Source organism: Sorex araneus, chromosome 2, assembly GCF_027595985.1.
Source record: "Sorex araneus isolate mSorAra2 chromosome 2, mSorAra2.pri, whole genome shotgun sequence".
NCBI lineage: Eukaryota > Metazoa > Chordata > Mammalia > Eulipotyphla > Soricidae > Sorex > Sorex araneus.
The window spans coordinates 147722911-148221912 of NC_073303.1; the positions used below are offsets into that span (position 1 = coordinate 147722911).

Consider the following 499002-nt stretch of genomic DNA (forward strand, 5'->3'; position numbering starts at 1 on the left):
CTGAGCTCTTCTTAGGAGCTATCCTTGAGAAGAACAAAAGCAAAATCAAAACAGCAATTAAATTTCAAAGGGAAAAAAGTGTATTTTTAATTTAGATTTTTTTTCACATTTTGTTTTATCTACCAAACGGTATTTTTTTATTACTACTGGTGGAGGGGGGCTGGAGCAATAGCACAGCAGGTAGGGCATTTGCCTTGCACGTGGCTGACCCAGGTTCAATTCCTCTGCCCTCTCAGAGAGCCCAGCAAGCTACTGAGAATATCCCGCCCGCATGGCAGAGCCTGGCAAGCTACCCGTGTCATATTCGATATGCCAAAAACAGTGGCAACAAATCTCACAATGGAGACGTTACTGGTGCCCACTCGAGCAAATTGATGAACAACTGGATGACAGTGATAGTGACAGTGACTGTGTGTGTGTGTGTGTGTGTGTGCGCGCGCGTGCACAGCTTTATAAGAATGCAATGGTCCAGAGAGATAGTACCAGGGTTAAGGTGCTTGTCTTGCACATGGTCAGCCCTGGTTTATCCCAGCACCATATATAGTCCCCCAGGGACTTTCAGGAATGATCCTTAAGCACAGAGCTAAAAGTGTATCCCGAAAGCAGTGGGGTGTGGTCCCAAAACTGAAAAAAAAAAGTTGAGGGGAATGAAGTGCAAAGCTTTTAAGGAATAATGTTACCAAACCACACCCACCACCAAAGTGCCACTTTCTACTGGGAAAAGCAAATTTGGTAAGCAGATAAAGCAACTCCCACTCTCCAGGCAAATCATATCCATATTTCAATAATTTGTGCAAAGGAGCTATCACAGCACAAACAATAATGGCCATTGCCTCCATACCAGAAATTGTGTTTGCTAGCTCCTAGCAGGGAAATTGGGTTTCTTTACCTTTCGCCCTACATAGCATCACTGCTGGCCAGATCCAAATCAGTCTGCAGACAGATCTCAATACCTGGAGACAGAAAGTACAGAAATGGGCGTTTGGATATAGATAAGTCAAGGATGCTTCAATCTAATTGTCTTTGCAGGGAATGTTGTAGTTAACCACAGAGAACTGTGGTTTTGTGCAAGTAGAACCAGGAACTACAAATGGAAGTAATAATAGTTTCCTCAGGAAACAAGAAGGGGAAAGCAGAAATGTGCCTTCTTCATTACAGTAATCTAGAGCAATTTAAGGCCAAGCTCCAACAACCATCATTTCCAAGAGCCGTGTCTCACAGACACAGAACATCGGAGAAAACAAATTGTCATAAGACCACAGAGACTATAAAAGTTAGAAAACTTCCACTTCTAACATAAAGTCTATTGATTTAACAATGTAAGTTGGGAGGGAGGCAATTTTCAGAAATGCAAGACCAATTGGAAGTTCGGTGAGGCAGATTTCCCAGAAAATTCTACAGATCTGATATAAACTGTACTTTTTAAACACTAGTGATGGGCTTCTTTCACCTTCTGTTTATTTTCATATGCCTGAGAGACATGTTTGAACTTTTCAAACGTGTGGTTGTGCACATCATTTTTGCATTTAGTTATAAAATGAGGGTGGAGTGTAAACAAATGATTTCTATCTGCAATAGACCTTGCTCACAGTCACTTGGTCTACAGGATGCTATGTTCATTCCATGAGTTACAGGCAAGAAACAAGAAATGTAGCTTTCCTCTCATTTTATTTTTTTTATGCAGTGAAAAACATTTACAAGATATTCATTCTACTTTTTTCATGTTTTCCCAATTCTCTGTTCCCTGACTCTCTCAGAGGGGTGAAGTTATATTCTAAGTCTTTCCACCTATATTCCCACGCACTGACGTCTGTTGTATACTGTTTCCTTGCTTTGATGGGTGAGCTGCCACTTTCCATATCCTCCCCACATCAGAAAAGCAATGTGTATGCATTTTCACTCTTGAATTTTAACACCTCCATGTATAAGTTCCTTTTACTGAATTCTTTTACTTTTTACATGTAAGATTTTTCTCCGGAAATGCCCTGGGCATGTGGGGGCAGGCATAAGCCCTCTTCTTCAGACACTGATCTCTAAACCTAGGTATTACTCAGTCTCTCTTACCTACCCAGACCTAACAAATACACGTTTCTCCCTCAGTAGGAAAAGCTGTTTCTTCTACCGTCTTGTATTCTTCCCATCAACTCTTTTTGGAAGCAAGTCAAGTCTTAGAGCATTTTAGATTTTAAATTGAAGCAATTAGTCTCTTGCTATTACAAATAATGACTTCAGAAATAAAGGCTTTCTTGGCACTCTTATTCTACTCTAATTTTTAAAAACCATCATCCTCTCTCTCGCATATTATAATATACGTCCTCTCAAAGGCTGGATGTAGAATAGTTCCACTCTGACAGTGAAAAATCTCTTTAAAGGCAATAGAGAAAACAGACAAACTCCAGAGCTCAACATGTGTAAACCAGGAGCAGAAATACAGGAGAAACAAAACCATAATGATAAAGGCCAAGTGAATTAGAAGGAATGTCTTGATATTAAATATATACCTACTTATTTGGCCAGCTTGATTTTGGGATAGCACAAATATCAGATGTATGAATTCCTAAAAATCTCTTTAACACTTGGAGATGCAGAAAATAGAATTTTAAATTATTTGTTAAATTAGGTAGCTTATGTAATGTTCCTAGAATAGAAATTGATAAATGTTTTGTTATCTCATTAATTTACTATGAGAATCAAGTATTTAAAGCACTCAATACGGTGCCTAATAACACATTAAATGTCAATAACTATTTTGTAGTTTTAAAAATTCATTCATCAAACCTTCCATGAGAACAATAATGGAAATGGAGATGCCCACCTCTCACTGGACAGTTTCCCACCTGGCCTCTATATTGTTCCTATGCATATATTTCCCCTCCAAGTTTTCTTCATTCAGTCCTGATCCCAGGACATGCAGTCACATAGACTTGGAGAAAGAAATTAACTCCTCCACTTCTTTTTTTTTCATTCTTTTTGTCATCTTCTTCTTTTGAAAGATCATGAGAATTCAAAGCATGTAGCATGTAGGCTGATGGTAGCTCCCAGACCAATCCCCTTTGTTATGAGATAATGAAATAACAGCTGTGTGGTCTTGCCAATAACACCAGCATGAAAAACAACCCCACCTTGAGGTAGTAGTTAAATTTTTCTTTTCATTTTCAAATTTATTATCTTTTAAAACAACCTACCGACGGAAATAGAAGCCCTCTTTTTCATTTGAGCAGCGTCAAGCAGGAGCATGGAGAGAGGGAGAGAGGGAGCAGTCCCACCCGCAGGGAGCCCAGAACGCTGGGTCCCTCTGCCAGCTACCAGGAAAAGCACCGCTGTTCCCCCTCCCAACCCTACCCTGAAAACAGAAACCTCAAAACCCAAAACCCAAAACAAACAAACAAACAAACAAACAATAAATAAATAAATAAAAACAGCCTCCCAGAGCCGCACCTGGTATCCTTTTTGTTTTGGTTGTTGGATAAAACCTCCAACAACCGCCTCTTAATGGCAAAAAAAAAAAAAAAAAATGCCTCTTAGCTCAGCGTCCCAGACCAAAGCATCGCAGCGACCCGGACGGACTTCAGACCAGACCCCCGGCGACACAGACAGACAGACAGACCGGCAGACACGACAGGCGCGCCACTTGCGGACTCGCGTGCAAGGTCGCCCACCCTGCTCCCCTCCTCGGGTCGCCCCGCTCACCAGCCTCTCCATCGCGCCTGCAAATCCGGGACCGCGCAACTCTACCAAAGGCCCAACAAAGGGCAAAGCTCTGCCTTTGCGCCCCCTGGGGAAACCACGTCCGCCCTGCCCCCTCAGTCCCCTTTCCACGCCTCATCCCTGCCCTTCAAGTTTCCGGGCTCCTGTAGGAAATAAAACTCTTCTTTTTTCAGTGTTTTTCTTAGAAATAATTTACTTTTCCCCCAAAGCATTGGTTCCGGGGTGGGGTACCAAAGGCTGGTGTGAGAGTAAGAAAATCACTTTTTTTTTTTTTTTGTAAACAAAGAAAGAGGAAATCTGGAGAAGCCCAAGCAAGAGCTTTCTGAGCCGTGAGGTGGTGTAGGAGAAATAGTTTTTGTTTCTAGAAACGCGAATTGTTTTCCCTAAATGTTGCCGGTGAAAATGAAAACAGATGTTCTGAAGCTGAAAGCAACCAGCAGATAACGCTTTTTCTTTTTAAGGCACATGTCTTTTTTCTTTTTTTAAATTTTTTATTAGTGAATCACCTGGAGGTACAGTTACACTTACAAATTTTCATGCTTGCATTTCATACAGTGGTCAAGTGCCCATCCCTCCACCAGTGCCCATTTTCCACCACCAATGGTCCCAGCATCCCTCCCACTACCCCACCCCACCCTGCCTCTGTGGCAGGGCATTCCCTTTTGCTCTCTCTCTCCTTTTGGGTGTTGTTGTTTGCAATAGAGGTATTGAGTGGCCATCATGTTCGGTCTATGGTCTATTTTCAGCTCTCATCTCCCATCCCGAGAGGGTCCTCCTAGCACCCTTTACTTGGTGGTCCCTTATCTATCTGAGCTGCCTTTTGCCCAGTATTCGAGGCTGGCTTCTAAGCTGTGGAGTAATCCTCCTTTTCTCTTATGTCCTTGGGTGTTACTCTCCCATTCTGTTACTTTATATTCCACAAATGAATGCAATATTTCTATGTCTGTCTCTCTCTTTCTGACTCATTTCACTTAACATGATACTCTCTATGTTGATCCACTTATATGCAAATTTCATGACTTCATCTTTTCTAACAGCTTCATAGTATTCCATTGTGTAGATGTACCAAAGTTTCTTTAACCAGTCATCTGTTCTAGGGCACTAAGGCTTTTTCCATATTGTGGCTATTGCAAACAGTGCTGCAATGAACATTCGAGTGCAGATGTCATTTTGACTATACTTTGTTGCCTCTCCGGGATATATTCCCAGGAGTGGTATTGCTGGGTCAAATGGGAGCTCAGTTTCTAATTTTTTGAGAAGCATCCATACTGTTTTTCAAAAGGGCTGAACCAGTCGGTATTCCCACCAGCAGTGTAGGAGAGTCCCTTTCTCCCCACATCCTCGCCAACACCAGTTGCTTCTTTTATTCTTTTGGATGTGGGCCAGTCTCTGTTGTGTGAGATGCTAACTCATTGTTGTTTTGATCTGCATTTCCCTGATGATTAGTGATGAGAAACTTTTTTTTCATGTGTCTTTTGGCCATTCGAATTTCTTCTTTGAGAAAGTTTTTGTTTATTCCATCGCCCCATTTTCTGATGGGGTTGGATGTTTTCTTTTTGTGAAGTTCAACCAGTAAGGCACATGTATTATTTAATTGGACTCAAATGCATTATTCCAAATATTGTTGTCTTTGCTATCCTTCTACTTGTTTGATGATAAAGATCCCAGGAAATTCCAGCATCCTTGGTTCTGAGAGGGGGGTTGAGTTGAGGAAATCCATAAAATTCACCTCCTGAATTCCTATTTGCCACCTCCACCCTCTGACCAGGTCCTGGGTCTGCATAAGGAATTTTTTTTTTCATTTTATTTGTGCACCAGTGTTTAAGGAATCTTGGTGCTGGCATTTCCACCACACCAGCCGGTGACTTTGGGAACTGGGAAAGTCCATGCCACTGACATCAGCGTATTCTGGAGAGATTTTAAAACAAGAATAAAATACCACAGACAATTTTGTAGGTTTTACCTCCAAAATTTTACCTACAATTTTATAGGTTTTACCATACTTTTTCTCAAGGTTCTTGTATTAGTGTTTATGGATCAGATAACCAACTAAGTATGAGAGAGGTAACAACCTCAACTTTTATGCCGACATTAATTATAGACATGAACATGACAGTATAGGAAATATGTCACAAATGGGAATGGAAAGTCAGTTAAAGGAGTTTATGAATAATATTAATACAGAGCCACTACAGGACAATTTTTAAATTAATTCACCTTAACTATGTGTCATGCTCTCCAAAATCCCAGTGAATTCCTGAAATATCCTGTTATTTTTCAATACTTATATACCAATGAAGAAGCTTAATTTACAAAGCAAATTAGACCCAGTAAAGGACCAGTAGCATTAATTAATAATAAAAAGAACAGACATCAAATATAAAAGTTAAAGGAATAGTCTCTCTGACTCAAAATATTTTATCATTATACAAAGTTCTCATTCATGTTAAAAAAAACTTTAGTCATATTACTTAAACTATAATAAAACATTTTTAATATCTTGTTTATATCAAATTTCAGATTTTATTTGATTTTAGGGAGTAAAAACAACAAATAATAAAATACAGAGCAAAGGGTACTACAGTAAATTTGTTTGGGGGCTTTTCTGTAGGTTCACTGAATAGCTCTGTAACTTTGCGAGAGTTTTTGAGTAACAACAAGCTTCAGAAAGAACAAAAATAACTGTACTGATGTAATACCAATTTAGCTATTATATTGTTTAGAGAATAATGTCAAGAAAAATGTTTCTGCATGGTCAATACAATCAGAACTACCTTTGTTCTAATAGCACAATACCATTTTCTTTTTTAAAATTTTTTTTTATTGAATCACTCTGAGACAGACTCTTAGAAAGCTGTTCATGATTAGGTTTCAGTCATAGTGTTCCAACACCCATTTCTTTGGAGGTGTACATTTCCCAGCACCAGTGTCTTCCATCTCTCTGTCTCTCTCTCTCTCCCCCTCCCTCCCTCCCTCTCTCCCTCCCTCCCTTCCTCCTTCCCTCCCCTTCCCCTTTTCTCTCTCTCTTTCTCTTTCTCTCTTTCTCTCTCTCTCTCCCTCTCTCTCTCTTTTTCTCTCTCTCTCTCTTCCCTTTGGTCAGTGAGGTTTCCATGTTGGTACTGAGAGGTTATCAAGAATATCCCTTTACCTACTTAAAGACTCCAATTTGCTATCTAAACTTAGTTGAATCCTTAGATGTAGAGCCAGTAGATATAAAGGACCATCTGTAATTCCTGGTATACAGCTTTCTGTAATGCTCTCTGTTATCTTTAAGGGAGAGACAAAACTGATATACATTCAAGAAGTAATTCAGCAACACTCTAAAGTTTTTGGATAATAAATTCATCTTGAGAAACATTCTTGTTATCTTGAGTCATTTCCAAGATTCATTTTCACTCTGAACAAACTCACCTGCAAGTTTATTAGTGTTGACTTCAATCTCAAAGACTTCTTTTATAATGATTTTTATCAGCAACAGCAAAAAGAAATGAACAGAGCCCCCCCCAACCTTGAGGCCCCTGAGGCCCCCTTGAGGCCCCTGAGGCTCACTGAGGCCCCCAAGGTCCCTGAGACCACCGAGGCCCACGAAGGCCAGGCAACGCCAAGGCCTGCCCCAACACCAATTTGAGACCTGAAGCTGTCCGGGCCCCCAGGACCACCGCCCCATCCCGACCACTACGGACCAAGGCCCAAAGGGGCCCCTCAAGATGAGTGGAACCCAATCACGTCATGCAGATTGATTGGCTCCCGCGGCCCGATATTCCTTTGACAAATAGATGCTCACCGAAGAGAGAAAATGGTTTCTCAACCTAGAGTGCCCATCATCCTTTTGAGAAGATTTTTTTCCTGGCCACCAAGTGAAGGCCTGTGTACATATTATGATAAAGCTGATCTTAACTTAACCCTCAACCTTTTATTTTTTTAATTTTTTTATTAATGAATCACCGTGAGGTACAGTTACAGACTTAGAAACTTTCATGCTTGCATTTCAGTTATACAGTGGTTGAGTGTCCATTCCTCCACCAGTGCCCATTTTCCACCACCAATGGTCTCTGAATACCTCCCACCACCCCCACCCTGTCCTGCCCCCCACCCCACCCTGCCTCTGTGGCAGGGCATTCCCTTTTGCTCTCTGTCTCTTTTTGGGTGTTGTGGTTTGCAGTAGAGATATTAAGTGGCCATCACATTCGGTCTATAATCTACTTTCAGCCTGCATCTCCCTTCTGGAACGGGCCCTCTTAGCACCCTTTACTTTGTGATCCCTTCTCTATCAAAGCTGCCTTGGAGCTGGAGTGATAGCACAGCGGGTAGGGCGTTTGCCTTACACGCGGCCGACCCGGGTTCTAATCCCAGCATCCCATATGGTCCCCTGAGCACCGCCAGGGGTAAATCCTGAGTGAAGAGCCAGGAGTAACCCCTGTGCATCGCCGGCTGTGAACCAAAAACAAAAAAAAAAAAAAAAAAAAGCTGCCTTTTCCCCCAGCATGCAAAGCCGGCTTCTAAGCTGTGAAGTAATCCTCCTGGTACTTATCTCTACTGTTCTTGGGTGTTAGTCTCCCATTCTGTTACTTTATATTCCACAAATGAGTGCAATATTTCTATGTCTATCCCTCTCTTTTTAATTTCACTTAACATGATACTTTCCATGTTGATCCACCTATATGCAAATTTCATGAATTCATCTTTTCTAACAGCTGAATAGTATTCCATTGTGTAGATGTACCCTCAACCCTTTTTAAAAAAAAGCAAAACACAACAAGAAACAACTTGTGCTACATCTTTACATCTAGGCGCGAAGAGGTTGCTGACATATGATAGAGTAGAAGTTAGTAAGTGACATGTAAATGCCCATTTGCTTAAAGACAGAAACAAACCAAAACATAAAAATGTCTTGTGGAAATGACTTTTTGCACCTCTGGAAGCAAGAATCAGGAGTGAGTCCCAGACACCTTTGTTTGCCAGCGAGAGGACGGGGAACTGAAGACCTTGAAGAGAAGACGGACAATTCATGCCGAACTGGCCAAATTTAGAAGACATTTTTATATTATAACCACTGTTTTGTGTCTGCATTTTATTCCCCACTGTTTTATGCCCAATTGGCAATGTTAAGTACTTTTCTGAAATAGCTAATCTCCCTAGAAGTTCTAAAGTGCTTGATGTATATTTAAAGTAGAAGTTGTAAAAATGCTTTGTAAATTGTAGCACTGTCATCCAGTTGTTCATCGATTTGCTTGGGTGGGCACCGGTAAAATCTCTTTTGTGAGACTTGTTGTTACTGTTTTTGGCATATCAGATACACCACAGGTAACTTGCCAGGCTCTGCTTCTGGGCGGTATACTCTTGGTAGCTTGCCGGGCTATCTGAGAGGAATGCAGAATCGAACCTGGGTTGGGCATGTGTGCAAGGCATCGCCCTACCCGCTGTGCTATCTCTCCAGTCCACTTTATAAATTAAAAAAATTTCCTATGGGGTGGTGAGGGAGGTGGCAAAGAACCTCTTTGAGCTGTGCACTTGGTGCACTGGGTGAGGCAGGAGCAGGGAGAGGGTCGTGCAGAGAGCTCTTTGCCAGTGTGGTTATAGTGAGCCAGGGTAATTGCTTGCTGTGTTCATTTTTTTGTTTCACATTGCTGTATATAGATATATAATGGATAATGAAGCTATCACATCTAATCTTTATAGATGTTAACAGAGGTTGACAGTATATAAGCAAGAGTATCTGTGTGTTTTCTGCAAAATTTGGGGGGAAAGATTTTCTTTTGAAATGTGAACATTATATCTGGGGTTAGAAGAGGGAGAGGCAGGGGAAGGGTGGTGTTAAGCTAGAATGTTTATATTTCCAAGACACTCTCAGATTTGATTGCGTGTGTGCAGTTGGTTCAAAACTGCTGTGTACATAGCTGACAGATTTAAGTCCTATTTGAAACATCCAGTCCATCTAGATGTTTAGAAGTGCCCAACGTATGTTAAATGTGGAGGGAGTGAAATACCACCTTGTAAATACCATCTTTCCTCAAACTGGTGGGGAATACTGTTCTGGGAGTGGGCTGTTCAATCACTTCTGTTCGCAGTGTGCTTGCCTGCTAAGTGGTTTGAGGACGTGGAAGGGAAAGAATTGCAAAAGGTGATGTGCTAGTGTGGTTGTGAAAACAAAGACATTTTTTAAGATAATCATTTTTGTTACACACATTTTCTTTTGTTCTGTTTATAAGGGGTCGAATTTTTGCAACATTTAGTCTATAGCAAAATGATTCTCAAAGTGGGTGATACTGCCACCTAGGGGCCACTAGGGGAGGTGGGGAGACGGTAGATAGTAGCCTTCTGTGCAATTGGGGGTGCGGGGTGGGCCCTTTATTTCCCAGAGGGTACTGAGTGATTTCCCCTCCCTCATGAAAAGGTTGTGGTAGGCCAAATTAAGTTTGGGGACCTCTGCTTTGGATTTTGAATGTTGCCAGTGTAAGGCTACAAGCACCTTTAAATATGTTGACTATTACAGGAAGGCTTTCTATAAAATACTTTTGGGTATGAATTATTTCTCTAAACATATATTGCTGTACTTGTCCATGAAGTTTAATTTGTGGTGGAGAGAAGAATAAGGGGAAAGTTAAGGCTGGAATGGTCATATTTAGAAGATACCTCAAAATATAACCTTTGTTATGTGTGCAGTTTGCTTTAACAGTGCTGTGTACATTGTGGACAAGTTCTTAAATGAAATATCTAGTCTTTTTGGATACCTAGCTAAGTGCTGAATGTAGCCAAAAGTAGTGTAGTGCTTCTCGTAAATAAAAAGTTGGTGGGAAATTAAAAAAGAAAAGAAATGAATAGCAGAGAAGATGACTCAAAGTGCTGGGGTGCAAACTTTTCATGCAGGAGCCCTGGATTCTATCCTTGGCAACATATGGTCCCCATAACTCAGCTGATGCCAAGTACTACACTGAATGTGACTCCAGAATAAAAAATATACTATAAATTACCTATTATTAAAGAAATTAATATCTTCCACTCACTCAACTTTATTTTCTTGTGTCACTTTGACGAACAAAGAATATATTTGTGTGCATGCACACACAGACACAAGCACACATATACACACACAGAAACACAGAGAGCCCATGCTTATATAACTTATATATATATACACACACATATATATGAGATATATATATCTCATATATATCCTGGGTGTATATATATATATATATACACCCAGGATATATATGAGAGTTCTCTAATTTAAACAAAGGAGAAAATCCAGGCTGCAAATAATAACAAAAGGACCAATTCTTTTCAGAAAAATAGAATATATGCACATATCAAAAAGACTAAAGAACTCATGGAGTGTCGAAATAGAATGCATCACAGATAAACAATTTATATTCATATAGTGTGAAATTAGGAAGACCGAATTTAGGAGATTATAGGGAAAAATCCTAAATGCTTCAGCAATCAAAAGAGACACAGGACCAAGGATGTGCTTCAGTGATAGTAAGTCTTGCATAATACAAGGCTCTGAAATAAATAGATAAATGATGATGGATAATGATAACAATAATAATCAGTGAGAGTGGAACAACTTTAACTGTCATCACTGTCACTGTCATTCCGTTGCTCATCGATTTGCTCGAGCAGGCACCAGTAACATCTCCATTGTGAAACTTGTTGTTACTGTTTTTGGCATATCAAATACAACACGAGGAGCTTGCCTTACCGAGAGTATCTGCTGTGCGGATGAAATACTCTCCGTAGCTTGCTGGGCTCTGCGAGAGGGCTAGAGGAATTGAACCTGGGTCAGCTCTGTGCAAGGCAAACACCCTACCTGCTGTGCTATCACTCCAGCCCACAACCAAATGTAAGGATATGAGATAAAATAAGACAGAATATGGTCCTTTATAGTTTATATATATATATATGTGTGTGTATATATATATGTATATATATATATATATATATATTTGCTTTTTGGGTCACACCCAGTGATGCACAGGGGTTAATCCTGGCTCACTCAGGAATTACTCCCTGGCGTTGCTCAGGGGACCATATGGGGTGCTGGGAATCGAACCCGGGTTGGCCTCGTGGTTGGAGTGGACTGAGGAATGCAGGGCCTGGTGATGGTGACTGGATGTCCACCAGGGCAGCGGGCAGGAGGAATTAACTTTAACATTGAAGAAAAATAGTTTTGACTTCCACAATGATTCTTTTATGAAGTTTGCTTAACAGGTGAATTTTTCTAAAAAATGTTTAGAAAAACGTTTCAGTTTAGTTTCAAATCATGAAAGGGTGTTGAATTGTGTTAATTGATTTCTGTACATACATTGAGATAATGATCTGAGTTTTAACCTTTTTCCAAATTTTATTCAATTAAAGCGCGGTGAGTAACAAAGTTATTCAGAATTGGGTTCTTTACATATAATGCCCCATTACCAATCCCACCACCAGTATCAACTTACCTCCACCAATGTTCCCAGGTTCACTCTCTTACATGCCCCTTCCACCCAAGCTTCAGCCTGCCATCTTGACAGGAACATTTGACTTTTGGTTATTACCGTGAGGGTCTCATGATGGCAGTGTTGTTGACACTGTGGTTTGGATATTTAGCACTATCATTCCTTAACACCACTGATGTATCTTGCCCTTTGTCCCTATTGCTTCTCATCTGCCCCTTTCCCCCGCCCCCTCCACTCATTGTTTTTCCTTCCCCTCCCTGGACTTTGGGACCAAGGTGATTTTATCATTCCTTAGAGCTGTGTAGTATGCCATTGTGCAATACTTACTGTATCTTCGTGATCCATTGATTTGTTGTTGGGAATCTAGGTTGATCTCAAATCTCAGCTAATCTACTAAGTATTGAAATGAATAATGCTGTGCATATGTCCTTTGGAATAAATTTTTCCTATTCTGGGTATATATATATCCCAAATATGATATATATAGGATATCTGGGTCATGTGGTAGTTCAATTTTATGTTTACTAAGAACTCTCCATAATGTTTCCTTGGGTGTTGGACCTCACAACATTCCAACCAGCAGTGAATGAGAGTTCCTTTCCCACCATGTCACTGCCAACACAAAGTGTTCCCATTATTTTTCATATGTGCCATTCTCACAGTTGCAAGATGGTATCTCATATTGTCTTAATTTGGATTTCCCTAACCATAAGCTATGGTGAGCAAGCTTCATGTGCCCATTGACCATCTGTTGGTCTCCCTCATTTCCTCTCCACACTTTTCTTTTTTTTTTTGTAGAAAACTGTTTTTTTATTTTCAGAGTCTTCTTGGATTATTAAGGTAGAAAGAGTAAAAGTAATAATTGTTATAAAATGACAATAACAATAAAAAACTTTCCTTCATTACATTGAAAAATTTTGTAGTTATATACAAAAAATTATGTTCTGTTTTTAGAAAGAAAGCAAAATAACAATGACCAGCAAGCAATGAGTTAATAAGATACATAATAAGCACTTTCATAGAACATTTATTTGGCATTTTTATTTTATTTTTATTTTTTTTTATTATTATCATTTTTTATTTATTTTTTTAAATTAATTTATTTATTTTTAATTCGTGAATCACCCTGAGGGCACATTTACAGATTTATACACTTTTGTGCTTATGCTTCCCTCATACAAAGTTCGGGAACCCATCCCTTCACCAGTGCCCATTCTCCACCATCAGTAAACCCAGCATCCCTCCCACCCTCTCCGATCCCATCTCCCCCCACCCCACCCTGCCACTGTGGCAGGGCATTCCCTTCTGTTTTCTCTCTCTAATTGGCTGTTGTGGTTTGCAATAAAGGTGTTGAGTGGCCACTGTGCTCAGTTTCTAGCCTTCATTCAGCCCGCAACTCCCTTCCCCCATATGGCCTTCGACTACATTATAGTTGGTGATCCCTTCTCTGAGTTGCCCTTTCCCCAGAATGTGAGGCCAGCCTCCAAGCCATGGAGTCAACCTCCTAGTACTTATTTCTACAATTCTTGGGTGTTAGTCTCCCACTTTGTTATTCTATATACCCTAGATGAGTGCAATCTTTCTATGTCTGTCTCTCTCTTTCTGACTCATTTCACTCAGCATGAAACTTTTCATGCCCATCCACTTAAATACAAAATTCGTGACCTCCTTTTTTCTGACAGCTGCATAGTATTCCATTGTATAGATGTACCAAAGTTTCCTCAGCCAGTCATCCGTTCTAGGGCATTCGGGTTTTTTCCAGATTCTGGCTATTGTAAATAGTGCTGCGATGAACATACATGTGCAGATGTTGTTTCGATTATACTTTTTTGCCTCTCTGGGATATATTCCCAGCAGTGGTATTGCTGGGTCAAATGGGAGCTCAACATCTAATTTTTTGAGAGTCGTCCATATTGTTTTCCAGAAGGGCTGAACCAGTCGGCATTCCCACCAGCAGTGTAGAAGGGTCCCTTTCTCCCCACATCCTCTCCAACAGCGGTTGCTTTTGTTCTTTTGGATGTGTGCTAGTCTCTGTGGTGTGAGGTGGTATCTCCTAGTTGTTTTGATCTGCATCTCTCTGATGATTAGTGATGGAGAGCACTTTTTCATGTGCCTTTTGGCCATTCGTATTTCTTCCTTGGTAAAGTTTCTGTTCATTTCTTTGCCCCATTTTTTGATGGGGTTGGATGTTTTCTTCTTGTAGAGTTCAACCAATGCTTTATATACCATTGATATCAACCCCTTATCTGATGGGTATTGTGTAAATATCCTTTCCCATTCTGTGGATAGTCTTTGTATTCTGGTCACTGTATCTTTTGCGGTGCAGAAGCTTTTTAGTTTAATGTAGTCCCATTTGTTGATCTCTGTTTTTACTAGATTGCTTAGTTCTGTGTCACCTTTGAAGATACCTTTATCTTCAATATCGTGTAGGGTTTTGCCGACCTTGTCTTCAATGTACCTTATGGTTTGTGGTCGAATGTTGAGGTCTTTAATCCATTTTGATCTGACTTTTGTGCATGGTGTCAGGTCAAGGTCTAAGCCCATTTTTTTGCATGTAGTTGTCCAGTTGTTCCAGCACCATTTGTTGAAGAGACTTTCCTTGTTCCACTTCACATCTCTTGCTCCCTTATCAAAGATTAGATGATCATACATTTGGGGTTGTGTGTAGGGCTATTCCACCCTGTTCCATTGGTCTACGGCTCTGCCTTTGTTCCAGTACCATGCTGTTTTAATTGTTACTGCTTTGTAGTAGAGTTTGAGGTTGGGGAGGGTGATGCCTCCCATCATCTTTTTCCCAAGAATTGTTTTAGCTATCCGTGGGCGTTTGTTGTTCCATATGAATTAAGATTGCTTGATCCATTTCTTTGAAGAATGGCATAGGTATACTTATAGGGATCGCGTTGAATCTGTATAATGCTTTGGGGAGTATTGTCATTTTGACAATATTGATTCTCCCTATCCATGAGCAAGGTATATGTTTCCATTTTCTCATGTCTTCTTTTATTTCATGGAGTAGCGTTTTATAGTTTTCTTTGTAGAGGTCTTTTACATCCTTGGTTAAGCTGATTCCGAGGTACTTGATTTTCTGGGGCACGATTGTGAATGGGATTGCTTTTTTCGTGTCCCTTTCCTCTGCCTCATTGTTTGTATATAGGAAAGCCATGGATTTTTGCGTATTGATTTTGTAGCCTGCAACTTTACTGTATAAGTCTATTGTTTCTAAGAGTTTCTTAGTAGAGGCTTTGGGCTCCTCTAGATATAGTATCATATCATCTGCAAATAGTGAGAGTTTGATTTCTTCCTTTCCTATCTGGATGCCCTTGATCTCTTTTTCTTGTCTAACAGCTATCGCAAGTACTTCCAGTACTATATTGAAGAGAAGTGGTGAGAGTGGGCATCTTTGTCTTGTGCCTGATCTTAGAGGAAAGGCCCTTAGTTTTTCTCCATTGTGAATAATGCTTGCCGTAGGCTTGTGGTAGATGGCTTCGACTATCTTGAGGAAAGTTCCTCCAAAACCCATTTTGGTGAGAGTTTTCATGATGAACGGATGTTGAATCTTGTCGCATGCTTTCTCTGCATCTATTGAGATGATCATATGGTTTTTATCTTTACTTTTGTTGATATGATGGATTATGTTGATCGATTTCCTGATGTTAAACCATCCCTGCATCCCCGGGATGAATCCCACTTGGTCATGGTGTATGATCTTCTTGATGAGTTGTTGGATCCTATTTACTAGTATTTTGTTGAGGATCTTCGCATCAGTGTTCATCAGGGATATTGGTCTATAATTTTCTTTCTTAGTGGGGTCTTTGTTTGGTTTTGGTATTAGGGCGATGTGTGCTTCATAGAAACTGTTTGGGAGAGTTCCTGTTTTTTCAATTTCCTGGAAAAGCTTGAGGAAAATTGGCAACAGGTCTTCTTGGAATGTTTGAAAGAATTCACTAGTGAATCCATCTGGGCCTGGGCTTTTGCTTTTGGGAAGATTTTTTATTACAGTTTCAATTTCCTTAACATTAATGGGTCTATTCAAGTATTCCAAGTCTTCTTTGTTCAGTCTTGGGAGATTGTAGGAGTCAAGGAATTCATCCATTTCTTTTAGGTTCTCTTGTTTTGTGGCGTATAGACCTTCGAAGTAGTCTCTAATGATCTTTTGAATCTCACTGGTTTCTGTTATAATGTCCCCCTTTTCATTTCTGATTCGATTTATTAGGGTTCTCTCTCTCTCTTTCTTTGTGAGTCTTGCTAGCGGTTTATCAATCTTATTTATTTTCTCGAAGAACCAGCTCTTTGTTTCATTGATCTTTCGGATTGTCTTTTTGGTTTCGATGTCATTAATTTTGGCTCTAATTTTTATTATTTCTTTCCTTCGGTCTGGTTTGGGTTCCTTTTTCTGGTCCTTTTCTAAGGTCTTGAGCTGTGAAGTCAAATTCTCTATGTGGGCCCTTTCTTCCTTCCTGAGGAATGCTTGTCCTCTCCACACTTTTCAATGGGGTGTTTGGATTTTTTTTGTTGTTGATATTTGTGACTACTTTATATATTCTGGACAGCAACCCTTTATCTAAAATGAAAGATAAAAGTCCTATGATCATATCAATTGATGCAGAGAAAACTTGTGACAGGATTCAACGTCCAGTTATGATAACAATTCTCAACAAAACAGGAGTGGAAGAAACCTTCCTCAAGATAGTAAAGGCTATCTATACCAAGCCCAGAGCAAACGTTATTCCTATGGTGAAAACCTGAAAGAATTCCCACTGAAATCAGGTATAAGACAGGACTCCTCTCTTATTTGACATTGTATTAGAAGTCCTAATAACACTAACCAAAAAGAATAGGAAATCAAAGTGGTCAAAACTCAAAACGAAAAAGTCAAATTATGTCTATTTGCAGATGACATGGTATTATACATAGAAGTCTCAAACGAGTCCACAAATAACTTCTAGAAACAATAAACAACTTGAAACAATAAAAAACTTCAGTCTGTTAATATTATGTATCACCTGAATTTTCAGATGTTGAACATCAGAAACTTCTTGCATCCCAGGTATATACCATCTTTGCTATGGTGTATCTTGTGATGTGCAATTGGATTCCATTTGATAGTATTTTCTTAGGATTGTTTTTTCATTTATAAAGGATGTTGACATGTAACTTTATTTTTTAAATTGGTTAATTCTCAATTTTATTTAACACAGTACTTTAAATTCTATGGTTGTATGCAGACAACATTCCAAAACCACATTCTCCATGTTTGGTTTCCTCATCATTGTCTCAATAAACCTCCTCTTCAACCCACCATTTCTGAACTGAAGTAAACTCAGTTCTGTAGACTAGTTCTCATGTTCTGTTACCTTTGGCCATTTGCTTTTTCCTACTATGTTTTTATTCCACATATGAGCAAGAGCATTAGTTTTTATTTCTTGTGTTTTCTTTGGCTGTGGTAATTATCAAGGCAATTAATTATACGAACAATGTTGATCTCATTAAGTTTGGAATGCTCCCATTTTAAGTTTTGAAATCGTTGAAGAAGGCTTGACATTGTTGCTTGTTTAAATAGTAGAATTCACTAGCAAAGTCATTTAATACTAGTATTTTCTTTGTAGATTTTTTTTTTGTTTTGTAAAAAGCAAAAATATATTTTTACAACTCCAAACGGGATAACCTTGGAAAACATTCAACCTGTTAAAAACGTATTAGAGAAGAAAAATAGAAAAATACCTGTGGCAATATAAAGATCGAATTAGAGATTTAAAAAATTTTTCTGTACAGGGCCAGAGTTATAGTACAGCAGGTCCGGTGCCTGCCTGTGTATGGTCTACCTGAATTTGATCCCAAGCACCACATATGGTTGCCTAAGCCTCTCCCTGTGTAATCCCTGAACACATCACCAGGAAGAGCTCTTGAGCATTGTCAGGCATTTTTATTAAGGGAAGGGTGCTAATTCAAAGGAGACTGTGTGACTCTCCAGAAAGCAAGAAGAAAAAGATAGTGCAGAAAGTAAATAAAGTAAAAGCATAGAAATTATGCGTCCCAAGCAAGTATGTTGGTGGCTCCATAAAAGCATGCACTAGCTATAATTATAAGAGAACAGTCTCTGATGATTATTAATATATCTGTGGCATCAGTTGTGATATCACTTTCATTCTATTTTAATCTTTATCAACCATATATAGGATCAGAAACCAACAAACATTATAAGGGACTTCTATAATTCAATAGCAAACACTTAAATAAAAGAGACAAAATATGAAACAACCTCACAACCTAACCTACTTAAAAATATGTTAAGGAAAGTTAGAGTGATAGTATAGCAGATAGGGTGATTGCTTTGCACATAGCCCACCTGGGTTCAATCATATGGTACCCCAGAGCTCCACCAGGAGGCATTCCTTAGCACAGAACCAGGAATAAGCCATGAGCACTACTGGGTATGCAACACCCTCCCCGCCCCCCGCAACAGAAAAGTCAATAAGCTAAGGATCTCAATAATGTTTTATCCAAAGAAAATATACAAAAGTAGGTTCATTAAAAAAAATTCACTGTCACTAATTATGAAAATGCAACTGAAAGCCTAAATTAGATATTAACTTAAATCTGTCCAGTGATTATTATTAAACAAGAAAAGACAACAGTGGTGGTGAGGCTCAGGAGAAATCACAATCCTGTATGTTATTGGTGGGAATGCAAAATGTTGCAACCTCTATAGAAGACAGTATGGACTTTTAACAAAATGAAAACTGAAGAACCACATATATTTCATCACACTTGTAGAAATTCATCCAGAACTGAAATTATAATCTCAAAGAGGTAATGGTAACTCCATTGTATTTGCACTATATGCAGTAGGTATGAAAACGACCAAAATTATCCCCTAGAGATGGTGAGTGGATAAAAAGTAGAATATGATGTATACATGGAGTGGAATACTACTTGAAGAAGGAAATTCATTCTTTCAGAGATAACGTGGTTCAGAGTAGTGTTAATATTTGTGATTTGGGCATACAATGTTACTGTGCTACACCCACCACCAAATTGCCAATGTCTCTCACTCTGGTCCCCAGATCCTTTCTCATCTGCTCCTCCCTTCGCACTCTCCCCTTACAAAACAAAAACAAAAACATCTTTCATATGTTGGTGGGCAACTGGGGATGTTTCTAAGCCTTGCGTGTCATAAATAGAACTGCAATAGATATAGATGTGCATATATCTTTTTAGTTTCTGTGGGATTTTTTTTCTCTTCTAAAAAACTGAATCACCATGAATTGCAAATTTACACAGTTACTCGGGATTAAGTTTGACGCATAGAGTATACCAGCATCTATCCCTTCATCAGCTTCCACCTCCATCCTCTAGCCACCCCATGCTGCTTATATTACAGGCCCATTTTAGCCCCACCTTCCTCTTAGTGTTCCCTTCTTTGACCTAGAACTGCCCCACCCACACCCACATGCTCGGTCCTTCAAGCCCCGCCCCCTCAGTGCCAAGCTTCCTGTTGAAGTCTAGTTCTCAAGCTTTTTGTTACTATTGCCTTTAGGCATTTTTATTACCTTATGATTTTTATATATGAGAGAGATCATTTGATGTCAGTCCCTTTCCCTTGGACTTACTTCACTCAGCATGATGCTCTCCAGAACCATCCACGACTCAGCAAAGTTCATGACTTCATCCTTTTTTAAGGCTAAGTAGTATTCCATTGTGTACATGTACCATAATTTCTTTCTATAGTTATCAGTTCTTGGGCACTTGCATTGTTTCCAGAGTTTGACTATTGTGAATAATACTGTAATGAGCCTAAGAGCGCAGACATCTTTTCTGTATTGTACTTTTGTGTTCTTAGGGTATATTACAAGGAGTAGAATCGCTGGATTGTGTAGAAGCTCAAGTCCTAGATTTTTTGAGACATGTTCATATTTGCTTTCGAAAAAGACTGAAACATTCAACATTCCCACCAGCAACTGGATGAGGGTCCTTTGATCTGAGATCCATGCCACATGGTTATTTTTGCTCTTTTTGATGAGTGCCATTCTCTGTGGTCTGAGGTGATAACTCATTGTTTTGGTTTATAGTTCCTGGATGATTAGTGATGCAGAACATTTTTATATGCCTTTTGTCTATTTTTTTTTCTTTTTGGATCACACAAGGCTCTGCACAGGGGTCACTCCTGGCTCTGCACTCAGTAATCACCCCTGGCGGTGCTAGGGGGAACATACTGGATGCTGGGAATCAAACCCGAGTTGAAAATTACTTCATATTGTGTTTAAGTGTCCTAGGGTTGACACTTTAAGTTAGAAAATGAGAGATAAAGTTGAAATTTAGTTCTATATGTATGAACTTTAAATATGAAGATTTAAATATGAAGTAGAAAGATAAAAGGCTAACAATATAAAGCATGCTTTTGTGAACCTAAATGACAGAGAATTTCTAAAAGTAAAACCCCATGTTCAAACCACTAGGTAAATGGTTGATCATAGGTAATTTGAAGGACTTCCATTATTTTAATATGTGACAAATATATGTAATTTATCATGCAGCTAATGAAATATTAATAGAGTGATGCCTAGTATAAATAATCCATGTCTATTTAAAAACTTGTGTTCAGAATTTCCATGCTTACAAAATTTTTGTGAAGATATAAATATGAGACTTCATATGGAAAACCTGAAGAGCAACAAATATATGCAAGCATGATGACATACTTATTAATAACAGAAAATAAAACACAAATCAAAGCATGCACTTTATTGGTAATAAAGAAAGACATCTTGAAATGGGGGGTGAGGGCCGGAGCGATAGCACAGCGGGTAGGGTGTTTGCTTTGCACGCGGCCGACTTGGGTTCGATCCCCGGCATCCCATGTGGTGCCCCAGGCACTGCCAGGAGCAATTCCTGAGTGCAAAGCCAGGAGTAACCCCTGAGCATCGCTGGGTGTGACCCAAAAAGCAAAAAAAAAAAAAAAGAAATGGGGGTGAGTAGAGATTTTCTCATGTTCAAATTAACATAGGTTCACTTGGAACCACAAGTTAGTGACACTGGATGACATAAACCGAACTTTGTTTTCATTGATTTCTAAAATGATAATTGCTGTTATCAAATATATTGATAACACAGTGGTTGGGCGTTCGCCTTTCACGAGACCGTCCCGAGTTTGATTCCTCCACCCCTCTCGGAGAGCCCGGAAGGCTACCAAGAGTATCGAGTCCAAGTGGCAGAGCCTGGCAAGCTACCCGTGCATATTGGATATGCCAAAAACAGTAACAATAAGTCTCTCAATGAGAGACATTACTGGTGCCCGCTCGAACAAATCGATGAGCAATGAGATGATAGTGACAGTGACCAAATACATCATTTAGTCAGGATGGTTGATTCTTATATTTGAAATACACTCATGATGGCAAATGTCATGTATCTCTTACCTGTTTTCAGGAGAAAAATGGCTAATTAAAGCTCCGCCATGAATCAGGTGGTGCTTACTGTAGCTTCTTGGGAGGTCTCAGTCCTAGCCTCAAGCACCTCAGACTTAGCTACTCAAGCTTATGAATGTGTCATAAGATGAAAACAGTCCCAATACTCCCTCTAGTGGCAGATGTAAGAGACAACAACGATAAAAACTGGAAGACCCAAACTGAGAGATCAGCAAAATATCGTTTCAATATAAATATTCAACATAATATTTTTCAAATATTTCAATATTGCAACTACAGGACATGCATATTGTTTCTGTTCTATAACCAGGAGATTTTTTTATTCAATATTTAAGATTATTTCTAACTTTGGATGGTTCACCGTATGGCAAATCATATTATGCAAAATTTCTCAAATGAATACTTTTGTCTGAGTTTATTACTAATAACACATGTTTATTATTATACTTCATTATATTATATTTAGCAGCACAAAATTTAGTCGGATAGGGAGATTTGAAGTGTCACAATGATTTATTGATTGGAAATAAATTACATTATGTAATTTTTTCTGGTTTCTTTCAAAGGTTTCCTACATTGATCCTCTAAGAATTACTTGTTTAAGAGTAGTGCATCAGGGTTTACATATTGTACTATATGTTTTTGTATTTATTTTAGACTTTTAAAAATAGAAAACAATGATTATTTAAAAGTTGCTGCGTATATATGTTTAGATATAAACACACAACGACGTTGCTCTATTTATTTATTTTTATTTATTTTATTGAATCACCATGTGAAAAGTTACAAAGTTCTCAGGCTTGTGTGTCTCATTTATACAGTACTCAAACCCGTGCCCATATTCTACCACCAAAGACTCCAGTATACCTCCCAACCCCCACCCCCACCCCCCATACTCGTCTGCTTAATTGATAAATTTCATTTCATTTTCTCTTTACCTTGATTACATTCCATATTTCAACACAAAATTCACTATTGTTGGAGTTTTCCCCCAAGAAAGACAGCCCTACTGCCAATGAAGCATTTGATAATTAGTTTTCCATTGCTGAGACTGGAGAGATATGAAGTCCCACTATTTCAAGTACATAGAATATTTTTCCCCTCCTTCCTGCGCCACCAAGTTCATGCCTGCTTAATAAATAGTCCTCATATTATGGCTGACACCACACTGCCCAACGAGAAAAAAGAATATTTCCCGTTCTCGGCCAGCGTGGGGCTATGGCCTAGTTCACAGTCTAGAGACATGGCTGCAAGCAGTTTCTGAAACCAAAAGTAGTCTAGTTGGGCTCTGGATTCTGGTTGATCAGCAGCAAAGTGGCTGCACAAAAGTGGCCACCCGGGTCGAATCTCGGCGGAGCATGCGCTGGTATTGGCCCTAGACTGCCCAAGCGTCCCGCTGTTCAAAGTACATAATTTTTTTCCCCTCCCATTCCCGCGCCTCTAAGTTCATGCCTGCTTAATAGAACTCATAATATAGTGGATGCCACCCGCGTTTCTCCCAGAAAAGGGAAAAGAACCGAGAAAGAAGGATATTTTCTCTCCTCGGGCGGCTTAGTTCACAGTCTAGAGAAATGGCTGCTACTTTGATTACCTTCGATATTTCAACAGAAAACTCAGTATTGTTGTTTGGAGTTTCCTCCCACAGTCAGACCTGGAACCATTTCACATTGCTGACAATTAAGAGATATTAGGGCGCGCAGCCACTGTTGCGGCCGTGCAGTTTTGGATTTTTATATGAAGTCCAGGGAAAATTCTGCCAGTAATTGCATCACTGCAAGCTTTTACTTCCCTTTTGTGGTGCTCATATGATGGAGGAGCCTGAAGAGAAAAACCCTGCCCTGCTGGCGGCGCATGGGCCAGTGGCTCCAATCACAGTCTGGAGGTATTTTGGGGGAGCTGCTCGTGTCCAAAGTATTTCAGTTGCCTCCAGAGTCGAGCTCGTGGAGCAGCAGAAAGGTGCTCTATTTATTTTAAAGCAGAAAAAGCAACAACAGTTCATACAAATCTAGAATTAAAATTGACTAGATCAAAAATGTAATATTGAAACCAATAGGTATAGAAAATTCACCTATGTGAAAACTTTATATCTGATCACAGGGTTGTGAAGTCCTTGTCTAAGAATTTATTAAGCTGTTTGCTGCTTTAGGAGGCATCATGCTTTCTCCTCACTCAGCAGACCCAGGCCTAAAACCTATAATGCTCTCTGCTGCCAAAAGCGATCCGAAGGAAATCATATCAAGCTCACTAAGTTATAAGCAGAAAAGACTATTAAAATGTGTCTTTATAATAATTCCAAGTAAGTCATAACTGTGTGGAAAGCAAAATCTCTGCCTGCACAAGTTATCACATGTATGTATGGAACAGAGTTTTCTATGATGGTTCTTTCTGTGATGGATGTTGCCACAGCCCTGGAACTTCTCTTCTCCAGATTTGAAACCAGACACATTTTACCCCTCACATAGAAGCAGTGATGCAAACTACTCTTCTTTTTCTTTTCCCTTTTCCCTTAGTTGCCTTGAGTGTTCATTTCATGACCATCTTTTGTTTTCTAGAGGTTTCCTACTTCTCATCTTGAAACTCCTTGATTCTTTCATCAACTGCTGTTATTCTGCTTCTCAGCATTTCTACTGTGTTTTTTATATTACCTTCCATATTCTTCATTTCTGTCACTTCTGACTGTAGTTTTTTTCATTTCTGCTCTCATTATTTTTTCTGCTTTTCTGACTACCTCTGCCATCATTTCTTTGATCTCATTAAATATCCTCAACAAGCTACCCGTGTGTATTGTCTTTTTTTTTTAATTTAAATTTTATTGAATCACCATGTGGAGGGTTACAAAGTTCTCAGGATTATGTCAGTTATACAATACTCAAACACCCTTCCCTTCACCCGTGCCCATATTCCATCACCAACCACCCCATTATACCTCCCGCCCCCTCCCGCCCCCCCAGTCCCCGCCCTTGTAAGTGATAAGTTTCACTTCATTTACGCTTTATCTTGGTTACAGTCCATGTTTCAACACATAATTCACTATTGTTGCTAGGGTTTCCCCCCAAAAAAGAGAAGACAGTCCCACTGTCAAGGAAGCATTTGATGGCTCTCCATTGCTGAAAATGTAGAGATATTAAGTCCCACTGTTTGTTACATCACTTTTCTATTTTTTTCCCCCCTCGTCCCGCGCCACCGAGATCACGCCTGTTTAGTAATCACCACGCTGCCTGACAAAGGGAAAACAAACCAAAAGAGATGGTTATTTCTCGTCATCAGCCGTCGTGGGGCTCTGGCTTAGTTGATAGTCTGGTAGAGTGTCTGCAAGCAGTTTCTGGAACCAAAAGTAATACGCTGGTATCGGCCCCGGCTCAAGATTCCACCAGCGTCCCGCTGTTCCAAGTACATAATAATTTATTCCCTTGTATCCCATTCCCACGCCACCAGGTCCGTGTCAGCTTAATGGACATCATACTATGGTTAACGCCACGCCGCGTTTCTTCCCGAGAAAGAAGGATATTTCTTCTCAGCCGGCGTGGGGATATGGCTTAGTTCAGTCTATAGAGATGGCTACCACATTGGTGGCCTTCAATATTTCAGCAAAAGACTTACTATTCTTGTTAGGATTTCCCACCAAAGTCCAACCCGTTAAAAGGGAACCATTTCATATTGGTGATGATTAAATGACAATAGGTTGCGCGGCCATGGCAGCAGCCTCGCGGCTTTGAATTTCTGTATAAAGTCCAGGGAAAGTACAGCCAGAAATTACATGTCGCTACAAACTTAACCCTATTATGGTCCCCCCAAAGTCCAACCCATTACAAAGGAAACATTTCATATTGGTGATGATTAGATGACATTAGGCTGCCGCAGCCGCGCGGTTTTGGGTTTCTATATAAAGTCCAGGGAAAATTCTGCCTAAAATTCTGTCGCTACAATCTTTTACCCTTTAACAAAAAACTCAGTACTATTGTTTGGAGTTTCCCCCATGGTAAGCCCTGCCAAAAAGGAACATTTACACGTTGCTGACAATCAAGAGGTATTAGGTCGCGCAGCTGCGATAGCAGCCGCGCGGTTTTGGATTTCTATATGAAGTCCAGGGAAAATTCTTTTGGTAATTGCATCACTCGCTGGCAGTGCCTGGGCCAGAAGCTGCCAGCACACAGTTTGGAGGCATTTTGGGGGCGCCGCTCGTGTCCAAAGTGGTTCAGTTGCCTCCGGGGTCGATCTCGCGCAGGGCCGCAAAGGTACCCGTGTGTATTGGATATGCCAAAAACAGTAACAATAAGTCTCTCGATGGGAGGTGTTACTGGTGCCCGCTCAAACAAATCGATGAGGAACAGGATGACAGTGACAGTGTTACTAAGTCAGCCTCTGAGAGTTTATGTAACAGGTCCTGGTAGAGCCTTCTGTTAATATTTTCTTTTCTTTTCTTTCTTTTTTTTTTTTTCTTCTTGGGTCACACCCGGCAATGCACAGAGGTTACTTCCGGCTCTGCACTCAGAAATTACTCCTGGGGGCTTTAGGGGGGCCATATGGGATGTTGGGAATCGAAGCAGTGTTGATTGCATGCAAGGCAAACACCCTACCCACTATATATCACCGCAGCCTGTTAATATTTTCATTCATTGAGTTTGGTGGGCTTCTACCTGGCTTCCCCACTGTGTTTGCTGTGCTCCTGCTGTTCTGAGGGTAAATCTCTGCAGTTACCTTCCCTGGAGTCTCTGAGGAGTCAGGCTGGTTATTGATTTTTCTCTTCCCTGCCCTTCCTCACCCAGTCACAGGAGGTGTAAATGTGAGCAAAGGAAGATGTGATGAGTAGACCTGTCCACATTGTTCAGAAGATGTTAAAGTGGGCTTGCTGGATGGCAGAAGTCAGGCATGGAAGCTGCTGGAACCCAGACCCCAGGGATGATAGCCAGGAGGTTAATCTCACCTGGAACACTGGATGAGCAAACAAAGGGTCTGAGATATGGAGGTGGGCCTGCTGACATCAATATATATTATTTTATAAAAGAATAAGCTTATATACATTCATCATGAAGACAGATATTTAATACTATTTGCCTCAGACATTACTGAGAAAGTCTTTGCATTTTCATTAAACTTTTTCTTTTATTTTCATTTATATTTTATCATTTTTTCTTTTCTTTTTTTTTTTTTGCAAGCAGCCTTGTTCTTGCAGTTACCATATCCATGTGCCACAGATGGACACAGGAGGCCAAGTGACTTGCCTCAGGTTAAATTTGTTAGCGGCATAACCAAGGCTGGAACTCATGTCAGAGTCCATGATCTCTGTACTGAATCCTTTACTGTTTGTTTTTTTTTAATTTATTTATTTTTAATTAGTGAATCACCGTGAGGGTACAGTTACAGATTTATACACTTTTGTGCTCATGCTTCCCTCATACAAAGTTCGGGAACCCATCACTTCACCAGTGCCCATTCTTCACCACCAGTAAACCCAGCATCCCTCCCACCCTCCCCAATCCCATCTCCCCCCACCCCACCCTGCCACTGTGGCAGGGCATTCCCTTCTGTTCTGTCTCTCTAATTAGCTGTTGTGGTTTGCAATAAAGGTGTTGAGTGGCCACTGTGCTCAGTCTCTAGCCCTCATTCAGTCCGCAACTCCCTTCCCCCGCATGGCCTTCGACTACATTATAGTTGGTGATCCCTTCTCTGAGTTGCCCTTTCCCCAGAATGTGAGGCCAGCCTCCACACCATGGAGTCAACATCTTGGTACTTATTTCTACAATTTTTGGGTGTTAGTTTCCCACTCTGTTATTCTATATACCACAGATGAGTGCAATCTTTCTATGTCTGTCTCTCTCTTTCTGACTCATTTCACTCAGCATGAAACTTTTCATGCCGATCCACTTATACGCAAAATTCATGATTTCCTTTTTTCAAACAGTTGCATAGTATTCCACTGTATAGATGTACCAAAGTTTCTTCAACCAGTCATCCGTTCCAGGGCATTCGGGTTTTTTCCAGATTCTGGCTATTGTAAACAGTGCTGCGAGGAACATACATGTGCAGATGTCGTTTCGACTATAATTTTTTGCCTCTCTGGGATATATTCCCAGCAGTGGTATTGCTGGGTCAAATGGGAACTCAACCTCTAGTTTTTTGAGAATCATCCATATTGTTTTCCAGAAGGGCTGAACCAGTCGGCATTCCCACCAGCAGTGTAGAAGGGTCCCTTTCTCCCCACATCCTCTCCAACAGCGGTTGCTTTTGTTCTTTTGGATGTGTGCTAGTCTCTGTGGTGTGAGGTGGTATCTCCTGGTTGTTTTGATCTGCATCTCTCTGATGATTAGTGATGGAGAGCACTTTTTCATGTGCCTTTTGGCCATTCATATCTCTTCCTTGGGAAAGTTTCTGTTCATTTCTTCGCCCCATTTTTTGATGGGGTTGGATGTTTTCTTCTTGTAGAGTTCAACCAGTGCTTTATATACCATTGATATCAACCCCTTATCTGATGGGTATTGTGTAAATATCCTTTCCCATTCTGTGGATAGTCTTTGGATTCTGGTCACTGTATCTTTTGCGGTGCAAAAGCTTTTTAGTTTAATGTAGTCCCATTTGTTGATCTCTGTTTTTACTAGTTTGCTTAGTTCTGTGTCACCTTTGAAGATACCTTTATCTTCAATATCGTGGAGGGTTTTGCCGACCTTGTCTTCAATGTACCTTATGGTTTGTGGTCTAATGTTGAGGTCTTTAATCCATTTTGATCTAACTTTTGTGCATGGTGTCAGGTCAAGGTCTAAGCCCATTTTTTTGCATGTGGTTGTCCAGTTGTGCCAGCACCATTTGTTAAAGAGGCTTTCCTTGCTCCATTTCACATCTCTTGCTTCCTTATCAAAGATTAGATGATCATACATTTGGGGTTGTGTGTAGGGATATTCCACCCTGTTCCATTGGTCTACGGCTCTGCCTTTGTTCCAGTACCATGCTGTTTTAATTGTTACTGCTTTGTAGTAAAGTTTGAGGTTGGGGAGGGTGATGCCTCCCATCGTCTTTTCCCCAAGAATTGTTTTAGCTATCCTTGGATGTTTGTTGTTCCATATGAATTTTAGGATTGTTTGATCCATTTCTTTGAAGAACGTCATGGGTATCCTTATAGGGATCGCGTTGAATCTGTATAATGCTTTGGGGAATATTGCCATTTTGACAACATTGATTCTCCCTATCCACGAGCAGGGTATATGTTTCCATTTCCTCATGTCCTCTTTGATTTCATGTAGTAGCGTTTTGTAGTTTTCTTTGTAGAGGTCTTTTACTTCCTTGGTTAAGCTGATTCCGAGGTACTTGATTTTCTGGGACACAATTGTGAATGGGATTGCTTTTTTTCATGTCCCTTTCCTCTGCCTCATTGTTTGCATATATGAAGGCCATGGATTTTGGGGTATTGATTTTGTAGCCTGCAACTTTACTGTATAAGAGTTTCTTAGTAGAGGCTTTAGGCTTCTCTAGATATAGTATCATATCGTCTGCAAATAGTGAGAGTTTGATTTCTTCCTTTTCTATCTGGATGCCCTTAATCTCTTTTTCTTGTCTAATAGCTATCGCAAGTACTTCCGGTTATATTGAAGAGGAGTGGTGAGAGTGGGCATCCTTGTCTTGTGCCTGATCTTAGAGGAAAGGCCCTTAGTTTTTCCCCGTTGAGGATAATGCTTGCCGTAGGCTTGTGATAGATGGCTTTGACAATCTTGAGGAAAGTTCCTCCAAAACCCATTTTGGTGAGGGTTTTCATCATGAAATGATGTTGGATCTTGTCAAATGCTTTCTCTGCATCTATTGATATGATCATATGGTTTTTATCTTTACTTTTGTTGATATGATGGATTATGTTGATTGATCTCCGAATGTTAAACCATCCTTGCATTCCTGGGATGAATCCCACTTGGTCGTGATGTATGATCTTTTTGATGAGTCGTTGGATCCTATTTGCTAGTATTTTGTTGAGGATCTTCACATTGGTCTGTAATTTTCTTTCTTAGTGGTGTCTTTGTTTGCTTTTGGTATTAGGGAGATGTGTGCTTCATAGAAACTGTTTGGGAGAGTTCCTGTTTTATCAATTTCCTGGAAAAGTTTGAGGAAAACAGGCAAGAGGTCTTCTTTAAATGTTTGGAAGAATTCGCCCGTGAAACCATCTGGGCCTGGGCTTTTGTTTTTGGGAGGTTTTTGATTATAGTTTCAATTTCCTTAACATTGATGGGTCTATTCAGGTATTCCAAGTCTTCTTTGTTCAGTCTTGGGAGATTGTAGGAATCGAGGAATCCATCCATTTCTTTTAGGTTCTCCTGTTTTGTGGCATATAGACTTTCGAAGTAGTCTCTAATGATCTTTTGAATCTCACTGGTTTCTGTTATGATGTCCCCCTTTTCATTTCTGATTTGATTTATTAGGGTTCTCTCTCTTTCTTTCTCTCTGAGTCTTGCTAGCGGTTTATCAATCTTATTTATTTTCTCGAAGAACCAGCTCTTTGTTTCATTGATCTTTCGGATTGTCTTTTTGGTTTCCATGTCATTAATTTCTGATCTAATTTTTATTATTTCTTTCCTTCAATCTGGTTTTGGTTCCTTTTTCTGGTCCTTTTCTAAGGTCTTGAGTCGTGAAGTCAAGCTGTCTATATGGGCCCTTTCTTTCTTCCTGAGGAATGCTTGTAGAGCTATAAATTTTCCCCTTAACACAGCTTTAGCTGCGTCCCATAGGTTTTGGCAGCTCGTGTCTTCATTCTCATTTGTTTCTAAGTATTTTTTGATTTCTTCCTTGATTTCCCTTCCTGACCCACTCATTGTTCAACATTGAATTGTTTAATTTCCAGGTGTTTGATTTGATTCTCCGTGTCAGTGAGTGGTTAGCTTCTATCTTCAGCGCATCCTGGTCTGAAAAGATGGTTGATACAATTTCTATTTTTCCGATTCTATTGAGGTATGTTCTGGGGCCCAGTACATGGTCTATTTTAGAAAATGTTCCGTGTGCACTGGAAAAGAATGTGTATTCTTTCTTTTTGAGGTGTAAGGCCCTGTATAGGTCTATTAGGCCTCTCTCTTCAATTTCTTCTTTCAGAGTCAGTGTTTCCTTGTTGAGTTTTGTTCTTGTCGATCTATCTAGAGGCGATAAGGCCATATTGAAGTCTCCGACTACTATTTTGCTGTTAGTGATGTCCTCTTTGAAGTCTGTTAGGAGTTGTTTTAAATATTTAGCTGGTCGCTCATTAGGTGCATATATGTTTAAGAGTGTGATTTCTTCCTATTGTACATATCCCTTGATAAACAGAAAATGACCTTCGCTGCCCCTTTTAATCTTTTTCAACCTGAAATCTATGTTGTCGGATATTAGGATGGCCACTCCAGCTTTTTTAAGGGGGTTGTTTGCTTGCAGGATTGTTTTCCATCCTTTGACTTTGAGTCTATGTTTACTCTATTTGTTCAGGTGAGTTTCTTGCAGGCAACAGAATGTTTGGTTTAATTTCCAGATCCATTTTGCCACTCTGTGTCTCTTGATAGGTGCATTTAGGCCATTGACATTGAGAGAGATTATTGTGATGGGGTTTTGTGTCATCTTTCTGTGGGATTTGTTGTTCTTATAGGGATCCTACTTGTCTCACAGTAGCCCCTTTAGACCTTCTTTCAAGTTTGGTTTTGAGTCTATGAAGTTCCTGAGCTATTGTTTGTCCAAGAAATAGTGTATGGTTCCTTCGAGTTTGAGTGAGAGTTTAGCCGGATAAAATATTCTTGGTGAGGCATTCATTTCATTGAGTTTTTTCACTATGTCCCACCATTGTCTTCAGGCTTGGAGGGTTTCCTCTGACAGGTCTGCTGTAAATCTGAGGGGTGCTCCTTTGTATGTGATTTCCTTCTTTGACCTTGCTGCTTGCAGAATTGTGTCTCTATCCATAGCATCCGTCATTCTGACTATGATATGTCTTGGAGTCTTTTTATTTGGGTCTCTTTTTGCTGGTACTATTCGGACTCCTTGTATCTGGATGCCTGCCTTCTCCAGCTCTGGGAATTTCTTAGCAATGATGTCTTTGACTGTGTTTTTTTCATTGGGATTACTTCCCTGTGGTTCTGGTACTCCAATGATTCTAATGTTGTTCCTCTTGAAGTCATCCCCCATAGCTCTGATTCGTTCTATAGCCATTTTGAGGTCTTTGGCCATTATTTGTTGTTGTCTATAAGCTTTCTGTAGCTCATCTTCTAGGTCGCTGATTCTGTCTTCGGCTGTAGTCATTCTACTGTTGAGGGCATCTAATGAGATTTTTAGTTCAACTACCGATTCCTTTATTTGTGTGACTTCCGTTCGTAGGTTTGAAATTTCTGCTCTCATTTCTTCCTGCATTTTCTTGGTAGACCGTTGCAGTGCTTCATTCAGTTACTCCCTTAACTTATTGGATGTCTGTTCCATGGTTGCTTGTAGTAGGTCGACTCTCCTCCAGATTTCCTCTCTGAATTGTTTATCTGAGAGGTCATAGATGTGAGTAGCCCCTGATGATGTTTCTGGAATCTTTTCTTCTCCCTCTCGTGGTGGAGGTGATTTTCGATGCTTCTTCATCTTGATATGGAAGTGTAGAGTCTGAGCTTTGTGGTTCTTTATTCCTGTTCCCTCTTGTTGTGGGAAGGAGGGTCTCTGTTTGTGCTAAGCTTCCCTTATTCACTGATAGGTTGTATAAAGTTAGACTAAGCTAATGGGTATTTTGCATAGGTGGTTGAGATGATTAAAGTGATTTTCAAAGAAATAGACAATACCTATTGTGCTAAGGTCAAAGATAATATCTGTGGAGATAATATCTGCGGCCGAGTTAGCGGCCACCGATCCGACAGGAGGCCACACCTACTTTGAGACCACGCCCACTGAGATAGAGTCCACGCCCCCAGAATCTTCCTGGCAGGGTCGCAGTTTCTCGCAGGTCCGCGCAGCGCAGGGAAGCATTTCCCGGTCGGTCTTTACCTGTTCAAGACACGTGAGGTGGGGCGGCACTGGGCTTGATTGGTAGCGGCGGCAAAGTGGGGGAGGATGCAGAGGAGCCCAAGCCGGCAGAAAGCCGACTTGGGGGACAGTTTCTCGCAGGTCCGCGCAGCGCAGGGACCATTTTTTATTTTCTTATTTCCTATCTCTTTGATATAGGCCATTCTCATTAGTGTGAGGTGATAGTTTATCATCATTTTAATTTGTGTTCCCCTGACATTAAAGAAACACATATTTCATTTCCTCTCCCTGTTTTTTTGATAGAGAGGTTTTATTGAGTTGTGTTTTATAATATAGACATAGCCACTTGCTATATGTATCATCATCATCATCATCATCATCATTCCGTTGATCATCGAATTTCTCAAATGGTCTCAGTGACGTCTCCATTTGTCCTAGCCCTGAGAATTTAGAAGCCTCTCCTTACTCATCCTTTCCAATGATGCCACATTGGAGGCTCTTTCAGGGTCAGGGGAATGAGACCCAGCATTGTTACTGATTTTGGCATAGAAATAAGCCTTGGGGAGTTTGCAAGACTCTCCCATGTGGGCAGGAAACTCTCAATAGCTAGCCAGGTTCTCCCAGAGGGGAAGTAGGCTATACACTTCTGGGAGGTTGGTTTTAAGTCTCTGGATGTTGGTTGTTGGTGGGATTTCACGGCTCCAAGGGTAGAACCTGGGTGTAACCACCTAGCTACTGGAAAATGGGAAATCTGGGCAGAAGAGGCCTCGATTCAATCCAAGCAGGCTTGGAGGTCTCAGCCCCAGGTCCCACACACCTGGGTTCCTCTGCCAGTTCCTTCATGGGTGAGGCTCATCCCAACATGTAGAGAGGGGCCTTGAGCATGGCTGTGGCTAGGTTCCGGAGGTCTTTGGCCACAGGAGCTCTGCTCAGGGCAGGGAGGGAAGCTGGAGCCCACACACTCTGAGGGGCCCCGGGGAAGACAGCCAGGCATGCGGGAAAGAGACTCTCTGCTACTATATGTATCACTTGTATCACTTGTAGTCCCGTTGATCTTCGATTTGCTTGAGCGGGAGCCAGTAACATCTCCCTTTGTTCCTGTCACTAGCTAGTGTAGCCCAATGATATCTGCTCGCTCCAGGAACAGAAAGAGCCTCAAATCGTTCATTCAGAGATTTGACGAAGAAATCTGACCATCTAGTTGGAGAGCAGCCATGAGGTCTTTTGACGTCCCGTGGAATCCAGTCTGTAACAGCTCTAGTCCAACGGTCATCTCTGAATCACATTACATGACTGGCCCATCTGATTTTTGATGCCTTGGCAAATGAGACAGCATCCCTGACTTTTGACAGTCGACGGAGGTCAGAACTCCGGATTCTCTCACTTGAGTGAGACATGATATTCCCAGCATAGCTCTTTTGATTCCTCTTTGGGATACCCTAATAGCATTCTCATCCTGCTTGCGTAGGACCCAGGTCTCTGAGGCATATGTTAGTGCAGGAAGAATGGTGGAATAAAAAAGATGTGCCTGGAGTCGGAGGTTCTTCATTCTCTTAACCACCTCTTTGACACTTTTGAATGCATTCCACGCTGCTCTCTTCCTCCTCCACAGTTCTGGCACCAAGTCATTTCTCATATTGATTTCTCAACCCAGGTCACATAGCTGCTACATTCGGAGATGTTCATTCCATTGAGAGCAAATGGAGCTTCAGGGACCAGTTCGTTTTTCATGAACATTGTCTTGTTGAGATTCAGCTGTAATCCAACCTTTCCATACTTGCGGTCGAAGTTGGCCAGCATTTGTGCCACTTGGCTAATGTTTGGCCTTATGAGAACTATGTCATCAGGGAAGCAGAGGTGGTGTTATTGCCGACTGTCTATCTTCACTCCCATTCCTTCCCATTCCAGTCATTGCATGATGTTCTCAAGGGCGGCACTGAAGAGTTTCGGTGATATGTTATCACCTTGCCGCACCCTTCTCTTTACATCAATTATCACTTCCTTGTAGAATGGTAAGATCCTTGTAGAATGGTAAGTTAAGAAGACAACTCGCAGAATGACCACCAACTGGGAGCTCTTTAGCACTATTGCAGCAACGTGAGAAGATGTCATCCATGACAACATCGACGAGGAATACGATCAACTGGTTCAGCACCTCCATGTCTGTGCGAAGAATGTCGAGAGTGAGAAAGCCACAAACAGACACCTGTCTTCGAAAACTCTTGAGCTCATTGGTCAACGTGGTTTGGCGCAAGCCTCAGGCAACCACAAGCTAACGTCCGAGCTCACAAAGCTGTGCAGAGATGCGATAAGGAAGACCTCAAAGAGAGAAGAGTAGCAGTGTTGGCCAGTGCAGCAGAAGCCGGGTAAAGTATTCGGACTCTTGCCTGTTCTTCGCCAACTACAAGACCAAGATGACTGCCCTCTGATGTCCCGATGGATCTATCACATCCTCCAGAAAGGCAATGGAGAAAATTATTCACGACTTCTACTCAGATCTCTTTGACAGCCATGTCCACCTTCCCACATACCAAATTCCGCAGGATGGATATGTTGTTCCCAACGTTCTCCCTTCTGAAATCCGACAAGCCATTTCACTGATAAAGATGAGAACAGCACCTGGTCCGGACAAGGTCAGACCCGAACACTGAAGAATCTGCCGCCAATACTCATCAATACACTGGCCCGACTCTTCACACACTACCTGTCTGAATACAAGGTTCCGTCCCAGTGGAAAACCAGTAGGACTGTTCTATTGTACAAGGGAGACATCCATGACATCAGCAACTATCGCCCAATCTGCCTGTTGTCTGTCATCTATAAGTTGTTCACTTGTGTCATCCTGCATAGAGTAGGCAGAACACTAGATGAAGGACAACCATGCAAGCAAGCTGGGTGCCGAAGAGGATTCAGCACAATAGACCATATCCACACAGTGACCAAACTCACTGAAGTTTCACAAGAGTTCAAGATGCCACTCTGTCTAACGTTCATCAACTTAAAGAAGGCCTTTGATTCTGTTGAAACTGAGGCGGTCATCGAAGCCCTGGCCAAACAGGGTGTTCAAACTCAGTATATCAAAATCCTCCGAGACCTGTATTGTGGATTCACCACCAGGATATCACCATTCTACAAGGAAGTGATCATTGATGTAAAGAGAGGGGTGCTATATGTATAGGAGTTAATATTTTCTCCCATTCAGTCTGGTGTCTTTATTTGTTTATTTGCTCTGGTTCCTTTCTCTATTCAGAAAAAAAAAAAGATTAGTTTTATGTCCTACTGTGACGCTGTCATCCCATTGCCCATCGATTCGCTTGAGCGGGCAGCAGTAACATCTTCATTGTAAGACTTGTTGTTACTGTCTTTGGCATGTCGAATATGCCAGGGCTAGCTTGCCAGGCTCTGCCATGTGGGCAGGATGCACTCAGTAGCTTGACACGCTTTCCAAGAGAGACATGGGAATCTAACCTGGGTAGGCCGCATGCAAGGCAAATGCCCTTGTGCTATAGTCCCAGTCCTATTTGTTTATTTGTACTTTTGCTATATTTGCCAATGCAGTCAAATCATTAAAGATACCTCTAATGTCACTATTATGGAGAGTTTTACCTATATACTGTGGAACTGGAGCGAAAAAATAGTGGGTCGGGCATTTGCCTTGCACGCAGCCAACCCAGGGTGGGTTCCTTGGTCCCTCTCAGAAAGTCTGGCAAGCTACCAAGGGTATCCTGCCCACATGGCAGAGTCTGGCAAGCTACCTGTGCCATATTCGATATGCCAAAAACAGTAATAACAAGTCTCACGATGGAGACATTACTGGTGCCCACTTGAGCAAATCGATGAACAATGGGATGACAGTGATACAGTGCTACTGTAAGCAAAAAAAAAAGAGCATTTTATAGATTCTTTTTAATATGAATGCCTTTAATTAATTTCTATTAACTTTTGTGTGGAGTGTGAAACAGGGGTCCAATTTTGGCTTTTGGGGTTTGCTTTGTGGCTATCTCAGTGTCCCCAGCATCATTTGTTGAAGAGACATCCTTCCTAAATTTAGTGAACTTCCTAAATTTAGTAAATTTAATGAACTACTTTGTAATTACTACTCTTGTCTTTATTTCAGAGGGTTATTTTTTACAAGCTTTCAAGTCTATTCCATTGGTCTGAAAGTCTGCTTTTCTTCCACACTGCTTTCCAAATGTACCTTTATAGAATAGCATGCAATGCAAGACAGGAAAAACAATCTCATTATTCTCAGGATTTTGACTGTTTGGGAATTTTCAAGATTCCACATAAATGTTGGCAGCTTGTTTTCTGGGTCCTTGAAAAATGCCATTGCAATTTTGATATGGATTGTTTTGAAGTTTTATAATGCATTGGAGAAAACAGGCATTTGGGCAATGTTAATAGTACCAATCCATTGAACACAGGATATTTCTTCATTTCCTTTCTATTTCCTTCAATAGTAATTTATAGTTTTTTTCTCTTTTGACTTTTGGGTCACACCCAGTTATGCTCAAGGGTTTTTGGCTCTATGCTCAGGGAACACTCCTCGTGGTACTCAGGGTCCATATGTGGCTCTGGGGATTGAACTTGGGGGTAACTGCTGCCAGGCAAGTGCCTTAAACCCTGAACCATCCAGCACCAAACTTACATGATTTGGGGTGGGAGATGTTTGGCCCAGACTTGGCAATGCTCAAGATGACTCCTGCCTCTGCACTCAGGGATCACACCTGGTGGGGCTAGGGGATAATCTGAGGTGCTTGGAATTAAACCCAGCTCAGATGCATGCAAGACAAGAGCCTTCCTCACTGTACTGTCTCTGTGGCACCTCAACTGAATTTTTGATATAGAAATCTTTCATATGTTTTGCTAAGTGGATTCCTCACGTCTTTTCTATGGTGAAGAAAATTATACCTAGGATTAGCCAGCTGAACTGTTTAGAGGATCCCAATTTGTTGGCAGCATGCAAGGCTTCATGGTCAGGAGCCAGCCGAACATATGCCTTCTTCTGTCCAGTAGCGCCGACTGGGACCACACCAATGTCACAGAGCTTCTTCACGGACTGCTTAATCTGTTTCGTGGTGGCCTCGACGTCCCCAACAAACACAAATTTGATGTTATCTTCCCTCTTCTTCATAGCTGACTCAGCGATCAGAGGGGACTTGATGAGAGCACAATGGCTACCCTGGTTTCTTCTGGGGCTCATCTTCCAGGAAGATTTGGGCTGTCTTCTTAACCTCGGAATTTTGGGTCTTTGGAATGTGGGTAAATGTGTGGATTTTCTTCTCTATTTTTATGGATGTGGACACCTTTCAGCACTGCTTTCTTGACCTTCAGAGCTTTGGCTCTAACTTCAGCTTTGGGTGTAGGAGGTTTCCTTCTTGTTTTGGGGTGCGGTACTTGTAGAAAAGCGATTCCTAGGTTCTTGATGCTTCTGTACACAATTTTAAATGTTTCTATTTATTGATTCCTTTCTCTTCTGTTCAGTGGTTGCATATAGAAATGTAACTTATCTTATGTGTTGATTTTGTAACTCGCTACTTTACTTATTTTACTGGTTTATTGTTTCCAATAAAGTTTTAAAGTTTTAGAGTGGAGTGTTTAGGATATTCTACTTCTATTACTATGCTATCAGCAAATAGTGATAGCTTCGTGTCTTCTTTTATCATTTGCATAACTTTAACTAATTAGTTTATTTTTTGCTGGTAGCTGTTACTGGGACTTCTAACACTATATTGAATGATACTGGGAGAAGTCGGCATACTTGGCTGGAGATTAATCTTAAAGATAATTCTCATTTTTTGCCATTTATTTTAGTGTTAAGCATTTGCCATATATGGCCTTTACAGTCTCTAGGTATATTCCTTTTTTCCTAATTTTTTTAAATATGATGGATTGATGTCGGATCTTATAAAAATTGCCCTGCAAGATGCAAATCAAAACAACAATGAGATATCATCTCACACCACAGAGACTGGCACACATTCAAAAGAACAAAAGCAACCAGTGTTGGCATGGATGTGGGGAAAAAGGAACTTTCTTTCACTGTTGGTGGGAATGCCCACTGGTCCAGCTTTTCTGGAAAACAATATGGACAGTCCATAAGCTGGAAACTGAGCTTCCATATGACCTCGTATTACCACTCTTGGGAATATATCCTGAGGAAGCAAAAAAGCACAGTAGAAATGACACCTGTATCTATATGATCATCGCAGCACTGTTCACTAGCCAAAATCTGGAAACAACCCAAGTGCCCTAGAACACATGACTGGTTAAAGAAACTTTGGTCCATCTACACAATGGAATACTATGCAGATGTTAGGAGAGATGAAGTCATGAAATTTACTTATAAATGGATAGATATGGAGAGTATCACGCTAAGTGAAATCAGTCAGAAAGAGAGGGACAGACATAGAAGGACTGCACTCATTTGTGGAGTATAGAATAACATCACATGAGGCTGACACCCAAGGACAGTAGATACAAGGACAAGGAGGATTGCCCCACAGCTGGAAGTCTGCTTCATGAGAAGAGGGGAGAAGGTAGGTAGAATAGAGAAGGGATCACTAAGAAAATGATGGCTGGAGGAATCAGTCGAGATGGGAGATGTGTGCTGAAAGTAGATAACGGACCAAAAATGATGACCTCTCAGTGTGTGTGTTGCAAGCCATAATGCCCAAAAGTAGAGAGAGAATATGGGGAATATTGTGTGCCCTGGAGGCAGGGGGAAGGTGGAAAAGGGGGGTATACTGGGGATACGGGTGGTGGGGTATGTGTACTGGTGGAGGGATCATTGTGTGATTGTAACCCAAACATGAAAGCTTGTACCTATCTCACATTGACTCAATAAGATTAAAAAATATGTGTGTATATATATATATACATATAAATTGCCCTGCATCTATTGATACAGTAATATTTGTATCCCTGCTTTTATAGTTATGGTGTATTACAGTCATTGGCTTACATATAATGGATGATTATTGAATCCCTGAGATGAGTCTTATTCAATCATTGTATTTGATCCTTTTTGTTATATTGTTGAGATTTTATGAAGTATCTTTTCCTAAGGCTCAGCAGGGACATGGTTCTACAATTTTCTTTTTCAATAATATGTTTGTCTATTTGGGGTGTGAGGGAAAATGTGGCCTCACAGAAGATGTGTGGAGGGATTCCTGTTTCTTTAATTGCTGGAAGAACTTGAGGCTTAATTACATAACTTATCTGTGAGTAGAGATAAGACAGAGAGGGGCTCCATTGTGATAAGTTCACTCAAGGGTTCATTGCCTGCAATGCACTTCTGATGTGACCACAAATAAAGATTTTAAAGTTTCTGGCACGACCAGTTTGAAACACGCATAAGCACACCCTCTCTTTTTCTATAAAAGCCTCTTATTGTGACTGTAGAGACAAAAAATTTTTTTTTCTCTTTTTGATGACAAGAAGTTCAGTATTTTCTCAGATTGCTATCACCTGAGTAAAAATCTCTTTTCTTATCAACTTTTGTCTCTCAAGCAATTGGGCTTGGAAAGGTGATCACCTGATCTTGGTGGTAAAGAGTTTGATGAGATAGCCAGTAACCATTGAAACACTCAAACCAGCCAGGTCTTCCTTCTCCCTGGTTCCCAGAGCAAGTTCTTGGGACCTGAAACAACCAGTCATCCTCTGCGTGCTACATCCTTGTAGTCACCTGCGTGGACAGTTCGTACTTCTAGAACCTGCTGAGGTGCAATTTCTCTGCTCAAGTCTCTCCCTATTATTCCCTCCAGATCATTTGTTGCCCTAAGCACTCTCTTGATGGAGGAGATAATACAGTTTAAGTTGGGAATATCAGTGAACTCTAAGAATAGCTAATTCTGTGCTGTGTACACCTGGGAGTGCTCTGTTTTTGCCAGCTGGATTTTTGCCATTTGGGATCCCTTTGGCTCATTTGTTTTGTAGTGTTGCCAAGTGTCTTAACAAGACTTTCACTTCTCTATTCCTCAGGGGTATATACATTTGGAGAAACTCCATTTATGCTAGGATTTTGGTTTTGTTCTATTTGGGTTTTTTATTTGGAGGTTGGTTTTGCTCATTGCTTTGTTTTGCAATTTGAAATTCAGCTTCAATAACTTCAAAAAAAATTCTCTGGGCCATATTCTAGAAGGAGGAACCATTTTCAGTTATGGATCCATGAGTAAAAAGGAAGATAATTTATTTCAATTATAATACTGCTTGGCCTTCAGAGTTTGGGGGAGGGATGGCATTTAATGGGTCTCTGGAATTAGAAGTGTTTTTCGAACATTTGATGGTTGTGATAAATTATTGCCTGCATGGACTTAATGCTATGGCATAGAAAGGACTCCCCAGAGAGGAACTGCATAATGGCAAAGAGGGAAGGAAAGGGCACCAGTCCTCTCCAAAATAAGAAAACTTGAGAAGAAAAATATGACGACAGAAATCTTCTGGAGAGTTTGAATCCTTTTCTTCCTCCATTGCCCCAGACCTTTTACCAAGGAGACATGCACCCCCAGGGGTGCCTGAGCAGGTTTTTCTCACTCAATTGTGTGAGAACAGTCACCCCAGTAGGTAGGCAAGTGTTGAGAGATTCCTGCCCTCCTCAGTTCTAGGGGATACTGGAGGGTGCTGTCTTGGAACCCAGAGCAGCACTCGTCCCTTCCACCGTCCTGCATAGCCGCCCTCATCCTCCAAACCCTTCTGGCAATACTTCCAAGTCCCAGTATGGCATTCATTCTGACTCCAAAAGTGGCACCAAAGTCTGTGGCTTAACTTCCGGTTGTGTCATGGTAAGTGTAGAGGCGCTGCCTCCCCCAAACGCTGAAGGCCTAGGATGGTCTCCTCAACCTGGACCCCATAGGACACTTGATGTGAAGCAGGAAACACTTACCTCTTAGGCAGGACAAAACTCACTAAGGACTTAGGAGAATCACAAATAAAAGAATTTCCCGATTTCATTGAATAGGAGACACTAGAGAATTTCCATTACTTGTATTAACCAACAAGGGAAAACATGAATATTCAAAACATTTTATTTTATTTTATGTTTAGCCTTTTGGGTTATGTCCAATGATTCTCAAGGGTTATTCCTGGCTGTATGCTCAGGAATTATTCCTGGGGGTGCTTGGGAGACCATATGGGATGCTAGGGGTTGAACCTGGGTTGACCACATGCAAGGCAAACGCCCTACCTACTGTACTATTGCTCCAGCCCCTTAAAACATTTAAAAAGGGAAATACACCTTCCCACCAACATATTTTGAATGTTTCTTTTCCTAACCCCACCCCTAATCCAAAGCAGAACCAAAATAATTCATTTTGTATCATTTATTATGAACAACCGCTGAAAATGCTACAAAAAAGTTTTCTGAGAGGAAAGAATGTGAAGATTGTTGTATTTCACCCAGGGGCCAGTAAACCATTCTATAGAGATCACTAACATGTTTGTTAAAGGTTGAGTCTTGTGTGCATATACATATGCACACATATTTGTGTGTTTATAAAACATATTTCCCTCTAAGATTGGTTGCCTTCTGCTTTAAACCCCATCAAAGGTGGTGCGCTATTCTTTGAGTAGAGGTGATGTGAGGTATGAGTAGTCTTTTGACTGTGTGGTCCAGAAATATGTTCACTTCTGGGTGAGGTTCGACCCAAGAATGTGGAGAGCGGCTGTGAACATGGTGACTCTTGAGTTCTGGAGGTTTTCAGCTGCCAGGGCTGGGTCACTTGGGTGGGGAGGATTCTCACACCCACTCAGGGGTGCCCCGAATGAAACAGTCTGATGTGGGGTCTGGTGGCAGCATGGTTATGGTGACTATCGTGTTATGATCCCTTCAGAAAACCCAGAAATGCTGGACTTTGTGACCTAAAACTCTAAGATCAACAGAACCGTGAATGGGGATCCTTTGCCCGCACTCCGTTTCTCCTGCAGTTGCGCCCAGAAGCCACCTCTGACTGGTGCCAGATGTTTCTTCTTTTAAAAGGTTACAGACTTCTTATCCTCTGAGAAAGAAAAAAAAGACAAATTAATAAAGTTTTTCTTAGCCCTTCTCTTGCCATCTTGCCATCTTCTCTGACAAGATACATGGAATCTAGGAGACCTGACGCTGGCATTTTCTCAATACTAGAGCGTTGGCATCAAGTGTAGGGGAGTGCTATGACACTGGTGTTGGCATATCCTACAGAGACTTGAAGATCAAATAGACATACAGCATCAAAGTTTAGATTAATTTTGACCTCCAGCCATATTGATTTCTCACAAATTTTGTACTACATTTATGAATTAGATAATCAAGTAGCTGTGAGATAGATGAGAACCACTTTTATGTGCACATTTATTTATTATCTCATTTTGGAGCCACACCAGGCTATGTGCCGGGCTTACTCCTGACTGTACTCAAGGGTGACTTGGGAGGGCTCAAGTGTATCAAATCTATTTTTTCTTTTTTTTGCTTTTTGGGTCACACCTGGCAATGCACAGGGGTTACTCCTGGCTCATGCACTCAGAAATTACTCCTGGCAGTGCTCCGGGGACCATATTGGATGCTGGGAATTGAACCCGGGTCAGCCACATGCAAGGCAAACACCCTACCTGCTGTGTTATCATTCCAGCCCCCAAGTTATATGTACATGGTCTCTCTTTCAAAATGTCTTATTTTACATAAACTTTCAAACTTCAATTTACCCAGAATGGGTCATTTCTTTTTGAAGTTTTTAATATTATCTATAATGTTCTTTATAAAAGAACTGCATGGTCCCCCCTCCTCGCCCTCCCCTCACACACAAACACCAGTACTGCCGGGAGCTATGCCAACACCACATTAGCTGTGGCCCCAAAGGAGAAAAAGAAAAGACGAATTAGCTTTCATTGATTAAGTTCCTTCCTCCCTCGGATTCAGCCCCACTTCCTTGTGTTTCTTTGTCCAATGGAGTATACCCATTTAGCTTAATCAGTATATGTACTTGTATATCACACACACACAAACACTCATAGGAAAAACAACCGACCATAGGTTTACATAACAGAATTCCCATAATTAGAGGGAAAAATACAGGTTATAACTAGTAACAAAAGGACTCATTCTTTTCATAAATACAGACATATAAAATGCACTTTCTTGAGAGGCCCAGAGAGATATACTGCAGGTAAAGCACTTGCCTGGTATGCAGCTCATCTAAGTTTGATCCTTGGCACCCCCAAAGCATCACCAAGAGTGATCTCTTAGTATAAAGCCAGGAGTTTGGCCTGAGCACCACTGAGTGTTTTCCCCTGGCCATTTTTTAGCTTGTTTGTTTGTTTGTCTCTTTGGGGGCCATGTCCGAGGGTTCTCAGGGCAAACTCCTGACTGTGCTGAGAGATCACTCCTGGCAGGCTGGGAGACTCTATGTGATGCTGGGGATTGAAAGCTGGTCAGCTGTCTGCAAAGCGTGCACCCTGCCCACCAGTCACTGTACGCTGCCCTCCGAGGCCCCCATTAAAAGAAACACACACTCTTAAAAGAATTAAATTTAAACTCATGCAGTACCATAAAATACTATTAAACCTTAAAAAAATAAAACTTAAAGGGCTGGAGCAATATTACAGTTGACCGAGCACTTGCCTTGCACGCTACATATCCCAGTTTAGTCACCAGCATTCCCATATGGTCCCCTGAGCCCTGCCAGGACTGAGCCCTGAGTGCAAGTCAGGAGTAAGCTCTTAGCACAGCGGGTGTGGCTCCAAAGCTGAAGAAGAATAAAAAGAAGGAGGAGAAGGAGAAGGAGAAAAACAAGAAATTCTATTGTGACTGACTACATGATTTACAATAGTCTTAAGACTATTGTAGTTAATATTAATATTATTAATAGTTAATAGTATTAATAGTTAATGTATTAACAGCTAATGCTCTAGAAATACAATGATAGTATTTCATATTTGACATCAAAGTATTAATATTCTTCCACCACTGTCCCTAAATCCTTTCTCATCTGTCACACCTCTTTTTTGCACTTCCCCTTAACATCACTTGGAATGAAGGGCTTACTTTCACTAGGTATTATCTAATCCCTTGCTTTGTAGTCTACAAAGGAAATTCATAAATTTTGATCTTATTCATTAATGAAATCAGTCAGTAGTTATATTTTCCTTCTGACTTATTTTTGTCAAACCTTTAATACTATGTTTTAGCAAAATGCAATATTTCAAAACTTTAATACTATCATGTTTAGCAAAATGCAAGATTTCATCATTATTCTGGTGTGTGTCTGTTTCTCTGTCTCTGTCTCTCTTTGTCTGTCTCTCTGTCTCTCTCTCTGTATGTGTGTATCACATTATCTGTGGGGTCCCGTGTCCTGACCAGCAGGGAGGACCCTTTGTGGGACTGAGAACGGGACACAGCCAAAAGAACAGACGCAGACACAGAAAGCAGCAAGGAGGAAGAGAGAGTTTATTCTACTAGCAGCTACTACTTATACCTTTTCTGCTGGGGGGAAATGGTGTCTGGACACACATACAAATGCAGATTGACATGTCCTTTTGTTACAGGCATAGGCTGTTGAGAAACAAATAGCGACCATAATGGCAACCTTGCTACAAGCCTCTGTTAGAATCAGAGAGCCAGGCTGTCTGACTAGGAGATAAGAGCCAGTCTTATAAAGCGGCTCCCTACAATTATCTTTTTCTGGTCATTGGGGTTATTTCCAAATCTTGACTACTGTAAATAGAACTCCAATGAACAAAGTTGTGCATATATATTTTTTGAATTCCTGCTTTTGTTTTCTCAGGATAAGCACCAAGGAGTGGAATTTCATATGGTTGGTCTATTTTTAATTTTTTGGAGAACTTCCATATTGTGTTTTACAAAGGCTGAAACATTAAGATGAGAGTTCCAAAAGATGGAAATTCCTCAATATGCTATAACACAGATGAATGAAATAAGCAGATACATAAAGGGAAAGATTGCATGATTCCAGTTATGTAAAGTTCCTAAATATTTAAATTTTTAGAATTAAAGAGTGCAATTGATTTTACGGAGGTTAAAAAATGGAAATAAAAAGTCACCAATCAAAAAGGAAGTCACCAATCAATAGACAAAGATCTAGTAGAGTAATGTAAGTAAGTTCTAGAGATATGCTGTACTAAATATTGTATCTAAATGTATGATGTTATAGTGTACACTTAAAATTGCTTTGGAGGGTGGGGTCCAACTGGTGATGCTCAGGGCTCTAAGCTCAGAGATCATTATTGGTGGTGTTTGGGGGATCAGGGTCAGGGGGATCAGGGTCAACTAAAGGCAAGGCAATTAACTATGTCTTCATCTCATCTTAAAACAAACACTTTTAAGGGGTCAGAGAGATAGTACAGCATGTCGGGTGCTTTTTTATATGTGGCAAACTTGGGTTCAATCCCCATTACCCCCTGTGGTCCCCAAAGCACTGACAGGAGTGATTCCTGAGCACAGATCCAGGAGTAATCCCTGAGCATTCCTGATATGTGGCCCAAAAACAAACAAACAAAATTTTTTTAAAGTTTGGTATCATGTTAAATGTCCTCACCCTAATAATATAGTTTCAAAATAGAAATGAATGACAAAAGCCAGTATAGAATATATAATGTAATAGATAAATAACTTCGAAAAATTAAAACTATAACTGGAGGGGTAGTTTTATTATGAATATTTAAGTAGTAGTATAAAATGATGTGAATTAAAAAATCTAATTTAAAAATAATTCTTCTACTAATTAATACATTGAACTAAATGACTAGTAAGGAATTTAAATTTCTTTTTTAATGTTTTTTGGTTTTTGGATCACACCCAGTGGTGCTCCAAATTTTCTCTTGGTTCTGTGCTCAGGAACCATAGAGGGGGCTGGGACTTAACTTGGGTCGGCCTCATGCAAAGCAAGTGCCTTAGTGTACTATTACTCCAGTGCGGGAATTTAAATTACAGTCTTAAAAGTGTTTTCTTTCATAGAAGTATTAATTTCAAAACTTTAATTTGAAATTTTAATGTCAGTGAAAGATAATTTTTAATAAAATTATAGTCCTATTTCATTTATAAAGCAAAAAAATTCCCATGATAATACATAGTAAGCCAATGGGTCGAGGGAGTAGCTCAGTGTACTTGCCTCTCATGTGTGAAACCCAGGGTTTAATTCTTGATAAGGCTAAAAATGAAAGAGAGAGTAAAATCAGTCACTTTAATGATCACATTATTGTGATAGTATTAAAAATTCAGGTGATACCTTAACACATGCAAAATATTATTTAAATTCAACATTTATGTATGATAACTGAAATAAGGAAAAAATAGTAAAATATCTTATAAACAATAACATATTTAGTGACCCAAATTGCAACAATGTTCAGACTTGGAGATGTTTTGAAGAAGCCATTAAATTACAGTACTCCAAAAGATGACTGTTGTTTATTAATATTCTTTAATAATTAAAAAGAATGATGATTGAAAAGGAAGAATCAAACTGTCATTCTTTGCAGATGGTATCTACTTTAATGACCATGTGATAAAATGTGTATGGAAAACCATGACATCAAACGATTAAATTAGATTAAATAGTTTGCATTAATAAAGACTAGGTCTTCAAATGGAAGTAAATTTTAGTATTACTAGATCCTCAATCAATTTCATTTCAATGTCATTATTAGTATTACTTTAAAAGAAAAATTTATTTTATTACATAATGAAATAGAATGAATGAACCAATTAACGATTACATTATTACTGAAATATAATTAACAGGGGGATGCAAAATATAAAGAATCACCATTGAGTATTAATAATTAAACTATTAAGAATTTCTATAAATCACAAGAAGATATAGATACCACACTTAACAAGGGAAACCTGAAGAACTCACAGATATGCGAAGTTATGTTCCAACAAATAAGGAAAAATCAGACACATATTAAGCACCCACTCCTTTGGTATGGCGGAAGGGATCTGGACATGGCGGGTGAGTAGAGGTATTCAGATGTTAAAATAAAAATAACCTCACTTGGAACCTTAAGTAAATGAAACTGGATGCCATAAGCCATACTGCTGTCATCTATTTTAAAAATGGTACTTGCGGTTAGCAGATACATCATCATTTAATAAGGAAGGTTGACTCTTATATGTGAAATACATACAATGACAGCAAATCTCACACTTCCCCAGTGAGAGTGTTTGCCGGAAGAGAACAGTTCAGTAAAGCTTCCTCAGGCTGTTCAGGATCTTTGGCATTTAAGCCTTCAGGAAGTTTGGCCTCTGGAGGAGGCTTCTCTGACCTAGAGAAACAATTACATTGATGCATTCATAACTTGTATCTGCAATCCCAACACTCCCCAACGAAGGCAATGTATTGTTAGAGCAAAAGATGAATAAGATATTGGGAGATAAAATTCTTTGGAGGGATTTATCAAGGTAATTTTTTAAATAGTTCAACATAAAATATTCTAACTAAGGGCAAGAGAGGTGGAACAACTGCCTACCCAGGTTCCATGCCTAGAACCAATATGGTCCCCTGAGCATTGCCAAGAGTGATCCCTGAGCACAGAGACAGGACTAAGCCATGAGTTGGGGACAGACCAACAGAAACCAAAAATTCCAATTAAAAAAAAATCTACATGTTGTTTCTACTATTTGTTTTTGTTTGTTGGGGAAGGCCTGGATGTACTTAGGATTTGTTCCGGGCTATGTGATCAGGGATGGCTCCTGGCAATGCTCAGGGGATCACACTGATGTGCTGAGGATGCAAACTGCCATGAACTGCAAGCAAAGCAGCCTCCTTGGCCTCTGCTCTCTCCCTGGACTCTCAACTCCTTAATAATAAAATTTGTCCTTTTAAAGAATATATTCACCATATTCCCATATTAATATATTTGATGTTTATAATTTTGTTTGTTTGGGGGCCACATTGGGCAGTGCTCAGGGTTTACTCTGGCTCTGTGCTTGGGGCTCACTTCTGGTGGTGCTCAGGGAACCATATGGAGTGCCAGGAATAAAATCCTGGTTGACTCCATGCAAGGCAAGTGCCCTATGCCCTATACTTGCCCAATCCTTGGAGATTATCTTCTCTATTAGTTTTATATTCTCCTGCATTTTTAGTTAAAATAAATACATATATATCAAATAAGCATTTCAAAATCAACACGTTCAGCATAAAACCCGTCATCTTCACTTACAAGTTTGTTACCCTATTCTTTTCAGTGTTTGTAAATGAGCCTTCCATCCATGCCCAAAAGATTAGAATAAGTATAATAGTATCCCATTCTATATTTCCACCAAAAAAATACCCACTGTCAAATATTTTCATACCAATATGTCCCTGTCCTCTCATTTTGTACTGCTACTATCTTAGCTTCCTAGCCCATTAGTTTAAACCTTGACAGCTGTAATTATACCTTTAAAAGTCTTCTTTATACCCTTCTCACTTTCTAGCCAGAGATATTTTCAAAACTCAAATTAAGTTATTGCCTTTCTTGTTTGAAATACTTCAATGAATATTAAGCATTGCTTCCATCAGTCTTTATAACCCTGTAAATCTAACCTCCTCTCTCTTTTGTCCTCTGTTCTTGTTTCTAAATCATTGTTTTGATTTCTTTTTTGAATAACAATTAATTTCATTCCCACCTGAGAGACTGCACTCTCAAGTCTCTTTTGAAGAACAATTAATTTCATTCCCACTTGAGAGACTGCACTAATCCTTCCATTTTCTCTCAAACACAATTCACCAAGAACTTCACATTTAGCTTTTTTACTTACTCAGTTCTCAATGTAAGTGTCATCAGCATAGAGATGCTCAACTTAAACTAGTGCCATAGTATCTTCCAATTATATTTTTTGCTTCATTTTCTAAGATAAACATCACTGCCCCGTATTACATTGTGTCTTGGTTCTTTGTTGTCTTCATCTATTCATTTGGAGCAGGAGTGTCTGAAGGGTGACAATTTAGTTATGTCACTGTCTCCCACACTGAGAACAATGCATAGTAATACACAGACACTCGAGAAGTACTTTCTGAATAAATGATTTATTGTATTAGTTATATTATATTTATTATATGAGTTCAATTAGGTTAAATCATTTTTATTTTAGTGTGGCTTGAGATTTATCAAGTTTGCCAGGTATATTTCTACCAGTCTTCGATCAGTGTTTTTTCTCCCACCCAGTCAACACTCTACCTCTGATGACTATTTATAATCTGATGACTAAATGCTCACTAGTGTCAAAATCTTTCCAAAAGAATTAATGTTATATGCAATAATCCATAAGATGAATGATCACTAAAAGTCAATTTTCATAATATTTCAACAAGGGCATCACTTTAAAAATAAAAACATTTGACTACAAAATCTATTAAACACATGGAATGGTGATTCTTTCCATGAACAATGTTGCCAGAGTCCTTGGAAATTCTCTTTTTCAGATGTGAAACTAGACACATCGTATTCACCATTGTATTCATCTATCACATACAGGCAACAACACAACTTACTTTTTCTTTTTCCAACAGCAAAATGTTCCAATAGCAATTAAAATACCCAAGACAAAAAAAGTTACACCAAAAGCCATAATCAGAAGTTCCTTCTGAACTGAAGCACCTGAAAAACACAATTCAGAAACATTTTTTGTGACTTTACTTCAATTTTGATATGGTGTTACATTTTTCTACCTTTATTCTGCAATGCTCTTCTGATTTAGCATTAAATTGTTGTAATATTTCATTTTATTAAACATAATACAGTGTGTATAAAGTTTGATACTACTTAATACCCTTTTATCTTTCTCAGGAATATGAAAATACTATGTAATAATGGGAGATGATAAAGCACAATATAATATAGCCACTTGATAAAATATTGTCAAAAAACTCTGTAATAACCTCTGAAAATAAATTGGCAGTATAAGAAATAAGTACTGAAAATTAATTTTTATATAGAAGACCATATAAAGATTATAGAAGATTATATAGGAGCTTATATAAAATTAATTTTATGTAGAAGACTATATAAGGATCATAGAGGATTATATAGATTATATAAAAATTAATTTTCAGTACTAATTTTTTATACTGTCAATTTATTTTCAGAGGTTATTACAGCGTTTTAGACAGTATTTTATCAAGTGGCTATATCATATTATGCTTAACAATCTTCTATGGCTGGAGCGATTGTACAGCGCGTAGGTCATTTGCCTTTCACGAGGCCGACCCAGGTTTGATTCCGCCCCTCTCGGAGAGCCCAGCAAGCTACCTAGAGTATCTCCCCCGCACAGCAGAGCCTTGCAAGCTACCCGTGGCATATTCAATATGCCAAAAACAGTAACAACAAGTCTCACAAAGGAGACATTACTGGTGTCTGCTCGAGCAAATCAATGAGCAATGGGGTGACAGTGATACAGTGATAATCTTCTGTATAAATATTTTCTAAGGATTAGTTTTCACCGACAAATATTTATATGGTTCAGATGGGATAAAATGGAAGATTTCGAGTGACAAGAAAACTATCCAAAGAGTAGTGAAGTTGCAAATTGAGGAAGCAAGTTCAGTACTGTCTGATGCAACACCTGCAAGCGTATGAAAAGAGCAATTACAATGTTTTAATATCAATTGTACTTATAGCAGCTATTTTGATCACAGTGCAATTGCTCTCTGAAATTATGTACTTCGTTTTTTGTGTAGCCTCTTAATTATAACTTATATTTTTATTGCACAACAAAAGGTTATTATTATGATTATCAATGTCAATAGTTAGATGAGCCTTAAAAATTTTTGTTTATGTTAAATGACATGAACTATGGTACACTTGACATTCATTTGCCTGTTCCTGGTGGATACACTTGTCCTCTTCATGATTTTTAAACGAAGTCATTTCTTTGTTATTTGTAATACACATCACACAAAGGAGGGTTCCCTCATTCCTTGTTAGTTTGTGGCTTTGGATTATCTATTATCAGTGAGGAGGAAAAGAGTACATTCCTATTAGCATTTAACTCTTCTTGAAAATTTACTAAGAAAGTAAATGTGTTTTAATTGAACTTTATATTATTTATGTTAGATTGATCAAACCCACATTGTTTTAACCTTTAGTTTTAGCTTTTCATTTCAGTGAGCTTCCACATCAACCATTCAAAGTGAAATGAGGAAGAAATTAACTTACAGTTTCAACAGTCTAGATAGATATCATGGGTCATAAAACAGGGTGTGGGAAGCTCCACAGAACTGTCAACCGAATCCGTAGAATTGTATATCCCTACTACCTACTCCAAAGCTAAGCAGAGACTAACCTTCTGGATAGATATTTCTTCTTTACAAACATTAATAATTCTGTGGAATGTACAAACAATAATTATATAGTCATCATATTTAGAGGAGAGAAGTGTTATACACCTTAGCATATTCTGATCTCATAAATATCCATCAATTACCAGGAAATAAATGGATTCACATCAGTTCTAAGGGACACACAGTCAAAAAAAGACATACATTTACTCCTTCCTGAGGAATCATTAAAATCATAATAACAAAAATAAATGATTCAATAAAAAATATACCTATAAGCAAAATAGTGACCTTTATTACCAAGAGATTTAAAGAATATTATGAGGGACAGAAAGTGATAGAGGAATGGCCCATAAAATTGCAAAATTAAAGATGTCTTTAATTTTGCTGATATAGGCAAATAGGAGGCTCCACCTTCTGAGAGAACCATTAGAGAGAGCCTGCTGAGCCCGGAGGGAACCTGGCAGGCTTAAATGAGAAAAACAACCAGCAAAAAATTATAGCTTAGAAGGTAGAGCCCAAAGCACCCATAACAAATAAAAATGCATATTTTTTATAATGAGGTGTCCAGCACTCAGATGAAAATAAAAATAAGGAAGATCGTTTGACATATTGAATAGAAGGAACAAATAGGATGTAGAGAATCACAATAAAGGCCTTCATACTCTATTTATCTCCTGGATACTAACTACATGCTTTCCACAAAGAAAACTCTCTCGTCATAAAATATTATTATACAGTCTTTAAAGATTGTATCTCTGGAAAGTCTCACCAGACTTTGAAGAAAGCTTGTAATCAAAGTAAGAGATTGGATTTTTGGAAAGCAACCTAAAATTTGGTAGTAATAGTGTATTGGTGTAGGGAGAGATGGAGGAGAAAGATGAACAGAATGAACCAAATTGTAACACCTCTACATTATTTGTTTCTGTGTTTTGGGCCCCACCTGGCAATGCTCAGGGCTACGTCTGGCTCAAGGATCAAGTGTAATCAGGGATCATAGAATCAAATGGGGTGCTGGGAACTGAACCTCATGCAAGGTTGGTCTGATGCAAGTCAAGCCCCTCAGCCACTGTTCTATTGCTCTTGCCCTTACGATGATGTTCTTATATGGATTTGAGAAGATAATTACTTATTTGAAATGATACTATAGTATTTTTGACTGAAATACAGTAGATGCCTTCTCAGTGTAAATTTTGGGAAAATTGGAGGAGAGCTCTGTGACAACCCAAAAAAAGCTTTTTCTTAATCTCATGTATGGAGTCATTTCCCTGCCCATTTTGGTAACTATTTCAGAATTCAAGTGGCATGCTTTATGGTGACACAGTCATCAAAGCATCAACTCTAGATTAATGTAAAAAAAATAAGACATGCTCTAAAATGTAGTGATAACACTACTGTTTTGGTTCCACTACAAGATCTTTCACATATTACAAAGGGCTCAAGATGCAAAGGGAAGAGTAAATAATGCTGTGACAGTATAAAATTATATCAGCCCTCAAAAGATATAAACTAATGGAACAAAAACATATAAACCTTGAAACTAATAAAAAAAAATTAAGTGAAATGGACTTGGAGTCTTTTAAGAAAGAGTACTATTGATTTCCTCCAGTATAATACATGGTGAAATAATCACCTTTTATGTACAACTTTCATAAGCAACTTCATTGTTTACTTTCATGGACAACTTAGACAACTTATGCCATTATCTGTTATATAAGGTGCTCTATGATCATAGTTACAAAAAAAAATAGCATTTACCAACAATAATTAACATCCAAAGCTTATTACATTGCATTATTCAAACACACAGGAATATATAATATTAATGCTAAAAGTTAAATTTCAATAAAATTTGTGCTTTAGTAGAAAGATATCTTTAAAAAGAAGTTATGGGGGGCTGGAGTGATAGCACAGCGGGTAGGGCATTTGCCTTGCATGCGGCTGACCCGGGTTCGATTCCCAGCATCCTATATGGTCTCCCAAGCACCATCAGCAGTAATTCCTGAGTGCAGAGCCAGGAGTAAGCCCTAAGCATCACCAGGTGTGACCTAAAAAGAAAAATAAAAGTTATGGGAGATAATTGGCAGATAAACCAGGCTCTCACCACTATTTGTTTTTGTATTTAGTTTTGGTTTAATTTTGAGGCCAAACTCTTACTATGCTCCTATGCTCAAAAACTACTCTTAGCAGTGCTTGGGAATAGCTTGTGCCAGTGCTAGAGGCACATTATGTCATGTTGAGATCAAATCCAGACTGCCCACATTCAAAGTATGTGCTTAACGTGTTGAGCAAATTCTTGACCTATTATAGAAATTATTTAAGACCCTATGGTGAGGATGAGAAAGTGTAGTTTCTTGTACTTATGGAGAGGCCAAAGCAAATTAATTTTCAAACATAATAACAAGACAATTATTGACAATGAAGCCAAGGAAATGTAGTTACTGTGATAAATAAATGGTGACAGAATAAACTGTGAAGTAGGAGAACATTTTAATTTTATAACAGTTTAAGTAAGTTTGAAGCAATCCTCTTTAAAACATGAAGAAAATTTTAATTAAATTTTTTAAAGTTTTTCTGAATATATAAGAGAACACCAAGTTAGAAAAACAAGGTCCAGTGAAAGAGAAAAATAAAAAAAAGTAAGTCTGATATTTAGGTACAATTTTCCCCTAATACAATTGACAAAGTTTCTCAGTCTCAAATAATACAGTTGAAATTCTGAGAAATTAAGCAGGAAATTAAGGCTATCTCAAGGAAGATATTAAAAACTGAAGCTAAGAAAGAACTTGCCAAAAAAAAAGGGGTGGATCCTAGACCCAACCCAAAGGGAAACTACATTGTGTATGTTCTACAAGATAAGAATGAGAACTAGTTCCACATTTAAACGACTAAAATAAGACAATAAAGTAATAATATGTTGGAGTGTAGCTCTAAATATTTTAGGATAACATTGATTCGTCCTTCCTCCCTTGCCACAGGGAGCTTAGGTTTAGACACTCCTGGAGACACTCCCGGAGACACTCTCTTCCTCTGTTTATCTGTAAACTCTTCTTTGCACCTTCCTTCCCAACCAGTTAATCACCTTTTCCCTAATCAGATTCTATTATCTTGTAAGATCAGATCCTTCTAAGGACTCTGAACTTGTACTGTAAGTTAGTGTCTTTTGCATAGTTTACCTTAAAGCAATGTCTTTTCTGTACGGACACAGGAAGACAGTTAATATTATGCTCTTGTAACTTGGGAGTTGATTGACTCCAGTAATATTTACTCCTGGGCATCTGCTTTCTTGACTCAGTTGCCCTTAGTTCCTAATACCCCAAAAGCGGGGTCCCAAGGAGGGACGGAATTGACCCAGGGCAAGCTGTGAGCTACCCTGGCATCGAAATGGGCCAGGCCAAAGCACCACAATATTCAACTATAAGTTGAGGGCATGATCATGGACAAATGCTGTTATGATCCAAAGGTAACGATGAGACTAGGACCCTGTTGGGGTTAGGAAGATTAACCTGGCCTGAGGAGTGTGGTCTGGAATGTATAGTGCGATGTCCTTAGGAAGAATCAAACTTTAAGGTTATATCTCTTACTGTGCTCATACAGAATGACATTGCCGGAAATATTAGAAGTATATTTACTACAACTATGTAAGTGGATTACTAGCTGAGGAAAGGAGAAAGCAACACACCCTTGTTTGGATCCCACCCTTGAACGGATCTCCTAGCAATCTCCTTAGATGAGATTTTGTTAATCTTCTTGAGAAAAGGTCTTACCTCTCTTTGTTGATTTGTTAATGTTCAGTCCCACCTTTGTGTTACCACCCTATGTCATTGCTATATAAACTTAAGACTGTAAGATCTTGGCGGGGGGGAATGAGAGAGAGAGAAGCAGAATGGGAACAGAGATTGGAATAAACTGCAATTGACACCGACCAGCCTGGCACTCGTTCCTTCCTTTGCCTGCTTGCCTGCCCAACTCCATCAGCCTCCACGGGGTGGGGGATGCGGCATGAGACTACCCAACGTGGGCAGTGGGAGAGATAGAGCCCCACATTATATTAAATATAATAACTCAATGTTCAAATTAAGGAAAAATTATTTCATGTGGTGTTTCAATTATCCTATATGAAAATCATGCAATGTTTTATTATGGTTTTGAACAGAAAATACAATTTACAGAGCTTAGAACGATGATTTGTCCTGGGGTAACTGGGCAGCTAAGAGACTGTCTACTGTGCATGAAATATAAAACTGGGGTTAGCTTTGTTTTTGAAGATTGCTGAATCTTGAGAATGCTTATTTGGAGAAAAAGTGAACTATTTAAAGGTGGAAAAGTGGATGAAGATGTGATTGACTTTGGGAAAAATTCATTGGAAAGAAATTAAGGAAATAGTTAAAAGTATGCCATAAGAGAATAGAAAGACCAAGAGAGAAAACATCTTAATTGTTTGTCACTTAACTGTGTGTATATAGTATGATTTACATTTCTTCAAAATAGATTATTTTAGTGTTATGTCAATACTGAATCTTTCTGTGAACTATTGGCTCTACTTACATTCTGACCCCACTGGCAGAAGGACAACCTTCTCTTCTTTCCTAAGAGGATGATCCACGTGTACAATCAGCTGTTGGATGTTTAGTACCTTCACGTGCTCCAGGGAGATGTTAAATGTTTTAGTGATAGTCACTGTGCCATTTGGATTCTCAGCAAGGGATTCCTCTGGTGAGCTAGTCAAGACTTTTGAGGGGAAAACAGATATCTGTGGAACAGGTTTTCCAACAGCCGAGTAAATAAATCTAACAACATCTTCAGTGTCATGGTTGGTCTGGAGTTCCGTTCTTAGTACAGAGAGAGCTGAAGGAAAAAAGAAGAAATGAGACTGAACATAAAACAAAGTCATTCCAGATTTCTGTGTTGTTAAAGATAGACCTCCAACATTTCTATCTGACTCTAAAATTTGAAAAAATGTACCTCCCAGATATCTTTGCTCATCTTTACAATTAGTTTTATCTTTTATATCCACACTATTTCAAATTGAGAGTTAACAAAGTTTTCCTAAAAAATTGTACCTTAATATTATATTATGTAAGTCCCCCAAAATATGAATTTATAACAGCACAGTAATGGTAGCCATATGATACAGAAGTAATCAATATTTTATTACATTTTGGGGGGGGACTTTTTGGCTCACACCCATCGATGCACAGGGATTATTCCTGGCTCATGCACTCAGGAATTACTTCTCGCAGTGCTCAGGGGGCCATATGGGATGCTGGGAATCGAACCTGGGTCAGCTGTGTGCAAGGCAGATGCCCTCCCTACCCACTGTGTTATTGCTCCAGCCCTAATATTTTATTACTTTTAAGATTAAGAAAAAAGTTTGTTTGGTTTTTGTACCACACTCAGTGATGCTCAGAGCTTACTCCTGCTCTGTCTCCAGGAATTACTACTGGCAGTGCTCAAAGGACCATATGGGATGCTGGGGATCAAACCCAGGTCAGCCATGTGCAAAGCAAAGCCATGTACACTACTTTATCACTTTGTTCCTTGAAGATTGAGTAATTTCTATTAATATTAACTTTCTTTTATTACCTACTATCTTTTTCTCACTTCCTTTTTCATTCATTTACTTTATTTTACCAGTAAAATATTACAGATTCACAAACACTACAGAGTTAAAGTCAGTGCAACATATGTAGTAAAAATGTTATATGAGAGAACCTAAATCATATGCCTGGTCACCTGGTATTCTATTATATAAAAATGGGTGATTGATATAATTACTAACAACATATGATTTTAAATCTTCTCTCATGGTTATCCTTTATTACATCTTTTCTCTAGAATTCTTGATCTGAAACTACATGGAAAAAACACCATCCCATAATTTCAACTCTATATTAAACATTACTGTACTTATAATGTTCAGACAGGTTTTTCCTCCATGGCTGCCCCGTGGGAACACATTAAATAGACACTTATAGCAGGCTTCATCTTCAAATTTCACTTCCTTGATAGTTATAAATGAGCAATTGGGTTCTATGGTCTTGCATCGCAGTCGATTTTGGTATGGCGGAAGAACTTTTTCACCAAATTTTCTGCTATAGGTGCCAATATTTTGTGGCGAAGAGTCTTGGATCTTCTGCCAGGTAATTTGGACAACTTCTGCTGGAGTTGTCAAATTACAGAAAATGGTCACATTTGCTCCCAACATAGCTGTCTCATTATTTTTGTGTTTTATCGTCTGTGGAGGATCTAAAAATAAAACAGAAGATTGAGAAAGAAGACACTCTAGTACTGCCCTGTACTTTCCCCACTCAGATCTTTATTCTTTGTGAAATAATTAGATTAGTCCTATCCATTAGAAAATAAGCATTCCTATTTCTTTGTAATTGATACCTTATCTTTAAAAGTGTTTCTAGTACTTATAGCATAACTAATAATCATTTATTAAATTAAAAATTAAAATTAACATTTGAATCTGTGTTATCCAAATTGTAATTATTTAAATAAACATTTATTTATTTCTCATTTTGGCTCTTTGTTTTTAGGTTTAACAGTGCATACTCAGAGGATATAATCAGCAAATTTAAAAGCATAAAATTAAAAGAAATTTCTAATGAACAAAGTAAGCTCAAAAACAAGACAAATTCAAATTTAAAAATAACTTTAAGAAATATTGAAAATATTCATTAAGTGATTTGTAAAAAGTTTGTTTCCAGTTTGTTTGTAGAGTCTATTGCAGTTATTGGCTGTATTAATACCTTTCTTTCATTAAAAGGTAATTATTTTTGTTTCAAACGTAATCAAATGAATCTGTTAGATGTTTGCAGTGTTGTTACATGATTAATATCAATGCCCAAATATTTACCTTATGCATTTGCCATTATAAAAGTAAATAAATTATAAGCTGCTATTTACTTGCATTGATTGCATTTACTTACATATGCATTTGAAAGAAAACTTGAAGAATTACCTGATCCTTGTAACCAGATAGGAAATGTGAAGAGCAGGAAAGTGGGCTGGAGAAGAAAATCCATGAAAGGCAATGGTGAGATCTTTCAAACACATGGCACATTTTATATTCTTACTGAGCTCCTGTTGGGTCATGCACCAGGTAATTTTAGTTTGTTACTCATTAACTGATATTCAGTTAGTAACTATCCTACTATATTTGGGACTTCCTTGATTGCTTCAAATTCAGTTTGAGATATGAAGGATATGCTTTATCATCCAATCTTGAAGGTCTCTTTGTCTTGAAAGGGTGGGGAAAGGCTGTAACCATTACTCTGAAGCGGGGTCACTGAGCTCACTCTAGTGGGTTGGCCGCAGCAGCTGGGTAGTGGGAAAGAAAAGAAACACCCAGTGTGGATTTTTTGAAGAAGATTGATAAAGAAATCCAACAAAAATGGGATGTAGAGAAAGGATTTGAGGTCAGTGCATGCATATTAGAGAAGCAGGCTGGCAAGGGCAAGTGCTTTGTAACCTTCCCATATCTATACATGAAACAGCAGCTTCATTTGGGATACATATTTCCTCTATCCCAATGTCAGTTTGCAAAACAGTACTAGAGACTGAAAGGGAAAAGTTGTCTGTTTCCCTTTGGAATGCCAATGGACAATGCCCATTAATGTCATGTGCTGACAAATTGAAAAGAGAACTAGAACTCTGTGTTTGCTGCCCTGATTTTCCAGAAGATGAGGAGGAAAAGGAAGAAATCCACGTTAAAGCAGAAGATAAGCTAATTAAGGACAAAGTTAAAGGGAGAAAGAGTAAGGCTGTGACTAAAGTTGAGTTTTCCAAATATCAGTGGTGCATTCTGAAATCCCTGAGACTGCCTGATGAAAAGATAGTCAAGCTTTCTAAAGTATAGCATTGACTTGATTTTTTCCCCACCACTGGCTATTCAGGATTTGAAGAGAATGGGTTTGAAGGTAGACTAGCATCGCTTCTTCATCATCACTGATGTTAATCCTTACTATGAGTCATTTGTCATGTGGCAGTTTTTAACATTATGAGAAAGAAACAATTCCATTTGGGAAATGGTATACCATCTTCTCTCTAAAAAATATGAACAGTCTTGTATGGATCATAATAGAAAAACAGGAGAGGATGTTGGACTGCAGGAATATTCTTTAATCAAACTGAAAGTGCTTGAGTCACATCCATCCAAATTAAGTGATCTAAAAGAGAAAAATGTCTTCTTGGTTGCTGCTGCTCTCTGACCAGAGAACATTCAGCTGACCAACTGTTGGGTTCACCTTGACATAAAGTACACGGAACAAGGTGGTTAATCGAGTCTCTCTGATTCTACAACCTACATGGAAGCCTGCCTCAAGTGCTGGGGGAGAAGGCAGATGGGATAGAGAAGAGCCACTATGATAGTGATAGTTGGAAATGATCACTCTGGATCAGAACTGTGTCCTGAGAATAGGCAAGGGAACAAACATAACCTCTCAGGACCTGTTTTGAAAACCAAAATGCCCAAAAGGAGAGAGAGAAAGAAGAAAAGTTCTTGCCATAGAGGCAGGCTGGTAGTGGTTGGGGGTGGGGAGTGGGGTTGTGAGAGGGAAATTTGGAACATTAATAGTGGGAAATATATACCAGTTGGAACAGGTGTTGAAATGTTGTATGACTGAAACCCAACCATGAACAGCTCTCTAACTGTGTATCTCATGGTGATTCAATAAAAAAAAATTAAATAAATAATAATTTTAAAAAATTAAAAATCAAGCATCCTTTTTTCACATGAGCAAGAAAATTCATCTCACTTAAATGGCTTGTGGGCAGTTATTGGGGATACCATCTTCTACCATCTTCTACCTTGTTCACTTACCTCATGCACAGTGGAGGTTTATTCTGACTTCTGATTATACAACTACTCATTGTCCCAACAGTTTGGATAGAATAACTTAAATGGATAGGAGAACCTAAATGGAGATTTAAATGGATTTCCTTTCTAACAAGTATTTCTTGATGTAATCGGAGTAATCCTAAAAAGTATGGGAATAATTTTGATATATTTTTGAATTTGGTTAACTTAGATTTTGGGTACTTTGCAACAATGTTCATTGACGATATCAGTCTACAATTTTCTTTTTTTTATTAATGTTTCTGGGGGATAAGTGACTGTGACCAGAAGGGGTAGGGCTCCTTGGGTGGCTTATCTGAGGCACTGAGGAGAGAGGCTGTAGCCTCTAAAAGGGAGTTCATTGCCCCCCTTTAGCAAATTCCACCATCAAGTGGTACCTAGGAAAATTTAGCAGAGAACAGTCTGCCATGATAGATATAGGCAGGCAGGCAGAGAGGGAAGGTCCCTCTCAAGGCAATGGAAGGAAATTTCCCAGAAAGTAATAGCCCTGAAGTTGCAAAGGCCAACCTGGCAGAAAACAGGAACAAAGGCCTGATAAGACCCTCACCTGGAGCCAGCAAAAGAACCAGAGAAGCTCTTGCAGAAACAAAAGGCCAAGAAAGAAATTTCAAAATAGGCCATCACACTCCCAACCCTACCCCACCTTGTAGACTCGTTAGGCAATGAACTTTTTTAAATTTTATTTTATTAGTGAATCACCGTGAGACAAAGTTACCAATTTACAGGTTTTCATGCTTACGTTTCAGTCATACGATGATCGAGTGCCCATCCCTGCACCAGTGCCCATTTTCCACCACCAATGGTCTCAGCATCCCTCCCACCACCCCCACCCTGTCCCCTACACCCCACCCTGCCTCTGTGGCAGGGCATTCCCATTTGCTCGCTCTCTCTCTTTGGGTGTTGTGGTTTGCTACAGAGGTATTAAGTAGGCATCTTGTTCAGTCTATAGTCTATTTTCAGCCTGTATATCCCATCCCCAGTGGGCCCGCCTAGCACCCTTAGGCAATGAACTCTTACCTAGATAGAAGCCCCACATATGGGCAGGTTGGAAAATCTCTGTAAAAACCACCTTGAACAGAAGAAGGATGCGCATCTGCTGCTCAAGCCCCCGTGTGGCTTGTGCCTTTGGGGACTGGAGATCACCCCTCAGAATTCAGAAGGACAGAGTCCAGCCGGGAATGCAAATCACACAGCCAGATTTATTATTCCAGCTAGCTGGCGCTGAGATGTCCTGACTCAGCGGGTTAGAGCTCGACCCAGAGGGCTTACAGCCAAGGGTTTATATAGCCATCCTGGGCATGCAGGCCTCAGGAGCAAGCTCAAAGAGAAAAACAAACAAACAAAAAACTTCCAAAGGCAGAAATAACTTAAAACATTTCGAAAGCGAACTAAGGCACACAAAAGTACTTCAAGGAAACATTCCCATACATCAAGAAAGCATCATAGCAGTCAGACACAGGATACAAGATACGGGTGTGTTGACTCCAAACCCTCCAGCTCCACGTCTGTGTAAACACCAAATGGTACTTTTCAGCCAATTATCCTGTTCAGAATCCTTCATGACCAGAGCTGCCTCTCACCAAATGGTACTTTTAGCCAATTATCTGATTAACGACCAGGGTGAGAGATGGGGGGCTAGCTGCTTTTTATGACCAGGGTGGTAAATGGTGAGCTAGCTGCGCTTCAAGTGCTCACATGGCCGAGCACATGTGTCGCCTGCATCTCCCCTCTTGAGATGTGTACTTTCATGCTTTCATGTTGTTAGAGTATGGAGTTGACCACCCCTCAAGGACAGAGAACAGAGCCGATAATGCAAATCACATAGCGAGGTTTATTGCTTCCAAGTATCCGCCTGTTGTAGCGGGCTTCAACAAGGAAGGACCTCAAACACTAGGTTCCGCAAGTTCTTATACTTTTATTTTGACAAGTAAGCATTACTCAGCAATTTCTATCACCTACCAAGTGGTATCCATCTATCACCTACCTATCCATCCCACCTTCCTGACAGTTATATTCAGGAGATCTAATCTCATTCCGAGGATGTAATCTTTGACAGAAGCATCCGGTTTTTCTGCTTTTCTTGTTCCTAGAAGAGGCCTAAGTCTCTCAGAGCCTGTCATGACAGTTCTCTGGCTAAGTGGGTCCTAACAATGTCTAATGCTGGGATGTGTGTAAGGGCTCTCTCCGCCCTTGGAGAAGCCCAGTTTCTCTCTTGAGCATGTTACTCTCCACTCTCTCCCATTTTCTCTTTCTTCTTCCCTTCAAAACCTTCAAATAAAATCTGTCTTACCTCACTGCTTGTCTAATCCTGAAATCCTTTTCTGTGAGGCGAGACAAGAACCTAGTAACCTACTGGGGACAAAGTGACCATCTTTCTCCCCGCTTCACATAAACCACCTGTGGGGCCCACTGAAATCAATGAGCATCTGCATGGTACAAACTAAACATCTCACCAAATTGCATCTGGGTTCCACTTGTTCTGCCCAGTGTGAATAATGCTCCCTAACACCTGATTTCTCGAGAAACTGCAAAAATTGCTCTTTGCAGGAAAAGGAAGTCAGTCCTACATTTTACCAAGGCTTTCCAGGTTCATCATCTTCCCTTGCAGAAAAGAATTTCAGGTAATAATGAAGTAAAACATAAAGATCCTTGCTCAAGAGAGAAAATGGGCTCCTCCAAAGTGAAAAAGACCAAAAACCAAGTACTCACTCAGACTGGGATATGCCTGCCTTTTCTTCAGAATGGTGAGACGTGCCTTAAAGTAAAAGGTCCTCATGTCAGGCAGTTGAGGGCAAAAGAAGCACCTTTTCCTCTGCCAAGTTAGCTAGTTAGCTTATACACAGTTTTCTCAAAGTGCCTTCCCTCCTACTCTTCCCACCCCCAGTCCAGTGCCAGGGTGGTCCCAAGGGGGAGAGCTTGCAGCAGTTGATGGTCTTTTGACATTCTTTGCATGGCCTTTGTTCCAGTGGTGGAAAAAAGACCTTTGTTCCTCTCCTTCCAGAGGGTCCAACCACCTCTACTCTCTGGGAGCTATTACCACATCTGGCCAGGAATTCTATATTTCAAAGGTTTTCCAGAATTTGTGAGATGGATCTTCTGTCCCAAGTGCCCTCACACCTTCAGGCTGGTGTAGCTTTCCAATATTCTGTCACTGCCATCCAGTTGCTCATCTATTTGTTTGAGTGGGCACCAGTAATGTCTCCATTGTGAAACTTGCTGTTACTGTTTTTGGCATATTGAATATGCCATGGGTAGCTTGCCAGGCTCTGGTGTGCGGGCAGAATACTCTCAGTAGCTTGCTGGGCTCTCCGAGAGGGGCAGAGGAATCGAACTCAGGTCAGCCACATGCAAGGCAAAGGCCCTCCCCACTGTGCTATCACTCCAGGTTTCCAACATTGTTGGGGAGAAGATGCCTTTAGCATTTTCTTCTATTTATTTTGGAATTCATTTATTGTTCTTTTTTATAGTTTTCAAGATTTAGCTTAGCATATCTATTTGAGATTCTTCTTATTTTGGGAAGTAATCCTGCCTTGTTCTGCTCTTAGTACTACTTTTGATATGCCCCATAGATTTTGGTCAACTTTCTTGTTCATTTTGAAGAAATTTTAGTTCTTCTTTAAATTTTTCTTTGACCCAATGTTTCTTTTCATGGTTATTACCACTTCTATGGCAGTATGATCTGAAAAGAAACAATACAGTTTCCATTTTCATGACTTTCTGAGCACTCATTTTTTTATACCAGAACATGGTTTATCCTAGATTGGGTCTTCATGAGGAATGGGGATGAATCTGGATTTGACTCGGGGGCATGGAGGGTCCTATACATGTCGATTTATCTCATTTCAATTTCTCAGTTTGGACTCATGTTTTCTTATTGATATTTTATCTGGTTGACCCATCCAGTGACTAGCGTGGAGCTTAACAGTCTCCCTGTACTATTGTGTTATTCTCAGTGACTCTCATAAGTTCTATTAGGAGTTGCTTTATAAACTGCTATAGCTTTACGAGGTGTATATGTTAATAAGAGTTAACTTATATTAATCTATTTAAAATTAAGTAATTTTTAATAACCACTTCTACCCTTAATTACCCATTTAGATGGAAGTCTATTTAGTATGATCTTCCTTGATTGATTTCAGTTTGCTATTTTTCTATTTGATTACTTCCCAAACTTTCACTTTTAGTGGGTATTTATCATAAGAATTGAAGTATGTCTCTTGCAAGCAGCAGAAAAATGAATTTTGGTACCTGATTCCTCCAGTATTTCTGTTCCATTTTATAATGGAGATCAGACCATCGACTTTCAGAGACATTGTTGGGATTGGTAAAGGTGGGGAGAGGGGAGTTGCTATTTCTTTGGGGTTTTTTTTCCATTGACATTACAGCTTTGGTTTTCTTTATTATCTACACTTATGTTACAATATGTCCCTTTATGTTGTGATCTGCTTCCATTTGCCTCTCCTTACTGTTTTATTTTTTTCATAACTGAAGACATGCATTTATTATTTTTTCATTTTAAATTTATGTTTAATGTTATCTGTATCATTTCTTTTCTTTTTTTTAATTGAATCACCATGTGGAAAGTTACAAAGCTTTCAGGCTTAAGTCTCAGTTACACAATGCTCAAACACCCATCCCTTCACCAGTGCACATATTCCACCACCAAGAACCACGGTAAACCTCCCCCCCAGCCCCACCCCTCAACCCCCCACCCCGCCTGTGTAGCTGATAAATTTCACTTTACTTTCTCTTTACTTTGATTACATACAAACTGTTTTCTAAAGGTTTTTTTTTTCAAGTTCCCATGTCATTTACATATGAAGTTCTAAACCAATTTCCCCTTTCAGATTTAAAGCAGGTCTAAAACTTAAACTCTGAGTTTCTTTAAATTCTATCTTTTAAGTTTTGTGATTTGAATATACACCTTCCTGCTTTTGAATAAAGTTTCCTTGCTTTTTATTGAAGACCTTTTGAATTTCCTGAGAGATAGACTAGGGACAAATAATACCATCAGCCCATGTTTGTTTGTGAATGATTTTAACCCTCTTTCCTACCTGAGTGGTAAACTTGCAGATTATAATACTATTGGTTGGAAGAACCATCAGTCCCACTTATACTTTGCATTTCTGACTTTAATAGACACTTTCCATCTCATGTCCTAGACTTTGCTCCAACACACTTGAATTTTTGTGATAAATTAAACCTCCATAGCATTTTGTATAGAGCATTACATCTGATGCCAGGTGCTTGCAAGCACAAATCCTCCTGATGTCACATTGGTCTCCAAAATGTTATACTCTCTGGCAGGCAATTATAATAACACTTGACATTGATGCCACTACTACACAGTTAATTTTGGGGAAAAAAGTGCCAAAGGTATATAATTTAAAAAGAATCCCTTAGTATCCCTTAATAAATGCCACTGTAAACACTGTATGGCCACATGAAAAAGAATGAAATCGAATCACTATCTCATAGTATGTATAACTTTACTTCAAAATGAATTAGACTTTAATGTTTAACCCAAAACCATAAAAGCAATTATAGATTCAAAGTGGCTCATTATATTAATTTCTTTGAGTTCTGTGATTTCTGTGTGTTTCTGAAAAACAGAAACAAAAAATTATGAGATGACATCAAACAAAACAATTTCTGCATATGTAAAAGGTATTATTACAAAAATATCCAGCTGAATAGGAGAAACTGTTCACACCATGCATCTGAAAGGGGTGTTAATATCAAAGATATATAAATAACTCATATATAATTATTACTCATATTATAATTCATACATAAATAATTCATAAAACACAGTTATGAAAGATGGCAGCCCAAGGGAATAGGTGTTCAGAAACTATACTTCATGATAATGGACAAATGTCTATTGTCCAAGTGCACATGACATTATGAGGAAAATATAAATCAAAATGACAGTAAGCTCTAACCTTTCACCTGTCAGAATGACATGTATCAATAAAATCAGAATCAGCAAGTGCTGGTAGGTTTATGAAATAATAGGAATTCTCATGTACTGTTAGTGACACTGTAAATTCCTTTAGTCTCTATAGAAAATGCTATGGAGATTTAACTCTAAAAAATTAATGGCTCTATAATACAGACTAGGAATTCCACTACACAATTTCTACCCCCATCACAAATGATGAAACAATTTTAAAAACATATAGACAAATCTTTGTTCATGACTGCATTATTTACATTATCCAGGATTTGGAAACAACCCAAAGACAAGTTGGATAAAGAATATATGGTATGTATCAACATATATATACATATGTGTGTTGTGTGTGTATATGTGTGTATATGCACGCACAACACACACAAGTACACATATATATATACAGATAGAGGAACATAAATTTGAAGACATCTATAAGAAAAAATAAAATCTTATATTTGGCTATAATATAGAGATTGTTAAATTATATTAATATCAATAGATGTATAATCTCACCAATAAAACATATTAATATTACCTTTAGACATTACTCAGTTTTTCAAAATTTAATTAATGGGTATTATTTTATTATTAATTAATTTATGATTTGGGCCATGTTAATAGGCCCTGAGTAAGTACAGAATCTGTTTATCTTTGATACCTTCACTTTTATTAGCACTGATGTTCAGATCCTTTATGGCTCTCCAAGATAAGAACCCAGAGAGTGGAAGAAGGGGTCCTGGAGTGTGAAGGAGAGAGGGGATGCTCCCATGGACAGTGAGCCTTGACTGCTACATCTGCAACCCAGCATTTGGAAGTGTCACAAAGCACTTGCAGCTCCCCAGTGAGGGTGCATGCATTCCTTCCTAGTTCTTTTCCACCAGAAAAATAGTGACCTCCTGAAAATAGTCTCCAAGGTCTTGCCTGGCTGTTCTTCTCTAGGGCTTTTGGACAAAGATCAAAACGATTGAAAGACCATGTGATAGTCATCTCTTGAAAGGCAAAAATGACTCTTCTCAGCAAGGGCTAAGCAACAAGAAGAAAATACTGCAGAGATCCTGGGGACCAGACTTCTGACCAGACCCACGATACATTCAGATGCACAGGATCCCTCTCTACTTAAGAGTTTACCAGTACATGGAGTCCGACAGTATGTTATCACCCCCCTATGTCCTCCTCCTCTTGCAGCAATGCTCACCAGTTTCTCCATCCTGCTGCCATTCAGACTTCAGCTGAAAACCTGGGGTCTCCTGTTGCCAGGTGAGGCCAATAGTAGCCCTCTAGCAAGAAAACTGCAGACCTTCCCTTGACCAGCCTCAGCATACTCTGATCAACAAGAAATAACAGTGCCTCTTTGATGTCTCCTCCAGCTTTATGTTCCACCAATTATAAGAGCTTGTGGCTTTTCATTTCCCTGATAAATGATAAGATCATTTCCACCCCCATATAACTGTTGCCCATCTGTACATCTTCTTTAAGAAAGTATTTGCTCATTTCCTCTCATTCCTTCCCCACATTTTAATAAAGCTTGTTTTCACTGCTGTGGTTAAGTTGTGCAAGTAATTTACTGTCTTGAGTATTCACCCTTTGTCAAATAGTGGTGAGAAAATATTTCCTCCTACTATGTGGGGTGTCTTTTTTTATTCTAATTAGATTTTCTTTTACAATGCAAAAGTCTCTTAACTTGATGCAGTTGCATTTATTTAACTTTCCCTATTTGTTTAACCACTGACATTAGGTCATAGAAAACAAAAAATCATTTCATTTTCAGCAGTGTATGCCCCCACTTCAACACCAACAGGCATAGCCTTTGTGTCTGCTGTGCATTGTCAGCTCAAAATAGCGTAACAAGCCCAACCACTGAACCATCAGGCCACAACCTCAAGTTAAATATCACCAGGAGTCAAACTCAGGTTGCCCAGCATATCTAGAAGTGGACCTTTACTTGTGTGTGTGTATGTGTGTGTGTAATATCCAACAATTCCACTCAAATATTTGAAGAACACACATGTATACAAACCAAGACAAAAAATACATTAGTACCTACCTATACTACAACACTATTTACACTAGTCAATATGTGGAAAGAGTCCAAGTGCCCATTGATATATAGAAGAATAAAAGTGAGGCATATATCATAATAGAATACTATTCGGTTACAAATAAAGTTAATAGAATATTATTCTATTCTAATAAGAGGTATTAAATTGCCTTTTGCTGCAACATGAATGAAGTTGGCATGTGTGTGGGGGTGGAGGTGCAGGAGTCCTCAGGGTCATGACAAGCTAAATAAATCAAAGAATAAAGATGAATAATGATGATGTTTTTCATTAGGGAGGGAGAAGAGAGAAATAAAGCAAACAAACAAAGTCAAATTAAAACAAACACTTGGATAAAGTGACCAAAGAGGGTGATATGAAATGATCAATAATGTGAAAGTTCTTCAATGAATGGTGGTGGAAGAATATTGGTAAATGTGGTGTGGTACAACAGCTAATTAGAGAGAGAGAACAGAAGGGAATGCCCTGCCACAGTGGCAGGGTGCGGTGGGGGGGAGATGGGAGTGGGGAGGGTGGGAGGGACGCCGGGTTTACGGGTGGTGGAGAATGGGCACTGGTGAAGGGATGGGTTCCCGAACTTTGTATGAGGGAAGTATAAGCACAAAAGTGTATAAATCTGTAACTGTACCCTCACGGTGATTCTCTAATTAAAAATAAATAAATTATTAAAAAAAAATAAAAATAAAAATAAAAAGTTAAAATACCCTAAAAAAAAAAAATGTGGTGTGGTAACATGCTTTTGAAGAGGTATAAAATTGTAGCCCTAAAGCTTTCAGTCTTATAGACTTACCTCAAATTTCAAAATAAATTAGAAGTAAATATGTCTCCTATATTTACTCTTAATCACAAAATAGTGACTTCTTAAAAAAGAAAAAAATCCAAACAGCATCTGTAAGTTATATATAAAATTTTTAACTTAATAACTGAATAATGTAAAACTATGATTTAAATTTCAAAAGGCAAATAATGGGCTAAAGAAAATTTCTTATATATTCCATTCTGGAGTCTTCAGATTAGTTATTCTTTTTTCTTTATGTTATCTCTTTCATATTCCCTATGTTCTTTCTTTCATATTCCCTAAAATAACTATTTGAACTAATAAAATATTAACATTAAAATAAAATGTCTCAGAGCAGATGTTATAAGAACTAATTATGATTGCCTTCTTAAGAACCCATCCAAATTAAAGGAAAAAATACAACTATTCCCTATTACTTATAGCCATGTTGGAGTATTAAATGGGAACAGAGTAAGAAAGGAGAGAGAACAAAAATAAATTTTAAAGGTAACGTTAAAATAAAAGTCAATGTTTTTCTCAACAGCATATAACTACAGGAACCAGTGAAATAGGACAGAGGTTAGGATACATATCTTGCATGTGCTTGTCGCTGGTTTGTCCCCACAAGCATCACTGGGAATAGCCCTGGAGTCCCAGGACAAGGGTGGTCCAGCTGTCCCAGGCATCCTACGATCCAAGTGCACCACTTTCTCAGGCCCTAGAATTGAGTGGTTTTGCTCCATCGGCCGTGTACTCACAGGATTGGTACCCAGATTCTTTGAGCACTGCTTGGAAGAACTCCCCTCTCCCCATATAACACTCAAAGAAGAAAGTCAATCTTGCCTCTCTCAATTTCATTCCCCTTACGCCACAGAGTAGCCATTTGACACAATAAATAATTTTTTAATAAATTAATAATTGACACAAAAATTAATTGTTTGACAGACCACTTTTGTTTTCAAATTTCAAAGAACCTGCTATCCTATTTTATACAGAAAACTTACATATTAAATGATTTCCGGAAAAGCAATGTCCATGTATATTTCACTATAAATCCACTTTTTAAAGAGTGCCTTAAGGGCGCAGGAACAACACTACTATAAGCATCCTCTAGTACTGTACACCATTAGCCAATCAAGTCAGGGGGAGGTCAACCTGAGCCAATGGGTGCAGAGACAGGGCGGGGCTCGGCGAAATAACTGTCATCTGGGTTGCAGTTGGCTTCGGCCATTCTAGGGTAAAAGAAATAGCGAGCCTTCTCTTCTGATTTGCATACCACAGACGCTTCTCCAGAGATGCTGTTGGTGAGCCTTCCCCTATTTTCTCTTCAGATTGTCCATCCCTGCAGGTACTTTTATCCTCTCCTGAACAGGAACACATGCTCACTCAGTATTTCAGTGAGTGTGTCATTTAATCATTCCTCCTTGGCGCTTTCTTGTGGGTTTCCTATGGCACCCATTAGGGACTTGCTCAAAGATTAATCAGCCTCTGTTTGAATTTCTGCCCCTCCTCCAGTTACTTTTCCTAAATCAAATTTACAGAAACATTCACTGGATTCAAATTTGTTCCTCTTTACCTAAATGAGAATGAGAAAGGAAAGCACAGTGATACCTTGAATCACTTCTTCAAGTGTATGGAACTCCTTGGAGAAGGAGGAGGTGCTAATTCTGCGTGAAGTATTAGGAGAGCAATCACCTCAAAGTCCGATAAAAAAACAGATCATCACAATTTTGTGTGGTTAAGAAAGTTTCTGAATAACCTCCGTTGTTTTTGTCTTTCATAAACGACTTAGCTAGAGCTTTGCAGCTAAAGGTCACTGGGACATCACAGTGCCCTCTTTAGGATACTTTTGTCATTTAATCCCTACAGAATGCAGTGAATTCAAAGTGATAAAGATTTTCTGGTGGAGTAAATTATTTAGTAGGACTTTTTAAGGATCATTAAGAATTGGGTAATTTCAAGTTTTTCTGAATATACATTACATTTTAAAGCATATAGTTAGGATTTTACATTTTAGCACGTTAAAGTTTTCAAACAAATAATTTTAGAAATGGGGAAAATGCTATGGCAACATGCACCCAGATTTTCCATTTGGAAAACAATAGGCCAACAATATTGAATTCTGAGCTCCTAGCATTGTACGACTGTAGGGTCATAAAATTATTTTTGTTTTGAGTCAATCCTATTTGCCCCAGAAATTTTAGTCTTTGAGTAAGAGTAGACAACTTAGTAGGTAATATGTCAATATTTTCCTAAATATTTTGGTGTTAACTAGGAGCAAATATCAACAATCATCCAACTGGTCTTTTCTAATGACATGGATCTCTTGAGCAAAGCTTCCAAATTGCACCTTCTTGGAAAATCACTGGGAAGCTTTTGAAGTTTCTAACACCCAGATTGCAATTCGGATCCATTCATTTAACCTCCGCGAGTGCTTCCCAGACAACTACAGTCCAATGTATAAATAAACTTGATAATTTGTCTTAGAGAATGATGCAGAACTTTCTCTGCTCCAATCCACCTTTATAGGTTGGAATGATGGTACAGTGGGTAGGGCATTCGCCTTGTACCAGGCTGACCTAGTTCTATTCCTGTCATGCCATCTGGTCCCCTGAGCACCATGAGGAGTAATTCCTGAGTGCAGAGCCAGGAGTAACCCCTTTGGCCCAAAATAAAAAATAAAACAGATCTACCTCTAGATCTTGCAATATGAAAATGAGGTTAAGGAATTTGAAATCCTTTGTAAAAAAAATTGAGAAAATAGAAGAAGCAGTTCCTACCATTTGAGTACTGCTGTCATACTCATGGGTATGATGGTATTACTATAAACTGACTTGAAACTCACTGCCAGTCCATGTTGTTCTGTCAGATAAAAATGTTGTCGCAGAACTTCAATATCAGATGAGGTCACTTTGAGACCATAATAAGGTGAGACACAAACAGGTTATTTAAAAAAGTCCACACAATACCTGATATGTCCTCTCTTGTATAGTATCACCGACAAATGACTGATAGTATCACCTACAAATCACCTACAAGTGACTGCTTTTGTACCCAATACAGCTTTATCATCTAATCTTCTTTCCCTATACATAAAACATAATGAGATTTCCAGCCTTTGCTTTCTGATAGAACCCAAACTACATAGAAAAGCTTCATTTCCTCAAATCTACTCCAAAACTATCCAGTTAACAGAGCTAATAAACAGGCTCTTTCTAACAATTAGGCGATGACATACTCCACACAGTATCCGTTAACCCTACAAGTCTCAGGATGAATGTTCCCATGGGAACAAATAATAAATTAAAATGGGCAATTATAGATGTGTTTCTGGTAGCCTTTGCCCGAAGACCATTAATAATCTTTCTTGCCAAACCTGACTCCAGAATAATAACTAGAATTTTGTTTTGTTTTCTGTTTGGAGGTCACATTCATTCACTGATGCTCTGTGGTTACTCCTGGCTCTTTAATCAGGAATTACACCTGACGGTGCTCAGGGGACCCTCTGGGTAGCCATCAATCAAACCTGGTTGGTGCATGCAAGGCAAACGCCCTACCTGCTTTATATAGCTCTGGCCCTTTTTTCATTTTTAAAATTATAACTTAGGTCATAAGTTTACAATAATATTCATGTTTATGGCTTTGTTGTGCACAGTTACTCACTTTGAAATTACCAAAGTATACAATATCCTTCACCAGTGTCCTTATATTACTTTTAGTGTACTTTTTAATTCCACTCCCCCTCTCCACTGCTTGGTAATCTAAGTTTTGCAATCCAAAGCCAAGAGTTTATCATCATTCTATATAGTCTATTGCCTTACTTTGTTTCTCTATATGTTACCAATGAGTGAATTCATCTGGTATTTGGCCTTCTCCCTCTGACTTCCTTGGCTTAGAATGATACCTTCTAGTTTCATCAATGTCACAATGAAACGTAAAGTTTCATCCTTTTTAACAATGACATAGTATTAAATTGTGTATATAAACTGCAACTTTTCTTTTTTATCTCCATATCTGTCATTGAACATTTGGGTAGGTTCTGTATCCTGGTATGGACTTTGTGGTAAAATGAACATAGGTGTGCATATATTTTTTAATTAAAATTTTTGTGTTTTGGATTAGTGAAAAAGTTGGGTTGTATGGTTTTTTTTCTTACTTTTTAGAGGACTCTTTATACTATTTTACCTAGAGGATGAAATAAATGGCATTTTCTACCAACAGTAAATAAGGTTTCCTTTTTTGCCACATTCCCACCAACACTGGTTGTTTCTAGTCTAGATAGGTAGATAGGTATATTTCAGTCTCACTGGTGTGAGATGGTATCTTTTTTTTTTTTTTTTTTTGCTTTTTGGGTCACACCCGGCAATGCACAGGCGTTACTCCTGGTTCTACACTCAGGAATTACTCCTGGCGGTGCTCAGGGGACCATATGGGATGCTGGGATTCGAACTCAGGTTGGCCGAGTGCAAGGCAAATGCCCTATCCGCTGTGCTATCAGTCCAGCCCCCTGACATGGTATCTTCTATAACTTTGATCTATACTTCCCTAATGATAGTGGTGAACATTTTCATACACCTATTTGCCACCGAGATGTGTCTTAGTGGAACAATAGTTCCTGTTCTCTTACCGTTTTATGATGTCATTACTGGTTTTCTTATTGTTAAGCTTTGTCAGTGCCAAATGTATTTTGGATATTTGTTCTTTGTCTGATATATAGCATAAAAGTATTTTCTCCCATCCAGTAATATGCCTTTTTATTTTAACTTCTGCTTGTTTTGAGGTTAGGGCGTTTGTCTTTTACGTAGCCAGCCTCGGTTCAATTCCTCTGCCCCTCTCGGAGAGCCCGGCAAGCCACCGAGAGTATCCCATCTTCACGGCAGAGCCTGGCAAGCTACCCGTGACATATTCGATACGCCAAAAACAATAACAAGAAGTCTCACAATGGAGACGTTGTTGGTGCCTGCTCGAGCAAATCGATGAGCAACGGGAAGACAGTGCTACAGTGCTACAGTGCTGCTTATTTTGCTATGTAAAGACCTCTAATCTTTAGGTTCTTATGCCAGCTTGAGTTACTTTTTGTATGTGGTAAGAGATATAGTTTCAATTTCATTTTCAATGTATTTGACAGTTTTCCCAACACCATTTGATGAAGATGCTTTTCTTGCTCCACTTCACATACCCACTTCTTTGTCATATATAACTTCATAAATTTGAAGGTTATCTCTGAACTCTCAATTCTGTTCTGAAAGTGTATCTTTAATCCAGCACCATATCACTTTGATTACTAGAATTTTATAGTGAAATGTAAATTTAGGAAATGCAGGGTTAAAGAAATAATACTGGATTAGTATTGCAGGCTGATGACCATCAAGTGGATGATCACTTGAATATCTCCAGGAGTTACCTAGATAATTCCTTGAGCATTTCCAGGAGTCACCTCTGAGTAGAAGAAAGTCAGGAGTAGCCCCTGAAGATCAGCTGATGTGACCCAAATTCTAATGCAGTATCTTCCGTATTCCCCCGATGTAAAGAACTTTGACTATTTTGGTAGTTTTATTATTGCATATGAACTTTAGTAAGATTTGTTGTAAATCCTCAGTAATATAATTGGAATTTTGATGGAAATCACATAGAATCTATGTAATGCTTTGGGTAAGATGATCATTTTGACAATGTTAATTCTTCCGATCTATAAACATGGTATATGTTTTTATCTTCTCTAGAAAAGAGATAGGTTTTAAAGATATAAGTAAAAAAAATCAGTTCTGTTTCCAAATGTAATTGATAAATTCGAAGTGAATAAAATAAGAAGAAAGCTCCATTTAATATACTGTCCATAAATATCAGATACCTAGGAATCCAGGTAACAAAGGTTGTACATATTAACTAAAAATGATGTCATAATAAATAACAGAAGCTTGTTTGAGATTAAAAAGCAAGCAATTTTGCCTTTGAATTATGTAAATACAATAATTACTAACTTTTACACTAAGTTTTAAGTTTTACACTAAAATAAGCAGGTGAGCCCAGGCAGCAAAGCAGATTTCTGTGAATTGGAAACTACCAGAAAAACACTCAATGTGCAGGAATCATAGTACAGCCGATAAGGCATTTGCCTTGCACACAGTTAACCCGGGTTCATCACCAGCACCCCATATGGTTCCCCAAGCACCACCAGGAGTGATTCCTAGGTGGTTAGTCAGCAGTAAGCTCTGAACACCACTGGATTTGCCCTCCCCCAAAATAAAACAGAAAAACACTCAAGCTCCCATTGTCATTATAGTACCCTGGTGATTCCTAGCAGATACATAGAGAAATTATAATCTAGAAAACATACACAAAACACATTATGCAAGGTTTGTAAATGTTGTTTATGAGGATTTCTGGTGCTGGTGACACAACAAAGGTAGAAACAATGTAAGATTGAATTACATAATGATGAGTGCAACCTGTAAATAAACATCTAAGAGGCATTTCATGACTGTATTATGTACAATTTATCTTTGAAAAGAATTTTAACTTCACAATGAGTGTTTATTAATGTAATGCACTTTCATATTCTTATAATCATAAAAGAGACATGCATAATTTATGTATATGCTAACAAGTATAACAAGAAAGGCAGAACTGGAATAATTCATTACACCAAATTAAAAACCCCTGATTTAAAAGTTTACCTATGAGGAAAACTGGTGGGATTGGCAGCCCGCAGCTATTGACCATTTTTTAAGAGAAAAAAATGGCAAGATCTTCATTGTTTGTCTTTCAGGATTTAATAGGGATAGAACAGGCAACAACACTCCTGTTCAAAATCCTTAAGGTTTCAATAGTTTCCTGATATTTGAGGATACTACCTAACTAATCAAGAAAATACAATTCATTAGCAACTCAAAATATAACTCATATAACAGTATATAATTGAATATAACCATAGTACATTAATTCCTGTTTATACAGAACAACAATGAAAGATGAAAGTGTTTTCACCCAGTTTGAACCATCTGGTCAAGCATGCTCTAGAAGATTATATAAGCAAATCACTCAGCTGTCCATCCCTAAAGCTAACTAATCTGTACCACATTGTAGTGCTTAAAACTAATTAGAGGAAAAACTCTTCTTTCATATAGTTTTATAGATGCAAAGTGTGTAAACAGTGGTTGGCATTGTAAGACAACATAGGGTAATATTGGCTACTATTGCTCACTTTGTGTTGGTGCTTTTTCTATCTTATTTCAATTAAAAACATTAAAAATGGTAGGATTCAAATTTTTACACATCCACAGACAACATTAGAAATAATCATAGACTTTTCTTTCCAGAAATGCATAGAAGGCCAGCAAAAGGAAAAATCTTAAATGCCTTTGATCCTGCCTGTGTGAGTGTTCCTAGAATAAAAGAGTTTAATTCACTTGAACTGTGTGAAATAACAGGATGAATTCCAGTACCACTGCTGATCCAGGGTTTCCTCTGTCAGATAAAAGCATATGGAGTTTTCTTTTTATTCCTTCTCCGGGCCTTCCTGAAATAATTTTTACGTTGTCTTCAGTCTGTACAATTGGAGGTAAGTATTACTTTCTTGAGTTTATTCTATAGCCATATATAGTAAATATCACCATTTAGATCAAGAATAGAAGCAGGGATAAGGCATTAAATTTTGTTCCTAAATATTTATCTTCATCCCATTCATCCCACTATTTTAAAACGAAACAAATGAAACAATAGCTTGCCATGGAAAAAGACATGTTGAGTCTAATCTATGTTCTTCAGTTCTAGTGGATTCATACCTTCTATCTTGCCAGGTCATAGCTATACTCAGTTGGTAGATATTTTGAAACAGATAAGCAGATCATTACCGTCTGCTTTATCAATATTAAGTTTAAAAGTGATTTGTCCCAGTTCTTTCTTCACAGGAAGAAAATATTTTCAGAGCAATAGATGTTCTTAATGATTATTACTTCATAACCACTTGGTAGGTACCCCGTGGGTTTTGTACAGATAATAATTTATACCAACCTGATAAAAAATAAAACGAGTGGTTTGTTTAGGTTTTAGTGAAGCAAAACAGATTTTTTTTGTTGTTTGTTTCGGGGCCAAATCCAGCTATGCCCAGGGTTTACCTCTGGCTTTGTTCTCAGGGATCACTCCTAGTGGACTTGGGGTAAAATATGGAGGACTGAGGATCGAATCCAAGTCAGCCGCAAGACAAGAACCCTACTGACTATACTATCAGTTTGGCCCTTAACAAAACAGTCTTTATTTAAAGAAATGTACATAAAGAAGTGTAGGGGGAAATAAAGAGAGAAAGATATGTTCAAGAGAGAATATGGGCTTCTCCATTGTGGGAAAAGTAGAGAGTGGCTGTTGGGAGAAGGTTGTAAACAATATCTCCAAATTTCTTGGCCAGGAGTTCTCTGCATTCAGACAAATTAATCTGGGCATTGTCACAGGGAAAGCCTTGGACTTGATGGTGCTTTCATATTCTTATGAAGCCCTTTAGATTCTCCTGCAGCTGGTCCTTTTCAGAGAGGTTCACACTTCATTACTTGGTGCCTCAGTTTGCTCCAAGGACCTCTTGATTTGCATCTCAATGGGATGTGTTTTTCATGTTGAGACTTTAGGTCTCAGCATTTGTCATTTTCTTGTTTTATTATTTACCCCACACTCATTACCAGGGCCATCCTATCCTCCTGCAACATTCCCTGCTTTAAATTTTACCTCCTTAAATCTTTAAGAGGTACATGAGCAAATAAAAACTTTAGAAATCAAAGTATTTCAAAATATTTCAAAAGAAATCAAAATATAACAAAGGTATTTTTGATAACATTATTTGGCTTTCTTGTATTACAATGAAATAGAAAGTTCAAGGAAGCAGTTTTATGTCCCTTATTGTACCTTGATAACAATGGTAGGGCTGGAGCGATAACACAGTGGGTAGGGCCTTTGCCTTGCACCCAGCTGACCCGGGTTCGGTTCCTCTGCCCCTCTCAGAGAGCCTGGCAAACTACCGAGAGTATCTCGCCCGCATGGCAGAGCCTGGCTCGCTACCCATGGCATAGTCGATATGCCAAAAACAGTAACAACAAGTCTCACAATGGAGACATTACTAGTGCCTGCTCGAGCAAATCAATGAGCAATTTTATTGATTGATGACAATGATACAATGACAATGATAACAATGGTAAATGAAATCAAATATTAATTATAGGTCTCCTAGTATATAACATTTGGTTAATTTTTCTTATTGGACAAATTATTGTACTGGTTCTTATTGTTTTCTTGAAGAACTGTTAGAATATTTTATGAAATCTCAGTTATTTTAAACCTCTACTTTTGTTTTGGGTGCCACCTCCAGCCCTGCTTAGGTGCCATTTCCAGTTTTTTTATCAGTAATGACCCCTGGTGGTATGTAGGAAACCATATATGGTGTGGAGTGTGGGATGATCAAGGCAAGTGACCTAAACCCTGTACTATTTCACTAGTCCATTTTTAACCTATTACTGAAAAACTGCTAAAAAACATTGATGCATTACACAAACAAAATTTGCTAAAAATTAGTAGTGGTCCAAGAGTCAATGGTTGTGACAGTATGTACGAAAAATTCTAAGGAAAAGAGAAATATCATAGAAAAAACAAAACAGGAATCTAGTGGAATTCTGTTTTGATTAATTCTGTATTGATTCTCTGAGCTTAAGTGTAAGAAGTAGGATTTTAATTGCATTTGTATAAGAAGTGGGTCGAGTGGGACATTGTTTTATTGTCATCAATATTATATAAGTAATACCATATTAAAAATTCTGTATGTGATATTTTACTGCCTTTCAGTAAAAACATATTTTTTACAGGATTTTTGAACCTGTACTTGAAAGACTTTCCAATTCCTATTCCAATAATACTGTTTTTAACTGGATGCAGTTTTGAAATATTAACTTTCACGTATATCAAGGTGTGTATTGTAAACATTATTATTTGCATCTAAGGCTCATAAAATTTGTATGTAACTTAAGAAAATTTATTTTAAATTTATAAAATTTATATAAACTTCATACTACTATTTGCATCTAAGGTTTATTCAACTTATAACTTAAGAAAACTTATAAAATAATGATTCCTTCACTGCTCTGCCAGTTGATAGATGCTTGTAATTTTTGTAACAGCATATTGGATGTATAGAAAAAGACAACAGGCATGAAAGAGTTGAGATTCTTTTTATCCAGACATTCAAATCAGAGTCAAGGTCTAAAATCAGAACTAAAATTTAGAATGAATACCTGTAAAGTTATTAAGAGTGTGTGACTCATAGGATGTTTAAATACAGACTTAACTTTAAAAAGATAGATGCCAAAAGTGGCTTAAAGCCTTGCATAAAAATCTCTCATAACAGAAATGCTGTCATTAAATCAATTTCTTTAGTTGTCAAAAGTTGTATGGGAACTGGAGTAATAGTACAGAGAGTAAGGCACTTGCTTTGAATGCGACCAATCTAGGTTTAGTCAGAGCCCCACAAAGGGTCAACTAAGCCCCAGCTGCTCCCCACGTCACAAGAGAAAAATAAGGTATATAGGGTCCTAATAGTATAGAGGCTTATCTTCAAGAGTGTCTAATTTAGAATATTACCAGAAATAAAAATTGAAACTTCTATCTGAACTTAGAAGCGAGGAACCTGAGCCAGCAAAACTATGTGGTCTAGGCAGTTGGGAACAGATGAAGTGAAATGGAAGAGCGAAAACAATTACTTTAAAATATATATAATGCACCACTGACATATTAAAAAGTCTTCTGGATCAGGAATTGGTAACAAACTTTTTTCTGTACAAGGTCATCCAATAAATAAAGTATGCAAACCATAGGATGTATGTCATAATCAACATTTCCATTATAGTTCAAAACAACCATAGATAATATATAGGGTATTGGCATGACTGTGTTCCAATAAGACAACTCTCACCCTCTCTCTCTCTCTCTCTCTCTTTCTCTCTCTCTCTGTCTCTCTCTCACACACACACACACACACACACACAAAGATATTGACATAGATTTGGCCTAAGACCATAATTTGCCAACATCTACTCTAGTCAGAGTGTGAATGAAAACTTACCTGAAAATGATTCATTTCCAAAATAAAAAAGTCAGTAATTTTTTAAAAATGACAATATGTTCATGAAGAATCAGAAGTAGATTACTAGTTTACTAATTATGACCAGATTTTATAATCATATAATTTTAACAGGAAATCAATTTTAAGTACATCTGTAACTTGACTCTTTGTAGAAACCAAACAAACAGAACGTTTAGATGAAGAGGGGCTGAGGAATAGTACAGCAGGTTCATTGTTTGCTTGGTCTTCCAGGTTTCTATCTGGCAGCCCACGAGCACCCTAAGTCCAGCAAGCAGTGATCCCAGAGGGCAGAGCCAGGAGTAAGCACTCAGCACTGCTGGGTGTGGCCCCCAAACTAAAACAAATAATAAAAAAAAATTCTAGAGATAAAATGTCAAGAACAAAGGTTTTACTTACCTTTAAGTCTGAATATGAATTGACAGTTTCATGGTGTGGCAAAAGAAATGGGACATCTGCTCAGACATAGAGGAGCTTATTACTCACAGAAATAACTTGAGTCAAAGTATCAGCAATTTTTGTACCTATTCCATGTGTCCTCATTCCCATAGGAAGTGGACCACGTGGAATGTGCACACACTTTGGGTTTCATTCAAGAAGAAAGCTGAGTTTAGAGCACTTTAGGATTTTATGATGCACAGTGTGGACTCTCAGTTACTCTGTTGCAAGCAAAGGAAGACGAATATATTGGACAATGAAGAAACATAAGCCTTAGAATATAGAGCAAAATAAAAGGTTTGCCGTGTTAAAAGAGAGTCTGGAAGAAAAACCATCAATACTTCTACTCAAAACATCAAGAAACACAACTACCCAGGAACCAGTATCTCCAACATGCGGGGCTGCCACTCAGTACACTAGGAACTCAATTTCCTTAATGATTACAAAAAGAATGTCCATGATTAGCAAGTATCATCTAAATGTTTTATGATAAATCACTGTCATCCTGTTGCTCATCGATTTGTTCGAGCGGACACCAGTAACATCCTCATTGAGAAACTTATTGTTACTATTTTTGGCATATCCAATATGCACGGGTAGCTTGCCAGGCTCTATTAATTATTTTAAAAACTGCAGTTATTTTCCTGCCCTCATCTCTTTTATTCTAAAACGTTTAGATTTCCTATAAGGCATGACTAATACTTGTAGTTTCTGTATTTTCATATTATTGTTTATTATTTTTTGTGCTTAATAGTTCCTCTAACTAGATTCTTTATATTTGTCTTCTATTCCTGAATATTTATGTAATCGCCAGTACCTGTCTCTGTGTACTTCATATATATGTTCTTTTTAAAAAATGGTTATAAAGATTTATATTAGCATTAACTCTTATAAAAATTATGAAAATTCAACAGCTATGTTATAATGTATTAAATTGTATTACATTTTTCTACTTTGCTAAAAATAGACATGACTGGCAGGCATTCTATGTAATTGATGAAATAAATGAAAAATTACTTATTTTCATATTATTAGATAAAACGATATGCAAAAGACATACAATGGATGGATCCAAAGTTATTTTTCAGTCTATTTACTCCAATAATTATCTTTAATGTTGCCTTTCACATGGATGTTTACATCCTACAAAGATTATTTTGGCAGGTAAGAAGTGTTATTTTTCAATATTACTCACTTGTGAGCTACTACATGTTATCAATTATCAAATTAATGCAGTTTTAGATTTTAATGAGTAAATCATACCCTGGTATTTGTCTACTATATTGAAGGCTGAAGGAATATAATGGAGGAAAAAAGTAATTCAGTTGACTGAGCATAGGAAATATCTCAAAGGCGTAGAGTGTATACTTTGCATATAGGAATTCTGGGTCTGATCCCTGCATATATACACATAAATATACATAAATATCCCTGAATATATAACATACATATGTAGATAAGTATATATAAATGTGCTTATATATGCTTACCTACATATATACAGTTACATTTACAAATGCTTGGTGGTGAATAAATTTAAATTAAAAGAGAAAGCAAGAAACTATTTTTTCATTAGGAAAATATCTGACTTGATTGAGCGAAAACTAAGCTATGAATCTGGAGGTTTCTTTTACTTCTTTAAAAAATTGTCTTATTATTTATAAATAGCTTGTATTGAAATATAGAGAATGTGAGGTGAGAGAAAGATTTTTTAAAAGAGGAAAAGAGGTAGTAGTAGTAATTGGTATACTATTAGAGTTGCATTGGTTGGTAAAACATATGGAGATCAGTGTATGATTCTTTATTTTAAAAAACTTTAAAATAATACATTCCTTAATTTTACCAAGTGGAGTTCAAACAAAATGATTTAGAACATATGACAAGGTTTAGTCACAAAGTTTTTTTTACGTATTTTGTTTTTCTTTGCTATTGACAGCAAAATATTTTAGCATCTTTGTGAAGTCCTTAGTTATTCCTTTTATTTTTAAAAATTGAGACATAATTAATATAACATTAGATCAAGCTAGCAATATGATACTTGTATACATATATTTATTTCCAACTGATCACTAACATATGATTAATATAATATCCATAACTACACAAGTTTACAAGCTTTTCTTGTCATATAATAACTTTTCTCTCAACAATTTTAAAATATATAATACAATATTATTAACTATAGTTATATCTGTACATTGGGCTGGAGCGATAGCACAGCAGGTAGGGCGTTCACCTTGCATGCAGCCAACGTGGGTTCAATTCCTCTGTCCCTCTCAGAGAGCCCGGCAAACTACTGAGAGTATCTCGTCCACACAGCAGAGCCTGGCAAGCTACCCATGGCGCATTTGATATGCCAAAAAACAGTAAAAACAAGTCTCACAATGGAGACGTTACTGGTGCCCCCTCGAGCAAATCAATGAACAACGGAACGACAGTGTTACAGTGCAGTTGATGTTGCTTGGACTGGCCATCGGTTTATTTACATATATGACACACTATCTTTCCTTTTGGTTTTGGGCCATACCTAGTGGTACTCAGGGTCCTTTACTCCTGACTCTGTGCTCAGAGATCACTCCTGGCAGGATTCAGGGAACCATATGGAGTGCCAGCAATGAATCTGAGGTTGGTAGCATGCAATGCAAGCACTCTACCCACTGTACCATCTCCCCAGCTCCTATAACACACTTTCTTTACCCATCATCCATCATAGACATTTAGGTTGCATGTATGTTTAGCTCTTGTTTGATATACTTCAGTGAACATGAAGGTAACGTTCAGCATTTTTATTGGTGCCTTCAGACAAAGTTACACTTTTACAATTCTAGTGGGCAAAGAAGTATTGCTAAATGGCTACTGTAGAAAGAATAATAGAAGTTAATGGTGATAAAGGCATAAAAATAGTTTCAAATTTCAGAATAGTAATATTTCTCTTCTCATATTTTCCATAATCTTCTGTAATTTTCTCTGCATTGTTCATATTATCAGTTTTCTTCTTTCGTAACAATTTCCTAAACCTTTTTTATACATTAACAAAACTTCTAGGTTTTATGCAGTTATAGCATACCTCTATATGCTACAGATTCAAATACAAAGTTCTATCTATAGAGATGGAGATCACAGTTATAGAGATATAGATATGTGTACAATAATGCATATATGTATATACCTTCACACATACATATTTCTATTCAATGACATCGTCAAAAATATCCCATTTTAAGATTCATCACGGTGAAAGAAATTATCATTATGGTAAAAAAGCATTCTACCAAGAAGGAGAATATATTTCCACACTATCTGATGAAAGTCAAAATCCAAGATATATTAAAAAATCACTATATAAATTAATTCATGGAAAAACAATATGAAAATTTCTCAAAATAATTAATATAGGTTTATCAAATATTCTAGCAAATAATATATTTCTAGATATCTTTCAAAAGAAGTCAAACACTACTTGGAAAAGGCAAATACACACTTATGTACATTGTTGCACCAATTATAATAGCTAATATATGGAAGTAACACAAGCACAAGTCCCCAATGACAGAGGAGTCAATAAGGAAGATGTGCTGTTACTGTCACTGTCATCGATTTGTTCGAGCGGGCACCAGTAATGTCTCTCATTGAGAGACTTATTGCTACTGTTTTTGGCATATCCAATGCGCACGGGTAGCTTGTCAGGCTCTACCGTGCGGGCTCGATACTCACTGTAGCTTGCCGGGCTCTCCGAGAGGGGAGGAGGAATCGAACTCGGGTCGGCCACGTGAAAGGTGAAAGCCCAACCGCTGTGCTATCGCTCCAGCCTATGTATACATAATGTGATGCCACTCAGTTATACAAAGAAAGATGAAACTTACTTTTTGCTGGAATACAAGTGGAGCTTGAGAAGGATAATGCTAAGAAAATTAAGAAAGAGAAAGACAAAAACCAAATGATCTCACTCATGGTAAAGAAAAGAGCAAAGCTAAGTAATAAACACCAGTGAAAACTAATCACAAAACTCAGATTATCAAGGGGTGGGGTAATGAGCTGAAAGGATAGGTGGGGTCCACTGTACGGGGGTCCACTTTTCTGTGGTGTGGGATGTTGGCACTTAGATGGGAGATGCCATGTAGTAACCCTAAATATTTACTACGGAGTAAACCAATATTAACACATTTTTTAAAAAAAATCAGTCAAATTTTCTTTTAAATAACAATAATTTTCTACAACTGCTATCTTAATTTCAAGATTCTCATTTAAACACTTTTCCTTTATTCCAGAGTTGGGAATCGATAGTAAATGATATCTTACTTCCTTTTAGCTGTGATTTTTTCTCTGTTTGTTTTGTCTTGGGTTGCTCATGGTGGAGTTAAGAGCTTATTTCTGTCTCTGTGGTCGGGCATCACTCCTAGAGGAGCTCTGGTGACCTTATTTGGTGCTGGAGATCAAATCCAGGGTCAGCTGAGTGCAAGGCAAGTGCCCTCCGCACTGTCCTATTTCTCTGGCCCCATGGACTGAATATGATTCTACCTCTCAAATAATCCTATTTATCTACTTTAAAAATGGGATACTATGGCAATTCAATTTTTTATTTGTTATGTTTCTTTGCAGATATTTTTTATTACAGTTCCTGGCTTCATTGTAAATTATGTATTAGTCCTTTGGTATCTGTCATCTGTGGATAAATTACTTTTGCATACATCTTCATGGGTATTATTTACAACTATTCTTCTAAGTTCAGATCCCATGCTGACTGCAGCTTCTATAAGAGAACTTGGTAGGTTTAAATTTATTTTTTAATGATGGTTAAAATATCATAATCCATACATATTCGGATTCTCTAATTTTAAGGTTTTTGTTTTTGAGGGAAGTCACACCTATGATATTCAGGGCCTACTCCTGGCTCTGCTTCAAGTATCACTCCTGGCAATACTCATGGACCTATGTGGTGTCTAACCTACTGTACTTTCTCTCTCTCTCTCTCTCTCTCTCTCTCTCTCTCTCTCTCTCTCTCTCTCTCTCTCTCTCTCTCTCTCTCTCTCTCTCTCTCTCTCCCTCTCCCTCTCTCTCTCTCCACCCCATTGTTTTTCTTTAATCACAGTGAAATTATAAAGCTATTCATAATTTGGTTTCAGGCATGCAATGTTTGAACATCTATCCCTTCAACAGTGTCCACTTCCCTCCAGCAATTCTCTACCCCCACCCCATTTACTTTCCATCAGTCTACTTCCAGGAGAAGTGCTTTTACAGATAAAAGCACTCTGGTTTGCAGTACTTTGCTGATAGGGTTTCATACATGACACTTTACCACTTTTCAGCAACACCTCCTCCTCTGGTTGAATGCTGTCCTCCATCATAGATGTTTCCCCCTCCCTGTCCTTTCCCCCAGTCCCCTCAAGTGACATTTTTCTACTAAATATTAGTTCTCATGTTTTTTGTTTCCATTGTCTTTGGATATTTGTTATTGTACCATTTTGTTTCTTGGGCTGGAGCAATAGCACAGTGGATAAGGCATGTGCCTTGCATGCAGCCTACCTGGGTTCGATTCCTCCATCCCTCTCAGAGAGCCCGGCAAGCTACCAAGAGTATCCCACTAGCACAGCAGAACCTGAGAAGCTACCTGTGGCGTATTCAATATGTTTGAAAAATCAGATAGCTTAGTTACAGTGACAATCTCCAGGAAAATTCCTTTAATACTATGATTATGTATCTTGGTTTATAAAGCATTGATTTATGAATTTGCTTTCGTCCTCCACCTCTTTTTTTAGTACATCTAGCAATGGGATATATATAATTTTATAGGAAAATTACTGAATTGAACAAATAATGAATTTCCTATTTTATTTATTTATTTTTTGGGGGGTCACACCTGGCTATGCACAAAGGTCACTCCTGGCTCTTCACTCAGGAATCACCTCTGACGATACTCAGGTGACTATATGGGATGCTGCGAATCGAACCCGGGTAGGCCGTGTGCAAAGCAAACACCCTACCCGCTGTGCTATCGCTCCAGCCCATGAATTTCCTATTTTAATCTGCACTTTGAAACAAGGAATTGGAGTTCTCAGAGATTATCTTACTTCCATAAATCATAATAACCCACAATTGAATTTTGTCTAGTGATTTTCTACACATAACTTAAAGCTGACATATAGCTAAATTTTCTTAGGGGGCATTTTTAAACACGACTAAAGTTTATTAAGTAGAAGAAGGTAATCCTAATTAAAAGTAATCATATTCTGCTTGTTAATAAAATATTCTTCTTTAAACTATGTTTTTCCTAACAAAACAAATCTTCTTTTCCTTCTACAGGTCTTTCTAAAGGCCTCATCAATTTAATTAATGGAGAAAGTCTGATCACCACTATATTTTCTTTTTCTACGTTCTTTAGTATTATTGATATTATCACCAGCCTACAAACAGTAGATCACTATTCAGTCAGTAAGTTTTTGCTAGTTTTTATTTAACTTCTTAAAATCAGAATTCTACTTTTTCTGAAAACTGATATAGATTTTGTAGTGTTTTACCATAATGAAGCTGTAATTTGCAGGTTAGTAATGTAACTACTGTGATTTGCCCTCTAAAAAGTATTACCACCCTTATTTAATAATTGTTATGATTTTACAGTGAGGATGGGTGATGGGTAGTTTTTCACAAAGTTGCAGAAACAATATTTCACAAGTTAAGTCATACAGTTTAACATTGGTTTGTCCTTTCTGCCTTACCACAGGGAGCTTAGGTTTATTGGGTTACTCCTATCACAGTGCTCCCATTCCTTTGTGTTTATCGGTAACCTCTTTTTTTGTGCTTTTCTTCCCCAACCAGTCAATTACCTGTATCCCCTAATCTGACTCTATTAACTTGTAAATATTGCTTTTCTCTTCTCCTTATGTCCTTTGCATAGTTACTTCAGAGCAAAGTCCTTTTTGTATAAATACAGGAAGACAGTGAATACTATGCTTTTATAACTTGGGAAGTTAATTCTCTTTGAGTAATATTCACTCCTGGGCATCTGTTCTCTTGACTTAAGCCTGTTTCCCTTAGTTCCTAGCACCCCAAAAGCAGGGTCCCGATGAGGGACTGACTGGATCCAGGGCAAGCTACTCCGGCATCTAAATGGGCCAGACCAAAGTGCCATAATATTTACTATAAGTTAAGATAATGGTCATGGAAAAATTCTGTCATGTCATAATCTCAAAAGTAATAACTAGATTAGGACCTTGCTAAGAATAGGAAAGACTAAGCTGGTCTGAGCACTGGTGTCTGAGATCTATAACGAGATGTCCCCAGGAGAGCAATCCTTTAACTTTAATGTGTCTCTTACTACATCCATACAAAATGACTAATATTATTAAGGAGTAGAATTAAGATTAATGTTTAAATGGCCATTGGACTAAGGAAAGGAGAAACACACCCTGGGTGATATTGACCAGAGTGCTTTCCAGACACAGCACAAGACACTTAATACCCATTTTCCATAATTTTCGCACCATATATGATGGGCTTCAAATATGGTGTGAACCATGGGAACACCTGTAAGGGCGATTAGAGGCCACCCTAAAAGCCTATTCGATATGACAAAAACAGTAACAACATTGGGCCTCATTTACCTAACACTGAAAGAGCCCCCAATACGTCAGCGTTAAAGGATGAGCAAGGAGAGGCAGATAAAAATCTCAGGGATGAACTAGACTGCCAAAACTAAGAAAGACTAAAATGATTGTACTTTCAATGCACATACACTGACATCAGAAGCATCCATCAAGAGCCTGATGGTGCAAGCACAGAAGATCAGGTACAACATTATTGGTCTGACCGTAAAGAGAAGGCATTGATTGCAACATGCCATTTTCGACACTGGAGAAGAAATGTTCCTCGGAACATACGACAACAGAGGAGTCAGTGGCATTGGTGTCCTTGTTGACATGAACTTGGCCATGAACTTGGCCATGAGCGTTGATTCACTCGAATGCCTAACAACCTAAATTGAACAATTACGCTTGAATAGATGTGGCTCACTGCCAGCAGTTTCTATCTTCGTCATCTACACACCAACATCCAACTACAATGAAGAAGAAATTGAGAAGTTCTACATAGAACTGGGGAAGTTCTGTAAAGAAGACCACACCTTCTACAAGATCATTGTTGGTGATTTTAATGCCAAGACAGGACCGAGAAGGTTGCCCAAAGAACTCCACATTGGGTCCCATGGCCTAGAATGGAACAAACAGGGTGAGAGACTGTCTGAGATCATCATGTCGACCAAAACCATACATAGTAACTCAGTTCCAGAAGTCCGAATCTAAATGTTGGACATGGGAGTCTCTCGGTGGACACTTCCACAACAAAATTGACCACATCATATGCAATCGAATGCTTTGCCTGACAGATGTCATTGTTGTCTCAAAATTCCAAATGGGATTGGACCACCATCTTTTTCCTGCAAAATTCTACTTCACTTCTATTCTTCTTCAGGGGAGAAAGGTCTGCAAAGTTTAAATTTAAGAAGAGAATTCCCAGAATGACCAACAAATGGGAGCTCTTTGGCACTATTGTGGCAACGTGGGAAGATGTCGTACATCAACGAGGAATATGATCGACTGGTTTAGCACCTCCATGACTGCACGAAGAATACCAAGAGTGGGAAGGCCACAAACAGAGGTCTGTCTTCGGAAACTTTTGAGCTCATTTGCCAATGTGGTTTGCAAAGTTTAAGAAGAGAGCTCCCAGAATGACCACCAACTGGAGTTCATGTGGCAATATGGGAAGATGCTATTGTTGACAACATCGACGAGGAATATGATCGACTGGTTCAGCACCTCCATGATTGTGCAAGGAATGCTGAGAGAAAGAAAACCACAAAAAGACGCCTGTCTTTGGACACTCTCGAGCTCATTCACCAACGTGGTTTGTTGTGAGTCTCAGGCAATCACAAGCTAACGTCTGAGCTTGCAAAGCTGTGCAGAGAAGCGATAAAGGAAGACCTCAAAAAGGGAAGAGCAGAAGTGTTAGCTGATGAGGCAGAAGCCGGGAGAAGTATTCCTTCACCAACTCCAAGACCAAGATGACTGCCCTCCGACATCCTGATGGATCTATCACATCTTCCAGAAGGGCAATGAAGAGGATTATTCACGACTTCTACTTGGATCTCTTCGACAACCATGTCCACCTGACCCACATACCAAATTCCACAGGATGGATATGTTGTCCCCAATGTCCTCCCTTCCAAAATCCCACACGCCATTTTGTCGGTAAAGACGCATACAGCACCTGGTCCAGACAAGCTCAGACCCAAATACCTGAAGAATCTGCCGCCAGTATTCGTCAATACACTGGCTTGGCTCTTCACATGCTACCTGTCTGAATGCAAGATTCCGTCCCAGTGGAAAACCAGCAGGACCGTTCTGTTGTACAAGAAGGGAAACATCCACGACATCGGCAAATATCACCCAATCTGCCTGTTGTTCATCGTCTACATGTTGTTCACTCGAGTCATCCTGAACAGAATAGGCAGAACAATAGACAAAGGACAACCATGCAAGCAAGCCAGGTTCTGAAAAGGATTCAAGCACCATCGACTATATCCACACAGTGACCAAGCTCATCGACATTTTGCAAGAGTTCAAGATGCTGCTCTGTTTAACGTTCATCAATTTAAAGAAGGCCATCAATTCTGTTGAAACTGAATCGGTCATTGAGCCCTAGCCAAACAGGGCGTTCAAACTCAGTACATCAGGATCCTCCTCGAGTTGTATTACGGATTCATCACCAGGATCTCACCATTCTACAAAGAAGTGATCATTGACATAAAGAGAGGGGTTTGGCAGGGTGATACCATTTCACTGAAACTCTTCAGTGCCACCCTCGAGGATGTCATGTGACAACCGGAATGGAAAGGAATGGGAGTGAAGATAGACAGTCGGCAACTACACCACCTCCCCTTCACTGATGACATCGTTCTCATAATACCAAACATTAGCCAAGTGGCACAAATGCCCGACTTTGACTGCGAGTGTGGAAAGGTTGGACTGCAGCTGAATCTCAGCAAAACAATGTTCGTGAGAAAGGAACTAGTCCCTGACGTTCCATTTGCTCTCAATGGAACAAACATCTCTGGATGCAGCAGCTATGTGTACCTGGGTCAAGAACTCAACATCAGGAATGGCTTGGCACCAGAACTGCTCAGGAGGAAGAGAGCAGAGTGGAATGCCTTCAAGAGCGTCGAAGAGTCGAAGAAGTTGTTAAGAGGACGAAGAACCTCCAAGTCCGGACACATCTTTTTAACTCCACCATTCTTCCTGCTCTAACATACGCCTCAGAGATCTGAGCCCTAGGAAAGCAGGATGAGAACACAATTCGGGTATCTCAAAGAGGAATTGAAAGAGCTATGCTAGGAGTATCACCTGTCACTCAAGTGAGAGAAGGAATCTAGAGTTCCAACCACCATCGATGGTCAAGAATCAGGGTCACTGTCTCATTTGCCAAGATGTCAAAAATCAGATGGGCCGGACACATAATACAATTCAGAGGTGATTCCACGGGATGTCAAAAGACCCTGTGGCTTCCTACCAACAAGATTTTCAGTCTTCTTCATCAAAACCCTGAATGAACAGTTTGAGGCTCTTCATGTTCCTGAAGCAAGCAGATATAACTGGGCTACACTAGCACGCGACAGGGACAAATGGAGACATTACTGGTGCCCGCTCAAGCAAACCGAAGATCAACGGGATGACAAGTGATACAAGTGCAGGTGATATTGACATTTCATCCTTGAGCAGATCTGGCTGCAGAAGATCAGGAAAGGCTTTCATATGTTGATTGTGCTACTGGACCTGGGTGTGGTTGCTACCTCCAAGGTTTGGAGAGGGTGAGAGTCTAAAGAGACCAAGAAGGCAAGTCAGAGAGTGGAAAGACTAGCAAGGGGGACAGAAGAAAAATGTAGAGAAGAATGTAGAGGAGAAAAAGGGTAGAAGCAGGATCCAGGGGAAAGGAATCAGAAGAATTTAGGAGCAGGGTCCAGGAGGAGAGGAATCAAGGAGAATTGGGGGATCAGGGAGGATCAAGGGGAATCCAGGAGAAGGAAAAGAGATTTGGGGAAGGAGAGTCAGAGGAAAATGGAGGCAAGATTGGAATAAACTGCAATTGATACCAACCAGTCTGGCCCTTCTTTGTCCGCCCATGGCATTGGCCGTCCCAGGTGAGGAAGAGGCCTGAGACCACTAAATGTATGTGGTGAAAGAACTGCAGGCTTCCTATTCATTATGAATACACAAAGACAGAAATTGATTTTTTTCTTTTTAAGATTTTATTAGCACATTTTGTAGGATGTTTGCCTTGCACATGGCCAACCCAGGTTCAATTCCTCCGTCGCTCTCGGAGAGCCTGGCAAGCTACAGAGAGTATCCCTCCCGCACAGTAGAGCCTGGCAAATTACCCCTGGCGTATTTGATATGCTAAAAACAGTAACAAGTCTCACAATGGAGATGTTACTGGTGCTCACTCGAGCAAATCAATGAACAATGGGATGACAGTGAGACAGTGCAACAATTTTATTTAGTCACCATGAAATTATAATTAATCATGATTGGGTTTCAGGCATCCAATGTTTCAGCACCAATCCCTACATCAGTGTCCACTTCTCTCCACATATGTCCTCCCCCCAGCCCCTGTCTGCTTCCCATCACCAGTTGGATTGGAGGTTACATATGTTTATATCTAAACTGTATTTATATATAAAACCACATCATATACAAATGCATATATGTATTTATCCATAATGTGTATAAATAATTTATATATAATGTGGTGCATCCACCAGTGATGGTGATGTAGGCAGGTAGATACCCCTTGGACCTCTCCCTTATTCTGATTAAAATGTGATCCAGCCCGGAGAAGACTTCAGAACTTCCGGATCAAGATGACCTGAGAAGAGCCTATAAAAGACACCATGAACAAAGGAAGGGCACACAGATGCTGCTGGAGCCCATGTGCTGCTTGCACTCACGTGACCAAGCACATGCCGTGCCTGAGCACATATGGTGCCTGCATCTCGCCTCTTTGTGGGGTCCCGTGTCCTGACCAGCAGGGAGGACCCTTTGTGGGACTGAGAACGGGACACAGCCAAAAGAACAGACGCAGACACAGAAAGCAGCAAGGAGAAAGAGAGAGTTTATTCTACTAGCAGCTACTACTCATACCTTTCTCTGGGGGGAAATGGTGTCTGGACGCACATACAATTGCAGATTGACATGTCCTTTTGTTACAGGCATAGGCTATTGAGAAACAAATGGCGACCATAGTGGCAACCTTGCTACAAGCCTCTGTTAGAATCAGAGAGCCAGGCTGTCTGACTAGGAGATAAGAGCCAGGCTTGTAAAGTGGCTCCCTACACCTCTTGAGATGTGTACTTTCATGCTTTCATGTCCAATGCTGGGATGTGTGTGTAGGGCCCCTCTCCGTCCTTGAAGAAGCCCACGTTCTCAATTGAGTGCGTTACTCTGTCTCTCTTACTCTCTGCTCTCTCCCACTTTTCTCTTCTTCCTTCCCTTCAGAATAAAATCTGTTTACTTCACTGCTTGTCTACTCCTGAAATTTTTTTCTGCGAGAGACAAGAACCCTGAAAACCCTGGGTAAGGCCTGGGACTGGTTTCTCCTTTCCTGCAAAGAGCAAACCCTTGCTCCAGCCTGAGTCCGTGGCTCCCCAAGAAATCGGGTGGCGGGATTGACTCCCGTACCGAGAAGACCAAGCAGATTCAGGGTGGGATGACCACCTGGTGGGACCAGCGGGGCTCAGGCCTGTGCCAAGCAGGGGCCCATTGCAGACTTTACCGGTCTTAGTCTTCCCAGCGGGTCTCGGGTAGCAGAGGTGGAGTGGGAGAAGGTGACTGTCTTTCTCGCCTCCCGACTCACGTGAGCCACCTGTGGGGTCCACCGACATCAGTACGAGGAGGCAGCTTCACTTTTCCTTATCTTGGGATTAGTTCCCTGCAGGCAACAAAAAATCCTACCAGCTCAGGGAGAAAATATGAGTTGCATGCCCAACTCGGGGCATGAGAGCAGGTCTTTTCATAAGCTGGATGTGGACATGGAGAACCTGTTCACACAAGCTCCAACTAGATATTAAATCTTTCTAGCTGACAAATCTAGAAACCAGGGCTTTCTTCAAATTGGAAGAATCGGATCTGTGAAGAACTCTAAAATCTACATTTCTCCTGCACTTTTTTTTAGTTTTCTACTTACCAGGGGACATATATGGGTGAGGATTCACAAAGGAATTCTTTGACTTTCATTTTGCCACCTCAGAGCACAGGTCTAGGTAGGATTTACTTCCTCTTTTGTTGAGATTCTGTTTTTCTGTTGATCATTCTAGGCTTTATTTCTCCTCTAGCTCTATTCTGTTGATCTCGGGCCTTCAGGCTTTCCTAACCCCAGGACTCGTCTTGGATTCAAGTTTCATACCTCTCTTCCTCAGTCTTGAAAGGTTGGAAGGACATTATCTCCTACTTTCATGCTAGATTCCAGCAACTGGCTACCCAGGCTTTCGGCCTCCTTATATCCTGAAACAGCATCATCCTTGTAACCATGGGAAGCAATTTAGCAAAATATCAATAAGGGCAGTTCCACTTATTGGACCTACAAAAGTAATCAAAGATGTTAGCATGCCCTGTGGTTTTGTCTATCTTAGGAACAAAAGAAATGTCCAACAATAAATCACTTGTACCACTTGTCACCCTATGGCTCATCAATTTGCTCGAGTGGGTGCCAGTAATGTCTCAAACAATAAATAATCAGTAAGTTTTGCAGGCTAAGTAAGATCAAGACGTTTACTCAGCTGGGAGCCAGAAGCTATCTTTTTCTTATGCTGCCCTTTTCTTATGCTGCATACATTATTGTTAAATCTTGAATATAAATTTCACCAGTTTAAGAATTTTTGGTGGGATTAATAATAGGGACCGGAGCAATAGCACAGCAGGTAGGGCGTTTGCCTAGCACACAACCAACCTGGGTTCGATTTCTCCATCCCTCTCAGAGAGCCCAGCAAGCTACTAAGAGTATCCCGCTCGCACAGCAGAGCCTGGCAAGCTACCTGTGGCGCATTCAATATGCCAAAAACAGTAACAATAAGTCTCACAATGGAGACATTACTGGTGCCCGCTCAAGCAAATCAATGAACAATGGGACAACAGTGCTACAGTGCTACTTCTTGTTCAAAACCACAATCTCAAAATAAGTCCCATTGTTTGGTCCTGAATAAATATGCTCTCTCTATATTGTCTGGAAAAGTTCCAAGAAAGAATAAGGTTCCTTGGGCAACTTTTTTGAGGTGGGAGAGTGGTTGCAGCCTCCAGAAGGGAGGTAATTGCTTCCTCCACTACCTAACTTCTTGGTAGTGGTGAGACAGTGCAGTGGGCGGGGCTAAGAGGAGAGGGACAGGGAATGGGGGTGGTGCCTGGGGAAATCTCAACAGTTGAGAGACTGCTAATGAACACTTGCATGGCAGGAGCTTTACAACTCACAGACCTAGGAAGCAGTCCTCAAACTAGACCTGGGTTCCATTTGTTTGGTGCCACATGGGAAATCCTCTCTGCTCCCTGGTTTCTCCAGGAACCATGGAATCCAGACTGGAATGATGCATTGCTCTTTGAAAAAATGGAATCAATCCTAAATCTTTCCAGGAGCAGGGTCTTCCCTCACAGAAAAGAATTTCAGGAGAAGAAGAAGAATGAAGTAAAACAAGTTTTTTTAGCTAAATAAAGGGAGGAGAGAAGAGAGGCAGATACATACATGTTCAGGAGAGAACACGGGCTCCTCCAGAGTGGGGAGAAGGTACAAGTACAGATTCCAAACAGGAATGTGCAGATTGGGGGCATGTGCCCTAAAGCAAGAAGACACATATGTCTGGCAAATGGGGGCCAAAGAACTACCATTTTCTCTGCCAAGTTAGCTTATATATAGTTTTTCTAAACTGCCCTTCCCACCTCCCACTCTGTTGCTAGGTTGGTTGCCAAGGGGTGGGGGGAGTTTAGAACTATTGATGCCTCTTAAACTAGCTCTGGTACTTTACTTATATTAGAGTCTCATAGCAATGGTACTTGGTTCTAAACAATAATAAACACAAGTAGAATGCATATAAAGCAGATGGAATAATCCACCATTAAAGGAAGAAAGGTAAAGGAATGAAACACAGAGCCACGGCAGTGAGAAATAATGCAGAAATTCAGAGACTACAACCCATCCTCATTATCCTGACCTCCACTCCTTTCAATCTGGGTTATTGATATTGTTGTTATTGTTTTTTGGGGGGTCCATGTATGTATATCCTTAGCCAACCAATCCTTGAATTGGTGATATTCTGATAGAAATACAACCATAGTGGCCAGAGCAAGATTATAGCATGCAGGTACTTGCCTCACACACAGATGACCTGAGTTAGATTCCCAACATCCCATGTGATCTCCTGAGCACTGTCAGGAGTGATTTTCTGAGCACAGAGCCAGAAGTAAGGTCTGAGCATCACTAGGTGTGGCCCAAAAAATAATAACCAGATAAAAAAGAAGGTAAAACCAACCCACAGCCAGAGACTTCCTGAAGGGACACTGTACATTGAGGGTGTATTTGTCAATGTAGTACTTTTGACAGTTTCCAGTTGCTGCTGTGAAACCTCTAAACCACTATATCTGAAGGTGGGTTCAGAGAAGAGCTGTCACCTTAGATCCACTGAGTCAAAACCCTCTTTCTTAAGGCTTTCTTGGTGTTATTGTAGAAACCATCAAGTTCTTAAAATAAGTTATTTATTCTGTAGTAAAAAATAAGTTTGCAAGTTAAGATTTGTATCAAATTTACAGGAAATTCTCTTTCTTGCTAACCTCTCAAAATACCTCCTATGACCTGGAGCATATGTAGAAGCAATAATAGAATTTTTAAAAAATCAAGTAGAATTTTAAGAAATTAAGAAATATCCCACAATGTCTTGTCACAAAATTAGTAATTATGTAAAGATAATGTAAGTAAAAGATAGCAAACACATTTTTTCAACTCATTTCAATTCTTCCCTGACAATGAATTTTTGGACTGCTTGGACTGTTAAAGTAATTTGATATATATGGATCTGTAATTACTTATGACAGGAGTGTAGTATTAGTAGACTTTTATTTGTGTATTTTTATTTATAATGAGTATCTCCCAGCAACTGTGAATAACAAACCTTCTGTTTTTAAATTACTCATTTAGTATAATACTTGCAAAATATCATTTAAATAAATACTTATAGGTGAAACTGTAAAAAAAAAAAAAAAAGAACTATTGATGCCTCTTCTCCCAGGGCATCCAGCCACCACCCTCTAGGGAAACTATTCTGCATCTGAATGTTTTCCAGGCTCCTGAGATGGGTCTTTTCTGTCAAAAGCCTTTGCCTTCCAGCTGGTTTAGGTTCCAGATAATGTTCTTCCTAAGACTCCTCTACCTACCAGCTTGCAACAAAACTCAATTTTTTGCACTTGAAAACAAATTCTTTTCATTTAAGAATAAGAAAATATGATCTAACTACTTCAAGGCAATGAACATTTTAAAACATAACCAAAAAAAGGGAAAAACTGACCCAAAAACTAAGAGTAAGTTCTAACAATTTTTATTAATTATTTTTAATAAAAATAATAATAAATATATTGTATCACTTGTCATCCCGTTGGTCCTCAATTTGCTTGAACGGGTGCCAGTCATGTCTCCATTCCTCCCTGTTGTGTGCTAGTGTAGCCCAAAGGCATCTGCTCGCTCCAGGAACACGAGGAGCTTCAAACCGTTCATTCAGGGTCTTGATGAAGAAGTATGACTATCCATAGGTGGGCAGCCACATGTTGTTTTCACGATAGTTGAATCCAGTCGATAATTCCTCTAGTCCAGCAGTCTTTTTCCAATCGCATTACATGTCCAGCACATCTGATTTTTGACGCCTTGGTAAATGAGACAGCATCCCTGATTCTTGATCATCAATGGAGGTCAGAACTCCAGATTCCTTCTCTCACTTGAATGAAACGTGATATTCCTAGCATGGTTCTTTTGATTCCTCTTTGGGATACCCGAATAGCAATCTTATCCTGTTTTTGTTGGGCCCAGGTCTCTGAGGCATATGTTACTGCAGGAAGAAGGGTGGAGTCAAAAAGATGCCTGGAGGTTCTTCATCCTCCTAACAACTTCTTCAATGCTCTTTTTTTTTAAAAAAAAGAAATATTTTATTGAACCACCGTGAAAAAAAGAAAAAAAATACAAAGCTTTCAGGTTTAAGTCACAGTCAAATACTGATTAAACCACCATCCCTTCACCAGTGCACCCGTTCCACCACCAAGAACCCCAATACACCCCCTCCCACCCCCCCATCCAAGTAGCTAATGATATTCCCATTATTCTCTCTATATATTGAGTACATTCCTTATTTCCATACAGAACTCACTATTATTGATTGGAAATTTTCCCCAACAATCAGGCCTGCTGAATAGGCATCATCTAATAATTTCTCTTCATTGCTAAGAGTGAAGACTTAGTGAAGGCTATCGCGGCCGCGCGGTTTTGGGTTTCTAATATTTTAGCTCAGTTCACAGTCAAAATGGATGGCTGCAAGAATCCGCTCTGGTGCCAAAATGGGTTAGGAGACCTCAGGATCACAGTCAATAGGCGCGGAGGGTCTGTCTCTCGTGCCCCGGCTCCCGGTTCATCTCTGGGCGGAAGGCGCGCCGGGAACGCCCCCCTCCCAGGACCACCTACAGGCTACGTCACTAAAGCAAGTCCTACCTCCTGGTGGAGGGGTCTTAGAGGGTGGCTCTTACCACGTGGCTGCTACCGCTGCTGCCATTTTCGCTCAGAAAAATGGGGTGGAGAGGGAAAAAAATCCCTCCCCGGGCTGCACGAGTTTGTAGCTCAGTTCACAGTCAAAATGCATGGCTGCAAGAATCCGCTCTGGTGCCAAAATGGGTTAGGAGACCTCAGGATCACAGTCAATAGGCGCGGAGGGTCTGTCTCTCTTCAATGCTCTTGAAGGTACTCCAAGCCGTTCTCTTTCTCCTGCACAGCTCAGGTGCCAGGTCATTTGTCATGTTGAGTTCTTGACCTAGTTACACATAACTGCTGCATTTGGAGAAGTTTGTTCCATTGAGAACCAATGGAACATCAGGAATAGTCCGTTTCTCATGAACATTGGTTTTATGAGGTTCAGCTGCACAGTTGAAGTCAGCCAGCATTAGTGATGCTTGGCTAATGTTTGGTGTTATTAGAAAGATGTCATCAGCGAAGTGGAGGTGGTGTAGTTGCCGACTGACTATCTTCGTTCTCATTCCTTCCCATTCCAGTCGTCGCATGACGTTCGTGAGGGTGGCACTAAAGAGTTTTGGTGAAATGGTATCGCCCTGCTGAACTCCTCTCATTACATCAATGAGCAATTCCTTATAGAATGGTGAGATCCTGATGGTGAATCCTTAATACAACTCATGGAGTATCCTGATGTACTGAGTTTGAATGCCCTGTTTGGCTAGGGCTTTGATGGTCGCTTCAGTCTCAACAGAATTGAAGGCCTTCCTTAAATCAATGAACGTTAGATAGAGCAGCATCTTGAACTCTCTCAAAACTTCAATGAGCTTGATCACTGTGTGGATATGGTCGATCGGGCTAAATCCTTTTCAAACCTGGCTTGTTCACATGGTTATCCTTAGTCTCGTGTTCTGCCAATCCTATTCTGGACGACTCACTTGAATAACTTGTAGACAAAGGACAATAGGCAGATTGGGCCATAGTTGCCGATGTCATGGATGTCTCCCTTCTTGTACAACAGAACAGTCCTGCTGGTTTTCCATTGGGATGGAAACTTTCATTTAGACAGGTAGCATGTGAAGAACTGAGTCAGTGTATTGACGAGTACTGGCGAAAGATTCTTCAGGTATTGGGTCTGACATTGTCTGGACCAAGTGCTATATAGTTACATCAGGGTGTCAACGGGCAGTCATCTTGGTCTTGGAGTTGGCGAAGGACAGGAGGGCATTGCGAATACTTTTCCTGTCTTCTGCCACATCAGTCAACATTGCTGCTCTTCTCTATTTGAGATCTTCCTTTATTGCTTCTCTGTACAGCTTTGCAAGCTCTGATGTTAGCTTGTGGTTGCTGAGGCTCACACCAAAGCACCTTGGTGAATGAGCTCAGGAGTGTCCAAAGACAGGCATCTTTTTGTGGTTTTTTATCTCTCAGCATTCCTTGCACAATCATGGAGGTGCTGAACCAGTCGATTGTATTCCTCATCAATGTTGTCAACAATGGCATCTTCTCATATTGCCACAATAGTGCCAAAGAGCTTCCAGTTGGTGGTTGTTCTGGGAGTTCTCTTCTTAAACTTTGCAGCCCTTTCTCCCCACTCCATGAAGTAGAATTTTGCATGAAGGAGACAGTGGTCTGGTCCTGTTTGGAATTTTGGGACAACAGTGACATCGGTCAGGCAAAACCGTCAATTGAATATGATGTTGTCAATTTCATTATGGAACTGTCCGCCAGGAGACTCCCATGTCCAATGTTTAGATTCAGTCTCTGGAACTGCGAGTCACCATGGATGGTCTTGGTCAACATTATGAATTCAGACATTCTAGGCCTGTTAATTCCATTCTAGGCCATGGGTCCCAATGTGGAGTTTTTCGGACGACCATCTGGGTTCTATCTTGGTGTTAAAATCACCAACAATGACCTTGTATAAGGCGTGGTCTTCTTTATAGAACTTCTCCAGCTCCATGGAGAACTTCTCAATTTCTTCTTCATTGTAGTTGGATGTTGGTGCGTAGACAACGAGGACAGAAATTGCCAGCAATGAGCCACATCTATTCAAGTGTAATCATGCTATTTGGGTTGTTAGTCATTAGTACGAATCAATGCTCATAGCCAAGTTCATGTTGACAAGGACACCGACACCACCGACACCTCTACTTCCACATGTTCTGAGGAACAGTGTTTCTCCAGTGTCTAAAACAGCATGATGTGATTGATATCTTCTTGTCTAGGTCAATCCATTGATGTTGTACTTGATCTTCTGCACTTGCACCATCAGGACCTCTATGGATGCTTCCGATACCAGCGTACATGTGTTAAAAGTGCAGACATTTATTTTAGTCCTTCTTTGTTTTGACAGCCTAGTTCAACGCTGAGATTTTAGTAGCCTCTGCTTGCTCATCCTTCTCAACGTTGCTGTATTAGGGTCTCTTCCACAGTCAGGAAAATGAGGCCCATTTTTGTACTGTTTTTGGCATATCAAATACACCACAGGTAGCTTGCCAGGCTCTGCCATGCAGGTGGCATGTTGTAATGATCTGCACACTGACAAACACATTACACACTTTGTGAATGGACATGTTGCTCACATACAGAAAGTACTGGCCAGATCTACACAGTCGATGCAAGGAGTCCAACCCTGCACCTGCCTGCATCTCTGGGCAGCACCTATTTGTTTGTTCTTCACTGATTGGCACCGTTGCCACCCGCTCACCAAAATGAGGCCGTGAACCATTGAGGGGGTTCATTAAATATATTTAATAGTAATATATTTATTGTTAAATATATTAAATATTTTAAATATTTTTTTCTTACAGGCTATGAAATCCTGAAGCACATTTTCTCACATTTTATAGCAAGTTCTTTGTTTGGATATCTATGCTCAAAATTGATTCACCTATGGATAACCAATGTTTTTGCCGATGATATCAATCATATAAGTTTCTGCTTTTCAGTACTGTACCTTGTCTTTTTTGCTGGTAAGAGATTATGCAAAAGCTAAACAATATAGGGAACATTCCAAAAAAATGTATAGAAACATATTACTAGCACAGGCTAGTTAAAAAGTAACCACTTAAGCCATTGTTAAAATTACCAGAGTAAGCTCTGAGCATTGCTGGGTGTGGCTGAAAAACCAAAAATAAACAAAATTGTCAAACAATTTGCAAAATATCAATATTCGTACAACAGAAAATGATGTAACAAAATATATATCATGAATATTACAACTTACAGAATTTAACAGAATCATCATCATATTGATATAATTTAGCATGCATTGCCAGGATAATGTTATATTCACTTGAGGAAAAAATATGTCTAATTATAAAAGTCCTTGGTAGGAAGTTTTGGTCTACATTCCACGGTGCTCAGGGAGGTGCTCATGGGACCATAGGCAGTGCCAGGTGTTGCAGGCAGAAAAATGGGAGACATGGTAGTGAATGTTAGGAAAAATGAAACCTGAACCAGTCCTAGAGCTTAAAATTCTTAGATACAAAGGATCCATCTCAGGAGCACATAAAGCCACTGAGATACAGAGAAGTGACTGAAACACTTGGGAGAAGAGGGTCTGATACTGTGGGAGCAAAATAGTGGAGCACCAGGTAAAATTAGTTGGTCACTTTAAATCTTGCCCATGGAAAAAATAACCAAACAGAATTGATAATGGGATGGCTGGTGATGGTATATGGCAGCAGGTATAAGGAAGCCCCTAACCCCTCTCTCTCTTCCTCCATCCCTCCCTCCCTCCCTCCTTCCCTTTCTCTCCCTCCATATGGTCCCCTGAGCATCGCCAGGGGTGATTCCTGAGTGCAGAGCCAGGAGTAACCTCTGTGCATTGCCATGTGTGACCCAAAAATCAAAAAAAAAAAAAGAAAGAAAGAAAATAGATGATAACTTGTAATATTACTGTCCAGCTCAAAGCAAGATGGGGAGAAGCCTGTTTATAATGTCACTCTATCCAAAATATCTCTGGTAACATTTGTGTCACTATTAATGTTGAATTAACACTTTATATATATGTATTTTTTAATTAGGTGAGCTACTTGGAATGTGTGGAATATTTGCTGTGGCCATTATGGGACTTTTTTTAAATTCTACAAGCTTCAAACCAGAAATTGAATCACTTCTTCTTGAGTGAGTGATTCACTTCTTGAATGAGTTCATACATTAGAAACTAAAATTTAAAGTTGTATTTATAGCTATATAGTAGAAGATACTAAATTGGCAATTGAACTAATGAACCAAATAATATCTTTCATGAAACTCTATTGTCCATTATTTATAAGACTCTGATTCTAGGCAAAATTAGAATTCATAGTAGCTTTCTACAGATTTCCTCAAATCTCTAACCTTCTACTTGAGTCACTTTTAGCACTATTTACACAATAAAAACATGGAAGTGACAGAAGTGCCCAACAATAGATGAATAGGTAAAGCAAATGTGATCTCTGTACAAATGAATTACACTATATGAATATACCCTACTCATACACTAAATAAATACACTATTAAAGTATAAGAAAAGACAAACATTTTTCAGTTTGCTGGAGTTGGATGAGTGGAATTGGAAGGTATCATGTAAAGTGAAGTGAACCAGAGAGTAAGAGATAAACACCAAATGATCTATATGAGAATAAAGAAACAAAAAAAGGAGATTATATGGCCCTCAATGGAAACAAATCCAAAAACATCAATAGAACTCAGAACTGAAAAGGCTCAGAGTTCTTAAAGGGAAGGAACTATGGAGCTATAGTGGAAGGATTTTGACACAGGTGGAGGGAATGTTTTACAGCAGAACTGCCAACTATAAAACAATGATTTCAATGCCATTGGAAAGTGTGATACCTAAATAGAAATAATGAGTTTAAGGAATATTTTCATGTCTGGAATTGAAAAATATATGCATGACACACAAGACAGAAATCTGAAGTAATAATATCCAATACTACTACATCAATGTAAGTAATCTATAGTGGGCCCATACTATTATTAAAAAAGGAGATGCACCATCTCTCAAGGTAGCTTATACCTTATATAAATCCAGTTCTAAAAATTTGCAATTACCACCCCGTCTATCCTTAATTACTCTGTCCTAGCTATAGCAATTAATTTGTTATTACTCAAATGTGCCAAACATACCTATTTGATCTGTGTCCTTTTGATTATGTTTTTGTTTGTTTTGGTTTTTGGGGGGTCACATCCAGAGATGCTCAGGGGTTACTCCTGGCTCTGCACTCAGGAATTACTCCTGGCAGTGCTGGGGAGACCATATGGGATGCCGGGGATAGAAGCCAGGTCAGCCGCATGCAAGGCAAGCCCCCTACCCACAGTACTATCGATCCTGCCCCATGATTACATTTTTGAAATGTGTTTTTCTTTACATATTAACATGCTTCCATGCTTCCATTCTTTCATGACACCTTATTAGAAATACCTGGAATCAATGAAATAAGAACTACCCATTCTACCTTATTGACACCTCCCTTTTGGGGTCAAAGGTTGCTGAACCACACTGGGGATGCTCAGGGTTTACTACTAGTTCTGTGCCCAGGGACCATTACTGGCAGTGCTAAGGGGACCCTGTGCAGTGTCAGGGCTTGAATTCAGGCTGGAAGCATTCAAGGCAAGCTTCCTACCCACTGTACAATATGTTACAGTGGGCAACATAATTAATAATGATGCCTATATCTATAAAATCAAAACCAATGAGGGTATAAGCATAGAACTTTCTTTAAAAAATTGTTTTGTTTTGTGCACCAAAAACACTGCACTATTTCTCTGGTAACGAAACTTCCTTTAAAAAAAGAATTCTTCCTGGGGTCAGAGTACAGAGGCTAGGGAGCTTGCCCTGCATGTTGATGACCCGGTTTCAATCCCTGGTGAATGCCAGGTTCCCTGAGTCCAACAAGAGTTATCCTTGAGTGCAAGCTAAGCCCTCAGCACAGCCAAGTGTGCTCCCCCCAAAACAAAAAAGATTAAAAAAATTCTTCTTAGGTAATACTTAATATGCAGGCATTGTTGTGACCCTTGGCTACCCGTGTGTAATCATTACAATAACTTATGAGACTACCAAATAAAAGATGGAACTTTTGGGTGGTAAGGGGCATAGGAATTTCCCAAGTGTGCACAGGATGCTCACTTTGGCACCCCATATACTAAAATAGGAATGATACAGAGAAGATTAGCATAGCCCCTGAGCAAGTATGACTTGCAAATCCATGAAACTTTCCAAGTACTGATCAGGGCCCCTTAGCCTGCATGGCTAGTGGTTGGTCCAATGATGTGGTGCTGCTTAGGCTCTGTAGTGTTAGGGATTACCTGAGTCACCCAGTGGCCCTCAGGGGCTTCCAGGGCTGCATCATGTGATGCTCAGCAGGCCCATATGGTGCTGAGGATCAAACTGGATGAGCAGCACACAGACCATGCTCCTTAACCCCTGTGTTCACTCTCTCTGACCCCTAGAATAGACTTTTAAAACTATTCAATTCTTTTTCTGTGTGCCTGACTTAATGAGCATGTGCACATACACACATGCATATATAAACACATTTTTTAAAATTTCTTGAATTGATGTATTGTTTATCTGTTAGTGATGGTTTTACATTCACATAATTTCAACACTACACTCATCACCAGTATACCCACCTCGCTTCCGCAAGTGCCCTAACAGCAATACCCCTTTCCCCAGTGTAGACTTGATTGTTCTCCCATTGTGTCACTTTTGGCCTCATTGCTATTTTGCTGTGCATTTCTAAGTCTCTCATGTGAGAGAGATTATATTGTTTCTAGTTAATTCCTTCTCTTAGCATGGTATCCTCTAGTTTCATCCAGATTGCAGCAAATTGCATGACATTGTTATTTTGTAGAGCTCCATAGTATTTCATTGTGTATATATACCTCAAATACTTCAACTTCTTGATCCATTCATCTGTAGATGGACATTTGGTTGTTTCTTTGTCTGACTATTGTACTTGATGCAATGAACACAAGTTCATATATCCTTTTGAGTTAATGTTTTTGTGCTTTGGGGATAGATGCCAAGCTGAGTCATATGGGAGTTCCTTTCCTATTTCTTTTCGAGATCTCCACATGCCTCCCAGAGACTGAAGCAGACAACAGTCCCATCCACTGTGGATGAGGGTTTCTTTCTCACCACACCCCTGCCAACACTGGCTGTTTCCATAGTTTTGCACGTGTCGTTCACACTGGCATGAGATGACATCTCAATATTGTTTTGATTTGCAATTTCTTAGTCATGAGTGATCTTCTCATATGCTTATTGGCATTCTGCATGTCTTCTTTGGGAAAGTGTTTGTCATGAATACATCTTTGTTTGCTTGTTTTACTTGTTTGTTTTAAGCATTGCAAAATTGTTCATGATTGCTTTTCAGTCATACAATGTTCTAACAGTCATTCTTCCCCCAGTGTATTTCCCCAGCACAGGTGTCCCCAGTTTCCCTCCCACCCTTCAAGCCACCCCATCCCCACCCCAGTCTGCTTCTATGGCAGGCATTCCCCCCTCTCTTCCCTTTCCCCTCTCTCTTCCTCTCTCTCTTAGTTTTCTCTTTCTCATTTTAGGCATTATGGTTTGTGATGTAAAAATCTATCTCTTAAATAGATTTTTAGAGACAGAGTCTAGCAGCACATGTTTGCTTGTCTTGGGGGCCCACAGCATATGTTTGTCATTCAGCATGTGGACCACTCCCTGCTCCATGCTTGGGAGTCACAGCAGGCAGAGCCTGGGGCATCATGTGATTCTGGGAACTGAACCCAAACCTTCTGCATGCAAACATGTGCTCCAGACCCCTGAGTTATCCCTGCTGCTCTGACAACATCCGTTTAAAATCATAAAATGAGATCAATGCTTTTTGATATTATTAATTTTGGTTATAAATCTAAAATTGGCTTTAAAGACAAAATATCCCAGGAATAACAAGAAGTAAATTTTGAATAACAAAAAGTGTGCAACAGATATATCCCTACAGTTTCGACAATTAAACATGACCAATGTTTCAAATGCTTTGCTTGCAGTTGATGAGAATGTGAGTCTGGGAATGATGTAGTCTTTCTGGATTTTGTAGTACTTGAGAAAAGCACATGCTCACAAATATAAACTGAAGAATATACGAAGGGTATTCTTGTAAATAAAAGATTCATTTAAATTTTTTAGGTATTAGCTAGATTTTAGGCAAAGGATTAATTATATCACTATGTTCATCAGACAAGTATAGTATTTTTTTCACATATTTTCATCCTTTATAATACAAGGTCTTTCCAATCACTATATCAGATTAATCAACTTTGTTGCCAGGATGAACTCTTTCAAATTGCATAGAGGAGACAGTAAAGTAGGTAGGGCACTTGTCTCTCACACAGTCAATATGGGTTTTATGCCTAGAACCACGTATGGTCCCTCAAGAACCACCAGGAGTGATCCCTGAGTGTAGAGCCAAGAGTAAGCCCTAGACACCACCGTGTGGCCTTGAAACAGAAAAAAAAAATCAAGAAATACCAAATAATATTGTTGTATCCTGAACATTTTTTCAATCAATCCTAAAAGAAAAACAGTGATTTATTTGCTATAAACTTTTAAATAGTTTGCTAATCCTTGTGCTCCTTTCTCCCCAATTAAATTATAGATCACTTAAGTATTAGTCAATGGTGAATTCATTTTTGTAATTTTACTAATGCCTACCACAACATCTCACAGAAATAAGCATTGCAACAAAAAGACTAACTATAATTAACTATTCATTTTTTTCTGAAAATTCAGGTTCTGGAATTGTCTGTCATTTGTTGCTTTTCTTTTGGTGTTTACTTTAACTGGACTTCTAATTCCTGCGCGCACATATTTATATATCGCATTTTCTGATATATACTATTCATTAAATATCTGCTTCACACTTACTGTTTTAAGGTAAGAATGATTTTTGTATTTTTATATAAAAATTGATATTACTGAATATATTTTTTAATAATAAAAGTGTTTCATACCTTAGAAAAAAATCAACTCAAAATATTCAAGGAATTATCAGTAACAGTTCTTAGTAATTTTAACTACTGTTTAAAGCAACACAAGCACTTTGTAAAACTTTCTAATTGAAAAAATGCTCTCATTATTTTACTTATAAGAGGTAAGTATAAGGTTTTATAAAGTCAAGAATTATAGATAATATATATGTACACATATATACTCTTTTGCCAAGGCATCAAAAAATCAGATGGGCCGGTCATGTAATGCGATTCAGAGATGACCGCTGGACTAGAGCTGTTACTGACTGGATTCCACGGGGCCTTCAGAAGACCTCGTGGCCACCCACCAACTAGATGGTCAGATTTCTTTGTCAAATCCCTGAATGAACGATTTGAGGCTCTTCCTGTTCCTGAGCAAGCAGATATTATTGGGCTGCACTAGCACGCGACAGGGACAAGTGGAGACGTTACTGGCGCCTGCTCGAGCAAATCGAAGATCAACGGGACGACAAGTGATACAAGTGATATACTCTTATAGTGTTTAACTAAAATTATGCAACAAATAATTTTGTACTACTTAAATTATAGTTAGAAACTACCTTTTGCATTTTGTTATTGTGGCCTTCATGCCTCTATATGATTATAATTGTCCCCATTTCTACCATCAAAGTTTTGTAGAATTCTACCCATTTCTTCTCCCATCACCTCTGGTAACTGCCATAGAGTTCACTGAATCGAAGAATTAGTTTATTGTTTCTTGCCAATTCATTTGCTTTAGTAATTTATATTCTACATATGAACAAAGCCATCTAATAATTTCCTTTCCCTTCCTTCCTTATTTCTTTAGTATAGACACCTCACATTCCATTGATTTTGCCCCCCCCAGACATTATATTGTCATTTACAATACCTTTCTTCCTCCTTTCATTCCCTTCCTTCTTCCTTTCTTCATTTTTCTTCTTCATTCTTTTCTCTCTGTCCCATCCCTCACCTCCACAGAGTGCTGGATATAGAATTCAGACCTCATATTGATATTTAAACATTTTAAGTATAATTTTTATCTTCACTATTAAAATTGGTAATACTCTATTTCCATCTAGGAAAATTAGCTGGGAGCAACACAGAGTCAGTGCCACAAAAATGTAAAGTAATTCCAAATTATTATGCTCAATTAGTGTAAATTGTAGAACAATGCATGAATGAAAGGAATAGAAGTGAGCTGACCAATCACTGGATAGAGCCAGTAAGATTAAAATCTTTTAAAAAATATATGGGGAAATTTTTCTCACTTCTCATTTAACAAATTTATATATATGTATTTATTTATCTACTTAATTTTAAATCACAGTGACATATACACAGTTAAGTTGCTATGACTGGGTTTCAGTCATACAATCCTCCAACACCCCTGCCTTCACCAGTGTACATTTCCCACCACCCATGTCCTCAGTTTCCCTTCCCTGCTCCTCCACCTGCCTTTATGGAAGGCAGTTTGTCTCTGTCTCTGTCTACTAATCTATCTATCTATCTATCTATCTATCTATCTATCTATCTATCTATCTATCTATCTCTTTTTGGGCATTATGGTTTGCAATATAGATACTGAAAGGTTTTCATGTATATCCCTTTAACTACTTAATTTACAATTCAAACTTTATCTAAAAAACCTAATAGGGAACATACACAGAAATCTCGAACCCGAGCAACTTGCGGCAGAGATGGCCCAGGACTTTGCAATAGGCCTTCTCTGCTGGGCTGCTCCAGACAGGGACAGGTGCCATCCCACCACCTGCCCTCTAAGAGCTCCAGTGGTCGCTATTTTCTAGAAGCCAGCAAGAAGCTCCAGCTCCCACGTGGCCAGGATCCAGAGACACACACAGGAATCTCGAACATGAGCAACCTGCAGCACCAATTTCTTCAGACACTAATTATTAAAATCTTAGAATTCCTAAGGCAAAAGCAGTTGCACAACATTATATTATATCCATAACAAGCAATACAAAACACATTGTCAAGCAATTGTATTATCAGCAGATATGTGGGGAGATAGGACTGGTCTGGAAATATCGAAGGTAACTAAAGTAGAAAAAGAATACCTTGCAAATTGTCTGCCACACAAGCAGGGGGAGGTATGGAATGGAGAGGCGGGGGGAATACTGTGCACTGGTGAAGGGATGGGTGTTGGATGACTGTATGATCAAAGTTCAAATATGAAAGTTTTGTTACTGTATCTCTCGGTGAATTAATAGCACTGTAGCACTATCATCCTGTTCCTCATCAATTTGCTCGAACAGGCACCAATAATGTCTCCATTGTGAGACTTGTTACTGTTTTTGGCACATCAAATATGCTATGGGTAGCTTGCCAGGTTTTGCTGTGTAGGCAGGATACTCTCGGTAGTTTGCTGGGCTCCCTGAGAGGGACGAAGGAATCAAACCTGGTTCAGGCACATGCAAAGCAAACACCCTACCCACGGTGCTATTTCTCCAGTCCATGGTAAATTAATAAAAAATTAAAATTTTTAAAATAAATAAATAAAATAAAATAAAAACTCATAGGTCTGTTGACATGAAAAAGTATCACTCAATGAGGGTATGGTGCTGTCCAGCAGGCCAACCTGTACCTGCAGGTCAAGTGCATCAGCAGCCCAATGGCTCCTTCAGGCTTCCTGATACTCCAAAATTGCCACTGTGCCTCTGGCCAGACCTCAACAACTTTGGACCAAGTTTACCAAGAAACTAAACAGCTAAAAGTTAGGTATTTGGGAGCCACACCTAAAACCACCTCGAAAGAGATCAAAAGCCACAGTTAATCTCGGACCTGCACATAACTGAACAGACTAGGGTAAATTGGAAGGGGGCAGGTTTGCCTGGTGGCCCACCCAAGCAAAGCCCCCAGCAGCTGCTTACTTCCACAATCCCAAATCAGTGTCATACCCCCGGCCTGACCCCACCGTCTCAAGACAGACCTCACCAAGATATAATCTGATGAAAATTCAAGTATGCAGCTTTTATGACTGAAATCTCCAGGCTTTCTCAGAGTTAGGGTAGACTACCTCCCACCACTTTCCAATACACATGGAAACACTGGCAGTTACCCCACAAACCAACTCCAACGCCACCCTGTAAGCTCTACTGCCAGCCTTGTTTCAGAGACCCCTAAATAAATCTCAAAAGAGATCAAAAGCCTCAGAAAATCTTGGACCTGTGCATGGCTGAACAGATCAGGGTAAATTAGAGGGGGGCAGGTTTGCCTGTGCCTGCCCAAGCAGAGCCCCTGCCAGCCACTTGCTTCAACAATTCTAAGTTGCCGCCACACCTCCAGCCTGACTCCACCATCTCAGGATGGACCTCTGCAAGATATAATATGCTGAATATTTTGTAATGTGGATCTTAGAGCATCAATAGCCCTGGCCCAGAGACACATCAGCGAGCCCCAGAAGACACCACAGCACCGGAGATCTCTCCGGGTTCCAGACTGGGCCAATTTTACCAGGGCACCCCAGATGGAGCAGGTACAGTCTCCCCACCTACACCAGATGGAATCCCAGTGACCAAGAGCTTCCACAAGCAAGGTCTAGGTATGCGGGTTCCAGGATTAAATCTCCAAGCCACATGGTGGCAGAGGACTTGGGCTGTCCCTCCCTGGGTCCTTGCCCACCCAGCAGGTTGGTTGTCATGCTCATAAGTTGCCTCCAGCACTATCTTAGAGCACCAACAGCCCTGGCCCAGAGACTTTCACTTGAATCCAAAAAAGGATTAGTGTCATACAAAGATGTCTCTGGAACCCAACAATTTACAATATAGAAATTTACATTTATAATCGCAGCCATGCGAGCTCTCATGATATTCAAAATGAGCAATGGAAAATAAATTATCTAGCATCTACCCTTGGCAGGTAGGCTTAAATGGTGGTGGGAAATTTTGAGCAAAACATAATGCCCCATATAGACAGTATTGGGGAAATTTTCTGCCATAGTGGCAGGGTGAGGAATGGGATGTAGGTGGTGGAGATTATGCACTGGTGGAGAGATGGGTGTTTCATCATTATATGGCTGAATCTAAAACATGAAAGCTTTGTAACTCTATTTCACAGTGATACAATTTAAAAAAGAAAGTAATGTGGAGTTCATGACCAATTCAACCAGCTTAATCAATGGCTAAACAAATAGCAGTGTGCCTACATTGTTGAAAGAGAAAAGAAAAAGTATCACTCAAGCATGATATTGATTAGTATTACTCATCAAGCAGAAAAAATAGAGAATAATGTCTTTTTCTTGGCATATTACTATGTGGAATAGTACCTTCCTTTGATTTTATGCACACATGATGACTCATTTACCTAAAACTGCTAAAACTTAGCAGTTCCACAAGGAATAGACTGAAAGTGAACTGAGTTAAAGAGAAGTAAATTCTACAATAAGAATAACTTCCAAATTTTTGTTTTGTCTTACAGACTTCTGGTCTTTCTCTCAATGAGCCCTCTTTTGTCTCGACTTGATAATGACTACAGCTGGCGCTGGGCATTCATAATGGTCTGGAGCAAAATGAATGGGACACCTAATATAAACATGGCTCTCATATTTGCCTACTCTAAGCTTTCTCTTGGAACTGAAGAGAAAAAATCTCAAGTAAAGAAAGCTATGTCTTGGGAAAGATGTTTTATTAAGATTGTTAATGTGTATTAAAATATGACTTTGTACTGAGATAGTTCAAATGAGAGGTATTTAGCTATGATGTTGCAAGTTCGGGGAGATGATATCAACTAACAAATCTCCTCTTTCCAGTCAAGCTTATCGATCTCCTAAGCTCTTCAATATAGTCTGAAATAGATATTATGTAAATATAAATAATGCAATGTAAATCATTTAAAATAGCAACATAGAACATGCATTCAATAAATTATTTATCCCTACCATCCACTCAAGTGAAGCAGAAACCTATTTTTTTTAATGTAGAAGCACTGCTATGTATTCAACCATTGAATAAGCTGGAAATCTAATTGTTATTGTCTGTTCTTCTATAATATTAAAAAGAACTATTGAGTACTATTAGTTTCTTAATTTACATTATAAGTAAATTTACCTCTAAGTAATATCCATAACTCTGCCATGACTCATACCTAAACAAAACATGATAGTATAATGCATCTTCTTCCTCATTTCAAAGTTTAATAGTTATGAGGAGGTTTTTAAGAAACACTCCATGCACGCATTGGAGCTCATCTAATACTTTCATTATTTTTAACATAAATTCCAAGAGTAAAGGGAAGGATAGTGAAGTAATTAGTACATGTCTAATTAAATACTAGCCTTAATATCTAAAAACTAAATCTTTAAACACTACTTTAATTGCCTTCTATTTGACCTGTTTTCTCATACTGGGAAATTTAATGATCATCTCTCAGAAACTGGTAAAAGTTCTGGCACAGCACTATTTAAAAGGGTTATTATGAGAACTAGAAAATACACTTAAATCATGTATTATATTGTGTGTATATATTAAATATACAGTACATACAAACTGTTCTGATGATTATTAAGGTGAAAGCATGTATGAATGCTTTGAAATGGAACTTTCATAATTAAAATAATTTAGTCAAATGGTTGCATAAGCCATAACAACTTGAGAAGAGAGGAGAATACTACTTTATTTAATATTGCTGTGTCTTATATGTTTATGCGTATTTATTAATTACTGTATTTATTATGTATTTATTAACATGCATAAAGAGGAAGTCAAGTAAGGAGTAAAAAACTACTTACTCCTATCTCTATTATTTATGGGCTAAATAACCTTGGTTGTGGTTTAGCCAGAAAGTGGTTCACTTTGTCATACATAAGGTCCTGGATTCTATGTAAGACATTATAAAGAAATAAACAAATAAATAAGAGGCAGAAAGAGAAACAATCACCAATAATTAGAAGAAAATACAGTAATCAATTAAGCAGTTATTAAGAAATAATAAGTCAAATTCTGCATAACTTAAGGCAAAATAATAAAACCCCTCAAATGAAGTGATTAAACTTTAAAAAATATAATTTCCTTAAATTGATACATGAGGAAACAGAAAATCTGAATAGCTCTCAGTTAAGAAGCTGGCTAGGTAATTAAAATTTTCTAAAAAAAAAGTTCAATTACCATTACTATAAACATAATATTTAGTTTATATAATAGAATTATAAATTCTTATCTATCGATATAGAAATCATAAATAGCTTTGCATTAGAGCTTGATAGGAAAGGAACTAGAGAAACTTATGAGGATATTAAAATTAATTTATATCATGATATAATTGAAAGTTAAACTGTGAAAATTTTGAAACAGTATACAAATATATTTCAATTATGCAGATTAGACACTATATTTTCTAATTACCGGTGTTAGAGTTACAACTTTGAAGAACTTTTTCTGAAGAAAGAGAAATTTTATTTTGATGGGGCCAGAGAGATAGTTCAACTTATAAGGTTGGCCTTGCATGTGGCCAACCTGACTGAATTCTTGACACTGATAAGATTCCCTGAGTCTGCAAGGAGCAAAAGAGCTAGGTCATAGAGCCAGGAGTAAGGCCTGAACACCACCAGGTGTGGATCAAAGACCAAAAATAAAATAAAGCAAAGCAAAAAATAGTTTTTAATATGAGCATCCTGGTTATTTTCCAATCATCATCTAATGCAATGGTAGAGAACATCTAGCCTGAGGTCCATATAACGCAGCTAAAAACAAGTGGTCTTACTCTGGTACTTGATAGAATAGAAATTCTATCAGTTTCATCCCATCAGCTGTCCACGGTCCATTAGTTTGTATTATATACACACAAATAGCATTACAAATATCCAAACATCTCTAAATAAGAAAAGGGTTCTCCACCCCTACTCCAGTGCAACAATTAGGAACTTACATGCTTTCATCATCCATGCCTAGTTTCCAATTGCAGTTATAGGTTAAAGAACTAGCTAGGAGTCTAACCTAAGCTTTGAATGTTTGGACCCCATGAATGAGCAAACACGAATAGACTGAGATTGAAAACTAGTTTTTCACTCATCTTTGGTTATCAACTTGGGACAGAAGTAGAGAATAATATAAAGTGGCATAAGAAATATGTATTAGCCCTCCTCTGAGATAATGAAGGAATGTCAGAAAGGCAAAGCATGAGTTGAGGTAAACATTGAGGTCTCAGAGCTGTTCCCTTTTCCTAGATGAGGAAATCTATTTTAATATTGATATACTAGTAATCTTGAGCACAAAATTGTGTAACTATGCACATGTACATGTACATGGATAGTAGTTAAGAATTGAGAAAGAAATTACAGGAACATTTTTAAAGTTCTGAAAGTGAAGTAACAGAATTTAAGGACAAGTTTGTTTGCTTGTTTTTATAATATCTCTATGTTTACTCGTCAAATCATGAATCCTAGCTTTATGATTTGACCCCAAAAGCTTGAAGGAACATGAAAGAAGATGATCGAGTTGAAGTATTCTCTGATACTAAAATTCCTACCTTGTCATCAATATTTATTAACATACTACAATTTAGCTGAATGTTCATTGGTAAATATAGAATGCTTTATATAATATTGTTATGAATACTTACTTTATATTTTCTTTATTCTAGGTATTATTTCATGGAGTAACAATATGTCTAATTAATCTGCTTATTAGTAGATTTATTTTGCCAGTGGCAGTTAACAGACTAGGTAATCCAAATAATTATTATTCTAAGTGAAGATAAAAAAACCTGAATAAATTTAAGCTTTGTCAACGATGAAGAAATCATAAAATGACAAATCAATGATATCTAACTGTATGTCTTTGTGAAAATATATAATATCTTAGACCAATACATCTATTTAATTTAATCAATTATTTGGGTTGGGAGATAGATCAAATGGCAGAGCAGATGCTCAGTATGTGAAAAGCTTGTGAGTTCCAGACACACTGCTGGTTTGGGGTCCTGTGGCCCCCTGCCCTCAAACTCCCAAATCTGGGCAGGCAGAACACAGCATGAATAAGTCAAATATGGTAAGATAAGAGAGTCATGTGTGCATAAAAGTAAACAAAACACTTTTTTAAAAACTTATAAACTCAAATACATTATGGAGGAAGATGGAAATGGAGTATATTCAGGAATGAGTGTTTTGAGGTGTGGGAATCTTCAAGAATAATGCAGATAGTAGAGAAAAACCAGATGGGAATGGTAAGGAGATTTAGAAATGGAAACCAATATGAATTGAGTAAGAAATAGCACCTTGGTAGAAAGTGTCTGCCCTTACTGTGCACCAATAGCCTCCACATTCTTGTGGCAACTTGTGGGGCACCAACCTTCCAGCAACCCACCTGTTCTCTCCTAACCTTCATTAGGTGAGCTCTAAGTCTCCTTCACACATCCTGGTGGAAGTCCTGACCCCTAATCATGAAGCTCACCAGAGGTGACAAGAAGACTCTTCCACTTCACAACATTGTTCACTTACACACTTCCATCTTCTTCAGTGACCTCACAGTACTCTCTATGGACCCCCACAAGTCCTCTGGTCTTAGAGCTTCATATTTGATTCTGCCCTATTAGTTTTGAGGAGAAAGAATTACAACACAGCAATGTCACACAGATTAGCATTACAAACACGAGAGCCTAGGATTGCTAATGGAAATTCTAATTGCTTTTCAGATCCTCTATAATTCAATTCCCCACCCTTAGGACTGAGAAAGCACAAGGAATAATGAAAAAGGGCCAGAGAGATAGTAGAGTGGGTGTGGAGCTTGCCTTGCATGCGACTTCAGGCTTCAATCCCTGACACTCCCCATGGCCCCTGAGCACCCCCAGGTGAGGTCTCAAACAGAAGATAAATGTAGCACTGTTGTCCTGTTTTTCATCGATTTTCTCGAGCGGGCACCAGTAATGTCTCCATTGTGAGATTTGATGTCTCACAATTCGATACGCTTTTGGCATATCGAATATGTCACGAGTAGCTTGCCAGGTTCTGCCATGTGTGTGGGATACTCTCAGTAGCTTGCCGGGCTCTCCAAGAGGGACAGAGGAATCGAACCCAGGTTGGCTGTGTGCAAAGCAAATGCCCTACCTATGATGCTATTGCTCTAGACCCTAGAAGATGAGTAAATTAAATAAATAAATAAATAAAATTTAAAAATAATTCAGCTGCCTCCCCAGAAGGCAGCAGAAGTCTAGATAAGTCATCAAACTTATGATGACATCTTGCATCAGGCAAAATGCTCATCTTGCCTGAGGACGATCTATATGATAAGTGATATGAAAAAAAAGCATTGAACAAGAGATCTACACAGCTTTAAAAAAACACTGGAAAATATTATTTGATCAAAATAGGAATGAAGGAGTTAAAGAGCAGACTATAAGAGCTTAATAAAATAAGCCCAAAGATAAATCAGTGACCTTGAAGACAAAGCACAAGATAATAAAAAAAAGAAAAATAGAAAAACAAATTATTTTGAAAACATGAAGAAAAGTTATAGCATTTAATGGCAATAGTAAATGGGACAACCTCAGAATAATAAAGATAGGGAAAGAGAAGAAAGAGAGAAAAAGGAAGAAAAACTGGTTAAGGAGATGGTTAAGTATGAGCTTCCACAGCTTGAGGAGGGAGATCTGTGAGCAGACTCAAGAAGTCCAGAGAATCCTAAACAAAATCAGCCCAAATAGAATAGCCCCAAGACACATTGTAGCCAAAATGGCGAGGACCAAAGAGAGACAGATCACTTAAGGCAGCAAATACAGGAAATATAAAGTTCACTGCAGATTTCTCATATGAAAGCTAAAAGGGAATGAAATCACATATTAAAAGTACTTAAAGAAGGGAAATTCTGACCAAGAGTCCTTTTCCATGCAAGTCTGTCTTTAAGATTTGAAAAAGAAATAGTATTCCCAAGAGCTACTGAAGGATTTTGTTAGATAGATATCACACCTGCAAGGAACACCAGATGGTCTCCTCTCCTATTTAAAGAAAAAAAGCATCACATAAGGCAGACAATAGAAAGGACATAAATCCTCATTGAAATATGGTTTCAAAATCATTCACATCAATAATCTTGCTCAAAGGGCTGGCGTGATAGCACAGCAGGTGGGGCATTTGCCTTGCACGTGGCCGACCCGGGTTCAATTTCCAGCATCCCATATGGTCTCCTGAGCCAGGAATAACCCCTGTGCATTGCCAGGTGTGACCCAAAAAGAAAAAAATAATAATAATCTTGCTCAAAAATAGTCAAGTGAACTACTCTATTAAAAGAGAGTGGCTAGATGGATCAAGAATGTTTCAGGCTGTCATAAGAAACCCACTTACAGAGTGGTCTGCAGCTATTTAATTCAAGATAAACACATTTTCAGAGTGAAATAATGGGAAACAGTCATGTGATGTAACATTCGACCAAAAAAAAAAAAAGTAGGATGGCAGTACTTGTATCAAACCAAATAGCGTCCAAACTAAAGAAAGTACTAATAGAAAGGAAGAGTTACTCCATATTGGTTAAAGTTTCAGTACGCCAAGAGGACAGAATATAGACTTTCGAGTTTGGAGGTAGAGGTCTGGGAAACAAATAGATTGACTGCAAGTAGCACAGGAACATAGGTGAAGGGTCTCACCACAAGGATGGTGCTAAGGGAGGTAACTGTCAAATAACAAATAATGGGGGGAGTGGCAGGAGGAAAGAAACATTAGACTTGGGGTGAAGTAAGGTTGGAGAGGGTCATGGGCACTTTGGTAACTGCATAAATACCAGAAACTTGAACACTAAATCCATTGTAATCTTATTACCAAAACTATAGTTAAAAATCTTTAAAATAATAATAATGATGATGACGATGATAAGCAAGAAAATCTTTAGTTTATTCCTTCAAAGTAGATTTGTTTGTCTTCATGTTAAGCATGAAAGCTATAGACATGAATTCACAATTTTAATGTGTAACTGACATATATAGGTAACTCCTTATTTAACATAATAGTGAAAGGATCTTAGAGAATTTTGTGATTACTATGGAACAGAGTAGAAATGATCATTCATATGAGAGTTTTCTCAACTCATTTGGCCAGCAGTTCCTTTTTCAGAAAAAAATGTACTCAGTGCCACTTAAAAGTGACCTTTAAGAAAATAAACAGAAAGGAGCCCCCAGTTTCACCCGACTATTCCTTCCCTCCCTGATTGACTCAGGGACTGCTCTATAATATGCCTATTAACCGACTTTCTAATAATTCAGAAATAGATTAATAGAATTCAGGGTTCCGGCCCACCACTAGTAAATAACAATGGAAGAACTAAAAAAAAAATCTAGATGCTTTAAATCCACTGTAATTTTTTTTATGTTTAGTTTTAGAGTCACACCCAGCAATGTGTGGGTTTGTTCTGGCTTTGTCCTCAGGGATCATTCCTGGTGGTACTCAGAGGATCATATGTGGTGCTGGGTACTAAATCCAGGTCAGCTTTATATGAATCTTACCCAATTTACTATTTATCCAGCCCAATCCACTATATTCTTAATTGACCATCTTCCTGTTATAGGCAGATATTTTTACCCAAACACCAGTTTTAAGATCAATCTAAAATATTATCTTTATGAGTAACATAAAATTAACAATATTCCTTCCTTTTTTGTATTTTGTTTATATTTTTAAAATTCTGAATTTTTATCTTTAAAATTTTCATAGTAAAATGAGAGTAGTTAGAACAGTTTTGCATAATGTCATATGTTCTACTAGTTAATAGATAAACTTAATATTTGTATTGTGGAGTTTTTGTTTACTTGCACTGAAAGCAGTCAACATTCACTCATAGAATATTATACCTTTCCAATGACGCTATGACTCAAGGAAATGGGAAGAAAAGATAATTGTGTCTGAGAGTAAAAGTTCTGCAAGCCTTCAAAAAAAGACAAGAGAGGACCAATGTCCCATCTATCTAGAAGACTATCTGATAGAGAAAGTGAACTTCTGTTATGTTAAGGCCTCTATTGAATTGAATGATTACTGCCCTCTTGAGGAGAGCAATTTATTATCTTTGCCAATTTAAATGTCATTGTATTAATTTCTTTTCATTTTAGGCACTGTGTTATACAATTCTGTAAATGTTAAGATCTGATGCACACAACCTTCCAACCCCACTCCCTCAACCAGAGTATTTGCTTCCTTCCACGACAGTCCCCCATCCCCCCTGCCACCATACCCCCACAGTCTCTCTGACATAGTAAGCTCAGTGCTGTAGACCAGTTCACAGATTGTGTTACTTTGGGACATTTGCTGTTCCCTTCCTGTGTTTCTTTATATCTCACATAATAGAGAGGTCATTCCATAAATGTTATCATACATAAACACTTTTGCATATGTATCCAGAATAATAACCAAATATCTAGGATGCTCTGTGACCCAGTCAAGTTGACACATAAAATGAATATTCACAGCTCAGTTCCTCATGCTTTGAACTGGGAGAAAGGATTCACTAATATCAAAAGATGGTTAAGATGACTGAAAGATTTCAATATTGCTTGGTGTTGAGAGATGATTTCCCAACATATAGCAAACACTTATGAAACAACTGCTCTCATTCTTATTACTATGCTAATATGCCCCAGCTTTTGTGAGGAGTACAGAATTGTTTTTGCTTCCATTATAAATTTATGCTGTTAAATTACATTGAATCTTCTTTTGTTTTTGGAAAACTGGTGAGAAGGGATGGAGATATAGTAGTGAGGTGTAAGCACTTGCCTTGCATTTGAGCAACCCCAGCTCAATACCTGGCACCACTATGGTCCACTGAACACCACCAGGAGTGATCCCCTGAGCCCAGAGATAAGAGTAATATCCTCTGAGTATGGTCCAATACCCCAAACCACGCACCAAAAATATCCAGTGAAAATAAGAACAAGACAAATTAATATGATCCATATTTAAATAGAGTTGCTCTTACTATTTATAACATATGCACTTTGTATCAAAGGTCTTCGAAACATCACATCAACAAAATATAAATCACTTCATCATATATTCCAACACTTTCAAGAACTTACAAAATCTGCAGTTGCTGCACTCAAATTTGACAAAAATCTTGCTAATGCAGATTGGAATATTGTTGAGAATGCAATTAAACTGCAAATGCCATATGTGGTAAGCAAGTAGTATCTATTGTTTATTGCTTTAAAGTAAATTTCACTGCTCCTAAATAAGTATAAATGTTATAAAGGTGAATTCACAATCTTACTACATGTAATTAAATTAAAAATTTATACTGGTAACTATTTTCTGTGACAAGAAAAGACCTTAAGAAATTTTGTGATTACTGTGAACAAAATAAATAACTCTTTTGTGTACATAGAAAGTATATTTGGGGGCCTGAAAGATAGTTCAAAAGGATGTGCATGTGTTTTGCATGCAGGGAGGCCTGGATTGATTTGTAAGGCATGATTTCTTGTTGCAAGGTACCAAGGGTCTCAACTAGTTCCCAGCAACTCTCAAATGCTGTCTGTGGCCTTTTGTCTAACTGCTGCATTAGTATCATCTGGAAAAGTGGGTTTAAAATATGCATTGATTCCCAGTCACTTCCCAGGAGATTTTGATGCAGCTGGACTGAGGGTGACATGAATAAGTATTTTTAATCCCACTATCCCACTAGTTCCCATGCAAAATAAAGGTTGAGGCCACTGCCTTAACCTGATCTTTTATATAAGGCATACGATCAAGTTCTCCCTTCTCCTGTTTATGACAGAAACCAGAACTTACTATATTGTTACCTGTAGAGCGGTGGCCTTGTATAGCACCTAGCATGTGTCTGATCAACTATGATTCCCAGTTCCACCCTGGTCCCCTGAGCAGAGCGAGGCACAGGCCTGGAGGCAGAGGTCCACAGCACTATTGTGACAAGCACCAGTTCAATTTCAGGCCCTTGAGTTGAACTGTGGGCCATCTCAACTGAGAATCAGCAGTGGGCCCCCCTGAAACCTTCTGAGCACTGCTTAGAAAGCCCCTTCCCTACAGAATTAATCTGAGATTAGAATGAAGGGTATATAGCAAGGGATCAAAGGATTAAATTATATCAGGGGCTTAGATTCCAGAGTTGAAAAGTTATATACGCATATGAGAATGGGCATTTTATCATATTGGATTAAATGGATTTAGTTTTCTTCTTTACAGATCAAAATCAGGCTGGAGTGATAACACAGTGGGTATGGCATTTGCCTTGTACGTGGCCGACCCGGGTTCAATTCCTCCATCCCTCTTGGAGAGCCCAGCAAGCTACCAAGAGTATCCTGCTTGCACAGCAGAGCCTGGCAAGCTACTCGTGGCGTATTTGACATGCCAAAAACAGTAACAACAAGTCTCACAATGGAGATGTTACTGGTGCCCGATTGAGCAAATTAATGAGCAATGGGCTGACAGTCATATAGTGATACAGATCAAAATCATATAGTAATCACAAATTGTTTCTTGATTTATTTTCTGATCATTGTATTGGCCATTTCTGAAGTTTTGTTGGCATAAGCAATATAAACTAATTTTCTTTTGCCTAAAAGGGCAGGTTGGGATTGGGAGGAAAACTGGGATATTTGTGGAAGGAAGGTCACACCAGTCTTGTTGGAACACTAAATTGAAATGACTGTATAATGAACAACTTCGTAAATTACGGTGGATTTTTTTGAGATTTTTTTACATTTTATTTTCATAAGGTAGTTCACAGTAGTTCATTACAGATAATATTCAAGCACCCACCTAACCAGCGAGCATCTTTCCACCACAATAAGAGGGAAGTGTGTGAAGGTTGTTGTATTTCATTCTGGGGCCATTTAAGCCTGTATAGAAGAGAATACAAACAAGTATGTTAAAACCAAACACATGTGTGCTGCTTTAGGTGCATCAGTGGGCTAAAGTATAAGAGGTCACGTGGCCCCAAATGCGGCCATGCGCCCCAGGAAATACTGCATTGCTCTATTCTGGGAGCTTTTTTTTATAGTCTCTGGATTGTGGCCGCTGATGAGATTACATGGCACAGGGGGCAGCTTGTGGGTGTGACTGTCAAGCTACTAAAAAACTGGGTATCTGGGTGGAGGAGGCCCAGTCCCGATCCCAGAAAGCTTGGAGATCTCAGCCATGAGTCCCTCATACCTGTGTTCCTCTGTCTGTTCCCTCATGAGAGAGGCTCATCCAAGCATGTGGAGAGTGGCCTTGAGCATGGCTGCAGCTGGGTTCTGGAGGTTTTCAATTGCCTGGGCTCTGCATGGGGCGGAAAGGGAAACTCAACCCGCCCCCTCAGAGGGGCCCTGATGAAGATAGCCTGGGGCGGGGACAGGAGATTCTGCCAATTGTGGTGTTTTTAATTTCAATTATTATTTTTTTAATTTTAAAGAAAAATCTATTTTCTTTAAACCAGCTTTACTTATCTGTAGGATAACATTGGTTTGCCCTTCCTCTCTGGCTGCTGGGAGCTTGTGTTTGTTGATTACCCCCCAATCTGTCAATTACCTTTTTCTCCTGATCAGACTCTGGCTTGTAAATATTGTCTTTTTCTTCTCCTTACTGTCCTTTGCATCGTTAGCTATTTCAAAGCAATTACTTTTTGTATGGATACAGGAAGACAGTTAAAAAGACAAGCCAATGGCTTGGTTGTTGATTGACTCCAGATAATATTACCTTCTGGACATCTGCTCTCTCCACTTAAGCCTCAGTTGCCCTGATTTCGTAGATCCCCAGAAGCAGGGTTCCGATGAGAGACTGGATGGACCCAGGGCAAGTGGTGAGCTATGAGCTACCCTGGCATCGAAATGGACCTGGCCAAAGTGCCCTAATGCTTAACTATAAGTTAAGAGCTTGGTCATCGACAAATTCTGTCATGATCCAAAAATCAATAACTAGATTTGGACCCTGCTGGGGTAAGGAATGATTAATCTGGCCTGAGTACTGTCGTCTGAGTCTGTGGTGAAATGTCCCCAGGAGAGTCACCCTTTGTGCCTAACCATGTCTATTACTGTGTCCATACAGAATGGTAAATATTAGGAAGTAGAATTAAAGATGTTAATCAAGTTTCTGGTATAAGGAAAGGAGAAACACACCTTCGCGGCTGCTTTGGCCTAGTGGACTACAGGTGTTCGGGAAGACTGGAAGAACATTTGATTGTGCTTCCCATGGGGAGGCGTGATAAGAGAGAAGAAAAAGAGTGGCTGCAGGGAGAGATGGGGAGAAGAGAGATGGTTACAGAGACACAGAGAGAGATGGTGACAAAGGATTTGAGTGAGACAGAGACAGAAGAGGACAGAAGGTTGCAGGAGACACAGAGTTAGAGGAGAAAGTTGTGAGTTAAAGAGAAGGTTGAGAGCTGAGAGTAAGAGTGGCTGGGGAGATTGGAGAGGAGTCACAGAGAGAGTCGTAGAGTGAGTTAGAGAGAGGGTTGGAGAGAGCTGGCAGAGATGAGAGATTGAATGAATGACAATAATCAGCAACCAACTTGACCCTCGTTCTTCCTTCATCTATCCAAGGCAACAGCCTGCCCAAGTGGGGAAGCAAGCAGCTCAAGAGCACCAAACGCAGGTGGCAATTTGGGGAATTTCACACTTATCTATAAAATTAGCTTGCCTATATTCAAAAATCTAACACCATATTTACCTTACTACAGTTTATCTGAAAATGGGTAAGACAAGACAACAAGTTTTAACTGCAGCAGAATCATAGTATGGTTAGTGAAAACACAGATTGCTCATACATACAGCAGAGTTTTTAATCCATATAATTTGGGGTAGTAGGGGTGCATTGTTAGAAAAACTGGGTATTTCTAACAATACCGGTCCTGCTTACTGCTGTACTGCCGGCTCCCCAACTTACAGAAGTCATGTAAAGCAAAGACATAGTATAACCCCTTTTCCACTTAAAACTGGCAATTATTATACCTTTCATCTATATAGCTGAACAAATTATGAGAAAATTCATTGAATATTTTTTAATATATAGTAGATTTTCTATAGTTTCTGAATCAAAATAGTATATAAATGACTTGCGATTTCTACTAGGCAATATATTATTTTTCATGTACCTTCTGTGTTTTTGTTTTTGTTTTATTTTTGTTACTTAGGTTACCCAAGAAGAACCAGATCATCAAAAGATTAGATGTTCAAAATGTAATAAGGAAATAGATCAAAATTTGGACATTGAAGAAATGAAACTGGCTGACAAGCGTCTACTTTCAACACAAATAGTACCTTTTTATACCTTTTTGTTTTGTAAAGTTGAAATAACATTGGCTTACAACACTGAACATTTTGGATGTTTGGGCAGGGTTGTTTGTTTTTGTTTTAGGGGTTACACAGAGGAATGTTCAAAGAAATTTGTGGTTCCAGGAATCAAACCAAGATCAACTGCAAATATCAGGGACCTAGCCCCTGTAGTATTTCTCTGACCCTGTAACACTAAGCTTTATTGTACCATTTCACCCTCTTTCTAGTGTATTTTTGCATAATACCCATACCAAAGACCAAAATACCCATCACCAACCATGCAACACCCTCGATACCTTCCCCTCTATCCTTCAGATCATCTCTTCTCAGGTCAGAATGCAAGGGTTTTGTGTGATTTGGTTTGTTCCCTTATTTTGTTTCATTTCCCACATGTGAATGAGATCATCCAGTATTTATCTTCCTTCTCACTTATTTTGAATAACATAATCCTTTTTAATTCTATCTATGTTGATTCAAACGGCAAGATTTCATTTTTTGCTATAGCTGAGCAGTATTCCATTGTGAGTATAACACAGCCAGTCATCTATCATTAGATACTTATGTTGTTTTCATTTCTTGGTTATTTTATTTTTTTAATTAAATGTTGATTAGAAACACCATGTTTTACAAAGTTGTTCGTTATACAGTTGTTTCATGCAGTTAGTGTTCCAGCACCACAAGTGTGACTTCCCCTCCCCTATTATCCCGTTTCTCTCCAATCCCAACCTAACAAATTTAATTTATATTACCTATTCCAAAATACTTTACGAAATGGTAAAGAGAATGATCAGAAAATAAATCAGTAAGAGTCAATTTGTGGTTGCTGTATGATTTTTGACCTATGTAAAAAAGAAAATTAAAACCATTTAATGCAATATAATAAAATGCCCATTCTCATGTACATATATAAGTATTCAACTCAAATCCAATGTATATTGCATTAAATTGTATTTTATACTTGGATCTCATCATAGTGATAACCATGTCTCACCTGTCATTAATAAAACTTTTAAAGAATGTTAATATATTGTGGCATTTACATGAAAATGGGTAAGGCCTACATATGTAAATTTTTCCTCTACACTTTATATAAACATTGTGGTTTTCAAAGTTGTTCATGATGATTTGTTATAGGTATTCAATATTCCAACACCAATCCCACCACCATTACACCTTCCCTCTACTACCATTGTCTCCAATTTTCCCAACCACCCTTTTAGCCTGTCCTCATAGAAAGACCTAAATAACTTATTTAATATTGCTTGTTATCAATAATTTGCTAACAGAATAATCAAAATATGTTTTTTGGAAGAAAATTAGTCTAAATTGTTTTATCTCACCATGGAGACATTAAGTCCTTGTATGAGATATTACTGGATCTCATATTACTGGTTTGGAGCCATAGTACAGCAGGTAGGGCATTTTCCTTGCATGTGGCCGACCTGGGTTTGATTCCTCCATCCCTCTCAGAGAGCCTGGCAAGCTACTGAGAGTATCCTGCCTACACGGCAGAGCCTGGAAAGCTACCTGTGGTGTAACGATATGCCCAAAACAGTAACAATAAGTCTCACAATGGAGACATTACTGGTGCCCGCTTGAACAAATCAATAAACAATGGGATGACAGTGCTACAGTGCTATGAGATATTACTAAGATATTGCAGGTTACTCGTTCTTTGTTTATGTTTTGTTAATCGAGATTGGTTGCCTTCTAACTTAATCCCATTTAATCTAGTGTGCTATTACTGGTTTATTAATGCTGTAGAGTTTGAGATGTTGTGCAGCCATGAGTTATGTAACTCCAGCAGTTATATAACTTTTAATAGGGTGGAACAGCTGGAGTTAAATTTTTAACTGGGTGGAAGCTTTGGGATGTAGATGTGACTGTCAGTACTTCCAGAAGTACAGGGATGTGGTGGGAGGTAACTCATCCCAACTCCAAGAAAACCTGGAGATTTCAGTAACAAAATCTGAATTTTCAGCAGGTTAATTTCTCAGTGATGTTCCTCCCAAAACAATGGAATCTGACCATGGTATGGTGGCAATTTTTGGTGTGTGGTAGTAAGCTACTACTGGAGCTCTGTTTTGGTGGGCACTGGGTGACTCACCCCCTCCTGGGTGCCCTAGATGTCTCAGTCAAGCACAGTAAAAAAAAATTCTTTCTTGGTTATTTTAAATAGTACTAACTGAATATAAGAGTGTGTTTATATACATATATACACATAAATATACATACACGCATATACATATGTGCGCTTAAGAGTTTTCAGTTTTGAAAACTGCCTGAGAGTGTAGTTGCTGGATTATATGGTAAATCTTTTTTTTTTTCTTTTTGGGTCACACGTGGCGATGTTCAGGGGTTGCTCCTGGCTCTTCACTCAGGAATTACTCCTGGCCATGCTGGGGTAGCTGGCGGGGTGGGGGGGAGGGGTAGAGACCATATGGGATGCTGGGGATTGAGCCTGGGTTGGCTTCGTGCAAGGCAAATGCCCTACCCACTGTACTATCACTCCGGCCCTATGGTAAATCTTATTTTATTACTTTTTCCCACTTTATTTAAACACCCTGGATTACAAAATTGATCATGATGAGTTGTTATGGGTATTCACTATTCCAAAACCATCCCACCACCACTGTCATCTTTCTTCAATCATTGTCTCCATTTTCCTAACCACTCACCAAGCCTGCCCCCATAGCAGACCCAAAACAATTTATTCTATATTGCTTGTTACCCCTAAATGGCTAAAGAAATGTTCAAAAAATACTTCAGTAAAAGAAAATCTGTGAAAATTGTTGTAACTCACCATGGGGACATGCAGTTCTTGTCTGAGGGTGTTGTTAGTTAAGCCTTATGTGTTAATGTTTTGTTAGTTAAAATTAGTTCACCTCTAATGAAGAAGAGTGGAGAGAAGAAGAAGGGGCTAATAAAGAAGGGGCTGGAGAGATAGCACAGCGGGTAGGGCGTTTGCCTTGCATGCGACCAACATGGGTTCAAATCCCAGTATCCCATATGGTCCCCTGAGCACGGCCAGGGGTAATTCCTGAGGCAGAGCCAGGAGTAACCCCTGTGCATTGCCAGGTATGACCCCAAAAAAGAAAATTAGTTCACTTCTATGTTGCATTCCCATTCAATCTGGTGTGCTACTAGTATTGTAGAGTTTGGAGATGCATCTGCACACTCTATAAAAGCCAGGATATTGAATTGGGCAGTATGCTTATATTGCAGAGGCAGTGGGATATGGGTGTGGCTGCCCAGGCTTCGGAAATACAGGGAGGTGGGGTGGTCGTCTACCTTAACTTCACCAAGGTCTAGAGTTTTCAACCAGAAAACCCTTTGTACCTAAAAGTTTTGGCAGGTTGGCATCTCTTTGGAGTTCAGTCACGGGATAGTGGAGTATGTGAGTGTGGCATGTGGGGCTTTGGCAGGACAGACACTTGGTCCACCCTGATCCTGAGATCACTCCAGAGGGTCCAGCTGAGGCTGGTAAATTGAGAAAATTTGAAGTTACTTGATCTCTTTCAAGATTTAAGTATCTATTTTTATTATTTTGAGAAATCTCTCTGCTATCCTCCATAGAGTCTGTGGCAGTTTACATTTCCACTAACAGTATAAAAGGTTCATTTTTTTACTCTATATTCTTGCCAGTACTCTTTTTAATCTATGATAACCTCAAAAATGGTGGTTAATATCTGATTGTAGTTTGAATTTGCATTTCCTTGATAAAAAGTGTAGTTTCACGTATGTATATTGGCCATTTGCATGTCTTCCTTGAAGAAGTGACTATTCAGCTTAGTTCTTCAAAGCACTTTTAAAAGAACTATTTGGTATTTTTCATTGTTTTTTGTGTCCTTGGATATTATTCCCTTGTTGCATGTATGATATGTTATTTTTTTTTCTCCTACTCATTAAAAAATCCTCTATTTAACAGTATCGTTTGGGTTTGTTTGGTTGAGGTTGGTTTGGGGGTTGCTTATTTGTGGCTATGCTTTCAGAGGTCTTCAGGGTATATACTGGCTCTCCAGGGGTTGGTTTTCTTGCTAACAGTTATGCAGAGGTTAGTAGGTGATAGGCATTCTGCCTGTCAAGGAAGAACACCTCTGATTGCTGTTTCTCTGTCTTAGGCTACTTAGATTACTTCTTAGGAGGGGTAGTGATTAGAGCTGGAATTTGCCTACAAGGTCTACTATTATAGGTGACAGATTTCAATGTGTTGCTCTCTTCAAGGTGGTAGGAGGTGATGAAAGACTGCTTCCTGGCAGCAGACCTCAGTGTACTGCCTAAAGTTTGCTGCTTCATAAGCCAGTACTACATGAACAATGTCTGGGATTTCTTTGCATACAGATTAATTTTTATTCATATTGGTGTTATTACTTTGAGTCTAAAACAAGTAAATCAATCTGCTCATGGATTTCTTTAGCAAGGGCTGTTTCTTAGCTTCTACTTAGTCTTCAGTGTGTCCTCCCCTCTCACCCTAAATCTAGTAATTCCAGAATCTTAAATTTCTTTGCTTTACTGGATTCAGATTAGGGTGCTAGATGTTTGTTTCAACCCTAAAGCCTCAGGGAAACGTTCGGCACCTTAATGATCTCTTCTCAACTGCTTCTCATGGCCCCTGCAGTGCATTTTTTCTTGACAATACTGTTTCTTTGTTTCTTCTATAGACTTCATTTCTAATAACTTCCCAGGTCAAGATCTTGACTATAACGAAACTCATCCTTTTAAAACATTCCATGTTGGGAATAGTCATGCATTTTTTTCATATAATATTGAGAGCTGTCTACTTCCTCAGTCTAACTCAAGAAAGAGATAGTCTGAAGAAAATGATTATTCTTTCTTTGACATTATTGTGGCAGACACATTGAGTTTCAAAGTTCAGCATTTCTAAGAACTCAAATAACTTCTTTTTATTTTGAGCAATCTAATTTTGTGCTTTCCTCCACCAGAATTGTGATGTCTTTGAGTCACGTAGAGATTTTTCACTTATTTCAGGAAAATAAGATAATCAAGATCTAATTCTCGAAGCTAATCCCTGAGTTTCCATTTAAGCTGTTGCTTTCATTACTAAAATGATGAAACTCAACATGCACTATTTTAGTCTTTAGTCTCCCTACCATTAAAAGAGGAACTTGTGCTAACAGAAGGACAGAAGGACCTGTTTGAGACTGGAGAAAGATGACAGCGAGCAGGGCACTTGCCTTGCACATGGTGGACCGGGGTTTCATCCCTGCCACCCCAAATATTCTTTAGAGTCTGTCAAGAGTGATACTGAAGTGCAGAGTCAGACGTAAGCCCTGAATGCAACTGGGTGTGACCCAAAAGCAAAGAGAGAGAGAGAATGAACTCCTAGATTCTACACTCTTCCTCTTAATAATTTTTGAAGTATATGCTCCAAATATTCCCCCCCACACACATTTATACTATTAAGTAAAAGTAAATTGTGTCGTCACTGCTCCATTTTCTAGAACTTCATCTCAGCTCCTTTTTTTCTGTTTTCTTTTCAGTCTGTTTTCCTTCTAGACATATGTTCATGTTAAGCTTGTTTGTTCATTGAGTTTATGCAATTACTATTATCTCAACAGTAATATTAATTGATCTATTAGAATTCAGGACTTTTAGGACTTTTATTTAAATCTCCACAAGTTATAAATAATTGCCATAAAATCTTCTCCACTGATATATCAAAAGAACAACAACATGGCGATATAATCTCCTATAAGAAATAGTGGAGTTATGAAGGTAGAGAGTTTAAATTTAGAGAGAAGTGATCTCAGAGAACTTCCTGATTCTCTGAGTTTCAGTTTTCCCATATGTAAAACACACGTCAGAATACCTTCCTTATAACATTATCATAAAAATTAAGCTTTAAATCAGTTAATTCTGGAGAACTCAATAATTGGCAGTTATCTCGAAAAGCAATTGTTCTCTCTATTTTCACTTTGACATGAGTGATTATTTATGAATTAACCTTCATTTCCTGTGTCTTTGGCATGTCTGTTACAAAGATTCCAGGAATGATATTACTTTTAACTTATTTTCCACACACTCTATTATTTAATTTTTTGGTATTTAATATCCAGTGCTACGTGGGGATTATTCTAGGCACAGAGTTCTCATATATCACACCCACAGATCTACCACCTAGATCACACACACTCTGGGACTATTCAGTGTGGAGATCGAACTCTGAGTTCCCAAAAACAAAGTATGAATTCTAGCTCTTTGTCATATCTCTCCAATCCATTTAATTTTGATAATTAGTTTTGAGATACTAAAGGTACTTTATGTCATTTTATCTTGTAAATATTCTAATAAAATTTAAGGCAAAGAATGTTTTTCTGTTTAATTCCTGTCATTATAAACCAGTCATCTTTTGATCCCTCTTCCTCATATATTTTTCTGTTTCTTCTTAGTTTCCCTTAAAACAAGCCTGTTTTAATATCTATAAATGATGTGCAGGCAGAATGTCTTCTATAAAATGGAGGCCTCTGTTATATTAATACATTTCCAATTTATGGAGTTGATCTATGCAGTGACTCAGCAATATCTTATACAAGGGCAGAGACAGTATCAGATATGGCTTCTCCAGAATCAAAAATGGTGCCTGGAGCAGGCCGTGCTATTAATATATGGACTGAATAGATACACTCTGCAATAGTAGCAGTTTATTTAATGCTTATTATAAATGAAAGATGAGAGTTATTTTGAGAAGCTGTTTGGGAAAGCGGAATTACATAGAGGTGTAAACTTGGGTCATGGAACAGTAGGCTCTTTAATATTCTAATAAGCATTGGAAACTTTGATTTTTGTTCAAGGTCATGCCCAACAATGCTCAGAGCTTACTCCTGGCTCTGTGCTTAAGAATCAGTCATAGTGAGGCTTGTGAATCATATGTGGTGCCAGGGCTTGAAGCTGAGTCATCTGATTGCAAGGCAAATGCCCTATTCACTACTGTGCTATCTCTCTAGCAAGCATTGTAAACTTACATGCATCATTCTTATAAAAGAATAATTCAATTGGGGCTGGAGCAATAGCACAGCGGGTAGGGCGTTTGTCTTGCATGCGGTCGACCCGGGTTCGATTCCCAGCATCCCATATGGTCCCCTGAGCACCGCCAGGGGTGGTTCCTGAGTGCAGAGCCAGGAGTAACCCCTGTGCATCGCCAGGTGTGACCCCCCAAAAAAAAGCAAAAAAAAAAGAATAATTCAATTATTCTCTCTCAAAAGTTTTATTTGGAATACAACTCAAAATAGTTTCCATAATTAATTTTCAGTCACAGAATTCCAATTATTTTTGAAAACATCATTATCAGTTATCAATTAGGATTCCAGGTTGTTTATAACTTAAAGCTCAGAGCAACTTTCTAAATGATCTCATGTTCTGGACCACATGGAACGGTACCTTTTTCAAAAGATTCCAGGTTATTTAGGAATTTTTACTTCTTTCTCACAGATTATTTTCCCACAAAGGGGATAAAATAATAAAACGTTGTAGTTCTTCAGTGGGTATGGCATTTGCCTTGCACGCGGCCAACCCTGGTTCTATTCCCAGCATCCCATCTGGTCCCCCAGCACCACCAGGAGTAATTCCTGAGTGCAGAGCCAGGAGGAACCCCTGTGCGTAGCTGGGTGTGGCCCGAAAAGCAAAAACAAAAACAAAAAGTTGTGGTTCTTCATGCTACATAATGATCTGTCTCAACATTTCCTTTAGGCAAGCTACCAGAGACAATACAGGTCTGAGATTCTTTCCCAGAGTGCTGTGCAGGTGCTACTAGGTACAGCGAAAAGCTTTATAGAGAAGAGGGAAGAGTAAGTATATTATCAAGTGAATGCTTCCATTCATTCTAAACCACTGCATTTGGGAAATTATGCATGTAGCTTTACCTTATTAATGACTGCATGGATTACTAATTGGTTAATTGGATTATTTAATAGCATATGTGCAAGTGACTGCCTGCTCTACACCCCACACTAAAGGTGATCCCCTACTTTCACTTTCCCAAACTCACTCACTCTTAAATAAGGGGCCTTCTGACTGAAATACTTTCCTCTTTCATCTCCCCCATCTTCCCACCCATAGCCCTCTCTATAATACTAGTCTAAGCTGTGATAAGCAGCTTTTTATAAAAACAATTAGAAAGGCTCGCGAATTCCATCCCCCATGAACACCTTCGCAATGGACAGCCTTTATAAATACTCACAATACACTCAAAGACTTTTAAAAATAAGTTTCTGTAATAAGGAGTATATTTCGCATTAATAAACATCTCAATATGGGGCTGGAGTGATAGCACAGTGGGTAGGGCATTTGCCTTGCATGCAACCAACCCAGGTTCGAATCCCAGCATCCCATATGGTCCCCTGAGCACCACCAGGAGTAATTCCTGAGTACAGAGCCAGGAGTAACCCTTGTGCATCACCAGGTGTGACCCAAAAAGCAAATTAAAAAAAAATAAATAAAAGTCTCAATACTAAGCAATAGTCTCAGGCCTAACCCATGGAGGATGAAGGAAATATGAAAGGGATGAGTTTAAACTGAGGGTTTTTCTTTGGGATCTCAATTTTATTCCATTGGTCTAATAGTCTAAAATGCAAGTACCACACTGTTTTGATTAATATAACTTTGTTGTACAGTTTGTTGTCAGGTAATATTATGACAGGTACGGTGTTTTGGGTTTTGTGGTTTTATGTTTAGGGGCCACCTCCATCTGTGCTCACAGATTACTCCTTCTTCTGTACTCAGAGATCACTCCTGAGTGTCTATCTGGGGTGCCAGGAATCAAACCCAGGTTGGTCGCATAAGAGGCAAGCGCCCTACTTATTGCATCATCTCTCCTGCCCTACGGGAACAGTTTAGAGTGAAAAATTCTGTGGGATAAGTATGATGATTATTTTCATTTTGCAAGTAAGAAAAGTGACACATGAACTAATTTACTTAAACTCATTTGACTAAGAAATTACAGAGCTAAAATTCAAAACTAAATTTCCTCATAATAAATAGAGATTTAGGAGTTTAAAAACAGTAATTTGAGCTGTATTATTGCACCATACTCATTATCATCACATACTTATTGTATTGCAATTTTTTTTTGATTCATGAAAACTTGTAAAATGATCAGAATTGACCATAGAGGGGAAAATAATCCCTGAGTATGGTTTTTAAATCACTCAATAGTAGATTAAATGTCCTTTTTGACATTCTATATTTGCCAGCTCATTTATTAACTACTTAGCAACATTTGCTATTCCTTACTGTAATTGTTAACTGCATATTTTTCTCTGTTGGCCTGTGGGATACTTGAAGCAGATGCAAGTATTTATCTATGGTTTATCTCAGAACTCAAAAACATAATATGGGTTCAGTATTTTAATTAAAAATGAATCAAGTCATTTAAACATTCGAATTTTCCCTGCAATTATATTTTTATATAAAATCAAAGAGATTGAATTGACTTCATTCTCTTCCATTACTCTAGTATACTAGAAAATTTGCCCAAATTTTAAAGTGACAATATTATAACAGACAAGATGCTTCTTTAGTTCAAATTTATCACTAAGCCCCATGAGTTAGTACCCCAAAGTTAAGGACAAATTTCTATCTACTTTCTAATAAGGTTAATGAAGATATTTAGTTAGAAATAAGTAAATTCCTTGAAAAACTGAGAGAGTGAGCAAGATCAAATCACAGCACATAAATGCCAATTGTCTCAATATAAAAGCTAGTAGAAACATACAGCTTGAGACAAGTGCCACAAAAATGGCTTGTAAAGACTTATCCAAGTGATCATTTTAACACTTTTTCTCCAACAACTATTTTCTAATAAATTTTCTATTTTTCCAAAAGATAGCCAAAAAGATAAGAGGAACTGGGCTTTATGTTTCATATGTACTTTCTCATATGTGGGCTACCATAGGTAATTCTACCTTCATTTGACAGAGCAAAGATATTAGTGAGATAATTTGTTCATTGGCGTTATATATCAATAGTTAATCCAACATGAAAATTCAGATGTGTTTGAATTTATATATTTAAAATATGGTGTGCTGACTCTTCCTAAAACTTGAATGTTCTATTATTTTAAAACATCAATCTCTATTTTTTAAAAAAATATGATTTAATAAATGAGTCCACAGTCTAATTTCATAGTTATATATCTACTTGAAAATTTTATTTTTCATTTTGGAGGCACACTTTGAGTTTGTCAGGTATTATTCCAGATTCTATGCTCAGGGATTACTCCTGGTGGATCTTGAAGGACTATATTCAGTGCTGGTTTTTCAAACCAAGGTGGCTGTGTTGAAGGCAAGCTCCTTAACCCCTGTACTACCTCACTATATTTATGATTTCATACAGGGACCTATACCCATGAATGTTTTGTATTCCTAGTCATCACGAGGTAGTCTTCAATTTTTCCCATGTGTATTAAAATTATAGTTTAAGACAAGTTGTATTAAACTTACCTCAAAATTTTAAAACATATCAAAAGATCTCTTATTTTTTTTTTAGGCATATGAGTCTTGAGACAATAAAAACCCACTCCCTCAGTTATAGACTTTTTACTTTTATTAGAAAATCGTTGCTCGAGTGGGTATATAATACTAAAAAGGAAAAAGGAATCCCATCCAGGTCAGTACCTCAATAGAAAAGGTATATTCCATTGATATCACATTGAAATTGAAATTTCCTATTTATATGTTTTAAAATTTATATTCTGATTACTTTGCACAATATTCAGCTAGTACACAACTACATTATTTTTATATATAGAATAGTTTCTTATAGAAAAGTTAGTATAGCGCTTCCATTATTGAAATGAATTTCATATTATGTATTTAAACATAATGAGGCTTCCAGTGTTAGTAACAAAATCAAATTCCACACTTTTTCCCAGTAAACCAAGTCTCCATTAAGCGGTTACTTCCCATTTCTCATTTCCATCTCCTGAATATCACTAATCTACTTTCTATCTTACGTATTCTCAATGTTTCATCTGCTTTGTAGTGTAAATTGATTATTTATTTTTATAGCTGAAAAATAGTCAACTGTATGGAAATCACAGATGGTGCTTCCAAAATCTTGCAATGATAAAGAAATCAAGAACAAACCAAGTTTTTTTTTTAAAAAAAGTCAATAGTTGGAAAATAGTTGCCAACATGGCAACAGTAAACCCATACCTTCAACAAAAATTATTTTCAATGTCAAGGGACTAAATTCTACAATAAAATAACATAACATACCTGGATTTTTAAAAAAAGACTGATTTGTCACTTTAGCACCTTAATGTCATTTTGACACGAAGGACACAAACTGGAAGTAAAGGATGAAAAAATATGACGACTACAAAGGAAACATATTTGTTTCATTTGACACAAACTAGAAGTGAAGGATGAAAAATAATTACCACTGCAAAGGAAACAGTACACGTTAAGACAAAGTGTACTGAGACAAAGCTGAAAATCATATAATGATTAAAAAGATGACCACTGCAAAGGAAACACATTAAGACAAAGTGTAATGAAGCAAAGCCAAAAATTATGTAATGATTCGGGGTTCAATTCCACTTGAACAAAACATTTGTATTTATGCATGCAATATAGGAATGCCTACATATAGAAAGCCAACACTAATGGTTCAAAGGGAGAAGAGATAACAGAGTAAATAGTAGGAAACCTCGTTTTCTCACTTTTGAAAACCAATAGATAATTCAGATGGAAAAGAAAAAGACATTGGATTAAAGATACTTGAGGCCAGATGGATTTAATAACACGTAAAAAACATCCTCTACAATAGCATCAAAATACACATTCTTCTCAAGCGTACATGGAACATTCTGTAGGACAGATCGTTTAGACCAAAAAAGGTATTAATTAATTTCAGAATATTAGAATCACATGTCTTTTATAAAATTGTAAGGATCTAGGAATCAATCTTAGAAAGAAAATGGAAAATTTGCAATCTAATTCTTTTCTTAATCTTTAATAGATTTCCTCCTCTTCTTCTATGCCACAAAATTGCATTTACTGATGAATTTCAGTATGTTGGATACCTCACGGTGTTAATGAATGCATTTCCGATAATAATCTCTTGGATATCCTACTTCAGTAATTTTTATAAGCAGGAAATAAAATATTGTAACTATTATTTTCTTCTGCTGTATATACTGGAACACCTAATTAGGGTAATCTAAACTTTGTGTTTTTTTGTCCATAAAGCAAACTGTGTTTTTATGTCTAACAGACTATATGTTTTTATGTATATGTTTCATGTTTATTTTTGATACTAGTTATATTTTTGTCATGGAATATATAAAAATGTCTCTCACTCTTTAAATAATATTTAATTTTTAAATAGTTTTATAGTGGGTCAATAAGATATATCCACAGGGTAATGATTAAATTTGCATTTATGAGAATAAATTTTAAAATGGTATATGCCCGAATAAGTTTCAAAGGTACCGACCATTATCATGTGTTTAAACTTAGCAGAGTGGTAAGCACATGGAAGTTCACTGTATCACTGTATCATCCCATTGTTCATCAATTTGCTAGAGCAGATGCCAATAACATCCTCATTTGTCCCTGTCGAGTGCTAGTGTAGCCAAATGGCATCTGCTTGCTCCAGGAACACAAAGAGCATGTTGTGTTACTGTCTGGGCATATCCAATATGTCACAGGTGGCTTGCCAGGCTCTGCCATTCTGGGGGGAAAAAAAGAACAAAAATAAAGAGGTCCTGGGCCACATGCTCCAGGAAAAACTGGGTTGCTCTCTTCCTGGAGCTAAGTTTTATAGTCTCTGGATCTTGGCCGTTGATGAGATGACATGGCTCAGGGGAGAGTTTGTGGTGTGACTGCCAAGTTACTAGAAAACTGGGGATCTGGGTGGAGGAGACTCAGTCCTGATCCCAGCAGGCTTAGAGAGCTCAGCCACGGGTCCCGCATACCTGAGTTCCTCAGTCAGTTCCTTCATGGGTGAGGCTCGTCCAAGCATGTGGAGAATGGCCTTGAGCATGATTGCGGCTGGGTTCCAGGGCTCTGCTGGGCAGGGAGGGAAACTCAAACAGCCCCCCTTCGAGGGGCCCTGGTGAAGACAGCCTGGTGTGGGGGCAGGAGATTCTGTGGAAGTTAACTGTATAATTTATATACTAGACACTCAGACACATAGGTAGATAGATGCTTAAAAAATATTTGATTTTTAAATTTTTTAATTATTTTTTATAATTTGGACACCATGATTTACAATGTTGTTGTGCTATATTCCAATTCCAAACTCATTACGGTGTCATGTCATCTGACCAATATTCCAGGTTCCCTTCCACCCCCACCCTTACTTCCTTAGCGGTCTAATTGTTTTAATTTATGTATTGTAGTTGGGTTCATATGTTTATAGGAGTGTCGGCTTTAATGTATACTGGTTCTTCACGTCGACAGCACTCAACTAGTTAGGCCCCTGACCAATACCCCTATGATAGCACCAGTCTGCTTTCTTTTGCTGCCACCCCCGAAGTTCCCCTTCCTTAGCATTCTCTGTCCTACAATCTAGAACCAAGGGTTTGGCCACATTTGATACTTTCAAGTCCCTTATTATGCCACTTTTTGATCCAAGGATAAGTGAGAACATCTAAGATTTGTCCTTCTCCCTCTGAATTACCTCACTTAACATAAAGGACACCATTTGCATGATGTCTTGGATTTCTGAGGGTTATTGCTATAATTTCTCCCCTTTCGTTTCTGGTCCTATTTATTTGAGTACTTTCTCTATTATTCTTTGTGAATCTAGCCAAGGGTTTGTCTATCTTATGTACTCTTTTGAAGAATGAGAGTTCTGATTTCATTGATTTTTTTGTGTATTGCTTTCTTGGTTTCTATACTGTTGACTTCTGCTTAGGTTTTTATTATTTTTTCCTTCTGCTGGTCTTTGGATTTATTTGCTCCAGATGTTTGAGATATATGTTTAGGTTGTTGGTTTTATCTCTTTCTTCTTTCTTAATTAGGCCTATGTTACTATGACTTTCCCTCTAAGTACAGTTCTTGCTGTGTCCCATAGATTTTGATAACTTGTTTCTTTATTATCATTAATTTCCTCTTTGATCCAGTGTCAGGGTCCTGGCCAGTCTAGCCCGGCAATCTGGAGTATGACCCCCCAAGCTGCCGGACTTACTCCCTATAAGAGAGGGAGTGGGAAGGGGAGAAGCCTCTGCCCAGCCCCTCTGCGCACTGCGGACTCCCTGCCGCCACTGAGAAAGAATCACACAGAGGAGAGAAAGCTGGCAGCTCTCACTTTATTAGCTCTCAGACAGGTTTTTTATACATGAACTTCAGGGCAACCTACATACTTGGTTATCATGTTCGCCATATATGTCATGTTCACCTATCAAGCTCAGTACAGATGTTAGCTAATGATTTATGTTTCCCACTCTCAAGACCGGGTGTGTTAGCTCAGGCAAGTGATAAGTGACAGATCCCTCATCCCGTTATCTCGTTATCTCCTCAACCAGAGTGCCTTTCTGGGTGGAGTGCCAACACAGGGCCCTGGGTCCTTGTGACTAGAGCCTGCTCCTGTTTATAGGGCAGGGGATTTGGCCAGGGTCTCAGGCTGGCTGCTGCAACCCCAACAATCCAGCTGTTATTTAATAGTATGTTGTTCAGCATCCAGGTGTTAAAGTTTTCCCACATCTTTTTTTATGATTAATTTCTATCTCTGTGTCATTGTGGTCTGATAAGGATACTTGATATGATTTTTATGCTTGTGAATTTACGTAGGTTTGTCACATTCCCTAATACATGATCTATTGTGGATAATTTTTCATGTGAACTAGAGAAGAATGTGTACTCGGATTTTTGAGATGTGGCCCCTGTATAGATCCACTAGTCCCAGGTCTTCTAGTTCTTTATTTAGTTCTCGTAGGTCTTTACTGAGTTTCTGTCTAGTTGACCTAGCTATTGATGACAGTGGCTTTGTTGAAGTCCCCCACTACAATTGTGTTTCCATCCAAATGTTTCTTTCGGTTTATAAGCCTTCCTTATAAGTTTTGCTGATCCTATATTCGGTGTAAATTAAAGTTAGTACTTTTGATATGTTGTTCCCTTAACCACTAAGTAATGTCCATTTCTATATCCCTATCTCAAGTTACTTTCTTTACAATGAATGCTATTTGGTCTAATATGACTATGGCTGTCCCAGCTTTTTGGTTTTCCATTGGATTGTATAATTGTTTTCCATCCTTTAACTCTGAGCCTGTGTCTATCCTGTAATTTTTGTTGTGTTTCCTATAAGAAGCAGATGGATGCATTTTGTTTTCTGATCCATCCTGCCACTCTGTGCCTTTTGATGGGAGAGTTTAGTCCATTGACCTTAGGGATATTGTTGATATAAAGGGCGGAGTTTGCTATTTAACTGTGTAAGGCTGTTGTTGCTAAAGTTGGCTATATGCCTTATGAAAGTGGCCTTTCAGTAGTTCAGCCAGGGACAATTTAGTTATCACAAATGTTAGCTCTTGTTTTTTTTGAGAATGTTTTTATCACTCCCTCCCAGCTAAATGAGAACTCTGTAGCATTGTGGACTCTAGGTTGAAAGTTTCATTCAATGATTTGAATGTAATTCCACTCTTTTCTTGCCTGTACCACTTCATATGTAAGATCTATTTTGAATCTTATTTTATCTTATACTTAAGGTTTTTCTTCTCGCTTGTTGTTTTATTTAAATTTATTTTATTTTTATAAAGTTGTTCACAATAATTGATTCCATTTAATATTTGAACACCAATCCCACCACTATTACACCTTCCCACCACTGTATTCCAAATATTTCCATGCCAAACCCCAAACCCTGCCCCCAAAGCAGAACCAAAGTAATTTATTTTGTGCTGCTTGTTATGAACAATTGCTAAAAATGATCCAAAAAAGATTCCTTAGAGGTGAGTGAGTGAAGATTATTGTATTTCACCGAGGAGTAATTAAGCCCTTCTATATAAGATTAGTAAAATGTTGTTAAAGGTTGAGCCTTATGTGCATATACACATATACATATGTATGTTTATATATGTATAAATATATTTTGTATGTATATAAGTGTATGTATAAATATATATATGTATATATAAATATATTTCCCCCTAAGATTGGTTTCCTTCTACTTTAAACTCCATCGCATGTGGTGTGCTACTCTTGGTATATTAGTGATGTAGAGTATGAGATGTCACGCAGCTGCATTTGCAGAATAGGTTCACTTGTGGGTGAAGCCCGTCTGAGTGTGTGGAGACCATCTGTGAGCACGGTGTTAATGGTGGGGATTTAGATTCTCAGTTACTTGAGAACTGATCTATTGAGTTGTTTATACTAGATAACTACTAATACTATTTCTGCGCTGTTCAGGTTTTTTTAACACACAGTGTTATTTGAGTATGCCCTGAAATTTTTTTAGCTCATTACCGAGTAAAGTGAATTGAGATTTAAGGCTGTATACTGTCTGGGAAATAGGAGTGCTGTGCCCTTCTGCCCCCAATATAAGGGATGCATGTTGTAATGTTTTGAGTTTAGAGATTCATCTTGGTTCCAATCATGCACCTCAGTTTATGGGCCAGACTGACATCATCTGGAACCAATCTCTGTGCCTATGACACAGGACAGAGGGAACAGGATGAGATCCTCAGCATCTCTGGCATGTGGCTGCTCAAAGAGCAGGGTTTTGGGGTAAGATGAGACTTCAGAGAGCATGCACCTAATAATAGATTTTTAATAAAATATTTTTAAATAAAGAAGGAACAAACAATGGACTATCATAAAATAGCAATTTTTTAAAAGTATTTGTACCTTTGGAATACATGCTTCATTATGATTATGATTTATTAGTGTTTCTCACAGTGGAGTCAAGGATTATTTTAAAAAATAAATCCTAACTGATAATGTGTTAGTTATTATATAAAGTAGTATAGTAAAAGCAAAAACAAACTAGGTATTTTCATTTCTTTTTATTTCAACAGATGGGGGCAATGAGGACAGATTATTTTTTATTTGCATGGAACCAACTTGAATTATTAATTACCTTCTTTGGAATAGTTGAACTAATAATTATTGAAACAAATTCTATTGAAACTTTTCTTGTTGAAACAATAGCCATTATGGATATTGTTCGATGTCTTCGCCTGCTACGTATTATAAAGGTAGAGATCCATTGTGAGACATGTTGTTACTGGTTTTGGCATATCAAATACGCCATGAGTAGCTTGCCAGGCTCTGCCGTGTGGGTGGGATACTCTCGGTAGCTTGCCAGGCTCTCTGAGAGGGACGGAGGAATTGAACCTGGGGTCAGCTGTGTGCAAGGCAAATGCCCTACTTGTTGTGCTATCACTCCAGCCCCACCAGTAGCATACGCAAAATAAAACAAAGGCAACAATAGCGTCACCCAGGGACAAACCCTTGGTCCTGGACTGTAAGAATATAAATGTATTGTGGAATATAAAATAACATAATATGAAACTGACATGCAAGGACAGTAGACACAAGGGCCAGGAATATTTCTCCATGGTCGGAAGCCTGCCACATGAGCTGGGGGAGAAGGTGGCTGGAATAGAAAAGGGATCATTAAGTCAATGATGGTGGGAGGGATCATTCGGGATGGGAGATGTGTACTGAAAGTAGATAAAGGACCAAACACGTGATAGCCTCTCAGTATCTGCATTGCAAACCATAATGCCCAAAAGTAGAGAGAGAGTATAGGGAAAATTGTCTGCAATAGAGGCAGGGGGAGGATTAGGATGGGGAGGGGGATACTGGGGACACTGGTGGTGGAAAATGTGGACTGGTAGAGGAATGGAAGTTCAATCATTGTATGACTGAAACTCAAACATGAAAGCTTTGTAATAGTTTCTCAAGGTGATTCAATAAAAAAATTTTTTTAAATAGTCAACTGAGTCTGAAAAAGACTGCTACTAATAGTCTTTTCCCTATTTTAGTATCATATGAAGATTGTATGTATTGTATCACTGTCATCCCATTGCTCATCGATTTGCTTGAGCAGGCATGAGTAATGTCTCCATTGTGAGACTTCTTGTTATGGTTTTTGTCATATTGTATATGCCACGGGTAGCTTGCCAGATAATGCTATGTGGGTGGGATACTCTCAGTAGTTTGCCGGGCTCTCCAAGAAGGGTGGAGGAATCAAACCCGAGTCGACTGCTTGCAAGGCAAACGCCCTACCCGCTCTGCTATTGCTCCAGCCTAGATGTACTATAATACCCTGAAATTGAACTCAAGTAGCAGTCTCTAGTATGTTAACAGAAGAGCCAGAGATAGAACATAAGGTGCCTGCCCTGCAAGTGACTGACCCCAATTCAATTCCCAACACTGCATAATGTCTCTGGAGTACTGCCAGTGGTCACTCAGCAATGAAGTGCAGGCATAATCCAGAGCACCTCTGGGCAAGACACAAAAATAAAAAATAAGTAAATAAAAGTAGATGCAGGTTCTATAGTTTAAAATCTTCCTTTCAAATACACAAATTTAAGTCTACTTTCTATATGTAATGATAATTCCGCAATCTAATCCTCAGAAAGCAAGTGTATTCCCGTGATTAGCTGATTCTTTATTATCAGAGAACATACAAGTATACTGAAATTTTTTTTTATTATGAAACAGATAAATTGGGGCTGGAGCAATATCACAGTGGGTAGGGCATTTGCCTCACACGTGTCCAGCCTGGGTTTTATTCCCAGCATCCCATATGGTCCCCTGAGCGTATGGGTAATTCCTTAGTGCAGAGCCATGAGTAACCCCTGTGTATCGCTGGGTGTGACTCAAAAAAGAAAAAAAAAACAGATAAATTGCCTGATAGAAGATTATTTATACACTTAGGGAACTCTTTTCTTATGACACATGGTTGAGTAATGGTCTATGAGGACAAATTAAAAAGAGTCTCTACCTCCAGAAAGTGTATTGTACCAGAACAATCACAAGTAATCTTACTATAACAAACTGATATAGTAGAATAAATACAAATGGTAAGATATACAGAATTCTTTTGAAATAGCAAAAAATTTCGAGAACTTGGAGAGCTACTACAGCGGGTAAGTCACTTTCCCTGCTTGTTGCTGACCTGGGGTCCATCAGTGGCACAGCATATAGTTCCCTGAGCACTTCCAGGAATGATTTCGCATAGCGCATGGCCAGATGTGTTCCCCATCTTCCCCCAAGTTTTTTTCTTTGCCAATTGATAGTTGAACTGAATCTTGTAAAGCTGAATACAAAGTCTTTGTGGATTATTTGCATGTGAGTAGAGAGTAGAATATGGTCATTCGGCCATAGGGCCATAGACAGAGAAACAGAAGGAAAAGAGGATTCTTCTGAAAGGAAGAGGCTTCATAACAATACAGAAAATCTGGAGACTTTACCCCTCAGTGAAGAAACACTGAAAAGGGAAGATAACTTAAATAAACATTCAGTTAGAAGTTCATTAGCATATTTAGCAGATAAATGTGCCAGATTGTTATCACATTGTTTTAAAAAAAATTATTTTTTTATTTGGTTGGTTCTGGTGAGACCTTGGGGACTGTAGGTCATGCTGGGATCAAACTCAAATAGACAAATGCCCTGCCCACTGTAATATCTCTTTGACCCCTCATTGTTACCCGAGAATAGAAAGAAGTCAAGAATAGTACTCCACTCTGTAAGGGAAATAGTAAAGAATAAATTCATAACCTTACTTTGGTATTTGACATCATAAGATACCCTAAACTTAAAAATAGTGTGAGTTAAGAAAGAACTTTGATAGTTTACTAAGGGCTAAGGTTGAGAGTATGTCATTTTATCTTATTTTAAACCATTCATCATGTAATCAACTATAATTTATATTAATTGTATGTTAAATAGTTGCCCTGTTTTTTTTTTAGCTCCTAACAACAAAGTTACTGCAAATAACAGATAAAAAGATAAGTGATCAGCAATCCTTTTGGTATGCAATAGTAAAAGGATATGTTCAAGGTGAAGCTGACATAATAACTATAATTGATCAAATTGCATGTTCTAAACAGTCTAAACAGGTGAGAAAAACTTAAATACTAAGAAAATGGTTATTCTTCATTCCACCCCCAAATCTGTTTACCTCACCTATCAAGTACAGTGTCTGCATTTCTAAAGTTGGTCTTTAATTCCCTACCAAAACATATGTTAGTTCACAGTCATACTACTCTAATGCCTCTGTGCTGAAAGGTCTGTGCTTAAGTTACGAGGCTCTTAGAATTCACCTTTCTGAGAATTTTCTTGTAATGCATCCCCCCTGAAGGCTACTCTAAGACACATTTCCTAGTGTGGTGTTTCCCTTGACCTGGGTTCAATCCCAAATACCCTATGTGGTCCTTCTAGCATTGTCAGTTCCCTGAGTGCAGGGCCTGGAGTCAGCCCTGAGCACCCACTATGCAACCCAGAAACAAAAATAGAAACAAAATTAAAACAAAAGGCATGTGCCATGCCAGATCCCTCCAGATGTTGGTTCAATAGTCTATAAAACTCCAGAAAAATTAAATAGAAAATATCACTTGAGAAGTGATAGCAATGTTGAGCAAACAGAGCTTTATCATAATTCTCTAAGATTTCTACCAATCTATCTCTGATTTTCTCACAATAAACATGAAAAGAACTAAGGACTGGTATTTGGTAAATGGGAAGAAGTAGCAATAACACAAAGGGAAACCTGTCTAATACCTTATTGAACAGAGGATGTAAAAACTGACACTAAAGCTAAATGTCACAAGCTGATTAACATCAGAGAATTTGGGTGTTTGAGTTCTATGTTTTATATTCTTAGTTGAAGCAGATTAACACTGTATGAACCCATAAGTTTGTAAGCTATGTGGAATGAAATATTTATTGTTCAATACTATTTATATCATCATAATGCTTTGTGCTCTATACACAAAATTTTATAATTGAGAAAATTGAATACTCATCATATAGCAGAACAGAAAGGTATCTTTTCTGTATCTCTTGTAACTTTAAAACAATTGAGAGGGGATCGAAGATAAAGGACCAAGGGATATTGCCATTCTAGCAGTGGATGTGAGGTAACTATTATAAATCATGAGATTGCCATTTAAAACAAGTAGAAAACTATTACCCTTAATTTCATCACTTTTTTTAACCATTCATACTGAGCAATGCATTTGAAGGTAGCAGAAATTATAAAAGCATTCAAACCACTAAGGTATTATTCATTTTAGTTTTTGTTTCTGTTCTCACACAGATTGACCAAAACTATTTTTTTTAATTTATTTATTTTTAATTAGATAATCACCGTGAGGGTACAGTTACAGATTTATACACTTTTGTGCTTATACTTCCCTCATACAAAGTTTGGGAACCCATCCCTTCACCAGTGCCCATTCTCCACCACCCGTAAACCCAGTGTCCCTCCCACCCTCCCCAATCCCATCTCCCCCCCACCCCACCCTGCCACTGTGGCAAGGCATTCCCTTCTGTTTTCTCTCTCTAATTAGCTGTTGTGGTTTGCAATAAAGGTGTTGAGTGGCCGCTGTGCTCAGTCTCTAGCCCTCATTCAGCCCGTAACTCCCTTCCCCCACATGGCCTTCGACTACAATGTAGTTGGTGATCGCTTCTCTGAGTTGACCTTTCCCCGGAACGTGAGGCCAGCCTCGAAGCCATGGAGTCAATCTCCTGGTACTTATTTCTACAGTTCTTGGGTGTTAGTCTCCCACTCTGTTATTCTATATACCATAGATGAGTGCAATCTTTCTATGTCTGTCTCTCTCTTTCTGACTCATTTCACTCAGCACGAAACTTTTCATGCCCATCCACTTGACTACAAAATTCTTGACCTCCTTTTTTCTAACAGCTGCATAGTATTCCATTGTATAGATGTACCAAAGTTTCCTCAACCAGTCATCCGTTCTGGGGCATTCAGGTTTTTTCCAGATTCTGGCTATTGTAAACAGTGAGACCAAAACTATTTCAACCAAATTTTTTCAACCCAAACTGGCTGAATATTACCACTATATCTCAAATTTGACGGGTTTATAAAGTTTATTGGAAAAATATGTTTATATTTGTAAATCCCAATAGTATCAATGTTCCCTGAGCACTCTGTGGGGTCAGTGGTAGCACAGAACCAGGAATAGCTCTTGAGCTTTGCCAGGTATGGCCTAAAGACCCCCTAGCCAAATAGTATCCTAAAGCAAGTTACTGTTAGGAAAAATGTTTAACTCAACTTATTTCTGTCCTCTTTCTCATTCTTACTGGAGCAAAGAAAAATTCCATGGCACAAAATTTAATTCAATTCCTTGAGAAGTTCTCTTTCTTAATTTTAGAAATTATATCTGTAGTTAAATTCATCAGTTAGCATATTAATGAGTTTGTTTTCTAATTGGTACATTGTTGCTTCTGTTCTGTAGATGCTTTTAAGGAAAACAACAAAGAATAATGCACAAGCTATGAAAGAGTTAGGTAAGTAATTCTCATTCTGAAGATTCAGCCTGGCAACATCATATTAATTTCTTCAAAACAAAAATAGTGTTAATAACTAAACTGATTAGTGAAAAAATCTACTTTACTCCCAATAAAGTGGAAACTTCATTAATTAATGTGATTACATATTTGACTGGCTAAGAATATTGTGATATTATCTCTGCTTAATTATTCTCTCAACCTTATACATTTTGGAGGGTATTATTGTTGTTTTGTTTTTATTATTAAATCACCGTGAGATACAGAGTTACAAAGGTGTTCATGATTGGGTTTCACTCATACAATGTTCTGACACCTCTCCCTCCACCAGTGTTCATATGTCATCACCAATGTCCCAAATTTCCCTCCCTCCACCCTCTACCCCCAGCATTCCTCTATGGGCACTGTGGTTTGGGCATTATGGTTTGCAATACAGATATCGAGAGGTTTTCATGTTTGTTCCTTTACCTATATTCAGCATGCAGTTCTTATCCAAAGTGATCATTTCCAACTATCATTGACATAGGAGTTTCTTCTCTATACCAAGTGCCTCTCCCCCAGCATTTGAGGTGGGATTCCAAATGTGGACCAATCCTCCTGGCCTATTTCTACTGTCCTTGGGTATTAGTCTCATACTACTTTTTTATATTCCACAAATAAGGGCAGTCGTTCTATATCTATTCCTCTCCTGATACATTTCACTTAGCTTGCTATTCTTCATGTCCATCCATTTATAAGTGAATTTCATGACTTCATTTTTCCTAACAGTTGCATCATATTCCATTGTGTAGATGAACCATAGATTCTTTAACCAGTCATTTGTCCTTGGGAACTTGGGTTACTTCCAGATTCTGACTATTGTGAATAATGCTGCAATGAATATAGAAGATGGAATTTCTGCTCTGTGTTTTTGTGCCCCTGGAGTATATACTCAGAAATAGTATTGTTGGGTCATATGAAAGCTCAATTTCTAATGTTTTGAGGAATGTTTATATTGTTTTCCAAAAATGATTGAGTTTTCCAACAATGAATGAGTCCCTTTTTCCCTGCACCCACATCAACGCAAGTTGTTCTTGTTCTTTTTGACATGTGCTAGTCTCTATGGTTTGAGATATCTCATTGTATTGATTTGCATCTCCCAGATGATTAATGACATAGAGCATTTTTTCATATGTCTCTTGGTCATATGTATTTCTTCTTTGAGAAAATTTCTGTTCATTTATTCTCCTCATTTTGTGATGTGGTTGGATATTTTTTCTTATAAAATTCTACCTGTGCCTGATATATCTTGGATATTAATCCCTTATCTGATAGGTATTGGGTAAGTAATTTTCCCATTTCATAGGCTGTCTCTGTCTCTTGGTCAACATTTCTTTTGAGTTGAAGAAGCTTCTTAGTTTAATGTAGTCCAATTTGTTTATTTTTGCTTCCACTTCCTTGGTCAGTGGTGTTTCATCTTTGAAGATGTCTTAGCCTTCATTGTCATGGAGGGTTCTGCCTATGTTTCCTCCATGTACCTTATAGATTCAGGTCTTGAGGTCTTTAATCCATTTTGGTCTTACTTTTGTGCACAATGTTAGAGAGAGATCTGAGTGCATGTTCCTTGTCTGTAGCTGCTCAGTGTTCCCAGCACCTCTTGTTGTAGAAGCTTTCCTTGCTTCACTTCGTATTTATTGCTCTTTTATCAAATATTATGTGATCATACATATGAGTGTCTATGTCAGGATTTCAACTATATTCCATTGTTCTGCAGGTCTGTCTTTATTCCAATACCATGCTGTTTTAATTACTGCCACTTTGTAGTACAGTTTGAAGTTGGGGAAGGTGATCCCATCTTCTTTTTCCCAAGAATTGCCTTAGCTATTCATGGGAGTTTATTGTTTCATATGAATTATAGGCGTGTTTTACCTATTTATTTTTAAAATGTCATGGGTGTTCTTATAAACACTACATTGGATCTGTATAATGCTTTGGGGAGTATTGATATGCTGACAATGTTTATCCTTAGAATTTATGAGCAGTGAATATATGTTCATTTCATTGTCCTCTTCCATTTTTTGAAGTAGTGTTTTGTAGTTTTCTTTGTATTGGTCATTTACCTCTTTAGTTAAGCTGATTCTGAGATACTTGATTTTTCAAGGCACAGTTCTGAAAGTGATTGTTTTTTTTAATATCTTTCTTCTCTTTCATTATTTGTATATAGAAAAGCTGTGGACATTCAGGTATTGATTTTGTAGTCTGCCACTTTACTATATAAATCTATTATTCTATGAACTTTTCTGTAGTCTAGGTTTTTCTAGGTATAATGTCATGTCATCTGCAAATAGATAGCTTGACTTCTTCCTTTCCTCTCTGGATATCCATTATATATATTTTTTACCTAGCTGCTATGGCATGTACTTCCAGTACTATATTAAATAGAAGTAGAGAGAGTGGGCAACCTAGTCTTGTGTCTGATCTTACAGGGAAGGCTTTTAGTCTTTCCCATTGAAAATAATGCTTGCTGTGGGCTTGTAGCAGATGGCTATGACTATACTGAGGAAAGTTCCTTCAACTCCCATTATGTTGAGAATTTTAGTCGTAAATGGGTCCTAGATCTTTTCAAATGCTTTCTCTACTTTTGCTGATTTGATCATATGGCTTTTATCTTTTGTTGATATAGTGCATTATGTTGATTGTCTTGTGAGTGTTAATTCATACGTGTGTGTTAATTCATACTTGCATCCCCAGGATGAGTACTACTTAGTCGTGGTATATGATCTTTTTGATGATTTATTGGATTCTCTTTGTTACTATTTTGTCAAGAATATTTGCATCTGTATTCATCAGGGATATATGAATATACAATTCAAATGCATATTCTATGTGCAGGGATATGCAATTTCCTCTGTGTGTGTGAATCACCATGAGTTACAGTTACAAACTTATGAACTTTCATGTTTGCATTTTGTTTATATCCCTCCACCAATGTTCCCAGTATCCCTCCCACCCTCCCACCCCATCCCCCCTACCCCACCCCACCTCTGTGGCAGGGCATTCCCCCTTGTTCTCTCTCTCTCCTTTTGGGTGTCGTGGTTTTTAACAGAGGCACTACTTGGCCATCGTGTTTGGTCTACATTCCATTTTCAGAGTGCATCTCCCATCCCAAGCAGGTCCTCAAACCACACTTTACCTGGTGTCCCCTTCTCTATGCGAGCTGCCCTTTCCTATAGCATGTGGGGCCAGCTTCCAAGCCTTGGAGCCAACCTCCTAGTACTTATCTCTACTATTCTTGGTTGTTAGTCTCCTATTCTGTTATTTTATTTTATATTCCACAGATGAGTGCAATCTTTCTATGTCTGTCTCGTTCTGACTCATTTCACTTAGCATGATACTTTGCATGTTGATCCACTTGTATGCAAATTTCATGACTTCATCTTTTCTAACTGCAGCATAGCATTCCATTGTGTAGATGAAATACCAAAGTTTCTTTAACCAGCCATCCGTTCTCGGGCACTCAGGTTTTTTCCAGATTCTGGCTATTTTAAACAGTGCTGCAATGAACATTCGAGTGCAGATGTCATTTCGACTGGGTAAAGTATTCTTTTTTTTTCTTTTTGGGTCACACGCAGCAATGCACAGGGATTATTCCTGGTTCTGCACTATGGGATGCTGGGAACCGAACCCAGGTCAGCCGCGTGCAAGGCAAATGCCCTACCTGCTGTGCTATCGCTCCAGCCCTGGGTAAAGTATTCTTGATGAGGCATTCATATCATTGAGATTTTTTTTCACTATATCCCACTACTGTTTTTAGGCGCTGTGGCTTCTGTCTGATAAGTCTGCTGAAAATCTTAAGGATGCTCCTTTGTAAGTAGTTCTCTCCTTTGATCTTTCTGCTTTCAGTATTCTATCTCTATCTATGGTTTTCATCATTCTGATTACGATGTGTCATGGAGCATTTTTATTTGGATTTCCTTTAGCTGGTACCCCTCGGGCCTTCTGGATCTGGGTTCATGCACTCTTCAGCTCTGGGAACTTCTCAGCAATAATGGCTTTGACTATCGTTTCTTCATCAGGATTATCTATCTGCCCCTTTGATACCCCACTGATTCTTATGTTATTGTCCTTGAATTCATCCAAATATTTTCTTGTCCTCTGGTGATTTATTTTGAGGCTCTTTTCTCTCTTCTGCTGTTGTGTGGAGATTTTCTGTACCTCAGCTCACTAATTCTACACTTTGCAGCTGTTTCTCTGAGGCTGAGAACTTATGGTGAGGTTTTTATTTCACCTTTTACAGATCTTTCAGATTTTACAGATTTTTCAGATCTGTAGTTTTTGCTTGTATTTTTGTTTGTATTTTTCTTATTTCTGCTTTTATATCTTCCTGTATTTTATTGACAGTGACTTTGATTGTTTCTTTGAGCTCTTTATGCATCCTTAAGAGACCCATTCTAAATTCCTTATCAGAGAGGTTATATAGCTCGATAGTATTTGTTGGGTCATCGGGATTAGCAAAACTCACTAAGCATGGTGAGTTTCTGCGTTGCTTTACCATTGTGACCTTTGCATTTTGGAGTTGTTTCTTGTGTGTTGTTGTGTGGTTAGGAATCTACAGATAGGATGTCTTTGAATGCTTACAGTAAGCTATAGAGAGGTGAAGAGATGAGAGGCCTGGGTTCACTGGTACCTATAATATAGGATATATATGAAGTAACTTTTTCATGATTCATTCTTAATGGATCATCTAAATATACAGGTTGAGTGAGCCAAGATGGCTGAAAAGAAAAATTCTGAAAATTCTCCTGTGACAGCAGCACTCACATAAAATGAATAAAAACTGAATTAAACAGTGATAGTACAGAATAGGAGGAAGAAAGAAATAGCCTTGGAACGGCACAAGGACAGTGCTGAAGGATCTTAGACACCTTGGTGGTGAAAATACACTAATTTTATACAACGAGATGTTAAACACTAACACTTTTGTAAGCATGTTACTTAAACTGCAAACATATATATATAGTAAGTTAAATAAATAAATGAACGGGTGATCAATAACTATGATGTAGCAAGAGAACTTAATCAGAATTAAGCATGCAATGTGTAGCAAAATATATTATTCAAACAGAACAAAAAAAGTGGGTCATGGACTCCAGACTTAGAATCTGTGATACAGGTAATACAGGATTGTTGATTCTCAAACTGAGACTTTCTGTGCTTTTTCATGCATTTAAGCACAGGTATATGCTGCTGAAAATGAAAAGGCAGGCAGGACTACACAACTAATGGTAAATTATGATGAATTTTAGAGGCTTCAGAATTGCATTTCCTTACGCTAAGTACTGAAACTTGGTCTACGATAAATATTTATGAAATATTTAAGTAATGTCCTTATTTATCTGAAAATATTTTGTTACTTTTCAGGTTATTTAGAGTATGATCACCCAGAAATTGCTGCCGTTATGAAAACAGTGGAACAGATAAATGTCATGCTCAATATGGCTATAGAAATTGTTAAGAGTTTTGGATTAAAGGGAGTTATTCAAAAAAATGAATGTTCTGAAATTAATAAGGTAAAATAGAAAATTTTCAAAGAAATTATTTTTACATATAGTCATGACCTTCAAACTTGTGTTGACTCTGCATCATAAGCCATCCCAGAAATCTAAGTACCTAGCTTAAGATAATTATTCAAAGTAAAGAACTGACCCAAAGAGTTTCCTTCCATTATCTCTAAGGGTCAACTTTTCCTTAATTTTCTGCCAGAATGAGGAACTATTTCTTTCCATGCTTTATTTCCAAAGTAAAGAAATGATAAATCTATTCTTTAGTCTTAGATAGTGGCTAGCAATATATCTGTGGTTTTTAGATTGCTTTTCCCAAATAAACTATGATTTATGACAACTATAGAATAAGATTTGGCTAAAATTTAAATTCCTTTGTTATTTAAGTGATACAAGTAATGCAAAAATACCTAGAAGGGGTACATTGTAAAAGTTAAGTACACATAAATTTAAATTAGTATATAATACTCTATGATGTTCAGTGAAATATCCATGGTAACCAAAAGGAAAGTGGCTAAGGAATATATACAAAAACAAGTGAGAAAATTAATCTTTGTTTAGCAACCAAAATCTCAACTAAATACAGAAGAGAGTAACGCAAGAAATGAAGGTAAAATTAAATAAGGCATGCAAAAAATAAATAGTAAAGTTATCCAAATTATAGTTGCTTCAAATAACATAAAATAATTGTACATGTAAAATGATAAAGATAATAAATTTTATAGTTAGTATATTTTAAATGGGCAGAGAGTCTCTTGCCCGCACACCTGGCTGTCTTCCCTAGGGCCTCCTCAGACGTGATGGGCTCCAGCTTCCCTCCCCACCCCAAGCAGAGCTCCCGGCATCCCAAGAACTCTGGAGCCTAGCCACAGCCATGCTCAAGGCCCCTCTCCACACGTTCGGATGAGCCTCACACATGAAGGGACCGGCAAAGGAACCCAGGTGTGTGGGATCTGGGGCTGAGACCTCCAAGGCTGCTTGGTACGGGACTGGGCTTGCTCCACCCAGATTTCCCATTTCCCAGTAGTTAGGCAGTCATACCCAGGGGCTGCCCCCACCACCGTTGACCGCTGGCTGTCAACGGCCAGCATCCAGAGACTTAAAAGCAAGCTCCCGGAAGCACACTATATTTTATAGTCTACTTCTCCCTCTGGGAGAACCTGGCAAACTACTGGGAGTTTCCTGCCTACATGGGAGAGCCTTGCAAGGTCCCCATGGTGTATTAATATGCTAAAACGAGTAACAAGCTGGGACTCATTCCCCTGACCCTGAAAGAGCCTTCAGTATGGAATTTTTGAGAGAGGCTTCTAAAATCTCAGGGCTTGGATGAATGGAGACATTACTGAGACCACTTTAGAAATTCAACAATCAATGGGATGATGATGATAATGGTGATGATGATATTTTAAACACATGAAAAATGGGGGAAATTAGTGAGTTAATCTTTATCTAATAGCCAGTAAGTCATGATATAAAACTAGAATAGCTAAATAATACAGAGGTAGAATTGTATTAAAATAAACTATAATCATGCAACAAAGAGATTAGTTGCAAACAAAAAAAAAAAAGAGAAAGAAAACAGTTATCTAGTGTATGTTAAAGTGGCATTTCAAATTAGCAAAAATGAGATATTATTCAAAAAGTAATGCTCAGGTATTCAAAGTAATTATGAAAATATAATATTAGAGCCGCACACAATATGAGGTGGCAAAGGCTTCAATATGATTTAACAGAATTATATAAATTTTATAATCAAATATAAATATATTTATATTCTAACCTAGTAAAAGATTGCATAGAAATCTCTATGATGATGTATAAAATTGATCATACATAGAAAATCAATATAAATTAGATATTAATTCATTATTGAAAATATATAAAATCTCATCAATCTAAAAGTAACATGCCTTTCTTAAGCTAGTAGAGGGCAATCATAAGCACCAGCACCGAGAGTGAGAGTGAGTATCCTATTCATTGCCACATGCTGGGAAGTTTGTCCTATCCTTTCAAGAGTTCTTTGCTCCTCACAAAACTTGGTTTCAAAGCCATGAATTTCTTAAACTGCTGCCTGTCTATGAAGCTCTGTATTTTTAGTTTCGGTTTGCTACTTTTCAACCCCTAGATACTTTTAGTGAAAACCGTAAATATTACTGTAAATAAGCCCATAATGCTGTAAAGGCCTGGGTTCATTGTTGTATGGTGATAAAGGTACAGAGTGATTAAGAAAACTGCCCCAAGGTCAGGCAACTGGGCTGTATTCAAATGCAGGCATTCAAAATCAAGTACAGGAATTCACAGAATCCACATTTTTGTGTAAGACATCAAAAACAGCAATAGAAAAGAAGATTGTGCTTCTGGTTTCATCCTCAAAAAAGTACAGGAACAACTGGATGTAAAAGGGTGACTTACTTGAAACAGCTCTTGTTGGAATGCACAGCCTGCACAGGCTGTAGAATAACTTTAGAGTGAGTAGGGGAGTATGGTATTAAGCCCAGCAGAAACAGAATGATGTGACAGTTTATGCATATTCTAATATATTTTCAGCAAACTCATATATATTCATGAGTGAGAACAGTGAGCTAGATCTGGAATACACATCACATACAAAGAAAATAATGGAGAAGCATCAACAGCTTGTGTTTTTCTGTATGGTAATAAGATCAAGGAGGAGAGAGGTCAAAGAGGACTTTATTAGAGATTTCTGAACAGTCTTTATTGTCCAGTTAAGGGTCTTACATCCTTACCAGCACAAACATTTTCTTAAAGTTCAACTTTGACCAAACAGAGCCAATATAGCACAATGAGGCAGATTTTCCCAGAGAGAGGTAGTTGCCACCACCCAAACCACAAAATGTCTGTGCAGTCTGTCAGTCTGCTTTAGTTTTTCCTAACCTCAGAGAGTCATTCTAAATTTGTATATGTGTGTTGGGGGGGATGAAAAGGGAGGGTGGTGGTGAAAGAGAAGAGGCAAAAATCTTTGACACTGGCTAGAAAGACTAAGAGTCTTAAGCTTATAAAATCTAGTATAAAGAGTCAGAGATTAAGGTGGTCACATTGCGTGAGGCCAGCCTTGGTTGAAATCCCAACATTAACTGGAATAACCCCTGAGTGATCAGAAGTAAGCCGTGAACACAGCTAGGAATGGCCCCAAAACAAAAAGTAAAGAAAATCTCTTTACTGGGAAAATTTACCGTATAAGAAGTAATGAACAGACCAATGTGTTAACATTAAATGATAAATCACTGTGATATAATAAAACCTCATTGCTAAATGATAAAACCTTATTTATAGAAAGATATTGTATCCTAAAGCACTACAGTGAAATACATACAAGTTCAGTGACTGTCCAGTATGTGTCAGTGAGACACCTCTAGCATATTAGACTCTCCTACCAATATGCAAAATAAATATTTATCATGTATATGGTTTTGTTCTTTAAGATATTTTTACTAGCTTTGACATTTTGTATTTCAAATAAATTTTATATTTTACATTAAGCTTGTCAATTTTTATTAAATAGCACTGCACTGTAGCACTGTTGTCCCATTGTTCATCAATTTGCTCGAGCGGGCACCAGTAACAGCTCCACTGCTAGACTTGTTACTGTTTTTGGCATATCAAATACGCCTCAGGTAGCTTGCCAGGCTCTGCCGTGCATGTGGGATACTCTCGGTAGCTTTCCGGATACTCCGAAAGGGACAGAGGAATCGACCCCAGCTTGGCTGTGTGCAAGGCAAATGCCCTATCCACTGTGCTATCGATCCAATCCTTTACTAAATATTCTACCAAAATTTCTTTGGGGACTACAGTGAGCCTGTACATCAACTTAGAGAGAATCGACACCTTTCTAATATTGATCCAATCTATCAACAGCTCTTGCTTAAATTAGCCAAAGTTTATTCAAAGAATTTATAAAACTCTTTAGAATCACTAATCTTACTGAAAATCTACTACTTTTAAAAACTGCAATTTTTTTTGTACCAAAAGCATAAACATTAACACTATTGGAACCATGTTGCCTCAACTGCAATTTCTAAATTATACTTTAAAAACTTTTTTTTGTTTTTGCTTTTTGGGTGACACACGGTGTTGCACAGGAGTTACTCCTGACTTTGCACTTAGGAATTATTCCTGGCAGTGCTTGAGGGACCTTTTGGAATGCTGGGAATCGAACCCTGGTCGGCTACATGCAAGGCAAATGCCCTACCCGCTATGCTGTTTCTCCAAACCCCCCCCAAATATACTTTAAAAACTTGAGCAAAACATTTTACAGAGTACTTCACAACAAAAAATATAAATATATATTATATATATTGTATATAAATATATATAAAAATAACCAAATGATGCCAAATATTATTTTCATAGTGTGATGCAAATAAAATCAAAATTAAATCCCAAATCAGAATCCTGTCACTGTCACTGTTATCCCTTTGCTCATCCATTTGCTCGAGCAGGCACTAGTAACGTCTCCATTGTGAGACTTTTTGTTACTGTTTATGCCACGAGGAGCTTGCCAGGCTCTGCAGTGTGTGTGAGATACTCAAATAGCTTACCGGGCTCTCTGAGATGGGTGGAGGAATTGAACCCTGGTCAGTCGCGTGAAAGGCAAATGCCCTACCTGCTATGCTATCACTCCAGCCTCCCAAATCAGAATCATCAGAATAAACATTTTTTCATTAATAATGCCAAATGTAGGGCTGGAGCAATAGCACAGCAGGTAGACATTTGCCTTGCACATGGCCTACCCAGGTTTGAATCCCATCATCCCATATGGTCCCCCGAGCACAGCCAGGAGTAATTCCTGAGTGCATGAACCAGCAGTAACCCCTGTGCATTGCCAGGTGTGACCCAAAAAAGCAAAATAATAATAATAACAATAGTAATAATAATACCAAATATAGGCAACCATGTGGACCACGCAATCGAGTATATAAATTGATCCAAATATTTTGTAAAAATAATTTGTAGAATTTTCTGAATTTGAATTTACACATATCTTATAACCCAGAAATTAGGTTATGTAAACATATATTAATGAAGTGTACATGAATGTACAGCAGCAAAGGAACAGAACAATATTACAGAAGACTAAATATTATTACAGAAGACTAATTAGAAGACTAAAGCTTGTATAAATAAAATGTTGATTAGTATTAGATAAATAATGCTGTAACATTTATACAACATAATATACATATATAATATATACATAATATATGTATATTACACAATTACACATAATATATGATATTACACAACTTAAAACTATACTTAGACATAAATGGATTCCATTCCCTCCTTCTGCACGGCAGAGCCTGACAAGCTACCCATGGTGTATTCGATATGCCAAAAACAGTAATAACAAGTCTCACAATGGAGACGTTACTGGTGCCTGCTTGAGCAAATTGATGAACAGGATGACAGTGCTACAGTGCAGTGCAGTGCTAATATTATAGGCAAAACTCAGAAATCTAATGTTGAGAAAATAAAACCAGACACATAATTCATTGATTTCATGCAGATAAAACTTAAAACTAGGTCAAATTAGACTATGTAGATGAAAGAGTATTTGTATTTATATAGGAATGATGTCTAAAAGGAAAATAAAGGAGAATTTAGGTTGTAGTAAATGTTTCATTTCTTACTCGATGCTGGTTCCACATATCTTTCCGCTCTATAAATTTTCTTTCTTTGAGTAGCATTTATGATTTCATATTTTACATATTTACTGAACTTTAGCTATAAGTCTTACTTTTAAAAGTTTTGTCCAATGATCACGAATCATGAATCATGAAATCCTGTTGATCGTCAGTGGCTCGAGCGGTCTCAGTAACCTCTACATTCGTCCTATCCCTGAAATTTTAGAAGCCTCTAAAGGCTTCAGGGTCAGGAGAATGAGATTCAGCTGGTTACTGGCTTTGGCATATAGATACACCATGGGAAGCTTGCGAGACTGTCCCATGTGGGCAGGAAGCTCTCAGTAGCTTGCGAGTTTCTCCCAGAGGTAAAAGTAGTTTATAAGATATCGCTTCTGCCATTTCTCCGCGCCCGCACCCCCAGAATGACTGACGAAGAGGACGGAGCTGCTTGGGACACCGGCAGCCTACCAGCAACCTGCAGTATGTGACTTGAGAGTTTCCGCCAGGTCCCCCGAGCGGGGGCCTGGCGTTTCTCTTTTTTTTTTTCTTTAATCTATCTCTCTTCCCCTCAACCTCTGGGCACAGCACAGCATCTATCCCACTTCTGAGCACAAAATGGAGAGACGCACCCAAGTGCGCGGCGCGGCTGGCGGGGGATCGAGGGCGGGGAAGTACCGGTCTCCGCCCACATCGGACACTTAAAGAGAGTGCAGCCACGTGGGCTTTCCCATTTCTCCGCGCCCGCACCCCCAGAATGACTGACGAAGAGGACGGAGCTGCTTGGGACACCGGCAGCCCACCAGCAACCTGCAGTATGTGACTTGAGAGTTTCCGCCAGGTCCCCCGTGCGGAAATCTCTCTCTCTCTCTCCTTCAACTTTCTCCCTGGACTTTAGACAGAAACCCAAAACCGCGCGGCCGCTGCCGCGGCCGCGCGACTTAATGTCATCTTAGTATCAGCAGTATGTAATGGTTCCTTCTTAATGGGTCGGACTTTTGTGGGTGTTCCTAACAAGAATAGTAAGTATTTTGTTGAAATATTGAAGGCAATCAAAATGGTAGCCATCTCTCTAGACTGAACTAAGCTATATCCCCACGCTGGCTGAGAAGAAATATCCTTCTTTCTCGGGAAGAAACGTGGCGTGGTGTCAAACATAGTGTGATGTCCATTAAGCAAACAGACCTGGTGGCATGGGAATGGGAAATAAGGGGAAAAATTAGGTACATGGACCAGCGGGACGCTGGTGGTATCTCGAGCCGGAGCCGATATCAGCGCAAGAGCTTTGGTTCCAGAAACTGCTTCCAGACACTCTACTAGACTATCAACTAAGCCAGAGCCCCACGCCGGCTGATGACGGGAAATAACCATCCTCTTCGGTTTTTTTTCCCTTTGTCAGACAGCGTGGCGATTACTAAACAGGCGTGAACTCGGTGGCGCGGGGCAAGGGGGAAAAAGAAAAGTTATGTAACAAACAGCAGGACTTAATATCTCTATATGCTTAGTAATGGAGAATTATCAAATGCCTCATTGGCAATAGGACTGTCTTTTTCTTTTTGGGGGGAAACCCCAGCAACGGTAGTGAGTTGTGTGTTGAAACATGGAATGTAAACGAGATAAGCGCAAATGAAGTGAAACCTATCACGTATAAGGGTGGGGACTAGGGAGGTGGGAGGGGGCGGCAGATAGACTGGGGGGGTTGGGAATGTAAGATGGGCACTGGTGAAGGAAGGGGTATTTGAATATTGTATAACTGACATAATCCTGAGAACTTTGTAACCCTCCACTTGGTGATTCAATAAAAAAAAAAAAAAAAAAAAACTGCAAAAAAAAAAAAAATAATACATGTGATAAAAAAAAAAAAAAAAATCTTAATCTTACAAAAACATGTCAAAGAAAAATTCTTCTTGGAGATATTTCAAGATCTCCCTATTACTTCATTTAACTTGGAAGCCATATCAAATATCTGACATGCTACCACCATTACACACACACAAGCGCGCGCTCTCGCGTACACACACACACACACACACACACACACCTCAAATAAAAAAAAAAAAAAAAAAAAAAAAAAAGATATCGCTTCTGGAAGCTTGCTTTTAAGTCTCTGGATGTTGGCCGTTGATGGGATTATACACACCTGGGTTCCTCTGCCGGTCCCTTCATGAGTGAGGCCTGTCCGAATGTGTGGAGCGGGGCCTTGAGCATGGCTGTGGCTAGGTTCCTGTGGTCTTCGGCCGCCAGGAGCTCTGCTCGGGGCAGGGAGCCCATCTCCTCCGAGGGGCCCCAGGGAAGATAGCCAGGCATGCGGGCAAGAGACTCTCTGCCAGTTCAATGATAACATAAGAAAATGCTATGAGATGAAAAATTTGAGGTTTCTGTGAGCTGACAAAACTCTAAGAACAAGAAAAGGAAATCATGCAAAAAGTCAATTGTTATAAAAAAATTTTGTGAATAACAGTTTCTCACTGTTTTAATTTTGTGCTTTTAGTTAATAATAGCCAAAAAGAAGGAAATAATCAATCTTCAACCTACTATCAAACCTCTAACTGTTGATGAAGCATTATATCATATCCCATGGCTAAACAAAGACCCAGATCAAATAAACTTCATTCTGGTAATGTTTGTTTTGTAAACAACAACATATTTAATGTATCACTACATTCACTGTCACACTATAGCACTGTCATCCCATTGTTCATCGATTTGCTCAAGCGGGTATCAGTAACGACTCCATTGTGAGACTTGTTACTATTTTTGGCATATTGAATATGCCACGGGGAGCTTGACAGGCTCTGCTGTGTGGGCGGGATACTCTCAGTAGCTTGCTGGGCTCTCTGAGAGGGGCAGAGGAATCAAACCCAGGTCAGCCACATGCAAGACAAATGTCCTACCCGCTGTGCTATCACTCCAACCCTAAAAATTATTAAAATATATAAATGGCTAAATGTAAACAAGCATCTCTAGTACTGCTGAAGCATTAAAGTGTTCTATAAATTCTTTTAGGAAGAATCTAAATTTATAACATATGACTGTGGAAATTATATATTTGAAGAAGGTGAAGAGCCTGAAGGAATTTATATCATTATTTCAGGCATGATAAAGGTAAGGCAGAGTTATTAAAAATGCATTTGCAGGGGCCGGAGCGATAGCACAGCGGGTAGGGCGTTTGCCTTGCACGCAGCCGACCCGGGTTCGATCCCCGGCATCCCATATGGTCCCCCAAGCACTGCCAGGAGTAATTCCTGAGTGCAAAGCCAGGAGTAACCCCTGAGCATCGCTGGGTGTGACCCAAAAAGCAAAAAAAAAAAAAAAAAAGCATTTGCAGGCATTAATTTATACATTATTTTTCTATATTATTTTTCTATATTAAAACTGCATCTAGGGGCTGGAGCAATAGCACAGCGGGTAGGGTGTTTGCCTTGCACGCAGCCGACCTGGGTTCAATTCTCAGCATTCTATATGGTCCCCTGAGCACTGCCAGGAGTAATTCCTGAGTGCATAGCCAGGAGTCACCCCTGTGCATCACCAGGTGTGACCAAAAAAGAAAAAAAAAACTGTGTCTATATTCAAACAATCTTTTGTTCTGATACTATGGATAATATCATCCATGCCCTCTTAAATCATACTCTCTGATAAGATCTAGAAACGAAAGATGACCATTAAGATGGAAATGCAAAATGTAAATTTATTCAATATTTATTGAGTTGGAGATTTTGCCATTCTTCAACAAAAAAAGATTGACTGGGTAGAAAGGAATTGAAAATACATATTTAAAACTTTTATTTCTAATTATTGTTAGTTTAACAAATTTGCTTGAGAAGGTACAAATAATTTTCTTAAAACACATGCATATATCAAAATTGTTAAAAGTCAAAGAAAAATGTAGTAAATTAATTTGGCATATGTACTTTTCTTTCTTTGTTCCTGAACAGCTTCAAAGATCAGAGCCAGGTTTTGGGGTTAACCAAGTACTCTGGGAGTCAGAGGAGAAAGATGATGAGATCTTTTACACAGACTACCTGATCAGTGGGGCAATATTAGGAGAATTATGCTGCTTAACCAACAAACCCATGAAATATTCTGCCTCTTGCAAAACAGTAGTAGAGGTCAGTAAACATCACCTTATGTCCTACTGTCATATCTTATGAAATGATTACTATTCAACTTTAAGTTTATTTCTGTACATAATATGTGTTTAGAGTCTAGTGACAATTTTGAAATATAAGAGAGCTAAAGGGAAAAAATTGTTATTGAATTATGCTTACTTGGTATAATGTCCTAGAAAAATGACTTGTAATATGTAGTCTGCCATTTGAAAGAAAGATTTAACAAGAAAACCTCTTTCTATATGATTTTCTATTTCTTTTTTACTCTATTTAAACATAATGGCTTACAAAGTAGTTCATAATACAGTTATCATAGGTATTAAATGTTCCGACCCCATCCCACCGCCAGTGACCTTTCCTCCACCATTGTCCCCATTTTCCTACCACCCCTCTGGCCTGCCCCTTTGGTGTGAACAAAAGAGTTTATTTTATATTTCTTGTTACAACTAAATTGCTAACGGAATTATTTTAAAAAATTATTTAGTAAAAGAAAATTTGTGAAAATTTTTGTATCTCCCCATGGGGTCAGTAAGTCCTTATCTGAGGGTTTACTAAGCTTTTTGTTGCTAGTTGAGCCTTCTGTGCTATTGTTTTTATTAATTGAGCATAGTTGGTTTCTACATTTCTTGCCCATCTAATTTAGTGTGCTCATACTGGGACACCAGTATTGTGGCATTTGGAGGCATCACAGAGCCATGCACTCCAGGAATTTTAGAATCTGTAGCGCTGTTTACATGGCAGCAAGTGTGAGATGTGGGTGTGGTTTCCAGGGCTTCAGGAAGTCGGGGGTTGGAGGGAAGACTTTCCACCCCACTCTGAGAAGACCCTATAGCTCTCAGCCTAAAAACTAGTGTATGTACCCATGCATTCTTTCCACTTGGCTTATCTCTCTTTAAAGATTTAGTCGTAACCTGTAGAGCTCATCTAATTTATGAATTTACATGGTGGCAGCTGTGGGATGTGGCTCCCTATGAGACTTTAAGTAAGGTTTTGGGTGGAGTATAATTAGCTATCAATCCTGTAATTTGGAAGGTCACTGTCACTGTCATCCCGTTGTTCATCAATTTGCTCAAACGGGCACCAGTAATGTCGCCATTGTGAGACTTGTTACTGTTTTTGGCGTATCAAATATGGCACAGGTAGCTCTTCAGGTTCCGCCATGCGGGCAAGATATTCTTGGTAGCTTGCCTGGCTTCCTGAGAGGGACAAAAGATTCGAACCTGGGTCGGCCACATACAAGGCAAATGCCCTACCTGCTGTACTATTCCTCCAGCCCAAGATCTTCTGCCCATTTAAATGGTGATTTTGTTTTTCTGTTTAGTTTGTTGAGTATTTGTATAATTTGGATATTGACCTCTCATCAGATGTAAAATATTCTCCCCATTAAGTATGCTATCTTTTCACTGTTTGTATTTCTTTTGCTGTACAAAGCCTTCTCAGTTTAAAGCAGTCCCAGTTGTTTACCTTTACTTTCATTCCTCTGCTATTTGTAGCCAAATCCTAACATTTAACTTTAAGACATAGAACATCTTACCTGCATTTTAATATATGTTCTTGGTTATTTGGGTGTCTTGCACCTTGAATTCATTTTGAAATGTTTTTGTACATGAAGTTAGAGTAGTCCCAGTCTCAATCTTATACATATGGTGATCAAGTTTTCCCCACACCATCTGTTAAACAGATTCTCGTTTCTCTTATCATATGGTCTTAGACCCTTCACCACAAATTAAATATTGATAGATGAGTGGATTTATTTATGGGACTTCAATACTATTTATTTCATATTTTATTTCAATGCCAAACCATTTTTTATTATTTATTTATTTATTTATGTTTGCTTTTTGGGTCACACCCGGCGTTGCACAGGGGTTGCTCCTGTTTTGCACTCAGGAATTACTCCTGGCGGTGCTCAGGGGACCATATGGGATGCTGGGAATCAAACCCGTGTTGGTCGCGTGCAAGGCAAATGCCCTCCCCACTGTGCTATCGCTCCAGCCCCAACCAAACCATTTTTAAGTACTAATGTTTTATATTACGGTGAATTCGGATAGCATGATACCTACATTTTTATTTTCTTTCTTTGGATCGCCCTATTTTAGGTTCTCTATAATTCCACATAACTCTAGAAAAATTTTTTCTGTTGGTACTCAAAATATCATTAGAGGGTCAGAGAGGTGGATGAAAAGGCCAGAGTGCATGGTCTGCATGTAGAAACCCCAGGTTGACGTGAGCACCACGTGGTCTACCAGAGTGCTATTGGGTCAAAAACAAGCAAATAAAATGTGAATAGAAAATTTTTATTATGATTTCATTAAATATATATATTGCTTTTGATAAAAGGGCGGTTTGACTACACCAAAATTTTTCCCATACATGTACATGAAATATCTTTTTATTTCTTATTGTCTCATTCTTTCTGCTGTCTCATATATAGTCTTTATTATATAGATCTTTCACTTCCTTTGTTAAATTTTTTTCTAGTCCTTTGATTACTTTATTTGCAATTATGAAATAAATTGCTTTCTTTATTTCTTCCTATTGTTTATTTGCACATAGGAATACAAAAGAGTTTTGAATGCTAATTCTGTATTCATGAATGTACATATATGTACATATGAGAAAAACTTAATTTTTTAAGAAAAATGTATTTCTTAAACTGTATGCACAAAAGGAAATAATTAAGCTTATATCCTTTCTTTCCAGGCATGTTTTATTCCAAAATATCATTTACATAAAACTTTTGAATATTTCTCAGATTGTATAGAATATAAAATGTGGCTGAAAATTGGACTTTCCATTACTGCCAGCAAAATCAGGGAACATTTATCTTATGAGGTAAGAGATATTTTTGTGAGCTCATTCTTATCTCTAAAATTACATTTAAATTTTGAGGTAAATTAACTAGTTAGGAATTTAAAATCTGGGAATCAGAGAAGGTAGGTGCAGCAAGTTAGTTGCTTGTCTTGCACATGGCAAACCTGGGTTCAATCAATCCCCAGAACCACTTTTGGTCCCCTGAGCCCACCAGGAATAATCCCTGAGTGCAGAGCCAGGAGTAAGCCCCCAAACTTCCAGGTATGACACAAAAAGCAAATCAAAAAATCTAAAATTGATAAACAGTTGACTATGAAATTCTTTCTTTTTTTTTTAAATAGGATTGGAACTACAAGTTGCAATTAAAGCTCTGTAATGTTCTTGTAAGGGACATTCCCATGGGCAACAAAACTGATATCTATGATGAAACCGTAATTTATGTTATCCTCATTCACGGATCTGTAGAAGATTGCCAATTGCGAAAAATTTATAAATCACCTTCCTTAATTCCAATAACATGTTATCAGGTAAAGAAATATTGATTAAGGGCAGGAGACAATAATACCCATGCTTATATGATTTCTAACACTACATGGTGATCCAGTAGTGCCAGGTGCAGAACTAGACGTTCCTGAAACCATGGCTGTGACCCTGGGGACTGAGAAGCACTGCCTGGTGGCTCCTGGTGAACCTCAGCAGGGCTGAGTCAAGCAGCACCAAGTTCTCAGATTCTTGCACTGAACTCAGCTCTGCATGGTTGACTGAGATATCTCTGATGTATGCTCCACGAGCCTCTTATCCAGCCAAAACTAACTAAAAGATCCCTATGATCAGATCAATATGCCATGTGGTTAGCAGGTAATCACATTAGACTTCCATTTTTCTCATACAGCCGCTTTCCCCCACCACGCCACAAACATACCACCACCATTACCCCCACTCACACAACCCCCAAATGTATTGATTGCTTTGGCTATGAGTAAACCAAACACCAAAGCAGTGCTGTTCAGTAGAGGTGAAGAAGGCCAAGCTGTAGTATAGTTGCCGATAGCAGAAAAGGTTCACTAAGTTCATTTACACATTGCATAAATACCTTTTCTCTGAATCATATCAGCAGTACTCTAGTAAGTTTCTGGTAGATCAATGTTCAATAAGTGTCAATGGTATTTCTCCTGTTACTTTGAAAGTGAATCTAAGAATACTCTCGTATTTAAGATGTCAGGTTCTCCTTCCAATCAAAATAAGTCTTAATTAAAAAGGAAAAAGTGTGCCTTTGTGAAAGTAGATTAATTGAAAGACATGTCCGGAAAAATCAAAAGAGCTACAAAAAGAATATAAACTGAAACAAGGACCTAGAATCGTTTCTTTCAAAGATACTAACATGACTGAAATTGTGTGGGGGTGTCAAAGTGACCGAAAAAGATGAAATTTAAAGCTTGCCCTCAGGAGATCTCTCAATGCAGTGTAAAGAAACATCAATGAATGATTGAGTGTGACATTTGCATCTAGTCCTGGGGTACTTAGAGTAGATTAGGGATGAAAGAAGAATATAAAGTATAAATAAAAGGAATCCTGAGGTGGGACCTGGTCACAGGAAAACTTTCTAGGTGGTTACCTCTAACACCATCATGAGAGGAAGTGAAGGTTTTCTTTTTTTAATGTTTGTTTAGTTTTCTTTAGTTGTTACTTTAGGGCCACACCTAGTGGTGCTGAAGAGTTACTCTTAGCTCCGTGTCAGGGGTCACTCCTGGTGATGCTCTGGCATATGGCACACTGGGGATCAAACTGGGGTAGATGTAAGCAAAGCAAGTGCCTTTGCCTATAGAATAGCCCCGATTCTATACGCCAAGGCCCACAATCTTTGTTTTTGATTCTGCTTTTTCCTTCTTCTATTCTTGAATGTGTAACCCAGATGCAGTGTGGATAATGGCTACAGTTTATGTAGCCAGCCAGAGTTTCTTGAGCTGGTCAGGAAAAAAAAACCACTTGTACAGTCCTATCAACAGCATAAAGTCCTATTCAGTTCATTGTGGTCTAGAACGCCGATGCATACTGAAATCAACAGCAAAGTTCATTGATTTCTTGAAATTCATTGCATTTTAAACTTACTTTCAACATTAAAAAATATCTCTGGTTGACATTATGAAGAATCAGGGTTTTTCTCATTTGTAAGATAAATGAGTTAAATATTTAAAATCAATTAATAATATGGAATATTAACTCACAAAAACCAATATACCAAGCTATTTTAATATATCAATTCCATATCTATCAATATTTTTTATGTGCAAATATTTAGACAGAGTGTGAGGTAATAGGTTAGAAGAGAAATATTTCATGGAATGCTACTTACTCAGAGATTAACCTGTCTACTGTCAAACTTCAGGTACAAGGCACTGAAGAATTTACAAAGGTAATGATTGTCCAAACTCCATTAGATGTGAAAAGATTCAGATGGAATGCTAGGAAGTATGGGACTACACGAAAACTTGTATCATCATTATGTGAGTTAGATTCTTAGAGTAACTGACAACTAACTTGCTGTTAATGAAAAGTCTTGTTTGTATATAAAATCAATAGTATGTACACTAGAGTATTGTGGTTTGGTTTTTTGGTTTTGTTTGCAGGGGTGGAGGATAGCAGGGGTTCTCAAACCATTGTCAGAGGACCAAGGCCCCTTCTGGAAATTCTTTTTCTTCTTTTTTTTTTTTTTTTGGAAATTCTTGATTAACTGGCCATTTGCTTCACTGCAAGGGCCCAGGGATACTGTGCTGCTCATGACTTTCTGTGCCAGGGGTTACCAGGGTTACCCTGCAGTGGCGGGAACTTCCACAGCCATATATGATGGAGCTAGAGGACCTCCAGGGAATACCAAGAGATGCTCAGCAGACTTCTGAGCCCAGGGTCAAATACTAACTTATACTATCTCTCAGTCCCTGTATTCTAATATTGAGGAGTTTTTTTAACTTTGAATTTTAACTCCAAAGTTAGAGAGCTAATATGAGATAAGGCTCTTGCCTTGTATGTGGTTGGCCTTGGTTGAAGCCCCTTGTACCACATATGGTCCCTCAAGCACCATTCTTGAACACTGTAGCACAGTGGCACTATCTTTCCGTGGTTCATCAATTTGCTCGAATGGACACCAGTAACGTCTCCATTGTGAGACTTGTTGTTACTGGTTTTGGCATATCAAATATGCCATGGGTAGCTTGCCAGGCTCTGCCATGCGGGCGGGGGATACGGGGGATACTCTTGGTAGCTTGCCGGGCTCTCCAAGAGGGATGAAGGAATCAAACCCAGATCAGCCACTTGCAAGACAAATGTCTGCTGTGCTATCGCTCCAGTGCTTGAACTTATTCGTGAACACTACCAGATATAATTCAATGCCCCAAGAAAAAAATTAAATCTTAATATAAGTATCATTCTTGGACACTGCCAGCTACATTGCAAACCCACCCCAAAAATAAAACGTTAGGGCTGGAGTGATAGCACAGCGGGTAGGGCGTTTGCCTTGCATGCGGCCAACCCGGGTTTGATTCCCAGCATCCCCTATGGTTCCCTGAGCACCACCAGGGGTGATTTCCTGAGTGCAGAGCCAGGAGTGAACCCTGTCCATCGCTGGGTGTGACCCAAAAAGAAAAAAATTAAAAAATAATAAAATAAAAAATAAAACTTTAATATCTAATGTGTGAATTTAGCCTGAGAATGTTAGAGCTAAAAAATTATTTTGACTTTCTTTTTGAAACTCATGTTCTCCTTTGAACACGAAATCTCTCTTTCAGCTCTTTCCACTCTGGAGATGCCTGTGTTCTCTCTTGAACACATATTCCTTTCTTCCTCTCACCTCATATCTTCCTAGATAAATTTTGTTCAATATAAACGATCTTGTTTCACTAAAAAAAAAGGAAAGATAATTTTTTACTTTATATTTAAGGATAAAATAGCCCTGACCACTACCAGATATGGCTCCAAACAAAACTAAATAAGTAAAAATAAAATGTACATTTGCGATTTCTCAAAATTAAACTATTTAATATAGACATAATGATAAAAAATTGTGTTGCATTGTGTAAACAACAGAGAACTAAATCAGTAGTCTGAATAGTTTAAATTAATTAAAAATGACCAAACAGCAAGCAAGTTATAGAATAAATAGTAATGATCATAGAATTCAATGTGACTTATTAGTTCACAGAAGATGAAATAATGTTCAAAATTTAAAATAGACATTAATGTTTAATTCTATCTACAAAATTATTACTAATGAAGAAATCAGTAAAGGATAATTCAATGAAAAAAATTGATGTTAAAAACAAAATGGGGGGGTTGAAAAGTTAGTACAGGGAGTTGGGTGCTTGCCTTACTACACATGGCTGACCTGAGTTCTATTCTTGACCCCCAGCCTGGTTTCCTGAGCTCCATCAGTAGTGTTCTCTGAGCCCAGAGCAAACCACCAGGTGTGGTCCGAAAATCAAAACAAAAAAAAAAATTAAAAAAAAAACAGTGTGGGAAAATGCCCAACATTGCTAATTATTAAGCAGAAGTTAAACATTTGGTCTAGTTAATTAGTGAAGCATTTAAAAATTATAATATCTATTGACCAAAATGAGTAATAAATATTCATGTTGACATCAGGATAAATTGATCAAATTAATGTATTATAAGATTCTAAAAGTCATTACATATTTTATGATTAAATAACAAAATTTTTAGCTATCGAGTCAAAAAGATAGTTCAAAAAGGACTGAGACAATGTTTTCATGAGAGAGGCCAGGTTTAATACCTGGCACCACTTGGTCTCCTGAAACTGTACGGAGCAACCCCAAGCATAGAGTCATGAGCACTCTCTAAGTATGGCCCGCAAATAAACAAAAATTCTAGGCATTTAAGCTAAGCAAATGCAAATAAATAAAGCAAAACAGTGAAAAGAGTAATTGAGCATAAATTTAAGAAATTAGGATAAAAGGGCCAGAGTGATTGTACAGCAAGTAGAAAATAAACAAACGAAAAATAAAATTAGAAGTAATCAAAATGTGTGGTTAGTCATGAGTGGAAGATAAATAACATGACTATGTTATAGAGACAGTTTCCTACTTAGTGACTCAAAAAAGATTAATGTAAACATATCAATAACATTGCACCATGCTTCTAATTTTAAACAGTTTTAATCATATTTAATTTTTTAATTGAATCACTGTGAATTACAGAGTACAAATATATTTATGATTGAGTTTCAGGCATGCAATGTTCAATCCCTTCACCAGTGTCCAGTACCCTCCATTAGTGTCCCCAGTTTCCATCCCAAACCCACCCTGACAGTGTCTTTGTGTTTCCTTCCCTAGCTTATGTTAACATGTAGACATACAATACTGTCATCACATGAGTTTCCACTGACCTTTAAATAGGTATGATATTAGAGCCTTCAGCATTTCCTCCGTGTCAGTCATCTCCCCTCTCACTCTCTAAACTCTCATTACAACAAACAACTAATAGTTCACCCAATCTGGGGGACATGGTTTATCATTCCTAAACTTTTTCACATTTTTCTTTATTTCTGCCAAGAACCCTCAAAACATCTCCTTGCACAAAAATCTTCCATTTCAAGAACTTAAGTACTTTTCCTGTTTCTCCTCCAAACAGCTGTAATTGATATAACCCAAATTCACAATCCTGCTCTCTCCTGTGTGCTCCCATCACCCATTTTATAAATAATTCTTTTCCCACATTGTATGTGTGTGTTTACTGGTTTGCAAGTTACATTATAATATAAACTTAAAGAAAGAATGGATCATTATTTATTTTCATTGAAAATAAAATAGTTATTTTGTATCTCTATTGATCTGTACCACTGTATCACTGTCATCCTGTTGCTCATCGATTTACTTGAGCGGGCACCAGTAATGTCTCCATGTGAGACTTGTCGTTACTGTTTTTGGCATATCGAATATACCATGGGGAGCTTGCCAGGCTTGGCTGGGCAGGCGGGATACTCTCGGTAGCTTGCCGGGCTCTCCGAGAGGGGTGAGAGGAATCAAACCCGGGTCAGCTGCAAGGCAAACACCCTACGCGCTGTGCCAGCCCCCCTTGAAACTAAGAATTATTTTTAATGATTTCTCTCTATTGGAACTGGGAGTATTGTTTTTAAACTCTGCATTTCAAATGTGACATGAGATCACCACTGGTTTGAAAAATACAATGAAGCAGCGCGGTAATTACATATTAGTACAGGAATGAAAATTTAAAGCAATGTATACCAACATGTGACCTGTACTCTATTTTATTTCATTTTTAAGATTTTATTATTGAATCACTTGAGATACAGTTGTTTTACAAAGCTGTTCATGATTAGGTTTTAGTCATACAGTGTTCCAACAACCATTCCTCCACCAGTGTACATTCCACAGCACTAGTGTCCTCTCTCTCTCTCTCTCTCTCTCTCTCTCTCTCTCTCTCCCTCCCTCTACCTCTCTTCTTCTGTCCCCCTCCCTCTCCCCTTTTTTGGGCATTGTGGTTTGCAATACAGATGCCGAAAGGTGATCTGTATTCTAAAATCATATTAATATAAAATTGTTTGGGGAGCAGAACTGGTCCATTTTCCAAACTCCCACACATTTGTTGCACAATTTTTACTTCAAACTTTTATGCATTAAATTGACTCTCCTCACTAACTGAAATTATTCCTGTTTGCATCATTGCCCTTGAGTGTGAATGATTTAAAGCTACTGTAACTTGACCGTTGAATAATGGAAATAGTCTTTTGCTTCAGAGCTTACACTGTCTTTTTCTTTTAACCAGTCGAATTAAAAACAAAGAAAGAGCAGGAAAACGCATTTGTTGAGGTAAATTTAAAGTCTTCAATTTTTTTATGTTGTGTAAAAGATAGTTTTGGGAATTTATGCAAACTATTCATGTGTTTCTCTTATTCTTAAGATTACCTGTTAATCATCTAGTATATTTATATTATGGCTTTTAATGCAGTGGGTACAGAGCTTGCTTTACATGTGGTCGACCTGGGTTTGATCCCTGGAATCCTATATGACCCCCCAAGCAGTGCCAGGAGTGATTCTTGAGTACAGAGCTAGGAGTAAACTAAACACCACTTTTGTGATCCCCAAATCAAAAGAAATTAATTAATTCATTTTAAAATAAAATAAAATGGGTATCAGGATCTAGAAATATCTTTGGGGTCTGCGGAACAGGACAGGGATTGTTAATGGGGGGTCATGCAGCCCTTTCATGGCATTATAATTGCTGCGTGTAAAACAGGATTAGAAGAAGAAACTTTAAAATGATTTTTATTTGAGTAATATTTAAGTTTTAAAATAATGTGTTTTGTTATAAGAGTAATAAAGTCAAGTAAAATACCTTCTGAAATCCACACTTTACTGTGAAGTTATTTTTTCTAACCTTTGTTCTCATTGAGAATGAAGTTTAGATTTTTTTATTACATATTACATCACACAACTACACCACTTTAATTGTTGGATTAGTAGCCATTGTGTTGTTATGTTGTTCTGTAACAATATTATATACTTTTCATAGTGGAACAACAGCTCCTTTCACTTTTTTTTAATTGGACCATACCTGATGGTGCTCAGAGCTTACTCATGGATCTGAACTCAGGGATCACTCCTGGCCATGCCTAGGGGAACATATGGGGTGCCAGAGATAGAACCCAGGTTGGTCATGTGCAAGATAAGAGCCTTACCCACTGCACTACCACTCCAGCTCCACCAGCCTCTCAATTTCTTAAATTAAGAAGCAACATGTTGAGAATTTCTTAAATTTAAGAAGCAACATGGATGGTGCTTGGAAGCAAGCAAGAGTAATAGAGATGAAGAAATCAGCAAGATCTATATATTGACTGTTATATATTCATGCTTTTCATCTTTAAAAATCATCTAATTTTAATTTATTATTCCTCGATCTTAAGAAGCAGCTATATTTGGCAGACTTAGAAGTAATTTTACCCATATGTATCTATAATTATTCTGTATTGTAAGTCATTGTTGAATGATTTCAAAGCCTTCTTGTCTTTCTCTTTTGCTTTTATCTATTGTTAGGAAAACGATGAAGATGATTTAGATTTTGAAGACACAGTGCCTGGCAAATAACCAAGGATATTATGAGATGCTCCCCTAATTTTTCTACATCAAGCAGGGGCAACTTTAAACTGTGGATATCCTGGTGCCACTGGAAAAAAAATTGAACCTAATAACCAATTCATTTATATGAATAATATATGCCACCTAGCCAGCTTACTTATTTATCTTAGAGCAAAAATGTTTTAAATTATTCTATAACAAATAAAGTGATATTAAATATGTTTTAAAGTGTTCTTATTGAGAGAGAGAGAGAGAGAAGAAAAGTTCCTGCCATAGAGGCAGGTGGGGAGGGAGGGGGGAAGGAAACTGGGGAAATTTGTTGTGGGAAATGTACACTGGTAAAGAGACAGATGTTGGAACACTATTTGACTGGAATCTAATCATGAACAACTTTTAACTGTATCTCATTATGATTCCGTTTTTAAAATTTTAATTAAATTAAACTTTGGGTGTCCTAAAGAAATGCAAAATAAAAAATGATTGTTCTTCTTGAGCCAATAAATTTTTGTCATCCGTTATACTTCATTTGTTTTGAAAGTGCATAAATAGTTAAAGAAGATTTCGGTAAGGCCGGAGCAAGTGTACAGCAGGTAGGGTGCTTACCTTGCATGTGTCTGACCAGGTTTGATTTCCTGCATCCATTGTGGCTCCTTGAGCCCTGCCAGGAGTAATTCCTGAGTGCAGAGCCAGTAAGAAGTTCTGCGTACTGCTGCATGTCACCTCAAATTAAACAAACAACCCCGCAAATAAAGAAAATAGAGTAAGATCGAATCAAAACTCAGTCTTGAGTATAACTTATTATCTGTTTTGCTCACCACTATATTTACAAGGAGCACAGTGCCTGGCAAATAACATTTTTATTGGTGTGGCATTGCTTTTCAAGATTGTAAAGGATTTATATGTTTTAGGGGTGCCATGTTATCACATCCACAATAAAAGTGTAATTTTTAAAATAGTCTTAGAAGTTGAGTTATTGCATATTTTTTCCTGAATGCTTGACATGTAACATATCCTATACAGTTATGAACTTATTTAATTTTTATAGCAATAATGTGAGGGTAGTTATGTTATTCTCATGTTCCAAATGAGTAAACTGAGTATGAATAATTTGCTAAAAATCTCATAGCTAAGAGGCAGAGTAGAGATTTGAAAGATATTTAGCATGGTGCAAGAAAGGAGTCAGTTAATTTTTTATATATGAACAAATTTTTCCAGCACCATTTAAAAAAATTTTTTTAGTGAATCACCATGAGATAGTTACAGACTTAAAAACTTTCCTGATTAAGTTTCGTTCATACAGTGATCATCCCTCCACCAAGTGCCCATTCTCCACCACCAATGTTCCCAGTATATCTTCTATCACCACCCCTATGTCCCCCACAAACACACCCCACCTCTGTGGCAGGCACATTCCCTTTTACCCTCTCCCTTCTTTTGGGTGTTGTGGTTTGCAATACAGGTAGTAAGTGACCGTTATGTTTGGTTCATAGTCTACTTTCAGCATGCATCTCCCATCCTGAGCGAGCCCTCCATATTTTAAATAGACTTTCCTTGTCCTACTTCAGACTACTCCTTTGTCAATGATTAACTGTCAATATGCTTGAGGCTTTGTCTCTGTGCTCTCAATTTTATTCCCTTGGTCTGAATCTGTTTTGATTCTGTTATCACACCGTCTCGATTCTATAGATTTATAATGTAACTTAAATTTGGAGAAAGAGAAGCCCACTATCTTCTTTTTTTTCCTAGGGGAGTTTTATTGCCGCATATAATTTCAACAGTATTTGGGCTATATCTTTAAAAAAAACCTGTTGAACTTATACTCTACCTCTATTTTTACTTTGGGTATCCTTGAATTTATGAGTGTGAGTATTCTCATCTATAAAATGAAAGAGATAATAGTTATTCCATAGACGTCTTTAATTAATAAATGAAAAACTGAATGAGTTAATACAGAGTTTGAGAATACACTCACCAAATGGTAATAATAATATAATCTTAAAATATTAAAGCTATACAAAACTATTTTACATTGGCCATTAATCTCCATAGTTATGTCAAGGGAGGGGACAATAGAATTGAAAAACCCGAAGCTAAATAAATATTCCAACTCAACCATTCTCTTATTTACCATTATCTTCTTAGAATTATTCAACACTTTGTTTCCAATTCACTGTATCACTGTCGTCCCATTGCTCATTGATTTGCTCAAGCAGCCGCCAGTAACATCTCCACTAATCCCTGTTGCATTCAGGGTCAGGGGAATGCGGTCCATTAATGTTACTGTTTTGGGCATTTCCAATTCAGTTCATATAATTTTTCATATGTGTATGTAACTGGGGTTATAATTAAGGAGAATTAAAGAGAAAACATATAACTCAACAATTTGCTATTTTGGCTTCTTTGCATGTATATATGATGAAGATTTTTTTCCAAAGCTGTCTTCAGAACAAAAAATGTGCCTCTATTATATATGAACTACCCTGTTCTGCAATATGATAGTCATAATTTCTCCATGAGCTGCAGCCACTACTTCTACATATAGGTTCCTGAACTAGCACTGTAGCACTGTCGTCCCGTTGTTCATCAATTTGCTAGAGCGGGCACCAGTAACGTCTCCATTGTGAGACTTGTTACTGTTTTTGGCATATTGAATACGCCATCGGTAGCTTGCCAGGCTTTGCCTTGCTGGTGGGATACTCTCCTTAGCTTGCAGGGCTCTTGGAAAGAGACGGAGGAATCAAACCTGGGTCAGCCGAGCGCAAGGCAAATTCCCTACCCGATGTGCTATCACTCTAGCCCTGAGCTAACTAAGAGGCAATTCCCACATTTTTCTCTAATTACAAAGGCAGATTGATCTCCAAACTCCATACCTATATAGTTGGCTCTGAACTTAAAAATAAGCCTTTAAACAACATTGAAACCAGTTAAGTCACCCTGGGCTCCATCCAAGTTATTTTGTCTTGGGTCTAGAATATCATAATTCATACAGGTGAAGAAGAAACAGTACCCTAATCATTAGCTAAGCTCCCCAGTGCATTATGTATTACTTGCTAAAGACTTAGTTTTTAATTCCTACAATTCTGAATAGTGTAAAAGGTATGAAGGCTATCAAGATGAGGATTCTTAAATTGGATTAAATTTTCTCATCATCCTCCAACTCACTCATATACATATGCACCAATTTCTTCACAGACAAAATGACAAGACATTATTCTAGATGTTAGTCTAGATTTCTATATATAGAAAAGAAGATTTCAGATCATTTGAAAGACAATGCCTAAAACTTATTGCTATCATCCTGCCTGATAAAAGAACATGGCTTTGACTATGAATGATGGACAAACAGATTGGGAATTTCTAATTTTTTTATTTCTTAGATCTGCAAGCAGTGGACATGCTCATTAAGATGTTTTGTTAAGATTTTTATAGTTCACTAACTCATCTCATTTACAAAATTTCCTGAATGTCAGACTTTTCCAAAATAAAAACATCTACCACTCAAAATCTTTCCTAGAGTTAAATGCCTTAGACACTGGTGAAAATTTTACTGGAGTAAATTACTGGAGAAATAGAATTTATAAAATTCCTGTCACCACAGTTAATTGACAAAAGTAGACGAAAATGAAAAAAGTAGACGAAATGCAGTTTTAGTATTAACTAAGCATTAAAGCATTAATGTGACATTAATCACAAGCAATAGTCTTAGTTTGCAAAAATAAATCTTGTTTTTTATAGAACCAAACATACAAACAATTATGTATGTTCTCTCAAGATTGAGAATGACTAGTTCTCTAGGAAAAAGGGCTAGAAGTCACCATATGTCAGACAATTCACCCTAAATTCACTTAGCAATGTTTTTCTAATAGTCCTCAAGAGAAAAGGGCCACACCCAGCAGTGTGGCAGGTTCAGATATTGAAATCCAGGGATTGAATTCGGGTCAGCAGTGTAGAAGGCAAATGCCCTACCTGCTGTACTACAACTCCAGCCCATTTCTCATCTTTATGACTGGAAATATGAGGCTGGGTTACTTATTCAGCCTTTAAAAAGATTGGCATGTGGGGCGGACCGAGAGCTGCGGCCCCGGCGTCGGCCGCGCGCCCGGGCCCGCCGCGCCCCGCTCCCGAGTGCCCCCGCGGCCCCGCGCCCGCTCCGTTCGCCGCCGGCCCGCCCGCCGCCCCTCGCGCAGCCGGGTTCGAGACCAGAGCCTCCTCGGGAGGGGCGGAAGGGTTAATCTCCATTTCACCTAATCATGGGAGAGATTAAAGTCTCTCCTGATTATAACTGGTTTAGAAGTACAGTTCCCCTTAAAAAGATTATCGTGGACGACGACGACAGTAAGATATGGTCACTCTACGACGCAGGCCCCAGAAACATCCGGTGCCCACTCATATTCCTGCCTCCAGTCAGCGGAACCGCAGATGTGTCCTTCCGGCAGATTCTGACGTTGACCGGATGGGGTTACCGGGTCATTGCTTTGCAGTATCCAGTTTATTGGGACCATCTTGAATTCTGTGATGGATTCAGAAAACTTTTAGACCATTTGCAGTTGGATAAAGTTCATCTTTTTGGGGCATCTTTGGGAGGCTTTTTGGCCCAGAAATTTGCTGAATATACTCACAAATCTCCCAGAGTCCATTCCCTCATCCTGTGCAACTCTTTCAGTGATACCTCCATCTTCAACCAGACCTGGACTGCGAACAGCTTTTGGCTCATGCCATCATTTATGCTTAAAAAAATAGTTCTTGGAAACTTTTCATCTGACCCCGTGGGCCCCATGATGGCTAATGCCATTGACTTCATGGTGGACAGGTTGGAAAGTTTAGGTCAGAGTGAACTAGCATCAAGACTTACCCTGAATTGTCAGAATTCATACGTGGAGCCTCATAAAATTCGGGACATCCCCGTCACCATCATGGATGTGTTTGACCAGAGCGCGCTGTCCACGGAAGCCAAGGAGGAGATGTACAAGCTGTACCCCAACGCGCGGAGGGCGCACCTGAAGACGGGGGGCAACTTCCCGTACCTGTGCAGGAGCGCAGAGGTGAACCTGTATGTGCAGATACACTTACTGCAATTCCACGGAACCAAATACGCAGCCATCGACCCATCGATGGTAAGCGCCGAGGAGCTGGAGGTGCAGAAAGGCAGCCCGAGTGGCACCGAGGAGCAGTAGCCCAGGACGGGCCTGGCGCGTGCCGGCGTGATCGCGCACCCTGCGGCCTCAGGGCCCGGCCCCGACGCAGAGGCTGGCGGTGTCTCAGCAACAGGCAGCAGCTCTTCCGGGTCTGGGGACCTGCCGCCTCCTGGTCTTTTTTAGCTTTTGACTCTGAAGAGGTACTGTTGGGATTCCCGTTTTAAGAATCGCATCAATTTTGCTACCAAAGTCTTCACCACTCTGTCCTGAAGTGAATGTGGATGTCCCCCGTTTTTCCTGTCACCGCCATCGTTGTCATTGTCTTCCTGTCTGGCAGTGTCACTTGCTGGCAGTGCTACACATCGTGGCCATGTCCACGCGCTCCTGGCGGTACCATCAGACTGCCAGGGCCGCCCCTGCTGTCCCATAGGTCAGTTACTTCTCATGTCCTGTCAAGCAAGTGCTCTCCCGGCGACTGTTGTCTCCCAACCATTCTGCTCATTTGGAATAAATACTCAGTTTCAGCAAAAAAAAAAAAAAAAAAGATTGGCATGTGCTTCACAGACAAAGGGAAGAGCTTATACATTTTCTCAGAGCAAAAGTTCTAAAAAGGAAGGGTAAAAGTCTCTTACTCTCAGCAGAAAGAATAAAGTTTCTTAATTTTATTTTGTGTTTATTTTATTAAAATGTCATAAACGATGAAGGATTTTGCTTCATCCTTCAAGGCTTCCTAGATTGGATTTACCTTTAAATCACAGCTCTTCCTTACTCTAAAATACTTTCTCTAGGGTGGGAGTGATAGCACAGCAGGTAGGGCACTTGACTTGAGGGTAGGTAACCTGGATTCAACTCTTGGCACAATACCATGAATGGCTCAAGCCAGGTAAGGAGTGATTCCCAAGAATATATCCTGGAGTAAGCCTTGAGCACAGCCAAGTGTGACCCAGAAAATCAATCTTAATAAATATAAAATATTTTCTCCTTGTCAGCGATTGTTCACTCTCCCACACATTTGTAATGTATTACTCCTGGAAATCTACCATGGAGACAGACTGAAATCTGGGGAGAAATCACAGGACCAAACTGATTGATGAGTATTATGAATCTGGTCTTGCATAGTTAGTTGTTCCATTTCTCTAAAAAACTCTTCTAAAACCCTTCAATGGTGCTTTTGTCTCTTGTAGCTATGGTTCCTATTTATTTCAAGATAAAAAATACAGAATTTTGTTTCCCTTTTTAAATTTTATTGCAAGTAATTCTATGAAGGCAACTGATATCTACTTTGTTTACCATTGAACTACGAAGCCCAGAATACATTTGACACAAATTATATACTTTTTTTGAAGGATGATCAGACTAGAACCAACTATAAAATAAAAGGATAATGAAAAATATTCATAATTCCTGTACCTTCTTTGAAAAACTTCCTTTCTTGATATATACCATGTATGTATCCTTTTTGATATTTTGTTTCATGAATTATAAGAATCACCAGGTAGCCTACTCCACAAGACACAGTATAAGATCCAAAACATTCTCTTTCATCCCTTAAAGGTCAGCTTTCTCTCCTAGTTCATGCTTCTAGCCACCTGTTTTATAGGCTCTAAAAGTCGGTCCTCTTTTACTTGGCATAATGCTTTTGATATTCTTCCATGTTGCTGCATGGGAAAATACTCTATTCCTTTTTATTGCATAGGAAAATACTCCATTTCTTTTACATACACAGTATTGCACTGTGTATGAAAAATTTATATTTGTCTTAGGGCTTATCTAGAGGATTTTTGGTCAATGAAGAGTTAAGTTAACTCTAAGAGTTTGCATCCAAAATATAACAAATGGGGCTACATTACTAATAAGCTTCTGCACCTTAAAAGTAAGAGTGACCAAGATACAAAGGAAGCCCATGAATTAGGAAAAATTATTTATCCAAGATCTATCTGTTAAGGGATTAATATCCAAGCTATATAAGTCACTGGTAAAAATTTAAAGGATAAAAACATCCAATTACATCAAAAATGGGGAGAAGAGGGGGCTGGAGCTATAGCACATTGGGTAGCACATTTGCTTTGCATGCAGCCAACCAGGGCTCGATTCCCAGCATTCCATATGGTCCCCTGAGCACTGCCAGGAGTAATCCCTGAGTGCAGAGCCAGGAGTAGCCTCTGTGCATCACCGGGTGTGACCCAAAAAGCAAAAAAAAAAAAAAAAAGGATGGGGAGAATAAATAAACAGAACCTTCTTCAAAGAAGAAATACAAATACCCAAAAGGCACATTAAAACAATGCTCTACATCACTAGTCATCAGAGAGATGGAAATTAAAACAATGAGATAACATCTCATACCACAGAGACTGGAGCACATCAAAAAGAAGAACAAACAGTGCTGGCATGAATGTGGGGAGAAAGGGACTCTCATTCATTGTTGGCAAGAATGCTGACTGGTCCAGTCTTTTTGGAAAATAATATAAACATTATTTTTATTAATTATTTAATAAAAATTATATTATTTTTGTTAATAATATAAACATTCCTCAAAACACTAGAAATTGAGCTTCCATATGACCCAGCAATTACATTTCTGGGGAAATACCCTGGAGGCACAAAAATATGCAGCAGAAATGCCATCTGCTCGTCTATGTCCATTGCCGCACTATTCACAATAGGCAGAATCTGGAAACAACCCGAGTCCTCAGAGGATTAACAGATAACTAGTTAAAGAATCTATTACATCTACGCAATTCACCTGTTAGGGTAAAATGAAGTCATGAAATTCTCTCATAAATGAATAAACATGAAGAATGTCACGGTAAGTGAAACGAGTCAAAAAGAGAGGAACAGACATAGAATGACCACTCACATCTGTAGGATATTTTAAAAAGTAGAATGAGACCATTACTCAAGGACTGCTGAAATGAGGACTAGAAGGACTGGCCCACAGTTGGAAACTTGCCACAAGTGTGGGGAGATGGAAAGAAAACAGTTAGGATAGAGAAGGGACCACTCTCTAATAATAATATTATTATTGGACCACTCCAATAATAATAGTTGGAAATTGGATCACTCTGGACAAGAACTGAGTGCTGAAACTACATAAAGGACGTGTAGAAGGAAAAGGAGGAGAAGAAGGAAGGGAGGGGAGGAAGAGGAGGAGGAAGAAGAGAAGGTGAAGAAGGAGGAAGAGGAGGAAGAAAAGGAAGGAGGAGAAGGAGGAGGAGAGGAGGAGGAGGAGGAGGAGAGGAGGAGGAGGAGGAGGAAGAAGAAGAAGAAGAAGAAGAAGAAGAAGAAGAAGAAGAAGAAGAAGAAGAAGAAGAAGAAGGAGGAGGAGGAGGAGGAGGAGGAGGAGGAGGAGGAGGAGGAAGAGGAGGAGGAAGAAGAGGAGGAGGAGGAAGAGGAGGAGGAGGAGGATGTATTGCCTGGTTGGGGCTAGGGTATGGAAGGAGGAAAACTAAAGACATTGTTGGTGGTAGTGGAAAATTTACACTTGTAAATTGAAGAGTATTAGATCATTAACAACTTTGTGACTACGTATCTCACAGTGATTTAATTTTTTTAAAAAATATTTTACATACAGGTTATTTTAGGTCATGAATGTGTGTTTTTTTTTTTCACTTGAGTAAATGTCTAAGTCTGAGATGGCCAGGCTGTGTTCTGGGGCCACATTTAATGTTTCTAAAACAGCCATACTTCTTTCCCTAAAGCTGACATTTTGGCTGTCTGTCAGCAATGCAGACTTTTAGTTGCTCTCCATCTCTTGATGCCAGTAATAGTTTTGGGTTCTGTTTTCAACATTAGCCTCTGGTAAGTGTGTAATAGAATTATTCTGTGGTTTTGATTTACATTTTCCTAGTGTGTCTATTTGAGCATTTTTTTCATATATTTGCATTCTGTATGTTCTTTGGTAAAATGTTCAGATATTTTACCATTTTAATTGGTTATATATTTTCATTAGTACATTTTAAAATTTCTCTACATATCCCAGTAAGAGTATTTTTGGGTTTTTTTCTTGGTTTTATTTTTTTGCTTTTTGGGTCACACCCGGCGATTCACAGGGCTTACTCCTGGCTCTGCACTCAGGAATTACTCCTGGCGGTGCTCAGGGGACCATATGGGATGCTAGGAATCGAACCCGGGTCGACTGGTGCAAGGCAAATGCCCTACCCGACGTGCTATTGCTCCAGCCCCTCCAGTAAGTGTATTTTTATAAGATACTTGTTTTTCTAATATTATCCACTATTCTGTGGCAAGATTCCATTTGGGGGGCATTTCTTGTTTAAGAATATTTTTTTCCCTCTGACTTTACAAAGACAAAGTTGCTTGCATTACTATAGCTAGCTGAAAGGAGATCCCCTTGGCTGGTTTGCAGTTGCTGGCCAGGCTTTTCCCCAGAGACTCAAAGCTTTCATTTAGCAATGACTTTTGATTCAAGTCAATAGCCTGGTTCTTTCTGAGGCTGACGTTTTAGGAAGTTGTAAACGTGTGCACCTCTCACTGTCTTGGCTCTGAGCTCCTCCTCCTTCCTCTCTCTACTCTCGGTCAGAGCAACCCCACCTCTCAGTCAGAAGCTGCCCTGGAAGAGACAAGACTGCCTGCGGGGAAGATATCAAAAGAACTAGCCAGTGGGGTGTCTCTGCTGAGAGAAAACAGGTGAGTCCTATGCACTATAGGAAAAGTAGGGACTGGATTGTGGGAATGTCTTGAAAGATAGAAAAAGAGATCTGCTCCTGAGGGGGGAAGGGGGAAATAAGAAAAGAGCAAGAATAAAATGCCTACTATGTGCTAGATACCAAATTCATGCCCTTATAGATTTGATCTTCTCCCTAGAACCACAGTCAGCAGGAGGTGGAAAACAGCTGAACCACGTTTTAAAGGGAGGTCTATGCAATAAATTAACAATTAAGACCAGAGCAGGGGCTGGAGCGATAGCACAGCGGGCAGGGTTTTTGCCTTGCAAGCAGCGGACCAGAGTTCGATTCCCAGCATCCCATTTGGTCCCCCAAACACCACCAGCACTAATTCCTGAGGGCAGAGCCAGGAGTAACTCCTGAGCATCGCAGGGTGTGACCCAAAAAGAAAAAAAAAAAAGACCAGAGCAACTTCTAAGGACCAGGATAGGATCCTCTCCTGAACACTAACTTCTCCACAAGGAGCCCAGTGATAACACCACCTCCTCAACCACTATGTTGAAAATACATGTGCACTGGTGGAGGGCTGGGTGTTTGATCATTGTGTGATTGTAACCCAAACATGAAAGCTTGTAACTATTTTACAGTGATTCAATAAAATTTTTAAAAAAGGAAAATAAGGAAATACATGGCAACTTCTTGCCACTAGAAATAGGCTCTGTTGAATACATTCTGTGGCGGGGATTTGAGTCCCATCAAAGCCAGTAGACAGTGGGCTGGAGCTATAGCACAGCGGGTAGGGCATTTGCCTTGTATGTGGCCAACCCAGTTTGATTCCCAGTATCCCATATGGTTCCCCAAGCACTGTCAGGAGTAATTCCTGAGGGCAGAGCTAAGGTGTGACCCAAAAAACAAAAAACTGGTAGACAGTTATTTAAGCCCAAAATTTTCTGGGCCTTTTAGCATTCTTATGTGAAAACAATAATATACTTATTGGGTAGGTAGGGTACAAGGGTTTGATCTTATTTTCTTGAGCTACCCTCTTCATTAACATCTAAGTGGACACTGAAAAAAAGTAAGACTCCTCCAAATTAGGGAATGTGGGAATGTGTAGGGTAGAAAGAGAGGTGGTCTAGGGAAAAAAAAATGGCTATCTGGGGAATCTTTAGAGAATAATGCTTGCTATGCCAGATCTTTGTTTAAGACCTTGGAAGCTAGAAACCATAATTCTACCTGCCAAAAACAGGTTTAGTAATACATTCACTGTCCCTGTCCCTTCCTGAGAGCCAGTTATCTCAGATGTTTCCCTGGATCTCCACCGTTCTTTTTTTCTAGCATTCGTATACAAATTTATAAATCGCATTTCGTTCATTTTGGTCACAGGTGTCTATGCTTAGGGTATACTCCTGGCTCTGTAATAAGAGGTCTTGCCTGTACTATCTTTCTAGCTCATCAATTCTTATTGTTACAACTTTAAGTGAATCCCTCCAATGTAGACTTTTTCTTATTTTTCAAATATCTGCTTCTGACATATATTGATCCTCATTAAGAGATGAGTAAATGGAAATGCAAAGAAACAATTGCATTGAGAAGAAACATATAACAAAACACAGATATGACATGACTGAAAATGTACTGATTGATGTCACATTTTGTAATTTTTTAAAACTTTGGTATAAGATTAAGTTACGATCAGTTATTTACAAACTGAGGACTAAATATAACATAAGCAGGAAAATAAAATATTAGCAAAGTCATTTGCATTTCTTCATCTGTGAAGAACCAGTAATACCTTTGCCCACTTTGGTCTTTCAATTTAATATGCTTTGTTTTATTAATAAAGGGAGCCATTGCACCTGAAAAAAGTCTTTTTCACAAATATTTTTTAAAATATTTTTCCATTATGTCTTGTGCCCCTTATTTTTTTTCATTAAATGATTGTATTAAAGTGAGAAGCATTTGGTACCTACAATTGTCCTTGTGTTAAAATTATTTTCCAATCCCAAAATAAAACAAGCCTTTAATATAATTCTTTACAATAATAATACTTTATATTTATACACATACATTCAGTATATGATATCAGATGTAAATGTATCTTTTTCAAATAGTTCATTATTTCACCTAGCATCATTATTCTGACATATACTCTCTTGAAATATTTATGCACATATATATAATGTTAAATATACTTTGATCTTTTCACCCTTTTTATTTCCATACCTTTATATATTTTCATATGTGCATTAGAGTCATTGGAAAATTCCCAGTGACATTTCATCAGCAGAAAGATTTCTCTTTCAGTTTTTCCTACCAACCCAACCTCTATTGTCCCTAGCTTAGGAATTAATTTTGTTGTATTACATCACTGTTCTTGCTTTAATGTATATTCTACATATGAGTGAGTGCATCTGCTAGTTATCTTTCACTTCTTTATTTCACTTTGCAAAACACCTTGAATTCTTCCATTTTGTCCCAAATAGCATGGTTTCATATGTTTAAGGGCATAGTAGTATTACATTGATTATTATATTATATTTTTATTACAGTTGCTTTAATCAGTCATCCATTCATAGGTTTGTTCATAGCGGCATCTATACAAAATCTAAAATGTAGATCTGTTTTGAATCTTTTTTTTTCTTTTTGGGTCACACTCGGCGATGCATAGGGGTCATTCCTGGCCCTGCACTCAGAAATTACATCTGGCGGTGCTCAGGGGACCATATGGGATGCTGGGAAGCGAACCCGGGTCAGCCGGGTGCAAGACAAACACCCTACCATCACTCCAACTCCATAGATCTGTTTTGAAGTGCACTTTTCATTACCTAGTTATCATCTAAACAGCAGTCATGCAACATGACTCCAGATCAAATTTGTTACAAATTTAACGAAAGTCCTCTAGAAGGGCAGAATAGTTCATTGCTTTTTGAGAGAAGTTCATATCCTTAGAGGAAGGAATCAGCCAGGTATATGCCCCGTCACCTCCTGATTGTGGGTTCTCAAATTTCCTAACATTTGGGGCCATCAAAAAGCTGAACAGAAAATAGGATGACAAGACGTGTGGGGGCAGAGGGCAGATTGTTAATATAGTGGGTGAAGTGCTCATCTTGCATGTGGCCAACCCAGGTTCAATTCTGGCACTCCCTGTCATCCCCCAAGTCCTGCCAGAGGTAATCCCTGAGTGCAGAGTCAGGAGTGAGCACTGAGTAGAGTAGGTGAGGTCCAAAAATGGAAAAAAAAAGAGGAATCACAAAAGAAAATAGAATGACAGTAGCAGGAAAATGGCTCAAAGTTCTCAGATGCACGCTTTGCATGTGAAACCATCAGTTGCAATCTCCAGTACTACATGGCACCCTGAACACTATTGGCAGAAACTCTCTCCCTTAAGAAACAGAGTAATAATTCATATGTGATGAGTTTATTCTGACTTTGGGGGGCCAAAGTACTAGTAGAGCAGCACTAACACTTTTGCCTTGCACGAAGACAGCCCAGATTCAGTCCCTGGCATCCAATGGTACTAAATGGTACACCAAGCCTGCTAGGAGTGATACTTGAGTGCAGAACCAGGAGTAAGGCCTGAGCACCAGCCATTGTAGCCCAAATCCTACCTCCCCCTAAAAAAGAGTAAAAATAAATGATATGTATAGCTTATTAAAATGTTATACACTTTTAACAAGTTTTAGAATATAAAGCATGTATATTATTATATATAAAGAGTACAAATACTAAATAGTGTTTAGTTGTGCATTTTTACTCCATAATTCCAGCTTCCATCAATTAAAAGGTAGACACACAGAAACCCAGCCCAAACCAATTTATTTTCTTTTTTAATTTTTTTCTTTCCCTTTCATCTCTGTTCTCTATCTTTTTGTGACTTTCTGTGAAAGATGGTGATTTATGGGTGACTAAGCCAGCACCCTCACATTTCCTTGGGTAAAGTCCATCCTTAAAACCAAGCAGATAAGCATCTGCATACATTAAATTCTCAGCATCATCATGAGGATTCTTGAACACATAAGAACAAATTATCGAGAATTGGAGGTTTATGGCAGTTTTGAAGAACATTTGGGGCTATTGCTTAATCAATAAACTAAACTCAAATCAAAGATATGAGCTGTAGCATATAGTAAGAAGGTGTGTAACAAATAAGGAAACTAAAACAATTCCAGAGTTAACCACAAATAGCAGAAGTGAGAAATGTTAAAAACTTTTATAAAGTGCAGAGGGAAGTCCAATGAGAAAAGACTTTGCTTATTCCTGATGTGTTAAGATTTAGGTGGCAGCAGAACACTCAAGAGACACCTTGGAATATGGGAAATCAAAATATCAAGCAGAGAACATCCAGGTGAGAACAAATCCAACAAAATTTTTCACAGTCTTTGCCAGAAAATTTGGGCCAATCTGCCAGGTCATGGATTGCACGTGCCTCATAACAGGTAACAAATAAGAAATCAAGAAAACAAAAAACACATTGTATTTTTGGCCAAGTAATGATCCTTTTAACCAGGAGTCAGAGTTATTCATCTAATAACAGGAAATAAGAAACCTGTTTTCTGTTGTCTTTGTTTACCTATCTCAAACACATTTTTATTCAAGGTTCACCCAGATCATTTCATTATATACGCTTAGCTTCTATTTCTGAGGTGACCACATCCCGCCACCACTACAATTACTAAAGGCTTACAGAGAAAAACATTTCTCGTTACCATGACACTTTAACCTGGACTTTCTCGTCAGTACTTTCTGATGGGGCATTTTGAGAGCCCAACAGTCACTGAAATATGGAATTAGTGTCCCCTATCCTCAAATCCTAGAGAATGGCAAAGCCACTTGTTCTGCCACCTGTGCATTTATCTGTACTTCCCCATGTTTTCAGAGGGAAGTTTTGAAATAAGGTCAAATAGTAATAACTAAGTTGAGGCCTTTGTGAGTGACCCAACTATCCCTCTAAAAGGGTGCACTTCTTTAGTGGAAGCTAAGGACAGTATATATACGGGGTAATCTTAGATCCCATATATCATTATCTATTAAAGCATAGAGTACAAATGATGCAAGAGATTATAAAGACCATAGGTATTATAACAAGGGAAATAATGAGTAAAGTCAGAAATTTGTTTAAGAAATAGGAACCTGGAATACAGAAAAATAGTTCAGTGAGTAAGACACTTGCTTTGTATGCAGCAAACCTGAATTTGATCTCTGGCACCCCATATGGTTGCCTGATCCCCAAACCGTGTCAGGTGTAATACCTGAACATAGTGCTGGGTTTAATCCATAAGCACTGTGAGGTATGGATCAAAAACCAAAAAAAAGAGCAAAGGAAATATAAACCTGAAATTTTTGGCAAATCAATGATTATCAGAGACATCCATTTGATCTCTTTTCATGGAGTTTTAGAAACCCTTCCAAACAGAAAACATCCCATTTGAAATGTGCTGAAGACAATTTCAGCAGATCAAGTATTACATATAGTGTTTGCCCATATTTAATTTTATTTAACCCTTAAAATTCCATGAGGTGGGGCTGGAGTGGGTAACACAGCGGGTAGGGTGTTTGCCTTGCACACAGCTGACCTGGGTTCAATTCCCAGCATTTAATATGGTCCCCTGAGCACCGCCAGGAGTAATTCCTGAGTGCAGAACCAGGAGTTACCCCTGTGCATCGCCGGGTGTGACCCCCTAAAAAAAGAGAAAAGAAAAATTCCTTGAGGTAAGTAGTATACATGCCCTTATTTAATAGAACAAGAAACTATAGCTCAAGGAATTCAGAGATATTCATCTAATAACTCAAAACCCACCTATTCCCTCCTTTTATCTCACTCTCATCTCAGTGAATCTTATATTTTAGCATTTATATGGTTCAATGAGTCCTTTCTGGTGTCTCAATAGCTGTACAAATGAGATATAAACAAATGACTTCAATCACCTGGAATGTATCCTGAAGCAAATAAAGTACTATGATCATGTTTCTCAGCCATTAAGCCCCTGGTAGTTCTTATACCACAAAGGCAAAGGCCAGATACTGTCAGACTTAGTCATCCTGGAACCCACAATCAAAATCAAAAGCAATAGTCTCTGCTCTACTGCCCTTTGCAAGGGAACTCCCTAAGAAAGCTCATCAGGCAGGTACTTTTGCATGGTGTTTTCCAAATGTGTATGATTTCCCAAATGCTTTTTTTTTTACTGGTATATGTCACATTTTATAAAAGGTTTTTCTATTCAAACACGTACATGGGTGACTTGCATAAATTCAAAAATATGCTCAGAATAATATTTATATGGCTATCGGCTCCCCTTATCTTTCTTCGACCAAAAAGATAATAAATCTTTTATATTTAACTGCATCTTTGGGTCAAGATACAAATTTGGTGATCTTCTGAGGCAGTTAGACTGTTTCTGTTCTTAGCTTCTCAATAATTTATCAAATAGGGGCCGGAGCGATAGCACAGCGGGTAGGGCGTTTGCCTTGCACGCGGCCGACCCGGGTTCAATCCCCGGCATCCCATATGGTCCCCCAAGCACCGCCAGGAGTAGTTCCTGAGTGCAAAGCCAGGAGTAACCCCTGAGCATCACTGGGTGTGACCCAAAAAGCAAAAAAAATAAAAAAATAAAAAAATAATTTATCAAATATTTATCAAAAATATATTTACTGTGTTCCAGATACCATGGCATATGTTGACGACACTATAATTTTAAAAAGGTCCTGGTTTAGGCTTGTGAACAGTTGGGAGTATAGTAAAAATCAAAATGCAGAACACAGTAGAATTTTTTATACAAATTGCCTGATCTGCACATGGATGAGTATTCTGAAACAATGATAAGTGTACTGAGTTTTCCCGGAGAAAATTTTTGTGCGAACTAGCATTACAAGAGATCAAGTATATCACTGAAATTGGGAATAAACAGAAAGTTCCTTCATGGGAGATACAATAGAAAGTTCCATCCCTCTTCCCTAGTTAGAAGCCTTGTTATTTCCAAAGGGCCAGTTAATGCCCTGAGAATAGTCTAACTTGGCAGATATGTTCGTGTCACTTAGAATGAATTCTTTCTTGAGGAAAAATAGAAGGTTTTCCTCAGAAATGGTGTGGGGAAGATATACCCTAACAAAATATTTGCTATTTTAGGTGCTGGGACGGTCATACGGCTGAAGGTTGTGCCTGCTTTCCATGGTGAGTGGAGAATTGTTTTCAAATGTTATTTCAAACACCACATTGAAAGTGTGGTTTCAATGTGGTCACTGTCACTGTCTTCCCCTTGCTCATTGATTTGTTTGAGTGGGCACCAGTAACATCTCTCATTGTGAGACTTGCTGTTACTGTTTTTGGCATATCCAATACGCCACGGGTAGCTTGCCGGGCTCTCCAAGAGGGGCAGAGGAATCAAACATGGGCTTCATGAAAGGCGAACGCCCTACCGCTGTGCTATTGCTCCAGCCTTCAGTGTGGTATTAATGTAATTTACCTTTGGACTCCCAGATATCTGTGGCAACAGTAGTCTGTCCCTGTATCAGGTACCATTATCAGGGAAGTGACACCTCAAGAGTTATAGGAAACAGGAATAACAGCTTAATGTGATACATAGTCCTCAAAGGAAATCCCACAGAACCAAAGATGAGACTGACTTGCTCATCGATTTGCTCGAGTGGGCATCAGCAACGTCTCCATTGTGAGACTCATTGTTACCGTTTTTGGCATAGACTATACACCACGGGTACCTTGCCAGACTCTGCCGTGTGGGCGAGATACTTTTGGTAGCTTTCTGGGCTCTCCGAGAGAGGCAGAGGAATAGAACCCAGGTCAGCCACATGCAAGGCGAATGCCCTACCCGCTGCACTATCTCTCCTTAGCAGCCCAAAAATAAAAAGAATGAAAGGGGCCAGAAAAAAAACTCAATGGACTGAAGCACTGATATTTTGCATGCAAGATACTGAGATTCAGTACCCAGTACTGTATTATTCCTCAAGCACTGCCAGAAGGAACCCCCAAGCACAGAGCAGGGAGTAACCTTTACATAACATTTGATGTGTGGCCCCCAAGACTGAATGAGTGAAATTCAAATCCAGTGAATAAATATCAGAACAGAAATAACTAGCATGGACATAGGTTTGGTGTGGGGCAGGGGGGGAGTTGTTTGTTTTTGTCTTTGTGTTTTTGTGCTTTTTTAGCTGTGGTGTTGTGGATCAAACCCCAGACCTCATATATGTGAGGCATACTCTCTACCACAGAGCTACATCCTTGGCCAATATCAAGAAAAACAAAGCATTAATTAGATCAGAGGTTTCCAACATTTATGACCCACTGCCCCTGCTTCCAGTTGTTGTTTTTAAAAACAGGTGATTTGGTGATTAATAATCAACTATGGCTCAGAGGGAAGAGATACAAAAGAAGGGAGTCATCTGGAGTGAGGTGTAAAAATTAAGAGTCACAAAGTGATTTATAATGATATCGACTAAGCTGTATGAGTATGTCAGGACATTTTTTTTAATTTTTTATTTCATTTTTTATATTATAGCTCACAATATTTGATTATATTTAATATTCAAACACCAATCTCACCACCATTACACCTTCCCACCACCATATTTAGGATGTTTCCATCCCAAGCCCCAACCGAAATAATATATTTTGTATTGTCTGTTATGAAAAACTGTTGAAAATGCTACAAAAAAGTATTCATAGAGGAAACAGTGTGAAGATTGTTCCATTTTGACAGAGGCCATTAAGACATTCTTTAGGATATCACTAACATGTTGTTAAAGGTTGAGTTATATGAGCTTTGGTATATATTTCCTTCTATGATTGGTTGCCTACTATTTGAACCCCATCAGTGTGGTATGGTACTCTTGGAGTATGGGTAGGAAGTAGTGCCTTATGATGTGTTCCATGGCTGCCCGGTCAAGGAATATGTTCACTCATGCATGAGACTCGACCAGAGCATGTGTGAAATGGCCTTGTGCATGACAATGGATGGGTTGTGGAGATTTTTGGCTGCAAGGGCTGGGCCCCGTGAGGTGGGGAGGACTTTCACCCACCCCCCTCTTGGGCGCCCCAAATGAAACATCCTGGTGGTATCCAGTGGCATGTGTTATGGTGGGCGCAGGACATTCTTACAGCTAATTTGACTCTTGAGATGACAATGAAATTTTGTTGCATTTATAATGTGTCTTGCAAAAAAATCTACACTGCAAAGATACCTTTTCTTTATATGGGAATTATTTGTTTGTTTTTTGTTTCATTCATCCTGATTTAAAGATCATAGATTGAGATTGGAAGTTACCGTGCCTCTTTAATTCATATGGTGTGAAAGAAATTGATGTTTTATCCCCAAAACAGTCTAAAACAGTTATCTATGACATACATCACCATATTTCCCTACCTATAAATACATTTTACTCTGGAAAGGAAAATAGAAGGATAAGTGTTTTGTATGTGTGTTTGTCTATCTGCGTCTGTGTGAAAGAGAAGGAAAGAAAGAGGAAAGCTCTACTTGGTCTCATCTTTCACTTTCACCTCTAATTTCTCAATTTCAAAGAAAGTATTGCAAAACATTTTGAAAAATAAATTTCTAGAGATAACTATTTTTCTTTGAAAATTCATGAATATTAAACAACCTATCGATTTTTTTGTTATAGGAAAAAAATACACATTTTCAAAGGAAAGAAAAACTCCCTAAGAGAAAGTAAGTCACGTTTCAATATACCGTTTTCAGTCTACCTTTTCTCTATGCTCCCAAAGCTGTTGTGCCTGTATACTACGTAGGCATTTTGCTGCAGTGTGTCCAGTTGTAGTAGCTTTTTTCTCTATTTGACGCTAAGATCAATGATCCCCATGACCTTCCATTAGTGCCTGTGGTCTAGAGGTTGAACCCATCAATGTAGTGCAAGAAGTGCAAAAGGTAGAGACTGAGACTTTTGGAACTCTAAGGCCAGTGTGAATACAGAAAGCACAGAGGCGTGGCAGACCTGAGAGTCAAATTCAAAATTCATGTTTTTGTGTTGACAACTCTAAGAGTTAATGAAGGGCTTTAACCAAGGGACAAGTAGAATGACACTTACATTAAAGACGACATCCAGACTGTGATACAGAGAGCAAATTGTAGCAGATTGCACCAGGCAAAGCAAAAGCAGATACAAGAGGACACTTAGGAGATTGACAAAATGAACTCAAATAGCAAAATAAAGAAGAGAATTCAGGAAATAGGGATGAATAGAAATATCCCATACAAGGGAAATAATAAAGGTAAAGGAATGTAAACCTGAAGACAGACCAACATACTGTCTTTTGAAAAAGATTAGGTTTATTTTGTCTTTTATATTTCAATGGAGAGATCTAATTAATCCACCAAATTTTTAAATGATTGCTATAAGGCGTATAAAAGAATAATACAGACCCCCATCTATTCATTTCACTCACGGAAATGTGAGCCTCCAGAAAACCTCTACCTCTATTAGAGAAAAATATGGTGTAAATAAAACCTCCTTTGCTAAAACTCATTAGATTAGCGGGGCTGGAGAGATAGCACAGTGGATAGGGCATTTGCCTTGCACTCGGTCAACCCAGGTTCGATTCCCAGCACCCCATATGGTCCCCTGAGCACTGCCAGGAGTAATTCCTGAGTGCAGAGCCAAGAGTAACCCCTGTGCATAACCGGGTGTGACCCAAGAAGCCAAAAAAAAAAACTCATTAGATTAGCATTGGAAACAGACTTTCTTGTAGTAATGCTTTGGGAAGTTCTAGATTGCCACAGGAATCTAAGCAAAGTATTGATACTTTGCTACTATTATGGATTGGCAAAACCAATCCATAATACCATATATAAAGAGACCTCATGGATATACCTATTTTCTCTATAAGGTAGCAATGTGAGTATACTATATGAAAGTATGAGCTTGTTAAACAGGCGTGTTTTGTATGGGGGAGGGGTGCAAATGTGTTTATATGTTTCTGCTGTGTGGCCAGTAGATTTAAGTATAGTAGCTTCAGAAATGTTCATCTTCCCGTATGGTCCCCCAGCACCACCAGGAGTAATTCCTGAGTGCAGAGCCAGGAATAACCCCTAAGCATTTCCAGGTGTGACCCAAAAAGCTAAAAAAACAAAAACAAAAAAAAAGGGGCTACAGCTATAGCACAGTGGGTAGTGTGTTTGCCTTGCACAAAGCTGACCCGGGTTCAATTCCAGCATCCCGTATAGTCCCCCAGCACCACCAGGAGTAATTCCTGAGTGCAGAGACAGGAGTAACCCCTGAGCATCGCCAGGTGTAACCCAAAAAACTAAAAAAAAAACAAAAACAGAAATGTTCATCTTGAAGAGTTCCTTCATGTAGGTGGTATGGGTTCAGTCTCAAGCACTGTTCCCCCTGCCTCCAAGTAAGAAGAGTTTCTTTCTCTGTAAAAATGTGATTGAGCATAGACATCCACATTAGCACCACCTGTTGTCACCAGCAACCAGCAGTAGAGCATAGAAGGGACAACCCTCCAGTGCACTAGGGTCTCTTAACTGCCCCCTGTGCTAGTCTGTGACCCTCAATAGCTTGGAACTGTTTCTGAGCATTCTTTCTCTCTTTTTTTTTCTTTTTGCGTCATATCCAGCGATGCTCAGGGGTTACTCCTGGCTTTGCACTCAGGAATTGCTCCTGGCAGTGCTTGGGGGACCATATGGGATGCCGGGGATCGAACCCAGGTCAGCCGCGTGCAAGGCAAACGCCCTACCTGCTGTGCTATTTCTCCGGCCCCACATTCTTTCTCTTAATGCCAGGATATACATACAGTGTCTAATGCCTTAATACAGAATGGGTATACAATAATTGTATATAAGAAAAGAGAGGGGGTTGGAGTGATAGTACAGTGGGTAGGGGTTTGCTTTGCACGCAGTCAACCCAGGTTTGATTCCCAGCATCCCACATGGTCCCCTGAGCACTGCCAAGAGTAATTCCTGAGTGCAGAGAAAGAGAGAAGGAGGAAAAGGAGGAAGGAAAGAGGGCAAGTGAAAGAGGCAAGAAGCATGGTTTCTTATCCATAGGCCCATCAAATATATCCCCCTTTACTTAGCCTCTCAGCCTGATTGCAGAGTTGCCATGCCTTAGCCTTGTCAGCCATGGGGATGCGCTGTGGATCTACATAGCCTATCGAGCCTGCTCCAACTGTGCCTCAGCTCTGATTTTATGTACCCTCACTCCACTTCCCTAGTCCCTCAAACCTCCCCACGAACTGAAATTCATGTGGGTGTATTTTCTCTCTGCAGATGAAGAAATATCATCTGCTCGTATCCAGGTAATGTGAAATTTTCTGAGATGGAAATGAAAATACCCTGAGAGGCCTCCAAGACTCCATATCTTAATATGAAAGGAAGACTAGAGGATAGAAATTGTGAGAGACCCCTTCTTCATTACCTATAGGAAAAGCATCAGCCACTTCTATTTACAACGTGTTGAAAGGAGCTGATATTTGCTGAGCATTAGTTTATGTAGAAGTAGGCTGAGCAGTTTATGTTCAACAACAAGTTTCTGTTCAACACACAATTCTGTAAAGTTGACACTATTATCTGCTCAGAGACAATTCTGTAAAGTTGACACTATTATCTGCTCAGAGTTTCCTGATGAAAGGAACAAGGGTTTAAGGGACAGTCTCCAAAATTCAGAGAGCTAATAACAGAGTATGATTCAAAAACCCAATCTCCCTCCCAAACCCAAACTCTTTCCTCTGTACTTGGAGCTTCCCCTTTTAATTTCTGGAGATTCCACTGCAAGAGACCTTCTCTTAAATTGTTTGTGTTTCAATAATGCCGGCACCTCAAGAGTGAGTTGTTAAGGATCACAACCCAGTCACTTTATGAGCTTGTCAGATTGTCCTGTTACAGAAGAACAAGCTGCCCTGTTGGGGTGGGGATTAGGTAGAGTTGTTCAGAGACACCGGGGCATGGAGCCGAGTCTGCGTGTAGTAAGCTAAATACTTGAGCAGCATGAATTCTCTGCCTGTTGTTGCCAGTAGCCGGGGTGGGACAGACATCTAGGAAACATGTTCAAGAAATAGAAGCGGGATACCTTGGAAGACAGATTTTCCCCAATGGCAAGCCTGCTTTGAAATAAAATGTAAAGTAAAAGGTTAAAGGGCCAGTCTTGATGTTTTGATTCCCTTCTGTCCATCAGACCTCTGCTAACCGTATCTCCATGGAGGATCTCTGCTACACCGTTATCAATCACAGTATCCCCCGAATGCCTGCAGGAGATTCCACTGAGGGGTTCTATGAGAACGTTTCCCCCAAAGCGGTGAAGGTACTGGGAAGAATGGAGACTGAGTACTCACTCCTTCGTGTGACTTCCACCCCGAAACTTACATCCTCCCCAGAAAATGAATATGAACTTCTTGGGCTGGACAGAATCTATTCTCGCTCCCTGCAACAGCCTAACTTCCTCTGAGACTCGGATATCCTGTTTAAAAGGAAGAGATTGAGCCCAGCAATAGCTTAATCCCGGCAACTCCCACTTGAGATTAAAGCAAGGCATCTGGTACAAAGTCCTTCCAGCTTGCCTTCCACCACACAACTGTTGCTGAGGGATGTCTGCAAAACACGGCAAAACCACGCGACCTCTTAGATTCTGCTTCACACCCAACTTACCAACTGACATCTGGAAAACCACTCCTCGAATAGGAAGTTAGGATCTTTGGTTCTTAGGGATTTTAGAAATTGGCCCATCTTCCACGCAGTGTGGGACTGGCTCCCAACTCCCCCACTGTTGTATAAAGCAACAAGTTCTACTTTTCTGTCCAAGTTTGTTTCCTAAAATGTCCTCCTGGGTGTCCTCTGAAGTCACAGGGGAGCTTCCTGCATACTAAGGGCACCATTATTCAACATGTTCAACATATTCAACAGTCCCTCCCTCACAAATCCCTAGGTGGACCCTTGTGGCTTCTCTGTCCCCATGACTCAAAGCAGTCTTCTTCGAACTCTCCTTCACTTGTTGATAATTGCATCTTGATTTATAATGAGTTAAATCAGTAAACTCCAATTCAAGTACCTATATAATCTATATTACTGTGGGAACCACTCCTAAAAGTGCTAAAACCTTACAGTGCTCAAGAGCCACCAGACCACACCCAGTGGTGTTCCGGGAGCTATACAGTGCCCTGGGTGCAGCTCAGAGTCTCACATCTGCAAGGTATGTGCTCTGCCACTAGAGTCACAGCCAAGGCCTCTTTATATGTTTATATAAATTTAATTCATATCCTTGACTTGCCGTTTCTCTATATGCTGATCATTTATTTTCCCTGATCTTTTATTTACTATTACAAGAATTCAATTTCTCCCCTAAAACAGAGGTCATAAACTTTGGGCTAAAGATCAAAAGTGGCCCACTGCCTGTTTTTATAAATAAAATGTAGTTAAAGACAGCCATACACATTTGTTAGCCTGTGTGGGTAGCTGCACAACTATTCAACTCACCCAAGGAGAACGGAATAGTTGTGGTATACAAAGCACATCTTGAAACACCAAAACTATTTATTTTTTGACCCTTTTCAGAAAAAAAATTTATGGAATTCTGACCTAGATCTGTGAGCTTAGAGCTAAACTTAGAAAATTTTTTGGTTACGGCTATAACTCATAAGATTTGTTATTGATAAATTTATAACCATGTATTAAGGCAAATATTCAACTGCAACTTAGACTGGTCAGACTAAGCAAATTAGACAACTTCTATATCCACACCTGTGCTCTCAACTTCCTGATATATTTACCCAGGTCCATTGTCCTAATTTTAGGGATGTTAAAATACTAAAAAGTTTGGTGAGACAATAAGTAGAAGCATAAGGTGTTTAATTGCTGCTGTTTTTGTCCCCAAACTCACTGATGTTAAGCTATTAAACTACTTAAAATATGCTAAATGCCAAGTAGGGATAAATCTAGTGAGTTGAGGCTGGATGTGTTCGTACAGGTTTGCCTTCAGACATCAGCCGGCTGATGATCTCCAATTAAAGAGCCAATCATAACCTTTATATTATATTCCCTGTAATTTCTTATTTTAGCGAACTTTTTTTTTACCTGGAAGCTTACCATTGACCCTTAAAGACTCTTTTATCATGCCCAAAAGAAGCAATCAGCAAAGCATGAAATCTGAGACCACTGTACAAGATATAATTTGAGTCAGAAACTTAGGAGAAAGAGTGGGGATACTAGAATTGGATAATCAATACTTCAGAACCTGATTCTATCTTGTCCTCCTCGTGAACTTGAGCATAAAAGCTCAGAATTTTCATCCATCACTAAGAGAACTACATCTCAGGTATATAAATCTTTCATCAGCGTTGCTGAATAAGTGATACCAAAGAGGAAAGGAAATGTGGAGAGAAAGACACGTGCAAATGTGCCTGGTAGATATGGCATCAACTACATATGCATGCCGCCACCTGCCACCCCCACAAAAACAATCTTCCAACAAAGTAGAAACATGGAATGTAGATTGTGGAGTAGAGTTCTTCATTGGAAATTTGCCTGCTGTAGATGTAGTTCATTAAAATATTCTCAGTACAACATAAGCTGTATTTGTTTGAGACTCATGATGTGAAGCTATTGTCCGTCCTAAATAGTACATGTCATTTGTGGAGAACATTTTATCGACAGATGTTTAATAAAAATAAGTTATTTATATTGAAATCTAGAGATATTATGAAAAGAAATTATTACCAAGAAAATCTTTTTAGAGTGCCTTGAGGGGAGAAACCATATTGATAGTGTTGTAAACACCAGAAATTCAGCAATAATTTTTTGAGTGCTTTGAGGAGTCAAAAATAGCCCAGCAGTTAGTGCACATGTCTAGCCTGCCCCCAACTTGGGCTTGATTCCAGACACCACTAGGTCCCTGACCCTTGCCTAGCACAGCCCTAGAGGACCCAAGAACTGCAGGACTGTGCCTCTGGAAGCCTCCAACACCACCCCCAAGGGTGACCCAGGTAATTTTAGCACCAAAGGACCTGAGCAACATTGCATCCTAGACCCTAACATTAACCTCCTCTGACCCAGAGAATGGTGCAATGCATCCCTCAAGCCCCCTGAACACCACTAGGGAGCCACCCTCCAAAAGAACACTTTTAAATAGCTCTATGTTTAAAATACTACCAATACTCTATTTTTTATGATACCAATATTTTTCCATTCAAGGTTCTTGATTCTTCACAGAAAATGCAAATTCTCTCTCTCTTTCTCTCTCTCTCCCTCCCTCAATCCCTCCCGCTATTCTTTTTTTCTCTCCTCCTTCTTTTCCTCTACCCCCACACATATCTTTATATAGTTATGAAGAATTGAGGATGCAAATCCTCAGTTAAGGAACCCTTGTACTTAATTAATTTTTTAAAAAAAAACAGGCCAATAATTTTAACTGTTGCTAAGATACAAATAAGCTCAGAAAATCCTCCTCCCATCAGCAGTCTTTAAATTCACAGAGGCACATTTTATGTAGCCACTGCAGGCTCTGTAGTTTCTGTTCCATGTTCATATTTGCATCTATAAATAATCCCCTAGTACAAGAATCATATTTTATTTAGAACAAAAGTACAAGCAAAGAGTAAAGACAGGTCTGAAAATTCTACCAATGAATTCATGTTCGTGGCACATAAATTCAAGGCAGACATTTTTAGGACAACACAAAGCGAGGTGCTTCAGCTAGTCTCAGAAGTGAAGGGCATAAAACTGGCGGGCAAGATGTATCTGCAAGACTCCACAGGAAACTTAAGAGAAAAAGATTCTGTTTGTATTCATCTATGCTGTTCTTTCACACAGCCTCTTGTGACCAAAAAAACTACTTGAAAGTCATGTGATCTGAGTGTGTCTGATTTTACCAACAGTTAAATGAACCATTCTAACTTTCTCCCTAATTCCTCCTGAGAATTCTTTGCAAGGTACTGGCGGGAGCAAGGAGCAGTCCTGATAATGCCAGAGAGCCTCTAGTGTTTTATAATCACATCTTCACTCATCCCTTTTTCCTCACTGTGACTTGTCCTTGTGGATTCCCAAATACCAGCCACCCTTGAACTGCATATGAGTCTGAGCCACCCACCAAGATTGGAGGCAAGAAATGTATGAATGATTTCCCAGTGGGCTGACCTTTGCTCCCCAAAACTAACACTCAGCACTGGTCCTTCAGTTTCTCCAGGCCTTGACTTCCTGACTCTAAGAGGACTACTCTCTAACGCTGCGAGTATCTGATCTCTAAATTGGATTAGATTAAATGATTAAAGTATGTCTTTTAATACACTTCTAAGAATGCAAAAAATAGTAGGATGCTAAATCTATTACTTGATTATTAAGCCCAAAATTTGTTTTAGAACAAGAGTAATAGGAGTAGAGAAGGGAAAATTTGGAGAAATTGCTTCCAATTTTTTCTTAGCATGGTCATACTGAACGCCCATGTAGAGAGTTCACTGAAAAAAATGTAAAAGGCAGAATTTGTAACCCTAATAGGTTGTGGACACAAATAAATGGAAGATAGAACTGTTTATTCGAATCCCAACACAACTTTGGGGTTCACCTTGAGCCCTACTTCCTAGGCAAAGTCCATTCTAATTAAACATACTGACCATTCTTCTCTGAAGACTCATTTTAACACCTAGAACTTTTTCTTCTGTTTCCAGTTTCATCTGTGCAGACTAACTCCCTAACAAAACTAGCTGATTCTTTTCATTGTTGCTGTTGTTATTATTATTATTATCATTATCATTATTATTATTTCTTCACTAAAATCTCCTGTAGCCTTCTACAAAGCACATCATTAGGAAATCTGAGGGTGAGTAAGATATCACACTGGGCAGTCTGAAAGTTTTGACCCAAACTCAATACCCAGTAAAAATGGTCACATAAGCACTGCCAGAAGTGATCCCTGAGCACAGAGTCAGGAAAAAGCCATGAGCACTTCCCACCCACATCACAATTAAAAAAGTAATCTATGAAACTAAGTTAAATTGAAGGCAAACAAGAGTGAGACTATCTGATAAGGTATTGTTGAGAAGAGGAATCTGTATCTCTCCTGCCCACAACTGGTGGAGTAGAAAAGAGTAGTTTTTTCTTCTCAAATGTTTCAGTTGTTCCACAAATATCTGTTGAAATCATATTTTACACTAACCGTAATGCTCATCATTATGATGACATAGTAACTCATCTCCAATACAGAAGTATACAGCAAACCTTCGTCATCTGTGGTTTCACTTTCCACAGCTGCAGTTACTGTGGACAGCAAGTCTTCAAAAATGTTATTTACAGAAAGCTATTTTGAGCAAAAAGAAACCATATTCCTATTTATAGTATATTTTCAAATTGTGTTCTATTTTATTGTTGTATGTTGTGCCTAATTTATAAACAATATCAAGTGCCACACGCTTGCAAGAAAAATACACATACACATATGTATCCCTGTATGAATGTACAGGTAGGGTCTGATACAACCCACAGTTCCAAGCATCCACCTATGGTCTAGAACCCTACCTTCATTAGATAATGTGGGTAAATGAAGGGGGGGAGGTACTACTACATTGATAAGTGCCCTTGTTTCTAAACATCTCATTATTTTAGTTAACACAGTTCAGTTCTTTCTATAGAAGATCAACCCTATGGAAAATTCACCCTCTGCCTTAGTAGTGGTCAAAACCCAGACAATCCTTAGCTTGTGGTGTTTTCCAAAAGAGAAAAGAAGGTCAAAACCAAACCTTGGCCCATATCTAGATACAGGCTAGCCCTTCCTTCCAAGTCCAGAGCCTTTCAATATTTGTCTTTGAAGGAGAAACCCAGAGGACATGAAGTACATTGAAGGCCTTTTACTGGAGCAGAGAGAAAAGATTCTGTCCTCTCAGCCCACTCTTAATTACCTGACAGGGGAAACTACGCTCAAGAACATAAAATAGCCCCCAAGAACATCTATTGTAAGGAAATGCCCCCTTCCACCCAAATCATGGCCCTGAAGAATCAACACCTAGAAAGCAAAAGTTCACACAATAAGGCATATGACAAAATAATTTATTGTAAGTATCTTCAAATCTTCCAAGCTTTCACCATTCAAGTTCTTCATTTAAAAAAAAAGTACAAACCACTGCAGCTTATATTTGACATGTATAAAAGAGGAAGAAAAGAAAGTCACATGTTTCACTATTTGTGATAGGATCCTTAAAATGACACTTCAAGTTATAATAAATGTATTTTCTACTTAAATAAGAGAGAAAATTCACATTATATAGAGTCTTGGGTCATATATTGCTCAGGTCAAACCAAGTCTGAGACACACAGCTATCTATACACCAACCACAACGCCTACTGACATTTGCCGACTGGCAATTTTAGAGATATTGGGTCTACAGATTCTCATTGTATAAGCATAAAACTCTTTGGGAGGAGAAAATTTCCAGTAAAATAATTTTCCAACAAAACTAATACTGTCTTCCCTCATTCTATAACTGTTGTTCACCAATCCAGTCACTAATGTTCCCCACCCCACCCCCAAAAGAACTGGCATGCCTTTTTCAACAGTTTCTTATAAACTTGGGACTTCCTGTTAAACAACCATCTTCAATAAGATTCACAATGAATACCTTGGCTGTAACACTGGGCAAAAAAGCAAGCCAGTGTACAATACCTGCAGCAGACAACAGTCACGATAATTCCCTTTGTGGAGCAGCAAATATAAATATAAAATTCCAAAAACATAGGAATATGTGCAGAACTCTCATGGACAGTTGTTTGCCAAAAAATTCTTTACAAATCATACGGACAATGAGAGGCAAATGATTGTGGAGCACATGTCTTATTTCCATAGCGATAAATCACATGTAACGTTGGATGATGTACTAAGACATACCAGCTGCAGGGTACAGAAGCAGGTGCTGAAACATGTTTTTTGGGGATGCTTAAGTGCCTAACACTCCCTCTGAGCCTCGCTTAGAGGTAGATCAAATATAACAGTAGGAGGGAAGGGCTCAGGGGAATTTCAGAGTAAGATTGGCATACTCTCCCTCACCCTGCTGCCTGCCTCCTCCTGTTCGCTCTCCACCTGTGCAGTTAACAGGATTCATTCTGGAAGACAACCCTTCCTTGCACTAAAGAGACAGCGTGTACATGTGTGTGGGTTGGCCAACATTTCAAAGGTAGCAGTGGCCTCAGGTACACTGCAAACTCAACCCACCCTCCCTGCACCCTCCCGACAACCCTTCCCCATCTGTCGTCCTGCTTTTGTCAACACTGACCTCCCCAGCTGGGGCAGGAGTCAGTGCTGTTTTGCTGGCCAAAGAGTCAAACTTAGACACTGTGCAAAATCGGATGGAAAGGAGAGTTCACTCTCAGTTCAGTGCTGAGTCTTTCTACATAAATCGCGGATCTTTTCCATAAAACAAGTCGAATTCTTCTCATCTCCAAAACTCAGCAGAATGCTGCTTTCAGACACATCCACCACTTCACTCTGAAAAGAAAACACAGGGACAGTCACTGCCTTTGAAAAACCCTGAGGATTTTAAACAATTCCGTGCTCAGTGGATTTCATTAGGTTGAAAGGTAGTTTGCACAGTGCCATGTGAATGAATAGGAAGTTGACTCTCCCATCAACACACACAAAAAATTCTGAATACCTCTCCAAAAGCAAAAGGCATGGAGTTTACTTGCTCATCGGTTTTGATACCATTCATAATCAACAGCGTTTTGATGAGCCCTATTAGACGCTGAGGATTGTTTTTCCCCTAGATCACTGTGATGACCAGGAACTGCACACATTTGGGCTCCGCGTGCTGGGGATCACACACTTTGCTGAAGCATCAGAGACTGCAGTACCCTGGGATCACAAGCACGCAGCCTGTGAGAGGATGCTTGATGCCCCCTGCTGGCAGAGCAGTTGCTTTACAGCCCCTGGGCTCTGCTGGAGGTATTGTAACATTCATTTCTTCTTAATAACCTAACCATGAAAATACCTCTAAATTTTCAGTTTTCTAAAGCACCTACAATAATTTTGAAGACAAAATGTGTGTACCTGGCCTGAATAATGGGGCGTGGGGGGGTGAGAGGTTTGGGGAGGGGTCAGGGTATGATAGGCCATGCAGGGATCTGAACTAGTCTGCACAAAGCCCATAAGGCCCACAGAAGGCTTTTCATGACAGATACATGGGCTGGAGAATCCTTGACATGTAGTTGTCCTGAGGATTGTAAGAGGGTTAGAAAGATTCTTGACTTCCCCCAATGAGCTGCTGGTCCCTCACATATGCACCCGGTTGTGTCAATGAACATGACTCTGAACATGACCAAATACCCCAGAGATATTTGGGCAGAACATGACCCTCTAGGGTATTTGGTCATGTTCTGCCCCCGTTGGGAAGTACTTGCTCACTGGCAAAACTCTCTAAGTCTCCCACAGACACTTTGATGTCCCAGGTGGTCCCTTCAAAGCAGATACACAGCCCTCTCTGCCAGCAACCAGCTCATCAGTTTACCCAACAAACCTGTCAACATGATTCACTGTCATTATCTGGAGCCCTTTCCTCTTCATTTTTACATAAATCCAGTTGTTGGCTTTCTGGGGGAAGATGGGGTGGGGGTGTCATGAAGAGACGACTCCCCCATGTGCTAGTGGGTCTCCAGGGACCACAGCCCAGGATGTGATATCTGACTCATGCTTCCTCCCACAATACTGGGTCCCAGAGGTGTGGGAGCACCAGCGTAGGACACAGACTCTGTCCCCCTGAGCTGTCCTCCAGGGCAGCTCCACATCAATCCAGTTTTGATCCTGGTTCCTCACTTCATCTACGTGGCAATCCTTCAACAGTACAAGATAACCCATCCCCAAATAAATCATGAACTGTTTTACACTGGTAAAAACAGGATTCCCCTCTTTAGACCTCCATATTCTGTCCATGAGGTTATGAAATACAGAGGAGAAGAGGGAGCAGGAAGGGAGTGGGGGGGGCACGTTAGAATGCTCCCCTAACCACGAGGGCATTTGGCTAAATGCTGTAAGTCAAAGACAAATGCTGCAGGATAGTGTTGATATATCACAGTCACTACTGTCACTGTGACTGTCGTCCCATTGTTCATCGATTTGCTCCACCGGGCACCAGTAACGTCTCCATTGTGAGACTTATTACTGTTTTTGGCATATTGAATACGCTATGGGTAACCTGTCAGGCTCTGCCGTGTGGGCGGGATACTCTTAGTAACTTGCCAGGTTCTCTGAGAGGGCCAGAGTATCTAAAAATACCCCAGAGATCATCCCCAAAAAAGAGCAAATTTAGTAGTTTCCAGAAACTGGGGCAAGAGCAGGGAAGAGGAAAGAAAATTGGGTGAAGGAGGTGGGGGGTCCACACTTCTAGGCAAAGGTTAGCCAAGTATCTGTAACTCAAGTTAACACAGCCACTTGGGACATTTGAAAGTTGCTAAAAGGTATGAAGATTGCAGTGACAAAACCCCCATATTTTCAGCAGATTATTTCTCAGTGAGGTCCATCCCAAGACTGTGCAGTCCAGCTGGGGGCATGGTAGCAATTTCAGATCACCCCAAAGCTGCCACCAACTTAAAAAAGCTATTGAAGCCATAGCACAGCGAGTATTTGCCTTTCACGTAGCATTTGCCTTGTGAAATGCCTTGGCTGTGAGCCATAGCACTGGGCATTTGCCTTGCATGCGGCCAACCCGGGTTCGATTCCTCCGTCCCTCTCAGAGAGCCCCGCAAGCTACCGAGAGTATCTCCCCTGCATGGCAGAGCCTGACAAGCTACCCGTGGCATATTCGATATACCAAAAACAGTAACAACAAGTCTCACAATGGAGACGTCACTGGTGCCTGCTCGAACAAACCGATGATCAACGGATTGGCAGTGGCAGTGACAGTGATTCCAGCCTTACTTCCTGATAAAAATACTGAATGTCCTGAACAAACATGATGACCTCTTAGTAGCTGGATTGCAAGTATTAGTAGTATTAGTACACAAAACACTAAAGGGGGGAGGGGAGAGGGAGAGAGAGAGAGAGAGAGAGAGAGAGAGAGAGAGAGAGAGAGAGAGAGAGAGGGAGGGAGGGAGAGAGGGAGGGAAAGAGAGAGAGAGGTGCCTGCCATAGAGGCAGGCTGAGGGAAGGCGGATGGTGGGAGGGAAACAGAGAACATTAAGGGTGGGAGATGTACGCTGGTAGAGGGATGAGTGTTGGATCACTATATGCCTGAAACCCAATCATGAACAGCTCTGTAATGGTCTATCTCATGGATATTCAATAAATTTTTTTTAATATTTGTAAAAAGAAAGTGAATTCCAAGTTGTGAGAGTCGGCACACGGGTTTAGGTGCATGCCTTCTCTGCGGTAGAGTCTCTCTGTAAGTAAGCCCTGCAGATGGCTCTCTGCATGGCCCCCAGAATGAGCTCAGATCTGGGAGTAAAGGCCTGAAAACAACCAAGTGTGGCCCAAACATTGCTCCCCTCCCCAATAAAGAAAACGGAAAAAAAATAAACCCTAAAATTTCTCTTTACCAGGAAAATAAACTCTCTGTAATGAAATGGGATGAAGGATGTTAATTAAACTTATTTGGGAATCATTTCACAACATATGTGACTCATTCTGCTGCAAACCACGAACTCAGACAACATTTGCTGTCAATTGTAACTCAAAATAGGAAAAATCATTAAAATTCCCTTGGAACTATAAAAGTCTTTCTTTTTTATAATATATAAATATAAATATATGCTGGCAGCTGGGTTGAATAATAGTTGTGTTTCCAAATTGGAGAATGACTATCCCAGGAATCCAAATTACAATCTAATTGAAGATTCTGACTATAAAAACCTAAGTATAAACTGCCAAAGGCACCACAGACTGGCTTCAGGGATTCCTGTTTGTAAGCATGCTTCTGGGGGAAAGAATATGTGTATTTTTCTGTGGAGAAGGTACAGGGCCATCTTCAAATTTCCTAATGCAACATTCTTCAGCGTCTTTACAACTGTGGGCTGACACCTGCCTGCGTTTCCGGACCACGGATCGGCAGTTGCAACCACAGCGGTAGACCGGAGAGTTTCAACCTCTCTATACTTGTGGTGCTGGCAACAGTTAAACAGGTCCTCCATGGGTGGTTGAAGATCACATATGAACCCAACAATTTAGAAAAGCTCCGTGTATTTTAGAAATGAGAACATTATCCTGTGGGAAACTAGTTGCCCGACTCATCACAGATGGTGAGGTTAACCCGCCACGCCCAGAATAAACTTGGAAAACTGCCCTCAAACCCGAGGTCACTCTGGGCCCCTGCCCAGGGTCTCCACTATCCTGACTCCATCCGTATCTTCCCTTTTATGGAGTCGCCTCCCTTGTTGAACAATTTCTCTCAGCTGGGTCTCTCTTCCTCCTTCCTGACTTTCCAGAGGTTATTGATAACCCTCTCTTTGATGTTTGATGGATACTCTTATTCCTGAAAATATACAGCTAGCCGAAATGCTGCACTCACAAGTAGTGTTATGGAAAACCAGCAGAGAAGATAAGACAGTGTCAGATCCCTAGAGCCCTGCCTGCATGGAGAGTGAGCAACGGTCCTCGCAACCCTGCACTCTCATCCCTGCGCTGCAAGCGGTTTCACCTGCATCACTGCCAGTGTGTCTGAGCACTGCAGCTAAAGGGTTTGACACTCCTGCCCCCCCCCAAGTCACCTGCCAAAACTACATCTAAAGACGTGCAGTTCCTGCCACCCTTGTGAGCACCTGTGTGAGCCCAGTCAGAATGTGTGAGAGAACCACAACTAAAAAGTGTGGCCCCCAGGCAGGAGAGATTGTACAGTGGATCAGGTGTTGGCCTGGCACGCAGGTGGCCAAGTTCCATCCAGATACCACCTATGCACCCCCTGACCTCCCCCAGAAGTGATTCCAAGATGCAGAGCCATGGCTCTGAGCACTGCTGGGTGTGAGCACTGGAACCTGGTGTGCAACCCCGATGAACACCTCAACCACAGAGGCAAAAGTATCACAACCTCCTGCCACTGCAACACTAAGACAGAAGGGGGGAGAATCATTCTTGTGGGTAGATGAGTTCATTTCCGAAAAGGCTTCCATAATATTTTCCCCAGCACTAGTATCTTACCAATAAACATGTTTCACTGCATCACAAGTTAGAGATGTAAATAAGAGTATAGATAACACTAGAGATTGTTAAGAATTCTAGCTTTTATATAGTTCTTAAATGTATTACCTGAAGCGTTCTAGTGTACTATGTACTACCATTATACCAATGGTGTAAAGGAAACTCATAGAGAGGCTAAAGAGATAGCACAGCAGGTAGGGCATTTGTCTTGCACACAGCCGACCCAGGTTCGATTCCCAACATCCCATATTGTCCTCTGAGCACCAATAGGAGTTATTCCTGAGTGCAAAGCCAGGAGTAACCCCTGAGCATCACCGAGTGTGACCCAAAAAGCCAAAAAAAAAAAAAGGAAGAAGCTCATAGAATAACAAGTTCCTCTATATAAGTAACCAGATTTCTGACCAATCAGGACACCCTAGATTTTCTATTTTATTATTTGTTGGAGCTGGAGTGATAGCACAGTGAGTAGGGCATTTGCCTTGCATGCGGCTGCCCCAGGTTCAAAACATTTTTATAATTAATAATAATATGCTTATTTTTAAAAATGCCTGAGACAAAGAGTATAACCTGCTGGAAAGCTTTGCCTCGTCCAAGAGGCCTCTCTAGGGCTGACCTGTTCTGTGCGGGCCCTTGGGAATGTCTCTGAGCTGTTTGATTAAATTCACAGTCTCTTGAGAGCTCCTAGCGGGCCTCCTGAGCAACTTCCCTTTATTGTACATTATATGGCCCCCTCAGACTCAATCCTTTTCACCTGGTCTCATGCCCTTCCAACTTCCTGGCCTCTCTTAGGAAAGAGCCGGTAACCAGCCAGCCCAGTGGGGCTGAGCGTCTGCGAAGACCAAGCCAGTCCCACAGGCTCTGCGGCCACAGGCTCTCAACAGAGGTCTCTCACCTCCTCACAGGAGAAACAGGATCCAAGGGCGTTTATTCTCCTAATATTTTGCAGAGGACACATAACCTCCTCATTCTCCACATGTCTGTGCTGTCTGACCACAGAGATGCTTCATATATTCACATTCTCTGCACGGACATTTATGCAGCCTGGCCTTCTTTGGGGGTCTGGTAGTGTAAGGGTGTGGTACAGGACTGAAGGGCAAGCCTTGCATGTGGCCAACGGTGGCCCTAGCATTGCCAGGTACGGTACTGAAAGCTGCTAAGCACTTCGCCGGGGGCCTGGGTCAGACCCAGGTCCACACCCCATGGGGTGCAAAAACGACCTAAGACTTGTCTTATACAATTCTCTGACTTCTTTGACTGACATCAATCTACTTTTAGTCTCTGCATCGAGATACAGTGACACCACCAGAGCACCTCCTCCTGCATGACAGAGTGGCACACACACCCTCTGACCTCACTTCCTCTCCTGTGGTGGCACCATGCCTACTGCTAACCACATCATTTAATTTGCATTTTTCATGTTTATATATATACTACTACTATGAAGCATGATGGCTTTAGATGAAAAAATAGAATACCCAAGATTGTTGGCACAAGGCCCAAGGCTTCTGCAATCAGAAGTGGGAAATGAGAAGAGACAGGATGTAAAAATCAATGCTTCCCGGCAGATTCAGTGGGAGAGCATCTCCAAGTGTGGAGCCATTGCACTATCCTACCTTCCATTTGCCTAGCTTTGGGTAAAGTATTAAAATTTCTCGGATCCTGACAAGTGTCCTGTCAGCTACACTTATTTACTGACTAACTGCCTCAATGTATTCTAGATGTTAAGTTTTAGAGGTAGATGAGCAAAGTTAATATGTCATTTTCTAAGGAAAGGCATTGATCTCCCTTTCCTTAGCCCTCTGGATTTCTGAACAAACTCACTGTCCTCAGGGAAAAATATAGTTACAATGAGATAAACTTTTATCAGTTTTGCTATAACATTTATTTTAAATTCTTCACTATTTTCTTTCCTGAAAACAGGAAGTCACTGGCTTTGATAACTACATGGTGTTTCCATGAAGGTTTACAAACATTATAAACTGATTTAAAGAGCTTAGCCTGTAGGACATTAGAGCAAGGAAACATTTAGCAATTCACCTCTCTGATGTGTAATTTATTTTTTATGGCTTGTTTTCCCAACTATTACCTGTGCGAGGAGGCCCATGGGAACCCCACAGAGCGTGAACCCATAACCTGCAGAGAAATCAGACAAGCGACCCCACAGCCTGCAACCTGACGAATCACTTCTCTGCGATCACAGCATTTTTTTCCAGGACTTCTGGACTTACCATAGAGTAGAAGAGATGCCGGATCAAGGCCCAGAGTCTCGCAACCAGGTATGTTCTGATCGTGGAAGTTCTGCCGCAGGACACCCAAGACCAGCTCCTCGCTCATCATATACTCCATGAAACTGTCGTCTTCCGACGGAACCCCAAACAGCAGGTGGTAGGTTACTGTGGAATTATCACCCCTGAAGGACAAACCCAACACCATCAGTGAAACCCAGAAACAGAATTGCATTGCAACTCAGAAAACCAATTTCAGCACACATTTCTCACCACGGGTTCTTGCAGGACAGAGGAGGCAAGGGAGTGGGGCCTTGGGAGAATCCTCTCCCACAGTGCCGTGAGGAAAAAGAATGCAAGCGATGCCAACTTCCTCTCTCTGCCCAGAACCCACAGGCTAGAAATTCAATGGGGGAAGTCAACAAAAGGTGGCCCATTAAGGTCAAAGGCTGGCCACCTTTTGACCCAACAACTTTTCATCCCTAAGGCAGGCCCGGAAAGTCTTTTTCTCCTGGATTCCCTCCTCTGGTCTCACGCTACGCACCCTCCCCCTGCTCCATCAGGGTGAGAGAGAGGGATTCAGTCTCTCCGCTTCATTGCTTAGCCTACGAAAGGTTTAAGGTCGGGCCTACAACGCCCTGCTAGTGGCCAGGTGCAATCTCCCCAACTCCCACAGACTGTCCTGTGTCTATCTCCCAAATTAGGATCATTTTCAGTCTCGCTTCCATTTCCCAAGGCTCCAGCTTTGAAGTCTGTTGTTGGTTGGTGGGTGGGTGGGTTTGGCTGGGGCCACACTTAGCAGCTCTCAGGGGTGATTCTATACCCAGTTCTTGAGGAATCAGCTGTGCTGGGACCAAACCAAAGGCCCCTGCATACAAAGAATGTGCACTTCGATTTGTATCCATGGTCCTCGGCCTTGAAATGTTCAATGAAAAAGAAAAAACCCTAAAGGACAGTTTCCATCAACCTAGAACATTTTTTCCTTATTTCCAATATAAAAATAATCACAGGGCTTTCCTCAGTAGATTAGTAGCTTGCTCTGCTTGTTAAACATTACCTCAACATTTAGGTTCTTACGTAGTCATCCATCGGTTCAGGAAGAGCATATTAAAACCTCAATAAAATAGCTGGAAGCTGACCACATCCCAACTTCATGTGCTAGGGCCACGTTTCTAGAGGCCCCAGCACGACCGCCTCAATCCGAATGCTGCTGCTGCCAGAGGCAGGCAAAGAGCTCCCTCTTGTGGCCAATACTCACACGCCGGCCAATACTCAGCTTTGCTGTGGTGGCACCATTTCAAAAAGACTTTTGTAGTCAAGTGGATGGGCATGAAAAGTTTCATGCTGAGTGAAATGAGTCAGAAAGAGAGAGACAGACATAGAAAGATTGCACTCATCTATGGTATATAGAATAACAGAGTGGGAGACTAACACCCAAGAACTGTAGAAATAAGTACCAGGAGGTTGACTCCATGGCTTCGAGGCTGGCCTCACGTTCCGGGGAAAGGTCAACTCAGAGAAGCGATCACCAACTACATTGTAGTCGAAGGCCATATGGGGGAAGGGAGTTGCGGGCTGAATGAGGGCTAGAGACTGAGCACAGTGGCCACTCAACACGTTTATTGCAAACCACAACAGCTAATTAGAGAGAGAGAACAGAAGGGAATGCCTTGCCACAGTGGCAGGGTGGGGTGGGGGGGAGATGGGATTGGGGAGGGTGGGAGGGACACTGGGTTTACGGGTGGTGGAGAATGGGCACTGGTGAAGGGATGGGTTCCCAAACTTTGTATGAGGGAAGTATAAGCACAAAAGTGTATAAATCTGTAACTGTACCCTCACGGTGATTCTCTAATTAAAAATAAATAAATTAAAAAAAAAAAAAGAAAAATCTAGTTTTAAGTTATTTGAAAGAAAAACCAAAAGGTAGTATTTTGGATGAGGAAATTATGTCTGGAAAAGAGTTTCATTTTGTTTTAAAAAGCTCAGACAGAATTTCAGCTATATATATATAAAATGTTGCTTTTGGGGTCACAGCTGGTGATGCACAGGAGTTACTCCTGGCTCATGCACTCAGTAATTACTCCTGGCATGCTGGGAATAGAACCGGGGTTGGCTGCATACAAGACAAATGCCCTACCTGCTGTGCTATCGCTCCAGCCCCCCAAAATTCAGCAATATTGAACTGAAAAACTTAAGTCATTACTTCCAGAAGGTTTCAGGAGATGACCAAACCCCTGGTAGACCTGTTATTTTGTTTTTGTTTTGTTTTTTTTTTTTTTTTTTTGCTTTTTGGGTCACACCCAGCGATGCTCAGGGGTTACTCCTAGCTTTGCACTCAGGAATTACTCCTGGCGGTGCTTGAGGGTCCGTATGGGATGCCGGGGATTGAACCCAGGTCGGCCGTGTGCAAGGCAAATGCCCTACCCGCTGTGCTATCGCTCCGGCCCCGACCTGTTTGTTTTTGTGAGGGCCCCGACCTTAGTTTTGGTCAGGAACCAAAGGAATCGGAGAAAAACCTATTGGTTCACCAGCTGCTATACCAACCCTAATGGTAGGCAACTGAGGCAAAAGGCCTCAGGGTTCCCTGCATTCCTAAAGATCCTCAGTGCCCTCACGATTTAGCCTCATATGAACTTGCTTTCTTGTAGCAAGACAAGCTTGCTTGACCCAGTTAAATAGCCCCTTCAGCTCCAGTACTGGTCTCCATAATAGTAAATATACAGACACAAGCCAGTCTCTCTGCTGTTCTCTAAGAAAGTGCAGTTCTTGACTGTGGGAGTGCAGGGTAAGTGAACTCAAGGTGTCGACCAGACCCAGTGACCGACAGAAATTGGAACTCAGGGAACAATTAATGACTTTTACATCTGAGAGTCATTGGCTTATGACTAGGAAGTGCAATATTTTTTCAGCCTGACTTTAGTGGCATCCTTGAAGCAGTTTTCCTGACTGTGTTATTCATTTGAACCACAGGATTTGACACACTTCTTGGTTGCTGCTGTGGATTTTAAAAACAAACAGAAATTTCAGCAGGGGGAGGCACCAAAGACCTTATTTTTAATTCCAGGGACTGAGAGTCCAGTACTGTTTATGAGGGGTTTCACGCATACACTGTTCCAACACTGCACCCTCCACCAGCGTGTCTTAACTCCATCAGTTAATACTCCAAGGTCCCATCCTGTCCACCCCTGCCCCCTGCCTCCCTCTTTCCACTACTCACCTTCTGCAGTCCCCACACCTGCCCTTGGTCAGCTCAGTTCTGGACACCAGTTTTCCAGCTCTTTTGCCTTTGGTTATTGTTATCCCTATAGCAGTTTCCCTCCCCCCCACTCTTTTTTTTTTTTTACTTTTTGGGTCACACCCCTTAGGGGGGTTACTCCTGCCTCTGCACTTAGGAATTACTCCTGGTGATGCTCAGGGGACCATATGGGATGCCGGGGATTGAACCTGGGTTGGCTGTGTGCAAGGCAAAGGCCCTACCCACTGTACTAGTGCTCCAGCCCCTATATTTCTACCCCACTTAGAGATGTCATTCTGGGTCTGACCCTTTCCTTCTGAGTCACTTCGTTTTTCAGCACGATAAACTCTAGTTCCATTCATGAATGCGTGTGGAGTGAGACATGCACCTCTGCCTTTCTGGTGAGATGTTAATGCCGGTGTGATTGGAATGAGCAGTGTCAAAGACTCACCACAGGTTCTGCAGGTAACAGGGACACTGGGGCACACTTCAAAGAAAGAGCAGTGCTGGGCCAAGGCAGCACAACAATGTTGTCAGACTGCAAGTGTGCTGCTGGCCTGCCTTGGGGGCTTCTCCCAGGTCAACTCATGCTAAGGTTTGGGAAATACATTTGAGAGGAAGAAATCAATATGATAGCATCACTGATGACCTCCTCTCACGGCTCTCTTAGGAAGATCGATAATAAAGCTTTGCCATGTGAACCTTGCCCTAACCATCCAAAGAAACAATTAACTCCTCGACACCGAGACACCCCTTCAGCTAAAGTGTTTGCAGACATACACACAGGCATCAAATATTAGGGCCCGGAGCGAGACTACAGCAGGTCGGATATTTGCCACAGTCAATCTTGGTTCAATCCCTGGCACCCCATAGGGTCCCCTCAACCTCCATGAGAGTGATTCCTGAGCACAGAGCCAGGAGTAAGCCCTGGGCACTGTTTGATGTGACAGCCAAATCAAACAAACAAAAAGGATTAGAAGGATATTAAGAGGGAAAAGTATGAGTGCATGTATGTGATATAATACATAGTATATAAGTATATATAGTAGATATATGATGGAAAAACTTGCATCAAACTCTTGATGATTATTTATTTGATAGAATAGAGAGGAATTCACTCCATGTAGGATGACTAACACTCGCAGAGTCCAGGGGGAAGGGAGGAAATGCTGCCAGAAATCAGAGTTTTCCTAGTATATATGTATATCTAATATTACAAACACTCTTCGGTTATTTGTATTCCTCAAAAGCAAAAGCCAATATGTAGTTAAATCATGTATACCCAGCCACTGAGATTTATTTCTACTTTATTTCTACCTCTTCCTTAGCTTATTCTCGCACCCACTGCTAAACAGGAGGGTTACTTTGGCTGTTATATTTATTCTCTCTCCCCTGTGACCTCATAGTATCCTAGGAAATTAATCTGAACTTACTTTAATCCTTTAAACAACAAGGGAATTGAGGTAGGTGGCACCCCAAATCCTCCCAGCAATGTTATATTTTTATTTCCAACATTGGTTCCCGGACTGGAGTGATAGCACAGTGCATAGGGCGTTTACCTTGCATGAGGCCTATCCGGGTTCAATTCCTCCATCTTTCTCGGAGAGCAGCTATCGAGAGTCTCCCACCCGCATGACAGAGCCTGGCAAGCTACCCGTGGCGTATTCAATATGCTAAAAACAGTAACAAGTCTCACAATGGAGATGTTACTGGTGCCCGCTCAAGCAAACATTGGTTCCTATAGTGCTTTTTTCCCCATTTGGGTACACCCAGTGATGCTCAGAGGTTACTCTTGGCTCTGCATTCAGGAATCACTCTTGGCGGTTCTCGGGCAACCATATAGGATGCTGGGAATCAAACTCTGGCAAACGTCCTACCCGCTGTGCTGTTGCTTCAGCCCACTCCCACCCCGTCCCCCGCCATAGTGCTTTGATACATGGGAATTCCTTCAAGGTAGATGGTGTTGCTTTCCAGAGAAAGAATTATCATCCATGTTCTTACCTGACACCCTCCACTGGTTGAACTGAAGTAAAATACCGACTCAGTGCTGGTGATGAACTGTACACATCAGTGAGCTGGAATAAATCGGCACATATCAAAAAAAAATAGACATTATTGTCAGATCATAATGTGAACCTACTGACAACACAGAACATCTACACCGAGAAGATTTGACTTTAGCCAGAAATGAATTTACCCAGAGGTTCTGATCAAGGACTAGAAGGTGATGAGCATACTACCAACCAAAATTCAAGGCGATACATACTGAAAACGATCCTTTTGCTAGGCCTCCAGTGAGCAGAACAGGATCTTCAGTATCTCTTACAGACTGAGCTAACATCTTGTAATCGTAATGAGAGTCTGCGTCCACACAGGCTGCAGGAAGGAGGGAAGAGGCACCCGCAGAGACTCAGCAGACCACAGAACAGACCACTAGGGATCTAGAGCATGACAAGAGTTGCCTCTCTCTTTCTTCCACGGAAGGAGAAAGGCCCATGCTGAGCCACGGATATCATGCTTTCTCCCTGGACAATGTGATCAACTGGAGCTGGTCTATAATTACACAGCTATGGAGTTCTCGTCTGATGCACAGAATATAGTATCCATAGTAATGATATGCCTATATTCCCACAACCTTCTTTCCAAGCTTCTCAGCTCCCTCTCTCCCCGATCCTTCTTCCTTCCCTAATCCTTAGAACCTTGTACTGTGTTTTATACATTGTGCAAAAGTTTAAGGAAAAAAAAAAAACTTAGTTCAAAATTTAAGTTAGGAGTTGAAGCAGCTTTCTCTATCTCACTTAGTGTTGACTCTGTGATGCTTTTCTGGCGCCCTGGTCCCTGCTGTAGTTAGGCTATATTTACATACTTCAGAGCTGCTAATTGTAGTTTCTATTTCTTTTTTTGGGCCCAAGAAGTGAAATAGGGGCTCTTTGCCCTTTGTCTCCCAGACTGAGCCTCTGACGTTGTGTATAAACAGGCAAGAGGTAGGCAATTGATTGGCAGAATTGGGAAACCATGTCTGATAAGAAATAATCCTCTAGAGAAAGAAAGATATCGTCTCGCCTCACTGGGGGTGGCACCCTTAATGAAGCAAGACCCCGGCTGAGATATTACAGCACGAAGCTAACAGCTAGAGTCTCCGAGTAAGGGACCAGGCCTGAGAAGGGAAAACTAGAAGTATGTTGTGAGAGGGATGAGGAAAACTTCAGGAAAGCAAGGCAATCAAAGGAAAAGAGAGGACAGAAAATCACTGTCTCTGCTCCCATTTAACTTCCTCAAAGTTTCTAGAAACTGACCAAATAGATGAAAAGGTTTGTTGATGTCAATGAAGCAGTGATGCTTCTAGATTCTTTGTTTTCCCTAAACTTACTTTATTGAGAAGTTAAGGGACAAGAGTTTTTCACATACCCATGTCTTGCTTTTATCATCTGTGTTATCAGGTCACTCTTTTTAAACCGATTATATAAAGTTCTTTGTAGATATCTCATATGCCCCTGTGCATTTGAAGAAAAAGGGCTGCACATTGTTTACAATAGACAGAATCTGGAAAATCCTGAGTGCCCAAGAACAGATGACTGGCTAAGAAACTCTGTTACATCTACACAATGGAATACTTCATAGAAAATATGAAGTCATGAAATTCGCATACAGATATGGAAAGTATCATGTTAAGTGAAATGAGTCAGAAAGAGAGGAACCAACATAGAAAAATTGCACTCATCTGTGGAATATAAAGTAACATAATGGGAGACTAACACCCAAGATTATTAAAGATAAGTACTGGGAGGATTACTCCACAGCTTAGAAGCTGGTCTCACATACTGAGGGAAAAGGCAGTTCAGTTAGAGAAGGGATCACCAAGTAAATGGTGCTAGGAGGATCCGCTCGGGATGGGAGACACACCCTGAAAGCAGACTATAGACTTAACATGATGGCCACTCAATACCTCTGTTGCAAACCACAACACCCAAAAGGAGAGAGAGAGCAAAAGGGAATGCCCTGCCACAGAGATGGGGTGGCAGAAGGGGGAATGGGGTGGGGGTGGTGGGAGGGATGCTGGGACCATTGGTGGTGGAAAATGGGCACTGGTGGAGGGATGGGTACTTGACCATTGTATGACTGAAATGTAAGGACAGAAGTTTGTAAGTCTGTTACTGTACCTCACGGCAATCCATTAATAAAGTAAATAAGTAAATAAAAAGAAAAAGGGCTGCAATTTCTGTGATCAGAGAGCTCAGAGGAACCTATGCTCCTGCCCCAAGAATCGTAACTAGCCCCTATGGCACTGCAAAGTGATGGATGAACTGAATGGTGATGAGAAACTTTTAGTAATAATATCTATAAAACCATCACATTTCATCCTGATATATATCTCTACGATGAAAGATTAACATCCAGATACTGTCCCTTTGACCCAGAGAGTTCAAACTACTCACATGGGCACTAAACCATTTCATATCTGCTTGATAAATGTAAAGCTTCATTTCAAAAGTAACCAAGAAGAGGAACCAAAGAGGCAGTCCACTGTCCAGGGGCTATTCCTAGCTCTCTCCTCAGGAGATACCCCTGAAGGTCCTCGGGACCACATGCAATGCCAGATAGATCCAGGGTCAACGAGCAGCCTAACCTCCAGACTTTCTCTCCAGCATTGTTCTACATCTTTTGTTTTGATTTACTCCTGGTTCTGCACTCCTGGCTGGGGGATGGGAATTGGGTGGGCAGGGGTAGGGCGAGTTCTATAGTTTTTAACAATTGATTTTTTGAAGGTCTTTTCTGTCTCTACTTATTTATTTTCATTTTATTTAACTTTATTTCCTGTCCTTATTAATTTATTCCTAGCTATTTCGTTTTTAATGCAATTGTAAATGGGATTATTTTCTTAAATACCTTATTTTTCTCATTAGCTGAATACAACTAGAGATACCACCAAGTTTTGCCTGTTGATTTTTGTAAACTGTCACTTTCCTGTGCTCATTAGTGTTTTATTCTAATAAACCTTTAATGGAATACTCGGGGTTTTCTATTACCATTGAATCTGTAAATAATGAAGATTTTACTTATTTTTCGATCTGAGTTCTTATTTGCTGTTCTTGTTTAATTACTCTAGCTAAGACTTTAAATACAAAGTTAAAAAAAAAGTCTGTGGAACCCTGTATAGTACCAACTTCTGTCTTACTACTACTCTTATTGCATGCCATATATCTCACATGTGTCTTCATTTGGCTCAGATATTTTTTAAAGTCAACTTTGACATTGCCCCTGACACATGGTTATTGAAAAGCACCATATTTAGTCTCCACCTTGAGATGGTTTTTCCAATTTTCTTTTTGTGGTAGTTTTATGATTTGGTAGCATTATTATCAGAAAAAAATGATATTATTTCAATATTCATAAATTTATTGGCATTTTCAGGGCCAGAGCGATAGCATAGCGGGTAGGGCGTTTGCCTTGCACGTGGCTGACCCGGGTTCTATTCCCGGCATCCCATATGGTCCCCCAAGCACTGCCAGGAGCAATTCCTGAGTGCAAAGCCAGGAGTAACCCCTGAGCATCGCTGGGTGTGACCCAAAAAGCAAAAAAATAAATAAATAAAATAAATAAATAAATTTATTGGCATTTTCTTTAGGTCTTACCATAATATGTATCCTTGAGACTATTCAAAATGCCCTTGAAGAAAATGTAAATTATAATATCAGGTGAGGTGTTCTCTAAAAGTCTACCTTAAGCCCACATTACTATTGTATAGGTCTTTATCTGTAAAATAACTGCTTTATGTATTTTGGTATGTCATCTCATTTATATCTTCAAATATGTTCCAGCATTAGATCCTTAACCATTATGTAAAGTCCATTCTTGTTTCTCACCTTCCTACCTGAAGCTCTATTTACTCTTGTGGGAATACTACTGTACCTGCCCTTAACTACCATGTATTTGTAAATTTGTCTTCCTGCCTTTCCACTGAACTAGCATTTGTTTGGAAAGCAGGAATCTCTGTAGCAACAAAACATTGCATTTACTTTTTCATCCGTTTTTCATCTACTCTCACCGTTTAGTTAGCTCATTCAGACTCCTAATATTTATTAAATTATTTAAGTATTTATTGCCATTTGATTTTTTTTGTAAATTGTTTTGTTTTTATCCTTCTAATTTTTTTCTTTTGGGTCATACCCAACTGTGCTCAGGGCTCTGCCTCCGGGCTCTAGGATCATCCTGTTGATACTCGGGAAACCACAGTCCTTTGCCTTTTTTTCCTCTTTATTTTCTTCCCCTGTCTGAGACATCGTTCTGTGTTACATTTTCAATCTCTGTTATAATACTTCTGAGGGTTTTCACTTCCAGGTTACCATGAGGTTTATAGGAAAGTTGCTACACTTATGACATGCTGGGCAGATTGTTCATGAACTCACTTCTAATAGTCCACATTTTTACTCTTCTCAAACACACACATACACTCACACACACACTCACATACACTCACACACACACATACACACATATACAGTCTATGCTTTTGATAACTTGCTGCTTCTAAGTGAAATTCATTTTCAACTCTTTATGACTCCATGTAATGTATCTTACCAGGCTACTTTAGTAGTGATAAACTGTCTTAATTTGTTTGAATATAAAGCCTTTAATATCTCCCTCAATTCTGAATTATAATCTAACAGTAGAGTATTCTCCGTTGAAAAATGTTTTTTTTCAATACTTTAACTATATTCTGCCATTAACTCTGTCCTATAAGACTGCCAGTGAGAAACCCAAAAATAACCTTAAAAGGGTACATGTATATGATTTTGTTTTTTCTAAGTACTTGTATTCTATCTTTACCATCTAGTTTTGTCACTAAATTGTGATATATCTTGGCGTGTGTCTGTCTAGATTTTTCGTTTTTGGCAAGCTCTGAGCCAATATTTAAATATTTAATTCTTTACCCAGGTTATTAAAGGTCTTGGTTTTTGTCTCTTCAAATCAAGTTTCTACCTTTTTATTTCATAAAGCTTGATTTTTTTCATATTTTTCAGTTCTTTGGGTATTTCCCATTGCTCAAAATTTCAGCGTGCTGATTCTGTCTGCTGTTTCTTCTAATCTACTGTTAGTCCTCTCTACTATATACTTTTTAAACTTATGTATCTAAAACTCCTGTATTATTTCAGTATTCTTTCTGTTTGAACCGTTTCCATATTTTCTCACTCCTAGCTGTTCTTGTTCTCATTTTGTAAAGAAATAGTTCTTATTTCGATAGCTATTGTTATGATGAGTGCTGTGATCTCAACGTTAGGTCAGGTACTGATTTCCATTGCATTGAAATTCCTCACCCTACCCCCGCCCCCCCCCAGTTTTTTATTTTGTTCCATCACTTATAGTATCTTCATTTTGCTTGAAAGCGTGTTTCTGTCTTCATCACCCGCCTATCATTCTGCTTGAAACTGCATGTTAATTTCCATGTGTAACTACATAGCTCTCTTTCCTTAACTTGGCATTCGGGCTTTGGAGTAAGATGATAGGTTACAGGTATAACCCTCGATGGTTTCTTGATGTTGCCATGCTATGTGTCACTGTACACATGGAGTCCTCTGTACCTGCTTGGTGAATGGATTTCTAGGCTCAGCACAGCATAGGCGGCCAGGCCTGCCTGGTTGCGGTCACTGCACTCACTGACACAGTCCCTGGGCACTTGGGTCCACAACCCAGGATACACCTATCAAGCCTCTCCCTGCAGAAAACTGCTTCTCCTGCTGTCCAGCCTGCATTCAGGAACAGTTGTCACATAAACCTGCAGTTTTGTTGAATATGCAGAGGCTGGAGCGATAGCACAGCAGGTAGGGCGTTTGCCTTGCATGTGGCCAACCAAGGTTCGATTCCTCCGTCCCTCTCAGAGAGCCCGACAAGCTACCAAGGGTATCCTACCCACACGGCAGAACCTGGCAAGCTCCCTGTGGCGTATTTGATATGCCAAAAACAGTGACAACAAGTCTCACAATGGAGATGTTATGCCAGCTCGAGCAAATCAATGAACAACGGGACGATAGTGATACAGTGATACAGAGAAATTGGAGTCCAGCCTCTTTATTCTTCCACCTTCCTGACAGAACCTGTTCTGTCTAGGTTTGTGTAATTGCACTCTATGGTATCCACACGGTGCCAACATCACCTAACCACTTATTTGTCCAAATAATGATACCCGTCATTAAGGGACGCATGATTGCAGAAGATCAGTATTAAGAAATAAAATACTGTCCTTCAAGAAGCATTTAGCTGGAGGTCAAGCTCTGCCCTCTTGCTTTGCACTGGTAAAAACACATTTCTAGGGGTCAGTTGCTGCCAGACAAAATTTCCAAGCTTGTAGCCTGAGATTCTCTAAGTCTATGAAAAACATAGCTGAATTCACATCCTAGCATTAAGCATTAAACACTGTGGAAGATATCCTTACCCTTTCCAAGAGCAGTTGCTGCAACTCTTGTTCACTAGCACATTCCTCCGGAATCTTTAGTGAGACCCAGAATGTTTTGTTTGAAGATAATTCAGGTATTTCATATTCATCTTCATCAATATAAGTCTCTAAAGAGAGCAGAGGCAGAAATCAAGAAAATAAGCCCACATACCAAACAATAACTGTTATTCAGTCATTGCTATATTTTTAAATGAAAACAACTAGCACTTCTTAAAAATAAAGCCTATTTTTGATACAGTGATTAAGCCTAAGCAGAAAAGCTTTCTCCTCTCAATGATGTCAAATAATAATAGAGCTAGCCCACCTTGTAACAAAACAATTGCTTTCCTTTATTTCACTCCATAAAGAATCTCAGGTTCTACAGAACATAAAACCAGAGGGAAAGTCATCGCGGGGGATGTGATGAACATTAATTTCTTTGCTTCAGTGAAATTGCACACACGTGTCAAGGCAGGTGTAGGGAAATGAAAAGTGTAAGTGTAGGTAAATGAGTGACAAGTACCAATTGGGAGTGAGGATAGGAACTTCTCCTGATTACCTGCAGTTCTATGCTCATGGGGAGGAAGTAACCGAATCCATTAGGACAGAGATGAGAACTGAAAAATGAGTAAATGAGCCTGGGTGAGTCCAGCTCTTTAATTTCCCCAGGAAGCAAAGAAGGAGTGACATCACTGTATGACTCAGAGAGGAATGTTGACACACTCTGTTTGCAGAAGGGAAACAGCACAAGTGCCTGGGCCTCTGGGTACTTGGGACTTACCTCCTGCAGACAGTGAGTTCTGTGTGGTTCCTTGTGTTCTAATGACTGCGCTAATTGATGTTTAAGGTAGAAGATCTAAGGGAAACACACACAAAGCCAGAAGCCAGAAGCTAGAAGCTGGCGTTAGTGATTTCATCATGCTTCTCTGGCCTCATGCCAGCCTCACACTGGGCCCATAGAACCTAAAGACCACCTCTCTGGCCCTGAGAAAGGCGTGGGTGGGAAGAATTTGGTGTGTGAGTGAGTGCCCCTCAACTTTTCTATCAAATCCCATATTCCAAACATAGCAATCAGCCTCTTTCTCTGGATGTGGCAAAGGCCGTTGTGACTCAATTCAGGTTTCTGATACAGGAGTGAAAAGCAAGGACCTTGGTCCTGCAGAGGTCTGGGAAAGTGCAGCACGGAGCATAGGGAAATGTGTCGTTAACAGTGCAGTTCGGAGAGGTGAGCTCAAGACTGCCCTGAGGCTTGGGCAGAGTTCTCAGCCCTCCCAGATAAGAATGGCTCATTGGCCCAGGCAGTTTGTGCAAGTTACTTGGTTTGCGCTGGGCATCAATCCTTCTGGGACAGTGGGATATTACAAAATTGTGGGCAGGAGTAGCCTTGTGACAATCTGAGCAAAAGCTCCAGGGACTGAGCTTCTGATGAACTTCCAGGGTAGACAACAGCTCTCATGTATTGTTACACTCATTTCCGGAGGTAAGAAGTGCATCTCAAAATACTGAATTCAGACCCTTTTCTAACTAATGCACAAAAGTCAAATCAAAATGGATTATAGGCCTCGAAATTAGACCTGAGTCCATTATTTACAATGAAGAAAATACAGGTGGAACGCTTCACAACATTGAAGTTAGAGGAATCTTTAAGGAGTCGATGTCATTGGCCAATGGAACAGGAACCAAGATTTTAAAAAAAAAATGGGACTACATTAAGTTAGGGGACTGGAGCGATAGCACAGCAGGTAGGGCGTTTGCCTTGCTCACGGCCGACCCTGGTTTGATTCCTCCGCCCCTCTCGGAGAGCCCGGCATGCTAACGAGAGTATCCCGTCCATACAGCAGAGTCTGGCAAGCCACCTGTGGCGTATTTGATATGTGAAAAACAGTAACAAAGTCTCACAATGGGGACGTTACTGGTGCCCACTAGAGTAAATCAATGAGCAATGGGATGACAGTGACAGTGACAGTGACAGTGACATTAAATTAGGAAGTTTCTGTACCTCATGGAGAGTAGTTACCAAAATACAAAGGCACCACACAGACTGGGAGAAATTATATGCCCATCACTCAACTGATAACGGGTTAATTTATAAGCAATATAAAGCATTCGTAGAACTTTACAAGAAAAATAAACTATCCAAAATAAAAATAAATAAACCCTCCAACCCATCAATAAATGGGGAGAAGAGATGAACATAAATTTCCTTAAAGAAGAAATACAAATGGCCAAAAGGCACATGAAAAAAAAAGCTCTGCATGACTAAACACCAGGGAAATGCAAAACAAAACAACAAGGAGATATCACCTCACACCAGAGACTGTCACACATCAAAAAACAAGAACAACCAATGCTGATATGGATGCAATGGGGGAAAGACCTCTCATTCACTGCTGGTGGGAATATTAACTCATCCAACCTTTCTAGAAAACATTATGCACATTTCTTAAAAATAGGAATTAAACTTCCATTTGGCCCAGCAATTCCATTCCTTGGAATATAGCCCAAGGGCCCAAAATCAAAATTCAGAAGACATACCTGCACTCCTATGGTCCTTGCAGCACTAGCCAAAATTGGCTGGAGCAATAGCACAGTGGGTATGGCATTAGCCTTGCACGCAGTCTACCCAGGTTAGATTCCCAGAATCCCATATGGTCCCCTGAGCACCGCCAGGAGTAATTCCTAAGTGCATGAGTCAGAATTAACCTTTGTGCATCGCCAGGTGTGACCCAAAAACCAAATATATATATACATATATATATGATACATATACACAATGGAATATTAATCAGAGAAGAAAAGATAAAACCATGCAATTTGCTGCTACATGGAATGATCTGGAGATTGTCATGCTAAGTGAACTTGGTCAAAGGGAGAGAGACAGACATAGAATGATCTCTGTTATATATGGGATATAAAGAAACTTAATGGTGGAATAATGAATGCCCAAAGACAGTGGAAACAAAGAACATGAGAACTGGTCTTCAGTAGAAAATGTGCTGGGGATAGGGCAGGAAGGGCATAACAACTATTATGGAGGAAAGTGGGAAATGTTCAACTGGGAGGGAAGGGAGTGCTGAAAGGTAGTAGTGTTATCTCTGAACCCTACCAGTAACAGTATTGGAAACCACAGCAAAATTTTTAAAAAAGACAACATTTTTTTTTCAAGTGCAACTCACAGACTAGTGAGTAGGAGTGAAATGGGGTGGGTGGTAAGTGGTGGGAGGGAGTAGACACTGTTGAAGGGACTTGTATGAAAACTTGTATGCCTGAAACCCAATCGTAAATAATTTTATAATTTCATGGTGACTAGCTCTGTAGTACTGTCATCCCATAGCTTGTCGGGCTCTCTGAGAGGGATGGAGGAATTGAACCCGGGTCGGCCGCGTGCAAGGCAAACGCTGTGCTGTTGCTCCAGTCTTGGTGATTAAATAAAACTTTTTTAAAAAGTGTATCTTCATAAATGCACTTTGTTTCCTACAGATTTCAAGCTATATTCTTTTGCTCTAATAAAATTTGTCATTCTTAAGTCCTCCTATCAGTGAATTTCAGGGTGTCATTAAAGATCCCAAAAACAGGAAATTGTCCTTGGATCTATATTATTGTAGACTCTGATTCTATATAATTACATCATCTTGTCTGAAAATAAGTCAGGCCCTCGTAGCAAAAAACTTGCAATGAGTAGAAAGTAACAGTAAAGAACTAATAATTCTTTAACCCAGAGGTTTTCACCATTTTACATTATGCTTGAGTAGGAAATTTGTATCCAATATTTGGTCTGTTACTATCACTGTTTATTTTTCTTGATTCGTTTGTCATTAGCATAGCAAAATTCATACCTGTATCTTTGAAAGTATTTATTTATTTATTTATTTATTTTTATTAGTGAATCACTGTGAGGTACAGTTACAGGCTTACAAACTTCCGTGCTTGCATTTCAGTCATACAATATATTTGAAATACTTTAAAGGATGATCTTAATGCTGCCTAATATTCATAGTAGTGAACCAATATTCTTAAATACAGATTTTACTGCTTTCCATGTTCAATATGTGCAAGTCATGATTAGTGCACACCCTTAGCTTTACACACACCATATGCATTTCCATAATAGATACCAATATCTTGGGAAAGATCAGGGGATGGCAGAGAATAGATGCCGGACTTACATAACTGCTGAAAACCCAGGACAATAAGAAGAGACGCCAAGCTTAAAATCAGGTCTTACTAAACAGTCTAATGGCACATACTTGTAGCAACTGAACAACGAATCTGTTAAAACAGCGACACCAAAAGCTAGAGAGACAGCACAAGAGGTTAAGACACCTGCCTTCCATAGGGTTCCCTGGCACCATTCTGGTTCAAATACCCTGCACCACATAAGGTGCCCTGAACACCACCAAGGATCACTCCTAGGAAAAGAGCCTGGCAGAACCCCTAAGCACAGCCAGGTGTGGTCCCCAAAATATAAAACAAAAAACAGAAACAACAATAGGGCTCTCCAAGTCTGAAGAGCTTTTACACCTCTAACAAGACTTCACTTTAGCAGCACTTTCCAAATATAGACAATGAGTTTACAAAAATCACAAAATATCCAAAGTAATTGGAGGTAAGCAAAAAACATCACTTCGACAATACTATAAGAAATGAGGGTGTCATAGTCAGCAGTAAAGAATCTGGGCCATTCCCACAGCACCGTAGGCTGGAGAATGCTCCAGACCCCAGACCGGGCCAACAACACCGGGGTGCCAGACGGGGAAGGTACAGCCAGCACGCCTTCTCCAGATGGAGTCCCCGCGACACTGAGCTTCTACTAACATGGCTTTGGTATGCGGGGACTGGACATCTCCAAGCCGCGCGGCCATGTAAGCTGACCTTTCCTGATACACAAAAAAAATATGCTCTGGAATGGCTCCGCCACTCCTGAGCATCCATTATCCCAGAGGCACAGAAACCAATCTCAGAATGCAGCGGCTGCTGGCAGATATACTCCTGGACTCTGAACTAAGCTATGGCCCCCGTGCAGCCCCAGGAGGGGAAGGGTTTCTGTCCCTTGGCCTTTTCCCCCCTGTGACAATGGCAACCGTCACCATTCAGAATCAGTTGGACAGAGAGGTAGGAGTTTGCAGTGATGGGACGGGATGCATGGAAAATCTTGCGATGGGGGAGGCAGAATCAGACCTGTCTCCTGCCCAAATAAGACCCCGAGCAGTCGCCCATGGACAGCTCCTCCGCTCCTGAACAGCCATGATCCCAGCACCAATCTCGGAATGCAGCGGCTGTTGGCAGAAATACCTCTGGACTTAATACCAGAATTCCAAATCTGGGCGGCCGCTTTGCGACCGTGCAACATCATATGCTCTTTGTTACCAACAATAGAAAACATACAATCTAATGATGTCATTCCGACAGGTCTGACTGTTGGGGGTAAAACACCAAATAATGATAGTGAGTTTCCTGTCGAAAACTGAATATAATCAAAGTAAGGAAAGTAAAGTGCTAATCATCTGTCACGCAGGCAGAGAGGGAGTAGGAGGGGAGGTATGCTGGGGTTATTGGTGGTGGAACATGTGCACTGGTGAAGGGATGGGTGTTTGAGACTCGATCCTAAAAGCCCTGTAACTGTTCTCACGGTAACTCAATTAAAAAATAAATTAAAAAAAAAAAAGAAAAGAAATGAGGGTGAGAAGGTGGCCTTAAATGCCAAATGCCTTCAGGAAATTAAGAGTCTCCAAGGAAAGAAGGGAAGGGCACCATGCTGCTGATGGATGGGGTGCAATGGAACCACAGGAGTTGGAAGGAAAGGAGGCCTCAGCATAGCACTGTGGTGACAGTTGGAACTGGGAAAAAAGAATGAAAAATAGCAAGCTATGGGATGCAGATTTGATATCAAAGATATCCAGAAGTAGTTTGGATTTTTTTAGTTCCAGGTGACTTGAGCATCTTACTTAAATTTCTGACACTGTTTTTCAAAAGGAAAAGCAACACATACATGGGGGTAGCACTGTAGCATTGTCATCCCGTTAATCATTGATTTACTCAAGCGGGCACCAGTAGCATCTCCATTTGTCCCAGTGCTGAGATTTTAGCATCGTAAACATATGCCCTCTGTCTGTGGATGTGGCATGCCAGCTGGATGTCCTTGGGCATAATGGTGATGCTCTTGGTGTGGGTGGTGCAAAAGTTGTATCTTTGAAGAGCTCCCCAAGGTAGACCTCGGATGGGAGTGATGCATTAGAAATAGCAAGTGGATAGTAAACCATGATGTCACTTCAAGGTCAAGGAATTACTAAAGTGAAAAATGGGTCATTGCCTAGATATGGGATTTTTTAAATAGGAAATTTAAAAACTGGTCATAAGATATCAAGTCTTGGGGCTGGAGCGATAGCACAGCAGTTAGGGCGTTTGCCTTGCATGCAGTCGATCTGGGTTCAATTCCCAGGATCCCATATGGTCCCCTGAGCACTGCCAGGACTGATTCCTGAGTTGGATGAGCCAGGAGTAATCCCTGTGCATCGCCAGGTGTGACCCAAAAAGCAAAAAAAAAAAAAAAAAAAAAAAAGATATCAAGCCTTGGCAACAAGAAGAATGATGTTATTGTAATAAGTACGATGTATAAACATTCTAATAAGGACTGGAAAAATCAATTCATGGATTCCTCAAATACCCTAAGGTCAAATGTGCATATTTCCTTTAAAATAAAGACTTGGAGACTTGGAGAAATCTTTATATGTTTAGGTCAATTGATTTAGCAAGTAGCAAAGTTAAGATACATTTATAGTGCTGGAGCTATACACATGATAATACAGATGGTAGGGCATTTGCCTTGCACGTGACCTACCCAGGTTCGATTCCCAACATCCCATATGATCCCCTTAGCAGGCCAGAAGTAATTCCTGAGTGCAGAGCCAGAAGTAACCCCTGTGCATTGCCAGGTGTGACCCAAAAAGAGCAACAACAACAAAAAGATACATTTATAGACCCGGTTTTTAAAAAAATCATTTATGTAGCAGAAACTTTCATTCACTGCAGGAGGGAATGTTGCCTGGACCAGTCCTTTTGGAAAACAATATGGACACTTCTCCAAAAACCAGGTGTTGAAATTCCCTAGCAATCCCATTTCTAGGCAGCTGCCAAAAGGGCCCAAAAAACTATCCAGAAAAGACAATGAAGCACTATTCACCATAACCAAAACATGAAAATAACTCAATTGTCTAAGAACAGATGAATGGATAAAAAAATATAATATATAGTACACACTTTCGATTCCTCCCGAATAGCAGGTATCCCAAAGAGGAATCCAAAGAGTTATGCTTAGAGTATCACATTTCACTCAAGTAAGAGAAGGAATCTGGAGTTCCAACCTCCATCGACAATCGAGAATCAGGGACGCTGTCTCATTTGCCAGGGCATCAAAAATCAAATGAGCAGACATGTAATGCAATTTAGAGACGACCGCTGGACTAGAGCTGTTACCGACTGGATTCCACGGGATGTCAAAAGAATGCCTGGCCGCCCACCTACGATATGGTCAGACTTCTTTGTCCAAACTCTAAATGAATGGTTTGAGGCTCTTCGTGTTCCTGGAGCAAGCAGACACCAATGGGCTACACTAGCACGCACGTGACAGGGATGAATGGAGACATTACTGTGCCCGCTCAAGTAAATTGATGAGCAATGGGATGACAAGTGATAAAAGTGATATGTACACACAATGGAATAGTAGTCGGCTATAAGAAAAGATAAAACAATGCAATCTGCTATCATGTGGCTAGATCTGGACTGTATCATGAGAAAAGTTAATCAGAATGAGAAACACAGATGCAGATGACTTTTTTCATACGTGGTATGTAAATAAACCGAGAAAGGAAATAACAAATGCTCAAAAGCAATAGAAACTGAGAACTGGCCTGTAGTAGAAAGCTCCCGCTGTGGGACAGTGTAGAGGGAAGTGGACAGCGAGTGGGGGAACATACTGAAACATTGTGCATATGAATCCCTACCAATGGTGCCTAAAATAAATGAAAAATCATTCATAGTCTATAAATGTGAAAACATAGGACAAGAGGGTCGAAGCTCTTTATCTAGTTACACAACTGGATTGGATTGTGGCTGAGCTGGAAGAAAGAGGGGGGATGGAGGGAGGGAGGGGGGAGGGAGGGAGGGAGGGAGGGAGGGAGGGAGGGAGGGAGGGAGGGAGGGAGAAAGAGAAGAAAAGTGTCTCCCATATAGGCAGGCTGTGGTTTGGGGTAGTGGGAGGGAAAGTGGGACATTGGCGGTGGGGAATGTACACTGGTGGAGGGACAGTGGAATACTGTATGACTGAAACCCAAGCATGAACAGCTTTGTAACTCTGTATCTTACCGTGAGTCAATCAATCAATAGATAAAGAAAATTAAAATACAAAGGGCAAATTGTTTGGGAAAGGGGGCAAATAACCCAAGTTTTACACGGATAGTGATTTAGATGATTCCTGGTGCAACTCTCCAGCAAGGAAAATTAGGCAAAAGCCTGTCAATACAGATGCAAGCAAGAAGGCTATTGACAAGTTCCACCAGAAGAATGTAGAGGCCACAAATAGCAAACCTACAACTCTAGAGATTCTTCAGACCCACACGAGTACAACACAGCTGCACACGGCAAATCAAATAGAAGTGGGAGAAAAGTGGTTGGATTTCCTAATGAAGCAACTGCTAAACCTCCAGAATAATTTGGGATCTTTGGAGCAAGGGGTTAAGGAGGGAGCAAGAAGCCAGATCTGGCTGCAAACCTCTCAGTGAGAGGGGCAAGCAAAACAACCTACGAGAAGAAGCCAAATGATGCGAAAAACAGATACAAAGACATTTAAAGGGCAGTGCAGCACATTTGAAGATTTTCAAGGGAGAAAAGCTCGGAAATGCTAGAGAAAGAGGAAAACAAACTGAAGATGCACAGATCAGAAGAAACTGGAAAGCAAAGGTGACAAAGTGGGGAAAAAATAGAGAAATCTATGAATAATGAAAATGAAAGTAGGTAAAAAAACGCAAAGAAGCTTCAGAAGACTGTGGTCTCTAAAGTTGTTACTATTTTCCTATCCTCACCCGAGGACTAGCTAATTGCTTGCTAATGTTGTCTCCTGGGGATTTTCCCATGAGTCACACTGTGAGCACTGCTTATGCAGCCTGCCAGTGGGCCAGGGCTCCTCTATATGGTAAGATGTGACTCTAATTCCCAAGTCAAAGGTAAAACACAGCATTGCTCAGTGTGCTGCGGGCTTTAGATAACCGCATTCCTGCTCACAGAAGCCTGTGGGAATCCAGCTAGAACAAAGGGGACGCAGGAGCACGAAGGGAATCCAGGGAGAACTTGAAAGAGTGGGAAATGCCTGAAGGGTTTAAATGCATCAAGTGTTAAAACTGATCACTTTAAAATCCTCTTTCTAAGCATCAAGCTATTTGCTACAATTGTGTTTTGTAACATTAAAATGTTTTGCCCAAACCCAAAAAGGGTTTCATTTGGAAGATTTACTCAGGATCTCTCTACTCCCTGAGGGATTATCAGTTTAACAAAACCAAACCCAGGGCTGGCGAGTGAGTACTGCAGGTAGGGAACTTGCCTTGCACACAGCCTGCCTGGGTTTGTTCCCCTGCAAACTGCACATGGTCCTCCGAGCCCTGCCAGGAGTAAGCCCCTGAGCACCACTGGGTGTGGCACCAAAAGCAATAAAAGCATATCTAAACCAAAAGCATAACCCCAGATAATAACATTTTCCAGGAAGAACATAACTTTAAAGAGAAAGGATCACTTTTTCTTTTACTTTCCACCCCAGGGAAGGAGGAGAAAATCCTTGAGCGATACTCTAAGACTGATGGGAAACCAGATATTCAAACTCAAGAAGATTCCCTGGGCTCTCCCCAGAAAACTGACATTTCAGAAGAGTCGGCTGTCTGCCCTGAGTGTTATCGGCCTGCTCTTTCCCCTAGTGTGCTCGTGGCTCTGGCTTAGCGCCTTGGCCCGAATGTGGCAGCACCTCATTGGAATGCCAAGGGCAGAGTGAGGGAGAGTGTCCCTGGGTGCAGGAAATAGTGCGTGCACAGCCTGTAATGAACTAACATTAATCAAAATGACCGCAGATTGTATTATTCATGACAGCTGTTAACAACTCTAAGACACAGAAACCTCCTTATCAGGCCCTCACGGGCAACCCACTTCCTCCTCCCCCACTAGCCAGGCTTCCTCTGAGGTTTGTTTTTATTGTCCCTCCTTCATTCACTCCAGCTCCACCGTTTTTAACTCTGAGAGCCTCTCTGAGGACACTACTGAACCCAGAGACAGGTGAGGAAGGCAAGAAGGCGAAGGGTAAATGCGTTCCCAAAGAACCTCACTTCACAAGGAATCTTGCCGTGCTCAGAAATCCGACAAATATTTGACCCGTAACAGTGGCCTTGGCAGCTTCTGCAGTGCGACCCCAAAAGTACCTAGAAAGTCTGTCTGGGCAAAAAGGATGGTCATGGAAAGGCGCCCCCTCCCTGCAGCTTTCTGTCTATGGTGTCCCCTCACAGCCACCACTCTCCCCACAGGCCTGAATCTCTCAAGGTTCAGGGCCCAAGAAAAACCATAGTATTTACCTGATGGAAGGAAAATGTTTTAATGGACTTCTTAAAGTGTCAACATTTTAAAAACTTTATTTTCGAACAAGCTGGAAATGGCTTGCTTCAAAAATGTTGAAAAGATCTTCTCTGGATATTTTCCTTTGGACTTCCATTTCCCCCTGAAGAACTGTAGAGAGAAACGCACCCCCTTTCTCTGCAGATGCTCTTTGGGAGTTCAAGATGTCAAATAACTTTTTGAGAATGGAAGTCAGGTCTTAGATCTTGTGTTTTATAACCTAAAATATCTGACAGACCAGACCTGTTTCATCAGTGTTTGCTCCAGATGCCGACAGACAGAGCAGCCAACATCCAAGGTAGGTATCACCAAGGACTTTTGATAGATTGAGACTGTGTGACTCAACTTCAGTTTCAACATGCAGGTGTAGGAGTTGATGGGAAGAGGGAGTGGCAGTGTTCGTAGGAAAACTGTGGCACTCAGCCTGGCGGACAAGGTGCAGCTCCTCTGACTAACTTATCAAAAACAGCCTGTGGCCTCAAAGAATCCTTCATCAGCCCAACACTGCCCTAAGTAACTGAGCAAACCTGTTACAACTCCCTTGATGCAGGACATGAAGGGGATAAGAGCAGACGTAGGAGAAGGTAAGTGGCAAGTGTAGCTCCTTAGGGTAACTCGCAAGACTCCTTCTGGAGAGACTTGGCATCTCCCCATTCTTGTTCCCATTCTTTAGCTGAATTTGTTAGAAAGAAAACAACTTAACTCAAATTCTTGTAGACATCTTAAAACCTTCAATGCATCCTAGTTCCAAATGGGATCCCCTCGCCCTACAACCATTCCCACAAACAAAACAAAACAAAAAATCAGGGGAACAGAGCCATGGGACAGCAGGTAGGATGCTTATTTTGCATGCAACAACCTGGGTTCAACCTCCGGCAACCCATATGATCCCGCAAGCATCTCCAGGAGTAATTCCTGAGTGCAGAGCCAGGAAAGGACTAAGCCCTGAGCCATCTCTGGAAGTGGCCCGGAAACAACAATAACAAAATCACGTTATTTTCTGCTTTGAAATTAAAATGATTGACCACTGGAGGGGGCTATATTCATACCTCAGGAAGTCTCAATTACACCAGTTATATTTTTGTTAAGCCTGGTTGTTACCAAAAGGGCAGTTTAAAAGACTACATCATGCAGTCATTAATGGTTCACAAATAATTTTTAATTTGTTGAAATGATCTCAGTATAACAGTAAAATCCTAAAAATATTTAGTATTTTACTTCTCAATTTCTAGTTTTAAAATCTTATTAAATGGACCAGAGAGATAGTACAGCGGGTAAGGCACTTGCCCTGCACGCGGCTAACCCCAGTTCCATCCCTGGCACCACAGATGATGCCCAGAGTCTCTCAGGGAGTCATCCATGAGTGCAGAGCTAGGAGTGAGCCCTGAATGCCACCACAGAGAGCCCCAAAACAAAAACAAAAGCAAAACCTTATCAAATGGTTGTAGAACACGTTCTCCCTTGAATATGTATCTCGATTGCGTTGCTGTTTCTTTGATTGCTTATTTCTACTTGGAGAAGACTGTGTTCTCTCTTTCTTTCCTCTTATATCTTTCTAAATAAAAACTATCCTGCTTTACAAAAGGGAAGAAAGAGAGAGAAAGAAATAAGAGAAAGAGAGAAAGAAATGCTAATAAAAAGGACAAGGGGATAATAAAATGTTAACAAGTAAAACAAGAAAAGGATAATATATGTGAACTATATGGCTAGCCCCAGGAAACTTTTTGTTCTATATATACATAAATATAAATACAATGAAGTTATTTTTAAAATAATTTAAGTAATTACAGGTTACAGATACATGTTATTTAGTTTTAAAAACCTGTATTATATCATTATGATCATATTATAATATATAACATATTTTATATAATATAATACTATAATATACATTATTTTATCATTATAATAATACACCAGGTATATCATAGTTTTACCAATTAGAAGAAAATTTTAATCAAACAGGTATGGAGATAGAACAAAATATAAACTAGTGCTTAAGAAAGTAAAAATTTTAAGTACAAAATCTTAAGATGTAAAATAAAGTAAATAATGTAAAAAAAAACTGGAAGAATCTAGTGGCTATAAAACAAATTAAGAACAAATTAGAATAAAAAATAAAGTCATATTTATCTCCTACCCAGCATATACCAGAGTAGCTTTAAGTTCATGATATAAATACTGAAACAGCAATACATGTATCTTCTATACCAGTGTAAATCATTAAACAGGGTCTTAAAATATGTCAAATTAGTCATGGTTAGGGGCTGGAGTGATAGCACAGCAGGTAGGGCGTATGCCTTTCATGAGGCCAACCCGGGTTCGATTCCCAGCATCCCATATGGTCCCCTGAGCACCGACAGCAGTAATTCCTGAGCACAGAGCCAGGAGTAACCCCTGATCATTGCTGGGTGTGACCCAAAAGCAAAAAAAAAAAAAAAATTAGTCATGTTTAAACTCTCTTACCTCTAATAATAACTAAGTATATGATGGTCATTATAATGACAGCTACGAGAAGAGAGACGAGGGCCATCCACAGCTTGCACTTTCCGAACAATCTTTTGTTACAGACTCTCCACGGGCTCTCCTTCTTGGCCTGGAAATCAGAGGGAGTGTGTGAGGCAGCCACTGGGTCTCAGCGCACATTTCTGAGTGCTCATCATGGGTCAGCATATGGGAGGAACGGGCAGCCTGATCCCGGCTGGCAGAGGTTACCAGTCCTTTACCGGCCGACACATGGGACAAGAACAGAACTGACGAACCCAGCAAGGAAATGCTCTAGGGCTCTGTTGGGGGGAACAACTGAGAGCTTTTTGAAGGGCTGCCAGAGGAAGGCACTCCAAACCCAGGGGAGATCAACCTTTGTGTTGATTCAGTGACAAACATGTGAATGGGAAGCACCAAGATGGGCAGCAAAGCACCGTGAGCTTTCCGAGGCAAGTAAAGAGAGGTAAGATTAGACAGAGGGAAGTGGGCTTGGGTGGGGGGACAGTTAATGCTGACAAAGCAGCCTGGGCTTAACATGGTGGGTTCGGGTTCTGGGTTCTTGCTTAAGATACTGGCACACAGGAGCTATATTGAAGATTAAGAATAAAATGACGTGCAGGTTAATATAAGTCACAAGACAAAGCAAAGGTGCTTTCAGACTCTGTGTGAATAGGGCCTGGGAAGAGAAATCAAAAGAAAGTGGAAGCCTCAGTTTTCCCATACCAGTGAAAGAGGAAGCCACAGTTCCCTCTTGTCAGCTGTTCCATCTCTACCCCCATCAACCTGACCCATTTATTCTTGAGGCCCAAGCTCAGCATTCCTGCAGTTTCCCAGGACCATCAGGTTCCCCTTGGAGTCTAGGCTGACGCCAAGACCCAAATAAAGAGCAAAGATGCCCAAGAAGACTGAGGCCAGCTAGACAGCCCTGTGATTTTCCAGCATCCTTTATGAACACTTGATGACTGATAAGAAATCCAAGGAGTCTTTAAACAGGTCTACACCACACTTCTTTTAGCTTAGTCCTATACTAAATTCCTCCCCACCTGAGCAGTTCCTTTTCCTCTCTCTTCTACTTTCCAATAAACTTTTTCTGTTTTCCAGCTCAAATCTGAGCACCTTTATTTCTCAATGTTTTCATTTTTGAAAATATTGAAGAACCCGGGGGTGATGGGCAAACAGACCTTCCATGACCGCTCCTGCATCATCTGCATTTACAGGAAGGACAAGGGTCCTACTGGGGGTAGGGGTTTGCCTTGCACACACTTGACCAAGGTTCCAACTCTGGACATCCCATAGACGCCCCACCCCCACCCTCCAGCAGCGGCACCAGGAGTCATTCCTGAGTGCAAACCCAGGAGCAACCCCTGAGCATCACCCCATATGACCCAAAAAGTAAAAAAAATAAAAATAAAAAGCGGGGGAAGTGAGGAAGAGTGTGGTGTCAAAGGACTAGTTCCTGTGGTTTTTGGAATCACCAATACTTCGTTTCATCCAAACAGCCCTTCCAGGCAGACATTAGTCCATTTCAAAGCCGCTACTTTAGAGAGAAAAACTTGGCCACAGCAAAGCCTGCAACTTAGCAGCCCTCCTCGGCAATGCTGCAGGCCTGCAGGCCGTGCTTGTCTGTGTGCTGGGGGGGAGGGAGGGGCTCCAGCAGCCCTTAAAGCTTCCATGTCTCTCCCTAGACTTCGGCTCACCCACGAGGTCATTTCCACATGGAGACGGTAGGGGGCAGTGGAGAATTAAGGGGAGGAGGAGGGAAGGGGTCTGGCAGGTCAGAGGGAGGTTTGCTGTATCAACCAGAAATCCAGCTAATTCCACTTAATGCTAGGCTCACTATCTGCGCGCTCCTGAAACCTGAAGGCCCCTGTGGAACATAAACACATAAACCAGCTCCCGGGGCTGTTGTAAAACTAGAGATAATGTGTATGCAGCATGAGTTAAACAAATACTAGCAGCTCACCATGACTCACATGTTCACAGAGCAGCGGGGATTTCTGGGGCCCCGGCTCCTGCTGTGTCCATTGCTTGTTATCCCATCATGAGTTTATTTATAGGGGTGGGAGGGAAGTTTTCCTGCTGGTGCCGGGGGGCGGGGAGCCTGGAAACAATTCTCAGTGGCACTCTGGTCAACAGAGTGGGTCTGAACCAGGGGCAGGGGTTACATCAGGACCACACCCAGAGGCTATGTGAGGGGGTGTGGATGGGATGGGTGTGTGGGGCGGAGGAGACCGAGGCGGGAGCATAAAGTTCTGCTTCCAGGGATTGAAACTCTGAGGAGAAAGGTGGGACCAGTATGCGTGCTCCACCCTTTCAAGCCTTCTCAGGTCCCCTCCCATCATGATTTTAGTGGTGGTCATAAGAAAAGAAATTTGTCCATAGCACTGTAGCGCTGTCATCCTGTTATTCATAGATTTGCTCGAGCAGGCACCAGTAACGTCTCCATTGTGAGACTTGTTACTGTTTTGGCATATCGAATACACCATGGGGAGCTTGCCAGGCTCTGCCGTGTAGGCAGGATACTCTTGGTAGCTTGCCAGGCTGTCTGAGAGGGATGGACAAATTGGACAAATCGAACCCGGGTCGGCCGCGTGCAAGGCAAACGCCCTACCCGCTGTGTTATCGTGGCCATATTACGAATAAATGCTTCATACTTCCTTGGCAGGGGGTTTCCAAGCCTGGAGCATATCAGAATCCCCTGGGCACAAATATAATACTAAAGTGGAGTGGTCATGGACCATACCTAGACGTTAAGGGACTCAGAGGATTTAGAGGTGAGGCTGATCTGAAACCTCCCCTCTCTTCACTTCTCAGTTTAAAGCTCACCTTCTGGGTCATTCAGCCTAATGGGAGATTCTCCCTCTGTCTTCCCCAGGGGCCACTGCCCTTGCCAAACTCACATAGAAACAACTGGTTTCGGGGTTGGAGAGATAGCACAGCGGGTAGGGTGTTTGCCTTGCACGCGGCCGACCCGGGTTCAAATACCAGCATCCCATATGGTCCCCTGAGCACGGCCAGGGGTAATTCCTGAGTGCAGAGCCAGGAGTAACCCCTGTGCATCGCCAGGTGTGACCCAAAAAGCAAAAAAAAAAAAAAAAAGAAAAAAAGAAAAAAAAAGAAACAACTGGTTTCATCTCCCTAAAACAGGCAAGCAGGGATGAGTTCTCAGGAAGTAATAAAAGCAACTGGCCCCAAGTCTGCAAAACCCACTTTAAGAGCAGAGGACTCAGACCTGAATAGACCTTTACCCCAGCACAGACCCGGAAAAGACTAGGTCCCCCTCTTAGAGGATTCAGTAGCAACAAAGGCCTGGAAAGGAATATCAGAGAAGATCATCAACTATTCCCAACTCCACCCCTTGGTAATTACCCTAGCAAAGGGCGAGCTTTTTTTTTTTTTTTTTAATCACCAAGAGATACACAGTTCCAAAGCCGTTCATGGGTTGGGTTTCAGTCATGCAATATTCCAACATTCATTTCTTCACCAGTGTACATTTCCCACCACCAATGTCCCCAATTTCTCTGCTGCAGAAAGAAAGGTTCTTAGGGCCGGATATAAGGGCAGCAACTGAGTGTTCGGAATTATCAGATCAGAAAACCCTCCCAAGTTAAGTGTTTCTGGAATCTAAAGAAAGAGCTTCCTCTCAGCTGTAACTGAAGACTGAGAACTGCTCCAAAACTTCCAACATCAGGTACTTCGGGAGAAAAAAAGATCTCAGTACAGGAACTTTTCATTTCTTAAAGGAGAAAAGCATCTCTTCCTTTTGACAGAGCTCCTGGGTTTAACATCACCCACTGCACCACAGTGCGGTGCTGCTAGGCTGCCTGCATATTTGGAACAATAAAAAGAGTCCCAGGGTGGACACCAAAGCAGAGTTTCTGATACAATGCATGTGCTTTGTCTCACCTCAATATTGAATCAGAAGGATCTGAGGCCTCATGGTGACAGGCATATTCCTTTGCAGTGTGTCTTCCAGAGAGTTTTACAAACTATATCTTACATTCTGTAATGGCACAATATGGCTCAGGAAGTTTTATGCCTTTCTTCTGAACATTCCTTAAGAGAGTCACATCCCTCTTCACATAGAACCCAAACCCAAGGCCCTGTGTTACCTGATGCTATACCAAGAGATAGTGGCAGGATTACATTTATCATGGACACAAAAAGGTTTCTTCTCTTTGGTTCTGTCAGGAGCAAATTTACAATAGACCAGGGAAAGAGTTCTTAATGTGTAAGAAAACCTGTATTTTGTTCGTTGTAGGATCTAATTCACTTGCAGATCACAAGTACAAAAGACTTTGTTTATACTTGTCCTACATTCTGAAAAGAGAGTATTACTGGGGCTAATTTTCAGCCACCCATTTAGTCTTGCCTACTTCAAAACTATCTGTGTACAGTTTTGTACATTATTCTAATGTTTCTGTCATCCCTTAAAATGCCTCTGTGACTTCTATTTGGAAACTGAGGTCAGATTTAATAAAACAAACCATGGCAGAAAACTAGACTTGTTCTATCACCCATGATCTTTTTTCACTTTTTGCAGTGGTTCTGGGGATTACCTGTGACAAATCTGGACCAGAGAGAGCAAGGCATATACCCTAGACCCTGTCCTATCTCACAGCCCCTTCACTTTGACACAACTATATTGCTGTTTACTGTGACCACAGACAAAGCAAAGTGTCAAGACCTATACTCCTTCCCTTTAATCCTCAAACACAAGTCAAGAAAAATGTTCTTTCTGCTGAGTTTGTGCACAGTAAGTCTTCACTTAATGTCAGTGTTTGAAATTAGAGCTTTAAGAACTATCATATATAACCAATAGATTAATTTTGTTCAATGTCAGTGGGGATTTTTGTTTTATCTTCAGCATTATATACAAAACACCATAAAACAAAATGAGCAATAGCACCGTGGGTAGGGCATTTGCTTTGCACGCAGCTAACCCGAGTTCAATTCCCAGCATCCCATATGGTCCCCTGAGCACCACCAGGAGTAATTCCTGAGTGCAGAGCCAGGAGTAACCCCTGGCTGGGTGTGACCCAAAAAGCAAATAATAAAAAAATGGATTCAATGAAGAACAACCAATAGCTTGCATAGCTGCCTTCCCATGGAGGAAGGACATATGATGACATTGCTCCATCATAATGAGCAAGAAGTGAGCGCCAGCCTGATCCCTATTACTCTTCCACTTACACATTCATCTCTTTTTGTTTTAATATTTGGTGGTGGTGGAAGGAGACCCACACCCAGCAGTGCTCAGGATTTATTTCTCCTGGCTCTGTGCTCGGGGATCACTCCTGGAAGGGCTTAGAGGATTATATGAGGTGCTGGGGATAGAAACAGGGTCAGCTGGATACAAGGCAACCACCCTGCCTGTTGTACTATCTCTCTGGCCCCAATACATCTGATTCTTTTAAGGATTAAAACTAATTAGCTTCTTATGGTGGGGGACCATACCAGGCAGTGCTCAGGGCTCTGTAGTCCTAGCAGTGTTATGGGGTGCATGGGATTAAAACTTGGTCAGCCGGATTCAAGGCGAGTACCTTATCCATTATATTATCACTCAGGCATCTTAATTAACACTTTTATTTAAAATGCACTTTAATTTATTGTACAGATCCAAAGAGAATGATAAAACCATCAGCACCACCCCTACCACATGATTTTTCAAAGTTCTGTCCTTCCAAGTATTTCTAGAATGCCACTCATGTGTTCCTGAAACTCTTCACCCCATGCCTTTCTGCACTCACCACAGCTGTACTAGCTGGCAACCTACAAAGCGAATTCACAAGGAAGTCTAAGACATCTGAACACGCCTGACTCACAAGGAAGTAATCAGACCAAGAAAGCATGTTCTCAGCTGGCACGTTCTAAACCATTATAAAATGCTGATTCCTTCCCTGTGTTTGCCATATGCTACTATGAAAGCATTTTCAAGAAAGCACCTGTTCTCCCAGACGGGAGAAGTCAGATAGCCACATTATACTGCCACCACTTAGCAGGAGGGAAAATACACACTTTAGCCCTTAGCCCCCATAATGGTGGGTACTAAATGGAGCCCACCACTTAGTAATAAAGCTGTTGCCACAATTCTGTCCCAACCCATAGAACTTTTGAGGAGTGCAGGCTCATTCCGACCAAACAGGCTCTCTATTTCCCAGTCTTGGGGACAAGTTTGTCGCTGTGGTCCCTTTAAGGACCACAATCTTTATCCAACTTTCATTCCTCTGTGGGGTTTAGTTTTTCAGGCAAATATAAGGCACTCGATTATTCTTGACAGTAACTATAGATTCCCATAAAATAAGGTTTCAGGGCTGAATGTGGATTTAGATGGTGGAACATAAGTCTTGCACATGCAAAGTCTTTGCTGAAATCGCTTCACTGTATGTCACATACCCAGAACAACTGGGTGAGGCCCTGACATCCCCTGCAGAGGCCCTACAGTCTGAATAACCTACAGTGCAGCCCCGCAATCATTTTTAGATTACTATTTTATTTTAAAGATTTTTAAAAATAATAAGTAAAACAGGTTTAACATATTTCCAATGATCCATGCCTAGCAGAATCAATGCTTTTAACTTCTGCATTTTCTGCTTAGCTCTGAAATTAATCATTGAAAGCCAACGGGGTAGCAATGGAAGAGTGGAACTCAGAAAAATCAGCCAGAACTACTTACACATACAGGTAGTGCCATGCCCTCAGTAAACCCTAACAGAGATTAGTGTTCGTCAGCAGGCAGATGGCGCAGAATTCTAAGTACTTTACAAGCATTTGATGAGAAGTGAATAATATTTCATCATTGCTAGGGCTGAATCAGAAAAAAATTCCACCTGTATAAACATCATCAAGGATTTCCTTGAAGATTAAGATGAGGCCAAAGCAAATGTGCCTGCCTCTCATCTAATTCTTTAGGACAAGAACTCTGAAATTTTTTTCCCCTTTAGTTCAGTACGGCCAGTTCACCCGCCAGCCCTTCCAGTTCCAGTTACTAGTTTCTCACCTCTTCCCTATTTCGCCGCCTACAGGATCAAAAGGCCAGAAGAGAGGAGAAAAAAATTCTTTAAAGGAGACAGAAGTAGGTGTGCCTTGGGGATAATGAGGTGGCGGCGGGAATGGGAATGATGAGTTATGGATGAGAGTTAGGAAAAGAAGGGAGGGAGAGTTTCAGGAGGGACATGGGAAGAAAAAAGCAAAGCCAGGCCGTTCTGGAGAATCCAGGGGACCACTCCAGTCCCCTGAGTGGCCACCTTAAAGGGGTGAAGTGGGAGCCCTTTGGCACCCCCCTCTACCGCTTGAGATCCTCCCGAGGAAGAAGCAGCGACACACCTCACCGGCAGGAGTGGAATTCCTCGCGGGCCGAGAGCGTTGGAGAGCCTGAGGCGGGCCCGGGCCGGGGGGTTCCCTCGGGTCTGCTCCCTAGAGAACGTTTCCGCGCGCACCACCTGTGCAGAGCGTTCTGCGCCCCGGACGGCAGAGGAACCCCGGGACCGTGTGGGGGCCGGGCCGGGCTTCTGACCCGAGTGGACTCTGGGGGAGCTCGGGTAACACCGCGGGCGCCAGCCGGCCTCACCTGGGTGTCGCGGGGTGGCTCCGCGAAGGGAGCGGTGACCTGGACGTCTCCGTTGCGAGGCGTCGGCTCCTCCGGCAGGAGCCCCTGGAGCACCGACAGCTCCACTGCATCTTGCGGCGACGGGGGACTGCTGCCTTCCATGGGCCGGCGGCGGAGGCTGGGCCGGCGGCCCGCTCCAGGGTGCAGGGTCCAGAGTGATCAGCTCCGGGCCCGATCGGACACACCCCACGGCCCTGGGCCTGCCGGGGCGGGGCGTGCGCGCGGGGTCGGGAAGCTCGCTGGCTGGCGCCTGCCCCGCGCAGCCCGGTGCCCTGCTACAGAGCAGAGGAGGGCTGTTTTTCTGGTTTGTTCAGGGCGCTGCCTGCTCCTGCTTTCACTGTTGGTGCAGAGACGGCTCCGAAGTAAGAGCCGAGGGGGCTGGCTGGCTGCCTGCCTGGGTGGTTGCGTCCAGGCTGCGGTATGGACGGACCCAGGTGCCAGGGAACGAAGCTGGTGTGCCTCCTCGACCCGCTGTCCGTTTGGCAGGGCTTGCTCCGGTTTTTGCTCGCTGACAAAAGTTCATTCATTCATCCACAAGTAATTACGAAGTCTCTCCTGCGTGCCAGGCTTTGAGCTCTGGTAAGGATGAATAATCCATGCATGAGTACACTCCTTTCTCCTGGGCCCAGAGGGAAGCAGGGAGACTGTACTGAGAGGTGGAGTGCGGAGTTAGTGGACTTCCAAAACCCAAGGCTGTCCTCTCACGGGGTTTCTGTCTCTGGGACCTTGGGCTTCCGCCCTGCCAGTTTCCTTACCTGAAATGTTGTGGCTTAATACTAAGTGCTGACCTAATTGAGTTGTCCCCAGGATGAAGAGTAGATGTCGGTAAAGGACTTAGTGTGAAAACTTAGCAAGCATGATGAATGCTGGCTACTGCCTCTCCCTTTAAAGAAAGGGGCCCGCGGACTGCCCACGCCAAAAACAAACTGAGGGAAAAGTAGGATGGGCACCCACAATCCATCCTTTAGGACAGCTGGTATCCTGAGCCCAGGATAAGCAGAGAGGATGTTCATCTTTTAAAGCTTCTGTTTAGAACAGACTTGCCTGCTTTCTTCTCCTGCCTGTCTCCCCCCCAGCTCACATACTCACTGAGACCTATTTGAGGTGAGGACCAGCTGTGGAGGATAAGTCTGCTTCCAAAAACATCCATTGTTGAGATGTCTGGCCCTCTCCATGCCTACAGCCCACTCTGCAGATACTGCCTATCTCTGAGTGCTCCTTCCTCTGTTACCAGATTCTCTCAACTTGGGATCCATCTGCCCTGCACTCTACTAACAGTAACCACTGTGCTGATTTCTGTTCCCTCTGCTCTAGCAGGCGGTCCCTTCACTTTTCTTAGATGGGCTTTTGGAAGAAGCTGAGTTAAAGGAACTAGCATCTCTATCACGTCTAAGGATAGAAAGGACTGAAGCCAAATTAAGAACTAGAGTCAGAGTTCAGGGGAGTACTTTAGTGACTTACATCACCTGCTTTACAAGCATAAAATCCCCAGTTTAATCCCTGGTGCCACCACATGCATCATGTTTTAGCTTGGCAGCTCTGCTCTCTGTGATCCTTGGGACCACAGAGATTTCCAGTCACAGTCCAGCCAGGTAAAGGTGAGGACCACAACACGGAAGTCTGACCCACACAGTGACCGAGAAATACAACTTTTGACCACTACCTGTGAGCACACAGAATGTATGTGAGCATCACTACAAAATATTCTAAGCCTCAGCAGCATGTGTGCAAGCACCACAATGACAGAAACTCAACAACCCAGCAAACATCAAGGCTGAAGGGGGAGAGCACCACAACCTCATAAGTGTGTCATGGCTCCCCAAACCCTGTTAGCATCACAACTAAGAAAAAATGTGCAAATGCCATAATTAAGCATGTATGTGACCCTCTGTCCTCCCCTCAGTCATTGCAACAACAAAGAGAAGCAAGGGGCAGGAAGAAAAGCATCAGTTAAAATAAAGAACTAAAACCTCAAAGCTCAGTTCAAAAACAAAAACAAAAACAAAACTGAAGTCATGGGGGAGGGGCCCCCTGAGACTCAAACTGTAGTTAAAGAAAATTATAGCCAAGATTTATAGTCAATTTATATAGTCATTGACCAAATTATAGTCAATGACCCAACAGGAAGAAAGCAGAGAAGAATAAATACCTACATCTCTCTTTAACTCCCAGTCTCCTGCCAGTCACTAACAGTGGAAACCAGTTATGGATAGATACTGGAGATAGAAATCGAAGAAAGAATCTAGAGTACAAAAGAGGAAGGAATCTGCGTGTCTGCATTTTCCTGTAATGACCAGCACTAGTCTTCTGAGACAGAGTCGACCTCTCTGGTCTAACCTGCTCACTTTCCCTGGCTGCTCCTCGGCCAGTCCTTTCCACCCAACCCCAGTTCTCTTTGAATGATGTCTTGTTGCTCAGAAGCAATTTCCTCCTTTGTCCCACTTCCTGCAAGAACAGCTCCCATTCTTTTCATCTTCTCTAATACAAGCTTCCCACCTCAACTTTTCCTGAATTCCGTCTTCTACTAAAAGTGATCCATATTCTCTGTGCTCCCAAAGTGCTAATATTCAGTCCAAAAGAGTTCAACAAACATGAGTTCAAGTAGAGTGCTTCCTATGTGTCAGGCATCCTAGAGGCTTGAGACATGTCTGAAGAGAGAGCTAAATAAACAAAATGACTGACTTTGCAAGGCTTGTATATAATGAGGTGAAACAAACCTAACCAAGAGCATTTTAGAATATTGAAAGCTAAATGTATCATCAGGAAGAATTAAAACCGTGTGGGTAAACTGGATGCTAACTGATGATTGAAGGAGAAGGAGGAGTTGCAATTATGAAATAGCTGATCAATTTGAGTCTTGTCAAGTAGTTGAGATTTGAGGAGCTGGAGCAATAGAAGGTAGGCCATTTGCCTTGCACACGGTCGACCCAATTTTGATCCCCAGCACCCCATATGGTCACCCTAGCAATACTAGGAGTGATCCCTAAGCACACCAGGTGTAGTTGCAACACCTCTCAAAAAATAAGTGAGATTTTCGTAAAGAGTTAAAATTTAGAAAGGAACCAGCTGTGCAGATTTCTGGAAGAAGCTGGAAGAAGAGGTTAAACCCCAGGACAAGGTGAAACTGAAACCCTCTGTTTTATTTTAATTTTACTGATAACCATTCCAAAGTTCAAAATGGATAGTGAGTTGAGTTGAAGTAGAAGTGTTTGGGTATTTTTTGGTTGGGTGGAGGGTTTGGGGGTTTTGGGTGTGTCTCTATTGCTTAAACTCCTTGAGGTAATCTATGCATGCCAGTATTCAACAGAATGCTCAGTACATGTTAAAGTGAAAAATAGTGTCAGCAGCCGTAATTTGTTAAGTCAGAGACCTGAGGAACCCCTGCCCCAACTAGCAGCACCAAGACACCTCAACTCCCTAGTGCCTGATTTATTTGGACCCTGACATTCTTTCTCAAGTACTTTTAATTACAAGAGTTCAGCCTACTTGGAAGATTCTACTGCCATGTCATAAGGACTGTACTTAGCTTTCAAGCCTAGTTTCCAAAAATATATGCTTATAGCATCTTCCATTAGTATAGAGGATTGAAAACTTATTATTTCATGGAACCTGAGCAATACTATAGCTGGTTGGGTGCTTGCCTTGCATGTGGCCAACCCTGGTTCAAAGCCCAGCATCCCATCTGGTCCCCCAAAGACCATCAATAGTAATTCTGGAGTACAGGATGAACACTTGAGCTTCACTGGGTATGACCTAAAAGACCAAAACAACAACAACAACAAAAACAGAAACAAACAAAAACTTACCATTTCCTATCAAAAGCCTTTAATTCAGGTGTCTCTGTGTGCTATAAACCAAAGCTTTTGTCTTATTTAATCTAGACTTACTTATATTTCCAGAGTTCCATAAGCCTAGCCTTTATATATAATCAGCATTCCTGTGGAAAGAAATTTTCTCAAGGCAAACAGTATCTCACCAATCCATGTACTCTTGGGTTAGGCATTTAATACCTATGAGCCTCTTTTCTCATTTTAAGATTCCTAGTCAATAGAGTAAAAAGGATTAAATAATGTGTAAAGCATGTATTCTTGTACCTGACCAACACACAGTCCCAGTAATATTTCCTTACTTTCCACACTCTAAGTATCTTTGTAATTAATAAGCATGTATGCCTAATCCCTCACACCAAACAATAACCTTTGATTTAATATTTTCTTTGAATATTTGCTTTTGTTCCTCTTCTGTCCTATTTTCTTGGTCACTGACAATTGCTGACACCTGCCAATATGACCTGAACTACTTAAGTTCTGACTTGAAACCTGTTTCTAGCAACTACAAATTTCTTTATCTCTAGAGAGTTGGCCTATAAATGCAAATGACTGTCCCACCCTTTACTTGAGAACTTTTTCATTCTACCAGTCTGACTCACAAGACTCAGAAAGAGTTTGAATTCAGATATGCATTCAGATATGCATTCAGGGAGAGTTAGAAAGCAATGTTTTACCCCGAAGGCAGAAGAGAGTGTAACTTTAAACAATTCTTGGTAAAAGATAAGGACTTTTGGATGAGGAGCGAATTTCTACTTAGATCTGTGGAGTTTTTTTAGAATTTACTTCAGAAATCATATTGTTCTTGCACAAATAATTCTTTAAATATGCTTTATCAAAGTGTAACTGTTACTGTACACATTGTTTTAAATATAAGTTAAAATAATTATTGCCACAATTGTCTTAATTGTTCTGGAAATCAAATTGAAACATTAAAAAAATCAAGACTTTACCAGAGATAATACTGCAGGTAGGGTGCTTGAACACAGCAAGCCTGGGATAAATATCCAAAACACCATATGGTCCCCTGAGACCCACCAGAAGTAATCCCTGAGTGTTGAGCCAGGAATAATACCTGAGCACCGCTGGTGTGGCCCCAAAGCCACACACACACATACACATACACACACACACACACACACACACACACACACACACATACATTGAGACTTGGCTAGCAGACTAGTGTGTTGTTGTGGTTGATATTGTTGACATTGTTATGTTTTTGCTGCTGCTACTAGTCTGGGACCACACCCTTCAGGAGGTATTGCTCACAGTCTACACAGAGTCAGGGATCAAACTATGCAATAGTAGACCAATTGTGCTCTACCATTTGAGCCATATCTCTAGCTCCAAAATTTTTCTATTTGACTTTCTGTTATAGTATTTGCCTGTCTTTACTTTTTTCCATAGGTGCCAACAATTTCCAAATGGTTATTATATAAAAAAAAATTAAACCAAAACATTGTAAAAGTAACATCACTGAAGCACCTTCATCTCTCAAATAGATTCTGTGCTTCTTAAAGCATAGCAATCTGTACATATATATTTTCAGATACCAGATAGTACTGTTCTGAATATTAATAATTGGATCAACTACACTGAGAGGTAGTTGGTTGCCTATGTTGTTTCATTTTGCAGATCTCAAGACATGGCCAAATAGTTTATAAGTCCCTACAAATTACCCCCAGTAGTCTAATACATAGAATTGCTTCTGTTTTGCTTTTCAGAAGTCACTCCAGTCTGGCATCTATACTAGTTTTCAGGTTTCCATTACTCATTCCATTGCAAGAATGAGTTGAGTATTCCCATATCAGTTTCTGAAGATACGTTGACATGAGATAGTCACGTAAGTTAAGTTGGTGTTTCTCAACCTCTTCTCCACCCCTGCATGGGTGCGGATCAAACTAAGCTCACTTTAATCCCAACCTAGATTAGTTGACATTAACACTTAATAGATTAGAGTGGTACCTACTATGTATGATTTGCAAAACTCCCTTTGATGAATATGTGAAAAAATCCTCTGGACAAATCTAGCAGCTCATAATAATCCATTTATATAAAATGAGTTTGTTATCTAAAATGAAAGAGGACAAACTAAGGCAAAAATATTGATGTTATTAAACAGCAATCCTTCCATCTCAGAAATGACCATTAAAAAGCAGAATTCATTTTATATTTAGGTAACATTTATACCAGGCAAATTCAGCCTAAGTTATAAAAACAGTCAGAAAAATTTTCTCTCCTATCTGGTAAATTCAGTAATCAATCCTCCCCTTGTCAATGAAGTGGTGCTATTCCATGGCAAATTTACTTAGTTATTAAGACCTATTCAAGGCATCAATAAAATATTGTATTCTTTATCTAAAAAGCATTTCAGTAAAATCAAAAATATGTTATGAACTAAGAAATTTTGTTATTTTAGAGAAATCGTATATGAGGTTTCAGTCCTTCAGTCTGATCTGGGAGATCTTGAGTTTCCCCTCCTTTAGGTGGTTCGTCAAGATTTTCTGACACCTTCCCTTTCCCACAACCTGTAAAACCCATGTGCCATGTTAAAGCCCATTTACTGACTACATGCTTTACACTGTTTGTGACACCGAGTGTGTTAATCTGGAGTTACTGGTTTCCTCTATAATGCATTTGCAACATGTTTACAGTTTCCTGGTAGCAATAAATTCTGGTCTGTGTTTTATTAAAAAAAATAATAGTAGCAGTTTTTTTCCCTGAGGTCTTATAAGAGTCATTTTCAATGTTCTGGCCCCCACTTGAAAAATAGCATTGTTTACCTCTTTGAAAACACATGAAATAATCCTTCTCTATGTGCCTTTCGCCACCTTGGGTGTGGAATTAAGTCTGACCTCTCTTAATGAAAAGACTATACTGAGACCAATATTCAAAGACAAGTCTGACCTCTCTTAATGAAAAGACTACTGAGACCAATATTCAAAGACAAAATAAATCCAAAATAGTAATATATGATGTACTGTAGGCCTCTAAATATGCCAGCTTATATAATTATAATTATGGTCCTGAAAGTAAAGGAAAGTCTTGGTCCTAGTTACATAAAAAAACAGAAACCAAATGAAAACATTTTGGGAAATTTTCTCTTTCAAAACAATCATCAACAATCCCTTTGGGGCTAGAGCAATAGTACAGCAGGAAGGGCCAACTCAGGTTTGATCCCTGGCATCCCATATGGTCCCCAAGTACCGTCAGGAATAATTCCTGAGTAAATCCTGAGCACTTTTGGGACTATGCATACCCCCACCCCCCCACCCCCATCCCGCCCAAAGCAAACAACTAGAAGATCCCTTTGTTGGGCCGGAGGGATAGCTCAACAGTCTGGAGCACAGGCTTTGCCTGCAGAAGGTCTAGGTTTAATTCCCAATATGGCACACAGACCCTTAGCACAGAGGCTGGAGTGGCCCCCAAACAATAACACACAAAAACAAAACATGCCTTTGCTTTTCAACAGCTGGCCAGCATTACATTTTCCTAAAATCCATGTAAGTGCTATTAGTCCAGTGACCATGCTACTTAGTCCCATCATTGTAATTACTGCCAGTTTTGTTGGGTGGATGACTGGGTTTTTTTTTCCTTCATACAATATTTCCATGTATAGAGCTGAAGCAATAGTACAGCAGGTAGCATGCTTGCCTTACATGAAGCTAACCCAGATTTGTTTCCCAGCACTCATGAGCTCTGCCGGGAGTCATCCCTGAGAGCAAAGCCAGCAGTAAGCCCTGAGCAGGGTTAGATGTGGCTCCAAAGACAAAGCAAAACAAAAAAAAACCCAAACAAACAAAAAAAAATCAATATTCTCACATCCTTTGACAGAAAAACATTTAATGTGGTCAAAAAAAAACTAGAGTAGAAAACAATAAAATAAATATTTCCTTCATATCAAATAATTAAATTTAAATTATTTTCATTTGTGAAAGAGATGTATTTTCTCATTCCATTATGTGAGAAACTGAAGATCAAATATTGTTTTATGGCATTTATTATATTAAAAAATCAGGTTCCCTAAATCTTCCTATATATTTATGCCTTGGATATCTGAGTATCTCACCTCTTTCTTAGAGATTTGAATTATGACATTACTTTAGATTTCTTCCATTCTTGAATCACTGGTCCTTTAATTCTTAAGAATGAAGATAGCTATTTCCTAGGGAAATTTTTGTGTAGTAAAATACATATCAGTCTCTCTGTATTTAATAAATAAATGTGTTCAATCTGAAAGTTACAGAAGGAAAAAAACAAGTGTCTCATTTTATTTAATATTGCTTCATTGTTTAAAAACTATTTTTAAAATCACAATAAATCACAGTCAAAAACCCAACTTACACAGTTACAAAAGAGAAGGAACATATTTATGGATCCAGGGAACAAAGTTTGCCACCCTTGTGTAAACTCCAGGAAAATTTGGTCTTCCACAGCCATGTCCCCAGCTAACAATACCAGTCAAAATCCACTTTCCATCACTTTTTCTTCGACAAGATAAAGGCCCACCTGAATCGCCCTGTAAAGAAAATAACATCAGTATAAAGCACATTAGTCTCATGTTCACTGATTTTGTCATTAACATGTCTAATGCATTGTGTTTACAATTCCCTTTCTGACAGCTTTCTGTTGATTACTATGCAGGATAGGAAAGCACCAAAATATACATTAAACCTTCAATGGCATTTTAGCATATTCCTCCTAAAACCACAAGGTTGCATTTATCAAAGAACAGAATTTTTATCCCAAGAATAATAATAGACTATTTTGAGGCAAACAAGTCTCAAAACACACAGAGAACAAATCTCAATAATAATGATAATAATAATGAAAATGTAATAGTAAGTGCTAACATTGATTTAATGTGGGTTAGTGCTTAGCATAGTTTTGAATCAATCATTTAGTTCTCACAAAAGTCTTATTTTACAAAATAAGGCTGACCTCTATCTTTGGGCCATGAGAATTCTGTGGTTGTTTATGACCTTCAGCGAAAAAGATGAAGAGTCCCTGTTTACTTAATCAGGTCCAATAAAAGAAGCAGAAGCACCACTGGCCAGTAGTTATCCCAAATAAATCACCCTTGCTTGAGAGTCCCTTCTGTTATTTCAACTCCACAAGGCCCTCAAACTTCAAAGCGTAAACATAATTCCTATAGTACATGTCCTTTAAATGATAATTAGTTTCATATTCTGAAATATTATTCAAAGGCAAAAAAATATTTATTATGCTCCAAATTTGCCCCTATACTGCATCTGCACAATTATGACTAGTGTTGAAATTGGGCTTTTAAAACTTTTTAGTGTGGCAAAAATTGTTGCCACACTAGTTAGCAAAAATTGTTGCCCTGGTGACTACAAGAGTTAGGACTATAAAACCAGTCAGATGCAGGAAGCACCCAAACACAGCAACATAGCATTAAGGAGATAAGCTTTTCAAGTTAGGCTCAGGCGTTTACTTACTAGCTATGTAACCTCGAGTAATTCCCTACTCTTGCATGCCTCAGTTCTCTCTTCTATAAAAGTGAAATGAAGGAATTATTCAAATGTATTTGTGTAAAAAAACTGGCATAGTGCCACAAAATAGAAGCTTCAAAAGTAAAAAAATTATTATTCCATCAAATAAGTTTTTGTGGAATAGTGGTAAAGGTTGTGGAAAGATATGGGAACAATTCCCACTCATCCTTTAAATTATCTGATCACTCTAGGATGATCATCTAAATATCCACATAGATTGGAATCTAAGCCTCAGAGATTGTTCCACTGAAGGCGACCTCTAAGTTTAGTCAAGAGGCCTCTATAGAAGCACTCATAAGAGTATCTTAAGCCATTTCTTTTTAATTTTTTTCCCTACAGTTCTCACTATGTGTCAATAGACAAAGTCAATAAAACCCTTATTATTTCAGAAGGCACATGGCTACTGCTAAGAAAATAGCATTCCTGATACCCTCTGTGTGTGTGTTGCTTTGAAGTTATAATAAAACCCAGAATAAGTGCTAATCTTATTCTCTGAATGTTTCAGGAAAACACACAGTACCTAGAAAACTGAATTCCATAGAAGCACTTTAATCATCTTTCCTTGCTCTTAAATAATTGGGTTTTAAATAGTATTCTAAATTTAAAATTCTGATCACTGTTGTCCTGTTATTCATTGATTTACTCGAGCAGGCACCAGTAATGTCTCCATTGTGAGACTTGTTGTTACTGGTTTTGGCATATTGAATACACCACGGGTAGCTTGCCAGGCTCTGCCAGGCGGGCGTGATACTCTTGGTAGTTTGTCGGGCTCTCCGAGAAGGGGCGGAGGAATTGAACCCGGGTTGGCTCCATGCAAGGCAAACTCTCTACATGCTGTGCTTCTAAATTAAATTGAACATGGAGGAATTTTCACAGAGTATGTGTTAAACAAGGGAAGGAGGAGCTGACTTACTCGGCAAGCATCTCTCATCCCTGACATGAGGCCTGCACAAAGCATGCGGGAAGTGATGATGCCATAGGTGGAAACACATAGAGTTTGGTCAAGGAGCTCTACTTCTGCTTGCTGTAAAACAGGGGAGCCTTTATTATCTGGAAGACACATTGAAAGAAGACATTATGGCATGACAACTTTTCTGAACATTAATCACTAATTTACTAAAAATGTTCCTCTTGTTCTCATGGTAATATTTTTAACTAATTTTCTTATGGCTGATGGAAAAATAGAGTCCTAAAGACTTAAGGTACTTGGCTGAGCACACACAACTAGAACATAGCAGCAGTAATCAGACCCAGATCTGAGTTGATCACCAGAGACTCTGAGTCATTCTCCTTCACTCTTTAGGACTATGAGTCAGCAAGTTATTACCGATACTCAATAGCCAAGAGCGTTCCATAAGTAGAGCCACATATTTGGGAATATCCCAGGGGCCATAAAGACACAAAAGACTGGGTGTATATAGTCTTTCACTTCCTTCCTAACCTCTGGCTATGATGATACAGAAAAAACAACACACTTTTTTGTAAAAAATATTTTATGAACAGTTTGCTTGAGTAGACTCTTTCCTTTCGTAATCTGTGATAATGTAACTAAATCCCAAGTACAATTCTAACAAGGATTCAGCAGTTACCTGTCTTGCCTCACTGGGACCCTGAGACCTCAGAAAGCTTACAACGGTGGTAAATATTGTCACTTCAAAAATTAACTGGAGGTACTGAACACTACTTTAATTGTAGACAGTGAAAAACTATCTAAAATGATTCTGTAGAGTGTCAAAGCAGGTTGGAGTGAAGCTCAAGATTCAGAGAATGTATTTCTGCCCGAAACTTTTGAAGGACTACAAGGAAGTCTAAGATGGTTAGAAAATCGAGGGACGGCACCAGCACTCATATTTAGGGAGCTGCTCACAAAACACGGGGCTCTTCTTACTATATATTTAGACGCAACTATGATTCTGTTGCTTGGTTTTGTTTATGGAATATATCCCTGCCATGCTCAGGGCTTACTCCTTGCTTTGTGCTCAGGGATTACTCTTGGCAGCCTTGAGGGATCATATAGAACATCAGGGATTGAACTAGACAAAGAACCTACCCACCTTTAATCTCTCTGGTCCCCTCAGCCATGCATTTCAGACCAAGGAAACCCTTGGAAAAACAGGAGTTTCCCTACCACATAGTCTGACCTTGGGGCATATTGCAAAGATGATTGAGGGAGGAGGAGGAGGAATTGTAAATGAGCATTCCCTCCAGGTGCAGTGTTTCTAAATTGATGTAACCTCAGGCCAGAATTTGCCATCTGAAGAGCTAAGAGCAGGTTGGATTTCAGTTCTCAGTCTCATTCCATGCTCACTGCCATTCAGCATCACATACCTGAATAGATACAAGAAGGACATCTGTTGAGTTACAACAGTATGACTTAAGACAGTAGTGTGTGGGGGCTGGAGCGATGATAGCACAGTGGATAGGGTAGCACAGTGGGTAGAGCATTTGCCTTGCATGCAGCCAATCCGTGTTCAATTCCCAGCATCCCATATGGTCCCCCGAGCACTGCCAGGAGTAATTTCTGAGTGCAGAGCCAGGAGTAAACCCTGTGCATCACTGTGTGTGACCCCCCCCTCCAAAAAAAGTAGTGTGTGTGTGTGTGTGTGTGTGTGTGTGTAACTGTGTGTGTGCGCGCTTGCGTGCATAAAAATGATTCATGCTCTTTCGACAAAGGGGAACCTAGAGCAAAGAGATTAGTTCAATGGACTAGAGTAATTTTGCTTGTGGGAACTCTAGGCTTGTTCCCTGAAACCACCTAGTCTCTTGAGCACTATAGGGAATGATCCCTAAGCATTGAGCTAGGAACACAGACTTCAGTGCCACCAGTAAGTGTGACCACCCTCAAGAAATAAATAAATAAAGGTGACCTAAAAAAGGAAGAATGAATCTTCTGAGTGGAAATATAAAAAACTCACCAAAGTTTGAAAAGGGCCCATCCTATCTATCCGGTTCTCATCATGAGAATTTATAGAGGCATATCCTGCTTCTTGCAGGTAGAAGGAGAGCCTCATAAAATAGGAATGAGAATACCATTCTCACTTTGGTACATTTACACAATGAAATACTATGCAGCTGTTAGAAGAGATGAAGTCATGAAATTTCCTTATAAATGGATAGACATGGAGAGTATGATGCTAAGTGAAATGAGTCAGAAAGAGAGGGACAGACATAGAAGGATTGCACTCATTTGTGGAGTATAGAATAACATCACCAAAGGCTGACACACAAGGACAGTAGATACAAGGGCCAGGGGGATTGCCCCATAGCTGGAAGACTGCTTCATGAGTGGAGGGGAGAAGACAGATGGAATAGAGAAGGGATCACTAAGAAAATGATGGCTAGAGGAATCAGTTGGGATGGCAGATGCGTGCCAAAAGTAGATAATAGAACAAACATGATGACCTCTCAGTGTATGTGGTGCAAGCCATAATGCCCAAAAGTAGAGAGAGAATATGGGGAATAGTGTCTGCCATGGAGGCAGGGGGAGTGTGAGAAAGGGGGGGTATACCCTGGATGTCGGTGTGGGGAATGTGCACTGGAGGAAGGATGGGTGTTTGATCATTGTGAGATTGTAACCCAAACATGAAAGCTTGTCACTATCTCACGGTGATTCAATAAAATAAAATAACTAAATAAATAAATGAAAATACCGTTCTCCATTTTACCTTTCCAAAGTTGTCAGGAGGCTCAGATAAGACTATACACTAAAATTCTCTCCGTGAACCCCCAAACATCACCTTAATACTAAACATTTGAGTGGAAAGAACATGACAGCCTATTTGTTCACATACCTGCTTCATGCCTTCGCCCCCAGCCGGTTACCCAGCATTTCTCACCACTGTGCACTTTCTGGTGCGAGGGAGGAATGCATATTGGCTGGATGAGCTGTTTTAGGGTCTCAGGCCAGGCGACACTGAGCTGTAGCAAGGCAATATCATAGTCAAAGGTCTGACTGTTATAATACTCGTGAACTACAATTCTTCTCACTGGGGAGACAAATTTGGCATTGCCCTGCACATACATCCCAAGGTGAGCAGTCCATGGTGTGGGGTCCGACAGCCTGGGAGGAAAGGAAGGAAGCACAAAGTCAATGACTTGAAGAACTGCATGTCCTTTGGAACCAAGCATGCTGCATGGAGATGAGGCTAAAGAAGGGTAAGCCTGACTTTCTTTTTCTTTTTAAATTGAAACACCATGGGATACACACTTACAAGGTTGTTCATGATTGGATTTCAGTCAAATAATGTTCCAATACCATCCCTTCTCCAGTGTACATTTCCCATCACAAATGTCTCCAGTTTCCCGCCTGCCATTCTCACCTCCTCTCACCACCCTCTGCCCCATCCTGCCTCTACAGCAGGCACTTCTCTCTCTCCCTCTCTCTCTCCCCTCTCTCTCTATATATAAACATATATAGATAGATATAGATAAAATATATATATATATCTTTCTGCAAATTATGATTTGCAATATAGGTACAAAGAGGTTATCATGTATATCTCTTCACCTACTTTTAGCATTCAGTTCTTGTCCAGAATGATCATTTCCAACTATCATGGCCATAGAGGTCCCTTCTCTGTCCCACCTGCTCTCCCTGGAACCTTCCACTTGTGGCAAGCTTCCATCCATGGACCAGTCCTCCTGGCTCTTACTTTTACTGTCTGTGGGTATTAGTCTCATGCTATGCTTCTTTTACATATCCCACAGATGAGTGCAATCATTCTATCGCTCTCTTTTTTTTACTCATTTTATCCAGCATAATACTCTCCATCTTTATCTATTGCATCATTATTTATAATAGGCAGAATCTGGAAACAACCCAAGAATTTAAGAACAGAATACTGAATAAAGAAACTACGGTATGTCTATATAATGGAATACTGCACATCTACCCAGAAAAACAAAAACAAAGTCATGAGGCTTGACTTCCTTTTTTTTTTTTTTTTTGGTTTTTTGGGTCACACCCAGCTATGTACAGGTGTTACTCCTGGCTTTGTACCAGGAATTACTCCTGGTGGTGCTCAGGGGACCATATGGGATGCTGGGGATCGAACCCGGGTCCACTACATGCAAGGCAAATGCCCTACCCACTGTACTATTGCTCCAGCCAGAGGCTTAACTTTCTATCCCTATTAAAATCACTGGCTGTCTAAGAACATGACAAGTACAACTTCCCTGGGTCCCTTGTCTCTTAGGTAATACCAGAGATGGAGTTATGGGTAGTGACAGAGAGTAGCAATATTCTAGAAAACATCCTATGGAAACATGAGAAATTACTTTGCCAACAGTTTTCATGAACTGCATGTGGGCCAAGAATGTTAGTGAGAGTTTGGTCCCTTTCCTTCCACCAGTTCTTGCTGACAATGGTACTTGATGGAGAAAGACAGGGCCAGGGAGCATGGTTCTGCGATCCTTTTACCAAATTTAAATAATATAGCTACCCATGCAGATTATAAATCCATGTGTAATAAGCAAAATATAATAAAAGTATGTCTTGAAACCAGCCAGAGCCTTATATATCAGTGCTCTAGCAGCTTTAGCATCACCAATCTGAGGGCTCTGCTCTGGTTAGTGCTTCCAGGAGTCTCTCTGGTCTTATCCAAACTCACCAAGGTCTTACTGTTCCCTTGTAAGGATTCCATCTCCACCAGCACAGCAACCTCTCAGAGTGAAGGGAATGTGGAAGCTTTGGAAGAAAACATGGATAGAGCCCAAAGAGTGTGGCCATTCGTCAGCTTAGCTGACATTCTTGGGAATCCTGGGGGAGTGCTGAGTTTAACATACTTGGAGCAGCTTTATAGCTAAAACAGTGTTTCTCAACTTTTTTCTGACTATGACCCCTTTCTTACCTTCTTTTCTTTCTGTACCTCCTGCCCTACCAGTTGGACCCCTAATCTTATATCATGCCCACCCACAGCTTAATGTGATTGTCATCTGTGGTCCTTAGAATACAGATAATATTATTTTATATGGAATAACCATATAGAATGGTTTCTGGTTGAGAAATTCTGGTCTAAGAGACTAATGGTAAGACAGGGATAGCTAAACACAAATCTTATCATTTTCAGGAGAAGCAAGCTGAAATTGTACAAATACATTGTAATTGTACAAATTGTATTTGTTAATTGTACAAATTATACAAATACATTGTATATTTTTTGTATACAATTGTACAATTGTATACAAATTGTTAATTTGTTAATTGTGCAAATACATTGAAAGACTCCACTTTTAAAAATTCAGGATAAGGAACAAATACTACTACTTTGCAGCAGTACATTTTCAATAGAGATTCTTAGGGGGCATCCCTGTGGGTCTGTAAAGCCTTGGAGCCACTCTTAGTGATAGTTTTGCTTACTGGATCCAGGGATCAAACTCAGGTCTTGAGAACGTAAGACACGTGGTTCACTCCTTTGAACCATATGGTAAAGTCATATTTGAATTAACTGTTTTCCAAGTCTTCCTTTCACCCTAACCTAAAAGTGCATCAGTTTTTCTCACTAGTAAAGGCAAACAGAACCATTCATAACCAGTCTCTCTGGACCTTTCTAGGACCCCTCTTTCACTCTTACCAGGAATCTCTACACTCAAGTCACCTTCCAGTGCCCACTAAGCTCCAGATTCTCCAAACATTCCCAGAGATTTGACTAGAAGTCCTAATACTCGTCCTCCCAACCAAATAAAAGCCTGTTCACATTTATGTGCCCTTTGTGCTATTTTCCTTATATTAATAGTTTCAGAAGAAATGTTGACACATATGATTAAAAAAAAGAACGGGGCTGGAGTGATAGCACAGCGGGTAGGGCATTTGCCTTGCACGCTGCCAACCCAGGTTCAAATCCCAGCATCCTATATGGTCCCTTGAGAACCACCAGGGATAATTCCTGAGTGTATGAGCCAGGAATGATTCCTGTGCATTGCCAGGTGTGAACCAAAAAGCAAACAAACAAACAAACAAAAAAGGAAAGAAGAAAACACCACCAGTTTATTTTCTACAAGGAGCATTTTCCCACAACATGAGAACAGATGAAGGCTAGGAAAGCCCTACCTGTTTCCATGGAAACAGTGGGCTGCAGAGAGAAGCCACTCCCTGGAGATGACTGAAGCTCCACAGTAGGCAGAACCAACGAAATGAAGGCTCACTTGCCATGGCCAACCCCCTTCCTGGGTGTCAGTGCCCCCAATGATTCGGTGGAGAATTAGGGAACTTCTGCTGCAGCCTTTAGGAGAGGAAAGGTCACTTCATGTGGGCTTGGAAGACATCTTCAGACTTGGAAGAAAAACTGGAAATTCATTCCAGTTTCGAGCTAGATTGGAAACTAAGAACCAAGTTAACACTTTGAAATGTTCTGTCCATTCACAGATGAAACCTTGAAGGGTCCATATGAAACCTACACCAAAACCCACTCCTTCTCTTCTGAAAACAGACTTGAACAGTCTCTGTACAGTAATGCATATAAAGGGAAGTATGGGAAACGGATCAAAGCATTGTGGAGGGGGTGGGTTTTGGGGTAGAAAGAGAAAAGTAAGTTTCCACTGCAAGAGAATTAAGTGTCCTTCGGACCTGAAGAGATTTCAGGAGTCAGGGACACCAAGTTGCATGCTTCAGATCCCAAATTTAATCTCTTCCACAGCATGCCCTGGTCCCCTACCCCCAGCACTGCTGAACCACAAAACTATCATATTGCCACCCCAAACAATAAAACACAGTCCAGCCAGGGGTGGTTCCCAGGCCCCCAAGCAACGCTTGAAAGGTACCCATTAAAAAAAATTCAACAAAAAATAAACAAAAAGTCAGTGTCTTGAAATTGTGATAATTTGAAATAATGCATTTGAAAGAAAATTTGTAAGTCAAATCAATGAAAACCTATTTTTGAAGCCTGATTATCAGTACAATTATTTCCTACTATAAATAGCATTGGTAAAATTGTACAAACTTATACTGCCTTCTGGTCAATTAGAAATCATATAACTAATAACACAATCACATGATTATTGTGCTTAGGTCACAGTTAAAGAAAAGGCCAGCACGTGATATGGACTATAACCAGAGACATAACAAACAAGCAAGCCACCTCTTTGTTCTCCCATCTTTCTCATAAGCTTTTCATTTAAGACCTTCTTTCCTTGATTAGAGTATTCAGAATGTAAATTTTTCAGACACAGTTTCAGAATCAGTTAATCATTATTTTCCTTATTTCTCCATACCTTCAACAACCTCTGCCAGAGGGATTATAGAAAAAGGGAACAGAAATGAGAAACAAATGAACTGAAGAGAATAGGAATTCAGGAAATAAGGAATAGCGTTAGAAAAAATATGGACTTCCACTCACTGCAGCCTTCTTCATCACTTCCATCTGGACAATCCACAGTCCCGTCACATTGTGCATTTTGCTTCTTGAAGCAAATATTATTGCCACACCTAAAAGTTCTGTTGGTGCATGGAATGCCTACAAGTAAATGAAAGAAGAGTTTTTCCCAGTCAAAACAAGACTTGAGTAAATGATAATGAACTGCAAAGAATGATTTGGCCATGTTAAGTATTTGTTGTGCTAGGAAACATAAGAAACATAGCAGAGTGGAATGAAACAACCTCATATCACCCTTTTCTTTTTTGGTGAGGGTGGGGATGGTGGCAGTTTGCACACCCTGCAATGTTTAGAACTGACTCCTGGCTCTGCACACAGGGATCGCTCCTGGCAGACTTGATGGACCTTACGGAATGCTGGAGACTGAACCCGAGTCAGCCACATCAATGCTAATGCACTACCTGCTGACTATTTCTCCAGCCCCTTGAAGCAACTTTTCCCGTCAGGTGTATGCTCATTGAAAAACAATACAAGGGGCCGGAGTGATAGCACAGTGGGTGGGGCACACAGCCGATCTGGGTTCGTATCCCCAGTGTCCCATATGGTCCCCCAAGCAACGCCAGGAGTAATTCCTGAGTGCAGAGCCAGAAGTAACCCCTGAGCATCGCTGAGTGTGGCTCAAAAAGAAAATAAGGCAAAGTAACACAAGGGCCTCTCCTTTCTCCCACTATAGGTGAGATGGAATACCGTTGTACCTGCCAGTGGTTTAGGCAATGGCCTCCTTATATTACCAAAAAGATGATCAGAAATAAGCACCACACTCAGTCTGTTTATACCATTAGAGAGGAACTGGATAGGCATTGTGAATTATAGCATGCTGTCTGTGAGTCTCCAGGTACGTTTTTCTGCAGGGCTATAAAAGAATGTGTTTCATTATGTTATCTGACACATCCCTGCATATCAAGTCTTCAGCATTCTTTAGTCTTGAGTAACAAGCAAAAAAACCAATGAAATCTTCCAGTATTTACACACACACACACACACACACACACACACACACACACTACATCCCAGTTAGTGACCAACTGGTACATTTTGTCTGAGACTAATACCCAGAACTTGGTATGAGGGGCAGTCTTAGAACAACAACAACAAAATGAAACTAGTCAGTTGGCCTAACCCCACCAAAACATTCTTCTGATTTAGAAAAGTTTCACATGAAGAGAAATAATGCAGGAAGTTTGGTCTCACTCTGAGTGCAGTTCTGTTCATCTCGACCATCCTCACAGTCCCTGAAGCCATCACAGACCAGAGGGCTGTGCCACCTGAAGGAGCTGTCATTGCACACTGACTTGAGAGTCACTGCAATAAGAACAGACAGAAAGTCATGAGGCTGAGACATCAATTGGACTCTGATGGCCAACAGCCCCTGTCCAAAAGAGCAAATCTTTAAGATAATCTCAATAAAATTTAAAAGTTTGTTCTACAAATTAGTACTTGCATCAGGAAAAGGTGATATTCAGTCTTTGGGGTAATTTTTAGCACTTCAAAATCATTATACTCAATTTTTGCTTTGGCATAAATGCATTCATCTCTAGTGCTATTTATTTGATTAAAAGTAAATGTAAGAATTTATGTATTCTTGGATGATTTTAAAAGTAAAACTTTCAAGTGTATAAATAATAAGGATCATCTAAATTTAATGTGTTAACATTTCTTTTTAAAAAATGGGAGGGTCTTGAGATTAGGAAGTTTCACTCTCTTCTAAACCTCAAGTCCCTGGCCAATTAACATTTGTTAAAAGTTTGAATGAGTTACTAAATATGATAAAACGACATCTTGGCGGAAAAAAGACTTGGATTCTATGTGTAAAGAAAACACTCTTTAAAATTATTTTTTTAGGGAGAAGTCCCCTCCCCGCCCCCTGCCCGCCGCGGCTCGGGGCTTCTCCTGAAGCCCCTGCCTGGCACCTGTCCGCCGCCGCCGTCGGATCCTGACCAATCTCCATCCTGCAGGTAAACAGGCAATCCCTTGGAGAGCCTGCCTCAGCGCGGAGAAGTCCCCTCCCCGCCCCCTGCCCGCCGCGGCTCGGGGCTTCTCCTGAAGCCCCTGCCTGGCACCTGTCCGCCGCCGCCGTCGGATCCTGACCAATCTCCATCCTGCAGGTAAACAGGCAATCCCTTGGAGAGCCTGCCTCAGCGCGGAGAAGTCCCCTCCCCGCCCCCTGCCCGCCGCGGCTCGGGGCTTCTCCTGAAGCCCCTGCCTGGCACCTGTCCGCCGCCGCCGTCGGATCCTGACCAATCTCCATCCTGCAGGTAAACAGGCAATCCCTTGGAGAGCCTGCCTCAGCGCGGAGAAGTCCCCTCCCCGCCCCCTGCCCGCCGCGGCTCGGGGCTTCTCCTGAAGCCCCTGCCTGGCACCTGTCCGCCGCCGCCGTCGGATCCTGACCAATCTCCATCCTGCAGGTAAACAGGCAATCCCTTGGAGAGCCTGCCTCAGCGCGGAGAAGTCCCCTCCCCGCCCCCTGCCCGCCGCGGCTCGGGGCTTCTCCTGAAGCCCCTGCCTGGCACCTGTCCGCCGCCGCCGTCGGATCCTGACCAATCTCCATCCTGCAGGTAAACAGGCAATCCCTTGGAGAGCCTGCCTCAGCGCGGAGAAGTCCCCTCCCCGCCCCCTGCCCGCCGCGGCTCGGGGCTTCTCCTGAAGCCCCTGCCTGGCACCTGTCCGCCGCCGCCGTCGGATCCTGACCAATCTCCATCCTGCAGGTAAACAGGCAATCCCTTGGAGAGCCTGCCTCAGCGCGGAGAAGTCCCCTCCCCGCCCCCTGCCCGCCGCGGCTCGGGGCTTCTCCTGAAGCCCCTGCCTGGCACCTGTCCGCCGCCGCCGTCGGATCCTGACCAATCCCCACTCCGCTGCTTAGGGGCGTGTCCTCATCTCAGGGGGCGTGGCCTAAAAAGTGGGCGTGGCCTCCTCAGAGCAGCCAACGCTAACGCGGCCGCAGTTATTCTTTGCTACCTCAGCTCAATCCGTACTGTGTATTCCTTTGAAAACTCACTTTTGCGATCTCAAACATCTACGCAAAATACCCATTAGCTTAGGCTGACACTATAAAAGCTATAAGTGAATAAGGGAAGTTTAGCACAATCGGAGCCCCTTCTTCCCACAAAAAGGAAGAGGAATAAAGAACTACAAGGTGCCAACTCTGCACTTCCGTGACAATATGAAGAAACAGCGAAAATCCCCTCCACCAAGAGAGGGAGAACAAAAGATACTAGAAACCTCAAAACAGTCTCCCAACATCTACGACCTCTCAGATAAACAATTCAGAGAGGAAATATGGAGGAGAGTCGACCTACTCCAAGCAAATATGGAACAGACATCCAATAAATTAAGGGAGGAGATGAATCAAGCGCTGGAACGGTCTACCAAGAAAATTCAGGAAGAAATGAGAGCAGAAATGAGAGCAGAAATTTCAAACCTTCGAACCGAAGTCTCACAAATAAAGCAATCGGTAGATGAAATAAAAATCTCACTAGATGCCCTCAACAGCAGAATGACTACAGCCGAAGACAGAATCAGCGAGCTTGAGGATGAGCTGCAGAAAGCTTACAGACAGCAACAAATCATGGCCAAAGACCTCAAAATGGCTATAGAGCGAATCAGAGCCCTGGGGGATGACTTCAAGAGGAACAACATAAGAATCATTGGAGTACCAGAACCACAGGGAAGTAACCCCAATGAAAAAAACATAGTCAAAGACATCATCGCTAAGAAATTCCCAGAGCTGGAGAAGGCAGGCGTCCAGATACAAGAAGTCCGAAGAGTGCCAGCAAAAAGAGACCCAAATAAAAAGACTCCAAGGCATATCATAGTCAGAATGGCGGATGCTGTAGATAGAGACACAATTCTACAAGTAGCAAGGTCAAAGAGGGAAATCACATACAAAGGAGCACCCCTCAGATTTACGGCCGATCTGTCAGAAGAAACCCTCCGAGCCCGAAGACAATGGTGGGACATAGTGAAAAAACTCAACGAAATGAATGCCTCACCAAGAATACTTTATCCGGCTAAACTCTCACTCAAACTCGAAGGAACCATACACTACTTCTCGGATAAACAACAGCTCAGGTCCTTCATAGACTCAAAACCAATCTTGAAAGAAGGTCTAAAGGGGCTACTGTAAGGCAAGGAGGAGCCCCATAAGAACAACAAATCCCACAGAAAGATGACACAAAACCACATCACAATAATCTCTCTCAATGTCAATGGCCTAAATGCACCTATCAAGAGACACAGAGTAGCTAAATGGATCCGGAAACTAAACCCAACATTCTGTTGCCTGCAAGAAACACACCTGAACAAACAGAGTAAACATAGACTCAAAGTCAAAGGATGGAAAACAATCCTCCAAGCAAACAACCCCCTTAAAAAAGCTGGAGTGGCCATCCTGGTATCCGACAACATAGATTTCAGGATGAAAAAGATCAAAAGGGACAGCGAAGGTCATTTTCTGTTTATCAAGGGATATGTACAACAGGAAGAAATCACACTCTTAAACGTATATGCTCCTAACGAACGACCGGCTAAATATTTAAAACAACTCCTAACAGACTTCAAAGAGGACATCACTAACAGCACAATTGTAGTCGGAGACTTCAATACGGCCTTATCACCTCTAGATAGATCCACAAGAACAAAACTCAACAAGGAAACACTGACCCTGAATGAAGAAATTGAAGAGAGAGGCCTAATAGACCTATACAGGGCCTTACACCCCAAAAAGAAAGAATACACATTCTTTTCCAGTGCACATGGAACATTTTCAAAAATAGACCATGTACTGGGCCCCAGAACATACCTCAATAGAATCGGAAAAATAGAAATTGTATCAACCATCTTTTCAGACCACGATGCGCTGAAGATAGAAGCTAACCACCCACAAATACGGAAAATCAAATCAAACACCTGGAAATTAAACAATTCCATGTTGAACAATGAGTGGGTCAAGAAGGAAATCAAGGAAGAAATCAAAAGATACTTAGAAACAAATGAGAATGAAGACACGAGCTACCAAAACCTATGGGACGCAGCTAAAGCCGTGTTAAGGGGAAAATTTATAGCTCTCCAAGCATTCCTCAGGAAGGAAGAAAGGACCCACATAGATAGCTTGACTTTACAACTCAAGACCCTAGAAAAGGACCAGAAAAAGGACCCCAAACCAGACCGAAGGAAAGAAATAATAAAAATTAGAGCAGAAATTAATGACATCGAAACCAAAAAAACAATCCGAAAGATCAATGAAACAAAGAGTTGGTTCTTTGAGAAAATAAATAAGATTGATAAACCGCTAGCAAGTCTCACAAAGAAAGAAAGAGAGAAAACTCTAATAAATCGAATCAGAAATGAAAAGGGGGACATCATAACAGAAACCAGTGAGATTCAAAAGATCATTAGAGACTACTTTGAAAGTCTTTACGCCACAAAAAAGGAGAACCTAAAAGAAATGGATGGATTCCTTGATTCCTACAATCTCCCAAGACTGAAGAAAGAAGACCTGGAATACCTGAATAGACCCATCAATGTTAAGGAAATTGAAACGGTAATCAAAAACCTCCCCAAAAACAAAAGCCCAGGCCCAGATGGTTTCACTGGCGAATTCTTCCAAACATTTAAAGAAGACCTATTGCCTGTTTTCCTCAAACTTTTCCAGGAAATTGAAAAAACAGGAACTCTCCCAAACAGTTTCTATGAAGCACATATCTCCCTAATACCAAAAGCAAACAAAGACACCACTAAGAAAGAAAATTACAGACCAATTTCCCTGATGAACACCGATGCGAAGATCCTCAACAAAATACTAGCAAATAGGATCCAACAACTCATCAAAAAGATCATACACCACGACCAAGTGGGATTCATCCCAGGGATGCAAGGATGGTTTAACATTCGGAAATCAATCAACATAATCCAGCATATCAACAAAAGGAAAGATAAAAACCATATGATCATATCAATAGATGCAGAGAAAGCATTTGACAAGATCCAACATTCTTTCATGATGAAAACCCTTGCCAAAATGGGGTTTGGAGGAACTTTCCTCAAGATAGTCGAAGCCATCTATCACAAGCCTACGGCAAGCATTATCCTCAACGGGGAAAAACTAAGGGCCTTTCCTCTGAGATCAGGCACAAGACAAGGATGCCCACTCTCACCACTCCTCTTCAATATAGTACTGGAAGTACTTGCGATAGCTATTAGACAAGAAAAAGAGATTAAGGGCATCCAGATAGGAAGGGAAGAAATCAAACTCTCACTATTTGCAGACGACATGATACTATATCTAGAGAAGCCTAAAACTTCTACTAAGAAACTCTTAGAAACAATAGACTTATACAGTAACGTTGCAGGCTACAAAATCAATACCCAAAAATCCATGGCCTTCATATATGCAAACAATGAGGCAGAGGAAAGGGACATGAAAAAAGCAATCCCATTCACAATCGTGCCCCAGAAAATCAGGTACCTCGGAATCAGCTTAACCAAGGAAGTAAAAGACCTTTACAAAGAAAACTACATAACGCTACTCCATGAAATCAAAGAGGACATGAGGAAATGGAAACATATACCCTGCTCGTGGATAGGGAGAATCAATGTTGTCAAAATGGCAATACTCCCTAAAGCATTATACAGATTCAATGCGATCCCTATAAATATACCCATGACATTCTTCAAAGAAATGTATCAAGCAATCCTAAAATTCATATGGAATAACAAACGTCCAAGGATAGCTAAAACAATTCTTGGGAAAAAGATGATGGGAGGCATCACCATCCCCAACCTCAAACTTTACTACAAAGCAGTAACAATTAAAACAGCATGGTACTGGAACAAAGGCAGAGCCGTAGACCAATGGAACAGGGTGGAATATCCCTACACACAACCCCAAATGTATGACCATCTAATCTTTGATAAGGGAGCAAGAGAAGTGAAGTGGAGCAAGGAAAGCCTCTTTAACAAATGGTGCTGGCACAACTGGACAACCACATGCAAAAAAATGGGTTTAGACCTTGACCTGACACCATGCACAAAAGTCAGATCAAAATGGATTAAAGACCTCAACATTAGACCACAAACCATAAGGTACATTGAAGACAAGGTCGGCGAAACCCTCCACGATATTGAAGATAAGGGTATCTTCAAAGGTGACACGGAACTAAGCAATCTAGTAAAAACAGAGATCAACAAATGGGACTACATTAAACTAAAAAGCTTCTGCACCGCAAGAGATACATTGACCAGAATCCAAAGACTATCCACAGAATGGGAAAGGATATTTACACAATACCCATCAGATAAGGGGTTGATATCAATGGTATATAAAGCACTGGTTGAGCTCTACAAGAAGAAAACATCCAACCCCATCAAAAAATGGGGCAAAGAAATGAACAGAAACTTTACCAAGGAAGAAATACGAATGGCCAAAAGGCACATGAAAAAGTGCTCTACATCACTAATCATCAGAGAGATGCAGATCAAAACAACCATGAGATACCACCTCACACCACAGAGACTAGCACACATCCAAAAGAACAAAAGCAACCGCTGTTGGAGAGGATGTGGGGAGAAAGGGACCCTTCTTCACTGCTGGTGGGAATGCCGACTGGTTCAGCCCTTCTGGAAAACAATTTGGACGGCTCTCAAAAAATTAGATATTGAATTCCCATTTGACCCAGCAATACCACTGCTGGGAATATATCCCAGAGAATCAAAAAAGTACAATCGAAACAACATCTGCACATGTATGTTCATCGCAGCACTGTTTACAATAGCCAGAATCTGGAAAAAACCCGAATGCCCCAGAATGGATGACTGGTTGAGGAAACTTTGGTACATCTATACAATGGAATACTATGCAGCTGTTAGAAAAAAGGAGGTCAAGAATTTTGTAGTTAAGTGGATGGGCATGAAAAGTTTCATGCTGAGTGAAATGAGTCAGAAAGAGAGAGACAGACATAGAAAGATTGCACTCATCTATGGCATATAGAATAACAGAGTGGGAGACTAACACCCAAGAACTGTAGAAATAAGTACCAGGAGGTTGACTCCATGGCTTCGAGGCTGGCCTCACGTTCCGGGGAAAGGTCAACTCAGAGAAGCGATCACCAACTACATTGCAGTCGAAGGCCATGTGGGGGAAGGGAGTTGCGGGCTGAATGAGGGCTAGAGACTGAGCACAGCGGCCACTCAACACCTTTGTTGCAAACCACAACAGCTAATTAGAGAGAGAAAGCAGAAGGGAATGCCTTGCCACAGTGGCAGGGTGGGGTGGGGGGGAGATGGGATTGGGGAGGGTGGGAGGGACACTGGGTTTACGGGTGGTGGAGAATGGGCACTGGTGAAGGGATGGGTTCCCAAACTTTGTATGAGGGAAGTGTGAGCACAGAAGTGTATAAATCTGTAACTGTACCCTCACGGTGATTCTCTAATTAAAAATAAATAAATTAAAAAAAAAAAAAAAAAAAAAATTATTTTTTTACTGAGAAATTACTTTCTGAATTAAAGAAATGCCAGCATAAGTCTTTTGTGATTTATCTTTTTTGGAATAATTTAATGAATTTCCTTAATACTAGTAATTAGCATAGTAGTGACTGGCGAGTTACACTTATAACTTTGTACAAGTAACCAGCAAGCACTCTTAGAAGATATGATTCCTTAGGCATTACCAGTTTAATTTGAAAAAAAAAAAAGAAGAACAGTTCTCTTTTTTGTTGTCTGCTCCTGTTATGTCTCCTGGGATTAGTGGAGGGAGTTAATTGATGCTCTGAAATAGTGCGTTGTGTCTCTGAGAGTGTGTTTTTGAGTTCAAGAAAAGAACTCCAAAAAACATCACAATGAGTAAATAATGAACAGCAAAACCATGCATATAATAAAATAACAGTAGCTTCTTTTGTTTGCAGCATCGTAACAGGAAATAATTTCTTTTTTTGTTTGGGGCCACACCCAGCGATGATCAGGGGTTACTCCTGGCTCTGCACTCAAGAATTACTCCTGGCAGGCTTTGGGTGACCATATGGAAGTGGGGATTGAACCTGGGTCATCTGCATACAAGGCAAATGCTCTACCTGCTGTACTACCTGCATGTCCCCAAAGGACAATACTTTTTTTAAGCTACTTCAATCACTATAAAATAATCTGCATTTATTTTCTTAATATCTTGTTGCTTTAAATTGCTGGCAAATTTTAAGTAGGTTTTATTCTGTTTTATTCCTTAAATAAAAAGCATAAAGTCAGAGTATTTTTATGAATATAATGTTTTACAGTTAGCTGTATTATATTAACTATCACTTCTCCAAGAATATAAATGACCTTAAATAACTTCATCACCACAATCATATTTATTAATTCTTTCTTTTTTTGGCTTTTTGGGTCACACCTGGCAATGCACAGGGGTTACTCCTGGCTCTGCACTCAGGAATTACTCCTGGCAGTGCTCAGGGGACCATATGGGATGCTGGGAATAGAACCCAGGTTGGCTGCATGCAAGGCAAATGCCCTATCCGCTGTGCTATCGCTCCAGCCCCACCACAATCATATTTAAATTAAGAATTCTGGATCTTTAGAAAAAGGTGAGGTCTGTGGTGTGTCACATGCTCCAGCTTACTTGCCCCATGAAACAAGAGAGAGAGAGTCAGAAATACAAAATCAAAAACTTAATGAAAAAAAACAAGGAAGTGGTTCTCCACCCAAAATAGGACTAGCCAATATTTACTCCTTAATCCTTACTGGTAGGATGTCAATGCAAACGATACAGAGTTTTTAAAAATCTCTCTTATTCAGAACACCCATACCCCAAAACAAGCATACTGGGCTTACTTGTCTGCATATTCTGAGATTCTCTCAAAATGGAGGATGTGTGCATTTCTGTTTGTTTATTCATATTCTTTAAGGGGAGGAAAGAACACATAGAGGTGCTCAGGAGCTACTCCCAGCTCTGTGCTTGGGGTTCCTCCCTAAGGACCATATGGTGCCAGGAATCAAATCCGAGACTCCTGAATGCATACACTCAGCCCTTTGAACACTCTCTCCAGGACCCATACCCTAAAATAGAGACTTTTGTGTAGAAACCTGTGAATGAATAAATTATTCACCACAGACACTTTCTGTGGTTGCATTATGCATCCACACACTTGCCGTGTCTGCAAGGTGTACAAACCAAGTTTCTCCTTCCTTCCCTTTCCTGTGGCTTCATCTATATGACTCACTCTGACTGACAGACTACACGTACGTGATAGTATCCAGTTTCTGGCCCGGGACTTAAGAAGAAACATGTTTTAGCTTACTTTTCCTTTGTTTCTATCACTGCCATGGTTCACTTACTAGTTCGATAAGGAAAGAATCAGAGGCATAAACCTGGTCCCACATTGGGAAGGACCAAACCACTATTTGAAAAACTGAACTAATCATCTCTCTCAGGTAACCTGAGAATAAACTAAGAATAAGTGATTGTTGTAAGCTCCTAAATTTGGGAATCATTTTCATATACCACTAGATAACATCTGCTATGACCCTGGATATGTTTCTGCAGCAACACTGATAAGTCATTCATTCATAATAAAGTTATAGTAGAATGTTGAATACCCACCGCAGAAAAGTTCATCACTTTCATCAAAGCAGTCATTTACCCCATCACACCGCTGGGCCTGAGGGACACACAGACCAGATGAGCATCTGAAAGATCCAGCGGGACAGGCTAGAGACAACAAGAAAGAGGAAATCTGGTGTGTGGATCCCCAAGGTCTCCAGACCACATCAACTAAGAACTAAGCAGTGTTAAGCAAGTCAGGAGTTAGAAGGGCAGCATTAAGTTACATAATTCCTCCACCAGGAGGCTGCAGCCCTTGCAAATAAAATCAATGTCTTTTTGTTTTGTTTTGTTTTGTTTTTTGTTTTTGGGTCACACCCGGCGATGCATAGGGGTTACTCCTGGCTCTTCACTCAGGAATTACTCCTGGCAGTGCTCAGAGGACCATATGGGATGCTGGGATTAGAACCCGGGTCAGGCGCGTGCAAGGCAAATGCCCTACCCGCTGTGCTATCGCTCCAGCCCCAAATCAATGTCTTTTTTTTAAAAAATGAGATTCCTTCTTCCCTTTCACTCTGTGTGATTACAAGAAATCTGAACCCAGAGAAGCCTTCTTTTTTAAATTTTTTAAAAATTTTTTATTTAAAATTTTTTTTTAATTTTATTGAATCACTGTGAGATAGTTACAAGCCTTCATGTTTGGGTTACAATCACACAATGATCAAACACCCATCCCTCCACCAGTGCACATTCCCCACCACCAATATCCTTGGTATACCCCCCCTTTCTCACCCTCCCCCCTGCCTCTATGGCAGACAATATTCCCCATACTCTCTCTCTCTATTTGGGGCATTATGACTTGCAGCACAGACACTGAGAGGTCATCATGTTTGGTTCATTATCTACTTTCGGCACACATCTTCCATCCCAGCTGGTTCCTCCAGCCATCATTTTCTTAGTGATCCCTTCTCTATTCCATCTGCCTTTTCCCCTCCGTTCATGAAGCAGTTGAGAAGCCTTCTTGTGACCAGACTGGTTTCTGATCTTAGACTTCCAGCCTCCAAAACTTTGAGAAATACATTTCTTGTCTTTATAAGTGGCCCGGTGTGGTAAAGTTCCCAAATGGACTAGATACTCCCTTTGTGCAAAAAAGAATGGGGGACAGTCCACTGTTAGATCAACCACCAACTCAGTGGCACCTGATATAGAAAGGAAGTTTTTAGAAATGTTTTTCTGATTAAAAAAGTAATAATAATAAAAATATAAAAGCAAACAAGTGGTGGAGCAATAGTACAGCAGGGAGAATACTTGCCCTGCACTGGGCAAGTATTCTTGCCCAGGTTAGATTCCCGGCATCCCATGTGGTTCCCTAAGCATCTCCAGGAATCATCTTTGAGCGCAGAGCCAGGGGTGAGTCCCAAATAATGCTGGCTGTAGCCCCAAAACAAAAACAAAAGAAAACAAAAGACAGCTTGGGGGCAGGGAAATAGCTCAGGGGAAAGGGGCACTCCCCGTGCTGGAGTAAGAACTCGAGCTCAATCTCTTGGCATATGCCACCCACAACGGGGATATCTCTGGAGGTTCTTAACACTGTGGTCTGTGTGCTGAGCCTTCCCAGTTGGCCAGGAATATCACCGAGAGAACATATCCCAAGGATGCAAAAAAGCACAGCAGAAATGATATCTGTACCTATATGTTCATTGCAGCACTGTTCACAGTAGCCAAAATCTGGAAACAACCCAGTGTCCTAGAACAGATGACTGGTTAAAGAAACTTTGGTCCATCTACATAATGGGATACTATGCAGCTGTTAGGAGAGCTGAAGTCATGACATTTGCTTATACATGGATAGACATGGAGAGTATCATGCAAAGTGAAATAGGTCAGAAAGAGAGGGGCAGACATAGAAGGACTGCACTCATTTGTGGAGTATAGAATAACATCACATGAGGCTGACACCCAAGGACAGTAGATAGATACAAGGGCCAGGAGGATTGCCCCATAGCTGGAAGACTGCTTCATGAGCAGAGGGGAGAAGGCAGATGGAATAGAGAAGGGATCACTAAGAAAATGATGGCTGGAGGAATCAGTTGGGATGGCAGATGTGTGCCGAAAGTAGATAACAGACCAAACATGATAACCTCTCAGTGTCTACATTGCAAGCCATAATGCCCAAAAGTAGAGAGAGAGTATGGGGAATATTGTCTGCCATGAAGGCAGGGGGAGGGTGAGAAAGGGGGGTGGTATACTGGGGATATTGGTGGTGGGGAATGTGCACTGGTGGAGGGATGGGTGTTTTATCATTGTGTGATTGTAACCCAAACATGAAAGCTTGTAACTATCTCATGGCAATTCGAAAATATTAAAAAAAAAAAAGACAGGACAGTCTATTTACCAGTGTCCTTGTTAAAAATTAATATTCTGATATTGTAAAATTAAATATTCTGAATCTAGAAGTAAGTATATTGGGAATCAGCAAAAAAGGATGTGGTATAAAGAAGCCTTCTCTAAACTCTTATCTTCCAGAGTGGCTAACCTTTTTTCTCTTTTTTTAGCCTTTTAACATAGGAATAAATTTCCTGAGTAAGCCAATATCTACTCTCGACAGCCCTCAAACACTGTCTTTTCTCTTCCTGTCCACAGGTCCCTCATTTCTGTGTTAAATTCAACATTCTGAGGACTAACACTTGAATTCCACTTAATCAATCATTTCTCCTTTATGGAGTCAAATCCCATGAAATGTTGGTGGGAACATCCTATTCACAAAAACTACAGCTAGCAAATACAGCAAACCAAGAAATGACCACATTTAATCATGAGAGAAATTATTTTTCAACTGAAGTCCACAATGAAAATTGTATTATCAGGGCTGGAGCGATAGCACAGCGGGTAGGGCGTTTGCCTTGCACGAGACCGACCCGAGTTCTAATCGCAGCATCCCATATGGTCCCCTGAGCAATGCCAGGGGTAATTCCTGAGTGAAGAGCCAGGAGTAACCCCTGTGCATCGCCGGGTGTGACCCAAAAAAACCCAAAAAAACAAAAAAAAGAAAATTGTATTATTTCTCCTAAAATTAAACAACAGAATTTATGTATTGCATTTCATATGCTGGTTAGGCTTATCTGTGTATTATTTTTTATAAAAATAAAAATAGAAAACAGCATCAATAAAATAGTTCATGTTCTTTAAATTCCTGGAGTTCTAACAGAGTTTGACTTAGGGTATAACCACCTTCAAATAATTTTCAGGGTGTCTAAAGAGTTAATCCCAAACTTACGTTGACTGATGTTGTAACTGCCGTATTCCACCAGGAGTGGCCTATCAGAATGCCTCGAGCTGCACTGAAGCTGAACATGAACCAGGGAGCTGGGCACTCTGAAAATGGTGTGGTGATCCATGTAGGAGCCACAATACCTGCAGATACAAGAGTCACAGGGGACACACAGTATGAAGGTCTGTCAACGGCACTCCTACTGTCAGTGAATTCACTAAGACTTTGAACATCTCAGCTTCATAAAGCTGATTCTTATGGTAGAGATAACAGCAGTATATCCTCTCTGATAAGTGATTATAAGATATGTCTGCCAAATCAATTCTTTCTCTTGCTAAATAAGTCAATAGCAGCAGTGTTACCCTTTTCCGCCTCCATCAATATAGTCAGAAGAAATACGGGTTGAATTCTTCTAGTTCTCTCTTGCTTACTCTCTTTCTCAATAATAATGCAAGAAAAAGAATTCTCTGTTACTTGGATTGAAGAGTATCATATTAAGTGATGTGAGAAGGAAAGGCCAGACAGAGAATTCTCTCATATAAGGGGTGTAAAGAAATATAGTAGCAAAATAACAAAAAATTGCCCAATGGCAATAAAAATAAAGGAATGAAAAATAGTCTTCATTGGAAGCTCACCACTGTAGTTAGAAGGGGAGGAAATGGGGGGAGGGGAGGGAGATAAGACAAGGAAGGGAACACCACCATAATGGTGGAGGGAAGTGGTCACCGTAGGGGGAAAGCTGAAAGGTGATAAAGTGATATGCATGATGCCCTATCAGTAACAGTACTGTAAACCACAGTGCCTAAAGGGGGAACAAAAATATTACCTGCCACAGAAGCAGACTTGGTGGTAGGAGGGAAACTGGGTACATTGGTGGAGGGAAGTGGGCAAGAGGAAAGAGATTGGTGTTGGAACATTGTCTGCCTGAAATTCAATCATGAATAACTTTGTGATTTACCGTGACTCAATAAAAAAATAATAACACAAACATCTCAAAATTCAATAGCAAAGAAGTAGAAGTAGGGTTTGGACACAGGCTTCTAGGTCCTAAACACTCCATTTTCAAGCACCACTATCCTTCCCCTTCAACATTTTGCTCTGCTAATGTTTTGTGAACAGCCATTTCCTCCAAGTTCACATGCTGCAATCTAGTTGCTCTGAATACACACATCCACACCCATGTTCTCTCTGAACCCAAGATGGTTGAGTTTTCAGGTGTTCAGTATTACAATTTCTTCCTTTCCCATTCAGAGCAAAAACCACTGCGCAAACTTTTCACCAGGGCATCCAAAATTAATTTAATTAAATCTGTTTCTTTTTATATGAAATCATCATCATCATCATCATCATCATCCCATTGATTGTCGATTTTCTCGAGTGGTCTCAGGAACGTCTCCATTCTTCCTAGCCCTGACATTTTAGAAGCCTCTCTTTACTCATGCTTCCAAACAGTGCTGCTTTTAGATGAAAAGAACCGATAATTGGAGGAGATGGCATTTTAAATCTGCAGGAGCAATCAGCATCAAAAGGATCAGATAGGATCTCAACCAATCTTCAAGACAAAGTAAAGGTTCTTCAGGGGGTGGAGCAAAGCACAGCAGGTAGGGCATTTGCATTGCATGTGGCCGACTCAGGTTCGATTCTCAGCATCCTATATGGTCCCCTCAGCACCACCAGGAGTAATTCCTGAGTGCAGAGCCAGGAGTAACCCCTGTGCATCGCTGGGCATGACCCAAAATTAGCAAAAAAGAAAAAAAAGTTAAAAAAAGAAAGAAAAGGTTCTTCAGAGGAAGTATTTGTGACAGAGAACTTTCCTATTACCTGATAAGGGATCACACTATCACTGTCATTCCATTGCTAATCGATTTGCTTGAGTGGGTACCAGTAACATCTTCATTGTGAGACTTGTTATTGTTTTTAGCATATCGAATACGCCACGGGTAGGTTGCTAGGATCTGCCGTGCGGGTGGTATATGCTCGGCAGCTTGCCAGGCTGTCTGAGAGGGGTATGGAGGAATTGAACCTAGCTCGGCCACATGCAAGGTAAATAAATGCCCTATCCACTATGCTATCCCTCCAGCCCAGGTAAGGGATCAGGTCTTAATTTTTCACAGATCATAAGTGCTTGTAATTTGGAGGAAAAGCATTATCTCACTTTTTTCAAATCACAGCTTTTTCAACTTTATAAAACAGTTTTTGCTGCTATTGTTGTTTTAACTGAATTCCCATAAGATACACAGTCACAAAGCTGTTCATGATTGGGTTTTAGTCATGCAATGCTCCAACACCCATCCCTTCACCAGTGTACATTTCCCACCTCCAATATCCCCAGTTTGTCTCCTACCCCTCTCTTGCCCCACCCCACAGCCTGCCTCCACGTCAGGCATTTCCTTCTTTCTTTCTCTCCCTCTGGGCATTATGATTTGAATATTTGTTTTCTGGAAGTCCGGTTAAATACCAACATGTAATAGTACCCTTATGACCTTGGGATACATCCTATAACATTTTCTATGCAATGTTATTTCCGGGGTGAGGGGCGCATCACACCCAGTGATGCTCAGGGGTTACTCCTGCCTCTGTACTCAGGAATTACTCATGGTGGTGCTTGTAGGACCCTATGGGATGCCGGGAATTGAACATGGGTCTACCACATGCAAGATAAATGCCCTCCCCACTGTACTATTGCTCCAGTGGGTCCCCAATCTCATTTTCTAAAGTAATCTATTTTCTTCAGTTGCTCTGGAGAGGCTACCTGGTGGTGCCGAGTATTGGGGTGTGTGGGTGTGTTGTGGCAGGGACAGTATCCAAGTGTTTCACACCTGCAAGGCCTATGTTCATTCACTTGAGTCATGTCCCAGCTCCTCTTCAAAGCAATATTATTTATCATAATAGCAGTTAATATTTTGTGATATATAGTCTGTTTTGTCCCATTGAAATCTTAATCACCATAATAAGTAGATCTGGGAACCACACTCAGTGGTTCTCAGGGGCTTCTCCCAGTTCTCTGCTTAGAGTTTTCTCCCAGTTGCACTTGTGGTGCTAAAGACTCACACGCAAAACATGTGTTCAGCCGTTTGAGTTATCTTTCATGTCCCTTAAGTTGGAATCATTACCTTATTTTACCGACTGAGAGTGTAAGAGGTTAAATAATTTGTCCTAGTTGCTATAGCTGTTACCAAACAACACTTCTGGAATTTGAACCTAGGTCTTTACTTTCTACACAACAGGCCCTTTCTTCAAAAATACTCCCCAAAGGAGTACAGCCCGTATTTTAAACAACCCCAAGAATGCCTTTAACAGATCTACATTTACAAAGACCAGACCAATGATCATTTAACAAGCAAGAGTCTAAAGGAAATGAAAGAAGGTTATTCAGGAAAAATATTTAGAACATGAAGACTTCATTCATGGAATAACAATGAGCAAATTAGCAGGCAATTCCCTTGGACTCATTTCACAAGGATTCTTATCTCAACAGAAACCTGGAAGCTGGACTGCTGCCAAGACAGAGCATCTGCTCTCTCTCTCTCTCTCTCTCTCTCTCTCTCTCTCTCTCTCTCTCTCTCTCTGTCTGTCTCTCCCCTGTCTCTCCATATATATGTATATGTATGTATAGACATATGCACACCACACACACACACATAAATATATATATATTTTTTTCAGTACAAGACCTTTTAAATACTGTTTAACTTTTGGAGTAAATAAATAGAACAACTAAAGGACAAATCTAGAATGAGGTGAGAACTTAGAAGTGGGCTCAGAAAGACCAAGTATCCAGAATTCTCTCCCCTCTTCTAATCAGCCTCAGTTCATATCCCAGCCTCAGCATATAGCCAGACCAATCGGGTCTCTTCTACTGCACAGAACTGGCAAATGGTTGCTGACTTTTGTGCTACCAAGATTCCTCATTGCTTTCTTCCTTCATGTCTCTGATTTGAAAGCATTCTAAATTGTGTAAAATATCAGGTAAAGCATAAAAGTAGCACAGAACAGTGGTGGAACAAAGACCTGGGAGCCATAAAATAATGGATTTAATATCATCTGGCTTAATTATTTAGGAGCAGAATAAACTCGAGTAAGGCACTGAATTCCTGTATTCTTCCTTTTCCTTATCTGTAAACCATAAAGTGCAAACGTTTTTTGGGGCGAGGAGTGTAAGGCAATGAGTGTCTGGATAAGACCTTTTTCCAGAGAAGCCCAGGGGCAGCTCAATGGCAAGGCACCTGCCTGGCAAGCATAAGGCCATGAATCTGAACCCAAGCACCCGCTTCCATGCGCCCAGAAATTCCCAGCTCCACAATTTGGAATCTCTGTAGCTACAACAAAATGTGCAATATCCTTTGTACCTTAATAAATACATAAGTAATGCAGCCAGTATTTGTGACCTCTGATCATTCTGTTCATAAAAAGAAAAAAGAAGAGGAATACATATATATATATGCACATAAATATATATACATATACATATACATACACACACACACATATATATATATAAAACATCAAAGCAATCTTTTTTCAACCCCCAGGCTGGACAAATAGTTCAGGTATTAAGGCATGTGTCTTATATGATGTCAACTCCAGTCCTACCCTCGGCACCCTATGGTACCCCAAACATCACTTCAATGCCCCTGAGCACCACAGAGGTCCCTTGGTGGCTTGGTAATTAATCCCCTGGAACCATAGTGCCTCTTCAACACCACATGCTTGGAGTTTTGCATTAAACCATCAACCCAGTAGAAGAAACTTTTCATCAGATTCCTACTTACATGTGTTCATTAATTTCCCACCATTCATGGTCACAGCCTTTCACGCCCTTCTTGGTTATTGAATAATTATGGAATTTCAATGCTATGCCAAGAGTTGATAGGGGAGTCTGTGAAAAAAACAAGGAAAAGTAAAAAAACAAAAACAAAAACAAAACCTTCAACTGAAGGACATGGTTTACAATCCTTACCCAGAAGCTTCTAGTTTCTACCTTTGGTTTGCTCCTTTTTTCTTTTCTTTTCTTTTTCTCTTTTTCTTTCTTTTTTCTTTTATTTTCTTTTTTTTTTGAGCTAGGGATCAAAGCCAGGGTCTTACACTTGCAAGACGTGTGTTCTACCTCTAAGCTCTGAGTCACATCCCTGGTGTGGCTTGCTGTTTGAAGAATATATTTTCTTTCTGCCTTTATGCTCTACCTCTTTTGTGGGGTAGACCAGCTCTGCTGAACAGACTAGAATGAGAAGTAAAGCATGACAGATAGTAGACAGTCTGTGAGATCACAGCTTAAGTTAGAAAGCATGAGACTTATTTGTCATCTACTGATTTCAGTTTTCTTCTATTATTCAATTTAACTCCTTGACATTAGCTCATTAGTGAGTCCACACAATTTCCTCTAGCCAAGAAAAAAGTGACATAGTTTATTTAAAACATTACTGAGATTCTTTAGTTTAGGAACATGAATCAGCATGCTCTGCATATTAAATCTTGATATCTCTGAAGGCATTGATTGAGTCATCACTTGCTCTTCTCAGAAGAGATCAAATAAGAAAAGAACCACCTATCCTGTATATGGTTAAGTGAGTATATGCACAGACAGACAGACAGACACACACACACACACACACACACACATGTATTTTATGACATTGTGTGTCAGGCACATAAATTATGTCTGATATACCACATACAGTTTTAATTCTCACTTTACCTCAGATCTTTCATTTTTCAGGCAGAATTTGATTAGCCATTTTCAAGCTTTCTAACTATACCTTAATTATATAAGAGATTATTTAATATCATAGTCCTGCAATAATGTTAGAGGACAAAACATTATTCTATGAAATATGAAGAAGCTGAATATCTTCAGAACACAGGAAAGAAGGGGTATTGAGTTTATTTATTAGAAAGTCAAGGGTCATTTCCATCGCAACCCTCCTTCTATATGAGTGCCCACGAGTCCCATTGTTTTCCATATTTATAAAGTGCGGTAAGTGTTTCTCTCTCTACATCTGAGTTTTTGCCTTGGAGAGCAAATAGCTATGTAAGCAAAATACACTAAAATACTAAACAAATCTAGAAAATTGGTTATAAACCCTTTTTGGGTTTTATTTATTTTATTGCTCCTTATTCCTCTAAGGCATAAATAACAGACATCCAATAAATGTTTGTTGAATGAGCAAAGGAGCTTGGGGAAAAAATCAAGTCCATTTTAAGCTGGAGCAACAGTTAATCCTTTTCAGATCATAAAGGGACTTAGTAAATAGGACTGATTGCTTTTTAGTGAATTTGGAAATAAACCTGAAGCAGAAATGAGAATGATAGACTTCGACTCTTGTAAAAATACAATTCATCAGGACTTCAGTCAATCAATTTGTTTCTAGAGTCATCAAGGTCTTAGTCATGATTCATTAATTCTGAGCTACTGTACAATGACAAATTAAGATTTACAAAATGTCCATTAGCAGATTGATGCTCTCACACAACTGTAGGTGGTTATTCAAAATCTCCTGGGAAAAGAACAGAATTTAACCTCGTTGAGGAGCACCAATCTTGACTTCTGGGGAATGGTATCACTCATCAGCTTTGTCCCCAGTGTTTCTGCAACCCTTTGCCTACTTTCCCAGTGGCAAGCTCTCTTCTTTATAAATATCTCTTAGTCAACGTTCTAATCCTCAATCCCAAACGAAACAAAGTAATTTGATAGTTGATACCCTAACTAAGACAGCAACATTTTAGAGATTTTCATTGAAATATTTTATGGTTCTTGTGGGATTATAGAATGGACATGTATTCTGAAATCAACATTGATCTCATTGCAAAAGAATTACAAATATTCAACAGAACTTGTGAAACTGGGGCCTTTCTTATTCTAGATGTTATAAAAATGATAAAATACATTTTTGAGAGACTGAAAAGAGTGTCTGGTGTCTTTCTCTTTTCCCAACCTCTCCTTGACTTTTTCCCCTTTCTCCGTCTTCTCATTCCACATGACCAAGTCCCTCAGATTCTGTTGCTCTGACGCATTAAAAAAATAGAATAGAGTGAGATTCAAATGGCTTTACATTTTAATTACTTTGTAAAGTTTGCAATCATGATTTAAAAAATAATTGAAGAATACAAGCTAGCATGGCATTGATATGAAGTACAGGTTTGGATATAGTAAAATTATTAAAGTACTTCATTTATGGCTGTGCACAAGCCATAAGATCTAGGCAGCAAGCATGCTCTGACCTCAAGATTTTGCATCATTAGCTGCCTTTGTCCTACAATATTCTTTCCTAAGTGGGCATCAGGTTAGTTCCCACACCTATGAGGTTCTGTCCAAATTTCCCCTTGCCAAGGAGATTTTCTCTAACGAGTCCCTGACTTATTACCCTTCACACCCACCCCAACCACAGAGGCTCCTTTATTTTATTCTGCGTAAAGTTATACCACCATGTGCTGTATCCATTATACTTATTTGCTTGTGACACCTGTCACCTGTCTCTCCTACTGTCCAGAAGGATCCAGGACAGCAAGAGCACATGAAAACATTTTGTGTGTGTGTGTGTGTGTGTGTGTGTGTGTGTGTGTAGTGTCATGGATTCCAGTACATGCAATTTAGCCAGAGTAGATATTCAGTAACAACATGTAAAAAAATGCTGAATGAATAAAAACCCATATTCTGTTGACCACTTATATTTGATTTCCCTATCTCCCTCCATATACTTAGAGCTAGAAAAAAATATGTATATTTCAAGAACACCCTGGCAAGCACCACAGACTGATAGTTATTTTACAAAAATTTTCACTTTGGTTTGCTAGTCACTGTCATCCCGTTGCTCATCGATTTGTTCGAGCAGGCACCAGTAATGTCTCTCATTGAGAGACTTATTGTTACTGTTTTTGGCATATCCATTACGCACGGGTAGCTTGCCAGGCTCTGCCCTGTGGGCTCCATACTCTCAGTAGCTTGCCGGGCTCTCCGAGAGAGGCGGAGGAATCGAACACGGGTTGGCCAAGTGAAAGGCGAAAGCCCAACCGCTGTGCTATCGCTCCAGCCCTTGGTTTGCTAGTACAACTAAAATATATTGTCTAATCCAATTTATTATTTCTCTGTTAAATTTGTTAGAATATTGATTAAATTATTAAAAATTGATAAATGTTTAGCTTCTTGCTAAACAGGTATAAGCAAGCATCCCTTGAGTCTCACATTTGAAATCGCTGAGAGTAGAAACCTTAATCATCATTTGATATCATTCAGGCTGAATTAAAAGTTGTCAAGTAATTCCCTAAATGCAAGGATGCTTCAAGTCATCTAGTTGGTAAAACTTTCCCACAAACTACCAAATTTAGGGAAAACCTTTAGAAACCTGTAACATCTTCACTGTAATAGTGTCCAAATATATTTCATTTTTAAGTTCAAGAGAATTGATATATCAGTTCTAGTCTAATAAAATTCAATAACAATGTTTCTGATTTTAAAAATATATAACAAAACAATATATTGGCAAAATAATCCCCACTTAGCAAAGAGCACTTGATTTGTGGAGAAAGGATTGAAGTTACAGGGAACATTCTTATTATTTCATATTACATGTATATTTATGTTTAGGTATTAGTGCAGTATATAATATGTTTAAATATTATAACATAAATAATATTATGATTGCATTTAAAATGAATGAACTAATATTCAAAAATTAACTGCTACTAAATAATAAAAAAATTCTAAGGTACTGATACACTGAGGCTACCTGAAATTTCCAGGTACACTTGCACTTCGGAGGGTAGTAGCTTGGATAGTACGGACTTGAAATTCTCCCTTCAAAGCCAGTGATTTCTTTGACCAATACTGTAGTTTCACACTCTGAAAAAAGAATCCAGCAACAAAATTATTTACATTTATGAAATTATGTGAAATAGAGAAAAATATATATATATATATGCTTTTTGGGTCACAATCGGCAATGCACAGGGGTTACTCCTGACTCTGCACTCAGGAATTACTCCTGACGGTGGTCAGGGGACCATATGGGATGCTGGGATTCGAACCCTAGTCAGCCGAGTGCAAGGCAAACACCCTCCTCACTGTGCTATCGCTCCAACTCCCCCATATATTTCAGTGTAAATTCATACTTTTTAAATATACATGAAAATTTTTAATTGAATTACTGTAAGATATACAGCTGTAAGTTGTTCATGATTGAGTTTCAGTCATACAATGTTCCCACACCCAAAGCACATTCTCCACCATAAATGTTCCAATTTCACTCCCACCAGCCTTCCCTTACCCTGTCCCCGCAACCTGCCTCTATAGCAAACACTTTTCTCTCTCTCTCTTATTTCCCTTTTAGGCACTGTGCTTTGCAATGTTGTTATTGGAATGGTATCATGGATATCACTTGACCTCCTTTCACACTCTGTTTTTGCCCAGAGATCTTCATGCTTTTTTTGCTAATAAGTTTGCATTTTTCAATTTTAACTCAAAAGAAATAATATGCACAGATGCATAGAAACATCTAGCTAAAATTCTGTAATTTTTTTCAAGTAAATATAAGCACTACTTGGGGCAAATAGGAGCTACTCTTGGTGATACACAACCAACCAGACTAGACAGTTCAATCCTAGGGACCATGATGTGGTATTGCTCAGATCCAGTGGTTGCTGTAAGGTTCGGATATCATTGTGAGTGCAGATTTATAACAGTCATCACTTTCTTTAAAAACAAGTTTATCTATTTATATACATTTATATGCATATATTTTTTATTGCTTTTGGGTCACATCTAGTGGTGTTTGGGATTACTCCTGTCTCTGGGCTCAGGGATTACTCCTGGCTCTGCATTCAGGGATTATTCTTTGCTCTGCACTCGGGGATCACTCCTTGCGGTTCTCAGGTGACCATATAGGAGGCCAGGGATGGAACCCCAACTGTGTGCCATTGCTCTGCTACTGTTTAAATTAGGTCTTCTAAATGTTCATTTTTGGGGGGTGGGAGGGAGGGACAGCATACCAGACGTGCTCAGGAATTATTCTTTGCTCTGCACTCAGGGATTATTCCTGGTGGTTCTAAGGTAACCATGTAGTGTGTCAAACATTGAACCTAGGCTGGACACATGCAAGGCAAACAGTCTAACAGCTGTGTACTATCTCTCCGCCACCTCATTCCACCCCGCCCCCATACCCCATCCTGCCTCAGATGTTTATTCTTATTGATCATAGTCTTTCTTTGAAGGCAGGGAGGTTGCAGAGGTCATACCAGGCATTGCTCAGGGCTTACTCTTAGCTGTGTGTTTAAGAATCACTTTTGGCGGTGGTTAGGGAACCATATGCAGTGCTGGGAGTCCAGCCCTGGATGGTGTATAGTCATTTGTAAGGCAAGCACTTAACCACTGTACTGTACAATTTCTGGCATTTTGATAAGGACATCATCTCTTTTTTTTGGCTTTTTGGCTTCTGGGGTCACACCTGGTGATGTTCAGGGGTTACTCCTGACTCTGTACTCAGGAATTACTCCTTGTGGTACTAGGAGGACCATATGGGATGCCAGGGATGAATCATGGGTCTGCTGTGTGCAAGGCAAAGGCCCTACCCCCTGTATTATTGCTCCAGCTCACGTCATCCTCCTTTTGAAGAATATATATTTTATTACTCTTTTTGTTTAAATTTTTTTATTAAACTACCATGATTGGCCAAATTATTTCTAGTTGAGTATCAGGGATACAATGTTCCAGCTCCAATCTCTTCACCTCAAATTTCCTCCATCAATGCCTATCCTCTTTAACTCCCAATCGCAGCCTACATCTATGACAGGCACTTCTTTCCAGTTTTTTTAAATTTTAGGCACTGTGGTTTACAACACAATCAAGTTACCAGGACCTGGGAGATCTGATCATTTGCAAGGTAACAAATTTACAAAACCCTGGCTTTTCAGCTCTGAGTCTTTTGGGTTTAGTTTGGTTTTGCTTTGTTTTATTCCATCAAGCTAAATCAAAATGGAAAAATGAAGGGGAGATCCTTCTTTGCTTGCTTTCTAACTTAAAATAAAAGCTATTAAGCCCCCCTCTGTTCAGAATCAGTAGGCATTTTATATTTGTATTCACAAACATTACTTTAAATATGAATTCAGGGGATGGTTCTAGTGAAGTAGCTGTGAAGATATTACTACTTCTCTCTCACCTCCAAACTTCTTTCCTACTACATTTTGGGATGCTGAGGTTGGGACTCTCTTCCCTTCTTTACCCAAGGCTGTGCCAATGGGGACACTAAAGGAAAACAAAAAAATGGAGGAGAGAAGCCGGCACTGCCCTTGATTCCTCTTCCCAGGATTACCGACCTCTGAACTATGTTTTCTTCCTGCACCTGGGTTGAATCCTATCAGCATATTTGCCACCTTCTACTTTATTGCCTCTCCTCAAAGACACGCTCAGCAACCTGCACCCCACCTCAAAGGTGTGAGTCTTAAGTCCATAACTGCCTCTGATCTCTGAGATAGCAGCAGAGTTTAGAGGGAACTGAGTTCCATTCCACAAACTACCCCCTGCAAGCTCTAAATTGTAAACATTCCAACCATTTTTCACCTTGAAGTGATCTACAGATGTTAGAGCCTTGAGGACTTATAGTTGCTTGCTTCACCTTTGCGTTTATCAAATCATCACCTTAATATTGAGTTAAACAGTACTTTATCTTACATTCTCTCTATTAAACAGTACTTTATCTTACATTCTCTCTGTTAGAAAAACCAGCATGATTTTGTTTTTCTCACTGGACTCTGAGTCAAGGTTACTAACTAATGCAATGAATGACAACACAGTCTTGGGATAAATCAAACTGGAGTATCATACCAAATATTTCTAAAAGGGACTTTTTTTTTTCCATTAGGGGAGAAACTTACTTTTTTCTGGAATGACCTCAAAATACGCCCGGATTCCTGACAGCGTTCGTATCTGAGGAGACTTAAATGCCACCAACATATGATTATTGGTGGAAACAAAGGACATTAATATTCTTGTTGGTTCACAAATTCTGAAACCAGATAAGAAAATTAAAACGCATGACTAATAGGTGATTTAGGCATAGACTTCACCCACCACTAATTCTGTGTGTTTCCTGGACCGTCCACAGTTACTATGAGTCAAACTCAGCTCTCCCAGCACATCTTCATCAATTGGTAGCCACAGACACAATACAGGGGTGTTAATAGAGTTATGGAAAATAGCAATGAATTTTCCTGTACGAGCATCTCTGGGTTCTCCTTTACGCCATGGACTTGCACTAGGATTAAACTGCTCTCAAAACTCGGATCTGCCACTTAACTGACTGAAAGACTCTAGGTAACTAGAAAATTAGATCTTTATAAATACTAGTTTCCCTTCTATGACATGACAGAAATAACAGCAGCTATTCCTCATGACATTGTTGTAAAGAGTAAATGACAGAACTAAACCTAGCTTGGAGGATGAAAAGAAACCAATAAAAATGATGGTAGAAAAAGAGCCAGCAACAGATAGATTTTAACTTGCATAGCCTTATTAATTTTTAATTTTTTTCATTAACTTTAGTGAATATTTAACATGTACATGCATTGCGAAAATGTAAATTTATCTACCAAAAACCTGGGAACATAAAACACTATTAAAGCAGTAAGGTAATTCATGCTCCTCGTTCAAGCAGTAGCTAATAGTAAATTCTTAATAAAGTTTGTCAGTCCAAGACTATCAAAATATTAAGTACTCATAAATATATGTATCACTGTCACTGTCACTGTCCTCCCGTTGTTCATTGATCTGCTCGAGCAGGCACCAGTAACATCTCCATTGTGAAACTTGTTGTTACTGTTTTGGGCATATCAAATACACCACGGGTAGCTTGCCAAGCTCTGTGTGCGGGCAAGATGCTCTCGGTAGCTTGCTGGGCTCTCCGAGAGGAGTGGAGGAACCGAACCCGGGGGCTGGAGCGATAGCAGAGCAGGTAGGGCTTAAATATATGTACAGCAAATAAAATATATTCACTGTCACTGTCAGCCCGTTGCTCATTGATTTGTTCGAGAGGGCACCAGTAACGTCTCTCATTGAGAGACTTATTGTTACTGTTTTTGGCATATCCAATAGGCACGGGTAGCTTGCCAGGCTCTGCAGTGCGGGCTCCATACTCTCAGTAGCTTGCCGGGCTCTCCAAGAGGGGCGGCGGAATCGAACACGGGTCGGCTGCATGAAGGTGAACGCCCAACCGCTGTGCTATATTAGAGATTATATATTAAACGTATATATTTGTATATGCTATTTTATGCAAAAATACAACAGGCATTTATTTGAGTAACAGAGTTATGAAAGAATTGTTTTCCTCTTGTTGACCTCACTTTCCACAATGAATAATGGTTTCTTTATAATAAGGAAAATATTGTTTTGTTCCTACTATGCAATTGGCACAAAAAAATTTAATCACACACTACTGAAGCAATACTTGTCACTGTGATTGCATAATAGTGACATTAAACAAAAAACCTCCTATTTCATAAATACAGTCAAAGATCCTGCTGTTCTGATTCTGACCTTGTATGCCATAGAGTCTGATAGACTCTGGTTAAGATGATCATTGGTCTCTCTTTGATCTTATGAGTATAGACATGCAACAAAAAATGTTTGTCATATGGGGGCAGGGGTGTGCGGCAGGGACTTAAGCTATAATATAGCAAGGTCAGGTACTTGCTTGCTGGCCTTGCACATGACTGACCCGGGTTCAATATCCAGCATTCCATATGGTTCCCCAAGCACACCAGGAGTGGTTCCTGAGTGAGGCAGGAATCACCCCTGAGCACTACTGGGTATACCCCTCCCACAAAAAAGGGGAAGCAGATACTATAAAACAGACATTATATTTAAAAAATTTTTTTTTTCACTTGCCAAGTCGTGTGCCTACAGATATACCTATACAAGATGGTGCTCCGGATTGGCAAGAGGGAGTCATAAATGGTCAGGGAGTCCGTGATACAGTTGTCGGCTTCAATCTGGACAGACTCAATGGAGAGACGAATCAGATAGCCCACTGCAGCTACCAGCTTAAAGTGGCACATCAGCCTCCCCGAGGTGGCAGAGATTTCCAGAGGGTAACGAAGAGATGGATCATCGGCATAGAAATATTGAGAACAGCCTTTATCTGTGGAGATAGGAAACCTGCTTTATTCCGCTCATGGAGAGCGTTTGTTGTCTTTGCCCTTTGGAAGTACACTCTCCTCTCTTCTAGGATCACCACCTCGATTCCTTTGGGAAACTGGCCCTCACTTGTTCATATGGTGCAGATGGTGTTAAAGTTACTCTAAAATCTGAGGTAATTGCATGACATGTTCTGACCAATCAGAGCCAAAGGTGTTGGTTCAATGCAACCAGTGCAAATCAGTTTATAAATCTCAAGATTTCTGCAGGAACTACCAAGGAAATACATATGATTTTGTATTCAAGATGGTTGCTGAACTGATCAGTTATAAGCTTGGATCTGCTAGCAATCATTCATGTCACCATATTTGAAAGACATTGTTGATGAAGCCTCACAAAAGGAAATAAATACAAATTCCTGATCATTTACTTTAGGACCTGCATCCAGTCATGGCTTAAATGATAACACTGAAACCTTATACGTACCAGTTATATAAATTAATGAAGCTTCTTTTGAGCTTAAGTCAGTTTATTTCTCTCACTTAAAAAAGAAAATATTAACAAATATCATTAATTTAAAAGAAGATTGTAGCCCAGAAGAATACCGATTTAAAGGGGAGTTGCATAAAGGATAGAAATCACATGGTATAATTTACCAGATCCTATGGTTGAAGAGTAATCTGACCGAAGACCAGCTGTAATTAAAGAAAAAAAAACAGAAAAAGGAGACTGTAAGTCCCAGCATTTTATTTTGTTAGAATTTTGCTTAGCAACTTACATTTTATCTAATCAAAGTAATTTGACATGTCTGTGACTTGCTTTAAAATAATTCAGTTAAATATCTCATAGGTATTTAGAAATAAAATAGAATGGCTATACACTAAGAGTTATTAAAGCTGTGTAGAGGATATATTAGATTTTGCTATGCTATTCTCCTTATTTTTATTTGCTTGAAATAACTCAAAGTAACAAGTTTTATGATTTTTGGGGTGAGGAGTGGCAGGAACACAGTGCTCAGGACTTACTCCTGACTCTGTGCTCAGGAATCAGTGCTGGTGGTTTCAGGTGACCATATGTGCAACTGGGATTCAACCTGGGTTGGCTGCATGCAAAGAAAGAGCCTTACCCACTGTACTATCTCTCTAGCCCAGTTATGAGATATTTTTAAAGATAAAAAGGCAATCAAGCAAATGATATTAGTCCTATATTTGAAACAATATATGTAGAATGAAATTTTCCACTAGAAACTTATATATTCATTTAACAAATGCTTTTAGTCACTCACTATATGCTTAGCAGATGTATAATTTAATTCAAAAGACAAAGCTGCATAAATTTGGGGTTGTACAGCAAATTATCTTACTGTCAAGAAAAATGGTAGAATTACATTTTGAAAGGACTCTAGAACAGTCTTTTCAGAGCACAGGACAGTACTACAAAATAGATTCTGTTCAGCCTGGACAAGGGAAGTGACAAAATCAACCTCTGAAAACAATAATTCCTCCTCCAGGACTTTGTTACTTGGAGCCTTATTTTGAAGATGTATGAAACCCAATTAAATAAAGGGAGGAACATATGTAACAAATTTAATTGCCTAAAAATTTTACCCCAATTCTATTGTCTAGTCACTGTATATGACATTTAACAATCTTCTTTGCAAACACAGCTTCAGTTTTCAGTTAATCTTGTTCCACTGAAACTGTGTAAGATACTTCTTTACTCCTATTGACTATAATAACAGCAATATCAGGAGTACCATCTAAAGGAACTCTGAAAGTAAAAATGCACAGCATTCACCATTTAGTACCACAGAATCCATGTCCACAGCTAGCCCCTGCAAACTCCCCACAGAGGTCCTGTTAATGATGCTTGTCTGGATGGAGTCCTTCAAGATGGCAGCCACACAGTCCTCACAGAAGATATGGCCCTTGGCATGTGGCATGACAAACACAATCCAAAAGTGGACAAGTAGGCCACCTTTGTTGTTGCTGCTATAGTGAAAAGAGAATACCTCTCAGGAAGCAGATTTTTATTTTCTTAGTGACCCAATAGATAGATTCAAGGTTAGCCCTGTGAACACATCCTTCAACCAAACTTCCTTCTTTAGAAAGTTACTAATTTCTATTGTGGGGACAAAATGGGTAAAACTTAATGGTGCGATTTTGTGCTATATATAAACCTAGAACCATTATGTCATTGACTACATCTTCAATGTATAAATTATACACTGAATAAAAAAATTAATTACCTGTGGATATTAATCAGTATTCACTGTCATGACAAATAACAGTGATTCTAATTTTTGAAAACTCACTATGCTAAATCATAATTAATCAATGTGGAAAAATATTACTCTAACTATAATTCCAATTTCATCAATGGGCAAATTAAAATCAACTATAGCTCAATATCACACAGCTAACAAACAGCAAATACAGGAGTTTTACCCAATTTGACTTTTAGTCTGTATTAGAGCTCATAACTGTACAATGTCATTTTTATAGAAAGGTATATAAGGTAGTACTTTGTAGCAAGTAATTTATGAAATCAAAAGTAAACAAAATACCTTATTCTAAGAGTTTTAAATATCTTTAATATGCTCAAATAGAATACTCTTTCTCAAATATATGGCGGGTAAGAAAAGTGGGGTTCAGCAAACAGTTTTTCCTTCATTCAAAAATTATTTGACTGATTCCATTTTTTTCTCATAAGCTCTCTAGAGACTATTTTTGTATTGAACATACACCTTTAGTGTGTTTTGTTTTTGTGCCATGCCTGGTAATACTCAGTAGTTACTCCTGGATTTGCACTTAGAAATTATTCCTGGTGGATGCTCAGGGGACCACATAGTATGCTAGGTATCAAACCTGGCTCAGACATGTGCAAGGCAAATACTATTGCTCTGACTTCTTATTGAACATATTTTGAGAAATAATGTTCTGTTTTATTTTAGTTTCACTTGATAGAGAGGTTTATGACCTTTTGCCCATTCACATGGGCAAACTGGAGACATGACCAGTTCCACTCTCAGAGAATTGGAGGAGAGAGAGACAGACAGAAAAAGAGAGAGAGAGAGAGACAAAGAGAAGAGAAGAGAGAGGAAGGGAGAGAAAGAAAGAGAGAGGGAGAAAAAAGAAAAAGAAATCAGGGTTTGTTAGATGAAGAGAAAGACTCAGAGTAAAATTGATAGAGTTGGATCACTAGGGCTAAAATAGTCTTAACTCACAACCACCAAAAATTTTATTTGAGAAGAGTCATGTCTTAGTCCTTCTTGTCTTGAGAAGAAATTATAGCAGTAAGTATAAGAAGTTTGAGAAAAGGGTCATATATTACCTGACATCTGCAACAACAGATTGCTTATAAAATTTGGAGAAGGCAGATGTTGTATAAACCAGGTCTACCTGCAAAAGAAGAACTGAGGTATCAGAAGCCTTTCATAGCCGCCTACCTTTAAGGAAGCTCAAATACTTAGATCTGACGATGAGCAAGGAGAAAAGCAAGGCTCAAACAAAAGACATCATCTTTATATTCATTGGGTTCAGATAAATTATTGATTCTTCTAGCAGTCTTTGTTAACATCTTTAATTCTTTCATTTGTGAAGAATATTCGGTTACCTTCATTCATCTATTGCTAGCTGTAAAAACATTCTGACTGAGCTTCAGTTCTGTGTTTTGCATACTTCCACAGGTATTTTTCATCCATAACTACTATATAAAGGTCAACTTCTATATTCTGTATACCACAAGATAATTTTCTACACAATTAATGAATCCAACATCTTTAGACCTATTTTCAAAGTATTTGCCTTTTCTTTTAATTGATGCATTGCTATCAATAAGTGTCCTTATTGTTAAGGACACAGGCCTGTATTAGCCACTAGGTGGTGGTGCCGCCCACAGCCCACAGTCAGCCTACCTCCCGTCACCAACTCCCCATCTCGGTGGAAGCACTCAGCCCTTTTATAACGCCATCAACCCAGGAGAGAGCTATTTCCATTTATTTTCTTTGCTTTTGCTTAGAATTTCTAAACCCAAACTGACTTTTGTCAAATCTTTGTCTCCTCCTGAATTTTCCTTCTTATAAAACGGTAAAGTCACCCACCTAATTGCCCAGGAGAGGAGAAAAAAATGACTTAGAAATAATACAGCAAAATGCCAAAAATATGAGCTGTGGGGTTTAGATTCACTATGCAACACAGTAAGTATTGCGTACTGAACTCCCAATGTTTGCTTTCATTTCTAAATCTGCAAAATAGGGATCAAAATACTTACCTTTGGGCGCTAATTTGAGGAATGGCTGATACAAATTAAAGGGAAGGAGCATAAACATGTACCTGAATCACAGTGGTCCAGAAGGGCTATTGCTGTCCCCTCACAGCCTCCCTCATCCTCTGAGCTGTATATCTGCCACTACTTTTTTTAAAAAATTTAAATTGAATCACCATGTGGAAAGTTACAAAGCTTTCAGGCTTAAGTCTCATTTACACAATGCTCAAACACCCATCCTTTCACCAGTGCACATATTCCACCATCAAGAACCCCAGTATACCTGCCCCCACCCCTACGCCCTCTCAGCCCCCCACCCCTTGCCCTCCCAGCCCCCTACCCCGCCTATGTAGCTGATAAGTTTCACTTTACTTTCTCTTTACTTTGATTACATTCAATATTTCAACAAAAAACTCACTATCGGCCACCAAAATGTGACCCCGGGGGCCGCACGCGCATGCGGCTCCTCCACAGCTGCACGAGCATGAATCCAGACCCAGCTGAACCACTTTCGACATGGGAAGCTCCTTGCAGAATGTCTCCAGCCTGAGAACTAAGCCGCAACCCCATGCCCGCCCAGGAGGGGAAAGGTATTTCTCTCTCTCTCTCGCCTCTCCCATTCCCGGATGAAGGGCGCGGGGCCCGCCATATTAAGATGACCGCAGATGGGGTTTACAAGCTTGCAATGATCCAATATCCAGAAGAAATCTCCCTGGACTTAGTGGTTAAAGTACAGAAATCCAAAACCGATCTCATTTCTCTTCACAACAGGTCTGACTCTAGTGGGGTACTCCTATCAATAATGGTGAGGTTTGTGTTGAAATATTGAATGTAACCAAAGCAAATAGAAAGTAAAGTGAAATTTATCAGTTACAAAGGTTGGGGTAGGGGTTAGGGATGGGCAGGATGGGAGGTGTACTGTGTTTTTTTTTTTTCTGTGGTGGGATATGGGCACTGGTGAAGGGATGGTTGTTTCAGCATTGTATGACTAAGACTTAAGCCTGAAAGCATTGTAATTTTTCACATGGTGATTCAATAAAATAAAATTCTTATTAAAAAAAATTCTCACTATCATTGTTTGGAGTTTCCCCTGCCCAAAGTCGGACCTGCTGGAAAGGAAGCATTTGATAATTTGTTTTCCATTGCTGAGAATGAAGAGATATGAGGTCGTGTGGCCACAATAGTGGTCTCGAGGTCTTGGATTTCTGTATTTTAGTATTTTAGTAACCAAGTCCAGAGAAATTTCTGCCAGAAGTTGCATCATTGCTAATATCTGTCACTGCTTTAGTATCACCCTGTGCAAGCCACACTCCCCACTGCCATTCAGGTATAGATTAATAGACATTTTCTAGTTGGTTGTATATACCAAAAGCCATGAATCATCGATTTCTTTTTTTACTTGAGAAATTATGCTTTTATATGCTTTTATACCCAAGGACATATCAGAGGTAAACACAATGTATGTAACAGTTTCATTGCAATACTGTTTATAGTAGAGAAAGCTGGAAGCAATCTAAATGTCCAATAAAATGGGAATAACTAACTTCGCAGCTATTAAAACTTAGCTTAACTAAAGACTAACTATATGCACAGAAATTTGAACCTAACATTTAGGCAAAAAATCAGGTTATAATATCCAATACCACACAGTGCTAACACTCCAGTATGGTGCTATTTCCTGTGTCTGAGTTTTGTAAATGTTTATAATGTGTGTATATTAATTTTATGAGAAATTCTCTAAGTGAAGAGAAGCTTTGGGCATGTGCACAGATTATCAAAGTGCATAGAACTCCAGTTCTGGAAGGAATTTTAAACAGCTCCCATATGATTTTCTGGAAGGAATTTTAAAGAGCTCCCAGGATGATTTTCAGAGCAGAAACAGAAGTCCTGAGAGACATTTCTTTATGCTGCTGGCAGAAAAAAGAAATACAGCAGCAATTTTATCAAACGAGCAATTTTTATAGACAAGATGAGTTAAATCTTTTATTTCCCCTACTCCTGGTTTATCCTGGGTCTGTGACAGTTGTGATCCCCAAATTCCCATCCCTTCAACCCACTGACCTCACTTTGCCCAGCCTACCCCCATCCCATCATCTCACCACTTGCTGCACTGTTCTTGCCAAGGACAGAAATTCTCTGGACTCCTTCTCTCGGTATTCAGGAATAAACTCAATGTTGGTGATGCGAAACACTCCCACAAAATAGAAAGCATCTCTGCTTTCTGTCTTACCTGAAAGATAGGAGAGATGCAGTTAGGACACTGTCCACTGTTGGACAATGCTATCTGGCATTATCTGCTCTCAGAATTAGTCTTATAAACTAATTTTCCTTTAGGCAGCTATGTACATGACTAGTTTGCAGCCTGGAAAGTTCTGAATATATTTAAGTGTATGTAATTTATTTAATTTGGTTTTGGGGCCACCCCCAGCAGTGTTTAGGGCTTACTCTTGGCTCTGGACTCTAGGAACACTCCTAGTTAGGCTCAGAGGACCCTATGGGGGCCAGGGATCAAACCTGGGTTATCTCTGTGCAAGGCAAACACCCTACCCACTATACTATTGCTCCATCCCCTAAATATATTATTTTAATATTCACTATATCACTATCACTGTCATCCCATTGCTCATCAATTTGCTCGAGCAGGCACCAGTAACATCTTCATTGTGAGATTTGTTATGTTTTTAGCATATTGAATATGACACAGGTAGGCTCTGCCGTGCGGGTGAGATACTCTTGGTAGCTTGCCAGGCTTTAATTTTATCATTTTGTTTTGCATTGGGCCATGCTCTGCCATGCTCAGGCTTTACACCTGGCTCTGCACTCTGGGATCATCCTGGCAGGGCTCAGAGACCATATAGGGTGCCCAGGGATCAAACCCAGGTCAGCTACATGCAAAGCAAAAACTTTATCAACTGTACTCTCTCTCCAGCCCTCGGAATTTAATAACCAGCAACTTCTCTTCCACCAATAATAAATCACCGTATTCCTCACAGTATGCTGTTCTAAGAAATTCTGGCAATTACATAAGAGAACAAGATTCAAATCCAAAAACAAAACCTCCTTGCGTCCTAGAGTTGCTCAGGGTCAAAACAAACCGATCATTTTCACAGATCTCATGGCTGTGGAAGGTAAGGCTATAAGAAAAGTATACATTTTTAATTGCCATAGCCAGTGGTGCTCAGAGCTTACTCCTCTTCTGTTCTCAGGAATCACTCTTAGAGGGGCTTAAGGAATTGTACGGGGTGCCAGGATCAAACCCAAGTCAACCATTGACAGGGCAAGCTCCCAACTTGCTGCATTATCTCTCTGTCACTGTCACTGTCGTCCTGTTATTCATCAATTTGCTCGAGCGGGCACCAGTAACATCTCCATTGTGAGGCTTGTTGTTACTGTTTTTGGCATATTGAATACACCAAGGGTAGCTTGCCAGGCTCTGCAGTGGGGGGTGGGATACTCTTGGTACCTTGCCGGGCTCTCTGAGAGGGGCGGAGGAATTGAACCCAGGTTGGCCGGCATGCAAGGCAAATGTCCTACCCGCTGTGCTATTGCTCCAGTCTGATATAAATATATATATGAATATATATGCATATACTACCATTCAGCAGTGAGAAAAGACGATGAAATTTTGCAATGAGCTGCATCTTGAATGGAATCGGAGAATGTCATGCTGAGTGAAGTGAGTCAGGAAATAAAAGATGAATAAGAGATGATCTTACTCATATGCATGAAGCACAAATAAACAAAGGAAGGATCAAACCGTACCCTGTGGAAACAAATCCTGAGGCTTGAACAATAGGACCTGCACCAGAGGGCGAGGGGCAGGTGGAGCAGGCGCTGTGGGATGAAGAGCTGGAGTCACTGGTGGAGGGATTGGTTCAATGAGGCGCAACTATAGGGTGGTGACTGTCTTATTATAAACTGCGTTGCCTCAATTTAGATAAAGTATTTTTAAAAATACGTGTCTGGCTGTCTTCACCAGGGCCCCTTGGAGGGGGAGTGGGTTGAGTTTCCCTCCCTGCCCTGAGCAGAGCCCCAGCAGCTGAAGACCTCCAGAACTCAGCCACAGCCATGCTCAAGGCCACTCTCCACACACTCGGATGAGCCTCACGCATGAAGGAACCGACAGAGGAACACAGGTCTGCGGAACCCGAGGCTGAGATCTCCAAGCCCACATAATCTCTTATTGTCTAGTTCTCCCTCGGAGAACTTGGCAAGCTACAGAGAATATCCTGCCCACACGGCAGAGCCTCGCAAGCTCCCGATGGCGTATTCGATATGCCAAAAACAGTAATAATGATGGGTCTCATTCCCCTGACCCTGAAAGAGCCTCCAATGTGGCACCTTTGGGAAGGATAAGTAAAGAGAGGCTGCTAAAATCTCAAATCTCAGGGCTAGGATGAATGGAGACGTTACTGGCTCCCACTTGAGCGTATCGATGAACAATGGGATGACAGAGATACAGTGATACAGTGATTTTTAAAAAGAAGCTGCAACCTAGGCGGTATAAAGGGAAGTAGTCACCTACTCACCCCAGATCACCTTCACTGTAGTGCAATATGGTGTGGAGCAGTGGAACTGAGGTTGAGGCTTGAGCTCCTGGCCTAGGTTTGCTTTTCAGATTAACATTTCCTCACAGGACCTCCCTTGTAAAAGAACTGCTTTGTTTTCAATTTTATCAGGGAGGCACATTTCATTTCATATTTCTTTTCTTTTTTTTCTTTTCTCTCTTTCTTTTTCTTTCTTTTTTCATTCTTTCTTTCTTTCCTTCTTTCTTTTTTTTTTTTGCTGCAAGCAAAAGTAACTTTGAAATGAGTGAATGTTATGTCTTGTTTTTAGTCATTAGTCACCAGTCTAGAATGCATCATATCCAGCAAGTACTTGAGCCAGAGAACAACTATGCAAGGGACATGGATTTAGCCTTGAAACTGCATTACAGTTACATAATACCTTAATTCGGTCCCACAAAGAGGACCTGCATGGTCTTTGTAATGAGTGGGCCATTTCATTTCTCAAGGCTCCCCTCAAAACACAAATTTCATGTCTCAGAACTAACCTCTATTATTTGTTGATCGGTTCTTGTTTGCACCTCTTTCCCTTTGCTAAGGCTCTAAAATGCCCTTTCTTTGCCTTCTGCTCAATCATAATCCAAAACTTCACACAAAAGTGCTAAGGCAGTGCAAATCCGATGAGGGCTGGGAGAGAACAGATGAAAAGAAAGTAGCTTGCTCTGAGTTAAGGCGGTATAGGTTTTGCTTTCCATAATTGTCCATTGACTTGACTTTCTTCACTGGTTTTTAAAGTTCCTTGAGGATGGAGATTCTTTTCTTTTCTTACCTACCACTGATCCTCATGCCCATCAGAAATCCAGTTCTTAATAGGCCGTTCAAATTGTGAACAAACAAATTTTAAAGAACCAGTTTGGGAATCTTTCTCTGGATTTCAATCTGAGTGTTTGGTTGCCTCTCATCTGTGATTACTAAGCAATTACTTTTAGCCAAAGGAAAAACTAAAAGTCTCACAACTCACACTTCCTCTCCAGTACTGAAATGTGAGAATTCTGAATGTGGAAAACGCGTCTGTGAGCTTCCTAACAGTGGGAGAAGCATCTCAGTATGGCCTCATATTGTGCCATCTAGATTATAAGGGATTGTTTTGCTGATATGTACCTGCTCAAGACAGAATTATTTATTTGCCTATAAACCTTGTTTTCCAACCTAATTTTCATTTCCTCAAGATTACACATACCTTGTTTCAAGGATATTGACTTGCAAAGTGTAGGAAGTCCAATATAAGCCAACAAACGGACTTATGTTACTGAGTGGCAGAAAGAAGTGGATATAAGAAGAGTTCGTGGCTCCTGCCCCAAAGGATCTATCAGATGGACAGACACATAACCAGTGAGATCAGCAAGAGCATAAAAACAGAAAAAGAGAAAGATGTTTGAGTGAAATGGAGCTCAGGGAGCCGGGGAGACATAAGGTTGCCTGGAAACAGCCTGTGAGTGGGTGGGGAGATGAGGAAATGAAGCAGCTTGTCATTACATCCATTTTTAAAGCTATCCGTGCTTGGTGTTTCCCAGCTAGTTAACAGCTCTCAGAATCCTCCTTAGCTCTTAGGCCGGCCCCTCCCCCACCTCTCTTCACCTCGCCTTCCTATGGGAGCAAAGGAGTGGGAGAGAAATAAGGGACGGGAAAGAGAATTCTGTCTTTTCCCCTTGGTAAGCCTCAAGCGTTTTAGAAATGCCTACCAGTGTGGCCAGTAAGAAAAAAATTTTTTTAATATATCTTTTGTTTTTTGGGTCACATCAGGCAATGCTCAGGGGCTACTCCTGGCTCTGCTCTCAGCAATTACCCAATGGCGGTGCTTGGGGTGGGGATGCCGGAGATTAAACCCGGACTTGCCGCGTACAAGGCAAATGCCCTACCCGCTGGACTATCACTCTGGCCCCAGTAAGAAAATTCTATCCCATGGGGCTGGAGCAATAGCACAGCGGATAGGGCGTTTGCCTTGCAAGTGGCCGACCTGGGTTCAATTCCCAGCATCCCACATGGTCCCCTGAGCACCACCAGGAGTGATTCCTGAGTGCAGAGCCAGGAGTAACACCTGTGCATCGCTGGGGGTGACCTGAAAAGTTAAAAGAAAAAAAGAAAAAGAAAGAAAGAAAGAGAATTGTACCCCAGATTTTTAGGGGCAGAGCAAGAGGGCTTCACAGCTGGTGCAGGACTCACAGGGCAAGCCACAGCCCTGAGGAAGACTGGGTTTAACTTACTGATATACAGCCACAGAAGTGTCCAGGCTATGACTGCTAGGATGAATAAAAATACTGTAAAAATGATGATTTTGTTTTGGACATTCCAGAAGGGTGCTTTCTTCTTGGATTGCTTCCTGGGTTTGGCTTTGCTGATGGGTTTTCGCAGTGGTCGTCTGCCAGGAAGCCTCCCCTGGGCACTTACCACATGAACTGAGATATTGGATATCTTTGAAAAAAAGAAAGATTATCAATTAGAAGTAACCTTAAACTTAAATGGAACCACCCAATCAAGAATGCTTGATGCCCAAAGACCTAAGTAAATCCAATTATTTATAGAAGCATAAAAAATGGACTTGAATTAAATCACACAATCAACATCAGGAAACACAGCCATTATAAGAACCTTAGTGAAATAATTTCCAGCCCTCTTCTCAACTCTGCTGATGTTGTAGAGGGCAGGCTTGAGTCTCAGGGAATATAGACTTGGGTATTTGAAGATCAGGAGTTAGAATTCCATGTAGGCCAATTTAATATTAACAGGTGTGGGGGAAGCATATTTGTGCTTTAATTGTTTGTAATATATAATTTTTCTCCCACCAACAATTTTTTTTCTAGGACAAGATGGTATTGAAAAGATAAGTTCCTCGATGAAATAAATTGAGTTTCTAATTGTGGCTTCTTAACTGAATGTTAGGGGAAAAAAATCCAATTGCTTGTTTGGGGGCCGCACCTACTGATGCTGAGGGCTCACTTCTCGCTCTGCATTCAGGGATCACTCCTCGCAAGCTCGTGGGAACATATGGGGTTCTGGGGATCAAACCCCAGCTAGCCGAGTGCAAGGCAAATGCTGTGCCCACTGCACTATCACTCCAGCCCCCAAGGAAGAAAATTTTAACAATGGTGTTGGTTTGGGTGGACCTGTAGGACAAAAATCAAAGTACTTGCTTTGCTTATACTGCTTTGTATATGTGTACTTTTAAGAGACCAGTGGATTGATCAGTTGTGTCTCAATCATGATGAAAACTAATTTGAAATTAATTCAAAGAATGAACTGATATTAGAAAATTTATTTTAGCATATTTATGTGAAAAGCACTATGTGCAAAAAAAATACATTATTTGTTTTCTCTTTATTTTCCTTCTCCTACCCACCCCCCCACCCCCGCTATTTGATGCTGTGAATTCATAAATAATTGAGGCAAGAGTTTAGCTCTTTGAAGGAGAGATTTATTCATGTCAGGGTAACTAAACTCCCTTGATGAAATAACTTTTAAACACTCATTCTTTTAAAGGCAATGATCTAGATCACCATTTCCAAAGAAACAATCTCTTTCAAGCTAAGAGTTCTCTTATTTTCTCTTACTCTCTCTCTCTCTTCCCTTCAGGGTACTTGTCTTCCTGTCTTTAATCCTACCAATTACTGGGATAATATGTGGCCAAGTACATTCTGAATTATTCATGACCTTCTCTTCTTTTTGCCAAATACCCCTGTCAACCTCTTGAAGTGAAATGTAGCTTTTATTCCTCCGAAAGAAACTGAGCTAGACCAGACCTCATTCAATGTAGTGACCTGCAGAAGTGAGGACCCTTTTACTAAGGGGGGGAAAAAAATCTCTTCTAGAATAAACCACTTTCAGATATTTCCTCCAAAGAAACAGAAGAAGAAAACACACTAACATGCTAGCACACGATGAACTGACAAGGCTAAGTTTGGGACTTAAAATGCAAGAACACATTCTAGACAGTCTCCGTTAGCACTGATTAAATTTTAAAATGGAATTTGTGTAGAGTGCAGTGCAATTTTCCTAGAGTTTAAGAAAAACAGTTGCAAATCTATTGCCAACCACCACACTTTAAAACAAGCTCATGTTTGTAAATTCCATTAAGAACCAGAGGAAGATAAAATACTTTGTTATTGTTCCCTTCCTTTTTATAAGGTAACTCCATCTCATTTTACTAACAGGCTCAGCAATAAAGGGCCTTGGAGCACGAGAGAGAGACTTCTGTTGCTGTACTTACATTCACATCTGCAGGTTTAGAGGCAGTGTCATTGTTTTCTTTGTCCATTTTTAAGTGTTGCAGGTGTGAACATCCAGAGGTGTCTCAAAGCCACTTTTCTCCCCCTTCCATTCTCGCTTGAGAATAAATGGTCACTGCATTCAAACTAGTTTCCAGGGGAAAGGAATCAATTTACCTCCACCGGTTCCAGTTCAGAAACTGAAGCTGCCTTGCTATATAGTGAATGTTAAAGGGCCCCAGCTGACAGCTTTGTACCCCAAATGAACTGTTTCTTAATGTAACTCTGGAATGAGCCAGGTCCTTCGGAGTCAAGCCTCCAGGCATGGTTCCTTACAAAGACACAGTCCAACCACCCAACAGTATTTCTGCCCTTAAATGCTTTACCTGCATCTCCCTTATAAGAATGATTTTACTTATAACGCTCAGCGCCCCTTCTTCAAAATTCCATCCCTGCTTCTTTTTGCTCCTGTCTCATGCCAGATTCAGAAACCTTGTTCTGAGACTCCACCCAAGTATGCATCTACACTCCAAAAACTTTTATCAAGAAAATTCCACCCCCCCTTTCTCTCCCCTGTTCTTGCAGTCCTCAGAAAACCTGCGTCTTTCCTGACACAATCCACTTTCCCCTTATCCCTGTTTTTTTTTTCTTTTTTTTAAAATGGACTGGAGCAATAGCACAGCCAGTAGAGCGTTTGCCTTGCACGCGGCCGACGTGGTTTCGATTCCTCCTGTCCCTCTCAGAGAGCCCAGCAAGCTACCAAGAGTATCCTGCCTGCACAGCAGAGCCTGGCAAGCTACCCATGGCATATTCAATATGCCAAAAACAGTAACAAGTCTCACAGTGGAGACATTACTGGTGCCCGCTTGAGCAAATTGATGAACAACGGGACAATAGTGCTACGGTGCTACAGTGCTACTGGTATTTATTCCAAGGATGCAAGGATGGTTCAACATAGACAAATCTATCAATCTGCTACACCGTGTCAACAAAAAAGGAAAGCCAAGTATTAGTCATAGATGCAGTAAAGTTTTCATGAGATTCAATACCAATTTGAGACAAAAACACTTTACAGGGGCTGGAGTGATAGCATAGCGGGTAGGGCGTTTGCCTTGCATGCGGCCGACCCGGGTTCAAATCCCAGCATCCCATATGGTCCCCTGAGCACTGCCGGGGGTTATTCCTGAGTGCAGAGCCAGGAGTAACCCCTGTGCATTGCCAGGTGTGACCCAAAAACAAAAACAAAAACAAAAAAACACTTTACAAAATATCTTTCCTGTTTTTGATGTAAATCTGAACTGGGTTCAAGGGTGGAGAAAGAAAGATAAGCCTGACAGGCTTTGTCAGACTTTCCTTAGCAGGCAGGGAAGGGACATGGCTAGGATGAAGGTACCTCAGCTCATCCTGCCCCTGGGGTACACACACCCTTCTCTGGGGGTACTGGACAGCAAGAGTCAGTTGATAATCACACTTTCAAAGGAAAGCACAAGGAGAGGGAACAAAAGGGAATGCCTTGCCACAGAGGCACGGTGGTGTGGTGGGATGGGGTGGGAGTGGTGGGAGTGGTGATACTGGAATCATTGGTGGAGGAGAACAGGCACTGGTGAAGGGATGGGTAAACGATCACTGGATCACTGTATGAGTGAAATGCAAATATAAAAGTTCATAAGTTGGTAACTGTACATCATAGTGATTCTCTAATAAAAAATTTTTTTTAAAAAACTCTAAAAAATAAAAAATTTTTAAAAATATAAAAAAATTTAAAAAATAAAAGGAAGAAAGAAAGAAAGAAAGAAAGAAAGAAAGAAAGAAAGAAAGAAAGAAAGAAAGAAAGAAAGAAAGAAAGAAAGAAAGAAAGAAAGAAAGAAAGAGAGAAAGAAAGAAAGAAAGAAAGAAGAGAGAAAGAAAGAAAAGAAAGAAAAGCACTGGTCTGTGAACCAGGGCACATTCAGGCTTCATTCAAGACAGGTCACAAGAAAGCAAATGAGAAACCCCTGCTAAAAGTGATCAAAGATTGGTTGTTGGAGAAACTAAATGACAGATTTTGTCCTTTTGTACAAATGCACTTCCTGACTTTTGTCATTTATTGATAACTCCTACCAAGGAAAAGCCTTGTGGTGATTTGGGATTTGTAATACTTATAAGACTGTGGGATTTCTTGTAAAGTCTTCTTTATTTGCCCATAATTTCTGCATTATTTCCCTTTGTTCTAGAATTACTCCACTGTCTGGTGTAAGTATTGTCCAGCATAATGGCAGCATATAAGGATTCTCCTGGAGGGTCCAACTTCAGGTCACTCTTCCAAGTCTTCTTTTTTGTTTCTTTTCAAGTTGAAGCTATAACTTTTAATAAAAAGATGACATAAATATAAAAATATGAAGCACAAGCTGTAAGAAAACAAAGCATTAGCATATATGGCCAACTAATTTAAAAGTGTTACTTGTACATTCTATAAATATTAATTATTGGAAGCTAAAATAATTTATTAATCTGGCTAAATTTGGCCATATTTTAATGATACAAATTAAACTAATTTTAATTTGTACGTTTTAATTAATACAATTTATATTATTTCTTTACCTCCATCTTATTTAATAGGGAGAATTTTTTTCAAAGAAGATTTTCTTTTCACATACATGAAGCAATTTCTTACCATTCTTGTAGTATCATATTAAGTGTATGTTTACATGTGCTGAAGTGGGGTCTAGTTGCTTTTTGTGGGGTTTTTTTTTTGCCTTTTGGGTCACACCCAGCAATGCACAGGGCTTACTCTTGGCCCATGCACTCAGGAATTACTCCTGGCGGTGCTCAGGGGACCATCTGGGATGCTGGGAATCAAGCCTGGGTCAGCCACGTGCAAGGCAAACGCCTTACCCACTGTGCTATCACTCCAGTCCCTGGGGTCTAGTTTTTTTTTTTTATAATTTATTTATTTTTAATTAGAGGATCACCGTGAGGGTACAGTTACAGATTTATACACTTTTGTGCTTATACTTCCCTCATACAAAGTTCCGGAACCCCTCCCTTCACCAGTGCCCATTCTCCACCACCCGTAAACCCAGCGTCCCTCCCACCCTCCCCATCCCATCTCCCCCCCCCCCCATCCTGCCACTGTGGCAGGGCATTCCCTTCTGTTCTCTCTCTCTAATTAGCTGTTGTGGTTTGCAATAAAGGTGTTGAGTGGCCGCTGTGCTCAGTCTCTAGCCCTCATTCAGCCCGCAACTCCCTTCCCCCACATGGCCTTCGACTACAATGTAGTTGGTGATTGCTTCTCTGAGTTGCCCTTTCCCCGGAACGTGAGGCCAGCCTCGAAGCCATAGGGTCAACCTCCTGGTACTTATTTCTACAGTTCTTGGGTATTAGTCTCCCACTCTGATATTCTATATACCATAGATGAGTGCAGTCTTTCTATGTCTGTCTCTCTCTTTCTGACTCATTTCACTCAGCATGAAACTTTTCATGCCCATCCACTTAACTACAAAATTCTTGACTTCCTTTTTTCTAACAGTTGCATAGTACTCCGTTGTATAGATGTACCAAAGTTTCCTCAACCAGTCATTCGTTCTGGGGCATTCGGGTTTTTTCCAGATTCTGGCTATTGTAAACAGTGCTGCGATGAACATACATGTGCAGATGTTGTTTCGATTGTACTTTTTTGCCTCTCTGGGATATATTCCCAGCAGTGGTATTGCTGGGTCAAATGGGAATTCAATATCTAATTTTTTGAGAATCGTCCAAATTGTTTTCCAGAAGGGCTGAACCAGTCGGCATTCCCACCAGCAGTGAAGAAGGGTCCCTTTCGCCCCACATCCTCTCCAACAGCGGTTGCTTTTGTTCTTTTGGATGTGTGCTAGTCTCTGTGGTGTGAGGTGGTATCTCATGGTTGTTTTGATCTGCATCTCTCTGATGATTAGTGATGCAGAGCACTTTTTCATGTGCCTTTTGGCCATTCGTATTTCTTCCTTGGTAAAGTTTCTGTTCATTTCTTCGCCCCATTTTTTGATGGGGTTGGATGTTTTCTTCTTGTAGAGTTCAACCTGGGGTCTAGTTTTAAGTTCACATTCTTAAACATAAGTATATCCAAGGTAGATATGAAACATCTTAATGACTCTTTCATCATTGTGCAAGCCATAGTCACCAACAAATTTTGCTGTGTTGGAAACAAATCTTTTTCTGCCATAGCCCCCCAAAAAAGCCAATTTTAAAGCCTTTTGTAAAGTTTGTCTCTTTATCTGATTCCCATCCCCTCCAAAATCAGAAGCAGCAGCAAAACTTCAAGACTGTATTCTACATATAGAAATTAAAATTATAAAACCAAACACAGACTGCTCTTTTAGTATCAAAAAGTGTCAATAATTCTAATCAATAATTTATATTAATGATAAAATACTGTTCTCTGGGACTGGAGCGATAGCACAGTGGGTAGGGCATTTGCCTTGCACGTGGCAGACCCGGGTTGGATTCCTCCGCCCCTCTCAGAGAGCCTGGCAAGCTACCGAGAGTATCCTGCCCCCCACTGCAGAGCCTGGCAAGCTACCCGTGGCATATTCCATATGTCAAAAACAATAACAACAAGTCTCACAATGGAGACATTACTGATGCCTGCTGGAGCAAATTGATGAACAAAGGGACGAGAGTGCTACAGTGCTACTGTTCTCTGAAAAATATTGCACTAATACAAATGAATCTTAATAATATGAATGTCAGCCTTAATTGTTCACAATCTTTTGCTCTTTTGCCTTTCTTTTATTAACTAATGAATGTCATATATAAGTGAATTTGGAGAACTCCATTGCATAGTTGGTCTCAAATACAGAAGGACATTGTACCACATGCTCCTTTTGAGAGTAAGACTCTAACAATCTAACAAAATCATCTAATTTTATTTGAGAAAGGGTCTGTGTCTCAAAAAATCCAGTAAATAATCCTTGTAGGACTACATATTTCTGCAACTAAAAATTCAAGATAAATAATAGTAGCACAATGATTGCAAAAGTGAATGAATAGACCTTCAGTTATTTCATTTCTGCTCTTCCACATGACCATTAGGAATCTATTTGCAAAGAAAATTGAAAACAAGTCTACATAGCATAAACTGCAAGATGTAATTTTTATATATAATATTTAGTATGCAGTGTTTATTAATTTCACCTGGCATAACTTTGCAAAATTCAGAAAAAATGGTTTGCTATTTTGCTGGTCATTACCTTGATTCAATTTTGCATGATCAATATAGAAATTTTTTTTCAGATGAAGAGGTTGTTAAGAATTAGCCCCTATTAACTGGTAAAGGAACTGCTATTGGAACATTGCATGCCTGAAACTCATTTAGAAATAACTTTGTAATGCATAGTGATTCAATTAAAAAAATTATCTGCTTTGTGATCTCTGAGCACAGAGGCAGAAATATACCCTGGACACAGCCAGGTGTGACCTCAAACATGCCTCCCCCCACCAAGAAAAAGAAACAGTATTATCCACTAAAACTAAATAAATATATGATAAAGCAAGTTTGGGAAATATTCATTTTAGAAGTAGGATGGGCACATATATTTCTACTAGGGACTAGAGCAATAGCACAGCAGGTAGGGCATTCGCCTTGCACGCAGCCTACAAGGGTTCAATTCCTCCGCAAGCTACTGAGAGTATTCCGCCCACACAGCAGAGCCTGGCAAGTTACCCATGGGGTATTCTATATGCCAAAAACAGTAACAACAAGTCTCACAATGGAGACATTCTGGTGCCTGCTCGAGCAAATTGATGAGCAATGGGATGACAGTGATACAGTGATACAGTGATGTATTTCTACTGTAAAATTATGTCAACTATATGTCTAAAAATTTTCTTGATAAATTGTTGAGATGAGTAGTTAAGGATACGGCTCAAGGGTCAGGGCACATGCTTTGCGTGTACGGATATCCAAGTTTAATTATCAGCATCACATGGTTTCCCATAATTGGGGTATAATGCTGGAGTACCCCAGCAAGCAGCACTGCCAGGGTCTGGCATTGATGGGCCAGCCTGATTGGCCAATATCACTGGAAGTTGAGAAGATGAACATCTTCAGGAGTGAAATACTCTAGACATAGTTATCAAATACTCATGTTTGTAAGTCAATGGTGGATAGAGATAAAATTTTTGTGATGGACCACATGCCTATCACCTTATTAAGTTTACTGACATGGAAATTCTGATACTGATTTTTCACACTCCGAACACGTGGCCAAAGCAATCCCAATGGCCAGATATCATTGGGTTCTTCCCTTTAGAAACATCTTGAAAAACAGGACGATTTATGTCCCTTTATCTCAGACAAATGTTCCCTCTGCTGAAGGAAGTAGGCAGGTGTCTGTCTGCTAATGAGCAGAGAGAATGAAGTAACGTGCAAGGAAGGAAAAATCCCTGTCTGCTGGCATTTGCGGTGGTTCCTGGGAGCACATCTCTTACCCAGTATACATCAATTTAACACAAAAAACGTTTGAAATGTTTCAACTTCCTGTTCCAGAGGTGAGTGCAGAGCGTCTGAAAGTCTGGAACTCGGGCCAAATCATCCATTTAACACAAGCAAGGACTCAGTACTGGCACAGAAGTCACAGAGCGGTGAGGGGTGACATCTCCATCCTCGCCAGCTCGCTAGAAACAGAGAAGCTTATTTCTGCTGCTCAGAACACACGTTGCTATTATGATAAACAGCCATGAGCAGAATGACCATCTGATCCTGCCCACCACTGAGCACCCTGCAAAGCAGAGGTGAATCCTGAGGACAAGGTCTCACCGCAGGCTAGGATGCCACCAGCCACTTAACACATTCCCTTTGGTGCCCTGTGCTAAAATGACACAACAGTGATCCTGACTTCCCTTCTTTTGCTAATTCTCAGGGAGCACGATCCCATGTGTTACTGTGCCTGTATCTTTTAGAAAACAAAATTACAAAGGTCTCTCAGACAACACCTGGATCTCAACAATTGTCGTATTTCTTTAACTGCATTTCCTTCTTGAGACTCATCCCTCAGATGTGCTCGTCACTGCTAAGCAAACCTTCTGAAAATAACTCAGCAATGTCACCTCTTCACACTTGGCAGCCTACTCTACTTTTATTCTGCGCCTGAAGTCTGACATCCAAGGTCTTCTCTGGGTGGGCCCAGGAACACCAGCCCTCCCGTCACATCACTAAGTCTGTGCTATCGAACGATTCATTTCTATTATTATTCAGCCATGCATTTTATCCATTCATTTATTTGAGATTTATAAAAGACCTGTGTGACAAAAGCCAAGTATTTAAAGTGTGAATGAAATCTATCATTGCCACGGAAGGAATCTCAATATGCCAGAGCTCAGTGGGTGAAGTTCACTTCACCACTTCACCCCTCCTTACCTGCTGGAGGCCGGGTTCAATCCCTGACACCGCAGAGTACCCTGAACAACACGAGGCAAAACCTCTAAGTACACAGTGGTAGTAGCCCTTGAGTCCTGAGAGGTGTGGCCCTCACAAAAATAAAGAATAAGTATAAAGAATTTTTTTTAATTCTCAATAGAGAAATAGATTTAGTACAGGCAAACTTCTAATTACAGCATTATGTAATAAATGCTGTTAAGAGTTATTCACCAGACACCACTGAATCAGAGAAGAGACTGATTATCATAGCATCCTTCTCCAAATCTCATGCCCCCAGGACACATTACTCTTCAGACCCTAACCACTTCTCACTCCCTACCTGGAATGCGATTGCTAGTTTTTCCACCCTACCCTGAAGCACTTTCTCATTCCCCCTAACTCAAAAGCCTCTTTGTACATACACTTGCTGGAAATAATATAATTTAAAATATTGTAATAATTCATCAACTTGACTTTGTGCATCTTTCATGTTATCTCATTATTTAGATTGTGAGATATCACTTGTATCACTTGTTATCCCGTTGATCTTCAACTTGCTCGAGTGGGTAATGTCAGTAATGTCTCCATTCATCCCTGTCGCGTGCTAGTGTAGCCCAGTGGTATCTGCTCGCTCCAGAAGCATGAAGACCCTCAAACCATTCTTTCAGGGTTTGACAAAGAATTCTGACCATCTTGTAGGTGGGCGGCCACTCGGTCTTTTGACGTCCAGTGGAATCCAGTCGAAACAGCTCTAGTCCAGGGGTCGTCTCTAAGTCACATTACGTGTGCGGCCCATCTGATTTTCGAAGCATTGGCAAATGAGACAGCGTCCCTGATTCTTGATTGTCGATGGGAGTCGGAACTTCGGATTCCATCTCTCACTTGACTGACAAGTGATACTCCCAGCATAGCTCTTTCAATTCCTCTTTGGGATACCCGAATAGCATTCTCATCCTGTTTTCATAGGGCCCAGGTCTCTAAGGCATATGTTAGTGCAGGAAGAACAGTGAAGTCGAAAAGATGTGCCCAGAGATGGAGGTTCTTCATTCTCTTAACTGAAATCTGAATTGCAAAATCCAACACACCATTTCATCAGTAAAGACGCATACAGCACGCTATCCAGACAATGTCAGACCTGAACACCTGAAGAATCTGCCCCCAGTACTCGTCAATACACTGACTTGGCTCTTCACACACTACCTATCCATATGCAAGGTTCCATCCCAGTGGAAAGCCAGCAGGACCGTCCTGTTGTACAAGAAGGGAGACAGCCACAACATCGGCAACTATTGCCCAATCTGCCTGTTTTTCGTCATCTACAAGATGTTCACTTGAGTCATCCTGAATAGAATAGGCAGAACACTAAATGAAAGACAACCACGAGAGCAAGCTGGGTTCTGAAAAGGATTCAGCACAATCGACCATATCCACACAGTGACCAAACTCATTGAGGTTTTGCAACAGTTCAAGATGCCGCTCTGTCTAACGTTCATTGATTTAAAGGCCTTTGATTCTGTTGAGACTGAAGCGGTCATCAAAGCCCTGGCCAAAGAGGGCGTTCAAACTCAGTACATCAAGATCCTCCATGAGCTGTATTATGGATTCACCATTAGGATCTCACCATTCTACAAGCAAGTTATCATTGATGTAAAGAGAGGGGTTCGGCAGTGCAATACCATTTCACTGAGACTCTTCAGTACCACCCTCAAGAACTTCATGTGACGACTGGAATGGGAAGGAATGGGAGTGAAGATAGATGGTCAGCATCTACACCACTTCCGCTTTGTTGATGGCATTGTTCTAATAACACCAAACATTAGCCAAGTGGCACAAATGCTGGCCAATTCCACCGTGAGTGTGGAAAGGTTGGACTGCAGCTGAATCTCAGTAAAACAGTGTTCATGAAAAACGAACTAGTCCCTGATGTTCTACTTGCTCTCAATGGAACGAACAGCTCCAAACACAGCAGCTATGTGTACCTGGGTCGAGAACTCAACATAAGGAATGACTTGGTGCCAGAACTGCACAGGAGGAAGAGAGCAGCCTTCAAGAGTGTCGAAGAAGTATGATATATATATATATATATATGAATAATATATATGTCCATATATATACATATGAAACTTGTGCTTATATCTATATATGAACTACATATATATACATATACATATATACTATTTCTAAACACATTGAAGATATGTGCCCCCTGATAGCACCTTGAGGGATTGGGGATGACAAGCCTCACTGGGAATTAGTTGCATCTGGAATTTGGCCTTAACTTCTTCACAGTCTAACCAGTTAGCCTGTTACTATTTCATGGGTGGCCAACCACATGCTTTTCAAGGTCCTCCTTTCCCCATAAAATTCCACAGAGATGATAAAAATATGACTCAGATGAATGCAGTAGCTCAAGCCACAGTTGAGGAATGTTAATTGTGTTTAACTCCTCGTTTCATAACAAGCAACAAGCAACCTGCTTGTCGTCCATTATGGAGATAATACCTTGGCCTCCAGCTCCTCCCTGAAGTCACATAGAAAACTGACCAAAGAGAGAATAGTTGGGCCATTATCTTCCTGATACTCGCAGTGTTTTGATTTCCTGGGGCTTTTATTACCAAACACCAGAAGTCAGGGTTTTTAAAACCACAAATATCTGCTGTGTCACAGTTCTGGATACTAGATATTCCAAAGTCAAGGTATCAGCAAGACCATGCTCTTCTTGTTTATGTCAAGTCCAATCCTTCCATGCCTCTTCCTGAGGCCTGCTAGTCATTCAGTACTTCTTGACTCTAGCAGCACCACTTCTTTCTCTGTCTCTTTTGCCTCAGAGGAATTTCCCCTGCATTTCCATGTCATCTATTGGTACAAGAAAACCAGTTGTAATGAGGGAGTGACGCTTCCTGCTCTGATAGGACCTTATTAGCCTCCATCTTACATGAAACAACCTTGTTTCCAAATGTGAGACAGTGTGATTTAAGATTTCAACTTCTTGGGGACCAAAGCAACAGTACAGTGGATAGGGCGCTTACCTTGCACTCAGCAGACCCAGGTTCGATATCCGCATCCCATATGGTCCCCAAGCACCACCAGGAGTAATTGCTGAGTGCATAGCCAAGAGTAACCCCCAAGCATCGCCAGGTATGATACAAAAACCAGGGGAAAAAGGATTTCAACTTATTTTGCAGGGGACATAATTAAGATCATAACACTCCTTCTTAAGGTAGAAATGGGAGAGGCTGTTGGAGGATTCTCTTGACAGAGAAAACTTGCTTCTAATGGAGAGTATTACAAATATCCTGGAGTTAAAGCTTGGGGGAAGGTTGCAAGTGGAATTCTAACTATAATATCTAGACATTATAAAACCCCACCATAGTCCTCTGACCCCTTCTGTGTTTTGGAAGGGAAGGACAATGCAGCATGACCGAATGATGGTTGCAGAGGAGTCATTAGTACCTCACTCACGGTCATCTAGAAAGTAAGAGATGAATGACTTAATGCCATTTTTCCCTCTGGTTCAGTGGGCCCATTTGAAAGGCCTCTTTTTACCCCCTTAAGTGCCTGTTATAAGGAATACTTAACACAGTAAAAATATTTTCCCAGGCTAAAGGCCCATGGGTAAACTAGTCCAGAGGCCAGTCTACAACACATTCCTAGCCAAATAAACCCTGGAGAGCCCAGATTGGCCTGGCTTGGCAAATTATTACTCTCCCAGAAAGCTGTCATTGTATTGCACTAGCAAAGCATCTGGCTCACTGTAGGAGCTGAACCAGCTCAATGTAGGATGAAGGATTGAATTGCTGTTTCAAAAAGTATTGACTTGGAAATTATGTAAAGGTCACTAGATCACAAAGGAATACTTTTTGAAACTCAACTTCATTAATCAGATTGAAAGCGCTAGAGTGGGGAAATGACAGAATGATGACAAATGAGAACATTTATGATGGAAAGGAGGAACTAAAGCAGAGAATCAAAATAAACTTAGCACGAGGAAGTGTGGAGAAATGAGGAGGAATAAAAACAAGAAAAAAGGAAAAACAAAGGGAAGGAGAGTGGGGTTCATTTTAGATGTGCATCCAAGGCTTCAATTAGCCAGGAGAGGACCCTGCTTCCGAGGGGCATGTCCTACCCTGTCTGCAGACTCCCCTTCCCACAGAGCTCATCCCTGACCTGCTGTGTTGTGCTCTGAGTACCCCCCCAGCTCCCCTCCCCCAACACACACTTCCCCACAGGGCTTGTGCGGAAATAAACACGATTCATCCATTTTCATTCATCCATTACCTAAATGATCCCCAACTAGGAACCCCAGCAGCCTGGGGCAATTTTACAAATGGAAAAGAAATGACGCTATATGTTCTAGTCTTTTCTGTCAGCGACTCACGTTTAAGAGCACACTAAAACCCAAATCCGAATATTAGTGATGTGAGAAAACAAGACACCCCCCTCCTCCCAGCCCCTGCTGTGCTTCTCATCACGCAGAGAACATTTCAGGATTGAATTAGACCCTTTCTACTACAAACGGTTTGACTCACCAAGACTTTCTCCCTGATTCGAAGGAATCTGTATAGTTCTGAAGCAGGGTTTCATTTTTTTTTTTTTCCAACTAGAAGCCATTCGTAGCACTGTAGCATTGTCATCCCGTTGTTCATCGATTTGCTCCAGTGGGAACCAGTAAGATCTCCATTGTGAGAGTTGTTGTTACTATTTTTGGCATATCCAATATGTGCGCAGGCGGGATACTCTTGGTAGCTTGCTGCGCTCTCCGAGAGGGATGGAGGAATCAAACCCGGTCGGCTGCGTGCAAGGCAAACGCCCTACCCACAATGCAATCGCTCCAGTTCTATTCATAAGTTCAGTTTTATATCAGCTAACACACACAAAATGTAGTTTCTGGACCATTAACCACTAAATTGTTTGTTGCTCATTTTCACCAGTATCTCTATTTGATGCAGATATTCCTTAGACCTCAGAATATCTGAGGTGCTTTGTAAGGAGGGTGATGGCCAACTTGTTCTTTTTCTATGTTCGTTTGTTTGGGGTGCACTTGCTCCTTGCTCTACACTCAGGGATCATCCCTGACTAGCTCAGGGGACCATATGGAGTGCTGAGGATGGAAATCAGATTAGCTGTGTGGAAGGCCAGCCCCTTACCAATTTGTTCTTGATCTTTCATTTGAGACATCAAAAGGTGGGGGCTGGGGGTTGGTGCAATAGTACAGCGGATAGGGTAGTTTATCTTGTACACGAAAGACCAGGTTTCGATCCCCAGCACCCCATATTGTTTTCTGATCCTGTCATGATGGATCCTTGAGCGCAGAGTCAGGGGTCAGCCCTGAGCACTGCTGGTTGTCAACCCTCTGACCACCCTCAAACAAACAAACAAAAATGATTGGTGGTGTTCTTGGGCCCACAGCAGGACACAGGAGCCACCAGGGAAACGCTGTTACCTTTGCCTGACAGGATGAAAATGCAAGACTCGCTTCTGTCCTCTCACTTTCTTACCAAACACAAAGGGCATCCGAGTGGACTTCCTTGCTAAAAGATCCTTCAGTGCACCAATTTGCTCCAATGGACCAGAAGCAGTTATATCTTAAACGGTAGCTTTTCACTTTTTTTTTTTTTTTTTTTGCTTTTTGGGTCACTCAGGGCACCATATGGGATGCTGGGAACCGAACCTGGGTCAGCCGCATGCAAGGCAAACGCCTTACCCACTGTGCTATCACTCCAGCCCCAGTTTTTCACTTCTTTACCAAGTTGAATGTCACTAGAAGTTCTGAATAGCGCCAACTGAAAACTCTGCTAAGTTGCAAGTACCTTTTCTCAAGATATAGGCTCTCCAGTCTCACTAATAAAATGTCTAATGTCTCAGCAAACTAGTGAAGGAAGGAATCTGTCCACAGAACTGGTAGCAGTTGAAGAATCATTGTGATCTTGAACCAGGAACAGCTAGAGGGATCTGCTTCCATATTTTATTTACTATAAATCCAAATTACCTGAGATAGTCTCTGTTCCTTACAAAACCCTAAAGGTAACACAGCACCTGATACCCAGCCAGTGCTCAGAATATGTTGGCTACCAATTAAATATCAATTAATAAAATATACAAATCACAATTAAATAATTAATACAGTATTGCAGAAAAGCTTATTTCCCCATCCTTATTCCCTCCAAGACAAAGGAGAGTGTGACAGACTGGGTTCCTGGTCAGAATTAAGGTTGTTTGTTTAAATTTTATTTTATTTTTATAAAGTTGTTCACAATAATTGATTACATTTAATATTTGAACACCAATCCCACCACCATTACACTTTCCCACCACCATATTTTGAATGCTTCTATCCCAAACCCCAAACCCTGCCCCCAAATCAGAACTGAAGTAATTTATTTTGTACTGCTTGTTATGAACGATCTGCTAAAAATGGTCCAAAAAATTTCCTTAGAGGAAAGAGTGTGAGTGAAGATTGTTGTATTTCACCCAGGACCCATTAAGCCCTTCTATAAGAGATTACTAATATGTTGTTAAAGGTTGAGCCTTGTGTGCACATACATATATATGGATATATACATATGTGTGTGGTGTGTGTGGGGGTGTGTGTATTTCTCCCTAAGATTAGTTGCCTTCTATATTAGTCCCCATCAAATGTGGTGTACTACTCTCAGTACATCAGTGGTGTAAAGTATGAGATGTCGCTTCAGGAATTCTAAGCTTTAAAAATGGTTATACAGCAGATGCATTCATGGGTGAGGCTCGTCCAAACCTGTGGAGAGCGGCTGGCAGCTTGATGCCAGTTGAGTTCTGGAGGTTTTCAGCTGCCAGAGCTCTGTTGGGGCAGGGAGGGGGGACTCACCTGCCCCCTTCTGGATTGCCCCACATGAGACAGCCTGGCACAAGGTCTGGAGGTATCTCTGTGGCGTTCAGAATTGAGTTTTGTGCCTAATGGGAATGCTTCACTCAATGTTCCCTAATCCTGGTTCTAGTTTAAAGATTTCTAAGAAAATAATGATTTAGATAGAATTTACCCAATTTTGCAGAACCAATTCTGATCAAGAAATGTTAAAATATCACAAGTGAAACAAATTGCATAAAGTATCAGTTATTTATATCCATAGAGTATTCTAAACTTAGTAAGGAATTAAATACATATTTTGGGTTTGGTCCCCTAAACCACATATGTCTGTGTTTCCTAGCAGTATAGAGATGAGTGAGGACTTCAGTGAGTTTCTACTGGAAAGAATGCTAGTGAATACAGGTAGCTTGGCTTCTTTGGTGGATCCACTAGAGCACACGACTATGTTTAGGGCTTAGAAAGAAGAGTTCTATAACACTACTGAAAAATCATTGGAATCCTAAGATTCAGAGTTAAAAATATAGCTTTGTCATTTAGGAAAGAATTGGACAATCCTTTAAATTCTTAGTCTTTCCTAGTACAATAGAAAGTTATGTAAATACCTTGCAGAATTGTTTAACGATTAGTAAAAATGGGTTTATATAGAGCATATCTACATATATATACATATATACATGTATGTGAATATGTATGTATACATATGTCCAATGAATATCACTGTATCGCTCTTATCCTGTTGTTCATCGATTTACTCGAGCGGGCATCAGTAACGTCTCTATTCGGCCCAGCCCTGAGATATTAGCAGCCTCTCCTTACTCATTTTCCCCAATGATTGGAGGCTCTTTTCAGGGGAATGAGACTGTTATTGTTACTGTATTTGGCATATTGAATATGCCACTGGGAACTTGCCAGGCTCTTCCGTGCAGGCGGGATACTCTTAGTAGCTTTTGCCGGGCTCTCCAAGAGATGTGTATATATGTATTTCCCTTTATGATGAAAGCAGCCGCGTGATCCAGGAATATGTTCACTCATGGAGGTTGCCTGCCAGAACTGCGTCCTTTGGGGCGGGGAGAGCTTTCACCTGCCCCCCTCTGGGGCAATCCTGGCACAGAGCCAAGTGGAATGGTTATGGGGGCCTCATTTTATGCCCCCTTCCAGGAGAAGCAACAGTGAATTCTGGAGGGTGGCCGATGAGGAGATTATCTGGCGCCAGCAGGAGGAGGCTTATGGGTGTGACCCCTGGGTCGCCCGACATTGAGGGAAGCAGGCAGAGGATCTCCGCTCCTGAGTACTGAGTCCCGTTGAGCCCAGAGACCAAGATCACAAAGATCCACAAAGACTTCGATGTGAGGTTCATCCCGAGTGTGTGGAGCGTGGAGGCGGTTGGGTAGTGGAGGTAGCCCAATTAATATATATGTATATATATATGCTCAATAAATGTCTTTCAAGGTCTTTAATTTTCCCTTTCATTATGATGAAACAGGATTGATCATTTTGTAATCTATGTCAGACAATCTTGTCTCATACAACTGACTCAGTGTTCTCCCAAAGAATGATTGAAGGCCAGGGAAGCACAGGAAGTTGCAGGGCAAACTTTACATAGGAGAGCCCTGAGTTCAATCCCTGGTACCTCATAGATTCCAGAGGACCTCTGGGAGTGGCCTCTGAGAAGAGCAGTTTCAAGCACCACTGAATGTGATCCCACAAAAACAAACCAACAAAATCAAATCAAATCCCAACAAAAACAAATCAAAAACAAATTATGGATCCAAGACTGCAGGATGATGGTGTATCTTTAACTTTATGTCCCACAAGACAACTCAGTATTAATTTTATTAAATAAAGGCCAGTAGGGCAATTTGTCTTATGTTCATTTGAACCAGAGAGAAATTTATTCTTGCTCTTTTAAATAGCTTTACATTCTTAGAACAGAGCCCATAAAAGTTGACCTTTATTTTGAGACTATATAAAAGCCTTCTAGCCATATCAAATTTTAAAATTTCTCTTAGTGGCAAATCAATTAACCATGTCATTTTTTTCTCTTGTGTTAGACATTTAATTTCAATTCTAAAACAATAACTTGTTATGTTCCATATTTTGCACTATATTTTACTAGTTAATATCAATTAACATAATTAATATCTTAACGTGCAGGTGGTATCTTTTAAAGTATATATTTTAAAATATATTTTTCATTGAAAATGTTGACAGTGGACCAGAGACATAGCACAAAGAGTAAGGCATTCGCCTTGCATGTGGCTAACTTCGGTTGGATTCCCAGAACCACATACCGTTCCGTGAATTTGCTGAGAGTGAACCCTGAGTGCAGAGCCAAGAGTAAGTCCTGAGTACTGCTGTCGTGTCCCCCAAGAGAAAATATTTATACTGTATAGAAATAGCCACACATACTTCATAGAAGAGACTGTATGGATGTTAATCTTATCTCCCATGTCAAACATGGATACATAAAATATAAGAAATTATTGTAAAGATATGCCTACATGTGGGGTTTGTTTTGTTTATTTGTTTTTGGGTTTTGTTTGGCTTTGTGTTTTGTTTTTGGGCGATGCTCAGGAGTTACTCCTGGCTCTGCACTCAGGAATTACTCATGTGGTGTTCAGGAGACCATATAGGATGCTAGTGATCAAAACTGGGTCTGCCTACAGGATTTTATAATCACTTTTGCTGGTAAAATTGGAAAAACATTCTAAAGTTGAAATATAAAGTGATATGTCATTAAATAGCTCTTCTGTGAAAAATGTGATTTCTACAATTGCAGTTAGAAAATCTTCCTATGCTGAACAAGACAACTTCCTTTTACTATCCTGCCGAGACATTCCAATGAGTTAGACTCTCCTGCTTCCTGAGAAAGTAGGAAACTGATTTCCCAGTTTCCATTAAGTTTTCATAGTGGACAAGTTGCAGCTAAAAAAATAAGCCAAGCTTATTGACAAGGTAAAATAAAAATGGAGATATTCTAAAAAGATTTTGCTGGCTCTCCGCTGAGATGCGACCTGGGTAGCCGCACATGTGTGCTGAGGCTCTGCTGCTGATCGACCATGATCCGGAGGCCAGCTAGACTACTTTTGGTACCAGCAGCTGCTTGCAGAAGTGTCTCTAGACTGTGAACTAAGCCATAGCCCCATGACGGCCAAGGAGGGGGAAGGTCTTTCTTTCTCGGCTTTTTTTTTCCCTTTTCAGGGAAAGACGGAGTGGCGTCTGCCATCTTATATAACCATTAAGGAGGTACAAACTTGGAGGTGGAGGAAGAAAAAAAAAAGAGGTATGAACTTGCAACAGCAAGACGCAGGTGATCCTGGGATGGGGGCAATACCGGTGCACTCCCCACTGAGATGCGACCCTGACCTGGGTGGCCGCACATTTGTGCAGCCGCTCTGCTGCTGATCGACCACGATCCAGAGGCCAGCTAGACTACTTTTGGTACTAGCAGCTGCTTGCAGAAATTTCTCTAGACTATAAACTAAGCCATAGCCCCATGCTGCCCCAGGAAGTGAAATGATGCAATTTCTAACATAAATCTCCCTGGACTTAGTTACTAAAATACTAAAATACAGAAATCCCAAATCGCGTGGCCGCTATTGCTGTCACGCAACTTCATATCTCTTCATTCTCAGCAATGGGAAACTAATTATCAAATGCTTCCTTTTCAGCAGGGCTGTTTTTTGGGGGGAAACTCCAACAACAATAGTGAGTTTTCTGTTGAAATATGGAATGTAATCAAGGTAAAGAGAAAGTGAATTGAAATTTATCAGCTATGCAGGTGGGGGTGGGGGGTGGGGGAGCGGGAGGTATACTGGGGTTTTTGGTGGTGGAATATGTGCACTGGTGAAGGGACGGGTGTTCGAGCTTTGTATAACTGAGACATAAGTCTGAAAGCTTTGTAACTTTCCACATGGTGATTCAATAAAATAAATAATTTTTTTAAAAATAAAATAAATAAAAAGGTTTTGCTGATTACATAAGCATTAATATTTTAAGATGATATCCACTAAATTATGAGCAGATATTATCCTGGATGATGAGACTAAAAAGAGATCGTCATATTCCCTGAAATATTTTAATATTTTGCACACTTTCAACAGGGGTTCAATCTTTGTCGCCCCATATGGTACCTCAAGCCCCACCAGGCAGGATCCCTGAGCTCCAGAACCAGAAGTAAGACCTGAGCACCTCTGGGTATGGCCCTAAAACAAACAAAAGATTTGACCATTCTGGATATAATCAGATATAATATAATAACTTAGATTATTTTTATGGAGCTGAAATGTATAAACTCTTAATAACTGACATCTACTGTTTGAAATGGTTCTTAAACAAAGATTAAAAGAAGAAACCTATTTAGGACCCGTCTTACCATTATATTTGGTAATACAATCTGAGGGTATTACCAAATCCAAGTGAATGACATCCTGCCTTGAATCTTTTTCATTCAAGAAGTTGTACATGCCTCTTTAAACAAGTCAACAGAGCTTTAAAATGCCCCAGGGAGCTAAGCATACAAAACAACTTGCAAGAACTATGTGTTCATTTCTGCCAATAATGTTACTATAATTTAAAATTCTATCTTAGTGCCTTACAGTTACCATAGCAGTGAAAAATTCACAGTCTACAGGATTATTTCCATTTCAATGACTGACAAAATTAGCAGTTTTGCTCATTTAAGGCTATGGCAATTAAATTTATTATCAACAATAGTACAGCAACTTACTAAGGCATTAAAATTTTCTGTAAATGACAACAAAAAATGGTAGCATGTCTTGCAAAAACAACAACAACAAGAACCCAAGACCTTATGAAAAGTGAGCTTTGTGTTTCCATTGGCATAAGACCCAATTTCAGTCACAGTTGTTGGTAGAAGGGAAACTGTGAAAGCAGAGAAGGCTGACCTGGTCTATCTGCCTGGAGTCAGATATTTTCTGAGTCATCTTTGTCTTTGATTTTTCAGAGAACAAGAAGTGAAGCATGCATCCACACAGCAGCTTGCTTCAATCCATGGCTACAAATGTCGCTAGCCTTAGCAAATTTTTTGGTTTCTGTGGTCACTAAAAGACTTGATGTTGGCTCCTTTATTGAAATTGCAGATAGAAAAGATGAAAGCTGAGTGGCTGATTCCATGGAAGATCTGAAACTATCACCCTGCCAAGTTTTGTGCATTCCACATCAAGATGAGTTCTAACTATGCCTTGGGCACAAATGCTGACCAAGTTCGACCTTTCAAAAAGAAACTTGCAAACAAAACTATGCCTTCCTTGAAGAGCCTGACTTTAATTCTGTCTGCTTCCTAAATGGTGTGGAAATCCAAGCACTTTACTAGTGAAGTTTTAACTTTGCTGGAATTGATCAGTCAGGTTGAGACGTTCCCATAATATTACAAATGAGACTTCTCCAGCAAACCTTCTTCCACCATCCCAGAAAATTATTCTCAGATGTCTGAGTGAACATCGCTATCATACAAGCCTTTAAGTTTAAACAGGTAACTAGTGACTCAACTCTATATTCTGTTTGCTCAACTAGACTACAAATTCATCCAATAAAGAGCCATATTCATTTTTTGTGTATGCTAGTTCATAATGTAATTCCTACATATATTGGAACTCTACAAACTTTTGTTGATTTATTGATTAACAGGGATGGTTTTCTAGTCATTTTTATGCCTTCAATGGGCATATGAGTCTTACTATCAGGAAAGGTTTTAAGGAAGCAAATTTTTTTGAATGGCTCATTACAATAGAACATTATTTGTAAATAATGCTTTGGGAAGAATGATCAAGAGAGACTGGGAAGAAAGGCAGTGATAAAGAGGGATGGTGTACTCCTCTGAATGCTTAGGAAACCGGATTTGAACCTTCCACCAAAAGCTAATTGGCTAAGTGATGTTGGAAAAGTCATTTCACCTTTGGTTGTGGCATTTTCATTATAATTATTGTTGTTGTTATTTCAGTATTACTATTATTTTGAGGTGGAAAAGTCAACAAATGTAACACTGGGTTAAGTTTTATTTCTGACTGTCTCTTTTAAGAGATCCTCAGAGTGCCTCTTTGAAGATGCCCAAAAAAGGAAAAATGGATCATCCTGGCAGAGTTTTTAAATACATTGTTGACGTTTCTAAAATATTATTTAATTTAGAATTTTCACATCTACCTTCCCATGTGAATTCAGTCTGTAATTTTCTTGTTCTAATTGGTTTTTGGAATCTATGTTAAATTAAACCTCACGAAAGGAGTTGGACTCTAACCATTTTCTAAAAAGTTCTTAAGCTTACCAATATATGTTTTACCCTAAGTAAGGAAACTTTTATTTTATGTTATTGACTACCTCTTTTTTCTCTGTGCCTCTCAATTCATATCTCGGTTTTGTCTAGTTTTATGTTGCTACACATTTTCTCTTTATTTTTCAGTAATTCATTTAAATAGCATTGTAGCACTGTCATCCTGTTGTTTATCAATTTGCTCGAGCAGGCACCAGTAACGTCTCCATTGTGAGGCTTGTTGTTTCTGTTTTTGACATATCAAATACGCCATGGGTAGCTTGCCAGGCTCTGCCGTGCGGGTGGGATGCTCTTGGTAGCTTCCCAGGCTCTCTGAGAGGGACAGAGAAATTGAACCCTGGTTGGCCACGTGCAAGACAAATGCACTACCCCGCTTGAAAACATCCAACTTAATAATTTATCTTCACTATCCATCGTAAAGTGGCATTTTCCGGGGCCGGAGCGATAGCACAGCGGGAAGGGCGTTCGCCTTGCATGCAGCCAACCCGGGTTCGATCCCCGGCATCCCATATGGTCCCCCAAGCACCGCCAGGAGTAATTCCTGAGTGCAAAGCCAGGAGTAACCCCTGAGCATCACTGGGTGTGACCCAAAAAGAAAAAAAAATAAAACATAAAGTGGCATTTTCCAGGTAAAATACTTTTTTGTTTGTTTGATTTTGGGGTCACACTCAGCAATGCTCAGGAGTTCCTCTTGGCTCTGCATTCAGGAATTACTCCTAGGAGTGCTTGGGAGACCATATAGGATGCCAGGGATCGGACCTGAGTCTGCTGCATGCAAGGCAAATGCTCTACCTTCTGTACTATCACTCTGGCCCCTAATAAACTTTTTTTTTTACTAGAATATTTCATTCAGTTGTGTTTTCAAAAGAGGGTCTTTGGCATTATTCAAATTAGCTGATATCTGAAAACAACTGAGTATCCGAAAATGGAGTGATGGTTAAAGAAATTGTGATCTATATACACAATGGAATACTACTCTCCTACAAGGAAAAAATGAAATCATGCAATTTGTCACTATGTGGATAGAAATGGAGGGTCACATTAAATGAAGTCAGTGAGAAGGAGAGGGACAAATGCAGAATGATCTATCTCAAATGTGGGATATAATGTATTATCATAAGGGGAAAATCAAATGGTCAAAGGAAAAGATACTAAGAACCATCTATAGAACTGAACTTACCAGTGATAGAAGGAGGGAGAGTGGATGGTTGGCAAGGCACTCGGAGACAGCGGTAAAGGGAAGTGACACTCTGGTGGAGTGTGCAGTGTTGGAACAGTATATGCATAAACCCTATCTTTAACAGTATTGTTGCTCGAGATGCATCAAAAAAGAAGAAAAAAATTCAAAAGAGGTCTATTGCGTTTTTGCTTCACTTTTTTTAATTAAAGCTAAAAATATGACCCTGAGCGATAGAGAGGGACAGACATGGAATGATTGTGCACTCATTTGCTACATACTAATAAAAACATAGCATGAGATTAATACCGAAGGACAGTAGAAATGAGGGCCAGGAGGACTGGCCCAAGGTGAGAAGCTGCCACATGTGCGAGAGGGAGGAGGGCAGTTAGGAGAGGAAAGAGACCACTGTGACAATGATAGTTGAAAGTCATCACTCCGGACAAGAACTGAGAACTGAAAGGAGTGATAGCACAGCAGGTAGGGCATTTGCCTTGTATGCGGCCGACCAGGGTTTGATTCCTCTGCCCCTCTCGGAGAGCCCAGCAAGCTACTGAGAGTATCCCACCCAAATGGCAGAGCCTGGCAAGCTCCCCGAGACGTATTTGATATGCCAAAAACAGTAACAACAAGTCTTCCAATGGAGATGTTACTGGTGCTCGCTCGAGCAAATCAATGAGCAATTGGATGACAGTGACAGTGATACGATGGAACTTTCAGTACCTGTACTGCAATCCATAATGTCAAAGAGAGAGAGTAAGAGAGAGCGAGAGAGAAAGAAAAAAGTGTCTGCCATACTGACAGGCTGGGGGTGTGGCAGGAGAGAAGCCACAGATTTCCCACTGGTGGTGGGAAATGTACACTGGTGAAGGGATGGGTGTTGGAACACTGTATGACTGAACCCCAATCATCAACAACTTTGTAACTGCATCTCACGATGATTATTAATAAAAAAAGAATAATAAAGGATAAAAAATAGGGCCTTGCATTTTTACTTCACTGTTGGGCTTAAAAGTTATATAAAAATTTTCAATAGTGAGTTTTGTTTTGTTTTGCAATATGGAACGTAATCAAGGTAAAGAGAAAATGAAGTGAAATTCATCAGTTATACAGTTGGGGGTGAGGGGCGGGGGGCGGGGGGTATACTGGGGATTTTGGTGGTGGAATATGGGCACTGGCGAAGGGATAGTGTTTGAATATTGTATAACTGAGACATAAACCTGAAAACTGTAACTTTCCACATGGTGATAAAAAAAGTTATATAGAAATTTTGTGTTCAAATTTTGACAGTACCTTCAAAATATTACCTTCTTCTATATCCGGTATTGCTGTGAGAAATTTTACTTTTTCCCCCTTATATGTAATGAATTTTTACATTTTAAAAGCTTTATGACGGGTTGGAACAATAGTACAGTGAGTTGGGCATTTGCCTTGCATGCGGCTGACCTGGGTTCAATCCCCAGCATCCCAGGTGATCCTCAGGCACTGCCAGGAGTAATTCCTGAGTGCAGAGCCAGGAGTAACCCCTGAGTATTGCCAGGTGTGACCTCAAAAGCCAAAAAATAAAAAAATAAAAATTTTATGAGTTGGGACTGGAGCAATGCACAGCGGGTAGGGCATTTGCCTCGAACATAGTTGACCTGGGTTCGATTCCCAGCATCCCATATGGTCCCCTGAGTACCACCAGAAGTAATTCCTGAGTGCAGAGCTAGGAGTAACCCTTTTGCATTGCCAGGTGGGACCTCAAAAGCAAAACAACAACAACAAAATTTTATGAGTTTTCTACTTCTTTTCAGTGGCCATACATTCCATTATATTTCACCTTGAGGGACTCTTATACCTTATTGGTATTCAAAAATTAAGCACACACTTTTTCATTCATAGATTCTCAAAACTGTTTCTTCAAAGTTTTCTTTCCTAAGTTTATCTCTTCCTACTAAGATTTTAAACATATTACTATTGACTCACTATCACTTAATATATATTATTTGTCATTGACTTGTACCAATCTCTTCCAGTGTCCTGTTTTGATATTTATTACTCCTATTCTGACATCAAACTTACATTTATTATGTTTTGTATCTTTAGTTGATTTTATTCATAATGGTTTGTTTGTTGCTTTGTGTTTCCTTCTGTTTTTGTTTTGTTTTGTGGCCACACCCAACATGCTCAGGGATTACTTCTGACTTTGCATTCAGAGATCACTCTCAATGATGCTCGTAGACCATATGAGGTGCCAGGGATTGAACCTACTATCTGTACCATCTGCACTATCCGTGCCAACTGTACTATCTGTCCAGCCCCTAAGTTTCCAATATTTTCTCTTATCATGTTTAGAATATTTATGAGGATTTTATCTTAATCTATCTTTACTGAAGTTCTGTGACTTACAATACTGTTAATGATGGTGTCAACTAATTTCAATAGTACACCAATCAGTATCCCCACCTACCTTCCACCAATCATTTTTCTTTTTAATGATTTAATTTCAGGTCACACCCAGTAGTGCTGAGGACCCACTTCCTGTGCTACTCAGGAGGCAATCAGGTAGGTGTCAGTGACTAAACCAAGAGCTCCTATATGCAGAGCATAATCCAGCCCTTTAAGCCATCTCCCAAGATATAGTAGGAGAGCTTTTCCTTTAGATTAACAAATATTTATTTTTTACATTTCTTGGGACTGAGAAGTCCAAGATCAAGGTGCCAATAAATTGCATCTGTTAAGAACCTATTTCCTACTTCATAATCTAATCTCACTATGTTGGTACAAGGAGGGAAAGAAGGACAAGGGAGTTCTCTTAGTCTCTGTAATTTTCTGTCTTTTTAAATTGCAATTGAGGTAACACATTGGGCTGATTTTAAAATACTCTGTCTGATAATGAATTTTGTTTTTTGGGGGGTCCTCATGTGGCAGTGTTTGGGGATCATTCCTGGTATTACACAGTGTCACAGGTTGAAGTGGGATGAGCCACATGCAAGGGAAACACTTAGTCCCTATACTCTCTGACCCTAGTGATGAATTCTCTTAATCTGATAGGGCGGCACATACCTTTTAAAAAATATTTTTATTGATGTAACAGATGTAACTTTGGTTTATTACATTATATAGGTTTCAGATTTATAGCATATATTTCTACTTCTGCATACACATTATCACTGTATCACTGTATCACTGTCATCTTGCTGCTCATCGATTTGCTCGAGTGGGCACCAGTAACGTCGCCAATTGAGACTTGTTACTGTTTTTGGCATATCGAATATGCCATAGGTAGCTTGCCAGGCTTTGCTGTGTAGGCAGGATACTCTTGGTAGCTTGCCAGGCTCTCTGAGAGGGAGGGAGGACCCGGGTCAGCCACATGCAAGGCAAACGCTCTACCCGCTGTGCTATCACTCCAGCCCATACACATTATAGTCACTACCAAAATAATGGTTGGCCAAAACGATGGAAGGCCATCATTGTACACTTAGTCCCCTTGACTTCCCTTAGTCTTGTTTTTTGCTGTTTTTTTTTTCTTTTTGGGTCTCACCTGGCAATACACAGGGGTTACTCCTAGCTCTGCACTCAGGAATTGCTCCTGGCAGTGCTTGGGAGTCCATATGAGATGCTGGGAATCGAATTCAGTTTGGCCCTGTGCAAAGCAAATGCCCTACCTGCTGTACTATTGCTCCAGCCCCAGTCCTGTTTTTCAGTCCCCCATTTTTTTTCTTTTTGAGTCACACCTGGCGATGCACCAGGGTTACTCCTCGCTTTTCACTTAGGAATTACTCCTGGTGGTGCTCAGGGGACTATATGGGATGCTGGGAATCGAACCCAGGTCGGCCTAGTGCAAGGCAAACACCCTAACTGCTGTGCTATCACTCCAGCCCCTCCCCTTTTTTTTGATAAACACAATTTTGTTCTATAATCCAAGAGTTCATTTTTGTTGTTCGTTCATTTGTTTTGCTCCTGTAATTTCTACAAAGGTGAAAGTTTAATAGCATGCTATGTACCTTTCTTCATCTGACTTATTTCATTGCCATAATTTCATTAATGTACATCCACTGTGTCTTTTGATGACAGTGCTTACCTCCTTCTAGGTCTTCAGTTGTTAGCTGTGAGCTCACATTTCCTTAAAATTATCTGTTACCTTTTGTTTCTTTTTTTGTTCTGGGGTCACTCCCAACTGTGCACAGGGCTAACTCCTGGCTTTGTGCTCAGGGATCACTCCTCGCCATATTCAGGGGACCATATGGAGGTGCCAGAATTGAATCCATGCGAGGCAAATGCTCTATCCTCTGTACTATCTCTCTGACCCCCACTATCTGCTACTCTGACAACGAACTCAAGTCATGAAAAATTCTTAGGTCTTAGCAAAGATGTTTTCTGATTAGTTTTAGGAGCTATAACTATGTTGAGACAGATAGTTTTGTTCTGACTCTCTTCTCTCAAACCTCCTACTTCAATCCCAACCATATAAGCAAACATGTACCATTTTTGTGCAAGTACCAATCTCCAAGCAAGTAAATAACTGATAGGATGGAAGGGGCAGGAGCCTGGGCAGTGGATATAGAATAATTTGGGGGTAGAAAGGTCCAAGTTCCAGGAGGTCCACACATGTTCCTGTGACTCTTCCTCACTCCAGCCAGGCCCTGCCCTGCCCCAGAAGCAGCAGCCAACTTCCCTCTGGCTCTGAGTTGACTTCACAGGGTTTTTTGTTCAATCTTTTATCCCCAATATATTTGCTAAAACTGTGTCAGATACTTTATAAGCATCAGTAGAGTTCCTTCAAAGCGAAAACTTTGGGGCTGGAGAGGTGATTCAGAGGTAGGGCACTTGTTCTGCACTTGGTCAGCCCAGATTTGATCACACTAGAACTCCATAGTTTCCTGAGCCCCACCGGGCAGGATCCCAGAGTACCAGGAGTAAGCACTGAGCACTGAGGGCTGTGGCCTCCTACCGAAAAATACTGAAGTTCGGACCAGTTCATATGTGTTTCCCCAAGGGTCTAGGATAATAAGCCCAGAGCTGCAAATGTTAGCAGAAATATCTGTATCACTGTCATCCTATTGCTCATCGATTTGCTCGAGCGGGCACCAGTAACGTCTCCGTTGTGAGACTTGTTGTTACTGTTTTTGGCATATCAAATATGCCACAGGTAGCTTGTCAGGCTCTGCCGTGCAGGTGGGATACTCTTGGTAGCTTGCCGGGCTCTCCGAGAGGGACGGAGGAATTGAACCTGGGTCAGCTGCGTGCAAGGCAAACGCTGTACCCACTGCTGTGCTATCAGTCCAGCCCAGCAAAAATACAGAGGATGGGGGGGAGTGTGAAAATTTGTTTTTGAGCTCAATGGCTTCAGGTTCTCTTCCTAAACTTCTGATGGCAACTGCTAAGAAACACAGTCCAAGCCTGCAAGGCTTCCTTGGCTGACCTGTGCTGTGTGCTCCGGCTTCTCTTCCAGCCCATCAGATGACCCCTGGCATGCCATGGCAACCGGCCCTCCCACAGATGCCCTGGGGCAAAGAACCAACATTGGAAGACACAAGACTAATCTGTTTATTTGGAGCTTGTATTCGGTGGAGGAGGGACTTTTTTTTTTTTTTTTTTGGCAAATAAATAAATAAATAACCAGACAGAGGCTTTCAGGACAGAGGAGAAGCTCGGGAGGAGGAAGTGGAGTCTTTGCATAGTTCTAAACGAACAGAAGGTGGCGGCAGTAGGCAACGCGGGTGGTCAGCAGAAATGCGGCACTTGCAAACACCAGGGAGGGAGGCTCGGAGGAAGGTCAAAGGTGACTAACTATTTATCAGAGAGGCTGGCGAGGAGCAGTCATCCTCTCTAACGGGGTGGGGGCAGGAAGCAGTGTCTCACATGATCTGCCTGGGCATCCCGTACCCGGTCATGCCTGCCTGGGAAGCTCCCTTGTTGCTCCCCATCTGCAGGCCTATCACATTCTGTCCCTGGCGAAGCTGCTCTTCTGAGAATCCTCTCCGGTTCTGCTGGGCTTTCCTGCGCAGAGGGATAAGATGGAATAAGGTCACTTTTACAGTTTTTAAACATGGCAAGATGGGGACTGGAGCGATAGCCTAGTGGGTAGGGCATTTGCTTTGCACGCGGCCGACCCAGGTTTGATTCCCAATATCCTATATGGTCCCCTAAGCACCACCAGGAGTAATTCCTGAGTGCATGAGCCAGGAGTGACCCCTGTACATCGCCGGGTGTGACCCAAAAAGGAAAAAAAGAAAACAATACAGCAAGATCTGCAGTTAAACAGGCTCTATGGGGGTCAGCACATAGAAGAACAGCCCTCATCTGCCGCCATGAGCTACCCTGAGCCATAGTCTGACCCTGAGCTTTGGCTACCCTGAGCTCCGGCCCTACTCTCAGTTATGCGCCTTCCTGACTAATGTTCTGACCTTGAACTATTGCCTACTCTGAGCTCTGGCCCTGTCTTGGGCCAAGACCCAAGCACTCCGCCCAAGTTTTCCTCAGAAGTCAAGCTGGTCTTCTAGACCAGCAAAAAATTCATGGCTACTTCTCTGGAGGCTTCACCCTTGAATAATTTCCCTCTTTTTCTCTCAGTCTTTAAGCCTTGGTGAAAATTAAAACCAGTTCCTTTTGTTACAGCCTGTCATAATCCCAGTCCACCTTCTCTGGGGAAGGCTAAGGAGGAACACTCCATTTTAGAGTTGAGGAACTGAGAAGAAGATGAGAAGAAATTTGCTACTCTGGTCCAGAGGTCAGGAACCTTAAGTTAAAAGTCACATAGCAGGGGCTGGAGTGATAGATAGCACAGCAGGTAGGGCGTTTGCCTTACATGCGGCCGACCTGGGTTCGATTCCCAGTATCTCATATGGTCCCCTCAAGTACCGCCAGGAGTAATTCCTGAGTGCATAAGCCAAAAGTGCATAACCCCTGTGCATCACCGGGTGTGATCCAAAAAAGCAAAAAAATAAAAAAGAGTCATATAACATGGCTGGAGCGATAGTACAGCAGGAATGGCATTTTCCTGGCACGTGGCTGACCCAAGTTCGATTCTCGCAATCCCATATGGTTCCCCAAGCACTGCCAGGAGTAATTCCTAAGTGCAGAGCCAGGAATAACCCCTGAGTATCGCCAAGTGTGACCAAAAAAAACAGGACAAAAAAAAAAAAAGAGTCACATAACAAATAATCTCGTTGACTATAGGGTCTATGGTAGGTCACTAAAACAAAGGAACTAAAGTCAGACTTAATTGGCTAATGCCTAGAGAGTTTTCAGACCCAGTTCATTTTAAGGAACACAAGCTGGTGTTCTTTGACGATTGCCAATGAGAACCAGGGATTAGGAAAATAAATACTTATCTACTACAAGATGCTCTTTTCTCTGAGCTGATGATGTGGCTGAGAGACTGGTGCTCAGACACTGCATGTGTGAGGCCCTGAGTTCCATCCCTGAGTGCTCTTTAGCCTGCAACTCCCGTGGAGATATTCAATTGACTTTTAGCTACCTAGCCCCTTCCTCCCCCCAAACAACAGCAAAAAATAAAAATGACTTTAGGAAAAGGCCCAACTGTCTGTTATTATCCCCACCAGGCTTCCTGTAAGAATAAGAGCACTCTTCTTGGGCAAACGAGACATGTTTCCCTGCATTCAATGGAAAGACAGATTCAGGGCTATTTACGGCACAATAAAATCAGAACCAGCCATCAAGTCAGCTCTGAGAAAAGCCATCTAGTCCTACTCAGCCTACGAGAAGCAGAAGCTGGGCAGAGCGGGCCCACGTCCTATAATAGAGGGCCAACTGCTTCTGCCCCTGGTGAAACCATGGGTGACATGAGGCCCTTTCCTAGCTCTAAGAGAGAAACAGTCATGGGGCCTTTGAGACCATGCTACAAGGAGTTTCTATATTTAAAAGCCTCTCTAGAGGTGGAAGGCTTCAGATGTCAAAGCATCCTCTACTGCAGGGGGCCCGAGGCTTTTACCTGTGAAACCAGGATGGCTCTCCTCTGTAGCAGCCATCATCCTTGGTGACTGCCACGCTGCCTAGGGCCATCAGAGTCCTCTGCACAGCTGCCATGTCCTTTCCTAGAAACCAATAAAGTGATTAAAACCATGTATGTATCAGGGACCAGAAATCTGGAAGGATGGCGCTGGAATCTCGGAAGGAAGTTCAACAGGAAGCTGTGGTTTGGCGAAGGAGCATTTCCTCAGGGCTGGAAGAAGGAAAGGAAACTGGAGAGAGAAGTTAGCTGCATGGACCAACTGTGCGAAAGCCCAAGTGGCTTCTCTCTTTTGCTTTATCTAGGTGAAGAGGGTCTAAAATCACTCATGAGCATTTCCTTGGCTGTGGGGTAAACACCTGACAACACAACACAAAACAGAGCAAAAGAACATAGGAAGCACTCGGTGTGACGCAAGTGATCAGGCCCTTTATTTAGTGCTGTTTGAAAGGGGCTAAAGAGACACCATGAAGGGGCTAAGGAGACACCATGAAGACTTGTCTTGTGGGAAAGAGACAGGAGAGAGAATGGAGAGAGAGAATAACAAATCAAGAGCTGCAAGAGCTGTGTGCCCTCCTTATACAATGGAAGTTCGGTGTGCCCTCCTTATACAATGGAAGTTCGGGTCACTATGACTGGAGGCGCCCAGCAACCCTTAGCCCACGGAGAAGGCCAGTACAGCCTACAGGCCAGGCTGTGGCTCAGGTCCTCTCTGCTGTCCCCCTTCCAGGAGAATGAGCTGCTCTGTGGTGTTATCCTGCTGGTGAGAACCAGAACGAAGTATCATGCAAGATGTCAGGTGGAGGAGAAAGGGGAAAAGTCAGAGGTCTGTGAAGGAAGGTAGCGCTCCTTCTGGTGGGGAGCTAGAGCCTAAAAGGGAAACATTAAAAGGCCCACTCCAGCCGGAGTGAAACATCTGTGGTCTTTCCGGCCCGGCTGCAGCAGTTGGGCCACAGGGGAGTACAGAATTACACGGGAAAGGCAGACAGAAAGCGAGAATGGCCTGTGACGCTAATCCAATTAAAAATTCAGGTCCACGGAGGTAGTGCTGGTCAGGATGTCCATTTAGTCGAAGGGAAGACAGACAAATGATCCTTCTTATCCCTTCTCTCTCCTCCCCTCCACCTCCCACATTAGCCACAGGGCCACTTCCTGGATCCTGAATGATGGATAGAGAGGTGAAATGCTCTCACTACAGAGTCCCCTGAACTCAGGCAAGAGCTGGGTTGGTGGAGAATGGAATATCCGGGCTGAGATGGAAGGGGGAGGGCCCAAGGGAGGCTGACTTAAAGAAGAACACAAAGGTAGCTGTGAGGATGGTTTCTCTCCTGCAGATGAAAAGCATTTCTGTATTGTCACTGTATAACAGGACCCCCTCCCTTCTCTTTTTCTGACTAGAACTGAAGCGATGATATTTGGGAAGAGAGAGGGAGAGGGTTTGTTCTTAAATGATGAGTCATGAAAGAGAAGTCAGGGAAATGCACACAGGAAGTCTCGGGAACATCCGAGTTTTTGCTCTATACCAAGAGCATACAGGAAATCTTTTTTTTTTTTCTGGCAGCTCTAAAGGGCAGGTTGGGAAGTTTGGGATCTGGGGACATGTGAAGCCTGATTCCTAACAACTCACCCCAGGAACCGCAAATGCTCAACTTACAGGTTCAGCCACTTCCAAAGCCACTAGTTAGTGAATATGTTCCATAATCCCAGAAAAACTTGCTGCATTTGATGTAGCACCAAGTGATGCTATGTCAAATGCACCAAGTGAGAAGAGTCATCACTATAGAAACAAATTGGAAATGCTTTCCTTATGGAAAGTCCCAAAGTAGCACTGTAGTCCCATTGTTCATCGATTTGCTCGAGCGGGCACCAGTAACATCTCCATCGTAAGACTTGTTGTTACTGTTTTTGGCATATCGAATACGCCCCGGGTAGCTTGCCAGGCTCTGCCATGTGGGCGGGATACTCTCGGTAGCTTGCCAGGCTCTCTGAGAAGGACAGAGGAATCGAACCCAGGTTGGCCACATGCAAGGCAAATGCCCTACCTGCTGTGCTATCACTCCAGTCCATGGGAAGTCCCAAGGTAAGAGAAGTACTATAAACTCCAGCCTAGAGAAGCCACTGTCAACCACTACCTACCTATAAAGCTCCCTTTGGGCCCCCAGGATACTCCAAGGAACTACCAGTAAAGAATCACATCAATGGGGGGGCCACGACATGAGCCTAGGGGACAAACTTGTTGGAGAGAGGGCCAGAGAAAGAAAACAAGGCGGTCAGAGTCACAGATGAGAAAAGGTTGGGTAACCAGGCCTGGACTATTATACAAGACACAGACACTATGGAGTTGGACTGCTCTTCCAAGTCTGTGATGGGAAAAGCTAATCCAGGGAGATAGCTGATGTGCCCAGAGCTACCCAACAACTAAACTACATCGCTTGTACTCAGATGTCTGAACACAAAGTCCGCACTGCCATTCCTCAGACCCCTTCTTCCCCCATGACAGGCTGGCAAAGCACAGATTTGCCAATGATAAGAGACAACCACTAAAGGTTGTTATGGCTTCACCAGTGACTGGACAGAGGGATGCGTTCGCAGGACAAACCTAGGATACAGATCTTGAAGCCCACAAGATTCCAAAAGTCTCCAAACGTCTCCAAACTCCAAACATCTTCAATTCTTTTTCTTCTTTTTTTGCGGGGGAAGGTAAGGGGTTGGTTTGGGGGCTACATTCAGCTGTGCTCAGGGCCTACTCCTAGCTCTCCATTAAGGGATCACTCCTAGGTGGCTTGGGGGAATATAGGGTGCTGGGCATCAACCTGGGCCACTTCATGCAAGGCAGGTGCCCACCCAAGTATTCTATCCCCCCAGGCCCCAAATGGTCCTAACTCTTGTGATTTTTAATTTGAAACAATTATTTACAAATCTCCACTTAAATATGATTCAAGTCAGGAAAAGCAGGTGAGACTAAATCTCTCATTGGTGTATAGATCAAGCTAATTATAGTTTAGAATGCTGGTAACAAGAAGAACAGAAATCTGCCCACTATCCACCAGCTCGATTCTAGCTGGTTGGTTTGTCTGGTCAAGGTTTTTCCCTCTGGTTTGTTTTCTTGTCTGCCATGCCTCACGAGGGATTCCAGTACATACAGAATGAGAAAAAGGGCAAAAGGCCAATGCCTCACCCCCCCCCCCTCAGAAGCCGAGATCAAGTGCAGAGAAAGGGCTTATTCGCAGAGACTAATTCATGTAACTGCGGATCAAAAATAGTTATTAAATACCCAAGGCATCTAGGAGTTCATGGACAACCTTAAGATGTACAATGACAAAAGCCAAACTGCTTGAATCACAACCAAGTGTTCCATCTGCCTAAAACACCAGCCTGCTTCACAGCAGGCTTGCCTTAGCTTCTTGGATCGCAGAATGGAATTGGAGGGAAGCAAAGGTGTAAAGCTCCAACCAGAGTCAACCACACTGAAATTGCGAGACTCAAATGTTAATAACTAAATTTAAAAGGTGCCTGTCAAGATAGTAGGCTGGGGGTAGGAGAGGGAATCTGGGAACACTGGTGGAGGGAAGTTGACACTGGTGTGATGAGGAACTTTGTAGTCAAAAGCCCAACTATGAATAACTTTGTAATTCACAGTGCTTTCTGTCACTGTCACTGTCATCCCATTGCTCATCGATTTGCTTGAGCAGGCACCAGTAACGTCTCCATTGTGAGACTTGTTGTTACTGTGTTTTGGCATATCCAATACGCCACAGGGAGCTTGCCAGGCTCTGCCATGCGGGCGAGATACTCTTGGTAGGGCGAGATACTCTTGGTAGCTTGCTGGGTTCTCCGAGAGGGGCAGAGGAATCAAACCTGGGTCGGCCATGTGCAAGGCGATCGCCCTACCAGCTGCATTATAGCTCCCGCCCATGGTGCTTTAATAAAATAAAATTTGAAAAAGAAAAATAAATGTGTACTTTAATATCCCAGTCATTCTCTTTAAGAGACAAGCTTGGGAGGCAGAGTGGAGCTGGGGAGTTTATATTTTTATATATTTTCAGACCATCAGGCAAATTTGAGAAGCAAAGGTTTTACCTGGTGATACCCAAACTAGAATAACCGGTGACTCTTAAATATCTGTGACAATCCCTAATTTTCATGCAGCCAGGCCAAAAGACAAGCCCTATTCCAACATAATTACATAAATTTTCTAAAAGTCCCACTATATGGCATGCGTTAGGTACTGAGGCAAACTTGCCACTTGCTCCTTGAGAGATCCCCTCCCAGACAAATAGTTAAACAGCTTATTAGAAGGGCCATGATCCAAGCTGGGAGCCAACGGAGAGCCCTATGGAAAGTTCTTCACTCCTAGGGGCTGGAGCAATAGTACAGTGGGTAGGGTGTTTGCCTTGCACGTGGCCAACCCGGGTTTGATTCCCAGCATCCCATATGGTCGTCTGAGCACTGCCAGGGGTGATTCCTGAGTTCAGAGCCAGGAGTAACCCCTGTGCATTGCCAGATGTGACCCAAAAAGAAAAAAAAAGTTCTTCACTCCTAAAAACTCCCCTCTACATGCTTCGGCCAGACTGCCTGAAACCCAGGGCTCAAGGCTGTTCTTCCAAGAGAAAGAAAAATAGTTCTCAGGACAATTACCAAGTAGGTGCTGCGAATTTTCTAGATGTCTCCAAAGAACAGAAATGGGCCTGAGCTCTGGTGTGGCTGTCAGGAAGAGACCATCACATCAGAAGGGATGTGAGTCATGCAGGAGAAGGAGCCTCATTCTCGGTCACAGCTCACCATCTGAACTGTGCCTGGCCTTTTCTTCCCTGCTAATGGCAGGGATGAAGAGTGCTTCCTCTGTGTAGCACTGTCACAAAGCAGTGTCTCTCCAAGTATGAGCCTGCACGGCAAACTACTAAATGACCATGTCCGGGGAGTGAAGCTAGCGGTCTTGCATTGTAAGAAGCCCCAGTCCAATCCAGATATTCTGAGCGACCCTAATTTTGAGTGCTTGTGCTGTAAAGATCCATGAACAAAGGTTTTATTCTATTAAAACCTTATTACTCTCATGATACCTTCTGCAGTCTTTTGGAAGAAAAGATAGACAAGAAAAGTAAAGAAAGGGCTGGGAGGATAGTCGGGTGATAAGTCACTTACTTGCCTTTCATGCAGCCAGGTCAACTGGCCCTGGTTCCATCCCTGCCACTTTGTCTGGTTCCCTGAGAACTGCAAGTGTTACTCCTGGCCATAGGGACGGGAATGACCCCTGAGACACTGCTGGGTGTGGCCATATTCCCACCCCCAAAAAGTAAAGAGAGAGGGGAAAAAATGGTTAGAGAGAAATATCTAGGTGAATAAAGTTATGGTGGATAAATAGTTTAAAATACTAAAAATCAGCCTTACAGACAAAACTCTTAGCTTCAACACTACTTCCTTTTCCTGTCAGGTTTTTTTTTGGGGGGGGAACGGGGTCACACCAGCGATGCACAGGGGTTACTCCTGGCTTTGCATCAGGAATTATTCCTGGGAGTGCTCAGGGGACCATATGAAATGCTGGGAATCGAACCCGGGACAGCTGCGTGCAAGGCAAACTCCCTACCCACATACTATCGCTCCAGCCCATCCTGTCAGGTTTGCCTAGTCATAGAAATACCAACTTTTTTCATCTCTGTGGAACTTAGAGAGTGGTAAATGGGTGAAGGAATCATTTCTTTCGCTGAGTAAGAACTCTGGCAGAACTCCCAATTCTCCACTCAAGGCAGAGCGAAGACTGCCGTGGTCAAAGGAGAGACGTGAGCAGGTCGGTTGGGCCTGCTCTGTGGGGGGTTTGTGCTGCTGGCTCCCCAGATAAACTGCAGCTAGTGATTCTCCAAGTGAGGTTTCCAGACTTGCAGAATCATCATCACCTGCCACTCGGTAAGAAATTTAAATTCCAGAGCCATACCCCAGGCTTAACACCTAACAACCTCTGGGCTGAGGTCCTGCAATTTGTGTTTTAACAAGCCTTCTGGGCAGGTCAGGTGCAAAGACAGTTCATGAGCTACCACAGAATGAAATCACCACTGAATACTACAGTTGGGATAACACAGAGTAAATGTGGAAATTAACTGTTCTGACCAAAAAGCAGGCTTCCAGAAACGGCATTCGTGATTTCTCATGTCACTCCATGTAGCCTCACAATATCTCAAAATAACTCTTAAATGACGTGAAATGTGGGTTCTGCTCTTGCTGTTGAGGAATGACATATATAGTGACACCTTCCCAGAGAATTTATTTGGACCTTCCAGGCATCCCAGGCCAGTGCAAATCACACCTCCCTGTCTCTCAATCCCAAAGGTGGGGACCAGGAAGGCAAGACCAAATTATGTGCTCAATATCCTTCCCAGAAAGCCTACTGACGAGAGTAATCAGATTTAATTAGACCTTTAGCCTTACCCGCTCTGACATTCTACAGCCTACGTGACCAAGGCTGGCCACAGAGTTAGGCAAAAGACCCCCAAAGTTAGGTACTGATGAAGTTAAAGAAACCAACGACTGTGTAGGCTTATTAGACACGGATGGAGCATTTTATACATTTAACCCTGCTGGACCTATGTACACTGAAGGAAACTGGGGCTGAGAAGCTAATTAGCTTCATTGGAGGTCATAAAAGGGAGGATATAGTTAAAAAAAAAAAAGTGTCCAAGCCAGCCACCTGGCTCCAAAACTCACATACTCTCTCCACTGTACCTCGACTGTTTACTGGGGCTCAAAATGTCAAAGTGCTACATTAAGGAAAAAGCGAACAAGAAGGTAATAACCTTAGATGGAAAATGCCAATAATCCAGCCCCTCTCTGTCATCCACTAGGGATGATGATGGATGAGGCAGGCTACCCTACCCACTTCAAATGTTCATCTGTTCCAAGACAGCAAATGCATCTTTCCAGCCTGTTCTGCCTTTTTCCTTTTCCATTAGTCTTCCAATGGACAGGTCACTGACATGTAATTTTAATAGAGGCAGTATTTATTATATACTATATAGCTCGACACCATTCTAAAGACTTCTAATGAATGATCTCATCTGCTCCCAGATCAAACCTTCAAAATACCCACTAGCACCTCCCAGTTTACAAGTGAGAAGATGGAACTTCAGGCAAGTTCACTAATGAGCAATAGAGAACGTTCGCTAGGGGCAGTTTAATTTGTAACTCAGGAGCCTGAACTCCATCACCTTTTAGAACAAGCTTGCTTTACTGAGGAGCAGTGTCCAATCTTGCATGCATTCATTCTCTCACACTATCTCCTTTGAACCCTGTCTTCTAGTAGAGAGCACCCTTTTCCGGGTCAGAGTTGCCATGGCCCAACGCAGTCCTCTCCGGGGCACTCACTGCAAGTCTGAGAGGAACCTACCAGGCATTCACCTTTTTTGGGGGGGGTAGGGGTCACACCTGGCGATGCACAGGGGTTACTCCAGGCTCTGCACTCAGGAATTACCCCTGGCAGTGCTCAGGGGACCATATGGGATGCTGGGAATCGAACCTGGGTCAACCTCGTGCAAGGCAAATGCCCTACCCACTGTGCTATTGCTCCAGTCCTTCATCTTAAGAGTCAGACTTCCCTAGCCCCTGCCCAGGGTCTCAGTCACCTTTCCATCTTCCTAATAAATAGAACGTAACACCACTAGTTTCTCTCCAAGGTGGTTAGAATATTTCTGTGGCTAGATTTCGTGGACCATTTAGTCCTGTGTTCCTTTCTCAAACCGTGGATCTTTTATTCTGGTTGTCCCTGGGTTTATTTCAAACATTGCACCTTGCATCGAAAGAAGTTTGGGGACAGAGAGCTTATCTGAATCCCGAATCCTCAACAGAGAGGCACTGGGCAAGCCTGGGCTCGGCTTTAGGAGTCTAAAGGTGGAGGAGCCCGTCACCAGGCAGCCTTGGCACATCGACTCCTCCAAGGGAAGCTGGCGACTAGGGGAGAAGGGGCTGAAAGCTGTCAGGCATAAAGCTCCTGCAGAGGAGGAACAGACCGATGGGGCAGAGGCAGGCAGGGCTGGCCCAAGGCCATCGCCGCCAACCACAGCGCAGAATCAGGAATGAACAAGAGTACATGGGAAGGGGAGGCCAGCATTAAGGTCACACTCAGGCTATAGAATTGTGGGCAAATGGCCCCCCAGAAACATACCAACCCTGCCCCACCACAGCCCTAAGTTTAGCTGACTCATGGTCCCAGCTGAGTGACACCGGTTCTGGCAGGAAGGTCTCACCCAGGCCTTTCTCTCTCAGTTCAGGGATGCACCTTACACCTTCCCTTCCCCTGTCTTGCCTCAAAGCAACTTATTTCCCCAGCTTATTGCACTCTGTGGTAAGCAGTTTTGGCCCAAGCCTCATTAATTTGGGGGGTTATGGGGTATCCCTGCTAAGGCTGTCTCCCATGTCCCCAGTCTGAGTTGCTCTCTGTGCAATAGGTGACCAGGCCCCATGGTCTCCAGAGTCCACTACGAAACTCCTAAACATGAGTTTCCCTGTTGGCACTATCTCACCAACGGGATACCTGTCTGGTCAGCCATGAAACCCTGGGAGTGGCTCTGTTGCCTCACAGCCTTCAAAGCCCCACCCTCCCTTCTCCTGGCCACGGGATCCCTTGGCTTTTAATCATTCACCTGTGAGGAAATCAAGAAACGTGTCCTGCACGTCAGTGGAAGCACGTGCACTAGGAAGGCAGGGTTAGTTTAAGTAGGAGAAGGGCCTCTCCTTGCCATCAATTCCAAACCCACCATCTGGATCCCCGTGACAATGTCACTGTCTCTTGATGAGAGGAAAGCTGGCCCCTGCTCACTGTGAGCCGAGTCATCTGGGGCACTGCCCTGGGTGCTCTCTTGGCTGGGCCACCCAGGACGGACATGACCCAACAGCAGAGAGCACAGCCCCGCTAGGATTGGTCCCCATCCGCTGCCTCAGGCAGGCCTGAGGTGGGCGGCACCTGAGGATCATAACTCCATACTCTGGGAGTGTCTCCAGCGGCGGGTGGAGGGATCCGGGTGTGCAGAAACATGATTTGATTGCTAGGCTTCCTGAGATTTCTTAAGTCAATTCAAAGGAAGAAGCATTTGTCATACTCGAGAAAAACATGGATCTCGAGTCAACAAGCTCTCGGATGATAGCTTAATAAGAGGTTGAGATGCTATTTATTTCTCATATTGAATGACAAAACTGCACCGGGCGGCTTTGTCTATAAGCCGCGCTGCTGGTGAGTCAGAAGAGCAGGCGCCCACCACTTGCGCGGCTCCCGTTTGTTTGCAGCAAGCATTGTGGGAGGGGGAGCAGGAATGAAAAGCATCTGTGTAACCATTTTAGCTTCCCCTCCACTGAGGCTTCTCTTGGCTCATTAGCTGGCTCTGATCCCGGCTGCGTCTTGGTTGGGGGCAGGGTGGGCTTCCCCTTAGAAAAGGGTGACCCTTTTAACAGCATAACATAGAGGCCAACTAACACCCCTTCCCATGACAGCTGATAACACCCCCTTTTCTCTCCCCCACACACCAGCCCACCCCCACCCCCATCCCGCAGGCGGCAGCAAGAACACTGAGAGCAGGTTTCACAAAGAGGAGGGGGCGGGGAGAACAATCCCACAGGCCTAAAGCACCAAGAGAGATTTACCTTCCCAGAGATCCACCGTCTGAAAAATGTCAGTGGTTCTGACGCCATAAATCTCTGCAGCCTTTAGGAAGTGGGAGATTTGCTCCATCTGCTTAAAAGCCATCTTTGACTCTGAGATCTTGGGAATGGGCTCTTGTCCTGGGGGGTACAGGCTGTTTATCAGCTTGCACAAGACCTGAAGGGAGAAGAGGGGAAACAAATCAACGCTTCAGTGTATCCCCTTTGTATTTACCTCTCAGGCCATCTCAGGCCACATCAGTCCTGCCAGCTACTGAAAGGCCCAGATTTGGCCACAGTCAAGCCACAGTCAAGTGTAGCACCCCAAGATGACAAGGATTCAGGGCTGTGTGGCGGGATTCCCACACCGAACCCCAAAGGCCCAGAGAACTGGGGTGCCAGGGCAGCTCCAGTCTATGTTTCCCACTAGTCTGGGAATTCCTTCCTTGATGGCTCTCTGGTCCTTTCATGGGGGTGGAGTGGGGGGGAGGGGAGCATATTGACATCAGAGCATGATGTGCTGGGATGAGGCCCTGATTTCTGACCTTCAGCGGAGGGACTGAGTTAGAGCAAATAATTAGGCTCTTGTTATTTCTTCTATCAAAAGGGAGCTCAGAATCAAGGTTCAGTGTCATCCCACGGGCGCTGAGTGATGGATGAAAGGACCAATCTGGTTCCTCTCCTCCCAGACTCTCACCCGGTGCTGGGGACCCCCGCGAAAGCCTCCTAAGATAGCAGTTATGTAACAGTAAATCACAGCCCGCGAGGAAAGATGGGCTTGTCTGGCTCAGTCCCACAAACACACACAAGCATCTGTGTTTTCAGGAGCCATCAAGCGAGGATTCCCTGGTTTCCTAAGAGTCGCGCAGCCTACAAACTCTGAGCACCCCAAGGTCCGTGCCTGGTGCCTGGCCCTGGAAATCGGCCGGTAGCCGGACCCTCCACAGCCCCCGACTTCCCTTTGTTGTATGCTAGTACAACCCCTCGTCCCCTGGGATAGGAATGACCCCGGATGAGCTGATGAATCAAACCGATTCAGCTACAAATAAATACTTATTTTTACCCACACTAGGGGAAGGAAAAAGAAAAAGCAAAAGGGCATCGTTCGATTTTGCCAACAACTCCGAGAACAGCTGCAATTTCTCAGAGGAGTTGGGGCGGGGAGGGCGGGGGGGGGGGAGAGAATCCGCTAGTTAAGTACGAATGCGGGGAGCTCGCAACGCAGCAAAATGATGATGATGATGATGATGATGATAATAATAATAATAATAATAATAATAATAATAATAATAAAAATCGGGGCATTCCCTTGGCTCCCCCGGAGGTACGGGGCAGGGGCCGCGGACACTTCTCCTTTCCCCCTCCCCATCCGCCCGCACCCCCAGATCAAAAAAATAAATAAATAAATAAAAGGAAAGGAAAAGCCCTGAAGGGTCTCGCCGCTGGCCAGCCCGGCCCCAGCCCGCTGCCCGCCGGCCTTACCGTCCCGTCCATCAACCATTTCTGAAAATGGGCCTTGCCGGGGGGCGGGTGCTCTATGTCCTCGGCGCACTGCAGGATGATCCAGTCCACCAGCTTGTTCTCCAGGTCGGCGTCGTACTTCTGCTCGATCTTCTCCTGCACCTCGCGGCTTAAGCCGTAGCTCGGGCCCCGGTTCGCCATCTCTGCAACACAAGGGAGGACCCGCATGCACACAATAGCACGCAGCAGCCCGGGCGCCCGGCGAGCGCGGCGGGGATGGGGCCGGCGGCCGGGCCCAGCGGGCAGCCAGCCGGGCGTGGTCTGCACCCGGGAGCCAATGAAGCCTCTGGGTTTCACCTCCACACCCGCGCCCGCCACGCGGAGATGCAGCCCGAACCCTCCCTCCGGGACCCGTCGGTCCTCACGCGCGCAGGAGGGTCAGGGACTCACAGATCGAGTCTGGACACCCCCCGCCCGGCTGCAGAGGGGCAGGCTGACTTGGTCTCTCCGCCTTGGCAGGCGCCCTTGGCCGAGCCAGGAACCCGGAGAGGGGATGGATGAGCAGGTAGTGAACAGGCGCCGGCACGCTCGGCTGCCGCTGCTACATCGCGCCGGGGAGACGCGTACAATGATTTGATTTTCTCCGGGCTGACGAGGGTCACACCGCGGCCGTTGCTAAGAGCCGCCCCCAAAGCCAGCGCTCTCGCCTGTCAGTCAATCCCGCCCCCTCGCGCCCGCCCGCCCGAAGCTGCCTTGGGGGCTGCACGATTCTTCCCCTCCCGGGACCCAGGCGGTGGTCCCCGGGCCCCGAGCTCGGCGGCACGCGGGTGGGGGGAGAATAGGGGCGCGGAGGATGCGTCCGGTCCATCTGTCAGGGGTGGCCAATGCCTTTCTCCACTGCCCGCAGGGGAGGGGCCGAGTGCCGCCTTTCTTCATTTATTCTGTGACCAGACAGATAGATCTCCTCCAGAAACTTCCATTCCGGTGGGAAACTGACGTAACTGACGTATTCAGTTTGACTCAGTCCAAGACAATAGCTTGGCAGCGTATTTTTATTATTTAAAAATCTTTTCTTTTTAATTTTTTTAAAATTATTTTTTTAATTGAAATTCCCGTGAGATACAGTTACAAAGTTGTTCATGACTGGGGTTCAGTCACAGTGTTGCAACACATCTCTCCACCTGTGTGCATTTCCCAAGACCAATGTCCCCCTTCCCTCCTGTCACTCCCCTCCCCAGCCTGCTTCTATGACATACCTCTCTGTCTCTCTCTTTCTTCCTCCCTTCTTGCCTCCCTCTCTCTCTCTTTTTGGTTTGCGAAATAGGTACTGAAAGGTTCTCATGTATGTCCCTTTACCTTACTCAGTTCTTGTCCAGAGTGATCATTTCTAGTTATTATTGTCATTAATCGAAAGAACCCACAGCAAGCTTATAAATTAAAGCTCAGTGTACTCAACTCTTAAGTGTGGGTGGCATGTGACGTTTTCAGCTATTTATGTCAAAGAAACGCCAAGGAAGACACAGCTGGCCCCGAGGTTATTTGATGTAAACCAACAAGACCTTAGGAGAAATCCTTAGACATAAGTGAGTTGGATATTTTTATAACTGCTGAAGGGATTATATCCAGTTTGTCTTCCTGGATATCAAATCACATTGGGGTGTGTGTGTGGGGGGGGGAAGATTGCATTCTCCTGGCCTTATGCAAGCCTTGGGGTACTTGTCTTGAGAAAAACACATCCATCTTTGTTTCCACTCACTCAAAAAAAATAATTTTTTCTTGCAGGAGATCCCCAGACTACAGGAGCTCTGAGAATTGCTTGCCTGGGTGTCTGGCATGGAGCTCACCATCTCCTGTTTGCTTCAGTTAGCGCTTCTCAATCTTTTTTCCAAGTGATGGCCCCTTTGACACTTCCTTCCTGTGGTCCTGTCTTGGCCCCTAGAATTTGACACATTCTTCTCAATTTACACGATTTTTACCTGCAGTCCTTGGAATACCATGCAGGCCCACCGTTGAGAAATGCCACTTTAAGCCACCATGCTGTGCTGGGGATTAAACTCAAGTCCTTGCACATGTGCTCGACCACTTGAGCCGCATCCCTGCCCTCCACAAACATTTTTGAGCGCTGAACTGTGTCCAGTGCTGTGATAGAGAGGAATAAAATAAATTCTTGACTCTAGAACAGGTGAATCAATTGACTCACGCACATGAAATAAAGCAATACAAGTACATGCGTAGGTGATCTCTATCCCTGAGAGTAATCAGAAGTACTGTAGGAAATGAATCCTTAAATAACACGTGTTGAAGGAAATTTCCTGTGAACTGGAGTCTGGACTGTTGAAAGGAAATTACTTAGTAGATGGTTGGGTACTTTGCCTGAGGAAAGGCTGAGGTTGAAGGTCTAGTTGAGAGAACTTAGGAAAAACGAAGAATAGAGGGGAAATAGCACTTTTAGGAGAGCAGTAGATTTAGTATAAGGTGGGGAAAAATGCAGTCTGACTGTTGTATGGAATCTACACTTTAAGAAGCTTGAAGGACAACACAATTATCTTGGGAAACTTGGGACTTAGGAAAGATAGTAGAGCATAAAAACAATTAAAAATATGGACATTGGCCTTTCCCCCCTTATTTTGGCAGATTGTGTTTTGCATTCTTTTGGTAGCCAAAGTTTCATTCCTCCCATTGTAACAAAATATCTGGGCCGCTTTAAATTGCTGATTGAGCTCCCAGTTCTCAAGTGGATACAGTGGCCAAAAAACATGAGGAGACCACAGCAAGTCATAGTTCAGAAGTGTCCCGAAATTCATGGTAAGCACTTAGAAAAGTTGCCTATGCTCTGCAAAAGACAGCGGCAGGGGTGAGGCTGAAAATCGGCTCATTGATTCAAACCTGTGTTTACTGAGTGCTACTAGTATTGTAGCCGGTTTTTCAACATACGTCTGTGACACAACAGCAAAGTTAAACTTGCAAATAACAACACCAAAATGCCAGCAAAGGGATTTGTAAAAAATATGCAGAAGATATTCAGATAGACACCTTGAGGATGGGGATAAGGAGTTAGGGGAAAGGTCTGTAAATACGATGGCTTTTCTCTCAAACACGAACAGAAAATTGCCAGATGAATGGGAAGAGGAGTTTGCCAGGTGGACGGGGTGCGACAGCAGGGGTCAGGAACACTGCTAACAAAGGCAGCATATTTGAGATGAAAAAGGTACCAGGCTCTGAACAGAAAATAAGGCTAGACTGTAGGGCGGGCTCCATACTATAAAGCAGCTCTGCTTTGAAGAGCCCAGGGAGAAATTTTCAGAACTTTCAAGAGCCAGTTGTTAAAATCAGCCATTGAAAGCATTTCAAGTATGAAAACAAACCACTGTGATAAATATATGACAAAGGTCATATTACAAGGGTTACAAAGGTTACTAAAAATGAATCACTTCTCAATTTGTTCTAAGTGTTTCAGGATACTTGTGTTTATTGTCTCTAAATAGTATAAAGAACAAATAGCAGCTTTCTCCTAGACTTTTCTCCCCAGCTTTATCATTCCATCACAGTGGTAGGCTTGAAATCTGCCAGGACAAGGAAATAAATGCCTGAGAAGTTGGCACATGCTACAGATCAAGCCTTTAAATAATAAATATTTTTTATCAATGGTCTGGGGAATTGAACCTAGGAACCCAGGTCTTCATACACGCAAAATAGACATAGCACTGTCACACTGTCGTCCCGTTGTTCATCGATTTGCTTGAGTGGGCACCAGTAACATCTGTATTGTGAGACTTGTTGTTACTGTTTTTGGCATATCGAATACACCACGGGTAGCTAGCCAGGCTCTGCCATTCGGGTGGGATACTCTCAGTAGCTTGTCAGGCTCTCTGAAAGGGACAGAGGAATCAAACCTGGGTCAGATGCATACAAGGCAAACATCCTACCCGCTGTGCTATCACTCCAGTCCGCAAAATAACCATAGCTATTTTTTTTTAATCCTTGAAAGTTGGTTGGTATTAACCAGCCCCTGAACTAACACATTACGCAAATGACTAAGATTTTTCATAGGGATAAAGAACCATCAGACGTGATGTGGTGAAGGTGAAGGAAATGACTTCGTGACTCCCAAGTCTAGCTTGCATAAGAAAGGGAGCAGTGTACCATGCATCGTTTGTGGTAATGGCACAGCCCTAGGAGTGGAAAGATGATGAAGTTTACACTTATTATATTTGGGAAGTCTGAGGTTCAGAAAGCAGTTTATTTCATGGATTTGGAGCACATGTGAACAGTGTGAAATGATAAATGTTATTTGAATCACCTGCATGCGGGTGATGTGTAAAAACCTACAGCATCTAAGTAAAAACAAGAACTTGGGGCTCTTCCTTGTTGCTGCAGAGGTGGGAGCTCTCGTACTAGGCGTCAGGTCCACTCTCAGTGCCCTTGTAATGTCAAAGACCATTAAAGGAGGCCCAAGATCACCGAGCACCAGTCAGATGCATAGGTCAAAAGGGAGTGTAGGGGCTGGAGCCATAGTACAGCAGAGAGGGCATTTGCCTTGCACGAGGCTGATTCCTGTTCGATTCCCAGCATACCTATGGTCCCCCGAGCACCACCAGGAGTAATTCCTGAGTGCAGAGCCAGGAGTAACCCTTGTGCATCTCTGGGTGTGACCCAAACAGAAAAAAAATAAAAAAGGAGTGTAATTGGCAGAATCCCAGACACAAAGGTGTATAGAAAATTCAAGGGCGGGAATTTTCCCTGTACCCTGGTCTTTGTCATTGTCACTGATGTAGCGGTTCTAAGATGGGATTGTACACACACACCTGGATGTGGCACTAAAACTTTTCGCCGTGATGCTTGCTGGGGTTGTGCTTCAGGTTGTGGTGCTCACGCATTTGGACACAGTGCTCAGACACGAGGATGGTTACTCTTGCATGTATGTTCACTCAGATTTACTCGTTTAACTGAGGCACAAACATTTTGGTTATGGCACTCGCCAGGGATCACTCACTGGAGACCACCTGGTGCTCACACATCTTTTTAGTTGTGGTGCTTTCTGGAGGGGGCCTCAGCCCTTTTTGTGGTCCTGGCTGCTGTGCAGGCAGGAATCACTCACCTGGGTGCCCCAGAGCAAGAAATAATTTGTGGTCCCAGGGATCACAGACAACAGAGCTGCCAGGACAGAGCTTGCACCTGTGTTCAGAGGTTTGAACTCTTGGGATCAGGCATCTGCAAAGCAGGAGCCCTCAGGCACCGTGCCTCTCCTCTGGCCCGAGGGCCAGATCTTGATGCTCTGCAGAGGTTGTGGGAGAAACAAGAAACCAAAGCCACATGCTGCCCAGTGAGTGGCTTCTGGAAGTTTCTGATCTACCAAGTAAAGGGAGCCTGAGAGCTGCCAGGCTGGCATGGTTGTCACTGTGTCTTCCAAGAACCACAGAGCCATTGAGGGAAGCCCAGCCCAGCTGACCATCACAGTTTCTCATCCCAAGGTGGGCTGCGCAGGAAAGAAAATTCATAAATTGGGATTCATAAGATAGCCCAAAGGCCTGGTGCTAGATCCCAGATTTGATCCCTGGCCTCACATGGTTGGGTATAGCCCTGTAGCATCAGAGGGCATAGCTGGTGGTGCCAGCACCGCTGGGTTCAAGTAATTCCTCGGAGCAAAATGGGATACTGAACCATCAGGTCTGCATAAGCAGGCCTAGGATCTGAGAGCTCAGAGGCACTTTTTTTTTTAAAGTTTTTTTTTTATTGAATCACTGTTGAGATAGATCCTTACAAAGCTGATCATGACAGGATTTCAGTCATACAGTATTCCAACACCCATCCTTCCCCTCTTCCAGTGTACATTTCCCAGCACCAGTGTCCCCAGGTTCCCTCCCGTCATTCCCACGACTCCCAAACCCTTCCTTCCCTGTCTCCATGGCACGTGGCAGGTGCTTTTCTTCTTTCTCTCTCTTTCTCTCTCTCCCTCCCTCTCTCTTCTTTTGGGCACTGTTTGCAATATTGATAACGGAAGATTATCAAGAATATCCCTTACCTACTTTTAACCCTCAGATATTGTGCAGTGTGATAAATCCCTATTAGTCTCTTCTCGATCTTACCTACCCACCGCCCCCCACACACTTGTGGTTAGTTTCAGAGGCACTTCTGAACACCAAAAAACAGTGTGCCATGCTCTGAGCAGCCAACAGAAAGATCTGTGTGGAATATAGGGGGGAAATATGGGGGACAAGGCTGAGTTCTAAGGAGAAAGCCTGCCACGTGACCATTATGACACTAGACCCCCCAGGCACCGTGTGGGAGTCCCCCCCATAAAAAGGAATGAATGTATACATTTTATTTATAAAACTGTCGAAAAGAACAATAGAGCATGAGCAGAGCACAAAAGCTGAACTCAAGGTAAGATCAGCACTGAGGGTAGGTGAGGGGAGGAAGAAGAAGCAAAGGATGAAGTGTCCAAGCTCCTGATTTCAATGTTCTTTGAGAGAGAGCCTGGATATAAACGGATAATTTCGAAGTATTAAGTTCTGTCAAAACAGGTGGGAGCTTCAGAACAGAGGACCCAGACACATCTATGAAAGAGATGAATATAAATATGAAAAGTGTTCACCAAGAAGCTGACATCTGAGCTTTTTCAGTAGGAGTTTCTCTCTCAGTAAGTCCAATGGGAAAAATTTCCTTAAAAACATACTAGGGCTGGAAAGAATACAGCATGCAGGGCATTTTGCCTGTACACAGCTGACCTGAGTTGGATCCTGACACATCATGCAGTCCCTTAAGCCTGCTAGAAATATTCCTTGATCAGAGAACCACGAGTAAGCCCTAAGCACCATGGGGTGTGGTCCCCAAACAAATAATAACATCGCACTGTAGCATTGTCGTCCCTTTAGTTCATCGATCTGCGCAAGCAGGCACCAGTAATGTCTCCATTGTGAGACTTGTTACTGTTTTTGGCATATCGAATACACCACCAGTAGCTTGCCAGGCTCTGCCGTGCGGATGGGATACTCTTGGTAGCTTATTGGGCTCTCAGAGAGGGACAGAGGAATCGAACCCGGGTCAGCCACATGCAAGGCAAACGCCCTACCTGCTGTGCTATTGCTCCAGTCCAAGAGAATAAAATAAAAATTAAAAACATACTAGAGGTTGCGTTTTTCTAGGTCTATCCTTTAAATGTAACAAAGCATCACATTTTCCATCAAATTACATGTACTTAGTGATTACCACTCTAAACGAAAAGTTGCTCTTCATGTTCACTTAAAGGGGATCTCTAAATGCATGTCTAAATTCTACTCACCTTCCTCTGGAAAATGAGTCTTGTTTTTGTTTAAAGAAGTTCAACATTTTTGATCCTCTGACCTATTTATTCCCTTTGGCCCTGGAAATGGTTATGCTGGGAGTTATTTTCTCCTTCCTCTATCTCTGTGCTTTATAGAATTCAGTCTTGCCCGAAGCGCTTTTCCCCTTCTCCACACAGACCTTTCTCTTGGCTGCTCAGAGAACAGCATCCTGTTTAGATTTGTGTTTGGAAATGCCTCTAAGCTCAACAGATGCAGCAAAAGCAAATTATTATGTGGTCTCACTTAGTTTTCCATTAGCTTTTTGCCTTCTCCTTTCCATTGTACATGCAGGAATTGTTTAGAAGGCTCATGTTGCTTTTAAAATGATGCAGGACTTTCCCAGGCTGAGGCACTCAGCGGCTGCTGGCTGCTCAGTTATTTTCCATGTCACTGAGTACATGGCATGGAGCAGTTTTAGGAAGAAAAATAAAGTTTTTGTGAAAAATAATAATAGGTATAAAGAAATTAGTGATGTACTAGAATAGACTAAATCACACTGGCTCAAGTTTATTTGGGATTTGTGCTGGTTAATCTCTGCAAAGCTAGGTTAAATCTTAAAAGTTTTTCCAACCGTTATGTAGTGCATGATGCTCTATGTCCTCGGCCCTTTTTCTAACTACTTACATTAGAAAGGATACCATAACTAACAATTGGGGATCTTGAAATTAGCAAGATGCAATTTCAGCTTTAGATCTACCCACTGTCTTGCCTCCAGTTTCCTGTCTAAATCCATGATAAATTATGTCTATCATTTTTTTCACATCAGACTTACTGGATGGTGATTCTTCCACCTCACAGCTCTAAGTTTTAAGGTTTATTTAATCCTTATACCTTTCTGGGTTTACAGTGTTACTTTACAGACCAAAAAACCTTGCAGGGACATTAATTGCTTATGATGCTGACAGAACCAAGGGTTCCAAAGATGACCCTGGTTCTCTGATTTGTTCATAATCACGACATAGCTCGGTGGTCCACTATTCAAAGCTATTTATCACAGTATCAGGATGTACTAGATATTCCAGGGGCCCGAGTGACAGTATAGTGGGGAAGGTGCTTGCCTTCCATGTGCTCACCTGGGTCCGATCCCTGTCATCACAGGAGTAAGGAGTATGCCCTGAGCACTGCTGAGTATGGCCCCCAAACAACCCCTATCACCCCCCCAAACAGGGAAAGTTCTACAAAATAAAACAGTAGTTAGGGCTGAAATTATTTAATTTTAGGAAATGAAGTGCAAGATTCAAGTAATTCTCTCCTGGGTAGCAGGATGACACAACGTTGATACAGCACAAGAGAATTGCTGCTTGTTAAAGCTCCTTAGAAACAGATGTAGTCGTGAGTTGTATCTGGGAAATGGTCCTAGTCTCTGCCTGACTCCAACTGACACTTCAGACTCCTAGAAGGAAAGCAAGGAAAGCAGGCTGACTGTAAGTCAGTCTGTTTGTACAGTTTGGGCAGAGGAGACAATTTTTTAAGTTGGAGGACTGGGGGAACCCTAACGTCCAAGTTTCCAAGCACAAGTTAAGGATTAACCTTGTAAGTGGTCAAGCCGGCTATGTTATCTCTTTCAAGGCGAAGGAGTAGCACTGTAACACTGTTGTCCCACTGTTCATCAATTTGCTCCAGCGGGCACCAGTAATGTCTCCATTGAGACTTGTTGTTACTGTTTTTGGCATATCGAATATGCCACGGGTAGCTTGCCAGGCTCTGCCATGCGGGTGGGATACTCTCGGTGGCTTGCCAGGAGTATTCAATATGTCAAAAACAGTAACAAGTCTCACAATGAAGATGTTACTCGTGCCCGCTCAAGCAAATCAGGCAAAGGAATTAAAAACAAAACAAAACAACAGATTAGCCCCTTGGCTGTCTAAAAGGTTTCTTGAATTATCTTGTGAACCAGATTTAATACTTATTGGCTCTCATTAATAATGATTTAGTTAATCTTCGACAGATATTCTTTTTCTACTTATATAGGCTTATATATCTCTATGCCCTTTATAATGATCTAAGTCATCTTTTCAACTTAACTCAGTACTGACACAGACTCATTTTTATTTAACACATTTTTGCATTTTGGGCCAGAACGATAGTACAGTGGGTAGGGTGCTTGCACTTCATGCAGCTGACCAAAGTTTGATGATCCTTGGTCCCTCGAGCATTGCCAGGAGTAACCCCTGAATACTGCCAGGTGTGGCCTCAAATCAAAATATGAAAACAAAACCAAAAACACCCTTCAAAACCTGCATTTCCTATTTTCTTCTCTAATCTACATCAGAAAGTTCTCTGATTTAGCTATCATGTGACTATTGTACTTTATGTTCAGATTAATAAAAAAGGACTATTTGCAGGTAGGCAGTGAAAGAGATTAATCTTTGCTTTAGATTATGAAAATGCTACATTAAATACAGTTCTGCCATTTAAATGACATCAGCCATAATTTAGAAGTGTTATATAAAATATCATATAACTAAATTTTTGAGCCTTTAAAAAAGGATAAATTTAGGGAACAAAACAGATAGCCCGAAAGGTAGAGCCCCAGGTCTGATACCCGAACAAACAAAAAAGGATAAATTTTAAACTTAACGATAGCATGTAATATGTAAAAGTAATAAAATGTAGCTTTGAGCTTTGTTATGCTTTGAAACACCTTGCTAATAATTTCATATTTATTTCATAAATATTTTCCTGTATTTTGTAAACTTCATTTTAAGATCAGAATTGCAAGTATCTCCATATCTACTTATAATAAAAAATGAAAAGAAACTTTATTAACAATTTAAAATATAACACTTCAGCTGACACAGTTAACATAAGCATTAAAACATAAATATCTGTTATTTAATTAAAAGTAGAAAATGTTTAGCTATCTGGGGCTGGGGAGGGAAAAATAAAGGAAATGCTCAAATTAAAAAAATTAATCAAGCTTTGAAAGAGAAAGGTTTTCTAACAGCATCAGGTACTTTCTTTACTACTTGTGCAAATACATCAATAAATAAACAGCCATATGATATTCTCAAAGTAGAATAAAAGGAAGAAAAACCTAAGTATTACTTTTTTCATTTGATATTCATTTTATCTTCTGCTCATTAGTTTATATCCCAATTGTGATTCTACGTAACTACTGTTGACAGCTTATGAATTAAGTCCTCAATGGTATAAACAATAAGTTGAATGTCTGCTTTTTCCTTCATTCGGTGATCACTGTATTTTCTGAGGATGACATCTACATCCGTGCTGATTATCTGGTCAGCAACCTGGATGGATGTATGCCATGGGATGACGTCATCCTTCATGCCATGCAGCAATCTGACGGGGCACTTCACAGGAATGGGGCTATGGAGTAAGCAGTGGTATTCAGCTTCTTTGATGAGACTGTATTGAATATTATAGACTCCTTCATCACTGTATTTTGATGAAAGAGTCCACATGCCTTTCTCCTCTATTTCCTTTTTAGTCTATTGACAAAAACAGAAAACAAAAGTATTTATGCAATATTAAACTCCAACAGAAATCGTCTTAAGACAATAGAAAAGCAGTCTGTGACAATGAGGAAAAGTAACAAAAATGTAATAACAATCATCAAGATTTAAGTACAAGGTAATGAGAGAGGTATTCTACACACTGTCTTATAATATCTTGATATTAACTATTATTTTTTTATAGAAAAGGGAAATTAATGCTTAGAGAAGCTAAATATGTATTTATAGCTGAAAGGCAGTTAAGTGGTGTGACTAAGACTCAAATATACTAGATTTATCAAACTATTATTTAACATCTTAAATCAAATATTATTTCACAACTGGAAGGGTAAAATGAGGGAGGAAAATAGAATTTCTTCAAAACATTTAGGCATCAGTCATATATAAAAATTAAATTTTAGGAATACAAGTTGTTTAGATTTTAGTTTTAAAAACTATCATACTTATACAGTAGCACTGTAGTCATGTTGCTCATGGATTTGCTCGAGCAGGCACCAGTAACATCTCCATTGTGAGTCTTGTTGTTACTGTTTTTGGCATATCGAATATGCCACAGGTAGCTTGCCAGGCTCTGCTCTGCGGGACTTATACAGTACATAAAAGAAATACAAGGAATATGAAGAATGCAAGGGTAGAGAGAAAAAGAATCAAAGATCTGAAAATAAAAATAATAGTGTTTACTCTATGACAGTAATGTGGAATTTTAGGTAGAATTTAAACAAAAATTAAATCTTCTGATATACAGAGTCCTATGGAATGGAGGAAAATAATAAATATTTGGGTTGGCAAAGTCTTTCAAATATTTCCTTGAAAACCGAGCCATGATATATTTTACTGATTCCCTGAAAAGTAAACTTCAAATTCCTTGGTATTTATGGACACTATTTTTTGTTTTTCGGTGGAGGGGAGAGAAGGAAAATTAGCAAGGAGAGCAAAGAGACTCCCATATAGTGCTCAGGATGTCTGGGGACCCAAACGTAATTCTTGGACAACCAGGTCAGGGATTCAGTGCAGGAATGTGATGCTTCTTGGGCCCGATGGTGCCTGCAATTATCCTAGAGACTCTGAGGGGCTCCAGGGCCACATAACAATCCTCAGGGGAGCAAGTGATGCTGGGAATCAAACCAGGTAGGATACATGCCAGGAATATATGTCTTAAATTTTCTAGCCTCATTTTTTATTTTTAGATTGCAATTTATATTAAACAATGTTTTTTAATAGTCATTTAGAAGCCTGGTTTCTTTCCTTCAAGTGTTTTTAATAATTTTGATTTTATATATGTATATACTACGTAAAATACTTATCTAGTGCACATTCATTATTTCTAATGCCATGTGATTTATTTAATACAGATATTTCTGGGTTTAAAAACATCCTATAAATGTTTTAGAGGCTTCAGAATTTAAAGATTTTAATCAGGGGCTGGAGCAATAGCACAGAGGGTAGGGTGTTTACCTTATATTCGGCCAACCTGGGTTCAATTCCCAGCATCGCATATGCTCCCCCGAGCACTGCCAGGAGTAATTCCTGAGTGCAAAGCCAGGAGTAACCCCTGTGCATAGCCCAGCATGATTGAAAAATATATAAATAATTAAAAAAATAAAGATTATAATCAATATAAGGTAAATATCTATTCTCATACTACTAGATACCTGGTTGAACCTTTGGAGGATAAAGACTTATCTGCATATGATTATTTAGAAAGGTTCTCAGAATTTTAATGAGTAATTTATGAGTTAATAGTAATAGTCTTAAGGTACTTACAGCCATATAAAATGAAGGGCATTTCTGAATAGAAGTTACCAAAAAATATATATGCAATATGTAACATATCTGAACATTTCTGCAATTAGGATTTCAACATTTTTATTACATATAGGGCAAAGAAAATAAGTAGTAAAATATGTACAATATAATCTATATAGATATAGGCATTTAATGTATTTAAACTTCCAAAAAGATCTGATGCAGTGAAAAAGGTATATTTCTGAAAGCTATACTTCTAAATATTATCTCCAAATTTATTTTAAATTGAAAAATCTAAGAAACTATACAATTCATGAAGCTTGATACTAATAAAATATTTTGCACTAAAACCTACAAACATTTAAGATGACATTATTCTCAAACATCTCAGGATTATACCTGAGTTTTAATTTAAGTAAAAAAAACTTAGTTTTCATTAGTTATAAGATGAAGCAGGAACTATGCTATAGTGACGTAGCTGTTTTCCAACTAGCTGCTATCTGACACTGAATGAACAGTGTCAGTTCAAACAATTTAACTTTACAAAATAATCTATGTTCCAAACACTCAAAAACAAAAAGTTGGAAACAGGAAAAACAGCACTAAACAAAGAAAACACGCAATAGATAATCAGGTGCCACACAAGAAATCCTATCATTACAGTATGGATGAGAAGCATGGGTTCTGGTTATTCATCATGTCTGATGCCCTCTGGTGTCCAAAGAGAAAATTATTACCAAGAGGTAGCTTTAGACTAGGGCTTCTTCCCACTAGCGACCTTTCTCCTGAGAAATTTCTATGCAATCCCACATACTTAAAAATAGGTATATGAATCAAATACTTACTGGTAATAAATCATAAATTTTCCAACAAAATTTTCACCACCCCCACATTCAGTTACATGAGTCCAGGTGGAGTTGCAACCCAACTTCAATGTTCAAGGCAGGGCTTAGACAAAGAGAGATTCTGGGCCTTAATTCTGGGGTTAAATACGGCAGTAAAAAAATCTCTGCTTCTGGGGCCAGGGGCTCAAAGTAGCACACGCCTCAGACGCAGTTGACCCTGGTTCAGATCCTGGCACATGGTACCTTGAGTATTTCCAGGCACTGCCCTGAGGACCTCTGAGCACTGCTGGACCTGACCATGCAGGTTCCCTGAGTACTGTTGGGGTGGTCATGGGTAAGCCCAGCACTACCTGACTCTACTCTGCAGCCTCCGGCCTAAGCACTGAGCCACAGGCTCACATTGCTGGAGTGGACCTTCCTCCACCCCCGCCAAAAAACTAACACCAACCCCATTCCTGCAAGCTTGTTAGGATTAGATCACTGCTGGGAGTCAGTGATTGCGGAGTCCCAGCTCATTCCGTATACCTGACGTTAGTTTACCAAGGCTCCTGTGACAGGTCTTTGCTTCTCTGATATAGGACTAGCAAAGATGTCCCGGTTTGCAGGTCTTAGTTTTAAGGGATTCTACTATAGTCTTACTGAGTGATGCGACACACACAAACAGAATTATACACAGACATGTTCTTTTAGTAACAAATGTATCTCTAGCCAACTCCTTTGAAATTTGACACATTCTTGAAATTATCTCCTCCCATTCGGAGCTCTATACCTTAGTTTCTTAAACTGTGGGTTGCGACCCCATGAGAGGCATGAAAAATTTAACAATTAAAATGTTTCTGAATGCGTAATGGCCAAAAATTAATTGATTCACCATGTAACGAATCTGAGGTGTTTTAGAAAGCACTTGCCCATGCTGCACTTCTTGGGTGAAAAAAGATGACAAGTGGAAAAAAGAGCTTGAGAAGCTCTGCTCTACGCAGACTAAAGGAATGAAGGGCTCAAGGCTTAGATGCAAAAAAGACGTAATGACAGAGAAATTAAGCTGCACAAGGATATGGAACAACCATGTATAAAAAGCAAGAAAAGGGAAAAATTCAGAAATAGGAATTGAAAGCAAGTGACACCACCTCTTTAACTTTAACTTGATAGAAAGCTATGTGAGGAAACTATCCATACAATGAACTGATGATAAAACAGAACAGATGACACATGGCACTGGATCCAATGTGGAACTGAAGGCAAATTGCAAGACAGCATGAACACTTCATATGCTTTTGTTTCTCGTTCTGCTCTTACACACTTTACAGAAGAGTTCACCAAGGGGTGGAGGACACTGTCAAAATAAAATTCTGGGATCCCAGGTTTTGAAACAGCTGGTCTTCAATGAAACTCAAGAAAACGCCCTTCTAACTAGCTTTCAGTTGATGCTGCTGCTAGCCTGGGACCCACCAAACAGGCAGTGTTTCTTTACTTTCCTATGCCTAAGACCTATCAGGATCTTAGACCCAGAAGTGAAATCTAGTGTTCTAGGAAAGAGACACCCAAGTAGAACTCAAAAGACTGCTAAACAAAGAATAATGTACATATCACTGTATCACTGTCATCCCGTTGCTCATCGATTTGCTTGAGCGGGCACCAGTAATGTCTCCATCGTGAGACTTGTTATTACTGTTTCTGGCATATCAAATACGCCATGGGTAGCTTGTCAGGCTCTGCCATGCAGGCGAGATATTCTTGGTAGCTTGCTGGGCTATCCGAGAGAGGGGAGGTAATCGAACCCGGGTCGGCTGTGTGGAAGGCAAACGCCCAACCTGCTGTGCTAAATGCTCTATTTGTTTAACAGATGATCGAATTGCCTAAACATGTCTAATAATGGAGGACAATAAATTATTATCCCAGTTATATAAGCTGCCTTATTTCTAACCATAATTTTCTAAAGAACATACTAGTAACAAAAAGCATTATTAAAAAGGTGACAATCAGGAGTAAAATAATGTCAACTAAGTGTGTATGCTCTGAACAACAAATCATGTTCTCTACATGCTAGTTCTGCATGCTTGACGATCTCTCTGGAGAGGGTCTGAGACTACTGTCAAGGATTGAAAAAAGAAGTTTCAGGCTGGAGCAATAGAGCATCAGGTAGAGGGCACTTGCCTCTCACTTGGTCAACTTGGGTTCGATCCTCAGCACCGCATAGGGTCCCTTACCATGAAGTGATCCCTCAGTATAGAGCCCGGAGTAAGCCGAGTGTGCCTTGTCCCCCTCAAAAGTTTTATAATTGATTAACCAATTCTAAAATTCTAAAATAAGCATTGGCACTATTTCTTACATGCCACAAAGAAAGAATGAAGTACAAAAAGAAATTAAGAGGAATGATCCAGATGAGCTATTATGATAAAAAAATAAATGTTGCTTAAAAAAAATTTAAGTGTGATTTCATTAAGGTGGCACAAATATTTGGCAGAATGATATGAAGGGGACTGTAAAGAAAACAAACCTTAAATAAGAGTCCAAATAATTAAAAAAGGTTAGAGACTGTATATAACACATAAGATGGGCCACAAAACTCAAAAGACAGAACACACATGAACAAATATTCAAAGAGAAAGGGTCAGAAGAATGACTGGAGATAGTCATACTATAACTTACCTCAAGAGGAAGTTGTTTAAATTGTGTCACTAGGCCATCTGCAGCTGTAGCTATACCAATAAGAGCAATCACCTTTTCTGGCCGTGCAATGGCAGCATGTAGCATAAGCCAGCCACCAAGGCTAGATCCAACTAATATCTAAAAATAAAAATATGTATAGTGTAAAGAGACTTTCCTGTGCTGTTTGTAAGAAAAGTGAATATTAGCATAGAATATATATGTGTATACACACATACACACATATACACATACATATATATGCACAAAATGGAATTAAAATTAGAACCACTTTTTGTTAAAGCATCAATTTTATATCATTGAATAAGTGCTAAAAAATAAAATCTGCAAAATATAAAGTTGTATTTACATTTTGCTAGAAGTGAAAATGGCAGAAAATTTTAAAATCGAGTATCAAAATGTTAAACACTAACAATATTCAATAAATTTTCATGTCTGAAAAAGCAGCTTACAGTCAATAACTATTATATTTAATAAAGAGTCACCTGTGGTCCTACAGCTAATTCATCAATGACAGAAAGAACATCTTTTCTCCATTTTCCCACTGTGCATTCTTTTATGTTGCCATCTGACTTTCCAACTCCAGAGTAATCAAACCTGGAGAAAAAAAAGGGGGGTGGTGGGTGCAATCTATATATTTCTCTTTCATCTTTTTCTTCTCCCAGTGCAGAGGACTGAACCCAGGACCTCATGCAATGCATGCACTCTACCGCTGAGCCACATTCCTAGTTCAGACTTTTCCAATTTTTAAGGAAAATAACGCAGTCATTATTACAATGCCTAGCACTGTAGCACTGTCGTCCAGTCCCTTTGTTCATCAATTTGCTCAAGCGGGCACCAGTAATGTCTCCTTGTGAGACTTGTTACTGATTTTGGCATATCAAACATGCCACGGGTAGCTTGCCAGGCTCTTCCGTATTACAATGCCTAAATTAAATAAAATGCTGGTTAATATTAAAAAAAAATTTTTTTTGACCACACCTGTCAGAGCTCAGGACTTACTACTGGTTCCGTACTTGGGAATTGCTCCTGGTGGGGCTCAGAGAACCATATGGGATGCTGGGGATTGAACCCAAGTTGACCACGTGTGAGAAAAAAGCCCGACCAGCAGTGCTACTCTTCTATACACCCTGCACACTCACTTTCTCTGTCTATTCCCCTACCACCAGCCTAGTCTGTGTTTCTCAATCTTTTCCCAATGTTTTCTTTTCTAGGTTACTTCTGTTTTCTTCACTTTTCATCTCCTTTATGCAATTTTCACCTGGAGTCTTTTGAATGTTCTGGGTGCCCAGAGGGGTTCAAATGGCCCTCAGCTGACAAATACTACTAGGTCACTATCCTCTCTTACCATGATTACTTCAGTAGTCTCCAAGTTGCAATTTTCACCCACGTGTTAGCAAAAAACACCCAGCGATGCTCAGGAATTAATCATGGCTTTGCACTCAGGAACTACTCCCGGTGGTCCTTGGGGGCTCATATGGGATACTGGGGCTTGAACCTTAGTTGGGTGCGTTATAGGGCAAACACTTTACTCACTGTACTGCCTCTCCAGCACCAATAGTCAACAATATTTTAAAAACAAAATGATGTCTTCTAGAAGTCTTTCAATTTGAAATGCTTATTCTACTCTGGCTCCCATGTCTATCTGGGCTCATTTCTTCTTTTTTGTTTTTGGTGAAGCCAGGTAGTTTTTATTGAACAAAACTTGCTTAGAAAGATGTGAGAAGAGAAAAAGAGAGGAAATGTGTTCAAGAGAAAACATGTTCTCTAGAGAATAGTTCTCTAGAGAGGAAATGAGGAAACAGATGAGCAAGTGAGAAATGTGTTCAAGGGAGCTCCTTCTAACTGGATCCTCCCTGCCCCTTTTGACGTTAATGGAAAACACCACCACTGTCTTGGGAGTTTTACATTAGCTTCACTACTACAGAAATACTCTAGCTCCAGACAGCCAATTAGTTCTTCTGCTTCATTCATTGACTCAAATGCAAATCCCCTGAGCCTTCCCTGCCTGCTCAGTTCAAGTTGTGGGTTTTTTCTATCTCCACGTCTTTACTCCCTTATGTTTTCTTTATAGCAAATACCGTTAGTAGGTTTTTTGAACCTACTAACGGTAGGTTCACGCAAATAATTCAATTAATTTGATAATATCAGGATAAGACTAAATACATACAACTGACAACATTTCTAACATATGTATGAGATATCTACTTATAGCTTTATAAAAATGTTTTTTAAATGTCCTGATACCTACAGTAAGGTTTAGTTAAAGCTCAGGCACATAACACGTAGTTTTAGAGCTGCTATTAACTCAATTATCCCTAATAAAATTTTTATTTATTTATTTGCTTTTTGGGTCACACCCGGCGATACACAGGAGTTATTCCTGGCTCCTGCACTCAGTAATTACTCCTGGCAGTGCTCGGGGGACCATATGGGATGCTAGGAATCGAACCCGGGTCAGCCTTGTGCAAGGCAAACACCCTACCCACTGTGCTATCATTCCAGCCCTAGAAATTTTAAATTCTAGATCTGGAACTGTTGAGGGCATTGAAAAAAAAAGTTCTCAGATGTATAAATATGTTAGTGGCATTATCTTTATCTTTAGGTAAAGCGTAATAGTTTTATACAGTTGTATTTTTTGGAAACAAAATTAAATCATTCTAAAATTTTATGTGAATAGATGTTTAATTTATAGTGCCAGGAAAGAATTCAGGCATAAGTTTTAGTCCAAACCTTTTGTTGTTTTTGTTTAAAGAAAAAATAAGGGGTGCATGTGTGTGTGAGGAGGGGGACTGGGGCTGAGGTTGGATATACCTCAGCGGTGGGGCACTTGCCTTGCACACTGCCAACGTGGCTTCAATCCCTGCATCCCATAACGTGCCCCCAGCATCACTAGAAGTGATCCTTAGCAAGGAAGAAGTCCTGAATACTGATGCGTGGCCCACCTCCCTTCCCCACCCCCCAAAAGAAAAAATAAGTAAAAGGAAAAAGGCCCAAGGTTTTGTTACTAACCCATCGTGTCTCACTTATTGCTAGAATGAAATCTAGAAGTCATATTTTTTGAATGCTAGACCAGGGCTCATTCTATTAAACCATACCACCTCTTAAGAAACCAAACCATACTACCCCTTTCTGCAGATCAGTTGCAGATAATTATAAAGAACAAGCAAACCTAATAATATAAATATAAATACAGCATTTCATTAGAAATGTTAGCATTCTAGGAAATATTAGAAATTGTGAAATTATGTTTTAAACAACCTATTTCCCTACTCATGCTTACATGTGTTCAGATTATCAAAGGGAAATAAAAAGCTCAATGTAAACCAAAATTGTATAACACTAATTAAAAAAATTTTCAAGTATTCATATTTTTAAACACATTTTAAAAAATTTATTTATTTTTAATTAGTGAACCACTGTGAGGGTACAGTTACAGATTTATACATTTTTGTGCTCATGTTTCCCTCAAAGTTCGAGAGCCCATCCCTTCACCAGTGCCCATTCTCCACCACCAGTAAACCCAGCATCCCTCCTACCCTCCCCAATCCCATCTTCCCCCACCCCACCCTGCCACTGTGGCAGGGTATTCCCTTTTGTTCTCTCTCTCTAATTAGGTGTTGTGGTTAAACACATTTTTTAAAAGGTAATAACCATAGTTAAATGTCAAAATCCCCAAAGGAAACATTACAATTATATGAGATGATAAGAAAGCCAATTAGTATATAGTGTTTGTTGTCATGCATGATTACTCCATCTAAAAAGTCTAGTTACTGTTAGTTTCTTTTCCTGCCAGCATGGGCAGTATGGCACTGAGACCTTTAAAGTCTCTTAAACTGTACACTTCTAAGACGTAGATTACAAGATGAAAGTTTACAAGCCACATAAATAAATCTATTAAAATGCTGGCATTTGCTTCATTTGGTTAGACCAGAAGTAATTTTCCACTGCTAGGCTAAAAAGTAGCAACATTTTTTCCCTGAAAGATGTACTCCTACCTTATATAGGCGTGACCTAGACATCTGCAAAAGTCCTCAATGGCCAATGCTTTTATACCATTCATATTAGAAAGAAAGCCAGGGATGAAGATAATTCCTGGATTTTTGCCTTTTAGCTTCTTATAAGCCAGGTTTGGAAGGCCAGGTCGACTAAGATAAGAGTATGATGTCTTTTGTCTGAAAGCTAAAGAAAGTACACAAAACATAGTTTGCAAATAGTTTTTTTTTTTAAAAAAAAACTATGTATATTTTCCATTTAACTTTCTTAATCTTATCAAACTGATATCAAATGCAATATTTTATCTAATAGGAAAAACAAAAACAGATTTGAAATACAGTCACAAGTCTGTACATCTTTTATAATGATGTTGAAATCATTATAAACTTAACTTCTTTGAGCAAGGTCCAATTTTATATCTTCCAAAATGCAAAATGAAGTAGAAAGTCAAAGCAGTAAAAAAGACATGTCAAAAATGTCTTCTTGCTATCGCCTGTCCTACATAGAAACCAATCAACATTGCAGATTTGTCTTTTTTGTGAGTGTTGTCTCATTTTATTTTTAAAATTGGGTGGTGGAGGGCCAGTTTGGGCCACACCCTGCATTGCTGAGGGCTTACTCCTGGCTCTGAGTTCACTCTTGGTGGGGTTTGGGGATCACAGTGGGTGCCAGGGATGGAATGTGCATTGACCATGAGTAATGCAAGTGCCATAGCTGCTCTGCTCTCTCCTGACCTGCTTTTGTCTATTTTTAAAAATATATGAGAAGTTTCAAGCTCCCTACATTGCGATAAAGAGAACTAAGTTTGGTTGCCTTTGGGAAACTGCTGTAAACTAGAGTTGCTATCCTGATTCCCCATCTCTGCAAATCCATAAAGCCAATCAAGATTCTGTATCAGCTCTAACTAGAAGTCTCTTTACAAGTAACTTTGAATAATACTGATGGTATCATTTCAGGAAAAGGTTTCTCATAGGACTCTGAAATAACTGCTTTATTAGCTGGTCTGACTTTTTGTGAATAGTGGGAACATATCTTAGTATATATTAAGTACAAGAGAGCAACTGGAGATACTTACAAGGTAAGTTCACTTCCCTTAAAAAATATCTCCTAGTCTAATATCAATACTTTCTCTTACAGATATGATTGGGGATGTGGCATTGTAAAGCACATGCCACACATCTGGAAACTCCTGTACTGCACCCTTGGCAAAAAAAAATTACTTAAAATGAAAAGATATTTTCCAAACAAAACCTTTTATAGCTCTATCTCCTCCCTAAAACACATTAGATGTCTCTCCTTACAATATTTTTACTTTTTACCTCAGTCCTCCTTCTTTCCTCTCTCCTGGACTAACACACAAAAACTTTGCTTTGATGGTGGTGCTGGGAAAAAACCCAATGCCTCACACATTAATGTAAGTGATGCATCCTACCATTATGCTTTGGCCCCCAAACCTCTTCTATTAAACAAAACCTTCAATTTCCCAGACTTTTCCATTCTATGTGAGCTTATGTTTACTTAACTTTGGATCCGGAAAGTTAATTTTAAGACAACCCGATTACAGAGAGTTGTTTCAATGTGTAGTGTAATACACAGATTAAACCTAGGTGAAAAGTGGCTGGAGAGAAGGCAGGGGTCAGTTGTGCTGGCTGGAGAGTTACATCAGTAAAACTGTTCAAGTTTCATTTTCGTAGGCAGCACTCAAGAAGTCCTTCCTAACCTCTTCTTGGAAAGATCGGTTCTCTTGGGAAAATATTATTTCCCAGCACAGAAACTTCCTCTAGGCAGTTACAATTTTTGTCAAGTTAGTGAGTTATGTAAGTAACCCAGTTTCTTAATACTGTGGCCATGAAATGGGGTGGTCCAAGTATCAATGCATACTTGCTGTATTGATGAGGGCATTATATCCTAGTTCACAATCTCACGTGCTCCTCATAAGTCAGCGGTACTCACAGGTAACAATCCTCTTAAGTGTGAACAACGAACTATAAAGGACAGCAGTTATGTAAAAAAATAAATAAATAAAGGTAAACTCAAAACGAGCGGCATCTGCTATTCCATCAATGCCCGTGCCAAGCACTGTGCATCTGACAGTTTCAAGGAGTGTAAAGCACAACACCGCCAGGTATGCAAAAGTCCTCACTCCAGGAAAAAAATGATGGGGCGAGGGGGATGGGCTGGAGGGCCGGGCGGGACCAATCAAAAGGAAGATAAGGGGTCCGACTTGGGGGTCCGGATTCTAGTTCCTCATTATAGCCTTTCACCGTGGCACGGAACCCGAGGATTGGGCGTGAAGAGAGTAATCTACGCGGCTACCAAGAAAACACCCGCGAGTCGAGCGAGGACAGGTCCAAGTACCGGGCCAGAGTCACTCTGGGCAAACTTCTGATAGGAAAGGGAAAAAAACAAGTCAGGACGACATTCAGGAAACGCACATCTTGCCAATCTCGCCAGTGTCGGCGCTTCCTGCAGGCGAGGGGGCTTCTGCAGGTGGGGAAAAAAAAATAAAAAAGCCATGTGCAAGTGCCGGGAATGTCTAGAATAACCCTGGGGCCGTGACAAACCTCTCCGGGGTCCGCCCGGCGCGGAGGCCATCCCCCTCGGACAGGGGCACCGCAAACGTTTTGAATGGGGCGCCCCTAAGGCATGAATTCGGGAAGTTCGAAAGCACGCGCTCTACCTCACCTTTCGGAAACTGACCAGGGAGCCCCCGGGGAGCTCCGTGCGGTTCCCGTGCAAACAAGGTGCTGAAAACACGGTGGAAGTCGCGGGATACGGCGGACCTGCCCCACCTCCGGCAATGTGGTAGCCAAGTTCCCACGGCCGCCATGGCCGCACCCGCCATCTTCCCAGGCGTCCCTGCGCTGACCTACCGAGACGCGCGCGGGGCGCAGGCACGGAAATTGAGCATGCGCTCGGGCTAGAAGGCGGAACTTCCTGGAGGGAGCCCGGAAGTTGTTTAGAGGCGGAGCGAGCGGTGGCGCACATGCGCAGACCGTCCTAGCTCTTGCCAGTTGATCGCGTTGGGCTGGTGGCTTCACCCCTGCCCTAAGGGTTTGTGCAAGTGATAAGCTTGGAATGTTTTGAATGACTTCCAGTAGGTTGATAGATTTTCCAGCCCTGCTGGAAGCACAGCGGGGCACGTTATCAAACATTCCCAGAGAGGAAACCATCTCTCTGTCCCGGGAATTCTAGGGGACGGAAGCATAAAATGCTGTGCTGGGTGCTTGACAAATCGCTTTGATCGATCTCCTGGCAGCTTTCTGGAAATGCTTCAAGGTCTGACCTTACTCCGGCTTGCACAAATAGTTTGAACAGATTTCAACACAAGCCGCTACTCCCCACTCCCGCTTTTGAATTCCTAGGTGTTTTCTAGGGAAAAAGAAAAGGTCAATACTAGGAAAACAGCTCCATGGATTGTGATCTGGGATTCTGGATTCTTTGTCTTGTCACGTTTCAATCGAAGTCATGGACGCCTCCAGCATGAAGTAGAGCTTTAGGTTGTTTTTATTGTTTATTTGTTTTGTTTTAACTAAAGTTACTTTTACTCTCAAGATACATTGAGTAAGACATTTGTAGTAGCTTGGTTACATAGTTTGTGGCACTGATTGATGTTCCAGTTAAAGACAAAGGTTGGTTTGGAAAAGTTTGCCTTTGGAATCATGAACACATTAGAGAAGTTGAGTAAAGATGGAGTAAGACTTAGTGTTATGATTAAAAAAAAAAAAGACAGCAAGAACTGCTGCGTGATTTTAGAACTGCAGTGTAGCACTGTCATCCCATTGCACATTGATTTGCTCCAGCAGGCACCAGTAACATCTCCATTGTGAGATTTGTTACTGGTTTTGGCATATCGAATATTCCACCGGTAGCTTGCCAGACTCTGCCGTGCAAGCCGAATACTCTGGCTAGCTAGCCGGGCTTTCCGAGAGGGGTGGGGGAATGGAACACGGGTCAGCCGTGCAAGGCAAATGCCCTACCAGCTATACTGAGACACTTTTTTTTTTTTTTTTTTGCCAATTGTCCATTAGATATATTATTGTTCCAGAGAGACTAAATTACTGAGGTTATCCCCCAATACAGATCACTTCACAGGACCCTATAATAAAGCTTCTATAGTTGTTGGAATTGCTAATATTCTCAATTATTTGCGCCCTTTCTCTTTATATCTTGTTTTGCAGTCCCGGGACTTGAGTGTAGGGCCACCTAAAATCTACATCTATGGCATCGTTCTCCATCTTTGTTTTTGTAGATCTTTCTCCATTTTATCTTTTTTTTTTTTTGCTTTTTGGGTCACACCCGGCAATGCACAGGGGTTACTCCTGGCTCTGCACTCAGGAATTACTCCTGGCGGTGCTCAGGAGACCATATGGGATGCTGGGATTCGAACCGGGTTGGCCGCGTGCAAGGCAAATGCCCTACCAGCTGCGCTATGGCTCCAGCCCCTCTCCATTTTATCTTTAGCAAAATGAAAAATTTAACTTGTTCTCATAGTGGGGAACTGCATTCAAAGGCAAGGAAACACATTGTTCTTTTCCTCTAGCCACCTTTGACTAGAGTCAAGTGAAGTTCTTTTACCTATAGCAAGGAGCTTGAAATAGCTTTGTTTCCATTCAGGGCACCAATTGTCAATGCTGGTTTCCTTAGCAAGCCTGAAAGAACAGTGCTGAGGAAAGATTCTCTTGCCCTCTGAAATCCACTACCTTGGGTCAGGAAGACTAAGGAAGTCCCAGCTAGTTAATACTTGGAGTTTTATTTCACATCAGTGGAACTCTTTTCTTTTTGTCAGATGGGAAAAAAAAGACAGTCCCAGAAGTCCCCAGTAATAACTGCCTTTCTACAAAAAGACAATAAATAAGATGTTAGATTTTTCAGTGTTTATCTCATTTTTTATGCAAGAGGAATATGTCCACAGATACTTCTAATTCAGTATGCAAACTACATATCATAATACTATCACACAACAACTTTAATGTAGATTCAACAACTAATTTCTATTGTTAAATCATCCCCCCTTTGTATTACCAATAGGTAACTTCCTAATAAGAGATGATTTTATTTTCTAATATGAAACCTGGTCAACATTTCAAACCAAACAACTTATTTTAACACACATATTTAAAGTTTACTACATCATGCAAGATATAAAGTTGATTAGAATCAAGTTGATCAGAATAGCTTTATAATTCTAAAAAGAAAGTATTCAACACAGAAAAGTTCTATCTTCATATTAAACAACAATTGCATTTTACTGTTGTAGAACATTACAGGGTTTCAATGGGATCTCTGGGGAAAAAAACCAGACTATAAAAATGTCCTCTATAATTGTGAATTTGTCTTTGACGGTTCAAGTAAAATCATGTGTCATCCAGAAGAAAAATCTTAATATTGGCAACATGAATACATGTGTACACATAAGATAGTAAGTCTAAAAGATTGTACCCAATTAGGCCTCACAAAGATTTTACAGACGCTTCTGAGGATTTTACAGACACTTCTTATAGACCTTTCACTCTGGATAGAAAGGTATTTTCTACTTCTATTCACTAGCTAAGTTTTAGGACAGTACATCTATATGTATAAACAATATGACAAAGAAAATACGTGACATTTAAAAACCAGTATAAAAGAGACTTGCCTGAAGTCATATCATTCAACAAAAATTAATTTATCTCTAAAAAAGTGTAATTGTAAAGAAATACATAATAAAATAGTACATTACAGAGAACATTAAGTTGAACTTCATTTGCCTTTTTATAGACCTACATCACATCTGTAAATAAGTATTTTTTTTTATTGGTCTGTTCTTTGGTGACTGTAGAGCTCTGATTTCATAGTTATGTCATGTGAAGCTGCAATGAACACGTGTGCTCCGTTACACAGAGTAATCAAGACGACAGGAGATTCGCTACCGCTTATCTTTATTCTCAGCACCAGGAACGGAGGATATTTTTGCAAGAAATCTTCAGCTCCTTACACAGATATTCTCTTTGTATAAATTTTCCATGTGACACATTCTAAAATTTTCTAACACACACACAGGTTTTGTTCTTTTACAAAAAAAACCCAAAAAACAAACAAAAAAACTCCCCCAAAGTGGTTGGGTATATTTATACAGTAGCTTAGGCTGTTGGTGACCCTTCAAAGTCAGTTTCCTGGGCACTTGATGGCTTTAAAATATCATTTAAAATATACAGTAACACTAATTGTAGTTCATCAATGAAAAATACTATTAAAATGAAGTCAAGTCTTTGGTTTGTTTGTCATAACTTAAAATTTTGGCAAAATATATTCCCTCCCAACCTTTAATGACTGCTATTTATAAAATATCCTTTAGCAAAATGCTCCTTTTAAAAAAAGTAAGTTGCTTACCAATAATGTTAAAGCCAATCAAAATGTTTAAATAATTTCATATTTCCAAGGACATATATTTTATAAACTGTTTAGTCCTTTCTCTAAGATTAACAATGTTAAAAACTAGTTTATACGAAATGTCTTTGTAAGTGGTGATATTTATCAAGTGCTTTCATTCTCATGAAAGCTTCAATTCCTTTGCTATTAATGACCAAGCTTGGAACTGAAACCCTTATTTATCTCTTACAATGTCTTTTTTCTAATATGAAAGAACTTCTGAGTACATAGAAGAAGGCTGGGTCTGTTGTGTCCTTTTTTGTGGACTGAATATGGCTTCCTTTTTGTAAAATATTATTGCAATCTGCCCTCAGGTGGACTATTGCACCAGTTCATTACAACAGGAAGTGAGTGTATCCTTCGGCCCCAGTAACTATGACATCCATCCAAATTCGCATGGCTTCTGGTGATGGTGCTACCATATAGTAGATTCTGTCATGTGTCTTGACGCTAAAGGTCAGCAGTGGATTAGGACTCTGAAAATCGAAAGAGGAAAAGAATATGAAATAAAAAGAAAGTGTTATGACTTTAATATTTTATAATACATATATGAAAGCTGCCTCCTTTTGAAAAGTTGCTAAATGAAAATCCATAGGTATTTTTTTTCTAGTATAACCTGTAGCCAACTCCCAGTTCCTGTGTCAAGATTAATCATTGTTCTGATTTTTCTGAGCAAAAACTCTTATGTAGAGCACACAAATATTTTGTTTATTTTTTTTTTTAATCTTTGGGCCACACTTTGCAGCAGTCGGGGCTTATTCCTGGCTCTGTTCTCAGGGAACACTCTTGGCAGTATTCAGAAGACTGAACCCATGTCAGCTGCAAGCAAGGCAAATGCCCTGCCCATTGTACACCTTTCTGGCCCCACACACAAATCTTCTCACCAGAGTTTCATAAAGCTCTAGCAGAGAACCTAGATGATAGTAGGTAGCACTGCACTGTAGCACTGTCATCCCATTGTTCATCGATTTGCTTGAGTGGGCACCAGTAATGTCTCCATTGTGAGACCTGTTGTTACTGCTTTTGGCATATCGAATATGCCACCAGTAGCTTGCCAGGCTTTGTTATGCAGGCAGGATACTCTCAGTAGCTTGTGGGGCTCTCCGAGAGGGACAGAGAGACTCAATAAGAAAAAAAAATAGTTGTTATTCTTAGCCCTATTAAGTTCCTTTCTCATCTTCTCTCTCATGACTAAGCAGTGGCTCCTTCTGAGAACCTCCATACCATGTAGCTTGGCAGGAGTTCCTACGTCAACTTGCACAGTGTTGACTGACTTCATCATGACGATTTTTCCCTCTCACATAAAGATCAGCTATCCCATTATATTATTCTTCCTCTCCTTTTTTTTTTTTTGCCTATATCTGGAGGTACTCAGGGTTAACTCGTTATTCTGTGCTCAGGTATTACTGCCAGCAATGCTCAGGGGACCATATGTGGTGGTGGGAATTGGATCAGGGTCAGCCATAAGCAAGAAAAGTGCCTTAGTCTCGAACTATCTCTCTGGCCCTTCTATGCTTCTCTTTCATTATCATTATCCTTCAATTTGTACATCATGCCAGAACAATAATCTAAGTTGTTTAAACTTATAAAACATATCTCTCACAATTTACTTATGCATGCAAATTACAGAATTTTGAATCAATGTCTACCTTATTAGCATTCTTGAGGTGATCATAGTATACTTCTTCAATGGCTTGAAAGTATATAACTCCTTTTAATTTAGCTTCATGCTTGTCTGCAATGATAGAAGAAAGTTAAAATAAGCACTTCATCATTACTGATGAACAGAAGAAATAATATAATTATTATAAACTGTTTAGTATTAGAACAAAGATGAGCTCAGATAATCTAGGTTAATGCATTGTGTGGGATCTGTATTTTTAAAAAGGGAGGGGTTGATTTAATTATTAGTCCAATCATAGAGGACTAAATAACTTTGCCCCAGGCTCTTAACCCAATTATCCATCAAAATATAACCCCAAGTACTAACTGCCAGGTTATCACACAGAGCATAAATAACATTGACACCAATACAAATGATTTTGCCACATTCTTTAACTAGGGCATTGTAGCAGAAATTTTTATACTTCTTACTGCAATTAAATTGGGAAGAGGTATGGTATTTTACATACAATTTAAAATACTATTCTACTTGTTTTTCTTTCCTATCAAATTTCCTATCTAATGTACTTGATTCCCACCCCCCACCCTCTTTTCCAGTAAAGCTACATGTCAATAATATCCTTTCACATCTTTTTTATCCACAGAGTGGGCTGGAACAACAGCACAGCAGGTAGGGCATTTGCCTTAGACGCAGCTGACCCAGGTTCGATTCCTCCATCCCTTTCGGAGAGCCCAGCAAGCTACCGAAAGTATCCTACCCGCACAGCACAGCCTGGCAAGCACCCTGTGGCATATTCGATATGCCAAAAACAGTAACAACATGTCTCACAATGGAGACGCTACTGGTGCCCACTTGAGCAAATCGATGAGCAACGGGGTGAGAGTGATACAGTGATACACATTTTTTTGGGGGGGAGGGCCACACTCAGCAATGGATGACTCCAGGCTCTGTGCTCAGGGATCACTCCTGGGGGTGGGGGGAATCAAGGGGCAGAAAGAGGTGCCAGGGATTGAACCCAGGTGAAAGTGCAAGTAAAAAAGCCCTTTGAAGAAGGTTACTTAATTTATTTATTTTGGTTTTGGGGCCACACCTGGCAGTGCTCAGTGGTTACTCCTGACTCTGCATTCAGGAATTACTCCTGGCAGTGCTTGGTTACCATATTTAACAAGGGTTGGCTACATGTAAGGAAATTGACTCTACTCACAAGACTATCTCTTGCACCAAAGAAGGTAATTTTAAAAACAAACAAAAATGCAAAATTCCCCTGCAGTCACATTGCTAAAATATTATTTATGATAACTATATGCAAGTGCAGGAAATCTTCTGAGAGTTTCCTGCCCACATGGGACAGCCTTGCAAGCTTCCCATGGAGTATTCATATGCTAAATCCAGTAACAAGCTGGATCTCATTCCCCTGACCCTGGAGAGCCCCCAGTGCAACATCGTTAGGAGGGCCAAGTCCAGATGGACTTCTAAGATCTTAGGGAAAGGACGAAATGAGATGTTACTGAGCCTGCCCGAGAAATCGGTGATTAACGGGATATTGTGATTGTGATTGATTGATATGCAAGTGCACAGAGACTTGTATTTTTGTTAGTAAAAGGGTATACCAAAGCTGAAAAAGATCTGCTTGTTCTTTAACAGGAACTGATTTAGTTATAGATTAATCATACTGTGAAATCTACACAGACACTGAAAATACAGAGGTGAGATGTGTATATAATCCTGAAATACTGGTGTGTTGAAAAAAATGTACAAACATGGGCTGGAGCGATAGCACAGCGGGTAGGGCGTTTGCCTTGCACAGTGTACCGACCCGGGTTCAATTTCCAGCATCCCATATGGTCCCCTGAGCACCTCCAGGAGTAATTCCTGAGTACAGAGCCAGGAATAACCCCTGTGCATCGCCGGTGTGACTCAAAAAGCAAAAACAAAAAATAAATAAATAAAAATAAAAATAAAAAAATGTACAAACAGTGAATAATCTGATCCCCATATTAAGAAAAAGTATACATACATAAGAAAACAGATAAAAATACAGGTAATCTGAAAGGATATTTCAGATTTCAGAAAATGAAGTCAGAATTACTCCTGGCAGTGCTTGGTTACCATATTTAACAAGGGTTGGCTACATGTAAGGAAATTGACTCTACTCACAAGACTATCTCTTGCACCAAAGAAGGTAATTTTAAAAACAAACAAAAATGCAAAATTCCCCTGCAGTCACATTGCTAAAATATTATTTATGATAACTATATGCAAGTGCAGGAAATCTTCATATTTCCTTTGTGACAGTGAAAGAAAGACTAATAATATTTTTTTAAAAAAAATTAGTTACCCCGAAATATTCAGAAGAAAGTAAATTTGTTTTATTTCCTTAAATCTAGCATTTCCATAATCTATTTTATATAAAGGCTGGAGCTATAGCACAGTGGTTGGGCGTTCGCCTTTCACGAGGTTGACCCGTGTTCGATTCCTCCACCCTTCTCAGAGAGCCCGGCAAGCTACCGAGAGTATTGAGCCTGCACTGCAGAGCCTGGCAAGCTACCCGTGCGTACTGGATATGCCAAAAATTGTAACAATAAGTCTCTCAATGAGAAAAGTTACTGGTGCCCGCTTGAACAAATCGATGAGCAACGGGATGACAGTGATTTGATATAAATCCTATTTTCATGTATTTGTTTTTATTCTTCTTCAAGAAACACAGTTTTAATCAATATCATGTTTGGTGAGTTTCCATCATTTTCTGTGAAATTGAAGATTATGCATCACTCTAACATTTGCAAGAAAAATTTCTACAACAAATCATGGCAGCACAATTATAGTATATTTCTGAAAACATGTAAAGCAAAAGATGGAGTCAAAAGCAAGTCTCGTCAGTGTTTCAAGGCAGAAATTCAGGAATAAAACTTGGATGTTAGGGGACTTTGTATATAAGAAGAAACTGATGAGTGCGGTCCTGATATTGTGAGTTAAGAGAAACAACAATGTCCTTGCAAATGGACAGAATAACGCAATTTGCTCCTGTTTCCGTGGCACCACAGACTTCTGTGGCTTGATTTTTTTCGGAGACTCCTTTAAGGTTATCTAGGTAGTAAGCAGGATGCCAAGCATTGGGGTCAGGGCTGTGATCCACACAGGGAACTCAAGCTCTGCCTTTTAGCAGCTCCTTCACACAGGCCAAGGCCATCTACCTCACTGGCAGGCTGAAGTGTGTGGGAATCACAGGAAGCCTGAAACACAATCTGCAAGACATCCTGAGAAGGAAGGATTCCTACACTTGGTGGTATCTGAGAGGAGGGTGAGAATTGGCGGGGTGGAGGTGGGGTGTCCTAGAAGCAGACAATGTTGATGAAAGCTGTAAAAGGAGCCATAGACAGTATCTCTCTGACTACGTCACAGTGATCAGTTATATAGGTAAATATTAAAAGGTGAATTATAGGGCTGGAGCGATAGCACAGTGGGTGGGGTGTTTGCCTTGCACGTGGCTGACCCGGGCTCGATTCCCAGCATCCCATATGGTCCCTTGAGCACCGCCAGGAGTAATTCCTGAGTGCAGAGCCAGGAGTAACCCCTGAGCATTGCCGGGTGTGACCCAAAAAGAAAAGAAAGAAAAGTGAACTAAATACAATTTGTGTGTTCAACTTTGTGTGTGTGTGTGTGTGTGTGTGTGTGTGTGCGTATGTGTTAGGAGTCTGAGAAATCATTCCTATACTGCCTCCCCTTCAACCCCCTCCCCAACTTCCTCCCTTCCCCCAAGGTTTTGGTATTTAAAATTAAAAAATGATCACCAGAAGTTTAAATTTGGAAAAATGCATTATGTAGGTCGGAGGGAAAGGACACTAAATAACTCACCTGGCTGACAGAGGGAAGAATAAAAGAGGTTCCCAGAGAAGAGAGGCAATGAAGGGTGAAGCTGTTTAGCATGATGCTGTTTAAAAATTTTATTTGGGGAAAATTATCTGAGGAGACTGGTGCATAGAAAAATTTGCCTTCCATGTTTTTTGAAGATATTAAACTCACACTTTTTGTTAGATTGGCAACTTTTTCTTTGTACCAAGAGAATGTCTCTAAACTTAATAAAATTTATGGTCAGAGGCTCTCGAAAAGCGAGCTGTACCTGGGAAGTATAGTCTGACTCCAGGACACTAGCTACTGTGAAAAGCAAAGGAGGGGCTGGAGAAGTAGGATAGCAGATGAGACACTTGCCTTGCAGGCGGCTGACTGGGGTTGGATCCCCAGCATACCATATGGCCTGTGAACACTGCCAGGAGTAAGCCCTGAGCACCAATGGGTGTGGCCCAAACAAAACAAAACGAAAAACAAGAGCGCTCCCAAGGAGAAGGCATGCACTTACCCTCAATCGCCTTGATGCAGTGCTGATGGTCACTAGTCAGGACTTTCTTGCTTTCTTTCTTTCTTTCTTTTTTTTTTTTTTTTTGCTTTTTGGGTCACACCTAGCAACGCACAGGGGTTACTCCTGGCTTTGCACTCAGGAATTACTCCTGGCAGTGCTCAGGAGACCATATGGGATGCTGGGAATCGAACCCAGGTCAGCCGCGTGCAAAGCAAACACCCTACCCACTATACTATTGCTCCAGTCCCTAGTCAGGGTTTTTTTTTCCCCCACAAGGCTCGTAGATTCTCACACCTCTTTTTATAAACATAAACTGACATGATGGATTAAGGGACTGGGCATTTTTGGTTTGTTTTTGGGAGTAAGCCCAGTGGTGCTCAGGGCTTACTCCGGGATCTTCATGGAGGGATCATTCCTGAAGGTGTCTCAAGGGACCAAGGGACCGTGTGCCAGGGATTGAAGCCAGGTTGGCTATGTGCAAGGCAAGCGCCTTACTCCCTGTATTATCACTCTGGCCCCTGGGCTATCACTGTTATCCATTATTTATATACACTTTAGCAATTCCTGGCAATGCTCATAAGTGCTGATAGAGTCATCCCCAAACAGGATCTCTGCATAATCACTCTGATGAGACTGCTCTTCCATCAAGGCTATAAAAGAGAGCTGAGCCAGAGTTGTGTTGATACAAGTTTCACGCAACAAGAGGGATGTCAAGAGGTTTCATAATGCATACACTGATCACATGAGTATTCCTGCATTTATGGGGTGTCAGTGGGATGTTTCACATAATCCATCACTTAAAACGTCAAAAATTATTTCAGTCATTTATTACTCTCTTACTCATTTTCTGAAGACCTTCACTTACTGGACTGGGCATCTTGTTTGTAAATGATACCTTGGTGACTGTCAGTTGAGATCCCCTAATTATGTGTAACTTATATTTATATAGGATACTAGAACATAAATAAATAGACAGAAGCCCTCCCTTTTCTGACTTGTGGATTAAAATACAATATGTTAACTAAAGAATAGCTTCCATTTTTTTTTTTAATTCAAACACTAGCTTGTTTAAGAACGAAAATAGATAAATTCATAAGGGTTTTCTTTTCTTTTTTTGGGATCAGTATCAGAGATCAAACCCAGCACCAATTCAATCTTTTTGTTTGACCCGGTTTTTGGCTTCGGCTTTTGGGTCTTCCCTCTGCAGTGCTCAGTGACTACTCCTGACTCTGTGCTCAAGGTTGCTCTCACTGTGCTCTGGGGAGCAGTGCCAGGGATCGAAAAAGCCACACTTCATAAAATAACATATTATTTGTACTGCTTGTAGAAAAGAAATACTGTCATGCTGGCTACATATGCTAGGAAAATTATGTGCACCTACAAAGAGCATAATGCCATTAATTCTTACATAATTATTGATCTATACTGAAATCTGTAGACGTAACTCTCTAATAGAGAGTTCCTGACTTGTCAATATCAAGTCGGGTTTGATTTTCTTCGTCACTCACCTGCGTAATAAGAGAACGTCCGCTTGTTCCGATCAAAAACAAACCAACGTTTTTTCCAAGTTTTAATTTTTCCACCCATTTTGATAAGGAATCCTCTGCAGGTCTTTTCTGTGATTGATACATGGTAGCAGGTATCGATATTGTGGCCAGCGGTCTCTACATGGCTCCGCAAATCAAAATCTTCCTTCCGGACAGGCAGGTAGCGCGTCAAAGGGCGTGCCTAGAAGAACAAAGACGTATCTTATCTGCAGCTGCCCTTCTGGGCCATCACAGATAGTCTGACTTGAAACAGATGAAAGCACATGCTCTCAAATGCTCCTATGGGCACGAGAACGCAAGACAAACATCATCATTTGGAATCAAGCACATGGTTAGTGTTTGAAGAAGGATTACTACGGTATGGGAGGCCAACCGATTCTGTACCTTGAAATGGGCAGATGAGAAAAAAACAGGAAAGAGCTATCTGGGCTGCTAAAGAGAGATCAGGATTCAGCCATGGTTAAGCTTCCACTTCTCCCTGCCTGGATGAACAAAACTTCTCCTTGAGTAAACTGAGACATGACAAGACGATTGAATGGATTCAGGAAACATGACCCCATAAGGTCCTCCAAAGCTGCATGTCAGTTTTGTCATGCAGTCCAGGGGAAATGCTGTCCAGGGGAAATGCAAGACTGTGATGTGTGTTTAAAAAAGAAAAGCTAAGACAGTGAAATGAGAAGTATCATCAAAACTGATTCTACTGAGCTCTCTAGGACCAGGCACTTGTAGGGATAGAACTACAAATATGTTTTTATTTTACTTTGGCTGGGCTGGCCATTCAGCTAATCTAGGAGGCATACAGAACCAAGAGTATTTGATCTAAAGTGGTATTTTACTTTATTCTATTAACAACTCCGCCCCTTTGCTCTGAGGAAAATGACCTAATCATATATTTGGAGGCAAAACTTATAATTAAGATTAAAATAGATTTGTGTTTGTTTTTTTTTTTTGGGTTTGGCTTCAGATACAAAACAGGCATAGATAACTTTCACTGTAAATTAGAATTGGGCAGAGATTTGGTACAATGAGTTTTTGTTTCCCCCTTTGATATTTTGCCTTTGATTCTGTGGTATTTTGTATACTGGTGTTAGGAACTCACTAATATTTCAAGCACAAAGTCTTAAATACAGTTTTTCATTATAGCTATTATCTGATTTTTTGGACATACCAGCAATGCTCAGAGTTTACTCTTGGCTCTGTACTCAGGGATAATTCCTGGCAGGGGTTAAGGTGTTGGGGATTGAACCTGGGTCAGCTACTTGCAAGGAAAGCACTTGCTCCCTGTACTATCACTCTGGCCTTGAACTGTTTTACAATCAAACTGCCAGCAACTATAAAAAGAAAGGAAATGGTCTTTTTCATCAGTCTTGATTTGTAAACTGATTAAAAAGTTTTTTATTTGTAAACTGATTTGAACTTGAAGTTACATAGATGTTTGTAGTTTGGGTGTTATATTTGTTTTCAGTAGCAAATTCAGCTGCATCTTAAATGATGCCCCCCAAATATTCTTTTAAAGATATTTCTAAAAAGTGGTAGAAAAAAGGTTCACTTCCCATCAAAATGGTTAACTTGTGGGGAAATATGTCATAAGTTAGTAGAAATCCAGTGAGCCATGAAAAGCACTGTGTGTGTGTGTGTGTGTGTGTGTGTGTTGAGGGGGTTGATGGAAGGGCTGCTTAGTGCTCAATCATCTTCCTCTTATTCATACAAGTCAAGATTTAAGGGGCGGTGAGGGGGTGCAGCGTCTTCTACAGAAGCACCACCAGGGGGCAGCCTACTCTCATTCATTCAAATTTGATCACAAACCTGGGCCCTTTGTTTCTCCCGGATTTTCACTTCTTTTTCAATTAACTTCTGCCTCTGGCTAGTTTCCTCCTGCAATCTTTTTTCCAGGAGTTCTCGGCGTCGTTTTTCTTCTTCCAGAGCTCGTTTTTTGGCTTCCATTTCCCGTTCCTAAAAGTCGTCATGCAGAACAAATTGTTAGGACATACTGATTGTACTTCAGTGATTCCAAATAATGTGAAAAAGAAACATTTCCCCAGACAATTCTTGATTTATAACCTACTCCCCTAGCACAAGTAACCTAGAGTAAAACTGAACCTGAACCAAAAGCAATTAGGAATTGAATTCAAAGTAAGAGACAAGCAAGCTTCTGGGTAGTGCCCCCTCTGGGCAGGGAAGCTTAGACCATTTGTTGAGCATGCCCCCATTGTTCCATTCTGCAGGATAAGACCCCTTGATCAGAAATCTTTGTTTAGATTTGCAGATACAGCAGAGAACGCCTGAGGGGCAGCCTGGGGGGGGGAATGTGTTAGTCACTCTGGCACTCACCAGTCTGGACACACCCTTTCTAAAAACATGCTTCCCTCTTCTTTCTTTCTAGAAAAATTTGCTTTTTGTGGTTGTGCAGATAAGATGATTCTATAGGACATGAATCTGTTCTTTCACAACCTGCCAGTTCTTTGGCAATAACAATTTCTCTATCAGTCACTTTCTCTCTCTATGCATTGGCCTTCCAGGGACAGTTGAACTGGACCTTTGAAGTTATAGAACAACTCATGCCACCTTTTACATCGTTTACAAAATCATGCCTTCAAAAATACAACCTTTAAATTCAATGAACAGTTGGATACATGAGGGAAAATCTAGCTTGTGGACTATATTCAGTCATTTCATATGGAGGTCTAAAAATCTCTCACTTTTTAAACACACAGCTTCCACCACCCCACACTAGTCAGAAAAATTAGCCTTAGACAGTTGTCTTCTAACCAAAGGCCATCAGTCCTTCCGATTCCTGTTGTTCTGCAGCTTGTTGGCTGAAAGCTGCAGAGGAAGCCCATGGGAGTGAGAAGAGGAAAGGAGGTGCCCGTTAGGGCAGGAAGTGAAAGCATTTGTGGGGGATTCCTAAGGAAGTATCCTAAGGAAGTACATATACTGACTTGCAATAGTCAAAATAAGGTGGGATTTAAAAAATTACAATAGTGCAGCAAATGCAAGCTTCAATAAGATGCAATAATATATAAAATACCTTCTAGTTGTTCAATAGGAGCACCAAGGGGCCATCAGTGAGAAAATATAATGCAACATTCATTTCAGTCTAAAGTCTAACGTGATACATATTTGAATGAGGGAGAACAGGGTACAGTAAGGGACTCATCAACACCATCTCTCCAACACCCACACTCTTCAGCAAAGACTGAGAGACTATTCCAACATCACTGAGGCCAGACAGTGGATTCTTGATGTCAAATTCAGAGTATCCTGAACCAATGCTGCCCCCCCCAACCCCAATCTTGTGGAAAAAGCTATTTTGCCTACCCTGGATTCAAGAAGCCGTGTTTTCTCTGCATGAGCCTGCTTCAACAGTCTCTCCATTTCTTCGATTCTGGCAATATTTGAAGTGCTGGCACTGAATAAAACATGGAAGACTTTTAGGAACATAGTTTCTTATTAATGCTTCTCAAACACACGCATGTGCGCACACACACACACACACAGAGGTTTGAAGGATGTCCACATTACAGGATGTTGGCTGAGTTTTTGCCTAGAAGAGGTTCTCAATTTTTGTTTGAAAATTATAAGTGATAAATACCAACTTACCTACTTTAGGACACAAAATACAGGCAAGCCCCTCAAACATCAAATTAAGTACTTTAATCATAAAGAAATAAGCCAAACATATCTTATAAAATGTGCCCTCAAATTGTTTTTACTAGCCTGAAATCATGGTCAGCAGAAGACCTTCCTCTGTTTAGCTTAGTGGTTGAGAGAGGTCACGAAAGCAAGACTGTCCATTGAAGTTCTATGTAGATACACCCGGGCTTGAAGGCATTTTACGCAGCTTCGGAATTTATGTCATTAGTTCTTTTCTGTTGTGTCTCTATATATGTGGGCAATTTATTTCCATGGACTGGTGATGTCCAGTTTTGTCAATGACACCCGTCAATGAGGAAAATATAAGAGAATCCAAGGACTTCACAAGAAACACCCATTGAGAAGGACTCACTTGGACAAGAGAAATCAAGAAAATAGAGTGTAGGTCTCAAGAAAATTACAACAGCTCCAAGAGAAAGAAAAGAGTTCGGGAATATTCAAAATTTTATTTTGCACTTATTTAAGTTTCATTTGACTATTCTAGAAAAAAGGGAAGCATGGCCTAGGTCAAAACTTATTTATTCTGAAGTTTCACCTTTGGAGAAATAAGGTTGCTCTTTATTCACATCAATTTGTATAATTTTTAAAAACGTGTCTTCTTTTCTAGACTCTTTTGAGACATGAAGGGTATTGTTCCTGCATCTGTATGACACAGATTACACTTATGTTTGCTATATAAACTCATCTAAACTTTATATAGTTTATATAAACTATATATATAAACTGGAGCAATAGCACAGCAGGTAGGACGTTTACCTTTCACGAGGCTGACCAGGGTTTGATTCCTCCGCCCCTCTCAGAGAGCCTGGCAAGCTACCGAGAGTGTCCCGCTTGCATGGCAGAGCCTGGCAAACTACCCGTGGCGTATATGATATGCCAAAAAAAAACAAAAAAACAGTAACAAGTCTCACAATGGCAACATTACTGGTGTCCGCTTGAGCAAATTGATGAGCAATGGGATGACAGTGACAGTGAAATTTTATACAATCAAGATAATTGTTCATATAAATTAGCAATCATTTGGATCAGGTGGGGGGGGAGTTGTGGCATATTAGGTCACACTTGGTGGTGCTCAGGAATGCTCCCAGCTCTGTGCTCCGAGGTCACTCAAGGGAGTACCAGGGATTGAACGTGGGTCGATGGATGCAAGGCAAACACCTGAACCACTGCACTATCTCTCTTAAATCGTACATTTAATGAACTCAAATCTAGGGTGATTTCAGTAAGGTTTAAGGTTACTTTGAAGAAATAAATGAATGCAGTAACAGGACAAAGATTTTATGTTAAAAACAAGGATGTTTATGGCAGTTTATTTATAATTGCCAAAATGTGAAAGCACTCATGTCTTTTAGTAGATAAATGAACAAATAAACTATGGTACATGCAGACAATAAACACTATTCAGCACTGAAAATAGAAATGAGTTATCCAGTCATAAACAAACATAGAGGAACCATGTATGTTAACAGGTGAAGGAAAGCCATTATGAAAAGGCAAATATTATATGACCCCAATGACCTGACATTTTTATTACTGTCACTGTCAGTGTCATCCCCTTGCTCATCAATTTGCTGGAGGGGGCACCAGTAACATCTCCATTGTGAGATTTGTCTGTTTTTGGCATATCGGGTATGATATGCCACGGTAGCTTGCCAGGCTCTGCCATGTTGGCGAGATACTCTCGGTAGCTTGCCGGGCTCTCCGAGAGGGGCAGAGGAATCAACCCCGGGGTGGCTGCGTGCAAGGCAAACGCCCTACCGCTGTGCTATTGCTCCAGCCCCTGACATTTTTGAAAAGGCAAAATTATGAAGGCAATGACAACATCAATTGTTGTCAGTGGACTGCTGCAGAAACAGAAGGCAGAGATGGATGCATGCACAGAGCAAATTCGAATTGTGTTGAAAGGCAATAGTTACAAACTATTCTGAAAATTTAAATAAGCTACTCAGAATTCTTTTATGCTTGATGGAACTTTGTTTCCCTTTCTGAATATGGTTTCACCAAAGCTGGTCAGCTATAAGAGATAACACAACATGATCTGTTGACGACACAACATGATATAACTGGGTAGAAAAAGCAGGTACAACTAACGATCTTACACTGTGAATGGTCCAGGGATCTGGGATCGTCAGCACTTTCAGAGCATCACAGACACACTTAGGAGTTCATGCCTGCCTTTTGAAGGTCAAAAGTCAAGGCAACGGAAGGAGCCTCACTCCTCCTCTACTTTGGGTGTACTTGAGAAATGAGCAGAAGATAAGAACTTAATAGGGTGATAATTTCAATTTTAATAATGCATCATTAGAGATGGTATTCCTATAAATCAATTTGATGATTTCAGCAGGATAGAGGTTCTATCCAGAGGTGACTTTCAGTTGCTATTTCCTAAGAGCCAAGACTTATTTACCAATCTTTAAATTTGTTTATAATGTAAGTATAATGATGCTTAAAAATGATAAAATAATAAATAAAAAATAAATGAATAAAAATAAATAACAACACTGTTTTTCTCTCAAAGAATTTTCTGATAGATAGAAAAATATTTCAACAAAGAGTGAATAACAAATGTACCCACAATGCTGAATCATTCTGTAACTATATTACAGATTGTAATTGTATTACAACCTGTTTGTGACAAATAAAACAGGAGACTAAATTTGTCTTGTCAGAATTTCAGCACAGAGTTAAAACATTAATATGACTATAATCTCAAAATATTTTAAATTTGCATTTCTTTTAGTTTTCTGGGCCACACCCAGATGTGTTCAGGGCTTACTCCTGAGTCTGCATTTAGGATCATTTCCGATGGGGTACCATATGTGATGCTGGGGATTGAACCCAGGTTGACTGTGTGCAAGGCAAGCTCCTTATCCTTTGTACCATCCCTCTGGCCCTAGATTTGCACTTATTAAAAATCTTAAGCAAAGAAAAAAGTACAGCTCTCAATCTCTTTCTGTTTTAAACAAAAATCTGGGCCACAACTGGTGATACTCAGGACTTACTCCTGTCTCTATGTTCAAGTGTCATTTCTGGCAGTTCTTGGCGGGGACCATACGCAGTGCGGGGGAATGAACCTGGCTCCGTCACATGCAAGCAAGTGCCCTGCCCACTGTACTATCTCTCTGATCCTTCTTTCTTTTCTAAGAGACGTTTTAGAGGCATCTTCTAATTTATCTTCAATTAAAAAAAATTACTATAGGGGCCACTCTTTTTTTAAAAAATTTTTTAAATTTTATTGAATCACCGTGAGATAGTTACAAGCTTTCATGTTTGGGTTACAATCTCACTCTTGGCATGTCTGCCCCCAGTGGTACAAAGGGATGCAGCATTTGGGGCTGGAGTCAACCCCATGCACGCACTACACATGCAGGATACGTGCATCCACTTGACCCATGTCTCTCACTCCTGGCTTCAACTTTCTGACAGAGAATTTGGCAACAAAATAAAATAAATACCCTTAGTCGTCTTTGACCATGGTGACTTGTTATCTATGGTTTCTAGCGCTACGTCATCAGTTCTATGTGAAATCACAATGCAAACTAAACGAACATGATGGCTAAGTGCTGCTCCCTGCCAGGAACGGTCATTTCCTTTCCAATGATGCTGGTTTCTTAGTATGGCATATTCAGTGGGACCATTTTCAACTTCTACCTTATCAAATTCTTCTAAAACATTTAGTGGATGAGAAAATAAACACAAATTAAGTGCTGAGATTTCAGCTATGCTTTAGCCCCCCTAACTGAATCACTGTGGTGAGGTAGATATCATTGAAAGTAATTTTTTTTGTTTTCACCAAAGCACTATGCTGTTCCCCATAATTAAATATGAGAAATCAGGAAAGGAGGGATAATTTGAAGAGGTAAATATTTACCTTTAATTTTTGCAGAGGGAATAAGTGTTATTGGGTAGTATATGAAGGTAGAAAAAGATCAAAATAGAAAAAATAAATACAATGTGATTTTTATGAAGGGTAGAGAAAATCGGAGGGACAAAAGGTCAAGTTATCAAGAATTCACAATCAAGTGTTCACACTGGGAATATTGGCATAAAATGTTCAAAATAAATTGAAAGGGGAGAATTGTTTTCTCCTTTTTTTTCCAAAATAATGTGACGTTTATGCCAAAGCAACACAGGAAGTTCCTCTGAGATTACTGTACTGGAAAACTAAATCATTTTGTGTTTTCTTATCATTATATATAATAACTGCTGAGTTGCTGACTTCTATTTCAGTCTTCTTTGTTCAAAAGTACCACAATTAGTCGGTTCATTTGCTGTCATTTATGAATAATTTCTCACTTTCTAGGGTTTCTGTCATTCTGAGGGACTGTTCCTGGCACTGACAGGCATGGCCCTGACAAACTCTTTAAAGTAGCTGGCATTCGACTAGTTCAGCCCTTTTGGAAAATAATATGGACGATTCTCAAAAAACGAGAGGTTGAGCTCCCATTTGACCCAGCAATACCATTGGTACTCAATTAACATTTATTGAAAAATGTATGTTTCCTGGGTTGAAATCACAATGGTTCTTAGTAAATTATAACATGCAGATAGATCAAATAGTCAAATGTAAAATTTAAAACTATATCCCTTTTACTATATCCCTGAGTAATTTATTCAGCCAGAACTAATTGAATGTGTGCTATATGCCAACTACTCCACTAGGTATAAAAATCCAAAGATAATTAGACATTTTTCTTAATAGTAAGGAATTCACCAATTAATTACTAAGAAAAAATGTACACAGCAATATGATCAGATGGCATAATAAAAAAACATTATCAAAGGTCGTGGAACATCGAAGTATTGAAAAGGAGAGAAAAAGAAAAATTTCTAATGAGTTTCCAATTTAAGTTTGAGGCATAAGGAACAATTCTCTAGGCTAAACTAGAAAGAGAATGGTGAAACCAGGATGGAAGATGATAAAATAGAGGTGGGAGGTTGGTAAGGATATTTTGCAATGCAAGACATTTATCACTCTTAGTAAGTACAGGTGAAATAAATAAAAGGATGAAATGATTGTAAGCAGTAGTGTTCAGGTCAAACAGCCCTCTGATGGAAAATGAAAACTCTGCTATGTAGTATATGTCAATTTATGTAGGATAAATACTCCCACCATGGCCAACTGCAATGATACCACTGATTACAAAGTTAGGAGGAGATGTACACATTAAGTTAGGAAGAGATGTACACATTCATGCACATTTGGCTGTGAACACAGCCAACTCCAACAGTCCATCTCACTTCAGACTGAAGTATTTGTGGAATGAAGAAGTCTATAAACAAGTAAAGACATCATTCCAGGGCTAGGACCAATGTAGCAAAAAGCACAGGAATATAATTCATCAAGCACTCAACTAATAAGCTTTGTGAAGTATGTCAGAAAGGAAAAATGAATAGAGCATTAGGTTAGGTCTAAAATTCCAAGGATGTGGAAATCTAATTTTATTCAAGAGTTAGTGTAGAGTACCTCAAAGCCTTTTTGTGTGTTTGGGGACCATACCCTGCACTGTGCTCAGGGGTGAATCCCCACGAAGAACATATACTCTAGCCCTTTGAGCTCTCTTCCTGACTTCCCTAAGATTTTAATGTGGAGTACCATGACAAAATCTATATATGAGATGAGCCTTTTGTCATAATCCCATGAGGCCAACTTTTTGTTTGATTCAAAGGATAAAAACAAATGTGAACAGTTAAATTTGTACACTTTTAATATGCGAACAGTCAAATTCTGCCTTTAAAAAAAAACACCAGGGTAAAAATCCCATCCAAGTTCTTACTCTATTGTTGGAAATTATTTTATATTTAATCAAAAACAGTCCTAATGAAGCCCAGAGTCAGCCAAAGGAGGCAAATCAATTTTTTTGAAGCATGGTATATATATGAAAATTGAAATGTAAAGAAACAGATTAAAAGAGAAAAATGAAATATCCAGTATCTGACTAAGTCACACAGGAAACAAAGGAATCTCTTTAAAAGCCACCATGACATCAACATCTTCTGCACTGTGGGCTTTCTATGTTGCAGAAATTTGAGCTTGTACACAAATACATTTCCTTAAACTGACATCTTTACTTTTGAAACTGGCAGATGCTTTGCCAAACCAGAAACGCTAACGGTGAATAACTCTTACCTAGAGATATTGTCAGGTGAACAAGCAGAGATGCTGGTCTCCATGCTATCAGAGCTATCGAGGCTCAAAGTATCAAAGGCCTGGTCCTTGTAACTGTGATCTGGGTAGTGAAAGCTATTCAAATAGACATTTGACTCAGATGCTGTGCGGCTGTAAAATTCAGGTTTCTGCCTTTGTCCTTCACTCATCTGTTGGTGATTATACCCTAAGGAAAAAGTCATAAATATGTTAGTATGCTTCATTTTTCAGTCTTAGATCTTATAAGACTCAAACATCAGCAACCCCAAACATCTGTCTATGAAACTAGGACTTGGTCTAATTTGTTTCAAAGCCAAAAAGATCAAAGAAATCACATCATTCTCAATGCAAGCAAGAGTTTTTAAAAAAGTGGTCAGTGAGTGGTCTTGGTTGTTGGAAGATCACTTGATACTTTTCCATGGAGCTCTGACATCTCAGCACAATAGAGAATAACATATCAGCACATACAGAAATACACACAAACAAAACAGGAAACATTATTGAAGGCCTTGAATCCTCTAAAAATAGCAGGGTTCAAGTAAAGGCAAGTCACCTAATGACAAGTGACACTAATGCAGTCATTTTGATGGTGTTCAAATTCAGTCGCACTCAACTTGGTCAAAAACAGCAAGAGGAAAATCCAGATATAGAACTAGAGAAGTCTTTATCTCATTCATAACATCACTAACATTTTCCAACTGCAAATAAGATCCAAATTGTACATTTTCTCATTTCTCTATACAATCTCCCTTATCTATCAATTATTTTAAATATTCATTGTCAATATCCTCTCAATGGAGGTAGCTTGGATTACTGTGTAGGTAGCTTTTTTCCCATTGTAAGTAGCAGCCTTCAGCTGATCTGTGATATCAACCACAGAAAAATGTGTTCATCACATCTACAGAAGAAAAGCGCCCCCAGTCAGAGGTATCTTTCCTACCCAGGTACATTAGGTCACTGGCTCTACTTTGTGTTATTATTATGACTTTCTCTCTGATAGCTGATTTGGGGCATCATAACCAATGCATTCTTCCTTTCAATTCTCTACCATGAACACAGCGAGTGGTGATCATATTGCTAATAAATCTCTTGGTTTATTAAAAGGGAGTTTCCCTAGCCAATACTTTAGCTTGCAATCTCTTTCTATCTACTACACCAGACCTATTAAGAGTTCACAAATGGACTATCTGAAGTTTTCATTTTTCTTGTGCTTTATTATATTTTTAAGAAGGCTTTTTAATTGGTAATGAAACAAACAAAAAAAGCAGGCCAGAGTACAAAAGATATGAAGATATGATCGCAAACAGCTTTCTCAATTACTGATCACATTTTTATTTGTTCGATTGTTCTTTGGGAGCCACACACAGCGATGTCCAGGGCTTGCTCTTGCCTCTGCACTTAGAAATTATTGCTGGCAGTGCTTGGAGACCACATGGGATACTGGAGATCAAACCTAGGTCAGCTGTGTGCCAGGCAAACAACCTACACACCTACTCTCACTCAGGACCCCCAACTAAATATTTCTGTTGAAAAACTGAAGTCACATCCATGATGCTTTAACAAAAAAATTACGTACTAAAATTTAATAGAAAATTTTAGTTCCATGAAGAGTCTTCCTTCTATTATAATTGGAACAGTACAATTTTAGATATCTAAGTGAAAATATGTTCAGATTAAAAATAAGTTTCTTAATATAACATGTAATTATAAATTGTAGACACTTCTCCCCAGATCACTTAGCTACGGGAAAATGCACAGCACAAAAAGCACACCATTTTCTCTGACTAAAAGAGAGGCAAAGGATACAGTAGTACTCAAATATTTACCTTTGAAACTTGAACTTTTGGAATTACTAAATGCTCCTTTTAAATTGTTTCCAATTAGTTCATTTTGAGAAGGAAGAAAACAGAAAAATCAAATTATTTGCAAGGTAACATATGTAGCTTTCCATATTCTTTCAAGAGAGGCTGTGGCAAAGAAAAATCCTACATTGGCAGCATCACATAGTCATTCTCTTGTTTTAATAAGATAAAACCCCTAATTGGGAACCGTTAAGAAGTATCTTTTTGGCAATCACATGTGCCATAGCCTTCCTTTCCTCTCCTGTTTTTCGTAAGAAGGAAATATCAAGTCCTACAAAACATGTCTCTGCAAAGGAGGAGAGAGCTTACCCTTCATTATCACTACTGATTCATTCTCTGCTATCCCCAGAGTTTATAACGGTTATCTCCTGATCCTCAGATCTTCCAGGGTTTCATTTTTCCAAAAGTATTACAGAATAAGAAAGTAAATTTACAGTCTTCAGGTGCAGTAAGATGGTAAACCAAATGTTCCCACGTGGGCACAGGAAACACCGCTGCCTTGTGCACTGTGCTAAGGATTGTGTTTCAGTCCCCAGGGCCCCTCATGATTTGGCTCTATGTCTCAGGAGCCTCATTCATTTTGGTGGTAGAATAAACACTTCCGATTTCTTGGAAACAAACGAAAATGCCTGCTCCTACTGAGCATATTTTCCCATTGTTGGGCATTTGAGCCCCTGAGTCCAATATGAATGGGGAAGTTCACCAGAGGTTGCTGTTCATTTGTCCCAAAAGGCTCGACTTTACTGACCACCGTGAACTTGCTCTCACCAGACACAGCCTCCTTTTCCCCAAACAAATCCAAAAACCAGGTTAGCGCTGTATTATTTAAATAAGGGCAATGGGTCTCTTCCCTGTGGCCCCAAATGGTATCAGTTTGATACGGAAAGGCTGGTTTGTAGATTCAGATTTGGAGTGGTCATCTCAAGGTCTAGATGCTTATGACAGAGGAGACACTATAGCAGAGGGCGGTCACCTGGTCCACAGCCCAAGAAGAAATGATGGTACCGTGAAGTAGTCGCAGAGTAGGTATAGGTTTTACCACCGAGAGTAGTTATGTCTTGTTTACCCCAGTCTCTCCACTTACTTAGCCAATGGACATCATGAAATGGTCACAGAATGAATTTACTTTCTTGTTTTTCAGTTCCAATTGCATTAGTAAGCGGATAAGGGAGTAGACTGCATCTGTGGTATGGAGTGGGGGTAAGTAACTGAAATGGGACAAGAAGGGTCCATCCTTGGCAGAGCTTGGGGTCATCAAGGTTATAGCAGCAGTACTCTTGGAGTTATGCAACGGTGGAATCGAACTTAGAGCCTCCAACACAGGAGATGGTGGAGGACCGGGAAGGGCACTGGGGCAATGGCCGAAGGAGGTGGAGTGTGTGGTACTGCAACATGCTATACATGAAACCTTACTCTTAAGAGTGCTATAAACCATGGCGCCTAAAATAAAATTTAAAACAATACAAAAAACATGCTAGGCACGTGCTCTACCACTTGAACTACCTTCGTGGTTACCTTTTTTGTTTGTTTTTACATTATAAGGTGATGTAATGCCTTTTAATGCAGAAACAGCAACCAAAATGTAACATAGAACCTGTTAAAGCTCTAAACCTTTTCTTTACAGACAGAAATGAAGGGGGCATTTATCAAATTGATAGAGTGAGACCTGATAAAACCTTGTCATGAAGATAGCTACTATAAATTTTAGTTCTCTATACTATTTATGGGAGTGGGGATGAGACCAACAGAGTGGATATGCAGGGCCCATGGTTAATTTTTAATGCAAAGATTTATTAATTCTGACTAATCTAGCCGGAAGAGTCTTTCATTAGGGATCCATTTTGTCACATGCTGTCTTGCTAGCACTAGTGATGTATGCTTTAAATGCTTATCTTCATATGAAAACAAGATGACTTAAACTATAACCTGGGTTTAATGGGACAAACTTAATCAGTACTTCTGACAATTCAGCCTTTCATAGCTCACCTGTACAGAAATTCTTTCTTCCTAACCATAGTCCGCAGCCAGAAGATGAAGGTACGGGACAAGTCAGGAAAGTAGAAGAATGACAGGGAAAAGGAAAAAGACAAGATCAAGAAGTAGGACAAGGGAGGGGAAAGGTATACATAATATATATGATGGTGTTAGTCATAAAGCCAGATAAAATAAATTTTTCACGTTTTTAGAAAGAACTCAAGAAGTTAAAAAAAAAGCATCTGACATGCATACAGTTAGTCAAAAAAAGATGTTACAGAGGAAAATTTCTTTCACACACATTTGTCAAGCAGAAAATGAAAACTCAAAACAGGATTATATCTACAAAACAATTTTTCCCCAAGCCAACAGGAATAAATAGCTTTTCAGAGCTGAGGTTTGTGAAGTGCCATTGAATTATTTGAAACTCAGTCCATCAAACTTGATAACCAGTTATTCTTCCACCATGCTATGTCTCAACTACCTGGCACCGTAATAGACATCTTATTTATTTAAGTCCATATTAAAAACTGTTCTTCACTCCCTGCTAAGTCTTTTTTATAAAACAGGCTTAAATGAAACGAATGAGCAGGAACCTTCTAATACTTCCCTCTTCCCTCATTACTTACTTATTTATTTTATACCCGACCTTTATAAAAAAGAAACACGTTTTACACTTAGCCTATCCCCATCACAATGCCTACTCTTTTCTTTATCTACATCCTAAGACTTACAAAACAATGCTTCCATAGCACTCCTGCTTCCTGCAAAGTTTGACCTCTAACAAAAAAACAAAATAAAGAGGGTCATGCAGCTGCTTATTTGTGCAGTGAATGGACAGCAGCTGGACCCGGCTTTGCGATTCCACTGAACATGCAACAGTTTTTCTCGAATGACTGTTAGGCTAAAACTCCACCACTGAACACTTTAAAATCTGGTCACTTCTTAAAGATGATTTGAAAATGACCTTCCACTATTTGTTGAAAACAAAGACACCACAGGAGGAGGCTGTCATACCTTTCTTGGACTTGCCTGCATTTAACAGAAGACAAAAGGACAAAGATTTCATTCACTCTTACAAAAGCATAGTTCACAAGTTGTACAAAAGCCACCAACCATTACAGCTTTAAGAGTTTATTTTCTTTCAACTCTGTCCCCACAGATCTTTGTTTGTACGATTCTTGTTGTCAGTTCCATTAAAAAGTGCTGACTGAAGGTAGGCTTATACTTACACTAATGTCCTTGATGTTTCCATCATGAATAAGCAGCAAAAAAAAAATAGTTCACTTCAAGTTAATTGTGGAACTCAAGAAAAATGATGAAATCTCAATTTGAATTCATAAAAATGTACCAAGCTGATTTTTTCCCCAAAACCGTGGGATTTTATTTGTACCTGCTATTTTAGTGAAGTCAACAAATGGTACTGAAACAATTCTGAATGAGACAATGATTCATCCTTCCTGCTCTCCATGGGCCACCTGTATGTGCTTAGTAGAAAATTCTGCCCATTTTACAATCTGTTGTAGCTCTCCAAAGCTACAGTTCCCACCCCCCTCCTCTGGGTGGGGTAGCCAGGGGCAACAGGCTAGCCTAGAAAGACATATCACATCTGCTGGGATCATCAACGCACATGATAATTTTTTATTTCCTCAGAAACTGTTGAATCAGCACCACCTGAAACTCTTTAAAAAGGAAACTTTGAAGCTGCCAGGGAAAGATCAAAGCTGCTGTCTTTTTGGGTATACAAAAGAAAAGACTTACTAGTGAGGAATAAGAGCATAAAAGACAGACCAAAGTCGGACTCTGAAAAGTATGAACTAAGGGGAGTAGCTAGGTTTTCTTCTACAATTAATACAGGGAGGTTCCCATTATTTATTTGAAGGAAAAGGAAATAGAAAATTAGATATCAAGCATCCATTTAAGCCCATAACATTCTCATGAGAATCTTTCTAGGAATCTGTAGCAGCAGCTCTTGACTCTCATGAATCTATCCACTTAATATAAGTTAAGTTTGTTTTCAATATAAAGAACAGGATGGCTAATCTAGGTTTTGTCTTCAGCCAGTGCGGAGAACAGAAGTAGACTTAACTGACAAGAGACTAGTGATGAAGGCCAACTTATAAACATTAATTGGGGTGGAAGAGTAGAGCAGCTAGGACGCTTGCCTTGCACGTGGTTGCACGTGGTCAACTCAGGTTCAATGCCTGGCACTCCACAGGGTCGCCTGAGCACCACCAGGAGTGATCCCTGAGCACACAGCCTGAGCACCATGGGTTGAAGTCCCCAAATTAAAATTTTTTTAAAGTCCATCAAATAAATTTATATGTTTTTATGAATTTAAGATTTTTTAAAAATTTGATAATAACTTGAGATAGGAAAAATAGCAGATAAATTATATGTATTTGATTTCATTCGTATGTTAGCATGGTAAATCCTTTTTATATTATATACTTATTTAATGAATACTATAACCTTGATTAACTCTTTTATGTTAATCAAAGAGTAGTAGTAGTAGGAGTAGTAGGAACTACCTACTACTGATGCTATGTTGGGGACCCTGTGGCCATATTCAGCAAAATTCAGTCTGGCGCTATAGGTCTAACAGTTTAGTTCACTGCTTGTGGCCCAGTAAGTCACACTCCAGTAGTACCCATTGGCCATGAAGTGCTGGGAATTGAAGTCAGAGCTGCACACTTGGGCCATTGAGATAGGACAGCAGGTAGGGCGCTTGCCTTGCACATGGCTGATCTGGGTTTGAGCCCTGGCATCCCATATGGCTTCCTGAGCACTGCCACGAGTCATCCCTGAGTGCAAAAGCAGAAGTAAGTCTTGAGCACTAATGGAGTGTGCCCACCCTCCCCCCAAAAAAAATAAACAAGAAAAAAGAGAGGGGCACACACTACTTTAACTATCTCCCTGGCCTCTCCTCTAACTCTAATAACTTCTAGTAATGTTTTGAAAACCTTAATCAAGATCTTAGTGGTAGTATATAATATAAAATGGTATGGTCTCATGGTATGTTTATATTTATATATAGATATCTTATACATAATATATGTACATATATGTATACCAAAATTATGTATACATGTACATATTTATTAGTATATATAAATGCACTTTCCTTTCTTTTTCTTTCTTCTTTTTTTGCTAATAGAAAACCAGAGGTTATCTCCTATTACCAGCAGTAAAGGGGTAGGAAATCCCAGGCCAGCTTGGAGAAACAGTTTCATTCTCACTAATGTTCAAATATGTTTAGAGCTATCATAAGGTGCTTGTCTTGCACACGACCAACCTGAGTTCAATCCCTGCTACCCCTTATGGTCCTCTGAATGCTGCCAGAAGTGATCCCTGGCAAAGGGTCAGAAGAAACCCCTGGACATCACTAGGTGTGACCCAAAAACGAATAAAAAAGAGAGATTGAATGCCTGCCCTTCATTACATCCCCATGTACACCCCTGGCATATCTCCACCACTGTATTTATTATGCTGTATGCATATATTTTCAGTGTTTTCTTTCTCACTTGACTGTTAAAATCTCAAGGGTATGGATTCTGTCATTTTAAAGACCCTTCAGAATATAGGTCAAAAGAGTAAGTTAGCCACAAAGCAGGTGAGCAACATAATTAAGAGCCCTCAGAATCATTTTGGATCTCGGTGATCTTTCCTTTCTACCTGACAAGATGGTTTATTGTTCTCTAGAGGCGTTCCAGATTTGAAAATTCTACTCCACTTATAAAGTACAAGGAGTACGTCTAGAAGGTATCAGTCTTAGATGTGTGGGAAAGTGATCTTAACACAAGAATAAGAAGAGCTGCGTCCATCTCCAGAGGGGACACAATAAAGAGTCCAGTCGCAGACTTTGGTTGAATCCCTCTGACAATCCCATACCTGCTCTCATCTCCTCTCAGGGAGGAATCTAGCGCTTTCACCAAAGACATGACATTTGATTCCAAAGGTACATACCTCTGAGCATCCTCCGAGATTCCGAGTCTCTAGTGATGGTTGCCAGCGAGTGGGGGAGAACACTGCCACAGCTGTTGCTCTGTCCCAGGGGCAGGTGAGCCTGTGAGAACCGGGAGGAAATATTCCAGCAAAATTTGCAGCCAGTGGTCTAGGACATGGCCCATTTCTGTTTCAAAAGCTCCCATCCAAGTGCAGAGGGCAGGGAAGGTACGCCTTGGCACCCCACTTGCTGATGCTACATTGTAAAGGGGAGCTGCTGTCTCTCCCAAGGGATTCACATCACAGCAATTCCTCCAGCATCAGCGATTCCAAAAACCAAGGTGCATCGGGGAAAACATGAGGTAAAACCAACTTAAAAACAACTGAAAATTGCGCATGCACAAAAGCAGAGGGCAGACGCAAGCACTGGCGCGCATGCACACATGCACCCGTCGGAGATCTTGGCTGTCACGAGTGCATCCGTTTCCACGAACTCCTGTTTGCTAGAGACTGAAAACTGGATAGAGCTATGAACTACACAAACGGCTTCCAAAAAGCCTTTACTTTTAAAAATAGTATAACTCTTTATGCAAAATCCACTTGGAACAATAGTTTATAAAATAGATTCATACAAAATTACTGATTAAGCGCAAACAGAGGGTCAAAAAGATTTGTCTCCCCACCTTCTCGCCTCCCCACCTCTTCTAGCCACGATCCCTTGAATATGCCAGCAGAACAAGAAGAAGGGCTCAAGCATCAGGCCTTCGGGGCTCCCATTCAAGCATCCCTACTGACTGGCTCAGGGCATTTGGGCCAGCCAGTTTGCTTCTTACCACCTCAGTTTATCCGTAGGGACAAAGAAGACAATAGCACCTCTACTGCGTAGTGTTCTGGATTTTAAAGTGAGAGGATCCCCATATAGGGCTTAGCTTAGCTTAGCATCAAATGTATTAAAATGACTCAATAAATATTTGTTATTATTATTTCTGGAATCCACAATGTATATCCTTCTGTTTTCAGATCTGGAACGCAGCCATGAGAATCGGTCACAAGAGGATGCTATCCATCACTAGTGTGCTAGATTATACCCTGGTCCTCTTTCCTTGATCCAAGGGTTTACCATTCCAAATAGTACAGAAAAATGAGATTTAGACATAAAGCCTTCCCTGCAAGCAAATTTAATAATCTTTTATTTGGTGTTTTCTTTGAGTCTTTGTACATCTGTTAACATAAGGAACAGAAGACTCATTGAATATGAAACTCAGGGTTCTCCCTATGTCCTACCTTTGGGGTGGTGCTTCTCCCCATAGTAGCACTGCTGAAATGTGGGGATATGGAAGGTGCAGCTTTCTTTCGTGGCAAAGTGTCACTCAGATAGAGGCCTTCTTTATGCTGTTTTTTTCTTTCTTCCAGACTTCTAAAGTGCTTTAAATGCAAATATAAAGCAAAATAGCAATACTTGTCAAACTGAAACAGGCCAGAGAAAAGAAGTACGTATTTACAAAAAAAAAAGTTTCAGAATTTTAACAGATCTTTTTGTTTTTGCTCTTTGGGTCACACCCGGCAATGCTCAGGGGTTACTCCTGGCTCTGCACTCAGGAATCACTCCTGGCGGTGCTCAGGGGACCATAGATGCTGGGAATCAATCCTGGGTCGACTGCATGCAAGGCAAATGCCCTACCCACTGTGCTATCGCTCCGGCCCCAATTTTAACAGATTGTCTGTTTAAAAGGATTCCATTTTTACTCATGTCCCCTAAGAGATGGAGACTAGCATTTGAGCAGAAATATAAGCACCCTTAAAAATTTATTATGATTGAATCTAGAAACATTTGTTAAAATCCACCTTCCATATTTAATTCCTGCCACCTTGGGGCCTTGGGACAACTTATAAATTATTATGATAGTCATCATATGGATGGCAAAGAGCCTGTGTAATAATGCAAGAAAAGTTTCTCCCCTTGTCTGTGGGCACATTCTGTGTGACAGCACAGATCCCAGTGTGAGGGGACCAAGGACAGGAGAAGGAAGAAAGTGGAGAGAAGAAAAATAAACAGGAAAGCTATTTCTTAGATGGAATAATAGTTTAACCCCACAAACACACTTTAAACTCTCATGTTTCGATAAAAGACATCCCTCTAAGTGAGATTTAATTGGAGAAAAAAAACCCCTGGGAACTGGCAGTAAACCCTCAGTTAAAAATCCCAATGGGGACAATTGGTGATCTTTTGGTTACTTTTTTTTTAAATTCTAAGTAAAAAATTTTGCTCACTTGAAATATATCCACACTTTCTTGCTACCTCTAGAAATGTATTTAATAGTGAAGTTATTTCTTAATTTAAAGTTCTTTATAGGTTTTGTAATGCTTCATAAGATCAATGTAAATTTGAGTAATCAAATTTATTATCAATCTCCATTCTCATCATGAGAGATATCTGCATGCTAATTTTAAAGTTATCTATCTATATATATATTAGCTACTATTTATTAAGATAAAAGTAGTTTGCAGATATAATTAATAAAAGTTAACAGCTTAGTACAGAAAATCTTTATTTGGAGATCTAACAATTTTAAGAATTTTTTTGGGTTTTGAGGGGGTCAAATTCACATAGTCAAAAGGGATATCCAAACTGATTAGCTTAATATATACATACTGATTATATTAAAAATCAAAATATTTAGAATAGTAAATTATTTAAATTTAAAATAATTTTTTAAAGTTCAATTTAAAAAACTGTTGCTTGGGACTGGAACAATAGGACAGAGGCTAGGGTGCTTGCCTTGCATGCAGCTCACTCAGGTTTGATCCCTGGCAGGCACCCCATATGGTCCCTCGAGCAGCACCAGGAGATATTCCTGAGTGTAACACCAGGAGGAAGCCCTGAGCACCACTAGACATGGCACAAAAACAAAAATAAGAAAACATTATTGTCTTATAGGCGTAGTACACTGCTTGTACTGCTTGTAGTGTAACCTTGGATTGGACAAGTTACACGCCTAGATAGATGTGAGTAACTAGCTTGTCCACTAAATGTCCACATGGACATAATTCTTATCCCACCTGGTTGTAGGGTAAAATAAAATATTTACAAAATGTTTAGCATATCTTGACAGATAGCATGGGAAATATGTCAATGATCATGGTTCCAATAATGTACAGAAAAAAATGTTTCTGTAGACATGGCAGCTCTTTCTACCATGAGTTTATGAAAATAATCATTACTTTGGGAAATACCTAAGGCAATATCTGGATGGATGTGAGCTGAAGCACAAAAGTGAAATGAGTTCAGACATGTCAAAAGCTAGGTGAATAATGCCTTAAAAACTATATAGCCTGGGGAGATACTAAACCCTGGCTCCATTTTGGCACCACAAAGTCTTCCAGCATTGCTGGGCATAACCTTCAGTTCCATCAGCATTGCTAGGTAGGACTCCCAAGCACTGCAGGGTGACCCTGGTTGTCTCTGGCACTGCTGCAAGGCATCCCCTGGCACTAGCATTAAACCCTCTGGCCCTCCTGGCTGAGACCTTCTGGGACTTGTCCTCAGGTCCCCTGAGCACTGCCTAGGACCCCTTAGGGAGGGAAAAACCCCTATAATAATCCTAGTAATTCAGATTATGCTGAATGTCCTTTAAGAACCCAAACCAAATTCAAATACATCTAAGTCCAAAGGAGGATAAACTTAAATCTCTTTGGAAAAGTTGGAAAAAATATTTCATGTAAGTTACTTTGCTATTAGGTCAAAAATCACACTTCTAATACCAGTTCCTAATTACCTGTTGTTCCTGCTGCCTTCTGTGTTTCTTAGCTGGTAAAGGAGGAGGCGTATCATTTAGAGGGAAAGGATGGACAGATGAAGCCAGGACTTCAGGCCAAGGGGCTGATGGAGGTTGAGTGATAGAAAAAAGAGTGGAAGGAAACATAAATCCAGAATAGACAAGTGTTCCTTGCTTTATAGGAGAAAGAAGAAGTATATATGTATATATGTTTCCATATGAAAAGAAAGAAGAAAAAAATAAAATCAATCCAATTGCTTTGATTTCTCATAAATTAAATCAAGAAGTCACAAATTATGGGCATTAACTTTTTGATTTAGCTTTCTGTTAAAATCCCAGAATGTAAGCAACTTGGATCAGTAGAAAAAGCATTGTCATCCCTAGAGGTTTTCTAACATTATAATTTTAAAAATCTAGGCTACAAAACAGATAAAAAACCAAAGATGAAATCAGAAAGGTCATTCAAAGCAATAATTTTAGAAAGACTCTATGATTTCCAAGAAAAGTCAGATTGGAGACTTAAGATGTAATTCTAAGATGCTGAACACTTAGGACTCCATTCTATCATACATTTCTTGTCTTCAAGTATCATAATTACAGAGCAGTAGCCCCAAAATAATGTTTGTCAAATCAGCATCACTCTTGCTAACCTGACATAAAGTTGTCAGACATATACTTCATTTTCAGTGAACCACGGGTTAATTTTTGACATGAGTAAAGCAGTGAATGAATGAATGAAATGTCATGCCAACACACCTCTTTATTTTGTGGCTGGCTCGCCAGCACAGCTGTGGCAGGCCCAGTGGCAACAGCGTCAGCATCAGCAGGGAACTGGGTGGAAGGGGATAGATTCGTGGAATTGCCACATGGCTCATTAATTTCACTTACACTGATATAGCCCTAAAAGGAGGAATTCAGAAATTAAACACAAAGAAAGCCAAAGCTGAGGCATGCAAGAGTATTAATGCTCCCAGTACAATGGAGTTAGCTCAGAGCAGCATAGCCAGATATCTGTGGTATTATCAAATGTTTCATTAAAGGAATCATCAGCAATGAATATGGTGCTTAATCTTTAAGAATTATGTCCCAAATATTAATTTTTTGGTGAAATCAAAATGACTATATTGAGAATATTCAACATATTTTGAAATATCCAGAGGTATTCACAATTATTTTGTGATGATATTTTTACTTTACAACACTTGAACTAATAGCACACAAAAATCTGAAATGTAATACTGACAATGCAATCACTCACACTCTAATTTAGTTACCTTTTCCAAAATGTTTATTTTTAGATTTTCCCCTCTTCTTCTCTTTCCTGAAAAATTAGAGTGTGGGTCCAGAGATATAACAGATGTTAAGGCATTTGCCTTATATGAGGAAGGCCTCAGTTTGACCCCTATCAGAAGGTCCCCAAGTACTACCAGAAGTAGCCTCTTGAATACCCCTCTGTGTGGCCCAAACTGTTCCCTCTCTCTTGGAAAAAAAAATTAGAGTGTGAGTAAAATTGTCTGAGTGTTGTTGACTTTTACACCAATATTTTAAAAACAGTAATTTGTTCTTAAATCATGTAATGGTGATCTAGCTAATACCATAGTAATAGAATCTAGCTATCAGGCATTCAACCAAGTCAGGTTGAAAAAGGACACAGTCATGGTGTAAGCTTTTCCTATTTAATTATATACATATTTAATTTAATTATACATATTTATGCACCACATATCTAACTATAAACACATAAGGCAGAACTCCAATTGCAGGATATTTCAATTTAGGGCAGTTTCAATAGCTCCCAAACTATCCCCAGTGGATTTCTAGTGATTTTAAATTCCAAAACTTAGCTCTGGCTTCAGTTTAGAGAAAATATCCATAAATCAAAATCTCTACTCATCAGAACTCCTGAATTGATTTGTGAGGCAAATACACTATAAATTTTCATGGAAAATAAATGTATATATCAATCATAATTTTTGCCACACTAATGAAAAAGTATAAAGAAAAGAAGGTTATAAAATAATCTCTCTTTAAAGTAGAATGAAGTTAAATTTAACATCTGAGGACTTTTATTAACTCATCAATCCTTTCAAAAAGTAAACTGCACAAAAAAATCATTATACTGATTAGATAGACATCATAGGAAGGAAGGGATGGAGGTCAGCATATCTTATGAGTCAAGTCTACTTGGTACATGAAATAGGACTCATGGATAATAAACATAAGAGTTACAGATACACGAAAATAGTCAAAAAGCCAAGTGGAGGCAGAGATGTGAGACCCCACATTAGGCTGAATCTCATCCATGGCACCCCAGAAGGGGGCAGTTGAACCCACCACCCTCTCAAACATCACCCTTGCAGCTGAAAACCTCTGAAACCCAATCACCGCCATCCTCACGGCCAGACTCCACAGGCTTGGACGAGCCCCATACAGGAACGAATCTGTTGAAAAACTCAGGTGTATGCGTTTTGTGACCAAAACCTCCAGGCTCTCCATGGAGTCAGGGATGGATGATCTTCCCACAATCCCCTGTTCTTCCAGGAGCCTTGCTCATTAACTGGCCATGATGCAGAGACTCACAAATAAATCTTGAAAGAGATCAACAAGCTGCAGAGGTGCTTCCAAACCCCAAAGTTACCATCCAGCTAAAAATTTAACTCCAGCACTATCATCCCATTCAAAATTTTAGAATTCCTGGAGTGACATCTCATACTCTACACTACTGATATACCAGGAGTAGCACACCACATCGGATGGGATGTACACTAGAAGGCAACCAATCTCGATTAAGAAAATATTAACACACCTGGCTTAACCTGTAACATATTAGTAATCTTTTATTCAAGGGTTTAAGGGCTCCAGGGTGAGATACAACAATCTTCACATGCTTTCTTCTAAGGAAATCTTTTTTGATCATTTTTAGTGAATTATTCATACAAGCAATACAAAATAAATTATTTAGGCCCTGCTATTGGGGCAGGCTTGGGTGGTGGTTGGGAAAATTAGAAATAGTGGTGGTGGGAAGATGTTATTGTGGTGAGATTGGTGTTTGACTATTGACTGTAATAAAACATCATGAACAACTTTATAAAAATTAAATTAAATTTAAAAAAAGAAAAAGTCAAGGGAACTTTTGATATAAAAGTTTGAAGAGAAAAGGACTAACTTCAGCTAAAATAAGAAATATTTTGTTCTTGTGCTAAAAGAAGAAATCTGTAACCTATATTTTTCATTTATATGCTATAAACACCCCAAACTCTCTCCATCCAGAGTCAATGGTAAATCATCCCTTACAAACTTATTCTTACTTCTTTTTTTCCTATTCTCAGGAAAATGGAATCACAATCCATGTACTTACTCAAAGTGAAATAATGGCATCATTCCTTAAAATCTTCCCTCCTTTTTTTTTTTGCTTTTTTTAGGTCACACCCGGCAATGCTCAGGGGTTACTCCTGGCTCTGCACTCAGGAATTACCCCTGGCGGTGCTCGGGGGACCATATGGGATGCTGGGAATTGAACCCCGGTCGGCGAGTGCAAGGCGAATGCCCTACCTACTGTGCTATCGCTCCAGCTCCTCCTCCTTTTTTTTGCTTTATCCCCACATCTAATTTGTGAGCAAATCTGTGAGTCAATCTGCCTCTGCTTATCTCCCACTCCATCCGAGTATCTCCATCTCTCAACGACTGCTCTAATCGAAGCCACCAGCCTCTTTAACGTGACTCTCAAAATCTGGCCTGGCCTACCTTGCTGACACTCTGCTAAACTCCATTCATTATCATCCTTTGTTCATTGAATCTCCCAGTTCTGTGTTATGAATAGTAAGAGAAACCATGAAATAGGATGATCTAAGAACTCATAGAAATATTACATAAAATGTTTCCAACATACACAAATCACAGGACATATTATTTTAACGGATACTTTACTTCACATACCGACACACACACAGACACACACACACACACACATTATATTGTCTATGTGAGAATTCCTAATTGCTGACCATTTTAATGCAATATAAAATAAGTTTTTTTTTATCATGCACATTTATGTGAAAGAAAACTTCTTTGTTTTTTAACAAAAAAATAAACTTTTTTTTCTCAGTCAGGATTACAGATTTCTAAACTTAGAGAATATTCTACCAATATAGCCATGTAACTCTATAAAAAAAAAATACTTGGGAAAGAGTGGTAATGAGGTCTGAAAAAGATGAATGTTTGGGATAAAGAGTGTGTATAGTTCAAGGTAAAGTGACATTTCCAATTTAGGAAGAAAAAAAAACAAGAAGAAAAACAGAAGAAAAAAAGAAACCAGATCATATCCTCAAACGTAATGTTTTATTAAGACTTAGAGAAATAGGAAAAAGTAGGAAGTGAAAAATGAGATTGCAGGAAGGAGAGAAGAAAATTTAAAACTTGTCTCTCTGGATGCTATATTTTTTGAAGGTCCAAGAGAAATCATATCATTGCCAAGCAAAGCACAGACACACAGACACAGACACACACACACACACAATCTTCAAAACATAAATGATGAAAGGTAGAAAAACTACCAAAGCATTGTGTATTTATTTCCTTTTAAAGTCATGGTTTTCTTATTCAATGAATCACATAAAACTGGGATACATCTCCTGGTTTCGAAGGTATAATCAGTGGACATGTAAAACCATAGCTTACCTCTTTTAATGTACTGGAGTTCACAGGAAAACCTTTCCCCCCAGAGAGGCTGGCGTATTTCTTTTCCAAATTACAAAGATTTTCCTTTTCCTGAAGAAAACAACATCTATTAAACTTAGTCAACCTTGGATTTTAGTGGAATTAATTATATTTTAAAATTTTATATTAGATCTTAAAATATCTTTTTTGGGTTAAGTGTTTGTACTAAAAGTCTTTGGTTTTTTCTTTTTTTTGGTTTTTGGGTCACACCTGGAGATGCACAGGGGTTACTCCTGGCTCTGCACTCAGGAATTACCCCTGGCCGTGCTCAGGGGACCATATGGGATGCTGGGATTTGAACCCGGGTCAGCCGCGTGCAAGGCAAACGCCCTACCCGCTGTGCTATCTCTCTAGCCCCTAAAAGTCTTTGTTTTATTCAGGCACTTATTATCACTGAGTTGTAGGAGTTTTACGTTTTTATATTGTTCTTCTTATGTTTTTTTTTTTTGTTTGTTTGTTTTTGAGTCATACCCACTCAGGGTTTGCTCCTGGCTCTGCACTCAGGAATTACTCCTGGCAATGCGGGGGGGACCTGGGATGCTGGGGATCTAACCTAGGTCGGCCCTGTGCAAGGCAAATACCCTATCTGCTGTACTATTGCTCCAGCCCCAGGAGTTTTTAATATATCCTGTCTGTAAGTCCTTTGTCAATTCCTTTTTAAGGAGTTTTTGCTTACCCCAAGACCATAAAGTTATACTATTACATTTGCTTCTGGAAAAAGTATCATTTCATTTTTGACAGATCTATGATATGTTTTGAATTAATTTTTCTGCATGGTTTGAGGACAGATGTTGTTCAGGTTTGCATTTTTCCATATTGAATTAGATATCTGGCAACATTTATTGGAAAGACTTTCTTTTCCTACTGAATTGTCTTGGATCCTTTGTCAAAAATGAACATAGAGAATAGGTATGGAACTATTTCTGGAGCATCTGAAATACTGGATCTTTGTAGCAAATGCTGAAATGAAATAACATGGATTCTCCAATTTTGTTCGTATTAAAGTTATTTGGGATAATCTATACTTTTTTCATTTTAACATATAGTCATATAAAGGAAAGTTAGAGTCTATGGGGTCTACGTAAATAACTTATATGGACTCATAATTATACATAAAGAACAAATTTCTGGGGCTGGAGTGATAGTACAGCAGGTAGGGCATTTGCCTTGCACACGGCCGACCTGGGTTCAATTCCCAGCATCCCATATGGTCCCTGAGCACTGCCAGGAGTAATTCCTAAGTGCAGAGCCAGGAGTAACCTCTGAGCATCGCCAGGTGTGACCCCAAAAGAAATAAAAAAAATGACTAATTTCTACAGAATGGAATTATTACACTTTATACACAATAATTACATTATATTATGTATATAATAGAATAATTCTACATAAATGGCTGATTTTGGGTTTTCTCAACTCAAAACTGGCTGAGGTGGAACTACTCCATCTACTTTTATAGGTATGACCATCATAGAACTATCATAGAACGTCCTTCTTTAGTGTTCCTTTCTGGATTTAGTCTCTGTCATACAATTCACTCTGGGTCCATCTCACAATTTTTGATCTCAAGTGTTATAGTGCTGTTGTGGTGGCATATATGCAAGCCTCAGTACTGAGACCATCCCATCAACTTTAACTTATGGTGCCATATCCCTGAAGACAGAACAGAGGTTAGGTGAAACAACAACCACTACAACTACAACAAAACAGCAGCAACAAAAATGGGCTGTGGGTTGGCCAAAATAAATTCCTTTACAAGTCAACCAATAGTTGTTGGGCACATAAGGACCTTATCAAATCACCCTTTGATAAGGATGATAGTGTCACCCAGATCAGATGGTATGAACTCCTAGAAAATTAAGTCAAACTATGTGTTTTTTTTTTTTGTTAAGAAGACCTACATGTGAACAAGTATTCAAAACACCAGAAAATGTGTGAGAGCAGTAAAAGCAGAAAATTGAATTTTATCTATTTGACAAAAGGCAAGGTTTTTTTTAAAAAAAAAAAAAAGAATAAAATCAGGGACTATACACATTCCCACTGTGAAAAAAATATTTAATAATATAATTCCATTATGTGGAGAAAAAAAAAACATGATGAAACACTCTTATGTGTTTCCAGAATTTTACTCATCATTCACATATTAGCTTAATAGTGTGGAGGATTACATGAAGATATATGTAAAAGTATTAAATTATATTTCACTTCTCATTATTAAGAACTCACTATTAAATTCCAATTTCCCCCAAGTTAGAACTTATAACTTTGGGTTTTTTTTCTTTTTTTGGTATTATCTTTCGGACGAGATTGGGCTCGTTCTCGGAGAGCCCAGCAAGCTACCCAGAGTATCCCGCCCACACGGCAGAGCCTGGCAAGCTACCCATGGCATATTTGATACACCCAAAACAGTAACAAGTCTCCCAATGGAGACATTACTGGTGCCCACTCGAGCAAACTGATGAACAACCAGGCGACAGTGCTACAGTGCTATTATCTTTCAGAGTTTTATGCTTTTTCTTTTCCAGTGGCTCACCCCTCCCTTTCCCCTTGGTTTTCATGCTCATTGCACACAAGGTGGGATAGGGGAGGGTGGTGCCTGCCAGGGTGCTCGCTCTATCACCCCCCCACACACCCTGTGGGGCTTACTTCCTGCTTGCCAGGGCTCCTGCTCTCCAGTGGTGCTCACACAAGTTCTGCATCCCTGAGCCTGCAGTGGTGGCGGCCGTGCACACAGGTGCTCTCCAGGCGCTGGCCTCAGTGGCCACAGGACTTGCAGAGCTCTTTAGCCATGGGGCCCACAGCCTGTCTCAGAGCTGACACACTCCTGGTCTGGTCAAGGCTAGACATCTCTTTCAGAAACCCATGCTGTATTGTGGCCAGGGCCGAAAAGGAAGTACTTACTCTTTGTAGCATCATTATTAAATTATTCTTTTCTTTCACAAAATGATCTTGCTCTCGCTGAGCCTGCTGTACAATGTGGCTGGCTTGCTTTTTCAGAGCAGAGATTTTTTCCTGGGGGTGAAGGGGAAAGGATGATCATAAAAAACAAAACAAAACAAAAAAAAAACAGACACTTAAATATTTAAGAGTTTTTCAGTCTATCTTGGGAAATAAAGGGAAGAAAGATGTTTACAACTGGAGTAATAGTGACCACATTCTAGCTAATGGTAGTCAGTGATCGCTACCTAGAGTGTGGAAGAAATTCCTTGGACTTGCCGTGCTTCCTTTCTTTACCAATACAAGTTAAGTGTTTTTAAAATGTATTTGAGGAAACCAGAAGTCAACAGGAAATCTTTTGGACTATAAATGGACATTTAAAAAACATCGTCTTGAGAGGTGCCTCATGGGACATACGATACAATTTCTTTTTTAAACTAAGAGCTCAAGAATTCAGCTTCTGTGCTGGAATCTGACTCCTTCATTCAACCCCTGACGCACCCTGACACACCCCATGCCCACCCTTGCCAAAAAAAGAAAAAAACTAAAAAAAGTCTCCTTCACACCCAACTTTTCTTCCCTTGATTTTATTGGTTTGGTATGGAGCACTGGTGGTAATTCTAAATTTTGAAATAAAAACTGCATTCTGGTGTAGGGGTTGAGTGGAATCCGTAATCTACACGGATTTGAGAACTCAACCAGCTTTGAGAACTACTGAGTAATGAAAACAGAGTATTCCAAACTAGAGTGCGTTCATGGAACTATTCTGAATCAAGTTACTTACGACTGCAAAAGAAAGTAATCTTAAAAAAAAAAAAATCTAAACTATTGGTTTTCTCTGTCTTGATTTTTTACATAAAAGAAAAAAAAACATGAATATTGTGCATAAATGCATCTACAGCATAGGTAAGGAGAACCTGGCAATATACTTTGGGGAAACAATAAAACTTAAGAAGAGATATCCTAGCTCTGAAGTAGCCCAATGGCATGAAGACCACTTCCCTGTGACACATACAAATACGGAAACCATTGTAGAACAGAAACTGAGGCTCTATTTAGATTACAGAACAACATTCTCTCTCTCTCTCTCTCTCTCTCTCTCTCTCTCTCTCTCTCTCTCTCTCTCTCTCTCTCTCTCTCTCTCTCTCCCCCTTCCTCCCTCCCTTCCTCCCTCCCTCCCTCCTAACTCCTGAGAGGGAAAGATGATGGGCCCCAAATGCTATGGTGAGGTTGGGACTGAGTTGACCTGGGGAGCCATTTCTCCAAAAAGCGGTGGCAGAGATATTTTCAGCAGTGATAGAAAAATGTTTCTACCTACCTCCCACGCTTCTCATTTTCCTCAACAGCCATATCTTAATTTATTTGTTTTGCAGTATCACTAGCCTATAAATGTCAAGAACCACTGACATGTGCAAGATCTAGTATGTGATACTGAGATAAAAAGAGAGGTAGACAGAGACACACTAACAACTCTAATAATAATTATAATTGACTCTCTTTTGGAGTGGTCCACCCAGTGGAGCTGGGTGCCACAAGGGTGGTGATGAGATTGAATCCAGAGCCTGGTGGTGAGATTGAATGCAGAGCCTTGATCATGCTAAGTACTCACTCCAACTTTTCCAGCTATCTCCCTGGCGCAGGACTGACTTTCTACGTTTAGCAACAGCTGGAATAAGTACCTTTCTAGTAACAATGTTCCGCTGATACTCAGCCACATCTCGTAGGAGCTGCTGGGTCAGGTTCTCCTTTTCCTCATCCAGACGGCTCTCTCGCTCCAGCTGTTGGAATTCCAGGTCCTCAAAGTGTTTGCTCTCCACATCCAATAGATCCGCATCCTTAGGAGAGAAGGAATGAAAACAAAGCGCAAGAGTTGTTAACAGCATCCTTCAAAAGATGAAAAGATATTAAAGTAAGCAATCCAAAATGTTTTTCCAGGTACAACACTGAGCAGGGGTGGAGCTGAATAATCTCCCCAAAGAGTGACAGAATGGAATTGAAAGGTGGGGGAGGGGAGGCAAATGATAACTTCATTATCAGTTTTAGACTGCTCTCTCTGAAGCTCTACCGGCTGTTGCTTTCATACTCCTGCTTCAGCGCCAAATGGCTGAGGATCGGGTTCTCATTTTAACAAGACTAATTATTTCAATCTATGACCATGGAACAACTTACATCTACTCTGTTTTCAATTTCTTTGACATATTTTGTTTTCAATTAATTTTTTAATTGTTATTTTATGGTTTTCAAGGTATTGGGAATGAGATTGTTTGCCTTATTTTTCAGATGTTTCGCTGTCAAAATACAGAAAAGCACATGATTTTATTTGTTTTTTTTATATTATGTAACTTTGCTGACTCTGTTATTCTAAAAGTAGTTTTATTTTTTTTCTCTTTCAGATTTGTTTTGTGTTAGTTAAATTTAATTTGCAAATAAATAGGATATTTTTAACTTCTAAAAAATCCATGAGGTAGCATAAAAATGTATCATAGATAAAATCAGAATTCAGTAAATAATTTAAACATTATCTGCAGCCAAAGGCAATATCTCTCGAGAAAATTTCCATTTCCCACAACATTTTAAATAAAATTAATCTTTAATATATATACATTTAAGTAGAGTAAATTTAAGATGAAAAAGTTGATAATTATTTAAAAATGGGAAGAATTGGTATGCATAATAGATAAAAGGTTTCTAAAATGAATATACTACCCTGAAAGGAACAGAACACAATCCACTGGGATGTGAGGAGAAAATATTGAAACTTTCTCATGTTTTAGTTTTCCTTTTCTGCAGTTTCTGAATTAATATTCTCTAGAGTATATATGATTAGGTGGTATGTTTACATTATATGTATATTTGAGCACATGCACTATATGTGTATACATGAAGATATATGTATGCACATTCAAATTTTGTCAGTATTAAAATTATAATTCTAAATATATGTATGATATAGTCTTTAATTTGATTCCTGTCCATTCCTTAATATTGTTTGCAAACTCTTTTCCTAGAGAGATTGACACCACAGACTTAATCAAGCTCAATGAGTGGTTTAATATGTTAAGCATTGCTACACTGAACACTGTCTTAGAACATTTAGGAATGATCAGAAATCATAAAAATAAAATAGTTCAAAGTAACCACTAACCAAGTTATAAGATGCTGAAGATAGAATAATTATATCTGTGTAGAAATTGTGTGTTGTATAAATTTTTCTCCTATTTTAGCTCTCCTTCCCCTTGTATTTGGAGCCTTTGAGAGAATTATGATGAGAGAAAATAGTACACACTCACAACTATATAAAAAATATTCATATGAGGGCTGGAGCGATAGCACAGCAGGTAGGGCATTTGCCTTGCATGCGGCTGACCTGGATTTGAATCCCAGCATCCCATATGGTCCCCTGAGCACCGCCCGGAGTAATTCCTGAGTGCAGAGCCAGGAATAACCCCGTGCATTGCTGGGTGTGACCCCAAAAGAAAAAAAAATTCATATATATGTAAATAATCTATTCCCAAAAGGAAGACAGGTGGGCTATATAGCTTGAAGCTCTGCATATGTTAAGTCAAAATTTTTTCAATCAATATATCAATGAGTTGAATAAATAAGTATATGATAAATTAGCTATTTTGGCATTTAAGTGGACCATTGCTCCTCTGGTTTTTATGTAAGTGATAAATTCAGTCCTTTAACATTTTTATCAAATAAAATGGAATTTATTTCCATCTTCTGCAGTCACACTGGGAGTTATTCATAGAAGGCTATTAAGCTTCCATATAATTACAACCAACACTATAGCAACAACATTATTATGTCAACAGACCATGGATCTTCTGAGATTAAGAAAAGTAAAACAATCTTAAAAACATATCCAGTGTTGCCTAACACTTCTGTTACTGTCACTATCATCCTTTTGCTCATCGATTTGCTCAAGTGGGCACCAGTAACGTCTCAATTGTGAGACTTGTTGTTACTGTTTTTGGCATACAGAATACGCCACGGGTAGGCTTGCCAGGCTCTGCCGTGCGGGCTAGATACTCTCAGTAACTGGTCTTGGCCTTTATTTTAAGTTACTGATTGAAATTTCAGCTTAATAAAAACATGCTTTTAACTCTAAAGGAACTAATAAATTCATACTAAATCTATTCAGTACTAAAGGAATGAAAGATAATTCAAGAGATATGTTTCAACAATACATTTACAATCTAAAAAAAGTATGTTTACTCATACAGGCATACATATTCAATTTTTAAGGTTCTTCAGTTAATCTGGGTTTATGATGAAAGTTATTGAGATAAAAACAAATATTAAAAATTATAAATAATCATAACACAAAGTCAACATTCACAATATCTGCAATGCTAGTCATTTATTCCACATCTAGTACTATGCAACATGTTACTTATGTGGGTGAAGGTCACAGAGTCACAAATTTATTTCTAGTAAATATTTCAACCTCTGTATGAAAATAATAGTATACCATGTAGGAAAGTTGAAAATTAAAGCTAAGCTCAACACTAAGAATATTCTGGAGTAATCATCTGATCAAGTTATGTAAACCATCAAATAAATTGTATATAAACTTGCACTGTGGGTCAAAAAGATCAACTTGGGAGGGGAAAAAACTTTTGTAAGTTTAAGATAAAAAATTAGGGATAAACTCTGTGGCATAGTTTAATTGAGCACAAAATAATACATAAGCAATCACATTCAGATGTATAACTGGGTGAATGAAAATCTTATTTAAACTTCTCCCACAAAAAGAACTTTATGAATCGCTATTGTTTTGCAGGCTCAAAGGTGAGGCATGATAGAAAATAATACAGTAGTGCTAAAAAAACCAAGTCAGTTAAAATGCCTTCTTTTCTTTCCAATTACTTTTATTTAATAGACGTTTACAAGCAAATTTTTGTTTTCTTTGCTTAGTAGGGGATCAGAAATAAAATAATACATGTGTGGTATATATAGTAGAGATTACAGTTAAAATCTCATGACAGCTCAAGGCCAGTGCTAAAGGCAAATGGGGCACAGTGTTTGTTAATATTTCTTCATTTTATGAGTTACACTCAAATGCTTCTTTAAGTGTGTACTTCTGGGATCTGGAGAAGCCAATGGAAATGAACTAGAACAGACTCCTTGTTTTATACATATGGATATAGAGGACTGATGAAGTTAAATAACTTCATTATTCAAGACTAAATTTTTTTATTTTTTTTATTTTTTGCTTTTTGGGTCACATCTGGCAATGCACAGGGGTTACTCCTGGCTCATGCACTCAGGAATTACTCCTGGCAGTGCTCAGGGGACCATATGGGATGCTGGGAATTGAACCTGGGTCGGCCGCGTGCAAGGCAAACGCCCTACCCGATGTGCTATTGCTCCAGCCCCTCAAGACTAAATTTTTGCTTCAAGATTAAATGATAAATTAATTGATCGAGGAAAAAGGAGTTTCTAAATTGTAAAATCATGGCAGTCTCCCAGCCAGCTCCCCTCCTGCCCCCACAACTTTAATTAAGAGAACAAAAACAAGCAGTGAGCCGAGTAAATGTCAAAATCACAAGAAAATGGTTCTGGCAAGGTGTCTCTTCCATTTAATAGTAGAACCAGGGGCCTAGACATAGTACAGTGGCTAAGAAGCTCGTCTTTTAAGCGTCTGATCTCTGACCTCCATATGGTCTCCCATATGCGTGATCCTTGAGCACAGAGGCAGGAGTAAGTCTTAAGGACTGTTGGGTGGGGCCACCACCCTCTAATTCCATTTAATATTGGAACCTATTCAAGCATACAAAAGGCTCTCTTAATTTCAACTCTTTCCCTCTATTACTTGTACATATCTGGGGGATAATAATTCACCTGATGAAGCCCTATCAATGAATATAATCACAAGTCATGGAATCAACATCATATAAAAATTGTATTTTAACTATCTAATGCAGTGACTTGGAATTGAGAAGCCCAGTCATAAATCCATAGTGGCGTATACACAGAATCACTTTATAATTTCATCTTAAGTATTTGAGACATGTACAGTTTAAGAAATGGCTCTTTTTCTTTTTCATCAGATTTAAACATTTTGTAAGATTTGCCACCCAATGTAGTCATTTATATTTAAAACAATTTCACTGAATCTAGCTTAAATACTTTGAGAAAAGCTTTAAAATTAAGTGGTGTACTAAAGTGTCTGAAGTCTGAAAGGAAATGGGTTGTGATAATATAGGAAGGAAGTTTCTTGTATAAATGAACTTCTCACAAAACAAGTGGACTTTTGACTGGTTAAGTCAAGGAATTGGTGGAGTGTTCTTATGCTTCGCATCCCTAGGAAATAGAATTAGTAGGATTCTTAATATCAGGTAAATAGAAGCTATCACAGGAAAGAGGTTTTATGATAAGAATTTTATACCCCATTTAAAACGGAAAGGGAAGGAGTCTTTGCCTTCAATTAGCAGAATAGACTGCCTGCCTCATTTCCTTTTCTTCTTCATAGACATAATCCTTACAGTATAAACAAATTTATGCTATCATATTGAATTCAATTAAACTAAAAATAATTTATATCAGCCTGAGTCTAAGTTATTAATTAGAACCCACAAAATTTTATTATAAGGAATGTTTACAAAGGACCAGCTAGTAATCTGATAACTACATGAAGAAAAGAACACAATTTATAACCATTCTGCTTACTCATCAAGTATTTGGATGACTATAAAATCATTAGCAATAAAGAGAGTTGAAAAGCAATAAAAAATACTTCTCAACTCTACTGTAAATGGGCATAAAAATTACAACTAAATTAATTTCACAATAGTACTCTTTTTTAAATTTTTTTGGAACTATTCATTTTTATCACAAGACTACCAGAGACTGGTGACACTGAGGATCAGGAAGCTTTCTCTTCTTACTGAAAATTTTACTGTACACAATAAAGTTACTAAAGAGGAAGAAAATTATTGAAAAACTTTTTTCTATAAGGCAGAGCCTAGCAAACTACCCATGGCATATTTGATATGCCAAAAACAGTAACAAGTCTCACAATGGAGACGTTACTGGTGCCCGCTTGAGCAAATTGATGAGCAACGGGATGACAGTGACAGTGATTATAACTAATGAAAAAAATATTAGAATGAATTGTTATTGGGTAACTTAACATGTTTTATTACTCTTTATTAAGATACTTTCAACTTCTGAAATACATAAGTTTTTTTTTGGAGAGGGAGTGTTTGGGACACATTCAGAGGTGCTTAGGGCTTACTCATGGCTCTGTGCTCAGACATCATGCCTGGTGGTACTTGGGAAACCATATGTGGTTCTGAGAATTGAATTGTAACTGGTGTGTTAGGGAATCTCTTTTACTTCTATAATATTTCTCCAGTCCTTAATTACATAAATTTTAACTGCAAGTTTTCATTACTTGCTGATACTCAGTGGTATCAAATATTTTTATATAATGGTCATAAAAATTTTCAAAGTATGCTGTATTAATTTATTTTTCAATTTTCTCATTCCTATGAAGATACAGACATAACAACGTGAATAGTCTTTTTGAACTCACATGGAATTCTAAGTTATTAATGGCTGAAGATAAGTACTACTAAGGGCTCCTTCTGAGGTCCAACACTGTTATTGACTGCTTTCCTGGGGTCACAGATTATTTGGGCTGCTGCTTAGAGGATAAAATTCACTTGTCAAGAAAATGTGAAACATTTAGTGGACATTTCGATGTTTGTAAAATTCCACCTGGGAAGTTTCATTTCCAAAACATAACCAGGGTGATCATATTTATTACTGACAGTGTTAAGACCTGGAGAGTAACCCAATAGAACTCAAGAAGAAGGTCTACGATGCCCTAAGGTCACGGAAGCTAAGAAGCTCATAGCAGACACTGTTGAGAGCAAGAGCAATGCGTGCATGTGTCCAGGCTTTACGTGTTTTGATTGTAGTACTTGTGCTAATGAGTTCAGTGTTCTACAAAGCAGAATAAAAAAACAGAAACAAAACAATGGGTGGTGGTGGTGAGAAAAATCAAAGAACAAGATAATTTTGGCCAAAGAGTCTAAAAATCAAGCTAAGAAAAGAAAATGAAAGGGGAAAATAGTACACGATGCAACAGAAAATTGGGGGGAAATGGCAGTTGATTTGAGTGTTTTAAATTCTGGTGTAGGTTTTGTGTCAGTTTTGTTGTGTTACAAAGATTGACTACAGAATGTTTTTGCATTACAAATTGAGTGAAGAATTCTAATAAGGATTTAAAAAAAACGTTAAGCATGAAATAATACACACTGTCAGTATGCATAAGTCTATTTAGAAAGCATCTAACAACTATTGTTTATGCAACTTAAGCTATGGGAAGTAAGATATCATAGGTAAATGGAATTTGATAAAACAAGAAGGAAAAATAACTGTTGCAGTCCTGTTTGCTACTGACCCTCTTCAGTTGTTGTTGTAACTGTTCCCTCATGGACTCAGGACAATTGTCCAGCTGGGTCTTCTGCTCGGAGTAAAGCTCCTGAAGCCTCTCTAGTTTTTCCCTCTCAGCATCAAGCTTTACCTTCTCCTGAAGTTCAGAAATCAGAAAATAGAATAGAAATTATCTTCAGAGCCCAAGCAGACGTTAGTGAACATTTACCAAGGGTAACAAAAATAAGCAAACATACACCAACTCTAGATACCCTATGAATGTAGAAACATGTCTTGTTAGTGACTAGGATAAAGGGACTTGAGCGGAAGGAAAGACAAGGTAGCCGCATTGACAGACTCTCTAAACACAGTCCCCTTCTCTGGGCATTGGCAGTGACTCCTCCTCTTCCTTCCCACCTTCTTACCAACCATATTATAAAAGCCAGGGAAACACTAGTAGCACTAGTCAATGATCAACATAGGACAAACAAAATGCCAACAGAAATCATAAAAGAGCCTTTCAAAAGAGTCACTTGACAAAGAATCAGACAAAGGACAGAGGACATTTACCTCAAGAAGTGTAGTCCTTCAATTTGCTCCATGCATTTAAAGAAGCAGGTTTTGGAAAGTATTAAATATTTCTTTTCAGGTCTGAAATATGCCAGGAGCAGCAGTTGATACCCTGGTCATGTGAAACAGTTCTAGCTATTGGGCAGAAGTTAGAATTGAACAAATAGAAAAACCCGATTCCAAGAAAGTATCTAATTCAAAGGTTGAGAGGGATGCTCAGTGTGTAAGGCTGACAAGGCAGCAAAGGGGAGACGATCTATTAAGGAGCTCAGATGGTCACCACAGAAGGGTGACACTCGCTGTGAAGATAAAGACTATAATGACTGACACAGAAAGTAATCAAAATATAGATTTAAAGAAAAAGGAGAAAGGAGAGAATAGCTAAGAGTAAGAAAATAGAAAGGAAAAGATAATATTAAATTTCTCCCACATCATACACCCAGGTGATCCTGGATAAACACTTTCCAGAGTATATCAGGCAGATGTTGTAACACTATGATTATGTGGTCTTATAATGCTATCTCTTAAATAAACAAAACTTCTGTTTAGTACTAGTATTCCCAAATTATGATCCCTTTATGATGCTCAAATTTACCCTTGAAGCAAACTTTAGACCCAATTCTCCCCTTGCTTAATAATCTCAATCTAAATAAAAGCACTTGAAACACTGCCATGATATGATCCTCCATAAGTAAAATGATCACCACTTTATTTCCCTAGTTCACTCTATGCAAACTGATGCAGAAACCCCTGGTTATTAATATGAATGGAAGGATTGTTTAAAATGGATGAAGCTGTAAAATCGTCCTATAAAATTATACTTACTATAATCTCTTCATCCAAATGGCCATGATTTCCTGTACAAACATACATTTAGATTCTTCATAAAAGATGTTATGGTTTAAATAAAAAAGGATACGATACCAACACCTCTACCACTTTGCTTTAATCTTTATTTTGCTCTATCTTTAAAAAAAAAAGTTTAGATGAGTATCTTTAGATTTAGAAATGCATTTCCCATTCAAAATGACTAAATTTGGAAGCCATAAATTTAGAATGCTACTGCATATAATCTAAAAATAAATCTATCACTCAAGATTTAGCAGTTCATAAAGAAAATCTCTTCCATCCTTGAAGATAAGTTTTCTGACTGTGCACACAGATTGTACAGAGGCTGGAGAATGCACTGGGATCCTTCACAGAAAAAAGGATTCACAATTGTTAATTCAAAGTAAAACTGAACATATGCACCAATTAGATTTGGTCTTTGAGTTTCAGAATAATTCCCCCCTTAGGAAAATCAGCAATACAAAACACCTATTGTCTTCAGCTAGAAATTTTGCTATTTCCTCTATTGTGAATAAAAGATAGCCTTTATACAGCAAAATTATTTTACCCAGAAAGAAATCTATTTCTAGATACCAAATTTGTTCCAAACAGAAAGTTAAATAAGAAAATAATTCACCCATTCCAATTAAAGTACTGCGGGTCCAGAGCCTTAACATTTAAAAACACATTGATAGAAACACTGATACAATATTCAAAAATTTGAAAAGGTGCTAGCCTAAAACTTAAGTTTCAAATAAAAAGAAAGAATGGAAAAGTTCCTCTGATGGATCTTCATATTCTTAAAATTATGAGTGCGACACACAAAGAAAACAACCCGTTGAAAGTACCTTATCTTTACATAGTGCCTTTCTTCTCAAGTGTTGAAAATGTTTCGCAATGCCATACAGCGGGGCAGTAAGAAGAATGATGCAAGCAGGCACCATCAGAACCCTCTGCCGTTTCTCTGTGGTGTGTGAGACTCAGAGCAAAAACTCAGGGGGCCAAAGCTAGGGCAAAGGAAGTAAAGGAGGAAGGATGACAGATGGACCAGGGACAAGAGGGACAGTCATCAGTTACAGAGGATTACAGAAATGACAGCATTCCTGCAAGAGCCAGTACCAGATCAACTGTGAGCCAGAATGAAATTAATACAACTCTCTTCCTTTTGTTGCCCAGGAAGCTTTCAAAGTAAAGATGGCTTTAGGCAAGTGTCAATTAGAGCTGAAGGATCACCTTCTACAACACCAAAAACAGATGGATAAATACATGGCGTTCCAGGACTCAAAAATTCCTGCTTTTAACATGCAAAATAATAAAACAGGATTTATTCTCTTCCCCCAGATTTAAATTGGTAAATCCATCCAATTACTAGAGGTATCTCAATATTTTCCAAATAGCAAGTAGGGAAAAAATGACGTAAAAAAATCACTAATCTATAAACAGAATAAAAAGCATCTTACGCAAATCTGATAAAAATAACTATGCTGAAAACTAAAATTGCAAAGAATTAGAAAACATTGGAAGACCAAGGAAGCATTTACAAAACCAAGAATGGTATGTGAGTTCTCAAGAGACATGATTAGCTTTGTATTGTGCTAACCTTACACCCACTCTTTTCCTCTTAATATCCTGGCAAAATTCATTTGGATGTCAAATTCATTCTGTCTGCTGGTTTTGTAGATTTAAGACTGACATTTCTAAAAGTCAAAGGTAAATTATTCACAGGCAAATAAAAATGAAAATCAGAATATAAAACTGGGCTTATATTAGCTTCCACAGTGAGATTTTAAAAAACTTATTCAATAAGCATTTATTTATGATTAGTACCCACTCACTGGGGCTGGAGCGATAGCACAGCAGATAGGGCATTTGCCTTGCATGAGGTCGACCCGGGTTTGATTTCTCCGTGTCCTTCTCGAAGAGCCCGGCAAGCTACCAAGAGTATTCTGTCCACATGGCAGAGCCTGGCAAGCTACCTGTGGCGTATTCGATATGCCCAAAACAGTAACAACAAGTCTCACAATGGAGACGTTACCAGTGCCCGCTCGAGCAAATTGATGAACAACGGGAGGACAGTGCTACGGTGCAGTGCTACCCACTCATTGGAAACGAGGGGGCCTGATCACTGTCCCCAAGAGATGTTGTCTGTCTAGATCTGTGGTTCTATTGGTACATTATAACAATCTGGTGGGCTTTCAAATACTCTATTTTCAAAGCTCACTTACTCAAAACTCCTGTGCAACAGGTAGGGAATGAGCTTTTGAAAAGTTTTTCTGGAGTCCAGGAGACGGCTAAGTGGGAGGAGCGCATGCCTCACCTGTGGGAAGCCTGGGTTCAATTCCCAGCCCTGCAGGGTCTTCAAAACAATGTCAAGAGCAACCCCTGAATACAGAATGGGGAGTAAGCCCTGAGTACCACTAGCTGTGACCCCTCCCTCCAAAAACAAAAACAAAACTAATATGTGTCCAGGTTGAGATTTGTTCATTTAGCTACCAGGATGAATGTGAGAGGCAAAGGTAATGTTTCAAATGAGGACATACTATTAACACAGGACCTTCTAAAAGTTACTTTGAAAGCATTTGGTTTTCTCTTTTACTTTCCACATCTTCTTTATAGCATAAAAGGCTGCTCTTACAAATACCAACCCGTAACATTTTTATATTCAAATTAAATGCCTGAGAGAAATCAAATGAAAAGTAAACTGCAAGAGGTCCTAATATACAACATACTAGTTAAGGAGGAATAAAGCATTTGAAATACAGGAGCAAAATTAGTTTCTTAATCATGCAAGTGAAGGAGTGGGTTCTACATTCATCCTAAGTAATTTGGTTATATACACACATGTGATAATCAGACAATCATCTCTTTTGATCTTATAATAAAAAAATTATTCTATAGCCATGTATTTCTTTTGTTATACCTGTGGTTAGAAAATAGCAATATAAGTTGTCTTCTTTTTGGGTTACACCCAGAGATGCTCAGGGGTTACTCCTGGTTCTGCACTCAGGAATTACTCCTGACAGTGCTTGGGGGACCATATGGGATGCCAGGGATCTAACCTGGGTCGGCCAGTGTGCAAAGCAAACACCTTATCCACTGTACTATCTCTCCGGCCCCAATTAACAATATAAAGTCATATTGTTTCAGGAGGGAACTACATTTTTAACTTGGTGACCCTATTTTAACTCCAACACTACAGAGAACACAGTCTACTATTAATGAAAATATTATTTTACCATATAAGACCCGGATTCGATTCCTCCATTCCCCTCGGAGAGCCCGGCAAGCTACTGAGAGTATCTCGCCTGCATGGTAGAGCCTGGCAAGCTACCTGTGGCGTATTTGATATGCCAAAAACAGTAACAACAAGTCTCACAATGGAGACGTTACTGGTGCCCGCTCGAGCAAATCGATGAGCAACGGGATGACAGTGATACATTGATATAGTGATCTAAGTGCTACATTTGGTGAGCAGATAGTTTGAAATTGTATTTACTTTGATAGCTTCTATGACTCCAGTTAAGGGAGAGAAGGTTCCCAGCTAAATTTGATTTTCAATTTTTTTGTTTGATTGATTTTTGGGCTATATCTTGCTATGCTCAAGGCTTACTCCTATCTCTGTGCTCGGGATCACTCCTGGCAGTGCTCAGTGGACTATATGAGGAACCTCGGATTGAACCCAGCTTGGCCACGTGCAAGAATGTACAAGATTTATAGAATCAAACCACCAACCAAAAAAAAAAAAAATAACCCTAATCTGGAATCCTGTTCATTTAATCCCCAAATCCTGCGATACAGTTCCACTTCCTCTAACCAGGTTGCTAACTTTGAAATGTAAGAAAGAGGCAGGGGAAGGGCTCGCTCCCTTTTGAACACTGACTGTGACTTGGCAAATGCTTTCAACTCGTGAGGTCTTAACACTTCGTATCAGAATTCTGGGTCAGGCTTTCTGCCCTGACTCTGGAGGAAGGATGGGAGGAAGTAACAGGTACTTTGGTAAGATAATAAATGGGGGAACATTTTAAACCATTTAAGATTGCTGCTTGATGTAGAATATCCCATCAACTATTTTAAGATTTCATTCTGGTCTATGTCACATATTACAGATAATTTAAGCTTTAGAGTCACTGTGAAGACTGTTTAGCTATAAGAGGACCAGGGGCTAGGATGTTAACAAGGACTCAGGATCCAAGATGGAAGGACAGGTTCCTCCTGGAAGGGAGGGTTTGAGCTTTGTAATTACCGTCTGGTGAATGGGAGGACTATGGAAGTCTTTGAAAGAGGAAGAGGTCTTTCCTTAGCCAATCGCTTAATTTCAGTGTAACTGGCTCACAAATTTTCGATGATACAAAGCAGAGATGAGGAGTAGAACAGAGGAAATTAGGAAACTACTTTTAGTATTAAAGACTTAATGAAATCAGAAATTCTCAAGGACAGAAAAAAAAACCCATACAGAAACATCTGCAAATGCCCATGTCTTCTCAGTAGTTTCAGCTTGGAGTGAAGGGACTGGGAAGCCAATTTTATAGCCAGGCCTTGGCCCCAAATGTGCTTGGTGGTTCTTGTGGTTTCCCCAGTCTCAGCCACAAAACCCGTTAATTGAAATAGATGCTAGAGCAGAGGTTAACAGTCCTCCCATTGCATGCACCCTAAGAAAACAGAACAGCCTTTTTGCTTACTGCTTCATCAAATAAAACTCTGTGGGCTAATTTGTTTCAGGGGGACACTCATATTTGTCCGGGTTTATCCATGCTCAGAGCAACCAACTGTGATATCTGACTACACAGTAGGACAAGGCATTTAACTCAGGGCCACACAGAACAAGCTCACTGTACTTTTTAAATTTTTTTTTGCTTTTTGGGTCACACCCAGCGGTGCTCAGGGGCTACTCCTGGCTCTGCACTCAGGAATTACTCCTGGCGGTGCTTGGGGGACCATATGGGATGCTGGGAATCGAACCCGGGTTGGCTGCATACAAGGCAAACACCCTACCCGCATCGCTATTGCCCAGCCCCAAGCTCACTGTTCTTGGCCTCCCCGGATGAGGCCAGTGAGAGGTCAGTCTAGAAAACTGCTAAAAATGTTCAATAAAATTTAATAGACCATCTATGTTTGAGTTCTATCTGTAAATAAGTTTCTGGTTTCTGATTTTTATAAAATAAATAGTGGTTATCTATACTCTACATTAACTTATACTCAAAATGTAAAACAGTTTCCAAATGAGCTGAAAAACCTCATGGTTTTGAGAGATAAGGAAGCTGTGTTCAAATTTCACCCCAAGATTTGAATTCTGAGGTGTTATTAAACCTGTTTCCTATAACCCCCCACCTTGCCCTCAAAACACTAGGGTCCGGTTTACAGGATGTGCCATGGACCTCTGAATCAGCTTGCCCAACAGGGATATCATCTCAAGTTTTGATTTTTCTCATTCCACAGGTTGTAACTAACAGCAGGGGCAACAGGTGGGTGGAAAAGGAAATGGGATCCAAAGGAGGAAAGACCACTTCCTCCTTCTGTCTTACGCTAGGGCTCAACAAGCTCGCTGGCATGTGCATTTGGGCAGATGAGCCCAGCTGTCCTGAAACATTAGCCTGGAGAGCTCATGGGCAGGTGTTTGATTGAGTGCTCATGTCAAGGGCCCAGGCCATACTTGCCACTACAAGGACAATATCCTCAAAGCATCCTGGACACCACCTATCAGCTGTATAACCAAGTAATACTGGCTTCTTCTATTTCACCGGCTAGAGAGGGAAATAAAAATCTAACAAGACCCAAACACATATCAATGTTAAGATGGGATTCTGAAAAGGATTGAATGCAAATAGGAAAAATATGGTTTGAAAATTTTTTGAAGTGTTTCTCTGAAAAAAACTAACACTCATCACTAGCTCCCATGGAAAACTGTCAAGACGAGGATCTGGTTTGCTGTCTTCAAACAATACTGCAACAACGCTGTGTGGAGTGTTTCCAGGACAGACCCCCACCACACACAGGGCCGGCACAGTCCTGTTCCCCTCCAGGGCGAGTGGCCGGCCATCTAGGGTCTGATCAGGCGACCGACAAACTGCGAGATAGCTCAGGAGTTCTGGAATCTAAATTCATGCTCACGGAACAAATCGCCGCAGGCTCCTGCCCGGGGCTTGTGATGGGGAGATAGCTGCCAGCCGGGCATCAATATCCAGGCTGGTGAGGCATGGAGCTCAACCCCCTTTAAGCTCGGGTTCTAAAGGTCCATGTGTTCAAGCTGCAGGGGCAGGAGCTTGGGGAGCAACCCCCTCTTCTTATTACCTACCCCTGGGTCTGCAGAAGCATAGTTTGGAAATAACCCTCTATTTCCTTATTTTGGTTTCTACTTATTGTCACCAACCCAGCAACTCCTAATAAAGTGTATCTCATGCAATGAGCTTGCAGGGGTCTAGCATTTCCACCTTCACATGCCCAGATGCAACCTGGCCAACAGCTTAAACCATAGACAGATACCCACCTCTTTGAAAACCACCATCTTTCCCAGCCTCTTCCTTCTTAGTAAACCAACATACCAGTCTAGTACTCCACTGATAGTAGCAGTGTAAATAGACTCATTTCTTTCCTCTTGTGGTTCAATAAAGAGACAATTCCTTTGAGAACACCCTAAGCCCCTTGCCCCTATTACTGTCATTTTGTTGTTATTGTTGTTCAATTTTATTCTTCAAAAACTGTTTGTGCTTTTACTTAGCTGAATGTGACTGAAGTAAACGATGACTAGTGTCCCTTTCAAACTACAATCACTCTCTTAGCTTAGATCCGTGAAAGGTGGCATAAAGTCATACCCTACTTAATTTATTTATTCCTCAGTTCCTTTTTCTTTTGAAAGGCACAACAGAATGAGGGGTCCAGGACTAAATCTCCAGGCTGCATGGCAGCAGAGGAGCCAGGCTAAGGACTCTGGACCAACACCATGTTCTACTTGCTCAAGGCCAATCCATCTACTTAAGCCCGAGGTCCCATCCTCCTCTCCTCAGAGTGAGAGATAGTCTCCTAGAAATCCTCTTTTTCCCCCTCCCCTTTATTTGAGTGGAAGGACTAGGCACATCCAGTGATACTCAGGGCTATCCCTGGCTCTGTGCTCAGGAGTGGCTGTGGTGGTGGCACACATAGTACCTAAGATGCTAACCAGGGTGGTGCCATCAGCCCCTTGCAAGGAAACTATCACTTCCTGCATGATCTTTCTGGCCCTTGTCTTAATTTGCATAGTAATTTGTACTCCCCCCACAATGCTAAATCCTTTTATTTATCTTAGCAATACTACAGTTTCTATTATCCCTTATCCAGTCACTGTTTAGTTTTCTTTCAGACCAAAATATGTACAAAGAATTAAGCTTTCTTACTGAGTTATTTTTATCTTTTTCCCTTTTCTGTGCTGGAGAGTGAACCAAAGGCATCACACATCCAAGTCATGTCGTCCACTACTCAGACGCATCCCTGGCCATTGTTGTTTCTTTGATCCTTTCATTTTTTTTTCACCAATTGCAATTTTACCACCCACTTTTATCTCTCAATTAAGGGCAAATGGATTTTTCTCAAGTGCTAGCTTGAAAGTACCTTGGAAAATGTCTTCTTTTTTTAAAAACCACTTTCATTAACAAGTTGGGATTTACAGAACTGTTAATCATACTTATCAAGAAATCTTGGTTAAATTTTTTTTCTCTGATCCTCCAAAGTGGTGCTCAAAGGCTCAGGGGTTCACTCTGAGAGACACTATCAACTGGGCCAGAAGTTTCCATGCTGGGCTTGGCAAGACAATGTGCGAATACTTGGAACCACTACTGGGCCTGGAAGTGCTAGGGACCAACAAACAAGGGCCACACCTGGCGGTGCTTGGGAGCCTTGTAGGTACATCCAGTGGTTATTGGTTGGGTGGCATCATGAGAGAGAACTGTCCCCTGTCTTGAATGCTGTTTAAGAGTCTCATTACAAGATGACTGAAAGCATCGGGTGGACGAGCATCACCCAAAGGAGCAAATCTGATGGGACCCGGGGAAAATTGGAATGAGAGAAGGAGCTAATTGGTAACCAAGGAAGAGGCAAGATAGAGTGCAAAAAAAAAAAAACTAACAAATTTTTCATCATGAAAGTAAGTGAGGGGCTTAAGAGATAGTACATAACTTGCACTCAGTTAACCTGAGTTCAATCCCTGGTACCCCATATGGTTCCCAGAGACTGATTTCTGAGTGCAGAGTCAGGAGGAAGCCCTGAGACATTCAGGTGTGGCTCAAAAAGAGAAATGTTGGGGCTGGAGCGATAGCACAGTGGGTAGGGCATTTGCCTTGCACGCAGGCGACCTGGATTCGATTCCTAGGATCCCATATGGTCCCCTGAGCACCATCAGGAGTAATTCCTGAGTACAGAGCTAGGAGTAACCCCTGTGCCTTGCCGGGTGTGACCCAAAAAGCAAACAAAAACAAAAACAAAACAAAGATGAAGCCTGGATATAAATTAATTTCCACATAACAATGTATTTTAGAAACAATAATTTTGATAAAAATGGTCAACAAAGAAAGTAAGGTTTTTGGGGAGAGTAGAGTGGGCTACAGAAAGACTGAAGACCTTGAGATGGTAGAATGAACTAGATCTCAGAGCACAGACAAAGGGACTGGTCTTTGAGGGGAACGGAACCTTCCTGAGTTGTGAAAAGGTAAGATACTTCTCATATCTCAGTAAAGCAGGTGGTGAGATCATTTTAGAGACCAGCAGAGGAAAAGGGGACCAGCAGTTAGAACAAAGTGAAGGTATGAAATAGTCATGTTATTTGAGAAATACGTTGATGATGTTCATCAGTAACCAATCTCTCTTGATGTCTGGTTGTCACGAGTCCAGTAATATCATCTAGTCCTGTCTGCTCCCGTTTCCTTCATCCCTCACCCAAAGCCAATTTCTGTCATTTTTCACACCATGTGATGAAAGACAATAATAATCCCACCATCGAAGACCAACTAATCTCCCTAACAGCTGCATGAGCTAGTCTATACTTTAAGCCCACAACATCCTCTCTTATACCTTATACGGTGCCTCTGTCAAGCCACCAAAACAGTAACAGAAAGAACAGAAGTGACCCCCATGCTCATTTCTGTCCTTTATCCTTTTGTTCCATCTCTGCTTTAGGTATGGAGGCTGTGACAAATTTCTAGGAAGGGACACTGACAATTGTACACTGACTCTATGTGCCTTTTATGAAGAATCTAGGTTTTTCATAAATGTGTTTATCTGGTAGATAAACAAATCGAATATATATAGTATAGGTATGTCAGAGAAGGGCCACACTCAAATAAAAATCTACACAGACTAGAAAGGCAGAAAGGTTTTCAGAGAAAGTGACATCTTACTCCTCTCTTACAAATTTTTCAGTATGAATTAATAGCAAATAATACGTTGCAAAACAAAGTGAACCAACGTCTCCAGAGTTTTTTACTCTGTCCATGCAAAATCGTAAAAAAAAAAACAACAAAAAACTTCTACTGTACTGCAGAACTAGACAATCAGCTCTTTGACGTGGTTTTGAGCCATTAAGGGAAAATTAACTGACCACCCAAATGGAAGTTTCTGAGGCAGATAGAAACTTCCTTAGAAAATAATATAGTAGTGAATATATTTATTATAGTGCACAGCATATAGTACATAGTATAATGCAATAAATATGCTTTGCTATTTCAAAGTCTGGAAAAGAATTGATGTGTAGCTTTTAATCTGCCTTTAATTTCTGACAATAACATTTTAAACTCATTCTCTGGCATGAAGATCAAATGCCCTTATTCATTGGTCCCAACAAAGAGCCTAAAAAGGAAGTCACATCTAGCAGAAATTCTTTCCACATATTACCACTTCAGCTTACTCAAACTGAAATCTTTTCTTTCTCAGCTTAGTGGAGAATATGGTGAGCAAGGAAAAGTGTATTAAGGCATTTCTGCTTTTTCTTTTCTAAACTGAAATTTCTATTTGTTTCACCTTAGGGTTAGTTCCAGTTATAAATAACTCAAAACCAAGAGGAGAATAAGTATAATACTTCCCAGAGAAAATAAACAACCCAACTACCACTATAAACTGCAAGAAATTTTTCATATGTTCCCTTGTAGATATCAGCTAATATTTAAGTTGTGGCTTGAAGTATAAAAGCAAAACCTTTTCCAAGATGTGCCAAATGTGTTTGACAACGTGTGAAGCTCTGAAAACTTCAGTTCATTTTTCAAACAGCATTGCATTTGCATTAAAGACAATGGCAAAGCATGAGAGCTCAGATGAATGGTTCCAAATCATCTTTTTCATAAACAGAAAAATAAAAGGAAATGAGGCAGCTGAATATACTTGAGTCATCCCCACAGGCACCAGTGGTATAGAAATTCGCTAAGTTAAAATAAGTCTTTAAAAACATATTGACATCAAAAGAGAAGAAAGACTGATGGATAAAAGCAATTCACTCATTTCAAGTAGGATCAACCATTATGATTATCAACTTGAAAAGTTCACAGACTATTTTCTCAGCATTAGCTGCTGAATGCCTGTCAGTTCTTAATTTATAACAATTTAAAACTCATCTCAATACTTTTCTCCAAAGGCAGTATCTGCACACAAATAAAAAAAAAAAGCACAAAACACTGTAATTCATGCAATGTTAAAATTCCATCAAGTGAAATCAACATTTTCCCCACAAAAATTATATCCAAATAAAAGTTTGTTTTACCTTGGTCTTTTCACCAACAATGTTCTTCTCCAGTTCTGTTATTTTCCGATTTAGTTGATCTAAAATCTCCTTCTCTCTCATAAGTTCAGTTGTTTCCGATTTCTGTTCTCCATCCAGAAGAGCACACTCCATGTCCAACTGAAGACACAAAACAAAGCCCAGAGATGTCTCACCATTTGTTGAGGAAACTCTCTCTTAAAAGTGCATCTGTAACCAGCTACAAATTTCAAAAGCCAACTGGACTGTGGGGACTAAAGAATATTCTAAGGAGCCCATGAGACTCAAAGTTCCTATATAAGAAGGTAAAAATCTCCAGAATATATTTGTTAAAAAAATGTATTACCTTATTATGTAATTTTTTCTATCAAAATCCTCTTTCTGATATTTTGCCTATCAAGCTCAAGCATGAACCAAGAAAGCCATGTCTTTCTTTCTCTGTAGAGCATGGAAAGTGAAAATTACACCCAGCCCAGCACTCAAGCACTGCATTCCTAGCAAGGCTGGGAGGAGAGGGCTTCAGGGTCTGTGTGGAAGATGACAGGTGAATAGTCCCCTTCCACTTATGGGTATCATCTGGGTATAAATGTTCTTTCACACTCTGGGGGCCATATTTAAAAAAATTCTTTTTTCAGTAATAGTTACAGAATATATATTTCCCTTTATGAAGATGCATATATAGGTATATATAGGTATACATATATATATATATATGCCTCTCGGAGAGCCCGGCAAACTACTGAGAGTATCCCACCCAAAAGGAAGAGCCTGGCAAGCTCCCCATGGCGTATTCAATATGCCAAATACATACTGTAACAATAACAGATCAGTAACAATAATCGGTCTGAGTCCCCTGGCCCTGAAAGGAGCCTCAAATCGTTGGGGAAAATAAGTAAGAGAGGATGCTAAAATCTCAGGGCTGGGAAGAATGGAGATGTTACTGGTGCCTGCTCGAGTAAATCGATGAACAACGGGATGACATCACTGTGTCATACAGTGACAGTTTCAGAATATGCATCTGACTCTTTATTGGTCAGCAAACCTCTGCTCCTATGTTTGATTCAGATGTAAATCCCACCTCCCTCCAAAAGTGCCAACATGATACCTAAGTGATAATAAACATACATATAAATTTTTATTAAACTTGAACTCACTTAACTCATGATACCTTAACTGTAGCAAGTGAGAAAGCACACACTAGCTAGATAATGTCAATGGTAAATAAAGTACCTTGAACATAAATTCACATATTTATCATATCTCATTTCTTAAAAAGTACAGAAAGTTAAGAAATGGTAATCAAAAGAGGCATTTCACCCTCCACATAGTGCCCACTGAACAAATGATTGTTCATGATGGTTTCTACGTAATCTCCCTCCAAGGACTGTACCTTAACAAGAAGCAACATTTTTCAGCTAAACTACCCAGAGTGAGGGTAGGTAAGGTAAAGCTCATAATTTATACCTCTCTGGAAGATTCATCCATCTGGTCATTTATGTCTTTGATTTTTTGTTTAAGTTCCTCCAGGTTGTTCAGAATTGTAATCCGGGTTGTTTCCATGGTAGCCAACTCCTGAATCCTTTGTTCCTCACTTATGTCCTCAGGGGTCTGCAGATAATCACACAGAAAAGGACCATTCACATATCCATTCCAGAATTCCTAATTTTTTTTGTACACTATTTTTTTTTTTGCTTTTTTTGGGTCACACCCGACAATGCACAGGGGTTACTTCTGGCTCATGCACTCAGGAATTACTCCTGGCGGTGCTCAGGGGACCATTGGGATGCTGGGAATCGAACCTGGGTCGGCTGTATGGAAGACAAACACCCTACGCGCTGTGCTATTGCTCTAGCCCCCTATACACTTCTTTTTATATTTTTAATTTTGTTTTTTTGGGCCACATCTGGTGATGCTCAGGGATTACTCTTGGCTCTGCATTGAGGAATTACTTTTGTCAGTGCTCGGGGGACCATATAGGATGCCAGGGATGGAACCTGGGCCAGCCATGTTAGAAGGCAAATGCTCTGCCCACTGTACTATCATTCTGGTCCACAGAGTTTCCTAATTTACAAACCAACACACGTCTAATTTTCCACAAATTTTGTGCCAATCTAATTTTTTTTTTTGAATTAGCATGTGGAAAGTTACAAAGCTTTCAGGCTTAAGTCTCAGGCAAATCTAAATTTTGAAAGCAACTTCATGACTTAGTTGGAAATTTGCATTTCTCCCCAAAGACTCTAAGAAATTAGGTTCTTCAATTGGTTCATACAAACCAACTTAAATTCACACTTCCATACCTTTAACTTTGAAACAACCAAGAGGGAAGAGATTATAACACGAAGAAGCTGTGGTTCATGGAGATTATAGTGACTTCTGCAAGGTTGAAAAGGTATACTGCTGAGAACAAGAATGAGTGTTGAGTTTACAATAGCCAGAATCTGGAAAAAACCTGAGTGCCTGAGAATAGATGACTGGTTAAAGAAACTTTGGTACAACCACACAATGGAACACTATGCAACTGTTAGAAAAGATGAAATCATTAAATTTGCATATATGTGGATGGAAATGGAGAGTATCATGCTAAGTGAAATTAGTCAGAAAAAGAGGGACAGACATAGAAGGACTGCACTCATTTGTGGAATATAAAGTAACATAATAGGAGACTAACACCTAAGGACAGTAGAGATAAGGGCCAGGAGGATTGCACCACGTCTTGGAAGCTGGCCTCACATGCTGGGGGAAAAGGCAGCTGGGATAGAGAAGGGACCACTAAGTCAATGATGGTTGGAGGGACGGCTCGGGATGGGAGATGTGTGCTGAAAATAGAATATGGACCAAAAAAGATGGCCTCTTGTACCTGTACTGCAAACCGTAACACCCAAAAGTGGGGGGGGGGAGAGAGAGAGAGAGAGAGAGAGAGAGAGAGAGAGAGAGAGAGAGAGAGAGAGAGAGAGAGAGAGAGAGAGAGAGAGAGAAGAGAGAGAGAGAGAGAGAGAGAGAGAGAGAGAGAAAGAGAGAAAGAGGGAATATGCCTGCCATAGAGGGAATATGCCTGCCACAGAGGCAGGGGTGGGAAGGGTAGGGGTGGCAGAAGGGATATTGGAAACATTGGTAGTGGAGAATGGGCACTGGTGGAGGGATGGGTGCTCGAACATTGTATGACTGAAATGTAATCATGAGAGTTTGTAAGTCTGTAACTGTATCTCATGGTGATTTAATAAAAATAAATAAATAAAAATAATTTCTAAGTTAAATAAGCAGAACAAAATTTAAAGAAAAAAAGAATGAGGGTTGACACCACATTGAAGGGTTGACTGCATTGGAATGCTGCTATCTTCGTTACAAGTTTAACATTCTTTCATCTTGCCAAGGTAAGACCATTCTCCTTTCATAGCCTCTTGAGTCTGTAGACATATTCATGGGTTTTATTGCAAAAAAAATCTATAGATGGACAGTTGTGTCTATTTGTTTCCTTACTATCACAAGGTAAAAAGGCAAGGGCAAAAAACACTCTGTCCTGTCTCACCAAAATGTTCCCCAAAATTACCAGCACAATACAAGCTTTGTTACTTTGGCAACCTCCTAAGATATCTTAATAAAAACAAACAAACAAAAAAACCCTGCATGCTTATAATTAAGTGAATTCATGTTTGTTTGTTTTTTGTCACCATGCTATTTATTGTCTATGTCCTCAAGAACCTTCTTTCTATATGTTTAGACATTAACTGGACAATTGGTGTTTTCTATCATGAAATGGGATACTGGATATCATTTTTAAGACAGTTACATAGAAAAATTGACTTCCTTGGAAAGAAATAAAAATGTCAAAACACAAATGAAGAGTGGGGTTATGGCTCACTGGCAGAATGCCTACTCTGCAGGCATAAGGCTATAAATTTGACCAGTAAGTTCCATTCTGGAGCAAGGCACTATATGTCAGGTGTAAGCCTGGTGGAAATCAGCAAATAAGAGGACAGATCTGGTGTCTCATCTCTATTCTCGCCCTTCTCTCTGTGTGGATATAATTTCTTCAAAGAAGGCAGATATGTGGGTGTACTTGCATGTGTAATTGGCTTATTAAAACATGTCACTCTTAGTGGAATCCACTACTAAGACAAAATTCCTTGATAATTGGAATTGCAGTTTTCTCTATTATGATAAACTGAAGTTATTTTCAAGTTGTGTGACCACCACCAAATAGAGTGCAATTACTGATGGGTTCCACAACCAAATGTACCACCGTGGTCATCACAACAGCAATGAGAAAAGGAAGGGGAAGCCCCAATGCTATTTTAATAGCTACTATACCATTGACTTTTTATATTCTAAATTTGAATATAATTAAGGTCACAATATCATTAGCCCCATTCAGAGTTTTAGAATGCCTTTTGAAGATACTGCATTTTATAAATACTGTGTCAGAATAAAGCATCATTTCTTTGCATTTATTGCTATAAACAATCTTTCCAATTGTCTCTATAGTTCTTTTCAAGTTTATTCTTATTGCGATCATTTTTAGACACCTTGAGTTACTCAGATACTTAAAATTGTCACTAATAGTGATTTTCACCCTCCTACTTTCTTATTTAGTTTACAGTTTTGCATATTGTTTCGTTCATTATTTTTTCTAATTAATGTTTTGCTTCTACTAGTGAGAGAGGTATTTTTAAACCACAGTGGAAGTTGAAATGTGATCTGAAATGTTGGCCTCACAGGATACTCGCCTTCTGGAGATTTTCCTGCTAGGATTACTGGCCAGTGGCTTTGGAATGCCATTCACTGGTATACAAGCATTCCTCAGGCCTGAAACAGTCACCTTTGTATTAGGAAGGGATTCACTGCCTGAATTTAAAGGTCAGTAGTTGTTTTACTAGTTGATAAGGTGCTGAATTTAAGATGATGATTAACAAGCTCTATGTCAAAGCTTGAAAGGAATGTTTGAGTTTGTTTAAATCAATTGTTATTTCTGATTTCTGAATCATTCAATCTTCTTAAGGAGCAATAGGGACTGGAGCAATAGCACAGCAGATACGGCGTTTGCCTTGCACGCAGCCGACCTGGGTTCAATTTCTCTGTCCCCCTCAGAGAGCCCGGCAAACTACCAAGAGTATCCCGCCCGCATGGCAGAGCATGGCAAGCTACCTGTGGTGTATTCGATATGCCAAAAACAGTAACAACAAGTCTCACAATGGAAACGTTACTGGTGCCCGCTCAAGCAAAACGATGAACAAGGGGAGGACAGTGCTACAGGGCTAAGGAACAATAAGGTGGATGCAGAAAACAGAATACAAATAAGAACATGACGTGGTATCTGAATTCTTATTTTCTGAATTGTTAAATTAAATGAACTCAGTGAAATTCACTAAATATTACTGATTTCTATGAGTAATTTAAATGTATTTTGAATGATGACTGAGTAATCTTCAATAACTGATTCCGCTGGGCCACTCTTTTTTCATTTTGCAATAGTAAAATGTTATAATTACTGGCTTACTGATGCAAAGAAGCTGGTTCTTTTTCTAGGATATAAAGAAACATAATGTTGGAATAATGATTACCCAAGGACAATGGAAACAAAGAACATGAGAACTGGTCTTCAGCAGGATTGAACCCGTGTCCACTGTGTGCAAGGCAGGCCCCTTAGCTGCTGAACTATCTCTCCAGCCCCAGGAAGCCAAGGACTTCTAAGGAAGTCAAGTGGATGATGACCGAACTCACATTCTCAAAATGGACCAAAGCAAATGGAACATTTACTTTGCCAGAAAATCAATAGCTTCTGATTGCCTCTTGCCATCCAACCCAGATCTTGGTTCCTACCCACTGCAGTTTCCTGGCAATGGAGAAAAATGTCCTATGAAAAATTACTCTCAATGAGAATTTGTAAGATAAGCATGATTATTAGAGGAAAGAAGGGGTTAAACATTTCAGAGTCCTGATGCTTATGATGGCAGAACTCATTAAGGTGATAAAGACATCTGCCTTCCAACACTAGATGAAAAGATCTGGCTGCACTCAAACTAAATGAAAAGAAGCACATAATCTTCTGTCTGATAAGGTAGCTGGAGAATATAACATGGTGATAATGTCTTTTTCTTACTGAATCAGTATATTATCTCCTCTAATTAGAAAAATACCAATGCAGCTTTAAACAACTGTTGGCCCTTTGGATATTATTGCCAAGGGTCCTAGTCTGAACTCAATGGCCAGTGTTATTTACTCCATTAATTTATCCTTAAGTAAATAAATTCTTGTGATTATAGTACCTGTTTCTTTTTTCCTCCTAATTTCTATGTTTGCATTCAAATTAGATTCAATAGAACTCACGTGTTTTACTACCACAGTTTCAAATCCTTCCTAGAAGACCAGGAGGGAACATCTGCTATTTGTTTTATTGACATTCTGAAATATTTGTTGTATATAGATTTTAAAGTGAAAAATTGGAAATAAATAGCATATCCAAACAATTGAAGTACTACTAGATGGCCATTTTAAAGAAAAAAACTGAGCTGAGTGGGTTAATATTCATAGTATTTTTACTCACTATGTGAGTAAAAAGACATTTAGTGAGAAAAATGTGTAGAATTTTTTTTTTTTTTTTTTTTTGCTTTTTGGATCACACCCGGCAATCTACAGGGGTTATTCCTAGCTCATGTACTCAGGAATTACTCCTGGGGGTGCTCGGGGGACCATTTGGGAATTGAACCCAGGTCAACCTCGTGCAAGGCAAACACTGTGCCCGCTGTGCTATTGCTCCAGCCCTGGAATGTGCAGAATTCTATTGTGTGTATGTCTCAGTCTATAATACATGGCATCTATGCTCAAAAAGTACAGGAAGCAAGTCACACATTGTAACTGTGTTCAGTCAAAAGGGTCCAACCGGGAGGGGTATAGAAGAGGAACTTTTTTTTTTCTTTTTGGGTTTTGAGCCATACCTGGCTATAGTTCAGGACTTACTCCTGGCTCTGTGGTTAGGGATCACTCCTGGTAGTCAGTGAACAGGGGGAACCATATGTGGTGCTGGGGATTGAACCCAGGTCAGCTGCTTATAAGGAAGCACCTCAACTGCTGTGCTTTCTCTTTGTCTGGCCCTTGCTTTTTGGAAATCAAGCCAAACAAAAACCTCTAGCCTCTTAGTGTTTCCTGATATGAATGCTACTATTTCTGGGTTCGGGGGGGGGGGGTGAGGAACACTAAAAATATTCCTGAAGGTAGTAACTTCAGGTTGAATGAGGTAGAAGTGGAGGGATACTTTCTGGGCTTGGGGGTTTTATTTATTTTTTAATTAATTAATTATTATTATTATTTTTTTGCTTTTTGGGTCACACCCGGTGTTGCACAGGGTTTACTCCTGGCTCTTCACTCGGGAATTACTCCTGGCAGTGCTCAGGGGACCATATGGGATGCTGGGAATCGAACTAGAGTTGGCTGCGTGCAAGGCAGATGCCCTACCTGCTGTGCTATTGCTCCAGCCCCGGGTTTTAGGGTTTTTCTTTTTTTTTTTTTTTTCACTAAAAGAAAGTAGATTTCCAGGATGAGTAATGGTTCCCCTCTCCCCCCTGAAAACTAGACAGCAGGTCAAGTCAGTGTGGGAACCACCCAGCTCATGGATACACAGAGTCCAAGGTCTATACGCTCTGCTGACTTTACCTTTGGCAAGATACTCAGGTAAGTGGATTCACTGGATGCTTTCAGAAAGGCAGAGGAGGCCGACGGGGGGCTCCTGAGCAGTTCCTCATTCCTGATGCTCCTGGGGGAAAGGAAGCTGGCACTGCTCTGGCAAAGGCTCCCAAAGGACGACAAGTCCGAATCATGCAGAGAGCCTTTCCGGTGGCACCTGTATCTGACGTCAGAGCTCACCAGGGCGTCTTCGAACACAGACTCCTCGTCGGAGAGCTGCAGCTTCTCCAGCTCCTTATTGATCTTCTGCACATCTGCCACGGTGGCGCCAGGGGACACGCGGCTCTCAGGCTTCGTGTACTCAGCACAGAGACTGAGGATGGTCTCCAGGCGCTGTCTCTCCTGGAACACAGGACGAAAGAGCATGCTCAGAGTCTGGGAAGTGACAACCAGTGCAAGGTAAAAGCCCGACGACGAGGAACCACAGCCAGGCTAGTTTCATCCCACAACACCCAGGCCCTCAGCTAGTGAAGATTCTCCATCATCTCTGATGGGCACATTGGAGGATAGAGATGAAGCCTGGGCTAGCAATGCCTGATTCTTGTCCCTAACTCAAGTCCAGCTGTGCCCTTATTTGGATACTCCAGTGATGACCGTCCGGCTTAGCAGCACTCAGAAGGCCTGTCTAGTTTTGAATGCATTGAGAAATTTTGAGATCCATACTTCAAATCATCATTCCTCTGCACACATTCTATGTTCAATAATATTTGGCTTTTTCATCACTATAGATGCTGATACTAAAATAATACCTTACCTTCCTATACAAATATTATTCTACTATTAGACACAAAGGCAGAAAAACACTCCTGAAAGAATATTTTCTTCTAAAGAGCATAACTGGCTCTTCAATTTCTTTTTTGTTTGCTTTTTGGCCCACCTAGAGGTGCTCTGGGTTTACGCCTGGTTTTGCACTCAGGGATCACTCCTGGCAGAGATCCGGGGACCATATGGGATACTGGGACCCATGCAGAGTTGGCCACATGCAAAGCAAACACCCTATCTGCTGTATTATTACTAGAGTCCTTCAATTTCCTTTAAATATTTAAAAATTAAAAACTTAAAAGAAATGTCTCATCATCCTATAAAGATCTTTTCCACCAATAAAGGTCGTTTCCAGCCATGAGTAACTAGAGTTATTTAAAATGTGGCAGGGATAAAGAAATAGTACAGTGGGCAGGGCACCAGTCTTGTGTGCAGCTGACCTGTCCCCAGAACAATAACTAAAAAAAATCAAGGAGACAGGAGCCTGTGAATAGTCCAGTGGAAACTGTGCCTGCCTTAGAGCCAGACACTAGTGAGGCCTCTGGTTCATTCCCTGGCACCTCTTCACTGCCTAAGTGCCACACCCCTGGCTCTGCTTCTGGGATCCTTGCTACTACAGTTGTGGGTGTCCAGGAGCACAATGATAGTGTGTGCCCTCTTGCAAGCAATACACCTAAAAAGCATGAGCAGCTTTACCAAGTGAACGACTGCAGATGACCATGCTGTCTAAATACCACCAAGTATGCAAGCACAGAATCAAATGTACGTAGCCTCCAGTTAGCAAGTCACAGCAGTGACCGAAACAACAGCAGTGACAGCTGCAGCAACACGACAACCACAAAGGGAAGGAGAAGAATTTGTTTGAAGGAGGAATGTAACATGAACATGAAAACTCAAAAACTATTTTGAATCAAGTCAGGAGAGAAAGGTACCATTGTACTCAAATGCTGAGCTTATTCAATGGTTGATTCATGAAGCTGGAAAAGAAAATGAGTATACTTGTTTTAAAATATTACTAGGAAGGGGCTGGAGCCATAGCACAGTGGGTAGGGCGTTTGCCTTGCACGTGGCTGGCCCGGGTTCGATTCCCAGCATCCCATATGGTCTACTAAGCACTGCCAGGAGTAATTCCTGAGTGCAAAGCCAGGAGTAACTTGTGCATCGCCGGGTGTGACCCAAAAAGAAAGAAAAAAAAAAGTTACCTAAAATATTACTAGGAAGGGCAGAGAGAAAGTGCAGAGCTTATAAAGTGAAATTTATTAGTTACACAGGCGGGGGGGGGCTTAGGGTGGGGGGGCTAGGGGTGTGGGGGGGGTTGGGGTGTGAGGGGGCGGGGTGGAGCTATACTGGGATTCTTGGTGGCGGAATATGAGCACTGGTGAAGGGATGGGTATTCGAGCATTGTATAACTGAGATTTAAACCTGAAAACTTTGTAACTTTGTAACTTTCCACAATAAAAAAATAAAAAAAAAAAAAAGAAAGTGCAGAGCTTAGAGGCACTTGTCTTGCATGCAGCCTATCCTGGTTTGATCTCTGGCACCTCATATGGTCCCCCAACTACTGCCAAATGTGACCCCTGAGCACAGATCCAGGACAGCCTCTTGATGTTTCCAGGTATAGGCCAGCACCCTCCCACCATGCCAAAAAGAAATAAATAAAAGTAGGGTTGGAGAGACAGTACAGGGGTTAAAACACTGGTCCTACATGTGACTAACTTCAGTTCTATCCCTGGCACCACATAAGGTTTTCTGAGCATTACTGGGAGTGACCCTGGGCATGGGGCCAGAAGTAGCCCCTAGCACCACTCAGACCAACACACCCCCAAACAAATAAACTAAAATTCAATTTAGAGGACATTAGTGTAGACAATGGTATCACTAACACTTTACCAAGCTCCCTATGCAATATAGGTAGATAAATGTGATTTTTTTTTTACCTTAAATAAATCCACTATATATTTGTAAATAGTGGGATACAGGTTACAGAATGCTGATCATAGACCTACACAGCACTTTTGGGTAAGAACCTAAACACCTTCAGTTCCCAAGTCAATTCCAATTTTAAAGTGAAAACAAAATATAAAAATGTCAGATTACATAAACTACAACAAAAAGAGAATTCAAAAACCTAAAACACTTTTTCCAAACTGGTTATCAGTAGTGTAGCACTACACTGTAGCACTGTAGTCCCCGTTGTTCATCGATTTGCTTGAGCGGGCACCAGTAATGTCTCTATTGTGAGACTTGTTGTTACTGTTTTTGGCATATCGAGTACGCCATGGGTAGCTTGCCAGGCTCTGCTGTGTGGGTAGGATGCTCTCGGTAACTTGCCGGGCTCTCCGAGAGGGACAGAGGAATCAAACCTGGGTTGGCCTCATGTAAGGCAAACGCCCTACCCGCTGTGCTATCGCTCCAGTCTTATCAGTAATGAAATAGAAAAATCTATAAGCAGAACTGGGCTGCTGTTTTCCATTTCTAACTGCAATTCCTTCGTAATGACAAAATTCCAAAGGCAGTTAGCACTTTCTTAGTTGAGTAAGTATCAATAGAAACATAACACCTGGTTTCTGTTAAATATATAAATAGAATGACAAGATAGAATCTATTAAGTTTCACTTGACTTTGATCTTTCCTCTAAAGTAAGCCTCCACATGTCCCTCCCCACCCCCCATTGCAAATGCTTGATCAAAAGGACTATTTAACTGCTTCCAGAGTTCCCACCTCCCTTTCACTGTCCGGGCTTCTGGATTCCAGCTGCAGTTCAGTCCTCATGGTCTCTTCCCATGGCAGACACTTATAGCTGTGCCACCTCATCTGGGTGCTTCTGCATCCTCGTCTACCAGGAGCCTGGCTGTTTATTTATCTCCATAGCTGCCATCAGTTGCCAAGCCCTTCCCACTTCAGCTTCAGGAGTAGGGGAGATGAGGGAGGTGAGGGGGAGGGGGAGCTGGGGGGTGTACAACCTCATTGCCTTACTTTACACTTCTCCAATAATATGGGGACGTTTTCATGGAACCATGCAAAAAACACCTTCAAGGACAGATGAGAAGAGAGGGACAAGAACAAGCAGTTAATTTGTACCCTTTTTCTCAACAGAATCTACATGAAAGGTAATCTCCAAGGAAAGTTTCTCTTCCCGTCATTTAGGTAAAATAAATTGAAGAATTCAAACTCAGTCTTTTCTTACAGCTGCATATCAGTATGCAAATACATTAAGCCGTGCCACCAGTGACATTGGAGGCTGTCTGAAACTCATCAGTTTCCATTTCCTAAGGTTCTAATGAAGTGTGGTCTTGAAAACAGACAAGGTATCTCTGTCTAGCTGGTAGTACCTAGCTAAATTCCTCCCACATGTGCCCAAAATAGTTTCTTTTGCTGCCAGTGCTATTGCTTAATTCCAGGGGGAATAAATGATCCAGGCCTTACGATGAATGTTATTTCAGACAGTGAAATGCAGTATTCAAAAGCTTATGCAGGAAGTTTGGTCTGCTGGTATGTACTTCTCTCTATTCTTATCACCTCGTTCACAGCCAATCTGCCCAGGCTTGACTCACACACACATGCAGTACTGCTGCCCATGAGTCAAAAAGAAACCCAGGCCATGCCAAGACATATTGGCCTCATAAAAGTTGCACCAAAGAAAAATAAACTGATGATAAGAAGTACATCAGAAGTTTACAAGGCATTTCAGAAAGCACTGCAAGAGGCCTTTTAAGGAAAGCTCTGAGCAGATTTTAGTCTCATAAATTATCTTTGCTCCCTCTTCACTCAAGTCTTGATTGAGATTTTAGAGTCTTTTTTCTCCATTTATTATTCATTATCACCCACCTTGCATGACCTAACACCAGCACTCCTGACCTACCTGGACAGTTTGGAAACTCAACACGGGCACAACTAAGAGTTAAGCTGGATCATTAGAAGAAAACTAGACTGGCAAACCGAGAGTCAGGCCGTCTGAACTCAAAATCAATGTATTTAATGCCTCACCTTCCATACTGCCTAGTTAGGAGGCCACATTCTTTGACAATCTCTAATTCCTACCCACTGTTCTTAACCAAAAATATAATGTGCCTACACTTAGAGAACCAAAAGTAGACAGGCTAGATATCTAAATGGCCCAACCTATTGGTATTAAGGAATTAAAAAGTAGGACACTTTGAATATAATAATTTAAAATACATTTTTCCTCCCTTAAAAGAAACTCTACATACTACATCAAAGAAAACTTTGAAGTGGGTATAAGATCTTAAAAGATTTAAAAGACGTATGGGAGTGAGATGGTGTGCAGGCCTTCCCTTCTGGTTTTTTTTTTTTTTTTTAAGTTGTGGGCTGAGGGTATGTTTTTGACCACATTTCAAAGGAATGTGTCTGGCGGGGTGTCTGGTGTTGCTTCACTGCAGTTCACAGCCCTGTCAGGAGCCTCATCCATCTCCCGTCCCTCCATGTAATCACCAGCAGCCGCCAGTCTCTGCCAGAGGACTGTAAATGTAACGCAGAAAATCAACTGTTGATACTTACACACATGTGAAATCTTTGTTAAACTCCTTCTGCTATAATAAATATGTCAGAACACATATTGCACAAAAGAAAAGGTAAATCTCTAATAGTCAGAAATGTCTTAGTTGAAATATGATTTTTTCCCCTCTATTTGGCTCAAGTTCCTGGCATTGATGCACAAAGACACTTTCCCTAACCCCCCTCCACAGAGGTGCCCTTGACCCTTCTTCGACCCCTATGTTCACTCTGGCTCAACATTTCATCCCTCCCACCTCTGCCATCATTTATTAATTGACAGCCCTCTGGTGTGTACTGCTACTTCCATTAGCATCACTCATATTCTTGAAAGGTGTTTATTTCCCCCTAGAATACCTAACATAGGGGCCAGAGTGAGAGAACAGTGGGTAGGGCACTTGCCTTACATGTGGCAGACCAAGGTTTGATCCCCCAAATCCCAGATGGCCCCCCAAGAACTGCTAGGAGTGATCACTGAGGGCAGAGTTAGGAATAAGCCCTGAGCATCGCCAGGTGGAAACCCCCCCAAACAAAGAAAATTAACCAAACAAAAAAAAAAGCACCCACATTTAATAAAAACAAGAACAACAACACAAGAATACCTGACATAGGGCTCAAGAAATAGTGCAGGGGCTAGAAGGCACGGATCCTGATTCAGTCTCTGGCACTGCATTGCTTGATTGCCCTGAAAGCTCCAGAGCACTGCTGGGGGTGGCCTTTGTGACCCAGCTCTGCAGGGCCTGAGCAGGTCTGCATTCTTTAGCCCTCACTTTGAACTGAGGCTGAGTATTGCTGGGAGCGATCATTGCTCAGGAACACACACTCAAACACACACACACACACACACACACACACACACTCACACACAAAGTTCCCATTATAATTGGTAAGTATGACTTCACTTTTCTGTTAAGCCTAAATATTTAATAGTACCATAATATTCATTTCAGTAAGTATTTAGTTACTCTCTACTCAGTAATACACTGGAATACAAAAAAGACAGTATTTCTGCAATCAATTCTTTAAAGGAGGCACAAGTAGGAATCAATTAAATAAATAGTAGCAAGAGGTTGACAGAAAACCTACAAGTTCACATATTAGGAAGCAATATACAAAAATTATAGAAAACATTCTGGGTTGCATTCTTAAGGATTATGGGTTGGTGTTCAGAGCATTTCTATAAAGGGATCACACAAGCAAAGACAAAGCACTGTGGATAGCACCAGGTTCACAAATCAGCAACTATTATATAGGGCCAGAGACAAAGGCTCTTCAGAGGAAGAGACACGGTCTACACAGAGTCAACTTTCCTCCACTTCTGTCAGTCTCAAAGGATTCAAACAACCTTAAATAAACTGTAGGAATAAAGCTATAAGAAACACCAGTGAGTCTGAGACCTCAGAAGGCAGAACAAGAAGATGAAAGGACATGCTGTCAGGACCAACACAGAATTTCCAGAATTCCTTGAACAAACAGTTGTAGCCACTAGGTAGGATATTGAAAAGAAATAAAGCAGTGGTGAAAGGTCCTTTCTGTGGGTATATTTATTTTTAGAGGTAAATTTGAAGGGGGGGTATTAAATGTTACTTTGATGATTTTCCTCTGTGGTCATAAGGAAAAGAATTCTTTTATTCCCCATTCACAGAATCAATCTGGCTGTCAAACTTGATAGGAAGACAGTGAGGTTCCCTAGGACCACCTGACTATCACGAACAACGTGTTGGCTTTTTTAAAAATTAAATCACCATGAGATACAGTCACAAAACTTTCATATTTGAGTTTCAGTTATACAATGATTAAACACCCATCCCTTTACCAGTGCACATTCTCCACCACCAGTGTCCCCTGAATACACCCCCTCTCCCTGCCTTTATGGCAAACAATTTCCCCATTCTCTCTCTCTACTTTTGGGTACTGTGGTTTGCAATATAGGTACTGACAGGTTATCACATTTGGTTCTGTATCTACTTTCAGCACACATGTACCATCCTGAATGATTCCTCCAACCATCATTGACTTAGTTATCCTCTCTATTTTAGCTGCCTTCTCTCCCAGCTCATGAGACAGATTTCCAACTATTAGAGCAATATTCCTGGCCTTATTCTTGGGTGTCAGTCTCCTACTATGTTAGTTTATATTCAAAAAGTGAGTGCAGTCATTCTATGTCTGTCCCTCTCTTTCTGACTCATTTTACTTAGCACGATTCTCTCCACAACCATCCACTTATAAGCAAATTTCATAACTGCATCTTTTCTAACAGCTGTATAGTAGTCCATTGTGTAGATTTTAACTGCAGCCTCAATCCCACCTCTCTCTATAGCTATAGGATTATGATGATAATGTATTTCAGTAGGTTCTGTACATCTACCTAAAGCATCCCCAAATTGAAGGGCACTTTTGCAATTTATGTCAAAAGCGAGGACAATCTTTTTTTAAAAAAAGAGTGAACACTTTTTATTGGAAACAAAACCCTTTGACCTTGTTGTTGACCTTAATACTTACCTAAATATTGCCTTAGTATGTGTTTTATAATTTAGGTGATCTGATTAAGAAATTGTACATATATATAAGGGTTTTCATTGTCTGGTTTTGTAAACTACCTTCAAGGAATTAAGCTTAGTATCCAACTATAAGTTTTTTATTTTATAAACTGCCTATAAAGTCTCCTGGTCAGAAAAGCATTTTACTGTGCTGAATTTAGTTTAAACATGTGCATATGTACCTTATCAGAAGAGTGAGGCTGGAAAGAGGCACAACTGACAAATAAAAGAGAATTAGTTTTGTGTGACTGTATTTGTTCCAGGGATACCTGAAAGCTTGGTGGAGAAGTTACCAATAATGTGACAACTATTAGCGGATCAACAATCATTTGCTATATGCAGATTACTGTTACATCCACCTATTCTCCCTCCAGAATAATGTATAGTCCTATAATAAGGGAGAGAAAGATACATACAAATAACCAGAATGCTTCAAATTGTTGATTTTTCAGTTTCTCAAATATACTGAATATACCCAAATATACAGACACACTGCCTAATGCAATGAAGGTCATCGTACTGAAATTTCTTTCCTCTACCTTTCATTCTTATCTCTCTGGTCTTTCTTTTGTCAATGTACCATTATGGCTAAAAGCATGGCCTCTGAATGGATTTGAACCTTGGGTTTGAAGGGCTTCGGTTTCTTCAATGTACCATTACAGTTAAAAGCATGGCACTAATTGGGTTTGAATCTTGGTCCCATAGTTACCTGTGTGATTCTGAACAAGTTGAATGACTTCTCTGAGTAGTAACTTTCTCTATGGATAGCACAGAAGATTATAACATAATCTTATCTATCTATCTATCTATCTATCTATCTATCTATCTATCTATCTATCTATCTATCTCCATGGTTAGAACTTAGCATGATGCCTAGGTAAAAATAAACATAATGGGGCTAGAGAGATAGTACAGTGGGTAAGGCACTTGCATTGCACATGGTCAACCCAGGCTCAATCCCTGTGACCGCACACAGTCCTCCAAACCTGGCAGGAGTAATGCCTGAGCTTGGAGCCAAGAGTAAGTTCTGAGCACAAACAGGTGTGGCCCCCAAACCAAAAAATAAATAACAAGAAAATAAATGGACAACATCAGTTATCAAAAAAGAGGGCCTCAGTCTTCTTCAGGTAATGCTTCTGTCTGCAACCTTGCACTCATATTCCTCCCATCATCCTGCAGCCTTGTTCTACAAATTATTACTCCTATTTCTCTTTTTTACCTGAAACTGTATACTGAAACCACAACTCCCACTCAAGAAACAAATTCTACTTTTCACTTCATCTAGTATACTCCCCTACTGTCTTCAGAGTCCCTGGTTCCTATTAGCAAGCTGCCACATTTCACTTTGTTTCACTCCAGTCCTCAGTGATTGAAGGTGGTAGGGATAGTACTATATTTGTGCAGATTGGACCTACCCTGTTATAGAAGGGATACCCTTGCTTCTCCAGAAAAATTACGAATAAATTCAACAAAACAGAAGCACTTTGAAATAAACATATCAGGATTTTAATTTAAAAGTATGTTGTCTTTCTTAGTAGTAGTATATTTGAATGATTTGTGGGATATATAAACTTCTCTCTCCCAAAGAACCAAAGGACTCTCAGAGTAGAATTTGTGCACAAATTAAGTGGAAAAAACACGGATTTAGATGTGTAGTTCTGGAATTACCAGCTCTATGACCAGAAATTTTCTATCAAGCACAACTTTTGAGTCCCTATTACCTGATTTGTAACACAAAAATGATAAGACTAGCACCAGTTTGAGTTTCTAGGAAGAATTCAACAATTCAACAAAAGGAATGTGTGTGAGAACATGTTCTACACTTTTACTACAAAATCTATATTTGACTCCTGCCACAGAGGTACTCAGTATTTGTTAATGATATGATGCCCATCAAAAATTTAAAGTAAAATAATGAACTGTTTTGTGGGTCATTGGAAACCATCTCTAATGCTAGCTAACATACAAATCTAAAAACTAAAACCCACCTAACAAATGAATTCAATCATTCTATGTGTGTCCCTCTCCTTCTGACTCATTTCACTCAGCAAGATACTCTCCATGTCCATACACTTATAAGCAAATTTCATGACTTTGTTTTTCCTAACAGCTGCATAGTATTCCATTGCATAGATATACGACAGTTTCTTTAACCAGTCATCTCTGAGACTAATACCCAAGGACAGTAGAAAAGGGACCAGAAGGATTGGTCAATGGTTGAAAGCTTACCTCAAGTGCTGGGGGGAGAAGGTAGTTGGGATAGAGAAGGGACCATTATGACGAAAATAGTTGGAAATGATTACTCTGAATAAGAACTGCATGTTGAAAGTAGGTAAAGGAACAAATATGATAACCTCTCAATATCTATATTGCAAACCATAAAGCCTAAAAGAAGGGGGTGGGGAAGTGCCTGACATATAGACAGGTGGGAGGGGGAAAGGGTAGCAGGAGGGAAAAAGGAGGCATTGGTGGTTGGAAATGTACACTGGTGGAGGGATGGCTGTTGGAATGTTGTACGAGCAAAACTGAATTATGAACAGCCTTGTATCTGTGTATCTCATGGTGATTCAATAAAAAATATTTAAAAAACAAAAACTAAAACCCAAAGGCTAGAGAGATAGTATAGTGGGTAAGGTGCTTGCCTTGCATACAACAGACCTGGGTTTGATCCCAGTATCCCAAATGGTCCCCTAAGCACCGTCGGGAATGATTCCTAAGTACAGAGCCAGGATTAACCCTGAGCATTGCTGGTTGTGGCTGGCCCAAAAACAGAACAAGAAACACACACAACCTAAAACCCAAATTGTTTTCAGGGAAAAATAGGTAAAATGTGTTATAAATAGAAGTATATGTCTTCCCCAAAAATTCAAAACCCGTTTGATGTTTCTGCCACTCTTTCTCATCCACTGCCTCAAATTCCTTCCCTTGAAAGGATCACATGCCTTTAGCATTGGAGGTTTGTCTACCCAGTGGTGACTGTAACCCAGGGAAGGATCATTTTAGTCTCTCATGCATTTGGTTCCTCCATTCCCCTTAACACAGAGAAACATCTATTCCCTATAGAATATTAAATTCAGACAAATAGTTTCCAGATATAAGTACCCCACTCAAATCCATCCTGTGTTCCATGGCATACATTTCTCCCCTGATATAACTCCTGGATTCTATTTCACATTGCCCCTGGCTCTACCTTAAACAGAGATCAAGGTTCTACTTTATGAGTGTATGCATCATTCAAATACCTAAGGAGTTTATCATATCCTGCTTTTGCTCATACTTAAAGGAAATTGAGTTCTTTTCATTTCATTTCATAAATCAATTCTTCACAGTCTAAGCATTCTTTCAAAAACTATTATTACTCATCTTTGCGTCAATCTCTCTCAGACAATTACCACTATTATTTCTAGATGTGTCCCTCTATTAGGAGCTTGCATTTTGATATATATATATACATATATATACACATAAAGCATATAACTTTATACCTAAAGCATATAGCTACCAACACATTTAATAAATAATTCAATTATGTATATACTTAATAACTGAATATAGAATGCTGCATGTTATAGCAAATATGCTGGGACCTTTATTTTTATTTCTATCAAACATGTCCGAAAATACCACTACATGATTTAATTTTTTTGATTTTTAACTCAAGAATATTTTCAGATTGCTCTTTCACCTCTCATGGTTGATTGCATCTTTTGTTCAATTTTTGTTGTTGTTTTGGGTACACATCTGGTAGTGCTCAGGGCTTACCCCTGGTTCAGGGCTCAAGAATCACTCCTGGTAGTCTTTGGGGTCCATACGGAGTGCTGGGGATTGAACTCAGGTTGGCCACATACCAATAGGTCCTACACCCTCTACTATCTCTTCAGCTCTGTGACTTGCATGAATTTATTTTATTTTATTTTTTTTTTTTGGCTTTTTGGGTCACACCCGGTGATGCACAGTGGTTACTCCTGGCTCATGCACTCAGGAATTACTCTTGGCGATGCTCAGGGGTCCATATGGGATGCTGGAAATCGAAACCTGGGTCGGCTGCATGCAAGGGAAACATCCTACCCGCTATACTATAGCGTCAGCCCCTGTTACCTGCATTTTTAAGGCAGACTCAATCTCAAACCACAAGGACCAAATAAATAATCAACTTCTTTTGTATTTTAATATTTTTCTGATGCTTTTTTGCATCATTTTGCCATTCAAAGTTATCTGGTGGAAATGTGGGTTATGAAAAAAAATTGCTTTTGCAGTGACATAAACTGTTCTTAAAATATATTATATAAAAGACAATGCCTATTATGAATGACCTCACAACATTGCAACAGCTCAGATAATTTAAGGTGGAAGGTGGAGAAGGGGACTCTTCTGTAGGCTAAAAAAACAGTCATAAAGGGAAAAAATTTCAGGAGTATAATCAAAATTTCCACAAAGTCTCTTTAAGAAAATACAGATGTTTCTCCTCTTAGATGAAGTGTTTCAGGAAAAAATCTACAAGTGCCAGAGCTTTCCTGTTTAAGAAATTATTCTATTTATCTGTACCATTAAATAAACACAGTTAAGAGATGTGAGGTCGGGCCACACCGATAGTACAGCAGGTAGGGCACGTGTCTTGCACATGTCCAACCCGCGTTCAACCCTCAGCATCCCGTATCATTCCCAAGCATTGTCAGGAATAATTCTTGAGTACAGAACCAGGAGAAACACCTGAGCATTGCTGGGTGTGGTCCCAAAACAGAAAGAAAGAAAGAAAGAAAGAAAGAAAGAAAGAAAGAAAGAAAGAAAGAAAGAAAGAAAGAAAGAAAGAAGGAAGGAAGGAAGGAAGGAAGGAAGGAAGGAAGGAAGGAAGGAAGGAAGGAAGGAAGGAAGGAAGGAAGGAAGGAAGGAAGGAAGGAAGGAAGGAAGGAAGGAAGGAAGGAAGAAGGAAAGAAAGGAAGAAAGAAGGAAAGAAAGACGTAAAGAGAAAGAGAGAGAGGGAGGAAAGGAAGGAGGGTGGGAAGGAGGGAGGGAGACATTGGTGGTCAGGGTAGTTGTGAGTAAGGTGAGAAAAAAACGGTCCTAGAGACAGTGGCGGAGGAATACTGACACTCTGGTGGTGATTGTGGTATGTAGCATTGCATGCCTAAAACAATAATGTTTTTTGAGATTCATGACTAAATCTGCGAGAAGATGCAAGCAAAGCCGCAGACATTCATGGGTAGACCAGTCTCCCTGCTGAAAACTCTGGACACCCTCAGGAGGGGTTTGGGCTGGGTTCGCACCCTGCTGAAGCCGGGTGCGGCACCCACACCCCACAGTGGCCGCTATCCCAATGACCAAGCCACTGCTTCACAACTATTATCTGCAGGCACCAAACTGAAAATTCCAGGTACACCAGTTTTCAGGTTGAGAATTCTGGAGTCTTCTCCAGTGAGCATGGGAAGCTGCCTCCTAAACCACCTCTGTACAGAGGCCCTGGCACCCACTCCCACACCCCACAGTCCCCGCCAGGTTAACTCTTGGCTCTGCTCTGCAGATCCTGAAGCTCCTGGACCCTCCGGGCAGCATATGTGACACCTTCAAATCCCACAATACTGACATCCCAGTAGGAGCACATCAATGGGAAAGTAAGACAGAAGCCAACTTAACAAACAAAAACAGTTAACACAAGAAGCTCAAGTAGCAACAAAAAGCTTAGAAAATTCTCAGTCAAGGGCTTAAGCCCACAGTGGTGAGATAGAACAATTTTTACAAATTTTCTTTTACTGGGGTATTTTTGATAATTCCATTAACCATTTAGTGGTAACAGGCAACATCAAATAAAGTGTTGTGTGCCTGCTAAGGGGGCAGGCCTGGCGGTGGTTGGGAAAATGGGGACGACAGTGGAGGAAAGGTCACTATGGTGGTGGGATTGGTGTTGGACACTGTAGCCACTATTATTGATAGGGCAGAAGCAGAGGTGTGGAGTGCCAGGTCACTTTAAATCTCACGTGGAGGGGCTGGAGCGATAGTACAGCGGGTGGAGTGTTTGCTTTGCAATCGCCAACCCGGATTTGATTCCCAGCATCCCATATGATCCTCCAAGCACCGCCAGGAATAATTCCTGAGTGCAGAACCAGGAGTACCCCTGCATCACTGGGCGTGACCCGAAAAGCAAAAAAAAAAAAAACTCACATGGAACAGGTAGCCAATCAGAATAGACAATGGGATGGTTGGGGAGGGGACCAGCTCATCTCTCTCCTCTTTTCTGAGCCTACACTCCCTGGATTCTCTCCTCTCTTCCCAGACCTCCAAAATCAGGTAGCGTTTGCGCCCAGAAACATGTCCAGTTTGTGGTATGGAGCATTGCACTGGCAGGCTGCATTGGCCCAGCGAGGGGCAGAATCCAGGCAGTTCCCGGATGCCCAGGGAAGCTCGGGTTCAGGCAGCGCTTAGACACGCAGGTAGCGCCCAGGTGCTGAGTGCAGGAGTCTCACCCACGAGCAGCAGGTGGTGGCTGGGGTCTAGGAGAGCTGTGACAGGGCGACAGAAGCTGCTGGGGTACAGCTGGGAGGCCCAGCGATGGGTACAGATCACAGGGGCTAGAGAGGGCTGAGCAGGGACAGGGCCTCGCCACCGGTCACGGGAAATGAGTCGACTTTCATACAATTCTCAAGAATTTCCCACCAGTGCGGGAAAATCCACTTTCGTGCTAACACTATGAACAACTTTGTAAACCATGGTGTTCAAGTAAAGTTAAAAAAATTAAATCAAAACTATTTTACATAAAGAGCATTCAACAGAACTCCGAAGCACATCGTTTGTTTTAACCAAATTAACAGTCTACTTTTATTTTTTTCCTTGAATTAACTACATTAACAATGTAGGGATCCCCCCCAAAAAAATCATTAACATGGCTGTAAAACATAATCTATTATAATTTAATAATTTTTATGAAATACTCAATTTTGCTTCATTAAAACTATTGTCCCAGAAGTACCAAAATGAAATGTGCACATTTGAAATCTATACAGAGGGAGAAAGAGAGAGAGTATGTTTATTCACAAGGAAATTGTTAGAGTTAAAAAAAACAGTAGGCAATTCCAAAAAAGCAGCAAAGAGAGAGAGGCTGGATTATCTGATAGTATTATAAAGCAACTATTTGTATTAATTGTATCTTATGGCATGCTACAAAATTGTATATATGGAAATGCAAAATAAACAATGGCATGTCTTCTCTCTGTACATGAAATGTTAGGAAAATGACAAATTTTGTTCTGTTTTTCAGAATAACTTTTAAAATTATAAGTCTGTCTAACATGAATTTGTTAGACCTTGTTCTTTATCTCCTGATGGAAAAGAGTGACTTTCTAAGTTATGTTTCTGTGTTACTTCACAAAACAGGAAATTCAGAGAACTAGCCAGTATAATCATATTTCTATGAATTTTGTTTATGAGCTTTATGAATAATGAATCTTGGCTTCCCATTTGAAAAATGATATTTTTCTCCATAATTAAAATTGTGACACAGATAACCTCTGTTAAGTTGAACTTACCATCAACATTTAGCACAAGAATATTGAACTAGGTTAAACTTCATAAGTGCCTCAATTCTGGGCAGGGATTTTTAAAAGTGTGGCACCATCAAGAGGCAGTTGCTTGTACTGCCACTGTATGTGACAAGATCTTAGGGCTTACATACAGCAACAAAGGTCCAAAGGCAACTAACAGGAGAACAGATCCACACAATTAAGTGGGGGTGGGTGCACACTGAGAGGGAGGGGTGTGTGGCCCTTCCTTGGAAGAGAGTGGTGGGCACACAGGTGGAATTATGGAATTCTGGGCATGAGGAACCAGTTTAGCTGTACTGTAAACTGCAGAATTTCAGTCAATTAAAAAATTTTTTTTAATGACAACAGAAATTTTTGTGACAGAATTACATTAATTTTGACTCTGCTTTGCCAGTGTAGATACGGTGTAGCATAATTAGATTATTAGCAAGTGGTTTTTTTTTTACCTTCCTGTTCTTTTCCTTTCCCGATGGAGGAGGAAGAGGAAGAGGAGAAAAAGCTATATTAACTTCTCAATTAATGGGAAAATACAAATCCCAATTTGCTAATTTTTAGTGTTCTTCAATATTGCCTAATATCCAAAGGACAGGAACTTGCTATTTAAAAGATAAAAGATGGGGCTATAGTAATAGCACAGTGGGTAGGGCGTTTGCCTTGCAGGCAGCCAACCCAGGTTCGATTCCCAGCATCCCATTGTGAGGAACTGGCTCAGGACAGACCACAGGAATCTATTTAGCTTTCTTAAGACTCTTTTTACAGGAGCCCGCATTCTAGAATAACTTGTCTATCTGTCCCTGAGCAAGGAATTTGGATACAGGCACCCTGGGTCGCAAGAAGGGTGGTGGTCAGACCAGATAACCAGACCCATATCACACGACCCATATCACAAGACCCAGGACTGCCCCCAGAACTGGGACATTCCTGAATATTGACTCGAATACTGATCTCTAAAGCCATAGGCTAAGGAATGAAGTCCTTTTAAATGGATTGGTATTACAAATCTATTGGCTATGAAATGCGCGGGCTCTGCTGTAACGGCCGGGGAAGGCCTATATAAGATCTCCTTTGGGGAAGCTCGCGGTCTTTTGCCCAACCTGCTGGACCTGCATGTCCACGTAGGTGGCTGGACCCTAGCTAGCCAGTCTTACAATAAACCCTGCTTGCTGTTTACAGTCTCTGGAGTCTCTTTGTCGTTATAGGGAGATCTCGATCCGCGCCCTAACACCCATATGCTCCCCTAGCACCACCAGGAGTGATTCCTGAGTGCAGAGCCAGGAGTAACCCTTGTGTATGGCTGGTGTGACCCAAAAAGCAAAAAAAGAAAAATTAAATTAAAAAATTAAAGATAAAAGATAAAGCATTTAACTCTCTTAACTATCAAAAATGATCTGACCATAAATACAAGTCTTCATTCTATTAATACTGGATATAGAATTCATCTAGATCACTGGAAATGAAAGAAGTCAGCTTAGAGAATGGATAATTTATTTTGGCAAGAGACAGAATCAAAAGCTGAATCTCCTGATGCCCAACAGATCAATTCATTTATAACTTTTTTAATTCTCTTAAAAGTTGTTCTTCTTATACAAAAATTTAAGATTACATATATGGCTCAAATTTATGGCCTAAATTATATTCCTCAGCTAGACTTAACAAATATCCAACTGAGAATGAATGGAGACAGATAGTACTAGAAAACAATTTGTCTTAAACATTAGAACCAAGATAAGCAAGTCTCCGCAGAAACAAACCAGCCTAAGACAAATGCTTAATCAAATGAATCAAGTGGTCAGTTACTGTAAGAAACATATACTCTAATTCAGAATATAAGCAGAGTTATCATTTTAAATATCCCTTTAAAAAGTTGGAGCCATCTCGTCTATTTGGTTAGGATAGCCACTTCCCAGCCCCACTGGCAATTTCACTGGCTCACATCCCACTGGTGGAAACATTTTTTTTTTTTTCAATCAGAACTGTAGTCCGGATGTAGCTGAGGAAGGGCCACATCAGGATGTCAGGAAGGAGATCCCTTTTAAGTCACACTGGAGGCCAAAATAGCTTTCAATGCTTAAGCTTGCTTGCGCATTTCTAACATATTCTTCTTAGGGAGGAAAATGGGTTGCATTATGGCTAGGCAATAGTCTGCACTCATATAAACAGTGTACACTGCTCTCAACCAACAGAGCTGTCAAGGTTTTTACACATTTCAGCATAGGCCTGGAGGCCCATGATGACTATGGGTGTCCTGAGGAAGTGGAAGCACTAAATTGGTAGAAAAGTTAAAGTGTAACTTTCACTGCATCTTGCTCAAGCTTCTTGAGTTTCCAAGCAGTTTTTCCTAATTCCAAAATTTACTAGAGTAATATAATCTATCTATTCTCTGGTCTGTGAGAAAACAAAACCTTACCTCTAAGAAAATTAGTGAACATAAACACTTATACAATATTACAACTCTTTAAAGATGATCTATTGCAATTTGGTTTTGGTTTCGGACTACAGCCAGCAATGCTCAGGACTTATCTCTAGTTCTGTGCAGAGGGATCAATCCTGGTGGTGTCAGGGAACCACATGTAATGTTTGGGTTTGAACCAGGGTCAGACACATGCAAAGGCAAGTGCCTTAACCCTTGTATTATCTCTCTGGAGCTCAGTTACATTTTTAAAATTAATTTTAGAAGCATCAGATCTATGGCCTGTTAAATAGCATTGCAAGCAAGCAAGCCTTTTGAATTTTGCTGTCTTTGTTTTTTTGTACGAGCATTAATACTTAGAATTCTACAAACATTTTTAAAAAACTCACTTTTTAATTTTTAGCAAAAATTAAAAAAGAATATCTTTTTTTCTGGAAGTAAGAAGAATGCATTTATGCAGAGATATTTGCATTCTTTATTGTATAGAGCTTTGCTGTTACCTAAGTGCATAATCTTAAATTTGAGATATCTGGGAACTAAGGTGCAGCCTAGAGCCACAGAATAAAGAAAGTCAGGTTAAATATCATGAGTGAGAATCAAAAACATTCATTTACTCTCTGCAAAACAACTATGCAATACTTCTCATGCACCAGTCAGCTGGTTAGGAGGTGGGTATATAGCTGTGAGCAAAACACACGTGGTCCCAGAGTCTTGCAACATAAAATTTCTTTAGCGGCACAGTGCTTTAGAGAAACATTAGAACAAAACACCTTCCAAAGAGTAGAGAATTGCTGATGCAAACATTTCACATTTCTAAATAATTACTATGGAAATACTACCAGGCTCCATGAAACAATACCAACTTTATCTTCTAAAGAAGGAATATATTAAAAATAAAATGGAAAAATTTATTCCGTGGTGCCTCACTGCGTGTTTGAGAAATGAGTATTAAGTGTGGTCCTGCATGGGTTCCAACGAGTGACAATGCTACTTATCAAAGCACTGCGGATGACTCATCAGCTGGAAAGAAAATACTGAAATGCTGCAATACAGTGAAGGAAACCCACTGGTTCTCCACAGCAGTGTACAGATGCTTTCAGCAGTGTAACCCAAAGAGTTACACATAGCAGAAGCGCAGTTATTTTTTGGCATATTTCTATATTACTAGAGAGGATATAGATATTAAATGAGGTGAATAAAATAATACCCTGTATTCTTTTATTATAAAGATCTCACTATTATTATTGTGATCTCCCTAACTTCTAGAACACCTTGACCCGCATCCTAGCACTATAGAAACTGGCCATCCAGTAATATCATTTACTTGGAAAACACTAAGGAGTTTATACAACTACTGGCCAGCCTCCAAAGATGCCACAAGTCTATGAACTAATTGCAGATTTCATACTCACAGAACTCTCTCCTGACCTCACTTGCACCCAGTAACTTGGTTTTGAATATTTTCTAGCACGGCTTGATATCTGGTTTCTAAAATCATTTTTAAAAAAAGAAAGAAGGAAGAAAGAAAAGACTGGCATAATGACAAAAGCAAGAATTGGCAGCTGCATCAAGAAAGAAGATGGAAAATTTTTTAAGAAAACTAAGGATCTCAAACAGCAGACAGTTGGAGGCTATTCAATGTAGACTCAAACTGAACGATTATACCTCCATATTAGGTCCTTGTGGGTTCATAATTATGTTGAAATCTTTAAGTTTTCAAATTAAGATTGAAATTTCTTTTTAAAGATCCTCATGAGGGCCAGAGAGATGATATAACCAGTAGGGCGCTTGCCATGCACACAGCCAACCTGCTGTTGGGTTCGATTCCTGGCATCACACACGGTCTCCAAGCACCTCCAGGATTGATTGCTGACACAGAACGAGAAATAAGCCCTAAGCGCCTCCATACATGGCCCCACGATAAAAAGAAGACAAAAATAAACCCCTGATAAAACACTGGGAAAATAATAGGTAACTAAGCAAAAACACTTCAGAAATTGTGCTTAGTCAACCAGATTTTTCCTGCTTGGTTTCCTTATTAATGAATAAAATAAATCTCTGGCATTTCTCCAGGTTTTTTCTTTTCCTATTTTTTTTTCACAGAAGGGTTATGTTTACTTTTGGGAAATTATGCTTTCAATTTGGAGGTCCCTGTGAGATGTGCAAGTGATCTCGGCCTGCAGAGTCAATTCCACTACGTTGCTCACAAAGTTCATCTCATGGGCTAGAAGCCCAGGCCCCCGTTTTTCTTGGCTCCTGGAGCAAATCCCAAACCGGGGGCAGAACTTCACCTTTTCAGATCACAATTCTTTGCAGTTTTTGTTTTCCTGTCTCTGAATTTCTGTTTTAGATTCTCCTTGGCCAAGTTTGATGCCAGGGTTGATTTGCACACAATTAAGTCACCCTTACCGTGACCAGCAGTGACCGGGAATGTGGTTTTAGGGTCCAACTACTGAGACATTTGTCAGGCTGAAGTGGAATCTAGCTTTGCTCAGGTGAGAGACCACTGAACTTCTGATTATTATTGTAGCTTAAAATTTATTGCTTCTTTGTTTTTTGTGAGGTCAAACTAGGACAACACTATATGCTTAATGAAAACAGTTTCTGAGTTCTAGAACAGTGAGATTTTGTGTGCCAGTGTTTACTTTCATTTGTAGCAGAAACTATGTAATTTATGCTTCAGGTTCTTACTTTGTGACTCTGTAACTAAGGGATAAAATCACCCATCTACAGAGTGAAATACTTCTCTAATTCTTTTTTTTTGTTTTTGTTTTTGTTTTTTGGGTCACACCTGGCGATGCACAGGGGTTACTCCTGGCTTTGCACTCAGGAATTACTCCTGGCGGTGCTCAGGGGACCATATGGAATGCTGGGATTTGAACCCGGGTCGGCCGTGTGCAAGGCAAACGCCCTACCCGCTATGCTATCACTCCAGCCCCTATTTCTCTAATTTTTGATGCAGAGCACTTTTTCATGTGCCTTTTGGCCATTCGTATTTCTTCCTTGGTAAAGTTTCTGTTCATTTCTTCGCCCCATTTTTTGATGGGGTTGGATGTTTTCTTCTTGTAGAGTTCAACCAGTGCTTTATATACCATTGATATCAACCCCTTATCTGATGGGTATTGTGTAAATATCCTTTCCCATTCTGTGGATAGTCTTTGTATTCTGGTCACTGTATCTCTTGCGGTGCAGAAGCTTTTTAGTTTAATGTAGTCCCATTTGTTGATCTCTGTTTTTACTAGATTGCTTAGTTCCGTGTCACCTTTGAAGATACCTTTATCTTCAATATCGTGGAGGGTTTCGCCAACCTTGTCTTCAATGTACCTTATGGTTTGTGGTCTAATGTTGAGGTCTTTAATCCATTTTGATCTGACTTTTGTGCATGGTGTCAGGTCAAGGTCTAAACCCATTTTTTTGCATGTGGTTGTCCAGTTGTGCCAGCACCATTTGTTAAAGAGGCTTTCCTTTATTTCTCTAATTTTTAAGGTTAATAGTAAATTGCAGTTTGTCTTGATAACAAAGCATATTGGTTCATAATGACTAAAAAACATTTAAATAAATCTACCATCTTCCAGATTTTAAAATGTTCTAATTATTTAAAAGTGTTCTTCCTTCTTTTTAAATTTTATTTATATATTTAGTCTTTTGGTTTGGGGGCCACAACCAGTGATGCTCAGATTACTGGATCTGTACTCAGAAATCATTTCTGGTAGTACTCAGGGATTGGACCCAGCCATGTGCAAAGAAAGTGCCTTACCTGCTATACCATCAAAGGCCCTCCTTACCTCTTTAAATAGGGAGTGTTCTGTTGGTGCTCTGGGGTATTGTGGGTCCATTCCCAATATCTGATCCATATGCCTATGATGTAAGCCAAACAGTCGAGTGGTTTGTTGGAATGGTACTCTAGAGCCACCAATTATACCCAGTGATGCTAGGGGGACTATGCAATGCTGGGGACTGAAACTCAGCGTATCACACATTCTAGGTACATGCTCTTCGTTTGCAGTATCTCCTCAGTCCAGATATGTTCTCCTCTCCCTTCTCATCAGAACCTCTGACTTTAAAAGCATTTTTTCCCTTACAAGACAAGTTTATATAATCAGAGCAAATACCTACACAAATTAGACTGATTTTTTTAAATGGCATAAAATACAGCTATATGCATGGACCTTGTCTTATCAGTGTATTTAATAATATAATTTTATTTAAAAAAATATTTGGGGGCCAAAAACAAGTTCAAACAGCCGAGTGCACATGCAAGGCACAGAGGTAGGAATGCATGGTTGAGTGTAGCCCAAGAACAAAATATAAATAAATAAAAACAAGTTTGGACTTGTTTTTATCATAAAAGACTAGTTCATCAGAACTTTTAAATGTCATATATGACTTTACTGAAAAGGTAGGTTAAGATTATTTCCAAATAATGTTTAAGAAAAATATAAAATAAGGAATTTTCATATTCCTAATTTCAAATATAAAATTCAGTTGAGAAATTAATTATAAAGGTGGCATACCTTTTTATGTAAATAATAGTTATGTTTCACAATATATCAGCTGAAACATTATTTTTATTATCTTTAAGAGGACAAAGAACCTTTAGCTCCGGTCACATCTTTTCAACTCCACTGTTCTTCCTGCATTAACATAGGCCTCAAAGACCTGGGCCCAATGAAAACAGGATGAGAAAGCTATTCAGGTATCCCAAAGAGGAATCAAAAGAGCTATGCTTGGAGTGAGAGAAGAAATCCAAGTGAGAGAAGGAATCCATGGTCAAGAATCAGGGACGCTGTCTCATTTGCCAAGGTGTCAAAGATCAGATGGGCAATTCAGAAACAACCACTGGACTAGAGCTGTGACTGACTGGATTCCACGGGACGTCAAAAGACCACGTGGCCACCTACCTATGAGAGAGATGGTCAGACTTCTTCATCAAAACCCTGAATGAATGGTTTGAGGCTCTTTGTGTTCCTGGAGCAAGCAGATACCATTGGGCTACACTAGCACACGACAGGGATGAATGGAGACATTACTGGAGCCCGCTCAAACAAATCGACGAACAATGGGATGACAAGTGATACTAAGTGATCTTTAAGTTAAATAAAGCTCTCTTCTGCTCCCTGCTCCTGAACCTACTGGGCTACTGCCTGCCTACCTACTTGCCTTGCCTGTAGCAACTTTAGATGATAAATAGGAATTATAAAACAGGGGACCTGACGTGCTTGGCATGTTAATCTTATCCACAATCCAAGAGAACGCAGAGCAGATTGCTATCTGCTGTAATGTCGGGACAAAAACACAGTAAGAAGAGGTTACTAAACATTTAAATCCAGTACCTTCTCCACTGGACTGGAACAATAGCACAACAGATAGGATGTTTGCCTTGCACGCAGCCAACCCGGGTTCAATTCCTCTGTCCCTCTCAGAGAGCTCGGTAAGCTACCGAGCGTATCCCACCTGCACACAGGGCCTGGCAAGCTACCCGTGGCGAATTCCATATGCCAAAAACAGTAACAACAAGTCTCACAATGGAGACGTTACTGGTGCCCACTCGAGCAAATTCGATGGATGAAGGCACAACAGTGCTACAGTGCTAAGTTAGATACATTTCTCTTCAAGTGTCTGGTTGTTCCAGAAAGTGAAAGAAGACCATGGAGAACAAAAGCTGATTATAAAGGTTAAGGATTATAAGTCTGTAGAAAAGCAACTTTATATTTGCAAAGAGAAACTCTATAAAGAAATAATGTAAAGTACTGGCAACAGTTATACAACTTTGATGAATTTACACATGAAATAATATATTTAATATTGGGTTTTAATTTTTGCTTTTTTAATTCTTGGCTACACCCAGTGGTGCTAGGGGACAACTTCCAGCTCCGTGCTTGGCCGTCACTCCCAGGAATGTGTGGGGAAGATGCTGTGCCAGGGCTCAGGCTCCAGGCTCCAGAGATTCTTGTGTTCCAGCCCTTTGAACTACTTCTCCAGTCAGTATCTCATATGCTATTAAAGTAGCATTTCTGTTGAAACGGAGAGACTGCAAAAATCAGCCCGCATTTACACAAAGTAGAAGGCTGTATTTTAAATGTAATTTGTCCAGAGAGTAGAAATTCAGCATCTCACAAGAATAACTTTTGTGCTTTGTGCAAATGGCACATAGTCTTGCACATTTAAAATGCTCTCCAGGGGCTGGAGAGATAGCACAGCGGGTGGAGCGTTTGCCTTGCACGCGGCCGACCCGGGTTCAAATCCCAGCATCCCATATGGTCCCCTGAGCACGGCCAGGGGTAATTCCTGAGTGCTGAGCCAGGAGTAACCCCTGTGCATCGCCAGGTGTGACCCAAAAAGCAAAAATAAAATAAAATGCTCTCCAAAGAAAAGTGCCTGCCATAGAGATAGGCTCAGGGGTCGGGAGTGGCAGGGGTGAAACTTGGGACACTGGTGGTGGGAAATGTACACTGGTGGAGGGATGGGTGTAAGAACATTGTCTTACTGGAAACTGACCATGACGAGCCTTGTAACTGTGTATCTCATGGTGATTCAATTTTTAAAAATTAATAAATTTAAAAAATAAATAAAATAAAATTACCTCCAAGATGTTCATTTCTGATTGATTTGAGTTTACTGATGAAATCTTCTCTTATTAGCATTTAATTTTAACTTCCGAAAATTAGACTCTAATTGAAATAAATCAGATTCAAATAATTTTTAACTTTTCCCAGAGAATTCTTGGGTAATCACAAAGATTTATCCTAAACTATACAGAAAGAATGTTAGAAATAATTGGGCTTATCTGCTAAGCCCCTTATTTTTAAATAACTCAACATTGTCAAGAATTGCTGGAAAAATATCGGTCTGTGAGAAGTCTAGCCTTCTCTAAGCTAATTTTGCCCTGGAAAAAAAAAATTTAGAATATAGATAAAGTTCATAAATTGCATAATGTACAGAAAGATCCTAGTCAATGCCCTCACTCTCCATCATTCTTTCCTACCTTCATGGGAAACAACAATGATTTTTAAAAACTAAATCTTATGCCTGAGATTTTAACTTTTTACTCTTCTTGCTGACAGTGTTTGTCAAACTAACCATAAATTATCCACCATCACTTGGTCTTATCTTCCCTGCTTTTCTCTTATGCTTTTTAATGACTCTGCTTAAGAGTAGACTAAAATGAATCTTTTACAAAGATAGATTTTTCTCAAAGTTTTGTGGAGAGAAATTCACTAGGTACTCTTCCTTCTTTATAGTTCAAAAAAGACTTTGATAAAAGACTTAATTCTTAAGTGACATTGGATTGATAAGTAAGGACAGTATGAAGCAGCAAATTCAGATTTTTTGGGGGGTGCTTTTTAAATCCAGAGGTAGCTCACTTCAAGAAATCAATTATGTCCCAAGATACTATGTAATAAGAATGACAACAAAGGGACCAAGTGAAGTGATACCAAGTATCTAATTTATAAATGTGGGCATATCTTTTGCAAAATTACTGGTATTCTTTTAATGTTTGCTTTTCTAATATGGAAATATCTTTTAGCATTCAATTGCATCTGACATTCAATTTGATCTGACTTTTTCAGGCTAATAAAACATTTTTAGTTTAGTTTTCTTTTGTTTTTGGGTCACTCCTGGTTGTGGGCTTCTGGTTTTGTGCTCAGGAATTATCTCTGGCAGGGCATGGGGACCCTGTGGAATGTTGGAGATCAAACCCAGGTCAGCCACGTGCAGGGCAAGTGCTCTACTCATTGTACTATTGCTTTGGCCCCTAATGAATTTTTTTTACTGGTGCCCACTTGAACAAATTGATGAGCAACGACGGGATGACAGTGATGATGGATGACAGTTCTTTTCTGTAGTTTGGAATCCAGAAAGAAATTTTACAGTCACTTTTTAAAAATGGCAGTACTACTGCCATTGTAACTACATAGGCTTGATAAGAATAGATAAGCAGAGAGTCTCTGGCTGAGAGCCTGGCTGTCTTCCCTGGGGCACCTTGGAGGGGATGGGCTCCAGCTTCCCTCCCTGCCCCGAGCAGAGCTCCCATGGCCGAAGACCTCCAGAGCCCAGCCACAGCCATGCTCAAGGCCCCTCTCCACACGTTTGGACAAGCCTCACGCATGAAGGAACCAGCAGAGGAACCCAGGTGTGTGGGACCTGACGTTGAGATTTCCAAGCCTGCTTGGATCAGGACTGGGCCTCTTCCACCCAAATTTCCCATTTCCCAGTAGCTAGGCGGTCACACCCAAGGACTGCCCTCAGTGCCCTGTAATCCCATCAATGGCCAACATGCAGAGACTTAAAAGCAAGCTCCTGGAACCATGCGGCCGCTTCGTGGCCTCGCAACATCTTAGAGCCTACTTCTCCCTCCGGGAGAACCAGCAGGCTACTGAGAGTTTCCTGCCCATATGGGAGAGCTTTGCAAACTCCCCGTGGCATATTCATATGCCCAAACCAGTAACAATGCTGGGTCTCATTCCCCTGACCCTGAAAGAGCCTCCAATGCGGCATCCTTGGGAAGGACAAGTAAAAAGAGGCTTCTAAAATCTCAGGGCTAAGACAAATGGAGACGTTACTGAGACTGCTCGAGAAATTCGACAATCAACGGGATGATGATGATGATGATGATGATGATGAGAATATACTTTCATTGGGATGGAAATCAGACAAGTAAAACTTTATGACTGAGATCAAACCTAAAAAGTGACTTTTAAATATTAGTTTCCTAAGATCATAAATGGCTGTTTTGCAAACTTACAAATGTATGGTTGTGAGTTCAAATCCCCACTGTCTCACATACATAGGGAGTGGTCCTGGCGATTGGTGATGCAAGCAATTTCCTGCCACACCACTGAATGGTGTAAGCACTACAAATAGGGATGTGACTCGTGGTGAACATTGCAACTAAAAAATGTGTGAGCATCACCTCTAGAAAGTGCAGTACTTGGCTCATACCTGTATTAGCACCACAGTGACCCCTTGTGAGCACCACAACCACTACTTGCATGTCTCAACGAAGAGTATGAGCCCCAGCAAGTGTGTGTGCAAGCATTACTAAATGAATATAAACCTCAGTGAGCACCATGGCTGAGTGTACGAAAAATGCACCCTGATATGTGTAGGATGACATTACTTTGTCCTCTCCGCCCTTACCATGAGTAGCTTGTCCTGGTTTTCCCCGGAGTCTAGGCTTACCCCAGTCTCACCCATCAAGGTGTTCCCGAATCTCTCCCATCCCTTTGTTTAGCTATAATCACTTCTTCATGCTCTCTTCCCCAAAAGAGTTAATCTGAGGCTTTCCCTTAATCTGACTCTGCTAATTTGCAAGGTCAGACCTTCCTAGGATACTGAATTTATATTATATAAATTAATATTGCCTTTCTCCTCTTCTTGTGCATTTTGAATAATTTACTTTAAAGCTATGTCTGTTTTGTATAGACACAAGAAGACAATATTATGTTTTTATAACTTGGGAATTAATTGGCCTCGAATATTATTCCCTCCCGGGCATCTGCTTTCTCCACTTACGCCTCAGTTGCCCTCAGTTCCTAGCACCCTAAAATCGGGGTCCCAACGAGGGATGAGATGGATCCAGGGCAAGTGGTGAGTTGTGTGCAATCCTGGCATCGAGATGGGCCTGGCCAAAGTGCCTAATTCTTAACTATAAGTTAAGAGCTTGATCACAGACAAATGCTGTCATGATCCAAAAGTAATATGAGACTAGGACCCTGCTAGGGATAGGAAAGACTGATCCGGCCTGAGCACTGTAGTCTGAGATTGAGATGGCCCCAGGAGAGCAATTCTATAAGCTTTAATGCATCTCTTATTGTGTCCATACAAAATGATTAATATTATGAATTCTTATATGTTTGCTGGCTGAGAAGAGAAACACACTCATGGGACTCTGCCCTTGGGTGGATCCTCCTGCTAAAAGAGAATTAAGTCCTAGGAGAAGCATCCCCTAAGGGAAAGGAACCTTACCCTATTGATTGTGACCACACCTAGGTGTACACCCCAACCCCCCTCCCCCGCCCCGCATGTTGGGGAGATTTAACTAGGCTGTAAGAGTGGGTTGGGGGGCCAGATCCAGAGATCCAGAGAGAGATCCAGAGCCGGGAGAGAAGCAGGGAGAGAGAATGAAATAAACTGATTGAGCAACCAGTTTGGCCTTCTTCCTTCCATCGCCTGCCCTCTACTGACAGCACACACAGCGGTTCCAGGGCACCGAACGCAGGCGGTGAGGCAGAGCCGCCCAGAGAGCCCGAGAGTGCACTCGACCCTCAGCGTGCCTTAGTTTTTTACAATATGTAGGTCTGGTAAGTACCATAGCTGAAACTGTGTGAACTAACCAGGTGGGTATAATACCCCTGTCATTATGACAACAACAATGCTGAAGAGAAGGGGAAAGTGGAGAAGGAACTTAAAAACAAACAAACCCAGGGTCGGAGAGATAGTACAGTATATAAGGCACTTGTCTTGCACACAGTCAACCCAGGTTCTATCCCTATCACCACATACAGTTAGGAGCCTGGCAAGATACCTGTGGCATATTCGATATGCCAAAAACAGTAACAACAAGTCTCACAATGGAGACATTACAGGTGCCCACTTGAGCAAATCAATGAATGATGGAACGACAGTGCTACAGTGCTATATTTAAAAAGAATATTAAGCAGAAGAGGATCATTTAAGGAAGACCTCTGGAATGATGAAAGTCATTGAACTGAGGTACTCTCTCTGGTTCTTGAATAAGTTACCAGATAGAAGCCAGATCTCTACTCAACACAGAATAATGCTAGATTTGATTTCCATATCCAGGGTTTGTATATATGATTAAAACTCCAAACTTGAGTCAATGAATTAAGCTCAAATATGATGAATTTTTATGACCATGAAAAATCTTTGAATATCTATGTAATGTTATAAAATAAATGTTTCTTTGCTAAAGTTAAATATCTTTGGAGGCTATCATAATAAAAAACCTTTCACACAGAACCACCATCTAAAAGTCTTACTCCGAAGTGTTTTTTTTTCAGGGTTTAGCCATTCATTTAAATACACTGTTATTGCCACCTAGATAAGAAAGATCCGGAGCTGCTGTTCTCGAAATGGACCCTCTGCTCCTAAAGACTATGATCTAAGAGGTCTTCTAACCCATTTTGGCACCCAGAGTGGCTTCTTACAGAAATGCCGCTCTGAGCTAAAATATCAGAAATCCAAAGCCACGTGGTCGCGAGCTCATAGAGTCTTCATTCTCAGCAATGGAAAGAAATTATTAAGTGATGTCTTTTTCATCAGGCCTGATTGTTGGGGGAAAATTCCAAACAATAATAGTGAGTTCTCTATTGAAATATTGAATGTATTCGAAGTATAGAGAGAATAAAGTGAAGATCATTAGCTACTTAGGTGGGGGATGGGTGGGAGGGGGGTATATTGGGGTTCTTGGTGTTGGAACATGTGCACTGGTGAAGGGATAGGGGGTTAACCATTATATGACTGAGACTTAAACCTGAAAGTTTTGTATATTTTTCACGGTGATTCAATAAAATAAAAAAATTTTTTTTAAAAAGAAAGGTATGTGCAAAATAAATAAAGGAATGAAATAATAAAAAATACACTGTTATTAATCAGAATATTTGGAAACATGATAAGGATAGACACTAACTCATCAAAAATTATGAGGGATGCAAGTGATTAATTTTATAAAATTTTAACAAGTTCTGTCCTTTACAGATACAAATGGTTTGCTCATTATAAACCAAAGGTTACAATTTTAATGTCCTATAGGCATGAACTAGTTTTGCATGAAACTCAGAAATCTTATCCCAGTCCAATTTCTTTGAGTAACTAAAACACTTTGATATTTACATATATTTGCTAGTCAACTTTACCTTCCTGTGTTTCTTTCATTAAGGGAAAAATTCATAATGAATAATGGTTAAAAATAATCTTACTATATGAGTGATTATATATAACATATTATAGATACTTATCCTTAAAAATTACATTTAAAGGAAAACAAAAGGAATGGAAAGATAGCTCAAGGCTTGGATGCATGCCTGCAAACACAAGACCCCAAGTTTAATTTGAGGCATGGCATGTTCATGACTGGGTATAGTCCTGGTGATCCCCAAATACTTCTGGCCCAAGAAGCACATCACCAGGCCTGAACATTGACTCACTCAGCCTGCACAGCCAGGCCAAGCATCATCGAGAATTTCCCACTGATCCTCTGACCTCTACTGGAGAAGTTCTCCATCTCCTAAAGTTCTATTATTGTTGAGTGTAAAATAATAAAGGGAAAAAAAAAGAAAATAGGAAAATGTAAGTAGTTTGATCCCATTAATTACTGTCACTCTCATGCTTCCTCCTTATTGTCTTCAAGATTTTCCACAATAGACACTAAAGAGAAAACCTCAATAAACTTCATAAGTTTGTGCAGTAAGGAGTCATGTTGGATGCTAATTAACAAAGCTGAAGAGCCTATGGGATGCATGGTGGAGGAGAAAAAGGTTGAGCATCATTTAGGCAACTTTTCAACTGTGATGAACACAGCAATGTTGTAGGACAACTATGGAAAAAATACACTGCCTAATAACTGGTGGGTCATTATTTCACTGATTACCTATATCATACACATTCAAAATGAATGAAATAAATAATTGAACTCAGTGTTTTCGTATCTTAAAAGAAACCTTTGCGGGGCTAGAGCGATAGCACAGCGGGTAGGGCATTTGCCTTGCACACTGCTGACCCAGGTTCAATTCCCAGCACCCCACATGGTCCCCTGAGCACCGCCAGAAATGATTCCTGAGTGCAGAGCCAGGAGTAACCCCTGAGCATTGCCGGGTGTGACCCAAAAAGTAAAAAAAAAAAAAAAAAAAAAAAAAAAAAAAAACTTTGGTAAGATCTAAGCAGCTCAGCGAAATTCTCAACTACCTTTGCTAGAATGAATGCTTGTAAGAACTCTGCAAAACAACTTAATACAACATTAGGCATCTAGCACAGTTATCTGGGGAAGAGAAAGACAGCAGGAGATATTATTCTAGGAAGAAAGAGCAGTGGGCAGCGCATAATTCTACACAGGGCCAGATAGCCTTGGGGTCCTTCTACCCCAAGCTGATGCATCAAAGAATGAGGTCAGGTGAGAGAGAGAGATTACCAAGCGCTGCATCTCCTGCTCCCGGAGGCGCTCCTCCCTCTGACGGCGGTGGTACTCCATCAGGTCATCCCGCCCGGAAACGGAGCTGATGCTGCTTTTGCGCTCCCGCAGGACAGGCTGCGGGGTTCCCGACGCCTGTCTCAGACTGTCCAAATCTGCATCATCCAACTCCGATCCGCAGGAGAAGTTCCTCCGGGCCAGAAACATGCGGTCCGTCTCCCCGGGAAGAAAGGAATGGCCCGAGCTGACGCCGGAGTAGGGAGCCCTGTCCAGGTCATCGGAGGCACAGGACGAGGTGGAGGCCAGGAGCATCTTGCGAGCCACTCTGGGACTGGCCGGGACGCTCAGGGCAGAGCTGACGTAGGGGTGGCCCTCCGACACGGAGCTCTTATAGGGGACGGCCCCCGAGCTTAGCGAGGAAAAATTCAGATAATTGTCATTGTCGATAAAGCCATGAGGTAGATCCTTCTCCCCCGATTTTGTGCGTTTGGAGTTGCCCAGCGAGGTCCTGGGGGGCAGCGTGAAAGGCGTGAGCTGGTGCTCGGAGGCGCGGTAGAGCCTGGGCAAGGAGCGGCTGCAGGCGCCCAGGTGACTCAGGCTGCTGCTGGAGTACTTGCGAGCTCTCGCGGGCGCGCTCTCGGGCTCCCTGGGCCGGGACAGCTTGGCCTGCAGGGTCGGGTGGTCCTGCAGGCTCATCTTCCTGGCCTGCTTGGGGCTGGAGGGCATGCTGGCCGCCCCCGACCTGCTGGCGCCCACCGCGCTCCCGTTCCACATGGGCAGCAGGGAGCCCGACGCCTTGCGGCCCTCCAGCCCGCCCAGGAAGTACACGTTGTCGTGGGACTTGTTCCTCGGGCTGTATTTGGAGTAGGGGGGCTTCTCGGAGAGCCGCAGGGACCGCTCGCTGTCCCGGTCCCAGTCCGCTCTGCCGAGGGGGTACCCGCTGAGCAAGGGAGCGGGGCATTTCAGGGCCACACTCTTCTCAGCAGCCTCGCCGGGGTACTGCTTGCTTCCCTGGACCTTGGCCACGGAGGGGCTGCTTCGGACACTGGCCCCCAGTGGGGAAGGGCTCCGCTTCCCCGGCGTGGGCTGCGAGAGGGTTAAATAGGAGCCCGAATAGTCCCCGTTGGCTTTAAACCGCAGGCTGGAGGAATACTTCTTGGGGCTCAGGCTCTCCATCATGCTGTGGGAATCGCTCTCCAGGGCATTCGTCACCAAGCCGGCCTCTAAGCTGCCGTTTTGCAAATCCAGCTGCTTGGGAGCGTGGCTATGCTCTGCCATCGTCTCCTCGGAATCTGTAAAGGAAACGGGAGAGAGAGTTTTAGTTGACAAGATTAACGACCAGCTCTCTTCCCCTCCCTCTCACTTTCTAAATAAAACTATTTTTTAAAAAAAGAAATACCAACCACTTGTGAGCTTTCATCTGAGGGAATGTGACAAAGGCTTAACAAAGATTAAAGCTCAACTCTCTCTCTGTCTCTCTCTGTCTCATTCTGTCTCTCTGTCTCACTCTCTCTCTCTCTCCTCACATTTCCTAAATAAACTTAAAAAATAAATAAATAAAGAACCAGAATGCGGTGCATGTGGTGGACCCCAGTTCAATCACTAAGCTCTACCAGGGGTCATCCCTGAGCACAGGGGTGGGAATGGTCCCCAAGCATCACTAGGTATGACCTCAAATCCCCACATCCTCAAAAATGAACAAAAATGACAATATTCATTTGTCAGCCTTCATCTGAACAAACTAATAAGTCCTGCAGTTTGACCTAATGACATTCACCAATGTCACTAACACACTGTGTTAGTAATAAACACAATAAACCTGTACAGCCAAATGAAGAATAAAGACTCCTGATCTATCGGGATGCTTTCTGTACAAAAGTGAAATAACTTAGGAGGATACCAATGACATTTGAGAGGAACAAAACCCTAATCACATACAGATGCAGGATTAGACTGGCACATGCAAAGGACAGTTTCCTTTAGTCTGTGGAGGACCACCTGCTTCTTGACAAACCCCTTCAGGCCCTTCTTTAGATGTCTGTGCTAGAAACTTTGAACTGCTCGGGAGACCTGAGGTAAAACTTGTGTCAGAGGAAAACATTTGTTAGACATGTATCAATAACGTGAGTGAAAAAGAATTAGTTTATTATTCTAATCAATACTATTAGAAGACATTTTTTTAAAAGGAGGCTATAAGAATTTCCCTCTCAACATAAACACTTAGTAAAGTCTCTGAAAGTAGAGGAAAAGGCGGGTAACAGAGAAAAGAGCTGGAGAGACAGGACAGGGGTCAGAGTGACTGCCTTGCTTGTGGTTGATCCCAGTGCAAAGCCCGTCATCGTATGTCTCTCTGAGCATGGGGTGCTGAAGAGAGGGGCCCCTGAGCACAGGAAAAGGAGTAGCCTGAGCTCTGCCAGCTGCAGCACCCAAATCAAAAACAATGACAAAAATAAGAGGAGGGGCTGGAGTGATAGTAGGGCATTTGCCTTGCACGTGCCCGAGCCGGGTTCAATCCCCGGCATCCCATATGGTCCCCCAAGCACCGCCAGGAGTAATTCCTGAGTGCAGAGCCAGGAGTAACCCCTGAGTATTGCTGGGTGTGATCCAAAAAGCAAATAATAATAATAATAATAATGGAAAAAGTGTGCACGAGTCAGGGTGAGGGGAAATATTTAAAACTGATGTACCCCAAAATGCATGATTCCCAACCTTGAACTCAAACTCCTTTATCAGAGACTCTTTTCTCTCATCTGCACTGACCTGAACCCTCCTTTTCCTCAAGGCTCAGATTAGGAAACTATCTTCAATTTTCCCAAAATATGAACACATCCACAAGAATATATATAGGGCTCTAGTTTAAAAAAAACTTTAAGGAACTACTGGTTTAGGGGCTGGATCGATAGTACAGCGGGTAGGGCATTTGCCTTGCACTTGACCAACCTGGGTTCGATTCCCAGCATCCCATATGGTTCCCCAAGCACCGCCAGGAGTAATTCCTGAGTGTACAGCCAGGAGTAACCCTGTACATCGCTGGGTGTGACCCAAAAAGCAAAAAAAGAAGAAAGAAACTACTGGTTTAGGGCCTGGGGACAGAGCATGTGCCTCACAAGTGCAAGGTGGCAAATTTGGTCTTTAGCCCTGACTCACAACCATGAGTGTAATCACTGGCACAACCACTGAGATGCCAATGACACAAGCGTGCAAGACGGCAACACCAGTGTGTATGTGAGCACCAGTGCCAAGAGCATTCACACATCAACAACCAGGGACATCACTGGACATCACAACAATAACGAAGGGAGTGGTGAGGGAAGAGGATAAAAAGAAATCAAAAGTTTAGTCTATCAAAATGTCTCACTACAAATTCTCACTATGCAGGAAAAGCCTTATAGTTCTGATTAAGAAAGAAACTCTTATCATCCTCCAAGTGAAGATACAATGTGAACATCGTCACCCAGCTCGGGGGTTAAAAAGACTGCCTTCCAAGTCCTCAGGCGCTCAGACACCAGCTATGACATCTCTGGTCTCTTTATAAACTATGTTGTTTACAGCTAGTTATCAATTTAATAATGTGCTTGTTTCTGTAACTGGGTGACAAGTCTGGAGAGGAGAATCATATCCAGTGATTGAAGCTGATTTCCAGCCTCTCCAAATTCACATCGTCCCATAGGTGAGCACTCGGGGTACACAAGCTTTCATTTCAGTCAGCACCTCCCCCACTCCCTCAGACCTCAGTGGCTTCTCATCCTCACAGATTTCATGGGCAAAGGCAGCCTAAGTAGGAACTGTTTCTCATTCACACAGGGAAGGGATGGAGTCCCAGTGATGACTGAATACCTCACACCCTACACAGCTATAACTTCCCTCACAAGTTCTGCCTTGGATTCACTATCCTCCAACCCCAAATCCTACCCTTACATAAAGACATTATCTTTTTAAGTAGACCTCAAGCAAATATTTTCCTTTAGGACTGCCCTCCAGTTGGGATCTGGCTATGCCATCTGACTGACCAAGTCTTCTATTCCTCATCTGTACTCTCTCTGCCCTAAGACAACTGTCCCTCTCAGCAATTGTTAACTGATGCCAGTTCTAGTCTGAAAAGCAACATCACCCAGGGTTAAGATTTCCTTCACAGTGGTGGAGAATGAAAACCAAAATAACCCCTCATCTTGATCCATTCTACTGCTGATTAATATCAGCTTGTTTGTCATATTAAAACTGTACAAATCAGGGACTAGAGCAATAGCACAGCGAGTAGGGCGTTTGCCTTGCACCCGGCCAACCTGGGTTTGACCCTCAGCATCCCACAGGGTCCCCTAAGCACTGCCAGGGGTAATTCCTGAGTACAGAGCCAGGAGTGACTCCTGTGCATCGCCGGGTGTGACCCAAAAAGAAAAAAAAAAAACTGTACAAACCAGAGCCAGAGAGATAGTACAGAGGTTAAGGTGCTTTCCATGTTTGTGGCTTACCCTGGTTCTACCTAGAACCACAGACGGTTCCTCAAGGACTGCCAGGAGTGAACCCTGCAGTTGTCAGGGATCAGAAAACTGAGATCAGAACTCCCTATCCCCCCTAAAGAACTTATGCCTCCCTCAAATTATATATTTTTCTGTTTTTTCTTTTTTTAATTCTTTTTCTCATAAAATTTTTATTTATTTTAATATGTGATTTATTACACTTAATAAGCACTGTAGCACTGTAGCATTGTCATCCTGATGCTCATCGATTTGCTCGAGCAGACACTAGTAACATTTCCATTGTGAGACTTCTTGTTACTGTTTTTGGCATATCTAATATGCCACGGGTCGCTTGCCAGGCTCTGCTGGTGGGCGGCATACTCTCAGTAGCTTGCTGGGCTCTCCCAGAGGGACAGAGGAATTGAACGGGGATCGCATGCAAGGCAAGCGCCCTACCCGCTGAACTCCAGCCCTACACTTAACAAAGCATTTAATAAATGATTTATTACACTGTTTATTAATAGTCCAACATCAATTTCGCCATCATTGCACCTTCCCACCACCATTATTTCCAATTTCCACACAAGCTACCCATGGCGTATTCAATATGCCAACCACCTTTTAAGCCTGCCCCATCAGGTTATATAATTTTGCACTAACGAAACTAGGAAATAGGTGGATCTTGAAGTGACAATTTTTTTTGTGGAAGGGAGGAGGGAGAAATATCTTGCAAGCCCAAAATAAAGAGAAAAAAGACAAAAGGACCTATAGTACATCATATGGATGAATATCACATAACTATTAAGATCACATTTTGAAATATATTTCAGAGCATAAAAAGCATATTCATATGAAGTTAAATTTTTTATTTACAACTATGAGTGTAGGTTATATTACAGAGTTATCGTCCAACTATTTAAGATATTACAGATATGGTTACAAGTCCATATGTTAAATATTATTAGCATTATAAAGAAAAAGAATTAAAGCCTACAAATGTTAAAGACATTGATATTAGAACAACATACATAAGATGAGAAACAGAACCATGATGGAAATTTTATCTCCACGCTTTGCAGAGATAGCTATGTAGAATACAGGCTGGAACAGATATGTTTAAAGTGAAGCCAAAGCTATGTATTTGGGCCCAAATGTTGCATTTAAAATATTTACACTAACTGTATAGAGTTGAAGGACATATACCTAATGTCAAAATGAATAAATAAAAGCTTAATTTGGGGCAGGGGGAGGAGCAGAGCGATAGTACAGCAGGGAAGGGGTTTGCCTTGCAGGCAGCTGACCAAGACTAATGGGTGTTTTTGTTTGTTGGTTTTGGTTTTTTGGTTTTTTGCTTTTTGGGTCACACCCAGAGATGCACAGGGGTTAATCCTTAATCCTGGTTCTGCACTCAAGAATTACTCCTGGCGGTGCACAGGGGACCATATGGGATGCTGGGAATTGAACCAGAGTTGGCTGCATGCAAGGTAAACACCTTACTCACTGTGCTATTGCTCCAGCTCCTGTAATTTTTGATCATAAACTGTTTTGATATATTTGTCTCTTTGTAAATGCTACTTAATGCAAATTGTTGTAAATGTTACTTAATCACCCAAATGAAGTATCCAACTCTTTATTTAGGCAATAAAAAAAGAGAGCATCAAATCACTAAATGTTTCTTACAAAGTGGTAATCTTGGGTTCCCCTCACTTTCCCAGACTTTTTTAATGTAGGAATATTGCTATTTATTCAGCCATTGATTAAGCTGATTAAATTGGGCACGAACTCCACAGACTTTTTCTTAATTCAAAAAAGTCTGACTACTGAGCACTCTGGAAGAAAATAACCCCAAAATATTATAGAGCAGTATGTATCTGGTGGAGAAATAAATGTTGCATTCTTATTTCTCAGATGTGGTTTATTACTTGCAAGTAGAAAGCTTGCTAGTCCCTTTCTCAGACACTATGAATCTAATTAGGATGGAGGAGCATTATAAAGCATATTTAAAGGAATATTCATGCTTGATATCTGTCTTCTAGTTCAACTTTATTGGGTCCATGACTATATAAAAAGGTTGTTCATTGACAGATTTACCTCAAGTAGAAATTGGGAATTGATTTATTTTTCTGAATTTTAGTTTGTCTTCCATAGCTGAGTGGCTATGTACACTTGTATCAATATCAATGCCATAAATCAATTCAACTTGAAAGTTGAAAAATCAGCTAAACATGTGGCCTTTCAAACCCAAAGGGTGAAGATAAATGACTGTTGGTATTTCTTTTCTTCCCTACTTCCAGAGTATTCTTTACATTTCCAGTGAGAACACATGAAAAGAGACCTAGAATGGAAAAAATCTAAGAAAATGTAACTTATTTACATTTACAGTACAGTAATCCTCTCTTCTATCCACAGTTTTATTTTCTGTAATTTTAGTCACCTCTGGTCAACTGAGTTCCAAAAGTATAGTGTAAAATAAGATATTTTGAGAGAGGTACTACAATCACATAAATTCATTGCAGTGTAATTATCCCGTTTGTCATTGCTATTGTGTCCTATGCCCCATTCATGAACTTAGCTATCATAGGTATATGTGTACCTATGCAAATACATATACATAAGTTTTTGGGCATGCATGTCTTGGAACCTACTTCCTGAGGAGACAAGAGTCTACTAAGTATAGCATACTTTGAAGGAAAACTAGATTGTGGGCAAGAACAGCAGAGTCAGCAAGGAGTAAAATGGAAGAGTGTGTTTTTAATTCCCCAGTGACAAGTGAGGGAATGAAGTGATCAAAACATTGCAGACAGGATGCTTCAGAGACTGCAGTAAAGTTCAGAAGCAGTTGCGAGGAGGAAGAAGTAGAAGGCGAGAAATGAAGGGAAGTGTTACATAAAGTGCTGCCACAGGGGCAAGAGAAAAGGCCAGGGGGGCAATGAGCCTATGTCCTTGTGTACGAGAAGAACACAGTCCGGCTTCTTGATCTACAGCACTGTGTTTATTTGTGGCTTCCTGTATACTTTATGTAAACAAAAATGAAGTCTCATCAACATTAACAATGCACTGCACTACGTTACTGGAGAAGCCAAACAGTGCCGAGGGTTTGAATGGCTGAACGTTTTATATGCATGTCTGTGGAAGGGCCTGGAAAAGGGAAGGAGGCATCTGGTGCCCATCTGACAGAAAAGACAACAACGAGAAGCCTAAACAGGAAAAAAGTTAATGTATGTTGAAATGTTTAACTTAGTCCCCAATCCATAAACGTAATCCCCCAGAACTCTTGTTACTTTACCACCTGAAATACACATCATCTCGCTGTCAGTTCGAAGTGCTTGTCAACTTTTTCACACCTGTGCACCAGCACCTGTCGCACACACCAGCCTATGGACCGGTGGTTGTAACCCAAGAAGTAGGCCAGTGGTTTCCAACCCTTCTACACCTGTGGGTCGGCACTGTTGCACAGATGGATGGTTGAAGACTACTGAGTTAGAAGATCAGAAGCCATAAGGAGAGCTTTGAAAGGTAGCACAGCAAGTCGCAATACTTTTTTCGCTTAGAGAAGAAAAATACTTGAAAAACCAATCTGAAGGATTATTTTATTTTTGCTTTTGGGGTCAGATCTGGCGATGCACAGGGGTTACTCCTGGCTCTGCACTCACAAATTACTTCTGACAGTGCTCAGGGGACCGTATGGGATGCTGGGAACCAAACCTGGGTCAGCCCCGTACAGGGCAAATGCCCTACCCACTGTGCTATCACTCCAGTCCCTCAAGGACCATTCTAGAATGTCTTAATACTGTTTTTACTTTACAAAGGCACAAGTCTGACCTTTGTTTTAAAGTATAATTTTGTAATCCTGTTAGACTGAGGAAGAACACAACTGCAGCTGACTCCACTCTAAGGACAAGTCAACACAGCCATTTGACAGCCGAGAATTGCCAGGATGGCGGTGATTTTAGTTTCAAGATAATGAAAAAGCACTCAGGGTGCAAAGTTTTAAAAAACAAAATAAATTGAAATGACATGTTTGTTGGGTTGTGTTGTTGTGTCAGAAGAGCAAGGCTTCGAGTTCGACCACTATATCAACACCATTTTCCAGGCAACACTGCCAAAGAAGGTGGGAGGGATTCTAAATTATGGCACACATTACTAATCATTTTACCTTGCCCAGCAAAGTCGTTTTTTAGAATCAGTCAATATAGCAGAAATTGCCTGAAGGAGTCTACATGAGAAAGAGATTAAGAAGTGGAAATCATTTCATAGTGCTGGGGCCATGGGACAGAGCAAATTCGGCCAATACCAGGAGCAAATTTCGAGTGGCCGGTGATCTGAATCAGTGAGAGAGCTTGCCTCAGTGGATTCCATTTCCAGCACTGAAAGTGGAAACCAAATCAGACAGAAACAAATTTGAGAGCAACAGACTGAAGCATCCATGCAAGAGGCCTGGGTTTGTTCCCCCAAGCATTACCAGGCATGACCTCCCCATGTGGTCCAACAAACCAAAGCAAATAAAGAGCAAATAAAGCATATAAGAGGTAAGGAGAAAGATACAACAGAAGCCAATTCAGGAAAAAGTTGTTTCCAAAAATTACAGAGATATAGGTGAACATGTTCCTACTATAATAAATTTTGAGTTGTTGCCAGTATCTCTCAAGTCCCATCAGACGGAGCACAGGCTCTGGGATCATGTAATTGCTGCCTGGTGCCTGGTATTCAAAACTCCACCAGCACACTGGTGGTCCACACGCTGGTCTCTTTCAGCACTGATGTTTACGATATGGCAATGTTATAAATAAAGCATCTCCTGATGACATGTAATTGAATTCGGACACGGGCTCAGAGCAATCCCTCAGAAGCAGTGCCATTCTTTTACTGAATTTGGGGAGGAGGCCGGGTGGAGTGTGTATTTTTGTGGTGACCAAGGGCAACAGAGGGGGCCTTGAAGAGAGGTTTTTACAAGGCTGAAAAGAAAAACCTGAGAAATCTATGTCAGCCCCACGATTTAAACTTTTTTTAAATTTTTTTATTGAGTCACCATGTGGGAAGTTACAAAGTTTTCAGGTTTAAGTCTCAGTTATACAATGCTCGAACACCCATCCCTTCACCAGTGCACATATACCACCATCAAGAATCACAGTATAGTTCCACCCCATCCCCCCATCCCCCTAACCCTCCCACACCCCTAGCCCCCCCTCCCCGCCTGTGAAACTGATAAATTTCACTTTACTTTCACTTTGATTGCATTCAATATTTCAACAAAACTCACTATTATTGTTTGGAGAGTCTCCCCCCTGTTGGCGTGGATGTGGGGAGAAAGGGACTCTTCTTCACTGCTGGTGGGAATGCCAACTGGTTCAGCCCTTTTGGAAAACAATATGGACAATTCTCAAAAAATTAGAAATTGAGCTTCCATTTGACCCAGCAATACCACTCCTGGGAATATATCCCGGAGAGGCAAAAAGGTATAGCAGAGATGGCATCTGCATTTCTATGTTCATTGCAGCACTGTTTACAATAGCCACAATCTGGAAAAAACCAGAGTGCCCCAAAACAGATGACTGGTTAAAGAAACCACGATCTAAATTTAAGAATAAAGGACAATGGGCAGAAAAATCTGTTCTACTCTCACTAATCCCAACAGGAAGACATGACCAAGAAGTGGCGCATGAGAAACTTCAGGGAAAGCACAGTCTTCTCCAGCATCTCGTTCCAGCCAGAAACCCCAACGCCTATTTCCCCATCTTCCCATTATGCAAACAGCACCCTTAGTTAAGCCCTCAGTCCTCGCAATGCTTACTTGGAAAACACACCCTCCTTTCCCACAAATATTTCCTTTAATCACAAGATCCTCCTCAATCTCCTCATCTCTGCAAATAAGCCTCACTCCACCAGCTCAAGGGGGGGCCCACACCCATCAGGAAACTGTCTACCCAGCAAATATCCCCAGGTGCTCTCTCCCCTTCACATTTCACCATCCACAGAGAGTCTGCAAGTATCCCTGAAGCTGGACCCACCGGCCTCAATGTCCATCTCCATAGAATCTTTGCACCCGCCACTCGCTTGTCCTAACTTCTTCAAATCAGTTGTTTCCATTCTTCCTCCATACTCGAGGTTTTTGTATCCAAAGAAAAAGATCGCTGAACAAAAACCAAAAGTACCTGTATTCTTCTCTTAGCAAATAACCACAGTATCAAACAAATTCCCTAGACTCTGTATTCACTGTTAATGAAAAAGCTCCCTATTTGAACCAAAGCACTATCTATTGATACATGTAGGGTTGGTGATAATCTCTTAGAAGATACTTTCCTCTCTCAAAAAGATCCCCACCTCCCCAATGCAGGAATATATTTTAAAGGCAAAATAAAAAGATTATCTCATTTTTGCAGAATAAGCCTATTATAATCATTGTATCACTGTATCACTGTTATCCCGTTGTTCATCGATTAACTCGAGCAGGCACCAGTGATGTCTCCATTAGTCCATGTTGCAAGCCAGTACAGCCCAATGGCGCATTGGGGGCTCTTTCAGAGTCAGGGGAATGAAGACCATCATTGTTACTGTTTTTGGCATATCGAGTACGCCACAGATAGCTTGCCAGGCTCTGCCGTGCGGGCAGTATAAATTTGGTAGCTTGCCGGGCTCTCTAGAGGGATGGAGGCTCTTGGGGCAGTCTCTAATTACCTCTACAGATGTCCCCAGTCAGGCATGTGTGTATATATATGTAAATATATTTATATAAATATATAATATAAATAAATATATCAGTCAGGTATGTATATATATAAATATATATATATATATTTCCCTCTATGATTTGTTGCCTATTGTCTGAACCTTATCAAATATGGTTCGGAGTTATAATTTTAAATCGGGCTAATTTGATGATTATTTACAAAAAAAAAAACACAGAAAAAGACATTTGAATCATTCTGAGCTACAATGAAAAATAATGTACAATGTCCTACTAAAAACTGTCCTATACTATAAATTCTGCAAAAGAGACTGATCCATAAAATTTCCAATGGAAAAACTGTCCTATACTATAAATTCTGCCAAAGAGACTGCTCTGTAAAATTTCCCATGGAAAATAAATTTTAAATGCTAATGTGTAGACATGGGCACACACAGATACACTGACTGCCCACGTGCACAACACTCTAACAAGCCTGAAGAGTTTTTGTGACTATCAGAGAAGTGTCTTCAGAATTCAGGTAATGTGAGGTATGCTCTGAATTTTTCAGGCGTTGGGACAATGAGGGTAGACTGGTGGAAAGAGTCCCTGGAATGCTGACATGACACCTCAGGAGCTGATTAGTTTTTCTTGACTTTACTTTGTTTCCGATTTTAAATTCTTCTTTATTCTTTTTTGTTTATTTTATTTTTTACCACATCCTGCTGTGCTCAGGGCTTACCCCTACTTCTGTGCTCAGGAATCATTCCTGGCAGACTCCAGCGACTATGTGGGGTGCTGGGATTAAGCCAGGTTGGCCGTGTGGAAAACCAATCTTTTGAATTCTTACTTTATTATATTCAAAAATATATTACAAGAAAAGAAGAATAGGAGGACCATAAGGGAAAGAACAAATGCAAAGGATGATGGGGAGAGAGAGAGGAAAGGAGGATAGAGGAGAGTGAGGAATGACAGGGACAAAAACATTTGATGCAGTTAGGAGAAAGGAATGAAAAGTAAAAGAAAGTTCCAGCTTCTTTCTATCACAAAGATGTCTAACCCCCGCTACCATTCCCTCTGTAATCTCTTGCTATGCTAAAGTACAGCATTGTCAAAAACAGACTTGGAATGGCTTTCAAAAGTTCCTCAAAGTACTCATAGCCAACAGTAATAACATATTTCCAATGAGAAGCTTTATTCCCTGTGACCACAAACAACTTTGAAATAAATTTATATTGCTTTCTATTAGAAATTCTTAAGAAGCTTAGAGGACTTTTAGTGAAGATGGTAAAGCATCATTGTGCAAATTTTTTAAAAACTGAGTGCTAGTTCCTTAAGAAAATTTGTCTGCATGACCTCTAAGATATCCTTTAGACTATGCAAGGAATCTGGCTGCATGTTTCCTGCGATAACTCTTCATCTAGCAAGGAAGGTGGGGAGAAAAAGCAGAAGTAACCTGAAAAACATTTAGATTTTTCAAATTCTCTTCCTTCCCACTTGCAAAATGCCTGACTTTTACTTAAATAATCAAGATATGGCTTTTATCCACTGAATTCACATTTGTAATTATACCGCTATAAAAGTAGCTTTAGCAACATTTAAGTAGTACTAAATCAATTAGTATTTACATAAATAATGCAATTAACTTTAACACAATGGTGTGGTAGGAAAGGTCTCAAATTAAAAGCAGCTGCCTTTAATTCTGAAAATACAGGGGACAGAGGAACATTAAGCAACACCATGGATATGCTGTAACCTAAATCTAGAATGTGGGGAAATGTACAGAAAAAAAATTAACCAATGTTTTCAATCAGTAAATGGTAAGAGGAGGAAAAAAAACCACAAAGGAAACCACATTAGATTAAGAGAACTTTAGGCATACACCAATTAAATGCAATCTGTAGTATTCATTGAATCAGGTTTTGAAAAAACCAACTCTCAGAAAAAGTAATGATACAATCAGAGAATGCAAGCACTGTTTGGAATATTACTGTCATTTTTTTAATTTAACTATGATAACAATTACATATCTGTTTAAATCCAAATCTCCAAAAGTTGAATTTTAACTTATTTATGGGTGGAATAATAGATTTAAAATCTGCTTTATACCAATCCTATTTAGGGGAGAAATAAAATCTGAAGCTCAAAGATATTAGCATATGTAGATAATTATTGAAGTCGAGGATACATATACATGGCATCTCACTGTATTTTTTCTTTAAGTTTTGTGTACATTTAAATTTTTATATCATAAGATGTTTTATAAGATGAATACATTCTTAAAGTCAACATGAACAAATTTATATAAATACATATTGATATGAATATTACAGTAGCTCAATTTACAAAGAAGAACAGAATCACAACAGCAGCTCCTAGCTGAGTTCCTTTCTGGGTTTTGGGGACACACCCACCAGTGCTCAGGGGATACTTATGGCTCTGTGCTCAAGGATCATTCCTGGCAGTGGTTGGGGGACCCTATACAGAGTTGGGGATCAAACTGAGATCAATCACATGCGTGGGAATTGTCTTACCCTCTATATTATCTCTCCTGCTGTTGATTATTCTTTTTTTTTTTCTTTTTGGGTCACACCTGGCTCTGCACTCAGGAATTTCCCCTGGCAGTGCTCAGCGGGTAGGGCGTTTGCCTTGCAAGCGGCGGACCCAGGTTCAATTCCAGCATCCCGTATGTAATTCCCAGCAGCGCCAGGGAGTAATTCCCGAGTAAGCCAGGAGTAAACCTTGTGCATCGTTGGGTGTGACCCAAAAAGAAAAAAAAAAGAATACAGGTTCAAAATAAGAAATTCTTGTGGAGTTCATGCCCACTTCAAACAGCTTAATCAATGGCTGAATAAATAGCAGTATACTCTTAACTTTAAAAAAAGAAAAAGAGGGGCTGGAGCAATAGCACAGCAGGTAGGGCGTTTGCCTTGCACGCAGCCGACCGAGGTTCGATTCCCAGCATCCCATATGGTTCCCCAAGCACCACCAGGAGTAGTTCCTGAGTGCAGAGCCAGGAGTAACTCCTGAGCATCGCCGGGTGTGAACCAAAAAGTAAAAAAAAAAAAAAAAAAGAAATTCTAAAATATTTTCAAATAAATCTTAGATTTCTAGATGTTTCTTATTCCTTATCATTGATATCATTCTCATCAGTCTGCTATAGACCGGGGGCGGGAGGTGGGGGCAACACTTTATTTGATGACCTGAGTGAACAAAAAACCAGAGAAATGGATAATCACAAAATAATTAAATTGGATACCTGTGTATACCCACCCTTCAATTTTAGGTCCTGAACCTGGGGGTATTCCAGGAGAATGCACTCTTTGAGCTCATTTCAAGGCAAATATTGACCTTGGGCACATTTGGATATAGATATCCTTCCTCTATCCCCCTCCCTATTTTTTATGTTTCAAATTTTGGACCACAACCAGCTGTGCTCAGGATAACTCTTGGCTCTGCTCTCAGCGATCACCCCAGCAGTGTCTGGGAGCCCATATGGGGAGGTGGGCATTGAACCCTAGTCAGTCATGTTTAAGTGCCCTGCCTGCTGTAATATGGCTCAGATCCCTTGCCTTCATTTTTTTTTTTTTTTTTGTTCTGGGGGCCCAAACCTTGCTCTGGTCAGGGCTTACTCCTGGTTCTTCTCAGGAATCACCTCTGGCCATGCTTGGGGCACCATGGGGTGCCAAGGATCAGACCCCGATTGGCTGTCTGCAAAGCCAGTGCCCTACCTGCAGGACTATTGCTCTGGCCCCAAGATAGCCTTTCTTTCTTTTTTTTTTTTCTTTTTGGGTCACACCCGGCGATACACAGGGGTTACTCCTGGCTCTGCCCTCAGGAATTACTCTTGGCAGTGCTCAGGGGACCATATGGGAAGCTGGGAATCGAACCCGGGTCAGCCATATGCAAGGCAAACGCCCTACACACTGTGCTATCGCTCCAGGCCCCAAGATAGCCTTTCTTGAACTTGAAAACATGCTTGAATTGCAAGCTGAGCATCAGTAGGAGCAAGCTCGCAGTTTTCCACCATCCAGTCCCCATTCTGCACTATTCATCAAAACACACTGTAAGATTCACTTTTAATTGTTCGCCAAGTAATTCTTTCCAAACCCTAATTTTCCCTGCCTGACATTAGTGATCTGAGGCTAGTCAGGGCCTAAGGAGTGAAGAGAGATAAACAAACATCAGCAGATCACATGATGCACCCCACAATGGTTCTAACTCAAAAAGTGAGTGTATGGGCCGTAAGGCCATAAAGTAGAAAAACCAATACTCCTACCAGTCCTCCATTACTTAACCATTGATTAAATGGACTAGTATAAGACTCCTCATTTTATTCTTCCTGGCTAATTCTGTCTTGATGAATTATTGCTGGTAAGGAAAAGACAAAAAGAAAGCATTTGAACCAGCAGAGATCAATGAACTGAATAAACAGAATGCAATCAATGATGTTTTCACATCTGACCAAAAGACCACCTAATAAAGGAAACGGTTACATTAGGATGTTATTTTTATCGTCATGGCCTATGTACTACAAAGAACACTGGCCAGGCTGCCAGGAACATGAGTCAGGAGACCGGTCCTAGCCCTGGTTCTGCCAAAATAACCAACAGAAATGAGAGCTGGAGCAAGGCACCGTGGCTGTCTTCACCTGGTTTTAGCAGAGGTTTGCCTACATTTATTTGAAACCTCTGAGGGTAAACTAGATGTGCTTTCGGATCCAAGTTTTAGAGTCTTGTAGATACTGGTTAAATAACCCAGAAGTGCCAGTTATACAATGCAGGAAATGGAAGTGACCACAGAACAGAAACATGCATTAGAGATAAGGTGGCAGCTACCTAGCTGGGAAAAGATTTCACCAATGACATCCCAAGGGCAGGGTAAATAGTTTCAGCCTAACAACGAGGGAAAATGCCCGGCATAGTTACCATAATACGATGCAAGGGTATATGATTCAGCATTATGTATCAGGCATATTTTGTCTGCATTCCCATGACTTGCAGTTTCCTTAGTAAATCTTAAGTTGTTTTTGAAAACCTACTTCAGCAGTGAGGTCAGCAGTGCGGCAGCCAGACATCACTTCCCAGTCCCTTCTGAATATCTCTTGGCTAGGAAACACTATTCTCGGACCACTCAAGCTGGGTCTGCTCAGGTCAAAAAAATGCCAGAGCTGCCTGACTTTAGCTTTTACCGGCCCTAGTACAGTGGTTAGGAAATAGCAACAACAAATCTTGTCACTGTAGGCTTTTTCACAATACCTTCTGCTAATCCCCAAAGCATTCTGTCATCTGGAGAAGTCACGTGCAAATGAACAAACAAAATACTCTGAGATGATCCACGCTGGTTTCCACTGAACTCTATTTTAGCAAGAAGTCTTAGAAACGCTAACTCGGCCAGATATTAAGTACTGGCTTCCATGAGCAAATGTTTTCTTCCTCTTACTTACTTTGGAAAGTTAGGAGAAGCAGCTTATCTAACTAGTAATTCCACAATCACACACTAAACAAACCATCCCTTGTAAAACAAAAACAAAACAAAACAAAACAAAAAACTCTCAGGAATGTTGTCATATAATTTAGATGGTTGCTCTATCTTTTTTCTGTTTCTTCATTTGGCAAATTTCTCTTTATCTGTACATTTCTCACAGCACCTCAAAAAGAAATGATTATTAGACTGGAGTTTTTCTGACTGACCATCACCAGCTGCTACAAAAACAACCTTGTCCTTAAAACAAATTCAACATAAGAATTATTCTAGACATATAAGAAACACTTTTGAATATCATGAAAATAACTTCTCTGCAGTCACTTTTATGACAATTTCAGAATATTCAAATTAATAAAATTCTGACTTGTGTTTAATGAAGGCAATTGAAAATCTGAGCTGCTCTTTTACATTTTATTCACTTTCAAAAGATATTTTAATCAAATGCAAAGGAGTATTTGCAGCCAATGGTAACTTCATCAAAGAACTCTTTTTTTTTTTTGCTTTTTGGGTCACACCTGGCAATACACAGGGGTTACTCCTGGCTCTGCACTCAGGAATTACCCCTGGCCATGCTCAGGGGACCATATGGGATGCTGGGATTTGAACCCGGGTCGGCCGCGTGCAAGGCAAACGCCCTACCCGCTGTGCTATCTCTCCAGCCCCTCATCAAAGAACTCTTATCTCTTTTCCCATCTTCGGGGTGGAGGCATAGGAAGAGCAAATCGGGAAAATCACCAGAGTGACTAGATGAAAGGTAATAAATGAGCAGCAGGGCAACAGGGGTAGGGAAAAAGTGCCAGGCTACTAAGGCAGGCTGGGGGGTGGGAGAGAAACTGGGGTCATCGGTGGGGGGAGTGAGCACTGCAATTGGAGCAATATAAGCCTGAAACTCAATCATACATATCTTTGTAACTTTGTAATTTATGGTGATTCAATAAAAACAAGTAAATAGAAAAGAAATATGAGGCAGAGGTTAAAAAAAAAACCACGGACACAGCTTGACAGTTGTAGCAACACACTTGACAGGCATTTTCATGTCCTAGAACATGGAGTTATTATGCCATCTCTTGAATACACAATGTTTCCTGAAACTTAAAAAAAAAGAAAGGTAATAATGAAAAGACTTCTTATTGTAGCTTTATTATAGCTCTCTATTATAGCTCTGAGTGCAGACCCCTTTAAAATGTTATCACTTTCAAATCTTTTCTAAACATGCTAGGAACTTGGCTTTGAGGTTCACCCATTGGACGTCTGTCAAAATAATAAGAACCTACCTTGGCATATAGTTCATAGCTCTGACCTCTCCCAAGAAAAGCTAAAAAAAAAATCTGCACCGCAATAAACCTCCCAGATTAGAGGATTTTTAACTGCAGTGGCAAAATAACATGGTACACAAAATTAGAACTCCTAATCTATTGCATAATGGTTAGCTCTAGTCCTATAATGTTAGAATAGGTATAGCTTATAATTGATAAGACCAGATGTGAGCAAATTTTCTGATGATCAAAAACTCATTGAGATGGTGACTTCCTAGAAATAAATCATTTATAAACACCATTTTTTCAAATTCCCTCAGAAAAGTAGTAACTTTATATTTACTATTACTTTCTTCTCCCATGGTTAAGGCAGTTGGTGTGAGAGAAAGTATCCCTGAAACAGAATTAAGAGATCTGTCGTTAATCTGACACTCTCTAGACAAGTGAAGTGAGGGGGATGTGGCAAATGATACCTCCAATGTTGTATAACTTATCCAAAGGACAAGTAAATTTAAATTATTTTTAAATTCCAAATACTAGTTGCATGTAGTCAAATTTATCTTAGCTATTGGTACATCAGTTTGTGAATTTCTCCCATGGTGGTCCCAAATGCATGTTCGTTTATTTATATGCCAGTTAGTGCCACCCCCAATGGCATGGCTACTTCCCCTCGGTTCAATATAATCCTGCTCATTCGTGAACAAGACTCTTAGTCCATACAGGCAGGGGAGGGACAGAAAAATCTCAAATGTTCTGCTTTGTACCTGGATTCAAAAGCAGCATCTGTTATGTCTGTGGAACCATCTGTTGCCCACTCTGCCCTGGAAAGGAGGGACCAGGCACAGAAGTGAAGTGTCACAGGTCACCAAATGGAATTATCTCCTTTTTGAGGCTGACACACCCTGGCATATGCTCCTCAGGCTCCATGGTTAATGCCACTCTTCCCCCTTTAATGAGTTTGTTTCTTATGGAGAGTAGTTCTCACAAAGCGTGAGGTCCAGGCTAATAACAATAACATTTGCCTGATTATCAGTTTCTAAATTCTCTACTTGTATATTATACCTAGATATGTGTCCACATCAGACTCCTCTGAGAACTTAACCAGTCACCAATCTCTGGCCAATTCTGTTTCCAAATGTACATAATGAAAAGGTGATCTCTGAGGTTCCTTTGTTCTCTCAGGCTCCCAAATCCTATGATTTTTAAGCCAATTCAAAGTTGTCAATGAACACAACACATTCCTTCATATCTATGGTACATTGAGACTCACTGCCAAGGGTAAAAGAATCTGCTGCAGACAAAAAGGCTTCTATGACATGGTTTCTTTGTGTTGAGCAAGAACACAGTTGGATTCTTGAGGATCTGAATTAAATTAAGATGCCTAATCTCGTTAACATATGCCCACAAAGTAATACTCCAGCAAAGACTTTGGAGGGGGATAATTTTTCACATGTCCTGTGTATCATAGGATATTGCACAGTATCTGGGGCCTCTGTGCACTAAATGCCTGACCCAGTTGATATTAGGAACTAGCTTTTACCAAAATGTTCCCGAAGATTTGTCTCAATATCCCCTGGAGCAAAGGATGGAGGGGTGTGGTGAAGCAAAATCCCACCCAGTCTTCAACTTTTCTAAGAACCAGCACTGGCAAATACACCAGGGCTTTCAAAGGAAACCCATGCTAGGCTGCAGAGCGCTTAAAGGGTTGGAGTGCATGGTTTTTTGTTTGTTTGTTTGTTTTTTGCTTTTGGGGTCACATCCGGCCATACACAGGGGTTACTCCTGGCTCTGCACTCAGGAATTACTCCTGGCAGTGCTCAGGGGACCATATGGGATGCTGGGAATCAAACCTGGGTTGGCCTCATGCAAGGCAAATGCCCTACCCTACCCGCTGTGCTATTGCTTAGCCCCTGGAGTGCATTATTTGCATGAAAAAGGACTGGGTTCAATTTCTAGCACCACAAGGTCCTCAGAGCACTTAGCAGGGAGAAACCTCCCCTGCCCCCACCCCAACTAATAAAGTACATGTTTAAAAGCTGTTTTTGTGGAAAATGATATTTATATATTTTAAAAGTGGGGCTGGATAGTACAAGTGGGTGCTTGCCTAGCATGCTGCCAATCTAGGTTCGATTCCCTGCATCTCATATTGGTCCCTGAGCCTATCAGGAGTATAGAGCCAGGAGTAAGCAACGGGCACTGCTGAGCATGACCCCCCAATTAAACAAACAAACAAAAAGCAAGAGAAAAATACACACACACACAAAAAAGGAAAGTATACCAAGACCAAACAGACCTTAAAAGCATATTCCGCATGAAAGATGTACAAGACCTCCCTCTTTCCAAGTCTCAAAGCACAGTCTTCCTATAAATGACTAAAAATCGTCATATACAGCCAAAGTCTCAACTGCTCTTAAAAAGCATTGAAAAAGAATCCCATGTTTTTGCAGTAACTTCTCTAGAACTCTAGAGAATCCACTACTGACTATATACCTCCAAAACAGGGCTTTGAAGGAAATAATGAAAACCAGAGATCAGTTTAATCACCTAGGTTCTCTTCTTCCCTCTCCCATGCAAACAATAAAATGTTTCTGCAAAGGCTGCCACAGAGATGCAGATTTGATGTGGGTTCTTGAAGATAGAAGTTAGGAAGCACTTAGCCCAATTTCCCAAGAATGTTTTCCTTCAAAAGGGGAGTCAAAAGGAGATACCCCTATACACTATCCTCAACTCAGAGAGAGGCTGCTGCCAGCCACATAAAGCTGACTGAAGAGAGCAAACTGACTAAAACGATGACCACTCTTAGACAAACATCACGTTTCTTTCCATTTGCAAGGAAGGCTGGGATTTGCAAACCTCTGAGCTGAAGACTTTGGAGTCAACTAGGAGCAAAAACTCAGCTCCCCCTCTCTTAAAGCAAACACCACTTACAAACGGTCAGGGTACTTTAGAGAGTCTCTGAAGTGCATGGCATGTTGAAATTTCCACATTCAATATATGTAAAAGCATAAATAAACCTTAAATAACCAAGCCCTGAATAAGAGTTGGAATCCTGAATAGACACAACTGTTACTTTTCAAAGAACTTTCGCTCTTTATTTAAATATTTACACAATTGAGGGCAACGGTACCAGGGATATAGCCGTTCTGTTAAAATGGTAGGCAATGCTAAAGATTTATTTATCCCCCAATTCAACTGCTCTGTTGCTATCCTACCAGGAACCAAGAATTCAAGGAACTCGGAGCAGAAGTGAAGCCCTCTAAATGGTGATCTTCATTTAGATCGCTACCAACAGAGTTGCAGTATGGCTAGACTCCCAAAAGACCTTTCTCCAGTGCTCCAGAAAGCTAACCGAGGAAGACCAGAGTTTGACTCTCGGTACTTGAAATAGCGGTTACTTATACGGACCTATAATGAAGGGAAACATGACAGATAAATATTTATACTAAAGGGATTCCGCAGTTTTCTGTCTCTTCTCGGTCCTCTCCCAGCTGCGCCTGGCTGGGACTAATAGGGGTGCACTCTGGAACTCTGTAAGCCACTGCAGGGCTGCAGAAAGAAGACTTCGAGGGAAGAGTGCAGAGCCAGCAGCGGGCCGGAGGAATTCCAGCCCCGGGCTACCCACTCACAAGGGTGCGGGCACAATAACTTCTTTTGCAGGGGGGGAAAAAAAAGCTAGCAAGGAGGGCCCCGCGAACAGGTTCCACAGCTCCAAGCCCTTGCTGCAACCCAGCCCCGCAAGGGACGGCCTGTCAGCCTTTTAATTTCCTGGCGGTGGCGGGAGTTAGCCAGGTCCCCCGCGCGTTAATAAGTGATGACCGCTAGGGCGAAGTTATTCAATGCACCAGCGCACATTTTCAGCGGCGCACCGCGAGGTCAGGGGCGGGGTGGGGGTGGGGGTGGGAACAGGGGTGCAAAACATGCCCCCAAAGCTCCCACCACGCACTCCAGGGAGTCCCTCGCACCAGAAAGTTCTGGGAAATTCCCAAGGCAAATCGGATTGTGAGGCTCTGGGCCGGTCAGACTCTCGAAACAAAGTGGAACCACCAGCGCAGTCAGCCCGATCTTGCGGGGTACCCGGGTGGGGTGGGGGCTGGAAGGAGGACGGGTTCTTCCCCGGACCCCGCGTCCCGCACCACTCTTCCCCCTGCCCGCCGCCACAAAGCCGCTCGAGCCAGACCTTCCTCTTCGCAGAGTCCCAAATCCTCAGCCAAAGTTGCCTGGGGTCCCCGGCTCCTTCCCACCTCGAAACGTCGAGGGGGTCCCGACAATCCCCCGGCTAGAGTCCCCCTTCCACCGCCGCTCCCTCCCCCAGAGCCTTTCCGCCCCGGCCGTCCCCCGCGGGATTCGGAGCTCCCCAAGGCTGCGCGGCCCGAGCCCGACTTGCCCCCACCTGGGGCTTTGTGTCCCCCCCCCCCGCCCAGCCTGCCAAGGGGCCCCCGATCGCGCGAGCCCGGCGCCCACTCACGGCCTCATCCCGGCTCCGCCGCTCCCGGACGCGCCGCGCGCCGCCCGCGCGCCCCGCCTCGGCCCCGCGGCCCCCGCCGGCTCCCCGCCCACCCCGCCGCGCACCCGGCGGCGACCAAGTCGGCGGCACAGGGGAGGCGGCGCCCGCGGGGGCGCCCCGGCCTCTGGCTCCCCCGACCCCCACCCGCCCTGCGGCCCGATCTCCGCGTCCCGTTCACCTGGCGCCGCGGCTCGGCGTGGTGGCGGCGGCGGGCGCGGGCGGGCGCGCTCGGGGCGCGGGGCCGGGCCTCGGGGTCCCCCTCGGGCGGCGGTGGTGGGCTCCGCTGCCTCTCGGTCCTCCGGCTCGTCCCGAACTCCGGAGCACTGAAGTCGGTGAAAGCCCCGATGCCTGCAGGTTGGCTCTTGGGCTGCTCGCCCCCGGCTTCCCCAAGCCTGGTTTGCAGCCGCGCCGCTGCAAACTTGGGTTAAAACACACAAACACACAGACACAGACACACACGCACACACACACAAGCCCCGTTTTTCTTTCTTTTCTTTCTTTTTCTTTTAAGAATTGGGAGAGAAGTGCGGGTGGAGTGAGTGCAGCGAGATACACGTCCTGGGGGGATGATTTCCTCCCCTGACGCTGAAGTTTCTGCTGGGAAACTCCAGGTGACTGCACCTCCTCCCGACGCTTCGCCCGCAGGCGGGAACCTGATGCGTCAGAAGAGCAGCTTTGCAGATTCTTGGGGAACGGCCGCAGACTCAAAGTTGCGGGTCTCCAACAGCTAATACTGGTTGCCTTTGAGTCCCTTCACATCAAAGATTCTGTATTTCCTTCCCGCCCCCCACAATTGCTGCCACCAATGAAAGCTGTGCTCAGGAGCTCGTCTTCCAGCAGGCGTTTCTGAGGACAACAGAAGGGTCCCCGGGACGGCCCCATCGTCTATGTGGGCACCCGCGGCTGGGAGCATCTGCCAAGTTCTTAAAGAGGAAAGTCTGGCGAGGCAAAGACTGAGGACGTTGTCCCTGGGGCACTCACAACAACGCAAATGAGCGCGGTTACGTGTCAAAGGTTTAAGTGTAATGGATGCAAAGTAACTTGCACCTTGAGTGTTATTAAATGCTCTTTTCATTTATACAATTAAAGTTTGGGTTCTAAGTTCAAGGAGAGGCTCACCTAAGGACGACTTGATGTTCATAAGACCCTCCTGCTGACACCCCACTGAACGCCCCAGCCCCCCTACCCACTTCTACCCCCAGGAAACGTTTGGGATTAGTTAAGGGCGCAAGCAGCTTCCCCTCTTTTATGAATCATTCTAGTCAATGTAAAACCATGTTTATTGTTCTTTTTTTCATCTTTAAAAATAACAAATAGGCGTGACGGGGGGAGGGAGAGAGAGAGAGAGAAAAAGAGAGAGAGAGAGAAAGAGAGAGAGAGAGAGAGAGAGAGAGAGAGAGAGAGAGAGAGAGAGAGAGAGAGAGAGAGAAAACAGGGTTGGAGAGATAGTACATTTGTTTCTTTCCTTTCACAGTCTGGGTCCCACCTGGGTTCAATCCTCAGCACCACATAGGGGTCCCCTGAGCACAGTCATGAGAAAACTTTCAGCACAGGTAGGTAGGTATAGCCCCCGACACACACACACACACACACACACACACACACACACACACAAATAAAAACTTGTCCATTCCACTTACTTCCCCTTCCAGCCACTTGCCTTTATTTTGGCTCAATTATAGCAAACCCCATTTAAAGAGTTGTGAAGAAAAAAATGTCTCCAATAATCATCCGGTTTATTCCAGTCATGCGTTTGCATCTGTTGAGTCCCTGGAAATCATTTCATGGAGATTTAACTGATAAATTAAATGCTTCTTTAGTTCTCATCTTGATCTCCTGGTCAAATGATCTCTTGCTCCTTCTGGAAATGGCTTTATTTGACATTTAGAATGCATTTTTCATGGTGTCTCTTTCTCATTCTCCTTTGCTGATCTCTTCTCTCAGCCTTTGAGCAATCGAGTGCCCACAGTTCAGACCTTGGGCATCTTATCTATCTACACTCACTACTTTGGTGACCTCATTCTGTCTCATAGCACTTATAATACCTTGTATGTGGCAAAGACTCCAAATATTACCAACAACTTAGTCATCTTCCTTAAACTGTAGGTTCCAAGTACCTGTTTACTTGGATGCCAGCAAGACCTTTCCCACTTAACATTTCCAATAGTGAAATTCCATCCTGTACACCCTCCCCCGACACGTAACTGACCTGTCCCAAGAGTTTCTTCACTTTAGACTCAAAACCTTGGTATCATCCTTGACTTTTCTGTTTCTCTTATATTTCAAAACTCATCCATCAGCAAAGCCTTTCCACTATGTTTTTAATCTGAATTCAAAATGTAACATTATTAGGATCCTCTTGCCTAATCTTTCTTCATTTCTTGTCCTTAAGTGCCCTTTTTCCTATTCTACCAATGGAGTTGCGGGGAGACATCACCTTTCTGGGTTGTCGGACTGGTTGGATAATCAAAACAGCAGCCACAGTTCAGACCTTGGGCATAAGTAAGGTGCAAGGGATTTAATAGCATGTGTGGGAGAGCTACAATGAGTATGTAGATCCCTAAATCTGCAAAGGAGAGAAAGGTATGTATAAATCCCCAGTTGGGGGGCCTAAAGTCCTCATAAAGAGAGAAAAGAGAGAAAGAAAGGAAAATATTTTAATCACAAGAAAGGAATATGCTCATCTTTCTTCTGGGAAGAAAAAAAGCAAGTTTTCATATAGGGCATATTTACAGATATCCCCCAAACATCATTTTTTTACTTCATACAAAGGGGAGTAATTATTACTTCTTTGATTAGGAACAGGATGGAGCTATAACACAGCGGGTAAGGCGTTTGCCTTGCCTGAGGCCCACCCAGGTTCGATTCCTCTGTCCCTCTCGGAGAGCCTGGCAAGCTACCTAGAGTATCCTGCCTGCATAGCAGAGCCTGGCAAGCTACCCATGGCATATTCGACATGCCAAAAACAGTAACAACCAGTTTCACAATGGAGATGTTACCAGTCCCCACTTGAGCAAATCAATGAACAATTGGACTACAATGCTACAGTGCTACAATGCTTGATTAGGAAAATGACAAGGTTAGAGATTGAGTCTCTTCTTTGATTAGTGAAAGGGTAAAGGACTCACGTGATGATATAAGCTTCACCTTGGTCTCCAGAGCCTTCACTGCTCTTAGCTCCAAAAAAAAAATCTCCCATGTCAAAGCAGATAGTCCAGAAGAGAGAAATTCTGAAAATCTTGGGGTATTCTCATCCTGGCACCATCATTTCTTTTGCCCCACACAACATATTTTCAACGTAACAACCAAGGAATCCAGGCTAAACTTTAAGAATTTCCTATCACCAATGTCCTCAAGCCCTCAGATGGTTCCCATCTAACTTAGAATGAAGTTCAAAGTTTGTATAATGGCCCAGATGGGAATGGTATGCCATTCTCTAACGTGGGTTCCTTCTCTGCCTTCAGACTTGTCCCCGACCACAATGACCTCTTCACTATGGATTCTCCCTTGCCAAGTATTTGCATCACACATTACTTGACTGTCTTCAAGACTTGCTTAAACATTACCATGTTCCTCAGGCACAATGGCCACAGTCTATTTAAAATTTTAAAAATTAAAAATACATTTTTTTCTACCAGTTAAGTTTTCTTAGTTTTCTTTTTAGTTGGCAGAATGATCAGTTTCTACCAAGCTATATAAAAATACTTTCTGGGTCCAGAGAAATGGTACAGGGGTTAAAGCACTGCCTTACATTCAACTGGCCTCAGATCTCTGCATATGATTCCCCAAGCACTGCCATGGGTCACTCCTGAACACAAGAAAAGCCCCACCCCTGAGCACCATCAGGTATGGCCCCAACCTGCCCTCCCCCGACTTTTATTTTTTGTTTTAATTTTTTTTTTTTTTTTTTTTGCTTTTTGGGTCACACCTGGCCATGCACAGGAGTTACTCATGGCTCTGAACTCAGGAATTACCCCTGGCAGCGCTCAGGGGACCATATGGGATGCTGGGAATGAAACCCAGGTCGGCCGCGTGCAAGGCAAATGCCCTACCCATTGTGCTATCGCTCCAGCCCCCTCCCATATTTTACAAATATATTTAATGTCTCATTTAATTAAAATGTAGAATCCCCCCACTCAAGCTGACATGCTAATCTATTTCCTCTAGTGATATATCCCTCATGCTCTTAGAATGGTCCTTTGCCTGACTGTAGTTAGTTTTTAAAGTATGAATGATAACTTTGACCTACAGCACCATGGGGCAAGTTCTTGTCTGAACAGTGCCAACAACAGAGTTGACTAAACAGACATCTTGGAAACAGTTATTCGCAGTTATTCTCTTTCAGAGAATCTGAGGAGTATGCATCCAACACAACACACCAAGAATGACAACACTAATATTCATGTCTAGGAATATACAAAACATTTACTGAAGTAACAGTTACTTTATATATTAGACACTCTTCCCAGGCATTATAGCACTTATCAGCTTAATCCTTATAATAACCTATGAGACAGGTACTGTTACTGCCCTATTTTAGAAGTGAAAAAAATGAGGTACAGATAAGTCAGTAGTCACTCAGCTACCAGCTGGTACAAACAGAATTTGAACGTAGGCATTGTGGTTCTAGGGTTGATGCTCTTAAATTTTCCCTTCTACCTTCTCCAAGTTGGTCTGAGACCAGGGAAAATTTCTGTATAATGAATATTTCCTGTTTATCAGACCCCAAACAAAACAAACAAAAGAGTTAAAAGGTGGGGGCCAGGGAAGTAGAGGAATTAATGAGATGCTGGTTAAGTGTACCAAGTTGTTAAATAGGATGAGTAAATCTACACATCTAAAATAGAGCATGAATAACCCATAGGCCCAAAAGAAGAGAGAGAGAGAGAGAGAGAGAGAGAGAGAGAGAGAGAGAGAGAGAGAGAGAACACGAGTGCCTGCTATACAAGCAGGCAGGTGAGTGGGATGTGAAGGAAAATGAGGGACATTGGTCACAGGAAACGTGCACTGGTGAATGGATGGGTGTTAAAGAATTATATGACTTAAACCTAAACATGAACAGCTTTGTAACTGTGTATCTCACTGTTATTCAATTAAAAAATAATAATAATTTTAAAATAGAGCATGAAGACTACTGTATTTAAGATAAAAATTGAGTTAGGGCAAACTAAAAGTATTATAACATATAGGAGTGTGTGTGTGTCTGTGTGTGTCTGTGTGTGTCTGTGTGTGTCTGTGTATGCATATATACACAGCGGTGATTTTCTGAGGATTTATGTTAATTAGTTTGTCTTTAGTAATCATTTCCTGATGTTCACATCGAATTGTCACATTGTATACTTTCTATTGATCACTGTATCACTGTATCACTGTCAACCCATTGATCACCGATTTGCTCGAGCAGACACCAGTAACATATCCATTCGTTCTAGCCCTGAGATTTTTGCAGCCTCTCTTTACTCATTCTTCTCAGCAGTGCCGCATTGGAGGCTCTTTCAGGGTAAGGGGAATGAGAGCCATCATTGCTATCGTATTTGGCATATTGAATCTGCTTTTATTTCCCAAGAAAAGGGAAGGGGCCAGAAGATAAATCACTTTCAACTCTTTGCGGCTATGCATCTGACTCGTTTTGATTCCACCTATCATGTGATTTTTCTTCAGTGTCTGGACTATTTTACCTAGCACAATGACCTCACCTACAGTATAGTTCCAATCATGCTTGCCCTTCTCTTGTGGAACTGTTGTCAAGACACCAATCAGTGTGTTTTACTGTGCTGCATAAATTAAGTTCCTCCTTATAAACTCTGTTTAGAATTTAGTACTTTGATACACTGGGGGTATGGGGACTGAGGTTGGCACACCTGGCCAAACTCAGGGCTCTGTGCTCAGGACACCACATGCAGTGCTGAGAACTGAGCCAGGATTGATCGTATGTAAGGCAAGGATCTTAACCCCTTTATTATATCTCTGGTTCCAAGTTTCTCTTTCTTTAACAAATTATCAGTGTGTTTTCATTTCTTGGAAAAGGCAGTTCATCCGTATCCATACTGAATAATTGCTAAGGATAACAATGTAAAACAAAGTTTCCTTTTGTATCTGGTCAGGAAGCTCAGTATCCACACTATACTATTTTTGTACTAAAGTAACAAAGATTCTGTTTCTGTCTCAATTTCACATGCTTTCTACATATTTTATTTTATTAAGTGTGTTAGGTTATTTGCTTTGATTCTGTTTTTAAATGCATCTTTAATATATGAAGTACAAGTGACATTCATTCTTTAAGATAACATAAAAAAATTAGCCAAAATGAATAATTTATTGCCATTGCTGCTTTGTGTTCAAACTACTGGATGATAAATTGGCTATTTATGAGAATAGTCTGAATACATTTGGAGTATCCAATTAATGTCTGTATCAGAATGTTTTCTTTTCTCTGAGTATACACTGGAATCAGGCAGGAAAAGGATGTGATTTGTGCACTTGTGCGGGAGCACGCGCCCACACACACACACACACACACACACACACACACACACACACACACACAGCCTTTAGATGAACCAATCCCAACTGTGTTTATCTAGCTCACTGGTCTAATCACTAGAAGAGTCTACTTTTCCCAAATGAGACTTACTTACAGCTATTTGTTTTTATAGCTTTGCTGCTCATTACAGAAAAAAAAAAACCCTCTATTTTATTAGCTATAATCAATCTTGTGGGAAATTCAGATATTTTAATTGTTCCTTATTTTTTAAATTCTGTCTTGCCCCATTCTTCCAGTTATATTATACTTTCCTTGATTTCAAATTCTCTATCACTGTATCACTGTCATCCTGTTGCTCATGGATTTACTCCTGACACCAGTAACATCTCCATTGTGAGACTTGTTACTGTTTTTGGTATATCGAATACGCCACAGGGAGCTTGCCAGGCTCTGTATATAATATGATATAATATAATATGTTATGATATAATGCAAATATTTTTGAGTCACATTGGGTAGGGAAAAGTAATTGAATTGCTGTATCTGATATATGCAGATATCAATGCCTTGGAAACTTCTAAAAAATCAGAGAAGTCAAGATTCAGAAAAATGAAGACTGTTAAATACAAAGGCAAATTGTTTAAGCATCTCCTCTGTTCCACACAATATGCAAGAAGGGTGGAACATAGTATAAAATAAGATATAAATTATGTGCCTTAGAAAAGTACTTTTAAGGCATTCTACAAAAGAAATGATACAATTGAATTCAGAGATTGGGATAACTCTGCCAATGGGTCAATCAGAGAAGAAAACATAGATGGTTTTCACATGGCGGGGAGAGAAAGCACTTTCTACTAGACAGAAAAGATTTCAAGAATTAGGCTGGGACTTCTATGCTCATTGCAGCACTGTTTACAATAGCCAGAATCTGGAAAAAACCCGAGTGCCCGAGAACAGATGACTGGCTAAAGAAACTTTGGTATATCTACACAATGGATTACTCTGCACTGTTAGAAAAGATGAAGTCATGAAACTTGCTTATAAGTGGGTCAACGTGAAAGTATCATGCTAAGTGAAATGAGTCAGAAAGAGAGGAACAGACATAGCAGGACTACACTAATTTTTGGAACATAAAGTAACAGAATGGTAGACTAACACCCAAGGAGAGTAGAGATAAGGACCAGGAGGATTGCTCCATGGCTTGGAAGCTGTTCTCGCATGCGGGGGGAAAAGGCAGCTCAGATAGAGAAGGGAACACCAAGTAAAAGATGCTTGGATGGCCCACCCGGGATGGAAGATGTGTGCTGAAAGTACACTATAGACCGAACATGATGGCCATTCAATACTTGCATTGCAGACCACAACACCCTAAAAGAGAGAGAGAGAGCAAAAGGGAATGCACCTGCCACAGAGACAAAGGGAGGATTGGTGGGGGTGGTGGGAGGGATACTGGGAACACTGGTGGTGGAGAATGGGCACTGGTGGAGGGATGGGTGCTCGATCATTGTATGACTGAAACATAAGCACAAAAGTTTGTAAGTCTGTAACTGTGATTAACCAAAATAAATAAATGAATAATCAATATCATTATAATACTAAAAAAAAAGAAAAGAATTAGGCTGGGGACAGCAAAACCAAGGCAGGTGAGAGAAATGGTCAGTTGCACAGATTGCAAGAACCCACAGTATAAGGAGAGGGGGAAGTGTAAGGTAATAAATACTTAGACAGCTGGTGACAGATTTGGGGCAGGAGAGATGCGGTTTTAAATGTTAGATTTTATTTTGATTATCATTTTAATGGAACTATTTTCTTCCCCCAAACTTGTTCTAGTTTCTCCTTGACTGACAAATGCAGGAAGGAACTGAAAACGGACCAAGATGAAAGATGAAGATGAGCTCCAGCCAAGACTTTTAAAAATGGTGTCACTCTTTTTTCCCCCATATGTTAAACAAAGGGATCAACACTACATGAAGGTTATTCAATTAAATATTCACTTAGGGTCCAGTTAAACTAAGAAAGTTTGGTTAGGGAGGTGGCTCAAGGGATTGGAGTGCATGCTTCACATGTGAAAGCCCGGGTTAGTCTCCAGCACCACCTGGTTCCCTGGGCACTGTCAGGAGCCACCCCCAGCACCAAGTCAGCAGCAGCCCTAGAGCACCACCAGGCGTGACTCATAGAACAGATGAAAGATACTGAACCTCAGGCTGTTTCTGCAGTGGTAGATATATACCCTGCATGGTGTGAAGCAACCCCGCTCTAAACTCTGATTACTCCTGGTGGGCTCGGGAGAACATATGGGATGCCACAGATCCCAAACCAGGTTGACTGCGTGCAAGTCAAGCACCCTGCCTGCTGTCCTTTGCCCTCCAGCCCCATCCCCAAGTTTCTTACTTCTATTTTTTTCTCCAGCTTTTCTTCCCAGACTTTTGTTGTTGTCTATTGTATGTCCTTCTAGGTGTGGCCCAAAACCAAAACAAACAAAATTCCCTACCAGAACTGTAGGGAATGTCTGAAATAGGTTAAGAACAAGTAATAAAAAAAGAGGAACATGGGTTGGACCATACCTAGCCATGCCCAGGGCTCACTCCTGACTCTGCTTTTGGTGGGGCTTGGTTACATATGATGTGCCAGGGATTGGACACCTTCGCTTCATGCGAGGCAAGTGCCCAACCCACTGGTACTGTCTCTGACCCCGTAAAAGAAAATATTAGATCTAGTATGTTACCTTTCTCTTCCCCTCTCAGAGAGCCCGGCAAGCTACCGAGAGTATCCCACCTGCACATCAGAGCCTGGCAAGCTACCTGTGGCGTATTCGATATGCCAAAAACAGTAACAACAAGTCTCACAATGGGGATGTTACTGGTGCCCACTCAAGCAAATTGATGAGCAATAGGATGACAGTGATACAGTGACAGTGTGAAGCACGATGTTCAATCCCCACCACTGCCATAGGAACCTTCCCAGTCCTCTCCCCCAAAGAATACACTACATCTCTTTGCCTACTTCTGACTGGCATCCTTTGTTTGTTCATGTTGTAATGACTCCGTGGTCTTAGATTCTACGAATATCATACAATGAAACAAGTAAGTTTTGACAGTGGGTTCAAGTAAGTGTTGGGCTGGAAATTCAATGTTTTAATATTCCGGTGAACTTGTGTTATCCTCAGGTGCTTGGAGCTACTTCACCTTTTTTAATGCTTCACATTATGAGGATAGTTGTATTGTTTTACTCAGGGGAGTTATTAAGAAGGTAATAAAAGAGTTATTTGTTGTATCGCACCTAGCTCTGACTCAAAATTTAGTGTTAGAACTCAGTAAATTCGAAGCAGTTGTTTGAAGCATTTATTTCTTAGCTATGAATAGTGATTTTTAAGATGAGTGCAGGCTTTTTTAAAGACCAATTTAAATTTCTAACTATGTTCAAGAGCTATGAGGTTCTGTTACACAAAAGTCTAGAGAAGATAAAAATTTATTTGGTCATTCTCAACTGTAAACAAAATGAAACTCAACTCAAAAATTAAAAACTTGAGGGCTGGAGTAATAGTAGAGGGTGACCAGGATCTTGTCCTGAATGGAACCAATTACAGTTTGATCCTGGGAACTGCATAGTTCCCTACGTAACACTGGGAGTCACCCCAGAATACAGAGGTAGGAGTAGCCCCAAAAAGTGCTGGCTAAGACCTCACACTCCTAATGTTAAAAAAAACTCTCCTCCTTGAGTGGGTAGCCCAGAGGATTAGGGTGTAGGCTTTTCGACAAAAGACCCACCATTATTATTTGGAATTTCCCCCCAACAATAAGATCTGCCGGAAAAGCATCATTAGATAATTTGTTTTCTATTGCTTATTATAAAGAGTATTATTATAAAGAGTATATGATTTTGGAATTCTGATATTTTAATAATTAGGTCTGGAGGGATTTCTGCCAAAGACCACTGGGTTCTGAGATTCCTTTGTGTGCCTCTGGGATCATGGCCGTTAAGGAGCTCAATAAGTAGTTGGAGGAGCCATTCATGGGTGGCAACTTGGGGTCTCAATGGGGAAGAGGAGAAGGGTCGGTTCCACCCCCCATCCCGTGAGGCCCTGAGTGTCTCATCACTGCTGGCTCATACCTGACTGTCCAATAGGCTCTGAGAGATGGCGGCCACCGAGCCACCAGGGGGGAATAGGCAGAAGGGACAATACCTTTTCCCACCTAGGGTGGCTGGCACCTGTAGCTTAATGCAAAGTCTGGACACATTTCTGCCAAAAGCCTCTGGGTCCCGAGATGCATTTTTGTGCCTCTGGGATCATGGCCGCTAAGGCTCAAAAGGCTGGGTGGGGGTGGTTAGGATACTGGGATCATTGGTGGAGGTGAATGGGCACAGGTGGAGGGATGAGTAAATGATCACTGTATGAGTGAAATGCAAACACAAAAGTTCGTAAGTTTGTAACTGTACATCACAGTGATTCTCTAGAAAAAAAAATTTTTTTAAAAAGAATTGATAATCTTTAGACTTATCTAAGAATCTCCAGAACTAAAACACAAGTAGTTAAATATGCCATGCCTCTAATATTAAATTTAAGCCAGTTTTAGAGACTTAAGCCACTAATGCACAAGCAAAGTTACATCTTGAAGCCTTATAGATCTATTGAGCTGTCATAGAACTACATGCTATCAGTTCTGTTCTTCTAAAAAACTCTGATTATCACAGGGTTGTCCTATTTTAACTCTTGTGTCAGAATTTAGCATAGAAAAAAGAAACATTAAGCTCACTTTTCCATAAAGGAAGATTTTGTTGCATATAAAAGATCAGAGGGAGGGCAGGAAGGCAGTTCGGTGAGTAAGGCCATACCCTGCATGCAGGGTGAGGATTCATCATCCGGCACCTCATGTGGTACCTCATGCTCTACCAGGAAAGAAATGATCACTGAGCACAGATCCAGGAGTAATCCCTTAGCACAGCTGGGTGTTACCAGCCCCTCCCAACTCTCCCACATGCACACATGAACATGCACACATGTGAACATGAACAAACCCACACACATAGGAAAAAAATTATCAAATGAGTCATGAGATTTACTAATGAGGCTGACTGAAATAATATTTCTGATAATCTTATGCCTGCTCCATGTTACCTGATCATTTGTGACACAAAAATATATGAGGAAAAAATATGCATTCATTCATTCTATTTTGAAGGTTGGGGACAACGTTATAGACTCCACAAGTACCACAAAGCCTTTGAGGTGGTGATAATTGGTTTGGAGACTTGACTTTCCTGGAAGGAAAGAGTGGAATAAGCAATCCTTCTAGAGAGCATAAAAAAGACCTGATGTTCTTCTCTACATCTTATCCTATGTCTTATCCTATTCCCCCCTTTTTTATGTGGGATTTGATTTGTAAATGACTGAGTCATTGGAAAAGATGTCTCTGTGTCAACTGCCTTAACTTGCCTGTCATTTAGCCTCTTGTCTAAACAAAAATTTTCATGCCATGTCTAAGCTTGTGTCCAAAGGTCTAAGCAGAGATTTCCAGCCTCGGACTATCTTCCTGCTGCAGGCTGGCGACTTGAGTTGATAACAGAAAATGCCAAGTGGCACCAGTTTCAGGGTGGAGAAATGATACTTGCAAATATTTACTGGAAATTTCTGAGAATGAAGTACACATC

The 499002-nt window shown here is 40.4% G+C and overlaps 10 protein-coding genes and 1 non-coding gene across 18 annotated transcripts in view; 4 read left to right on the forward strand and 7 right to left on the reverse strand.

Moving 5' to 3' along the window:
* Nucleotides 1–3780, reverse strand: part of LOC101546007 (OX-2 membrane glycoprotein-like) — a 23252-nt gene extending 19472 nt beyond the window's left edge. For 2 of the 6 annotated variants that reach the window (XM_055128537.1, XM_055128536.1), the window contains exons 1-2: nucleotides 3691–3740; nucleotides 890–953 (exon numbers count right to left, since the gene is read on the reverse strand). Coding sequence is in view for 3 of the 6 variants with exons in the window: in XM_055128532.1 (XP_054984507.1) it covers nucleotides 890–953; nucleotides 3691–3702 (76 nt within the window). In the remaining 3 variants the exon portion in view is untranslated. Of the gene's footprint in view, nucleotides 1–889; nucleotides 954–3438; nucleotides 3489–3690 lie in introns of those variants that run through there. The other 4 variants (XM_055128532.1, XM_055128531.1, XM_055128533.1 and 1 more) reach the window with 4 other exon arrangements.
* Nucleotides 3781–37729: 33949 nt separating this feature from the next.
* Nucleotides 37730–58787, reverse strand: LOC101546539 (nectin-1-like). The gene is made up of 6 exons (XM_004606796.2): nucleotides 58724–58787; nucleotides 57664–58002; nucleotides 56302–56601; nucleotides 49969–50074; nucleotides 47639–47758; nucleotides 37730–37931 (listed from the first exon to the last, which is right to left on the reverse strand). The coding sequence occupies exons 1-6, from the start codon at nucleotides 58785–58787 to the stop codon at nucleotides 37730–37732; spliced, it is 1131 nt and encodes a 376-aa protein (XP_004606853.2).
* Nucleotides 58788–59293: 506 nt separating this feature from the next.
* Nucleotides 59294–168000, forward strand: SLC9C1 (solute carrier family 9 member C1). The gene is made up of 28 exons (XM_055124511.1): nucleotides 59294–59614; nucleotides 63167–63240; nucleotides 67764–67835; nucleotides 76844–76974; nucleotides 79256–79356; nucleotides 82000–82128; nucleotides 85564–85729; nucleotides 87265–87393; nucleotides 101562–101723; nucleotides 102780–102879; nucleotides 107519–107662; nucleotides 112174–112348; nucleotides 115333–115414; nucleotides 120672–120838; nucleotides 124788–124910; nucleotides 132637–132734; nucleotides 135433–135552; nucleotides 136909–137104; nucleotides 141905–142084; nucleotides 144809–144958; nucleotides 147323–147374; nucleotides 152775–152923; nucleotides 161048–161173; nucleotides 161563–161661; nucleotides 162492–162665; nucleotides 165369–165500; nucleotides 165821–166006; nucleotides 167866–168000. Exons 1-28 carry the CDS (start codon nucleotides 59294–59296, stop codon nucleotides 167998–168000), a joined length of 3873 nt encoding a protein of 1290 aa, XP_054980486.1.
* LOC129402855 (U6 spliceosomal RNA) lies at nucleotides 104875–104983 on the forward strand. The gene has a single exon (XR_008628892.1). It is a non-coding gene; the product is annotated as a U6 spliceosomal RNA (small nuclear RNA).
* Nucleotides 168001–177689: 9689 nt separating the features above from the next.
* LOC129402150 (maspardin-like) lies at nucleotides 177690–179238 on the forward strand. The gene has a single exon (XM_055127479.1). The coding sequence runs from the start codon at nucleotides 177835–177837 to the stop codon at nucleotides 178756–178758; it is 924 nt and encodes a 307-aa protein (XP_054983454.1). The 5' UTR covers nucleotides 177690–177834; the 3' UTR covers nucleotides 178759–179238.
* Nucleotides 179239–181510: 2272 nt separating this feature from the next.
* GCSAM (germinal center associated signaling and motility) lies at nucleotides 181511–196754 on the forward strand. The gene is made up of 7 exons (XM_055124512.1): nucleotides 181511–181525; nucleotides 183182–183363; nucleotides 187612–187686; nucleotides 190465–190509; nucleotides 192972–193018; nucleotides 195581–195609; nucleotides 196485–196754. The coding sequence occupies exons 1-7, from the start codon at nucleotides 181511–181513 to the stop codon at nucleotides 196752–196754; spliced, it is 663 nt and encodes a 220-aa protein (XP_054980487.1).
* A 6785-nt stretch (nucleotides 196755–203539) lies between these two features.
* C2H3orf52 (chromosome 2 C3orf52 homolog) lies at nucleotides 203540–243265 on the reverse strand. Its single transcript, XM_055129081.1, has 6 exons — nucleotides 242996–243265; nucleotides 235405–235534; nucleotides 222295–222422; nucleotides 215865–215938; nucleotides 210632–210813; nucleotides 203540–203768 (listed from the first exon to the last, which is right to left on the reverse strand). The coding sequence occupies exons 1-6, from the start codon at nucleotides 243134–243136 to the stop codon at nucleotides 203764–203766; spliced, it is 660 nt and encodes a 219-aa protein (XP_054985056.1). The 5' UTR covers nucleotides 243137–243265; the 3' UTR covers nucleotides 203540–203763.
* Nucleotides 243266–251215: 7950 nt separating this feature from the next.
* TMPRSS7 (transmembrane serine protease 7) lies at nucleotides 251216–301750 on the reverse strand. Its single transcript, XM_004606723.2, has 18 exons — nucleotides 301697–301750; nucleotides 299697–299904; nucleotides 295027–295157; nucleotides 291995–292062; nucleotides 290459–290652; nucleotides 289318–289356; nucleotides 288437–288665; nucleotides 286405–286535; nucleotides 283266–283378; nucleotides 279315–279421; nucleotides 274549–274685; nucleotides 271332–271439; nucleotides 261941–262051; nucleotides 260714–260830; nucleotides 259429–259600; nucleotides 256172–256440; nucleotides 253294–253430; nucleotides 251216–251386 (listed from the first exon to the last, which is right to left on the reverse strand). The coding sequence occupies exons 1-18, from the start codon at nucleotides 301742–301744 to the stop codon at nucleotides 251216–251218; spliced, it is 2490 nt and encodes an 829-aa protein (XP_004606780.2). The 5' UTR covers nucleotides 301745–301750.
* A 27143-nt stretch (nucleotides 301751–328893) lies between these two features.
* On the reverse strand, nucleotides 328894–342767 carry TAGLN3 (transgelin 3). Its single transcript, XM_004606725.2, has 4 exons — nucleotides 342437–342767; nucleotides 340958–341132; nucleotides 331319–331421; nucleotides 328894–329364 (listed from the first exon to the last, which is right to left on the reverse strand). Exons 1-4 carry the CDS (start codon nucleotides 342641–342643, stop codon nucleotides 329223–329225), a joined length of 627 nt encoding a protein of 208 aa, XP_004606782.2. The 5' UTR covers nucleotides 342644–342767; the 3' UTR covers nucleotides 328894–329222.
* On the reverse strand, nucleotides 342465–365325 carry ABHD10 (abhydrolase domain containing 10, depalmitoylase). Of its 3 annotated transcripts, none has more exons than XM_055125577.1 (5): nucleotides 365156–365325; nucleotides 362473–362656; nucleotides 358960–359071; nucleotides 358457–358594; nucleotides 342465–342618 (listed from the first exon to the last, which is right to left on the reverse strand). In XM_055125577.1, the coding sequence occupies exons 1-5, from the start codon at nucleotides 365313–365315 to the stop codon at nucleotides 342586–342588; spliced, it is 627 nt and encodes a 208-aa protein (XP_054981552.1). In that variant the 5' UTR covers nucleotides 365316–365325; the 3' UTR covers nucleotides 342465–342585. The 3 variants fall into 3 exon arrangements, with proteins under 3 accessions (XP_054981552.1, XP_054981553.1, XP_054981551.1); XM_055125578.1 differs by lacking the exon at nucleotides 342465–342618 and adding an exon at nucleotides 347635–347891; XM_055125576.1 differs by lacking the exon at nucleotides 342465–342618 and adding an exon at nucleotides 347937–353192.
* A 1996-nt stretch (nucleotides 365326–367321) lies between these two features.
* On the reverse strand, nucleotides 367322–486886 carry PHLDB2 (pleckstrin homology like domain family B member 2). Its single transcript, XM_055127120.1, has 18 exons — nucleotides 486831–486886; nucleotides 464502–465793; nucleotides 433566–433937; nucleotides 427383–427526; nucleotides 425922–426059; nucleotides 413838–413966; nucleotides 407098–407253; nucleotides 405383–405493; nucleotides 402446–402535; nucleotides 398525–398668; nucleotides 395277–395417; nucleotides 394014–394113; nucleotides 386194–386398; nucleotides 379728–379818; nucleotides 378216–378362; nucleotides 376371–376590; nucleotides 370531–370616; nucleotides 367322–369357 (listed from the first exon to the last, which is right to left on the reverse strand). Exons 2-18 carry the CDS (start codon nucleotides 465777–465779, stop codon nucleotides 369217–369219), a joined length of 3693 nt encoding a protein of 1230 aa, XP_054983095.1. The 5' UTR covers nucleotides 465780–465793; nucleotides 486831–486886; the 3' UTR covers nucleotides 367322–369216.
* Between the last annotated feature and the right edge of the window lie 12116 nt (nucleotides 486887–499002).

Coding starts and splice junctions, on each gene's coding strand:
- LOC101546539 (XM_004606796.2), bottom strand. CDS start 58,787: ATGGATTTTCTTCTCCAGCCCACTTTCCTGCTCTTCACATTTCCTATC. Junction 58,003..58,723: donor TATCTGGTTACAAGGATCAG/GTAATTCTTCAA, acceptor TTTTATTTTTAG/ATCCTCCACAGACGATAAAA. Junction 37,932..47,638: donor AACACTCTCACTGGGGAAGT/GTGAGATTTGCT, acceptor AATTGTGTACAG/AAGCATCAAGAACCTAGGAA.
- SLC9C1 (XM_055124511.1), top strand. CDS start 59,294: ATGTCAGTTTGCAAAACAGTACTAGAGACTGAAAGGGAAAAGTTGTCT. Junction 144,959..147,322: donor GTTCTAAACAGTCTAAACAG/GTGAGAAAAACT, acceptor TCTGTTCTGTAG/ATGCTTTTAAGGAAAACAAC. Junction 147,375..152,774: donor ACAAGCTATGAAAGAGTTAG/GTAAGTAATTCT, acceptor GTTACTTTTCAG/GTTATTTAGAGTATGATCAC.
- LOC129402150 (XM_055127479.1), top strand. CDS start 177,835: ATGGGAGAGATTAAAGTCTCTCCTGATTATAACTGGTTTAGAAGTACA.
- GCSAM (XM_055124512.1), top strand. Junction 190,510..192,971: donor GGTTGTGCCTGCTTTCCATG/GTGAGTGGAGAA, acceptor TTTTTGTTATAG/GAAAAAAATACACATTTTCA. Junction 193,019..195,580: donor GAAAAACTCCCTAAGAGAAA/GTAAGTCACGTT, acceptor TTCTCTCTGCAG/ATGAAGAAATATCATCTGCT.
- C2H3orf52 (XM_055129081.1), bottom strand. CDS start 243,136: ATGGAAGGCAGCAGTCCCCCGTCGCCGCAAGATGCAGTGGAGCTGTCG. Junction 215,939..222,294: donor AGCAACTGCTCTTGGAAAGG/GTAAGGATATCT, acceptor GATTTATTCCAG/CTCACTGATGTGTACAGTTC. Junction 210,814..215,864: donor CAACCAGTGGAGGGTGTCAG/GTAAGAACATGG, acceptor TTTGTCCTTCAG/GGGTGATAATTCCACAGTAA.
- TMPRSS7 (XM_004606723.2), bottom strand. CDS start 301,744: ATGGACAAAGAAAACAATGACACTGCCTCTAAACCTGCAGATGTGAAT. Junction 292,063..295,026: donor CAAGAACAGTGCAGCAAGTG/GTGAGATGATGG, acceptor CTTCTTTTGCAG/GTAGACCTGGTTTATACAAC. Junction 274,686..279,314: donor TGGGAAATTAATGAACACAT/GTAAGTAGGAAT, acceptor TTGTATCTGCAG/GTATTGTGGCTCCTACATGG.
- TAGLN3 (XM_004606725.2), bottom strand. CDS start 342,643: ATGCGGGTCCTCCCTTGTGTTGCAGAGATGGCGAACCGGGGCCCGAGC. Junction 341,133..342,436: donor AATGGTTGATGGACGGGACG/GTAAGGCCGGCG, acceptor TTCTCCCTTCAG/GTCTTGTGCAAGCTGATAAA. Junction 329,365..331,318: donor GAGCCATCCTGGTTTCACAG/GTAAAAGCCTCG, acceptor CCCTCTGCGCAG/GAAAGCCCAGCAGAACCGGA.
- ABHD10 (XM_055125576.1), bottom strand. CDS start 365,315: ATGGCGGGTGCGGCCATGGCGGCCGTGGGAACTTGGCTACCACATTGC. Junction 359,072..362,472: donor CTAGGTCACGCCTATATAAG/GTAGGAGTACAT, acceptor TTTTTTCTCCAG/GTTTGATTACTCTGGAGTTG. Junction 353,193..358,456: donor TTAAACAACTTCCTCTTGAG/GTAAGTTATAGT, acceptor TTTTGTCAATAG/ACTAAAAAGGAAATAGAGGA.
- PHLDB2 (XM_055127120.1), bottom strand. CDS start 465,779: ATGGCAGAGCATAGCCACGCTCCCAAGCAGCTGGATTTGCAAAACGGC. Junction 386,399..394,013: donor ATCTCGGAGGATGCTCAGAG/GTATGTACCTTT, acceptor CTTTTTCCTTAG/GGTATAATCACCAACAGATG. Junction 369,358..370,530: donor ACCTCAAGAATGCTAATAAG/GTAGACATTGAT, acceptor TTCGATTTTCAG/AGTCCTAATCCACTGCTGAC.